At 42.7% G+C, this 576,716-nt stretch overlaps 2 protein-coding genes across 4 annotated transcripts; both read right to left on the minus strand.

Annotated features, from left to right (window-relative positions):
* Positions 1–90,791: 90,791 nt before the first annotated feature.
* Positions 90,792–97,490, minus strand: HNMT (histamine N-methyltransferase). 3 transcript variants are annotated; one of them, XM_075285641.1, is made up of 7 exons: positions 97,416–97,490; positions 95,823–95,967; positions 94,343–94,395; positions 93,859–93,966; positions 93,577–93,704; positions 92,397–92,490; positions 90,792–91,944 (listed from the first exon to the last, which is right to left on the minus strand). In XM_075285641.1, exons 2-7 carry the CDS (start codon positions 95,957–95,959, stop codon positions 91,586–91,588), a joined length of 879 nt encoding a protein of 292 aa, XP_075141742.1. In that variant the 5' UTR covers positions 95,960–95,967; positions 97,416–97,490; the 3' UTR covers positions 90,792–91,585. The 3 variants fall into 3 exon arrangements, with proteins under 3 accessions (XP_075141742.1, XP_075141741.1, XP_075141743.1); XM_075285640.1 differs by lacking the exon at positions 97,416–97,490 and adding an exon at positions 97,285–97,387; XM_075285642.1 differs by lacking the exon at positions 97,416–97,490 and having other exon boundaries at positions 94,343–94,390; positions 95,823–95,961.
* A 16,231-nt stretch (positions 97,491–113,721) lies between these two features.
* Positions 113,722–429,665, minus strand: THSD7B (thrombospondin type 1 domain containing 7B). Its single transcript, XM_075284543.1, has 29 exons — positions 429,447–429,665; positions 370,838–371,026; positions 367,040–367,212; positions 329,192–330,002; positions 326,814–327,059; positions 314,840–315,003; positions 303,471–303,626; positions 302,951–303,151; positions 276,554–276,742; positions 275,538–275,772; positions 275,013–275,128; positions 267,431–267,563; positions 262,915–263,018; positions 222,502–222,696; positions 210,028–210,291; positions 194,517–194,695; positions 173,537–173,670; positions 164,319–164,472; positions 160,595–160,736; positions 154,687–154,802; positions 153,508–153,625; positions 143,750–143,895; positions 132,317–132,476; positions 131,181–131,354; positions 124,636–124,731; positions 119,691–119,773; positions 116,378–116,567; positions 114,698–114,785; positions 113,722–113,965 (listed from the first exon to the last, which is right to left on the minus strand). Exons 3-29 carry the CDS (start codon positions 367,179–367,181, stop codon positions 113,884–113,886), a joined length of 4,818 nt encoding a protein of 1,605 aa, XP_075140644.1. The 5' UTR covers positions 367,182–367,212; positions 370,838–371,026; positions 429,447–429,665; the 3' UTR covers positions 113,722–113,883.
* Between the last annotated feature and the right edge of the window lie 147,051 nt (positions 429,666–576,716).

The following is a 576,716-nucleotide window of genomic DNA, read 5'->3' on the forward strand; positions in this document are numbered from 1 at the left end:
TATTTCTCAAAAAACCCTTTTAACCCCTCTTACATGAGATGCTTTCGAGCAATAGGTGGTCTGAGAGGTGCACCAAACCCTTAAAAGCATCGCCTATAGATCCCATAGAGACTTCAGATGACTCATTCCGAAAATCTGTTCCTCAATAACTTGAAATTTGCTACAAAATAACAAAAAACAGAAGCCGAGCCGCCTCCAAAAATATCTGACACTTTATCACGAGAAGACTGCCAAGTCCCCGCCTGATCTCAGCCTTGATTTAAAGTTACGAGCGAGTTACGGGGAGAAAAAAAAAAGTGATTTAATAACGTATGCTGCGCTTTAAGCGCTTTTATTTATAGTTTTGCTGTGCTGGACATATTTCACTGTTAAAAAGTTGCAGTCAGATCTTCTGTGAAGACACCGAGAGAGGTTCTCCGCTGACCAGCAGGCGTTGTGCGCACGCCACGTACAGATGTGCAGGATCCCAACATATGGGGATAGCGCTGAGTGTGCACGGTGACCCCCGGGGGCGAGAGAACTGACGGCTGACGACATGTCATTAATTAGGTCTTTGCATCACTAAAAGGTATCCGTCAGAGCCCGGGCGCCGATGAATTCTTATGTTCTCAAGATAGCGATCTGCAGGAGATCCGCGATGCCACAATGAATTAAACATCCATTCGCTGCGCAATTCATTTCTTACGATAAAAAGGGGCAGGTCGCATAACATAAAACACTCCACAAAGCGGATAGGAGAAAATCATTGCCGGGTATGGATTTTCATTTAATCAAGTAGCTGCAGGAGACAGCGATGGATGTTACAGCAGGACCGCGAGCTGCAATAGGATATAGCAAGAGATTGGCGATTACATAGACAGCGTAATAATGGTTCTATGTAAATAAAGTTTTGCAACTTACTCTATGCTTCAGTTTGGGAGCCTTGTAAGACCTCAGCTTGCAGTCAGTGAGTATCAGCGTCGGAAAACTTATTGGCGCTATAGACGTAAAGGAGTTAAAAAAATGAATGACCTATGCTAAAGAAAGTCATCAAAATCAGATTGATAGAGATCTGACAGCAGATGCCCCCCATAAATCAACTATTAAATTGACAATGGAACAGGAAGCAGACAGCTCCGTTCTCTGTGTAGTGGCCAGAACAGGTACTGCAGATCAGCTCCCATTCACTTCAATGGGAGATCAAGCCCTACATTGAGAACAGAGCTGTCTGCTTCCTGCTCCATTCTCTGCATATTAGATTATGAGAACAACTGATTGATACAGATCTGATATTCACCTTATTCAAGTGCGGAGCTGTGCTACTCCAAAAATCCTTTAGGATGGGATTTTCTGCCTCTTATTCCCATCTTGGTCATTATTCGCCGAGATGGGAATAATTCTTTAAATCTGAAGACTTGCTGCAGGGAAGGTAAAGTCAAGCTAAAGTTTACTACAACAGTTTATCTGAATACATATGTGTCATGTTAAAGTTTGTATGCTGTGTATATATATATATATATATATATATATATATAGTATATATATATATATATATATATATATATATATAATATATATATATATATATATAATATATATATATATATAATATATATATATATATATATATATATATATATATATATATATATATATAACCTGAAGAGACTACTGAGCAGCATACATGTATGATAGGGATGGGATCACCAACACAAGGATACAGCTAAATCAATGAGAAAACAGCGAGGTAGAGAGCAACCATGTTTTACAGAGAACACCCACTGAGGTCAGAGCCCGCAGCTCCAAAAACAGACGTGTCATAGAAAGTGAAGGAAATCTGAACATATTCTTTATTCCATGGTAAAGGGCCACATACACTGCACACCCCAGAGTTCATTGCAACTTTCCTTTGTATCGTAAGAGTGATCCTTGCAACGAAAAGCATTTGTATCCCGGAAACAACATTGTCATTTTTAAAGGGTCTCTGCAGTATATTGCATTTCATGGTAATGCCAGGGCAAAGAGAGGAGGAGAGGTAGAGAGAGATCAGGCTTCACAGGGAACACCCACCGAGGTCAGAGCTTGCAGTGCCCCAAACAGACGAGTCATAGAAAGTGGGAGAAATCTGAAAATATTCCTTTTTCAATGATAAAGCGTCTCACAGCATTGAGTTCTTTGCAAGTTTTATTTGCATTTTCAGTGCGTTCCTTGCAAACAAATACATTTGCATCTCGGTAAGCAACATTATAGTTTGTAAAGGGGTTGTGCAGGACCTGAAAACATGTCTGCTTTTTTCTTAAAAATTTACATTGGTCACATGGTCATGCTGCAGCTCGGTCCTATTCATTTTAATAAGCTGTGGCATTGCTATGTGATCATGGACATGGTGTCACCCCTCGTTTATATCTGTGTTTGGTAATCCGTTCGGGAAGTCTGCATGGGGATACCAAAGGCATTGGCAAGCGGTGTGCAGCGAAAGCACATGGACCCCATAGACTATAATGGGGTCCATGTGCTCTCCAAGTGCTGCTTGCATGAATCATGCAGACATGAAAGTAGATTGCGAAGTACTTTTCTGTCCGCATGTTCAACACAGACACCGCGCGGAGAGCACACGGACCCCATTATAGTCTATGGGGTCCATGTGCTTTCACTGCACACCGCTTGCCAATGCGTTTGGTATCCCCATGCAGACTTCCCAAACGGATTACCAAACGTAGATGTGAACGAGGGGTTGGAAGTAGAAAGCAGCCAAGTTTTGAAGTCCTATGTGACCCTTTTAAAGGGACTCTGCAGTATATTATATGGTAATGCTAGAGCAATGATAGATGGGAGAGGCAGAGAAATAGAGATTATACTTCCTAGGGAAACCCACTGAGCTCTGAACTTGCAGCTCCACAAGTAGACTTGTCCTATGAAATCTGAAGATATAGTTTTTTCCGGTAATAAAGGGCCGCAGGTGCCGCACACTCTCCCTAGTTCACACCGAGGTTTATTTGTATGTTCAGTGTGTCCTTTGCAACCAAATGCTTTTGCATCTCAGGATGCGACATTGTTGTTTTTAAAGGGACTCGGCAGTATATCGCTTTTCATGGTAATGCTTCGTCTTTTTAATTACAAGTCAACTATTGGAAGTGCACCAGTGAACTCTGCAAGACTGATTCCGCTTCTCCGGCGGGTCTTTTCATTATAAAGTCTCTGTAGCAACAGCTGTTTAATACAACAGGTTATGCCTGGGGGTCTCCTGGGAGAGAGGTTTAAGAAGTACTAAATGGAAATCAAGAGCTGGCTGTGTTTACTGGTAAGCTGAGCGAGCGGGAGAGAGAGAATGGCGCTCGCTACAGGAGATGGCTCCATTTTTCATGTCATTTGTGAGGACATTAAGGGAGCGATCTGAAATATAAAACACTACAAATCTTGCTCTGTAATGATAATGCCGCACCTGATGGGCTCTAATGAAACTTTAGCACTCGCCGTTCTGAACGCTTCAGTACGAATCATGACGGGCTTCTTCTACCGTCATCTCCCTGCTGTTTGCTATACGGAATATAAAAGGATAGATGCGTTACAATTAGACAAGGTGCGGTTACTTCCAGGCAATTCATTAGTTCTCTAACAGACTCTTCCAGCTTTATTAATGAAGTCGTCAGGTAGTTACTTCTGTTACACTTTAGGTGACGCTTCCATTTCTTAGAAGGAGCTGCCTGTACTGGGTAACTGGATATATAATGTCCAGATTGGGCAATGGGGTATACAGTAAGTGCTCGCTCTATCTACCTGTCTGTCTGTCTATCTGCACATCTATCTATCTATCTATCTATCTATCTATCTATCTATCTATCTGTCTATCTATCTATCTCCTATCTATCTATCTATCTATCTATCTTCTATCTATCTATCTATCTCCTATCTATCTATCTATCTATCTATCTATCTATCTATCTCCTATCTATCTATCTATCTATCTATCTATCTATCATCTATCTATCTATCTATCTATCTATCATGTATCTATCTATCTATCTATCTATCTATCTATGTATCTATCTGTCTTTCTATCTGCACATCTATCTATTATCTATCTATCTATCTATCTATCTATCTATCTGCACATCTATCAATCTATCTATCTATCTATCTATCTATCTATCTATCTATCTATCTGTTAGATAGATAGATAGATAGATAGATAGATAATTGATAGATAGATAGATAGATAGATAGATAGATAGATGTCACATAGATTGATAGATGGGCAGATAGGTGGTTTCCCTTTCCAGATTGAACAATGGGGTATTCAGTAAGTGCTCTATCTATCTATCTATCTATCTATCTATCTATCTATCTATCTCTTATCTATCTATCTATCTATCTACCTATCTATCTATCTCCTATCTATCTATCTATCTATCTATCCCTCATCTATCTATCTATCTATCTATCTATCTATCTATCTATCTATCCTTTATCTATCTATCTATCTATCTATCTATCTATCTATCCCTCATCTATCTATCTATCTATCTATCTATCTATCCTTTATCTATCTTTCTATCTATCTATCTATCTATCTATCTATCTATCTATCCCTTATCTATCTATCTATCTATCTATCTATCTATCTATCCTTTATCTATCTTTCTATCTATCTATCTATCTATCCCTTATCTATCTATCTATCTATCTATCTATCCTTTATCTATCTTTCTATCTATCTATCTATCTATCTATCCTTTATCTATCTTTCTATCTATCTATCTATCTATCTATCTATCTATCTATCTATCTATCTATCTATCTTTCTATCTATCTATCTATCTATCTATCTATCTATCTGCACATCTATCTATCTATCTATCTATCTATCTATCTATCTATCTATCTATCTACCTGTTAGATAGATAGATAGATAGATAGATAGATAGATAGATAGATAATAGATAGATAGATAGATAGATAGATAGAAAGATAGATGAAGGATAGATAGATAGATAGATAGATAGATAGATAGATAGATAGATAGATAGATAGATGAGGGATAGATAGATGTGCAGACAGATAGATAGATAGATAGATAGATAGATAGATAGATAGATAGATGTCACATAGATTGATAGATGGGCAGATAGGTGATATTTCCCTTTCCAGATTGAGCAACGGGGTATTCAGTAAGTGTATATCTATCACCTATCTATTCTATCAATCTAAATCTGAAGGCTTCCTATTGCCATATGTAGTAGTAATAATGCATATACTGTATTTACATGGGATCCTCGGCACCCTCACTATGGATGTCCGGGTGAGGGAGAGCAGAGGATTTAAGACCCCCATAGCAGCGCTCCATGGCCACAGGACTCAGACATGTCCCATTCCTTCTGTGTATACTGTACATGATACAATGTCTCGGTTGTTTGTGTATAAACTCCTTTATATAACTCATGAATAAAGACTATATATAAATATAATAAATGTGATAAAGTCCGTTCTTAGTCAGGAGCAATAACATTTAGCCCCTAGTTTATAATATTGAGGTCAGCAGTCTCATATTCAGGATTATATTTTGGTTTAGGACATAAAATGAAGGATTATTTTTATAATGTTTCCCGTTGCAGTCGATAAGTAAATAACACATCTCCTGAGGCTTTAATCTGGATGAAGAAACAACTTGTTCCCTTAGGACAAGCTCTGCGGCTAGGCCGATGAGATGACACGGAGATGCAGATATGCAGGTGGTATACAGTATATAGAGGGGTTCATGACAGTGCCCAACATGGTATTTATGTGCCCAACATGATTCCAGAGACCCAAAGACGGGTCTTAGTGATTTCTGCAGAAGGCCAGAAGAGGCTGGGAAAGAAGACCAGATAGGTGAGTATTATTTATTGTGTTTCTGCACTTTCTTGGGGTCTCCAATTATTATAATTTGGGGTCTGAAGGGACCACAAAGGATTAATAATGTTAATGGCTATCAGAAAAAAAAATGGTTGCATTTTTCAAAATTGTAGCCTGTTAAGGGGGCATTTAAAATCCGCATGGAAATAAAACCCCCTATTGACTTCAATGGGATCTGCTTTCTGCGCGGAACCCATTGAAATCAATGGGAAAAAAAGCCTCCCAATGATTTCAATGGGTTCCGCACAGAAAACTGAGCCCATTGGAGTCAATGGGAGGGTTTTTTCTGCGCAGATTCTGCCATGGATTCCGTGTCCAAATCCGCGCCAAAATCCTCTGTGTGAATGCCCCCTAAGGGGAATCTGTCAGGGTTATTTGGGGTACTAAACCCCCTACCGGTCCTTATGGGGGGGATGTAGTGTTCTAAATTGCCCTGTTACTAGGCCAATAAAAATAAAAAACCTGTATATTCCCCTGGCCGTGGTATTCCTCACACCGGTGCAGCTCTTCACTGAAGCTAGAAGAGTTTGCCTCCATTTTAGTGCGCGTGCGCCGTACATCCGGCACTTGCGCAATGAAGTCTATGGGAAAAGCGACGGAATTATGTAGGCAAAATTAACAAGTTGCATTTTCCAAAACCAAATGTACCTTTTTCCGCCCTGTTTTTTCTCTGCAATGTGTGAATAAGATTCAGTTAAATCTCATTCACCTTGCCGGGTCTGTCAGAGTAGGATTGCGCCGCAACAAATGGGTGACAAGAAATAGCATAGCATTCACACAACTAAAATTTCAATAGGGGGCGACACGGTGGCTCAGTGGCTAGCCTTGCAGCACTGGAGTTCTGGATTCAAATCCTGCCAGAGACAATATTTGCAAGGAGTTTGTATGTTCTCCCCGTGTTTGCGTGGATTTCCTCCCATACTCCAAAGACATACTGATAGTGGAAAATGTACATGGGGCTCACAAGCTACAAAAAAAAAAAATTCAATGTACCTCTGTGGTGTCGCATTGTAACATGCAACATCATGTTGGATTTTGGATGCAGGTTGTAATTTGCATGCAGCAATATCTGCGACTTGTCTGAGACATTACAGCCAAATCACAGCTGCAAACAAGTTCCTCGACAGTTAGAACTGTTTTTGTCGCTGGATTTTTTGTTTCCACTCTGTTTCCGCCACAGCCAAGAACACTGCGTTTCCACCATGTGCAGCCCCAGCCTAAAAGAAGACACCAATTCCTAATTGTATGAGAAGACCTGACGCTCGATACTTGATTCTGTGCTACAAGAATATTCTGACGTTTCTATAAACTGAGATTTGTTTCCCTGGTATCGAGTTTAATGAAGAAGATCCATTAGCTTGGAAAGTTTGTAAGGAAGACTAGATAGTAATCTAACTTGTGGTGCGTGTCCTTGGAGGAGAATTACGTGCCCAGCTTGAGAAACATGACAACCGAATCGCTAAATAAATGTATTTGTGATCTAAGTGATGGAATTAATTACCCGTTTCTGCATCTTGATAAGGAGGTGACACAAAACTAATTAATATCCACCCCGAATGGCCTGTATCAGAGGTATTGATAGACAGCTATACATTCTATATATTACACTCGGATACATTGTGTGTGATGGGGATAATAGAAATCCAATTAATTTGCTACAAATGTACACAAAGTAATTAGATGCGTTGCATAATTTCATAACTAATGTCGTGCTCGCTCTAGGACTGCCCCTGCAGTGGCAATTATCTCGCCTCATCTTTACCCTATTCCTGCGGAATAACAATAAGACACGTCTCAAAATAAATCTGCTTTATTAATAAGAAGCCGATGACAATGTTGTCTTTATATAGACGTGTAATGTCGCCTCGGAATAAACTGTTATTTATCAAAGGGTGTAACATAATAACAACAATAATAAGGTAAAACTCATTGCTAAATACTAGATCTGAAACGGCGCCACTCTTGTTGTATGGCGGCATCTGGTATCACATCTCAGCACTAGTCAATGGAACCCTTTTTTCGATTTTGCGTTTTTGACTTTCCGCTTCCAAATCCTATAAAGTTTTTATTTTTCCGTTCACGGAGCCTTATGAGGGCTTAATGCTTTCTTCATAATGTTACCATTGACTATTCTGTACAATGTACTGGGAAGCTGGAAAAAATTCAGAATGGGGTGGAATTGGAGAAAAACTGCATTTGTGCGACTTTCTAATGGGCTTTGTTCTTATGGCGTTCTCTGTGCAGCCAAAATGATGTTACCTCTATTCTATGTTTCAATACAATTCCAGAGATATTACATTTATGTGGTTTTATTCCAAAACTTTGCAAAAAAGAAAATTTTCTTAAAGTCGTCTGACACTTGTACCTTTTTTATATTTCTGAGTACAGGGGCCCTGCTATCACCTACTAATTATTGCTATTATGTCGTTTAGCTCATCTCGTGAGGGTCATTGAAGGACTCTAGTATCTGATTCCATGCGTCCAATTCCATATGACGCTGAAGCGGGTGAATCATCTGTTCCTGACTCCGAATGTCTGCTCGGAGCATAGATTTACCCCCGGGGACAGATATCTTTCCTCTTGTCGTTTTTCTGCCCCAAGGAAGTCTTCAAATCCATGACCTTCGTTGGCAAAGAAGAGTTTGATCTTTGCTTTTATGTTACTACGTCTATAGAGAATTTACATATCACAAACCTAAAGAACAATTTATACTGTGAATTCAATTTTTTGACACATTGGACCTAAAATGACCATAAAACTGCAATGACGGGCTGTGGCATAATGTAGTCCTGGCGTTGGGAGGGATCCTGTAAATCCAATCATTATCTGGCTGGGTGTGCACAGTATGGCACCAACACACGTCCAAAACTCAATGGCAGCACAAATTCATAGGAAAGTCCTCTATTACCCCCCAGATTCGTGCATTCATTGGCCACCAGTAGAAGTTATGTTATTGCTACACTGTGGACACCCAATCTAAATGTGATCCATCCTAATTAAAGGGGATTTCCGGGACCCCCACCAATTACATATTCATTACTTTAAAGGTCACTTTAAGAAGAACCAAATATTACAATTTACTTCTAAGTGATTGTAATGAGAATTAAGTAGATCCATATCAGCTCGGTGGGGATCCAGCGCTCAGCACCCCTATCGACCAGTCAACTGAAAGGGGTCTTTATTGCTTATAGAGTCCTTGTTATTGTTTACCCTCACAGCACTGTACATTTGTAGCTTTCTTTTATTCATTTTTCATACTTTTTTCCATTTTTTTCATGCCATTATCTATATCTGCATTTTCACTCTAAGCCTAATAATAGACTGGCACTTGTCAATTTTATTGTTTTTTTACATTTTTTTGTACAGGGTTCACCTCATTTACATCCTACATGGGATTATAATAAAAGCTAACACCTCTATAGATAACACCACTGACCCATCATTACATCACTACCAACAATACATCTTATCTCCTCCCCCACGTCTAGATTCCGGCTCCAGTGTATTGTTGCCTATGGCCCCACGACTGCTGTAAAGCATTTGAGCCGATCTTGAGATTTCAAGATCAATTTTAAAATCGGATCATTTTCCAGCCAATCCCGATCGTGAAATTTGCTCGATCGACGATCGGGATCCGATCGCTCAACCCTAGTTAATGCTTCTCTAAGGGAAAATTCACTTTTACGGTTAAGGCTATCTTGAGATTTCAAAATCCGATTTCCGATTATTTTCCAGCCGATCCTGATTGTAAAATTTGCTCAGGAACTGATTTTTTTCTATCCCGATCACTCAACCCTACATGTCACTAAGTCGAAGTCGAAGCTCAGACAAGATGTCCAGAAAGTAGAATTCAAAAATCTAAAAAATCAGAAATACAATTTAGATTAGAATTTAAAAGCAGATTCTACAAAATGGATACATTTAATAAATATCTGGTTTAAGTAAATAGAATAAACTTTGGCGCCATCTTCTTGAAGACAATGACTATGATGTATAATATTATGATGGCATACCTTCCTAGTACCCTGCAGTATAATAAACTGCACAGATCTCATCTCATTCTCCGTATAATTACACAGCGCCGTCATTAGTGCAGGATTCCTGCTTCCTCTTCCCAGCCTTCCGTGCATATTTTCGCAGCCGTCTTCTATCGCTCCCAGTGCTGTCATTTAATGAAATCTGTGTTAGTTTTTTATTGCCGGGGTAAACAGCAAGTTGATTTAGGCGATCGTTTAGGCGATTTTAATGTCTGTTTGATATTTTCTGTGCACAAATATTTACCTGTGTAATTTGTAAGCCATCTATTTGCGAGGCGCGGGAAAGCGGGAGGAGAGGCGGCAGACAAACACCATACAACACCGATGTGAAATAGTGAACATCTGCAGAGGCACGGCTTAATGAGCAGAGACAATGGAAGGCATTCGCTGCCCTAATTTCCACTAAGTTAGTAGACAATGCCCCACAACTCTCTCTCTGATCCAGAATAAACAGATAAGCTAATCAGAGCAGAACAAGCTGTTTGTGAGCCGAGAGCTGTAATTAGAGGTTAGAAGTAGCCGACACTTTCTCTGGGAATTCCACGGACTGCGATACGTCTTACACTAGGATCACTAATTGTACACAGGTCGAGATACTAGCCTCTGCCCGCCACTTCGTCTGTGTGTTGTTGGCATCAATGATCCACCTATATTCAGCAAATTGCTGCCATCGATGGTTCGCCTGCTTCGGCGTTTTGGAAGCTTTCAATCTGGCCTGCCGCTGAACTCATTCCTTGCGCTGTGCCTGTGATTGTTCCGGCATCTCAGCAGCTCATTGGGACACCATATAATGAGCGTGTTGTTGGTGCCGATGTTCCACCTACTCCGGCATTACTCGAGCTGGCCTACACTAAACTTGTTCCTCACACCGTGCCTGTGATTGTTCTGGCATCTCAGCAGCTCACTGGGATGCCATATAATGAGCGTGTTGTTGGCATTGATGATCTGCCTGCTCCGGCGTTTCAGCTGCTCTAAAAGCCGTTTGACATGTAGCTTGCTCAATCCTCCTGAGCTCCTGTAACATCTCTGCCTGTTCGGGCCTCTGCGCCACCCTCTGCTCGCATGCTGTGGCGCCGGAGGCGTGTGCGGTTTGACAATCTGCTTAAGGTTTTTAGTTGCACTGTGTGAACATGGCTCTAGTCCTTGATTGGATTTGCACCACACCCGTCTTCTGCCTAGGTTGCCTCTGTTCATTAGGTGTTGGTCTGTCTTGCCTGTGATTGACAGCTTTTCTTCCTGTCGGGTTCTGGGCGGGTTCTTCCTTCCCTATTTGGTCTTGGCTCGCAGTCACACTGGTGCCGGTTATTGCCTCTAGCTTTCTGGTATCTCTTGCGTTTATTTACTTGTATTCTGATCCTTGACCTCTGGCTTTCCTACTGACTATTCTCTTGACTCCGTTTTGGCACTGCATCGCTCTCTTGTTACCGAACCCTGGCTACCTGACCTCCCTTTGTTGTTGTGCGTCTTGTCTGTGTTTTGTGTTTCACGTATTCAGGGAGGGTTTGTCCTCGTGGTTGTCGCCTATCACCTAGGATAGGGTCTGGCAATAGGAAGGGAAAGCGGGGGGCTTCAGTTTAGGGCTCACTGTCGCTTGTGCCCCTCCCTCCAGGGTTCACCAGCAGCTTCTGGGGAATTATCATCTGCTATTTCCTGACAGCTCCGCTTGAGGAGAACTCTGTGACTTCTGGCTACCTTCATAGCTCTCGTTGTTTTAGAATTTTGCGACAAAGTCCAAACTGCCAATTTGGAATAAAGAGGTTTTCCCATGTCAGTGTTTCAGCACTGAAACAGATCAGATGATATGCAAATTCAAGGACACAATGAACTCAGTATTATTTGTGTGTTTGCCTGGCTTTATCTGCAAAGCGCAATTAGCTGAGAAAGTCCTGCCGGCAAGAACAGCTTAATATAGTATATGAACATAAATTCATAACAGTCGTGAAGCCATGTCATTTACCGGGATAAAAAGTAGCCTATGTGTTAATCAAGGTTACCGTTTTTGCGTGATTAAGTAACAAACATCCAAACACACAAACTTTCACATTTATTATATTAGTAGGATTTATTTTTTAAATGTGCTCACTGTTGAATAATGAACTTGGTATATTATCAAGAGGAGCAGGGAAGGGACAAATTGTCGAAGCGTATTTATGGCCCAAAAAAATAGTTACCAGTCTTCAAGGCCAAATAGCTGTACTACAATTTAATATACTATGACTAGGTGTTATAATACTACGTAAAACAAAATAAAACTAATATAATACTGCTCCTATATACAAGAATATAACTACTATAATACTGCTCCTATGTACCAGAATATAACTACTATAATACTGCTCCTATATACAAGAATATAACTACTATAATACTACTCCTATGTACAAGAATATAACTACTATAATACTACTCCTATGTACAAGAATATATCTACTATAATACTACCTCCTATGTACAAGAATATAACTACTATAATACTGCCCCCTATGTACAAGAATATAACTACTATAATACTACCTTCTATGTACAAGAATATAACTACTATAATACTACCTCCTATGTACAAGAATATAACTACTATAATACTGCTTCTATGTACCAGAATATAACTACTATAATACTGCTCCTATGTACAAGAATATAACTACTATAATACTGCTCCTATGTACAAGAATATAACTACTATAATACTACTCCTATGTACAGGAATATAACTACTATAATACTACCTCCTATGTACAAGAATATAACTACTATAATACTGCTCCTATGTACCAGAATATAACTACTATAATACTGCTCCGATATACAAGAATATAACTACTATAATACTACTCCTATGTACAAGAATATAACTACTATAATACTACTCCTATGTACAAGAATATATCTACTATAATACTACTCCTATGTACAAGAATATAACTACTATAATACTGCTTCTATGTACCAGAATATAACTACTATAATACTGCTCCTATGTACAAGAATATAACTACTATAATACTGCTCCTATGTACAAGAATATAACTACTATAATACTACTCCTATGTACAAGACTATAACTACTATAATACTACTCCTATGTACAAGAATATAACTACTATAATACTACTCCTATGTACAAGAATATAACTACTATAATACTACTCCTATGTACAAGAATATAACTACTATAATACTGCCCCCTATGTACAAGAATATAACTACTATAATACTACCTTCTATGTACAAGAATATAACTACTATAATACTACTCCTATGTACAAGAATATAACTACTATAATACTGCTTCTATGTACCAGAATATAACTACTATAATACTGCTCCTATGTACAAGAATATAACTACTATAATACTGCTCCTATGTACAAGAATATAACTACTATAATACTACTCCTATGTACAGGAATATAACTACTATAATACTACCTCCTATGTACAAGAATATAACTACTATAATACTGCTCCTATGTACCAGAATATAACTACTATAATACTGCTCCTATATACAAGAATATAAGTACTATAATACTACTCCTATGTACAAGAATATAACTACTATAATACTACTCGTATGTACAAGAATATATCTACTATAATACTACCTCCTATGTACAAGAATATAACTACTATAATACTGCTTCTATGTACCAGAATATAACTACTATAATACTGCTCCTATGTACAAGAATATAACTACTATAATACTGCTCCTATGTACAAGAATATAACTACTATAATACTACCCCTATGTACAAGAATATAACTACTATAATACTGCTCCTATGTACAAGAATATAACTACTATAATACTGCTCCTATGTACAAGAATATAACTACTATAATACTACTCCTATGTACAAGACTATAACTACTATAATACTGCTCCTATGTACAAGACTATAACTACTATAATACTACTCCTATGTACAAGAATATAACTACTATAATACTGCTCCTATGTACAAGAATATAACTACTATAATACTACTCCTATGTACAAGAATATAACTACTATAATACTACTCCTATGTACAAGAATATAACTACTATAATACTGCTCCTATGTACAAGAATATAACTACTATAATACTGCCCCCTATGTACAAGAATATAACTACTATAATACTACCTTCTATGTACAAGAATATAACTACTATAATACTGCTCCTATGTACAAGAATATAACTACTATAATACTACCTCCTATGTACAAGAATATAACTACTATAATACTGCTTCTATGTACCAGAATATAACTACTATAATACTGCTCCTATGTACAAGAATATAACTACTATAATACTGCTCCTATGTACAAGAATATAACTACTATAATACTACTCCTATGTACAGGAATATAACTACTATAATACTACCTCCTATGTACAAGAATATAACTACTATAATACTGCTCCTATGTACCAGAATATAACTACTATAATACTGCTCCTATATACAAGAATATAACTACTATAATACTACTCCTATGTACAAGAATATAACTACTATAATACTACTCCTATGTACAAGAATATATCTACTATAATACTACCTCCTATGTACAAGAATATAACTACTATAATACTACCTCCTATGTACAAGAATATAACTACTATAATACTGCTTCTATGTACCAGAATATAACTACTATAATACTACCCCTATGTACAAGAATATAACTACTATAATACTGCTCCTATGTACAAGAATATAACTACTATAATACTGCTCCTATGTACAAGAATATAACTACTATAATACTACTCCTATGTACAAGACTATAACTACTATAATACTGCTCCTATGTACAAGACTATAACTACTATAATACTACTCCTATGTACAAGAATATAACTACTATAATACTGCTCCTATGTACAAGAATATAACTACTATAATACTGCTCCTATGTACAAGAATATAACTACTATAATACTACCTCCTATGTACAAGAATATAACTACTATAATACTGCTCCTATGTACAAGAATATAACTACTATAATACTGCTCCTATGTACAAGAATATAACTACTATAATACTACCTCCTATGTACAAGAATATAACTACTATAATACTACCTCCTATGTACAAGAATATAACTGCTATAATACTACTCCTATGTACAAGAATATAACTACTATAATACTACTCCTATGTACAAGAATATAACTGCTATAATACTACTCCTATGTACAAGAATATAACTACTATAACACTACCTCCTATGTACAAGAATATAACTACTATAATACTGCTCGTATGTACAAGAATATAACTACTATAATACTACCTCCTATGTACAAGAATATAACTACTATAATACTACCTCCTATGTACAAGAATATAACTACTACAATACTGCTCCTATGTACAAGAATATAACTACTATAATACTACTCCTATGTACAAGAATATAACTACTATAATACTGCTCCTATATACAAGAATATACTGCAACTATTATGTATAGTGTATTATATGCCTGAACAACTAGGGTAACCCTTATATGCCTGCTATAGTAATATTCCAGTATTTATGTGTAAGGTTAGTGGCAGTACAGCTGTACTATTGGTGTGTATAGTATAGCAGTGCTATTTATATGTAGTATCCTGGGAATATTTATATAATACTGTCAATAAAAATAGTAACTCCATGAACGATGTGTATAATGTTAGAGGGGTCAGTGGATAAAGGAATCTGAATCTGTAGCTGCCATTTCGATCAGTATAAGGTGATCATATATCATCCTAGATAACCACAGACTATAGTTCCTACTGTTGCATTCAATACATCTCAATAGTTCAGCCTTCCAAAGCTTCACTTGTCAGATTCCAGAAGACAATCCTAAGGTTGACTGCTCCGGTACTCCATAGCTCCTGCTGAGCAATCGAGCAAGCCAGTCCTGAAGAGCATGTAGCATGCTGGATGATATGATCTGCTAGGCGGAGGGGGGTCCTGGGATAATCCATTATCGTTCACTGACACGGTGTAATGTCAAATCTATACATCAGTCAGCAATATGGTGTCATGGAGGAGAATGAAGAGTGAAGATCAATGTCCAAATCCATCGACAAGGATTAAGATGGGCTAATAATTCTATAATGTCTTCTTCTGGTATGGGCAGTCTTTCAAGGGTTAAATATAGAACGCTATTGAGTCATTGTATCTCCTTATTACCTTAGCCTTCCAAATTGGATGCAGACCTTAAAGTACTAATATAATAACAATTCTCATTTTTCATGTGATGCCCCTCTGTTGTTCTCCCTGGAAATGTCCGAATAAATTGGCAAATGAGTGCTACCATTTCCCTTGTGCAGGGGGCGCTCTTACACAATTTGACACTTCTGTTCAAAAGCCACAGACTTGAGATCGCTGCTTTGGCCATGACAGTAAATGGCCTTTTTGATGTTATCTGTAACCCCTATAAAATCCTCCCCCTGCCATCGGGGCGCCCCGTCCGGCCCTGAGTTATGGAGATTCTAATGAGTTTATTAATTGCTATTTTTACTCAATAGAAGGGAATAAATGGGAAAAAATTGCTGAGATTTTAATGCGAAGTAAGTGAAGATTATGGCATTTTATTCAATTAGAAAGCGTCATAAAGTGGAAGGTGCGATTGCATTAGCCATCAATCTCCGGTAATTTAGAGAGTATACAGTGTAAAACGCAGCGCGGCTCGCAGAGATTTGTGACTACCGAGTGTAAAATGTAACAGATGCTACAATATCTTGATGCCTTCTGGCACTTACAGTTATACTGAACTGCTAGGAATAGGAAAATGTGAATGTCATCTTAGTGGGGGGTGAAGGAGCCCTCTGACGGATGGATCTAGAAGTTGAGGGAAGTGCTAAAGCCGCAGGTGCAGCTCCATTTGCAGGGATTTTTTGCAATAGAAAGTCCCGTTCCCAATCCCTGTCAGGGCCCGGGAGTCATACGAGAAGGTTTGTTAACTGTATGGAAACATGAATCCTTATTTTTATGAATGTGCAAATTATTCTTCAAGTGCACTAGGGGCGGGCGGGATTGGCCAGAGTTGCCTACAGACAGTCGTGATGCAGGCCGAAGCAGAAAATATCAATCATGGCTAAAAAGGAGATCACTTGCAGTGAGTGGTCTGTAGGCAAATCTGGCAAATCAGGTCCCGTCCTCAGTGCACTTAAAGGCTAATTTGCAAATACTTACAAATGTTTGTCCATCCATTCAAAAACCAAGAGGTGGACATCCCAGGAAAATACTGGCGTTGTCTCATTGCAAGATCTATCAGTTCTGGTGCAGCAAACATAATGACTAGTGCTTTGCTGCATCTTGCTGCACTGCTGGCTTGTGAATGTAATGGTGCATCCACAGTCCCTGTGCCACTCCTTGCTCATGTGGAGTCCTCTCCTTCTGCACCCCTTTGAGCACTTGCAATGGCTCTTAAAGGATCCTCACCCATGCCAGATTATTCTTCCCAGCCAATCCCTGAGCACCTTCAATCCACTCTCCCATGCACGCCTGAACACTATAGGCTTCTAGCTTTCTAGTTCCTGTGCAGATGTTTTGCTACTGCATTCTGTTTGTCTCTCCTTGTTTTGACCTTGGCTGTTTTGCTGACTCCATCTTTGATGCTGACCTAGCTCTGCAGGTATCTCACGCCTAGCCTCCAAATTAGCTGCGCACCCCGACCTTCTGCTTGTTTATGACTTTGAACAAACGTCAGGCCCTGACCTAGATCCGTACCTGACCTATCTTTTCTCTTTGACTCTTGGTGCGTCACGTCGGCCATCTTCCTGGCCAACAGCGAGCTGTCATCTATACCATGATCACTTTTTGAGGTTGTAACTTGGTTGTCTTCCCAAAGCATCTCCAGATCTAACTGGGGTTAGAGGGTGAATACCAATTTAGATAACCCCTTAGGAGTGGTCGTGGTGGGTCCACCACCATCCATACCCCATAATATGTAACTTTTGTTCCTACAAGCAACCACTAGTTATTATTTAATAACCAGGCACTGAGTTCCTGTGACGTACCCAGTCCCTATTAAATATTGCAAGAAATGGGGGCGCTAGAATAAAAATTTACAATTTGGCTTCATCCTTGCTCTGAATATCAAGGAACGAGGATTCTTACACCGTAACATCTCCTCTTGGTGAGTCCCAGCAGTAAAACCTTGATCAGTGAGTGTCTTGCAAGGAAATGGGTTGTTCAAAATAGACATCCCCTTTAATATCAAAAAGTTGCTTTCTTATCTGTATGCTTCTCCTCCGGTTGCCAAGAAGTCGCAATCTCTGCTTCATTTATTGCTCAACTTTTCTTGGCTTTGCTGCTGTCTTGAAAAATGTTCCCATTATGTTGTGATATATGGAAGAGTGAGAAGCTGAGATTTCAGGAAACGCAGCCGTAGACACGCCGCTATCTTGGTATATTGCAAACATTTGCACAGAACATAAGCAAGAAGTCTTTATGTTCTGCACACAACTGAGTGTAATGTGGCCGCTGATGTATAACTTGTCGTAAGCCGGGGCCGATTCTTCTTCCTTCTCCTGTAAGGTCTGTACTATACGTTATCTATCACTATACAAAGTTGCGGCTCCTTTACTGATGATCAAAGTAAATTCCGTGGTTATTTGTCTTGTTGTCAGGCCGGCATTCATGAAGATGGAGATCGCTTGTCGGGAAGATTCATAGACTCAACCACATGGAGACTCTTTATTAGCCGTCAGATACATTGAATGGTAAAGGGGTTGTCTAGGACCTGAAAATAATGGATACTCAAGATGGGTCATCAGTATCATATTGGTCATGGTACAACATCTGGACCACTATTGGTCAGCTGATGCAGCCACTGGCCACATCATCTAAACCCTTTGTGGTTGGGGTGCAGAACCCCAACTGATCTGATACCGATGATCTAAACTATGGATAGGTCATCAGTATCATATTGGTCATGGTCCAACACCTGGACCACTATTGGTCAGCTGATGCAGCCACTGGACACGTCACCTAAACCCTTTGTGGTTGGGCTGCAGAACCCCAACTGATGTCATATCGATGATCTAAACTATGGATAGGTCTTCAGTATCATATTGGTCATGGTCCAACACCTGGACCACTATTGGTCAGCTGATGCAGCCACTGGCCACATCACCTGAACCCTGTGGGGTTGGGGTGCGGAACCCCAACTGATGTGATACCGATGATCTAAACTATGGATAGATCATCAGTATCATATCGGTCGTGGACGCATGGTGGCTCAGTGGTTAGCACCACAATCTTGCAGCACTGGAGACATGGGTTTGAATCCTGCCAGGAACAACACCTGCAAGGAGTTTGTGTGTTCTCCCTGTGTTTTGTGTGGATTTCCTCCCATTCTACGAAGACATACTGACAGGGAAAAAAATGAACATTGTGATCCCTATATGGGGCTCACAATCTACAAAAAAAAAATCCCCCTTAAACCCAATACTGTATCGTCATCTCCTAAGCAAGTGCCTACGACCGTAAAAGAAATCCAGCCGACATTGCGGATACATTGTATACATTCATCCGTGTTCTCCTAATGAATATATATTTAGATTTATTTCCCCGTAGTCGCTATTCGGATGGCGTTTCAGGCCTGATATAGATTTTTTTTTGTCTATATTTCCTTTTGCACATTTACATTTTTATGCTTTTCCTCTCTGGTTATTAGCCCCGGCTAGCGAGCGCTTTATTGAAGTTGTTAATTATTTTGCATATAATGGTTTTTCATGTCAGACGGCGCAAAAAAAGAGGCGTTAATTATTTAATAAAACACATTCCCTTAAACACCGCAGTTAATCCCCGCACTGCCAAAGGGGCCCGCAGCGCATTACCCTGCATGTAATGGAATTTCTCTCTCGTGGATGGGAAACCTTTGATTCAGGTGGAATAATTAGAAAAAAAAAATCCAAAACATAAATTTAAAGTCGTTTTTTAATAATGTAGGGAATGAGAAATGTCGTGTTAATGTTTTATATTCGTATTAGGACAGATTGAAATGATGCAAAAACCAGAGAGGATGGATGTGGTGGTTATAGGGCGTCTGTCTCCGGGGTCAGAGAGTGTCATGGAGGGTGAAGCTATGGTGTGACCTGCAAATGGGCACTCAAGTCTGGTGTATACAAAGTATCCATGACCAGATTATGGCCCATAAGGACTGCCATCAGTATTGAGATTGCAGCTTCCATCTGGCCCATAAGTAGGGTTGAGCGACCGGGATCAGGACAGATCGGATCCCAATTGGCGATCTAGCAAATTTCACGATCGCGATCGGCTGAAAAATGATCGGAAATTGGATTTTGAAATCTCAAGATCAGCTCCACCCTACTGTATATATAATATGCAATTAGGGTTGAGTGATCGGGATCGGGAAAGAACGGGATCGGAGATTGAGCAAATTTCAAATAGGGATCAGCTCGGATCCCAATCGGAGATCAAGCAAATTTCACGATCGGAATAGGGATCGGAATTCGGATTTTAAAATTGATCCTGAAATCTTAAGATCGGCTGAACCCTAATCATAAGCCAAGGAGACCCAGAGATTACCCTAAACATACTAAGGGGGATTAAACTCCTTAGCACCCGGACCATCACTATCTAGAATTCCCTGTAGGGATGAGGTCGGGGGTCCCAGACAAAAGCTTGCATCAGGCCCACAAGACTTTAATTGAATATTACCCCGACTAATGGGAAAAGACATCTTGCCATCCAAGAAGTTGCGTGTATACATGAGTAGTCAGTCTGCATTGAAATTAAGGGGTTAAAGATTTCCCCCCGCATTCCCAGAATTGGTGAGGGTCCCTCCGGCCAGATCTGGACATTCACATCTGTCTGACGTCCCATCAATCAATCCATTGGAGCCAATTCTAGAAGAGCCAGGATGAGATTACTGTCCTTCAGTACGTGGCGTGTAATCTGCACTATATCCCGGCCTCAGTAAAAGGCGATATTTCCTCCCTTTATGTCTCCCCATTACTTATGTCTCTAGAAAGATGATATTTTATGGAGCATGATATCGCTGCAATATAATCTTTCAGTGCCTGTCTTTGGGAGAATAAAGGAAAACTTGCTGTGACTTTACACAATATGTAACTTTCTTAGCTGGAAAAGTGCTCATTTCTCTGAATAATGTTATAGTAAGACGTGAGGGAGAATTGATACATTTTATTCATGGGAAGGGGAACCTCACCTGAAATCCATTTTCTGGCATGTTAGACTGAAGTTCCCGAGGCTCAGACATTCACTGAAGGTGCTCTAAGAAGCCTTAGGAGTTTATACAGATAGGGAGGCCTAGGGTAATATAAGGGGGTGGTCTTGGGTAGTGAAAGAGTTTATAGTAACATCTCGGTTGGTCTAGGGTAGTGTTGAGGGCTACCTTTGGTGTTCTTGGGTAATGAAGGAGTTTATAAACATTCAAAGTGGTCTAGGTCAGTGTAAGGGGGCAGTCTCTTGAGGTCTCAGGGATTGTAGTTTATAGTAACATCCAAGTTAGTCTAGGGCAGTGTAGGTGACCATCTCTGATAGTAATGAAGTAGTTTAAAGCAACATCCTAGTTGGTCTAGGGTAGTGCAAGGGTACAATCTGTAGTGGTCTTGGGTAATGAAGTAGTTTATGGTAACATTTCAGGTCATCTAGGGCAGTGTAGGGGGCAATCTCTGCTAGTCTCGGGGATTGAAGTAGTTTATAGTAACATCCCAGTTGGTCTTTGGTAGTGTAGGGGCAAGCTTCATCTCTAGTGGTCTACAGTAGTGAAGTTATTAATGATTTCATCTCTGGTGGACTTTAGCCTGGGGGTTTAGAGAAGTGAAGAGGTAAATGTCTACATCCCTGGTGGCCTAGTGTAGTGATGGGTTAAATGGTACCATCTCTAGTGATCTACAGAAGTGAAGGCATTGAAGATTTCATCCAAAGTAATCTAGAGCAGTGAAGGGGTTTAGGGTAACAATCTGATGGTGTAGGGAAGGGTTAAAGGTCGACATCCCAGGTGGTCTAGGGCAGTGAAGGGGTTTAGGGTAACAATCTGATGGTGTAGGGAAGGGTTAAAGGTCGACATCCCAGGTGGTCTAGGGCAGTGAAGGGGTTTAGGGTAACAATCTGATGGTGTAGGGAAGGGTTAAATGTCGACATCCCAGGTGGTCTAGGGCAGTGAAGGGGTTTAGGGTAACAATCTGATGGTGTAGGGAAGGGTTAAATGTCGACATCTCAAGTGGTCTAGGGCAGTGAAGGGGTTTAGGGTAACAATCTGATGGTGTAGGGAAGGGTTAAATGTCAACATCCCAGGTGGTCTAGGGCAGTGAAGGGGTTTAGGGTAACAATATGATGGTGTAGGGAAGGGTTAAATGTCGACATCCCAGGTGGTCTAGGGCAGTGAAGGGGTTTAGGGTAACATCCCTTACAGTATAGGGTAATGGAGGGGCATATGCTCACATCCTACCATTTCTCTGTTTTCAGGCAGATTGCTCCTCGTACCTGACAACTCACACGAAAGCTGTAACATTGGTTGTCACAGACAGTGTGTCACAATCTCCCACTAGATAGTAGTTCAAGGATTTACAATCCACATAGCCGTGTCTTTCATATTTGTGCATCCGGCGGATGTTTTGTATCCACTATATAATAAATACATTTCTTCAGGCGAGATAGAGAAAAAAAAATGGAGCGTATTGTATTGTTGGGATCCATGCTGTAGACACAAAATAGCATTAACTCAGTAGATTTGTAGGCTGCTGGGAAAATAAGCCAAAAAGCAAATATCATATAAATATTCCCACAGCAATTCTTTAGGGAATGCGGTTCCTTGCGGTGTACTATCTAAATTGGATGTCTCCTTGAAAGGCCGGATGAATAAGTAAAATCATATTATCAGTGGCTATAGCTTGTACAGTTAAAGATGTAATTTTTTTTAGGAGGGGATGTTGAAAGAATAACGTTTACAGCCGTCTACACATTCAGGAGTAAGCGCATCCCCGGCCAAATATATATTCTTAATCACTGGATTATACCAGTTGGCGGCACCACCTGGGACCCTGTCTTTGCAAAAAGCACTTTTATCATGATGAAATGTTTTATCTATCTGGAACATCCTGCATTTGAAAACTACATAAGAAGCCGTGTGTGGGATTTATCTGTGTTTGCATGTAAAAAAAAGAGGACAAAGGGGAACATATATTGAATCTAAATGAGGATATTCCTAAACATACATAAGAAAGGGCCAGGGAGAGGGGGCGCATTATACTACAGAACCTATATGCATCATCGGAATGGAGGCTTTACAGCTCCATCTGGGTAAATTAGGGATTAAAGGGGATCTCGTGACAGTAAGGGGCGTCCGTGAGGCTCCCTGATGGAATTGTAATAGAATCTTCTTTGTAACATTTCCAAGAGCATCAAAAAAGTTCTTGTTTAGTTCTTGGAGGAAAAATTCAGATGATATAAACTTTGTTCCTTTTCTGGTGCTCGGTTTCACTGGTGTGAAGTTAGGAAAACACATTTTCCATAAAAAGAAAACTGCTCTTACCTCCTCTACCTCAGCGAGAAGTCCCAGCAATGACACAAGCAAACCTCAATTAGGATCATGGAAATAGTTGTCTTCTCCGCGCTGCCGTTCGCCTAATATCCCAATTTTTGTGGGTATGTAAATGAGTTCTCTCACAGCACTGTGGGCGTCCCAAATGCAGCCAAAGAACTCTCCAGCGCTGCCTCCATCTCCTTCTGGAACAAGGTCTTCACTGCATCTTCTCTCCATCTTCTTCGCCTCGAGCCTAGGACAAAGCCGACTGCGCATGCTCACGGCCACAAGAAAAATGGTCGCTTACATAGTATTGTAAGCGGCCATTTTCTCGTGGCCGGCACGCGATGAAGACCTCGTTCCAGAAGAAGATGGAGGCAGCACCGGAGAGTTCTCTGGCAGCATTGGGGCCTCCTCCAGTGCTGCGAGAGAACTCACTGACATACCTATCTCTCACTCTCTCTCTCTCTCTTTCTCTCTCTCTTTTTCTATATATATAGACCATCATTACATCACCACGTCTAACAATAGATGATGTCACATCATATCTCCTCCCCCTTCCTGCACAGAACATCTCTAGAAAACTCTTTCAAAGACATCAATGAGTCGGCTCCAGTCTATTGTTTCCTATGACGATGGCTATGCTGTAAGGAATATCACTAAGTACTGGTATCACAGGAAAGATGGATAGATAATGATTGATAGATAGATAGATAGATAGATAGATAGATAGATAGATAGATAGGAGATAGATAGATGATAGATAGATAGATAGATAGATAGATAGATAGACAGGAGATAGATAGATAGGAGATAGATAGATAGATAGATAGATAGATAGATAGATAGATAGATAGATAGGAGATAGATAGATGATAGATAGATAGATAGATAGATAGATAGATAGATAGATAGACAGGAGATAGATAGATAGATAGGAGATAGATAGATGATAGATAGATAGATAGATAGATAGATAGATAGACAGGAGATAGATAGATAGATAGATAGATAGATAGATAGATAGATAGGAGATAGATAGATGATAGATAGATAGATAGATAGATAGATAGATAGATAGACAGGAGATAGATAGATAGGAGATAGATAGATAGATAGATAGATAGATAGATAGATAGATAGATAGGAGATAGATAGATGATAGATAGATAGATAGATAGATAGATAGATAGACAGGAGATAGATAGATAGATAGATAGATAGATAGATAGGAGATAGATAGATAGATAGATAGATAGATAGATAGATAGACAGGAGATAGATAGGAGATAGATAGATATTGGATGGCTGAATAGATGGATAGATAGATGGATAGATAGATAGATAGATAGATAGATAGATAGATAGATAGATAGATAGGAGATAGATAGATAGATAGATAGATAGATAGATAAATAGATAGATAGGAGATAGATAGATAGGAGATAGATAGATAGATAGATAGATAGATAGATAGATAGGAGATAAATAGATAGATAGATAGATAGATAGATAGATAGGAGATAGATAGATAGATAGATAGATAGATAAATAGATAGGAGATAGAAAAGTTCCCTTTATCTCGGTATCTCTCGATTGTTTTCATAACAATAGACAATGAGACAGATTTCTGGTATTAATTCCAGGACGTGTACAGGTCGGCACGTTGCGCTCATATGGCGGTGATCCTACGTGGCTCAGTATTTTATTTTACGTCCCCCACAGCTGCAGTTAGTGAGGAGTTACAGCGCCCCCTCCTCCCTTGGGATGTATATCACTTCTTTTATTGATTCCTGCAGATTCTACCTGAATTGGAGAATTTTATGGCAAATTTAATTAGAAATGAATAATGCGAAGCTGCAAACTATATGGATAAGGAATAAGTATGTGACCCCGGCAGGTCAGGCTGACGCCACGTTATTACCTGGCTAAATAGGGTGTAATAAGCGGGCGTTTATCTGGTGTGACAGCTGCGGCCGAACATCTCAGTCGGCGGACTCTGCCTGTGACTGCATCAGATTGGGAATCTCATAATAATTGGCTATATATTGTATATGTTCCTCTTCCCTCTCATCCCAGCGCAGGCGAAGCTGCAAGCATCAGAGAATAATGGCGGCACGGCCGCAGAGCTGTGTGTCCCAGGGGTCGCCTCAGCCATCAATCGATGGAACGTGTCGCTTTACTTTTATTGATAACCCATAGGATTGTTTGTGGGAAATCAATTCAATTGTAAAGCGGGATAAAAAACTACAGGAACGGTAAAAACATAAGTGTGAGATATACGAGAGAGCCGATGGTAATGCACGGGAGTCATAATATACCGCCATATAGAATGGAATGGAAATGGATAATGAGACGTTCTATCAATATAATACACGGCAGGGAGAATCTGCACTGACAGTAACTACTATAACATTGTGATGTCAGAACTGGCGATTATACAGAGATAAACGGCGTCACATACATGATGCTTATCTCTGCCTGCACCAATCACCTATGTGACATATTGTAGGAAGAAGAACATTATTTTCATTGACTATGTAGGACTTACTTTCTATTCAAAAAGAGGTTCTTCAGCAGCTGCAGTGTTTCCAACTACTACAGACAATAATCAGAAACAGATCATAATGCACACAGATTTTGAATCCCAATTATTCACCACAGCTGCTGCAGAACATCATTTTATTCACCAAAGAATCTTGCACATAGGAGCAGTATTATAGTAGTTATATTCCTGTACATAGGAGTAGTATTATAGTAGTTATATTCTTGTACATAGGAGTAGTATTATAGTAGTTATATTCTTGTACATAGGAGTAGTATTATAGTAGTTATATTCTTGTACATAGGAGCAGTATTATAGTAGTTATATTCTTGTACATAGGAGCAGTATTATAGTAGTTATATTCTTGTACATAGGAGCAGTATTATAGTAGTTATATTCTTGTACATAGGAGTAGTATTATAGTAGTTATATTCTTGTACATATAACAGGCAGTATTATAGTAGTTATATTCTTGTACATAGGAGGTAGTATTATAGTAGTTATATTCTTGTACATAGGAGGTAGTATTATAGTAGTTATATTCTTGTACATAGGAGTAGTATTATAGTAGTTATATTCTTGTACATAGGAGGTAGTATTATAGTAGTTATATTCTTGTACATAGGAGTAGTATTATAGTAGTCATATTCTTGTACATAGGAGGCAGTATTATAGTAGTTATATTCTTGTACATAGGAGTAGTATTATAGTAGTTATATTCTTGTACATAGGAGTAGTATTATAGTAGTTATATTCTTGTACATAGGAGCAGTATTATAGTAGTTATATTCCTGTACATAGGGGCAGTATTATAGTAGTTATATTCTTGTACATAGGAGTAGTATTATAGTAGTTATATTCCTGTACATAGGAGCAGTATTATAGTAGTTATATTCTTGTACATAGGAGCAGTATTATAGTAGTTATATTCTTGTACATAGGAGGTAGTATTATAGTAGTTATATTCTTATATATAGGAGTAGTATTATAGTAGTTATATTCCTGTACATAGGAGTAGTATTATAGTAGTTATATTCTTGTACATAGGAGTAGTATTATAGTAGTTATATTCTTGTACATAGGAGGTAGTATTATAGTAGTTATATTCTTGTACATAGGAGTAGTATTATAGTAGTTATATTCTTGTACATAGGAGTAGTATTATAGTAGTTATATTCTTGTACATAGGAGTAGTATTATAGTAGTTATATTCTTGTACATAGGAGGTAGTATTATAGTAGTTATATTCTTGTACATAGGAGGTAGTATTATAGTAGTAATATTCTTGTACATAGGAGTAGTATTATAGTAGTTATATTCTTGTACATAGGAGGTAGTATTATAGTAGTTATATTCTTGTACATAGGAGGTAGTATTATAGTAGTTATATTCTTGTACATAGGAGTAGTATTATAGTAGTTATATTCTTGTACATAGGAGCAGTATTATAGTAGTTATATTCTTGTACATAGGAGTAGTATTATAGTAGTTATATTCTTGTACATAGGAGTAGTATTATAGTAGTTATATTCTTGTACATAGGAGTAGTATTATAGTAGTTATATTCTTGTACATAGGAGTAGTATTATAGTAGTTATATTCTTGTACATAGGAGGTAGTATTATAGTAGTTATATTCTTGTACATAGGAGGTAGTATTATAGTAGTTATATTCTTGTACATAGGAGTAGTATTATAGTAGTTATATTCTTGTACATAGGAGCAGTATTATAGTAGTTATATTCTTGTACATAGGAGCAGTATTATAGTAGTTATATTCTTGTACATAGGAGGTAGTATTATAGTAGTTATATTCTTGTACATAGGAGTAGTATTATAGTAGTTATATTCTTGTACATAGAAGGTAGTATTATAGTAGTTATATTCTTGTACATAGGAGCAGTATTATAGTAGTTATATTCTTGTACATAGGAGGCAGTATTATAGTAGTTATATTCTTGTACATATGAGTAGTATTATAGTAGTTATATTCTTGTACATAGGAGTAGTATTATAGTAGTTATATTCTTGTACATAGGAACAGTATTATAGTAGTTATATTCTTGTACATAGGAGCAGTATTACAGTAGTTATATTCTTGTACATAGGAGCAGTATTATAGTATTTATATTCTTGTACATAGGAATAGTATTATAGTAGTTATATTCTTGTACATAGGAGGTAGTATTATAGTAGTTATATTCTTGTACATAGGAGGTAGTATTATAGTAGTTATATTCTTGTACATAGGAGCAGTATTATAGTAGTTATATTCTTGTACATAGGAGTAGTATTATAGTAGTTATATTCTTGTACATAGGAGTAGTATTATAGTAGTTATATTCTTGTACATAGGAGCAGTATTATAGTAGTTATATTCTTATACATAGGAGCAGTATTATAGTAGTTATATACATGTACCATAGGAGTAGTATTATACTAGTTATATTCTTGTACATAGGAGTAGTATTATAGTAGTTATATTCTTGTACATAGGAGTAGTATTATAGTAGTTATATTCTTGTACATAGGAGCAGTATTATAGTAGTTATATTCTTGTACATAGGAGCAGTATTATAGTAGTTATATTCTTGTACATAGGAGCAGTATTATAGTAGTTATATTCTTGTACATAGGAGTAGTATTATAGTAGTTGTATTCTTGTACATAGGAGGTAGTATTATAGTAGTTATATTCTTGTACATAGGAGGTAGTATTATAGTAGTTATATTCTTGTACATAGGAGTAGTATTATAGTAGTTATATTCTTGTACATAGGAGCAGTATTATAGTAGTTATATTCTTGTACATAGGAGTAGTATTATAGTAGTTATATTCTTGTACATAGGAGTAGTATTATAGTAGTTATATTCTTGTACATAGGAGCAGTATTATAGTAGTTATATTCCTGTACATAGGGGCAGTATTATAGTAGTTATATTCTTGTACATAGGAGTAGTATTATAGTAGTTATATTCCTGTACATAGGAGCAGTATTATAGTAGTTATATTCTTGTACATAGGAGCAGTATTATAGTAGTTATATTCTTGTACATAGGAGGTAGTATTATAGTAGTTATATTCTTATATATAGGAGTAGTATTATAGTAGTTATATTCCTGTACATAGGAGTAGTATTATAGTAGTTATATTCTTGTACATAGGAGTAGTATTATAGTAGTTATATTCTTGTACATAGGAGTAGTATTATAGTAGTTATATTCTTGTACATAGGAGTAGTATTATAGTAGTTATATTCTTGTACATAGGAGGTAGTATTATAGTAGTTATATTCTTGTACATAGGAGGTAGTATTATAGTAGTTATATTCTTGTACATAGGAGGTAGTATTATAGTAGTTATATTCTTGTACATAGGAGGTAGTATTATAGTAGTAATATTCTTGTACATAGGAGTAGTATTATAGTAGTTATATTCTTGTACATAGGAGGTAGTATTATAGTAGTTATATTCTTGTACATAGGAGGTAGTATTATAGTAGTTATATTCTTGTACATAGGAGTAGTATTATAGTAGTTATATTCTTGTACATAGGAGCAGTATTATAGTAGTTATATTTTTGTACATAGGAGTAGTATTATAGTAGTTATATTCTTGTACATAGGAGTAGTATTATAGTAGTTATATTCTTGTACATAGGAGTAGTATTATAGTAGTTATATTCTTGTACATAGGAGGTAGTATTATAGTAGTTATATTCGTGTACATAGGAGGTAGTATTATAGTAGTTATATTCTTGTACATAGGAGGTAGTATTATAGTAGTTATATTCTTGTACATAGGAGTAGTATTATAGTAGTTATATTCTTGTACATAGGAGCAGTATTATAGTAGTTATATTCTTGTACATAGGAGGCAGTATTATAGTAGTTATATTCTTGTACATATGAGTAGTATTATAGTAGTTATATTCTTGTACATAGAAGGTAGTATTATAGTAGTTATATTCTTGTACATAGGAGCAGTATTATAGTAGTTATATTCTTGTACATAGGAGGCAGTATTATAGTAGTTATATTCTTGTACATATGAGTAGTATTATAGTAGTTATATTCTTGTACATAGGAACAGTATTATAGTAGTTATATTCTTGTACATAGGAACAGTATTATAGTAGTTATATTCTTGTACATAGGAGCAGTATTACAGTAGTTATATTCTTGTACATAGGAGCAGTATTATAGTATTTATATTCTTGTACATAGGAGTAGTATTATAGTAGTTATATTCTTGTACATAGGAGGTAGTATTATAGTAGTTATATTCTTGTACATAGGAGGTAGTATTATAGTAGTTATATTCTTGTACATAGGAGCAGTATTATAGTAGTTATATTCTTGTACATAGGAGTAATATTATAGTAGTTATATTCTTGTACATAGGAGTAGTATTATAGTAGTTATATTCTTGTACATAGGAGCAGTATTATAGTAGTTATATTCTTATACATAGGAGCAGTATTATAGTAGTTATATACATGTACCATAGGAGTAGTATTATACTAGTTATATTCTTGTACATAGGAGGTAGTATTATAGTAGTTAAATTGTTGTACATAGGAGTAGTATTATAGTAGTTATATTCTTGTACATAGGAGTAGTATTATAGTAGTTATATTCTTGTACATAGGAGTAGTATTATAGTAGTTATATTCTTGTACATAGGAGGTAGTATTATAGTAGTTATATTCTTGTACATAGGAGTAGTATTATAGTAGTTATATTCTTGTACATAGGAGGTAGTATTATAGTAGTTATATTCTTGTACATAGGAGCAGTATTATAGTAGTTATATTCTTGTACATAGGAGTAGTATTATAGTAGTTATATTCTTGTGCATAGGAGCAGTATTATAGTAGTTATATTCTTGTACATAGGAGTAGTATTATAGTAGTTATATTCTTGTACATAGGAGGTAGTATTATAGTAGTTATATTCTTGTACATAGGAGTAGTATTATAGTAGCTATATTCTTGTACATAGGAGTAGTATTATAGTAGTTATATTCTTGTACATAGGAGTAGTATTATAGTAGTTATATTCTTGTACATAGGAGGTAGTATTATAGTAGTTATATTCTTGTACATAGGAGGTAGTATTATAGTAGTTATATTCTTGTACATAGGAGTAGTATTATAGTAGTTATATTCTTGTACATAGGAGCAGTATTATAGTAGTTATATTCTTGTACATAGGAGCAGTATTATAGTAGTTATATTCTTGTACATAGGAGTAGTATTATAGTAGTTATATTCTTGTACATAGAAGGTAGTATTATAGTAGTTATATTCTTGTACATATGAGTAGTATTATAGTAGTTATATTCTTGTACATAGGAGGCAGTATTATAGTAGTTATATTCTTGTACATATGAGTAGTATTATAGTAGTTATATTCTTGTACATAGGAGTAGTATTATAGTAGTTATATTCTTGTACATAGGAACAGTATTATAGTAGTTATATTCTTGTACATAGGAGGCAGTATTATAGTAGTTATATTCTTGTACATAGGAGCAGTATTATAGTAGTTATATTCTTGTACATAGGAGGCAGTATTATAGTAGTTATATTCTTGTACATAGGAGTAGTATTATAGTAGTTATATTCTTGTACATAGGAGCAGTATTATAGTAGTTATATTCTTGTACATAGGAACAGTATTATAGTAGTTATATTCTTGTACATAGGAGGCAGTATTATAGTAGTTATATTCTTGTACATAGGAGCAGTATTATAGTAGTTATATTCTTGTACATAGGAGTAGTATTATAGTAGTTATATTCTTGTACATATGAGTAGTATTATAGTAGTTATATTCTTGTACATAGGAGTAGTATTATAGTAGTTATATTCTTGTACATAGGAACAGTATTATAGTAGTTATATTCTTGTACATAGGAGCAGTATTACAGTAGTTATATTCTTGTACATAGGAGCAGTATTATAGTATTTATATTCTTGTACATAGGAGTAGTATTATAGTAGTTATATTCTTGTACATAGGAGGTAGTATTATAGTAGTTATATTCTTGTACATAGGAGGTAGTATTATAGTAGTTATATTCTTGTACATAGGAGCAGTATTATAGTAGTTATATTCTTGTACATAGGAGTAGTATTATAGTAGTTATATTCTTGTACATAGGAGTAGTATTATAGTAGTTATATTCTTGTACATAGGAGCAGTATTATAGTAGTTATATTCTTATACATAGGAGCAGTATTATAGTAGTTATATACATGTACCATAGGAGTAGTATTATACTAGTTATATTCTTGTACATAGGAGTAGTATTATAGTAGTTATATTCTTGTACATAGGAGCAGTATTATAGTAGTTATATTCTTGTACATAGGAGCAGTATTATAGTAGTTATATTCTTGTACATAGGAGGTAGTATTATAGTAGTTATATTCTTGTACATAGGAGGTAGTATTATAGTAGTTATATTCTTGTACATAGGAGCAGTATTATAGTAGTTATATTCTTGTACATAGGAGGTAGGTGACTATGTTCACACATTAAACTCCTTTCTAGATAAACAATGTATGACATCTTTCTTCTATCCTAATCTATCTTATGTCTTGATCAGGGTAAGACTCTTAGAAATTCCTTTAGCCATTAAATGCTAATACAACTTTTTATGTATCTTTTTGATTCTTAGTGTCGATTATTATACATGTCGATATCCACTCTCCCTAACGCTTATTAAGTTTTCAGAATCTTCCTTCCGTCATGTGTGTACATGGTGTGATGAAGATGATGAAGGTGAAGATGAGGAACCTTGCTAAAAATGTCATCTCACTTTAACTTAATTATAATATGACAGCCCCAGACATAAATACACTTACAGTTACCGAATCAGCATGAAACAGGATAAAGCCTTTCAGGGAGCCTTGTGTGATCTGTCACAAAGAGGAGTATTTAACGGAAAGATGTATAATTATGAAAAGTTGTGTTTTTCAGCGCTCAGAGCGTGGGCGAGCGGAAGGCAGACATGCAATATATGGATTTAACCAAACGCCGGCTTCAGCACAATCCTCACCTGGCGTGAAACTCAAACAAATAGCTGTGACAACCCGACTTTTATTTGGAGACTGAGCCGTAGTCTTCATTCCGGCCAACGGTAAAGGGAAAAAACCAGAAGCCTGAAGACCGGCTCGGAAGCTGCTGGAATCTGGGAGATTAATAGCATAAATGGAATCTCTTCGTTGAAGCCCGTGTCCTGTATCAGGACTATGAGATTGATAACGCTCCGTGTTATCAATCTCACAGCGGTAAACGCGACTTCTGTTCTCTCATGAAGAATGAATCAAATTAAATACGGTGACAAAGAATGGATTAAGTAGGGCAAAACAAGTGAAGAATAGCAGATGAAGTGAAGCTTCCCGGAGATAATCCCAAAATGCTTTATTATACATTTGCTTCAACACCTGAAAGATCAAAAGACTCCCCAGATCCCAAAACCGGCAGGATAATTGTAATTAATCGTCGCTTTAATTAATCTGAAAAGTGCGGCAGGAAAAGATTTGGGGAGTGAAGGTGTGGAGTTATCAGAATATGACGAGTGGTATAGAGGATGTAGGATAGTGGATATTACACAAACAGCGCCACTATTGACTATAGGACACCTAGGGAATTGCAAGTGTATCAGTGTGTAAATCGAGCCCATGACTTGATAATTGAGGAGCCGGGGCCTCAAATAGCGTAAATGCCACGGTTTGTCTGCAGCAGCAAAATGCAGCGTTTTACAGTCACAGCAAAGTAGATGGGACTCTAGCAAATCCCATTCCCACTTTGCAGTAAAATACATGCAGCAGATTTGTTGCAATTTCCAAAACTGTTCCAATTTTGGAAATCCAATCATGTCAATTATACCTATGGAAATGCCAGCGGTTTCCCTATAAGTATAATGGAAGCAGAGGAAACCTCTACGGCTTTTCTCTGCAAAGCGCCAAAGGAAGAACGTTGCATTGTCTTACACCACAATCCACATAGCAGAAATTGGGGGCAGACAAGGGAGCGCCAGGGACAGGTGAGTATGTTTTTTTTCTCTTTTACACCTACCCTAGCTTCCCCATGGCTTGTGACACATCCCGGACAACCCCTTTAAGGCTTTAAAAACACAATGTAGGAAAACTGCCCCTTTTGTTACAGATTTTTCTGCTTTTTCTTGACCCAAAACCAGGAATGTATTTAGTAGAAGTGAGAACTGTAACCTCAACCCTCAAGTCTAGTTGCCACATTTGACAACTCTCTAATCAAAATCTTGTTGCCTCGTTGGAAATAAAATTCTGCTGTTCTTCAATTCCATCCCTGTCCGCCTAGTGTTAGGTTCACATTAGCCTTGGCCTATCTGTTGTCCTGGTCCTTCGGAGGACCAGAACAATGGACCGTAGGACCGCTGTGCTTGTGGTTACACACAGAGCCCATTGGACCCCATTGACTATAATAAGATCCGTCGGGCGTCCATTATTATAAACTTAAAACCGGCAGAGACAAAAGTCTTCTATGCAGGACTGGTTTCTGAGTGAGTCTTGGTTGGAGACTTTGTTGCCAACGTAAACTTAGCCTGAGTCATTCTGTCAAGTCTGACTGGATAAACCAAAGATCCAAAGATTTTATTCTCTCATTTGGGGCCATTTGAGACACCACCGCTTTTCTCATATGTAGCACCTAGGACTTCCGGACTTACCACTGTTGGTGGTCCAAGTCAGAGATGAAACAACAATGCCCCATCTTATGGATGGGGTGTAACTTGGTCATTGGTTGTATATGGTGACTGTAACTAGTGGGATATAGGTTTTAATTTGATTAAAAGCATTTTCTGATTGCTTAGGGTGTGGGGTATCTCACTTTTGGGCTTACTTGCCAACTAGACTTCTCCCTTGCAGGACCATGGAGAGAGCAAAGATAGCCGTGTCCCCTTTGGTGTGGCATTAACCACTTTTTGTGCAAGTTAATCTGATGACCTGAATGGGCCCCATATCAATTACCTCCATAGTCAGCGTCATGCCATTGCAGTTAGTCTGAATTGCAACAATGCCTAGGCAAGGCGAAAAAAAAAAAAAAATCTCAGCGTATAATAGTCTTTCATGGGTGGCAAACCCCAAAACTTTAGAATTTGGGTCAAAACTTTTTGAAAATTCAGGTTGAATCTACTTTGATCCGAACTGTGCACTGATCCTTAGATGTTATATCTATACCGAGTCACAAAGAAGCAGTCGAGAGATGAGGACTGAAGGCTGAACTTGCTGAACGCACCTTGAAAGGAACACCAAGCTCTCCCTGCACTGACGTCTAATAATTGGAAGTTAGTAGAAGAGACAGATAGCAAAGCTCGTATAGCAGCGTGCCGTCATTTATTAATGAGGACTATTAGATGGTCTCTGCTTAGAATATGTAATAACTCCGGCCCGTGTTAATAAGCTGCGGCGTCCTCAATCACGTTATATTGTTACCGGGCTCAATGACCCGCACAACAAGATACTTACCAGGTATGGACAATGGGGGGGATGGGGGGGGGTACAGGTCCAAGGAACTCCATGCTGCCCCTTTATTGACACAAGCTCATACACCATATTTATCAGTCACCTTGCAGATTTTCTTCAATCTCAACAGTTTCCAGTTGGGAGGAGCCGCTTCAATCTACTTTTTCCTATTTTGTGCAAGAGTCCTTGCAAGTGAAAGGTAACCTCAGTTCTTGTGACTTTCATGGAGTCTAAGGGATCTTCTAGTCTTCAACATAAGCCCAGCAAGAAGATATGGACTTTGTTGCAGAAAGATCCCCAAGAATGTCCCCAAAAATAGTCATTAGTTGGTAATAGAATACAGTAGTAGTGGCAGGACGATAATAAGGACATGCGTGGGGTGTAGAACAGGACCAATGAGCCAGGGCTCGAACAAGGTTGTGGTCATAGGACAGGTCAGGAACACAAAATGTAGAACAGGATCATGGTCATAGAAAAGCACTCACAGTGCTGGAACGTGGAGACAGTCTGGAGCTGGAACTTAGGGGTAACATATTAAGACTGCCGTTTACTACACCAATCTTAATTTTCCCACTGGTGCGAGGCAATCCTAAATTATTAAAAAGGACTAGTGTAACTTTCACCTTGATCTCTGACCTACTTTACCATTCTCGTAAAAAGGGGTGAGGGAGCCTCAGAACCAACACTGTGGTGCATGTTTGGTGCAGATAAAAGTAGTGCCACCAAGATGAGCCATATGTATACCCATTTATAGCAGAAAACTGGTATAGATGGTTAGTAAATTCTCAATAGAGACCTGGAACAGACTAAGGAGTGGAACCAGAACATATCAGAAACAATGCCTAGAAACAGGTCAAGGTTGGAACTAGATGATACCAGGAATAGTGTCCTGAAACAGGCCAGGGTTAGAACCCAGAGTAGCCATAGATGAAACCAGGAGATACCAGTAGCAGGGTCCATGAGAAGACATCAAATAGAGCCAGGAGACACCAGGTGCAGGGTCCATGAGAAGACATCAAATAGCGCCAGGAGACACCAGTAGAAGCTTCCATGAAAAGCTTTCAGATGGAATCAAGAGTTACCAATAAAGGCATCAATGACAGGGTTACAGACAGAACCAGGAGATACCAGGAACAGTAACCAGACACAGAGCTTGGAACCTGAACAGCAAACTGGAACAGACCTCAGATGGAAGAAGGAGGCACAGGCGTAGAAGGCAAGACAGATCCCAGGAGCACAGCAAGGTCAGGAGCAGAGCCAACGTTCAGCACAAGTAGAGCAGTCAGAATGCCAGACAAAAGGATGTGTGCAATCTCTAACAAGCCAGGGCTATGGGCTGAAATTAGCACTGCGGACACCAAAAGTATTATCCAAGAGCCTAGACAGGAATGTAGCAAGAAGTGGTCAGAAGTCTTAAGCAGGAGTAGCACCTCAAGTACTAGGATCCAGACAGCAACTTATCAAGAAGCAGCCAGAAATAAGGATCAGGAGTGGTACTACAGGAACCAGGACAAGTATCCTATGATCAGTATAAATCAGACTTTCGTGAGCTCCCCCTACTGGTAGCTTCAGGCTTCCACAATTGTATCGCTTAGTTCTATGGATGTCTGGTGACCCCATGAATATATATTCTGCAGAATTTGGATATTTAGATGAAATAGAGGTAAATTTCCTACACACTGCAGTATATACTACCGTGGGGACTTTAAATACAGCAATGAAAGTAACGACCGCTTTGCTACAGTGTATCATTGCCCCGGCGGCCAAGATACATTATTCGCCCTTTAAGATGATGATCTGGAATATTTACCGGGGAATATCAAAGCCCTGTCATCCCGATACCCCACAGTCACAGGCAAATTCATTTTTCTATTATGTTTGGTGAGCGACCACGACGAGCTGTGAGGAAGATCTCTGTCTGTATCTCGCCGAAAACACTTTTCCTGGGGAAACACAGAGAATGTATTAATCAAACATGTGATATGATCTTATGGGAGATATCTCTACAGGGGATGTTATTCCATACGGCTGATTCATTATTGTGTCTGAAATGACTCCCCATGCGATAAATCAGCCCTATAGCCGGATGAGATAATATCACACATGAGATCGTATCGGCCGTATGATGAATGTACCATTAAACATGTTAGCGTCCTCTCCCTGGATGAATCGGAATTAAGAAGCATTATATTCCTAACCATATATAACAATTATCATAAAATTCCTAAAGGAGCAATTCCCCTTTGAAGGATTTGTCCAGGATTAGAACGAAATGGCTGTTAAAATCTTTTGCATTTACTTCGATGGAACTGATCTGCAATACCAGACGCAACCCATAGACAGGTGTGGCGCTGTTTCTACATCTGACACGTTGCTAAAAATCCAATTTTGCTGTTCTATCTGTGATTATTTGTGGGTAACAACCAACAGTACCATTGGGAGGGAGGAGAGGGAGACTTCCTCCCCACGGGAATACCAACAAAGATGGGGTGCTCCCGAAGAATGAACCCGTTTTTGTATGTGTGGCCTATAACAGTCTTCCCGTGTTTTATGTCCGCTTCCATAGAGGTTGTCACACCAACTCCTTAGAATACGGGATGGCAAATGTGTCTGATGATGCAAAAGGGGATGTGCAAAGCGAATTACTAGTCATGGCTATATCATACTTGAGTTATTTTGGTATATTCCATGTCTTGTCCACACCACCTACATTACCCTTCTGTTGACCAACATAACCGCTTTTCTTTTCTACAAAAAAAACAGCACCACACCTATTCACAGGTTGTGCATGGTATTGCATCTCATCCTTGTTCACTTCCAATCTGTAGTACCTGACACAACCATGAACAGGGGTGGTGCTGTTTCTTGAACAAAGTACCCCTTTTTTCTAATACCTTAAAGGAACACTGGACAAAACCAAGGCATTTTGTTGGGGGAGAGGTGCACAATACAAAAAAAATTTTTTTTTAATTTTATGAATCATTGTGTCCTCTTGGATGTTTCGGGGTAGTTGACCCATAGGATCTAAAATGAAAAATAGTATTAATAGGTATTACATAAAAAAATTGTATACAGCTCCTATTCAAGCGTATGTGTTTCTATGGTGGCAGACAACAAACAAAGAGTAGTCGGATATAATATTTGTCACAGTTTTTGTTACAGGGGTTCTAATGGACCCCATTGACTCTCCATATTTTACTATGTGGACATCCTCTGCCAAGGGAGGACAACATTTTCTAACTCATTTTAATTCCTAAACTAGGAAATTTAACTGAAAACCTAAAAAAAATTACAATTTTTTTTCTGGAAATTTCTGATACAATGTAATATCAATTCGTTTGCATTCTACTAGTCCAAAAAGTGTAGGAATAATGGACGATTACAGTATAACTGACCCAAAAGAACTGCCGATGTTGGAATGGGATGGGATGGAATATTTTGGGGACTTTCAAGCAAATGCAAGAAAATGAAGTTTGTAACAACTATAACCTTTCAAGAACAGAGACTAACACATTTTCATAATATTCTAGTGAAAAATGCGATGGCAGCCGTGATGAATGACTCGAGTACGAGACTCTCAATGAAGTAAAGGTCGGGGGAAAAAAATCTCGAGACAAATCTGCCAGGAAGTAGAAGTGGATAAGCTCAGTCTCTTCTCTGCTGAATGATAATGAATGAGTGAGAATATTATTTTAAAGTTGCTGCATAAATATAATGTTTGCACAGAGATCCTCGTATCTCGCCAGGTTCCACCAATGCAATGTCTATAGGAATTACCGAGGCTACTTGGTGTGACCTCTGTATTGAGGTGGCTTGAAGAAACAGCTACCTTGGCACGTGCAGCACTACTGTAGTCCTCATCAAGGGGATCTACAGGACTAAAACATTGATGGTATACTTTTAGGACACTGAGGACCCCCATTTATCATTGTTGGGGGGCAGTGGTTCAGCTCTTCCTTACATAGGCAACTTGGTTTTTAGCAAAGCCGACTCTACCCCAAGCAGAGGTGTAACTTGAAGCACTTGGACCCAATGCAAAATATGTAATGGAGCCCTTGTGTCTTATTATTTTGCAAAGAGACCTATTGGGCCCCCTAATGCTACCTCTTCCCCCTTCCTCGTATAGTTACACTTCTCACCCCAAGTCACTATGGGGAGCAAGTCTCCAAGATTCAGGAGGCACTGAGGTAATTACCAGAAGGGAAGGGTAAACCTGCTGTTAGTTAGGACAGATTCTGACTTGGCTCCACTGCTAACTTCCATACAAGTGGCAGTCTGCATTTTGATCTAGCTTTCTGGGAAGGTCAGACTACAGTCTCTGTACGAAGACCCATTGAAAATATGAAGTCCCAAAATCATGCATCATACTTCAGAAAGTCTATATCTGCCTATCAAAGTTCTATCATTGTATACTGAAAGACACAGAGGAGAAGGAGACTCCCTCACCACAGGCATGCCGCTAAGGATGGAGTGTTCCAGAAGAGATAACTAGTTGTATGTGTTGCTTATAACTGTCACTGTTCCTAAGTAAACAATGAATGGATTGTGGCACCTGTCCGAGCACTGCAGACCTTTTCATTGTAGACTGTTGGATTTTCACCAATTAAATATTGGATTTCTAAACAAAGACCATTCCTGTTCTAGTTGCCAAAAATCTTTAGTTGTCCATGATCAATTAAAGATTTCTGGCTAAACCCAATTTACAGCTTCATAGCACAAAATGTTTTTTCCTGCAACTGGGTAACAAAATGTTGCCAGGCATCTGTCCTGACCTAAGTACTACCAACTAAAGAGGTGAAAGTGCTTTCTGAAAACATTCGCTCTGCTAGAGCCAACCTCTTGTATAAGACCAAGACAACCCATCGGAGGACGTGGGAACAAGACAACCAGGAGGGGACCAAGCGTAGGGATACAGTGCAGTGTTTCTTTAGGTGTCTAGCCTGTGTTTTAGGTGTTTTTTTTATATACAGTGAGCCCATCTCATTGCTGAAAACATTTCACTAGGAGCTATCTAGGTAGTACCCTGCTAGGACCTTCCACCTCAATATCGTCACCCTACAATTACACTTCTCTGTATTCCTTGTTGCGGGAATATCTTCATTCCTGCACCTGGTGTGGGTTATACTTGTCCCTTTGGTATCTTACTACACCCAATTGGAAACAGAAGGGGCATAACAATGGCCACATACTGTGCACTGACTAACAGGTATACGAGGAGGAAAGGGAGGACATCCCAACAGATCTGATGTCACCAAGGCAGTTAGCCCAAAACCTTAGACAAAGCAACTTTCCTTCCATGCATACAACGGTCCATGGGTTAGCCAGTGGTGTCGGCCATTGACCTCCCACAGCATAGCCAGGACCGCCATACTAACCACATTGATATACATGTAACGTGTGCATAATCTGTGAGCGCTCCAAGCAAGTGATGCTAATGCAGACTGCCCCCGCAGAAATATCCCGCCGAGTGCGCCAGTTTGTCGCTGCCTCGATATCTATTACTGTTCGGTACCTGCAGATAATTTTGGAGAATGACTGATTGTCAGTTGTATTTCTCCCAGAGACGAGGGAAATAGAATATTGGCACAATAAAGCATCAAGAGACATCTAAAATGTCAGTCTAATAGCAAGAACCAGTAAGGCTTTTAATTACCTTCTGTGCAATTTTTTTTTAATTGCTTGGATGGCTGCAGCGCGCGGCGAGTCCCTGACAGAGCAGCTGCAGATGCTTTAATTTAAACATTTCTGGGAGAGCTAAGAGTAAAAAAAAAAATGTGTCCGGGGACAAGACGGAAATACTAGGGATCGAAAGGAGACTGCACACCAGATAGAAAGGCATATGAAGATAACAGAGAACGCTAGCTGAAGATAAGGATGTCTGTGATCAGTATTCCGAAACCCCTGCCGGCTGCACAATACGTCTCCACAGTACAAAGTACTAAGAGGCTTAAAACTGGGCTCGGGAGAAGATAGTGGCGGTATTTTGGGATATGTACTGTATATGGTGACAGCTCATCCACATGACCTAATATCAGAGGGGCTGTGCTTTGTTTTATTACTGGGCTTGTAGGTCAGGCAGAGGACCCAGAGCTTCAAAGGAGAGACCCTTTTAATGTTGGCATGTATATGCTATCTACTTCATGAAAAGAGGCCTCTAGGCGGGTGTATGTGGCACCAGGCTGCTATGGGTCCAGTCTAAAGGTGGGAGAATGCCAGGAGATTGGTTCCATCCTGTGTTACAACGAAGCAAACCCCTCGGTTCTTGGTTGGAACCATAAAGCAAATTATTATAATGTGGGTTTTTTTTAGACCCCAGAGTATAATAGCTTAAGGCCCAGAGGTGGTGACAAATATAAAAAAACATTCATACTCATCTTCTATTCTATTCTTCTATTACCTCTTCTGGAGCTACTTGCAGCATTTGGCGCTTTGTGTCTTCCTCCTTGCAGCATTTGGCGCTTTGTGTCTTCCTCCTTGCAGCATCTGGCACTTTGTGTCTTCCTCCTTGCAGCATCTGGCACTTTGTGTCTTCCTCCTTGCAGCTTCTGGCACTTTATGTCTTCCTCCTTGCAGCTTCTGGCACTTTTTGTCTTCCTCCTTGCAGCATTTGGCGCTCTGTGTCTTCCTCCTTGCAGCTTCTGGCGCCTTATGTCTTCCTCCTTGCCGCATTTGGCGCTCTGTGTCTTCCTCCTTGCAGCATCTGGCGCTTTGTGTCTTCCTCCTTGCAGCATCCGGCACTTTTTGTCTTCCTCCTTGTAGCATTTGGCGCTCTGTGTCTTCCTCCTTGCAGCTTCTGGCGCCTTATGTCTTCCTCCTTGCAGCATTTGGCACTCTGTGTCTTCCTCCTTGCAGCATCTGGCGCTCTGTGTCTTCCTCCTTGCAGCATCCGGCGCTGTGTGTTTTCCTCCTTGCAGTGTCCGGCGCTGTTTCTCTTCCTCCTTGCAGCAGCCAGTGCTATGTGTCTTCCTCTTTGCAGCATCTGGTACTTTGTGTCTACCTTCTTGCAGCATTCGGTGCTTTATGTGTTCCTCCTTGCAGCATCTGGCACCTTGTGTCTTTCCCCTTGCAGTGTCTGGTGCTTTTGTCTTTCTCCTTTCAGCATCTGGTGCTTTGTGTCTTCCTCCTTGCAGCTTCTGGTGCTTTGTGTCTTCCTCCTTGCAGAGTCTGGTGCTTTGTATCTTCCTCCTTGCAGCTTCTGGTGCTTTGTGTCTTCCTCCTTGCAGAGTCTGGTGCTTTGTGTCTTCCTCCTTGCAGCTTCTGGTGCTTTGTGTCTTCCTCCTTGGAGCATCTGGCGCTTTGTGTCTTCCTCCTTGCAGCTTCTGGTGCTTTGTATCTTCCTCCTTGCAGCTTCTGGTGCTTTGTGTCTTCCTCCTTGCAGAGTCTGGTGCTTTGTGTCTTCCTCCTTGCAGCTTCTGGTGCTTTTGTCTTCTTCCTCCTTGCAGCTTCTGGTGCTTTGTATCTTCCTCCTTATATCAGCTGGCACTTTGTGTCTTCCTCCTTATATAACCTGGCACTTTGTGTCTTCCTCTATATGCTGTCTGATCCCCCTGTCTGACATCAGGCACCTGGGGTCACCACTGAGACCATTCTTGCAGAGAAGATGTCTTTACTCTTAATACCTCCTGTCACTGGGATTTCCACTACAAATAGTCGCATTGTCCTATAATTTTCATGTTGAGTTAATTGATGGAATGTAAGTAGAGTTATTGGCAAATTGTCAAATATCTCAAAAACCCAAATCTCAGCTAATTCAATGATCTGTAGGAAGGAATAAAACTATAATTGTGAAGATCAGAAATACAAATTATACCAGTTTCCAAGATGAAACCCTGAAGATGTCAGAAATGGAAGATCTGACTGCACCCCTAGGGGATTTCCTGTAGGACCCCTGCAGATCAGCTGTTTAAAGCCCCTTCATCAGTCATATGGCTTTTTCACAGCTTCTCACAGCTTATAAATCCAGTGCATAGAAATGATCAAGTCCTGGCTGCCTGCCCCACCACTAGAAGGAGCTAAACAGCTTATTACATACTGTACTGAGTATGCAACTAATGTCTGAAGCTCCCCCTAGTGGTGGCTTAAGTCAGACAGAATGTTATTATTTAAAGGGGTATTCTAGTAATTACCAAGTATTCATCTATCCATATGATAAGGGATAACTGATCAGCGGGGTTCCTATCACTGGTCAGGCAGTTATCTCCTACCTTGGGGATAAACTTGTAATTGCCAAAATCTCCCTTTAACTATGTAGGAGATTTAGAGCATTGCTTTTCTATCTGGGCTGGTGGATAAATACTATCTAGCATACAGTAAGTAAAGAAGAATCTATTCAATACTTGTGTCTCCCACTCAGAAACAGAATCCAAGACCATGCAGGACATATGTAGAGAAGTACTGACAATGTACTGATCTAAATAAAGTACTTTGGTGGTAATAGAAAGCCCCTATTTAGCTCCAGCATGGAAATAAACCTGTGTTTCTTCTCTCCCTCTCTGTACTGCTTTCCCTCTCTTCTCTATAGACTTGCCATCCATCTTGAGACAGATGTAGCAGAGGTTTTTAGAGTGAAAGTCAGTATAGGAGCGGTAAGGGAAAACAGGAATACAGCCTCATAAGAACAGAAACATGTATCTTTTTTATAATAAGATACATTGATGCAAAGTTTGTTGAAAAGTGAGTGACCCTTTAAAATATAACTAGCCGTTTATCGATTCTGCCACTAGAGGCAGTGTAAGGAAGACGCTGAAGGTCATAAAGGTCACAGTATTATATTCTTATGTTTAGGGGATTGAATCTGAAGCACAATATGAAAAAATAGTTGTATGTTCCTTCCCTTTAGATTTCACTTTGGGAAAAAAAAAAAAAAGGTGACATCACACCAAAGCCTAAAAGTGTCATCACAAAAAAAACCAAAAAACTTCTCAGGCTTTAAGGAGTTTTTCCAAATAGTTTAAACTTGTTAAATAAAAAAATTAAAAAAATCTCCCTCCAATCTTGTAGCCGGTGAAGCAGGTAACATGTAACCTCCGCTCAAATGTCAGGCTGATAATAAGCACTTCCTCTTTACTTTCCTCGCCCATAAAGATCCCGCTTAATAAGACTATAATAGGAAATAACCAGTCTCCAAGTCGCGGAGATTAAAAGTGACAATGCTAATTGACTGCAGAGGTATCTACATGAAAAGAGAGGCGAAAAATCATTTAAGTCTTAATGAAATTGGACTTGATATTAGAAATAGCGCTACGTCTCGCCTCTGTTTGGCAGCCTAAATTAATTGCCTCATGTTTCCGAGTGAATAGCTTCAGGTGCAACAATGGGGAAAGCTGGGGTTGTTATCGAGGAAGATCATCCTATTACGCGCGCATAATCCTGCAGCCATTTATCTGAGACGGAGAAGTGGCCATTTTTTTTATTTTATTTTACCTAATGTCGATAAACCGTGACTTGTCTGGTTGGTACCAGTGTTATTACATATGTACAATCGGAACTGACCCTGGAGTGCTGGTGTAGATTCCCCTTTCACCTAGCCATGGCTCCTGTTCTCATTGCCAAGGATGGGCCAGTGCCTCTTGGTTCCATAGACGGGTTACATGTGTTCCTGGCATATATAAGGAAACTTCCACTATGTGAAGATACAAAAGCAATAGATTCTAGCTAGTTTCTGTAAAGGTGTTACAGTGTATTCCATGTCCTGACTCATTTTGAACTTGTTCTACCTGCCCTGACCTCTACCTATTAACCACATTTACTCTGTTCCATCTGCCCTGACCTCTACCTAATAGCCACATTTACTCTCTTCTATCTGCATTGACCTCTACCTAATAACCACATTTACTCAGTTCCATCTGCCCTGACCTCTACCTAATAATCACATTTACTCTGTTCCATCTGCCCTGACCTCCTCCTAATAACTGCATTTACTCTGTTCCACCTGCCCTGACCTCTACCTAATAATCACATTTACTCTGTTCCACCTGCCCTGACCTCCTCCTAATAACTGCATTTACTCTGTTCCATCTGCCCTGACCTCTACCTAATAGCCACATTTACTCTCTTCTATCTGCATTGACCTCTACCTAATAACCACATTTACTCAGTTCCATCTGCCCTGACCTCTACCTAATAATCACATTTACTCTGTTCCATCTGCCCTGACCTCCTCCTAATAACTGCATTTACTCTGTTCCACCTGCCCTGACCTCTACCTAATAATCACATTTACTCTGTTCCACCTGCCCTGACCTCCTCCTAATAACTGCATTTACTCTGTTCCATCTGCCCTGACCTCTACCTAATAACCACATTTACTCTATTCCACCTGCCCTGACCTCCACCTAATAACTGCATTTAGTCTGTTCCATCTGCCCTGACCTACAACTAATAAATGCATTTACTCTGTTCCATCTTCCCTGACCTCCACCTAATAAATTCAATTACTCTGTTCCATCTGCATTGACCTCCACCTAATAACCACATTTACTCTGCTTCACCTGCCCTAACCTCTTCCTAATAACTACATTTATTCTGTTGCATCCGCATTGACCTAATAATGGTATTTACTGTGTTTCACCTGCTCTGACCTCCACCTGAAAGCCACATTTACCCTGTTTGGCATGCCCTGACCTCTGACTTTTTACATGATTCTGAACCTGTTCCACCTGCCTTGACTTCTGCGTAATAACCACACTTACACTAATCTACCTGCTGTGACCTCTGTGTAATAACCTCATTCACTCTGTTCCACCTGAACAGACCTCTATCCAATAACTGCACTTACTCTCTCTGATCTGCTTGCCCTGACCTAAAAAACGCATTTACTCTGTTCCATCTTCCCTAACCTCTTCCTAATAACCACATTTACTTTGTTCTGCCTGCCCTGACCTCTGCCTAAAAATGCATTTACTCTGATCCACCTGCCCTAACTTCTTCCTAATAACTACATTTAATCTGTTCCTCCTGCCCTGACCTCTACCTTTTTACCCTACTCTGAATCTGTTCCTCCAGCCTTGAACTTTGCCTAATAATGGTATCTACTTTATGCCGCTGACTCTTACCTCTGCCTAATAAATTATATTATTCTACTCCACCTGTCCTGACCTCCACCTAAAATCTACACTTTGTTCTGCCATTCCTGACCTCTACCTAACACCCATATTTACTATGCTGCCACAAATTTGAGACGTATCCTAGAAGTTGTGATCTGGTGGTTCCCAGCAGTGATGACCTAAGTCCTGTAGGGGGATTACAGGGAGAAAACCAGGGAAATCACTTAGACAATGCCCACAGGAGCAGCACCAAGTCAAATCAGTTGACCTGCATAGAAGGTCCACATCTGTTACGTTACAGACCCCTTTTCTTCCATTTCAAATTAACCCAAATTTATGATGGGAACCCGAAGATTTTGTTACATGGCATTCTAAAAGCCAAAAAATTCTAATTTATAAGTCCAACCATGACCTTACTATAGGCAATATTTCACAGAACCCTGGCCCGGGAACATTCAATGACCATTGATTCTATAGGCGGGGGTCCTGTTCTATGTCACATTACTTATCTTCTATGATTATCTTTGATAGGTGTTATAGAGGTTGTCCAATACAATGAATTTCTGCAAAAAAAAAAAAAAACACCTTACAAATGTGTAAAATGATAGAAGTAGTAATTTCCACCTTCCCTCTTCCAGGGCTGGGTTGTGATGACAGACTCCCTATACATATGCATACAGTAAATTGCACATATGCAACAAGGAGAACATGGTAATCGTATCCTAGATAGGGATCAAGCTAAAAAAAATGGCTACTTGAAATTTTTCACAATACAAGGATTAAATTATTTTAACATTTTTTTTCTTTTTGTGAAAATGTTCTAGAACCATTTTGGATGAAACTGTTTTGTTTTCAGCCATTTGCTCTCGCGCCTGTCACCTCATGGAGGTGATAGCAATTAGATATAATTACTGCGTTCGTTTCCTGCCTCGGAACACACATTTTTTTTCTGGCACGTTCTTCTCACCTTTTAATATTTGCACATTTAATGGGTAATATTACTCATCAATATACAGTATGGTGGTAAATGTAAGAAGATTATATAGTCACATAGATCTGTTACAGGATGTTACATGTGATACAGACAAAAATAGGCTTGTATGTTACTGTGTATATATATATATATATATATATATATATATATATATATATATATATATATACTATACATCTGTATCCAAACCGGAACTATAGCTGTGAAAATATGTTTTCTAGATCAGTAATGGCAAAAGGATGAATTGCCATAAATAGTATTACTCCAGTCAAATATGAACATTATCATAGGCTATATTCTTGTACATAGGAGTAGTATTATAGTAGTTATATTCTTGTACATAGGGGGTAGTATTATAGTAGTTATATTCTTGTACATAGGAGGTAGTATTATAGTAGTTATATTCTTGTACATAGGAGTAGTATTATAGTAGTTATACTCTTGTACATAGGAGTAGTATTATAGTAGTTATATTCTTGTACATAGGAGCAGTATTATAGTAGTTATAGTCTTGTACATAGGAGGTAGTATTATAGTAGTTATATTCTTGTACATAGGAGCAGTATTATAGTAGTTATATTCTTGTACATAGGAGGTAGTATTATAGTAGTTATATTCTTGTACATAGGAGTAGTATTATAGTAGTTATATTCTTGTACATAAGAGTAGTATTATAGTAGTTATATTCTTGTACATAGGAGCAGTATTATAGTAGTTATATTCTTGTACATAGGAGCAGTATTATAGTAGTTATATTCTTGTACATAGGAGCAGTATTATAGTAATTATATTCTTGTACATAGGAGTAGTATTATAGTAGTTATAGTCTTGTACATAGGAGGTAGTATTATAGTAGTTATATTCTTGTACATAGGAGCAGTATTATAGTAGTTATATTCTTGTACATAGGAGGTAGTATTATAGTAGTTATATTCTTGTACATAGGAGTAGTATTATAGTAGTTATATTCTTGTACATAAGAGTAGTATTATAGTAGTTATATTCTTGTACATAGGAGCAGTATTATAGTAGTTATATTCTTGTACATAGGAGCAGTATTATAGTAGTTATATTCTTGTACATAGGAGCAGTATTATAGTAATTATATTCTTGTACATAGGAGCAGTATTATAGTAATTATATTCTTGTACATAGGAGTAGTATTATAGTAGTTATATTCTTGTACATAGGAGTAGTATTATAGTAGTTATATTCTTGTACATAGGAGTAGTATTATAGTAGTTATATTCTTGTACATAGGAGTAGTATTATAGTAGTTATATTCTTGTACATAGGAGCAGTATTATAGTAGTTATATTCTTGTACATAGGGTCAGTATTATAGTAGTTATATTCTTGTACACAGGAGGTAGTATTATAGTAGTTATATTCTTGTACATAGGAGTAGTATTATAGTAGTTATATTCTTGTACATAGGAGTAGTATTATAGTAGTTATATTCTTGTACATAGTAGATAGTATTATAGTAGTTATATTCTTGTACATAGGAGTAGTATTATAGTAGTTATATTCTTGTACATAGGAGTAGTATTATAGTAGTTATATTCTTGTACATAGGAGTAGTATTATAGTAGTTATATTCTTGTACATAGGAGTAGTATTATAGTAGTTATATTCTTGTACATAGGAGTAGTATTATAGTAGTTATATTCTTGTACATAGGAGTAGTATTATAGTAGTTATATTCTTGTACATAGGAGTAGTATTATAGTAGTTATATTCTTGTACATAGGAGTAGTATTATAGTAGTTATATTCTTGTACATAGGAGCAGTATTATAGTAGTTATATTCTTGTACATAGGGGCAGTGTTATAGTAGTTATATTCTTGTATATTGGAGGAGTATTATAGTAGTTATATTCTTGTACATAGGAGCAGTATTATAGTAGTTATATTCGTGTACATAGGAGTAGTATTATAGTAGTTATATTCTTGTACATAGGAGCAGTATTATAGTAGTTATATTCTTGTACATAGGAGTAGTATTATAGTAGTTATATTCTTGTGCATAGGAGTAGTATTATAGTAGTTATATTCTTGTACATAGGAGGTAGTATTATAGTAGTTATATTCTTGTACATAGCAGTAGTATTATAGTAGTTATATTCTTGTACATAGGAGCAGTATTATAGTAGTTATATTCTTGTATATTGGAGGAGTATTATAGTAGTTATATTCTTGTACATAGGAGCAGTATTATAGTAGTTATATTCGTGTACATAGGAGTAGTATTATAGTAGTTATATTCTTGTACATAGGAGGTAGTATTATAGTAGTTATATTCTTGTACATAGGAGCAGTATTATAGTAGTTATATTCTTGTATATAGGAGCAGTATTATAGTAGTTATATTCTTGTACATAGGAGCAGTATTATAGTAGTTATATTCTTGTACATAGGAGTAGTATTATAGTAGTTATATTCTTGTGCATAGGAGTAGTATTATAGTAGTTATATTCTTGTACATAGGAGGTAGTATTATAGTAGTTATATTCTTGTACATAGCAGTAGTATTATAGTAGTTATATTCTTGTACATAGGAGCAGTATTATAGTAGTTATATTCTTGTACATAGGAGCAGTATTATAGTAGTTATATTCTTGTACATAGGAGTAGTATTATAGTAGTTATATTCTTGCACATAGGAGTAGTATTATAGTAGTTATATTCTTGTACATAGGAGTAGTATTATAGTAGTTATATTCTTGTATATAAGAGGTAGTATTATAGTAGTTATATTCTTGTACATAGGGGGCAATATTATAGTAGTTATATTCTTGTACATAGGAGGTAGTATTATAGTAGTTATATTCTTGTGCATAGGAGTAATATTATAGTAGTTTTATTCTTGTACATAGGAGCAGTATTATAGTAGTTATATTCTTGTACATAGCAGGTAGTATTATAGTAGTTATATTCTTGTGCATAGGAGTAATATTATAGTAGTTATATTCTTGTACATAGGAGTAGTATTATAGTAGTTATATTCTTGTACATAGGAGTAGTATTATAGTAGTTATATTCTTGTGCATAGGAGTAATATTATAGTAGTTATATTCTTGTACATAGGAGTAGTATTATAGTAGTTATATTCTTGTGCATAGGAGTAATATTATAGTAGTTATATTCTTGTACATAGGAGTAGTATTATAGTAGTTATATTCTTGTACATAGGAGTAGTATTATAGTAGTTATATTCTTGTGCATAGGAGTAATATTATAGTAGTTATATTCTTGTACATAGGAGTAGTATTATAGTAGTTATATTCTTGTACATAGGAGGTAGTATTATAGTAGTTATATTCTTGTACATAGGAGGTAGTATTATAGTAGTTATATTCTTGTACATAGGAGTAGTATTATAGTAGTTATATTCTTGTACATAGGAGTAGTATTATAGTAGTTATATTCTTGTACATAGGAGTAGTATTATAGTAGTTATATTCTTGTACATAGGAGTAGTATTATAGTAGTTATATTCTTGTATATAAGAGGTAGTATTATAGTAGTTATATTCTTGTACATAGGGGGCAATATTATAGTAGTTTTATTCTTGTACATAGGAGCAGTATTATAGTAATTATATTCTTGTACATAGGAGTAGTATTATAGTAGTTATATTCTTGTACATAGCAGCAGTAGTATTATAGTAGTTATATTCTTGTACATAGGAGTAGTATTATAGTAGTTATATTCTTGTACATAGAAGTAGTATTATATTAGTTATATTCTTGTACATAGGGGGCAGTATTATAGTAGTTTTATCTTTGTTACAATGTCCACTTGGGTGACAGCATTCATTTGGCATGTAGTAACTAGTATTGCATAGCAGTGAAGAAAACCACATAATAATTTAATATATCAGGATATTACTTTTATTATATTGATTTAATGCCTTTATTAAGATTATGAAATAGATATTTTGGACACAGGTTACAGGAAACGTCATCACAGTGGTATTGCCCTTGTCAGGTTTTGAATATTATCAACATAAAAAATTTTTTTTCACATTTTTTAATAATTGAGTCCTGACATTAAGAGTAGCTGTCGGGCATATTGTTGCATAGACGATTCATTCTTTTGCCTTTTAAATGACCTTCATGTTCCATAAGAGCAATGTAATCAACACCAAAGACCAAATACAGTGTAAATGCAGTGAAGCATACAAACGGTTGTGTAGCGGTAATGGTAGCCTTTAGCCCACTACCCTCCGGCAAACATCTTTTAGATTTCATAGTCGCCATGCCGTGGCGGCACATACTAAACTGTCCAAGGGAAATGTCACCATATTTTATCCTCTGCTCTCTGGACTGAATAGTAAAATCTAACAATCCATTACCATAAAATGTTTTATCATATATTTGACTTGTCCGGGAGCCCAGGAATCTTTCCAAAAATCACCGTTTTTGCCCGTGGGGTGCATAGAGTGCCGCTGTGGTATTAAATGTGCAGTGCCGGAGGTTGGCTGTCAGCTTACAGCTGTTTCAGAGCAATATCAAACAGACGGGTGTAATGAAATCCTGACACCTGTGACGCTGGAAACATACAGATGGAATGGCGGAGAACAAAAAATTGTTTTGGTTGGTAAGTTTGTAACCCCGGCCCACACGTGTCACCTGGTGATTTATGCCTTCTAGCTCATTGTTAACCCTACATGCAAAGAACCTTTTATAATGTGATTTCCAATTTTATAAAAATTTGGAGTCTAAGACAATAAAGTAACTGGCCAACTCTCCCTTTTGGCCATTGGTTCATACCTGCGTTCGGTAATCCGTTTGGGGAGTGCGCATGGGGACTGCATTTGCAAGCGCTGTGCAGTGATAGCACATGGATCCCATAGACTATAATGGAGTCCGTGTGCTTGCCGCGAATCATGCGGACAGGAAAGTAGATTGTGAACTAATTTCCTGTCCGCATGTTCCCTGCAGAGATCTCGCAGCAAGCACACAGGCCCCATGATAGCCTATGGGGTCCATGTGCTTTCACTGCACAGCGCTTGCAAATGCAGTCCCCATGTGGACTCCCCTGAATGGATTTCCAATGCAGATGTGAACTAGGTCTGAGGCTAAGTCCATACAGAGCCTACACACAATCCAATCTGCTCCACAATGGACCCCACACAGCACAATATGCTCCACAGCGGTCCCCACACAGTATAATCTGCAGCAAAGTGGCCCCAACACAGTACAATTTGCTCCACAGTGGCCTCCACACAATACAATCTGCTCCACAGATGGGTGCCCAAAGAGAGGGCTCTGAGTGTCACCTCTGGCACCCGTGCCATAGGTTCGCCATCACGGTCATAGAACATTATGATAGATGGTTATTGTATAGGGCTTTGTATCTACTATACCACCAAGCTGCTAAGCTACAGGGACAGGAAGTGTAATAGGGAGCCGGAAGCATCAACGGCTAAATAAGTTATGGCGCCTGTAAAAAATGGAGGTGACCTTATTCAGCTAATATGAGGACGATCAACGTCATATCCTGTAAAAGTCTACAATCCCAATGGCACTAAACAATAGGATCTGAACCAAGTTTTCAGTCCTGAACCCTGCAAAATGGGTTGAGAAGGAATTTTATGCAAATTTATCCCAAAGCAGAGATTTTGAAGGCAAGTGATACAAGTGAAGCGATCCAGGGTAATACCAACAAATCACATAACCAAAATCCAGGAGAGGTGAGTAGAGTCAGTGGAAAAAGGGTTGCAAAGGTCAATGATCGTTGATGGGTTAGTTACAAGTTTTCTAAAAATTTCAGCTTTTGCAGAACCCAAGATTTTTGAAGTTATACTCTAGGGTATGAAGAGACCCCCGAGTATAAAAATTGCACTTCTGGAAACTTGCGGACAATCCTTACAGATTCAAGAAACAATTCTTGCAAAGTTTGCCCATCACTGTTAATAAGGACAAGATATTTCGTGTAGGTTGCTACAAAGTCTGGTGTCCTTATGGTCACACTGATTACAGCTACTATAATGGGAACAAAGATTTATCATGGAAATACAGACCTCTAAGGGTCCGTGTACACAGCTGCAGGTGTGGAATTAGAGTTTATCATGGAATGCAGTCATGTATCCTCCGAGTGCCTTCCGTGATACATTCATGTCTATGGGGCTTCCGTTCTGATAACATGGATGATTATAAAGCAGGTCGTGTTCTGCTCCGTGGTATTGGAAGGGAATGGTTCTGGAAGCCCCATAGAGGTCAATGTATCATGGAAAGCACTCGGATAACTCCCAACTGCTTTCCATGATAAACTCGGCCCCCAACTCGAAGAAAAACTCGGTCACGTGCACGGACTCTCACGTTATCCTTTATCACTTTCAACAATTCCTGCACCGATTTGTGCAACTCTTACAGGTTTTAATTAGAATCAGAAATCGTCCATTTCCACATTTTCTTACCATTCGGAAGCTTTACCTCCAGTTCCTATTCCACATTCATGACTCCAGTCCCCTGATTAAAAATTCCCTTTACCTGAAGGCGATCCCATCCGCGCCGTACCGCCTACCCAAGCGTAACCCAGGAGAAGCCGTCACCGCGCTGCCAGTTACGACGCCATCTATTTTTACTTTAAGCTCCTTTATGTAACGTTCACTTTTATTCCTTCCAATAAAATATTCCTTGTCAGGCCGCCGCTGAGCGCAGGAATTCAAATAGCAACACATATTATTTACCATATAAGAGAAATCTATAAATTAACACAAAAGGCGCCGATAAAGCGAGATCTTAATGAAGCGGAGAACTGATGTTGGCGCCTCCTGTCTCCGGATCTATCTATATACGTACGGCAGCGGCTCGGAGAATGCCAATGTTCTTTGCCTTTGTAAATGACAATCAATTATCCTACTTAGATTCTCTTGTTCTTTTTCAATAGCGACAAATATGGCAGAAGGTAATCACCACGTTTTTCTTCAATGTCACGGATAATTCTATATTCCTTCCTAAATAATCTAAATGCCTGTTGTTACCCTGGAGAAATAATTGTGGTATAATAGCTGAATTATATCATCTTTCATTCTTTTCATTGCTCGGTGACACAATTGGTCAGATTGCACAGGGCAGTACTTTCAGAAGTCAAACACTCTCGGAGTTTTTTCTGCCGCGGACCCTTTTGTATTTAAATCTTGGCCCGGAGCAGATTCTCTATTAATACTTAAAAGGAGGGAAATCATGAGATGTTTAATGCCGGGAAATGAGCTGTTTGATCGTAATTGCAGTTGGCTTTGTTGTACCGGGACTGGTCTCTTTGTAAACCGGTCTATTAGTGAGCACCCAAAATAATGGAAGGTTCACGAGATCTCTTCCCTTTCTCAAAGTCTTAAAATAAAATGTTCTTTAGCTCAGGCGTAGTGCGAAGTGCAAACATTTTACCAGTCCTTGGTGATGATCAGGAATATAGTCAGCGGGCAGAACCTGGTAGTCAGTGGTCGAGTCAGAGACAAGTGTCTGGTGGTCTGTGGTATAGTCAGCAATAGGGATGGGCCAACCTCTCAGAATTTGTTTAGTTTCGAGTTCTGGTGGCTCTGGTCCAAGATTTGTTATGGTCGAATAAGTTTGGTACAAACCAGATCCTAAAATGGCTTAAAACATAGTATAGAACACTGCCAGGACTCCTAAACCTAGGAACCTATCTATAATACATAGTGTATGACACTGTCAGGGCTCCTAGGAACCTATCTATAAAACATAGTGTATAACACTGTCAGTGCTCCTAGGAACCTATCTATAAAACATAGTGTATAATACGGTCAGGGCTCCTAGGAACCTATCTATAATACATAGTGTATGACACTGTCAGGGCTCCTAGGAACCTATCTATAAAACATAGTGTATAATACGGTCAGGGCTCCTAGGAACCTATCTATAAAACATAGTGTATGACACTGTCAGGGCTCCTAGGAACCTATCTATAATATATAGTGTATAACACTGTCAGGGCTCCTAGGAACCTATCTATAATACATAGTGTATAATACTGTCAGGGCTCCTAGGAACCTATCTATAATACATAGTGTATAACACTGTTAGGGCTCCTAGGAACCTATCTATAAAACAGTGTATGACACTGTCAGGGCTCCTAGGAACCTATCTATAATACATAGTGTATGATACTGTCAGGGCTCCTAGGGACCTATCTATAATACATAGTGTATAACGCTGTTAGGGCTCCTAGGAACCTATCTATAAAACATAGTGTATGACACTGTCAGGGCTCCTAGGAACCTATCTATAAAACATAGTGTATGACACTGTCAGGGCTCCTAGGAACCTATCTATAATACATAGTGTATGATACTGTCAGGGCTCCTAGGGACCTATCTATAATACATAGTGTATAACACTGTTAGGGCTCCTAGGAACCTATCTATAAAACATAGTGTATGACACTGTCAGGGCTCCTAGGAACCTATCTATAAAACATAGTGTATGACACTGTCAGGGCTCCTAGGAACCTATCTATAATACATAGTGTATGATACTGTCAGGGCTCCTAGGGACCTATCTATAATACATAGTGTATAACACTGTTAGGGCTCCTAGGAACCTATCTATAAAACATAGTGTATGACACTGTCAGGGCTCCTAGGAACCTATCTATATAACATAGTGTATGACACTGTCAGGGCTCCTAGGAACCTATCTATAAAACATAGTGTATAATACTGTCAGGGTTCCTAGGAACCTATCTATAATACATAGTGTATAACACTGTCAGGGCTCCTAGGGACCTATCTATAATACATAGTGTATGACACTGTCAGGGCTCCTAGGAACCTATCTATAAAACATAGTGTATAACACTGTCAGGGCTCCTAGGAACCTATCTATAATACATAGTGTATGATACTGTCAGGGCTCCTAGGGACCTATCTATAATACATAGTGTATAACACTGTCAGGGCTCCTAGGAACCTATCTATAATACATAGTGTATGACACTGTCAGGGCTCCTAGGAACCTATCTATAAAACATAGTGTATAACACTGTCAGGGCTCCTAGGAATCTATCTATAATACATAGTGTATAACACTGTTAGGACTCCTAGGAACCTATCTATAATACATAGTGTATGATACTGTCAGGGCTCCTAGGGACCTATCTATAATACATAGTGTATAACACTGTCAGGGCTCCTAGGAACCTATCTATAATACATAGTGTATAACACTGTCAGGGCTCCTAGGAACCTATCTATAATACATAGTGTATAACACTGTTAGGGCTCCTAGGAACCTATCTATAATACATAGTGTATGATACTGTCAGGGCTCCTAGGGACCTATCTATAATACATAGTGTATAACACTGTTAGGGCTCCTAGGAACCTATCTATAAAACATAGTGTATGACACTGTCAGGGCTCCTAGGAACCTATCTATAAAACATAGTGTAGAACACTCAATCTCAATCTGGTGTATTTAGCATCTGGTGTTCATCATATTCACTAATGAACAATTGGTGGTTAGTAATATAGTCAGCTACAAGAATCTGGTTAGTCAAAAGTTCAGGCAAACATTAGAACATAGTGGTAAATTTAGCAATTAATAAGTAACTGGTGGATTGTGGTCAATGGTATGGTCAAGAAACCGTACATGGCGATCACTGGTACAGTCACATACCAGTACATGGTGATAAATGGTGCAATCAGGGACCAATACATGATGGTCAATGGAACAGTCAGAAACAAGTCCATGGTGGTCACTGGTACAGTCAGGAACCAGTAACAGGTGGTCAATCAGTGGTACAGACAGCCTCCAATGCCTGGTGGTTAGTGGTTCAGATCTTGGTATAAGCCTTCATCGGTGCAGCTATACTGGTTCATATTTAATAGTTATATTGATTAATATTATCTCTTAATATTGGTCTGAACTGGACAACCCTTATAAAACAGCCTGCAGTGAGCTCCTTAGTGCCCCTAGTGGTGGGTGCAGTCAGGCACAGCTTTAGCATTTATCATTATGGCTATTCAGGGAATTTGGAAATCTGTGACAATCTAAGCCCAATTGTTTAAAGGTCTACAGTACTAAGAAATGAATCAGTAAAGAATATCTGACCTATATAGATCTTACCAAGATGATATTTAAGGTTGAATATTTACTACAGTGCCATAAAGGAGGCAGACTGTAATGCTGAGTCAGCAGATAGCGCAGCCTGCGGATATACTGGAGGGCGAGGCGCTCACCTGGATGTTTTATTTGTGGCCATTAGTATGCACAGCGAGAGATTGCTGAGTTATATCTACGTCTGTGCAATATTCATGATAGCAATTTGGTATCGCAGTAGTTTCAAGGTTATCTGGTGATTGAGGACCCTGTTGTCTACTTCAAGGTGTAACGTATAAAAAGGAGATGTCATCTATTATGAGGCGGCCTAATGTCTATCATAAACTGCAGATTTAGAAGAGGATGTGTCTCGGAGACGAGCTGAAGCTGTGACATACTGGATCTGTATGTAGCAGAGCCAGTACGGTTAGACGTTCGCACAGCGACAAACACTGCAGAGGAATTACTGCAAGTGCTTTACTGCCCGCTAGATGTAGATACGTCCATGGTTGGGAGACAAATCTCTGCATTAATCATGTAGATAATATATACTGCTGGAAGTATCCTCGTGCTATATATTGTCGGGAGCGCTTGGCTTTGTGCCCTGTATAGTGAGCGGGCACCAATACTGCATCTCCGCTACCATTGGGATATATGTGACCGATACACCCCATAGACACGTGATAGATTTGTTTCATGTACATTCTGGTGTTTCAATGCAATATACTTAAGACAAAAGTAAATCTGTGACTACAGTCACTTGCACCTTCCCTGCCCAGGTGCCATTCCCATAGATTATCACCTGCGGATACTGTATATACTGTTACACTTTACATTCTAGTCTGTTCCTCGGCTCGCACCGGATCGTTAATACTTCACCTCCTCACAACATTAATCTTACATCCAAGTCCCCAAAACTGACAGATGTCATTACTATAGAGGAGTCATCCTTGTGTAACACCCCAGATAGTGGCACCCCTGGAGTGTGACAATGAGTCTGCACACGGCTCTATAGGGGTCTGTATATGATGTGCACATCACTGATCCACAATATGTTACCTGCATGATATGGGGTTTGCTGGAAGGCGTCCCCTGGGGCATTGCAAGATACTTATGTAATACTGAGCAAAATCAATACAATATAAGAATATAGTAGAGGGATTCTCCAGGACCTTCATATTGCTAGTCCGTCCTAATACGTTCATGCATGGATACAGACTCGTATATGTAGTCAGTCACTTCTATGCCTTTAGGTGCCATTACCATTACTGGATATACTGTGCTGTATACGTCATGGCGGTTCTTTGATGCTTTCAGCTATGCCAGCCATGATTGATGCCGGCTACACTACCTTATGCCATACTTGCCAACTCCCCTGGAAAGTCTGTAAGGCTCCCAAAATAAGGGGTGACCTCCTTGACTCCTGGAAGAGGAAGGAAGACCTCACGCAAATCTGCAAGGATCTATGTTTCATAGTAGGACATGGGCACATTATTTGCCAATCATGTTGCCAAAAGGATCATCAGCAGTATAACAGGGAGTGTCCTTGTGGGAGTGGGTGGGGCGTGTTAATCTGGAACATTCTGGTCTCCTGGAAAATTGGCAACAAATGTTGCAAGTATGTCACATGGTAGTGTAAGAACACCGGGGCGTACGTGTGCGGCATCCTCCAGATTTACCAGGATTGAAAATAGATAATGGACAGCCCTTATAGACAAGTATCCGGTTTTGGATCCGATTGGACTGAATAAACTGCAATTTAGACCTATTAAAGTGCAACTAAAATATCAAACAACTTTAGATTTTCTTGTAGCTTTTGTGTCATTATCCAATTTTGTAATAGATTTTATTAACAGATTTTGACTCTTTTCTGTGAAATCCATTTCCTGCCACCAGTATAGACTTGTATATATATACAGTCCTATGAAAAAGTTTGGGCACCCCTATTAATCTTAATCATTTTTTGTTCTAAATATTTTGGTGTTTGCAGCAGCCATTTCAGTTTGATATATCTAATAACTGATGGACACAGTAATATTTCAGGATTGAAATGAGGTTTATTGTACTAACAGAAAATGTGCAATATGCATTAAACCAAAATTTGACCGGTGCAAAAGTATGGGCACCCTTATCATTTTATTGATTTGAATTCCCCTAACTACTTTTTACTGACTTACTGAAGCACAAAATTGGTTTTGTAACCTCAGTGAGCTTTGAACTTCATAGCCAGATGTATCCAATCATAAGAAAAGGTATTTAAGGTGGCCAATTGCAAGTTGATCTCCTATTTGAATCTCCTCTGAAGAGTGGCATCATGGGCTACTCAAAACAACTCTCAAATGATCTGAAAACAAAGATTGTTCAACATAGTTGTTCAGGGGAAGGATACAAAAAGTTGTCTCAGAGATTTAACCTGTCAGTTTCCACTGTGAGGAACATAGTAAGGAAATGGAAGACCACAGGGACAGTTCTTGTTAAGCCCAGAAGTGGCAGGCCAAGAAAAATATCAGAAAGGCAGAGAAGAAGAATGGTGAGAACAGTCAAGGACAATCCACAGACACCTCCAAAGAGCTGCAGCATCATCTTGCTGCAGATGGTGGCACTGTGCATCGGTCAACAATACAGCGCACTTTGCACAAGGAGAAGCTGTATGGGAGAGTGATGAGAAAGAAGCCGTTTCTGCACGTACGCCACAAATAGAGTTGCCTGAGGTATGAAAAAGCACATTTGGACAAGGCAGCTTCATTTTGGAAACAAAAATTGAGTTGTTTGGTTATAAAAAAAAAAAAAGACGTTATGCATGGCGTCCAAAAAGAAACAGCATTCCAAGAAAAACACATGCTACCCACTGTAAAATTTGGTGGAGGTTCCATCATGCTTTGGGGCTGTGTGACCAATGCCGGCATCGGGAATCTTGTTAAAGTTGAGGGTCGCATGGATTCCACTCAGTATCAGCAGATTCTTGAGAATAATGTTCAAGAATCAGTGACGAAGTTGAAGTTACGCCGGGGATGGAGATTTCAGCAAGACAATGATCCAAAACACCGCTCCAAATCCTCAGGCATTCATGCAGAGGAACAATTACAATGTTCTGGAATGGCCATCCCAGTCCCCAGACCTGAATATCATTGAACATCTGTGGGATGATTTGAAGCGGGCTGTCCATGCTCGGCGACCATCTAACTTAACTGAACTTGAATTGTTTGTCCAAAATACCTTTATCCAGGATCCAGGAACTGATTAAAAGCTACAGGAAGCGACTAGAGGCTGTTATCTTTGCAAAAGGAGGATCTACTAAATATTAATGTCACTTTTCTGTTGAGGTGCCCATACTTTTGCACCGGTCAAATTTTGGTTTAATGCATATTGCGCATTTTCTGTTAGTACAATAAACCTCATTTCAATCCTGAAATATTACTGTGTCCATCAGTTATTAGATATATCAAACTGAAATGGCTGTTGCAAACACCAAAATATTTAGAACTAAAAATGATTAAGATTAATAGGGGTGCCCAAACTTTTTCATAGGACTGTATATATATATATATATATATATATATGGCAGTGGTGTAACTAGGAATGATGGGGTCCCGTGGCAAACCTTTGACATGGGCCCCCACCAACCGACGCTGAAGACCCTGACCACCCCCCCACATTCCTGCACACAGTATTATGCCCCATAGTGGACACCCATTAACAATTATTATACTCTGGGGTCTTTTCAGACCTCAGAGTATAATAATCGGAGACCGAGAGGGATACAAACATAAACACTGTTACTTACCTATCCCTGCGCTCCCCGCTGTCAGCTATTTTCAATGATGTCAGGGACTTTATGTGACCGGGGGACTGCATCGTGACACATAAGGACGCAGGCCCCGGTCATGTGACGTCTGAGACTTCACACAAGTAGGCCCCGAAGCCTTCATGGAGCGTGGAAAGGTAAGTAACACTGTTTGTTATGTTCGCTTACCCCTCCCAGGCCTCCGATCATTATGCTCGGGGGTCTGAAAATGCAGCGGTAGCGTCTGTCGTCGGGCCTCCTAATGTCCCGGGCCCTGTGGCAGCTGCCTCCGCTGCTTCCCCAGTAGTTACACCACTGATATATGGTGATATCTCTGGAAATAATACAGGTAGAGCAGTGATACTGGTGACATGTGAAAGCTGAGAATTTCATCTTTCATATGACACCAGGGCCATAGATTTGTAATGCCTGCTATATAAGTGTTTGCAGTGCCCCCACCAGCCTCAGCTTCTCTGTATTACACCCGTACTCCCCAATACTCACAGTCAGAAGCAGTGACAACTTCTAATACCAACAATAATAATAATAATAATAATATCAATAGACAAACAGGGAACAAGAAGTGGATATCAGCGTATGATTTAACGAAAAAGGAGCTAAAGAATAAAATATATTACAAAATTTATTAATGGTACATAATGCCGCCATAAAAGTAGTTTGGAAGTTTAGGTAAACTTTAAGGGAGTTAAGCTGGATCCATCAACTAACAACACCCCTGCAACAGGGAAGCACCACTGGATCGCTGCAAAGAGGACACACCACAGAATTAGGTGTTTAGTAATAATCAAGAACTGTGCCTGTTATTTGAGAGGTTTGCTGTGTACCCCAACCTGTTGGCCAACCCCCTGTTGTCCAAGCCTTTGATGTGCCACTGCTGGCCAACCCCTAGGTGTGCTCCTGCTGGCCAACCCCTTGGTGTGCTCCTGCTGGCTATCCCCTTGGTGTGCTCCGGCTGGCAAACTCCTTAGTATGCTCCTGCTAGCCAACCCCTTGGTGTGCTAATGCTGGCCAACCCCTTGGTGTGCTCCTGCTGGCCAACCCCTTGGTGTGTTCCTGCTGGCCAACCCCTTGGTGTGCTCCTGCTGGCAAACTCCTTAGTGTGCTCCTGCTAGCCAACCCCTTGGTGTTCCCCTGCTGACCAACCAATTAGTGTGCCCTGCTGGCCAACCCCTTGGTGTGCTCCTGCTGGCCAACCCCTTGGTGTGCTCCTGCTGACTATCCCCTTGGTGTGCTCCTGCTGGCCAACCCCTAGGTGTGCTCCTGCTGGCCAACCCCTTGGTGTGCTCCTGCTGGCTATCCCCTTGGTGTGCTCCGGCTGGCAAACTCCTTAGTGTGCTCCTGCTAGCCAACCCCTTGGTGTTCCCCTGCTGACCAACCAATTAGTGTGCCCTGCTGGCCAACCCCTTGGTGTGCTCCTGCTGGCCAACCCCTTGGTGTGCTCCTGCTGACTATCCCCTTGGTGTGCTCCTGCTGGCCAACCCCTAGGTGTGCTCCTGCTGGCCAACCCCTTGGTGTGCTCCTGATGGCCAACCCCTTGGTGTGCCCCTGCTGACTATCCCCTTGGTGTTCCCGTGCTGACCAACCAATTAGTGTGCCCTGCTGGCCAACCCCTTGGTGTGCCCCTGTTGGCCATCCGCTTGGTGTGCTCCTGTTGACCAACCAATTAGTGTGCCCTGCTGGCCAACCCCTTGGTGTTCTCCTACTGACCGACCAACCAGTGTGCCCTGCTGGCCAATCCCCTGCAGTGTCTGGTACTAAATTTGCTATTAAGTGTAAGAGACTGTGCCCACAACAGTCCTAACTATGACTCCCCTGCACCATATTCGGCTGATACCAGATAAATGACCCCTTGACATGACACATCACAGAATTGTTTCTTGCAAGGGGTCTGTATATCTTGTTATTTCTGGGGCAACTCTGGCCTGACAACAGGGGAGCAAAACTGATGCTGCACCCCAATGAAATCAATAGATCCACCCCTGCTATATCTATGTCATCAATAAAGTCCCTCTATAGGGCTCAGAAGCACTACACGAACCAGACACCTGCTTGACATATATCCAGAATTATACAGTCTCTCATTCTAATGACGATGACAAGTCGCCACCACCCCCGCAGGACCGGCTGTAATAATCTGACAAAGGACTGAACCCGTTCCTGTAATCAGAGCGAGAAACAGTAACAAATCTATATTCTGCCTGGTAATTGCTATAGAAGACGGATTATAGATTACCATTCTGTTATAGTAAGTGTCAGTCCGGCCACTGGAACAAGGAGTGTAAAATCAATATCTGCAGCTATTACCCATCGCTACATTCCAGGGCCGAGCAGATAATATGATTGGGCGGGTGAGTAATACCGCGACAACGCTGAACTTTGGGAAGGAGATTCATTGTTAACTATTTGACATGATGAGATTATTAGTATTATGTATGCATCAGCGTATAGAGGAACCTGGCCCGAGGTAAGAGCGAGCCTCGACACCTGAACCCGGCTCTGCTCAGCCAGGAGAACAATAATATCCAACTGCATTAGAAAGGGGAAGGGGCAGAGGTTGTGGTCACATCTGGGACCTGGTGCCTGGGGGCGCCCAAAACTCCCTGCACCATAGATAACAAATAAACGATGGAGTGGAACCACTCTGATGCAGAATGTGTGGTCAGAATTTCAGCTGGTTTGTTACATTGTATCTAATCTAAAGACCCAAATCCCCCAATGCATGCCAGTTGATGTATTATGTGTATCTTATATGATATTACATAAACCTATTTAAAGAGGACCCTTCACCACCTTCAACAATTCCATCCCATTCCACCCTTCGATAGGCGCCGCTCCACTGATTCCTGCGCTGTTGGAATTTTTTCTCTAGCCCTCACCGTTCCTGAGAAATCAGTGTTGTTAATTTCAGCATCTAATATGCTAATTAAGCTCTCCACTGTCAGGTGGGTGGTCCCAGGCTGTCTGGAACAGATAAAGACCACCCACTTGACAGTAAAGAGCCTAATTCCAGAAACTAACATCACTGATTGCTCAGGAATGGCGAGGGCTAGAGAAAAAATTCAAACAGCGCAGGAATCAGTGAAGAGGATGCAAAGGATTGGAGGGAATGAAATGTCCTCTTTAAGGGCTCTAACAGTGTCTTTGCAAGAGAATAAGTCAAGATATCCCATAATTGCCGGCTGAAGAGCCCCCATAAGTATCAGTTCTTATAAGTATCCTTCCTCAGTTTTCCTATTGGTTCTAAATTACCTGATATTTATAGTGCAAGATGACAAGTTTTTAAAAAGGCGTCATTTCCAGATACTCTGTCAGGAGATGTTTATTTTTCATGTGTCTACGCGTCGCCACCCAATGGTTATGATATGAGTTGCAGTCTGTGAAAGGTTTTGCTAAAATGTTACAATATTGTTACATGTTACCTGGATCCTGCACCACTGAGAGGCGTTCACACTTGCGCCTGGTGTCCGTCTGTCGTGAATCCGCCTTACAATACAATAATCCGGTTTATTTATGTGGAACTTTAAAATCCCTTTAAATCTTAGATAGTTGCCTTTAATTCATAATAAATGAAGCTTAAAGAGGACCTGTCACCTAAAAAGCCCAATGACCTCCACCATCTGATTGGCGCTGTCACCCCTAGCATTTTTGTCCTTTGTTTATTCAAATCTGTTCAGCTATTCCAAAGATATAAGCCCTTTAGTATTGATGGAAATTAAATATACTAGCCAAGGGGTCAGTAACACTTGGCTAGTAGGTCCCAATTTGCATCATCACTAACAGGGCTTATATCTATGGAATAGCCGAACAGGTTTAGATAAACAAAATGCCCAGGGTGATAGCGCCGATCAGAGGATGGATGTCATTAGGAATTTCCTTTTCAAACAGGTTGTTCTGGATTAGAAAACATGACACATTACTTCATAAAACAGCATCACAGGTTGTGTCTGGTATCCCAGCCCAGTACCATTGAAGTGAATGGGCAGAGCTGCAATACCACTTCTGTCCACAGTGAAGAGTGGCAGTGTAATCTTATACAACCTTTTTAACCCAATGGTTGTTAGTGAAAAGCTGACAGGTAGACTTAAAGGGGTTATACAATTTGTACTATTAATGACTATACAGGACCCCAGCAGATCAGCTGTACTGAGACAGCGCAATTCCTGGTGATAGTTCTAGGGGACAACTCTGCTGCTACAATAAACCTTACCAGGAGCCGCGCTGCACTGGCACAGCTGATCTGTGGCGGTCCCAGGTGTTGGACTAATATTGATGGCCATGAGTTGCAGAACCTGCGTAACCAGTTAAAAGCACGAAGGCCACCTTTTCAGCGATACATAATATTCCATCATCCCGTTAATATTCTGATCCACGACCTAAATTTTCCTGATGTTTCCAGTAGTAGAGTCCGGATACCTGATGGAAGTCATGTGACCGCGACTGTGCGATTAGACTTTTAATCTGCCATCATGGTTTGTGCGTAATGGAAAAGGGATAACATTTTATCAATCTTCCTTTATATTATTGCGCTGAAAAGAACTTTACTATTAATTGAATGTAGTTGCAGGAATTAACATGGAATAAGCTTCTTTCGGCTCTAAGCTGCGGCAATCCGCGGGTAATCTTGAATCTTATCTGGACGCTCATCCTTTCTGATGTGCTTTTAAATGCAGTGAACTCTCTCCGAGAAACCTGCAGTTCATTTCGCTCCCGTACAAGACGCCATTTGCATAACTAAGCTCCCTACTCCGCGGACACTCGACGCATTTTATGTCCTGCCCAAAGCTAAGATGGGGAATCTGTATAATCAGAGAAAATGCACCTTTGTCTTAAAGAGGTTTTCTGGCCCCAGGTGGTTTTTTTTAAAAACATCTGATCTTCATCAGTATCTGATCGGTGGGGTTCCGACACCCAGACCCCTCCATTCCTGCTCCTGTCACTGGAAGCTCCTGTGCTGGTCAGGGCTATAAGCAGCCTTCAAGTAATAGGTCCAATGATGCAGTACCCCCAAGTTACCACTATACAGAAGGTGGGGCTGCAGAGCTGTACTTATTACTGAGCCTGGCCTGTGCAGTAGCTTCCTGCAGGGGGAGGCAGCCAGACTAGCTCAATGGTGCAGGGTCCACGTATCAGATCCTGTGCATAGGTCAACATAAAAAACAAAACCTAAGTCTAAAGCTCCACGTTGTGGAAATGCAGCTTTTTTTTGCTGCAGATTTAGTTGCATTTTTTTGAGCCACAGCCAGGAGTGGCTAAGAAAGGAATGGGAAATATCTAATAAGCATAAGTATAGGAATACTTCTCCATTCTCTTCAATCCACTGCTGGCTTTGGCTCAAAAAACACAACAATATCTGCAACAAAAAAAGCTGCATTTATGCAACGTGAAGCTTTAGTCTTAGGGTAGCGCTTGTATTCCGTCCGCAAGAAGTCCTCATGGAGACCCCACGAACGGAATACCAATGCTAATGCAAGTGCTGTGCAGTTAAGCACACAGAGCCCATAGACTATTATAATGGGCTCCGTGTGCTTGCCGTGCACAGCCCGCACAATTCATTCGTGTGGACAGTGCGCGGCAAGCACACGGAGCCCATTATAGTCTATGGGCTCCATGTCCTTTGCAAGCACATCGCTTGCAATTGCGATTGCATTCCGTCCGGGGGGGTCTCCATGCAGATTGCTTGCGGACGGAATACAAGCGCTAGTGTGAACCCTAAGGCTGAGGACTTACGCTGTGGAAATGCAGCTTTTTTTTTGTTGTTGCAGATTTTGCTGCAGTTTTTTGAGTCAATGCCAGGAATGGACTGAGCAGAAGGGAGAAGTAAAGGAGCTTACTATACATTTCCCATTCCTATTTCTGTTGTAGCCATTCTTGGCTTTGGTTCAAAAAAACGCAACAAAATCTGCAACAAAAAAAGCTGAATTTCTGTACTGTGGGGCCTCAGCCTAAGGCAAAGACTCCATGAGCCGTATCCGCAGCACTAAAGTGCTGCGGGAAGAACCGCTGCGTGAACGGACTGCGGTTCTTTCCGCAGCGCTTTTAAGAGAAGGTTCACAGAGTTTTCCTCTGCAGACTTTCTGTTACAATTATATCTACGGGAAAGCCGCCAGAGTTTCCGTAGATATAATTGACATGCTGCAATTTGCAAAGCCGCAACGGCTTTGCAAATAGCAGCGTGTCCGCGCTGCGATTTTTTCCGCAAAATGGGGATGGGATTTGCATGAATCGCATCCACTTTGCTTGCACTGTACAATACCACGATTTTTCCCGCAGCATCTCCGCTGCGGGCAAATCGCGGCGTTTCCAGTCCTAAGGCTGGGATACCTGGCGGCGGAAATTGTCCGTGGCGGAAACATCGCAGGAAAAATCACGGCATTTTATAGTTAGGGCGAAGTGGATGGGATTCTACAGAATCCCATGCCCACTTTGCGCTAAAAACCGTGGTGCAAACACGTCGCAATTTCCAAAACTGGCACTGTTTTGGAAATCTCAGCATGTCAATTATATCTACGGAAACACCGGTGGTTTCCCCATAAACTCTGCAAACTTTCTGTCTAGAGCACTTTGGGGAGAACCGCGATGCGTTGCCACCACGGATTTTCCCACAGCGCCTTTTTGGCTGAAGGACGTCCCATGAGGCTTAGCCTAAGGCTGTAACACCCCTTTAAGTTGGCCATACACTTTAGATAGTGGTGGCTGCATTCACATGCACTCATACACATGCACACTCAGCTGATCCCCATCTTCCCTGTCATCAGGTAAGTCAGACGGATCCCATACACACTTGTTGGTCAGAGGAATCCATGAAAATCCCAGACATTGTGTACAAGCCACCGGGACAACTAACAGGTTTGACTGTCACCTACTCCTGAAGACATTGTGTAAGTCGTTCCCCTTTAACCCCTGTACAGGGATACTGCAACTTCTAGGACTAGGTGGCCTATGTATAGCATGTTGTGTCTTATATATGCTTATGTGTAGTATGTTGGGTTTCATATACCCCTATACACCCCTGCATACAGCATGCTGCTCCTCATATACCCTATGTATTTGTATGTTGTGTCTTATGTATAGCATGTTGCAGCTAATATAACCCAGTATACAGCCTGCTGGTCCTCATAGACCCCTATGCATGGCATGCTGTCTCTCGTAGACCCCTATGTATAGCATGTTGTCTCTCGTAGACCCCTATGTATAGCATGCATGCTATACTCCGGCCCCCTGCACTTGTAATGGCTCCTGATTAATGGCGCCTCCTATAATTCCTGTATCTCCGGCGAGGACCATCTTGGCTTTTGCTTACATTATCCTAAGTTAATTAGAAAAGTTATCTGATCATTGCGGAGGATTTAGGCCGTGGATCACTCTAACCATGGACATTGCAATCTGTGCAGCGAATGTGTGAAAAATGCCTGCTATCCATCTTAGTCACTTGATAAAACCCCCCGAGGGGCATCACCGGACCTGCGAAGCGTGATCCTGCCAGACGTCCTACCTGCTGCTCCCGCACCGCTGCATTGTTCCTGTCTTATTGCAGCAATGTTATTAATAGTAATGCTAATAATAATGGAGGGGGCGCTACAAGAGAACCTGAAATATCATCCAAAAGTGACTCTAATCCCACCTGCAAAGTCAAAGGTCACTTATTAACCCCTTGTTGTCCATAATATTGTGCTGATTAATTTCTTAATATAACATTAATATTTAATTTTAATTTAACATTTTTAAACCAGACTATAAAATCCCTAGCGTGAGCATAAAGGGTTAAATGATAATCTGCCCGTCTGTCGCTACCACTAAAGAGAGCAAAGGAGTTTCCTGCATACAGTTGTATGTACACATAATAATAAATAATACACCCCCCTGGTGGTGGGCAGAAGTATAAACCTCTGTGTCTAAATAGTGGATCTGGAACTACAATAAAAATGCCCCATGAACAAGTGTATCACTACTGTAATACTGCCTTTTATGTGTAACAATATAACTACTATAATACTATCTCCTATATACAAGAATATAACTACTATAATACTGCTCCTATGTACAAGAATATAACTACTATAATACTACCTCCTATGTACAAGAATATAACTACTATAATACTACTCCTATGTACAAGAATATAACTACTATAATACTACTCCTATGTACAAGAATATAACTACTATAATACTGCCCCTATGTACAAGAATATAACTACTATAATACTGCTCCTATGTATAAGAATATAACTACTATAATACTGCTCCTATGTACAAGAATATAACTACTATAATACTGCTCCTATGTACAAGAATATAACTACTATAATACTGCTCCTATGTATAAGAATATAACTACTATAATACTGCTCCTATGTATAAGAATATAACTACTATAATACTGCTCCTATGTATAAGAATATAACTACTATAATACTACCTCCTATGTACAAGAATATAACTGCTATAATACTACTCCTATGTACAAGAATATAACTACTATAATACTACTCCTATGTACAAGAATATAACTACTATAATACTGCCTCCTATGTACAAGAATATAACTACTATAATACTGCCTCCTATGTACAAGAATATAACTACTATAATACTGCTCTTATGTACAAGAATATAACTACTATAATACTACTCCTATGTACAAGAATATAACTACTATAATACTGCCCCTATGTACAAGAATATAACTACTATAATACTGCCCCTATGTACAAGAATATAACTACTATAATACTACTCCTATGTACAAGAATATAACTACTATAATACTGCTCCTATGTACAAGAATATAACTACTATAATACTGCTCCTATGTACAAGAATATAACTACTATAATACTGCTCCTATGTACAAGAATATAACTACTATAATACTACTCCTATGTACAAGAATATAACTACTATAATACTACTCCTATGTACAAGAATATAACTACTATAATACTACTCCTATGTACAAGAATATAACTACTATAATACTGCCTCCTATGTACAAGAATATAACTACTATAATACTGCCCCCTGTGGAGAGTAGCATATCAGTCAGGTATTTAAGATTTTTTACCATACTCTCTGTGTTATACAGTATACAATAATACATCATCTACCTATAAATGGCTGCCATGCTGACTGTGCAGAGCATATTTCAGTTCTCTAGTGCAGCACTACGATGACACTTATAGCCATTTATTTCATGTTCCTCGCAGTTTCATCTGTACGATATACAATGTTACATTCATTCCCTAGAACAATACATAAGGACACAATGTAACATAATGTAACCGCTGCCCTGTGCCCAGAGAACAGTGGAATTAGGAAAAGTCAGAATTTGGCAAGACAATTTGGCTGCGCTCTAACACTGATCCTTTACAGACAAAGCCCGGGCCGCTCGGCTCTGCTGCGTCTGGTAACCGTGTATTTCTATTTTCTAGCACATTGAGTTTCAGGACCTGTGTCAGGGATCACGCCAAGATGTTCTCCAGCAGGGCTGAGAATTAGCGGCTCAGCGAGATGTCCTGATGTCTCTCTTTCTTTCTCACTGTTTTGGTACAAAAAAAAGCTGAGTCTAATCTACTTATTAACCTGCGTTCACACTTACCATATAATGGCATGCACTGTTTTTGCACAGTTGCTTCGCTTGCACCAATTAATTTGCATCAATTACTTAATAAATACTGTACAATATAAAGAGGTATAGCAATACAGAACTTCACCGCAGCCCTGCAGATAGATAGGTTACTGTCACCAGAGCTAGGGTGGTATGCTGGCTTTTGAGGACAGACTCATTATGAGAACTGAGCCCTATCTATCTATCTATCTATCTCATACAGCCATATTCTGAGACTACAAGACTGAAACTAATAAGCCACATACACTCACCGGCCACTTTATTAGGTACACCATGCTAGTAACGGGTTGGACCCCCTTTTGCCTTCAGAACTGCCTCAATTCTTCGTGGCATAGATACAACAAGGTGCTGGAAGCATTCCTCAGAGATTTTGGTCCATATTGACATGATGGCATCACACAGTTGCAGTCGCAGATTTGTCGGCTGCACATCCATGATGCGAATCTCCCGTTCCACCACATCCCAAAGATGCTCCTCTATTGGATTGAGATCTGGTGACTGTGGAGGCCATTGGAGTACAGTGAACTCATTGTCATGTTCAAGAAACCAGTCTGAGATGATTCCAGCTTTATGACATGGCATTGCATTATCCTGCTGAAAGTAGCCATCAGATGTTGGGTACATTGTGGTCATAAAGGGATGGACATGGTCAGCAACAATACTCAGGTAGGCTTTGGCGTTGCAACGATGCTCAATTGGTACCAAGGGGCCCAAAGAGTGCCAAGAAAATATTCCCCACACCATGACACCACCACCACCAGCCTGAACCGTTACCGATACAAGGCAGGATGGATCCATGCTTTCATGTTGTTGACGCCAAATTCTGACCCTACCATCCGAATGTCGCAGCAGAAATCGAGACTCATCAGACCAGGCAACGTTTTTCCAATCTTCAATTGTCCAATTTCGATGAGCTTGTGCAAATTGTAGCCTCAGTTTCCTGTTCTTAGCTGAAAGGAGTGGCACCCGGTGTGGTCTTCTGCTGCTGTAGCCCATCTGTAGCCTCAAAGTTCGACGTACTGTGCGGCGTTCAGAGATGCTCTTCTGGCTACCTTGGTTGTAATGGGTGGCTATTTGAGTCACTGTTGCCTTTCTATCAGCTCGAACCAGTCTGGCCATTCTCCTCTGACCTCTGGCATCAACAACGCATTTCCGCCCACAGAACTGCCGCTCACTGGATGTTTTTTCTTTTTCGGACCATTCTCTGTAAACCCTAGAGATGGTTGTGCGTGAAAATCCCAGTAGATCAGCAGTTTCTGAAATACTCAGACCAGCCCTTCTGGCACCAACAACCATGCCACGTTCAAAGGCACTCAAATCACCTTTCTTCCCCAGACTGATGCTCGGTTTGAACTGCAGGAGATTGTCTTGACCATGTCTACATGCCTAAATGCACTGAGTTGCCGCCATGTGATTGGCTGATTAGAAATTAAGTGTTAACGAGCAGTTGGACAGGTGTACCTAATAAAGTGGCCGGTGAGTGTATGTAGTTTTTGAGCCAAAGTCAAAAGAAAATACAAAAAGAAGGAAAAGTATAAATCACAGACTGGTTCTTCTCTTCTCCATTATGTCCACCTCTGTGTTTGGCCTAAAACACCATCAAAATCTGACAGTAAAACTTCAGGTGTGACTGCAGCCTAGCCTAGTCCCCTATGACACCTGAGCTGTGCACGTGTGTGACACCAGCACCCCGGACCTGCTCCGCCATTTCTTGCTTTTTATCTTATGTTTGTCTTATTTTTGTGTGGCTGAGATTAGGAATGCTGTAAATCGCCGACCATCTGGCCAACCAAACGGATCCATTACTCAGAATTATTGCCAGATGTGAGACAGTTGTAATTTAATTTCTGGACATAAAAAGGCCCCCAGGACTCGTCTCTTATTCTGAAGATGCTGAGGACAAGCTCACATGTTCTTCTACAACAAGTCCAGGTCAGCTCCCGCCACATAGGACTTTACCCATGATGAATTGTATCCAGAAGACGTTTGATACAAAGTCCACCCTCTTAGAGTCCTAAAGTTCTACCTAGAGAAGTGTGAACAAGTTTGGGTTGATCCAGATTCAACCTGAATTTTTAAAAAGTTTCAGTGTTGACCCAAAACCAAAACTTTGGGAATTAGTCACCTGCGAAGCAGAAGGGAAATGATTATATTCTAGGATCTCTTCATATCTCGATATAAAATAAGGTGATATTTAGGGGAGGTGTAAAATGTAACCAATATCTATACTCGCCTCACCTCTACTGAGAATCCTTGTGGTGTCCAGAGCTCCCTCTGTTTCCTCTTCTAACCTCCTGGGTGGTGTCATGTATTTTAGGGTCATTGCTGAGACCTCTGATTGGGACTCCTGAGTGACCACAAAGTGCATGACCTCACCCAGTAGACTAGAGGACCCAGAGCATAAGACACCATGAGGATGCCCAGGGAAGGTGAGTATAACTGTTAGATTTTTACTCCTCCCCTGGGCCTCCCCCTATTTTGCTCTGGCATCTGGAGTCCCCAGAATATAAACCTTTTACTTCTAGCTTTTGATGAAAAAAAATAGATTGAGTCATTGACGTAGCACTGAGCAATGCTTGGTCTTGTGATGAATTTGCTGGAACATCCACTCCTGGGAAGATTGTCAGCAGTCTTGAGTGTTTTCACTTGTAAATCATTTTTCATTGTATAATGATGGACTTCAAATTGTTTGGAAATGGTTTTATAAACCTTCCCAGATTGAAAAGCAGTAACGATTGCTTCATTTAGATCATTGCTGATGTCTTTCCTCCTTGGCATCATGTTAACACAAGCCTGACTGCTCAAGACCAGCAAACTGCCAAAGCTATTGCTCTTATCAAGGTGGTTATACTTGCTGATGAACGGTGAGTTCATTTGTTTGGCAGCGCCTGACTACTACTAACCCTCTTAACTTCTATGAATTTTTTTTTTTTTGTAGAGGAGCAGACTTGTTTTTCTAATCCTGGACAAACCCTTTATGGTGAGCCCAGATGGTGCAATGGTGGTGCTGCCATGGCGAGGGTCAACATTGAGTGGACTTGGCTGGATTCCATTCATTACAAAGTGATTTCCTAGCTGATGACCTCACAGTTCTCTGAATTATTCTGCTCAATTAACAGCTTGTTTGAAAAAAAATCGCCATTTATTTTTTAGCTGCTCCTTGGTTGCGTCGAGCCTTTACCATGCAACATGTTCAGCCGAGCAGTGATCGGTAAATGTGGCCATCGTATGGATCATGTTATACAGACCATACGCTGATGTCTGAGATCAAACCCCTAAGGGGATTGTATGAGATCAATAAAATGTTCTTCTCATTACAAAAAGCAGCTGTGAGGTGTCTGCAGACAGAACAGGGGCGAAATATAACCGGTCATTACTAACCTTGGTCTATAGAACCCTACAGCACTGGAGGCGCACAATACACAGTAACAGATAGAGAATAATATAGATCATCTAATTCCACTGTAACTAAGAGTAGCTCTAAATGTGGAATACAGGAAACCTGCAGAATTCTGGATAGAAATAGTCAAGGCCATCAAGGTAAAGCAATGCAAGTAAAGCAAAGTAAATGCAACTTTATTTAATACTGTATGAGAACATATAGATAATTAGGAGGTGCAGAACCTGCCATGAGGTCCAAAAACAAGGGGGCCATTATTATGTTATACTGTAAAAGTCAATGGATAACCTTAATTTGTTTACATTTTCTGTATTCTGTTACATCATTGTGTATATAATATCAACATTATGACATCACTTTTTTAGCTCTGTACTGTGACATCACTGTGTGTATTATCCCTGTACTGTGACATCACTGTGTGTATTATCCCTGTACTGTGACATCACTGTGTGTATTATCCCTGTACTGTGACATCACTGTGTATATTATCTCTGTACTGTGACATCACTGTGTGTATTATCCTGTACTGTGACATCACTGTGTGTGTTATCTCTGTACTGTGACATCACTGTGTGTATTATCTCTGTACTGTGACATCACTGTGTGTATTATCCCTGTACTGTGACATCACTGTGTGTATTATCTCTGTACTGTGACATCACTGTGTGTATTATCTCTGTACTGTGACATCACTGTGTGTATTATCTCTGTACTGTGACATCACTGTGTGTATTATCCTGTACTGTGACATCACTGTGTGTGTTATCTCTGTACTGTGACATCACTGTGTGTATTATCTCTGTACTGTGACATCACTGTGTGTATTATCCCTGTACTGTGACATCACTGTGTGTATTATCTCTGTACTGTGACATCACTGTGTGTATTACCCCTGTACTGTGACATCACTGTGTGTATTATCCTGTACTGTGACATCACTGTGTGTATTATCTCTGTACTGTGACATCACTGTGTGTATTACCCCTGTACTGTGACATCACTGTGTGTATTATCCTGTACTGTGACATCACTGTGTGTATTATCTCTGTACTGTGACATCACTGTGTATATTATCCCTGTACTGTGACATCACTGTGTGTATTATCCCTGTACTGTGACATCACTGTGTGTATTATCTCTGTACTGTGACATCACTGTGTGTATTATCCCTGTACTGTGACATCACTGTGTGTATTATCCCTGTACTGTGACATCACTGTGTGTATTATCCCTGTACTGTGACATCACTGTGTGTATTATCTCTGTACTGTGACATCACTGTGTGTATTATCTCTGTACTGTGACATCACTGTGTGTATTATCCTGTACTGTGACATCACTGTGTGTATTATCCCTGTACTGTGACATCACTGTGTGTATTATCCCTGTACTGTGACATCACTGTGTGTATTATCCCTGTACTGTGACATCACTGTGTGTATTATCCCTGTACTGTGACATCACTGTGTGTATTATCCCTGTACTGTGACATCACTGTGTGTATTATCCCTGTACTGTGACATCACTGTGTGTATTATCCCTATACTGTGACATCACTGTGTGTATTATCCTGTACTGTGACATCACTGTGTGTATTATCCTGTACTGTGACATCACTGTGTGTATTATCCCTGTACTGTGACATCACTGTGTGTATTATCTCTGTACTGTGACATCACTGTGTGTATTATCCTGTACTGTGACATCGCTGTGTGTATTATCCCTGTACTGTGACATCACTGTGTGTATTATCCCTGTACTGTGACATCACTGTGTGTATTATCCCTGTACTGTGACATCACTGTGTTCTTTAGGTTTGTATATATAGGACACATGTTCACCTTCTACATCAGTTTATGGAAATCCCATCTAGAATTGCCCCTGCCTGGGAATTGTATATACTCTATATTATATGCAGTCTTTCTAATGACACGGACATCTGATTATCCTGCAGGTCTATTAAGAGAACACTCCTCTAATTCTTGGAATTTCTGGCTATTATTTGCTGGGTTATAAGACCTGTCCTTGTCATTGGCTGTGCAGGGAGATGCAGGCGATGGATGGCGCCCGGGATTGTGTGTGACTGTGCTGTCCTCTAGTGATCTCTGCTTAGACTTGAGCTATAACATTCCCGTCACCGCCGCCTCGCTCCATATGTGGAATATTATAGTCAATGTCTCTGCTGTAATAATAAGGTGAAGGTGCTCGCGCTCCATAACTCACTTCGGGTCAGGCAGAAAATGAACATGGCTTCACCTTCTAGGAAAAATCTGCAGGCGCGAAAAGAACTGCATATATCTAATGTAAGGATAATGTACATAGAGTACAAGGGACACAGCCTACCTTATATACATCCTCTCTGGGCATTCATTAGAAAAAGGAGACTTCTATCATTTAGGGTATACAGCTCCTGTGCAGATGTATGTGTCACCATGGTAACAGACTATTGTGTAGTCATTACACAAAATGTTATAGAATACAATGAAATGTTATAAAGGTCATAAACATATACTTTGTAGCCACATGTATCCGTACAAGGCCTGTAATAATAACAATTATTCTGTATGTTGTTTATAACGGTGCGACGTTCACATTTCTAGTATACAGTAGTTTAGGGGTAATCCTGCTCCCCCACACTATAATGTCCCCTTATTGCCACCACACAATATAATGCTTCCTCTGCTCCCCAACAAAAGTATAATGACCCCCTCAGAACCCCACACCATATAATGAAGCTATGAATGCCATCTTAACCAGTATAATGGCCCCTAGGTGCCCCAACACTGTATAATGGCCCCTAGGTGCCCCAACACTGTATAATGGCCCCTAGGTGCCCCACATATTGTATGATGGCCCCTAGGTGCCCCACATATTGTATGATGGCCCCCTTGGTTTTCCCCAACACTGTATAATGGCCCCCTAGTTGCCCCCACACACACACTGTATAATGGCCCCTGGGTGCCTCACACATTGTATAATGGCCCCCTACTATCCCACACATTGTATAATGGCCCCCTACTATCCCACACACTGTATAATGGCCCCTAGGTTACCCCACACACTGTATAATGGCCCCTAGGTTACCCCACATCCTGTATAATGGCCCCTAGGTTACCCCACACACTGTATAATGGCCCCCTAGGTGCCCCACACACACTGTATAATGGCCCCTGGGTGCCCCCATACTGTATAATGGCCCCCTAGTATCCCACACATTGTATAATGGCCCCCTAGTATCCCACACATTGTATAATGGCCCCTAGGTTACCCCACACACTGTATAATGGCCCCTAGGTTACCCCACACACTGTATAATGGCCCCCTAGGTTACCCCACATCCTGTATAATGGCCCCCTAGGTTACCCCACTTCCTGTATAATGGCCCCCTAGGTGCCCCACACACACTGTATAATGGCCCCTGGGTGCCCCCATACTGTATAATGGCCCCCTTGGTCTCCCCACACAAGGTACAATGATTCCCATTAGAGATGGGTGAACCTTGTCATAACGCTTGTATAACAAAAGCACTTTCTCACATCAGCCCTTCCCAAATGACCGCTGAGACCCAATCACAGACGTCAATGGTCCTCCAGATCTCATAACGTTACAGAAGAAGCCGGAAGAAATCAATAGGGGACCAAAGACACGAGAACGTGCACCTAATGCCACAAGGAAGCCCGGAAGAGGTGAAGTAAGGCGAGTATAAACTTTTATTATTTTACCGCAACCCCCCGGACTTCTAGGTATTAGACTCCAGGATGTGAAGAGACCCTAAATTCCAATGATGATGAAATCCAAAAATATCACGTCCTGCTGAACCCAAGATCCTTGGAAAATAACAAACATTTACAGATCGGTTTGATCAGCTCTAGTCACTTTGTAGCAGTCGCCGCTCGGTACGTTGTTTAGTGGCCGTGACCGGTATTGCAGGTCTTCCATTTCACTGCATATTACTGTATATCAGGATGCAGGGAGCTCCTCCTGGTGGCAGCAAAGTGAACTGCAGCATTTAACTCTGCTTTCTCCTGGGCTCGGAGAAGGTTTCTCTTAGACTAACTTTGCACATGGACTCCTAGTATCATATTAATACCTATGTGAGTACGTTGGAGACCACAATGTTGCTCTTCCAAGGCTCAGACCGCCAATCCGCGATGTTATTGCCGCACTGTGGGCTACGGACATGTTTACATACAGTTAAATGGGATTTTTCCATCTTTTGACTGTATGTTCAGTTGTTGGGATGGCGCACAGCTGGTTTTGCCATCATTATGCCTTCAGAGCTGTTTTGCAATTGCCTGTGTATGCAAATGTGATTAGCGCTTACTGTGTGAAATTATCCACCAGGGCTTATAGCCTTGTCAACCAATCAGATCCGTCGCTTTCCCCGGGATGTGAAATGTGACAGATCTGCTGCAATATGGAAATTTACCATACTGCTACATAAATCAGGAGCTCAGAAGGTTCCAGAAATTCGGACGTAAAGGAAAAATAATAATTGCAAATTTTGCAGGGAAATTATATTTGGTTTATGAATTTTATCCCTTTCCGGGAAAGCTGGGTGACCAATGAAGTGGGTAGTATGGCACTGGGCTGCTGTTACTATTGGTGGCGTGCACTTTTTCATGGGCGTGTAGAGCAGTATTCTATGGACTTTGTGGTTGTATTTGTGGCCCTAAGGGTGGTATCATGTCAGCGATATTATAGATATATCAAGTTTACTGAACCTGCAATATTACTGATATCCGTGCACTGCAGGAAATATCTTATATAGAAGGCATAGGCAGGATTTTCCAGATGGGGAGTTCATGGGAAGAACATATTGGGGAGAGTTCACCTTGCACAAGATGTTCCCCACACAATATATTGACTCCTCAGTGGTCCCGATAATGTCCCCAGCCCTTAAATACTATAATGTCCCCAAGTTGCACATAGTTTAGTGCCTGAGCCCTCGCATTGTGCAGGGACTGAGCGGTGAGTATGTTCTTTAGTATTCACCACTCTTAGGGTTCCTTCTGCTGCATTTTTCGTGCATAGAGATGCAACTTAGGCTACACTCCTTCCATTCGAGACCACCAACCCCTTCTCCCATAGAATGAGCCTGTTTTCATCCAAGTTGGAAAACACTTGATAAATGTGGTTCACGACATGTTGGACTGTTTTTTTTTGGAAATTTTCCTAGAACTGATGGTGTGGAGGGATTGAACAATCTGAGTACTTTAATAAAATGTCTGTGTTTTCTGGTGGGGTTTGGTTGGGGATTTAAGCTAGTGTTCTGTGGCTCTCCGGTGGTTTTCTTACCACTGAGCTATTCATTTGGGTATTGAGTATCTGCCTTGAGTGTACACTTGAGGTTTCTTTGATTTGAGCCTTAGGTGACTGTCATACTCATCATCCTATTAGATTGTTCCGGGGTCTGTACAAGGCAGAGGGCTGGCTTCAGTCTTCGCCGGTTTTCATTGTTACCAACCTGAATTCGTGGCCCAGTTAGGAGGAGTTACTGGTGGAACTTGCACCGTTAAGGAACTGATTTGGAAGCATATATATATATATATATATATAATATAGGCATTACAATGGGACCTATATTACATATAGTACTATACTATTGCAGCCACTGCTGTATATACACTCACCGGCCACTTTATTAGGTACACCATGCTAGTAACGGGTTGGACCCCCTTTTGCCTTCAGAACTGCCTCAATTCTTCGTGGAATAGATTCAACAAGGTGCTGGAAGCATTCCTCAGAGATTTTGCTCCATATTGACATGATGGCATCACACAGTTGCAGTCGCAGATTTGTCGGCTGCACATCCATGATGCGAATCTCCCGTTCCACCACATCCCAAAGATGCTCCTCTATTGGATTGAGATCTGGTGACTGTGGAGGCCATTGGAGTACAGTGAACTCATTGTCATGTTCAAGAAACCAGTCTGAGATGATTCCAGCTTTATGACATGGCATTGCATTATCCTGCTGAAAGTAGCCATCAGATGTTGGGTACATTGTGGTCATAAAGGGATGGACAAGGTCAGCAACAATACTCAGGTAGGCTTTGGCGTTGCAACGATGCTCAATTGGTACCAAGGGGCCCAAAGAGTGCCAAGAAAATATTCCCCACACCATGACACCACCACCACCAGCCTGAACCGTTACCGATACAAGGCAGGATGGATCCATGCTTTCATGTTGTTGACGCCAAATTCTGACCCTACCATCCGAATGTCGCAACAGAAATCGAGACTCATCAGACCAGGCAACATTTTCCAATCTTCAATTGTCCAATTTCGATGAGCTTGTGCAAATTGTAGCCTCAGTTTCCTGTTCTTAGCTGAAAGGAGTGGCACCCGGTGTGGTCTTCTGCTGCTGTAGCCCATCTGTAGCCTCAAAGTTGGACGTACTGTGCGGCGTTCAGAGATGCTCTTCTGGCTACCTTGGTTGTAACGGGTGGCTATTTGAGTCACTGTTGCCTTTCTATCAGCTCGAACCAGTCTGGCCATTCTCCTCTGACCTCTGGCATCAACAACGCATTTCCGCCCACAGAACTGCCGCTCACTGGATGTTTTTTCTTTTTCGGACCATTCTCTGTAAACCCTAGAGATGGTTGTGCGTGAAAATCCCAGTAGATCAGCAGTTTCTGAAATACTCAGACCAGCCCTTCTGGCACCAACAACCATGCCACGTTCAAAGGCACTCAAATCACCTTTCTTCCCCATACTGATGCTCGGTTTGAACTGCAGGAGATTGTCTTGACCATGTCTACATGCCTAAATGCACTGAGTTGCCGCCATGTGATTGGCTGATTAGAAATTAAGTGTTAACGAGCAGTTGGACAGGTGTACCTAATAAAGTGGCCGGTGAGTGTACATTACATTTTCTATTCTATATACTCTACTATAAAATTATAGAGGGAAATTTCCTCTAAGATCTTTATCTTCAAAGCCCATCAGGAAAAAAGATATTTGCAAATCTCACAACTTCTCCTGGTATTGGCAGTATTTCCCATACGGTTATTTTCTCCCATTATCCAGTATTACATAAGATTCCTTTAAGGAGTAAAACAGCACATGGAATGAAATAGAAATTTCCGCACCATAAAAAGCTGGATAGAGAGAGTATGATGACTAGAAGGGGGCGACCCCAGGAACAGATCCTTTGGTAACACAACATTAAATTCCGCCTCCTCTCATATGTACAGTTCAGCAGGGCCCATAAGGAACATCCACTGGGGGAAAGAGTCAGCAGAACCTGCAACATCCTAGATATTATATGGCTGTAGCGTCAGATCAGGAGGCAACGTGGGGTTAACCCTTCCGTTTCCTGCATTCCTTAAGTTTCAAATGCAAAAATAAGGATACGTGGAAATGAGGTTCTTGGTACTTTTTACACTTTGATCAAACCGTAATTGTAAGCCCCCTGCCACGACACAGCGACCTCGATCAGGTGGGTTTCTATTCTAAAATGACTGCACTCTCTTAGGGCCTTGAAGTCTCCCTTGAAGTAAAGGCACATGACATGGCTGACATGTCCTGAATGCACCACAAACCGCCTCCACTCCGGACCTGTGGCCGCAACGTCGGTGGGATTACTATTATAATTTGGTCAACATGTAAAAAGTACCAAGAACCTCCCCTTGGTGTATCGTTTTATGCAGCAGGTATTTGCACACAGTGCTATCACAGCGCTGTTGTAACTTTTTGTGTTCTTGTATTGCAGCCACAGCCGTGTGCACCTGCATATCTAGCCCATGTTGTCTGCCACAGTTTGTTGCATTGTGCAATCCTTAAATTATCATTCTTTACCAATTTTTTTCTGCTAGATATTATGTAATCTAGTAATCTGTGTTTTTTTTTTTTTTTGTTTTTTTTTAATTAGAACTGTCAGATTAATATGAACCAGAAGTAGAAGCTTAAAGGGATAAATGGCTTATAGCCCACATCTGCCTGCTTGGTGGGGGTCAGAGATTTAGGACACCCACTGACTCCTAGAGCAGGATAGTGTTAGATCTTGCAAATTTCATTTTACTGTAGCCAGAGGAGGTTCTGAGGTCACACTTGGGCTACCTACGTGACCCATGATACCCTTATTAAATCTAGGGCCGGATGATAAAAGTGTAAGGCACAGGAGAAGCTGCACATTGTGCCGGGGGGGGGGGGGGGCAGAGAAGGGGTTCATGATACCAATTCTGTGGGCAAGGAGCTGATGATAACATCCCAGGTGGTCTAGGGTGGTAATAAGAGAAGCGAAGGGTTTAAAAATTGCTACTAAAATGGGAAGTGAGGGGGTTAATAATAGTTTCACTGGCCTGGGGCAATAAATAGGTTAATAATAACATTACTAGTTGCCCGGGGCACTGAGGAATGTAATAATAATATTCCTGGTGGTCTAGGGTAATGAGGAATTTAATAATAGCACCCCTGGTGGTCTAGGAGAGTGGGATATGTAATAACACCCCTGGTGGTCTAGGAGAGTGGAATATGTAATAATACCTCTGGTGGTCTACAGTAGTGAGGAATTTATGAATAATGTCCCTGACCTGATGGCCTAGGGCAGCGATAAATGTAATAACATCCCTGGTGGTCTAGGGCAGTGAGACATTCATTAATAACTTAAAGATAGAAAAAACAAGGTGGAAACGGGCCAGTGCCACTCTCTTCTCTACCAGGAATGTTAATTGTAACCCCTGTTCTAGGGCAGTGAGAAATGTAGTAATAACATCCCTGGTGGTCTAGAGGGAAGAGTTTATTAAGAACATCCCTGGTGGTCTAGGCTAGTAAAGGGGTTACAATTACTATCCCTGGTAGAGAAGAGAGTGGCCTTGGTGCATTCTGCCTTATTATTCAGAACCCTGTGATGGTGACATCACAACTATAGGTGAGAATTCAACGCGGGAGATTTTTTACTCCTCTCGGGGAAGGAGGGGGTCGCGTCATGTAGGGGGGGGAGGGGGTCGCGTCATGTAGGGGGGTGGAGGGGGTCGCGTCATGTAGGGGGGTGGAGGGGGTCGCGTCATGTAGGGGGGTGGAGGGGGTCGCTTCATGTAGGGGGGTGGAGGGGGTCGCTTCATGTAGGGGGGTGGAGGGGGTCGCGTCATGTATGCGGGGGGAGGGGGTCGCGTCATGTAGGGGGGTGGAGGGGGTCGCGTCATGTAGGGGGGTGGAGGGGGTCGCGTCATGTAGGGGGGTGGAGGGGGTCGCGTCATGTAGGGGGGTGGAGGGGGTCGCGTCATGTATGCGGGGGGAGGGGGTCGCGTCATGTAGGGGGGAGGGGGTTGTATCATGTGGGGGGGGAGACACTTCTTACATTGGAGTCAATTGTGACAAATGTTTCCAAGAAGAAAAGGCGACCGTCTCTTCTCAGTATGTAACTGCTTGTCTGCCATTAGCGGGATACATAGCATTACCTTGGTGGGGGAGATCTGCATATTAATAGACGCCTTTACCTCCTGTTCGCTTAATATAGGTAATGTCACTCAGCACAGCGGTCGCTCCATTCACTAAAAGGACAATCTATCTCTTTATTTCTGTTATTGACTACATTTACATATTTAACATGAGCAAAACTATTAATGGGAAATAAGTCATTTTTATTAAGTGATTGGTTTTACGGTAAAGAATGCAACAAAAACTGAGAAATCAGGGGTGTCCTTCTTGTCCGTAGTCACCAACCATCAGCAAGAACTTTTCTAACATGTTACATTTTTTGCAAATTTTTTTTTGCCACCATAAATCATATCAGCAAGAGAAAATCAGACAGACCCCTACACTCCGACCACTGACCCCCTCTCCTCAATCCATCGCCTCTGGGAAGTGACCTATAAAAGAGCCAAATATTTCTCCATAAAGAGCCCAGCCAGAAAGGTATTGCAGTATATTGGACGACTTACAAAATGGGACCTAGTGGTAAAGTAACAAATACAATATATATATTTATTAAATGATTTGATGTAAAAAAAAATAATAAAATAATAAAAAATATTGCTGTGTCCTTAAGGGGTTAAACAATGGGGAAGAGCGTCCCCTATTGTAATCATGAAGTGCAAAAACTCCTATCATCCCATGAGGCTTGAGGTCCAGGTCCCTGTTCTGTGTTGGATCTCGGAAACCATAATTCACGGCCGTCCTAATCCAGCTTTAGAGACATCAAATTAAAATTTAAATGATCAAAAATTTAAAGAAAACATTTTAAAAAGTTGCAAAAGTAAAAAGAAACAACAGAAACATAATTATTAGAAACAAGTAAGAAACAAACCTAAAACTTTTTACAAGTCATTAAACATAAGACGAAAGGAAATAAGAACCGATACAGCGAGTCATTTATAGTCTTTGGTGAACGCAACAATGCAAGAAGAGAAATAGAATTTTTTTTTTTTTTTTTTCCATCCTTCTAAAAAGAAGAAAAGAGTATAATGTACTGAAAATAATGAATTACAACTTGAAACACTAAAAAAAAAAAAAAAAAAAAAAAAAACCTCAGGCTGCAACTTCAACCGAAAAATGAGTGCGGTGTCGAGAAAGTGGCGAGACAAAAACCTAAACATAAAGAAAAGTGTAAAAATTACAATAAATAAAAAAATATTAATAAAAAAAATTATATAAATTAAAACTATACGTACTATACGTTCTACATGTGTTCTCCTGAATATCCCACACACCCTTCGCCCCCTAAAAGAACAGAATTTTTTATTTTTTCTTGAACAATGGTCTGGAGGAGCATCTTCAGAAAACTGACTATGTTTCCATAAATTACTGAAGTATGAAAAATGAGCTGTCTTGTGCGAGACAGTCTAAGCGTATTTGTATCATCATTACGCCTTTCATGTGTGCGGCGTCCTCGCTGCATGCAGATAGCCAGCTTTATGGGCTTATCTTCCAGCCGCAGCCTCTGGAGTTGCAGCAGGTTGCTTTTTTTTTGTAAGAAGAGCTAGTCCTGTAAAAGAGCACCAGCATCTGGCAAACGCCGCCGCCGCCGCGCTCCTTCCCCAATCCCTCCTTAAACACGGCTTTGATTACGCTAATTTGTTCACTTGAAGCGACGTCCCAATGAAAATCCTTCAAAAATAAAATAAAAAAAAAAAAATTAAAAAATCACAGCAATCTTTGATCTTCGTTGTGTCCCGTTAATATTAAGCGCCGATATGACAAGGATTGTCAGCGACGGTTACATCTTCCGTTGGCGTTGATCCGGTCGGCACGCAGGCCTTCATGTTGTAAATTACGATATGCTACCTGCTGGCCTGGCCCATTGACGGAGATTTGCCTAAATAAGTGCGATGTTCAAACTTTCCGATATATCAAAGCGCTCGGCTAAACTACAGGCGCCAGAGGAATCCTGATCAGATTATGTAGATCCTATAGGGATTAATGAGATTGTGCAGAGACTTCCAGGCGGATTATGGAGCTGTGAAATCCATCTGCACTTGTCAGGCTCTGAAGAGGTCGGATTTGAGTTCTTGCCAGTTGACTTTGTCTTAAAGGGGTTGTTTCGTGAAGATAACCCCATGTCCTTATGAAATATCGGGAGCATATGTGGCATTATAGTGGAGGATCTTCAAGTTGGGTCCCTGCTCTACAAGCCAGTATGGAGGACTAATCTGTAGGACCTACCAGGTCTGGAGAACTTGAGGCCTTCTTGGCTTCTTCTGGTTGGCCACCATTTGGCCTGACTGGTTATAGGCAAATTCGTCTGCTCACCAGTGGGACATTCTAAATAATCCCGGGTATCGGGAGACCCCCCCCGGACGCTGCCAGATTCCGTAAAGACTAGAGATGAGCGAGTAGTACTCGATCGAGTAGGTATTCGATCGAATACTACGGTATTCGAAATACTCTTACATTCGAACAGCGAGTAGTACTCGATCGAGTATAAGTTCGATGCAGAACCAGCATTGATTGGCTGAATGCTATACAGTTGGCCAATCAACGCTGGTTCTTCTCCTACCTTTAGAAGTCTTCTCCGTGCAGCTTCCCCGCGGCATCTTCCGGCTCTTCATTCACTCTGCCAGGCATCGGGCCTGGGCAGAGCCGACTGCGCATGTCCGCTTGTAGTGTGGACATGCGCAGTCGGCTCTGCCCAGGCCCGATGCCTGGCAGCGTGAATTCAGAGCCGGAAGATGCCGCGGGGATGCTGCACGGAGAAGACTTCTCAGAGGATCCAGCCCGACCCTCACTCGTGGACTTGGTAAGTATAATTTGATCGAACGTTGCCTACCCCTGAAACAAGCATTTTCCCCCCATAGACTATGATGGAGTTCGATATTCGATTCCAGTAGTCGAATATTGAGGGGCTACTCGAAATGAATATCGAACCTCGAACATTTTACTGTTCGCTCATCTCTAGTAAAGACGCCCAGGAGCGGTGAGGCTTGCTATGTTGATTTACGAGGATCTCCAAGATCTGGAGAAGCCCCATAGTATAACGATAGCACTTCAGGACAAGTTTGGCTTGAAATGAACCTCATAAATGGATCTGGTAAGGTGCCCCCCACTCTAGCCCCCTACCTCAATGGACCCCATATCCCTTGTCAATAGAGATGAGCGAGTAGTATTGGATCGAATACCTCGACGCCGTAGTAGGTATGCGTGTAAGTGGCTGGACACCAATTGGTTAAACGCATTGAATATTCGATGCAATTAACCCCTTAGTGTCGAGGTATTCATCTCTACTGATCAGCCCTTCCACCACTGAAGCTGGGTGATCACCGACACGTCCACCGCTCCTCACCTTTATGGTCGTTCCTCTTTCCTACACAACAGGTTTCATCCGTCCCTATATAAAACCGTTCTTTGCGTCACTTTCTTCTAAACGAATCTATCTTGCGTTTCCTTGGAGAAGTGAGAATTGCAGGGCAGGTCTCCTGGCACATGGCGGCGCGGCTGATGAGATGACATCCTGTATTTTCTGAAATTATATTTCCTACAAATTGTAAGAAGGAGAAAGGAAATGAAGGGAAACGATTTGAATGTGTCAAAATGGCAAATTGATGTGTATGATAATGTATCTTATTTAATAAGTAATCAGCGCACTCCGTATTCGCGCCGTGTCCGGCGAGCCGCTCAATCATATTAATTGTTTAAGTGAATAGCTTTCATTTGGCTCTCCTTTTTGCTTCCATTAATGATCGGGTCCAATCTTACACGCAACGCCTTCTAGAAATAGACACTGACAGAAGGAGCCAACCCCCGTCTGACGCCGCCATCCACGGATTCCTCAGCCAAAGATGAAAACTTTCGAAAGTTTGGAGGTGATTTGAAGGTTACGCGCTGGGATTTTTTCCTATCGTTATAAACTTGTTCCCAGACTAGATCATTCTCCCAAATTTATTATATAAAATGTTTCCCCAAGTATATAAGAACGGTTTCAGAAATAGAAGGGTTAATGGTTTATTTTTTATAAAAATATCAACAAAAGAGAAATGTAAATGTAATGTAAATCTCGTCAATATTCAGCACGACCTTTGCCCTTTCCATTCCGTGAGTTCTTCTTGGAACTTGGCTGAAGTAGTAGCTGTCACTGGGCCCAAAAGTCAGGGGGAACACAGCCCACCCCCCACCATACTAGGGGTGGATAAACCTCTTTGATCTCCATCAGTCTGTGCATTGGAACTGGTGCACTGGAGGGAGGAGGTTTATGATGCACAGCCTTCCACTGTCAGGAAGGAGGAAATTATCCCTTTAATGGCAACAATAGCAGTTGGTCAGCAGCATAAATCCAAGGAGGGATTGTGTGGGGGAGCCTGGGTCACCAATGGGGGATAACAATGGTGGTCTGGGCCCAGATTTAGAAGGAAAGGGAAATGTAAATGTTGCAAACATGGACTGATGGGATACGGCTGAAGGTTGCGGGAAGAAATCAAATAAAAATTGGCACCAGGACCCGTAAGCCTTTAGTCGTGCCCCTGGATTTGTTTACAGTACACCCACTACAAAATTGAACCCTTCTCTTTAAACCAGACTGACCTGCTCCGATACATTGTAACAAACTACAGCTGTGTGCACCTGACTAAGCCAGGTTTGTTACGTCAATGAGCCGTATCGGGGGACAGCGACCTCACTAGATATAGATTTGTCCCATTTAGGTTGTGACATTGAAGTCCTTGTGTCCAGGCGATATTCAGACATCTTACAGATGCCGGCTCACATCTCGGGTCTTATATCTTTAATAAAAGTCCCTTTTACGTGAATGATTTGCTTTATTCAGGCAGCGACCACTGCATTGCTAACAAGGGCTCCCGGGCGCTCAGCCTGGTTTTTTGACAGCACCTGTAAATCAAATTCACCTTCAAGATACACATTCCTCACACGGCCCCTTTATCTCCCCGAATAATCCGAGCGCTGAGGTAACTCATATTGATGTAGTATCAGGGTGCGGAGGAATCATCTCTTCTTTGTCTTTCTGCCGCGTTTTGTATCCATTCTTTAGTTTTTACTTTTCACTGTCATTGTCCATTCAGGACGTTGTTCGTCAAGAGGTCCGGAGCAGGGAATATCTTGAGAACTGCTGTATGTGTATGCTGTTACAGCAGGGGTATTGCTGAAGTAATGATTCTTGTTCATATTGTATCATTCATGCTTGATTGTTTGACTTTCATACAGTGTGCTTCATATCTTGTGCAATGCTGGTTCATAGACATTGATATTGTGTGCAGGGCTCTTTAAGTAGTTTTCTCCCATAATTCTCTGTTTCTGTTACTCCTCCCTTCTTGTTGCATCTTCTTCCTGGATATGTGTTATTCAGTCTGTAACCACTGAGCAACCATCTTGTATAGCTCAGAAAGGAATTGTGTTTTGACCGTATGGCATATCATCTCTCAAGGTAAAGACAAATAAACTACCTGAAGCAACTCCATTGCATCTCTCCACATGCAACCTGGGAACGCTGGGAATGAAATGTCAGCGCGTTCTGCTATCTGCCATTAGCTTACATACGGGAATTACAATCTCACATCTTCAGAGATTTCTCTAACATGCATCTGTGGCAGAATAATGTGTCTTGTATCAAAGGGAAGAACTATTTGTAAGAACTATTAAAGGGGTTGTACAGGACTTGGTGGTAATTAAACGGGTACGCCCACAAATGCAACTTATACCCGATGTATAATATAGGGGAGGGGTACTCAACTGGTAGACCATGGTCCAGGGCCTTCTGGTCTTGTATAATGACAGTGGTCAGGGGAGAGACTGATCCGCTTAATGCTGCCCCTTTATCACTTGCAGGGATCGGTAACCAGGGATCGGTAATTGTCCCAGCCAGAGACCATGATGATGGGGATGATTGGTCAGGACAGCGGTCTTTCATTGCTGTCAGTGTTTGCAAGAGCAAGGAGGGTTTTTTTTCTGGGCCCCCTACGCCTCCAATGGGGCTCTATGGGGGTACTGCACTATGTGGGGGCTCTATGGGGGTACTGCACTATGTGGGGGCTCTATGGGGGTACTGCACTATGTGGGGGCACTTGGGGTAATTTATTCACTGCAGGGAGAATAAAGTATCATTATAATGTGGGGGGACGCCAATAGGACATTATACCATGTGGAGGTCATTAGGGTGGCATTATACTATGTAGGGGTCCGTATAATATGAGGGGAGGACTAAGGGTGCATTATACTATGTGGGTGACCACTAAGAGAGTCATATGCTGTGTGGGGACACCAATAGGACGTTATACCATGTGGAGGTCATTAAGGTGGCGTTATACTATGTGGGGGTCAGTGTGATTTAAGGGGAGGTCTAGGGGTGCATTAACTGTGTGTGGGGGGCAATAAGAGGACATTATATTGTGTAAGGGGGTCATACTATGTGGGGATAACTAAGGGTACATTATACTATGTGGGCGACCACTAAGAGAGTCCTATGCTGTGTGGGAGCAGCAATGTGTTATGTGCAGGTCACTACACTATGGGGAAATATACAATGTGGGGGAACTAAGGGTACATTATACTGTGTAAGGTGCAGTAAGGGAACATTATACTGTATGGGTCAACTATGAGGGCATTATACTGTGTGGGAAGACTATGGTGGCATTATTCTGTATGGGGAGCACAAAGGGGGCTTCATCGTTGTATGTTACACAGAGAAGGGCACTATTACTGTATAGGGGCACAAAGAGATGCCGATACAGGGCAGATGGATGCTGGTCCAACCACTAGGATTCCCATGATGTCTTGCTGTCCTGCCTGACTTGAGCATCAGTTGTGCAGGCCCTCCATTCTCTATGGGACCACCACTCCATTCAGACAGAGATGCCAGGTACCCGCGTTCCCATGATCAGTGGGGGTCCAACTTATTCACTAATCCCGGTCATGGAGTTGGTCATGGACAACCTGAATCTTGTGCATTTTGACAGCGAGGTTTATCTAAAACCTTTTTGGCCATTAGTCACATTTATTAAAAATCCTCCATTATTCACAGTAAAAACAACAAACTAAAATAAACAGCAGGATTAACGAGACGAGCGGCGAGGCGCGAGCCTTTCCAGAAGCACTTGACATGGCGCCGTGACCCAGAGATCTTATCGTGTGTTTGTTAATACAACCGGCCCGCACAAACCGAGTGACTCATTAACAAAGACGAAACGAAGAAATCGGGACTAGCTGGTAGCGGAGCTCGGGATGTGAGAATTGTTATTCTTCAGGTCATCGTCACCTGCTACATCAGGTAGTAAAATGTAAGAACCGCAATTAGGCGGTTATGTCATCTACGTCTTAAGTTGGCCACTCGACTCGTAGTTTGCAAAAACTTGACTAGGATTATTGGTGTTGACTCAACAGCTGACACCAGTTTTGGGCACAGACAGTGACCAAAAAAAAGTTGCAAATCATAACATAACAAATTTGCAAAAATTTGCAATACTTGCTGAAGTTTTAAGTAGTTACAGTCCTGCCCCCCCATGTGACCTCTAAGAAAAAACGGTAGCCTCGGAGGGACCGGTGACAACACTGACACGCCACCGGTTCCATCCTAGTGGCTTCTGATTGGTCTCAGTGGTCATGTAGGGAGGAGTAGGACTCCTGGCAATGGTTCTGGATTCCGCTATATCAATGGCCACCACGGAATCCATAATTTTGACCTGGCAATTTTTATAATTGGGTCGTTCAAAAATATTAAGACTGATTCAAGGTTGTCAAAAGTGTAGGATCCTCGAGACCAGTCATGGACTCGCTCATTTAACTAGTCACTCTCCACCACTATAGCGCTGAGATTATTATTAAAAATGACCTTCTCGTTTTTTACCGAGCTGCATCCGGGGCTCTTGAGATCTTGGAAGATTTCCTCTCTCAGCTCACAAGGGGCATTTTTGTTAAATTCACAGGTCTCTGTTAGAAAATCCAGCAACAGGTCCCCGTTCTTGTCCCCGTCGATGAAGCACTCTGTGATGTCCATGTCAGACGGCAGATCATAGCACTGGTGCTTTGCACCGTCTGCGCTCAGCATGTCTGCGACGTCGCCCGCCGTGATGTATAGGCAGAGGTCATTTAGGGGCAATCGGGATCCATACTTCTTCCAAAGAGTAGACCACCCACTGTTTCCTGTAAGGTGGAAGATGAAGAAGGACCATTATATGTCGTGGAAATAAAGTCCTCCCGAAATAGGAAGGGACCATCACATGACAGCTGCTCCTTCAGATCTCTAAGAATGGATCGGCTGTCACATGACAGCTGTTCCTTCCTATACTGATATCTTTAGATCTTCCAACTATTTTGCACTCTTTCTCTCCTCCTTATAATAAGATGTCTTATACATTGAGAGAACCTAAGTAAACAGTGACCAACAATCTAATGTCCATGAAGACGACCCAGCTCTCCCACCTTACATGGGGGGGGGACCAGGAATCAAACATCTTGGATTGTCACCCATCCAATCCCTTCTTCCCCAGAGACAAGCGGCGATAGAACAATCTGGAAGCTTCTTATCTCGCACTCTATATACATAACCTGTCATGGTAATAGTGGTGATACAATGTCATTTTTCAAAGTCTTACCAGATACAAGGATAATAAGAAGTTTTCCATCTGGCGCCAAAAGGCTCCTAAAGAACCGCAGAGTTGTTGGCACGTCTTTCACATAGTACAGCATCTGGAAGAATAAAGAACAGTAGAAATCTATGCCAAGGACATTACTGAAGGAATATTTCCACTTGCATACACTGGAATATAAATGCTGTCACTTCTCTTTCATGTTCTCTATTGTTGTAATGTTCTGTACTGGGCGCCATGTAATTCAGAATATTCTCTCCCAGAAACTAAAGACAGGGAAGAATCTAGGACAGAATATGGCGCAATATGTGAGGTCTAAGAAAGGCCTGCGATATGTCTATGTGGCCGCCACCTTTAAAAATGTGAGAATTTATACAAAATATATCATCTATGTATCCCACTCTATCTATCTATCTATTCCAGATCCCATCTGGTAATTAATTAGTTAAATGGGAGCAAGTGGGTATTTAAAAGAGGTTAAGAGGCTAACTCTCTCTTTCTCTGGCCTAGGACATAGCCTGCCTTTGTAAGAGATACATGTAAGCAAGAGTTTGTTGGATGTTTTGCTTATGAGCTGGCAGGGAGAAGCTCTTCAGCTGCTAGCTAGGGTTTAATGTTTAATAAGTCCTGGACAGGACATGATATTCTTTTGTTGCGTTTTTGGTCTATTTTATGTAATATATGAACCCTTATTAATATAAACAGACCCAGCTGACACCTATTTGTTTTTTGGGTCAGGTTTAGATTAAACAGACGCGTGTCCTTTGACCCAAACAAGTGCAATCCCAAGTATAAGCTCACACTGCAGAGGATAAATGGCTTTCCTAGTGTTGTGTTTATGGTAGTGGTAGTAGATAGTGAGCTTCATTGCCCAACCTGTACAGTGCTGCAGAATATGTTGGTGCTATATGAGCAATAGGAAATAGATGACTCATTCCTTATGGCCCAGGTGACTAATATACATCTACAGAGGCTTCTGTCTTGTTAGCAGTCATCAGTGCTGGGTATATATACACCCTACAGTATATACATCTGGGTGATATAACGCAGATTGGAGTATACAGAGATTTCTCTCTTAAAAGCAGTCATCAGTGCAGGATATATATATATATATATATATATATATATATATATATATATATATATATATATATATATATATATATACACCCTACCCTATATTCACCTGGATCATATGGATCAGATCGTACTTTCTTTCTGACTTCTCCTTTACTTGAAGCTCAAATTCAGAAGATGTTTTCTTGTGCCAGGTGAAATTTATATTTTCTAAACCCGGGGTCTTGGCAACGCGCTCTGAAACACATAGAGCAAAATCAGATTATCGCCATAAAACAAAGACACGACGACACGTTTCATTCTTCCAAAGTTCACAAGAAAGTGACACATTGACAAAAACTGAAAATGAGGGCAAAGAACATAAAAGAAGGTGCAGGGACAATACACTTACCCTTGTAGCTGAGGATCTGCTCCGAGCTGGGCTCTACTATATCAGTATTGATGGTGACTCCGGGGTAGCGAGCTTGTATTTTGGAGAAGATTTGTAAGTCTATTTCACCTAAATGTGCAATTTATAAGAAAGCATATGATACCAGATAATCTAATAAAGGATATAGAGTCTATCATGAACGGTAATGTGTTATTCTCTAAAGAGCTAGTGCCCCCGCAGGTGATGCAAAGTATTACAAGGTGATACCTCCAATCACTAAATATCTATTCCCATCTTTTACAATGCCGGCCTTGTTTAGCAAGCAAAGGAGGGCGCTAGAGAATGATTCCCCCTTCCTCATTAGCTAAGGCTCTGTTCATATGGCTGATTCGATGTTTCTGTCAGGATTTCCAGTATTTTTGAGGACAACCATAGTGAATTTTCACCTTCTGAATCTTGTAGTCCTTATGGAAACCACAATGTAAGGACCCTTTTTTGATCTTACCGGATCCACTTCCCACTCCGAGAACATTGATGGCGCTCTTTCCATCCCCTATACTGAGAAACAAACAGGATAAATAGTCAGTATATAGGACCTAATGCAAACTTTGTTATGGGACTTCCATCTCCTATGGGCTATTTATAATACTGGTGGTGCCTAATGTGGAAAAGAGATCAGTAGGCCCCCTTGAGCACCAGGGCCCAGGTACCACTAAGGCAACTTCTGGACCTCATAGCTAGATTGGAGAGACCATGGAACTTCACCAAGCGTTGCGTTCCCTTCATTGTTTACCATGCACAGCTCCACAAGTTTAATAGTGTCTGTACCCGGTATTGCTGCTCAGTACCATTAACATGAATTGGACTGAGCTGCTCTTAGTTGTAATACCAGGCACAGCCACTACTAAAACTATGGCGCTGGAGAGCTAAAGCCCTTCAATTTTCTGAAAGTCGCACTGGTTGTATATACAGGGTTCTCATACCTCATATCTATTGAGAGTCATGTTGATCAATTTACATTATTAACATTATATCCTATGCATCTGAGTAGACAGAGCTGCAGTATAAAGTAGGGTGGAGAGAGCCAGAATGACTAATGAGAACTTTCTTAGACTTCAGTCACTGATGTGGCCCCAAGTGGTCAGCACTGAGCAAATATATCAAATATAAGGGTCATCCATAGAGAAGCCTCAGCTAGAATTTTGTATTAAAGAGAGTTTTAGGGGCTTAGATATCAAAGCCCCTTTCTGATCATTAGGAGCCTGATCAAATTCTGATGACCTTTGGTGTGCTCAGGAACAGCACCATATATACTATGGCTGAGTATGGTATTGCAGCTGTGACCCCTTCATTACTCTATTAGTCCTGGAAGAATATTACATGTTATGGTCAAATGTAGTGCATCCTTTAGTACATCCTTTAATACTCTACCCTCCACTGATTTCAGCACAGTTAGTATTTTTTCTCCAGCCCCCACCATCCCTGAGTAATCTACTTATAGCATCTGATATATGAACTAAACTCCCTAATGTCTAGTGGGTGGTGTGAGATAAGAGCAGGGAAGGGGCGTGACTCACGGCTCTGACACTGTGGCCTCTGATTGGAGCGCTGAGTCACGCCCCCCTGCCTGACACCACCCACTGCCCTTTAGAGAGTTTAGTTATCATATCGGGCACCAAAACTATCTGCATTGATTGCTCAGGAACGGTAAAGGCTAGAGAAAAAATTCCAACTACATCAGAATCAGCTGCTTGGCGCTTATTAAGGGATGAAAGCGCTCGAGTTAATGGAGGTGATGAAAGGTCTTCTTTAAGGAGGACTTGGCTGCGTTACTAGAGATCTATGTACCAATCCTAACCACAGATCGTATTATATGAATGAGCGCTTACATTTAGGCAGACAGATCGTGTGAGGACAATGCATCTAGTGTTCTGGTATGTCGGTATTATTACTGTATATATTATAATGTAACGTGGGTGAGTTACCTGGACACGACATCTGGCAGTCTGCTCTCTATGAACTCCTGCATGCACTGGTGCTCGGTAGAATTCTGAAGGAAGAGGCGGAAAGACTCGACGTATCTGCTGTTGTCTGAGAGCAGGCTCCTCATTGCAGGCTCCATGTTTCTTCCTGAGCAGTGAGGAGGGGAGCAGAGAGTGAGGCGTTTCTTGTGTTTTTCTTGGCCTCGGTTCCTGTCTCAGAGCTGATCTCAAGGAGATTACTGCACGGCTATGAGGAGATGTCACCTGCAGATACAGCCGCTGCACATATGGATCTGCTCATAGGTCAGTGTATACAGCACCCTGTATACACTGACACCCCGGCTACTGACTCTGTGCTATGTGATACCAGGGGCAGGAGGGCATTAATATACACTGCAATATACAGTAACATTCCTATAGTCCCGTATACCACATACAAACCCTACTGATATGTGGAAAATAGGCCAAAAAACTCCAAAGTCACTTCAAGCTCCAGGGCCAGTGCAAAATCTGTAAATTACAGGAGCCGTGGTGGAGCATTAGACTATCCTGCCATATGGGGGCAGCACCTACGAAACACTATACAGGTATATATAGGGATCGTATAGGCACAGACAAGAGCTAAGAAGCCTGGCCGCGACCGGCAGCCTTCCACTGTGATTTCTGGGGATGTTGATCCTGGACGTTTAACCCTTAAAATGCTGCAGACAATAGCGACTGAGGCATCTAAGCCCTTACAGGTTCCTTCATTTAGACATCACACCGAAGGCTCTTGCAATGTGGGGTGCAGATGAGTTCCTAAGGCAATCCCTTAGGTGTGCTGTGTATATCCACACCCTCAAAACCACATATGATAGAGTATATGCGATCTCCTGCTTAAGTGTCCAGAACTTTCTAGATGCCCCAACCATCTTTTGTGGTCGCTGATCCGGTGCATTTGGTGGGAAAGGGATTATAAAAGTACCCAAGGTCTTGGGAATGTGCTGGAGGAGATGTTGGGGAGGACGGATGATGAAGGTTGTAGTTATACTCTCTCTGACCCACCCAAGGGCTGGAGAGCAAAATGTCAAACGTGGAAGCCCTTGTGGTTGAGGGGTGTTGACACCTCAAACCCTATATCTGAAAGCCACCATAGATATGACCCCCTGTCTACATGACGACGACTAGTCCTCTAGTAGTCATCACTGATTCTAGATTTTTGGAAGGACCCGCCACCAAGTAAAACTTAGTATCTCTGGCCCTGGTCTGCATTTTCTGCTTCACTTTGCCTCGTATGTGCAGGCGAATTTCCCAGAGAGCCCGGGGGTGGGGTGTGGGGAGCGCTGCAGGCAGGAAGGACGAGAGGGAAGGTCTATGATGTCCTCTATGTATTGTAGGATCCCTCCTGGGGTCGCTCTCACAGGGACATGATGTTGTCAGTCTAGCAGAAGACATGTTTGCAGCTCTCCTTGCGTCATGTACTCACCACCAGCAGCCGGGACTGGAATGTGAAGTTTCTGCAGCCTCGGCCTCTCCCCTCCCACATATTCTTACACACTGAGAGCCCAGGAAGTGACTGTCTATGGAACGAGACACCACAACAATGTCACATCTGACCTGTGTGTATGGAACGGGGTCATAGGAGTCCTATCCCGCCTCAGGATGACTCTGTCGCAAGACTGACCCCAGTCATGACCTTGACCCCGGTGTCCCTCTTAGGAGATGAATAATAGATCTGCATTAACCATTAGACATCACAGGCTTGTACTCTGATCATGTGACCACAGCGACCAATCACTGCTAGCAGCAATGACAGTCCTTCAATGCTAATGTGACATCATCGCCATGGTCTTATGAGGTCATGTCACTACATAGAGTTTTACAGTGAACTGCGTAATGCTTCATTTCTCCTGTGGTGGCGCTGCAGGGAAAACGGACACTTGGTTTTAGGCTAAGCCACAGAAAATACTTGTAGCAGGAGAATCTGTAGTCAGGAGCCTTCTAACAAAAAGGGATTGTCCAAAACCGAGAACATTGTCATAGTATAATAAGCAGAAATACAAGTCCGAGATCAACAACTGTGTAATATCAAGGGAAGGTGAAACCCTGGACAAGAGGACGGAACGTGCAACACCAGACCAGTAGTTATATTCTTGTATAAAGGAGGTAGTATTATAGTAGTTATATTCTTGTACATAGGAGCAATATTATAGTAGTTATATTCTTGTACATAGGAGTAGTATTATAGTAGTTATATTCTTGTACATAGGAGTAGTATTATAGTAGTTATATTCTTGTACATAGGAGTAGTATTATAGTAGTTATATTCTTGTACATAGGAGGTAGTATTATAGTAGTTATATTCTTGTACATAGGAGGTAGTATTATAGTAGTTATATTCTTGTACATAGGAGTAGTATTATAGTAGTTATATTCTTGTACATAGGAGTAGTATTATAGTAGTTATATTCTTGTACATAGGAGTAGTATTATAGTAGTTATATTCTTGTACATAGGAGGTAGTATTATAGTAGTTATATTTTTGTACACAGGGGGCAGTATTATAGTAGTTATATTTTTGTACACAGGGGGCAGTATTGTAGTAGTTATATTCTTGTACATAGGAGTAGTATTATAGTAGTTATATTCTTGTACATAGGAGTAGTATTATAGTAGTTATATTCTTGTACATAGGAGCAGTATTATAGTAGTTATATTCTTGTACATAGTAGATAGTATTATAGTAGTTATATTCTTGTACATAGGAGCAGTATTATAGTAGTTATATTCTTTTACATAGGAGGTAGTATTATAGTAGTTATATTTTTGTACACAGGGGGCAGTATCATAGTAGTTATATTTTTGTACACAGGGGGCAGTATTGTAGTAGTTATATTCTTGTACATAGGAGCAATATTATAGTAGTTATATTCTTGTACATAGGAGTAGTATTATAGTAGTTATATTCTTGTACATAGGAGTAGTATTATAGTAGTTATATTCTTGTACATAGGAGTAGTATTATAGTAGTTATATTCTTGTACATAGGGGGTAGTATTATAGTAGTTATATTCTTGTACATAGGAGTAGTATTATAGTAGTTATATTCTTGTACATAGGAGCAGTATTATAGTAGTTATATTCTTGTACATAGGAGCAGTATTATAGTAGTTATATTCTTGTACATAGTAGATAGTGTTATAGTAGTTATATTCTTGTACATAGGAGTAGTATTATAGTAGTTATATTCTTGTACATAGGAGTAGTATTATAGTAGTTATATTCTTGTACATAGGAGTAGTATTATAGTAGTTATATTCTTGTACATAGGGGGTAGTATTATAGTAGTTATATTCTTGTACATAGGAGTAGTATTATAGTAGTTATATTCTTGTACATAGGAGCAGTATTATAGTAGTTATATTCTTGTACATAGGAGCAGTATTATAGTAGTTATATTCTTGTACATAGTAGATAGTATTATAGTAGTTATATTCTTGTACATAGGAGCAGTATTATAGTAGTTATATTCTTTTACATAGGAGGTAGTATTATAGTAGTTATATTTTTGTACACAGGGGGCAGTATCATAGTAGTTATATTTTTGTACACAGGGGGCAGTATTGTAGTAGTTATATTCTTGTACATAGGAGCAATATTATAGTAGTTATATTCTTGTACATAGGAGTAGTATTATAGTAGTTATATTCTTGTACATAGGAGTAGTATTATAGTAGTTATATTCTTGTACATAGGAGTAGTATTATAGTAGTTATATTCTTGTACATAGGGGGTAGTATTATAGTAGTTATATTCTTGTACATAGGAGTAGTATTATAGTAGTTATATTCTTGTACATAGGAGCAGTATTATAGTAGTTATATTCTTGTACATAGGAGCAGTATTATAGTAGTTATATTCTTGTACATAGTAGATAGTGTTATAGTAGTTATATTCTTGTACATAGGAGTAGTATTATAGTAGTTATATTCTTGTACATAGGAGTAGTATTATAGTAGTTATATTCTTGTACATAGGAGTAGTATTATAGTAGTTATATTCTTGTACATAGGGGGTAGTATTATAGTAGTTATATTCTTGTACATAGGAGTAGTATTATAGTAGTTATATTCTTGTACATAGGAGCAGTATTATAGTAGTTATATTCTTGTACATAGGAGCAGTATTATAGTAGTTATATTCTTGTACATAGGAGCAGTATTATAGTAGTTATATTTTTGTACACAGGGGGCAGTATTGTAGTAGTTATATTCTTGTACATAGGAGCAGTATTATAGTAGTTATATTCTTGTACATAGGAGGTAGTATTATAGTAGTTATATTCTTGTACATAGGAGCAGTATTATAGTAGTTATATTCTTGTACATAGGAGCAGTATTATAGTAGTTATATTCTTGTACATAGGAGCAGTATTATAGTAGTTATATTCTTGTACATAGGAGTAGTATTATAGTAGTTATATTCTTGTATATAGGAGCAGTATTATAGTAGTTATATTCTTGTACATAGGAGTAGTATTATAGTAGTTATATTCTTGTATATAGGAGCAGTATTATAGTAGTTATATTCTTGTACATAGGAGCAGTATTATAGTAGTTATATTCTTGTACATAGGAGTAGTATTATAGTAGTTATATTCTTGTACATAGGAGTAGTATTATAGTAGTTATATTCTTGTACATAGGAGCAGTATTATAGTAGTTATATTTTTGTACACAGGGGGCAGTATTATAGTAGTTATATTTTTATACACAGGGGGCAGTATTGTAGTAATATTTTTGTACACAGGGGGCAGTATTGTAGTAGTTATATTCTTGTACATAGGGGGCAGTATTGTAGTAGTTATATTTTTGTACACAGGGGGCAGTATTATAGTAGTTATATTTTTGTACATAGGGGGCAGTATTGTAGTAGTTATATTTTTGTACACAGGGGGCAGTATTGTAGTAGTTATATTTTTGTACACAGGGGGCAGTATTGTAGTAGTTATATTTTTGTACACAGGGGGCAGTATTATAGTAGTTGTAGTCACACTTGGTAGTGTTTCATCAGATGTCAAATAAAAGTTCCCATTACTTCTGTCTGTGTGATCTGTCCCCATTTCCTCCTATAATAATGTCAGTGATTATTCGCACCTTGCTCTGTTCCGTATTTGTTCTAGTCTTTATGCTCCGCCTCCTCCACCTCTTGACCTTTGTACAATTGATTAGTTACATGAATAGTCTGGATGATGATTTTTCTGCCGCTCGCCGTCGGCTGGACACGTTGCTTGTGATTCTGTAATTACATATAGATTATTAGGTCTATTTGATTGAACCGGAGTGACGTAACGTAATAAACCTTTATACAGGGCGAGAATTAATTAGCACAGAGAAGTTCATTAACATTGATTGTCATCCCGAAGCCGTTCGCTGATATCATTTCTAATGGGCGATCGGCTTCTGTTTGGTGATTTGTCTCCTATTTATTCTATTAACACCTCAGACTATATTATGGCTGTCCAGTGATGGGGCCGGTGACCTCTGGGCTTATTATAGACTATTATGGGGTTCACTGGGGTTCCACCCAGAATGGGGGACAGAATCCTCAATTGATGATAGAACGCAAATGTGAACCCAGCTTTAGCTCAGGATCTTCAGTAGGAATCGCCCCTGCGCCCCTTGCCTGAGAAGCCCCGATTTACGGCAGGACCAGCGCTCGGTCTGAACAGCCCCCCGTCCTCCACAATCCTTTACAGGTTTCAGAATCTCGTCCAAATGTAATTTTGTTTCAATTCGCAAAAAAAAATAATTGATGGCAGCGCGGCCGTCCCTGCCAGATAATGTACGGCGCGCTTTCAGCCGCCCCGGAAGAAAGAACATTTTAATTTACAATAAAATCACACCTCTCCCTATCCTGATGAAGGATCAGCGGTGGAGTCGCAGGATAAGCTCGCGCGCTCCTCGTCTTCTCCCAAAACCTAATCCCAAGGAGACATTAGTAATAAGTAAATGCAGGTATTTGCTTGTGTCGGCTTGTTGGGGGAAACGCGTTACCGACCGACGCTATAATCACGTCGCATGTAATGGAAGAATATATAACTTCATTAATGTTTCCAGATGTGTTATTGAAGGCAACATGTGGGGGTCTGGCCGGGTCTGGGGGGCGCCTTACAGTATATGAAGGGATCACCCCCATAATAATAATTGTAAATGTATCAAATAAAAGAAAAATAACTGAATGGAATTATAATCGAAATTAATGTAATGGAGGAGATCAGTGCGTACAAGGAGGAATCGGCGATACAACTGAAACGCAGGAACAACAGCGACACCTGCTGGGCATAAGGGGCAGGGCAAGATGGGAATAATGGCTGTGTTATTAATAAAAGTATAAATAATAAATAATAATAATATATGATATCAACCATAATAGTAGTAGTAACAATAATACTAATAATAACATAACCAATATAAATAATTCTAATAATTGAAATAATAAAACCCATGGACTGAATAATAAGAATGTACAAAGTTGCAGAATTTTGCATTAGAAACTGATACATTTCATTGATGTGGAGCCTGATTCAGTAAGGACATATAGGCCACGTACTCTAACCATTCTGCTGTGATGTTCCTCTGTTATTCCTCCTGGAAATATACAAATACATTGACAACTGGGTGTTACCATTCGTCTTTATTAAAAGAGGTGTGCACAGACTAACAATAGCAGCGGTGATTGGGCAGACTGTGAAGGGACACGCCCCCTACTGGTAACAAACAGATACAATGTATCCATAACACAAGGTAGAGGAATAACAAAGATGCTCCAGAATCCGGGTGTATATAGAAACATCAGGGGACACGCGCTCTGTAAAGGGAATAGATTGCCAAGTTTTATTTCTTTATTAAAGCCAGATTGTTTTTCTAACCTGTTTTTATTTTGTGGTTGTGGTTTTTTTTTTATTATTTCCTGTACATGGTTATGGCGCAGCCATCTTGCACCTTTAGTGATCTGCTTTACAGCACAGTCATGGCCATCGGCAGCCATAGTCTGGAGCCGACTCCTTGAGGTCTATGGGAGAGTTTTCTAGACATGCTCAGTGCAGGGAGGGGGAGGAGCTAAGCTGTGACATCAGTAGTGTTATCTATAGAGGTGTTATCTTCTACTGTAATCCTGTCTATGATGTAAGTGAGGTGACTGCTGCAAAGAAAACCTCTACAGAATTGGCAAGTGCAGGTTTATTTTTATGCTTATTGGTCAGAGTGAGAATTGCAGTGTATAGTAATATTCTAATATATATATGGTGAAATGGAAATGGTAAAAAAAATCTTAATATGTTTACGCATAAATACTATTGCTACATATTGTTCTGCAAGTAAGTGGTTACTATCTAATAGTAGTGGTCAACATAAAGTGCTGTACTACTATAGTGTGATGATATAAACTAGCGCAGGAGCGGCGCAGCGCCATAGGGTGGTATAACTGTGTATATGGAAAATAGCAGAATCAATGAGCGGTTCTGTGCTGGGTAATCTCAGGGCTGTGCTGCTGCCACCTGCTGTTTGTTATGTGAACTGCAGCTTTAACAAACCACATTCTGCCACTTGCTTTTACCATTTTTTATCGAAAATTGTCCTCTAGGTATCTTTTGTATCATATAGTGCCCGCACCTCCTAACCATCCCAGATTCTGTGGGACAGTCCCAGAGTCCAGGTCCTGGCGCGTGGTCCCAGGATTTTCATGCTAAAGGTTGGCAGATGAAGAGGGACATTAAACTATGGTAGCAGAAGGAGGGGGACAATAAACTGGGGGGCATATGAGGGAAATATTAAACTTGGGGGGCAGATAGAAGAAGACATTAGTCTTAGGGGACAGATAGAGCGGGCATTAAACTGTGCGGGTAGATGAAGGACATCAAACTGAGGGCAACTGGAAGAGGACATTTTACGGGGGGAATCTGGAGGGGAACCTTAATGCCCCCTCTAGTTGCCCAAGTTTAAAGGGATTCTACCATTAAAACTTTTTTTGTGTGGATAAGACATCGGAATATTCTTTAGAAAGTCTATTCGTCTCTTACCTGTAGACGTGGTCTCCGCCGCACTGTTCCTTAGAAATACCGTTTTTTACCGGTATCCAAATGAGTTTTCCCGCAGTGATGGGGGCGGGCCCCAGCACTCAAACAGCGATGAGGGCGTCCCCACTGCTGCCAGAGAAGTGTCTCCAAGTGCTGCCTCCTTCTTCGTCCACCGCGTCTTCTTTAATGTCTTCTTCCGGTGCAGGCTCGTAACCTAGCAGAGCAGACTGCGCCGGTGCACAGGCCACGAGAAAATGGGAGCTAACAATACTGTGCAAGCGGCCATTTTTGCGTGACCTGTGCGCCTGCTCTGCTAGAAGTTACATTGAAGATGGGGGCCCAATCTATGGCCCCATCAGCTGTGTGGAGCATATTCTAGTACACAATACAGGGCAGGACTTTTTGGCATTACATCTCCTGCTCTGATGCTTCCGGCCCCCAGTCCTGAACCTGTCGTTCCTGTTCCGGCGGTGATGTACTGACACTGTCATGTGACCTCTCTTACTGGTCACCACTATGGAGGAAACTATAATGCAAAATGTTGAATAAATAAAAGTATAATAGTACCGAAGTGCAGGGAGCATATAGTACTGTGTGGGGGCCTCTGTGGAGCATATTTTACTGTGTGGGGCTATTGTTGATCATATTATACTGCGCAGTGGCCACTGTAGAGCATATAATACTGTGTAGCGGCCACATATACTGGGGGGGGGGGCGACTATGGAACATATTATATGGTGTGAGGGCCAATGTGGAGCATATTATATTGTGTGAGGGACACTATGAAGAACATTATACTGTGTGGGCCACTGTAAACATATAATACTATGTATGAGCCACTGTGCAGCATATTATACTTTGTGGGGCCCCTTCACTAATCACACATCTGTTTTATAGCATTCGTGCTCTATAAGTACAGTCTGTAATAACATCACATGGTGATTATAAAATAGATGTGCAAAAAGAGAAAAACAAGGCCCGCACATCCCAACCTTATACATTGATCTAGCGCTTCTCAGCAAATTTTACAATACAGAACATGAGGTTCTTTGTATACATATTGATCCATGTGCATAAGCCCACTAGCCACTTCACGGGCCATGTTTTTCTCTTTTTGTACACATATGATATAAAATAGATCCTGTGCAATGTAAATAGTGAAGGAGTCATAGCGCTCATAAAAGCACCGCAGTATCTTCAAACAGCTGATTACCCTAGGCCCCAGGTGATGGACTCCCACTGATCTCTTACATCTCTTAGATCAGGGATAGGGAACCTTTCGCTCTTCAGCTGCTGTGAAACTACAACTCCCAGCATGCTCCATTCACTTCCATGTGAGTTCCCAGAACAGCAGAGCCAGTATGCATGCTGGGAGTTGTAGTTTTGCAACAGCTGGAGAGCCGTACGTTCCCTACCCCTGTCTTAGACTGTTAGAATGTTGCAGATCAGTAACCTGTATACATCCCGGGCGCTGCTCACTCAGTTTGCATCGGGCCCACAAGACTTTAGTTGCGCCACTGATCATTGTACTGTATGGAGCATAACAAGCCATGGGCAGAAGAGGCCCTTTGCATTGTATGGGGGCATTATATGGGGTTATATAAAGGCTATTGTACTGTCATAAAGTGGATTTTATATTGCAGTGATGTATGGGAGACATTATACTATTTGAGGCATAAGGAGTCTTTATACTTTATTAGGGCCATTATATGTATGGGGTCACGTCGGGTATAGCTGCAAACTTCAAACTATGCAATGCAAAGATTGAAAGTTACCGAAAACCAATTTCGGGTGTTTTTTTTGCTTTGGCACCTTTTCTGAGGAAAACTCTGTTACTGAGTGACTTGTGCTGTAAAGGGGCCGACAAGATTCTTTTGACCATGAGCCCTGACACAGACCTGGAGCCGGCCCTGGCTATAAGACCTATGACGGTTCTGCCCTGATTTATTTCCAGCTTCTTACCACTAGATGGCAGCATTGCTCTGTCCACATGTAGTATCTGAATCTTATGAGATCTGATGATGATTAGAAGGAAGCACAACAAGTCTCAGCAGATATAATAGAGGCTATTGTACCAACATTATTAGGAATTCATGTGTACAGGTGACTCTTATAAGATGGGCAGGTCTAATCCTTGATTGACAGCTATCTCTGTAGGCACACTCCTACTAGAAGGGCTGACAATGAATCAGTGACTCCTCCCACTGGACTCCCAGAGGTTAAGTGACTACTAAAGTATATACAATAGTAAAACTATATATCAATCTGCTCGATTCCTCCTGATCTATAAGATGTTGCTGTCAGACTGCACGTTCATGTGACAGGATCCCTTTAACACCGCACGTTCATGTGATAGGATCCCTTTAAGACTGCGCCATATTTTTGATTCAGAAATTTTTGGTCACACACTCCAGCTGATAGGTAGCAGATTTCTATTTCTTTTTCCTTTTGATGCTTTTCGCTTTAATTTTTTGGAAAATGAAAAATAAAACTACAAGACGAGTCCGACAGCAAGCGCAGGAATAAGACGATATTTTCGGGAATAATCTCATTTCAGCCACAAATTCCCTTCATCTCTAATCAGAACATTTCTCAGTGGTTGTTCTCAGATTTGTCCACTAGATGGCGGCAGCGCAGCATGGAACTGAAATATACAGAACATGATCCATGTGCAGGACTGGAGCAGTGCTGGGGGGTACAGCAGGGCGGGGTCATAGGTCCATGTAGGCTATAGGGGTGCAGAGGTTGCATTCACAAAAAGGTTTTATTTAGGTGGGGACCCCTAAGGAGGCGCGCACCATCCACAAAGGGGCATTGCATATTTGCAAAAGGTGCAGGTTGGACCTTTAACAAAAAGGGACTGGTCATAGAAAAACTTTTGCTGCGACTCCTGAATTTCCTGTAATAGATATCGTCAAGTGCATTTATTAATATCAAATATTTTCCACGATTAAAGGATCTTCCATGGAAAAAGCAGATTTGGTGGCGCCTTGGAATCGTGTAGAATAAAGTGTTTCTTGCCTCGTCTTCATCCTGCCGTTCCTGCAGCGGGGCCGTCCTGTTGAGGGCTTCTTGATACATAGATGGCAATCCTAAAACTTATGGATACGGGTATACATTATAGAATGTAAGGAGAATAAAGCAACCAAGGCTGTGTGTAGGGGCGAAGGTCTGAGCCAAGAGATCGAAACGTGACACAAGTTCTGGGACTGTCATTTATTTATCAAGAAAACCACAAGCATTAAATATTATGGAGTGGAATCGGTCACAGAAGCAGCACATACACCTATGGAGTGACCTGCACCATTATCTTATAATGTATCATGTGCCAACCGGGACCAGCCTGGGATCTCCAACGATTGCTATGAAAGGATCGCGCATCACCCAGGACTGATGGAGACAGATGGTTGGTGTTGGTGCTGTCGTCCACCAGGATGTCACCACTTCTGAAGCTTCTTGTCCTCTAGTGCTCCCTATTCTCATTGTAGTGGATCTGCACTGCCTTCTGTACTAGATCCTGGGAAGAGAAGAGCGTGGGCAGGCTGGAGGCCATCAAAGTCCTCAGACTGACGGAGTAAGGGCTCCTGGGCCTTGTTGATGATGTCATCGTTTAGCTTAAGGTTTCACATTTTAGGCAAAAAAACTTGAAATAAAAAGGAATATGCAATCCCAGGTATGAACACTAGATGTCTCTGCCGTAGCATTGAAGAACATGTTCCTGGGTGTCAGAAGATCAAAACTTTGGATGCAAAGAGTGCACTTACCTTTCCTTATTCCTAATACTATTTGTAATGGATTTCTTCTTAAGAAGTAACACTGTGGCGCCACCGATAGGCAATTTACTAGCTCACCCTGAAGACACAAGTTCTCCCTAGCCCCCTGTACTGTCATTGGTGCCGTGCAGAGGAGTTCACTGTATGTCTCCGATGCCATTGCTCTCTTACTAATTTTGTTTTCTTAAAGGAGTCATTTGGATCAGAAAAGCCGCCATTAATACCTTACTTAGAGAATAGGTCCTGCCCTGTTCTAGATGTGACCCTTTTTACAGTCTCTAAACTAGAAAAGAGAATGTATGCCCAGTTTGCATGTTGTGGATTGCTGTGGGCATGCTCTGTGGAATGTTGTGGGCACGCTCTGTGGAGTGCTGTGGGCATGCTCTGTGGAGTGCTGTGGGCATGCTCTGTGGAGTGCTGTGGGTATGCTCTGTGGAATGTTGTGGGCACGCTCTGTGGAGTGCTGTGGGCATGCTCTGTGGAATGTTGTGGGCATGCTCTGTGGATTGCTGTGGGCATGCTCTGTGGATTGCTGTGGGCATGCTCTGTGGAATGTTGTGGGCATGCTCTGTGGAGTGCTGTGGGCATGCTGTGTGGTGTGCTGTGGGCATGCTCTGTGGAATGCTGTGGGCATGCTCTGTGGAATGTTGTGGGCATGCTCTGTGGAGTGCTGTGGGCATGCTCTGTGGAATGTTGTGGGCATGCTCTGTGGAGTGTTGTGAGCATGCTGTGTGGAATGTTGTGGGCATGCCTCCATTTCAAATCATCTGCATCCACTGACTGTGGGGTGTGGAGCGTGGTGGAACTCCTCCTATGTTGTACCCCATATAGTCTGTCCTGTTTAAAACCTGATGTACAGTATACTGCCCCCTTGTTGTCCCCATACAATATAACACTTCAACTTCCACATGGCCCCTGCCTCCACACTGTATACTGCTACCCAACCCTCACACAGTATAAATGTCCCCTTCCCCCTGCAGTATAAAAGCCCCACAGCATAATGGCTTTAACCTCCACATAGTATAATGCTCCCCACCTCCCACATAGTATAATGCTCCCCACCTCCCACATAGTATAATGCTCCCCACATCCCACATAGTATAATGCTCCCCAGCCCCATAGGGCCAGGGCGTGGGTATGTGACCACCTTTAGGATGTGCCTTGCAGATGTGGTATTAGAGCAATACCAGATAGTCCGCAGACCAGGGGCCACGTACCGCTCACTGCCACGTCTTGTCTGCCCCGATGAACTCCTCTTGGTTTTTGGCTGGGCCTGTTAACCAATGAACCTCTGCTCTGCTGGTGAGCACCATTCAGGAGAGTGTAGCAGTGGCTTGTTAGGGTCAGCTGTCCCCCCCTCCCCCGCCCCCCTTGTGCACTTCCCTGTTGTGTAATCCCGCCTGTGCTGGTAATGATGTGACTGCTGAGAGGTGATCTCTACAGGACAGGAAGTGTCAGACTGTTATACGCTTCAGTGGCCATAGTGTGAGATTTCAGGATTGTGTTTAACTATTGATAGGGATATAAAACACCAAGGCGAACTTTATTTCTAACAACAGATGATACATTGGGATGAGGGGGCGCTGATCTGGATGTCTGTGGTTGCGGGGGCCAGTATGATGGTTGAGATCCCCGTTGGCTGCCATCCCCCACCCGATCGATGCCTTAGGTACAGGATGACATCTCTACAATCCTCAGACAGACTCTCCTCTGGTCTATTAAGATTCCCCCGCCCGGCTCCGCTCTCCGCCAGGTTTGCTCAGTGCGATCTGTAAACGTTTCATGTCCTAATTTTCCCGGCTCCTGACAGCCGACATAAGTCTTATGTAGAATCGGGGCTTTCAATCTCACTGGTTGGGTCAAATTTCTCTAGGGTAGCGATCACATGGGTGGATAGCCCAAATTAACCATTAATTGGAGTGAATGTGACTCCCCGGATCTGTGCCATGGCCGAGTCTTCATACAGTAGTATTGTTCATGTAGTGCACAGATTTAGCTACAGTAATTCTGACATTTAAAGGGAATGTGAGCGTGACCCTTGAACCTGCGCTGATCAGTCCCTTATTATACCTGTATAACAATAGGCATTCTGTTTTCTTAAAAATATCCAAATCCTATTCATAGACTTAGATTTACAACAAAACACTGTCACTTCCTGCAGTCACCACTAGGTGGACTCAGGAGCTTACTGTGATCTGCTTTACAGCACAGTCATGGTCATAGACAGCAATAGTCTGAAGCCGACTCATTGAGATCTATGGGAGAGTTTTCTAGACGCTCAGTGCGGGGAGGGGAGGAGATAAACTGTGACATCATCTATTGTCAGCAGTGATGTCATGATGAGTCACTGTGGGTAGGATATCTATAAAGGTGTTATCTTGTATTGTAATCCTACCTGCTATGTAAATGAGGTGATTGCTGCAAAATTTCAGTCTATTATTTGGCTTGGTGGTCAGAGTAAAATTGTTAGATATTGTATTTTCAATAGTAATGGTTTAAATATTTAAAAAATTCTCAAAATTATATATAATATGAAAACTTTTCTAGCAATACATTCAGATTACTTTTAAGGGTACCGTAAATTGTGAATAGAAATTGGTGATGAAATTGGGAGTGGCCTTATAAGGGGCGTGGTCTTAATAAAAGAGCACATTTACATATGTCCAGAGCCCCTATAATACTGGATAGTTAGACAATTGAAACTTTTTTTTATTTTTGCCATTTGTGCCACTTTTTCAATATTTTTGGACGATGCTGAATATTGAATTATTATATTATATGTATTAGTATAATTAAATATTTATTATATTAATTATAATTAATATTATAATGAAAAAATTGGCAAAGCTTCATTATAATATTTTCTTTATTAGGTATTTTTTCTCACACCAAGCTTTTTCTCTCTCTGCCTGTATATGATATATAGAGTAATCTCTCTATATACTAGTACATTGTAAGCTTAGAAGGTATATTAAGTATACAATGTAGTGGCCTATAGAGATCTCCCTCTATACCAATACATACTATAGGGCAGTACAATACTATACAGAGATCTCTCTATATACAATACATAGGAGAGTGCAATACTATCACAGCTTGATATAAGAAAAAAAAAAAAAACCTCCATTGAAACTAATAGAGCTTGTGGCTCAGTCAGTAGTAACAGCCTCACGCACTCTGGTTCATGGGTTCAAATCCCTGCAGATACATAATGAAGAAAGTAAAACTTTAAATTCATAGAGATTCTCCCAGCAACCACCTCATTAATATTCATAAGGTGACCTTCGGAGGAGACCTGAAACTCGGGGGAGATGACATACCTGCCACTAGTGTTATGGGAGCCATCCAGGGAGTGAAACTTACTAGCTTCTGCAAATTCAGAAGGTATCTGGGTTGGCTTTGACCCTGGATCACATGTCCGACACTCACATTCCTCCTCCTTGGTAGATTTGTTAATTGTAATAGCAATCCCAGCCCTCTTTCCTATTACTGTCGATACACAGAAGACAATGTACGTGATAGTAGCGGGAGGGGTGAGCTGAACATGTGATCCAGGGTCAGAGATATCCTAGAGATAGATGATGTCAGGGGACCAGATGACCATGTGATACGTATGAAGTCCTTAGCACGCTAGATCCTATATTTCTCGGTGCTGGTCTATCTCCGTTGTCTACTTCCTTCTCCTCATTTGGAACACCCCAGCGTAGGACAAGAGGGACCGTCCACTTTGGTTTGTAGATCCTCTAATGGCAGTGAGTGGTGGGACTCCTGTTATCTTCATGGGGTTTTTTTTGCCTTCCCCTGGATCAACATTGTAGGGTTATAGGTTGGACTTGATGGACTAATGTCTTTATCCAACCTCATCTACTATGTAACTATGTATCATAGAGTGGAAAAGAGGATTAACCCCTCCCCACATCCTCTCTATGACCCATTGGGCTCTTCATTAACACCAGTAGATGTATCTGGTTCTCTGCACTCACCTGCAAGACCTGCAAATGCCCAAATAGAATAGGTCTAATGGGGTTGACTGTGTGCCAACCTTTATAAAGGACCCCCTTGAAGAAGACATAGACCCCCCGAGCTGTAATATCCTATAATGGAGACAACCACTCATGGATACCATTACTCATAGAAACCAATGATGAATGTGAGGTATCAGCCCATAGGTTCTGCTCAGCCAGGAAAGGGCTACCAAGCCATACTTAGGATGCCAATAACCCCATAGTAAAGCTCCACCTGGCTCCTGCCCACCTAATGACTACACATCCTCGTTGCACCATCTTCCCATCTTTCTTATGACTCTACGTAGACATGGCCACCACGTCCGCCAACGCTGATCTCCATAAGCTCCTCCTCCATGCAGCCCATGATACCCACAACACAGGACAGCCGAACAATCCACAGAACGTTTCCCATTGAAGTTTATTTTCAATATTAACCGAATCCACCATGAGTCTCTGGCTGACGACTTGACCGGTCGGGGGCGGGGGGGGGACGGACGGTGGTGACAGGTTTGTACATAAATACAAAAGTCAGGTTATAAATATATCACAAAATCCCATGTAGAAAAAACTGTTTGGCAGGTGTTAAAATGTGACAACAGATCAAGTATATACAGTATTTACAGTAACATAATATAGCGGGCGGGGGCAGGAGCAGATCAGCCGCATTCACAGGACTCGGGATTGCCGGTTATAGGATTAGTCTGTGGCCATCACCTCCAAGCTGGACCCAGAATGCCCGGACTGAAAAATTGCACATAATATAAAATAAGTTTTCCGCAGACCATGCACGCCATTTACTTGGTGCTTAAACTTTCAACTCGAGCCTGCGACTTAGGTGGGAGCAGAGAAGGAGCGAGGAGTCTTGGCAGTAAGACGTGCAGATCCTCCTGGTCCCCGGCAGCAGGCTACGTGAATCTTCACCGGGCTCCTGTTTTGTCTCCTTGGCTTCTGTACTCGCTGCAGGAATTTCTGGAGTTTCTATGTGCTTGTCACAGTGTGAATAGGGTTTAGTGTGGAGATTGACCCAGCCTGGAGCAGGGGGGCAGGAGGATCTGCAGACCCCGCCCAAATGACTACATAGGTGTTTTATGTACATGGTATTATAGGGGTTCTCTGCATACTTCCTTCCTCTAGAACAGGGGAAGGGAACGTACGGCTCTCCAGATGTTGCAAAACTACAACTCCCAGCATGCATACTGGCTCTGCTGTTCTTGGAACTCCTATGGAAGTGAATGGAGCATGCTGGGAGTTGTAGTTTCACAGCAGCTGGAGAGCCGAAGGTTCCCTATCCCTGCTCTAGAACTATGACTTGTCCGGGGTTCCGGACTTGTCTTGATCCTGGGCCACATGATCAGAACCAGCACCTGACCCCTGAGTCGCTTGGCCTCCGACATTCTCTTTGCCCCCATAGCACCAGTGATGGACAGAGGAACTGGAATGACTTGGGACCAGATTCTGGATGCATATGGTGCCCAAGAGGCAGTAAGGCCTCCTTGTAGAACCCCATTAATATTCTTCACCTCCTCACCCACTGATCATCTGCAGAGAATGAGTTGCAATACCACTCATGGCCACTACAATATGTGGCGCAGTGGCAGCTCTTCAATCAGCTGATCAGTAAAATTCCCGTGAACTCCTTCATCCGCCATTGGTAAACCCCTTCATCTTATCTAAGTTTTCACTAAAATTGGAGGCGCCCCAACACCTACCCATGTTTGGACTGGTATGGAAGGACGCCATTCATATTCAGATTTAGCTGAGCACTGAGGCCGATCCTTCAAGTGTTACAATAAGTTGATTGGCGGCCATTTTTGTCTAAAAAAAAAAAAAAAGTTGTTTTAATAGGGAACGGATATCTCGCTAAACCAGATCTGGTCGTCTTCCTCATTGTCCCCAAGATGTTTGGAGTCTGGAACAACAAAGGTAGGTCCAGGTCCTGCCACTAGGGGCAGATATTGTACAGCCCCCTGGAGTTCTGCCGTCTCCTCTATGGCGTCTCTTCTGGTTTGTAGGACACATCTCAGAACAAGTCTACGGAAGGATCAGGTCTCGTGAAGTATCCACCTCTGTATTTCCAGATATTTTTGTCTGATTTTTGCCCAAATTTCAGCAAATTTTTTTTTATTGATATTTTTTTGTAATATTTTTTTTTTTAGAAATCTTGTGATGACGCGATATTCTCATACTGAGGAGCAGTTAAGGCAGCGGAATATAACTGGAGTTACAAGTTACATGTCAAAGTCTCCGTCGTAGGCCAAAGTGAGCGGCTTCTGCTGGGGGAATACGGTTTTTGGCTCCGGTGGTTTCTTGCTGCAGAGTAAAGAGAAGAAAGTAACAAAAATGTCATAAAATGTAATACGATGTCACAGTACAGAGATAATACACACAGTGATGTCACAGTACAGAGATAATACACACAGTGATGTCACTGTACAGAGATAATACACACAGTGATGTCACAGTACAGGGATAATACACACAGTGATGTCACAGTACAGGATAATACACACAGTGATGTCACAGTACAGGGATAATACACACAGTGATGTCACAGTACAGAGATAATACACACAGTGATGTCACACTACAGGATAATACACACAGTGATGTCACACTACAGGATAATACACACAGTGATGTCACAGTACAGGGATAATACACACAGTGATGTCAGTTGTAGAGTACAGCTGATCAGTGCGGGGGCTTGGTAACAGCCATTCATTTTTGTTCTTAGATAACTCCTTTACAGTGTTACAATGACGGGGTTGTACAGAATTAGATAAACATGGCTTCTTTCTTCCATGGACATCGCTGCACCTCTCCACAGTTTGTGGTACCTAAATTCAATATTATTTACTCCAGTGGAGCGGAGTTGCAGTACCGGACACAACCTATGGACAGGTGTGGCGCAGTTTCTGATAGAGATCAGCTTCATGTCTTGTAATCCTGGGTAACCCCTTTCGCTGTCTCTTTAGGACTGTGGCCACTACTTCTCCTTATAGGGCAGACATAATAATCTTATGATGTTCTGAAACTACTTACCAGACCAGATAAGAAATGATGATGAGGAAAACCAAGATGAGGAAACTCCCGACGCAGACGACGTAGACCCAGAGACTCACCCGTCCATCTGCAAACGAGACACAAGATCTGTCAGCAACGAGGACAACTCTAAACCTGACGGAGTATAAAATTGGTTTTCTGCGTTCTCTCGGCGTTGTCTTTAGGACGGTTCACATGATTGATCTTTACAATCACCAGTGGGATCTACAGAATGACGAAAGTGAAATGCGGGGACATCGATGAGGCCAGGAGCGCGGATGTGAGGTTAAGGAATGCACCGCAGGACTCGAATGTATCTGCCTGAACTTGACCTTCCCATCCCTGGTGTTGATGTGATGTCTCCTCGTCATCGAAACAATCCAATATTCCAATATAATCCAACAATCCAATATTCTACCATCTTTAAGCGTTAGAACACCCCAACTGAGCTTGTGAGGACTGGAGGAAGTTTTTGGTTTTGTCCTTTTGTATTCCTGCTGCACAGGTGGCGATAGTCATAGATGTGTCCGAAGAGAAGCTTTTAGGTTCGTCTACAGTCTACATTGCTCGTATCAACTGGTTCACCCCAATTATTGGGCTACTGGAGCTTATGGAACAATCACTTGTTCTCGCTCCTGTGTTGAGTCAATCTTTAGATTTCAGGATCATTTTTTAAATTCGATTTTCCAGCCGATCCCGATCGTGAAATTTGCTCGATTGCCGATCGGGATCCGATCAATCAACTCTACTCTCTGTCTTGGGTCCTCATTCTTTGCGATCGGGATAGATCGGATCCGGAGCGGCGATCAAGCAAATTTCACGATCGCGATCGGCTGGAAAATGATCGGAAATCTGATTTTAAAAACGATCCTGAAATCTCAAGATCGGCTCAACCCCACTCGACACACGTGAGATGCCCTCCCCACCCATTACAATCATTCATTTGCTCCTTATGTCCCATCTGACCCCTGTGTCCTTATTCTTCTCGACACTCATGGAATGTCCTCTCTCCGAATTCCTGCCCCCCTCTCTGACTGGCTGCGCAGGGAATTCTTGTATGTCCAAAAGGACCAAGAAATAAAGAACAAAGGAAACTCGAGAAGCAACGGCACAAGATGGAACGGTGGAGACCAGTAGCGTTTTACTGGTTTTTCGGTAGAGTTTCGAAGTTCATTCAGGTCAAACCCCAGTTTTGGTTTATAGTAGAGTGGACTTGTCCCTGCTCCATACTGTTCTTATATAGGGTGCTACTGTGACATAGAGGAACGTGATCCAATGACAGATCCATTTTAAAGTGGACCTTTTACCCCTCCAGCTACTCCAACTGCAACTGTATCGTCCAGTCGTCGCCCCTTCACGGATTCCGCTGTGGTTGCAATTTTTCCTCTATCACCCACCATTCTGGAATTAATTTCAGCACCCAATATGCTAATTAGGTTCTCTACTGTCAGGGGGGCAGTCCCAGACTATTTGCTACAGCTCAGGACCGCCCACCTGACAACTAATAGCATACTTTTACCAAAACTAACATCTGATTGCTCAGGAATGGTGGTGGCTAGAGAAAAAATTCTGACTGTGCTGGAATGGGTGGAGAGGAGCCTATTGAAGGATGCAAAAAATTGGAAGAAGTGGTGAAAGGTCCTCATAATATTCCTTGAAACGCTTTGTTTCTGTACTTGCCTTGGTCAAATAGCTGAATGGACCAGTTGAATATCTCAGGAAGTTTGGAGTTGATGGGTTTGCTCTTTGGAGTAAAGGTTTTCACATCGGCCTTCTTGGATTCAATACCCGGGACCTTCAGGCAGTAGTCGAGCACTCCGCTAGATCTCATGATCTGGGTGTATCCGTTCTCACAGCCACAGACTCCGTTCTGCACAACGGGAAAACAAGTCCGCAATTAAAGATATCCGCACCGAGCCATGAATGGCATACACAGCGTAACACACACCGGCCGCCGACCACCGGCGTAGGATACGTTTTCATAGGATGAGTTCAATCAACGGTGAATGTAGCCGGAGCAGAAGTATAAAGAGGGATTATTGATTTGTGTGTGGAGCTGATCAATACGGGTGATAGACCACAGCAGGCTTTTCTGGTTTAGGGTTATTGATAGCCGGATTCTTATGTTGGGCTTTCCATGTCATGAATATAAAGCAAGACGTGTCTTGGATGATCAAAAGGCAGATATATCAATGTATAAAGGGAAATATGGATACGCAAGACATTAAAGGGGTCTCCTGGGAGCTTCAGACATCCCGATAACATGCCCGGCCTATCTGGATCTGTAGCAAACACTTGGAGCTGTTTACAAGCAACGTGCTCTGATTGGTGGAAGGCTCGTACATATTATATGTGTTAGATATATCACATCACATGTAGGCCCTAGTGGCCCCAATGTCAGCGCCGGTTGGGGTTGCCCTTATTGTGTCAGTCCTAACCCGGCTGTACCTATGACCAATGAACATCATATGCTGACGCCACAAATAACTTAAAATAATTTTCCACTTTTGTCTAATATCTCATATCAAAATCTGCACTCCGAGCTGGGAAACTTTGTAAATCCTTCCCTTTACTTATCTTGTATTGTTTTTGAGTTATGTAAAAAGTTCTTCAACGTTCACAGCCAAACTGAAAGTGCAAATCCTGCTTCATCCTGCCTGGCTTCTATAGAGGTCTCAGCTCCGCCCCCTGCTAGACATGTGACCTCACAGCTGTAACCTAAGCTCCCACAATGCACTGCTCTCTTTGTACAGGAAATAAGAGAAGTAAAGCAACGTATATGCAAATATATTTAACACGTTATGTAGATTTAAACCGTGAAATGTTACAAATGTGTAATTTTCCCTTTAAGGAACTACTAGACTTGTAAATTTAATAGCTTTAAAGTTAAAAAAAAACAAAACATGGAAGCTTTCTTATAGAAATAGCGCCACCCTTGTCAATGGGTTGTGTCTGGTATAGCAGCTCATCTACATTTAAAGGGGTTGTTCAGGGTTTTCTTATATTGACTTCCTCTGGAGGTTTTAGATTCTGTGCGGGTGTCAGGCTGATCCCCGGATCACTCCGCCACCTCGCTCCTCTCCTGTTTTAGCTACCAGTAGGAAAGGTGGAGCGAGCTAGGGGCAGGACGATTGTCCAATCACATGACCCGGTGCAGGAAAAAAAAAATAAAAATTCCTTGAACAACTGCAGTACCACAAACCATCCATAGGCAAGGGTGGCGCTGTTTCTAACAAAACGCAGCCATGCCTAACTCCTTTCAGACATCCCCTTTAATTTAAGGCTAGCTTTCGATAGCTAAGGCATAGCCCTTTAAGAAAAGTTTCTATGGAAAGTCATTGCCTCAATAGGTGACAGCCGCGCCTCCGCACCTTCCGAGGACAGGAGAAGTCGTTTCTGCCGCCAGATATAATAGAATTATTCATTGTATTCTGTTGCCTGCACTGAACCGTATCCAGACGGCGCCGCATATGACCTGAACCGATTCATTACACATCTTTATTTCCTATAATCTCCATATACAGGGATTATTATTTATTTATGCGGAGTTTGCGGCCCCCGGAGGGTTTAGGTAGTCACACGGGGCCGCGGGGTCAGCTCACTGCTGAAGATAATTCCAATTTATAGAATAATTCCAATTTTAACAATTCACGCGGCAAAGCTTCAGAACATGCAAATACTTGGCTCAGAATTTTGTGCCAATTTAGAATAATTTCTTGTTGGTTTCTTTGTATCTAGTCTTTGAATATTTTGTTGGTTTCCCTTGGAAACAGACAACGGTTTAGCTCCACCCCCTAGGTAGGACATGTGACCTTAAGACCTTTTGCTCTCACCGCGTGAGCCGTCACAACGCCGATACCCCATGAATTTAGCTTTAGATCTGATATGGTTTTTAATTTAATTTAGTTTAAAACTCTTGCAATTCCAACTCTTGCCACTAAGCCTAAAATAGTTTGTCTCTTGGAGATGGACCATAGACACAATGATCTGCAGCAGAGCTTTTTGACTTTTATGGGAAGAATTTTTGGTGAGACTTATGTTAATATCCATATTTAACAACAATATTCCTAAAAATCCTGCAGTTCTGACTCTGGCCTCTAAGCCAAATAATATGCTGAGACTTCTGGTTTGCTGTAGGAGATGTCTTTGCAGCAGTCACCTCACTTACAGCACACTGATCACTTCTTATCTACTCCCCTCTCTGCACAGGTCATAGAGCAGGGGTAGGGAACGTACGGCTCTCCAGCTGTTGCAAAACTACAACTCCCAGCATGCATACTTGCTCTGCTGTTCTTGGAACTCCCATGGAAGTGAATGGAGCATGCTGGGAGTTGTAGTTTCACAGCAGCTGGAGAGCTGAAGGTTCCCTACCCCTGTCATAGAGCATGCCCAGAAAACTGTCTGCTCCAGATCACTGTGTCCATGGCCAGGAGACGGGAAGTCCCAGATTATTTTAGGCTTAGTGGCAAGAGTTGGAATTGTAAGATATTTTTATGATATTTTTAAATGCAGCTAATTTCATGAGCAATTAAAAATAGACCAAAAATATTAAATATATATTTAATAAACGTGATTTGGGCAGATCATTCCCCGGAGACAGTGAGACTGAGACCCGATTCACATCTGCATTCGGGATTCAGTTCAGGGGGTCCCCAAGTGAACGGAAACCCAAACCCAGATGTGAATGGGGCCTTAGCTGTGTTATCACCCACACCCGCTGTTTTTGGAAGAAAGTCGCCATGTTATCCTTGTTACACACTTGGGCACAGCCGCTCCTTACACAACCTGAGCTGTCCCTGTCTTATATTTTGCAAATGTGCCCTATACAATTCACCATCCAGCTTTACCCATATGATAAATTCTCCACTCCCAGATGACATCACTGTCCCCGCTTAAATTTCAATGTCCCTCTAACTATTCCCATGACTCTCCACTAGGAGGCGCTATAACCTTGCATATATTCCTGCAGTTCAGCTCTTTCTAAGTAGGTTACCTGCATACAATATGAAAATGGTTTTTTGCACGGTGGGTCGCAATGTCGAACAGCTGCCGGCCGGGAGTTCGGAGAGCAGCCTCCTGCAAGGAGAAAAACATCAATACCTGATATTAGAGAAGCCGTCATGTCCGCCCTCCTCCCATCTCCACATCAGCCCTCTGCAAAAATCTGCTCTGCTCTCGCTGTGTTTGCTCATGAGGAAGTTCACGGATACTAAGTGGCACCGGCAGAAATCAATGATATTGTGCACCCTGCAAATAGTCTATATTGTGTATTATACAGCAGAGAACTCTGCAGCTCCTCAAGACGAGATCGGCGTGGGCGAAGAGTGAGAGGTTATCAACACCATTAGCATTCATTCATGTGAAGATGAAACATTCTGCTGCATTGCATTGTGGGAGATGTAGCTTTCAGCCCTGCATCATTATATGGTGCATTGCCCATCATTCCTTCGATCAAAGCATTCTCTACAAAGCAATGAACCAGATGAGAGTATCCTAAATGCAGCTTTGGCTGTGACTGGAGTATAAGCCAGGATGGAACTAACCATGTCTATCCACAAAAACAGAGATGGCTCCAGGCAATTGTTAGAAAAGTGTCATACGGACAATGCTGTTGATACTGTGCACCGCGTATATTCTCATTTAAAGGGAATCTGCTGTTACAGTATTTCTTTGCAGAAACAGGAAATATAAAAAATGTGGCGCCTTTTCCTGGGCTACAATATTCTGTTTCTATAACCCCGTTCCTTTCTTGCTCCATACCCTGATTTGCAAAAATCTTGATACCTGTTGTCACCACTAGAGGGCCAATGTGTGTACTGATCCTGGGAGCTTCCAACTGATGGCCCCCTAGTGGTGGCAAGTAGAGCTACAGTACATTATGTACAAAACCTTGAATTGCCATCACATCCTTGGATAAATTATATAAAAGCTGAAGATTTGGGTTGAAAATATCACATGGATATAAGAACTCTGCAACATATGGGATTCTTATATAGGGAATATAGGTTAATCCCTGACAGCTCAGGTCTGGATGGGAATGATCCAGTTATGTCTCCAGGGTCATCATTAAGGCGAATTTACCATAGATCATACAGAGAAGTAGATCTGCAGCTCGGTAACTCTCCAGTCGTCCTCTGGTTACTAAAAACCTCTCATCAGATGCCAAATTTACCAACATTCAGTTCTTAGACCTCAAATTCTGATCATTTCCCACCACATCTAGCTTTAGGTTTGTGTCTGGATATATTGTGACTGCACAATGTCACCACTAGGGGGAGCTCACTGTATGGGGATTTATATAGTACTGAAGTCAATGGGAGCTTTGCAAATCTGCAAGTAGTAAAGCTCCCCCTAGTGGCAAAAAGTCACAGAAAACAATGGAAAGTGTTCAGCACCAGGCCCCTCTTCTATGGTACAGGATGCAGTTTCGTTTATACGTATAGGGACACATTGGTTTGCATTGGAGCTGTGTACACAAAACGGGAGTGAATTTTTAATCAAGAGGATTTGCAAAGTTGTTGGTTCTGACCTTGGTTCATGTGATCTGGACTAATACCTGGCACCCTTCCTCCGTTTTCTCAGGGAACTGGGCTGTCTTAATGCAGGTCTGCGAAATGGGAGGAGTGGGAGCAACCCCGGGGGCCAGGCCCGGTCACGTGACCTGAGGACAGAACCCCCCCCCTAACTAAAATAAATCTCTTTGAACATCCCCTTTAAGTGCTACCCCATATAGTCAAGAGCAATCATATTGCAGATAACAAATCCAAAAAATCCATTTCTTTCCTATACGTTTTTATTTTTTGGCTGTTTTTTTAAATGCTATTTATTTCTCTAACTTCCTCCTAATACTTTATTATTACTGCAATTCTTATTTCACGTCTCGGAGGGAGAGACGTTCGGTAACTGTTGGTTATGTTATTGGATTTCTATTCGCTTTATTGGTGTTTTATTTCTTTTTTTTGTGGTTGTTTTTTTTCCCACTTGGATAAGCATTTGTTATAAGCGCACCTGTCAGCCTGCAAATAATGGCTGGAATATTCATAAAATGATAATTATCCTCATACACGATATTAGCCAAGTTTTAAGCACAAGCAGAACGGGGTTAATATATGGGGAAGGATTGTATTTTCATGCACAGATACATATTTATGGGGAGATAAAAGGGTTTGACGTTATTTGATCATTTCTTTAATGCTACAAGGATAGGAGAATTCCACAATATGACATATGGTGCAGCAGTCATATACAATATTATTAGTGTGTGCGGTACATTATGGGCCCTCAACAGGCTATGGGCACCGTAATTAGGATGCATGTAATATGGGTTATACAGCTGTATCAGCCACCAAGTCAATATTTGTTTCACAGTTTCCAGATTATACATTTTGTAAATCAATTTGAATGGGTGGTGAGAACCTGCACAGTGGTGTGACCTGCACAGAGCTGTGACCTGCATCTGCACGGTGGTGTGACCTGTACGGAGCTGTGACCTCAATGGTGTTGTGACCTGCATAGTGGTGTTACCTGCATGGAGCTGTGACCTGCACCTGCATGGTGTTGTGACCTGCACAGGGGTGTGACCTGCACCTGCACAGTGGTGTTACCTGCATGGAGCTGTAACCTGCACCTGCATGGTGATGTGACCTGCACGGTGTTGTTCCTTGCACCTGCATGGTTGTGTGACCTGTACAGTGGTGTGACCTGCACGGTGTTATAACCTACACAGTGTTGTGACCTGTACAGTGGTGTAACCTGCACGGTGTTGTGACCTGCACAGAGCTGTGACCTGCACCTGCATGGTGATGTGACATGTACGGTGTTGTGACCTGCACGGTATTGTGACCTGTACAGTGGTGTGACCTTCACCTGCATGGTGTTGTGACCTGCACAGAGCTGTGACCTGCACCTGCATGGTGTTGTGACCTGCACAGTGGTGTGACCTGCACCTGCATGGTGATGTGACATGCACGGTGTTGTGCTCTGCACCTGCACGGTATTGTGACCTGTACAGTGGTGTGACCTGCACCTGCATGGTGTTGTGACCTGCACTGTGTTGTGACCTGCACAGGTAAGTACACAGAAAGCAGGCACCAGAAGCCTCCTTTATATTAGGTGATGTGACGCTACAACTACCAGCATGCACACCTGCTCAGAACTATACAGTATAGAGAGCAGGAAGCAGACAGATCCATCCACTGTGTAGTCTGTAGTCATTATTCCAATACTGATGACCAATACTAAAGCCAGGTCAACCATACCTAAAGTCTGGAAAACCCTTTTAATGGATGGTGAGAACCTGCACAGTGCTGTGATCTCCACAAGTGAGAAAATGGGCCATGGACACCAGGAACCTCCATTCCTGGGAGCTTAGGAACATGATGGGGTCAAGCAGCTCTTGAAATGGGATTCATTTTTTATCTTTGCTATGGAGGAGTCCATGCTTAATATCAGGTTGCAGCAGCCATTGGATCTCCAGTTGTTGTAAAGCTACATCTCCCAGCAACACTACACAGTGAACAGAGTAGAAAGCAGCCGGCTCCGTGCACTGTGTAGTGTGGAGAGCTCAATCCATTACTGATTACCGATCCTGACTTAAGACTCTACACAGTAAAGTCTACAAACATGTTGCATCTGATTTGGGATCACATCCCTTTAACTGCGGGCGAGACTATTTTCAAACATCAAGGAGCGCCTGAACTTTTTATCTGTTTTCTGAACAAAGCTAAAGGAACAAAAAGATTCTTTTGTGCGAATTACACGGCAAGTTTTTCTAGTGAAAGATCCACTTCAGATAAAAGGCGTTTGAGGAGAAAGCTTTTGTGTTCTTAAGACTGACTGCAGACACGGTGTATGTGTAATCCTGCACAGAAGAGATGGTCATGTGACCCTTCAATAACTTACTAAGGTGCAGTTATTGGGAGGACCTGGCTCCGCCCCCTTCAATAATTGAGCAGATTACATTAAGGAGACCCTGCCGTTCCCCCTCTCCTGTCTGTTTTAGTAATGCTGTCTATAGTTTGTGAAATAATCTCAGAGCGTCTTCTATTGGAATTCTGTCTTGCACCGTTACTCAGTTATTCCTCCTGGAAATCCAACAATCTGTGGACACAGTGTCGTGTGTGGCGGCCTCTGGAGCATGCGGACAGAAAAGTAGTTCACAATCTACTTACCTGTCCACATGACTCGCGCGGAGAGAACACGGACCGCATTATAGTCTATGGGGTCCGTGTGCTTTCACTGCACACCGATTGCCAGTGTATTGAGTGGTCCGTTCGGGGGGTCCCCATTCAGACCTCTCCGAATGGATTACCGATGCAGATGTGAATGAGGCCTTAGTTTAGAGTGTGAATTCTAGGGTTGGAATAATGCGGTTTGGTCTGGGGTCTAAATATTAGGGTTTCATTTGGGATCTGAGTTACGGGGCCTGGTCTGAGGTCTGAATAATGACATCTGGTCTGAGGACTAAATATTATGGTCTGGTCTTGGGTCTGAATTATAAGACAGGGTATGGGGTCCCGAATTATGTGGTCTGAATTTTGGGATCTGGAATATTTGTGGGGTCTGCTATTAATAAAAAAAAGGGGCTTGATGGTGCCCCCCCCCCAATAACCGTCACCAGGGACACATACCCAGTTTCTCCAGAACTGTGCCCTTGATATATCTGAATGTGATTGCTGCTACTAATATGGAGACACTGTGGCCCCCTTATGGTGCAATGTACTTGGCTCAATTATAGGGTTTATCTAAATTTACCAAATGCAAACCTTGCGAGGTCGGCTCTAGAGATTATTCATTCTCCAGGCCACAGTAACTAATGGCCATCAGCCTGGAACGTAAACCTGTGGGGAGACGCGGCGCTGCTCACATAATATCCTACAGCCCCGTCCTCGGAGAGATGACATTAACAACAAGACAATATCTATTAGTGACTCCTGTACCTGTGACATTCACTCCATCCGAGCGCTGGCACCAGACCGTCCTCTTATTATCCATCCAGGGGCTCATCTTCCACAAGTATCGGAAACATTTCCCCCCTGCGAGTAAACACAGGAGCAGCGTCAGAATCCTCCCCGTCACCTGTGCACCATTATGTATCCAAGGCAGGAAACCCTCAGCTGTCGCTGACTAATTGCTTGAATTAGATGGAGGCGACGGACTCGATCTCAGGGATATGAAATCTAATCTCAGTGGAGCCGAGCGCCGGGGCGAATATGAAGCCGGAGCCAAATAGGTGCAAAAACTGCTAATGTGGAGCCGAGATGGTGGATTATTAATAAACACTAAGTGAGGCCGAGAGAGGAGCTGCAATGTATGCCAGCCATTATTCCAGGCCGCACGCTGCCAAGGAGTGACTCTCAGCTGTGGGTATCGCTGCCAAGTCTGGCTCAGTAGAAATTGTGGCAATAAATACTTTGACAACTTTAAATGCCTTTAATAACAGGAGGAGGGTAAAAAGTGCAACGAAAAAGGGAAGCGACCTGCTGGCAAGAGGCAGCCGCCCACTACATACACTGTACATGCTCCATTGTGTCATATGAAAGCTACACAGTATTACTGATCCTGTACCGCACCCTGACTTCTTCCCATACCCCAACCTAAGAGTTGGGCAAAAACCAAACCCCCACTAGTGACATCACCTGCCGAGTTACTTACCCTGATTCTGCAATGGGACATCACTTAAGTATACAGGCTGTGTCCCCTGGTGCTCTGATGGTTTGTCTCTTTTAACTCTAATACTTTGCTAGCTCAGCTCTACTACACTGCTAACTCATTCCTGCTACATTACTGGCCCTGCTATACCACTAGTCCTGTACTACTACATTACTGGCCCTGCTATACCACTAGTCCTGTACTGCTACATTACTGGCCCTGCTATACCACTAGTCCTGTACTACTACATTACTGGCCCTGCTATACCACTAGTCCTGTACTGCTACATTACTGGCCCTGCTATACCACTAGTCCTGTACTGCTACATTACTGGCCCTGCTATACCACTAGTCCTGTACTGCTACATTACTGGCCCTGCTATACCACTAGTCCTGTACTGCTACATTACTGGCCCTGCTATACCACTAGTCCTGTACTGCTACATTACTGGCTCTGCTATACCACTAGTCCTGTACTGCTACATTACTGGCCCTGCTATACCACTAGTCCTGTACTGCTACATTACTGGCCCTGCTATACCACTAGTCCTGTACTGCTACATTACTGGCTCTGCTATACCACTAGTCCTGTACTGCTACATTACTGGCCCTGCTATACCACTAGTCCTGTACTACTACATTACTGGCTCTGCTATACCACTAGTCCTGTACTACTACATTACTGGCCCTGCTATACCACTAGTCCTGTACTACTACATTACTGGCCCTGCTATACCACTAGTCCTGTACTGCTACATTACTGGCTCTGCTATACCACTAGTCCTGTACTGCTACATTACTGGCCCTGCTATACCACTAGTCCTGTACTACTACATTACTGGCTCTGCTATACCACTAGTCCTGTACTGCTACATTACTGGCTCTGCTATACCACTAGTCCTGTACTGCTACATTACTGGCCCTGCTATACCACTAGTCCTGTACTACTACATTACTGGCTCTGCTATACCACTAGTCCTGTACTACTACATTACTGGCCCTGCTATACCACTAGTCCTGTACTGCTACATTACTGGCTCTGCTATACCACTAGTCCTGTACTGCTACATTACTGGCTCTGCTATACCACTAGTCCTGTACTGCTACATTACTGGCCCTGCTATACCACTAGTCCTGTACTGCTACATTACTGGCCCTGCTATACCACTAGTCCTGTACTGCTACATTACTGGCTCTGCTATACCACTAGTCCTGTACTGCTACATTACTGGCCCTGCTATACCACTAGTCCTGTACTACTACATTACTGGCTCTGCTATACCACTAGTCCTGTACTACTACATTACTGGCCCTGCTATACCACTAGTCCTGTACTACTACATTACTGGCTCTGCTATACCACTAGTCCTGTACTGCTACATTGTAGCTCATTCCTGCTACATTACTGGCTCTGCCATATCACTAACTCTACACTACTACATTGCTGTCTCTGCTATACTAGCAGCCCTACATTTCTTACTAGCTCATTCCTGCTACAATTCTGGCTCTGCTACATTGCTAGCTCATTCCTGCCATATCACTAGCTGTGCTAAACAACCAGCCCAACTCTGCTACATTGTTATCTCAGATTTGTATCACTGCTGGTTCATTCCTGTTATATTGCTAGCTCTGCTACACTGCTATTCCAACTCTGCTACATTGTTAACTCCTTCCTGCTACATTTCTCGCTCTCTCCTACACCATTGGCTGATCACTGCTCCTTTCCTAGCTCATTGCTGGCTCTGCTATGCTGCTCGCTCATTTGTGCCATATTACTAGATCTACTATATTGCTATCTCAGTTCTGCTACATATCGAGCTCCTTCCTGCTATATTGCTAGCTCAGCTCTGCTACACCACGGCATGCTGATGTCTCTCCATGTTTGTTCAGGTGTCATCAGGGACATCAGGCTACTGCTAAGCGGATCTGCCACCCCCGGCGGATCTTACAAGATATGAGGAGATCCAGTAGGGGGAGTATTTGAGCAGACAGAAGATGACCTCGATGGTGGCGACCCCTCGGTAGTCACACTCCAGGGGAAGCAGATTAGAGGTCTGGTCTGGGGTCTAAATAATAGGATTTAGTTTGGGGTCTGACTATTTATGATGGCGCTGGGTCGGAGCTGATCTTCCCGTCTTCTCACCCTAGATTAGTAAGGTTTTGGGGATGAGAGTCCATGATGGAGAATCACTTGATACAGGTAGAGAAGAATGCTCAGATATCAGGAGCTGAACGGTGCGACCTTATAGCCAGGTGCCATAGCAACAACTGGCAGCGCCAAGGCCTTGTGAGCCTTTAAGAAATCAATCCCTTATATGTAATCCCTTCTATGTCAATATGCCCTAATACAGAATACGGACAGGAGTTGTCCTCATAAGAGAAGCCTTTTAAAGGGACACTCTGCTGATATTATTCTTGTCTGTAGGACCATCCCGTCAATGGTACCCGTTGTCTCCTCTCAGTGACTTCCTTATCCGGCCTGTCACCAATCAGTGTGACCCTTCTTTTCTAGCATGCGTTGCTGTGCAAACAGGAGGTCTCTAATGTCTGCAGATACTATTAAGAATCCCCATGTCACCTCAGATTCATGAAAAATCTGCCCTCCCTTTACTGTGATAATGCCTCAGTTGGTGCAGCTGCCAGGACTTTTGGTCACATCACCCGCACACGCTAAATTCCTGCAAGTTTTATGTTAGTAATAGCGTGGCATGGTATTACAGAAACAGGAAAATGACATTGTTACCTGTATCCGACATAGGTAGGATTACTAGACTTGTGTACAGGTACTAGATATGGGTACAGGTACTGTGTATAAGTATGGGTACAAGCCTTCTGTATGGAGACTAGACATGGGTACAGATACTAGATATGGGTACAGCTACTGTGTATAAGTATGGGTACAAGCCTTCTGTATGGAGACTAGACATGGGTACAGATACTAGATATGGGTACAGGTACTGTGTATAAGTATGGGTACAAGCCTTCTGTATGGAGACTAGACATGGGTACAGATACTAGATATGGGTACAGGTACTGTGTATAAGTATGGGTACAAGCCTTCTGTATGGAGACTAGACATGGGTACAGATACTAGATATGGGTACAGGTACTGTGTATAAGTATGGGTACAAGCCTTCTGTATGGATACTAGACATGGGTACAGATACTAGATATGGGTACAGGTACTGTGTATAAGTATGGGTACAAGCCTTCTGTATGGAGACTAGACATGGGTACAGATACTAGATATGGGTACAGGTACTGGGTATAAGTATGGGTACAAGCCTTCTGTATGGAGACTAGACATGGGTACAGATACTAGATATGGGTACAGGTACTGGGTATAAGTATGGGTACAAGCCTTCTGTATGGAGACTAGACATGGGTACAGATACTAGATATGGGTACAGGTACTGGGTATAAGTATGGGTACAAGCCTTCTGTATGGAGACTAGACATGGGTACAGATACTAGATATGGGTACAGGTACTGGGTATAAGTATGGGTACAAGCCTTCTGTATGGATACTAGACATGGGTACAGATACTAGATATGGGTACAGGTACTGGGTATAAGTATGGGTACAAGCCTTCTGTATGGAGACTAGACATGGGTACAGATACTAGATATGGGTACAGGTACTGTGTATAAGTATGGGTACAAGCCTTCTGTATGGAGACTAGACATGGGTACAGATACTAGATATGGGTACAGCTACTGTGTATAAGTATGGGTACAAGCCTTCTGTATGGAGACTAGACATGGGTACAGATACTAGATATGGGTACAGGTACTGTGTATAAGTATGGGTACAAGCCTTCTGTATGGAGACTAGACATGGGTACAGATACTAGATATGGGTACAGGTACTGGGTATAAGTATGGGTACAAGCCTTCTGTATGGAGACTAGACATGGGTACAGATACTAGATATGGGTACAGGTACTGGGTATAAGTATGGGTACAAGCCTTCTGTATGGAGACTAGACATGGGTACAGATACTAGATATGGGTACAGGTACTGGGTATAAGTATGGGTACAAGCCTTCTGTATGGAGACTAGACATGGGTACAGATACTAGATATGGGTACAGGTACTGGGTATAAGTATGGGTACAAGCCTTCTGTATGGAGACTAGACATGGGTACAGATACTAGATATGGGTACAGGTACTGGGTATAAGTATGGGTACAAGCCTTCTGTATGGAGACTAGACATGGGTACAGATACTAGATATGGGTACAGGTACTGGGTATAAGTATGGGTACAAGCCTTCTGTATGGATACTAGACATGGGTACAGATACTAGATATGGGTACAGGTACTGGGTATAAGTATGGGTACAAGCCTTCTGTATGGAGACTAGACATGGGTACAGATACTAGATATGGGTACAGGTACTGTGCATAAGTATGGGTACACGCCTTGTGTATGGATACTAGACATGGGTACAGATACTAGATATGGGTACAGGTACTGTGCATAAGTATGGGTACACACCTTGTGTATGGATACTAGATATGGGTACAGATACTAGATATGGGTACAGGTACTGTGCATATGTATGGGTACAAGCCTTCTGTATGGAGACTAGACATGGGTACAGATACTAGATATGGGTACAGGTACTGTGTATAAGTATGGGTACAAGCCTTCTGTATGGATACTAGACATGGGTACAGATACTGAATATGGGTACAGGTACTGTGCATAAGTATGGGTACACGCCTTGTGTATGGATACTAGACATGGGTACAGATACTAGATATGGGTACAGATACTAGATATGGGTACAGGTACTGTGCATATGTATGGATACAAGCCTTCTGTATGGATACTAGACATGGGTACTACTATAAATAGGTACTAGACATTGGTACTGATATCAGGCATAGGTAGGATTACTAGACTTGAGTACTGTACATAGGTAGGGGTACAAACCTTCTGTATTGATGCTTGACATGGGTACTAGACATGGGTACAGATACTAAATATGGGTGCAGGTACTGTACATAGGTAGGGGTACAAGCCTTCTGTATGGGTACTAGACATGGGTACAGATACTAGACTTGGTTCTAGGTACTATAAATAGTACCTAGTATCCGTACCTATGTCCAGTACCTGTACCCAAGTCTAGTGACTCTACCCATGTCTAATACCAGTACCTATGTCCAGTCTCCATACATAAGGCTAGTACCCCTACCTATGTACAGTACCTGCACCCATATCTAGTACCTGTACCCAAGTCTAGTAATCCTATCTATGCCTGATATCAGTACCCGTGTTATGGGTACTGGTATTAGACATGGGTAACGTTACTAGACTTGGGTACAAGTTCTCGGTATGTGTACAGGTACCGGATATAGGTAGGGCTACTAGCCATGGGTACGGATACCAGGCTTGCTTATGGGTGCTATACATAGGTACTAGATGTGGATACAGGTATTAGACTCTGATACATGGGTAGTGATACTAAACTTTGGGTACAGGTACTAGACATGGGTAGAGATACTAAACTTTGGGTACAGGTACTAGACTTGGGTATGGGTATAAGATTTGGGTACTAGACATGGATACAGTACTTGATGTGATCTATTTCAAGTCTAATCTGATGGTTACCTTGCATAGTTAAAAAAAAAAAAAAAAAAATTCTGCATTGTGAATTGAAAGGAGTTTCCTTCACTAACAGGGTTCGCCATGAAGCACTATGGGCATTATACATTACACCGTCCCTCTGCGTGATGGCTATAGCGATCTCCTGCTTGTATGCTCCACTCTCCGGACAGACCCCCTTCATAGGGCTAATAAACAGATACCATGTTTGTATATTAACCTGTGCATGGCCGAGTCTCAATAACCGGCTTTGGGCAGTTGTCCTGATTCTCGGGGGATTGTACAATGAAGGTTCTAGATCGGGATTGGAGACCATTGGTTTCGAAACTGCGTCCGTCGATGCAGGCGACCTGGCAGGAGCTCCACTGTGACCATTCAGTGAGATGACAATCCCCTACAACACAAGCACAGACATAAGAGAATTAGAATATGGCGTCCTCTCACTGAAGACGGATAGATGTAGAAATGTCAGCGAACAGAGCTGCGGCGTATTCTGTGTAATGATACACCTGGGACGTGACCCGCACTGCGCACTGGAGGCGGCTGCACTGCTTTATGCAAAGCTGCGGATATCTCAGGGAAATCAGATGAGCAAAGCTGTGGGAGATTATGGTCTACGGCGGCGGATATGTCACAATGGTAGCTAGTGCCGGTGTAGGATAGAACGTCATGCAGAATCCTTCATTAAAGGAGACCCCTTTAAGGAAACACCAACCCCCAGGATTTAAAGCAGGTGCTATATTGATATTAAACGCGTTTCGGGCCCCCAGATGGGTGAGCAAAGGTTCAGTTTACCACCCTCATTCCATTTCTAAATATCTAAAAGTGGCTTGCTGGCGCCCCCTATACCCAGGGCACACGTCTCGGTTGACCCCCTAGCTAAACCTGAACAGGATAGATCATCAGTATCCGATCAGTGGGTTTCTGACACCCGCACCCCGCATAAATCAGCTGAAGCCAGATATGACAGGGGCAGAAGCAACTTGGCAGAGCTGCAGCCCCTTACGCAGCCTAGTGGTGGTACTGGGTACTGCAGCTTTGTGCCTATGACTTGTATAGGAGTATGGCCCGCTCCTGTGCAGTATATTCCAGCATTGGGAGGCGGTTGGATCCGCTGATTGGTTCTGGGTCCTGGTGTCAGAACTGCATTTATTGGATACTGATGACCAATCCTAAAAACGGATTTCGGTGGCCTCTGCAACGGACTCTCCAACAGATGTGAACCTAGCCTTACTTGAGCTCAGAACATGTAGATGTCCTCAGATATTACGCACCCAATGGCCTTCGATATATGGTGTGTGATTGTATTGCCCCCCTATAAATTGCAAAAATATATAGTTCGAGCAGTGACTATACCTGGACAGGGCACATAGCAGGGCAGACTCAGGGCACTTTCCTCTCCTGGCAGTTGACCACAGAATTTGGGGTCTACCTGTGTCTTCACTGCAGAAGCGGAGGCGTTGTGCACCAGACAGGTCAAGTTCCGGGACTTCAGTCCTTCTCCGCACTGACCGTTCTGTAATGATCAAGAGAAATACAAGATGTCACCGAGCAGAGCTTTGATAAGAGTGGGGGAAGGGAGGAGATATTAATAATGGGGCGTCCAAAGGCAATGTAATGAATGCTCTGGTATCAATACACGTATAGTAGCATAAGGTAGCGGGATATGAGGGATATCCCTTATAGAGCGCTGATCAGGCATACTGTCCAATTCAGTGACACAGAGCGAGCAAAAACTACTACCGGTCCTATGTCCAATAGGAGGTAAGTGATAGTCTGACTGCACCAGCAGAATAGTGAGCGCAGCTCTGGAGTATAATACAGGATAAGTAATGTAATGTATGTACACAGTGACTGTACCAGCAGAATAGTGAGCGCAGCTCTGGAGTATAATACAGGATAAGTAATGTAATGTATGTACACAGTGACTGCACCAGCGGAATAGTGAGCGCAGCTCTGGAGTATAATACAGGATAAGTAATGTAATGTATGTATACAGTGACTGTACCAGCAGAATAGTGAGCGCAGCTCTGGAGTATAATACAGGATAAGTAATGTAATGTATGTACACAGTGACTGCACCAGCAGAATAGTGAGCGCAGCTCTGGAGTATAATACAGGATAAGTAATGTAATGTATGTATACAGTGACTGTACCAGCAGAATAGTGAGCGCAGCTCTGGAGTATAATACAGGATAAGTAATGTAATGTATGTACACAGTGACTGCAGCAGCAGAATAGTGAGCGCAGCTCTGGGGTATAATACAGGATAAGTAATGTAATGTATGTACACAGTGACTGCACCAGCAGAATAGTGAGTGCAGCTCTGGAGTATAATACAGGATAAGTAATGTAATGTATGTACACAGTGACTGTACCAGCAGAATAGTGAGCGCAGCTCTGGAGTATAATACAGGATAAGTAATGTAATGTATGTACACAGTGACTGTACCAGCAGAATAGTGAGCGCAGCTCTGGAGTATAATACAGGATAAGTAATGTAATGTATGTACACAGTGACTGCACCAGCAGAATAGTGAGCGCAGCTCTGGAGTATAATACAGGATAAGTAATGTACACAGTGACTGCACCAGCGGAATAGTGCGTGCAGCTCTGGAGTATAATACAGGATAAGTAATGTAATGTATGTACACAGTGACTGCACCAGCGGAATAGTGAGCGCAGCTCTGGAGTATAATACAGGATGAGTAATGTAATGTACGTACACAGTGACTGCACCAGCAGAATAGTGAGCGCAGCTCTGGAGTATAATACAGGATGAGTAATGTAATGTACGTACACAGTGACTGCACCAGCAGAATAGTGAGCGCAGCTCTGGAGTATAATACAGGATGAGTAATGTAATGTACGTACACAGGGACTGCACCAGCAGAATAGTGAACGCAGTTCTGGAGTATAATACAGGATGAGCAATGTAATGTACGTACACAGGGACTGCACCAGCAGAATAGTGAGCGCAGCTCTGGAGTATAATACAGGATAAGTAATGTAATGTACGTACACAGTGACTGTACCAGCAGAATAGTGAGCGCAGCTCTGGAGTATAATACAGGATAAGTAATGTAATGTATGTACACAGTGACTGCACCAGCAGAACAGTGAGCGCAGCTCTGGAGTATAATACAGGATAAGTAATGTAATGTACGTACACAGTGACTGCACCAGCAGAATAGTGAGCGCAGCTCTGGAGTATAATACAGGATGAGTAATGTAATGTACGTACACAGTGACTGTACCAGCAGAATAGTGAGCGCAGCTCTGTAGTATAATACAGGATGAGTAATGTAATGTATGTACACAGTGACTGTACCAGCAGAATAGTGAACGCAGCTCTGGAGTATAATACAAGATAAGTAATGTAATGTATGTACACAGTGACTGTACCAGCAGAATAGTGAGCGCAGCTCTGTAGTATAATACAGGATAAGTAATGTAATGTATGTACACAGTGACTGTACCAGCAGAATAGTGAGCGCAGCTCTGGAGTATAATACAGGATAAGTAATGTAATGTATGTACACAGTGACTGTACCAGCAGAATAGTGAGCGCAGCTCTGGAGTATAATACAGGATAAGTAATGTAATGTATGTACACAGCTTACTGTCCCCAGCAGAATAGTGAGCGCAGCTCTGGAGTATAATACAGGATAAGTAATGTAATGTATGTACACAGTGACTGTACCAGCAGAATAGTGAGTGCAGCTCTGGAGTATAATACAGGATAAGTAATGTAATGTATGTACACAGTGACTGCGCCAGCAGAATAGTGAGTGCAGCTCTGGAGTATAATACAGGATAAGTAATGTAATGTATGTACACAGTGACTGCGCCAGCAGAATAGTGAGCGCAGCTCTGGAGTATAATACAGGATAAGTAATGTAATGTATGTACACAGTGACTGTACCAGCAGAATAGTGAGCGCAGCTCTGGAGTATAATACAGGATAAGTAATGTAATGTATGTACACAGTGACTGTACCAGTAGAATAGTGAGCGCAGCTCTGGAGTATAATACAGGATAAGTAATGTAATGTATGTACACAGTGACTGTACCAGTAGAATAGTGAGCGCAGCTCTGGAGTATAATACAGGATAAGTAATGTAATGTATGTACACAGTGACTGTACCAGCAGAATCGTGAGTGCAGCTCTGTAGTTTAATACTTTGGGATTGTTCAGAATAAGTAATGTCACATATTCACAAACTTTTCCAATGTAGACCAATAATTCCTAATAATATGCAGATAGTCCCATTGCCCTTGGTGTAGGAAGACTTACCCATTAAACAACGGGATTCTACTATCTGTCTAAAGTGCATCCTATTGAGATATAAAAGAAGAAGCGGAACACCACAAAATGAGCACAAGTGCGAGGATAATGACTCACTTTTCGGACCCACATCTGTGAGTGCTGCATTAGCTCCACGGCCGCTGAATAATATTGACTTTTCACAGTTTTTCCCGAGATGTAAAACGTCAGCACCATTTACATTAACTATTCTGACAAGTGTCAAAGGAAAATGAAGAAAAAAATATGCGGAAAAAGAAGAGACTTGTAAACGAAGAAGCAATTCATTATGTGTAAGAGTAGGGAGAGCGGGCCGGGGAATGGCGGGTTAGTAAATCTATATTCCAGCGGCGGGGAGAGATAATGAGCGAGGGAGGGGGCCGGAGTGGACACACCGAACTAAGAACAAAACCATTAAAATAATCCAGTTTGTAAAAATAGAAGCGTTTTAGAACTAATGAGATGCTTAGAAGTTATTCTTAGCCAGATTCATTATTTCGACATTATCGCGCTCAATCCTTCAGCCTCATATACGGAAATGCAATTTAGAGGGATTTAAATACACGGCGGCGATGAAGAAAATAAAAGAAATGAAGGGCATCAAACACGGCGAGAAAGTATAAGAGCGTGTATACCAACTTATCAAATAGATGGACAATATAGCGATACAAATAGTCGTCCAACTCCAGAGACTTCTAATTCGGTTTCTTATAACCAACCTATATAAGAATCCAAAACGTTACATAATACCGTAGGCAGTGCACCAACATTTTTAACATAAGCCCCGCCCAGTTGTAGAAACCACACCCCACCCCAAATGTAAGACATTTGAAACGCAGGCAGGATATGGGACATCACAACTAAAAACAGATTCTTTATGTAAATACAGACCTTGGACCAGACACAAACAAATACTATCGAAGCAAACACAGACCATTAAATTAACAAAGATCAAACCGCTAAAATGCAGATCATCCCAGCAAATACAAGTTCCACAACAGGCCCTTGACAAATACAAACCCATGGCAGAAAGTACAGACCCAACAGATCTCTAAACAAATACAGACCCGTAAAAAAACATAGAGACCCATAACAGAGCTACTAAGCAAATACAGAGCCCGGACCAGACTCATAACAAATACAAGACCATGCCAGATTCTCTAAAAAAAATAGATATAGGACCTCTAAACAAATACAGACTCCTGATCAGAGCCCAAAAATATCATCTAAGTAATAAGAACCTAAAACAGACCCTTAATAGAGACTCCGAACAGATCATCCAAGAAAATACGAATCCCAGACCAGACCCATAACAAATACAGACCCTACACCAGACCCCTAAACAAGTAGATACACCCATAATCCCCATGACCAGGACCTATGGCCTCAGGCCGGGCCTAGCAACCTTTACAAACCTGCACTGCACCGTTTAAGCAGTTGTAGGTGATTTTGTGCTCCTGTTCATGTAATAGCACAGACGCAGCAGCCCCGTCCATTGTATCGCCGTGGCTCTGTGGAAGTGCAGTGCTGCTTATATTATATGAATAATGGCAGCTGAATGCAGTCCCTGACCACTGCTGTAACTTCTGACTTCCCTAGGAGGCCGGAACAGCTGATCTGTGTGAGGTCCAGGTGTCAAACCCCCAACAGATCAGATACTAATAACAAGATTATCAGACTACCATTGTTGCATATTTTGACCCTACAGTAAATCCTGGGATTAACTGAGTACTGGGGGACCCTGTTAGTACCTGGAGAATGGATTCCTGTAGGTGAAGTCGGCATTGTTACAGTGAGGGGCTACGGACCCTCCTAATGAGCAGGGCTTTCCTAATGCTCAGGGCCCTCCTAATGCTAAGGGCTTTCCTAATGCTCAAGGCCCTCCTAATTCTCAGGGCCCTCCGAATGCTCAGGACCCTCCTAATGCTCAGGGACCTCCTAATGCTCAGGGACCTCCTACTGCTCAGGGACCCCCTAATGCTCAGGGACCTCCTAATGCTCAGGCCCCCCCTAATGCTCAGGGCCCCCCTAAAGCTCAGGGCCCTCCTAATGCTCAGGCCCCCCTAATACTCAGGGTCCTCCTAATGCTTTGGGCTTTCCTAATGCTCAGGGCCCTCCTAATGCTCAGGGGCCCCCTAATGCTCAGGGCCCCCCTAATACCCAGGGCCCTCACTAGACCTACTCCTTTGCATTTCTCCTTGTATATTTATGATACAAGAGTTACATTACATTCCAGTTCAGCAAGCAGTGAAACAGAGTCAGACTCCTAAAAGTTACATTTCTAAAACTTTGATATAATGTTCTGAACTTTAGTCCCCCAGCAGGTGAAGAACGCAAGAAAGTAAGAAAATCGCTCCGACTCTGCCATGTGAAATGGATTTTGTATCTAGACTGGCAATGTTTACTTTGCACTTAGAAATATGGCCTGCGCCTGCTGTGTGTGTTATGCTAAGTATATAATCTACGCGGAGTGCGGAATGTATTCTGTTGTGCTATCGATACACGCTACGGTATGTACATATTCTTAGACTTGTAGAAGTGTCCCGGTAAATAACATCTTTCAAAAAATCCATTATCTTGTTCTGACAAAACTGAGCCACAGCTGGAAGAATTTAGGAACACGACAGAAGCAATTTAGGCGTCAGTCGGGAAAAGCAACGAAAGTAATCTCTTTATGATTTCCGACCAGTCCTCACAGGAGACCGCAAGCTACAGGCTGTAGGTCATCCAAGGTATTTGGCTCACGTTCTATCATATACTCATCTATCTGATCAGGCAAATACCCATGCTACCAATAGATTGTCCTTAAAGGGGCGGTTTGGTTTAGAAACCCATTTTCAAAAACTTTTCTAGGGGTTAAGAAGGGGCCACAAAGAGCAACATGGAGGACCTGACGTATCTATACATCACATAGATCATTCATTGATTTTAATGGCAACAGTGTAATACTCCATTTTCCCTGTGGAGGCACTGTAGGGAAACCGAACACTTGTTTAAGGTTCTCCCAAAGATCACAACTCATCGTTGGTAATCCATGTAGCAACACAGACTATGATCAGCATCGTGTCCAAGGGAGAAAATAATAAAGTAAGAAATAAGTAAGAAAATAAAGTAAGAAAGCACAAGCTCTTTAAAGCTGGGAATCAAGAGCAAAAAGTTCTGATACAGTCAACTTTGCAGAAAGTTATGAATTGAAATTATCCTTAGGTCATCCATATCAGGTCGTTGGGCGTCCGACACCTCGTGAATAGGGTTGAGGGATCGGGAAAGATCGGATCCCGATCGGCGATCAAGCAAATTTCACGTTCGGGATCGGCTGGAAAATGATCGGAAATCGGATTTTGAAATCTCAAGATCGGCTCAACCCTACTGTATATATAATATACAATTTGCGTTGAGCAATAGGGATCGGGGAAAGATCTGATCCCGATCGAGCAAATTCACGATCAGGATCAGCTGGAAAATGATCGGAAATCGGATTTTAAAATCGATTCTGTAATCTCAAGATCGGCTCAACCCTACTCGTAAACGCATGGATAAGGCTGGGAATTGCAGACTCCGTTGCAGACAGTACATTGTGTATCTGCGCTGACCGACTGATACAGGTGACGGTTCTATATTCGTCCACTCTATTTTACATATACGAGGCTGAAAATGTCTTTCCCAGCTGATATTTGTCAGAAGAACCAGCGGTCGGCAGAACACGCGCCTCTTATTATACAATAAACCCTTCCATTGGACTCCTGACTTATTAAAACTTTCCGCCTTTCACCGCGAGCGACGTTATTTCTCGTTGAAAGCCATAATGTTCATTGAAAAGACATAAGTGCGTCTTATAAGACAAAGCAATAGTCCAATTCCAGCCGAGCGTATCCCTGCGACATGTTAAACGATAACAGAGAATAAAAGCAAATAAAAAGGAGCAATGAAACCCGCTCCACTCTATAGATAAGAAAATAAACCGTAAACAGGACGCGGTCCGGGAGGAAATAGCCTCACAAATCCACGAGTGCACACACAACGCTGCACAAACACTGGAGGAGGAAGAGCCATGAAAAGGTCACAGTTGTGAATGTCTTCGTGGCACTTACAGCTCCTGTACATGACAGAGTAAGGTGCAGGGGGCCTGTATGGCGGCACTACGAGTGCCGCCATATCGCTAAAGCCACTTCATTGTTTTTTCTGGTCCGTCCACCTATGCACCATCTTCTTACATGAGGCGGTGCAGGGTACTGCAGCTTTGTTACATTCCCTTATATTGGAAAAAGCTGCAATATTCTGCACCTCCATTATATGGCATATAGGTAACCAGACCAATGTAAAGAGAGAAGAAGCCGCAGCGCTCCACTATCTCTTGCAGTCCCATATGTAGTAGTGTGTGTGTGTACAACCTACCACTCCATTCCTGGGACCCCTGTTCTTGTGACTGGTGGGAGTCCCAGTGGTCAGACCATTTAGTTATCCATTCAGCTGTGGGGCAATATACTGCAAGGGGGTCACAAAGGGTGAGCACAACTAAGGGGGAAATATACAGCATGCAGGTTATTAAGGAGGCATTATAATGCATGGGGTCACTAAGAAGGCATTATACAGCATGTGGGGCATTATAATGTGTGGGGAAATAAAGGGGCATTATACTGTATGAGTGCCACAAAACGGGCATTATAATGTGTAGGGGCTCTAAAGTGGCATTGTGTTGTGTGGGAGCACTAAGGAAACAATGTGGGAGCACTAAAGAAACAATGTGGGAGCACTAAAGAAACAATGTGGGAGCACTAAGGAAACAATGTGGGAGCACTAAAGAAACAATGTGGGAGCACTAAAGAAACAATGTGGGGGCACTAAGGAAACAATGTGGGAGCACTAAGGAAACAATGTGGGCGCACTAAGGAAACAATGTGGGAGCACTAAAGAAACAATGTGGGGGCACTAAGGAAACAATGTGGGAGCACTAAAGAAACAATGTGGGAGCACTAAAGAAACAATGTGGGGGCACTAAGGAAACAATGTGGGAGCACTAAGGAAACAATGTGGGCGCACTAAGGAAACAATGTGGGAGCACTAAAGAAACAATGTGGGGGCACTAAGGAAACAATGTGGGAGCACTAAGGAAACAATGTGGGCGCACTAAGGAAACAATGTGGGGGCACTAAGGAAACAATGTGGGAGCACTAAGGAAACAATATGGCAGCACTAAGGAAACAATGTGGGAGCACTAAAGAAACAATATGGCAGCACTAAGGAAACAATGTGGGAGCACTAAAGAAACAATATGGGAGCACTAAGGAAACAATGTGGGAGCACTAAGGAAACAATGTGGGAGCACTAAGGAAACAATGTGGGAGCACTAAGGAAACAATGTGGGCGCACTAAAGAAACAATATGGCAGCACTAAGGAAACAATGTGGGAGCACTAAAGAAACAATATGGGAGCACTAAGGAAACAATGTGGGAGCACTAAGGAAACAATGTGGGAGCACTAAAGAAACAATGTGGGAGCACTGTGTGGGGGCCACTAAGATGGAAATCTACTGCGTAGGGGCCGTAATGGAACATTATTCTGTGTGAGGGGCTTTACGGGATCATTAAGGATTATTCTGCATCAGGCGCACTCTGGACAATATACCTTTGAAAGTCACTAAGGGAGCATTATATTGTGTGGGGAGCATTATATTGTGTGGGGAGCATTGTACTGTGTGGGGAGCATTATATTGTGTGGGGAGCATTATACTGTGTGGGAAGCATTATACTGTGTGGGGAGCATTATACTGTGTGGGGAGCATTATATTGTGTGGGGAGCATTACACTGTGTGGGGAGCATTATACTGTGTGGGGAGCATTATACTGTGTGGGGAGCATTATACTGTGTGGGGAGCATTATATTGTGTGGGGAGCATTATACTGTGTGGGGAGCATTATATTGTGTGGGGAGCATTATACTGTGTGAGGAGCATTATATTGTGTGGGGAGCATTATACTGTGTGGGGGTACTAAAACACCATTATTCTATGTGAGGAGCATTTTGGGAACATTATACTCTATGGGAGCATTATATTGTGTAAGTGGCATTATTCTGTATGGGAGCACTAATAAAACATGGTGCTGTTTGGGGGCACTATGGGTACTACATGGGGACACTAGGACAGAATTTTTGTATATGATGGAACTAAAGGGACATTATACTGTGTGAGGGCACTAAGGAGGCATCATAGCTGTGTATTACACAAAGAAGGGCACTATTATTGTATGGGGGCACCAAGTGACCAGGTGGGATCAAAACAGAAATATGGGCAGGACTAGGGGTGTGGGTTAGCCAAGATAAATTTGCCAGGACCCCGCTTTGTGTCCTCGGAGTGTCAGGAGGTATGACTTTGTATATTATATTATATATTACATTATACTATATATTATCTTATATTTATATGATATAATACTCATCGACCTTTACCCACAGCCGCTGTGTTCGGTTTTTGGGTAGATAAAGATTTAATAAACTTGTCTATTCTGATATTTTCCTTGTAGTTGTTGTCTTATAGCGCTATAAAAACAGGTGCCCAGGAAGTCGCTGAATATGATGAGGTTTCTATAGGTTTTGCTGTTTATAGACGTGTCTGGCAGGTTGATAGATGGCGATTTGTATACCGAGGCGTAGATGGAGAGCGTCTTATAAAGGCCGTGTCTCTCTGAAAACCTTGCAGCAGTAAGATGTGTATTCATCTTCCCAATTGCTAAGATTAACCGAGCTCTCAGTCACTTTTACTGCCTCTTAACTCCTGTTATTGGGAGCAGAGGGTCACCAGTATAAAATGGCTATAACTTACTGGTTACCATATTCTGCAAATACTAAGGCTTCATGAGCTCCAGACATTACGTTATATGGAAATGTGATTGTAATGACAAGCGGGACTCAGAATAGACTTGTATTACTACCCATGTAAAGCCACGGGTGCATTATTGAGAGTCTGGGGTGGTCTTTCACGTACCCGCACCATATGGCACAGGAGTGGCAAGATTGACTACCTGTGACACCAGTGATAACCGTCGCTACTCCTAGCAGACCCCAGCCCCTGGATATCTTAGTCTCTGGCCATGAAGCCCATTCATCTCCATGTAGCCATCTACCTTCCTATAGGGTGGACACACCCCGTCTCAGTAACCTGCGGGGTAATATGTACACCTGAGGACCTTCCAGTCAATCCCAGAATGGTCTGGTCTTCTTATACCCGCTCAGTCCCTGCACAACACAGGTTCTTGGATATCCAGTTCCTACTTTCCACGACCTTGCATTTCCATTGCCTGACCCTGATCTTTGGAGCAGACTCCACCACTCTTTTGGCTGACCCTCTGATGCTTCGACCAGGCGTCTTTCAGCGGCCACCTACACCAGGACTTGGTGGTCCCCTACAGTGAACACCCGATCTCTGTATAGGGGACCATTTAGACAACACCCTTACAAGTAACTCAAAGTCCTATGGGTTAGGTGGCACGGCCGGTTCAGGATCCGCTGTCCGTCGCACTACTCAGATGGTGACAGTGACTTTTAGGCCATGTCCCCAGCCACCAATGCGGTGGTGCCACAGTTCCTCTAAGAAGGCAGTTTACTGTGTTGAGGGAGTGGGGTTATAGGGAAACCATTTTTGGGTTCTAATTAGGCCCTCATAAATGAAGTCTAAGTATTCAGTCTGATATATAATGACTTACCCAACCCAAGGAAGGACTCCAGGAGCCATCACTGCAATTGTATACCGCAAGATCAAGCAGAATATGTGTCAGGGATGTTTATCTTAGATACAATGACCTTTAATCAGCAGGTAAATGGGCGACAGGTTGGACAGGATGGTGTAGCAAAGGACGAGCGGCCATGAACCGACGTTAATTGGCTCATCAATGTCCCTACACTTCGTGCTGCCGTCATTATACTTAGCAATAGCCCTTAATAAACTCCAATGAAGTCCGTGACGGACATGTTATGTTATGCTTTATTTTCCTCTATGTGGATGCTGCACATTTTGCAAAGTTTCCCACAGATGGTCAATGGAATCTCAGTACGGTGACACTTGATCAGCTTTGAGGGACCTTTTAAAGGGCCGCCAAAATCTAAAACATTGATAGTCTAGGATAGGTCATAAGTGGGGTTCCTTTAGCACCCACAGTAGTGTCCCCTTCATTATTTACAAGGACTGGTGCCATGCTTCATGTAGTGGTTGTGCCTGGTATCATATCTCAACATCATTCACTTGAGACGGAGTGAGCTGCAATACCCGTAACGACCACTATGAGAAGTATGGAGCTTTGCATATTGGCAGCTCCTTCACCGATCTGATTCCCTCGATCATAAGCATTGGACATGACTTGCTTTGGAAAACTGAATCTCTACCCCTATCATCCATTATACAGTCCATATAATTTATGTCATATATTTGCAATATTTTTTGTCCATATGGTTGCAGCATCGCAGTAGTTTTGTGCGTCATCTTACATACCTCCACTTTACACGCTGACCAGTTCCCAAAGTTCCAGTTATAGCAGGGGTACACGGCACAACTTCTGTATTGGGTGAGTTGTGATGGACAAGGTCTCCCGTCTCCTTCGGCTTGCATCTTAACATGGCGGGATCGCATCTGCTGGCCTAAGACACAAACAGAACGGTCACGTCATTGCAGTCCACAAAAGAAGGAAATGTTAACCGTAAGTTACACGGAGAGTAAAAACAGTAGCTCTAGTTAGTGGTTAGTTAGTGGTGGTTAGGGCACAACAAGCAGTCTCGTGTCCCTGGATACAAAATAAGCCTTCATGTTCAACTTAACGTCTTTCCTGTTGTATCAGTGAGGAAACCTGGTAGCCATTTCCCCAATACTGGTAGAAGAAATGACAAAGCCTCAAGATTGCAACGGATCGTCACGGTTTAAAGATTCACAGGGCTAAAGGAGGAAGTGAATAGCAGGTGCCACTTCCATCTGTGTTTGCAGAGTGCCCAGAAAACTGTGCCTCCATGTTACTAGTAACCTATTACATAAATTACCCCATGGGCATCACCTACCACCATATCGCCCGCGTCTCATTAGCCTCATCATAAAGGAAACCATGAAACACCAACACACATGGGAAAGTGCCCATGTGCCTTATCACTGTGCCACCCTAGGGCTTGCAAGAGAAGTTGATACCAAAGCCACCATCTTGGGTTTTCTCTACCTGCTCCATTTCCACACTGCTACCTTGGGATGTTACACACTACACTTGGACTTTGCAGCAGATTGTGGGTTTCCATTAGATATTCACTTGCCAGCAGCAAATATCAGCAAAATAGATGAGATTTGACGGATGCAAAGGTTGACGTGGTGGAGGACCCGTTGCGACCCCAGGAGAAATAGCTGCAAAAGTAACCCAAATTTGGGTATTTTTTTTGTCTGGTGATTTTGACTGGTGGAAAACCATGAGCGGAGTATCTCGTTGGAGCCCAGTCTAAAAATCCAAAGTCTTCAAGGCTCTATCAGTGCAATAATGTACAGACGGATACGTGTACAGTAATAGCGGCAATACAACCAAACCGCGGCACCTGCTACTTCCAAAGAACAGATATTTTCCCTCCAAACCTCAAAGGAAAAGGGAAATGTATAAAACTTGTAAATTTGTCTCGCAAATGGCTAGAAAACCTACCAGCTATTTTATATCATTATTAAGATGACAAAGAGCGGATTGCGGAGAGCGCGGAGCTCACAATTATCCCAGATGAAAACACAAATGTGATAGTGACGGGGGAAACATTGGCTGGTGCGGTGATGGCAGGAGACGGCGTATAATTAATGAATAAATTATCTGTAATTTTCGGAGGACACCTTCCTGATCCCCTCCTTTCATGCAGAGTTAATATTTCTGACGGGTCACATGTAGCGGGACACAATTAGACTCGCCTCACAATGCGGCTCCTTCGCCTTTGAAGACATGTTTTGTAATAAAGCGACCATTGATTTGCTACAACATCCCGCTATTGTTATCGCTCAACCTCATTACGGATTCACTTTCTTCTGCATCTCTCCCCGAAAAATCACTTAGGAAAGCGTGTCTCAGTGGTAATAAGTGAACCTTGTTATCTATTCTACTCTAAATGACTTTCTAAGCAAAATGTTGAGAGAAAATCCAGCTGGAAAGGGTCCGGCTTCTAGGATTGTATCGGGGGTCACCGAAATAGTTAAAGGGTAAGGCAAGCTGGAGATATAGCATCTGCTGTATGGTGGAAGATCCCATTATTGGGGGTGATGAAAGCTCAGACCTGTGATGATTTGTAAATTCCAGCAGGCAGTCGAGCTTTGTGGATTGTCTACGTCCCGCTGCTGGCGGCAATAGCACAGGACTGGTATTAAGAGTACAATTTACACTATGTGATCAAAAGTATCCGGACACCTGGCTGAAAATGGCTTACAAGTTTGTGGCGCCCTCCATCGGTAATCCTGGATACAATATGGTGTTGGCGCACCCTTAGCCTTGATGACGGCTTCCACTCTCGCAGGCAGACGTTCAATCAGGTGCTGGAAGGTTTCTTGGGGAATGGCAGCCCATTCTTCATGGAGAGGTATCGATGTAGGTCGCTGAGGCCTGGCACCAAGTCGGCGTTCCAAAACATCCCAAAGGTGTTCTATAGGATTCAGGTCAGGACTGTGTGCAGGCCAGTCCATTACAGAGATGTTATTGTGGTGTAACCACTCCGCCACAGGCCGTGCAGTATGAACAGGTGCTCCATCGTGTTGTAAGATGCAATCGCCATCCCCGAATTGCTCTTCAACAGTGGGAAGCAAGAAGGTGTTTAATACATCAATGTAGACCTGTGCCGTGATAGTGCCACGCAAAACAACAAGGGGTGCAAGCCCCCTCCATGAAAAACACCACCACACCATAACACCACCTCCGAATTTTACTGATGGCACTACACACGCTGGCAGATGACGTTCACCAGGCTTTCGCCATACCCACACCCTGCCATTGGATCGCCACATTGTGTACCGTGATTCGTCACTCCACACAACGTTTTTCCACTGTTCAATCGTCCAATGTTTACGCTCCTTACACCAAGCGAGGCGTTGTTTGGCATTGACCTGCGTGATGTGTGGCCCCCAATCACCTGACCATGTTCAAAGTCCGTGAGTTCCGCGGAGCGCCCCATTCTACTGAGGTCGCTGATATGGAGTACCTGGCAGTAGGGGGCAGCACAATGCACCGAATATGAAAAACATATGTTCACACATATGGCAGAGCTCATCTAATTATAGGGTATAACAACTACAGATATAACCTGGCGCACTGAGAAATATCAGACTAGGCAATTATAGCACATACAGCTAATGCTGATAGATAATGAATATTCATGCTGACACTCAGTATAAATATAACATACACATACTGCCTGGTGTCTCCTATATCTATGGCCCTATATCATCAGAGTCTCAAATATCAGAAAGCACTGAGCTCAAATTAATCATTATAGACAATATCTGCTGCCATATTGTGAAGTAGAACTCCAGAATGAGACCAGTGTTAAAATGCCACCACCTAAAAAATGTGATATAATATGGTATACTATGGTATGACATGCTATGATAAGTATGATATGGTATGGTATACAGTATGGTATAATATGGTATGGTATGATATAGTATATGGTATACTGTATGGTACGGTATGATATTGTACATGCTATGGTATGTTATAGTATATGGTATAGTATGAAGTGGTATATGGTATGGAATGTATATAGTATGGTGAGATGATATGGTATACAGTATGTTATGAAATGGTATATGTTATGATATGGCATATGGTATGATATGGTATATAGTATTTTATGATATGTTATGGTGTATGCTGTGGTATATGGTATGGAATGATCTATAATACTGTATGATGTGATAAGGTATATGGTATGGTAAGATATGGCATATGATATGATATGGTATATGGCAGAGATAGGCAACTCTTGGCACTCCAGCTGTTGTAAAACTACAACTCCCAGTATGTATATTTGCTCTGCTGTTCTTGGAACTCCCATGGAAGTGAATGGAGCATGATGGGAATTGTAGTTTCACAGCAGCTGGAGAGTCAAAGGTTACTGATCCCTGGTATATGGTATGCCATGATATGGTATATACAGTCTAGTATGTTATGATATAGTATGGTATGATATGGTATATATAGTATAGTATGTTATGATATAGTATGGTATAGTATGATACGGTATTGCATGGTATGATATGGTATAAATAGTATGCTATGATATGGTATATGGTATGATATGGTATGGTATATGGTATGATTTGGTCTTGCATGGTATTATATGGTATATGGTATAGTATGGTATATGGTGTGGTAGGTAATGGTATGGTATATAGTATGATATAATTTGGTATATGGTGTGATATGGTATATGGAATGGTGACACTGGCTTTGACACTATTTAGCAGATGGTTATTATTTTATGTATATTACAGAGATTACTGGCAATAATCGGATCCTAGAATGGGCCACTGTGGCTTCTATAATGTATGATGTGTAACACAGGCTCGCCATGCTGGGGGTTGTAGTGCTCTATCTATGGAGTATAATGGACCCAGAGAGCGGTTTCGTCTTCCGCTTGGGCTGACACTGACGAGTAGCTTTTGTGTCTTTTCCGTCTACGCAGATTTTTTGCGTAGATTTACCTAAAAAAATAACACGTCCTTAAAAGTCTATAAAATGTAGAAAAACAAGTGAGAACGGATCTGAGATACAAGCGAAAGAGGTTCAGGCGCTGACAGCCGCTAAAAATGGAGCTGTCACACACAAACCTCCTCACTTCTTAATAAAATATGGATCTATCTACTTGTTATAAATAGACATTGGCTTCTAACTGTGTTTATTCGCGGCTGGTTCTGCCGACGTCGTCTTTATAAGTAAGATGGTTCTAAGGCTGCGGTCATGTCGGTGGTGCGACGTCACAGCATTTCCTAGAGGAATAACAGGGGAACAAAGCAGAAACCGGACAAGAACTTACAAAAACAAAATTCAGGATATTTGACAAGGATAAACCATAGAGGATCGTCTGGTGGCTAGGGAATACCACAGCCATTGTATGTGATTGCTAAGAAGAATGTCCCTAGCAAACAGCTGAAGCATACCTCCCAACTTTTGAAGAATCGAAAGAGGGACAAAATGTGCGGCGCGCGTAGCGCGGCGCGGTAAATTTAGCCCCGCCCACTTTTGTGTTGACTCCGCCCACTCGTTAATTTTTCATGTGCCCGCACACAGTATAATCCTCCTACAGTCACCCGTAAATTATATGTCCCCCCTCTATCTCTCCCCCAGTTTCATATACACCCTTCATCTGCCCCCAGTTTCATGTCCCTCTTCCATCTCTGCCCCCAGATTCATGTCCCCCCATCTCTGCCCCCAGACTCATGTCCCTCCATCTCTGCCCCCAGATTCATGTCCCCACATCTCTGCCCCCAGATTCATGTCCCTCCATCTCTGCCCCCAGATTCATGTCCCCACATCTCTGCCCCCAGATTCATGTACCCCATCTCTGCCCCCAGATTCATGTCCTTCCATCTCTGCCCCCAGATTCATGTCCCCACATCTCTGCCCCCAGATTCATGTCCCTCCATCTCTGCCCCCAGATTCATGTCCCTCCATCTCTGCCCCCAGATTCATGTCCTCTCCATCTCTGCCCCCAGATTCATGTCCTCTCCATCTCTGCCCCCAGATTCATGTCCCCACATCTCTGCCCCCAGTGTCATGCCATCCTCTCCATCTCTGCCCCCAATGTCATGCCGTCCTCTCCTTCATCTGCCCCCAGATTCACGTTCCACCTCCACATTAAACTTACCTTCTCCTCCGCTCCCTCGCCGCTCTCTGCCCGCCTCTCTCGCTGACACATGAGGCTGAAGGAAGGAGCTGACACAGGTCAGCTCCTCGCTTCGCCGCTGCCCGCCTCTCTCCCTGACACACGCGGCTGAAGCTGCTCCCGTGCTCGCTTCGTGCTGCGTCTCTCTCTCGTTGACACATGCGGCTGAAGCAAGGAGCTGACCTGTGTCAGCTCCTCGCTTCGCCGCTCCCGCCGGCTCCTGGCTTGTACATCTCGTCTACAAGCCAGGAGCCGGTGGCAGCGGCGAAGCGAGGACCTGACACAGGTCAGCTCCTCGCTTCAGCCGCATGTGTCAGCGAGAGAGAGACGCAGCGCGAAGCAAGCACGGGAGCAGCTTCAGCCGCGTGTGTCAGGGAGAGAGGCGGGCAGCGGCGAAGCGAGGAGCTGACCTGTCAGCTCCTTGCTTCAGCCATGTGTTCAACTCAGATCTGCGTCCTCTGGACGCAGATCTGAGTTGAAATCGGGACATACCTCCCTCCAACCGGGACCACGGGACATGTCACCCAAATCGTGACTGTCCCGCGGAAATCGGGACGGTTGGGAGGTATGGCTGAAGGCAGAATTGGTAAGTAAAAGTGGAAAAGAGTCAACAAGGCGGGAACTACGAGACGTCAGGCTATGAGCAGATTGATACCCGCACCATGTTACATATTGTCCCTGATCTAGGTGCAGGACTGTCTTAGTTGCCCATAGTGACCAATCACAGCGCAGCTTTCATGCCGTATTCTGCTCCTGACAAATGAAAGCTGCCCTGTGATTGGTTACTAGGGGCAACAAAGACAGTTCTGCTTTTAGTCCTTGTCGATGGATTTCTGGTTGTTCAGGGGTTCCTGGAGTCTAATCCTGAGGTTCTGGCTTTAGGATAGGACATCAATATCGGAGTGATCGGGGATCGACATCTGGTTTCCCCTCGTTCAGCTGCTTGAAGTGGCCGAGTGTTCGGGCGGGCGTCACTTCCAATTCGCAGGCCTATGATGTCACAGTCATGAGTCAAGTGGCCTCATAGCCCCATGCCCAATGTGGTAATATTGGTAAAACTGAACCCCTAGGCACGGACCCCCGCCGATCTGATATTGATGACCTGTCCTAATCATACATATAGAAAACCCCTTCAAATATTAAACACCCCAAGGGCCACATGGTGGCTCAGTGGTTAGCACTGCAGCCTTGCAGCGCCGGGTCCTGGTGTTCAAATCCCGCCAAGGGCAAAAATCCATCTGCAAGGAGTTTGTATGTTCTCCCCATATTTACATGGATTTCCATCCCATATTCCAAAAAAAAAAAAAAAAAAAAAGACATACTGATAGGGAAAAAATGTACAATGTGAGCTCTATGTGGGGCGCACAATCTACATATATATATATATATATATATATATATATATATTAAACGCCCCTGGTTTTCACTTATCAAAACTCCGAGAACCAAGCAGAAAGTTAAGGCGACCTTGAGCAGAAATGAAGTGGAATGTTCTCTGTAGCCGATCTCCTAATTCCATCTCGCTTAATACCAGGAGAAAAGCGTTAAGTTAATCGCTCTGCCTTGCATTGCAATTCTAGAGGAAATCGAGACGCTCAGTATGCCGAAAATGAGCTGCCGCCAATTCAGATGCTAAACTCATCTGCACAGCCCCGAGACACCTCATAATCCCACAGATCAGAGTCACAGGGCATGGCGGAGGTCCCACAGATACAACAACAAGTACATGGACCGCACTAGGGTCAGCGGGTACGAGCACGGAAGGAAAATAGATAAATCCACACGTTACATGAAAAGATATTAATAAATCAATTAAAATGAAAGATATTCTGTTTACATGTACAATAATGATGCAAGTCTAAACATACATGTTAAATGGAGTGTCACCAGAACCAGCATATCACCCCAGCCCTGCAGATAGATAGGTTACTGTCACCAGAACCAGCATATCACCCCAGCCCTGCAGATAGATAGGTTACTGTCACCAGAACCAGCATATCACCCCAGCCCTGCAGATAGATAGGTTACTGTCACCAGAACCAGCATATCAGCCCAGCCCTGCAGATAGATAGGTTACTGTCACCAGAACCAGCATATCACCCCAGCCCTGCAGATAGATAGGTTACTGTCACCAGAACCAGTATATCACCCCAGCCCTGCAGATAGATAGGTTAGTGTCACCAGAATCAGTATATCACCCCAGCCCTGCAGATAGATAGGTTACTGTCACCAGACCCAGCATATCACCCCAGCCCTGCAGATAGATAGGTTACTGTCACCAGAATCAGCACATCACCCCAGCCCTGCAGATAGATAGGTTACCGTCCCCAGAACCAGCACATCACCCCAGCCCTGCAGATAGATAGGTTACTGTCACCAGAACCAGCATATCACCCCAGCCCTGCAGATAGATAGGTTACTGTCACCAGAACCAGCATATCACCCCAGCCCTGCAGATAGATAGGTTACTGTCACCAGAACCAGCATATCACCCCAGCCCTGCAGATAGATAGGTTACTGTCACCAGAACCAGCATATCACCCCAGCCCTGCAGATAGATAGGTTACTGTCACCAGACCCAGCATATCACCCCAGCCCTGCAGATAGATAGGTTAGTGTCACCAGAACCAGCATATCACTCCAGCCCTGCAGATAGATAGGTTATTATCAACAGACCAAGCAAATCACCCCAGTCCTGCAGATAGATAGGTTACTGTCACCAGAACCAGTATATCACCCCAGTCCTGCAGATAGATAGGTTAATGTCACCAGAACCAGCATATCACCCCAGCCCTGCAGAAAGATAGGTTACTGTCACCAGAACCAGCATATCACCCCAGCCCTGCAGATAGATAGGTTACTGTCACCAGACCCAGCATATCACCCCAGTCCTGCAGATAGTTAGTGTCACCAGACCCAGCATATCACCCCAGCCCTGCAGATAGATAGGTTATTATCAACAGACCAAGCAAATCACCCCAGCCCTGCAGATAGATAGGTTACTGTCACCAGTACAAGCAATATCACCCCAGCCCTGCAGATAGATAGGTTACCGTCCCCAGAACCAGCATATCACCCCAGCCCTGCAGATAGATAGGTTACTGTCACCAGAACCAGCATATCACCCCAGCCCTGCAGATAGATAGGTTACTGTCACCAGAACCAGCATATCACCCCAGCCCTGCAGATAGATAGGTTACTGTCACCAGAACCAGCATATCACCCCAGCCCTGCAGATAGATAGGTTACTGTCACCAGAACCAGCATATCACCCCAGCCCTGCAGATAGATAGGTTACTGTCACCAGACCCAGCATATCACCCCAGCCCTGCAGATAGATAGGTTAGTGTCACCAGAACCAGCATATCACCCCAGCCCTGCAGAAAGATAGGTTACTGTCACCAGAACCAGCATATCACTCCAGCCCTGCAGATAGATAGGTTATTATCAACAGACCAAGCAAATCACCCCAGTCCTGCAGATAGATAGGTTACTGTCACCAGAACCAGTATATCACCCCAGTCCTGCAGATAGATAGGTTAATGTCACCAGAACCAGCATATCACCCCAGCCCTGCAGAAAGATAGGTTACTGTCACCAGAACCAGCATATCACCCCAGCCCTGCAGATAGATAGGTTACTGTCACCAGAACCAGCATATCACCCCAGCCCTGCAGAAAGATAGGTTACTGTCACCAGAACCAGCATATCACCCCAGCCCTGCAGATAGATAGGTTACTGTCACCAGAACCAGCATATCACCCCAGCCCTGCAGAAAGATAGGTTACTGTCACCAGAACCAGCATATCACCCCAGCCCTGCAGATAGATAGGTTACTGTCACCAGACCCAGCATATCACCCCAGTCCTGCAGATAGTTAGTGTCACCAGACCCAGCATATCACCCCAGCCCTGCAGATAGATAGGTTATTATCAACAGACCAAGCAAATCACCCCAGCCCTGCAGATAGATAGGTTACTGTCACCAGTACAAGCAATATCACCCCAGCCCTGCAGATAGATAGGTTACTGTCACCAGAACCAGCATATCACCCCAGCCCTACAGATAGATAGGTTAGTGTCACCAGAACCAGTATATCACCCCAGCCCTGCAGATAGATAGGTTACTATCACCAGAACCAGCATATCACCCCAGCCCTGCAGATAGATAGGTTACTGTCACCACAACCAGCAATCACCAGCCCTGGTTCTGGTGACAGTAACCTATCTGAAGGGCTGGGGTAATATGCCAGTTCTTGTAACGTTATCTTTAATGACATCAGATTATTGGTGACAATTCTGACAAATCTTCTATATGTACATTATGGATTAGTGGTCACTACCATTATGTACAGAACTTGGTATGACTCACCTCCAACACCACATGTTTGTGAACAGGACGACCAGACGGACCAGTCAGAGACATGACAGTCAATGGTACAGTCCACCAGACACCGGAGACTCAGTTTTTCAGGTTTCTTCAATCCAAGCTATAAAACAAAACAAGCAAAACGTAAGACGACTGCAGAGAGGTGCAATATCAGCCCTAGGAGAAGGCTCACATTATTTCTCTTTAGTAACTTTAAAGGGAATCTCCACTTTTTAACAAGATGTCTTTTCTAGGATCCAAAATTCATTGCCGGTATAGGGTGACAGGTTCACTTTAAGTCCAGAAGGTGTTGGCCAGGGTTCAGTGTATACCTAGAAAACCGCTATAAAACCTCACAAATAAACATGTCCCATATGGATAATGTACAACTTCACAAAGATACCCTGCCCTCTGGTCACTAGAGTGAGAAGATTTACGATACACAGCCTTCCACTGTCAGAAAGGAGAAAAGTAACCCTTTAATGGTAAAAGTAGCAGTGGGCCAGCCGCATATAGACAAGGAAGGATGAATCCTCCCCTCTGTGTATGAGACTGTTGGAGACTTGGAGTCCCATGGACTAAGAATGGAGGAGCAGCGTCCATGTTCCCCTCCAGACCCCCATTCTCATGACTGTTGGCGTCTTAGAGGTCGGACTCCCATTAGTCAGGCTCTTATTATCTCTACGTGATATGCTGCATTCTTGAGGGACCCCTTTAATAATGTTTTTGGACTATTTTTTAATTGATTTTTTTTGCCACTCTATCTCGAGCCGTAGCGTTTTGGGGCAGGCGTCCCATTGCTCTAAATACGTTTTCTTCAGAACAATTGCATCTCGACTTCTGTCTTGAGATTTCGCAGGAGCCACTTGAGATCTCTAAATCCAATTACGCTCAGAGTCGAGAAGTTTTTTACCACAACGCTGTTAAATATCGTCTTCCCTGATGAGATATTACACAATGGCCGCCCTGACGGTAACCATAATGATTTTTTTTTTCCTTACTTTTGTACCGGTTTATTCTTTGTGGAAACTTGAGCCGGAGGTCTTGAAGTTACTAAATGTAACAACTATTGTTCCGAAAGAAAAACCGTCGTGGAGAGTGAACCGCACGCCGTCATGCTGGGCCCAGCACAGCGGAGGTTAAGAGAGGCCGGCTGGATCAGTTCTCTGAGCTAAACATTACCTGCTCACAAAAGGCCATTTTTACAGATTTTCCATCGCTGCGGGTGCAGTCTAAGAGGCGAGATTTTATTCCCTCTCCGCAGACGGCCTTTTCACTCAGCTGACAGGCGCTCCACTCTGAAATCACCAACAAAACCCATTTAGATTCAGACACCGCAATACATTATCCATTTTACTACATCATTGACCCTTTAAGTCCCACTTCAGCTCCTAAAATCATTTACAATTACTCGCCACGTTATAGGATTCCATCCCTCGGGTATTCCCCGTATGCAAGGAAATAGATGCGCAATCTTTACGTAATCTTACAGTCACAAACCCCCTATAGGATGGCGTCCATGGAAGAGACTGAAAATAGAGAAGCGGAAAGATCTACATGCTTCATATTGGTTATTTCAGTCACTTTCCCATGATGCCTCACTTCTGCCGCCATCATTCCTGACACCGGCGTCATCAAAAGTGAATGACCTCTTAGAGGGGTCGTGCAGGACGAGAAAACATGGCTGCATTCTGCTTCTCAGGAAGTGACATCGTGTTCTTGGGTCACATGGCCATGCCGTAGCTCAGTCCCAATCGTAATGTGACAGACGTGACCAAGGAACATGATGTCACTTTCTTGGAAGACAAAAACAGCCATGTTTTTGAGCCTTGCACATCCCCTTTAACGGATTTTCTGGCCGCATACTGATTTTTCACAGACTCTGGATTGGTCATCGCTTTGGGGCTGGAAAACCCCTTTAATGACGGCCATTTTCCATGGTCTATGACCAGCAACTTTTTCCCTATGGAAATTTTTATGTAGGGGACACAAAGTTTTCCATTGCCAGGATCAGAATGGGCCTATAATTTGAGGTCGAAACCTCAGATTCTGCTTTGTTTTCTCGCCCACCCGATCCCTGTGACGTAACGCCAAAGTAGATTTCCCCACTGATTAGGTTCCGATGAAGGGACCTTAACGGCGGGTAGTCTCACGCCGCGGACTCTGTGGTTAATACAGATGTGGAATCTGCAGCAAGATTGAGCAGGACATATATGTTTTCTCAAAAAATCAAGGCGCAATCTGTTGGTGATTTGGAGGAAGAATCCATCTAAAAATCAGTGCCAGATTCTGCCATGTGAACGGGTCCTTATATACACTACAGTTTTCGGCACCCGATGGATCATATGACCATTGGATGGACGCTAAAGAGTCTTTATGCAAAAAATTGCAACTTTTTCACTTGTGGTTGTGGGAAGAAGTGTGGGAGGGGCCACCGGCCCTGCAACATTTATCATTAATGGCGGTTCAATGGCGCAAATTTTAGTGCATGCACCTGACATTTGAGGTGGATTGTACCTTGCCATAAATGGGGTGCACCCACTGGCGGTGCAGGGGCTATAAAGACAAAAGTGGTCATAAATCTGCCCCCTGAGGGCTGAGTGTACAAGGACTAGGAGTCAGATTGTCAACGAAAAACAGGCAAGGGGGCGTGACTCCACCTCTGATTGGAGGTCTGAGCCACACCCCTTTGTCTGTCACCAGTCACTTGACATTAGAGAGTCACATCTCAAGCACCAGTTACTATTAAAGGATCAAAAGAACTTGCCAAATACTGAAGCCAACCAATCGGTGCCAATTAGCACATGGCAGCAAATGGTTTCTGAGAATTTTAGGAAAACGACCCCCCCCCCCCCCCCTTCCCCAGTGAGACTGACGTGTGACAGCAAGAAACCCCGAGCGTCTGACACTGGAACCGATCCCAAAAAATCCCATCACCAGATAATGACAGATGCTACGAGGGGATATTGTTATAGATATTACAGTGGATGGTAATGGATGGAACAGTCCATAATTAAGCAATTACATGAATTTCAACCAAAATTAATTACATTTTATCATTGTTTTATAATTACATTGAAGACGGTCATTTGCATTTTAATTAAACGTCTGTTTTACATTATAATAAGCGAGAAATTTCTGCGAATATTTTATAGTGAGTAAAGATGGGGCGGGTTTTGTTTGATCGGTGCCGGGAGTTCGAGATTATTAGGAGGCTGGTGAAATATTACATGGTGGTAGATCTGGGCCAAAACTGCAGTGCAATCTATTGTTCTCTGCTATCAGCCATTACAGCCGGGAGAGGCGGAATACAGACCACGTGACTCTGCATATTACATGGACTCTACTATAGAGGCACCGCACCTGCACTGACGCTATCCCTGACTGCTGTGCAAGTGAATGTACTCTAGTGTTCTCTGTTATCAGGATCATGGTTCAATATAACATCTGAATAGGGTTGATAGCGCCTACATGGTTAATATGGGGCAGTGATGTACAGCAGAATAGTGAGCGCAGCTCTGGAGTATAATACAGGATAAGTAATGTAATGTATGTACACAGTGACTGTACCAACAGAATAGTGAGCGCAGCTCTGGAGTATAATACAGGATAAGTAATGTAATGTATGTACACAGTGACTGTACCAGCAGAATAGTGAGCGCAGCTCTGGAGTATAATACAGGATAAGTAATGTAATGTATGTACACAGTGACTGCACCAGCAGAATAGTGAGCGCAGCTCTGGAGTATAATACAGGATAAGTAATGTAATGTATGTACACAGTGACTGCACCAGCAGAATAGTGAGTGCAGCTCTGGAGTATAATACAGGATAAGTAATGTAATGTATGTACACAGTGACTGCACCAGCAGAATAGTGAGCGCAGCTCTGGAGTATAATACAGGATAAGTAATGTAATGTATGTACACAGTGACTGCACCAGCAGAATAGTGAGCGCAGCTCTGGGGTATAATACAGGATAAGTAATGTAATGTATGTACAGTGACTGTACCAGCAGAATAGTGAGTGCAGCTCTGGAGTATAATACAGGATAAGTAATGTACGTACACAGTGACTGCACCAGCAGAATAGTGAGCGCAGCTCTGGGGTATAATACAGGATAAGTAATGTAATGTATGTACACAGTGACTGCACCAGCAGAATAGTGAGCGCAGCTCTGGTGTATAATACAGGATAAGTAATGTAATGTATGTACAGTGACTGTACCAGCAGAATAGTGAGCGCAGCTCTGGAGTATAATACAGGATAAGTAATGTAATGTATGTACACAGTGACTGTACCAGCAGAATAGTGAGTGCAGCTCTGGAGTATAATACAGGATAAGTAATGTAATGTATGTACACACTGACTGTACCAGCAGAATAGTGAGCACAGCTCTGGAGTATAATACAGGATAAGTAATGTAATGTATGTACACAGTGACTGCACCAGCAGAATAGTGAGCGCAGCTCTGGAGTATAATACAGGATAAGTAATGTAATGTATGTACACAGTGACTGCGCCAGCAGAATAGTGAGCGCAGCTCTGGAGTATAATACAGGGTATAATTTAGGATCAGTACAGGATAATTGATATTATGAATTTACAAAGAGGCTCAACTTTTTACGTCCATGTAAACAGAAATGCAGAACATTCCCTTTAATGTCCACATCGCTATGAACTATCCACTGGTGGGTCCGTCCAGAGCAGGATATTAGCAGTGATACTACTAACTAGTGTCTATCTATATGATAGAGGGCAAAGATTATAAATTACACTTTGGGATTTGAAGTCTCAAAGTTTTCTATTAGCAAACTTGTTGAGATGTGGACGATATTAATGTGCCCAGGACCACAAGTAATGATGCGTGAACTCAGTGTATTTATGGGCCTAAGAAATATACAATTAATAATTCTTCTCCCGGTGCATCATTAAACCAGTTAATGACTATATACTGAGAGGGAAAATTACACCAGCGATTTTATAGGTTCAAGAAATATATTTCTACAGACAGTTAAATCCTACAATACTGACATGAAGGGGCAATGTGCTATTAATGATAACAAATGTGTGAATGATCCAATATCATCCATTTATGTTCTAGAACATCTATCCATCTATAGTATCTACTGTATCTATCTATAATATCTATCTATAGTATCAATGTGCTGTATATGTGTACTCTATCTATCCATCTATCTATCTATCTATCTATCTATCTATCTCCTATCTATCTATCTATCTATCTATCTATCTATCTATCTATCTCCTATCTATCTATCTATCTATCTATCTATCTATCTGTCTGTCTGTCTGTCTGTCTGTCTGTCTGTCTGTCTGTCTGTCTATCTATCTATCTAATCAGGGTACTGTATCTGTGCACTATATCTTATTGCCTTGTATGATGTGTATCTCAGGTTTCATCCTTGTGATGGGTAGGTAATCTCTGCTTAGGGCATCTTCAATCAGTTTTTCCCTGGACACTAGGTCATGTCAACATCATATTTCTGAAGTGTAAAAGCATAAACTGAAGGCTCTTTGGGATATTTGGCAGCGGTTTCTTTTGTAATGCTCTCCAAAGGTTTATGATCAGAATGCCCCATTACATATATCTATCATCTACCTCCTATCTATCTCCTATCTATCTATCTATCTATCTATCTATCTATCTCTCTATCCCCTATCTATCTATCTATCTATCTATCTATCTATCTATCTATCTATCATCTACCTCCTATCTACCTCCTATCTATCTCCTATCTATCTATCTATCTATCTATCTATCTATCTATCTATCTATCTATCTATCTATCTCCTATCTATCTATCTATCTATCTATCTATCTCATATCTATCTATCTATCTATCTATCTATCTCATATCTATCTATCTATCTATCTATCTATCTCATATCTATCTATCTATCTATCTATCTATCCATCTATCATCTCCTATCTATCTATCTATCTATCTATCTATCTCCTATCTATCTATCTATCTATCTATCTATCTATCTATCTATCTCCTATCTATCTATCTATCTATCTCATATCTATCTATCTATCTATCTATCTCATATCTATCTATCTATCTATCTATCTATCTATCTATCTATCTATCTCATATCTATCTATCTATCTATCTATCTATCTATCTATCTCATATCTATCTATCTATCTATCTATCTCATATCTATCTATCTCCTATCTATCTATTTATCTATCATCTATCTATCTCCTATCTATCTATCTCCTATCTATCTATCTATCTATCTATCTATCTCATATCTATCTATCTATCTATCTATCTATCTATCTATCTATCTATCCATCTGTTATCTATTTATTCATCTATATCTTACCTACCTATCTGAAGGAATTATCCAGACTGGTGTACTAGACATTGGCCATGATAAACCCCCTTTTTTGTTCAGTTTCAGCCACATACATATGTCTGCAGTGAGCTCCCCCTAGTGATGAGGGCAAGAAATGATCAAACTCTCAAAAATGTGAGAGCTGTTACCAGATTGGTTGCTGTAGGCAATGCCACCATTTTTCTTTGCACTGTAAATCTTTACACACATTAAAGAGACTGTCCAAGACATTGATGGCCTCTCCATATCCCTAGGGTAAGCCAAGTGACGTCATGGCCATCCCACTACACAGTGCACTGAGCCATCTGCTTACAGTTCCATGCACTGCGTAGATCAAGTGTTGGCCCCCATGAATCTGATACTGATGACCTATCTTAAAGGGGTTGTGCTGTGATACTGATCAGTTTGCGTCTTGGACTACCCCTTTAAGATTCCAATGAAATCCCTAAAGGTAATAGAGGCCCCTTCTTCCCACCCTATAACCCAGCCCCAGTATCCGGGATCTCTGTCCGTCAGCTTTGTCTGGGGATCGGTTCATTATGTAGCAAAGTTTCTGTATAAAATCCCCTGAGCGAGTGACAGAAATGTGACGAGAGTAGAAGCCAATGAATGAATAATCTGCGGACACATCCGGCGTAGCTGTCACCATGGTGTCTCTGGAGGGATTTATTACCCCGCTGGTCGTACAGATTATAATATCCGGGGGGTGCACTCGTACCTGTGACATTATACTGGTAGAGGAAACAATTACTGTTCAGGACGCACGCCTCGGTTTCCAAGTCCTCGGGACAAGTTTTTCTGTTTGTCGGAATTCTCAGTGGAAATCTCGCCCTTGACCTCGTAGAGTTGGTGTCGCATGACTGATGGAAAGCAGAGGAGAAGACGGTTACTATCATGAACGTGGTTTCTGTAGGACACAAAAGCTGCTCGACAGACACATGAGATTGTGGTGGAGAGATCCGGAGCCAAACAGACAAAAACATAGGAAAGGATTCGAAAAATGTGCGTTACCCAAATTTACTAACATTGCCAAATCTATCCATGGTTTGTCATAATTAGCTCTTCAGGGGTCTTGGACAACTCAATGGTGATCACAAGAACAGGAGATGGGCAGGCGTAGGAGCTTGCATAGTCACTACCTGCACCCACCACTAGGGGTGCACTTATACACTCACACTGAGTTCAATACCAGCTTGATAAACCAAGCTCCCTCTAGTGGTGACGGCAAACATCCAGAAAACCAGAGCCCCCTATATGCAGCTATAATGTAAAGATTTTTATTTTGAGGATGACACGTTTATGGTCTCCGCGCACGTTTGCTTTCCAATGACCGGTTCCCAGTGCAGACGATTAACAGCCGGCGCTGACAGTTATTAAACGTCTGTCAATAATTCACTATCCCACATTTCATTGTACGTTCTCTTGTGACTAATTAACTTCCCGCGATCCCTCGCTCAGCACCGGCAGCTCGATGAATTACTGCGGACTGATAAGCGCAAATAAAGTGGAAAACACAGCAAAACGTCCAGCGAGGAAACCGGAAATTGGAGGGATTTTATTACACTTATGAAAGGGGCGATTCATTAGCTAGAAGGATAGGGGTCTGCGTCCTATGAATACGGGAGCGGCAGCTGATAATGGGAAACAACAGTGAATTCATTTACCGAGTCTGTCCGGAGAGAAACTATTAATAACCCCGGTGGAGGGGCGAGGAGGGTAGTAATCTGCCATCTGTGTGTAGGGGACGTCAGCAGATTCTCTCCATAGTCTTCATTGTGGTCTCTATATATACAGGAGGGGGTTTCATCTTCACCCCCAAGTAGATTAATTAGACTGAACCGAGTAATGATGAGCGGACAGAGCACATATTGGTACGCTCCATGGACGGGGGAGTCAGAAATGTGACAGTTATATGTATAGTGTCAATGTGAGTCCCAATAGAAGTGACGGCAGATGTGTTCATTGATCAGATATAGGAAAGACTGACAAAACTGTTCTAAATTACCAGTAAGATCCCTTGGAAACTTGGATGGATCCCAGCCAAACAAGAGCAGGGTGTCCACAAACCCACCCAAAATAGGCATTTTAACCCAGATTAGGGATCGGTGTGGCCCTGGGGCAATGCCCATCCTAAGAATAGGTTATAAGTAACCCCTGTAATACCCCTTTAAACATCCCCCCTGTTCCCAGGAATACGGATGTTGCAAACTAGCGTATATTTGCATTCTGGAACACCTGAATTATTAAAAGGAATGTATTACCAATTGTATCAAATATTTATAGAATGTATGTATTAAATCCATTATTAATTTATTACAATGTATCACTTTTTTTTTGTTAGATTCTGTATATGGTTATGGAACCGCCATCTTGCCTTAGCTCCTCCTCCTGATCTGATTTACAGCACAATCATGACCATAGGAAGCAATAATCTGGAACTGACTCATTGAGGTCTATGGGAGAGTTTTCTGTACATAGGGAGGGGGAAGAGATAAGCTGTGACATCATCTATTGTCAGTAGTGGATGTGATGGGGTGTTATCTTCTATTGTAATTCCGTCTGGTCTGTGATGTAAATCAGGTGACATCTGCAAACAAAACCCCAACAAAATTGTTAGTCTATTATTAGGCTTTGTGACCAGAGTGAATATTGCAGGATTAATATATAGATTAGTAAAAAAGTGGTGTAAAAAGTAAATCATTCTTGGGTGACACAATCCCTTTAAGAGGCCAGAGCGTCTTAATAATTCAGAGCCTGTTAGCAGCAGCTGGAGAAAGGATAAGACTGACGGACAGAAGACCAGTCTTAATAAATTCGCTCCAATATATTCAGATCTTCCTTGATGCAAAGCATCTAAAACAATGAAAATATAAGACAGAGGTGACTGTCACTCCTCCGCACCGAGCCGCCATCCATCTCCATATTTATCCATATTCAACATGTTTCCCAGGAATACATTCTGGTGTTGATTTTAATGAATGTGATCCTCTCCGGCAGGGGGAGGACACGCCGAGAAGACATCCAGGTCTCACATGGCCTCTCCATAAATGTGTCCATGTCGTTTATGCAAATTTCACAATAGAGAAAAATACAAAGAAAAAAAACACAAAAAAAATAGATCAGCAGAAGGAGGAGAAGCGGCTCTCACAAACAAGACGCCGTTTTGTACGTTCAGAATCCAAATTGGCAGCGAAGAAGAGACGGACAATTTCCGGCGGAGTCAAGTGTACAACATCAATGCAATTTAATTCCGGCGGCGGGTGAATAGTAATGAGTCGCTATTGTGTTTGGAGCGATTCGACACAAATATATTGTGCAGATGAAAATCCTCTTATTATTGAGCTCCCTCCTTCATCTGGAGGAAGTCCCCCTGAAAATTGTATTCTGCATGTTTGTCTTAGGTAAATGATTGTGATGGAAATGGCGTTATTTAGATTTACAACACAATCGTAATCACCTAGGAGGATAGATGGCGCACGCATAGAGATGTCACCATGGGGGTAGGCAGCGGACCCACAGCTAAGAAGGCTCATCTCTACTATGCAGAGGTAATGGATAGCAAAGTGCAAAGCATTGAAAGACTGGCCAATACTGCCCATTATGGGGCGCCTCCGAAATTTGGTAATAGGGGGAGTTTACTTGTTACTCCCCTGGGATTGTGGGATTTGGCAAGTGAAAATGTGGAATGGTTTAATGTTAGATGCTACACATCTACCTAATACCAGGATTATATTGATATTACAAGATTACATACTTGCACCCTTGGAGAATTAGGGAGTTTAGTTAGGTCAAGTACAGCTACATTTCCTTATATTGGCATAACCGATTCCATGTTTTTCAAACAGGGATCCCTCTTTACTATATCCACATTTCCTAATAGGGCCCGAGGGTTGTCTTTCTAAAATGTGTTACCCTAGATCACAATAAATTGCATTATTTACTATAATGTACATGATTTACTCTATTGTATATGATCCCTGCACCCCTGGATAATAGGGGAGCTTAGTTCTATTTGACTTAAATACATTGTAACATTTGCCAGAGTTGTCTCGAGTCCCAGTTGGGCTCACAGTCTAATTTCTTCATTCCCCCTCAATCTCTACTCTATGAATACGAAAACCTATTAGTATATTTTTTTTTTATAATGAAAGAGTTAATCCGATTTTTCAGGAGTCCATAAATGTGCAAGGAAAATACAGACTCCGATTTAGGTTTGCAACATTTAGGACATTTAGGCCTGCACAGATGACCTCAACCGCTCCAGCAATAGCCGCTGTGGGGTGAAGTAGTTCATTCTCTTGCCCAACTTTACGATCAATCAAAATTTGATGGCAACGTTTGCAAAAAATGAGAACAATCCCAGCAAGTCTGGAACTGTTCCTTGTTCTATTTAGGCTTCTGCATGTAACATAGTTACTCCGTGTAAGAAGTTATTATCTTACCTCAGTGCATTGGCTCCACTGACCCCAGGTAGACATCACACATTCCCCGGGGCATGATATGGCGCACTCCTGCCTGCTCGAGGGGACCTCCAGGTGGTTACAGTGTGTATCATTGACAAAGGCGTCCTCTGCATTCTCAGAAACATTCACACATCTAGGAGAAAACATAAAGACGTTGGTTTGTTGGTTCACAAAATTTTGGGGGACGGTTAGTAAAATGAGGCAGCGTATTGCAAGGTCCCATGCACATGGGCCATCATGTGGACATTCCTAGTTGATATCCTTATGCTATTGAATACATACGGGCTGATGGAACATTGCATTGGGTGTGTTGCATTGTGAGTTGCGCCAGAGCCCAGGAGAGGTAAGTAGCACTGTTTTATATTTGTCGTAGTATTTTTTGAACCAAAAAGTCAGGGTAAGCAGAAACAAATGGTCGCTTACCTGCTGGGGTTGTGTGAGACACAACCACCTCTATAGTGTATCTTAGGAAGGTAAACGTGGGCGGCAGCTGGATATACGTCTGGGAGACGTCAAGGCAACAATATTGGGGGTTGACCTTCTCACTCAAGGGGAGAACAGAAGAACCGCGCTCGCCCGGGTAAATTAACAAACTTTATTTGCACAACGCGTTTCGAGCCTATCTTGGTCTTTCTCAAGTGCATACAGATATCCTTCCCACAGTGGATGATGGGTGTGTGAATCCACTGTGGGAAGGTTATCTGTATGCACTTGAGAAAGACAAAGATAGGCTCGAAACGCGTTGTGCAAATAAAGTTTGTTGATTTACCCGGGCGAGCGCGGTTCCTCTGTTCTCCCCTCGAGTGAGAAGGTCCACCCCCAATATTGTTCCGCCACCTTTGTAGCACTTGTGTCTTTTCATGTGGCAAAGGACCTTAGGGTCCCCTTGACCACCATGGACTATGTTTACTATAGTTATACCCCTGCTGGCCACCAGTACGCCATATTGAACACCATATTTCTATATTTTATGAATCCACCTTCCATTATCCAATTGTGCTGTCTACCTGGAACAGAACTGGGTCATAAATAGCTATAAAAAACACAATTTTTCAACAAAATTTTTTTTAAAATTAAAATAAAAAAAATTACAAAAAAATAAAATCCAAAAATAAACCTAATTTTAAAATATCATTTAAAAAGTAGTAAAATTCTGCAGAAAACGTCTTTAGCCGGTGATCTTGTGGCTGAAAGCAATTACATTACAAAGGAGAATAAAACGTCTTTTTAGCAGATAAAGTCCGTCCCGATGATGAATGAGGTCTCCGAACGCACCGCCAGCGCACTGTAGCGGCCCCGTGTGCCGGCTAGTCATGTAGACACGTCTCATTTGATAGAATGCCCCCTGCTCTCCTGCCTACATTAACATCACATGCATTTTCCCGGCCTATATTTCACGCTCGCGGTGAACGCCTTCATGTCAATGGGGCTCCGGCAATTTCTCTATGTAAATATAATCTAAGTGCGGGGATAAAGAATTGGATTTGTTAACCTGAGCTTTTTTACATATTCACAAGGCGCACCTCCATAACCCCGTATGCAGTCATTCATCATGGGCATTATAATACAAGATCCAAATACATAATTCCAAATCATTCCATATTTTATGGCAAGGGGTCCACTTCATCTTTCGGGCAGATTCATGAGTAAAATATGATGCTAAATTTCCATATAAATGATGGTATTTTAATAACTCAGAAAAAAAAAATAATTCTGTGAAATGTGTTAATATCTGTGTTATACATTATACACCTTTGGGGCTATATAATCTGAAATATTCATTTAAGGGACATCCCTAAGGACTCCTTTAAAAAGAATCCAATGTCTAGCCCTTCAATCGGCACCGCTCCACTGATTCTGGCACAGTTGGAATTTTTTCTCTAGCCCTCACCATTCCTGAGCAATCTGTATTGTAAGTTTCAGCTCAATATGCTAATTAGGATCTCTACTGTCAGGTGGGCGGGCCTAGACTGGGACAGAGAGAGGAGCACCACCCACTGACAGTAGGGAGCATAATTGTGCTGAAAGTAACAGAAAGGATAGCTCAGGAACGGTGGGGGCTAGGAGAAAAAATCCAACTGTGCCAGGATCTGTGGATTGGCAGCTATTTAAGGATGCAAAGATTTGGAGTCGGTGGAGTAGGTGACAGGTCCTCTTTAAGGTAAAGAGACTATATGTTCTCCATGTCTGGGAAACTACTCAAGTGTGTGAGCAAGAAGACACACAAGCCAACATCCACAGAAGATCTGGGCTTAGTTCTCCAAGATGGCGGCGGGAACAACCTCCCTGCCCAGTGCTGCCAAAAGCTGTCTGGAAGTACCGAGAAGAACTGATGGAAGGCAAAGGGTAAAGGTCACACCAAATATCGATGGGGTTTAGATTTCAATCACTTCATTTTATTAATTGACAAAAGTAAATCATTGAGCCTTCTGTTTGTAAAATCATTCTCCCACCTCTGCCTATAACTTTTGCACAGCACTATACACCTGTATTTGCCTCATTAGATTACCACTGCCTCTCTCTTCCTCACTCCTCTGCCCTATATATTACTATGCTTATTATTTCCAGAATCTGTATCATTAATCACCAGGATCCGTGAGAACCGCTCTATAGGTCCCTGGTGAATATACATTTTTAAAAAGAATCGGTCAGGTGACTCGCGCAGCCCAAACCTCAGGCGACAGGAAATCCCGACAGGCCCTCTCCTTACAAATAACATTTTTTTTCTACCATGAATAACTAAAGGCATTTTGAAGAAAATGGGAGATTTCTCAAGAGGGAAGTTTTAAAGTCAATTTTGCTGGAGTCTACAATCATGTATCATGCATACAATGGCTGGTTATCAGGAGGACACTACATGTATGAGAAGATAACCCGACCACAATAAGGACATCATGGCTGGTTATCAGGAGGGGACACTACATGTATGAGAAGATAACCCGACCACAATAAGGACATCATGGCTGGTTATCAGGTGGACACTACATGTATGAGAAGATAACCTGACCACAATAAGGACATCATGGCTGGTTATCAGGAGGACACTACATGTATGAGAAGATAACCTGACCACAATAAGGACATCATGGCTGGTTATCAGGTGGACACTACATGTATGAGAAGATAACCCGACCACAATAAGGACATCATGGCTGGTTATCAGGAGGACACTACATGTATGAGAAGATAACCCGACCACAATAAGGACATCATGGCTGTTATCAGGAGGACACTACATGTATGAGAAGATAACCCGACCACAATAAGGACATCATGGCTGGTTATCAGGAGGGGACACTACATGTATGAGAAGATAACCTGACCACAATAAGGACATCATGGCTGGTTATCAGGAGGACACTACATGTATGAGAAGATAACCGGACCACAATAAGGACATCATGGCTGGTTATCAGGAGAGACACTACATGTATGAGAAGATAACCTGACCACAATAAGGACATCATGGCTGGTTATCAGGAGACACTACATGTATGAGAAGATAACCCGACCACAATAAGGACATCATGGCTGGTTATCAGGAGGACACTACATGTATGAGAAGATAACCTGACCACAATAAGGACATCATGGCTGGTTATCAGGAGAGACACTACATGTATGAGAAGATAACCCGACCACAATAAGGACATCATGGCTGGTTATCAGGAGGACACTACATGTATGAGAAGATAACCCGACCACAATAAGGACATCATGGCTGGTTATCAGGAGGACACTACATGTATGAGAAGATAACCCAAGCACAATAAGGACATCATGGCTGGTTATCAGGAGGGATACTATATGTATGAGAAGATAACCCGACCACAATAAGGACATCATGGCTTCGTTATCAAGAAGATAAGATAATCCTTTAATAGTCCCACATTGGGGAAATTTCAGTATGCTACAGCAGCCTAGTAATACAGATACAGGGATAATACACAGTAATATATTACAGACGTAGACACACATATGCTGAGAAGAGAAGATATACTAGGAGTCCATAGCAGCTAAGGAACGGAAGAGAAAGAAGGAAGACTTCATGGTCATCATCATAATCATTAGTTCTCTGTGCGGAGTGTCTTCGCTTGGTCTGATGTAGATTATACAGCCTGGTCGCGGTTGGAAGGAAGGACTTGCGATAGCTCCTTCTCACACTTGGGGTGAAGCAGACGGTCACTTACAGTGCTGCCAAGTCCCATCAGGGTCCCATACATGGGGTGGGATTTGTTCTCCCGCATGGAGGTCACCACAGACAGTATCCTTCTGTCACCCACCACCTGTACTGGGTCCAAGGGGCTCCCCAGGACAGAGCTGGCCCTCCTGATCAGCCTGTCAAGTCTATTTCTGTTCCTGGTAGGACACTTATAATGGAATCCACCGGGTTTCCGCCTGGTTTCTCCCCAAAAAGAGCAAAAAACGGGTTTGGGGCGGAAACCCTGACCTCAGATCCTCCAATGACCTCCTACTCCGCTCCGCTCTCATCCGCTCCTCACACAACCGTCTCCAAGATTTCTCCCGTGCATCCCCCATACTCTGGAACTCCTTACCAAGACACATAAGGCTGACCCCCACAATCACAGGATTCAAGAAGGCCCTGAAGACTCATCTATTCAGGAAGGCCTACACCCCCCAATAACACTATCACCGCACCGCCATCTGTACAGTCTCTACCCTCACCTTCTGTCTCTACCCCCCTTCCCTCATAGATTGTAAGCCCTTGTGGGCAGGGCCCTCTACCCCACTGTGCCAGTCAGCCATTGTTAGTATTATATCTGTTTGTATATTTTTTTTTTCTTATGTAGATTGTCAGCCCCCTATAGGTATCACAATGTACTTTTTTTTTTCTTATCAGTATGTCTTTGTAGAATGGGAGGAAATCCACGCAACATACAAACTCCTTGCAGATGTTGTTCCCAGCAGGATTTGAACCCAGGACTCCAGCGCTGCAAGCAGGGGTGAGCCTGCTCCTTTCGCCGCCCGAGGCTAACTGCAGAAAGCCGCCCCCCCCCCCCTGCCGGGAGGAGGGCGCGGGTCGGGGGCGTTGTCGGGCAAATCGTGGGCGTGGCCGAGCGAAGGGGGCGGGGTTTAGCCCCGTTTGCCGGTAGAGAGTAGGCCCGGAGACTGCCTGCTCTCTGCCTGAGCGTGAGGGGAGGCTGCTGGGGCAGCGCTGCTCCAGTGGCCTCCCCAAACCACCGTTCGGTGATAAGCCAGTCCAGGACAGCTTGTCCTGGACTGGCTTAGGTTAGCAATAATGCCGCCCTCCCTGGGGCCCTGGCATAGCGCCGCCTGAAGCACTGCAAGCCTACAGTGCTAACCACAGAGCCACCGTGTTGCCCCGATCTGTTTGTATATTTTGTACAGCACCATGGAATTAATGGTGCTATATAAATAAATAATAATATGCAAATATACACAGGCCACGCCTCTTTATGGCCCTATTCATGGGGAAAGACCTACAAAACCCAGCGTTGCGGGACGTTGCGTCACTTTATGTAGATTTCTCATTTCGTATCCTCCGGAATTACAGCCCCTCCCCATACAGGGTTTGTTTCTTGATATTTACACTCAGGTTTATGTACAGTGTATGAAAATGACAAAATCCTCATAAATCTCCATAACCTTCATACACATTCCAATTATTGTATTCATATGTTATAGAAATGTCAGCCGTGCGTCATAAAATCCCGGGCTAAAAAGATTCTGGAATTTAATTAAATGTATTTTAGTATTATAGTCTAACCCTACAGACAGCGCAGCAATTCCGGGGCGATGATTTAGCCGCCGCGTCACAATTCATTAAAGTGTCGGAAACTTAACCACTGAGTCACCTGCGCAAAAAATAAATGAATCAGCGTCGGCGAAAATTCCTGCTTTGATGTTGTAGCGCGGCCGTTCTGATCACCGGGTGTCGTGTCCGCCACGGTCACTAATCAATGAAATGGATTACCATTTGTTTTTCATGCCAAGCAGTTTATTTCCCCTCCCCCGTGCTGCCGAGTCGCCTGGAGTCACTGCAAAAGTTGTCATAAATTGGTCACAGACAACGCACATTGGGCTAAATCAGCTAAAAAACGAAAAAAATAATCATATATAATACATGATGACACAGACTTCACCCACTGTATGGATAAAGTCAGGAAAACTGGGGCATAGCTATGGTAGGGGGCCATAACCTCCATAGTCTAGCTGTAGTTGCTATATTATATGGCAGTCAATTAAAGGGGATGTGTGTATTATAATTAAAGGGGATGTGTGTAGTATTGCAGGTCAACGCCACTGAAGTGCTTCAAAAATGCAATACAAAAAATAACAATGACATCACACATATGACATCACTAATTCTTTCCTGGGAACTGATGATATCACTGATCTGGACTTGTAGACCCATGGTGCCAATTAGGGTTGAGCAATCGTGTTTGGAAAAGATCGGATTCCGATCGGCGATCAAGAAAATTTCACGATCGCGATCGGAATTCCGAACACGATCTTTTTAGGTGGGATCGAGATCGGTACTATTTCCCACAATGCTTTGCTTAGCCTTCACACTGAGTATACGCTCTGCTCATTCTGAGTGGAGTGTATACTCAGTGTGAAGGCTCCGCTGCGGTTCCATAGGAATAAATGGAAGCAGCCAGCACACAGCCTTAACCCCCTGCGCGCCGGCTGCCTCCATTCATTCTAATGGGAGACTAAACTAACATCTCTAGTAGCTACTTACCTCCAGAGATGGCTGCTCCGGTGTTCTTCTTCGCTTCGCTGCCACTCCATGCTGCTCTTCTCGCCTCGCTGCCCCGCCTCCCAGGTTAGTATTTAAAGAGCTAGGAAGGCAGGGCTTGTGGCTTAGGAGAGTGTGGGTGGGTACAGGGCGGGCAGCTGAAGATGGATGACATCACTAATCCTCAACTGAAGATGGATGACATCACTAACCTTCAGCTGAAGATGGATGACATCACTAATCCTCAACTGAAGATGGATGACATCACTAACCTTCAGCTGAAGATGGATGACATCACTAATCCTCAACTGAAGATGGATGACATCACTAACCTTCAGCTGAAGATGGATGACATCACTAACCCTCAGCTGAAGACAGATGACACCACTAACCCTCAACTGAATAGGGATGACATCACTAACCCTCACCTGAAGATGGATGACATCACTAACCCTCACCTGAAGATGGATTACATCACCAATCCTCAATTGAATCAGGATGACTTCACTAACCCTCAACTGAATCGGGATGACATCACTAACCCTCAGCTGAAGATGGATGAAATCACTAATCCTCAGCTGAAGATGGATGACATCACTAACCCGCAGCTGAAGATGGATGACATCACTAACCCTCAACTGAATCGGGATGACATCACTAACCCTCAGCTGAAGATGGATGACATCACTAATCCTCAGCTGAAGATGGATGACATCACTAACCCTCAGATGAAGATGGATGGCATCACCAATCCTCAGCTGAAGATGGATGACATCACCAATCCTCAACTCAATCGGGATGACATCACTAACCCTCGGCTGAAGATGGATGGCATCACCAATCCTCAGCTGAAGATGGATGACATCACCAATCCTCAACTCAATCGGGATGACATCACTAACCCTCGGCTGAAGATGGATGACACCACCAATCCTCAGCTGAAACCCAAGCTCGCTGTTATCTCCCCTCTCTATAAACCACTCTTCGTCTTAGGAGCTGCCCAATCTATATCTGTAGCCCTGATTATCTAGACAGCAGACATCTGTGGCCGAGGTTCACGTCTTACGGTAATGGAAACTTTGTAGTGGCTGATGAATGGACCTGCAGACTCATAATATTCAATCTCTACATCCAGACGTCTTTTCGGAGGCAGATAATAATCTGTTTCTCTTCAGCTGCAATAACCTGGGTTGAATTTGTTAACCGTTGTTACAAAAATGTCTTTTTCGCCAGATAATTAACTCTGCTGCGGCGACCGCAGGAGAAAAACAAGTTCTGTAACAGAGTGGAATTATCTCCCCGTGAGAAGACGGCGGCCTGGCAAGTCACAAGGTAGAGGGGCAAGTAAAAAAAACCCTGTATAGAGGCAAACACGTGGGGGCCACACCAGAATTTAGCTGTACATTCAGTGCCCCAACTGGAAAGGACATGTGGGAGGAGCTCTGTGAGCTGTCAGCCAATAAGCATTGCTGGGAGTGTTCTCGCAATGCCCCACCCACATGCCAACTTTAATGACAGCCTAGTAGATACAAATATATCGGAATTACAAAAAGGGGAATTAACATAACAAACATCTCCTTAGTTTTACAAATCGCACATTTAAAGGCGTTTTCCAGACTAAAAAAATTTGAAGACCTATCCTAAAGATAAGTGATTAATATTTGTGGGGTTGTGGCATCTCTCACCCCCCATCGATCAGAGAATGGAGCAGGAAGCAGAGAGCTCCGTTATCTGTGTAGTGGTCAGACCAGGTACTGCAGCTCAGGTCTGATTCAATAAATGGGAGCTGATCTGCAGTATCTGGTCTGGCCACTAGGCAGAGAATGGCGCTGTCTGCTTCCTGCTCCATTTTCTGTGTAATAGCGGATGCGTGATGGAAGTGGCAGGCGTTAGACCCCCCAATCTAATATTAATCTCCTATCTTTAGGATAGATCATCAATATGTTTAGCCTGGAGAACCCCTTTAATGACTCATATATCCCTTAATGCAATTTGTATCTGTACTTTATTATAGCAGAACTAACAGATCGAAACTATAATATAATATAATATACAATATACAAAATAATATATAAAATAGCGATGTATAGACCACTAATAATAATAATGATAATAATAATAATAATAATAATAACAACAAATAATTATAATAATAAATAATAATAATAATAACAAATAATAATAATAAATAATAATAATAACAAATAATAATAATAAATAAGAACAAATAATAATAATAAATAATAATAACAAATAATAATAATAATAATAATAATAATTAGAATTATAATAATAACAAATAATAATAATGATAATAAATTATAATAATCATCATCATCATCATCATCATAATAACAAACAATACATTGCTATAATGACTTAATGCCATGCCAGTAACATACATTCTGGGATTGCTATAGGTGGTGTCATTGCAGCGGCTCTTTATCTGTCAGTCAGTGGCAGTGTCACTCACCGCACTCTCCTGATCTGTATTCCTGCCCCGCAGTTCTCCGTCTTCTCCTCGCTGTGCAGTTTGCAGGCAGACCACGGCTCAGTCACCCACAAGTACTGATTGCATTCATTGTAACATGGGACTGCCTCATAGACCTGTCAGGAAACACAAAAGTGCAGGGCGTAAACAACACTAATCAGTGTGAACAGCTGTCAGACCCAGATGATTCCATACAACCGCTATATATGTATTTTCTGTCCAGGACATAGTAAAAAAAAATGTCGTACAAATCTGTTAACTTTATAACATTGCATAAAAATGATGAACTTTGCACTTTTTTAATATTACAATTATCTAGTAACGACATAAAATACTGTTATTATCATAAAGTTTCCCATTAGCTGCAGCACTGAGCACTATTTCTACATGACAGTTTAATGCCCCATTATCTTCCTACCACTTTTCTGGACAGTTCTAGAGCATGTTTATGCGGAATGTGTATGCAATGAGGTTTTCTGCATCTGTTGAATTCAAGCAAATCCAAAGGTGATCTTTAGTGTCTATATTACTTCAGAGCTGCACTCACTATTCTGCTGGTACAGACACTGTGTACATACATTACATTACTTATCCTGTATTATACTCCAGAGCTGCGCTCACTATTCTGCTGGTACAATCACTGTGTACATACATTACATTACTTATCCTGTATTATACTCCAGAGCTGCGCTCACTATTCTGCTGGTGCAGTCACTGTGTACATACATTACATTACTGATCCTGTATTATACTCCAGAGCTGCGCTCACTATTCTGCTGGTACAATCACAGTGTACATACATTACATTACTTATCCTGTATTATACTCCAGAGCTGCGCTCACTATTCTGCTGGTGCAGTCACTGTGTACATACATTACATTACTTATCCTGGATTATACTCCAGAGCTGCGCTCACTATTCTGCTGGTACAGTCACTGTGTAAATACATTACATTACTTATCCTATATTATACTCCAGAGCTGCGCTCACTATTCTGCTGATGCAGTCAATGTGTACATACATTACATTACTTATCCTGTATTATACTCCAGAGCTGCGCTCACTATTCTGCTGGTGCAGTCACTGTGTATATACATTACATTACTTATCCTGAATTATACTCCAGAGCTGCACTCACTATTCTGCCGGTACAGTCACTGTGTACATACATTACATTACTTATCCTGTATTATACTCCAGAGCTGTGCTCACTATTCTGCTGATGCAGTCAATGTGTACATACATTACATTACTTATCCTGTATTATACTCCAGAGCTGCGCTCACTATTCTGCTGGTACAGTCACTGTGTAAATACATTACATTACTTATCCTGTATTATACTCCAGAGCTGCACTCACTATTCTGCTGGTGCAGTCACTGTGTACATACATTACATTACTTATCCTGTATTATACTGCAGAGCTGTGCTCACTATTCTGCTGGTGCAGTCACTGTGTACATACATTACATTACTTATCCTGTGTTATACTCCAGAGCTGCACTCACTATTCTGATGGTGCAGTCACTGTGCACATACATTACATTACTTATCCTGTATTATACTCCAGAGCTGCGCTCAATATTCTGCTGGTGCAGTCACTGTGCACATACATTACATTACTTATCCTGTATTATACTCCAGAGCTGCGCTCACTATTCTGCTGGTGCAGTCACTGTGTACATACATTACATTACTTATCCTGTGTTATACTCCAGAGCTGCACTCACTATTCTGCTGGTGCAGTCACTGTGTACATACATTACATTACTTATCCTGTGTTATACTCCAGAGCTGCACTCACTATTCTGCTGGTGCAGTCACTGTGTACATACATTACATTACTTATCCTGTATTATACTCCAGAGCTGCGCTCACTATTCTGCTGGTGCAGTCACTGTGTACATACATTACATTACTTATCCTGTGTTATACTCCAGAGCTGCACTCACTATTCTGCTGGTGCAGTCACTGTGTACATACATTACATTACTTATCCTGTATTATACTCCAGAGCTGCGCTCACTATTCTGCTGGTGCAGTCACTGTGTACATACATTACATTACGTATCCTGTGTTATACTCCAGAGCTGCACTCACTATTCTGCTGGTGCAGTCACTGTGTACATACATTACATTACTTATCCTGTGTTATACTCCAGAGCTGCGCTCACTATTCTGCTGGTGCAGTCACTGTGTACATACATTACATTACTTATCCTGTGTTATACTCCAGAGCTGCACTCACTATTCTGCTGGTACAGTCACTGTGTACATACATTACATTACTTATCCTGTATTATACTCCAGAGCTGCGCTCACTATTCTGCTGGTACAGTCACTGTGTACATACATTACATTACTTATCCTGTATTATACTCCAGAGCTGCACTCACTATTCTGCTGGTGCAGTCACTGTGCACATACATTACATTACTTATCCTGTACTGATCCTGAGTTGAATCCTGTATTATACTCCAGAGCTGTATTCACAATTCTGTTGGAAACCAGTTGCCATTAGACACACCCACCTCTAATATGTTTGCTGAGTTGTTGTAATGCAGGGGGATAGTAAGTGTTACCTATATCAGATTAATGTACCATGGTTGGTGTTTTAGACTTTCCTCACTGGAAGTCACAAGAATAAATTAGCCTTGACGTTAATTCCAACAACAAATACTGGAAGCATTTACTTCTAAATTCAGCAGAATTATGATTGCAGCTCTGGAGCATAATTCAGGTTGTAACTTAGGTTCAATACAGCAGAAGTATTACAGCGTATCTACAAAATGACTAAATGTATTCTATGGATTCATCCTGTATGTAAACTATATACTTGTGCACTGGATTTTAACCCCTTCATGTCCCTCTATGTAATACGTTAGGTCTCAGCTCCATTTCCTAGTGCAACCTTGAATATTCTCTACCCAATTCCACAAAGCTTTGCGCTCTCCTCTAAACAAGCATATTGATTGAGTGAGAAGTTTCCCTTCACTTTGCGAGACGTATGAAGTTGATTTACGGCGCCTTCCGAAGGAAACAAAGAAGTTTCAATTGACAGACACTAAAGAAACATCTCCTGCTACAACACAGGCCTTAAATGTCATCACATTGTATTTCATTTGACGGAAACTCAAAACAAGAGACAGTCTGGAGAGACAAAACTAATCATTCCTTGTAGATATCACAGGCCGGGAAACGCCGGAATCAAACAGAAAATTTACATATTTCACATTTCCGTCCCATCAAATGTGTGAAATCTATTTGAGATAGTTGGGTTTGGGGAGAGGCGTCCGCCAGGTTTGCGCTCTTTGAAGCTCCGTATGGCAATAACAAGTATCTTTAACACTTCAACATCAATTATAAACACGCTTGGCCCAATTGGTTTATAATCCGCCTCCTCGCAAGGGTTATTGCTCCGTAAATCCTCTCTTATAAGTGTCTGAGCGCCGGCAGGGGGAGATTAAAGAAGCTCGGCAAAAATATGCATTATTGGTAAAAAATTGCAAATTCTATGACTAGTTCAGTGTCATATTTATTGCCTATAGGTGGCAGACAAATGTTTAGGGCAGTTGTCTCTTCCCCTTTCCCCCTCTTCTTGATGGGTCAATAGGGTGGTTTGCTAGGAAATCCATTATGGTGTCAGAATCTGGGCCAGGCTGAGAATATTCTGGTATTCTGGTGTCAGTCTTACCTTGTGGACAGGAAAACGTCTCCTACACGTAGTCTTAGAGCTAGGAGGAAACTGGGATCAGGGTCTCTCATTCTGGCAATAAGGGAGGGGGGTCCCAGTGGTTGTATCCCATCTAGTGGTTATGAAGGAACATCACCTGAAGGAGGAGCTGTCAGCTCTCTGTTTTTTAGTAAATACTAGGGTTGAGCGATCGTGTTCGGAAAAGATCGGATTCGGATCGGCGATCGAGTAAATTTCACGATCGCCATCGGAATTCTGAACACAATCTTTTTAGGTGGGATCGAGATCGGTGATTATTTCCCACAATGCTTTGCTACTGGCCAAGCATTGTGGGAAAAGCTAAGAATGTTAGCCTTCACACTGAGTATACGCTCCGCTCATTCTATACTCAGTGTGAAGGCTCCGCTGCGGTTCCATAGGAATGAATGGAAGCAGCCAGCACACAGCCTTAACCCCCTGCGCGCCGGCTGCGTCCATTCATTCTAATGGGAGACTAGCTAACATCTCTAGTAGCTACTTACCTGCAGAGATGGCTGGTCCGATGCCCGGTGTTCTCGTTCTTCTTCTCCTCGCTGCCCCCACCTCCCAGGTTAGTAGGTAAAGAGCTAGGAAGAAGGCGGGGCTTGTGGCTTAGGAGAGTGTGGGTGCGTACAGGGCGGGGAGACATGACGTCTCCCCTCCCAGTACCCGCCCACACTCTCCTAACCCGCCCACACTCTCCTAACCTGGGAGGCGGGGGCAGCGAGGCGAAGAAGAATGAGAGCACCGGGCACCGGACCAGCCATCTCTGCAGGTAAGTGGACACCAGGGGGGACTAAGTAGCCAGAGGATTAAAAAAAATCCTCTGGCTACTTAGTGTTTAAAAAAAATCACTACACAGCGTAGATTCTAACAATTAAAGCGTTCAATTGTTAGATTCCATGCTGTATAGTGAATAGGATTGGTTTTAAAATCCGATCTCCGATTAGTAAAAAAAAATCCCATTGACTTGCATTGGGATCGGAATTGGGATCGAGATCGGGTTCGAATGAAAAATGATCGGAAATCGGATTTCAAAATCGATCCTGAAAAGTCAAGTTCGGCTCAACCCTAGTAAATACTTTTATTCCCCATAGTAAGCTTTACTCAGTACTCTGTCATGTACGATTCCTCTGTTATTCCTCCTGGAAATGTATACGTAAATTGACAAATTAGACGTTCCCAATTTGGATGCCTGAGATTGTCTCAGAGGCCACATCCCAAACTTTATAAGTTTCTAGGAGGAATAACAGAGGGAAAGAACAATTCAAAATTTTAAGAAAATATTCTCCAGACTTGATATTTTCTGGGGAATACAAGTATCTACTAAAACTGACAAGTGCGGCGAGGAGACAAGTTCAGCTCCATAGAAGATATATTTGGAATCTTTAGATGGAAATCTTGTCTTTTGCACATGAGGTAATGACGTTAGAACATCAGTCTCCATTTCACACATTTAGAGACCGGGGTGCAAAAAGTGAAATCTATCATCTAGAATCTCCATCCTCGACGCCAACCTCTATCATTAACCTTATGAATACTTGTACTTTGGCGGTGACATTTCCAATGCAGTTCAATAGCGAGCGGCTCGCCAGTCTTGTCTGTGCTCAGAGACTTCAAAGATTGACATTTCAAGATCAGCTTTTCAACTCAAGTTCAACGCTCGGGATCGCGGCAAAGAGAAGAAAAAAACCTCTCATGTCTCATTAAAGACAAATCCACATCATCTTAAAGTAAGACGCCCGCATTCATGTGTAATGAAGATCACCAAAGACAAGACGCTGAGCCTCCGCTCTGATCACAAGGGGCTGGCGTGCTGAGCGAAATCCCCGGTCCCATAGGTAATATACATGTAACATTATCAGGGAAATCGAAAATGAAGTCAAATTGTATCAAATATTTCAGAATATCTAAGAATGGATATGAAAAAGTTAAAGGCAAAGTAACCCATAAATAGTATTTCACAAGAATCAGCATATCACCCCAGCCCTGCAGATAGATAGGTTACTGTCACCAGAACCAGCATATCACCCCAGCCCTGCAGATAGATAGGTTACTGTCACCAGAACCAGCATATCACCCCAGCCCTGCAGATAGATAGGTTACTGTCACCAGAACCAGCATATCACCCCAGCCCTGCAGATAGATAGGTTAGTATCACCAGACCCAGCATATCACCACAGCCCTGCAGATAGATAGGTTACTGTCACCAGAACCAGCATATCACCCCAGCCCTGCAGATAGATAGGTTACTGTCACCAGAACCAGCATATCACCCCAGTCCTGCAGATAGATAGGTTACTGTCACCAGTACCAGCATATCACCCCCGCCCTGCAGATAGATAGGTTACTGTCACCAGAGCCAACATATCACCCCAGCTCTGCAGATAGATAGGTTAGTATCACCAGACCCAGCATATCACCCCAGCCCTGCAGATAGATAGGTTAGTATCACCAGACCCAGCATATCACCACAGCCCTGCAGATAGATAGGTTACTGTCACCAGAACCAGCATATCACCCCAGCTCTGCAGATAGATAGGTTACTGTCACCAGAGCCAACATATCACCCCAGCTCTGCAGATAGATAGGTTACTGTCACCAGAGCCAACATATCACCCCAGCCCTGCAGATAGATAGGTTAGTGTCACCAGAACCAGCATATCACCCCAGCCCTGCAGATAGATAGGTTAGTGTCACCAGAACCAGCATATCACCCCAGCCCTGCAGATAGATAGGTTATTGTCACCAGAACCAGCATATCACCCCAGCCCTGCAGATAGATAGGTTACTGTCACCAGAGCCAACATATCACCCCAGTCCTGCAGATAGATAGGTTAGTGTCACCAGAACCAGCATATCACCCCAGCCCTGCAGATAGATAGGTTAGTGTCACCAGGACCAGCATATCACCCCAGCCCTGCAGATAGATAGGTTAGTGTCACCAGAACCAGCATATCACCCCAGCCCTGCAGATAGATAGGTTACTGTCACCAGAACCAGCATATCACCCCAGCCCTGCAGATAGATAGGTTAGTGTCACCAGAACCAGCATATCACCCCAGCCCTGCAGATAGATAGGTTACTGTCACCAGAACCAGCATACCACCCCAGCCCTGCAGATAGATAGGTTAGTGTCACCAGAACCAGCATATCACCCCAGTCCTGAGGATAGATAAGTTAGTGTCACCAGAACCAGCATATCACCCCAGCCCTGCAGATAGATAGGTTACTGTCACCAGAACCAGCATATCACCCCAGCCCTGCAGATAGATAGGTTACTGTCACCAGAACCAGCATATCACCCCAGCCCTGCAGATAGATAGGTTAGTGTCACCAGAACCAGCATATCACCCCAGCCCTGCAGATAGATAGGTTACTGTCACCAGAACCAGCATATCACCCCAGCCCTGCAGATAGATAGGTTACTGTCACCAGAACCAACATATCACCCCAGCCTTGCAGATAGATAGGTTAGTATCACCAGAACCAGCATATCACCCCAGTCCTGCAGATAGATAAGTTAGTGTCACCAGAACCAGCATATCACCCCAGCCCTGCAGATAGATAGGTTAGTGTCACCAGGACCAGCATATCACCCCAGCCCTGCAGATAGATAGGTTAGTGTCACCAGAACCACCATATCACCCCAGCCCTGCAGATAGATAGGTTACTGTCACCAGAACCAGCATATCACCCCAGCCCTGCAGATAGATAGGTTACTGCCACCAGAACCAGCATATCACCCCAGTCCTGCAGATAGATAGGTTACTGTCACCAGAACCAGCATATCACCCCAGCCCTGCAGATAGATAGGTTAGTGTCACCAGACCCAGCATATCACCCCAGCCCTGCAGATAGATAGGTTACTGTCACCAGAACCAGCATATCACCCCAGCCCTGCAGATAGATAGGTTACTGTCACCAGAACCAGCATATCACCCCAGCCCTGCAGATAGATAGGTTAGTGTCACCAGACCCAGCATATCACCCCAGTCCCGCAGATAGATAGGTTACTGTCACCAGAACCAGCATATCACCCCAGCCCTGCAGATAGATAGGTTACTGTCACCAGACCCAGCATATCACCCCAGTCCCGCAGATAGATAGGTTACTGTCACCAGAACCAGCATATCACCCCAGCCCTGCAGATAGATAGGTTACTGTCACCAGACCCAGCATATCACCCCAGTCCCGCAGATAGATAGGTTACTGTCACCAGAACCAGCATATCACCCCAATCCTGCAGATAGATAGGTTAGTATCATCAGAACCAGCATATCACCCCAGTCCTGCAGATAGATAGGTTACTGTCACCAGATACCAGTATATCACCCCAGCCCTGCAGATAGATAGGTTACTGTCACCAGAACCAGCATATCATCCCAGCCCTGCAGATAGATAGGTTACTGTCACCAGGACCAGCATATTACCCCAGCCCTGCAGATAGATAGGTTACTGTCACCAGATACCAGTATATCACCCCAGCCCTGCAGATAGATAGGTTACTGTCACCAGAACCAGCATATCACTCCAGCCCTGCAGATAGATAGGTTACTGTCACCAGAACCAGCATATCATCCCAGCCCTGCAGATAGATAGGTTACTGTCACCAGGACCAGCATATCTGTGACCTGGGTTGATATTCTAGGTTCTGGTAACACTAACCTATCTATCTGCAGGGCTGTATGCCACATATGCCACATAGGTGCAGGCATTTGTATGACAATGAGCTGCAATGCCAGACACAGCCACTAGTGATGGTACAGTGCTGTGTCTGGTAAATAATATAGGGGATGGAGCACTCGGAGTCTCACCCTGCTGCCCCTTCTGTTAGATAACTAGTGGGGAGGCAGTAAGACAGAGCCCCACAGATCTGATATTAGTGGCCACCCCTTAGATTAGGCTATGGATTTTTTAGTCCCCGCAAACCACTATATATATATAAAAGGAAATATTTCTATATTTCAATGTAATGCCTAACAGTTAACTCTTCGTAGGGCTTCAGAGCTGCTAATTTAGAAATTGGGTTATAAAAGAGAGCGCTGACAAGCGTCCCCTCCCCACTGAACACATTAGAGTAAGTGCTGGCATGTGATAAAGGGTTTCATCAATCATAATTATGACACATCTTAGCATAATTCGTTAAATGACGAGACCTCTCCAAAGCCATTACTCTCGCCGGACACAGTGAATCCGTCATTTTCGTGCTGCCTCGGCAATATCCCCTCCAGTCCAATTACGGAAAGACAAAGCCATTTAACAAAATGATTTCTTATAAAGTTTCCAGTTTTAGACCTTTAAACGCACATTCATATCATTATTATATCGTATCCCGTTCATTATTGTAGGGGTGATATATTTTTGTAACAATATTTGAATTTCTAAACTTTTTTTTCTATTATTTTCGAGTAATTATTATATGCTTATAAGTCATATGGACCTACTAGGGTCAGCCCCTTACTCCATTCACGCCCTGTACTTCGTAACATCACAAATACTGCAGGTTATTGGGCTATAGAGGGGAGGGGAGCCTCTTCTCTGACATCACTTCCTGCTCTGCCGCTATTGGCTGAAACGGCCCATTACAGACTTCCTGTTCTGCCCGACCTCTTCTCTATGTGTATAATACTATTAATAATTTGACTTATTATCTCCATTTTTGCTACTGTAACAAGTCAGACGTATCTAAGATTATCTAAGATAAATTCTGTATGTACAGTATATACAAGGTGTATGCAAAACAGGAAGTCTGTGAAGTCAAAACAGGAAGTCTGTGAAGTCGAAACAGGAAGTCTGTGAAGTCGAAGCAGGAAGTCTGTGAAATCAAAACAGGAAGTCTCTGAAGTCGAAGCAGGAAGTCTGTGAAATCAAAACAGGAAGTCTGTGAAATCTAACTTCAGCCAATGGCTGGAGGGCACTACGTGATGTCAGAGAAGGGAACTTTGTTTTGGTAGCTTCTTCTTTACAGTCCAATAGCATGTAGCAGACACTGTTATTGTCTGTGCTCTTAAAGGGGTTGTCCAATTTGGCCAACACCTACTGGATAAAAGGATCCTTTCATAATAGTCTGGTCACAAATAGTCCCTCTGCTAAAACTGATAGTGATTAGCTTTAATCTGTACGAGAACCTTCCAGGAAGTGCTCATTTCCTCTGCAGTGCCCCCACAGGAGAAATTAAAAATTGCACAGTGCTCACAAAAGTCAATGAGCCCTGTGTAACACGGGACAGGTCCTCCAGAGTTAGAGGCACTCTAACTGCTAAGAGATGAGGATCTGGAAAAAAAAGAAAGACTCCCTCTATTAACAAATTCCTAAACTAGACAATCCCTTTAAGAACTCTTAGGTATGGAGTACCTTGGAAAATTGCATTTAGGGACCAGACTAATAAGACTGTATGTAAATGCTCCAATCAGATCTATTCATAATCTACCAAACATATCAAAGAATATATTACAATTCATCCGTACATGGGTATTAAGGCAGAAATATGGAGTATAACTGGAATGTTCTGGGTCTTTTGCTGTAAATACCCATCCCCCCCCCCCCTCATATATATCAGTGGCCTTTCCAGGTGTGATATAAGAGTAGCTGCTCCCCCTCCCCTCTGACTACGTCCAATCTGAGTGCTAGAGAAAATCATTCTGCAGCCGCATCTCCCTCTTGCCCTCACACTTTTTGTTGTTTTTTGGGTAGAATTTAATGGGTTTCTGAAGATTTGCAGCAAGGAGGACTCTAGAAGCCTTCTACAACATATATAATATACTGCAATATTTCCTAGACGCCAATGTACTACTCATATACCACTAGGGTATCCTTTACACCCCCTCGCCCTACCATGGTACAGTCCTATGAAAAAGTTTGGGCCCCCCTATTAATCTTAATCATTTTTAGTTCTAAATATTTTGGTATTTGCAACAGCCATTTCAGTTTGATATATCTAATAACTGATGGACACAGTAATATTTCAGGATTGAAATGAGGTTTATTGTACTAACAGAAAATGCGCAATATGCATTAAACCAAAATTTGACCGGTGCAAAAGTATGGGCACCTCAACAGAAAAGTGACATTAATATTTAGTACATCCTCCTTTTGCAAAGATAACAGCCTCTAGTCGCTTCCTGTAGCTTTTAATCAGTTCCTGGATCCTGGATAAAGGTATTTTGGACAAACAATTCAAGTTCAGTTAAGTTTGATGGTCGCCGAGCATGGACAGCCCGCTTCAGATCATCCCACAGATGTTCAATGATATTCAGGTCTGGGGACTGGGATGGCCATTCCAGAACATTGTAATTGTTCCTCTGCATGAATGCCTGAGGATTTGGAGCGGTGTTTTGGATCATTGTCTTGCTGAAATTTCCATCCCCGGCGTAACTTCAACTTCGTCACTGATTCTTGAACATTATTCTCAAGAATCTGCTGATACTGAGTGGAATCCATGCGACCCTCAACTTTAACAAGATTCCCGATGCCGGCATTGGCCACACAGCCCCAAAGCATGATGGAACCTCCACCAAATTTTACAGTGGGTAGCATGTGTTTTTCTTGGAATGCTGTTTCTTTTTGGACGCCATGCATAACGCCTTTTTTTTATAACCAAACAACTCAATTTTTGTTTCCAAAATGAAGCTGCCTTGTCCAAATGTGCTTTTTCATACCTCAGGCAACTCTATTTGTGGCGTACGTGCAGAAACGGCTTCTTTCTCATCACTCTCCCATACAGCTTCTATTTGTGCAAAGTGCGCTGTATAGTTGACCGATGCACAGTGACACCATCTGCAGCAAGATGATGCTGCAGCTCTTTGGAGGTGGTCTGTGGATTGTCCTTGACTGTTCTCACCATTCTTCTTCTCTGCCTTTCTGATATTTTTCTTGGCCTGCCACTTCTGGGCTTAACAAGAACTGTCCCTGTGGTCTTCCATTTCCTTACTATGTTCCTCACAGTGGAAACTGACAGGTTAAATCTCTGAGACAACTTTTTGTATCCTTCCCCTGAACAACTATGTTGAACAATCTTTGTTTTCAGATCATTTGAGAGTTGTTTTGAGTAGCCCATGATGCCACTCTTCAGAGGAGATTCAAATAGTAGAACAACTTGCAATTGGCCACCTTAAATACCTTTTCTTATGATTGGATACATCTGGCTATGAAGTTCAAAGCTCACTGAGGTTACAAAACCAATTTTGTGCTTCAGTAAGTCAGTAAAAAGTAGTTAGGGGAATTCAAATCAATAAAATGATAAGGGTGCCCATACTTTTGCACCGGTCAAATTTTGCTTTAATGCATATTGCACATTTTCTGTTAGTACAATAAACCTCATTTCAATCCTGAAATATTACTGTGTCCATCAGTTATTAGATATATCAAACTGAAATGGCTGTTGCAAACACCAAAATATTTAGAACTAAAAATGATTAAGATTAATAGGGGTGCCCAAACTTTTTCATAGGACTGTATCTACCTCCACTCTTCGTAATGAAGCTGCATTTTCGCAACACTGTTTTTCTACAATCCTCACCTTTCTGTACATGTTTTCCCATTCCCTGCGCTGTTTCTGCAGTCCTACCACCTATCACTTATTCTTAAAAGGAGTCATTTGGCTGCGCGCAGCTGACTGCCGCACAATACACCAGTAATTCGTAGCGCGACATTCGTGAAGAATCTGAAATGCTACTGAATAATTTACGGCAAACGCACATTGTATCTTCAATACGATATAAGCCGCAGTGTAACGCTACTATGGCTGTGAGCCGGTGCGGAGAGGGTAATTACCGGGGCTCGCAGGTGGCCGTGATTTCCCAGAATAGATATCGTTTTTATCACTAGAAATCCTTAAATAACTGCATATGTGGTTCCGTGATGTACGAGCGCTAACATGGCTGCGTGTAACAGATTACTGTAATTAGATCACTTCTCCGGACCCGCGCAGATGTATAGGTGCTCGACTGTTATTTCAGAGATGGAGAATGGGGCGCGAGTCTCTATTTCCGCTGGATCGGGAGGGCGATTACCTCTCTAATTCTAGGTCTCCTGTATAGATGGCAGGTCTAAAAGCCTATAATGGCTTAGACTTTGTCGTACGATTAGTCAATAGAGCGCAGGACCTATGGCGCGACGCTGGATGTCACTTTCCATATTTTATGAGGTACCTGGATCCATTTCGGTTGATAATCATATAAGAAAATATGGCAAATGAATGGATAGTTTTACCATTGAGTCTATGGCATGACTGGCAGAGTTTGGACAGCCATTGACTGCACTGTGTAATTTTTCCCCATTGGCCAAACTGCAAAAAGGGCAATTTTTTGCAACGAATAGGAGGTGCCTGTGACACAATTGAATTGTTTTACACCAAAGTTGCAACCCTCAGGCAATCCATGAAGATGGCCAAGTCATTAGTTTTCTGTGGGACCTTCAGTTCATGTGTGGCCAATGTACAAGGAACAAAATAAGTGAATGCATAAAAAAGAAATATAAATCCCATCAATACTTCGAGTAACCTTTGGAAGAGGCCCCCACAGATAGAGCCCCGATCTCATCATCATCCAGTCTGTCTGGGATGACATGAAGACACAGACGGACTGGAGCAAGCAACATCCACAGAAGATCTGGGCTTAGTTCTCCAAGATGGCGGCGGGAACAACCTCCCTGCCCAGTTCTACCAAAACTGTCTGGAGAAGAAGTGATGGAAGGCAAAGGGCAGAGGTCACACCAAATATTGATGGGATTTACATTTCTCTTTTCATTAACACCTTCTCATTTTGTTAATTGACAAAAATAAACTATTAACCCTTCTATTTCCAAAACAATTCTTACAGAATTTCATCCACACTATAATCTCTTCGTCCCCTGACCTCAGCCTCTCCCCATGCCAGTGGCGTAACTAGAGTCTTGTGGGCCCCGGTGCAGTCTTTTGTCCGGGGCCCTTACCTCATCCCTAGAGTGAATTCTTGATAGTGACAGGGGAGTTTAATCCCCCTTAGTGTGGTTAGGGTAATCTGTGGGTCTCCTTGATTTATGGCCCAGATGCAAGCAGTAATCTCAATACCTAAAACTCCTGGGCCCGCGATGCAATTGCACCTTCTGCACCCCCTCAAATTACGCCCCTTTCTATTACACATCCGCTCACCTGGATTAATTGTCTCTGAATGAGACTACTCCAAGATGCAGCAAAGTCCAGGTTCCCCTATAGGAGTTAAAGGGTGTATAACAGGGGCCTGCACAGACAAAGTTCTTAGGAGTAGCCCCAAGCCAAATCCTTTCAGTGACCCCCGATGCATCACAGTATGCCGCTATTATAAGCTTGTGACGCTCAGGGAATAGATGCACCAGGAGCAATGATGGCGAGCTATATCATCATCTAGCGGGGAAAAATTATTTCAATGCAACATTTTTGCTGGCGCTATGTAAACAGCACATAACAGCGGCAGATAAGGCAGCGCGATTTCTTGCATGTTCCCCGGAGCATTATCTGACATCCCTTCTAGTCTGCATTATGGAAATGACATACAACACTTCATAGGCAAATTAGTATTTACACATAGAGCGTAGACAAAAATCGAGAAGCTGCCGCCGCCGGCTGATAATGAAGAGTAATAACACTGGGTTTGAGATGATAATCAATACATAGAATGAAATACCAACCTGAGCCTTTGTCGAGGTCCAGATTAGCAGTGTGCGTGACAAGCAAAGAGAAAAGAAAATTACACAGCCATTAGTTCACCTGCTTGATGACAAATGCCCACCAGAAGCTTATCAGCCTTTCCCAACTCCACCAACCTCTCTAGGTCAGACTTGTAGGTGTTCCGCACCGCCATCAATTTACAACAAATATGTGGCAAGGAATGACGAAGAATAATTATACAGAAGACCTGCAAGATGTGAGTGCCAGCGCTCAGCCCGGACTTAGATAAGGGGGAGGGAGACAGGTACAAACTTCTCTTAGAGACTTTTCTGAAGATTGCAATTTCAAGATGGCGGAGGAGTAGCCAGAAGTCTTGACTGCACCCACTTGTTTCAAAAAACCTTGGGTGGTTCTTGACTTTGCACAATACATATAATACAAGTGTAGTCTATAGGGAGGCTGAGATTAGTAATAGAGTAAAGGCAAGCTTATCATGTACTATGGTGTGTGCAGGACACTGCAAACCTGGGCCCAGCAAAGAACATGAACATGAGCGCCACCATCTGGTCGTACAGGGTAGAAAAGAGGGGATTCTGCAGAGAACACACAACAAATCTGCTGAAAAATCCACATGTCAACCCGTCTACAGCAAGAACATATATCAATCTGAAAGTTCATATCTATCTATCTATCTATCTATCTATCTATCTATCTATCTAATATCTATCTATCTATCTATCTCCTATCTGTCTATCTATCTATCTATCTATCTATCTATCTAATATCTATCTATCTATCTATCTATCTAATATCTATCTATCTATCTATCTATCTATCTATCTAATATCTATCTATCTATCTAATATCTATCTATCTATCTATCTCCTATCTATCTATCTATCTATCTATCTATCTATCTATCTCCTATCTATCTATCTATCTATCTATCTATCTATCTATCTATCTATCTCCTATCTATCTATCTATCTCCTATCTATCTATCTATCTATCTATCTATCTATCTATCTATATATCTCCTATCTATCTATCTATCTATCTATCTATCTATCTATCTATCTATCTATCTATCTATCTATCTATCTATATATCTCCTATCTATCTATTATCTATCTATCTCCTATCTATCTATCTATCTATCTATCTATCTATCTATCTATCTATCTATCTATCTCTCTCTCTCTCTCTCTCTATATATATTACAAATAGGCGTTTGATGTTACAGCCATAATAAATATTAGCCATACAGGCAGAACATTATAAAATTCTTCTCTTATTCCGTAGTTTTCCAGGTTAGTTGACCTTGGGATCTTCACGTAGGATCAGTAATAAGAATATTCTCCGCTTGTTACATTGTGCATGGACTGTAGCAGAATTACTATAAAGTGCTGATATCTATCATCAGCCGCTAATTGTTTCTGGCAGCGATGTTCTGCAGCAGGAGCCCACCAGACACTGATCTGTGCCGCAGCCTGGACACAGCGCAGGAGGTCATTTATAACCTCACAAAATCACCACCAATAAATAGTGACTTTGCAAGGAAAGGTAACCATCAGAAACAGCAGAGACGGTCTGTGCGCTCTATTCTTAGAGATAGATCCACCACATTTAAGAAACCAGATGGGGTGAGATGGATGGAAGTAATAACTAGATATAAGATACTGAAGCTGATGAGAGTGGGGAGCTACACCTTCATGCTTTTTGGGTGATGTTCTCCATTAGCTGGTGGCTGCGGATTACATGGTTGTGCTGTGTCAGGTGTAAACAATGAAGGTTCCCATTGAATGACAGCAAGCAGAGATCTTACAATTCATGAGGAAGTGATACAGAAAATAAACAAAACATTGTATAACTTCATATTATATAAACTCTAGGTTGGAATATCCCTTTAAGGGCTTTTTAGTGATCCTTCCTATGAATAGATGGAGACCTCCATAAAGAAAAGTAGAATGGAACCAACTTGATCTGAGACAACTCCATTACTTTAGCATGCACATATCCCCCTCCCGTCCCTGTAGACTACCCTTCCCCTGATTTGCACTATGACCCTATATCTTTGTTGTCCAAGCCCATGGGGCTGTTCCCTAACCAGTTCACATCTCATGTTGTTGGATTGTCTATGGAAGGACAATGCAAAATTAGCTCCCATTCCAAATAAAAGAAAGCCGTGCATCTAGTATCTCTTACTAGAAAGCAGCCATATTATCAGTGTTCGACCCTTTACCAGGCCTTATAGTAGGATGTACGCCATCTGTCGTCTGCAGAAAAGTGTCTGGTTTGGGTTCCATCCTAGTCATGCTTCTAGGCCTGTTAAAGGGTCGGACATCGATTTATAGGATAGCTGCTTTGCAACAATGTTCAACCCTTTAACGGGTCTTAAAACATGGCTAGGAGGTAACCAAACCATCTGCAGAGAAGAATCTTAAGGACCTGCAGATAAGTGTCTGGTTTGACTTCTATCTTAGTCATATCTCAAGGTCTGTTACAGGGCTCAATATTTTTGGAAAGTAGCTAAGTCAATGTTCGACCCACTAACAGGCCTTAAAACATAACTAGGATGTAGCCAAACCAGTCTCAGGTCTTCAGTTAGCTTTTTCAGGGACGTGTGTTTGGTTCGGCTTACATCCTACACTTGCTCCAAGGTCTGTCCGTGAGTCGGACATTGACTTAGAGGACGTCTGCTTTCTAACAGGGCAGGCTAGAGGTTCAGCCTTACTATGACTTTGTCTTAAGATAGGAGTATAAGAGGTAGTCAGCCAACCAAACAAACAAGGAACTAAAATCAACATTTTTTGAATCATATTAAAAAAAAAAAAAACCTTCCATGTTACATAGAACCAAGAATTTTGCTACAATGTATAAGAACTGTGATTCTGGTTTCAAGCACCTAAACTTAGTTTTTTGTACCCCTTATATTTTACACAGCTGGCAGGTTGACAAAATCTGTCTATATTTTGCATTAAGCCAAGGTGGAAGGTCATCCTGTCCTAAAGCCCCTCCCCATGGACTCCATTACTTTTAATAGGTTTTACCTGGTCTGGTTTAGCTCTGTCCATGCCCCCTCTCGGGATTGTTATTATTTGGCACTACCCCTTGCATCCACGCCTCCTTCTATGACTGTTAGTATTAGGCACCACCCCTTTGTCCAAGTCAAACCAGGTGGGTTTGGGTTAAGGTCGTATTTGTAGTTACCACTTGGACCATGTTGCAACAACAAATGTATAGGCGGAGGGTGTGATAGCACACTCGCCCCAGAGCCTGCAGCGCCTCCTACTGGATCTATGCCGCACCAGGTAGAATCCACTCATAGTGACTCAGTCCTAGTCGCAACCATTCCCCTCCTCCCATCTGACCAGATAACTGTGTTGTTTTTGCACTCGGCTCATCGTGCTATTCCCTAATTAACAGAAGCGACTCTGCGGCAGCCATTTGTCACGCCGAGCTCACATTCATCATGATTATTGCATACATCGTATAATAGGGCATCATTACAGCTCGGGATCTGACAAATAGGAAGTGGCTTAGTGAATCCACGCAGGAATGGCCACGTATTTTAGATTTATTATCCAAGTATAAAAATGACAGCGCCAAAGAAAATCAAAGCGCGTTCCACGCTGGTTACTACAGATATTGGTTCAACTACTTTTAATTGATTTCAGTCTTCTGTCTGCTTATCCAGACTCCGTAATAATATAAACCAACCGCAAATAAAATAAAGCGCAAGAACAAGGAGGGAATATTGATTTCTTCTTAGGTTTAGTCTTTGCCTGCGGTGCTGGAAAACTTTTGGACGACAAATTCATATCATCCCTTCGCCATCATTGCCGACTTAACACAAAAAGGAGAATTTACGATGAAATAAAAACATTTTTTAATCATTGCATTTCTTAAAGGGATTGTACGGCCTGTGGTGAGGCTCACAGTGATATACAAGAACAGTAGAAGTCACTTCCATTAATAACCCACTGCTCTTATTGCAACACTCGGCCCCTGCTGGTCTCTACTTACTGGCACAAAGGAAGTGGCAAGAAATGCCGAGTCAGCCAATCAGTGGCTGAGGAGGGTCAGTACAGCGTGTGATTGGCTGAGAGATCATCTCCTGTGTGCTGGGTGAGAGATAGCAAAGAGCAGCAGGGAACCAGAGAGAGTCATAGGGGGAGCAGTAGGGAATCAGGGAGAGTCAGAGAGGGAGCAGCAGGGAATCAGGGAAGTCAGAGAGGGAACGGTAGAGAATAAGGGAGAGTCAGAGGAGGAGCAGCAGGAAACCAGGGAGAATCAGAGGGGGAGCAGCAGGGAACCAGGGAGAGTCAGAGGGGAGCGGCAGAGAATCAGGGAGAGTCAGAGAGGAGCGGCAGAGAATCAGGGAGAGTCAGAGGGGAGCGGCAGAGAATCAGGGAGAGTCAGAGGGGAGCGGCAGAGAATCAGGGAGAGTCAGAGGGGAGCGGCAGAGAATCAGGGAGAGTCAGAGGGGAGCGGCAGAGAATCAGGGAAATCATAGAGGGAATGGCAGGGAATCAGTGAAGTCAGAGGCGGAGCAGTAGGGAACCAGGGAGAGTCAGAGGGGAGCGGCAGGGAACCAGGGAGAGTCAGAGGGGGAGAGGCAGGGAATCAGGGAGAGTCAGAGGAGGAGCAGCAGGGAACCAGGGAGAATCAAAGGGGGAGAGGCAGGGAATCATTAGAGGGAAGTATAACTTTATTCAGTTTTCATTTGGTACTGGGATCAGTTCTGGTGTAATTATTAAGGGTCAGTTCTGATATAGTTATTATGGAATCAGTTCTGGTATAAATACCTAATGCTATGGTAATTGATAATCCGCAGATAATCGAACCGATCTGCCTCCTGAGGAATGTGTATAGCCTTATCTGTAAGCTACACGGTGGGTGACAGTATGACATACGTGTCTGTAATTGAATATTTCCCATATTCCATCCCCCGATACCCCACAATGATAGAATAAACCTTACAGACATATTTATTGAAAACAACTCAACACCAATAATAAGATTTCAATCCCCCACATCCCCCACCTCACGTCCGCAGCTCTGCGCCTCAGAAGCGATGGCTGCCCGCTGACTCCATAGTCTAATACCATTAGATATGTATATAGCGCAGCGCTGCACCTCAGATACGGGTCTGTATTTACCCCTCACTGCTTAACCTCATTTGTGGCTCCGATAATAGAGTTATTACACATTTACAACATCTGGAGAAGACGGCTACAAATGAAATTCATTATGTTTGTGGAGTCTAATCTTGGCAATTGTGTACATATATAATCTAGTTAGGAATCCCTACAGCGACATCGCACACAGGCATTAATGTAATATCTGCTCAGGATGAAGTTATAAAAGTCCTTGTAAGATGGAAGGAATTGGAACTGCAGATTAATCAATGGCTATGTATAGAATACGGATGATATGGGCGTGCATATAAGATAGATAGATAGAGTGGATAGATAGATAGATAGATAGATAGATAGATAGATAGATAGATAGACAGATAGATAGGAGATAGATAGATAGATAGATAGATAGATAGATAGATAGATAGGAAATAGATAGATAGATAGATAGATAGATAGGAGATAGATAGATAGATAGATAGATAGATAGATAGATAGATAGATAGGAGATAGATAGATAGATAGATAGATAGATAGATGATAGATAGATAGATAGATAGATAGATAGGAGATAGATAGATAGATAGATAGATAGATAGATAGATAGGAGATAGATAGATAGATAGATAGATAGATGATAGATAGATAGATAGATAGATAGATAGATAGATAGATAGATTGGAGATAGATAGATAGATAGATAGGAGATAGATAGATAGATAGATAGATAGATAGATAGGAGATAGATAGATAGATAGATAGATAGATAGATAGATAGATGATAGATAGATAGATAGATAGATAGATAGGAGATAGATAGATAGATAGATAATAGATAGATAGATAGATAGATAGGAGATAGATAGATAGATAGATAGATAGATAGATAGATAGGAGATAGATAGATAGATAGATGATAGATAGATAGATAGATAGATAGATAGATAGATAGATAGATAGGAGATAGATAGATAGATAGATAATAGATAGATAGATAGATAGATAGATAGATAGATAGATAGATAGATAGGAGATAGATAGATAGATAGATAGATAGATAGATAGATAGGAGATAGATAGATAGATAGATAGATAATAGATAGATAGATAGATAATAGATAGATAGATAGATAGATAGATAGATAGATAGATAGATAGATAGATAGGAGATAGATAGATAGATAGATAATAGATAGATAGATAGATAGATAGATAGATAGATAGATAGATAGGAGATAGATAGATAGATAAATAGGAGATAGATAGATAGATAGATAGATAGATAGATAATAGATAGATAGATAGATAGATGATAGATAGATAGATAGATAGATAGATGATAGATAGATAGATAGATAGATAGATAGATAGATAGATAGGAGATAGATAATAGATAGATAGATAGATAGATAGATAATTACATACTTCTTATTATTATTATATTATTATTATTATTCTTGGTTATCCTTCTTACTACCCACCTGATTTTTCAGGTCCAGCTTTGGACAGGGTCGTCCTCCATTATAAGGTTTTTCTTTCAAAAATTTAGATCGAACTTTCACTCCGGTTCCACACGAGGCGCTGCAGGAGGACCAGTCGGACCAGTCACTCAGTTTACAGTCGAATGGACAAGGAATTTCACACCTTTCCTCGATGTATCCTACAAGAAGAGCAAAGACGTCTCCAGTAAGTATTGGGGAATAAAGAGTATCATGACCCTAATGGTCTCATCACTGGTTCCCATTACCTCCCACGGTCCCACCCTATACTGGTGTCTGCGGGGGCAGGGCTGTATTCACTACTGTCTGCCAACCTGAGCATCTAGATTTCTCCATTCTCAGCCCCTCTCGGTCCCTTATAAAGAAGATCTACAGACTCTTCCAGTGCTAAAGCTTACACAGGTACAAACGTACACAGCAACCAAACTGCACAAGCAGAGCTGCAGGGTAAAGCAAGGAAGAGGAAGCAATAATGTATCCGTATCTGCAGATTCTGTTAAACATGAAATAAAATATTAATATCTATTGAAAAATGTTAATGCGAAGAAGAAACAGTGACAAAGCCCCTGCGGTGGTAGGGAGAAGGAGCCGTGTGGGTTTACTTCATGGATCTCTCTGTATACTCTGCCGCTTTACTTGCCCGACCTTCTCTGCTTTTCTCTCAGTGTTTTGTTTTTTTTTACTGTAGATTCTGAGCCCCACATAGAACTCACAATGTACATTTTTTTCTCTATCAGTATGGGGTTTTTTTTGGAACATGAGATGGAAATCCATGCAAACACGGGGAGAACATACAAACTCCTTGCAGATGTTTTTTTTTTTGCCCTTGGTGGGATTGGAACACCAGGACTCCAGTGCTGCAAGGCTGCAGCGCTAACCACTGAGCCACCGTGTGGCCCCTCGGGTTGTTTTTTTTCAGTCTTTCTGTTGAATTAATAGATAATTGTATCCAACAAGAAAGTGTCGATAAAGAAGAAAAACTAAACAGGACGCAATGTATCTATCTATCTATCTATCTATCTATCTATCTATCTATCTATCTATCTCCTATCTATCTCCTATCTATCTATATATCTCTATCTATCTATCTATCTATCTATCTATCATCTATCTATCTCCTATCTATCTATATATCTCTATCTATCTATCTATCTATCTATCTATCTATCTATCTATCTATCTATCTCCTATCTATCTATCTATCTATCTATCTATCTATCTATCTCCTATCTATCTATCTATCTATCTATCTATCTATATATCTCCTATCTATCTATCTATCTATCTATCTATCTATCTATCTATCTATCTATCTATATATCTCCTACCTATCTGTCTATCTATCTATCTATCTATCTATCTATCTATCTATCTATCTATCTATATATCTCCTATCTATCTATCTATCTATCTATCTCATATCTATCACATTCTATTTTAGACATTTTCTATCTCCTTATCTCTCCATCTAGCCGTCCTATTCTACCAATTTTGGAGAGATTTCCACTAAAATTGGACACTAGAGTTTTCTCTGTATAGTTTGCTATAAGGGGGATTTCAGGAGAAGCCCGGGCGATTGTCTAGAGAGCGGATTCTGAATGTGTACAATATATTCTGGATATATTGCTTATGTTGCAGCTCGAGACCAAATCACTCAGCTCAGTCATCCATAAATGCAGAACCAACAGTGTCTTGTAATATTAATAACCGCTTGTCGCTCTGTCAGCATAAAACCAATTTAAAGAGCTCCTCTTCTTGTCGTCCGGACGGGTCGCTGGCTGTGGCGGTGATATAAGGCCGCCCGCTCTACCCTTCACTTATAATCACACTTTATGATTGCGGGTGTGAACAAGTCCAAATATATTTGTATTCTCTTTCAGCGCCTGTAATAAAGTATCCGAGGCCTTCTCAATGCACACAGCTAATTTTATCTGAGATTTCCCCCGTGTCTTCATGATTTTTTACGTCGTTGGACGGGGAGAGAAGGAAAAGAACATTTTTATACAAGGAACAAAGGTAAATTATTATTTGCTGCAAAAATGTTTTATAATCTAAAGAGAAACATCCAGACAACTGGGAAATTAGTTTTTAAATGAGGATTAGAGTCATTTTCTGAACCTTCCAAGATTCACGCACAAGCTCAAACCCATTAGATGACTTCACTGGTATAGTTATAGTAACACTGCAGACGAAAAACTGATATACTTTACTGTGTTATGCTGTGTGCATGTCCCTAGGGGGCGGGGTATTACACAGGGGCTTAGGCTCCACCCCCGAAGAGCTCTACTCAGCAAAACACAACAGGATTCAAATGCACTACAGCTTTATTCACAACACAAGGAGCAGCGGGATCTCTGTTTTATGACCAGGGGGTTCCCAGGGAGATCACTAGCAATCTAACATTTATCACCTATTTTGTGTATGTTCCCTATCCCTGCCAAACAGGACAACATTAAAGGAGTTGTCTGGGAACTTGAATTTAACTTATCTGGTTCAGGAGGATATCGTCACACCTTGGGGAGAGACCACCATTTAGGTGTGTGGAGACTTATTAAGCCTTTAGCACTCCACTTTGCAAGGGACCATGGGAAGAATATGCAAATCTGTCTTCCATGATGTAATTAGGAAGTCAGGTGCCTCAGTGTTGCAAACCAATAGAGGGCGCTCACTGGAATGTGCAAGCCTGTCTTCCCTGATGTAATTAGGAAGACAGAATCTCAGTGAAATAGCCTAATAAAGGCTGCTCCCTTTAACATCGACCTTCCAAGAGGCCTTTGTTTTGCAATGATGCTGGGATTATTACAGGTATAGTCTCTCAACCGAGGACGGACGTTTCAATGTTATTGCATCTCGTCAGCCCGGTGTAGAGAAGACTTTATTGGGCTATTTCACTGAGATTCTGTCTTCCTAATTACATCAGGGAAGACAGGCTTGCACATTCCAGTGAGCGCCCTCTATTGGTTTACAACACTGAGGCACCTGACTTCCTAATTACATCATGGAAGACAGATTTGCATATTCTTCCCATGGTCCCTTATCTTGTTCAGTAATTTGTTGCAGCTAGAGCTAGGTGTTCCAGGAGGGTTCTGACTCCCAGTTCATGTGAAGTTCCCATCCCTGGGGTCGCTCTGTCCTCTCCCTCCTATCCTGTATGGACAGGTAATACCTCTGCTATGGGGTCATGTGCTATACCACAGGTGCAGTTATAGGGGCACATGGGTACCAAGAGAAGAATGGGGAGCTTTTGTAGGGAGGAAAAGGTGGGTGTACAGCACAGCGTTGGTTTTTTAATCTTTACAGGGATTAGATGTGGGTAGAAAAAGTTGTCAAGGTGTCCTGGGTCGGATCAAAAAGATAAACAATGTGAAGTCAATATTTTTTTTATATTTGTTTCACCAATAATATAACATTTCAGGTATACGTTATTTTTGGTTTTCTGATATTTATGGCTTTATCATCTTATTATTTTTATCACATATTTGCATGTTCATTATTTCACATGAATATTCATATATTCACGACACCCTTCATACAGATTTATTAGTTTTGAGTAGTGTTATGTTATGTGTTATACTTGTTATGATCACACTTAGAATTTGCTTATAATTAATGCACATTTTTTATGGTGCACGAATTACAATACGTGCACAAATTCCAATTTGTGCACCCTATAAATGTACGTTAATTATAAGCAAAAACATCATTAAATAAATAACTAAAAGTAATAGATCATATGATGATTGCAATATTTTATCTTTTTATTTATTTGATTATGGTTTTTTTAAAAAAAAAATTTCCATATTTTTCGGACTATAAGACACACTTAGGTTGTAGTGGAGGAAAATAGGGAAAAAAAATTGAAGCAAAAAATGTGTCAAAATATCTAATAACATAAATAACATATAGGAGTCGTAGTTTTAGTTGTAGACCTTTAATTTATTTTTATTTTTCCTTTTTTTCCTTTTTTACTATTTTATTAGCCCTCAATAGGGGGCTTAAACTTGCAATCGTCCCATAGAACTGTATTGGAGTCTATGGGACATTTGCTACATTACTATTGAGGCTGGTCTTACACCAGCCTCAATAGCAATAATTCTATAACATAAGGCTCCTGGCTTTCAGAGGAACAGGTTGGCTCCCACCCTGAGGGAGCCAATCTGCAACTTGAAAGGTACAGGGTCAGTGGGGACCCCAGGGGGAGTTTTTACACTTTGGGGAAGGGTGTTTTGAGGTAGTAATGCCCACGATCAGAGTGGATTGTGATCACGGACATTAGCTCTGGGTCTCCGAGGTACATTACAGTAGAGACCCAGTAGCTGTGGTGACCACTCTGCAGCAGAGCAGCCACCATCATGTTTATAGACCTGGCATCTTCCAAGATCGTATGGCAGATGTCGGGAGAGGTTCATTGGGACACCCTCTCCTCGCAGCCCAGGGCCCAAAACAACTCCCCTTCGCTCTGTTGGCCTCATTCCTACATTCAGACTATAAGACGCACCCTACATTTTCCTACCAAATTTTTTGGGGAAACAAGTGCGTCCTATAGTCCAAAAAATACGGTATTTATTTATGAAAACTATCACTTTTTTCAAACCTATTTATTTTTTGATAGTAGATTTTAAATTCCATTTTCAGTCCATGACTATGGGGCGGCCATCTTGCCTGAGCTCTACAGTCTCCTAGTCATAGGCAGCAATAATTTGGAGCAGACTCATTCAGATCTATGGGAGAGTTTTTTAGGCATGCTCTGTGCAGGGAAGTGGGGTTAGATAAGCTGTCACATCATCTATTGTCAGTAGTTGATTTAATAGGTCAGTAGTGTTATCTATAAAGGTGTTAGCTTTCATGGTATTAGTAATGTAAATGAGGCAACTGCTGGGAAAAAAAAAACCCTTACAAAATTTGCAATTGCCAGGCTATTATTAGGTTTAGTGGTCACAGTGGAAAGTGCAGGGTAAAAAAAATTAATGAAAAAAAAAACATAAAAATTGAAAATTCTTAAAAAATGTTTACTATAAAAATTGGTTTAAAAGTATTTTTTTTTGTGAGGTATTGCCTTTAAGAATAAAAGTCATTTTCATTATTTTTCCTGTTTTTGCAGGCTGGAAAGTGTTAGAGTAATGGTGTCTTGTGCGGGCTGAATGAAGTCCCTGAGTGGTCTTTCCTCTTTGTTTTTTTTTTTATCTTTTTTTTTTTTTTCCTATTTGATTTGCTCTTGTAAAGTGCTGGAGTACATTGTAGCGGTGCGAGCTGGAAGCTTTATAGAAGTATCACTTGTGCTGCGGGAGTGACAGGTAATAACTGCAGTCGGCACGCTGTGTTCCTTCGCTCCCTGACCTGCAAGGGCGGCAGAGACGACTAACACCTCTCTGCAGTAAAAGCATTGAATGGCTTTCTGATGGCGCTAATGTTATTGCATTTACCGGGGCCGGTAATGAGCGGCGGGAGATGTTTATTACAGAAGTGGGGTCGAGGCACTTTCTTGTAAATGGAGGAAATTTACCTTATAGTTTCAGAAAGGTATGGAAATAGATTTTTTTTTCATAAATTGCAGTATTTCTATGGCATCCATAACACACAGCGGGCTGTCGAGTTTTACTAACCCGAAGGTGTACCGTATATTCCGGACTATAAGCCGCACATAAAAACCTACGATTTCCTCAGAAATCGTAAGTGCGGCTTATAGTCCGGTGCGGCTTATATATGGATGGAAGCGGCGGCAAAGACTGCGTGCCGCTTCCATACATACATAAAAGGCACCGTAAGGGTGCATTCACACTACCGAACGCCGGCGTGTATCACAGCCGTACACGCCGGCGTTACAGCAGGGCTGCCGGACACTTCCTATTCATTTCTATGGGAGCCGGCATGCGAGCGCTCCCTATAGAAATGAATGGAAAAAAGCAGTCCATTCATTTCTATGGGGAGCGCTCGCATGTCGGCTCCCACAGAAATGAATAGGAAGTGTCCGGCAGCCCTGCTGTCACGCCGGCCTGAAACAGAACGTGAAACTTACCCAGCGGTGCAGGGCGGGCGGGCGGGCATTCAGGCCTCCTCTGCCTCCGATGTTCCGTCCTTCTCCTCCGGCGCTCGCTGATAATGGCCGGGGCGCATGCGCAATATCATAATGCTTCTACTGCGCATGTGCCCTGGCCATTATCAGCTTGCGAGCACCGGAGGAGGACGGAACATCGGAGGAAGAGGAGGCCTGAATGCCCGCCCACCCTGCACCGCTCGGTAAGTTTCACATTCTGTTTCAGGCTTTTATTTTAAAACGGGGGGGGGGGGGGGGGTAGTTTAACCTAACGTTTACGGTTGGGCTCTATCAGCATGATTTTGCTGATAGAGCCCCTCCTCGCCTGCCGCCGCTTTCAATAAGATATAATGCGCACCGGACTGCGGCTTATAGTCCGGTGCGCCTTATATATGAACCGAGACGGACTATAAGGCGCTCATGGGCAATGCGGCTTATAGTCCAGTGCGCCTTATAGTCCGTAAAATACGGTACTAAAATTATACCACATTATAGGTACCGTTAAAAACTAACATAAAGTGTATTTCCAGGGAAATAAACATAAATTCGTCAGGGCCGATGCTGCAGAGCGGATGACAAAAAAAATGGATTTAAGTTAATCTCATATTTTACATTTCTATTTACACAGTAATGTCCCAGCTACTGTACCTGTAAATATACACTGATATATATATATATATATATATATATATATATATATATATATATATATATATATGATAGAGGGAGGACCCGGCTTTGCACGGGTATATTACATTTTATGTTTGTGTAGTGGCCCCATAAGGAATGTCCAATTTTGCACTGGTGTATTTTGTATGTGGTTTGTGTGTATGTCCATAAGCGTCATGTGATTATCTGTATCTCATTTTGGATATCAGTGAAAAACCTGTGATCAGTTGTTATGGATACCTGGAGTAAAGCTGTATCTAATCCTTCCCCGTGTAGTACTGTGTTTAGATGCAAGTATCTAATCCTTGTTGGTGTGGTACTGTGTGCAGATGCGTGTATCTAATCCTCCCCCGTGTGGTATTGTGTGAAGAGGCACGTATCTAATCCTCTTGTAAGTGAAACTGTGTGCAGACAGGCATATCTAATCTTACGACATGTGGAACTGTGTGCAGACATGCGTATCTAATCCTCTGGCGTGTGGTACTGTGTGCAGAGGTATGTATCTAATCCTCCCCCGTGTGGTACTGTGTGCTGAGACGCGTATCTAATCCTCCGGCATGTGGTACTGTGTGCAGAGGCATGTATCTAATCCTCCAAAGTGTGGTACTGGGTTCAGATGCACGTATCTAATCTTCCCCTGTGTGGTATTGTGTAAAGAGGTGCGTATCTAATCCTACGGAATGTGGAACTGTATGCAGATGCGTGTATCTAATCCTATGGCGTGTACAACTGTGTGAAGATGCGTGTATCCAATCCTTTGGCATGTGGTATGGTGTGCAGACGCATGTATCCAATCCCCCGGCGTGTGGTACTGTGTGCAGACGCGTGTATCTAATCCTTCGGCATGTGGAACCGTGTGCAGACGCACGTATCTAATCCTTCAGTGTGTGGAACTGTATGCAGAAGCGCGTATTTAATTCACTGGTGTGTGATACTGTGTGCTGATTTGTGTATCTAATCCTCTGATGTGTGTATCTCAGTTTGGATATCAGTGTCGTATTGTGCATGTGGAGTGACCATGTGTATTGCAGTTGGAATATGAGTGAAAGACTTGCAGGTTTGAATTGGATAAGGGGGGGGGGCATTGTGTTTGGAATGTATAGTAGTTATATTCTTGTACATAGGAGCAGTATTATAGTAGTTATATTCTTGTACATAGGAGCAGTATTATAGTAGTTATATTCTTGTACATAGGAGTAGTATTATAGTAGTTATATTCTTGTACATAGGAGCAGTATTATACTAGTTATATTCTTGTACATAGGAGCAGTATTATAGTAGTTATATTCTTGTACATAGGAGCAGTATTATAGTAGTTATATTCTTGTACATAGGAGGTAATATTATAGTAGTTATATTCTTGTACATAGGAGCAGTATTATAGTAGTTATATTCTTGTACATAGGAGCAGTATTATAGTAGTTATATTCTTGTACATAGGAGTAGTATTATAGTAGTTATATTCTTGTACATAGGAGTAGTATTATAGTAGTTATATTCTTGTACATAGGAGTAGTATTATAGTATTATATTCTTGTACATAGTAGTAGTATTATAGTAGTTATATTCTTGTACATAGGAGGTAGTATTATAGTAGTTATATTCTTGTACATAGGAGGAAGTATTATAGTAGTTATATTCTTGTATATAGGAGTAGTATTATAGTAGTTATATTCTTGTACATAGGAGGTAGTATTATAGTAGTTATATTCTTGTACATAGGAGGAAGTATTATAGTAGTTATATTCTTGTATATAGGAGTAGTATTATAGTAGTTATATTCTTGTACATAGGAGGTAGTATTGTAGTAGTTATATTCTTGTACATAGGAGTAGTATTATAGTAGTTATATTCTTGTACATAGGAGGTAATATTATAGTAGTTATATTCTTGTACATAGGAGCAGTATTATAGTAGTTATAGTCTTGTACATAGGAGCAGTATTATAGTAGTTATATTCTTGTACATAGGAGTAGTATTATAGTATTATATTCTTGTACATAGGAGTAGTATTATAGTAGTTATATTCTTGTACATAGGGGCAGTATTATAGTAGTTATATTCTTGTACATAGGAGAAGTATTATAGTAGTTATATTCTTGTACATAGGAGGTAGTATTGTAGTAGTTATATTCTTGTACATAGGAGTAGTATTGTAGTAGTTATATTCTTGTACATAGGAGTAGTATTATAGTAGTTATATTCTTGTACAAAGGAGTAGTATTATAGTAGTTATATTCTTGTACATAGGGGCAGTATTATAGTAGTTATATTCTTGTACATAGGAGCAGTATTATAGTAGTTATATTCTTGTACATAGGAGTAGTATTATAGTAGTTATATTCTTGTACATAGGAGTAGTATTATAGTAGTTATATTCTTGTACATAGGGGCAGTATTATAGTAGTTATATTCTTGTACATAGGAGCAGTATTATAGTAGTTATATTCTTGTACATAGGAGTAGTATTATAGTAGTTATATTCTTGTACATAGGAGGTAGTATTATAGTAGTTATATTCTTGTACATAGGGGCAGTATTATAGTAGTTATATTCTTGTACATAGGAGTAGTATTATAGTAGTTATATTCTTGTACATAGGAGGTAGTATTGTAGTAGTTATATTCTTGTACATAGGAGCAGTATTATAGTAGTTATATTCTTGTACATAGGAGTAGTATTATAGTAGTTATATTCTTGTACATAGGAGTAGTATTATAGTAGTTATATTCTTGTACATAGGAGTAGTATTATAGTAGTTATATTCTTGTACATAGGAGTAGTATTATAGTAGTTATATTCTTGTACATAGGAGGTAGTATTGTAGTAGTTATATTCTTGTACATAGGAGTAGTATTATAGTAGTTATATTCTTGTACATAGGAGTAGTATTATAGTAGTTATATTCTTGTACATAGGAGTAGTATTATAGTAGTTATATTCTTGTACATAGGAGCAGTATTATAGTAGTTATATTCTTGTACATAAGAGCAGTATTATAGTAGTTATATTCTTGTACATAGGAGCAGTATTATAGTAGTTATATTCTTGTACATAGAAGTAGTATTATAGTAGTTATATTCTTGTACATAGGAGGTAGTATTATAGTAGTTATATTCTTGTACATAGGAGCAGTATTATAGTAGTTATATTGTTGTACATAGGAGTAGTATTATAGTAGTTATATTCTTGTACATAGGAGGTAGTATTATAGTAGTTATATTCTTGTACATAGGAGTAGTATTATAGTAGTTATATTCTTGTACATAGGAGTAGTATTATAGTAGTTATATTCTTGTACATAGGAGCAGTATTATAGTAGTTATATTCTTGTACATAGGAGTAGTATTATAGTAGTTATATTCTTGTACATAGGAGGTAGTATTATAGTAGTTATATTCTTGTACATAGGAGTAGTATTATAGTAGTTATATTCTTGTACATAGGAGCAGTATTATAGTAGTTATATTCTTGTACATAGGAGCAGTATTATAGTAGTTATATTCTTGTACATAGGAGTAGTATTATAGTAGTTATATTCTTGTACATAGGAGGTAGTATTATAGTAGTTATATTCTTGCGTATAGGTTGCAGTATTACAGTAGTTCTCTGCTATGGAGGCATACTGAGGAGAAGGCAGTTTCCTAGTAAAGATAATATAAAGTAAGTACTTGATCCTGAGGCGTGATGGGAGGACAGTTAAAAATACACAAAATGGTATTTAGCAGAAACTTTCTCTAATGCCATTAGAAGTCATTACGCTATCAGTGATATTTACATCCATCGTGACTGGAATTGCCCTTTAATAATATGATGTTTCCATTTAAAGTGGCCATAAAAGGGCAACAGCAATGATCTGGCGTCCTGTCTTTTTTTCCCTCTCCTTCCCCTCCTATTGTTACTGACACACACTCACCCTTTTAAAGCTGAATGCCTGCGAGGTGCGATAAGAAAGTTATTGCGACACTCCATGTAACATACAGGAGCTCAGGAAAACTCTGCCCAGTCTATTCATTCAGCAGTGACCCTTCAAACACAAACACGCTTTATCTCCTGGTAACGGTGTATCAGCTTTTCTACACATACCCTGTACAATTATCTTGATCCAGCTGTAACTGCATCCATTTTATAATAGGAACATCTCATGTAAGCTGAATCGCCTTATCACAGGCCTTACAGAGCTGCCGCTACTGGTAAATGAAACAAGATTATCTATAATAGTGAGTTAACCTGCAAGATATAATCGGTCCAGCGGAGAATGCAGCCGCTGGTGACAAAATAAGAGTTTATGAGAGAGCAATAAATGGTTTATACTGGAGAAAGGGGAATAGGAATACATAAGATTTTATGCTGTTTTATGGCGATAATAAAAATGAGGTAATATGCATGAATTAGCGGACATTCACTTCTCTACTATTGCAATATCTTAAAGTGACCCTTTGTCAGGACAGCAATATCCGCCTGCAGAAAAGTGTAGAGATCTGTTATTTCATCTAAAGAAATTCAATATTCTGTGCTGATCTATTCCATAATATCTTTATAGGGGGTCAGACTTCTAATTTTCTATTACACTTTTCCAAATTTATAGTTTACTTTCACCAATGTAATTAAATGTTAGAAATTTGTGTACTATTTGCCCCCACTAGAGGGTGCTTACAGTAGACAGATTTATAAAATGCACAAAATTGTTTGGCCACCCCCTAGTGGACACTGCAAGCAACAAGAAATGTAACCATTATAATACTGTCTCCTATGTACTAGAATATAACAACTATAATACTGCTCCTATGTACAATAATATAACTACTATAATACTACTCCTATGTACAAGAATATAACTACTATAATACTGCCTCCTATGTACAAGAATATAACTACTATAATACTGCTCCTATGTACAAGAATACAACTACTATAATACTACTCCTATGTACAAGAATATAACTACTATAATACTGCCCCCTATATACAAAAATATAACTACTATAATACTGCTCCTATGTACAAGAATATAAATACTATAATACTGCTCCTATATATAAGAATATAACTACTATAATACTTCCCCCTATATACAAGAATATAACTACTATAATACTGCCCCCTATATACAAGAATATAACTACTATAATACTGCCTCCTATGTACAAGAATATAACTACTATAATACTGCTCCTATGTACAAGAATATAACTACTATAATACTACCTCCTATGTACAAGAATATAACTACTATAATACTACTCCTATGTACAAGAATATAACTACTATAATACTGCTCCTATGTACAAGAATATAACTACTATAATACTGCCCCCTATATACAAGAATATAACTACTATAATACTGCCTCCTATGTACAAGAATATAACTACTATAATACTGCTCCTATGTACAAGAATATAACTACTATAATACTGCTCCTATGTACAATATAAATACTATAATACTGCTCCTATGTATAAGAATATAACTACTATAATACTTCCCCCTATATACAAGAATATAACTACTATAATACTGCCCCCTATATACAAGAATATAACTACTATAATACTGCTCCTATGTACAAGAATATAACTACTATAATACTACTCCTATGTACAAGAATATAACTACTATAATACTGCTCCTATGTACAAGAATATAACTACTATAATACTACTCCTATGTACAAGAATATAACTACTATAATACTGCTCCTATGTACAAGAATATAACTACTATAATACTACTCCCTATGTACAAGAATATAACTACTATAATACTACTCCTATGTACAAGAATATAACTACTATAATACTGCTCCTATGTACAAGAATATAACTACTATAATACTACTCCTATGTACAAGAATATAACTACTATAATACTACTCCTATGTACAAGAATATAACTACTATAATACTACTCCCTATGTACAAGAATATAACTACTATAATACTACTCCTATATACAAGAATATAACTACTATAATACTGCTCCTATGTACAAGAATATAACTACTATAATACTACTCCTATGTACAAGAATATAACTACTATAATACTACTCCTATGTACAAGAATATAACTACTATAATACTACTCATATGTACAAGAATATAACTACTATAATACTACTCCCTATGTACAAGAATATAACTACTATAATACTACTCCTATGTACAAGAATATAACTACTATAATACTACTCCTATGTACAAGAATATAACTACTATAATACTACTCATATGTACAAGAATATAACTACTATAATACTACTCCCTATGTACAAGAATATAACTACTATAATACTACTCCTATGTACAAGAATATAACTACTATAATACTACCTCCTATGTACAAGAATATAACTACTATAATACTACTCCTATGTACAAGAATATAACTACTATAATACTACTCCCTATGTACAAGAATATAACTACTATAATACTACTCCTATATACAAGAATATAACTACTATAATACTACTCCTATGTACAAGAATATAACTACTATAATACTACTCCTATGTACAAGAATATAACTACTATAATACTACTCATATGTACAAGAATATAACTACTATAATACTACTCCCTATGTACAAGAATATAACTACTATAATACTACTCCTATGTACAAGAATATAACTACTATAATACTACTCCTATGTACAAGAATATAACTACTATAATACTGCTCCTATGTACAAGAATATAACTACTATAATACTGCTCCTATGTACAAGAATATAACTACTATAATACTGCTCCTATGTACAAGAATATAACTACTATAATACTGCTCCTATGTACAAGAATATAACTACTATAATACTGCTCCTATGTACAAGAATATAACTACTATAATACTACTCCTATGTACAAGAATATAACTACTATAATACTACTCCCTATGTACAAGAATATAACTACTATAATACTACTCCTATATACAAGAATATAACTACTATAATACTGCTCCTATGTACAAGAATATAACTACTATAATACTACTCCTATGTACAAGAATATAACTACTATAATACTACTCCTATGTACAAGAATATAACTACTATAATACTACTCATATGTACAAGAATATAACTACTATAATACTACTCCCTATGTACAAGAATATAACTACTATAATACTACTCCTATGTACAAGAATATAACTACTATAATACTACCTCCTATGTACAAGAATATAACTACTATAATACTACTCCTATGTACAAGAATATAACTACTATAATACTACTCCCTATGTACAAGAATATAACTACTATAATACTACTCCTATATACAAGAATATAACTACTATAATACTGCTCCTATGTACAAGAATATAACTACTATAATACTACTCCTATGTACAAGAATATAACTAATATAATACTACTCCTATGTACAAGAATATAACTACTATAATACTACTCATATGTACAAGAATATAACTACTATAATACTACTCCCTATGTACAAGAATATAACTACTATAATACTACTCCTATGTACAAGAATATAACTACTATAATACTACCTCCTATGTACAAGAATATAACTACTATAATACTACTCCTATGTACAAGAATATAACTACTATAATACTACTCATATGTACAAGAATATAACTACTATAATACTACTCCCTATGTACAAGAATATAACTACTATAATACTACTCCTATGTACAAGAATATAACTACTATAATACTACTCCCTATGTACAAGAATATAACTACTATAATACTACTCCTATATACAAGAATATAACTACTATAATACTGCTCCTATGTACAAGAATATAACTACTATAATACTACTCCTATGTACAAGAATATAACTACTATAATACTACTCCTATGTACAAGAATATAACTACTATAATACTACTCCTATGTACAAGAATATAACTACTATAATACTGCTCCTATGTACAAGAATATAACTACTATAATACTGCTCCTATGTACAAGAATATAACTACTATAATACTGATCCTATGTACAAGAATATAACTACTATAATACTACTCCTATGTAGAAGAATATAACTACTATAATACTACCTCTTATGTACAAGAACAGTTTTTTGGTCTTCTTTCTTTTCTCCGTGCTCAATGTGGTGCGCACAAGGACACAGGACAGAGGTTGAGTCAACTTTAATCCATTTCAACTGGCTGCAAGTGTGATTTAGTTATTGCCACCACCTGTTAGGCGCCTCAGGTAAGTAACAGGTGCTGTTAATTATGCAAATTAGAGAAGCATCACATGATTTTTCAAACAGTGCCAATACTTTTGTCCACCCCCTTTTTTATGTTTGCTGTGGAATTATATCCAATTTGGCTTTTTGACAATTCTTTTTGTGGTTTTCCAATGAAGACAAATTAAATGAAGATAATAAAACCAAAGAATTTGTGATTGCAATCATTTTCTGGAAGGAAATGAGTATTATCTGACAGAATTGCAGGGGTGCCAATACTTTTGGCCAACACTGTACATCCTCTATACACAATTTTACTACCACTATTACACTGACTATTCAGGATAACAATGTACGGTAGGTTTGCAGATATCATTAGAACCACATTTCCATTTCCACCATGCACTATGATAATTAGCGGACCGTCTATCTGTGAGATTTCCCTCCTCGGCGCAGGCAGGGATCTTATAAATGTTAGATAACTCTACTTGTTTAAGACTAAAACTACACGGCTACAAATCTCTTCTCCACCTTCACAATTAAAACCATTCAATGATAAATGGCAGCTCCGAAAATAATTCTGCATTTCTTCTTACCAGAGCGACTACAGAGAGTGGGCTCAACTATTCTGCCAGTTAAATCATAACAAGCGATGGCTCGGAGTCGGATGCCTCCGCCGCAGCCTTTCATGATTCCCCGCGTTCTCACTCCCAGCTGCATCTCATTTCTTGCATCTTGTATTATGCAGTCCGACCAATTTCCATACGGCTGAGATTTATATACTTCACAGGCGCACGCCTCTGTCTCCACTAACGGATAAGCCTCTGCGTTCTGACATCTGTCCCGCTTCTTGCTTCTGCCTGTAACCAGAACGGAATAGTATTATTGAAATCTAAAATAATGTACAAGTGGAAGGAACTCGGCTAAATACACAAATATTCCTCTCTTCAGACGTCTATCGAGTGTAGGCAAATGTTAAATCGTATTCCACATGGAAAACACATTCAGGATTTTACTGCAGAAGAGTCTTCAAGGTTATCGAGGAGTCAGGAAGAAGTTTACTAAAGCAAAATATAGAAAACACGTTTATGGCAAGTTAAAGGGGGCCTCCACACTGGATAGTTCCTAGTTATTAAAGGAAGGGTGTCACCAGGACCCAGTATAGCAAGCAATGTGGATGGGTGAGGGTCACCTGAATAATGCCGCGTTTTCCCCTTGTGAATCGCTCCCTCCATTGCTGAGATATCACAGTTTTGGTGAATGAATGAATGAGCTCCTTGGTTAGGAGAGAGTTGTCTGTTACCTCTTGGTGCAATGGCCATGCCTTCATTGCTCCAAAGAGCTCATTTGAATATTGACACAATGGTGATATCTCAGCCACAGAGGCAGCGATTCACAAGAGGAAACACTGCCTGATTCGGGGAATCCTGATCTATTTGTGGGGACAGGTTGATAGTATGGGTTCTGGTGACATTCCCTTTAAAAAGGGTCTGGTGACAATATTCTCGAGCATAAAGTATCCCTTTACTTAGACCCCCAGCATTCCAATTATAATCTATGATGAGGTGGGTGAAGATTGTGAAGATGCAGAATCCTTGTCGGTGGAATTGCATAAGGGTGTGACCACTGATACATTATACTGAAAGTGACAGACATCAGGGCTTCACTACACACAAGTTGTCAGACTCACCTGATTTGCTTTTATGAAGAGGTGAGTAGAAGTCTGGACAGAGGGGAGGCTGTGAATATAATGGACAGGGGGGAGACTCTGGATATAACAAGGGGAGGCTGTGGATATAGTGGATGGAGAGTGGTGGATATAGTGGACAGGGGGGAGGCTGGGGATACAGTGGACAGGGGGAAGGCCATGGATATAGTGGAAAGTTGGGAGGCTGTAGATATATTGGACAGGGGGAGGCTGTAGATATATTGGACAGTGAGGAGGCTGTGGATATAGTGTTCTTGGACTTTGCAAAAGCATTTGTCCCTCATAGAGGTTTAATGGGTAATACCAGGTCCTTTGTCTTGTAAAATTTAGTTTGTAATTGGATTGAAAACTGATTAAAGAATTGTATCATAGAGTTGTGGTCAATGACTGCAGCTCAGACTGGTCCTCTGCTATATGTGGTGTACCCCAGGGGTCAGTGCTGGGTCCTGTATTATATATAGTATACCCCAGGGGTCAGCGCTGGATCCTCTGCTATATGTGGTGTACCCCAGGGGTCAGTGCTAGGTCCTCTATTATATGTGGTGTACCCCAGGGGTCAGTGCTAGGTCCTCTATTATATGTGGTGTACCCCAGGGGTCAGTGCTAGGTCCTCTATTATATGTGGTGTACCCCAGGGGTCAGTGCTAGGTCCTCTGCTATATGTGGTGTACCCCAGGGGTCAGTGCTAGGTCCTCTATTATATGTGGTGTACCCCAGGGGCCAGCGCTAGGTCCTCTATTATATGTGGTGTACCCCAGGGGCCAGCGCTAGGTCCTCTGGTATATGTGACGTACCCCAGGGGTCAGTGCTGAGTCCTCTGCTATATGTGGTGTACCCCAGGGGTCAGTGCTAGGTCCTCTGGTATATGTGGTGTACCCCAGGGCTCAGTGCTAGGTCCTCTGCTATATGTGGTGTACCCCAGGGGTAGGCGCTGGGTCCTCTGGTATATGTGGTGTACCCCAGGGCTCAGTGCTGGGTCCTCTGCTATATGTGGTGTACCCCAGGGGTCAGTGCTAGGTCCTCTATTATATGTGGTGTACCCCAGGGCTCAGTGCTGGGTCCTCTGCTATATGTGGTGTACCCCAGGGGTCAGTGCTGGGTCCTCTGGTATATGTAGTATACACCAGGGGTCAGTGCTGGGTCCTCCGCTATATATAGAATACCCCAGGGGTCAGTGCTAGGTCCTCTGCTATATGTGGTGTACCCCAGGGCTCAGTGCTGGGTCCTCTGCTATATGTGGTGTACCCCAGGGGTCAGTGCCGGGTCCTCTGGTATATGTGGTGTACCCCAGGGGTCAGTGCTAGGTCCTCTGGTATATGTGGTGTACCCCAGGGGTCAGTGCTGGGTCCTCTGCTATATGTAGTGTACCCCAGGGGTCAGCACTGGGTCCTCTGCTATAACTGATGTATCCCAAGGGCCAGCGCTGGGTCCTCTGTTATATATAGTATACCCCAGGGTTCAGTGCTTTGTCCTCTGTTATATATAGTATACCCCAAGGGCCAGCGCTGGGTCCCCTGCTATATGTGGTGTACCCCAGGGGTCAGTGCTAGGTCCTCTGGTATATGTGGTGTACCCCAGGGGTCAGTGCTGGGTCCTCTGGTATATGTGGTGTACCCCAGGGGTCAGTGCTGGGTCCTCTGCTATATGTGGTGTACCCCAGGGGTCAGTGCTGGGTCCTCTGCTATATGTGATGTACCCCAGGGGTCAGTGCTGGGTCCTCCGCTATATATAGAATACCCCAGGGGTCAGTGCTGGGTCCTCTGTTATATATAGTATACCCCAGGGGTCAGTGCTTTGTCCTCTGTTATATATAGTATACCCCAAGGGCCAGCGCTGGGTCCCCTGCTATATGTGGTGTACCCCAGGGGTCAGTGCTAGGTCCTCTGCTATATGTGGTGTACCCCAGGGGTCAGTGCTAGGTCCTCTGCTATATGTGGTGTACCCCAGGGGTCAGTGCTGGGTCCTCTGGTATATGTGGTGTACCCCAGGGGTCAGTGCTGGGTCCTCTGCTATATGTGATGTACCCCAGGGGTCAGTGCTAGGTCCTCTGCTATATGTGGTGTACCCCAGGGGTCAGTGCTGGGTCCTCTGGTATATGTGGTGTACCCCAGGGGTCAGTGCTGGGTCCTCTGCTATATGTGATGTACCCCAGGGGTCAGTGCTGGGTCCTCTGCTATATGTGATGTACCCCAGGGCTCAGTGCTGGGTCCTCCGCTATATATAGAATACCCCAGGGGTCAGTGCTGGGTCCTCTGTTATATATAGTATACCCCAGGGGTCAGTGCTGGGTCCTCTGGTATATGTGGTGTACCCCAGGGGCCAGCGCTAGGTCCTCTGTTATATATAGTATACCCCAGGGGTCAGTGCTGGGTCCTCTGGTATATGTGGTGTACCCCAGGGGTCAGCGCTGGGTCCTCTGTTATAACTTATTTATTATATAGAAGATGGGATTACTAGCACTGTCGCTATTTTTGCAGATAACACAAGTCACATAGTACAATGTAGTCTATGGAGAATATATGTAGATTATAAGCAGATCAGCTGTTGGAAGTGTCACTGCACTTCGATAAGAGACGTTTACACTTCACTGCTCATATGATGACATGTCTGTGGGTCCAAGGGTCTGTTAGAAGTCCCACTCAATTAATTTGGGCTGAGCTGCAATACCAAGTACCGCCACTATACAACATATGGAGCTGTGCTTCAGAATTGGTTACGAGGCTGCAACGTTCATCGCATGGTCCATAGCAAAGAATTATCTATTCCCCCATTATGATGAAAGACTAGAAGGGTCTCCACAGGTCTCCACCTCCTCTCCGAGGACCTCACATGACCTCTTGCTTTGGTATATATGTCCTCGAACATATCTTTGTATTCAAAGGCTATAACCAGCTTTCATGGGCCAATGCTTGACCACCTGGGGCATCAATTTTTCAATTCCTTCGCCCCTCTTCTAAAATAACGATTCCCCTCCGCGCCCTCTTTCTTGTTTTTGTTTTTTTGGCCGTAGATCTGAGCAGCGCTACATTGTATCAGCAAATAATAACAATGGAAGATACAGAATGAAATTACTCAGCGGAACGAACGCGGCTCCAGAACTGTTCATCATGAAAGAGAGGAAAGACCGGCCGTATATCAAAGGGCAGGCAGTGAGCGCCATCGCGCCGCTTTCCTAATACGAAGGTTATATGGGCTATTTATGTCCCTCAATTACGTGCCCCGTGTAAAACAATTACTCGGCCTCTGTTTTCTATAAACATTTCAAGCCTTATTCACAATTTTTCTGGTGTCCCTGCCGGATTTTACACCAAAGGCAATAAATGAAATTTAACGCGAAGCCGAGATTTTCTGTACACAATTCTTTTTGAAGTTTTAAAGCCCATGAAGGTGAAGCGGAGAAGGATTACGCTTTTTATGTTATTTTATTGATGTTTTATTCTGTTTGTTCTAATGAATTTGGATTTGGACGCCTGCTGGAACTTCTAATGAAATGAGAATTATAGTTCGCGGAGACCGGTAATGGATTAAACTTCAGAAACTTGTTATGAGATCAACTGGAAGAGGTCGTGGGGCTGGTGCAGCCTGCGCAGGTCATACAGTCATTGGGTGGATTCAATTGTTCAAGGCTTCCAGATGGACGTGGCATCATGCACATGGACGTATTAGGGCTTTGTTATCCACCATGTTGTATGCGACCATAAAATGGCACCCATAGACTTCTGTGGAGCACTTTCATGTACTTCTATGTCCTCCGTATCTGTATACTGAGGTTGCTCTGTATGAATCCAACAGAAATTGTGACAAGTGGCATAAACTGTGTGTATTACCCTGTATTGTGACATCACTGTGTGTATTATCTCTGTACTGTGACATCACTGTGTGTATTATCCTGTACTGTGACATCACTGTGTGTATTATCCTGTACTGTGACATCACTGTGTGTATTATCTCTGTACTGTGACATCACTGTGTGTATTATCCCTGTACTGTGACATCACTGTGTGTATTATCCCTGTACTGTGACATCACTGTGTGTATTATCCCTGTACTGTGACATCACTGTGTGTATTATCTCTGTACTGTGACATCACTGTGTGTATTATCCCTGTACTGTGACATCACTGTGTGTATTATCCTGCACTGTGACATCACTGTGTGTATTATCCTGTACTGTGACATCACTGTGTGTATTATCTCTGTACTGTGACATCACTGTGTGTATTATCTCTGTACTGTGACATCACTGTGTGTATTATCCCTGTACTGTGACATCACTGTGTGTATTATCTCTGTACTGTGACATCACTGTGTGTATTATGTCTGTACTGTGACATCACTGTGTGTATTATCCCTGTACTGTGACATCACTGTGTGTATTATCCCTGTACTGTGACATCACTGTGTGTATTATGTCTGTACTGTGACATCACTGTGTGTATTATCCCTGTACTGTGACATCACTGTGTGTATTATCCCTGTACTGTGACATCACTGTGTGTATTATCCTGTACTGTGACATCACTGTGTGTATTATCCTGTACTGTGACATCACTGTGTGTATTATACTGTACTGTGACATCACTGTGTGTATTATCCCTGTACTGTGACATCACTGTGTGTATTATCCTGTACTGTGACATCACTGTGTGTATTACCCTGTATTGTGACATCACTGTGTGTATTATCTCTGTACTGTGACATCACTGTGTGTATTATCCTGTACTGTGACATCACTGTGTGTATTATCCTGTACTGTGACATCACTGTGTGTATTATCTCTGTACTGTGACATCACTGTGTGTATTATCCCTGTACTGTGACATCACTGTGTGTATTATCCCTGTACTGTGACATCACTGTGTGTATTATCCCTGTACTGTGACATCACTGTGTGTATTATCTCTGTACTGTGACATCACTGTGTGTATTATCCCTGTACTGTGACATCACTGTGTGTATTATCCTGCACTGTGACATCACTGTGTGTATTATCCTGTACTGTGACATCACTGTGTGTATTATCTCTGTACTGTGACATCACTGTGTGTATTATCTCTGTACTGTGACATCACTGTGTGTATTATCCCTGTACTGTGACATCACTGTGTGTATTATCTCTGTACTGTGACATCACTGTGTGTATTATGTCTGTACTGTGACATCACTGTGTGTATTATCCCTGTACTGTGACATCACTGTGTGTATTATCCCTGTACTGTGACATCACTGTGTGTATTATGTCTGTACTGTGACATCACTGTGTGTATTATCCCTGTACTGTGACATCACTGTGTGTATTATCCCTGTACTGTGACATCACTGTGTGTATTATCCTGTACTGTGACATCACTGTGTGTATTATCCTGTACTGTGACATCACTGTGTGTATTATACTGTACTGTGACATCACTGTGTGTATTATCCCTGTACTGTGACATCACTGTGTGTATTATCCTGTACTGTGACATCACTGTGTGTATTATACTGTACTGTGACATCACTGTGTGTATTATCCCTGTACTGTGACATCACTGTGTGTATTATCCCTGTACTGTGACATCACTGTGTGTATTATCTCTGTACTATGACATCACTGTGTGTATTATCCTGTACTGTGACATCACTGTGTGTATTATCTCTGTACTGTGACATCACTGTGTGTATTATCTCTGTACTGTGACATCACTGTGTGTATTATCCCTGTACTGTGACATCACTGTGTGTATTATCTCTGTACTGTGACATCACTGTGTGTATTATCTCTGTACTGTGACATCACTGTGTGTATTATCCCTGTACTGTGACATCACTGTGTGTATTATCCTGTACTGTGACATCACTGTGTGTATTATCCTGTACTGTGACATCACTGTGTGTATTATCTCTGTACTGTGACATCACTGTGTGTATTATCCCTGTACTGTGACATCACTGTGTGTATTATCCCTGTACTGTGACATCACTGTGTGTATTATCCCTGTACTGTGACATCACTGTGTGTATTATCCCTGTACTGTGACATCACTGTGTGTATTATCTCTGTACTGTGACATCACTGTGTGTATTATCCCTGTACTGTGACATCACTGTGTGTATTATCTCTGTACTGTGACATCACTGTGTGTATTATCCCTGTACTGTGACATCACTGTGTGTATTATCTCTGTACTGTGACATCACTGTGTGTATTATGTCTGTACTGTGACATCACTGTGTGTATTATCCCTGTACTGTGACATCACTGTGTGTATTATCCCTGTACTGTGACATCACTGTGTGTATTATGTCTGTACTGTGACATCACTGTGTGTATTATCCCTGTACTGTGACATCACTGTGTGTATTATCCCTGTACTGTGACATCACTGTGTGTATTATCCTGTACTGTGACATCACTGTGTGTATTATCCTGTACTGTGACATCACTGTGTGTATTATACTGTACTGTGACATCACTGTGTGTATTATCCCTGTACTGTGACATCACTGTGTGTATTATCCTGTACTGTGACATCACTGTGTGTATTATACTGTACTGTGACATCACTGTGTGTATTATCCCTGTACTGTGACATCACTGTGTGTATTATCCCTGTACTGTGACATCACTGTGTGTATTATCTCTGTACTATGACATCACTGTGTGTATTATCCTGTACTGTGACATCACTGTGTGTATTATCTCTGTACTGTGACATCACTGTGTGTATTATCTCTGTACTGTGACATCACTGTGTGTATTATCCCTGTACTGTGACATCACTGTGTGTATTATCTCTGTACTGTGACATCACTGTGTGTATTATCTCTGTACTGTGACATCACTGTGTGTATTATCCCTGTACTGTGACATCACTGTGTGTATTATCCTGTACTGTGACATCACTGTGTGTATTATCCTGTACTGTGACATCACTGTGTGTATTATCTCTGTACTGTGACATCACTGTGTGTATTATCCCTGTACTGTGACATCACTGTGTGTATTATCTCTGTACTGTGACATCACTGTGTGTATTATCCCTGTACTGTGACATCACTGTGTGTATTATCCCTGTACTGTGACATCACTGTGTGTATTATCTCTGTACTGTGACATCACTGTGTGTATTATCCCTGTACTGTGACATCACTGTGTGTATTATCCTGCACTGTGACATCACTGTGTGTATTATCCTGTACTGTGACATCACTGTGTGTATTATCTCTGTACTGTGACATCACTGTGTGTATTATCTCTGTACTGTGACATCACTGTGTGTATTATCCCTGTACTGTGACATCACTGTGTGTATTATGTCTGTACTGTGACATCACTGTGTGTATTATCTCTGTACTGTGACATCACTGTGTGTATTATCCCTGTACTGTGACATCACTGTGTGTATTATCTCTGTACTATGACATCACTGTGTGTATTATCCTGTACTGTGACATCACTGTGTGTATTATCTCTGTACTGTGACATCACTGTGTGTATTATCTCTGTACTGTGACATCACTGTGTGTATTATCCCTGTACTGTGACATCACTGTGTGTATTATCTCTGTACTGTGACATCACTGTGTGTATTATCCCTGTACTGTGACATCACTGTGTGTATTATCCTGTACTGTGACATCACTGTGTGTATTATCCTGTACTGTGACATCACTGTGTGTATTATCTCTGTACTGTGACATCACTGTGTGTATTATCCCTGTACTGTGACATCACTGTGTGTATTATCCCTGTACTGTGACATCACTGTGTGTATTATCCCTGTACTGTGACATCAATGTGTGTATTATCCCTGTACTGTGACATCACTGTGTGTATTATCCCTGTACTGTGACATCACTGTGTGTATTATCTCTGTACTGTGACATCACTGTGTGTATTATCCTGTACTGTGACATCACTGTGTATATTATCTCTGTACTGTGACATCACTGTGTGTATTATCCTGTACTGTGACATCACTGTGTATATTATCTCTGTACTGTGACATCACTGTGTGTATTATCTCTGTACTGTGACATCACTGTGTGTATTATCCTGTACTGTGACATCACTGTGTATATTATCTCTGTACTGTGACATCACTGTGTGTATTATCCCTGTACTGTGACATCACTGTGTGTATTATCTCTGTACTGTGACATCACTGTGTGCATTGTCCCTGCTATTATTATATCACTTTGTGGATCCCTCCTTCTTATTCCTCAGGTTTCCATTCTCTGTATCTCCTGGTCTTAGCACTGTCTGGCTCTCTTCCAAGGGCCTGATGCTACTTGGACTCCAGGGAGCACTGGGCAATGATGATACTCCATGAGCCTTTAATGGCTTATGCTTAATACGAGTGATCTGATGTGTTTATAGCTTTTATAATGACTTCTCTTTAAGCCACTACAAGCTATATTTCTCAGCACAGACTTTATTAACCCCTTGTATAACATGATCATGTGATCTGGCTAATAAAACCTATTACTAGAGCACTGTCACATCAGAATCATTGGTGAACCATTGCCATTACAGCTGCACAATGACTGCGGTAACCTGAGATTTTACCACGCGAGTCCCCAGCTTTAATGGCCAAAGATGGAGTCATGTAGAGATATTCACATTCCCAGGATACTATAGTGAATACCTTTAACTGTCCCTTAACATGGCGTGATTGTACAATGAACTAAAAATCGAATACTAACAGTTATTCCTCCTTTCCCAGCCACACACAGGCACACTCAGCTCCGGCGAGAGTGCATGTGTTCTCAATAGTGATAGTGGAGTATCTCTCTGAAGAACAGAGTGTTTGTGAAAAGTTGGATCTCCTCCATACACGATATCACTGGCCAGTTCATTGTAGGGGCACCTTAAAGGGATTTTCCTTTAACGTCTGAAAGGTCTTGTCAAAGGTCGATGAGCTTGTAAGAAGGGAGTCCTCCTATCCTGGACGAGGGGCCAGTGATTATAATCTGCACCAGTAGGGGCCCCAACCTAGGTCGGAGAAGTCTCTTTGTTACATAGTTACATTGTAGATGAGGTTGGATAGACATCGGTCCATGTTGTATTTGTGGTCCTGATCTGAAGTCCTCACTAACTCGAAACCATTTGGTCTGATCATCGATGAGTCTCCCAACCAAATCCTGTTTATCTTTTCATCTTAAGCTATAAATGTAACACAGTTAATATAGAAGTAATGTAACGGTAATTACACAAGTTGTAGATAGGATTCCTGCAATAAATTAGTGTATTAAGTATAATTAACGTCACAGCGGGACGCGACAGCTGGATCTCAGGAGGACGCCAAGTGCGGCTAGACTAGACTCCGCTCTATCCGGTAATGAGGAGGTGGATTACACTGAAGTCCATTAAAACACTTAAGCAATTACTATATTAAAAAGTGTCCCAGAAAGTTTGACGGAACTAAACAGTTTATAGATGAGGTTAATGGTCTGCACAGGAGGCAAAACCGAAGATCCCTGGAACGTGTCCATCAATCTAATCCACCAAAATGTCCATCCGATGATCATCATTAGAAGTGTATATACAGATATCATCTACAGAACTGGTAACATTGAGGAAATACATTACATTAAACCTGCATTACAGTTTGTTGTATCCAGAGCTGTAATCACAATTCTGCAGGTGTAAGAGCTTTTATCTCCTGACATCGCAGAGATTGTTTTACTGTCCTGTAATCTGAAGGAAGCAAAGCTAAATGTTCCCTGTAATATGTTATCTAAGGGTTAAATAGATCTGTCCCCAGGTCTGAAAAGCTCTAAGACATTTCTCATCTTATCGGCCCTGTCACCAGGAGCATTTGGGTGTTTTGTATATGTAAATCTTTTAAGCCATTCCAGAGATATAAACCCTGTTAGTGTTAATGCAGAATAGGATCTATTAGACAAGTGGGCGGTAACACTGCATAACAGACAGCACAGACACCCCACCCCCAGAAAAAACACAGCTTACTGTCCCCAGCAGAATAGTGAGCGCAGCTCTGGAGTATAATACAGGATAAGTAATGTAATGTATGTACACAGTGACTGCACCAGCAGAATAGTGAGCGCAGCTCTGGAGTATAATACAGGATAAGTAATGTAATGTGTGTACACAGTGACTGTACCAGCAGAATAGTGAGCGCAGCTCTGGAGTATAATACAGGATAAGTAATGTAATGTATGTACACAGTGACTGTACCAGCAGAATAGTGAGCGCAGCTCTGGAGTATAATACAGGATAAGTAATGTAATGTATGTACACAGTGACTGCACCAGCAGAATAGTGAGCGCAGCTCTGGAGTATAATACAGGATAAGTAATGTAATGTATGTACACAGTGACTGTACCAGCAGAATAGTGAGCGCAGCTCTGGAGTATAATACAGGATAAGTAATGTAATGTATGTACACAGTGACTGCACCAGCAGAATAGTGAGCGCAGCTCTGGGGTATAATACAGGATAAGTAATGTAATGTATGTACACAGTGACTGCACCAGCAGAATAGTGAGCGCAGCTATGGGGTATAATACAGGATAAGTAATGTAATGTATGTACACAGTGACTGCACCAGCAGAATAGTGAGCGCAGCTCTGGAGTACAATACAGGATAAGTAATGTAATGTATGTACACAGTGACTGTACCAGCAGAATACTGAGCGCAGCTCTGGAGTATAATACAGGATAAGTAATGTAATGTATGTACACAGTGACTGTACCAGCAGAATAGTGAGCGCAGCTCTGGAGTATAATACAGGATAAGTAATGTAATGTATGTACACAGTGACTGCACCAGCAGAATAGTGAGCGCAGCTCTGGAGTATAATACAGGATAAGTAATGTAATGTATGTACACAGTGACTGTACCAGCAGAATAGTGAGCACAGCTCTGGAGTATAATACAGGATAAGTAATGTAATGTATGTACACAGTGACTGTACCAGCAGAATAGTGAGCGCAGCTCTGGAGTATAATACAGGATAAATAATGTATGTACACAGTGACTGCACCAGCAGAATAGTGAGCGCAGCTCTGGGGTATAATACAGGATAAGTAATGTAATGTATGTACACAGTGACTGTCCCCAGCAGAATAGTGAGTGCAGCTCTGGAGTATAATACAGGATAAGTAATGTAATGTATGTACACAGTGACTGTACCAGCAGAATAGTGAGCACAGCTCTGGAGTATAATACAGGATAAGTAATGTAATGTATGTACACAGTGACTGCACCAGCAGAATAGTGAGCGCAGCTCTGGAGTATAATACAAGATGTAACTCAGGATAGGTAATATACAGAAATGCATTTCAAAAGTAAATTAGTCAGTTTAATATTTTTGTCATTCTTGTCTATACAAGGGATATGAAGCAGTCACCTACCAGTGAGGGATCTTCTCCTTATTCTGGTTGAAGTGCAGTCCGAGGTACAAGAAGTGAATTTAGTCCATGGGGTAAATGTACAATCCTCTTTGCAGGGGACATTACACTCCTGTGCTGAGGGTGGGGCTGGTCCGGCCCATCGCAGACATTCAGTCACATCTGCAGGACGGTCATCAGCGGTGACACATTGAACCTCTGAAAGACAAGACCATAATATCATTCACATCTGATCTTTCTTTATAGCTGGTTATAGCACATTTCAATTTTTTTTTATGCAGACTGTGAGCCCCATATAGAGATCACAATGTACATTTTTTCCTATCAGTATGTCTTTGTAGAATGGGAAGAAAGCCACAAAAACATGGGGAGAACATACAAACTACTTGCACATGGTGTTCCTGGTGGGATTTGAACCCAGGACTACAGCACTGCAATACAGTGCTAACCACTGAGCCACCGTGTTGTCCCAGCTCATTTCAATTTTGTGCTCTGTAGGCAGAATTAGACTCAGTTCACACCATCATTTTGCTGAGCAAGGGTGGGGCAAGCAGTAGGCAGTAACCAATGAGATCAAGAATTTTTCTGCTGCTGCTGCTAAGCAAGCATTGTAGCAAGCAGTAGGCAGTGCCCAATCAGTTCAATGGGGGCTGTGCTGAGCAGGGGTGGGGCAAGCAGTAGGCAGTGGCCTATGAGATCAAGAGAGCTAGTACTGCTGAGTAGGGGTGGGTCAAGCAGTAAGCTGTGATCAATGAGATCAAGGGGCTGCTGCTGAGCATGGCTGGATCAAGCAATAGGCCAAGGGGACTTCTACTGAACAGGGGTGGGGCAAGCAGTATGAAGTGACCAGTGAGATACAGAGTCATGCTTCTGCTGAGCAGGGGTGGGACAAGCAGTAGGAAGTGACCAGTGAGATACAGAGTCATGCTTCTGCTGAGCAGGGGTGGGACAAGCAGTAGGAAGTGACCAATGAGATCCAGAGGGATGCATCTGCTAAGCAGGGGTGGGGCAAGCAGTAGGAAGTGACCAATGAGATCCAGAGGGCTGCATCTGCTAAGCAGGGGTGGGGCAAGCAGTAGGAAGTGACCAATGAGATCCAGAGGGATGCATCTGCTGAGCAGGGGTGGGGCAAGCAGTAGGAAGTGACCAATGAGATCCAGAGGGATGCTTCTGCTTAGCAGGGGTGGGGAAGTCGTGACCCTTCCTGCTCAGCAAGGAATATACAAAGTATAGGATGATGCTGTAAGAAACAACGAAAAGATTTTTTTTTTTTCGTCCTGAGTGGCGTTCATTGTCATCCTCGGCAGCTGCACATGTACTACAGATACAAAGCTCTCGGAATAAGTGGAAATTTCTCGTGAATAGCAGCGACAAGCAGTGGATCATAAAAGTATATTATATTTTTTTTTGTCACCATAGTAACTTTCCAGGTCGATGTACATTAAAGTACCAAAACACTTTGTATCATACCTTAGAAGAACCTATTTAAGCGAGGATTTACGAGCTGCTGCTCGCTAGGAAGAAAGCCACCTCACGCTGCGTGGAGAAAAAGTCTTTAAATGGAGCGAGATCTGTCATCCTCACAACCTGTGACTGTTAATAAGTGACATTCCTCACAGCATGCCAGGGACTGCGAACACTCACTACCGAACATCTGAAATAAATGACAATGCCTACTCTGTATAGGATCACACCATGAGGCGGCCCTAGGCACCATCTGTATAGATAAGACTGTGTCAGCAATTCTACCAGCAGCCTGATTGGTTGACAAATGAGTGTTTTTGGATTTTGGATTCCTTTAAGTCCTCAGCAATTTCCATTCGACAACTTTTGATTTTATATTGTGTGATGGTATAACGCTATAATATTTCGCAAAATGTGGGCTGCAACCCCCTGGTGGTGAAGGTGGAGACACTTCATGGGGGTTGCAAGCCAAGTTTGGAAATTCTTCAGCATTGCAGAACTGCAAACTGCCAGCAATAATGTAGGCGTTACATGGAGGTACGAGTGCTATTGGTGCGGAGAAGTGGAGGTAACAGAGCTGAGTGCGTGCGAGTGTGGAGGGAAATGTGAACGCAGCAGGGCTGACTAAAAATGTGAAAGTAGCAGGGCTGAGTGTGTGTGGGAAACTTGGATTTTCTTCATTATCCCCTTTTCCATACATGCCACGTTTTTGCAGTTTTTTAGATGTAGTAGACCTGAGTGTTTACAGAACAGTAGAGGTAGCAGAGCTGAGTGTAAGAAGAAAGTAGGCTGTATGCATAGGGAATGTGAAAGAAGCAGAATTGTGGGGAAAGCACTGAGGGAGATGAGCTGTATGTACAACATTGTCGTCGTGAGATTGTAGAATGTGTTGGTAGCTTATTTGGGTGTATATAGAACGTGAGCTGTGTGTAGGGAAAGCAGGTGTAGCATGGCTGTGTAGGGGAGGACATAGAGGTAGCAGAGCTGTGTGTAGGGAAAGCAAGTGTAGCATGGCTGTGTGGGGGAGCAAATAGAGGTAGCCGAGCTGTGTGCAGGAAAAGCATGGCTGTGTGTGGGAGGATATAGAGGTAGCAAAGTTGTGTGTAGGGAAAGCAGGTGTAGCATGGCTGTGTGGGGGTGGACATAGAGGTAGCAGAGCTATATGTAGGGAAATCAGGTGTAGCCTGGCTGTGTGGGGGTGGAAATAGAGGTAGCAGAGCTATATGTAGGGAAAGCAGGTGTAGCATGGCTGTGTGGGGGAGGACATAGAGGTAACGGAGCTGTGTGTAGGGAAAGCAGGTGTAGCATAGCTGTGTGGGGCAGGACATAGAGGTAGCAGAGCTGTGTGCAGGAAAAGCAGAAGTAGCATCGCTGTGTGGGGGAGGATATAGAGATAGCAGAGCTGTGTATAGGGAAAGCAGGTGTAGCATGGCTGTGTGGGGGAGGACACAGAGGTAGCAGAGCTGTGTGCTGGAAAAGCAGGTATAGCATGGCTGTGTGGGGGAGGATATAGAGATAGCAGAGCTGTGTGTAGGGAAAGAAGGTGTAGCATGGCTGTGTGGGGGAGGATATAGGGATAGCAGAGCTGTGTGTAGGGAAAGAAGGTGTAGCATGGCTGTGTAGGGGAGGACATAGAGGTAGCAGAGCTGTGTGTAGGGAAAGCAGGTGTAGCATGGCTGTGTGGGGGAGGATATAGAGGTAACAACTCTGTGTGCGTAACAGGTGTGTATAAAGAAAGAAAAAGCAGAACAGACACAGTATACAGCAAAAAAAGCACAATAGAGTCTGAATATAGCTGACTTTTTTTTTTAATGGGTCCAAGTAAGGTAGTGGGGGTTCCAAACGAAAGTGTTGCCTGAAAAGGGGTCTCATTTTCATACAGTTTTGGAGCCACTGCCATAGAGCAATGGTTTCCAATCAGCGGCACTGCACTACAACTCCCAGCATCTTATATCACTGAGCAGACAATGTAGCAACTGATAGAATCCATTCGGCGGTGGGCAGAGCATTGCAAATGTAATATCCACAGCTCACAAACACGACTGTCTGAGGGAACGAAATTGATTTTTCAAACCTGACTATTTTTCAACATGCGGGGAAATTATGTCCAAAAACATTTTTTCTTTTTTTCTTTTTTTTTTTTTTTTTTTTTAAATACTGATTGAAAGAGATGTATAGAAAGTGGCAGCTGCTTCTCTCCTTGTATCAGGAATATCCCTAAGTACCTACTGCTGAGAGCGAGGAAAAACTGTATCTGCGTGGAGGATTTAACAAACAGCGCTTAAAGTGAAGCGGCAATCATAAAAGAAGTTCCAGTAAATGAATAGAACAAGAGAAGACGTGAAACTTTGTAATACAACGTATTAAAGAAAAATGCTTCTATCTCCCCCCGACTGTCTCCTTAACTGTTTGTTATTACTAATAGAATCTGTATCCAGAGAGGAGACGGACTGCCAGCCTTACACATAGATGGAGAGGGGAGGGAGAGGAGGGGGATACAGGAGGGACAGAGGAAGGGGAACATATATGGCTGCTAGCTCTGCTATGCTTGGTTGGATTCACACTAATGCTTGGTTTCCGTTCATGGATTTCATCCCCCATTCTTGAGAAATGCAGAGAGAAAAGTCCTTTTCTGTTTGCATTTTTTGGAAGGAAGCCTGGTGGACTCCATTATAGGGCGTCTGCGGGTTTCTGCAGGTAAATGCTTTTTAAGCAGATTGAGACTCCATTTTTTGGGTCCCCAAACAGACCGCAAGAACGGAAACCCAAATTCTAATGCGAATCTAGCGTAAGTGAGGTAAGTTGGGTTGAACCGATCTTGAGATTTCAAAATCTGATTTTCAATCATTTTCCAGCCGATCGCGATCGTGAAATTTGCTCGATCGCCGATCGGGATCCGATCTTTCCCGATCGCTCAGCCCTAAAGGTAAGTCTCTACCACTGTACGGCATGAAATAACACAATATTTACTAGGCAGGAGCAGTGTGTGTTTCTTCCTCTCTCCATTCAGAAGCCTCTTCCTCCCCCTCCCCTCTCTATAGACATCAATGGGTTAGGTGGAGCTATATACTTCTATAAGACTGACAGTCCATCACTATTACCCTTGGTTCACATCTGCATTTGGTAATCAGTTTGGAGAGTCTGCATGCAGACCCCCGAACAGACTACCGAACGCACTGGCAAGCAGTGTGCAGTGAAAGAACACGGACCCCATAGACTATAATGGGGTCCATGCACTCTCTACACGTTGCCTGCACGAATCATGCAGACAAGAAAATAGATCACAAAGTACTTTCTTGTCCACATGATTTGTGCGGGCAGCGCGTGGAGAGCACACAGACTCCATTATAGTCTATGGGGTTCGTTTGCTTTCACTGCACACCACTTGCCAGTGCGTTTGGTAGCCCAAAGTGGACTCCCCCAAACGGATTACCAAAGCAGATGTGAACGAGGCCTTGGGGTTTGGTAGGGATTTTAGTCATGGTAGACTCCCTATAAAAATAAGTGACCCTCAGACAATCTGGATGAATCTGGACAGCTCGGAGACTTAGACGTGCTACTTAGTAGGAAGCCAAAAAATATTTCTAAAAAAAAAAGGAAACGTGCTAGCGACTTTTATTGCAAATGTTTCCAGGGATAGAGATCTATTAAGAAAACTAGGAGAGAGGCACGGACTTATTGTGAAGCCTAACCAAAGACTGGCGCCGTATTCACCCGACATTCCAAAAGTGATGTACAGATGGGCCAGGATGATTAGGGGCAAGTTAGTCACCAGCTGCCCACAAGCAGCCATCCAGAGAAAGACAGATGGGATCAAAGTAGTTTTTTTTCCCCACAATAACTATAAGATGTGCAGGACTTGTGATATCTCTTAAAAGACGCATTTATATGTTAGCCATAAGAAATATATTACAAGAGAGGCGACAGACTGTGACAGCACAAGGCGTGGATCTGCTGCACCGATGCTGTGGACTGTAGTACTGTACGAAGACTGGCAGAAGAGCCCTGCCGAACACGTAACATCATGGGCCAAAAACATACATGTATTTGTAACTAAATCAGTTTTGCAATTGGGTTCCATTGAAAAAAAAATCCAGCCGATCTGTCTTCTGCAACTATGTATAACTATGTATAACAGCACATTGCAAGCTGCAGAACAGCATTCCCTGAATAATCAGTCCTGTCTGATCGCTCAATTTCTAGGATGTCCTGTCTTCTATTGTATGATCATCTCAAGTCAATTAGGATCAAATCGAGGTTGATCAAAGTTAATGTTCACTTGGGACAAAACAGGCAAGACCAGACTGGAGACTGTTGTCCAAAGTCTGATGGATCTCTGTGTGAATGGCATCCTGCAGCTTGCTGTGTGCTATAATACATGGAAGGCAAAAGCTTGAAAAAGTTTAATAAAATCAAATTAGACAAATGATTGTAGCCAAGCATGTAACTAAAAGACTTTAAAAGGCCATGGCGATATCATGGTCAAGAAAGCGTGAAATGGGCGATTAAATGGACTTAAAGCAAAACTCAGAGAGGGAGTGACTAGAGTTAGTAGCAATATAGTGCTTTAAGAGGAGTACAAGATTCTAGAAACAGCGCTACTCTCTAGGCTAGGCTGTGTCTGGTACTGCATTTCAGCTCAGGTCACTTCAGTGTGCAGATTTTATGTGTTTCTGCATATATATATATATATATATATATATATATATATATATATATATATATATTATGTATATTTATTCATTTGCATCTTCACTATTGTGTTCCCTTTATGGTTCCCCCGACTGTTGGTCACCCCTGTACCCTTTATGGCTTGGTACAGCCATGGCCAATCACAGTTCAATGTGTGGGGTTTGGAGACCAAAAGTCCCCAGAGAACCATTAGAGTAGTCTAGTCTGGCAGTGAATGTTGGCATCGTAACACTGTCTCCTGCCAGTTCTAATCAGCCCCTAATGGAGAGGATTACTGCCCAATTTGGTACAGAGACATCCCTGAGATAAGAAATGACAGTGTGCCATTTGTCCAAACACTGTGCCAGGAGAAGAGAAGGAGTCCTGATTTCCAGGAACTTTATACCAGGACTCACCTAATAAGGTACCTGGACTTCTGCCAGCCTCCAGAACATCTGCTTGCTACTGAGTTGTTGAAGTAGAATACAAGGCACTTAAAGGGATCCTATCACTGGATAACCTTTTTTTCTGACTAACACGTAGGAATAGCCTTAAGAAAGGCTGTTCTTCTCTATCTTTAGATGTCTTCTCCACACCCCAATTTTCTTCGGTATGCAAATGAGTTCTCTCACAGCACTGGGGGCGTCCCCAATGCTGCGAGAGAAATCTCCAGCGATGCCTCTGTCTTCTTCTCGAATGCCTCTCCCTGCATCTTCTTCCGTCCTGGGTTTCAATCTTGTAGGCATGCGCACTCGGCTTTGCCATCGTGCTTCAGGCAGTGCCGATTGTGCATGCTTGTGGCCACAAGAAAAAGGCCGCGTACGCAGTAAGCTGGTGTAAGTGAGTTGTTCCTGCATTCACCATCAGGGTCCTTCTGAACACCATCACACGGCTCTGGGTAGGAGAGGAGCGCTCACCAAATGGAAGCACCCTGCAGGAACTAGTACAACCACCATCAGATAGCATGCAAGCCTCCCTAGGAGGTGGGGTGAAACAGCTTGGTTGAAGGCACTTAACCTATACAGTTCCTTCCATTTGGGTTGCGGCAGGTGGAGCTGAGATGCAAAACCAATCAATACTTTAGACTATGTTGTTCAGAAGCACATTTGTCAGATATATCAATCAGACATGATGTGACCGGGTAGGTTCACCTTTCAGAAGCCTAGAACAACCTCATTGGCCCCATTCGAGGACATAGTGGTCACAGGAATGGCTATAGTGGGTGTAGAGATGGAAGTTGCACTTTGGCCCCAATGCCACATAAGAAGCTCATGGCAGGTATCCAGTTACAGATTCTACCTGAGGTCTAGGAGCTCCAACTATACTTCAAGGAGAGATAGTCTGCAGTCAGCCCCGAAGACCAGCTGAAGGTCAGAACTTCAGACTCGCTGTCTGAGGCCTATAAGGTAAATGTGAACGGTGTCAGAGTACATTAGGCATCAATCACAGTCAATAATCCAGAAGTGCTTTATAACTTCAAAAGCGAAAAAATAAAAAGTCATTTAAATTTCAGTCGGGCGCAGAAATCTGTCATTTGTGAACTGCCTCCCAGACGTTTATTCGCTTGCCAGGATACTGCTGTATGGCTGGGAAATAAGCGCAGTGACAGCTGAGAGATTAGTATTTCACTTTCAAAGTTCTCGTAAATGCGCGTGGTGAATTCAATTTGTTTTAGAAACCAGTATCGCTCGCCGCAGGTGTATACTGTAGTTTATGCTTTCGTATATACAGCTTAAAGCATCCCTAACCATTAACAAACTTTATATAAAACAATAGTACAATGTGGCTACGTGAGGAATGACACTACTTCTGGCCATTAGGTGACTGGTAGGCCGCATTCGTTTGCAGTTTTCTCTGAGCTGGTGGGGTGCCCTGCTCACAGTGAGTAGAGGAGAATCTGTCTCATAAGTTCCTCTCACTCAGAAACATCCTCAGGACTCTTGCTGGACATATATCCATAGCGTATATATATATAGCGTACTGCTATGAATAAAGTGCTTTGGTTCTGATAGAAACCTCCTATTTAGCTCCAGCATCAGACTAAACCCTTTGCTCACTCCCCCTCTCCATAGACTTCCATAGACATGGATAATCCTTCAATTCATAGCAAGGATATTTATAGCCTGCTGCATATAGATATCCCAATCCCAACTGTATTTCCAACCAGTGATATCTCTGCCAATAATAAAGAAAGAACAAGCTTGGTGTCCTATGAAAGAGGCGAATGACAGCTTTCACCTGACACCAGAAGTAAGTTTCTATGTTCTATAATGCATTAGATGAAACTGTATCAAGTGACCCTCCATTACCTTCATTATATATTGCCCGTACACAATATGAAGCCGGGACAGATCTCAATGGAGAAGTAAGGAAAGAAGAAAGAAACTCAGGATTTCACCGAAAGGAGACAGCAGTATATTGCAAAATTTATGAACATTGCAAATACTGCCAGAAAAAAACAAAAAACGGGTTTGGTGCTCTGTATCAGAAAAATAGAGCTTTGCCGACTATAAAGTTATATGACAGAGTGTTGGAACTAAAACGACAAAGTGTGGAAAGGTGAAGATTCCCTTTTATTCTTGATAGAGATGTCACACTGACTTGATAGCCATTAGCGCGCCTGATGCCGGGGACGCGACAAATATTTACTCATTAGCACGGAAGTAATGATCACAACAAGAATCTCAGCTCCAAATATTCAGCGCCATAGAACAAAGGTTAGAAACAATGTTCTGCCTCCAGATATAGCAGGTACAACGTATCACAAAGGCGCCGCTGATGATTTCACAGACCCCCTGGAAATAATTTGCTATTTAACAAGTTCGCATCTTACTTTCAGATGAAAAAAAAAGGCAAGATAAAAAAACAAAGTGCCCGAGAAAGACGTCACCTTGTGTTATTGTTCCTCATCAAAGCCGCCGCGTATTTATAATATCATTAAATATTCTTTATCATTTTCACCCTTCTTGCATCAGAACGCAGCACAATAAAGGGGAGCCGCATAATCCGACTGATATAAATCAGATCCGTCATCCCCAAGGAGAAACACAGCCAGGAGACGGCCGCTTCATGATTAGGATCTGCAGAAAGGCCCGAATTTCAGTTGCCTTCTAGTATCTTCTATAGCAGGGGTAGGGAACGTCCGGCTCTCCAGCTGTTGCAAAACTACAACTCCCAGCATGCATACTGGCTCTGCTCTACTTGGAACTCCCATGGAAGTGAATGGAGCATGCTGGGAGTTGTAGTTTCCCAAGGGGAAGGGGGGGGATAACCTGAGATGCAGCACAAATACAGCACCTGTTTTGCACCTCAGTTGCAGAGCACGCCCCATTCAAAACTATGGTTCAAAAACATACCAGTTCACGAGATCTATGGAGGGCACCCAACAATAAGCACGCTACCCCAATCCTGTGGAAAAGGATAACTTGTTATGGCTGGACAACCTCTTCAACATGTCCCAATTGGTGCAGCAAAGTTGATAAGTGAGCTAGAGAAAACAGAGATTTGTTTCCTTGAGCCCCCACCATTCCTGAGCAATTGGTGCTGTTCGTTTCTGCATCTAATGTGCTAAATAGGCATCCTAGTGTCAGATGGGCAGTCCCAGACAATCGGCTCCAACTCAGGACCACCCACATGACAGTAGAGAGCCTCATTAGCCTAATGAGTGCTGAAAGTGACAGAACCAATTGCTCAGGAATGGCGGGGGCTAGAGAAAAGAATTCCAGCTGTGCTTGAATCATTGAAGGGGAATCTACTGAAAGATGCAAAGGGTTTGTGGAGGTGGTGAATAGAGATGAGTGAGTACTGTTCGGATCAGCCGATCCGAACAGCACGCACGCATTGAAATGAATGGACGTAGCCGGCACATGGGGGGTTAAGCGGCCGGCCGGCGTGAAAGCGGAAGTACCAGGTGCATCCATTCATTTCAATGCGTGTGTGCTGTTCGGATCGACTAATCCGAACAGTACTCGCTCATCTCTAGTGGTGAATAGTTCCTTTTAAGATTTGCTGTGGCCCGCTAGGTGGGGTTTAGCCTTAAGCTGAAGCCCCACGTTTCAGAAACACAACTTATTTTTGTTGCAGATTTTGATGTGTCTTTTGAGCCAAAGCCCGGAGTGAAAGGAGCAGAAAGGAGAAGTACAAGAACTTCCTATATAGTTCCCATTCCTTTTGTAACCATTCTTGGCTATGGCTCAAAAAAACGCAGCAAAATCTGCAACAAAAAAGCTGCGTTTCCGCAACGTGAGGCCTTAGCCTTGTAATACATTGCAGGCTGCAGTCAACCCAAAATAATAAATGCATCCTAAGACATTATATATTAGTGGAATTCTTAAGATCAGAGAGGCCGGTGAAGCAGGTCTTTAGTTATTAGTATTTAGAGGGGCTGCATCCCCCTGAACGCCGCCCGCTATGGGGCCATTACAACCCACTAAGCACTAGAGACTGAAACAAATGAAGAATTCTCTCCACTTTGTTGATGTCTTTAGGGAGTTTTACAAGACGTCCATTTAGATTTTAGTTGTCACAGCCGGAGAGGCCGCACGCAGATACAGAGTTGGCAGCGCCCAGCGTGAAGATAAAAAGCTTTCAGTGGGATTGGTTATTAAACCACCACACGGCAGCTCTGCAGATCTCATTTCCACCTTCGTGAAGTTCTGCGAGGTCACAGCTCGTCTTGTCTGTATTTCTCCTTTCCAGCAATCTCAACGCTCGGTGCACAATTCCTCGCACAAGCAGTCACACAAATTAATAAACTTCTTAAAAAAAAAATGTAGAACTCTGACAGACTCCCCGGGATGGGATTAGTGGAGCAGCCGCCAATGCAGAATGTATTACGCTAGTACAGCAAGACAAGGGGGGGAGGGGGAGTAAATCTCATCCCAGTCTAGTAAAATGCTTCACTGGTGTGGAAACTGGAAATATGGAGGATATTGGTCGCCCAAATCTCAGGCTTTAGATCTTTTTTTTAATGTTCCTTTTTCCAGGTACAGATGTAGAAATCCTCGAATTTGGTTACAAAATGTCAATTTCTCATGAAGACAATTTGATACAATATTGCAACATACTAACAAAACCCTTGAAAGACTTCAACTCGCAGCAGTCACAGATATATATATATAGCAGGTCACTTTGTGATACAATATCAAACTCTTATTGGGGACATGATGTATTAAAAAAATTAACAAAAAAGAATGTCTGAACCGTGCTCACGGCGATACAAAACTGCGTATCATCTACGTAAAAAGTTCTGTAATGGAAAACAACTTTAAAAATTTTTAGTAATACTTTATTAACAGAAACATTGTTCAATTTTATTTTATAAATTTATCTGGATATTAAAAAAAAAATTAAAAAAGAACGAAAAAAAAGAAAATTTCCATAAAAATATATCCTGCCAGAAAAAGACGCAATTTTTTTATTTATTTTTTAATTTATTTTTATTTTTATTTTTTTTTAATAACCCGAATGAAAAAAACACATGTATCAAAAAAACACAAATATCTGTTCCATCATGAACCAGAGGGAATGCCCTGTTCATAAGATAAGATAAGATAATCCTTTAATAGTCCCATTATGAAGTGGTGGATGAGATTAACCAGAATCTCATTCAGTTTGCTGCTACAGTAAGGCTGTGGCCCAACTTATCAGACGTAAGCAAACAAGCGACCACGGCGGCAACACATCCTGGTCTTTTCGTACAGGTTTCAACTGCGATTTTCTGTTTCTATTATCCCTATAGGGAAACCATCGGCATTTCCGTAGGTATAATTGATAGGCTGCGATTTCCAAAGCCGCAACGGTTTTGGAAATCTCAACATGTCTCCTGCGCATATTTTTGCAAGGTGCGGATGCGATTTGATATAATCCCATCCGCCTTGCAGTGACTGTAAAACGCCATGAGTGGGCAAACTGCTCCGCTTACGCCATGTGAGGCCCCTGTCTCAAACGACCTGCAATGTTTCCACAACAGATAGAAATGCTTTGTCTCCCAAAATGGGTCTCTAGCCTTCGTCTGGGGTCCAGCGTTGTGGAAAAGTTGTATTTTTAGTTGCAGTTTGTTTGTTTTTTTAACCAAAGCCAGGACTGGATTCAACAGGATTGGAAGAAGCCCTTAGGCCCCACGGGCGATTTGCGTCATGGGAAAAAATCGCGATGTTTTACAGTACTTGCAAAGTGGATGGGGTTCATGCAAATCCTATCTCCACTTTGCGGAAAAAATCGCAGCGCGGACATGCTGCGATTTCCAAAACCGTTGTGGTTTCCAAAATCGCAGGATGTCAATTATAGCTACGGAAACACCGGCGGCTTCCCCGTAGGTATAATTGTAACAGAAAGACCGCTGCAGAAAGAACCGCAATGCGTTCACGCTGCGGTTGTTCGTGCAGCGCTTTAGCGCTGTGTTTCCAGCCCATGGGGCCTTAGCCTTACATTGATAAATCCACTCCTGAATACTGCTCAAAAATATGCTGCAAAATGTGCACCAAAACATCCTTTCTGGGACGTGAGGCACGTGACTGAACTGCAATACCACAACTAACCTAAGGACAGGAGTGGCGCTGTTTATGAAAGAAGGCAGCCATTTTTATTCTAATTCTGGACAAGCCCTTTAAGTGACCGACTGCACAGCGTCCATATAGCGAATATCAGCCGCTTGTAAAGTGTTCTTTAAAATACTTGGAAACCTTTTTCTAGGCTGGTTTTTGAAAGTTTTTAAACTCTTAACATTTGACTGTAATTTTTGGTAATTGATACAGTGATAAGTACATTTCATGGAGAAAAAAATAAAGAACGGCTTTCCGTGAACATTATGTTGATTGCTTCTATTTGTTACAGCTGTAACAAGTCCTCGGTGGGTTCTCTTCGGGGTGAACTAATTCATTCCAAATTGCATTTTAATGCTATGCTTGTGAATACCTTGCCGGAGCCCTGGATGGTAAAGTCTCTACAATCTGAGATAAAAATAAAATTAAATAAATCAGAGGCAAACGTGGAGAATGAGAATGTCTCAGTTTACGGAAAATCAAGGGCTGTGGGATTGAAATTATACTTAATGTGCACTTAGCACGCTGACAAACAGCTCCATTAAGTTTACAGAGCCGAAGCAGCAGCAAGATGTACGGCAGCAGCTGCCATTGTTCTGCGTGTACATGCGCGAATTTGTACTCTTGTAGGTTGTTGGGTTTTTTTCCCCACAATTTGCATTTTGTTATACCATTAGATCTGTAACCACATTAATGACATAAGAGCGGATCAGCAAAAAGAGAAAAAAGTCATCAGAATAAATTGTAAGCGGCATCCGATCTGTTACTAATCGCTGAATCCCAGGAGCGCAAAACAAGTTATTCTTAAGCTAAGGCCCCACGTAGCGGGCCACAGTGGTATGGGAAAACCGCAACAGCAACGCATTACGATTGTTGGCATAACACTTTTCGCAAAAAGTCAGCTAAAGCCGGGTTCACACGTTTTTTTGGTCAGGATTTTGATGCAGAATCCGTGTCAAAATCCGTCTCGAAAAACCCCCTCCCATTGGATTCAATGCAACGCGCTCTTTCTTGAGGCGGATTCCGCAGCAGAATCAGCTGCAGAGTCCGCAGCGCTAACATGCCATTCATTTTGGCCTAATCCGGAGCGGAATGACGCGACTGGATGCCAGTGCATCCAGTCGCAGCTAGCCATTTTTTGGACCGACCTCCACGTCAAAATCCAGCCCAAAAAACTCCCGTGTGAACCCAGCTTGAGGCCGGGGCCCAAAATCGTAACATTTTACAGTATTTGCAAAGTGGATGTGATTCATGCAAATCCCATGCCCACTTTGCAGAAAAAATCACAGCGGACATGCTGCGATTTCCAAAAATGTTGCAGTTTTGAAAATTGCAGCGTGTCAATTATATCTAATGGCGTTCCCGTAGATATAATGGTAACAGAAAGTCTGCAGAGGAAAACTCAGTGAACTTTCTCTTCAAAGTGCTGTGGGAAGAACTGCAACGCGTTCACGCCGCGGTTGTTCTCGTTTACGGCACGTGGGGCCTTAGCCTTAGGTTTCCACTGCAGACTTTCCGTTTCCATTATACCCATAGGGAAACCACCAGCACTTCCGTAGGTATAACTGACATGCTCCAATTTCCAAAACCGCAACGGTTTTGTTAATTGCAGCGTTTCCTTTCCGCTTTCTTACAATGAGGGAATGGGATTCACTAGAATCCCATCAAATTTGCAGGGATTGTAAAGCACCGCAGTTCACGCCACAAGGGGCTCCAGACTTCAGGGGGTTGTGACATGAAGGCCAGGGCACCGCATGGAAACTCTATGGCCAGAACTTTCCATTTTTCGCTATTTTTATTTTTTTGATTTTCGATTTTCTTCCAAGCCCCATAACCTTTTTATTTTTCTATTCATAGAACCAACTGAGGACGAGCTATATAAAAGGGGGCATTCACGCGAAGGGAGTTGACGCTGATTCGGCACGGAAATAAAGCCCCCCATTCACTTCGATGGATTCCGTTTTCCGCGTGGAACCTATTGAACTCAAAGGGAAAAAAAGCCTTCTATTGATTTCAATGGGTTCCGCACGGAAAACGAGTTATCGCGCCACAATCAGCGCCAACTTCCTCCATGTGAATGACCTCTAATTGTACCATTTAATATTCCGTACAATGTATAGGGAAGCTGGAAAAAAATACAGAATGGGGTGGAATTGGATCAATGCATCCTACGATCCTACAAGCAATAAGATTGTGACTTTAGGACGGCACAGAAAGACACGCAATTCCCAGCAGGTCCCAATGAGATCACATGACCCCGCAGGACAGAAGCAGCCCTTGAATGTTCAGATAGAAAGCAGGAACTAAATAAAATAATATTGGCTAAATTATATCTATTCAGGGAATAGGTACATAATAAAAGAAAAAACATCACCGCAGTAGTTCTTTAAGCAGGACCCGTGGTCTTCAGAGCTTTGATCCAAAATTGCAGAATAACAAACTTATGAGATATAATTACTTATTGATTTTGCTTTGTTCCACCTGTGCACATTGACGTAATATACAGCACACGGCGATAATCACAGTGGACGGTTACCGGCTGCAGTCGTGGCATCAATAAGGACAGAACGGCACCATTAGGCAGGTTGTTATAGTCATTTGGGGGTACCAGCCATTGCACCCCCACTTTTTACCATCATCTGACTGATCAGCAGGGTGTCGGAAGAAGGATAAGAGTGGACAAGGATGTAACAAAGATGCTACATGTGAAGCTACAGATGTAACAAATGTGATTCTCATTTACAAAGGAGGGAAGAAATGGGCGAGCAGCAATAATTGGGGCCATCATTTTGTGGGACGGTTGAGTGTCATGTCATGAACGAGCTCCAGCACCTACACAATGTGATTTCCTATGGGAGATTCTCTGGTCTATGTACTGCACAGAAAGCGGAGACATATGAAGAATTAACTCCCGTTCGAATAGCACACACCCATAGGAATGAATGGACGCAGACTTTGCTGGCAGCCGGCAGCTTAACCTCTTGCGTGCCGGCCGCTTCCATTCATTCCTATGGGTGCATGCTATTCGAAACGGCCGTTTCGAATAATACTCGCTCATCTCTAGTAGACAAGTCTTCTGTTCAAGCCTTTTATACAATTCCTATATAGGGCTGAGCGATCGGGAAAGATCGGATCGGCGATCGAGCAAATTTCACAATCGCAATTGGGATGGGCTGGAAATTGATTGGATTGGATTGATCAGATTTTGAAGTCTCAAGATTGGCTCAACCCTATTGTATATATAATATATAATTGGAGTTGAGGGATCGGGAAAGATCGGATCCTTATCGGCGATCGAGCAAATTTGATGATCAAGATCAGCTGTAAAATGATTGGAAATCGGATTTTAAAATTGATCCTGATCGACTCAACCCTGTTCCTATACACAAGTCCCTTAAATAGGTCAAATACATGAATCCAATACACAACTCTCATACACAACTTCTACACATAAGTCTTATATGCAAGCCCTATAGACCTAAGTCCCATATAACAAGTCCCATATGATAGCCCCTTATACAAGTCCAATATATAAGTCCCATCCACAGCCTTCTATCTAGACAAGACGCTCTGAGAGATTAGACAAACAGGGCTGCATTCCTCTAAACACAGCGCCACTCTGTTCCACTGACTTTGTCTGGTATTGCAGTTGAGCCCTACTGACTTGAACTGCAATACCAGACACGGCCACTGACCAATAGCGGCACTGTATCTGAAATAACCCCATTATGCCCTGGAGTTGTTCATCGTATTGCCATGATTCAGTATGAGAGCAGCTCTTAGGCTGATATTTTATGGATATAATTGATTTTGCACATTTCGCGCTAATAATTTAGCCGGCGACTTGTTTCCTTGATAGAAATTTTCTAAACAGGCAAGAATTTGTCCCAGAGGATAATAATGGCTCTCGTTGTCTCCCCGGTGGGTCGTCCTGTGCGCTTTTATTTCTCTCACCCTAAAAACACCAGGGTTGTGAAGCTGTAATAGACATGACTGTATAATGAGTGTGAATGAGCGGCGCGGTGCGGTGCGGCCACGGGCGGTAATCTGACTGCACTAATTAGCAGCGACTCCCAGTGTCACATTATAGCGAGCAATGAAAAGATCTGTAAATCTGTAAAACATAAATGACCCGGGCAGCGGCTTTGATGTTAGTAAATATTAAATGAGCTCCGATTCTGAAGAGTCTGTAAAGAATACGAGTCTACTGCAGTATATGTAGGGGGGGAATGTCTGCTTAAAGGGTAGAGTTGAGCAATTGGGATCGGGAAAGATCGGATCCCGATCGGCGATCGAGCAAATTTCACGACCGGGATCGGCTGGAAAATGATCGAAAATCGGATTTTAAAAATGATCCTGAAATCTCAAAACTGGCTCAACCCTATTAAAGGGGTTCTCCAGGACCAGGATACTGAGCGCCAAGTGACATCACATCTGTTATTCACATGATCCTCATCAAAAGGACAGGGCTGAGCTGTAGCATGGCCATGTGACTAATGGACGTGATGTCACTTCCTGAGAATGGAAATGGTGCTCAGCATCCTTGTCCTGGGAAACCCATACAAGGAGTCTACCACTACCAGTATTGCTTCGAAAATTGAGAATCAATGAAATGGGTGGAAGCAAAGTGGGTGGTGGGGTAGGAAATAGTGAGTCTAGTCTGGACTAAGTGGTGGAGTGCGACAAGTGCACATCCGTCTGGGATGGTGGAACAGCGGAGTGTAAACTCAGTACTGTCCCGTCTGATCTGGGATTTTTTTTTAATCCTCTGGCTACTTAGTCCCCCCTGGTGTCCACTTACCTGCAGAGATGGCTGGTCCGGTGCCCGGTGTTCTCCTTCTTCGCCTCGCTGCCCCCTGCCTCCCAGGTTAGGAGAGTGTGGGCGGGTACTGGGAGGGGGGATGTCACGTTTCCCCGCCCTGCACCCGCCCACACTCTCCTAAGCCACAAGCCCCGCCTTCTTCCTAGATCTTTAAAGACTAACATGGGAGGCGGGGGCAGCGAGGCGAAGAAGTACGAGAACACTGGGCACCGGACCAGCCATCTCTGCAGGTAAGTAGCTACTAGAGATGTTAGCTGGTCTCCCATTAGAATGAATGGACGCAGCCGGCGCACAGGGGGTTAAGGCTGTGTGACGGTTGCTTCCATTCATTCCTATGGAACTGCAGTGGAGCCTTCACACTGAGTATACACTCCGCTCAAAATGAGCGGAGCGTATACTCAGTGTGAAGGCTAACATTGTTAGCTTTTCCCACAATGCTTGGCCAGTAGCAAAGCATTGTGGGAAATAATCACTGATCTCGATCCCACCTAAAAAGATCATGTTCGGAATTCCGATGGCGATCGCCGATCGGAATCCGATCTTTTCCGAACACAATCGCTCAACCCTACCTGGGACATAAGATCGGCAGGAATAGGATCTGTCCAGAATTTGGTCTGTAAATCCACCCGATTTATCACAGTGTCTAATGCTGAATGATAAATCTGATGGATCTGTAGACGTTCTAATCTACGTTTTTACCACCTTTTAATTGACTTACTTGGTGACAGAGGTTTTTTTTACACTATTCTGATGCGATTTTGTCACATTGTGGTGCATTTAATCCGCACCCTTTTTTTCTAAGAATCCACATTCACCCGCCTATTATGTCGAAAAATTTTCGCCCAATCTAGACAGGTTACTTTGTGCCAAAGGTGCGCCATGTTTACTCCAGTGCCTAGTCATAACCACAATAGTAAATCACGGCCAGTGGGGAAAAGACTAGAAAGCAAACACGAGATTTGCAGCATTTTTCACTATATGATTATTATTACTATCAGTCAGTTACAATGTATCACAACTATTAGATTTGCATCCACCGTATATTTGTTGCTTTTCCTGTATTTGTGCTCGCACGTCTATGGTTATGATACAAAAATACAAAATGACTGGCTGTCACATCGACAGATTTAAAACGCTCTTTTTGGCACTGATAGCTGAAGCCGCGTCCGTCACCTTCTCACTGTCCGACGGAGCCAAAAGCAAGCCTGCAATTATCACAAATAGTGCGTGGACGGCTGGCGGCGTCTTCGAGTAAACATATTATTTCTACCTCCCTGAACTCGTGATGGTAGCGCCATTATTTAGGTGACCGGATCACTGCTTGGGGATGAACCTACAACAACCTCGGCTTTAATGCTTCGCTGACGTTTTTACACTTTGCTGATTGTCTTGTTTGACCAATGGCTGTGAACATTTCCCCCGCAGTAATAGCGTCTTCTCACAAGTTAAGTGTCAGATGAGACTCCAACGGAGCAAGAACATTAGAAATTCTGAGCAGTTAACACGGCCCGGTGCAGGTTTGGGATCGGAGTGTTAATGCAAAGTCCATGTCAGGAATCCCTGTCTCCTGGGTGTGAAGTGCTGGACTGAATATTAAATGATCAGCGACGTGCAAGACTGCACAGCGGCCATCGCTGCAAATCCTGCAGGAGACAACATGGATAGCGGTGTTCGCTTTGTACATATAATTTTTGGATCCTCGATGATGGTCAAGGCACCTTGAGGCTCCACTGATACATTGTACAGACCGGAAGCTGTATACAGTCTACGGAGCTCAGTACAATGTAAAGGTGACACCTGGAACTTCAGCCCCACTCCAGATCACTTGGATATGACCAGGGCTGGTTCCAGCCATAGACCTCGTATATGGGTTCCAATGATCGTTGCAGGATCTGGTTGTCGGACACTGACCTGTCCTGTGGAAGAACTCTAAGGCTGAACAACTTCAGTTAGGCCATGTTCACGCCTTTAGGGAAGCTCTTGGTGTCCAATATCTGCTCTGACGACTCGATGACAGTTATGAACAAGAAACCACCTCTGTTTCCTAAAGCATTGTTCACATTTCCTTTGTGGTTTCTGTTTTTTATGCCAGTCTTAATTAATTCCCCCGCTGGCACAAGAAGCGCTTAGGTGGCTCCAGCCTGGGGTTAAACGGGCCAAAATTGAAACCTTTGACGGACAGAGAGTGGCCTAGATTTCAGGTATCATGCCATAAATCTGTCAGGCTGATCCATATTGAATTCTGCCCGTCCCATCTCCACTAACTTTTCTAAAAAATGCTGAGCAGACTGGAAAATGGAGAAAGCGGCGCATTTTAGCACATTATATTGGCGCGGACTGATACATAAAAAAGACATACTGGAAAGGTACCAATGGAAGAACAAAAGGACGGCGCTCTCAGGTCCAAAGGAATTTATTCAAAAAGAAGATTGCACAACGCAAAAACAGTTGCCGCGTTTCGGGTCGGAACCCTTTATCAAGTGCGTAACTAGTTAAAAACAATAAATATAGTATATGTATAAAAAACATGAATATACAAAGACATAATTTCAAAAACAGATTAGCTTGTCAAAGAAAAAAACAACAGACCACGACGTTATTAGGCAAGAAAATCATTTACCTATAAACCCAGAACCTATAAACAAATCCAAGGTATATTATATGAATTCTGAATTAAGCTCAGGTGATGTATTACACATCATTAGTCATAGACAAACTATTATATATTGATCATATTATTCATACTCGAGATAACTATAGATCCTTAACATCCCATATGTTCAGTGACTATTATTATATTTCATTAGAACAAGATTCCAGCAATAATATTGTCTTACCTTCACTAATCGAGCTTCACTCAAGCTAGGAAGAAATAAACTCTATCCGGAGCGCCTCGGCCTATTTAACCGTACCGCTCCATGTGCCACTTCCGGAGGAAAAAGATGCGGTCCAAGCTGGAACGCATGCTCATTAGCTAGATGTTACGAGCCTTTGTGCAAATTTTTTCGGCGGAATATTCTATCACCACAAGAGCACGGGCACTCCGCCCGCACCAGAGAAACCAACAGTACGGGCTAAGAAAAAACGGTGGTACGACCTATCAAGAGTCGTATAGCTAAATATGCAAATGTAAATAAAAAATAAAATAAAAGGAAGTCATGCGGTTCAACCTAGAACGCATGAACTTCTGCGCATGTGTAAAAGGACAATCTGCTACACGAGTCATCTAAAAGAATTCATAGTGATGATATTTGCCTAGGACGTAACATAAAAGTTTAGAAAATGATTCTAATTAGAAAACATAAAAATCTATATGATTACATTCCTAAAAATATATATATATAACTATAGCCCACCATGTTCATGATATACTCGATATTGGTACATTAAATTTCTATCTGACTATTATACAAATTAAAAATGAAAAATAAATTGAATAATTTAAATAGTTTAAAACATGCATTTCAACCGTTCTAGGTTGAACCGCATGACTTCCTTTTATTTTATTTTTTATTTACATTTGCATATTTAGCTATACGACTCTTGATAGGTCGTACCACCGTTTTTTCTTAGCCCGTACTGTTGGTTTCTCTGGTGCGGGCGGAGTGCCCGTGCTCTTGTGGTGATAGAATATTCCGCCGAAAAAATTTGCACAAAGGCTCGTAACATCTAGCTAATGAGCATGCGTTCCAGCTTGGACCGCATCTTTTTCCTCCGGAAGTGGCACATGGAGCGGTACGGTTAAATAGGCCGAGGCGCTCCGGATAGAGTTTATTTCTTCCTAGCTTGAGTGAAGCTCGATTAGTGAAGGTAAGACAATATTATTGCTGGAATCTTGTTCTAATGAAATATAATAATAGTCACTGAACATATGGGATGTTAAGGATCTATAGTTATCTCGAGTATGAATAATATGATCAATATATAATAGTTTGTCTATGACTAATGATGTGTAATACATCACCTGAGCTTAATTCAGAATTCATATAATATACCTTGGATTTGTTTATAGGTTCTGGGTTTATAGGTAAATGATTTTCTTGCCTAATAACGTCGTGGTCTGTTGTTTTTTTCTTTGACAAGCTAATCTGTTTTTTAAATTATGTCTTTGTATATTCATGTTTTTTATACATATACTATATTTATTGTTTTTAACTAGTTACGCACTTGATAAAGGGTTCCGACCCGAAACGCGGCAACTGTTTTTGCGTTGTGCAATCTTCTTTTTGAATAAATTCCTTTGGACCTGAGAGCGCCGTCCTTTTGTTCTTCCATTGGTGCATCCTCCTGGTTTTTGACCAGTGTTATAGAGACGTGCTGCCACTCTCACTCTGACGAAGCCTAATATTGCTGAAAACGGAGTTGTGAACGGAGTCACAACCCGATCAGGTGAGAGGCCACCAGGTCCTGAGTTCTTTTCATAAACACCAGATAATTCATCTATATATTTATAATAGACCATCTACACTATAAGTGTGCTCGGTATCTCTCTATTCTCTATACTGGAAAGGTAGGGGTCTTTGGAGGCACAAAGGGGGTGGAGGACTAAGGGGTTATCTCCACCTACTTGGGAGTATGGATGCTGGTGGAAAAACCTGAATGGGTAACAAGTCCTGTGGTCAGGGGTATCCAGGACTTAATTGCCTCCGATGGTGCCCCTGGGCTAGGCGAATCACAGCTGGGGGTAATATTCGGAGGTGGGAGTGATGTCTTGGGGATGGTGGGGATCCTTCTTGAAGGGGATGTGATTTTTAGTTTTAAATTGCTGGGATTTGATGGTTATGTAAATGGGGAGTTAACGTGGATATGTAAATATTATGCAGATTTTGGGGATGTTGGTTCAATGTTTTATGTTATGTTTATGAATATGGGAATTTTAAAGGTCCTTTTGTGGTGTTATCGGTGTGGCCGATGCTTCCAACCTCTAGTGTCGGTGTCTTTATTGGGGTTCAGGTAAGACAGATTGGGTAATAGTCAACTAGGCCATTTTTATGGTCGTCATGCTTATTTTAGTAAATTCTGCCCAAATGTGTCAGCTTTACTAATACTGTCTAAGGCCTGGGCCCCACGTGGCGTAAATGGGGCGGTGAAAATTCCTCGGCAAAAACCGCAGTGTTTTACTGTCTTTGCACGTCCATATTCACATGTCGTTAAGGTTGTTAACTAGAGATGAGCGAACACTAAAATGTTCGAGGTTCGAAATTCGATTCGAACAGCCGCTCAATGTTCGTGTGTTCGAACGGGTTTCGAACCCCATTATAGTCTATGGGGAACAAATACTCGTTAAGGGGGAAACCCAAATCCGTGTCTGGAGGGTCACCAAGTCCACTATGACACCCCAGGAAATGATGCCAACACCTCTGGAATGACACTGGGACAGCAGGGGAAGCATGTCTGGGGGCATCTAACACACCAAAGACCCTCTATTACCCCAACATCACTGCCTAACAACTACACACTTTCCACATTCAAAAAAACCTCTATCAAAGTGGGAAAATACCTGGAAACCTTCTTTACTCCCCAAATGGATGGACACAAACCCCAATTTAAGCTCAACAAACAGTAACAACCACCCCTTTAAATCACGTTCCCCATGACAACCACAAATGGAATAGGCAATGGGAATTCCAAAAGCCCTCACCCTTAACTGTCATTTTGAGTGTGTGTGTGTGTGTGTGTGTGTGTGTGTGTGTGTGATGTGGTAAGACCTTCCAAAATTCACTTTTCTAGCCCTTAACATGAGCCCTTCCAAACAAAGTTACATGACCTTAAGCTGAGCTACCAGCAGAGATTGAGGCCCTTGGCATGAGTAGAGCCTTGCACCAGCAGTGTTTTTGGCACTTAGGGTGAGTTGAGCCTTGTACCAGCGTGTGTCCCTTAACATCAGGCGGGCCCTAAGTTCTGCGCTTTGCACAAAAGTTCCACATTAACTAGGCTGAATGGTACAAAGATTAGTAGGCCCGAGAACCAGGAACAGGTCTTGCAATGGCTGTCGGATAACGCTTAAAGCACATTGTCCACCAGCCAGTCAGCCTCTACCTCCTCTTACCCAACAGTCTTGTCCTCCTTCCACCCAAAATTCCCAATCTTCTCAGAACAATAACCCCAACTGTCCCTGCTCCCCAGAGCTGTTCTCCCTTCCTTTGACTGTACCGCAACCTGCCCCTCCATTTCGCGATTCCACGGACCTAACAGACGAGTATCTGTGTCCAGATGCTCAAACACTAGAGTCTCCTCCATTCCATCTCCGGTCGATTTGGTGGCGGATGACCAGCAACCCACCCTCATCGACGACGATGAGACGCAGTTGCTGTCAGGGCAGCCAGTTGACATGCGCATTGTGCAGGAGGAGGAGGCGAGACAGGAGTTGGAAGAGGAGGTGGTGGACGACGAGGACACCGACCCCACCTGGACAAGGCAGATGTCAAGCTGGGAAAGTAGTGTGGATGTTGAGGCAGGTGCAGCACCAAAAAGGGTAGCTAGAGGCAGAGACATGTCCAGAGGCAGAGGTCAGCTGCTTTGCCGAAGCCAGGCCAGACCCGGAATGTCCGAAGATGTTCCCTTTTGTACCCAGCCCAGAAAAACTCCCCCATCGAGGGCACGTTTCTTGAAGGTGTAGAGTTTTTTCAAGGAATGCGCCGAGGACAGATATAGTGTCGTCTACACAATTTGCCTCTCGAAATCGAGTAGGGGCCCTGAGAAGAGCAACCTGTCCACCACTTCAATGCACCGTCATTTGGAATCCAAGCAATGGAATCAGTGGCAGGCAGCAACGGCAGGACAAACGTCGCCCGCCGTTCATGCCACTGCCTCTGCTCACAGTGCTGGCGATGCACTCCAGAGGACGAGCCAGGACATCACTTCATCTGCCTCCGCCACTTTGTTGACTTCTCCCTCATCCTCCCCTGTTTCTGTCTTATCTCCTTCTCCTGCACCATCAAAGGCACCATCAGGCGCTTCTTTACAACAACCCACCATCTCTCAGACATTGGAGCGCCGGCAGAAATACACCGCTAACCACCCACCCACGCAAGCCTAGAACGCCAACATCGCTAAACTGCTGGCCCAGGAGAGGTTGGCGTTCCGGCTTGTTGAAACTCCCGCCTTCCCGGACCTGATGGCAACTGTGGCACCTCACTATGCCGTCCCTAGCCGTCTCAACTTCTCCCGGTGTGGCGTCCCCGCCTTGCACCAGCACGTGTCACTCAACATCAGGTGGGCCCTTAGTTCCGCGCTTTGCTGCAAGGTCCACTTGACCACCGACACTTGGACAAGCGCCTGTGGTCAGGGATGCTGCAGTGCTTATCTTTAATGACAGGCAGGGTGAATGTGGTGGAGTCTGTTCCCCGGGTGCAAACTGGGGTGGCCTATCTCCTCTCCCAGGCCAAAATTCATGGCAGGAGTAGACTAAAACCCTACGACGCTGCAACCTCCACCACAGCTACTAGCGGCAAACGCTAAAACACTGGTGTGGGGAGACGTCAGCAGGCGGTGCTGAAGCTCATCAGCTTGGGGGACAGACAGCACAGTGCCTCCGAGGTCAGGGATGCCATCCTGGCTGAGATGGCATTTTTTTTTCCCTGCTACACCTGGGGCCTGGCATTTTTACGCCTGTGATAATGGCTGGAACCTGGTAGCGGCTCTGGAGCTTGCCAGCCTCCAACACGTTCCATGTTTGGCCCACGTCTAACCTAGTGGTGCAAAGTTTTTTAAAAACATACCCAAATGTACCGAAGCTACTGTTGAAAATGCGGCGCTTGTGCGCCCACTTTTGCAAGTGCACAGGAGTCGCTGCTAGCCTAAAAACACTCTAGCAAGGCCTACATCTGTCCAAACACAGGCTGTTGTCCGTCATTCACACACGCTGAAACCCTACAATACCATATCTTGAGCAGGGTGTGTGAGCTGCACAGACCTTTGATGGAGTTCCATCTACAAAACCCAAGGGTTCCTCAAAGTCAGCAACCAAAGTTTCTGCACCATGAGTTTCCAGGGGTGGCAGAGTTATGGCTAGGGGAAGAGGCATGGATAGGGATGATGTCTAGGGGCAAAAGCAGTGTGGATGTGGAGGCAAGCTAAGCAGGAAAAACTGGGGGTACAAGCTAAGGCATGGACTGGGGTGATGTCTAGGGGCAAAAGCAGTGTGGATGTGGAGGCAAGCTAAGCAGGAAAAACTGGGGATACAAGCTAAGGCATGGACTGGGGTGATGTCTAGGGGCAAAAGCAGTGTGGATGTGGAGGCAAGCTAAGCAGGAAAAACTGGGGGTACAAGCTAAGGCATGGACTGGGGTGATGTCTAGGGGCAAAAGCAGTGTGGATGTGGAGGCAAGCTAAGCAGGAAAAACTGGGGGTACAAGCTAAGGCATGGACTGGGGTGATGTCTAGGGGCAAAAGCAGTGTGGATGTGGAGGCAAGCTAAGCAGGAAAAACTGGGGGTACAAGCTAAGGCATGGACTGGGGTGATGTCTAGGGGCAAAAGCAGTGTGGATGTGGAGGCAAGCAAAGCAGGGAAAATGGTGGCTAGAGGCAAAGGGATGTCCATAGGCAGCAAGGGCAAAGATGCAAAACTCTCCCGTTTCAAGAATTTTCCTGACTTGTTTCCCCACAAAACATTCCTGGGAGGAGGGCTGAAACACCACCCTCCTCCTCCTCCGCTGTTAGATTTACCCCAGCTACGAGCTGAAAACGCTGCAACACTGGTGTGGGGAGACGTCAGCAGGCTGGGCTGAAGCTCATCAGCTTGGGAGACGGACAGCACACTGCCTCTGAGGTCAGGGATGCCATCCTGGATGAGATGGCAATTTGTTTATCCCCGCTGCCCCTGGGGCCAGGTTTTTTAGCTTGTTGGAGGGCTCTGGAGCTTGCCAGCCTCCAACACGTTCCATGCCTGGCCCACATGTTCAATGTAGTGGTGCAATGATTTTTAAAAACATACCCCAAATTAGCTGAGCTAAGGGTGAAAGTGCGGCACTTGGACACCCACTTTCCCAAGTCTACAGTACCTGGAGCTAGCCGCAATACACTCCAGCAAGGCCTACATCTGCCTGAAGCACCTACTGTTGTGCGAGGTCACCACACGCTCTAACCCTAGATACCGTATGTTCAGCAGGGTGTGTGAGCAGCAGAGACCTTTGATGGAGTACCAGCTACAAAACCCAAGGGTTCCTCAGAGTCAGCTCCCTCACTTTCTGCACCATGAGTTTCCATGGGTGGCAGACTTATGGCTAGAGGCACAGGCATGGATAGGGGTGATGTGTAGGGGCAAAAGCAGTGTGGATGTGGAGGCAAGCTAAGCAGCAAAAACTGGGGGTACAAGCAGCCGGTGACATCATCACTGACAAGCACAGCTGTCTGTCAGCTGACAGGCTGACTTTCACCAAAATGAACAGACAATGGATAGACTCATCATATACATGTCAGTTACATGACAAATTTAGTGCAATTTGCAAGTCCAAGATGGTTTGGAGATCTGCGGAGAGGAATCTCACCACCTCTTGCGGGTGCCATCATTTGGAAGGCAAGCCCTGGGCTCAGTGGGTGAGAGCAAGCGCAGGATAATCGTCGTTTGGCCTGGCGGCCACTGCCTCTTCCACTGTTGACAGGGCTGGCGCTGCAGTCCAGACCAGGAGCCAGGACACCTCCACATCTGCCTCTGACACTTTGGGGAGTTCACCCTTATCCTCACCTTTTCCTGCCATTTCTCCTTTTGCCCGCGCCATCATGCGCCTCTTCCCAGCAACTCCCCATCTCCCAAGCCTTTCATTTCATGCTAAAGTACAGCGCAACCCACCCACATGCCCAAGGCTTCAACGGCCTCATCTCAAGAAATCTGGCCCAGGAGATGTTGGAATCCCGGCTGGGGGACACTCTGCCCTTTTTGGGCAGAGTGTCTACTGCGCCACCGCACTGTGCCGTCCACACCAGCACTTTCCCCCAAACATGAGGCGGTCCCTAAATTCAGCGCTTAGCCCTAAAGTTCCATGTGACCAGTTACGAATGGACAAGTGCATGCGGACAGGGACGCTACCTTTCAATTTGGGCACAGTGGTTGAATGTAGTTGAGGCGTGGACCGGGTCGCAAAATGTGGTGGCCTGACTTGTCTCCCCACACAACATTCCTGGGAGGAGGGCTGAAACACCACCCTCCTCCGCTGTTAAATTGACCCCAGCTACGAGCTGGAAACGCTGCAACACTGGTGTGGGGAGACGTCAGCGGGCCGTGCTGAAGCTCATCAGCTTGGGGGCCAGACAGCACACTGCCTACAAAGTGAGTCATGCCATCCTCGATGAGACGGCAATGTGGTTTTTGCCACTGCACCTGGGCCCAGGCATGTTGTCATGTGTGATAATGGCCGTAACCTGGGATTGGCTCTGTAGCTTGGCAGCCTGCAACATATTCCATGCCTGGGCCACGTTTTTAACTCATTGCTGCTAATCTTTTGAAAAAGGTACCCCAATGTTCCTGAGCTACTGGTGAAAGTGTGGCGCTTGTGCGGATAGTTTTTAAAGTGTATAGTTGCCGCTGCTAGCCTCTATGCACTCCTACAACGCCTGTACCTGCTGGAACAACGGCTGTTGTGCGACGTCTCCACACTGCTGGCACTAAACATATCATGTGTTGAGCAGAGTGTGTGAGCAGCACAGACCTTTGATGTAGTTCCAACTCCAAAACCCTCGGGTTCGTCAAAGTCAACTCCCTCAGTTGCTCAACCATGAGTGGCCATGGGTGGCAGACTTATGTGAAATCCCATCCCATCCATTGCACTGGACACGAAACATTAGCATGCGCTCAGCACAACTTCGGATATGGCAGATGCGTTAAGCAGGGTGCAGGGTACAACACAGACCAGGCCCGAGCACCAGGAACAGGTGTTAGAAATACTGCAGCATCTGCCATTTCCTTCCAATTTTGGGGTTTTGGACCCGCCACCGACTTGTCTGGACCTAAGTGGGGATCATGAGACACAGTTGCCATCAAGGCAAGCTGTGGTCATGTGCGGTTTGCAGTAAGGGGGCAGTGCGCAATTGGAAGAGGAGTTGGTGGATGACGAGGCCACCGACCCCACATGGACAGGGGTGATGTCTAGGGGCTAAAGCAGTGTAGATGTAGAGGGAAGCTAAATCAACAAAAAACCTGGGTAGAAGCAAAGGCATAAACTGGGGTGATGTTTAGGGGTGAAAGCAGAGTAGATGTGGAGGGAAGCTAAGCAGCAAAAACAGTGGGTAGAAGCAAAGGCATGCAAAACTCTACCCTGTTGGAAGACTTATTCCTAGGTCTGGAACACGTTAATGGCCCCCCTGGACAAATTACTGCCACTCAGGGGCCTAGTGTCACCAGGAGGGACAAGTATAGGCGCATGTTGTGGGAATACCTGGCCGACACCAGCTCTGTCCTCTCCGATCCCTCTGTGCTCTACAGCCTAAACTTATTTTCTCATCTTTTTTTCTGAACTGCACATCTCTTGCCTGCTTCCTTTGGGATCTTAGAAATGGTGGTCCACTTCCACAGATGGTAACTTCAATAGACAGTGTAACGGGAGTAGCTGAGGGATCGCTGTCTTAACCACTTTTTGGCACAAAATTAACTTCCAAAGCCAAATATGGTGCAAGTATATGATGCAAGGACACCTACACACCTATCTCTGACACATTGGGGAGTTCACCCTCATGCGCCCTTTTGGCCTGCACCATCATGCGCCTCTTCCCAGCCACTCCACATTTCCCAAGCTTTTCATTGCAGGCAGAAGTACAATACAACCCACCCCCATGTCCAAGCCTGTAACAGCCTCATCGATAAACTGCTGGCCCTGGAGATGTTGGTGTTTGTTTATGCTTCTGGAGACCCAGGCCTTCCGTCAGCAGATGGCAGCTGGGGCACCTCCCTATGCTGGGCCTAGCCGTTACTACTTCTCTTGGTGTGCTGTCTCTGCCTTGCGCCTGCATGTGTCCCATAACATCAGTCGGGCCCAGAGCTCTGCGCTTTGCTGCAAGGTCCACTTGACCACCGACACATGGACAAGCGCCTGTGGTCAGGGATGCTGCAGTGCTTATCTTTAATGACAGGCAGGGTGAATGTGGTGGAGTCTGTTCCCCGGGTGCAAACTGGGGTGGCCTATCTCCTCTCCCAGGCCAAAATTCATGGCAGGAGTAGACTGAAACCCTACGAAGCTGCAACCTCCACCCCAGCTACTAGCGGAAAACACTGTAACACTGGCATGGGGAGATGTCAGTAGGCCGTGCTGAAACTGATCAGCTTGGGGGACAGACAGCACAGTGCCTCCGAGGTCAGGGATGCCATCCTGGCTGAGATGGCATTTTTTTTTCCCTGCTACACCTGGGGCCTGGCATTTTTGCGCCTGTGATAATGGCTGGAACCTGGTAGCAGATCTGGAGCTTGCCAGACTCAAACACGGTCCACGCATGGCCCACGTTTTCCAACTTGTTGGTGCCATGTTTCTTTGAAACCTACACCATTGTGCCTGATATACAGGTCAAAGTGGGGCCATTTTCGTAAGTGAGAACTAGCCTCTGCTAGGCAGAAAACATTCAGAGCACACTCCTCTCATCTTCGCACCGTTGGCTGGCGGAGGAAGACGAGGGGGTTGGAGTGGCATCTGATGTCCCTATCCCACACGAGGCTAGAGGGTGCACTTCAGTGCATCCCATTGCTTCACCACAAATGGTGTGAAGGGGAGTGGAAAATGGAGGAAATGGAGAGTGACCCTTACAGTTGGGGCCAGCAAAGGCATGCCAAGTAACACACTGGCACACATGGCTGACTTCATCTTGGGTTGCTTTTCAACACATATTTCACATCATGAAGAACAAATAATACTGGATTTTTTCAAGCCTCGAACCCCGGTCTAGGTCTAATGTCTGTTCCTTTCTTATATTAGGGGAGAGGGAAAAAAAATTACTTCAGTGATACGTTTAGCGTACATAGACTGACTATTAATGTGTATCCCACTTAGTGTTGTTAGGGTTACACACCGTCACAACCTGGCTAAAGCTTCTATAGCTGTTAATAAAGTCAACATAACTTTACGGTATCCAAAAAGACAGCTGGTACCGACAGAGAGCAAGACAAATGTCACCCAAAGCTGTGAGCTCTGAACACCCACAGTGACTTTGGCGTCATCATCATTATAAGGGAGCGGGTGGTAATAAATAACTTGGCAGTGCCTAAAACCCAAAAAGCTTATACAACTATATTTACATTAAGATACACAAATGAAACTTTTCAGTAGCATGTCATGAGACAAGCTGATAAGCTCTTCCTTTGTGCAGTGCTATTTGAAAGTTAAACGCTGCCTTTATTTTAATTCTGGAGAAGGTGCAGACATTAGATTTAGAACATGTTGTCTTCATTGTCCAAATCCTCTATATAGGTAACGTGTTTTTCGGGCCGAGCTGTCTGGGAACGAGCTGGTGCAGCACTGACAACCTGGGTGAATATGGCAAGAGCCTGAGATGTAGGGTGAATGAATCCCCAAATTATTTGTGGAATTCCCAGTGAGACAATGGCACTGTGTACCAGTATTAAAAATTGTGGGTGCACATAACCCCCATATATTCTTTGAATTCCCAGTCAGACAATGGCACTGTATACCAGTATTAAAAATTGTGGGTGCACATAACCCCCATATATTCTTTGAATTCCCAGTGAGACAAAGGAACTGTATAGCAGTATTAAAAATTGTGGGTGCACATAACCCCAATATATTCTTTGAATTCCCAGTCAGACAATGGCACTGTATACCAGTATTAAAAATTGTGGGTGCACATAACCCCCATATATTCTTTGAATTCCCAGTGAGACAAAGGAACTGTATAGCAGTATTAAGAATTGTGGGTGCACGTAACCCCCATATATTCTTTGAATTCCCAGTCAGACAATGGCACTGTATACCAGTAGTAAAAATTGTGGGTGCACATAACCCCCATATATTCTTTGAATTCCCAGTGAGACAAAGGAACTGTATAGCAGTATTAAAAATTGTGGGTGCACGTAACCCCCATATATTCTTTGAATTCCCAGTCAGACAATGGCACTGTATACCAGTAGTAAAAATTGTGGGTGCACATAACCCCAATATATTCTTTGAATTCCCAGTCAGACAATGGCACTGTATACCAGTAGTAAAAATTGTGGGTGCACATAACCCCAATATATTCTTTGAATTCCCAGTGAGACAATGGAACTGTATAGCAGTAGCAAAAATTGTGGGTGCACGTAACCCCCATATATTCTTTGAATTCCCAGTCAGACAATGGCACTATATACCAGTATTAAAAATTGTGGGTGCACATAACCCCAATATATTCTTTGAATTCCCAGTCAGACAATGGCACTGTATACCAGTATTAAAAATTGTGGGTGCACATAACCCCCATATATTCTTTGAATTCCCAGTCAGACAATGGCACTATATACCAGTAGTAAAAATTGTGGGTGCACGTAACCCCCATATATTCTTTGAATTCCCAGTCAGACAATGGCACTGTATACCAGTAGTAAAAATTGTGGGTGCACATAACCCCCATATATTCTTTGAATTCCCAGTCAGACAATGGCACTGTATACCAGTAGTAAAAATTGTGGGTGCACATAACCCCCATATATTCTTTGAATTCCCAGTCAGACAATGGCACTATATACCAGTAGTAAAAATTGTGGGTGCACATAACCCCAATATATTCTTTGAATTCCCAGTCAGACAATGGCACTGTATACCAGTAGTAAAAATTGTGGGTGCACATAACCCCCATATATTCTTTGAATTCCCAGTCAGACAATGGCACTGTATACCAGTAGTAAAAATTGTGGGTGCACATAACCCCAATATATTCTTTGAATTCCCAGTCAGACAATGGCACTGTATACCAGTAGTAAAAATTGTGGGTGCACATAACCCCCATATATTCTTTGAATTCCCAGTCAGACAATGGCACTGTATACCAGTAGTAAAAATTGTGGGTGCACATAACCCCCATATATTCTTTGAATTCCCAGTCAGACAATGGCACTATATACCAGTAGTAAAAATTGTGGGTGCACATAACCCCAATATATTCTTTGAATTCCCAGTCAGACAATGGCACTGTATACCAGTATTAAAAATTGTGGGTGCACATAACCCCCATATATTCTTTGAATTCCCAGTCAGACAATGGCACTATATACCAGTAGTAAAAATTGTGGGTGCACATAACCCCAATATATTCTTTGAATTCCCAGTCAGACAATGGCACTGTATACCAGTATTAAAAATTGTGGGTGCACATAACCCCCATATATTCTTTGAATTCCCAGTCAGACAATGGCACTGTATACCAGTATTAAAAATTGTGGGTGCACATAACCCCCATATATTCTTTGAATTCCCAGTCAGACAATGGCACTGTATACCAGTATTAAAAATTGTGGGTGCACATAACCCCCATATATTCTTTGAATTCCCAGTGAGACAAAGGAACTGTATAGCAGTATTAAAAATTGTGGGTGCACGTAACCCCCATATATTCTTTGAATTCCCAGTCAGACAATGGCACTGTATACCAGTATTAAAAATTGTGGGTGCACGTCACCCCAATATATTCTTTGAATTCCCAGTCAGACAATGGCACTGTATACCAGTAGTAAAAATTGTGGGTGCACATAACCCCCATATATTCTTTGAATTCCCAGTCAGACAATGGCACTGTATACCAGTATTAAAAATTGTGGGTGCACATAACCCCCATATATTCTTTGAATTCCCAGTCAGACAATGGCACTGTATACCAGTATTAAAAATTGTGGGTGCACATAACCCCCATATATTCTTTGAATTCCCAGTGAGACAAAGGAACTGTATAGCAGTATTAAAAATTGTGGGTGCACGTAACCCCCATATATTCTTTGAATTCCCAGTCAGACAATGGCACTGTATACCAGTATTAAAAATTGTGGGTGCACATAACCCCCATATATTCTTTGAATTCCCAGTGAGACAAAGGAACTGTATAGCAGTATTAAAAATTGTGGGTGCACGTAACCCCCATATATTCTTTGAATTCCCAGTCAGACAATGGCACTGTATACCAGTATTAAAAATTGTGGGTGCACATAACCCCCATATATTCTTTGAATTCCCAGTGAGACAATGGAACTGTATAGCAGTAGCAAAAATTGTGGGTGCACGTAACCCCCATATATTCTTTGAATTCCCAGTCAGACAATGGCACTGTATACCAGTATTAAAAATTGTGGGTGCACATAACCCCCATATATTCTTTGAATTCCCAGTGAGACAATGGAACTGTATAGCAGTATTAAAAATTGTGGGTGCACGTAACCCCCATATATTCTTTGAATTCCCAGTCAGACAATGGCACTATATACCAGTATTAAAAATTGTGGGTGCACATAACCCCCATATATTCTTTGAATTCCCAGTCAGACAATGGCACTGTATACCAGTAGTAAAAATTGTGGGTGCACATAACCCCCATATATTCTTTGAATTCCCAGTCAGACAATGGCACTGTATACCAGTATTAAAAATTGTGGGTGCACATAACCCCCATATATTCTTTGAATTCCCAGTCAGACAATGGCACTGTATACCAGTATTAAAAATTGTGGGTGCACGTAACCCCCATATATTCTTTGAATTCCCAGTCAGACAATGGCACTGTATAGCAGTATTAAAAATTGTGGGTGCACGTAACCCCCATATATTCTTTGAATTCCCAGTCAGACAATGGCACTGTATAGCAGTATTAAAAATTGTGGGTGCACGTCACCCCAATATATTCTTTGAATTCCCAGTCAGACAATGGCACTATATACCAGTAGCAAAAATTGTGGGTGTATATAGCCCCAATTCTATTGCTAGGGGACTTGCAGGGTATTTCTGAGGTGAAGGTGGGGGGGCACACCGTTGGAACGGGGATTTGGGGTGTATATATGGGGTATACGGGAATACACTGTCAGTGTGTTCCATTCAGGATCCTGGGAAAGCTGGGTTGCGGCGATTGAGCCCGTCAGTGCCACGTTACACTGACAAGCTTCTCCCTGGAATTGAAGTTATATGTAAGCCCAATATATTCTTTGAATTCCCAGTGAGACAATGGCACTATATGGCAGTAGCAAAAATAGTGGGTGTATATAGCCCCAATCCTATTGCTAGGGGACTTGCAGGGTATTTCTGGGGTGAAGGTGGGGGGGCACACCGTTGGAACGGGTATCGGGGGTATATATCGGGTATACGGGAATACACTGACAGTGTATTCCATTCAGGATCCTGGGAAAGCTGGGTTGCGGCGATTGAGCCCGTCAGTGCCACGTTACACTGACAAGCTTCTCCCTGGAATTTAGCTCTTATAAGAGCTGTTGGTTGTCTTCTCCTTCCTATCCTAGCCTGTCCCTGCCTACCCAGAATCTAACCCCTAGCTAACTGGACGGAAACCTCCGTCCTCGGTGAATTGCAAGCTCAGAATGACGCGAAGCTGGGCGGCGCTGTTCTTTTAAATTAGAGGTCACATGTTTTCGGCAGCCAATGGGTTTTGCCTACTTTTTTCAACGTCACCGGTGTCGTAGTTCCTGTCCCACCTACCCTGTGCTGTTATTGGAGCAAAAAAGGCGCCAGGGAAGGTGGGAGGGGAATCGAGTAATGGCGCACTTTACCACGCGGTGTTCGATTCGATTCGAACATGCCGAACAGCCTAATATCCGATCGAACATGAGTTCGATAGAACACTGTTCGCTCATCTCTATTGTTAACCCCTTCCCAAAAAATAAACAGACATCATCGGTCGTGTGAATAGGGCTTTAGACTAGACAGTCATAAACTGTACCAGATTGACCCTTAGAATTTCTGCTATGACTTTCTACTTCTGACCAGTTGACCTACAAAAATGGATTTTTTTTTTTTAAGCACACGGTGTCGCAAAGTGGGCCATACCACTTTCCAGAAATCATTTCTCTCAAAGCCACACCCCTGTTTGTACAAGTTATAAGGCTGGGGTCCCACGTTGCAAAAACACTGCGTTTTACAATACCTGCGGACAGAATTCTGGCTGATCCCATTTGCAACTATCTGTAGTGCAGGGGTGATCCTAGCTTTTATGCCGCCTGAGGCAGACGACAGAAAGCTGCCCCCCCCCCAGGAGGAGGGGGTGGAGCGGAGGGGATGGGGCGGAGCAAAGGGGGGCGGGGCAGAGCAGACAGGGCGGCGTTAGCAGGCAGAGAGCAGGCAGGGAGAGGACCTGCTCTCTGCCTGAGCGTCAGGGGAGGCCGGTGGAGCAGCGCTGCGTCCACAGGCCCTCCCCAATCCACTGCTCATTTCCCGTGTCGGGGTGCCGAGATGGTGACGCTAAGCCAGTCCAGGACAGCTTGTCCTAGACTGGCTTAGGTCAGCAAAAATGCCGCCCCTCCCCCCCGGGGGCCCAGCATAGCGCCGCCTGAAGCGGTCGCTTCAGGTCGCCTCATGGGAGGTGCGGCGCTGCTGTAGCGGATATTATATCTACGGAGATGCTGGGTTTTCTGTATAGGTATAATAGGCACAGAAAATGCTGCGTAGCATTTTTTTGCTGCAGCTCACTACGTGGAGCTTTAAGCCTCGTTCACACGGGGCAAGAGAGGGCGGATTTTGGCGCGGAATCCACATCATAAACCGCCCCCCTCACAATAGCGGTCTATGTAGACCGCTAGTGCTCAGCATGCCGCTCACGGAAAAAAGAAGCTAGCTGCTCTTTCTTCAGGCAGATTCCGCAGGTGATTCAGCCGCGGCGTCCGCCTCGCGGCAGCACGCTCCGCCCTAGGTCCATTCATTTGGGCCTACGCCGGACCGGAGTGCTGTAACTGTTGGCCGTATTTTGACGCGGCTTCCCGCGCCAGAATCAGAATCAAAATCCGCCAGCTGCGCGCCTTAGCCCAAAAGTATCGAAAATATTTGATAAATATGGCAGGTTAATAAAGGCACTAACTGGCTTCGACCTCTTAATAAATCAGGCATGGATTGGAAATGTCCGCCAGTCAGACACCGCTATAGATTCCCTGTATTCCTGCCTGTTTTCGCAATTTCTGGATTATTAGATGGCGGATTGAAGGAATTTTTTGCATTTACGTATCTCAAGCCAAAAAATTAATAGAATATACTTGTGTGTCACTAATAAGATGAAGCTTTTAGGATTTGCGCTCTGCAGCTCAATTGACCGTCTCCCTTTTAATTAGTTGAGCTCGATTCGATCTCCAAAGCAGAGACGCCGACATGGGTGCATTACACAGCGTGGCGCTTTCGGGCCATTTGACGGTGTAATAAAACGGGGCCATTAACAGAACAATCACCATTTCAGAGCTGGAGAGGAACTTTGCGTAAGATTATAACTCGTACAATGAATACGTCTCACACATGCAATTAAGCCTTTCCTCGTCTTAATGAAGTCGCGCTTTTCCCCCACATATTCTGCTCTTTCAGGACACGTCTGAAATTTTCTACTGGCGAATTTAATGTGATTTGTACAATGAAATTAATTATGTGTATTTTCTTCCCGAGACTTAATAACAATGAGATCTCCTTAGAAGAAGATTGTTATGGGCCTATGACAATCATCTCCTCAAGCATAGACGAGTCTGGAGACATAATCTCAGTACTTGAGACATGAAAAAAGTCATTAGCTTCACACTATGTCGTCTCCCAGGAAGAAGACGGTAAATGACTGCGGAGGCCGTGGATGAAAGCGGAGCAGAAGGCCTCGTTGTCCATGGCAACCAGAGTCAAGCATAAGTAGTATGGAAAATGAAAGCTGCTTTCTGATTGGTTCAGACTCTGCTCAAACTCCAGCATGGCTTCCGCTGTACATGAAGGCCCCATTCCTGCCGTCAGATATACATACCAGCCGCGGAAAAGTTAGCCCCACCCACTTTTGTGTTGACTCCACCCACTCGTTAATTTTTCATGTGCCCGTACACAGTATAATCCTTCTACAGTCACCCGTAAATTATATGTCCCCCCTCTATCTCTCCCCCAGTTTCATATACACCCTTCATCTGCCCCCAGTTTCATGCCCCCTTCCATCTCTGCCCCCAGATTCATGTCCCCACATCTCTGCCCCCAGTGTCATGCCGTCTTCTCCATCTCTGCCCCCAGTGTCATGCCGTCCTCTCCTTCATCTGCCCCCAGTGTCATGCCGTCCTCTCCTTCATCTGCCCCCAGTTTCACGTTCCACCTCCACATTAAACTTACCTTCTCCTCCGCTCCCTCAACGCTCTCTGCCCGCCTCTCTCGCTGACACATATGCAGCTGAAGCGAGGAGCTGACACAGGTCAGCTCCTTGCTTCAGCCGCATATGTGTTCAACTCAGATCTGCGTCCTCTGGACGCAGATCTGAGTTGAAATCGGGACATACCTCCCTCCAACCGGGACCACGGGACATGTCACCCAAATCGTGACTGTCCCGCGGAAATCGGGACGGTTGGGAGGTATGATCTTAGTGGTGCACAGGTGTCAACAAGCCGAAATATGTCCTCAATTTTTTGTAAATTGGGCTTGTTCAGAACCTAAAAAGAGCAGAGATTGCACAGACCATGTCTGAGAGGTGAGTGGTCCCAGGTCTGGTTGTGGGCAAGTGGCTCAATTCTTAAAAAAAGGTTAGGAAATATGGTGACCCTATTGTTCATAGCAACTAGACTTCAGCTTCCATTTTTCTCAAGCCGCTATATATTAGGGTAAAGACACGAGTTCTGTTTTCCGCCGGAACCCATTGAACTTAACCCCTTCCTGCCGACGGCATATTTCGATTTTCGTTTTTGACTCCCCTCCTTCTAAACCCCATAACTTTTTTATTTCTCCGCTCCCAGAGCCATATGAGGTCTTAATCTTTGCAGGACAAATTTTTCTTCATGATGCCACCATTAATTATTCTGTATAATGTACTGAGAATGGGGTGGATTTGAAGAAAAAATGCATTTCTACGACATTCTTACGGGTTTTTAGTTTTACGGCGTTCACTGTGCAGCCAAAATGACCTGTCCCCTGTATTCTGTGTATCGGTACGGTTCCGGGGATACCAAATTTATATGGTTTTATTTATTTACATTTTAACCTCTTAAAAAAAAAATCCAAAACCGTGTTAAAAATTTTTTTTCTAAAAGTCGCCATATTCTGACAGCCGTAACTTTTTTATACGTCCGTGGACGGGGATGCATAGGGCGTCTTTTTTTTGTGGGGCCGGGTGTACTTTTTAGTTCTACCATTTTCGGGAAATGCTTTTGCTTTGATCACTTTTTATTAAAATTTTTATCAGAAGCAAAACAGTGAAAAAACGGCGGTTTTGCTCTTTTGACTCTTTCCTGCTACAGCGTTTACTGTACAGGAAAAATATTTGTATAGATAGACACAGGGATACCTAACAGGTATGTGTTTCACAGTACTTAACTACTTTTATATGTGTTCTAGGGAAAGGGGGGTGATTTTAATTTTTAATACTTTTTAATTTTTATTATATTTTTTTTAACTTTTTTTTTACTGCATTTATTAGACCCCCTAGGGGTCTTGAACCCCAGGGAGTCTGATCACTAATGCAATGCATTACAATGCTAATGCATTGCAATACATTGCAAAAAATCGTCTTGCAGTCTGCAAAAGAATATCACTGAAGACAAGCCGGGGAGCCGGCTCTTGGCTGTCATGCCAATGTGACGTTGGCCCTAGAGCATGCTCCAGGCGCCGGAAAAATGGCGCCTCGGTCAGCTTTGACCGGGCTGCTGGAGGGTTTAATGCCTCCGATCGGTCCATGTACCGACCGGAGGCATTAGCGCTGGGTGTCTACTGTGTAAAGCAGTAGACACCAGACAGCTATGGCGGCCGCCCAACTCCTGGGTGGCCACCATAGTTAAAAACCCGGCGTCCACCGTAGTATTACGGCGGATGTCAGAAAGGGGTTAATGGGAAAAAAGTCTCCCATTGATTTCAATGGGTTCCGCGTGGAAGACGGAACCCATTGAAGTCAATGGCAGGATTTATTTCCGCACTGATTCTGATGCGAATTATCATGTCAGAATCAGTGCCAAATTACTCTGTGTCAATGCCCCCTTGGGTAAATCTGCTGTTTACTTGCCAAACCATGTGGGCATTAAATAAGCACCCCCTCAATTTTTTCTGCCCCATTTCTTAATGTATGTTTCAATAATGCATTGTGTTAAAAAAAATCTTAAAATTCATTTATTTGCATAGTTAGTAAGAATATTCCATCAGCCTGTCCCTGGTGCACCCACAAACCAGCTGGGAATGCCCCTTTCTTACCCAGTAGACCTCTTCTTTGACCCGTGGGTGCCACACGGATGCAAATCCACCATGCAAAATGGCCATATTCACTGGCGATCTGCATTATGGGAATGGGAATAAGACCAAAAGGTGGACCTAAAAAATCTGCCATAAGTGAATCCATAGCAATATTTCTGATGGATTTGCCATAGATTTTGCCTCTTGCACTGCCCCGTAGTCAGCGGGTTAGGGGAGGGGGGATGTCAGTCCCATGTTTCCATACTAATAATTATCTCCTTACAATAATTCCATTTTCTAATTTACAAAGTTGCATTTTCCTTTATACCAAATAAACGTGCCCCTCCCTTCCCCTGCACACCATATAATACGGGTCTGCAGGTGCCAATGTGCGTAGCTCGATGTATATCCTACTAACAGCAATTATCAGACAATTTAATGGTGTCAGGTGTCATTTTTACAGTAATTTACCGCCCATTAGAAGCGCCGTTCGCTGTAAATTACGGATAATGACTGGTCACGAATATTTCATATCTGAGGGCAACGAATTCATCAAGCAATTACCAGCACTAACATGGCTTATATGTCACTCATTACATGGAATAACAACGTGACAACCAACGTGGCCGACATTACATAAGAGACTTACCTCTAGATTGTATCCCGGGGCCACACGATTCCGTGGCCCCTGCGATGCCCTGTCTGACGTAATCCGGCACGAGGACGCACTGACTCCAATCCTGAGGCCTCCACCTGCAAACCATTACAAGACATGGATATGAGAACAGGTGTGCACAGTTCCCTACGTACCGTGTGTATTGGGAAATGAATCATGGCGCTGTTGATGGAGATGTGCAGACGAAGCTGCGCTGTTAATTCCCATTTAATTGTGAAGCGCAAACCAGCGGAACGTGGAAGGGAGAGAATGGGTTTGTGCAGAAGAGGAGAGCAAAGGCTAATTATACCGTATTATACCGTAGTGTACCGTATTCACGTCATACCTGCTTTATAAATACATACAACTCATTAGCATTGTCATGTCCCTGCTGGGCACAGTCTTCATGGGTCTATATCCCTCCGTGCCAGACTGCGGCTAGTCACACATTGCAGTCGTCTTGTGTTTTTGCAGCAATTTGTCTGACACTGAAGCAAAATACAGGGCTGTGGATATTTAGCCGCGATGCCTGCAAGTGCAATACAGCAAAAAACTACTTTCTGCAACGACTTCCAAGTCTTATTCACATAACATCTGTGAACAATGGCCGTGTGGGTCCATTGAAGCCCATTGAAAGGATTTATTCACATGACACGTGATGCTCTTTTTTCGAGTGGCCTTGTTTTTGCCCAATTTCACCGACCCAATAATAGACTCAATAGTCTATCAGGGATCCGTGAAAACACCCGCCACCCGCGCACTGTTTTTCACAGACTCATACAGAGCGCCTTATTGATATACCGTCATTTAGTAACTTTCTACAAATATTTATACTAATAATGAATATAATATTAGTATAAAAATTAATACTTTTTATGCTTTATATAGACTCAAGTCTAGGAGGGATCCGTGAAAACCGTCACCATCTGCGCACCATCTGTTTCGTTTCTCACAAACTCATACAGAGCGTGGGCAAATAGTAATATCTTGAGGGTCAAGGTCCATTCACACGGAGTTTTCTGGCGCGGAATCCGCATCAGAATCCGCACGGAAAAAAGTCTCCCATTGACTTCAATGGATTCCCTACGGCTGGAAACGTAGACAGTACTTGCAAAGTTAATGGGATTCCTGCAAATCCCATGCCCACTTTGTGGAAAAAAATTGCAGCGGTTTTGAAAATCAAATATACCTACAGAAACGCCGGCGGCTTCCCTGTAGATATAATGTAGAGATAAACTCCGTGAACTTTCTGTTCAAAGCGCTGCGGGAAGAACCGCGATGTGTTCATGCCGCATTGTTCCCGCAGCGCTTTAGCACTGCGTTTCCGGCCCAGCCTGAAGTCAATGGGAGTTTTTTTTTTCTGCGTGGATTCTGACGCGGATTCCGCGCCAGATAACTCCACATGAATGCACCCTCAGTGCACACTGACTTTTTTGGCACTGATTTTGACGCTGAATCCGTCTCAATATCAGCCTCCAAAAACAGCCTCCCAATGGAACAGCAAAAAGCGCTGCAGCAATGCATTTCCGTAGCGTTTCCATAGGTATAATTGACATGCTGCGATTTCCAAAACCGTGACAGGTTCGTAAATCGTAGCATATCCACTGCGCACATTTTTCTGCAATGTGTGGATGGGATTTGCAGGGATTATAAAACATTGTATTTTTTGCATTTGCGCCATGTGGGGCTCTGGCCTAAATGTATTCTTTTATGATTTATTCGCAGGTAACATTTTACGTAAAACTTGTTAAGTTCGCCATTGACTTTTCTCGTCTGTTTTATGCTCCTATAAATACATTTCTTAAACCGCCATAACTAGTAAAATAACAGAAATTGTCAGATTGCAATCCCATTTATGGATAATTACGGAGCGCCGGCTGCATTAGACACAATGTCAACTTTGGGCCAGATACGCTATTTATCTTCATAGACTCGCTGACAGATCTGTGGGAACCTACAATTAAATCGCACACATTGTACCCGCGCGCTTCGCTTTTAGATGTTTTACATCCCGGCTCTGAACATACGTTTCCTCCCTCCTTGAAGTCATCCAAAGGCAGAATTATTCCTCAGGTGCTGCTGTTTCTACATCAATCCGAAGAGCCGGAGCTTTGGGGATCGAGATCAGAACCAAAATCACTTTCATTGCTGGTGACCCTGTCACCCGCAGATATGGGCCACGTCTGTATTAACATCTTTTTACTCCTCTGATTTAGGATGAAACAGGATTATCCTGGTATTGATCGTCCTGAAGTCACATATTTATAGATCAGTCACATCAAGCGGAGAGGAGGGGGCGATATATCCTGGGAAATTTCCATAATTGTTATGTGAAGTACACAAGCAGAGGAGTAGATGGATTGGAAGATTAGGGGGCCCCAATCCATATAGATAATTGAACTTATTGTGTTTGCACTATGGATCCAACACTAGGGTTGAGCCGATCTTGAGATTTCAGGATCGATTTTAAAATCCGATTTTCGATCATTTTCCAGCCGATCCCGATCATGAAATTTGCTCGATCGCCGATCGAGATCTGATCTTTCCCGATCCCGATCGCTCAACCCTAGTCAATGCTTCTCTATGGGAAAAGTCACTTTTAGGGTTGAGCCGATCTTGAAATTTCAAAATTTCCGATCATTTTGCAGCCGATCGCGATCGTTAAATTTGCTCGATCGTCGATTGGGATCCGATTTTCCCGATCCCGATTGCCCAACACCAAACATCCAAATTTGCACAATGAGACGAGTAAGGCACAAAACAGCCCCCCCATTGAATTTGTTACGTTTGTTTTGATCAATTGTCCAATTTGACCCCTCCGTGTCCTATGGGCAATGCGCCGGACGTTGTTGCTCGTCCCCATTGCTTTGTGTTTGCTCCTCTTCCTGTCACAATCTAATTGAATTACTCGGGGCTGAAATAACGAAGTGACGTAAATCTTCGCCTTATAGCTATTAATGAAGTGATTCGGGGTTAATTCACTCGGATCCTCGGCATAAAAACGGGAGCAGATAGACGGCGGCGGGACGAGGCAGGTCAGGGTATTGTCTCTGCTAATACACGGGGACTCTTATTTTAGGTATAATCTGTAATTACTGCGACATTCCAGACAACATAACTATAATTACATCCCGGTGACGCGGGTCGGCGGCTGACACTAATTCTTTCAATTTAAATACGGCGGAGAATTAATCTCCGGCAATATCCGAAAACATCGAGTTCTGTTAATCGTCTGGTGCGATCAGTGACGGCGGATCGGCTTTGTTAATTAACCCACATTGTGTAAAATCCCAAAACAAATAGAAAAAGTATAAAACTAACGGAAAAGAGGAAGCGCGGGTCATGTACACATCACATTACACTGCTATACTGAGGATTATGTTACATTGTATGCTTGGCATTGGGTGACATACTTTCCCTTTAAAGGGGGTACTTTATTACAGACAGTAGAGGGCCCTCATGTCGGTACAGTATATGAGCCCCTTGGTATTCATGGCATCCATATTGTAGCCTTTAGCACAACCATTATCCTGTTTCCCCAAAAATAAGCCAGTGTCTTATATTAAATTCTCTTCCGAAATATGTGACCTGTCTTATTTTTGGGGGATGTCTTATGCAGCGGCTGGAGCGGGGAACAATCGGCAGTCATGCCGGTGCTTGCTTAGCGGAGCTCTGGCATGACTGCCGGTTGTAGGTGGTCCAGGAGGTGAAGGGGGGGTGTCCTATTTTCGGGGAAACAGGGTATGTTACGCTACCAATGTATTAATTCATAGACTTCAAATCCAATCGCTTACAAATCTATAGGCAATCTGATAGATAGTAGGAAGATGCTTGGGAGTAAAAATGGGCCCCCTGACCTCCTGGGCCCCTGCACCGGTTGCACCAATGGTTGTCAAAATAATTCCAAAATAATGAACCATTTTATTATAAAGCTGGGGTTGGAGTCGGTCACTTTATTCCAACTCTGACTACACCCCAAACTTTTCCCCACTCCAACTCCATAGCCCTGGGGATAAGCTGATTTCATTATTACGGTAAGGTGTTCCCATCCTACTAGAGAGTGGTGGTCTCGCCCATTTGAATGACAGGTCCAAGATGGATCCTACAAGATCATTTGGAAGGCTGCTGTTGGCACAATGATAAGACAGAGAGGACATAGCGAATGGCTGAGGAGCGGGACCAGAGTAGGGTCAAGTACCAGTGATCAAGGATGGGACATGGGAAAATGGATCTGTCCAAGAAGGAAACCCACCGGAGACTCCCCCAGTATTCACTGCGCTGCCATATCACCTCCGTGCATTGAATATTAATAAGGACGTTGCCAGAAAATCCTCTGTCAACTTAAAGTTTAGCTATATTTTTTCATTAGATTTGATCCGGGATTTGAACCCACGAATCAGAGGATGTGAATCTGCAATAGTATTGTACTGCGCCTACATGTATTGTATATAGAGATTCAGCTATTTATCACCAGTTGTATAGTACATGGCTGAAAGTGAAGCGACGTTACCTGTACATCAGACAGATGGCGACATCCTCGCACTCTCGCTCCTCGTACAGAGTATCCGGACACTGCTGACCACCATTCACAGAATCTTGTAACTTTATCCTGTATCGTGACTGTTTGACCACAGACTTGTTCCCTAAAATAATAAGGGACAGACATATAACTATACCCCTATTCTTCTTGTAGCATGCAGAAAATTCATGTATGTCGCCATCGAGTCACATGTCTTCCAATAGTCTTAGAATTGATACTATAAAGTATATATGTTGTATCATTTGCAAAAAATGACTTTATCCCGAATTCATAGTTTGTTTGGGTCCAATTTCAGCTTTGGATAGAATAACATCTGTCTAGATGGAATGTGCTGGCTTCATCAAATCTTTAGTGATTCCCTAATAAATCCATTATTTTACCTGCACCTGCTCCCATGGTGACAGAACACGGGGATTTATATCGAGACATCTGGTGCTCTGTCTAACCTTTCGACAGACTCTGCATAAATCAATAGCACAATGTGCAGGAGTAGCACTGTCTCTGGCCATTGTATTCTGCACTGTCTCTGGCCATTGTATTCTGCACTGTCTCTGGCCATTGTATTCTGCACTGTCTCTGGCCATTGTATTCTGCACTGTCTCTGGCCATTGTATTCTGCACTGTCTCTGGCCATTGTATTCTGCATTGTCTCTGGCCATTGTATTCTGCACTGTCTCTGGCCATTGTATTCTGCACTGTCTCTGGCCATTGTATTCTGCACTGTCTCTGGCCATTGTATTCTGCATTGTCTCTGGCCATTGTATTCTGCACTGTCTCTGGCCATTGTATTCTGCACTGTCTCTGGCCATTGTATTCTGCACTGTCTCTGGCCATTGTATTCTGCATTGTCTCTGGCCATTGTATTCTGCACTGTCTCTGGCCATTGTATTCTGCATTGTCTCTGGCCATTGTATTCTGCACTGTCTCTGGCCATTGTATTCTGCATTGTCTCTGGCCATTGTATTCTGCATTGTCTCTGGCCATTGTATTCTGCACTGTCTCTGGCCATTGTATTCTGCATTGTCTCTGGCCATTGTATTCTGCACTGTCTCTGGCCATTGTATTCTGCATTGTCTCTGGCCATTGTATTCTGCACTGTCTCTGGCCATTGTATTCTGCATTGTCTCTGGCCATTGTATTCTGCATTGTCTCTGGCCATTGTATTCTGCACTGTCTCTGGCCATTGTATTCTGCATTGTCTCTGGCCATTGTATTCTGCATTGTCTCTGGCCATTGTATTCTGCACTGTCTCTGGCCATTGTATTCTGCACTGTCTCTGGCCATTGTATTCTGCATTGTCTCTGGCCATTGTATTCTGCACTGTCTCTGGCCATTGTATTCTGCATTGTCTCTGGCCATTGTATTCTGCATTGTTTAGCAGTTTTCTCTGTGCAGGTTCTATCTCTTATTTTCAGTTCTCCCTGAGCTGGTACAAGGAAACTGCTGTGATGATTCCTATAGACTGCACACAGATGGTAGAGGAGAATCTGCTCCACGTCTCATACTCAGAAGCTGCAGCAGGGCCATATAGGAGATTATGAAGAAGTATTGATCTAAATAAACTATAGAAGATAAAAGATATTAGTAGTCTCTGTCTGGACTTCTGTCTCTCCTCTCTCTCCTGCTCCAGAGGGAGGAAGAGTCTGCTGCAGAAAGCACATTACTAGCTCATACCTCCCAACCGTCCTGATTTCCAGGGGACACTCACGATTTCGGTGTCCTGTCCCGCGGTCCTGGTTGGCAGGAGGTATGTCCCGATTTCAACTCATCGGCATCCCACGGACGCTGATGAGCTGAATACATAGGCGTTTAAAGCAGGAGCTGTCACAGCTCAGCTCCTGCTTTAATGCTGTGCTCCGGCATTTGTAGCCGCGATGTGATGATGTCACATCACGCCTACAACTATGTGTATGAGTAAGAGAGCGGAGAGAGTGGCGGGGGAGCGATGGAAGGGAGGGGAGAATGGCATGACACTGGGGCAGATGAAGGGAGGGGAGAACAGCATGACACTGGGGCAAATGAAGGGGGGGAGAACAGCATGACACTGGGGCAGAGACGGGGGGACTTGAAACTGGGCAGATGAAGGGGAGGAGAACGGCATGAAACTGGGCAGAGACGGGGGGACATGAAACTGGGGACAGAGATGGAGGGGGGGACATGAAACTAGGGTCAGATGAAGGTGGGAAGAACAGCATGACACTGGGGCAAATGAAGGGGGGGTAGGACAGCATGACACTAGGGCAGAGACGGGGGGACATGAAACTGGGCAGATGAAGGGGAGGAGAATGGCATGAAACTGTCCCCAGTTTCATGTCCCCCCGTCACTGCCCAGTTTCATGCTGTTCTCCTCCCCTTCATCTTCCCAGTTTCATGTCCCCCCGTCTCTGCCCCAGTGTCATGGCCCCCCCTCCATCTCTGTCCCTAGTTTCATGTCCTTCCTCCATCTCTGTACCCAGTTTCATGTCCCCCCGTCACTGCCCAGAAATGGAGGGGGGACATGAAACTGGGGACAGAGATGAAGGGGGACATGAAAGTAGGGTCAGATGAAGGGTGTATATGAAACTGGGGGAGAGATGGAGTGGGGACATAATTTACGGGTGACTGTAGGAGGATTATACTATGTAAGAGCACATGAAAAATGAATGAGAATGGGCGGAGTGAACAGGAAAGTGGGCGGGGCTAAATTTACCACGGCGCACTGTGCGCGACGCACATTTTGTCCCTCTTTCTACTTTTCAAAAGTTGGGAGGTATGCTAGCTGCAGCTGCTACACTCTACTACTCTGTTAGTGAGAGAGCCCTTCTGACACTGCTGTATCTTAACGATAAGCACAGAATGGAGTAATAACTCAATTTATAGCTACCTCCTCCCCCTCACCTCCCCATAGAGTTCTGAGTCTGAACTGGATATGAAGATGGACTAAGTGAAGATAAGAAGGAGCAGAATAATAAGAGGAGAAGTGAACAGGTTTCTTAATAAGATATTACAAAGTTTCTTACACTATTCTTTTATGAAAAGTGGTTTTATAATTGGAGGTTTGTTTTAAGGGAGGGTCTTTGCATAGCTCTCCTCTCCCCTAACTTATAAAGTCATGGATGATGGTATAAATCAGGAGCAATTCCTTCTCTCTATGGAGGTGTTCGCTTGTAGGAATTGGAAGCTGAATTTGTCAAGCGGAAAATTTGAAGCAGAAATTTGAAGCAGAAATTTTTCCGCTTGTAAAAAAGCCAAGGATTTTGACACTGAATTTGAAGAGTAATTTGGAGAAGAGCACCACTGTATATTGCTACAGCCAAATTCCAAATTCTGCAAACGGAATTTGTTAAATTCCACGACAAAGGAGAGGTGTTTTCTCCTTCTCATTCAATTCCATAGGAGTTCTAATCCGCCTGAAGAACGAGCAGGACACTTATTTTTTCCGCTAGGAAGGCAGATTTTGAGACTGATTCCGCCTCATTTTTATGTTTGCCATGGGGCCCTGTTTCCTCAATGTACACAATTGGTCATACCAATATCATACAACCCATAACTAGTTATAACCTTAAAAAAGACATAAAGTCAGGCACATAGAGGGTTAAGTTTGCCCTCTTCTATTTATGGACTAATATATAGTTTCCTGCTGAACCGTTTACGCCGATCCCTCAATCCCACCTGCTGAGGCGCAGAGCTGTCCCCATGAACATTATGTCATTTCATTCTATAATTGTGCAGGTATTTTGAGCTGCATATAATAGTAGGACAGATGTTGCAGATTCCATTCAAGGAGCGCGTCGCATTGTTATTCCTTTCATTAGTTCCTGAATGTTCAGGTGGAGTAGCCTGGGGACACGGTGGCTCTGTCAGGTTCACTGCACGTTCAGAACACTCCACTCACTATTCATTTATATACTGCCTTTATTTACTACAAATATACAAAGACTTTCTTTACATTGTGAATCACTGCTTAAATAACCATGAAGTCCTATGCAAAGCAGCAGACTATATTAGAAAATAGCCGAAACATCAGAGTTCTGCATGACCTACCAAGAGGAAGAAGGGAAGGGGAATGAGAACTGTTCTGAATATATTTACAGTTCAGGAAAATGATTGTCCCATATTAAACCCATTCTGCAGATATACAAAGAAAAACTATATCTGCATTACCTGCTATTATAATAAAAAGATTACTATAATACTGCCCCATGTGTAAAAATATAACTACTATAATACTACTCCTATGTATAAGAATATAACTACTATAATACTACTCCTATGTACAAGAATATAACTACTATAATACTACTCCTATGTACAAGAATATAACTACTATAATACTACTCCTATGTACAAGAATATAACTACTATAATACTGCCTCCTATGTACAAGAATATAACTACTATAATACTACCTCCTATGTACAAGAATATAACTACTATAATACTGCTCCTATGTACAAGAATATAACTACTATAATACTACCTTCTATGTACAAGAATATAACTACTATAATACTACCTCCTATGTACAAGAATATAACTATTATAATACTACTCCTATGTACAAGAATATAACTACTATAATACTGCTCCTATGTACAAGAATATAACTACTATAATACTACCTCCTATGTACAAGAATATAACTACTATAATACTACTCCTATGTACAAGAATATAACTACTATAATACTGCTTCTATGTACAAGAATATAACTACTATAATACTCCTCCTATGTACAAGAATATAACTACTATAATACTACCTCCTATGTACAAGAATATAACTACTATAATACTGCTCCTATGTACAAGAATATAACTACTATAATACTACTCCTATGTACAAGAATATAACTACTATAATACTACTCCTATGTACAAGAATATAACTACTATAATACTGCTTCTATGTACAAGAATATAACTACTATAATACTGCTCCTATGTACAAGAATATAACTACTATAATACTACCTCCTATGTACAAGAATATAACTACTATAATACTACTCCTATGTACAAGAATATAACTACTATAATACTACTCCCTATGTACAAGAATATAACTACTATAATACTGCTTCTATGTACAAGAATATAACTACTATAATACTACCTCCTATGTACAAGAATATAACTACTATAATACTGCTTCTATGTACAAGAATATAACTACTATAATACTACCTCCTATGTACAAGAATATAACTACTATAATACTACCTCCTATGTATAAGAATATAACTACTATAATACTACTCCTATGTACAAGAATATAACTACTATAATACTACCTCCTATGTATAAGAATATAACTACTATAATACTACTCCTATGTACAAGAATATAACTACTATAATACTACTCCTATGTACAAGAATATAACTACTATAATACTACCTCCTATGTACAAGAATATAACTACTATAATACTGCTTCTATGTACAAGAATATAACTACTATAATACTACCTCCTATGTACAAGAATATAACTACTATAATACTACTCCTATGTACAAGAATATAACTACTATAATACTACTCCTATGTACAAGAATATAACTACTATAATACTACTCCTATGTACAAGAATATAACTACTATAATACTACTCCTATGTACAAGAATATAACTACTATAATACTACCTCCTATGTACAAGAATATAACTACTATAATACTGCTTCTATGTACAAGAATATAACTACTATAATACTACCTCCTATGTACAAGAATATAACTACTATAATACTACCTCCTATGTATAAGAATATAACTACTATAATACTACTCCTATGTACAAGAATATAACTACTATAATACTACCTCCTATGTATAAGAATATAACTACTATAATACTACTCCTATGTACAAGAATATAACTACTATAATACTACTCCTATGTACAAGAATATAACTACTATAATACTACCTCCTATGTACAAGAATATAACTACTATAATACTGCTTCTATGTACAAGAATATAACTACTATAATACTACCTCCTATGTACAAGAATATAACTACTATAATACTACTCCTATGTACAAGAATATAACTACTATAATACTACTCCTATGTACAAGAATATAACTACTATAATACTACTCCTATGTACAAGAATATAACTACTATAATACTACTCCTATGTACAAGAATATAACTACTATAATACTACCTCCTATGTACAAGAATATAACTACTATAATACTGCTTCTATGTACAAGAATATAACTACTATAATACTACCTCCTATGTACAAGAATATAACTACTATAATACTGCTCCTATGTACAAGAATATAACTACTATAATACTGCTTCTATGTACAAGAATATAACTACTATAATACTACTCCTATGTACAAGAATATAACTACTATAATACTACTCCTATGTACAAGAATATAACTACTATAATACTACCTCCTATGTACAAGAATATATCTACTATAATACTGCTTCTATGTACAAGAATATAACTACTATAATACTACTCCTATGTACAAGAATATAACTACTATAATACTGCTCCTATGTACAGGAATATAACTACTATAATACTGCTCCTATGTACAAGAATATAACTACTATAATACTACCTCCTATGTACTAGAATATAACTACTATAATACTGCTCCTATGTACAAGAATATAACTACTATAATACTACTCCTATGTACAAGAATATAACTACTATACTACTGCTTCTATGTACAAGAATATAACTACTATAATACTACTCCTATGTACAAGAATATAACTACTATAATACTGCTCCTATGTACAAGAATATAACTACTATAATACTACTCCTATGTACAAGAATATAACTACTATACTACTGCTTCTATGTACAAGAATATAACTACTATAATACTACCTCCTATGTACAAGAATATAACTACTATAATACTGCTTCTATGTACAAGAATATAACTACTATAATACTGCTCCTATGTACAAGAATATAACTACTATAATACTACTCCTATGTACAAGAATATAACTACTATAATACTACCTCCTATGTACAAGAATATAACTACTATAATACTACCTCCTATGTATAAGAATATAACTACTATAATACTACTCCTATGTACAAGAATATAACTACTATAATACTACTCCTATGTACAAGAATATAACTACTATAATACTACCTCCTATGTACAAGAATATAACTACTATAATACTGCTTCTATGTACAAGAATATAACTACTATAATACTACCTCCTATATACAAGGATATAACTACTATAATACTGCTCCTATGTACAAGAATATAATTACTATAATACTCCCTCCTATGTACAAGAATATAACTACTATAATACTACTCCTATGTACAAGAATATAACTACTATAATACTACTCCTATGTACAAGAATATAACTACTATAATACTGCTCCTATGTACAAGAATATAACTACTATAATACTGCTCCTATGTACAAGAATATAACTACTATAATACTGCTCCTATGCACTACCTCATATGTATAGGAATATAGCTACCATTCTCTATACATTCAGGAATATGACTACTACAGTCCCGTCACATACTCACCAGGCTGACATGTTTTGGGGCACGTTGTCCATTCGCTAAATAAAGTCACTATACAATCCTTAGCACATGGTAAAGGGCAGGGCCTCACGGTATCAGGTTTAGTAGATTCTGGGCATCTGAAAGATATATCAGAAGTTAAATATTAAACCCTGGTATATCTAGAAACCATCTGAGCTTGATATCCGGTCACTATATATCTGTATATAATACAACATATCTGGATTATATCATATATTTTATTAACTATAGAAGCCGTACACATGTGTATGCAGTAAGCTCCCCCTAGTGGTCATTGCAGGAAGATAAAATGATATAATTGTGCCTCTGCTGCCCCATCCTACCCCTGGTGTTCACTCCGCAACCTCCCAATCTTCCTATTATAAACACACTGAGTCCATTTCCGTAGAATAATCACAAGCTAAAATCTTCTCTATAAATCCTTTCCAAACATGAGACTTTTCCTCTAATCTATTTGGGGTCATTGGAGGTGAGGTCGTGCATGACATAAACATTTCGTTAGATGACCTTTTGCTGGAGACTTGTCCTCCGGGGCTCTTGATGCAGGAGACTCTCCGGGTTTGCACCCCCGTTCCGCATGCCGCCTCATTGTTCCAGCTGACGGTGGCGTTCGGTTGCGTTATCTTGTTGTCTGCCGCGCACGGTTCCCATGGTGACGCCTCCCAGTAAAAAGTTGCGCAGGGATGGTCATTGCACAATCGATACTCATACAAGGCTTGGTTTGAAGGACAGAGCTTTCCACCTGCAGCGGAGGAGAAAGCGATATCATTCCATTGTACTTACAATTACAATGAAGGAGATGGAGATGTCGCCGTACAATGAAGATTAACCCATCATATATTTTGCAAAATAATTCCTTTAACTCAGCATTTGATAGTCTGGATTTTTCTATTCATGACTGAAAATTCAGAATCATCTCAACCTTTAAAGTGGTATTCCCAAAATCGTAATCATGGCTCATGGCTAAAATCTTAAGTGATTTTGCACCTTAAAGGAACCAAAAATGACTGGTTATCTATCCTAAGCCTAGATAATATCAGGGTTGTGAGAGTCCGTCACTCGGCACCCCTTACGATCAGCAGGATAGAATAGAGCAGGAAGTAGACAGCGCCGTTCTCTGTGTAGTGGCTGATCTGAGTTATTGCAGCTTAGATCCTATTCATGTGAATCTGCAGTACCTGGTCTGGCCACTACACTGAGGACAGAGCTGACTGCGTTCTGCTAATCGATGTGGGTGCTTGGTGTCAGACCCCGCTGATCTGATATAGATAATATGTCTAGCCTGGAGTATCCTGTAAATCCTTATGGTTCAAGTATGTTTATAGCTTGTTACCCGGGGATAAGTCCTGCAATAGTTCCCTTTATCTTGGTCAAGCTGAAGAGTTGTCACCCTTAGTTGTCAGGACCCCAAAACTTAATCCACCTGTTGACTTTTATTTACTTTTACGATGTTGGATAAAGCAGACTGTATGATACTTCTGTATCCAGGGATCTGCATTAGATGGAGTATTGAGGGCACTCACCTTCTCCGGGGTAGGACAGGATTGATCTGCTGCGGCTTTGCTTCCCTTCTGCACTTTTACTAGAGCACATCCTGGAGCACTGTGACCATTCGGACCATTCACTGATGACACAGTCCAGACTACAGGGCACCTTACATAGAAGCTGCACCAGGGGCTCATCCACACACAGGTCTGCAGAGACCGGGAGACCTAAAAGAGAACAAGGACATCAGGGGGCATCGGGTAACCATCACCACCTAGTATTCCCGCACGACCTCATAGATGTCCCATGAAACCAGTTGGTTAAGGTCAGTGCCAGTAAGACCATGATGCATAGAGGGACACGTGTTACAGAGAACAATAATTGAAACTCTATGTAGAGATTTCTTCCCAAATTATCAGGATGCAAGATACACTTATCTTCCATGAGGGGGCGCACAAGACCTAGTATTAAGGTATTGATGACCTATTCTAAGGTACCTCCACTGATCAGCTGATACATAGACAGTGGAGCAGGAAGCAGACAGCTCCGTTCTCTGCGTAGTGGCCAGATCAGGTACTGCAGATCAGCCCCCATTCATTTGCATGGGACCTAAGCTGCAGTGACCCAGTTCAGCCACTACACAGAAAACAGCGCTGTCTGCTTCCTGCTCCATTGAGCTAAGTATAGCCAATTATGGGGGTGTCGTGTGTCACATCTCTACCAATTTGAGACTGATGATCTATCCTTAGAATAGGTCATCAATAGTTTTAAACATATAGTGTTTATATGTTACTTCCCCTTTAAATTCCATTCACTGTCATATCCTTTATTGCTGTAAGTTGTTTCCATTATAAAAAATGCATGGTACCCGGCTACCGTCTGCAGGGACTGTGCGGCGTGTTCCAGACTGTGATCAATCTGCATGGACAGAACATGTTGGCTGCCGGTAATTGAATTGTCTCTATTTTTCCACCATATTTCTCAGTTACTTTCACAGACAAAGTGTTCTAAATATATCCCGGGATAAATGTGGTGACTTATGGGGTGGAGAGTAACAGAAGGTGAATTTACAGGATGTTACAGCTGCTGCAAAACTACAACTCCCAGTATGCCCTGTGCCGGCAGATATCCTCAGTAGGCAGCATGTGTTAGTAGCGCCCCCTCAGGAGAAATGATGCATTGCCTTATATACATTGGAATAGTAGAAAGAGAAATTTCCCCAATTGTCCCCATCTTTTATACGAGGGGTTAAGGTTTATATAAAGTGCTCTCTGTATATACACAAAATATTCTACAACTTTCTAATATATTTTATGTTTCAATTATTCACTGTGTTCAAGATCTGAATGGCAGAGACAGCGACCTGGACATGGCTAGTCCTGCTCTCAGCTGAGAAGTGGAGACAGTTGTATCCAGTCTAGACAATGCTCTGTGAGCTCAACACATCACAAATCTCTGCTAGTTTGTTACAATGGATCAGCCTGCAGTGTAACCGCAGTGGTCTTATTCACAGAAAAGGTCTTGACCTGATCTTGAGCCTCTTGTATTCAGTTTTGACAAGGCTCTATGAGCTGATACATTGTAGCCGCTGCTTATATATTCAGCTCACGTTGGATACACATGTATCTATTTCTTGCACCTATACCTTGGAAGTAGGTTATTGTTTTTGTAAAGATGGGGCTGCAGGGGAAGGTTCATGATATGGGGAGGGGGTAGCTGATCAGTGTTGTAAGGAGCAGATTGTCACAGCAGCACAGTGTATTTCAGCAATACCGTAATTGAAACTTTTACTTCCTGCACATAGGGCTGAATACAGTAATTGCTCATAAACCTACAGAACATACGGAGGCTTCATGTGGACGGATTGTCTTTATAGAGATATTGACCTTGCACAGAAGTATCTTCAATGGTGAATTATGCAATATGCAATGTCACATAACAATATAGCGCGGATGGGTGAGGGGGACTGAGGCGTCTATGGCGAGAACAATTCTATAAATTGCCTCCTCCTCTGGAGTAACACACACACACTAACCATACTGTGCCGACATATGCCGCCATCTCAGCAGAACGCAGCCGAGAACGCTTATATCAGTAGGGAAATAAGACTGAAAGATTGTTAACAAAGCAGACATAAGAGCCGAGAAGTGAGCGGCATGCCAAGAACGCCAGCTCATTATCCAATAAAGGGACAGGGCCGCACGTCTTTATGTGTTCACATAAGATCACGTACAGGCGGATCAGAAGCTGGGGATTCCTTTATGTGGATTACGGGTTTACATGCCAAAGGATAGAACAGGTGAATGTAACTACATAGCAGAGCACTATGGCATGGCCCTTTAAGATGTGCATGATGGGCACCAGATTTAGGATAGGGCTACACCGGGTCACAAAACGTTGCAAAAAGATTGAACTTATGTTAGTGAAGGTTTCGCCATGTGTGGTTCTAGCCAAAGGTGAAGGCTACAAGACAACGTTGCACCACAAAAAGTCACGACGACTTACTGTCATGTAACTTGTTTAGAACTGAGTTTCGGCATGTTATGCACTGGTCACAATCTGGGGTAGATTTATGGTGTAACAACAGTTTTATCCGGGATGTTACCCATGTGCCGGCCGCGGAAGCTCAGCCGCAAATTGGACAGGAATAGGACCCATTCCATATTTTGCAGCCCAGGCTATCGGACCACACATGGGACAGTGTAATTCACAGTCATATGCACAGGTCCATAGCAATGAATGGGACAGTGTCCGGGAAAAACTCAGATATCACACTGGCCTTTCATATCAGGGGTAGGGAACCTTCGGCTGTCCAGCTGTTGCAAAACTACAACTCCCAGCATGCATTCTTGCTCTGATGTTCTTGAAATTCCCATAGAAGTGAATGGAGCATGTTGGGAGTTGTAGTTTCACAGCAGCTGCAGAGCCGAAGGTTCCCTACCCCTGTTTCATATGGTCTTCTGCAAGTGGCTTTAGCATCAATTTGACAGGCCAAGGCAACCCCACCTCAGCTGCCATAAATTTCCACCCCATCCAATCATATGCAACAAAATTTGTGACTTTTCATGCTTTGTACACCACAAACCTGGCGTCTATAAATCAGCCCCATTGCTTTTACTACACCTATATTTCCCTTCCCCCAGTAGTGGAATTTCTAGTTGCCACTATATCAGACATTTATGGCGTATACTGCGGATGAGTCTTCATAGTGGTCAACTGGATAACTTTTAGTGTATGTAACCAAGAATGCTCCAATTCAATGATAGCAAGCAGAGATCTGGGAAATGGAAGTGGATGGAACCAGGATCTGTAGTAGATCATTGCAGGGCTCCTCTGTTCAGGGTTCTCATCTTTAGACCAAAGAGGAGAAAGCTTCCAAAGCTCTGGAGGACCTTGTCCTGTATTACACAGGATTCCAATGGACACTGTGTAATACCTTGTTTCACCTGTGATGGCGCTGTGCAGAAATTGAGCGTTTACTCCCTACAGATGACAGCTGATCGCTGGGGTCCACAGCAGAAGACACTTTGCGATTTGCTTATTACCACTTCTAACAAGTAGCATATGCTGAAAGTGGAGAACCCCTTTAATTCTGAGAACGTGGATGGGAATGTTATCCTGTAGAGACCAGGTGAGGACAAGGCGCCGCTTCTAAACAGATCATTTTACCTCTATGACTAATTCATGACATACATTTACTGGGAAAGAAAACGTTAGTGATAACTTCGCACACATTTCACCGGGAGCCGAAACGCGTCGCACCTCAGGTGTTCAGATTGCTGCAGATGCCTCGGCGGTCTTTTATGTACCCGGTATATAAAATAGTCTATTATACTAAACTATCGCAGCAGAAGATGCACAAAATAAAATGGAGGGACGGCTGCAGCCATGAATAGGAGAGTAAGAGGTCTCTGAAGTGAAGCTCTATGGACGAGAATAGGAAAGGGCTAAAATGGCAATTCCATAATAAAGTAGAATTGTGTCATTGTATCAACTCGCAGAACGGAAGAGACTTCCAGATCCCCGAGAGACCTGCAAATGGAAAAGAGGCAAAAGCAGCGCCATGCTCCATCCCCTCCAGCTCGGCACAGGCAATATCACAGGACATAATCTTTATGGAGTGTTCCTAACAAACCGCAGTCATTTTCCAGGGAATAAATATATCTTAAACTCTCTTCGATTCCTATATCCATCCTTCCCATCGCAACCAGAATAGAAAGTGAAGCAACTCTGCAAATAGTTTTTAGCAAAAAAAAATCCCCACCGTTTTGTTTTCAGAGAAACAATGCAGATCTATGGGTGGCTATGGTAACAGACTGCATACAAGCCGTGTGTAGTCTGACCCTGCAGTCATGCGTGTCACCGAAAGTGAAAATATCATCAGGAATCTTTGTAGGCAGACATTCTAGGTCCGCGATGGCGAACCTATGGCACAGGTTGCAGAGGTAGCACTCAGAGCCCTCTCTTACGGCAACGATCTGAGGAACAGATTGTACTGTGTATGGGCCACCGTGGAGCATATTGTACTATGTGGGGACCACTGTGCAGCAGATTATATTGTGTGGGGGCCACTGTGGAGCAGATTGTACTATGTGGGAGCCACTGTGGAGAAGATTATACTGTGTGGGGGCCACTGTGGAGCTGATTGTGCTGTGTGGGGGCCACTGTGGAGCTGATTGTGCTGTGTGGGGGCCACTGTGGTGCAGATTATACTATGCGGGAGCTACTGTGGAGCTGATTGTACTGTGTGAGGGTCACTGTTAAGCAGATTGTACTATGCGGGAGCTACTGTGGAGCAGATTGTGCTGTGCGGGGGCCACTGTGGAACAGATTGTGCTGTGTGGGGGCCACTGTGGAGCAGATTGTACTATGCGGGAGCTACTGTGGAGCGGATTGTACTGTGTGGGGGCCACTGTGGAGCTGATTGTACTGTGTAGGGGCCACTGTGGATCAGATTGTACTATGTGGGAGCTACTGTGGAGCAGATTGTACTGTGTTTGGTCCCATTGTGGAGCTGATTGTACTGTGTGGGGGCCACTGTGGAGCAGAATGTGCTGTGTGGGGGACATTGTGGAGCAGATTGTGCTGTGTGTGGGGTCCACTGTGGAGCAGAGAGCAGATTGTACTATGTGGGAGCCACTGTGTAGCAGATTGTGCTGTGTGGGGGCCACTGTGTAGCAGATTGTGCTGTGTGGGTGCCACTGTGGAGCAGATTGTGCTGTGTGGGGGCCACTGTGTAGCAGATTGTGCTGTGTGGGGGCCACTGTGGAGCAGATTGTACTATGTGGGAGCCACTGTGTAGCAGATTGTGCTGTGTGGGGGCCACTGTGGAGCAGATTGTGCTGTGTGGGGTCCACTGTGGAGCAGATTGTGCTGTGTGTGGGCCACTGTGGAGCTGATTGTATTGTGTGTGGGACACTGTGCTGCATATTATACTGTGTGGGGTTCACTGTGGAGCTGATTGTACTAAGTGGGGGCCACTGTGCAGCATATTATACTGTGTGGAGTCACTGTGAAGCAGATTGGACTGTGTGGTGATCACAGTGGAGCAGATTATACTGTGTGGGGGCCACTGTACAGCAGATTATACTGTGTGTGGGCCACTATGGAGCAGATTGGACTGTGTGGGGGTCACTGTAGAGCAGAAAGCTCTATAAAGCCCCATTCGTATGACCATATTTTGCAGGTCTGTAATTGTGTGTAATTGTGGATCCGCACATTATTAAGGTTAAATTGCCGTGTTGGCACTTTGTGATAAATTAGGGGGTTCTGGGTTGCAGTTTGGGCACTCGGTCTCTAAAAGATTCGCCATCACTGTCCTAGGTAATATTTTTTGATTGTAACCTATTGGATTGGATTGAAAAAAAAAAGAGAACTAAGCATTAGGGAGGCAATAAATCAGGGGAGCACAATGGACATATTACCTCTTATTAGTGACCTCGGCATCATCACATTGCTGATGGACAATAGCTGGTGAGGGATAGAAGAAGAGACATAGGCAGTGGGCAGAGGGTTCAATGGTGTCCGCACCCAGGAGCCTTAGGGGGCCCATAAGGTATCTTTTCCTAATATGCAGTACTATAATCATCACATTATCATTTGGGGGCGAGTACAGATTTTACTGCCCCCTGATACATGACTTGGGATGGGAGCTAAAGCCCCTGGTGCCCCAGATACTGGATGCCGGGAGTAACAGCAAGTCATTGTATCTTGGCCAGATTATTTGGATACAGAGTAGCAGAGCGGCCCCCTCTTCTGTCCTGTACACCCCAGGCCATACCCAGCAGCTGTATAAGCAGGTCAGGTCTTCAGCCTCACAATATAAACATGAATTTTCCTCCCTGACACTAAGTAGAGGTGTGAAGAGCGAGACAGAAGATGAGGTCTATCAGAAAGCAATGGAGAATTCCCTTCTATACTCGCTATCGCCATCAGATTGTCTTTCTCCTCCTGACTCCATTGTACAGCGGGATACATGCACACATACAAATCCTTTCATCTTCACACTTATGTATTAGGTACGGCGGCGTGACGGGTCAGACTATCCCTTGTGCCAACTCATACGGCTGAGGCAATTCTTGATCTTCCCTTTGGCGGCATCTGCCAACATTAATACTGAGAGACATTCGAGGACCCTCATCCTCATCTGCAATTTTCTCCAGACGTCCGCACAAGACGGAGCTGCAGGAAAGCTGCTGGCGGGAGGAGCGATTCTACAGACAGCGGCAGAAACTGCTCACCGTTATCACCTGGCTCTTGCACTAATGTGTTTTTTCGGGGGTCGTACTATTTAAAGTGACACTCTACCCTCCAGAAACCTTATCTACGTAAACAGTACATGTAAAGAATATTTGTAATCCACATCCGTGGCCCGTTTTTTGTTTTTGTTTTTTGCTTTTCCTACTTTGCAGTTTGTTTTTGATCATTTACTACCTGGAGACAGTCAGCAAGGCGGTTAACTCTTCAACCACCGAGAGGAGTTTGTTGATTTGGCTACATGACAATGTAGTTAATACTAGAATTTCTTGGATCACTGGAAAACCCAGGAGGAGCTAAGGGGGGGGGGGGGAATTAAAGTGAAACGCACTGACCCCTGCTCTTCTAGGCGTTGCATCCCCAGCTCCATTTGGATCAGCTAACAGTACAGATGGTCAGGTGACTACTGTGGCTACTCACTCACTGGCCTCAGGGGACACTTGATGGGGTCAGTGAAGTTTCAGCAGTGACATCACTGGTGCATATCAGGTGAGACCGCAGTCAACTTCGGACTTGACCGATGACATCACCAGTTGGACCAGGGGTTTGCAATGGCCAAATGGGGAATGTGGATTAAGTGAGTATCACTTTATTTCTCAATTTACCCCAATCTGATCCCTCCTGGGTTTTCTTCCAATCCTGGAAAACCCTTTTAAAAATAGGTAATAAAGATGTAATAGAAGTTTTAGAGCTGAGCAAACCAGTTACTAAAAACTGGGTTCATTGCATATATTCCAAAAATGTCTAAACTTTTGGGGTTCACCATCTACAAGTCACTATTATACTCTGGAGTCTCTTTAGACCCCAGGGTATTATAAGCAGAGGGACAGGGGAGGTGCAGAAACATAATAAACACTGATACTCACTGTCCTTCACTTATTCTAAGCTTCCTTGTGGCCCTTAGTGGTCGTTTGGCCTCCTGGGTGACATAATGGGTCTCAGGCGACCACTGGGGCCTTACATTAAAGCTCTAGGATGTTGGCACGCCCAACGTAACCGGCCCAAGTGCTCGCCTGGGTGGGGCCTGTGATGTCACTTAGGGTCCTGGAAGATGACCACTGGACACCATGAAGGAGCCGAGGAGTGATAATGTTTTGCATCACCTCTGGACCTCCATCTTCTATACTGAATTGTAATAACACTTCCAGTTCGATCCGTATAAGTTTGGTTTGAAACAAAAGATCCAGACAAACCTTGTGAATATTCCTGAACTGAATCTCGCAAGGTTCACCCATCTCTAGTCAATGGTAGACTTTGACTGTTAGAGTGGTGAGCGGTGTGCAAGAGTGTCTCCCTCTCTGGAGGACCAGACCTGTCCACCATTACTCAGACAATCCACTGATTTGAAAGGATACTGTGTAATGCAGCATTCCTCCTGTGGTGGCGCTGCAGGGAAAGTGAACACTTTCCATCAGGCTTCTAAACTAATCAGTTTATTGCCAAGAGACCCTTCTATAACCACCTATAAGTGTCGGCTGCGATTCTGCTCCAGCTTTCCCTGCTCCTAAGCGACTATTAGTCCCATTGATGCATAAAACATCAGCGCTGAACGGCTCCTACCAAGGCACAAAGGGAAGACCACGATCATCTTTATTTTATCCAAACACTTCCCTATAAATGAAAGAACCATCATCTATTATACATGGTTTCTTGTCTGTTCTCCAATTCCATGCGGCTCTTCCAAAAACATATCCATAAATGATACCGTAGAAGTTTGCGTGGCAGAACAAATAAAACAGTAGCGCGATCCCCTCATCTATTATTCCGAAGCCAGATGATTGCCAAATGTGCAAAATGATGAAAACGGCTCTGGGTGCCAATCTCTCCGGCCAAAAAGTATGGATTTGCAGCTGGGTCCATGTTGGCTTCATTCTTATGCTGATGATGGCGGCTTGTAATTATTTCTCGGCTGCACAGAAATTGTGCAGAACGTCTTAAAGGGATAAGTCGGCGATTACCACTGATCTTACAGAGGTTTCTCTATTAGCATGAGATTTACATTTCTAAACAAATCAAAGTTAATGATTTTTGCAGATATAAATCATTAAAAAATTTCCAGAGCTTTATGGATTTTCTCTAATCATCTTACTGGTATGAGAAAATAACCCGACCACAATAAGGACATCATGGCTGGTTATCAGGAGGACACTACATGTATGAGAAGATAACCTGACCACAATAAGGACATCATGGCTGGTTATCAGGAGGACACTACATGTATGAGAAGATAACCCGACCACAATAAGGACATCATGGCTGGTTATCGGAGGACACTACATGTATGAGAAGATAACCTGACCACAATAAGGACATCATGGCTGGTTATCGGAGGACACTACATGTATGAGAAGATAACCCGACCACAATAAGGACATCATGGCTGGTTATCGGAGGACACTACATGTATGAGAAGATAACCCGACCACAATAAGGACATCATGGCTGGTTATCGGAGGACACTACATGTATGAGAAGATAACCCGACCACAATAAGGACATCATGGCTGGTTATCAGGAGAACACCACATGTATGAGAAGATAACCCGACCACAATAAGGACATCATGGCTGGTTATCAGGAGGACACTACATGTATGAGAAGATAACCTGACCACAATAAGGACATCATGGCTGGTTATCAGGAGGACACTACATGTATGAGAAGATAACCCGACCACAATAAGGACATCATGGCCGGTTATCAGGAGGACACTACATGTATGAGAAGATAACCCGACCACAATAAGGACATCATGGCCGGTTATCAGGAGGACACTACATGTATGAGAAGATAACCCGACCACAATAAGGACATCATGGCTGGTTATCAGGAGGACACTACATGTATGAGAAGATAACCCGACCACAATAAGGACATCATGGCCGGTTATCAGGAGGACACTACATGTATGAGAAGATAACCCGACCACAATAAGGACATCATGGCTGGTTATCAGGAGGACACTACATGTATGAGAAGATAACCCGACCACAATAAGGACATCATGGCCGGTTATCAGGAGGACACTACATGTATAAGAAGATAACCCGACCACAATAAGGACATCATGGCTAGTTATCAGGAGAGGACACTACATGTATGAGAAGATAACCTGACCACAATAAGGACATCATGGCTGGTTATCAGGAGGACACTACATGTATGAGAAGATAACCCGACCACAATAAGGGCATCATGGCCGGTTATCAGGAGGACACTACATGTATAAGAAGATAACCCGACCACAATAAGGACATCATGGCTAGTTATCAGGAGAGGACACTACATGTATGAGAAGATAACCTGACCACAATAAGGACATCATGGCTGGTTATCAGGAGGACACTACATGTATGAGAAGATAACCCGACCACAATAAGGACATCATGGCTGGTTATCAGGAGGACACTACATGTATGAGAAGATAACCCGACCACAATAAGGGCATCATGGCTGGTTATCAGGAGGGGACACTACATGTATGAGAAGATAACCCGACCACAATAAGGACCTCATGGCCGGTTATCAGGAGGACACTAGATGTATGAGAAGATAACCTGACCACAGTAAGGACACCATGGCCGGTTATCAGGAGGACACTACATGTATGAGAAGATAACCCGACCACAATAAGGACATCATGGCCGGTTATCAGGAGGACACTACATGTATGAGAAGATAACCCGACCACAATAAGGACATCATGGCTGGTTATCAGGAGGACACTACATGTATGAGAAGATAACCCGACCACAATAAGGACATCATGGCCGGTTATCAGGAGGACACTACATGTATAAGAAGATAACCCGACCACAATAAGGACATCATGGCTAGTTATCAGGAGAGGACACTACATGTATGAGAAGATAACCTGACCACAATAAGGACATCATGGCTGGTTATCAGGAGGACACTACATGTATGAGAAGATAACCCGACCACAATAAGGACATCATGGCTGGTTATCAGGAGGACACTACATGTATGAGAAGATAACCCGACCACAATAAGGGCATCATGGCTGGTTATCAGGAGGGGACACTACATGTATGAGAAGATAACCCGACCACAATAAGGACCTCATGGCCGGTTATCAGGAGGACACTAGATGTATGAGAAGATAACCTGACCACAATAAGGACACCATGGCCGGTTATCAGGAGGACACTACATGTATGAGAAGATAACCCGACCACAATAAGGACATCATGGCCGGTTATCAGGAGGACACTACATGATGAGAAGATAACCTGACCACAATAAGGACATCATGGCTGGTTATCAGGACACCACATGTATGAGAAGATAACCCGACCACAATAAGGACATCATGGCCGGTTATCAGGAGGACACTACATGTATGAGAAGATAACCCGACCACAATAAGGACATCATGGCTGGTTATCAGGAGGACACTACATGTATGAGAAGATAACCCGACCACAATAAGGACATCATGGCTGGTTATCAGGAGGACACTACATGTATGAGAAGATAACCCGACCACAATAAGGACATCATGGCCGGTTATCAGGACACCACATGTATGAGAAGATAACCCGACCACAATAAGGACATCATGGCTGGTTATCAGGAGGACACTACATGTATGAGAAGATAACCTGACCACAATAAGGACATCATGGCTGGTTATCAGGAGGACACTACATGTATGAGAAGATAACCCGACCACAATAAGGACATCATGGCTGGTTATCAGGAGGACACTACATGTATGAGAAGATAACCCGACCACAATAAGGACATCATGGCCGGTTATCAGGACACCACATGTATGAGAAGATAACCCGACCACAATAAGGACATCATGGCTGGTTATCAGGAGGACACTACATGTATGAGAAGATAACCTGACCACAATAAGGACATCATGGCTGGTTATCAGGAGGACACCACATGTATGAGAAGATAACCCGACCACAATAAGGACATCATGGCCGGTTATCAGGAGGACACTACATGTATGAGAAGATAACCCGACCACAATAAGGACATCATGGCTGGTTATCAGGAGGACACTACATGTATGAGAAGATAACCCGACCACAATAAGGACATCATGGCCGGTTATCAGGAGGACACTACATGTATAAGAAGATAACCCGACCACAATAAGGACATCATGGCTAGTTATCAGGAGAGGACACTACATGTATGAGAAGATAACCTGACCACAATAAGGACATCATGGCTGGTTATCAGGAGGACACTACATGTATGAGAAGATAACCCGACCACAATAAGGGCATCATGGCCGGTTATCAGGAGGACACTACATGTATAAGAAGATAACCCGACCACAATAAGGACATCATGGCTAGTTATCAGGAGAGGACACTACATGTATGAGAAGATAACCTGACCACAATAAGGACATCATGGCTGGTTATCAGGAGGACACTACATGTATGAGAAGATAACCCGACCACAATAAGGACATCATGGCTGGTTATCAGGAGGACACTACATGTATGAGAAGATAACCCGACCACAATAAGGGCATCATGGCTGGTTATCAGGAGGGGACACTACATGTATGAGAAGATAACCCGACCACAATAAGGACCTCATGGCCGGTTATCAGGAGGACACTAGATGTATGAGAAGATAACCTGACCACAATAAGGACACCATGGCCGGTTATCAGGAGGACACTACATGTATGAGAAGATAACCCGACCACAATAAGGACATCATGGCCGGTTATCAGGAGGACACTACATGTATGAGAAGATAACCCGACCACAATAAGGACATCATGGCTGGTTATCAGGAGGACACTACATGTATGAGAAGATAACCCGACCACAATAAGGACATCATGGCCGGTTATCAGGAGGACACTACATGTATAAGAAGATAACCCGACCACAATAAGGACATCATGGCTAGTTATCAGGAGAGGACACTACATGTATGAGAAGATAACCTGACCACAATAAGGACATCATGGCTGGTTATCAGGAGGACACTACATGTATGAGAAGATAACCCGACCACAATAAGGACATCATGGCTGGTTATCAGGAGGACACTACATGTATGAGAAGATAACCCGACCACAATAAGGGCATCATGGCTGGTTATCAGGAGGGGACACTACATGTATGAGAAGATAACCCGACCACAATAAGGACCTCATGGCCGGTTATCAGGAGGACACTAGATGTATGAGAAGATAACCTGACCACAATAAGGACACCATGGCCGGTTATCAGGAGGACACTACATGTATGAGAAGATAACCCGACCACAATAAGGACATCATGGCCGGTTATCAGGAGGACACTACATGATGAGAAGATAACCTGACCACAATAAGGACATCATGGCTGGTTATCAGGACACCACATGTATGAGAAGATAACCCGACCACAATAAGGACATCATGGCCGGTTATCAGGAGGACACTACATGTATGAGAAGATAACCCGACCACAATAAGGACATCATGGCTGGTTATCAGGAGGACACTACATGTATGAGAAGATAACCCGACCACAATAAGGACATCATGGCTGGTTATCAGGAGGACACTACATGTATGAGAAGATAACCCGACCACAATAAGGACATCATGGCCGGTTATCAGGACACCACATGTATGAGAAGATAACCCGACCACAATAAGGACATCATGGCTGGTTATCAGGAGGACACTACATGTATGAGAAGATAACCTGACCACAATAAGGACATCATGGCTGGTTATCAGGAGGACACTACATGTATGAGAAGATAACCCGACCACAATAAGGACATCATGGCTGGTTATCAGGAGGACACTACATGTATGAGAAGATAACCCGACCACAATAAGGACATCATGGCCGGTTATCAGGACACCACATGTATGAGAAGATAACCCGACCACAATAAGGACATCATGGCTGGTTATCAGGAGGACACTACATGTATGAGAAGATAACCTGACCACAATAAGGACATCATGGCTGGTTATCAGGAGGACACTACATGTATGAGAAGATAACCTGACCACAATAAGGACATCATGGCCGGTTATTTCTGCTAGCTACAGAAAAAATGCAACCTGACTTTTCCGTCTGAATATACCTGTACTGTTAGACTATGAGAACCAGAGCGCCCTTCCTAACATGACAGAGCCAGGATCTGGCGGGGGGGGGGGGGGGGAGAATTGGGCATCATTAGGTTTATAATTCACCCCGAGCCCTTTACAAATTTCATGTGAACAAATAAATATTTCAGATTGAACAACATGGAGTATTCGCCGGATTTTATTCCCATTCAGCAGTTCTGTGTTGGTCGGGTCCCCTGAGAGAAGCCTCATTAGAAAAGTTTAGCCTCTGCTCATTGCAGTTTTACTGCTTTCTTCCTGTTTATGGTTTTTTAATGATTATTATATTTTTTATATTAGAATAACACATTGCACAAAACATTAACCTTGCACAATACATTACATTGTAAATCTCCTGCAGTCCAAGAAGAGTAAATGAGGTCCAATCTGGGTTCCTGCAACTGAGAATACGATGTAACTATGGTTGGATACTTACGGAGAGACATAATGTGTTTCAGAATAATGGGGGAAAGAGGGGGCGCTATTGTGCCTACTAAGTAATCTCTCATAATAACACTCAGTGGTCTCAGGGGGGCAAAAAAAATATCTCATCACATTTGTCCCCTCCTGTTGGGTCCTATGGCTGGTGGGTGTTCAAATAGGGTTATGGGGTGGTCCTGGTATGGGACAGAAATTCCCTGATTTTACCAACCAACTAAAATTTAGGTTGTCCATGTTATCCTATCCTACTAATAATATAAATGTGATAGTTTGTGTGTTTGGATGTTTGTTCCTCAATCACACAAAAACCACTGAACGGATGTGAATGATATTCGGCACATAGATAGTTTGTAACCTCGATTAACATATAGGCTACTTTTTATCCTGGTCAATGACATGGCTTCACGACTGTTATGAATTTATGTTCACATACTATATTACGCTGCTCTTGCAGCAGTTTATCTCAGGTCCCAGGTCTGTTATCTCTCTATGTAAACACTCAGCTAACCCTCAGTGGTTTGTGTACATACATTTGCATATTATCTGATCTGCTCCAGGCAGTGCTGACACACTGTATGGGAAAACACTTTTAATCCAAATTGGCAGTTTAAACATGCCGGGAAAAAGAAAATCAATTTTGTCGCAAAATTCTAAAACAACGACAGCTATGAAGGTAGCCAGAAGTCACAGAGTTCTCCTCAAGCGGAGCTGAGGGGGATCATCGACACCAACAACACAATCATTATATGGCGTCCCAGCCAGCTGCTGAGATGCCGGAACAATCACGGGCACAGCGCGAGGAACGAGTTTAATGGCAGGCCAGCTTGACAGCTGCTGAAACGCCGGAGCATGCGGATCATCGACGCCAACAACACGCTCATTATATGGCGTCCCAGCGAGCTGCTGAGATGCCAGAACAATCGCAGGCACAGCGGGAGGAACAAGTTCACCGAGACAGCTTAAGAGCTGCCGAAACGCAGGAGCAGGCAAACCATCGACGGCAGAAATTTACTGAATAAAGGCCGATCATCGACGCCAACAACACACAGACAAAGTCACGGGCAGAGGGCTAGTTATCTATATTATAAAAAGTTCCTAAAAATCTTGCAGTTCTGACTCTGGCCACTAAGTCAAATAATATGCTGAGACTTCCTGTTTTCTGTAGGAGATTTCAATTGAATTCTGATCTCTACAACATGTAATGAGCCCTTTTTTTAAAAAAAAAAAAAAAAAAAAAAATATTAACCCTTCTCTTTCTGAAGCATTCTTACTGTGCAAGATTTCCTTCACACCTGCCTAAAACATTTGCACAGCTCAGTGGTTGAGCAAAAAGTAGGATGAAAGCCAGTATGGCTACAAGATCAGACTACGCAGGCAGCGTTTGTTGTCTGTTAGCATGGAGATAAACATAGTAACTGTAGGACATTCTAAGTACAAAACAATATTTGCAAAGTTGCTTCATTTATCATTTCCAATTTATCCAGTGATAATAATATTAGAAGATATTTTATGCTTTCAGCGCTTTCTTCCTGCAGAACATAAAATTACCGTCTCTCGCACAGAGGGAACAGTTAGCGACCACATGAGTGGGTTTTATTCTGCTATTAAATCTCCTAAGATTAATTTCTCGGAATCGCTCCGCTACTTTATCCCGACTCTCAGGACATTAATTAGATGGATAAAGTTAATTTGGTTTCATTGAACATTTATTACCAGGAGTGTAGTAGTGCGCCCATTATAACTCATGATTCAGACTTGGACGAGATGACAACTGCAATACAGTGCAAAGGCAAAAGACAAGGGGGGGAGGGGGGGTAGGAAGGCTCAGTGTGATATTTGGTATTAAATCCATTGTCATTTGCAAAATGCAATTTGCAATCCATCTGCCATTAAAGGTCATATTGAGGGATCTCATGTGTTTGGAGACTTGGACATCTGCCGTGGGTGGAGGATGAATATGGATGGTCAGACATGTTGGTGCTAGATGTATCAGACGTGCACCAATCACCTTCTCATGGTCGCTATCTTATACCTATGGCCACCTTCTGATCTCAATACATAGCAAACAACTCCTTATTGTTTTTGGGGTGTCTGAATATTAAAGAATGGTGAGAGATTGTGATGGAAGCCTTGACACAATGACACGTCCAAATGGTGCGTCCCAGAAACGGAAGGCCACAGGTAATGGGTCCGTCAATGGCTGTCCTGCCCTGACCACGCCGTGTCTGGCCCCAGCCTCAAATGGTTTTTCTATGACTTTGAATATCTGATCGCCACATTTGTAACCATTGTAACCATTCTAAATTAGTTGGAATTGTACCAATTGTCCCGAACAATGGCAGTAAATTTGGCCTGAAAATGACAAGGATCTGAGCAAACTCTTCCTATAGGGTTATGGGGTGGTCCTGGTGTGGGAATGAAATTTTCAGATTTTACCAACCAACTAAAATTTAGGTCCATGTCCATGTTATTATCTATATTTTAAAAAGTGCCTAAAAATCTTGCAGTTCTGACTCTGGCCACTAAGTCAAATAATATGCCGAGACTTAATGTTTTCTGTAGGAGATTTCATTGCAGCAGTCACCTCACTTACAGCACACTGATGATCATACCCATCAGGTATATATAGATAAGACACAGAAGCTACCAGTCACAATAGAGGATTTCACAGCTTATATCCCCGTGCAATGACCGCTGCGCCGGACATAGAGAATGCTTAGAAAACTCTTCAATAGAAGTCAACAGGGTCTGCTCCAGGCCATTGTATCTCCATGGTTTATTTCCAGGAGACAGGAAGTCACTAACTATTTTAGGCTTAGTGGTAAGAGTTGGAATTGCAAGATTTAAAGTATAGTAATAACATGGAAAATCAAAAACGTCATCACCAAAAATTCTTAATAAATATGTTTAACATAAAATCATAATTTATACAATATACAATACATATATACAATATATATATATATATATACATACACAATATACAATATACATATATACAATTTACATATACAATTTCCTTAAACTACTAAACGGAGGCACAAATAGGGGATCAGAATACTAAGTCGGAGGTCCTAAAACCTAACTACATAATGTCATATTACTGGTTTAGGGTCTCCAAATCTGGTGACAGTTTCCCTTTAAATTTCCCCACTAAAGGTCAGGATTTGTTATTTTATATGTGTATATCGCAGCCCTTAATTCTCATAAGGGAAATTTATATCTGCTGTCTTGGAGCCAGGGAGTTGATGTATAGCTTCATCTGCTGTATTTTATGGCTGTGCATGCACATTTACGCTGGATCTCAAGATCAGCAGAAACTTATTCATATTGAGACTAAATATCAATGACATCAAAAACCAGTGGTCACAAAAAATACTCCAATACTGTTTGTAACAAGCGGTCAAAAAGTCTCTAAGACTAAGGCCCCACATTGCAGAAATGCAGCTTTTTTTGTTGTTGCAGATTTTGTTATGGCTAGTGTTGAGCGATCGGGATCGGAAAAGATCGGATTCCGATCGGCAATCGAGTAAAATTCGGAATTCCGATCCCCATCTTTTCCGGTGGGATCAAGGTCGGAGGTTATCTCAAGATCGGCTCAACCCTATTTGTGTATATATCATTAATAGGGTTGAGCGATCGGGATCGCGAAAGATCGGATCCTGATCAGTGATCAAGCAAATTTCACGACCGGGATCGGCTGGAAAATGATCGGAAAATCGGATTTTAAAATTGATCCTGAAATCTCAAGATCGGCTCAACCCTAGATATGGCTTTTTGAGTCAAGGACACGAGTGGATGGAGTGAAAGATGGAAGTTTAAGAAACTTCCTATATCCTATCCTATCCTATCCTACTAATATTATAAATGTGATTGTTTGGATGTTTGTTCCTCAATCACGCCAAAACGGCTGAATAGATTTTCCTGGATGCATACCTGGATGGTCACCGGAAGGAAACATAAGCTGCTAGCTATGGCGCTAAATGCACCGGCATACGATTCAGGACCCAAGATGACGTCATCCAAGATCCTTCAGCCACTGTCTGATAGGTTCGCGGCATTGTGTGGGCTGCCCGAGGGACAGTGTGCACGCTGGAGAACATGGTGGCTACTCACAGTACTGCCGAGAAGCGGACATGCGGCCACGCTGTGCGGGCCACGACTCGTCTATCAGGTGTGCCAGGTTGGTGAGTACTCTGCGAGAACTGTACGTTTCAGGTCTGGGTGCCTGGCCGGGGGCGTGCTGCAGGGGGTGGCACAGGAGAGTGGTTTGGGTGGGCTGGGCGGGGGCGGCCGGGTCCGTGTGGCAGTGAAGAGCAGGAGAAGAGTTCGGGGGGGGGGGGGGGGGGGGCGCACGGGCCGAGGTGGGCGCAGGAGAGGCATTTGGGGTGCTGTGGGCCAAGGGCAACAGGTGAGGGGGGAACACAGGAGAGAGATTTGGGGGGGAAGGAGGCACCCAGGCGCCCACACGCGCATATACAGAAATGTAGCACAGCCGAGACGCGGGCACCGGTGGATCGTCACCAAAAATGACACGCGGACGAAGTCACGGGCAAATGCTAGTGTTCTATATGTTTCACTCCAAAATACAGAGGAACATCAGTTCAGTTAATTCTGCCCCTTGTGCTTCAGTTTCTCATTATTTTTATCATCTCAGTTTGTGGTCAGTGAATTCCTTTTTGAGGAGCTGAAAACTTTGGGCAAACCTTCGGCCATGTTCACACATTGCAATACCTGACAGTTTTTTAAGCAACTTGTGGAAACAGCCTCATTTATCCTGAAACAGCCTCATTTATCCTGCAACTCTCAGTTTGTTACAATTGTATCCAGTTTGAACATTCCTCCTAAATGCATCAGCAGCACAAATCTCATTCAGATCCTTTGCTACAATGTATCAGCGCAGGTTCAATGTATTTACTTTTAGCTCACGTTCTCTATAAATCCCTGATTTTTAATTAAGGTGAAATCCATAACCTAACAGGTTGCATGGAAGGTGGTCGTATTAACCCCTTCAATTAGAGAGCAATCCCCGTCACAACCGGTCATGCTAGGTCTAGGACAAACAATTACCCTCGGCCCATTCAAGACGCGAAGGACTCGAGGAGTCTGAAGCCTCTCCATTTAATATGCATGAATATAATCCAGACAGCGATGCATTACTTCTCCCAGGTGCTCCAAACCGCAATAAATAAGAGTTCAGGGGTGAGATAAATATAAGCCGAGCTGAGAAACGGAAAGTAATTTAGAAACTCAAGCACAATATTATCCACATATATGATTTATGAATGTATCGCACGCGGCAATGGCCGCCTCCCGGAATCCTCTTAGTTCCTAGAAGCCGGGAGGAAAAATCTATTTGTTCTGAAAATGTCCTTTATTAGAATATTTCTCCCTCTGATTGAGTCTCTGCAAAATATTTATCCTGAAAAGAATCCGACAGTAAAAGCAATCCTCATAAAACCGCCAATGAGCCCGCCATTGTATCGGAGGAGGCAGAGATATTGCATTTTACAGTCAGGTCTTGAAGATGCGAATTCTGGGTTATGTGCATGGCTAAGTGAGCGGGAAGTAATTTAGGAAACAAGTCAGTCAATGTATCTATAGGATGATATAGTGGATCTGATTGGTTGTGTAGGTATTGGGGGAGAAGACATTGAGCGAGCCGGTTTGTAACGAGCCGGGTTTGTTACCATTTTTGCCAAAGAATGCTAAAATTTTGGGGATTCTTCATCCACGACCATTATGATACTCTGAATTCTCTGCTGAAAGGTATGCTAAAAAAACCTGCTCACTTGCTTTGTCCATGGTACATTTCCTGGAGTCTTGGGCCTCTTCTTGGATGTCATGGGCTCTGGGGGAACCACAAACTTTGAGCCTCGGTGGTGGCATGGAGAACCTCAATATCATGAGTAAGGTTGAGCCGATCTTGAGATTTCAGGATCGATTTTAAAATCTGATTTCTGATTATTTTCCAGACAATCCCGATCGTGAAATTTGCTCGATCGCTGATCGGGTTCTTATCTTTCCCAATTTCTCAACCCTAATTGTATATCATATATGTAGTAGGGATGAGCCGATCTTTAGATTTCAGGATCAATTTTAAAATCTGATTTCTGATTATTTTCCAGCCGATCCGGATCGTGAAATTTGCTCGATCGCCGATCGGGTTCTGATCTTTCCCAATTTCTCAACCCTAATTGTATATCATATATGTAGTAGGGATGAGCCGATCTTTAGATTTCAGGATCAATTTTAAAATCTGATTTCTGATTATTTTCCAGCCGATCCGGATCGTGAAATTTGCTCGATCGCCGATCAGGTTCCGATCTTTCCCGATCCCAATCACTCAACCCTAATTGTATATTATATATGTAGTAGGGTTGAGCTGATCTTGAGATTTCAAAATCCGATTTCAGATCATTTCCAGCCGATCCCGATCGTGAAATTTGTTTGATCGCCGATCGGGATCCGATCCTTCCCGATCCCGATTGCTCAACCCTAATCATGAGGCTTTGATGTAAATGTTATGACTTGGCCCGTCACATGATTGGGTCTTAGTGATCCCTCAGGGCCTGTCATGTCAAAGAGGAGACTGGGAGAGGAGACCTAAAGATTAGAGATGAGCGAGTAGTATTCGATCGAGTAGGTATTCGATCGAATACTATGGTATTCAAAATACTCGTACTCGATCGAGTACCACTCGCTATTCGAATGTAAAAGTTCGATGCAGAACCAGCATTGATTGGCCAAATGCTATACAGTCGGCCAATCAACGCTGGTTCTTCTCCTACATTTAGAAGTCTTCTCCGTGCAGCTTCCCCGCGGCGTCTTCTGGCTCTTCATTCACTCTGCCAGGCATCGGGCCTGGGCAGAGCCGACTGCGCAAGTCCGCTTGTAGTGTGGGCCTACGCAGTTGGCTCTGCCCAGGCCTGATGCCTGGCAGAGTGAATTCAGAGCCGGAAGACGCCGCAAGGAGAAGACTGCACGGAGGATCCAGCCCGACCCTCACTCGTGGACTTGGTAAGTATAATTTGATCGAACGTTGCCTACCCCTGATGCTTGAGAACGCACACTAGATGCCACAAGGACAACCTGACAGTGTTATCTGAGATGGGCCATGGTCACTCTAATATCAGAAACCCCATTGGGAATTATAAGGGAGCCTTTACACGGAATAAACGTGCATGTATTTTTGCAAAATACACGTGTAAAAATAAGACTCCCATTGACTTTAATGACATTTTACAGGCATATTTTTACACGTGTAAAAAATATCATTGAAGTCAATGGGAGTCTTATTTTTACATGTATACTTTGCAAAAATAAACGCACATTTACTCCATGTGAAGGCTCCCTAAGGTAGCCCAGAAGCGAGACTGGTAGACTATGCTATCTATAGATACTATATACTATACTATAATATTCTCCATTATACAAACACTGAATAGCCACTTTATTGGAGACTCCTGCCCTTTTACGACTGGTGTTCCCCTGTATGGACATTAGACCCGTGACCCCGGAGTGCAGAATAAAATCATGTGACAAGGTTCAATGCAAATCCACATGGGGCAATGAGTGATCTGAGTGACATGAACCAAGCCCTGACCCCTACACGAAGCATTGTCCTCTGGTAGGAACCATCCCCTGTATCTGACCTCCCAGCAGCCTATTAGCAGTATATACCATACGCTGTGTTATTTCTGTCACATCTCCTCCAGTTAGACTCCAGTAAATGATGATAGCCGGCGCCCGGCCGAACCTTCCATCCGACCCTCCTGAATTGTCACCTAGCCTTATAGAATCCTGATTTTTTTTTTCCCATTTGCAGCATCATCTTGTATATATCTCCATCATGTGAGTCACCAGGTGTCATTTACTGACAATCCTCTGGTGGCGGAGGCAGCGCTGCCCGAGAACTTGTCATTTCAGAGGTGAAAGGCGACAAGTAACGGTCATCATTAATATGTATGTCTGGAATATCAATGAAGTTCTGAACATGAGGAGAGATATTGTTATATTCAGCCTCGGTATGGGTGGTGCTATGGTGGTGGCCAGTCCAAAAAAACCGGGAATGAGACATTATATTCACCCATCATATGACCAGCCAGGAACAGGGGTAATGGAAAGAAAGACTAAGATGTCTAAGCCCACATTCACACCTATTTATCTCAGATCTCTCATAGATTTCAGGGATCCATGTGCATGATACCTGAGGACCTGCAAAAAAACCCCGCTATGTTTTACAGTACCAACAAAGTCAATGAGATTTAATAGCGGAAGAAAAAATGCAGAGGAAAATGCAGCAAAAACTCAATAAAAAAGGGAGGGCCACATGGTGGCTCAGTGGTTAGCACTGCAGCCTTGCAGCGCTGGAGTCCTGGTGTTCAAATCCCGCCAAGGGCATAAAACCATCTGCAAGGAGTTTGTATGTTCTCCCCGTGTTTGCATGGATTTCCATCCCATATTCCACAAAGACATACTGATAGGGAAAAATGTACATTGTGCGCTCTATGTGGGGCTCACAATCTACATAAAAAAAAAAAAAACCTCAATAAAAAAAAGCAGCGGAATAAAGCGGAGGTCCATGCCAGGAGGCGGTCTGATTCCGATAGCACCATGCTACCAAGTGACCTTGACTCAGTTTAGAAGAATTCTACTTGTTTGTACACGTGGGGGAGCTAATCTAGTTGTGTTATTCAGCAGATATAGTGCCTGCCGCTGTCCCATGTGATTTGTTTTAAGTTCCTATGGGAACTCAGAAGGTGACTCCCATGAATACATTGAGAGTCTGCTTCAATGAATAAGAAAGAGACCTCTGCAGGTTGCCTAGAGCAGTGCAGGGCAATATATCTGTCAAATAACACAACTAGTAAATCTAACTCTTACATCACTCCACTGAACCACCAATGCAGAAATAAAAAAAAAAGTGAGCTTACAGGTAAAGTGTACATTAACATTAGATGTGTATTTCCCATATAGCATACAACATACTTCAACCATCTACAACAGGTTATGCATACATGGTTAACATCACATCATACTGTTACATTGGTATACATATATATAGATATAGCTCAATATGGAAACATAAGTAACAAATGAACCGTAACCCATAGTGACTGTCTACAGGGATATAGGAGGGGAACACGTACAATTCACATACCCGATTTTAACCCTCTCACTGCCTCCATGAACTGAGCTGGCGTCGGCGTCTAATAGGAGCCAATACAGTATCTCTGGCCTATTACGCTCCGAGCACATGAAAGTCCCTATACATACACAACACACAACGCTTAATGAATATTTCATCTGCGGTACATTTAGGCGCCCCTGGAGACGCGTTGCCTATTCTCCTGCCTGCAGCTTGACTTGGTTTTGACTTGTCCTCAAAAACTCGGGACATGCATTTTAGATGAGCCTGAAATTCAGCCAATGTAGTCAGACATATATGTGATGTATCCCAACGTTATCCGGATCTTCCCGCGCTCTTATTACGCTTTTACTCAGGATTAATTTAGCACTGGCATTAATAATTTAGAAAAAAATGTAAAGACTGAAATTATGAAAGTCCCCGTTTTACCCCCCATGGAGGGGAATTGCTGTATGTGCAACCACAACAATACACAGGATTCTGCTAAAGCTGCAAACTGTACAGGGTGATCCAGACCCCAGGGGCAGTGTTACTAGACTCACTAGATATACCGTATACCTTCAGATAGACGGAGGACCCCGTACAAGAACAGTATGTGGGCCGTCTACCTAATCCTTCACAGATCTGCCAATCCCATTAAAGATATCTGTTTCCTTTTATTAGGCCGCTCACCTAGGATCATAGGATCGATCTCAAGACTCAGCTCACTGAAGTCTATGGAGAGGGGAGGTGGAGGAGGAGGCGGTTATTGATGTATTGGCTCATTCTGTGCAGTGGTACCTTGTAGATACAGACGAGCCCTCACACTCACAGAGTAGCAGTGATTTGTTTCTCTTTTCCAGCAGCCTCTTCCTCTCCCCTCCCTTCTGCATAGACTTCTATGTCCAAATGAACTCAGACTGATAAGTGCAGAAGGAAACAGATTTCTTTAATAAGATATACCGTGTTTCCCCGATAGTAAGACACCCCCGATAATAAGACGTAGCGGGGGTTTTAGGGAGGTCGGCTAATGTAAGACATACCCCGAAAGTAAGACATAGTGGGACTTTTGGGGTAAAAATAATGTAAGACACTGTCTTACTTTCGGAGGGGTGTTACTACCATATCGGGGAAACACGGGGCTCCGCTGTGCTGTGAGAGCCGGGGGGAACTCCCCGGAGAGGGAGGGGGCGTTCCCCCCCGGCTCTCACAGCACAGCGCTGTGAAGAAGGACTTTGCCGGCGGCCGCTTAACCCCCCGCGTGCCAGCCGCTTCTATCCGTTTCAATGGCACGCTTCCATTGAAATGAATGGAAGCGCTCGGCACGCGAGGAGTTAAAGGGATTCTTCCATTAAAAGAAGTTCTTTCCTCTGACCACGTCGGAATAGCCTTAAAGGCTATTCGTCTCCTACCTGTTGCCGTAGCCAGCGCCGCCTTCTTCTTCAGCTGCGTCCGCCCCGTCTATGTCCCCGTCGGGCCTCATGGATGACGCATGCGCAGTCGGCTCTGGCTGCGAGAGCCTGTTAGAGCCGACTGCGCATGCGTCATCCATGAGGCCCGACGGGGACATAGACGGGGCGGACGCAGCTGAGGAAGAAGGCGGCGCTGGTAAGGAAGGAGATGAATAGCCTTTTTTAAGGCCAGTGGAAAGAACTTCTTTTAATGGTAGAATCCCGTTAAGCGGCGGCCGCCGGCAAAGTCTGCCTGCTGCTTCCATACATTGCAATGGGAGCGCGCTATTCAAATAGTATTCGCGCATCTCTAACTTCAATTGTAAGAAGTTACAATTGAAGTTGGAGATGAACGAATACTATTTGAATAGCACGCTCCCATTGCAATGTATGGAAGCGGCAGGCAGACTTTGCCGGCGGCCGCCACTTAACTCCTCGTGTGCCGCTGCTTCAATCCATATCATGATTGATGATGATGATAGGGTGGGGAGGGTGGTTGGTTTTCCCAATATAAGACATACCCCGAAAGTAAGACATAGTGGGACTTTTGGGGGTAAAAAGAATGTAAGACACTGTCTTACTTTCGGGGAAACACGGTATTACAACATTTCTCATATTCACCCATATTATTCATTTACGAACAAGTGGTTTTATAACTGGAGGGACACTTTAACGTTAGGTTAGCCATACACATTATGGTTTGCTTAGTGACAGCCATCTCTCCATGCATGCCTCTAGACTCCTATGGTGTGGGCTTGTTTCCTGTGAGATGGGCCATGCAATGGGCTCATATTTGTGAGATTTGGCCCTCTGGTTCTAACTGAATCCAGAAACGGGAATTGCTACCATTGTACTCTGGGGTCCACCGTGTGGCCCCAAACTTTGGAAAATTTGGGTTGAATCCAGCTTGATCTGATCCATTGGTTGGCCCTTACATATTAGATGGGCGTCCAGTCCTGCTGTGTTTCTATTAGTAATCCAGCACAGTTAGTTCTTATTATATCATAAATCAGTCTTACAATCGCCAAATCAGAATATATTCAGAGCGTTTATGTGAAACGTGTAAAATTCCTGATTTAATGGCGTTAGACACAATCTATAAGCGAACAAGCAGCCGACCAGCCCGCCAAAAGTAATACTTTCTTATATATATCAGTAACCCCTGCCATGATAATAAGCCCCACGCTGATTCCCGGGACAATCGCTAATCAAAATCTGTTCTGTGGTGCCACACGGAGGACTGATATGTAAGGAACAGGATTAAAAGATTAACTTCATATAATCTTATATCCTGCCCATGGAACTAATGCCCTATTTATATCCCATTAGACAGTGGTAATGGCAGACCCCCTGGACAAGACGCGGCGGATTACGGAAGCTAAAAGAATAGCCACGAGCGTAAAATAGATCTACAGAGAATGAATATGGCAACCTAGGACGTGGAGCCCAATGTATATAAGGATGGCTACCTTCTGATAGAAAGCCACTATCGCACAGACATCACAACTCAGAGGACAACAACGCCCAGCGGACTCACCGTTCTCCCCCAGACACGTTGTATTTATGTCGTATTTTCCATGTCCACATTCTCCATTTTCAGGTACACAATGTAACTGTCCAGACACCGCCCACCGATAACACACCGGATCGTCGCACGGGACCGACTCTACTAAATGGGGACAATTCCCAGCGGGTTTGGCGGCCTCCACTACAACGTGTCTTCTTCTGAATTTAAAACCTGTAATAACAGCAATGTTACAATGTCTCATATAGGTCTCAATTATTGCTCTTTCTGATATTTTACTCTTTGATACAATGTATCACATTTACTTTGACATTTCAATAGGTTCTTGTAGTATAACATAATATTACATGTATGGGCCATTGAGGTGGCTTGACCCAAATTTTGGATCATTCACGTTTTTTTTTGTTTTTGTGGTTGTTTATGCAAGAATAGATTATTTATTATTATTATCATTATTATTATTATTATTATTATTATTATTCCAGAGCAAGCTGTATTATTTCTATGTATGTACTGAAGACAGAAGACAAACCTTTTCTTCCATGAGGCTCCAGACAATTTTCATGTATACACTGTCCCCAGTCGGTCCATGGCGACAACAAGCAATCGGATGGGCAGGGGATGTTGCAGAGCTGAACGGTCGGTGGTGTCGGCTCGACACAAAACTGAGATTCTACAGGTCTGAAGACTAAACAACGCAAAACAGAAAAATTACATTTAGGATATTAAAGCAATACCAGATACATATCATCGACTACTAGGGTTGAACGATCTTGTTCGGAAAAGATTCCGATTGGCGATCAAGAAAATTTCACGATTGCGATCGGAATTCTGCACACAATCTTTTTAGGTGGGATTGAGATCGTACTATTTCCCACAATGCTTTGCTTAGCCTTCACACTGAGTATACGCTCCGCTCATTCTGAGTGGAGTGTATACTCAGTGTGAAGGCTCCGCTGCAGTTCCATAGGAATGAATGGAAGCAGCCGGCACACAGCCTTAACCCCCTGCACGCCAGCTGCCTCCATTCATTCTAATGGGAGACTAAACTAACATCTCTAGTAGCTACTTACCTCCAGAGATGGCTGGTCCGGTGCCCGGTGTTCTTCTTTGCCTCGCTACCGCTCCACGCTGCTCTTCTCGCCTCGCTGCCCCGCCTCCCAGGTTAGTGTTTAAAGAGCTAGGAAGGCAGGGCTTGTGACTTAGGAGAATGTGGGCGGGTACAGGGCGGGGAGATGTGACGTCTCCCCTCCCAGTACCCGCCCACACTCTCCTAACCCGCCCACACTCTCCTAACCTGGGAGACAGGGGGCAGCGAGGTGAGAAGAGCAGCGTGGAGCGGTAGCGAGGCAAAGAAGAAGAGCAGCCATCTCTGGAGGTAAGTGGACACCAGGGGGGACTAAGTAGCCAGAGGATTAAAAAAAAAATCCTCTGACTACTTAGTGATTCACTACACAGCGTGGATTTTAACAATTAAAGCGTTCAGTTCTTAGATTCCGTTTGTAAAGTGAATAGGATTGCTTTTAAAATCCGATCTCCGATTAATAAAAAATCCCATTGACTTGCATTGGGATCGGAATTGGGATCGAGATCGGGTTCGAATGAAAAATGATCGGAAATCGGATTTTAAAATCGATCCTGAAAAGTCAAGATCAGCTCAACCCTATCGGCTGCTCATTGTAGACGTTTAACTACGACACATCAAACACTGCTAAGACTCCTGAGGATCCTAAATATGGGTCTGATTTAGACCCTGAGTCTAGGCCGTATCTCATCTTGTATCTAAGATAGAGGCGCTATCAGAGTCCTGTTCACATCTGTGAAGCAGGAGGATTAGGATGAGCATTGTGGTTGCTGCCATCTGCCAGACAGGGGTTTGCTGTAGTGCCTACAATAGGGTGTTTATGGGCACGGCTGGCACAGACGGCTTCTATTGTATATTCATATTTGGCCTAATTTGTGAAGATAAAAGATAAAACCTCGGTATAAAAACATTCTACTAAGCAGATAACATCAGTCTTCCATTCAGCTGCTGTTTGGCGACCATAAGAGCGGATAATATTGTCTAGAAAGCATTCAGTGCATTCTTTTTTGTAAGATAAAACCACATTTGAGTCGGTTTTGCGCTCCTTTCTCCCCGTGCCGCACGTACAGCTTTGTCTTGATAAGAAAAGAAGTTCTTTCCAAACATCAGGCCTGAGGATTGGGACTTCTCCACCATCTATACCTCCATCTGACGAACAACACGACATTCGCCGTATATACAACATCTATCAATTCTAATCAGCAATGTTTGTCTCCGGGGTTGCTTTGTTTCTAAAGTGTCACAAGTGAAGCATTCTGGGTAATTACTAGAGTCTTTCTACTCAAAATACAATTTACATAATATAGATGGAGGACTTGCAGGTGGTACAGTCGACAGCTGAGCCACAAAACTGCTCAACATTTTTTATGAATTTTTGACGTCTGAGTTATTGTAGTTTTCACGATGGCCACTAGAGCTCATGTGATGTACTCCTGTTTCCACCTTGCACTTTTTGGCACTGCTGTAAAGATTGGAGCATTAACTCAATACCAAGGAGGAAAGACATCAGCAATGATCTTAGAAGAAGCAATTGTTGCTGCCCATTAGTCTGGGAAGAAATATTATCAAGATTGTTACTTATGTAACAAAAATGACGCTAAAATGCAAAAGCAGAGAGTAAAATAATTAAGCACGCCTCTTCCTGATTTCATAGGAATTAAGAGAGTAAATATCAGCAAGATGTTACTAATCCAATGCCATTGATTAATGTATCATCAGCAAATGTGACCATCTCTATAAAAGAAGTTTTGGCAAATTGCTGGTCTGCCACATTGTGGTAATGCCGAAGAGGAAAGACATCAGCAATGATTTTAGTGAAGCAATTGTTGCAGTCCATCAATCTGGGAAAACTATTTCCAAACAGTTTGAAGTCAATGATTCTAAAGTCAGAAAGATTTTTTATTCACATGTGGAGAATATTCAAGACAGCTGATAATCTATTCAGGAGTGGATAGTCCAAGAAATTCACCCCAATGTCAGACTATACAATACTCAGAAATATTGCAAGAAGACCCAAGAGTTACATCTAAGATTCTATAGCCCTGTTATCATGCTAAACGATCAAGTTCATGACACTATTACTGATAAAGGGTGAACAAGTGTGGCGTGTTCGGAAGGGTTCTTTCCAATAAAAACATGGCAGCAAAGCTGCATCTGAACAACTACATCAACTTGTAGGGAGCAAGGTCTAGAGGTGGAGAATTGTAGTGGCTGTGGTCATGGTCAAAAACTTGATTAATTAATCATCAGAAAGTGTGACCACCTCTGCAAACCAAAAGTTTTGGTTGTTTGCTGGTCTGTAGCATCTAGGTGTAAAAGGAAAGGCATCAGCAATGATGTTAGTGAACTAATTGTTGCTGCCCATCAATCTGGGAAGGGTTATAAGGCCATCATTCTACAGTGAGAAAGATTATTCGCAAGTGGAAAACATTCAAAACGGTTGGCAATCTTCCCAAGAGTGGACGTCCCAGCAAACACCCCCAGGACAGATCTTTGAATGCTCAAAAAAGTTGCAAAAACTCATAAGCTACATATAAGACTCTACAAGAACCAAAAGACTCAATTAGTATGGTTTTTAAGGAAGGGTTACCAGTTTCTTCTCTGCTAATTAAACATGAGGATTGAGAGTTTTAGTTGCTGTGGTCATGGCCCTAGATTAATTGATCACCAGCAAATGTGTCCAGAAGTTTTGGCAGTTTGCTGGTCTGAAACATTTACTCCCAAGGAGGAAAAACATCAGCAATGATCTTGGTGGAGTAATTGTTATTTTCCATCAATCAGGAAAGGGCTGTAAGGCCATTTCCAAGCAATTTTTCACAAGTACAAGGATAGAATAGATGTATATCATGTATTAGCACATGCACACCACAGACGCCTGTCCCTCTGATATATCCATACATACATCCAGCTATCCTTGCACTAATATTGTATGTAGGAGCTTAGCACAGATTTTATGTAGTTATTGCTTACTGGTGTGGATTGGTATACTATGTAACTGGCTTTGATACATTACAACCTCAGCACCTTTCTTGTCATGTGACCTTTCGCCATTTTACCGCTTTTTACTGATACATTTTATGGTTGAAGTTTCAATAAAGATTTGCAGTGTATTTGTAGCTGGCACATAAAATAACTGATTATATTGTATTTACGTAATTTTTTTTCCAACCTTATTAATGGGGGTTACTTTGCACAGGTCTGTACTGTGGTGCCCCATAGACTCTTTGTGCCGCCACATGATGTCCTCTATATAGGAGATATTGTCCCCTGGATGACAAAGACCTGCATTCATTACTTAAAAGGTTATATCACAGCAATAGCTTTTTGCATTCCCGTTATTAAAACTTTAGAAGCCTCCATAAGTGCAACTTTCCCGCATCTTTATTTACCACCTCATAAGAAATTCTGCAGCCACCAGCAAAAGCGTCCGGACAGAAAACTTATTACAGGCTGATTCCTATAGAGCAATTACTTAATAATAACAGATCTGGCCCCGAGAGAGCTGATAGGAAAAATTCCCTCTAATTGATGTAATTTTGCAAGATATTATCATACAGTAACACAATACTCGGGGACTCATCGCCGCTCGCGTCCCAGACAGAGGAACAAAACGGTCAGACGACTTAGAAATACTTCCAAGGCTTTAGAAGCCGAGCACATGCAGAATCCGTATTAATAGACGTTTCCGGCATTGCGGCCGCCTGAGTAATTATATACTTGGAAAATAAGGATGATAATAGCCAAGATGTATCGGGAATGGCGTCCTCCGATCCAAGGAAAACAATTCATGGTTTCATGGAAAATAAAATTCTGATAATTGTAGATAAATGGAGAATCGGTGGCCAATTATCTTCCATCTTATATAGTCTACAGATAGAATACAGCCCTCCGCCGGATCAGGAAGTGGCAGGGGAGAGATAGTATACTGATTCTATCTTATCTTATCTGATCTTATCTATCTTATTCCAGCCTGACAACAGAGGTCTCATCTGTCATTGAATCCCCACCCTCTAATGACAATGAGCCAATCCCTGTCTAATGATAGTGAGATGACTCTGCTGACTCTGTCCTAATCAACACAGCAAAGCTGCTGAAAGCGAATGGTATCCTACTGGCTAATCTGGAATATTTTAGGTTTCTCAATCACATAAAACACCAATAGAATTTAAAATACAAAACATATTTGGAAAAAAACTTTTTTTTAAAATAATATGCTGCTCTTTAAATAAGAAAAGACACAATGGTCACCTGGAGAGAGGGCTCTGAACAATGCTGGGCCCATGCTTTATTTTAGTGGGTATTGGAAACCTGTGTAGGGATCTTCTCTTCAGGGTTCTTACAAGGGGTATGAGGGGTTAACCCAATATGATAAGGAGATGGGGGTCATATATACAGCAGTATGTTCCTCTGACCCAGAGTATGAGGGTTACTTAGTATTAGAAGGTGGACACATTTTATTATTTGCTTTGGACTCCTCACCTTGATTTACAGATGTGCCCACCCTTACCTTAGCTTGAATTTGGGCAAAGGGGTTTTCCAGGAATGGGGTAACCGGGGAGGCGTAAAATTTTTTTTTAAAAGTGTGTTCACTAGGGTTGAGCTGATCTTGAGATTTCAGGATCGATTTTAAAATTCGATCATTTTCCAGCCGATCCCAATTGCGATTGTGAAATTTGCTCGATCGCCGATCGGAATCCGATCTTTCCCAATCCAGATCGCTCAACCCTAGTGTTCACTTGTCTCCAGCACTCCATTGTCCTCTTCTGGTGTCCATTCAATTCAAACCAGGAAGTCTTGAGCTTTATGTAACTACTAGGGTTCAGCGATCGTGTTCGGAAAAGATCGGGTTCCGATCGGCGATCAAGAAAATTTCACGATCGCGATCTGAATTACGAACACGATCTTTTTAGGTGAGATCGAGATCGGTGATTATTTCCCACAATGCTTTGCTACTGGCCAAGCATTGTGGGAAAAGCTAACAATGTTAGCCTTCATACTGAGTATACACTCCACTCATTCTGAGCGGAGTGTATACTCAGTGTGAAGGCTCCGTTGCAGTTCCATAGGAATGAATGGAAGCAGCCGGCACAGGGCCATAACCCCCTGCGCGCTGGCTGCGTCAATTCATTCTAATGGGAGACTAGCTAACATCTCTAGTAGTTACTTACCTGCAGAGATGGCTGGTCCGGTGCCCGGTGTTCTCGTTCTTCTTCTCCTCGCTGCCCCCGCCTCCCAGGTTAGTGTTAAAGAGCTAGGGAGAAGGCGGGGCTTGTGACTTGGGAGAGTGTGGGCGGGTACAGGGCGGTGAGATGTGACGTCTCCCCTCCCAGTACCCGCCCACACTCTCCTAATCTGGGAGGCAGGGAGCAGCGAGGCGAAGAAGAACACCAGCCATCTCTGCAGGTAAGTGGACACCAGGGGGGACTAAGTAGCCAGAGGATTTAAAAAAAAAATCCTCTGGCTACTTAGTGATTAAAAAAAAATCATTACACAGCGTGGAGTCTATTGTTAGATTCCATGCTGTATAGTGAATAGGATTGTTTTTAAAATCCGATCTCCGATTAGTAAAAAAAATCCCATTGACTTGCATTGGGATCCGAATTGGGATCGAGATCAGGTTCCAATGAAAAATGATCAGAAATCGGATTTCAAAATCGATCCTGAAAAATCAAGATCGGCTCAACCCTAGTAACTACTGAAACCGATCATTGGCCTCTGCAGTCCCTGGTGAGGGATCGGTGACATCTACATATCACCAGTTTCTTCCCAGTGGCCATTTAAGGACTCTAAAGAACTTAATTTAGTACAATATGCACAAGATGCTAGGGAAAGCTGCAGTTCCAAAAGCAGCCACTGGGTGGCGACACATAGATCTTATTACAATATCATAAAACAATCTTGTCTTGAAAAGCTGCTCATCTCATGACACGTCCAACCAAGAAGAAAGATAAAGCACAACACATCTATATGCCTTGGAAGTCAGAATATGATAATTTGTAGACTATAAAATGCCAGTTTAAGAGAGTTTTCCAATATATATCAGTAAGTCACAGTTCATGGGGCGTGAAGACATTTTATTATCCCCAGATATCTACACTGCACATCTGTTTCCAAGGATCAATCTACACGGTCTGGAACCGGCAGACACCTCAATAAAAGCGCCTTGTTTGCAGCATTAAACCCTGCCTAGGAGATATCAGCCTCAGATCCGCTGAGCAGATGATATCGAATTAAATTATTCCACGGCCTAATATCAATGTTCTGCCAAAAGTTTGAGTTGTGCCATTTGCAATGATTCTCACTTCATTTTCACCAGCTGGGGATAATGAATTGGGTTATAAAGTTATATATCCTTTCTCTGAGGGAGCGATCTCCAGGGAAGGACGGACGCGTAAATGAACTAGTCATTTGCCAGTCGCACAAACGTAATTATTTCCCGCGCTTAGCGACATTCCAGAATTTCACAAGCAAATGATTCTGAAAATGCCAACAAGTAATACGTTACTTATGGAGCGTTATTAGTGAGGGTCGTGGCTGTCAACGAGGGGCGATTATCGGGAACTAGGAATATTTATGATATGGGGATATTATTTTTTGGCATATTGAGCCAACATTTCATAGGTAACGTAATCTGAAATGTAGCATTCCACTGTGTGGTCCGTATACACTGAGTGGGCCATATACCCTGTGCGGGCCATATACACTGTGCGGGCCATATACACTGCTCAGGCCATATACACTGTGTGGGCCATATACACTGAGTAGGCTTTATACACTCTGCAGGTCATATACCCTGTGCGGGCCATATACACTGCTCAGGCCATATACACTGTGTGGTCCATATACCCTGTGCGGGCCATATAGACTGCTCAGGCCATATACACTGTGTGGGCCATATACACCATGCGGGCCATACACTCTGAGTGGGCTGTATACACTCTTAGGGTCATATAAACTGTGCGGGCCATATACAGTACACTGTGGTCCATATACACTGCTTAGGCCATATACACTGAGAGGTCCACAGATACACTGTCCAAGCCATATGCACTGACTGCTCTGTATACACTGCTCGGGCCGTGTACACTGTGCAGGCCATATACACTGAGAGGTCCATATACACAGTGTGGTCCGTATATACTGAGTGGTCTGTATACACTGAATGGTCCATATACACTGTACCTCCACTCCTGATCTCTGCCATCTACATTCTCGCCAGGCTGTCTCCTCCCCCCAGGCCGGCCTTCTCTATGAATCCATATATCTCCCTCAGCTCCCTGCTTGAGCAAAGGTTCCTAGTCTGCAAGTTTCCTGCCCAAGGTGTTCTAGAGATCATTGATCCCCAGCTTGATATCTCATCTCGCTCCTGCTACCTTCCCCTCAAGCTCCCTGCCTGAGCAAAGGTTCCTAGTCTGCAAGTTTCCTGCCCAAGGTGTTCTAGAGATCATTGATCCCCAGCTTGATATCTCATCTCGCTCCTGCTACCTTCCCCTCAAGCTCCCTGCCTGAGCAAAGGTTCCTAGTCTGCATGTTTCCTGCCCAAGGTGTTCTAGAGATCACTGATCCCCAGCTTGATATCTCATCTTGGTCCTGCTACCTTCCCCTCAGCTCCCTGCCTGAGCAAAGGTTCCTAGTCAAGGTTCCTAGTTCCTAGCTATCACTGATCTCCAGCTTATGTCATCTCGCTCCTGCTACCCTGATATGTTTTCTGACCCATAACCTGTGCTGCCTGCCCTGACTGCCCGCCTGATCTTGACCCCACTGAATTTATAAGTAGGGATTATTTAGTTAGCGGGGAATCCCTCAAATTCTTACTATATATCCCTCTGCTCCTGGTGCTCTATAACACATTGCCTGTTGATCAGACAGCACACACATTCCCTTTAAGAAATCTACCCGGTAACCTCACAGGATAAAGCGATATCAGAACACAACGGCTTAGACACGTCTCACCTTCCAATTTTAATACGACTGAGATTTTCTTCAGCAATTAAATTGAACTTGTCAAAATAATTTCCGTGCCTATATCCGGGGAGACAATGGATTACTAATACAATCCATACATTCTATTTTCAGAAGTGCTATTAAATTCCCACTGATTCAGAGAGAAGCGGCGCTCGGCTCGTACCGGGGAATATTACTCAGAACATCCTTTTATCTGACAATACAAACTATTCGGAGACATCGCAGTGAATAATTTAATGAACCCATACGGCTATATCTCAGATTCCGGGGAGAAGATGTGTTTACATTGCAAATTATGTATCGCGCTTGTGCCGGTCTAATAATTTGAGAATTTCGATTAGAAGAAGCCTCGATGGATCGTAGCGCCGCTTCTTTAATAGTTATTCCAGTGGCCATCAATTTTAATTAAAGCTGCGTTCACCGTATTAAATCGCTACTTTCATCTTACAAGCTCGGAAAATGTAAACCAATTACACAGCTTAGATGCAGTAAAGAGACGACGGAGGATTGGAAATGGGGAAAATATTACCAATGCACAAAACAAATTGTTATACACTTACAGGTGAAAATCATAGAAATGATAGCATTTAAAGGGGAGTGGAAAAAAAACAAAAACGTGGTTGCTTTAGGTTTTATTCCAGAAGCAGCGCCACACCTGTATAGTGGTTGTGTCCGGTATTGCAGCTCAGTCCATGTAAAGTGAATGAGACTGATGGGTAATAATACATGCAGGACATCCCTGACTTACTGTATGATGGACTGAACCACACAGACTCTCCGCAGGGGGAGAGACAGACTTCTGTCACTAATTACTGATGAACAGACAGTTCCCGTCGCACAGTTATAATGAAGGAAATTGCAGCCGAACCTCCATAACTATAGACTTACAGTCTGTATAACAATATTGAGCAGAATATAATAACACTGCCCTTCAGCAGGTAGCTATAGTACTGTCTCTAGCTGCCCATGTGATATTGTACTAATGCATCATCGGATTGCAAAGAGAAAGCCAAGATGGAGTCTGATCAGGAGCCAATAATTGTACAGATATAAGGGAAATATACATGTAAGACGCCTGGAGAGTGACAGGCAATCCGGAGATCATATTATTATCATCTATTCTGTGGCAGAACCTCTTTAAATAGAATCAGGTTTTTTTATTGTTTGTTTTTTCAATTTTGCAACTTTTTTGATACATTTATTTTAAAACTTTGTCTTCTTAGTTCCGTAAGAAGAATTTTAGCATTTCTGTTTTGGAATCCCTATGTGTTACGGGCATCATAGTTACAAGCCCTGGATGTATGGATAGCCTAAGGCCCTAAACCCCCGGACTGTCCTCTATGCCCCCTAGAGAATACCCTAGTCATTGCATGCCATCAAACCTGCCTGTAAATTTTTATCAACAGACACTAAAGCAATATAAATAGATATACAATATGATCAAAATCAAAGGGAAAAAATGGAAGTTCCCCCCCAAAAAAAAGTTAAAAATACAGTTTCTGTATTGCAAGTTATCATTGTCTGCAATAAAAATCTATCAGGCATAAACTCTGGATGGACCTTAAAGGAGATGTCCAAACAAATGTTATTGTTTGTATAATAAAAAGTTCAACAATTGTCCAAAATACTTTCTGTATCAATTCTTCACATGCAACTTTGCATTATACAAACCATTACATTGATTTGCTGAATCTAGACGACCCCTTTAAAGCCTTTATAGGGCCCTGGACAGTCCATGTGATCGGTCATTCTATGTGATGAAGATCTCCGGGGATCCCAAAGGTGCTGGAAATTCTATTTAATGTCATATCGAGAGGATCAAAAGCCCCGTCTTGCGACCATTGCCCCTGGATTGTGATGATTGATATTAACCCTTTAAAGCCAGAGGGTGGCATTTTGCCCCAAACAGTCTCCCAAAGAGGTTGCCTTATAGGCCCTATATAACACTTCACAACGGAGCCAACAAGATTCCTCCCAGCCCTGCCTTCAAAGAAAGAGTCTGGTTTCTACTTTCTAGATGTCAGGGCTGACATTGATTTGCATTTCCTGCAGAGATTTAGCAGCGCCCGTTAATTCGGTTTTATGGGGCCAATGTAGAGGTTCCCTTTAAAACAAGCATCTGGCCCTTCTGTGCATGTCCGCTTCTGAATCGCTGCCACACTAATGTCTAATCCACATATATTTCCTTAACAACCTCCAACGTTATCTCTAAGACCGTAGACACACCGGGATGTTTTTCCTTCGCCGCCGTTACTTTTTATGGTCGCATCGAACCTCCTGATTTCCCAAGCCTCGCACCGACTCCATGAAATTTAATGGTTTCCACAACTTACAGCTTTCAGACTGAACCATTTTCCTGTATTTAGATACGCGTGGGATATGGGCCATTTAATGGCCTGGGTATAAGATATGGAGGATTATTTTTGTGGGCATTTCCAAAACGTCGTACAACCTATCACAACAGTGAGCGCCCGTGTTATTAGGTACATCACATGGTACATAGACCAAGCCTGAGATTTGGATAACACATGCGGCCGTACACTGCTGTAGATACCCATAGGGCTGGATTGTTTGGATTGAACAGGCTGTGATGAGGCAAAAAATTTAGGAGCTTCTCAAGGAAATTTGGAACACTAAACAAGGCACAAGTCCTTATGGTCTGGGTTGTAGTTGGGGTTGGGACACTAAACCCCAAGTCTAATGGTTTTGTGTTCCAAATCCGGGTGATGGCATCCAAGTCTGATCTTTTATCACCTATCCATTGGATATTTGATGTATCTATTCTAGGCTGGAATACCCCCATAGATGAGTGATGAATATCCAGTCCGTGCATTTCTCCTTACTCTACTCACCCTCTTTATTGGTTCCCGCCTCCATGACACGTTGGGCACAGAAGACCTGCCGATTCTGAACGCCACCACCACATTGCGCTGCATCTTCCCCCCGGGGTGCAGCGTCCTGGTCACTGACAAGTGATATCTGACATTCCTTCCATTCAGAGGTTTTCCAAATAAAGCTGCAAAAGAATAAAGTACAAAAAACTAAATGGTGACACGTGCAATAAAAAAATCAGTCTGTGCTCTCCAGTAAAAAATAATATTCTATAAAATACGGAATTTTTATGTACGGCTAGAAAATGTTACAGTTGCGTCCCGGTCTTTGTTGTCGCTGGTATAAAATAACGGGAAACACAACCGTCACCCGTAATTCTTAGTCATCAGAACCACAAAGAAACGTGAGATACAATTCCACCCCGCTGACTCTTAGTCACAGCGACTGCAGAGAAACCTGAAATGTGTTTCTAAACCCCGATAACAATGGAGTCTTAGTCACAGCTACCCTAGAAAGACTCTAATGCTCTGAGTCATAGGTAGTGCACCGGCGTGAACAGATGGAGCAAATATTACCTTGACCCTAATGACTTGCTGCAGTCTGGTATCACATCACAGAACAAAAAAGGCATTGGGAAGTAAAAGTTTTGTGACACCTTATACCTAATGCATTAAGGGGATTGAATCAATGCTTGAGCAGTTCCTCAGTGATTCCTCTGCTGGCACGGCTAGCTCTGCTGCATCTCTGGTATAGCAGAGTGGTGTCAACTCTGCTATACCTGATATCAGACCACAATGGAGACTGCTGTGGACCAATCTTAGACTCCGCCTCATCCAGCAGAACCAGCGTTGGTTGACCAAATGCTGTACTCTGTATGGCATTCGGCCAATCAACGCTGGTCAATGCATTCCTATGGGAAAAAGTCAGCTCCCGCATAACGCAATCTGACAGGGATCCCGACGAGATAGAGCCCCAAAGAGCTGTGTGAGTAACATTCCTACCTAAATAAAGGTAATCCCTAGCTAACCCTGCCCGTACATCTGTCCCTGTCTCACAGTCACATAGTTCACAGTCTCATATGACCCGAATCTGAAATCCACCACCAAGTGGAGGTCACCTGATTTAGCCAGCCAATTACTTTTTCAGATTTTTTTTTCAATGCCTACATTGTCGTAGTTCCTGTCCCACCTCCCCTGCACAGTTATTGGTGCAAAAAAAAGCGCCAGGGAAGGTGGGAGGGGATACAACTTTTTATTGCACTTGCCGCGTGGTGTTCGATTGGAATCGAATATCTCGAGCAGCCTGATATTCGATCGAATACTAATTCGATCAAACGCCGTTTGCTCATCTCTAGTTATCTTCTCATACATGTAATTTCCTCCTGATAACCAGCCATGATGTCCTTATTGTGGTCGGGTTATCTTCTCATACATGTAGTGTCCTCCTGATAACCAGCCATGATGTCCTTATTGTGGTCGGGTTATCTTCTCATACATGTAGTGTCCTCCTGATAACCAGCCATGATGTCCTTATTGTGGTCGGGTTATCTTCTCATACATGTAGTGTCCTCCTGATAACCAGCCATGATGTCCTTATTGTGGTCGGGTTATCTTCTCATACATGTAGTGTCCTCCTGATAACCAGCCATGATGTCCTTATTGTGGTCAGGTTATCTTCTCATACATGTAGTGTCCTCCTGATAACCAGCCATGATGTCCTTATTGTGGTAGGGTTATCTTCTCATACATGTAGTGTCCTCCTGATAACCAGCCATGATGTCCTTATTGTGGTCAGGTTATCTTCTCATACATGTAGTGTCCTCCTGATAACCAGCCATGATGTCCTTATTGTGGTAGGGTTATCTTCTCATACATGTAGTGTCCTCCTGATAACCAGCCATGATGTCCTTATTGTGGTCAGGTTATCTTCTCATACATGTAATTTCCTCCTGATAACCAGCCATGATGTCCTTATTGTGGTCAGGTTATCTTCTCATACATGTAGTGTCCTCCTGATAACCAGCCATGATGTCCTTATTGTGGTCAGGTTATCTTCTCATACATGTAGTGTCCTCCTGATAACCAGCCATGATGTCCTTATGATGTCACACATGTAGTGTCCATCATAGATGGATGTCAGACCTTAGAAAGTTCCTGCATTCATGGTGATATCCATTGGCAAGTGAACAAGACACCAGATGTCACTACTGAGATGGTTAGAATAAATCTATAGAGCTCTGCAGAATTCTTCATTATATATATGCAATTATGTTTAATTTCTAATTGTCCAAAAAATCTATATATGGTTATGTTTATGGGAAACCCCTTTAAGAATCAAATTAAACTTGACTAAGACTGTAAAACTTCTTTCAAGCTCCGCTGACAAAGGACTACAACAGAACAATGTGAAATGCGTTTTGAGCTCTTGAGAGAAGTGAAGTGCATTTCCAAAGCCTTGACTCCCTAGCATGAATGCAATCGGTGCCAAATTTGCTTCAAGTTCTTCAGACTCTTATTCCTAGCTATAACTTAAAAAAATAAAAAGCGAACCGCAATTTCAGACCAGCTCACCAAAACGCGATTCACGTCCTGCAAAGAAACACAGAACGCATTTCGCGCCCCACTGACTCTTGGTCATTGCCATCAAAAAGAAAGAATTGTAAAATGCGTCAGTATGATTGTCGCCATAAATCGGATGACTTTCCTCGAGTCCCTTGTCCTGGTTTGATTTCTTTTATGGCCTATTGATGCAGATGGTGATGCGGTCAGAGATGACGCCATGGTCTCATTGCCGCGAGGCACCGCTATGAAACACTGTGCTGCCCATATGTGCACAAACACTCATTACTCACATCTCCACTTCTAATTAGTAAGTACATAAAGCGGACCCGGAGACAACATAATCTAGCAGACCGCCGTCCCCGGGCGCCATCGTTTATCCAGGTAGCCATCCCTCATTCCTTATTGTTTGCAATTACGTATCAAGTGCCTATTTGCCTTATTCATTTGCTGCGCCCGTTCCCAGGCTCCTTGCACACACGTCGGGCGCTCCGGCTAATACAGATTCATTTCAGCGGTGTGTAGAAGTGGTGACATTTCATAAATAAATCTAATAATGTAATCATTCCCATAAAGCGATGATTATATGATCGGAGGTGACAGGCGGCATCGTCGCCTTTGTGCCCGCTAATGGCAGCGTCCTCGCTCACTTTTATAGGCCGCTCGGTTGGATCTCACCAGCGACACTACGACATCTCACAAATTAATATTTTAGCAGCGGTTGTTTGTTCTCTAGTAAATAACTCACACGGATTTTTTTTTTTTATAGCGAAACATTAATACAAACATATAATTACAACGTTGCCGGAGAGTTTTCCTTTTAGCGAACCTGCAGGCTTCTCGAGTCACAGGCAGCGGGGTGTCATTAAGTGAGGAAACAGCTCAATCTGATGATCTGGTAATGACTGTAATTTAAAGTAAATGTACTAATGCTGACAACGCTACAACACTCCATTACATACAGCGGGTTTTTTTCCCCTTACTTGCGCTGGTACCGAGCAGTGATAGGCGACAAATGAATTTGTTTGCAACTAACCGGGGGTCCAAGTATAAAAATCTCACAGGTCGAGTTTAGCAACTGTGGAGATGTAAGGGCTTGTATGTCTGAGCAAAGGAAGTCACTGCTGATGCTACATATAAAGTGTAGAAAATCTATATCCATGATACCCAGTAGGACAGTGTATGGTAATAAGGGGGTAAGAGGGTGTAAAGGGGTGAGGACCTGCATCAAATAGCTACAAAAAGAGTTTCTCACTGTGAAATACGTGTAATGTCCATGGACTACACAGATAACTAACTACTATAATACTGTCTCAGTAACTACTATTATACTACCTCCTACAAGAATACAACTACTATAATACTACTCCTATGTACAAGAATATAACTACTATAATACTACTCCTATGTACAAGAATATAACTACTATAATACTGCTCCTATGTACAAGAATATAACTACTATAATACTGCTCCTATGTACAAGAATATAACTACTATAATACTACTCCTATGTACAAGAATATAACTACTATAATACTGCTCCTATGTACAAGAATATAACTACTATAATACTGCTCCTATGTACAAGAATATAACTACTATAATACTGCTCCTATGTACAAGAATATAACTACTATAATACTGCTGCTATGTACAAGAATATAACTACTATAATACTGCTTCTATGTACAAGAATATAACTACTATAATACTACCTCCTATGTACAAGAATATAACTACTATAATACTACCTCCTATGTATAAGAATATAACTGCTATAATACTACTCCTATGTACAAGAATATAACTGCTATAATACTACCTCCTATGTACAAGAATATAACTACTATAATACTACCTCCTATGTACAAGAATATAACTACTATAATACTACCTCCTATGTATAAGAATATAACTGCTATAATACTACTCCTATGTACAAGAATATAACTGCTATAATACTGCTCCTATGTATAAGAATATAACTACTATAATACTACTCCTATGTACAAGAATATAACTATTATAATTCTACTCCTATATACAAGAATATAACTACTATAATACTACTCCTATGTACAAGAATATAACTACTATAATACTACCTCCTATGTACAAGAATATAACTACTATAATACTGCCACCTATGTACAAGAATATAACTACTATAATACTACTCCTATGTACAAGAATATAACTACTATAATACTACTCCTATGTACAAGAATATAACTACTATAATACTACTCCTATGTATAAGAATATAACTTTATTTGTTGGCATTTGGCCCTTCATTATTGTTCTGGACCTGCACAGTAGTCACTACATGAGCTGTCACCCTCAGATCACATTTGATCAGTAATAAATGGGTTCACTTACTTTTTCTTCCCTCTATGTCCTGGGATATAATTACTATAATTCTGTAGGACTTGTACATTTTTTCTTATATGAACTAGAATCTGATTATTTCCAACTTTTAACCCTTATTCTTATAATGGCAGGGAAACCATACGAGCTATTCAGATCTGCTATACGTGGCTGCGGGTATATAATCGGACACACGCTGTTCTTAGTCTTTAGGCAGTACAGTACAGTACGCACCTTAAGACGTGTCGTTTCGCTCTATCACAATCTGTACATAACAACATCATTCCCTGAGGCTGTACTTTGTATTGTGACCTTTATAAATAATCACCGGAAGCCACTTGTCATCTACACCACACAGTACAGAAATATACCGGTAGACATACGAACAGCAGACATGACAATGGCGGTAACATGAAGCTCCTGAGCCCCGTATACCAGGTCTCACCGCAGCAAAGTCCAAATCCCAGTTAAAGATGACTTGTCACCGCCTCTACCAACACTTTGTATCCTTCAATAGGTGCAGCTCCTCTTCTTCTGGTGAAGTTAGAATTTTTTCTCGAGCCCCCACCATTCCTGAGCAATCGTATGTCTTATTGTTAGCCCAAGTGTGCTGTCTATTGAGTACATCATTATAATGAAACTCAGGAATGGTGGGGGACTTGAGAAAAATTCTAACTGCACCAGAAGAAGTGGAGCAGCACCTATTGAAGGATACAAAGTGTTGGAGGAGGTGGTGACAGGTGATCTTTAAGCGTGAATTCCTGGTGGGTTGATCAGATAATGCCCTTAGTGGTACCCCAAAGTCAAACCAGTTTGGTATTTCTGTGGGTCCACGAGCTGCTTCCCTGGCAGGTATATAGCACAGCCGATCTGAGTGGATAGAGCTGCAGTATAAAGCATGGGGGCCGTAGCAGTGGTGTGTACCTCTGATGAGGTAGTACATGGTTCTTACACTACCTCCAACTAGCATGATGTAATATTATAATACAATGTGAAGTCTCATAATCCAGACACACAGAGCACAAGTGGAATCATGCAGGAACACATACGGCATGTGACATTAGATGGTGCCAGGCGGTTATATAGAATTATTCCATAAATCATTACAATTCATTTTAGCAAAATGTCACCTATGAGGATCTCTCGTCTCTCTAATAGGTTTCACTACAGATATCATTATAATTGGCACTCACGGCGGATAATATTATCCTTGTCTACTCTGGCTAATTATTACTAAGCGTCAGGGAAGAAGTATGGCCGCCACGTCTCTGAGGAGCTGTCATTATACCTTCTGTTTAACGACTAGTAAAAGAATAAGTCATTTTAATATATTGGTACTGGGTATTTCTTAGTACTCCAGGCTGGCATCCTCCCTCTCGGCTTCACTTCTAATGGTGCCCGTAGGGTGCGGCTGTAGGGTCTCTCAGCCTCATAAGGGGGCAGCACACACATAAGCAATTTGATACCATACCTGATCAATAAGGATCCTAGCCCTGTTGTAAGGTGTTTCTGTCTTTCACCTGTTTGCTGTTCTTTCCTGCCTGTCACTTGTGATCTGTCCTTTGTTATTTTCCTGACCTCGCAACTGTCTGTTGTTCCAGTCCTGCCTGTCTGATCCTTGACTTGTTCCTGATCTTGCACCTGTCTCTTGTTTCAGTCTTGCCTGTCTGATCCTTGGCTTGTTCCTGATCTTGCACCTGTCTCTTGTTTCAGTCTTGCCTGTTTGGTCCTTGGCTTGTTCCTGAACTCGTACCTGTTCCAGCCCTGCCTGTGATCTGACCCTTGGCTTGTTCCTGATCTTGCACCTGTCTGTTGTTCCAGTCAGTGGCGTAACTAGGAATGGCGGGGCCCCGTGGCGAACTTTTGACATGGGCCCCCCCCCCGATACCAAAGATCTCGACCGAGTCCCTCCTATGCATTCCTGCGCGCTCTATTATGTCCCATAGTGGCCCCTGCACACAGTATTATGTCCCTTAGTGGCCCCTGCACACAGTATTATACCCAATAGTGGCCCCTGCACACAGTATTATACCCAATAGTGACCCCTGCACACAGTATTATGTCCCATAGTGGCCCCTGCACACAGTATTATACCCAATAGTGACCCCTGCACACAGTATTATGTCCCATAGTGGCCCCTGCACACAGTATTATACCCAATAGTGACCCCTGCACACAGTATTATACCCAATAGTGGCCCCTGCACACAGTATTATACCCAATAGTGACCCCTGCACACAGTATTATGTCCCATAGTGGCCCCTGCACACAGTATTATACCCAATAGTGACCCCTGCACACAGTATTATACCCAATAGTGACCCCTGCACACAGTATTATGTCCCATAGTGGCCCCTGCACACAGTATTATACCCAATAGTGACCCCTGCACACAGTATTATACCCAATAGTGACCCCTGCACACAGTATTATGTCCCATAGTGGCCCCTGCACACAGTATTATACCCAATAGTGACCCCTGCACACAGTATTATACCCAATAGTGGCCCCTGCACACAGTATTATGTCCCATAGTGGCCCCTGCACACAGTATTATACCCAATAGTGACCCCTGCACACAGTATTATACCCAATAGTGGCCCCTGCACACAGTATTATGTCCCTTAGAGGCCCCTGCACACAGTATTATACCCAATAGTGGCCCCTGCACACAGTATTATGTCCCTTAGTGGCCCCTACAGGACTAAATACTGTCACCGCTGACCGCTATACCAGGACAAATTGTGGATAAAAAAAATCTGGTCCTGTGCATTACAATTTAGTAACTCCATGTGCCTCATATTAATAGCAGTTAACCCCATCATGTCCCTCACATTAACCCCTGTCTGCCTCACCACACCATAAGAGTTACTGATATGTGAGAGACATGGAGGTAATAATAAAGTATCTTCATTACTATTACCCCCATATGTCTCACATATCAGTAACTCTTATGGTGAGGCAAACAGGGGTTAATTGAGGGACATGATGGGGTTAACTGCTATTAATATGAGGCACATGGAGTTACTAAAACACAAGTAATCCCCCCAAATGCCTGATAGTAATAAGTAACCCCAGTACGTACCTGTGTAGCTTCAGTTTCATTTTCCTGCAGCAGCCTCTTCCTCTTCTCTTCTGTGCTGGATGGCAGGGATAAGCCCCGCCTCCTCCTCTCATTGGTGGGCAGAGGACAGCAGAGAAAGGGAGGGGGGAGAGAGGGGGAGCGTCCTGCAGCGCTGACAGGAGCCAGAGCTGCAGCTCCTGTGTCTCAGCCGTTGCTGCAGCTTCGGGGCCCCCTGTTGGTGGAAAGTATTCCACCAACAGGGGGCCCCGATCATTCCGAAAAGACCTCCGAGCATAATGATAGCAGCGGTAGCAGCTGTCACCGGGCCCCTAATGTCCCGGGCCCTGTGGCAGCTGCTACCGCTGCTATGGTGGTAGTTACGCCACTGGGTGGTAGTTACGCCACTGGTTCCAGTCCTGCCTGTCTGATCCTTGGCTTGTTCCTGATCTTGCACCTGTCTCTTGTTCCAGTCCTGCCTGTCTGATCCTTGGCTTGTTCATGACCTTGGACCTGTCTGTTGTTCCAGTCCTGCCTGTCTGATCCTTGACTTGCTCCTGAACTCGTACCTGTCCAGTCCTGCCTGTGATTTAACCCTTGGCTTGCACCAGACCTCTATACCTTGCCACCTGCCCTGACCATTCTATTTCCTGACCTCTGACATCTCTTGCTCACTAGGCCAGCTGCTACCAAAACCAGGAGGTAGCAAGCTGACAGTCTCTCCTCATTAAAGCCCACAGATTTGGTAGCACATTGGGTCCTCAAACCGCTTATCCCAATATGCAGCCTGAACAGCTGATCAGCTGATCTCTGGTGTTGTTCCCCCACCAAACTGATATTGATGACCTATTCTAAAGGTAAGTCATCTGCATTAAAATCCAGGAAAACCCTTTTAAAAGAAGACTTTTAACAACAAACTCCAACTTTTTGCATCCTTCGCCAGATGCAGCTCCAGTGAACTCAGTTCAGCTGGAATTTCTTCTCTAGCCCTCACCATTTCTGAGCAATCAGTGCTAGTGTCAATTTAAACAGCCAATATGCTAATTACAGTCCCTATTGGCAGATGGGTGGTCCTTGAATGGAGCCAGACAATAGAGATGACTGTAATTGGCACATTGGGTGCCGAAGCTAAGGAATGCTCAGGAATGGTAGGGGCTAGAGAAAAAACTCCAACTGTGCCAGAAACAGTGGAGCAATTCCTATGAAAGATGCAAACAGTTGTAGTTGGAGAATGATCCTTGCTAAAGCCTTACTGCCCAAGAGCAGGCATTAAAATCCCAAGTTCCCTAGACCAACAGGACAGTTGATGATAAGCCCTCCATTACCCAAGACAACCAGTATTGTGGCCATTATCCTCTTCATCACCCTGGACCACCAGGGAAAATAGTATTTACTCATTCACTATCACAAGCCACTAAGGAAGCTGATATTAACCCCTACACTACCCTTGACCACGAGGACAGTTGATGATAAGCTCTCCATTACCCAAGACAACCAGTATTGTGGGCATTATCCTCTTCATCACCCTGGATCACCAGGGAAAATAGTATTTACTCATTCACTATCACAAACCACTAAGGAAGCTGATATTAACCCCTACGCTACCCTTCACCACCAGGACAGTTGATGATAAGCCCTCCATTACCCAAGACAACCAGTATTGTGGCCATTATCCCCTTCATCACCCTGGACCACCAGGGAAAATGGTATTTACTCATTCACTATCACAAGCCACTGAGGAAGCTGATATTAACCCCTACACTACCCTTGTTGATGATAAGCCCTCCATTACCCAAGACAACCAGTATTGTGGCCATTATCCCCTTCATCACCCTGGACCACCAGGGAAAATGGTATTTACTCATTCACCACCACAAGCCACTAAAAAAGCTGATATTAACCCCTACACTACCCTTGACCACCAGGAGAGTCTGGTACATCTTACATGTAATGTCCATTATGTCATTCTGTGTGTGCTTCCTCACCTCCATGGCTCTTGTTTTTGCGGAGGCTGGGGCACTTTCTGAACCCTTTCCCGTCCCCCCACCCATAGGCTTATTATTATACATTATTATTACACATTATCTCCAGTAGATGCAGAACACACATTTCTCGCCTCCCCTCCCGGTGGAGATATGGTATCTCCCATATCTCTAATATTTCTATAAACACAATGAACGCCGATGATTTCTTAAATTACAATTTTTCATTTCTAATCAATAAGCACAATAACTTGTTATCTCTTGTAACTTCTCAATAAATCCGTCCTCCAGGAGGAGAAGTAATGTTTACCATGTTTAATAGAGTGAATAAAACGCATTATTAGGCACTTATAGTACATTAGTCTGCAGAGCCGGGAAGCCATCATATTACTATCTTAGGCGACAGAAGAAAAGAGATTGCGGAAATTAAAATTCTGTTTGCAGACTGTGAAAGTAAGCCTGACAGCCAAAAAGTCTTTTATTTAATGTCTTACAAAAAATTTAATCTATAAAAAAAAAAAAAAAAAAAAAAGTGGAATTCGATTGTTCGGGAAAACAATGGAGTTCAGGACGGGAGTTGGCGACATCCAGCTAAAAGTGACCAATGGTGGAGAAGGAGAACATTGTCCATTGACCCTTTTTACGTTAACCTCTAGCTTTTGATGAATGTTTTTGAATATTTTAAAAATTTTTATCAAAGACCTAGGCAATCCATGAAAGATAAGCGGGCTATAAGATGTCATCGAGGTGGATGGCTGATTTAAGTCACATGGGTGGGGGTCCAATAAACCCACCTAGGGGCTTAGCAATAGGGGGTGCAGTAGTGTTACCAGACCCATGACATATACAATATATTGCACTCTATATATGTACTCTTTGCACTGAGGCCCAGAAGCTTCAAGCTGATACAAAGTGGCCTCTATTATGGGATATAAAAAACTTTTTTGGGTTGTCTTATTTAGAAAACCCAGTTGGGAGTTGAGCTGCAGTAATCAGAAATGGCCACTACACGATGAATGGCGCTGTCTGCTTCTGGCTCTCTCCTCTCTATTGTTCAGGGGCAGGTGAAGACAGGAGATCGGTGGGGATGCCGAGTGTCAGACTGGGGATATGACATCAGTATATAATGCCCAAAAAATACCTTTAAGCTTATCTAGTCTAACGTTGCACTGCAAGGCAATGTTTACTCTGGCCCCAAAGCCTAATAATATACTGACACTTGCCAATTCTGTAGGGGGTTTCTTTGTAACCTCATTTACAATGCAGGAAGGAGAAAGTATCACCACTGAGCCATCTCCTCCCCGTCCCTGCACACTTCTAGAAAACCCTCCCATTGACCTCAATGAGTCGGCTCCGTCTATGGCCACGAGACTGCTGTAAAGCAGATCACTAAATGCTGTCAACAAGGTAGAGGAGAAGCTCAAGCAAGATGGCCGCCCCCACAATCATGTACAGAAAATAGAAATAAAGCCTTGGCATTCCCTGCAGGGTTTGTGCCTGAGTATTATTGGGTTAATCTGGTTGCGGTGTACAGTGCGATGTCAATATCCGTCTCTCCGTGTCTTCTTGGCTGGGGCCCTGTTGATCAATCTTCGCTATGGAGTCTCTTACTGACAGGATTATTGGCTGCGAGTAAACAATCAAATTGATTTGCAATGTTAATAGAGAATAGATCTGTAAGACGGGGACACGAGGCTAATATATAAACTGCCTGCAATGTATATCCATTATCTGCATCCGTATACCCACACACAGCCTGTAATAGGAGCCGCCGTGCTGTGGAAAAGTGTTAGGCGAGAGTGGGAAAAGGCTGCAATGTAAGAATGGTTTCAGGAAAAAAAGGGTTAATAGTTTATTTTATGAAGTCAATGAAGAGAAATGTAAATCCCCATTGTTGTTCCTCTGTATAGTGGAAGAGACCATGACAGGTACCTACCACCTAGTAGTGAAGGGGACCAACCCTACAACCCTCCAAACCAGCTAGAAGAATGGGGTTGATGGGACTTAGATCAGAGAGGACATACCCAAGACATGGCGGCTGACGCCCTCCTGCTTCACATGCCTCCTCCTCCTCCAGGGGCGGGCAGGGTTTCCCTCCTCCAATGGCCATGTGCTTGACGTTCCTCCTCCTGCTCCGCAGTCCAAGAATAGTCCCCTCAGACTGACAGGTCTTAGAACAGACACTCCATTCAGACCATTCCGATAGCTCACAGTCTCTCGGCATCATACACGACTGGTAATGTAGCGGCATGTTGTCCTGGGTGCAGATGCTACGATGAAAAAACACATCAATGCCTCAATGCAGGTTTGTACATAACATTATGACAACCATAATGGAGGAAAAACAAATAACTTACTGTTGCAAATATTTTCTAACCACCAAAGGATAATGTACTTTGAAGTTCAACATAAAATAATTTCTAAATTTTATTTGCAATACCTTACCTGACCACCTGGTGCACTGTCAAGGGAGGAATGCAGAGCACAAAGTGATTCATGCAGCACAAGAAAGAGAAACTCCACCCAGTGGCAAAATAGTGAAGTGACTTAAAATATTCTCCACAAATAAGACTTTATGATATTTTGCTTATGTGTCACAGCCCAGAAAAAGCAAAAAATTAAATTGTATAATGGACTGATAAAACCGTGTCTGGAATATACCTATAAAATGTTACCCAAATAATGCAAAGATTTATACAATATGTTTTCGTTCTAGAAACATAAAGACGCTGAACTCCTGATCCAGACAACACTTGTCACCACTAAGATGGTTGGAGAAAATCTTAAAAACTCTGCAAATATTTGCAAAAATATTTAACTTTTTTGTAATTCAAAAATAAATCTGGTTATTTTCCTGGCAAAATCTCTTAGATTGGAGTTAAAGCCGCGTACAAGTGCTCCAAGCTTTCTATAACTCCTTCATTTGAATCACTTGAGCAATTTTTGAGCCAAAACTATAAGTGGATTCATCAGGAGTTGAAGTATACAGGGCTGATCTGTCCCCTCCTGATGAAGCCACTTCTGGTTTTGGCTCGATATTATTTAAAGGGATCCTATCACTCAGACATGATTTTTTTCTAATTGCCACGTCAGAATAGCCTTAAGAAAGGCTATTCGTCTACTACCTTTTGTCGTCTTCTCCGCGCCGCTGTTCGCCTACAATCCCGGTTCTTGTTGGTATGCTAATGAGCTCTCTTGCAGCACTGGGGGTGGGCCCCAGCGCTCAGACAGCACTGGGGGCGTCACCAATGCTGCGAGAGAACTTTCTCCAGTGCCGCCTCCTCTTCTTTAGCAGCTGCGTCATCTTCAGCCTCGTCTTCCGGTGGTGGCTTGTTACTTTTAAAGCCTCGGGCCTTGGGCAGAGCAGAGCCATTTTCTCATGGCCTGTGGGCATGCGCAGTCTGCTCTGCCCAAGGCCCGAGGCCTTAGAAGTAACAAGCCACTGCCAGAAGAAAAGGCTGAAGATGACGCAGCTGAAGAAGAGGAGGCGGCGCTGGAGAGAGTTCTCTTGCAGCATTGGGGACACCCACAGTGCTGTCTGAGCGCTGGGGCCCACCCCCAGTGCTGCGAGAGAACTGTCTCCAGCGCCTCCTCCTCTTCTTCAGCAGCATCATCTTCAGCCTCTTCTTCCGGCGGTGGCTTGTTACTTCTAAGGCCTCGGGCAACAAGCCACCATCGGAAGAAGAGGCTGAAGATGACGCTGCTACCGAAGAAGAGGAGGAGGTACCAGAGAGAGTTCTCTCGCAGCACTGGGGACGCCCCCAGTGCTGTCTAAGCGCTGGAGCCCGCCTCCAGTGCTGCGAGAGAGCTCATTAGCATAACAACAAGAACCGGGATTGTAGGCGAACGGCGACGCAGAGAAGACGACGAAAGGTAGGAGACGAATAGCCTTTCTTAAGGCTATTCCGACGTGGTACTTAAAAAAAATCATGTCTGAGTGATAGGATCCCTTTAATCTTCACCTGACGTGACATTATATAACATCTTCTGCGTTTCCAGTCCTTCCTATTTCCATGGTGAGTAGTTGCAGGTATGGGTAACCTTTCATCCTTGGTACCTCTAGCACCATTGTTTTTCGAAGACCGGTAAGCATCCCAACAGCTAAGGTCTTACATAAAGGGAATCAGGATCCCAACATATCACCCCAGCCTTGCAGTTAGTTAAGGTTCGGGTCACCTGAATCAAACAGGGTTACCATTGCTCCAAAGTGAGAAGCAGTGACACCATCATTGCTCCAAAGAGTTCTTTTGACAATTCAGGGACATCTCAGCAAAGGAGGAAGCCATTCGTAAGAACTGTTTGATTCGGGTGACCCTAACCTATCTGTGGGGCCAGGCTGATATTATAGCATATCCCTTTAAATATCATACGGTATAAGTACATTGTTAATAATCATTCCTACCTTAGTAGAGCGTTCTTCCCATCGCTCCGAGCACATTGCACCTGCCTTGTCTGATAACCAATTTCCAAATCCCAAGTATCTAATCGTTCATAGGAGCGAGAACCCTCTTGCCTGAACGTACTTCTTTCCCTGGAATCTGACCCAAAATCCAACATAGTCCTTCCACTCAGATTAATTTCCTTCAAATGGGGCAGCCTGCACTCACTCCATGGTCCGACCTTCAGACTGTAAGTATGTTCCTCTTCTCCAAAAGAGCAGAAGCTGAGAAATGGACAAGACCTCCATTCGGTAAGGTTCGGACAGTCTGCTCCACCGTATAAAGCTGGCGAGATGACGGAACGAGTTCTGTGCTGGAGATGGGTTCCGCAGCTTTTACTGCAGGTAGACCATGGTGAGAATTCGGAAACGATACAATCCTGGGGACAAGGTACCAGACAGGCTTGTTCTGTTGGTGGTTGTGGTGAAAAATGTTCACAGATTTCGGAATGTACGATGGACCTGTTGATCTTGTGGAGACAGGTGACCTCTCGATGCTGCGATCCTCGTTGAGCAGTGATACACTCCAAAGTTCTGGTTTTACCTTCGATGTGGGCAAAGGGCACAAGAACGCAAGTGTCCCACTCTGACGGCTCCCAATGAAAGAGGTCGCTGTGAAAGTTACAGATTTTGAAGCAGTTCCTTTGGTTTGCAGGCTCGTCCTGTGGATCACAGTTCTTGATATGAGCCACCCATCCTTCTCCATGTTCACACCAAACTGAGCGACTTTGTAGTCCACCAGGTCCACATTCACCTACACATTGACCCCACGTACCTGGAAATTCAAACAAGTATTATGTCAGTAAGTATTCATTGTAACCATAGTACCGTGCACTATAGAGAGAATGGAACAGAAAATAACCAGGGTTCAGGCTTGACTAAGCTTATTAGATACAAAGGTGTCCTTGGCTAAAATGTATAATGTTGTCTTGTTTACATGTTCTAGTATTACAGTACTTAGTATATTCCTGTGAGTGAGGCGGTATTATAATACTGTATCTTCTTCTACATAATGAAAATTATTATAGTAGTTATATTCTTGTACATAGGAGTAGTATTATAGTAGTTATATTCTTTACATAGGAGCAGTATTATAGTAGTTATAGTCTTGTACATAGGAGGCAGTATTATAGTAGTTATATTCTTGTACATAGGAGCAGTATTATAGTAGTTATATTCTTGTATATAGGAGCAGTATTATAGCAGTTATATTCTTGTACATAGGAGTAGTATTTTAGTAGTTATATTCTTGTACATAGGAGTAGTATTATAGTAGTTATATTCTTGTACATAGGAGCAGTATTATAGTAGTTATATTCTTGTACATAGGAGCAGTATTATAGTAGTTATATTCTTGTACATAGGAGGCAGTATTATAGTAGTTATATTCTTGTACATAGGAGGTAGTATTATAGTAGTTATATTCTTGTACATAGGAGCAGTATTATAGTAGTTATATTCTTGTACATAGGAGTAGTATTATAGTAGTTATATTCTTGTACATAGGAGTAGTATTATAGTAGTTATATTCTTGTACATAAAAGCAGTATTATAGTAGTTATATTCTTGTACATAGGAGTAGTATTATAGTAGTTATATTCTTGTACATAGGAGGTAGTATTATAGTAGTTATATTCTTGTACATAGGAGCAGTATTATAGTAGTTATATTCTTGTACATAGGAGGTAGTATTATAGTAGTTATATTCTTGTACATAGGAGTAGTATTATAGTAGTTATATTCTTGTACATAGGAGTAGTATTATAGTAGTTATATTCTTGTACATAGGAGGTAGTATTATAGTAGTTATATTCTTGTACATAGGAGGTAGTATTATAGTAGTTATATTCTTGTACATAGGAGCAGTATTATAGTAGTTACATTCTTATACATAGGAGCAGTATTATAGTAGTTATATTCTTGTACATAGGAGTAGTATTATAGTAGTTATATTCTTGTACATAGGAGCAGTATTATAGTAGTTATATTCTTGTACATAGGAGTAGTATTATAGTAGTTATATTCTTGTACATAGGAGGTAGTATTATAGTAGTTATATTCTTGTACATAGGAGCAGTATTATAGTAGTTATATTCTTGTACATAGGAGGTAGTATTATAGTAGTTATATTCTTGTACATAGGAGCAGTATTATAGTAGTTATATATAGTAGTTATATTCTTGTACATAGGAGCAGTATTATAGTAGTTATATTCTTGTACATAGGAGCAGTATTATAGTAGTTATATTCTTGTACATAGGGGGCAGTATTATAGTAGTTATATTCTTGTACATAGGAGCAGTATTATAGTAGTTATATTCTTGTACATAGGAGTAGTATTATAGTAGTTATATTCTTGTACATAGGAGTAGTATTATAGTAGTTATATTCTTGTACATAGGAGGTAGTATTATAGTATTTATATTCTTGTACATAGGAGCAGTATTATAGTAGTTATATTCTTGTACATAGGAGCAGTATTATAGTAGTTATATTCTTGTACATAGGGGGCAGTATTATAGTAGTTATATTCTTGTACATAGGAGCAGTATTATAGTAGCTATATTCTTGTACATAGGAGTAGTATTATAGTAGTTATATTCTTGTACATAGGAGTAGTATTATAGTAGTTATATTCTTGTACATAGGAGTAGTATTATAGTAGTTATATTCTTGTACATAGGAGCAGTATTATAGTAGTTATATTCTTGTACATAGGAGGTAGTATTATAGTAGTTATATTCTTGTACATAGGAGGTAGTATTATAGTAGTTATATTCTTGTACATAGGAGGTAGTATTATAGTAGTTATATTCTTGTACATAGGAGGTAGTATTATAGTAGTTATATTCTTGTACATAGGAGTAGTATTATAGTAGTTATATTCTTGTACATAGGAGCAGTATTATAGTAGTTATATTCTTGTATATAAGAGGTAGTATTATAGTAGTTATATTCTTGTACATAGGAATAGTATTATAGTAGTTATATTCTTGTACATAGGAGCAGTATTATAGTAGTTATATTCTTGTACATAGGAGGTTGTATTATAATAGTTATATTCTTATACAGTCCTATGAAAAAGTTTGGGCACCCCTATTAATCTTAATCATTTTTAGTTCTAAATATTTTGGTGTTTATAACAGCCATTTCAGTTTGATATATCTAATAACTGATGGACACAGTAATATTTCAGGATTGAAATGAGGTTTATTGTACTAACAGAAAATGTGCAATATGCATTAAACCAAAATTTGACCGGTGCAAAAGTATGGGCACCTCAACAGAAAAGTGACATTAATATTTAGTAGATCCTCCTTTTGCAAAGATAACAGCCTCTAGTCGCTTCCTGTAGCTTTTAATCAGTTCCTGGATCCTGGATAAAGGTATTTTGGACAAACAATTCAAGTTCAGTTAAGTTAGATGGTCGCCGAGCATGGACAGCCCGCTTCAAATCATCCCACAGATGTTCAATGATATTCAGGTCTGGGGACTGGGATGGCCATTCCAGAACATTGTAATTGTTCCTCTGCATGAATGCCTGAGGATTTGGAGCGGTGTTTTGGATCATTGTCTTGCTGAAATATCCATCCCCGGCGTAACTTCAACTTCGTCACTGATTCTTGAACATTATTCTCAAGAATCTGCTGATACTGAGTGGAATCCATGCGACTCTCAACTTTAACAAGATTCCCGATGCCGGCATTGGCCACACAGCCCCAAAGCATGATGGAACCTCCACCAAATTTTACAGTGGGTAGCATGTGTTTTTCTTGGAATGCTGTTTCTTTTTGGACGCCATGCATAACGCCTTTTTTTATAACCAAACAACTCAATTTTTGTTTCCAAAATGAAGCTGCCTTGTCCAAATGTGCTTTTTCATACCTCAGGCAACTCTATTTGTGGCGTACGTGCAGAAACGGCTTCTTTCTCATCACTCTCCCATACAGCTTCTCCTTGTGCAAAGTGCGCTGTATAGTTGACCGATGCACAGTGACACCATCTGCAGCAAGATGATGCTGCAGCTCTTTGGAGGTGGTCTGTGGATTGTCCTTGACTCTTCTCACCATTCTTCTTCTCTGCCTTTCTGATATTTTTCTTGGCCTGCCACTTCTGGGCTTAACAAGAACTGTCCCTGTGGTCTTCCATTTCCTTACTATGTTCCTCACAGTGGAAACTGACAGGTTAAATCTCTGAGACAACTTTTTGTATCCTTCCCCTGAACAACTATGTTGAACAATCTTTGTTTTCAGATCATTTGAGAGTTGTTTTGAGTAGCCCATGATGCCACTCTTCAGAGGAGATTCAAATAGGAGATCAACTTGCAATTGGCCACCTTAAATACCTTTTCTTATGATTGGATACATCTGGCTATGAAGTTCAAAGCTCACTGAGGTTACAAAACCAATTTTGTGCTTCAGTAAGTCAGTAAAAAGTAGTTAGGGGAATTCAAATCAATAAAATGATAAGGGTGCTCATACTTTTGCACCGGTCAAATTTTGGTTTAATGCATATTGCACATTTTCTGTTAGTACAATAAACCTCATTTCAATCCTGAAATATTACTGTGTCCATCAGTTATTAGATATATCAAACTGAAATGACTGTTGCAAACACCAAAATATTTAGAACAAAAAATGATTAAGATTAATAGGGGTGCCCAAACTTTTTCATAGGACTGTATATAGGAGTAGTATTATAGTAGTTATATTCTTGTACATAGGAGTAGTATTATAGTAGTTATATTCTTGTACATAGGAGTAGTATTATAGTAGTTATATTCTTGTACATAGGAGTAGTATTATAGTAGTTATATTCTTGTACATAGGAGCAGTATTATAGTAGTTATATTCTTGTATATAAGAGGTAGTATTATAGTAGTTATATTCTTGTACATAGGAGTAGTATTATAGTAGTTATATTCTTGTACATAGGAGCAGTATTATAGTAGTTATATTCTTGTACATAGGTGGCAGTATTATAGTAGTTATATTCTTGTATATAAGAGGTAGTATTATAGTAGTTATATTCTTGTACATAGGAGCAGTATTATAGTAGTTATATTCTTGTACATAGGAGTAGTATTATAGTAGTTATTTTCTTGTACATAGGAGCAGTATTATAGTAGTTATATTCTTGTACATAGGAGCAGTATTATAGTAGTTATATTCTTGTACATAGGAGTAGTATTATAGTAGTTATACTCTTGTACATAGGAGTAGTATTATAGTAGTTATATTCTTGTACATAGGAGTAGTATTATAGTAGTTATATTCTTGTACATAGCAGCAGTATTATAGTAGTTATATTCTTGTACATAGGAGTAGTATTATAGTAGTTATATTCTTGTACATAGGAGGTAGTATTATAGTAGTTATATTCTTGTACATAGGAGTAGTATTATAGTAGTTATATTCTTGTACATAGGAGCAGTATTATAGTAGTTATATTCTTGTACATAGGAGCAGTATTATAGTAGTTATATTCTTGTACATAGGAGCAGTATTATAGTAGTTATCTGCTCTTCTCTAGGGAGTAGTATTATAGTGATAATATTTATGTCTCTATGGGTAGAACAATATATAGTTCAGTAATAGACAGTACATCTGGTTTTATTAATTGTCAACCTGAATGATGAAATGCGGTAAGCACTTTTGTCAGACAAATTCGTGTTCGGAGCAGATGTTACTTCTGTTCCCCTCTCCTCTGTACAAGTCATACATTACTCAGCAGGGTATAGGAATGTGTTTTATTCTCCTCCATTAAATGTAAATGTTTTACTGCCACCGCTGATATAAATATCTATAGGAACGTGAGTTGTGCTTTATGTAAGTTTATAGCCTGCACTGCAGTAACAACTCTGACAAACACACAGATACATACTCCTGTGTATGTAAATGGAGGACATAGAAGGATAACTGTCTCATCATAGAACACCACGTGGTGAATAATTCCAAATGTTAATTGTCAGCGACCTGCCATTGTTTGCTGCTGGGAGTTTTATTCTGTCGTCTCTGAGGGTTTTCTTTATTCTGCTCAGCCATTTGTCATATTTCTATATTTCAGCTCTTTTCAAGGTTACAGTTTGTAAAAAGATAAAAAACAGGGCAGAAAACCATGAGAATACATACATATTATATAAAGTGATAGAGAATCTGGAAAACCAGGTGCACTCCAAACAATGTATCGAGACCTCTAGATAATACATTGAGTTCACTTGTATTCCGGGTAATTTGGGGGACATCCAACATTGCGCTCTTACGGGTACCGCCCTGATCTCCAATAGTCCATCAAATCTACCTTATCATATATCAATATGGAGATAGGGAATATTACTGTATAACTAGTCAGATTGCCATGATGGAGTTTGGGAAAGCTGGGTGACCATCCACATGAAAACGTTAGTTGTTGGCCTCCATAACAAGTGGAGATGGATGAAGAGTTGTTGAGTTGGTCCAGTCAAAAAATTTGTTTCGGCTCAAATAAGTTTGTCTCAAACTGGAAGTAGAACTATTATAGTCTGGGGTCTCTTCAGATACAATAACTGGGGGGTCCAGGGAAGATGCCGCAACATATGCAGTTACACTCTTCTTCACTCACCTCTCCTGGGCATCCTCATGGTGTCCAGTCTCCATCAGGGTCCTCTTCTGTCCTCCTGGGTGACGTCAGAATTTAAAGTAAGCATCATGATCTTGGCGCGCCCCATGTGTCCACTGTGGACAAATATGAGAGCTCTGTAGTGATCCCGAGGCCAGAAGAGGACCCCGAGGAAGCGCCAGATGCTGCAATGATGCCCAGGAGAGGTGGGGTAAAGTGAGTGTTTGTTATGTTTTCGCAGCCCCCCTGGTCCTCCACTTATTATATTCAGGAGTCTGAAGAGTCCCCCACGGTATACAGATTTGTGGGTCTCGATTATTCCAAACCAATTCACACATTTCTAGTAACAAGCAAAGTTAGACTCCCGTTTTCTTCATGATTTGTAAAGCTGTCTAATCCGCCCAGAGTAAACCATTTGGAGTCTAAATAATACCGCCATACATTGCCTAAAGTATAACATATTCTGTCCACATGATACTGCCTATATCATACAAATACAGCAAAGTTTAACTTAGCAAAAGCAGAGGAGAGCAGGTGAGGACCCACATCCATTGTTTTCAGTAGCCCTACAGGAATCTCTTGGACAGCCATAGGTTTAATGAGTAGTGGTGATCCCAATGGTGGGGCTCCAGGTCATCAGATCTTTATTACCTATTTGATGAATAGATAACGAGCCATTATATTGCAACCCCTTTAAGAAGCTAAGAACTTCTCTATGGACCTGTCCAATACTCTACATTATAAAATTTCCTTCCCATGAACCTCGATGACTACAACATAGAGAAGAGTTAACAGATTTTGCAGCCCTTCTGTTGCCATAAAGCTCGGCCTCATAGCCTGTACCCAGCCGGACTCATTACACTCGGCTCCGGCTCCATGATTACTATTTTTTCTTGGAAACTCGATCTGTTCCTCATACATTTCTTCTCTGCAACTTTTTCTATTAAATCCTAATAAGCCCATCTGCTCCTGGCTGTTATAGCGCCGTATCCATCTGCTTAAGAGCACTGTTTTCCTAACACTGAGTGCCGTGTGTAATAAATGTTAGTTAAAAATACTGTCTGGATACATAGTACATACGGAAAAGTTCACCGCTGCTGGCGCGGAAGAGCGATCCGTCAATGTATGACGTAAAGATCAAGAGCCGGAGAGGTTATTTGCTATCAGACTGTGATATTATACATTGTAGCGAGTCGCAGAGTCTGTGATGAGATTTACTAAGAATGTAACAAAAAAAAGAGGAAACTGTTGCTCATAGCAACCAATTAGGTGAGTTTCTGGAGAACTGGATCCTGATTGGTTAATTTGGGAAGCTGATCTATAACGCATTGGGCATGAACCTATTGTGTCGCCAAAGTGGTTTGGTTTACAGCTACTCCAGAGCGATCTCCTGGCCTTCACTCGTAAACCCCACATACGGGAATATGGTCTTTTCTGCATAGAACCAGTTCTAGGAGTAGTGTTATTCAGTTATGGATGACCTGGAGGGTGAAGAGATATTGGTGTAGGATATTCTTCTGTAGTCGTACAAGTGGCAGAGGTCAGGGCAGGAAGAATAGGTTCAGATACAGGTAAACAGGCAGAGGTCAAGGCAGGAAGAGTAGGTTCAGATATAGGTAAGCAGGCAGAGGTCAGGACAGAAAGAATAGGTTCAGATATAGGTAAGCAGGCAGAGGTCAGGACAGAAAGAATAGGTTCAGATATAGGTAAGCAGGCAGAGGTCAGGACAGAAAGAATAGGTTCAGATATAGGTAAGCAGGCAGAGGTCAGGACAGAAAGAATAGGTTCAGATATAGGTAAGCAGGCAGAGGTCAGGACAGAAAGAATAGGTTCAGATATAGGTAAGCAGGCAGAGGTCAGGACAGAAAGAATAGGTTCAGATATAGGTAAGCAGGCAGAGGTCAGGACAGAAAGAATAGGTTCAGATATAGGTAAGCAGGCAGAGGTCAGGACAGAAAGAATAGGTTCAGATATAGGTAAGCAGGCAGAGGTCAGGACAGAAAGAATAGGTTCAGATATAGGTAAGCAGGCAGAGGTCAGGACAGGAAGAATAGGTTCAGATATAGGTAAGCAGGCAGAGGTCAGGACAGAAAGAATAGGTTCAGATATAGGTAAGCAGGCAGAGGTCAGGACAGAAAGAATAGGTTCAGATACAGGTAAACAGGCAGAGGTCAGGACAGAAAGAATAGGTTCAGATACAGGTAAACAGGCAGAGGTCAGGACAGAAAGAATAGGTTCAGATACAGGTAAACAGGCAGAGGTCAGGACAGGAAGAATAGGTTCAGATATAGGTAAGCAGGCAGAGGTCAGGGCAGGAAGAGTAGGTTCAGATACAGGTAAACAGGCAGAGGTCAGGACAGAAAGAATAGGTTCAGATACAGATAAACAGGCAGAGGTCAGGACAAGAAGAGTAGGTTCAGATACAGGTAAACAAGCAGAGGTTAGGGCAGGAAGAATAGGTTCAGATACAGATAAACAGGCAGAGGTCAGGACAAGAAGAGTAGGTTCAGATACAGGTAAACAAGCAGAGGTTAGGGCAGGAAGAATAGGTTCAGATACAGTTAAACAGGCAGAGGTCAGGGCAGGAAGAATAGGTTCAGATACAAGTAAACAGGCAGAGGTCAGGACAGGAAGAGTAGGTTCAGATACAGGTAAACAAGCAGAGGTTAGGGCATGAAGAATAGGTTCAGATACAAGTAAACAGGTAAAGTTCAGGACAGGAAGAATAAGTTCAGGTACAGGTAAAAACCAGCAGAGGTCAGGAGAGGAATAATAGTTTCAGATACAGATAAACAGGCAGAGGTCAGGGCAGGAAGAATAAGGTCAGGTACAAGTAAACAGGCAGAGTCAGGGCAGGAAGAATAAGAATAGGTTCAGATACAGGTAAACAGGTAGAAATCAGAAAATAAGCAGACAAACTAACTAGTCAAAAACATCTTCAGGGAAACTCAAGATACCTTATTTCTCTGACAACTTCCATTGAGGGAGGGTGCTTTAAATAAACTGGGACTACAATGGACTGGCCAGATACAGATTAGCCATAGGTTGTGCACATACTTCCTGGCTGCCTTATGCATCATACAAGATGGAGGAAAGGCATGGTGTAGCACTGTTTCTGGGAGAAAGTAGACTTGTTTTCTTATCCTGATACCACTTTAAGAACTTCAATTTCAACTACTGAAGAATATTCAGACACCCTAAGTGAGGGACATCATTCTTCTGAGGAAGTCCTGAATAAATTGATTCTGTCTGGGATATAGAGGTGATAGGTGCTCGGGGTGCCAGTGACCATCCAAGACTATGCCAGGCTATTTAGAAACAGGACTAGGATAGCAAAGTCTGACATAGTTTGTGCACTGGGCGTTGGACGCCAGGGGGCGCCCACAAAGCCCAATGTCTTGGTCTGAATAGGTCTAGGGCAGTATTGCAAACTGAATTTTGGATGAGTTTCTGCCCTGAAGACCGCACAGACTCAGAACGCTGACTGTTTAGCTTCAAAGTTTCAAAAACTTAGGCTGCAAAATAAATCATCAAAAATCAAAATTGCATCAGATTTTTGCATCTGGTTTCTGTATTTTCTTATATTTTTGCTGTCACCAAAGATCCCTGTTTTTATCAGGCTTCTTTATTTTTTAGAAGATTTGCAAGAGAAAAAATGGTCGTAATTATAATTATTTTAGACAGGCTGTCCTAGATCCTGGATCGGAACGTGTGAGCGCTCGACATGCACTGAACAGACCGGGTAAATAACATTTTGTGTTAGACGAGTGCAAAATAGTCCGTACCACATCACCTAGATCCACCGGGTTTAAGGAAATCCTACAGATGTCTGGAACTGCAGACATCAAAGAGCAGAGATTTTCTGATATGATGCTCCAAATCCTCTCCTTCCCTTTAATAATATGTTAAATGCTAAAATTCTGCCTGCTTTTAGTCGCCACTAGGTGGAGCCGAGCAGCTAAAAGAGGTCCTTTCACCACCTCCACCAATTCTGGTGCTCAAACTGATATCATATACTATAAAATGGCACAACATGCAATTTTGGACCCCAAAACAGTTAGTTAAATTCACTTTTACAACCTTCATTTTAATGATTTTGATGTAACTTGTGTAATGACTAAACTAGCCTGTGGGGACGCTGTAGGGAAATTTAATTTCTTAATGTTGGATATCTTAATAGACTGCAGTAAAACGATAGGATTTCCATAGACTCCCATAGTAATAGTTTCCATTTCTGAATCTGAGCATGGTGCATGTAATGTCGGCATTGCCAAAAAGGGAAAGGCGTCCAAGGGGCAGGTCTGTGTTTTAGTGGAATTACTTTTTAAATTATATTTTGACGATCAATTTCTCACTTATCAAATGCCAGTAGATGTCTCTGGGAGAAAGCTATGCCGCCAAATGATGTCTGTGTCAGCACTTCAACGGTTACTGTCCAATTGACTTAGTGGTGCCTCATGGGTAACAATGTGCTCAGCTGGTAATACCTGGCAGCTTCACAATGAACAGATGGGAAGCCAAGTGGACGATGTAAGTGACTCGAGATGAAATCAACACAAAGCAGAGAAACTGCGGCAATTCTTCTACAGAGTCTGGAAAATCCTGTGTCACATTATAGCTATAAAGTATATAAAAGAGAGGATATAATAACGTAAGAAAACTTCTCAGGATATCACAGTATTATATTATTACCTAGATGATATACCTTCATACTGTAATATATATCATATTCTTATTATAGTAGTTAAATTCTTGTACATAGGAGGTAGTATTATAGTAGTTATATTCTTGTACATAGGAGGAGTATTATAGTAGTTATATTCTTGTACATAGGAGTAGTATTATAGTAGTTATATTCTTCTACATAGGAGCAGTATTATAGTAGTTATATTCTTGTACATAGGAGTAGTATTATAGTAGTTATATTCTTGTACATAGGAGTAGTATTATAGTAGTTATATTCTTGTACATAGGAGCAGTATTATAGTAGTTATATTCTTGTATATAGGAGGTAGTATTATATCAGTTATATTCTTGTACATAGGAGCAGTATTATAGTAGTTATATTCTTGTACATAGGAGTAATATTATAGTAGTTATATTCTTGTACATAGGAGATAGTATTATAGTAGTTATATTCTTGTACATAGGGAGTAGTATTATAGTAGTTATATTCTTGTACACAGGAGCATTATTATAGTAGTTATATTCTTGTACATAGGAGTAGTATTATAGTAGTTATATTCTTGTACATAGGAGCAGTATTATAGTAGTTATATTCTTGTACATAGGAGTAGTATTATAGTAGTTATATTCTTGTACATAGGAGCAGTATTATAGTAGTTATATTCTTGTACATAGGAGTAGTATTATAGTAGTTATATTCTTGTACATAGGAGTAGTATTATAGTAGTTATATTCTTGTACATAGGAGTAGTATTATAGTAGTTATATTCTTGTACATAGGAGTAGTATTATAGTAGTTATATTCTTGTACATAGGAGTAGTATTATAGTAGTTATATTCTTGTACACAGGAGCAGTATTATAGTTGTTATATTCTTGTACATAGGAGATAGTATTATAGTAGTTATATTCTTGTACATAGGAGTAGTATTATAGTAGTTATATTCTTGTACATAGGAGGTAGTATTATAGTAGTTATATTCTTGTACATAGGAGTAGTATTATAGTAGTTATATTCTTGTACATAGGAGTAGTATTATAGTAGTTATATTCTTGTACATAGGAGGTAGTATTATAGTAATTATATTCTTGTACATAGGAGGTAGTATTATAGTAGTTATATTATTGTACATAGGAGTAGTATTATAGTAGTTATATTCTTGTACATAGGAGTAGTATTATAGTAGTTATATTCTTGTACATAGATGGCAGTATTATATTAAATATATTTGTATACATAATGCAGTATTCTTATAGTTATTATCTTGAAGAGTGAGATGTGACAACATTAGTGCCATGCTATAGACTACTAGATGAGGGATACCACAGATAGATGACGGGTTTGGCTTCTTTGTGTGACTTCTCCCTTGCATTTCTTTTGATGCATTGCCTCCAATGTAAGGAATGAGTTTATTTACAATGTAAAGCAGCCCGATCAATGATTTCAGTATTAGATGGGAGGCAATTGTGGATCTAAACTTTCTTTCCTTTTAAATGAAACGAAAATTGATTTTTTTTTATCCTTTTGAATCATGGCCTCGGAGCAATTGCTTTTTAGTCAGAGGTTCTCACATTTAATTTGGATGTATGCGGAGGGGAGAGCTCTTATAAATCAGCCCTGGAGAGCTCTTTAGCAGAGTGAAGTGCAATTGCCGCACTATAGATAACTATGGAGTAGGGCCCAGTATATCCGTCTTTGTACAAGTCTGCAGATCGGGCCCTCCCCAGCTGCGGGATCACAGCAGCAAAGCACAACTTACTGCAAGAGCCATTTTAGACTTTCTGAACATTATATTCATCCACTTGACGTTTCCTTCTAAAATCCACAGAAAATACAAGTAAAAATAATTCTTTAACCCTTTTGACATGTAGAAAGTTCTTTGTCAGGTGTTTTTGGGAAATGCTTCTTAACAACTAATATGGCCGCCATGACGCCCCCTACTGTCCTTCTCTGGTAACCCCAAGTCCCCCTAGGAGACTGTAATCTGTGATCTTCTGGTCGCTTTAATAATGCATTTCACTATCTATGTAGGGCAATACAATAAAATGCCTGTCAATTTCTAACATATATTCTATTAGGCCATGCCAATGTCTCCAGAGAGCCCCCTGCCTCCAAATCCTCTTACATTATTGATTGCAGCCTCTAAGGGGTTAAGCGCAGGAGATCGGTGGGTTGCCGACCCAGGACATTAGGAGCAGGTGTCACGCACAGCCAGGGACCCACACCTGAGCAAATGGGAGACGTCACATTATATACAATGACAAGCAAAAGGGTAACAATGTTTAGAATTTGTGACTTTCAGGCTCCAGATCTCACCAACTACTACAGCTTGGAATGTGAACCTTGGTTCACATCTGTATTTGGTAATCCATTCAGGGAATCAGCACGGGGAATGGACTATCGAACACACTGGCAAGCGCTGTGCAGTAAAAGCACACAGACCCCATAGACTATAATGTGGTCTGTGTGCTTGCCGCGCGTTGCCTGCACGAATCACGTGGACAGGAAAGTAGATGGTGAACTACTTTCCTGTCCGCATGTTCCCTTCAGAGAACTGGCAGCAAGCACACGGACCCCATTATAGTCTATGGGGTCCATGTGCTTTCAGTGCACAGCGCTTGTAAATGCGTTCGGGTAGTCCCCATGCAAACTGCTCGAACAGAATACTAACGCAGACGTGAACGAGGCCTGAGACTCCCATCATTTTACAGACAATCCTCTTGGCTATCTCATACATAAATGTAACTTGTAACTACTTAGTATGTGATCAGTTCTGCAGATTCTTGTCATGTGACTGCATTGTTACTGTTTCTTCTCGTATAATACAAATTACATTCTGTTCTGACATTCCCTATCACTCAGGATTCAGACAGTGGTGAATGCCAAAGGTGGATTTACCAAGTACTAATAAAAATTTTGATTTTTAGGAGCAAAACAGTAACAATGCAGTTACATGACGAGAATCTGCAGAACGGATTAGAAGCTACATAGTTGCAAGTTACATTTCTGTATGAGATGGCCAAGAGGATGGTCTATAAAATATAAACGGGATTTAGTGGTTGGTGAGATCTGTAGCCTGAAAGTCACAAGGTCTAAACATTGTTACCCTTTTGCCCATCAATGTATTTTTTAAATCAAGTTTTATGTTCAAATATTTTGAAAGAATATTACAATGTTTCATCTTTAAAAATTCCTAAAAATCTTGCAGTTCTGACTATGATGACTACAAGAAAAAATACAATGACAATTCCTGTTACTTTGCAGCAGTCCCCTCACTTACAGCACACTGATGATCACAGCGACCATGTGTGTGCAGATAAGATACAGTCTACCAGTCATAATAGGGGATGTTACATCTTGTCTACTCCCTTCTCTGCACAGGTCAATAGGGCCTGCTCTATGGCCAATGGTCCATCTCCAGCGAACATGAAGTCACAAACCAATTTTAGGCGTTGTGGCAAGAGTTGGAATTGCAAGATTTATATGATAACATGTAAAAAGTCATTAAAAATATGTTGAATATAAAGAACGAATTAAACAATAGATCATTTCCTAGTGACACTTTCCCTTTAAGTTGCAGGAGGGCCATCTTAAAGGGTCTATTTCTCCGAGGTTACAGGATACGTCTCCGCAGTTTCATTTGCATTATACTCCATTATCATAGAAAAGGCAAAAAAACGTGATGAATTTAGGAACAGCATGAAATGTGAGAATTTTTACTGCTCTATTAAAATGTTAATTCCCAGCGACAGGAGCTCTTTAGAAATACAAAGTATTGTTTTGGTTTACTGGTCCCAGGAGCTTACAGTTTACAAGGCGATGGTTACACTGAATCTATTCGGTTCGCCTTTCCCATTACACTGACAAAGAAGACTGTACAGTAACTCCCAGCAGAGATGTGATCATCACCGAAAAAAACTAAAATCCCAAATAATGCTCAGAAACTGAAGCTCGGCCCACATGAAAAGATTCTCAAACATGTTCTCCCGTTCCTCTGGGTTTATATATTATGTAGGAAAAAAAATGATTATATTTCAAGATTTCTTCAAAGACTGAAGGACTGAATAGCAATAAATGACTTTTTGTGTCTCTGAAGTGATGTGTGGCTGATGGTGAATTGCCAGAAATCCTCAAACTCCATGAAATAAGAAAAAAGTTACAAAGAATATGAAAGTACAGTAAAAAATCCAGGGGCAAAGTCTATGGAATAAGAAGTGAAAAGATTTCTTTCTGGTTCAATATAAGAAAAGCAAAGGGAGATACCAGTATGAATATAACAATATAACTACTATAATACTGCCCCCCTGTAGTATATATCACTACTATAATACCACACCTTATAATACTGTTACTACGTACAAGAATATAACTAATATAATACTACTCCTATGTACAAGAATATAACTACTATAATACTGCTCCTATGTACAAGAATATAACTACTATAATACTACTCCTATGTACAAGAATATAACTACTATAATACTGCTCCTATGTACAAGAATATAACTACTATAATACTGCTCTTATGTACAAGAATATAACTACTATAATACTGCTCCTATGTACAAGAATATAACTACTATAATACTGCTCCTATGTACAAGAATATAACTACTATAATACTACTCCTATGTACAAGAATATAACTACTATAATACTACTCCTATGTACAAGAATATAACTACTATAATACTACTCCTATATACAAGAATATAACTACTATAATACTACTCCTATGTACAAGAATATAACTACTATAATACTGCTCCTATGTACAAGAATATAACTACTATAATACTGCTCCTATGTACAAGAATATAACTACTATAATACTACTCCTATGTACAAGAATATAATTACTATAATACTACCTCCTATGTACAAGAATATAACTACTATAATACTACTCCTATGTACAAGAATATAACTACTATAATACTACTCCTATGTACAAGAATATAACTACTATAATACTACTCCTATGTACAAGAATATAACTACTATAATACTGCTCCTATGTACAAGAATATAACTACTATAATACTACTCCTATGTACAAGAATATAACTACTATAATACTGCCCCTATGTACAAGAATAGAACTACTATAATACTACTCCTATGTACAAGAATATAACTACTATAATACTACTATGTACAAGAATATAACTACTATAATACTACCTCCTATGTACAAGAATATAACTACTATAATACTGCACCTATGTACAAGAATATAACTACTATAATACTACTCCTATGTACAAGAATATAACTACTATAATACTACCTCCTATGTACAAGAATATAACTACTATAATACTACTCCTATGTACAGGAATATAACTACTATAATACTACTCCTATGTACAAGAATATAACTACTATAATACTACCTCCTATGTACAAGAATATAACTACTATAATACTACCTCCTATGTACAAGAATATAACTACTATAATACTGCCCCTATGTACAAGAATAGAACTACTATAATACTACTCCTATGTACAAAAATATAACTACTATAATACTACTCCTATGTACAAGAATATAACTACTATAATACTGCCCCCTATGTACAAGAATATAACTACTATAATACTACTCCTATGTACAAGAATATAACTACTATAATACTACTCCTATGTACAAGAATATAACTACTATAACACTGCCCCCTATGTACAAGAATATAACTACTATAATACTGCTCCTATGTACAAGAATATAACTACTATAATACTACTCCTATATACAGGAATATAACTACTATAATACTGCTCCCATGTACAAGAATATAACTACTATAATACTGCCCCCTATGTACAAGAATATAACTACTATAATACTACTCCTATGTACAAGAATATAACTACTATAATACTGCTCCTATGTACAAGAATATAACTACTATAATACTGCTCCTATGTACAAGAATATAACTACTATAATACTGCCCCCTATGTACAAGAATATAACTACTATAATACTGCTCCTATGTACAAGAATATAACTACTATAATACTACTCCTATGTACAGGAATATAACTACTATAATACTACTCCTATGTACAAGAATATAACTACTATAATACTACTCCTATGTACAAGAATATAACTACTATAATACTACTCCTATGTACAAGAATATAACTACTATAATACTACTCCTATATACAAGAATATAACTACTATAATACTACTCCTATGTACAAGAATATAACTACTATAATACTGCTCCTATGTACAAGAATATAACTACTATAATACTGCTCCTATGTACAAGAATATAACTACTATAATACTACTCCTATATACAAGAATATAACTACTATAATACTACTCCTATGTACAAGAATATAACTACTATAATACTGCTCCTATGTACAAGAATGTAACTACTATAATACTGCTCCTATGTACAAGAATATAACTACTATAATACTACACCTATGTACAAGAATATAACTACTATAATACTACTCCTATATACAAGAATATAACTACTATAATACTACTCCTATGTACAAGAATATAACTACTATAATACTACTCCTATGTACAAGAATATAACTACTATAATACTACTCCTATGTACAAGAATATAACTACTATAATACTACTCCTATGTACAAGAATATAACTACTATAATACTACTCCTATGTACAAGAATATAACTACTATAATACTACTCCTATGTACAAGAATATAACTACTATAATACTACTCCTATGTACAAGAATATAACTACTATAATACTACCTCCTATGTACAAGAATATAACTACTATAATACTACTCCTATGTACAAGAATATAACTACTATAATACTGCTCCTATGTACAAGAATATAACTACTATAATACTGCTCCTATGTACAAGAATATAACTACTATAATACTACTCCTATGTACAAGAATATAACTACTATAATACTACTCCTATGTACAAGAATATAACTACTATAATACTACTCCTATGTACAAGAATATAACTACTATAATACTACTCCTATGTACAAGAATATAACTACTATAATACTACTCCTATGTACAAGAATATAACTACTATAATACTACTCCTATGTACAAGAATATAACTACTATAATACTACTCCTATGTACAAGAATATAACTACTATAATACTACTCCTATGTACAAGAATATAACTACTATAATACTACTCCTATGTACAAGAATATAACTACTATAATACTACCTCCTATGTACAAGAATATAACTACTATAATACTACTCCTATGTACAAGAATATAACTACTATAATACTGCTCCTATGTACAAGAATATAACTACTATAATACTGCTCCTATGTACAAGAATATAACTACTATAATACTACTCCTATGTACAAGAATATAACTACTATAATACTACTCCTATGTACAAGAATATAACTACTATAATACTACTCCTATGTACAAGAATATAACTACTATAATACTACCTCCTATGTACAAGAATATAACTATTATAATACTCCATCCATGTACATCATTGTTTTACTATTTTTGATTGTTTTTTTTTTGTTCTTGGACTATCCTTTAACATTTGGAGATATTGTATTGTTGGACGTGGATTTCGCAGATTCCTTTCCTGTTTCCTGCGGGTTCATCACTTATCCCCGATGTAATCAGAAATCATCTCCAACCATTAATTGTTCTGATTGATCTCGCCGTCTCCTCGCCTCTTTTCTGATCAGAGCTCGCAGGAGGTTTGCGGTCCTGGATCCTTCCAGCAGAGATATTGGAAATGTGATAACGATTTCATTACTTGACTATTAGAATGCGGTGTCCAGAGACCAGGACTCAGCGGCCGAGGGGGAGCCGAACAGACTCCGGCAATATGGAGTCTATTTTTATCATCTCAGGTTCAATATGGTAAGAGTCCATTAGAGGATAAATAATGGTTCATTACCTTCCATTCATTAGAGCTGATGTTAACATGTGGATGGCGCGTTGAATGATAATTTTTATGAGTCACCGAGAAGCTAAAAATTGTTTTCAAAAAATATTTAAAAATCACAACCATCTTGTAATATTACAGTCATGACTCTGTGTTGATCAGTCCTATTGCAAATCCAAAGATATAAATTCTCTTAACACCCCATGTTTTAGTGTTTTTATGGGTGATATTTTGGGTTCACGTGACTGTGAGCAACCACCCATAGCACCATGGGGTGGAATTTTGTGCTAATTTTGTAGTCGATTCTGCCTTAAAATTTCCTCCTTGATTTGGCCGCTCTTTGTTTTCAATGGGAGACCGAGATCAAAGCAGGAGACTGAAAAAATAACTTAGCCGCGGAGTCCGCAGCTCTGGACATCCCGCTGCTTGGGCCCATTCTAGACCTAACCAGCGAAACGTCAATGGCACAAAATCTAGCTGTACATAGATGGTCGGGGATGGCACAGGCCAATGGAGAACCCTGGAGCAGTGGTGCTGGACTAGCAAGGGATTTATCAGGTGATTAATGGATATTTTATCATTCTTGCAATATTTTATGGTATTTTCTCTTGTTACCCCAATTTTTGAATCATTCAAAAAGCTTCCTGAGGTTGGGGCCATTGGAACCGCATGAGCTAAACCTCCGATAAATTGCAACATTTGTAGGTCTTTTATCTCAAATTATCTCATATTGAATCACTCGCTCGTTCATGTCACCTCCACCTCAAAAACATCTCCAGAATACGCCCTTTCCTTACCAGAGATACACTAAAGACACTTATTGTCTCTCTGATTCATTCTCGCCTTGACTACTGTAACTCCTTACTAATCGGTCTTCCCCTCACTAAACTCACCCCTCTACAATCTATTCTGAATGCAGCGGCCAGGCTCATCTATCAGGCTAGACGCTACAGCGATGCCTCTGGTCTGTGCCAGTCGTTACATTGGCTGCCTATTCATTATAGAATAAAATATAAAGTTCTCCCCCTCCCCCACAAGGCTCTCCATAATGCCGCACCTCCCTACATTTCCTCCCTCATCTCTGTCTACCGCCCAACCCGTGTTCTCCGCTCACTCAATGACCTAACACTTACATCCTCTATTATCAGAACCTCCCCCGCTCGTATACAAGACTTCTCCCGAGCTGCACCACTTCTCTGGAATGCTCTACCCCGGACAATCAGATTAACTCCCAATTTCTACAGCTCTAAGCACAAACTAAAGACACATCTTATCAGACAGGCCTATCACATGTTCTAATGTAAACCCTTCCGTACTATAATTAGAATCCCCAAAATCTAACCCTCCTCTGTCCCCGCTCCCACATTACCCCACATGATATGATGCCATCTCAGGCTAACTCTATAGGTCCAAGCTCCATCCACAGGTTACAGGACACGACTGGTGACGGCTCATAAAGTTTTATGTTTGTGTAATGACAGTCACCTCTATTACAACATTGTCTGACCCCTGTATAAGCAATGCCGCCCCTGCTACCTCGTGTCACCCCCTCTACCTCATAGATTGTAAGCTCTTGCGAGCAGGGCCCTCAGTCCCATTGTGTGAAATGACTTTCTTTGTAATGTATCTTTCTGTCTGTATTTGATCCCTACAAATTGTACAGCGCTGCAGAATATGTTGCCGCTATATAAATAAAATTTACTATATTATTATTAAAGAATTCCATGATGGTTTTCTGTAAAAGTTGACACCACTCTAACCCCCACGAGTTGGATATGGGACAATAATATGGCCCATATCATACACAAAAGAAAGAAAAGTGGACCCATGACTGTAGATGAGCGAAGCGGTCTGATCAAAAATTAAAATTTTTGGGATTCTCCTCTAACAAAACACGATTGTATTCTGGGGTCTCTTAGTGAACCAGTTATACGGTACCTCGCCTCACCTCTCCTGGGCATCCAGTTGGCGTCAATGGCTTCGCCTCCCGACTCCACGGCCCCAGACGCTACAATTATTTTTGATCAAATTATTTGAATTGGGAAACATTTCCAAAAATAGAGGCCAAATGGGAATCAAAAAGGTTAAATTTAGGAAAAAATATAAATAGCACAAATTCGGAGCTCAGGAGACTGAGCCGCCGCGCAGATTATCTGTACTGTGCATTAATCTCTAAAACACATATTGGGTTGACTGTGCGTTCTCGCGATTCCCAGCGCTTCCTCTCGCCGCTGCCGCCGCAGCTCAATCCCGGTATTAAACGGCTGCATAACAAATCTGATTCCCCGTGCGCTAAACAGACAAGATACATAACTCTTGTTTGCTCGACACTAAGTCCTGGTAGTCTGACTTGCAAGATGTCAAATGCTCCTTCTCTGTGTTCCGATTGGATTCTCTTTGAACATATGCCCTTTCAAGTAAAATTAATCAATCTCTTTATCACTCCGGCAGCATCTGGAGCCGTAATCATTACCCAACTGCTGAGAAAGGAATGAAACCGCTAATCGCCCTGGGAGACAGGCTTACCGCTCCCGGAAAAAAAAAAAAAAAGTTTTTGTGAAGTTCTAATTTGGAGAATTATTCTTTCGAGTTGTCTGTTCAGGATTCCGCATCCACCAGGAGGTTCTTGCTATAGCAACCGCTCTCCGCAGGATGGAAATAAACAGGCGGGAGGCGGCGATTTTTTTTCTTCTCATCCTTGTGTATTCTATTTCGTACCGATGCTGCATGTTTTTGAAAGTGACAGATATTTCAAAAACTAGAAAAAAAAAACTAAAATTCTAATATCAATATTGGAATACATTTGTAGATGGAGTTTCCTTTAATCTGGCCTCCACGGCGGCGTATACGGTAGGCGTCGGACACTATGGATTATCAGATGGTCTTTGAAAAGTAAGTCTCGCTGGCAGGAGGACAGATGGCGGAAGAAATGTAACTACAAAACAACCGCAATGGGTTCCTATGGCCCAAAAAATGGCAGGAATTTTTTTAATTAAAGGAAAACCGAAGTGATTGCGTTGCGGTAGTTCTGCAATTTAATCGTAACTTGCCGAGTGGCCCCGGTAGGAATCCGATTCAGAACGGGATTTTCTGTATTAGATTTTCTAGATTAACAGGTAACAAGTTTTTGTAAAGAGTAGAAGAACCCGGCCACAAAAGACGACTACTACTCCCATCGTCCTCACACTCCGCAGCACCTGCATGGCTGTATACTGCTGTATATACGAGTATCAGACACTGACTCTTCTGAGTATTGATTAAAGAAAATGACTGATATTTAACAGCAAAGAAGAAAACCAAAGGAAAGAAGTTACAGCTCGGATTCCTTTCAGATGCAGAGTCAGAGCGGAACAGAAGGTTGGACGAGGACAAGATGACTGCACGTCGCCTCTACCATTCCTGCCACTTCATATTATGTACAGACATCAGATCAAGTGTGGGGCACGGTGCTCCTGAGACAGTGTATCTAAGCTTATCATTCATGTGTGATGTGTGCTCCGGAGACAGTGTATCTAAGCCTATCATTCATATGTGATATGTGCTCCTGAGACAGTGTATCTAAGCCTATCAATCATATGTGATATGTGCTCCTGAGACAGTGTATCTAAGCTTATCATTCATGTGTGATGTGTGCTCCGGAGACAGTGTATCTAAGCCTATCATTCATATGTGATATGTGCTCCTGAGACAGTGTATCTAAGCTTATCATTCATGTGTGATGTGTGCTCCTGAGACAGTGTATCTAAGCTTATCATTCATGTGTGATGTGTGCTCCGGAGACAGTGTATCTAAGCCTATCATTCATATGTGATATGTGCTCCTGAGACAGTGTATCTAAGCCTGTCATTCATATGTGATATGTGCTCCTGAGACAGTGTATCTAAGCCTATCAATCATATGTGATATGTGCTCCTGAGACAGTGTATCTAAGCTTATCATTCATGTGTGATGTGTGCTCCGGAGACAGTGTATCTAAGCCTATCATTCATATGTGATATGTGCTCCTGAGACAGTGTATCTAAGCTTATCATTCATGTGTGATGTGTGCTCCTGAGACAGTGTATCTAAGCTTATCATTCATGTGTGATGTGTGCTCCGGAGACAGTGTATCTAAGCCTATCATTCATATGTGATATGTGCTCCTGAGACAGTGTATCTAAGCCTGTCATTCATATGTGATATGTGCTCCTGAGACAGTGTATCTAAGCCTATCAATCATATGTGATATGTGCTCCTGAGACAGTGTATCTAAGCTTATCATTCATGTGTGATGTGTGCTCCTGAGACAGTGTATCTAAGCTTATCATTCATGTGTGATGTGTGCTCCGGAGACAGTGTATCTAAGCCTATCATTCATATGTGATATGTGCTCCTGAGACAGTGTATCTAAGCCTGTCATTCATATGTGATATGTGCTCCGGAGACAGTGTATCTAAGCCTATCATTCATATGTGATATGTGCTCCTGAGACAGTGTATCTAAGCCTGTCATTCATATGTGATATGTGCTCCTGAGACAGTGTATCTAAGCCTATCAATCATATGTGATATGTGCTCCTGAGACAGTGTATCTAAGCCTATCATTCATATGTGATATGTGCTCCTGAGACAGTGTATCTAAGCCTGTCATTCATATGTGATATGTGCTCCTGAGACAGTGTATCTAAGCCTATCAATCATATGTGATATGTGCTCCTGAGACAGTGTATCTAAGCTTATCATTCATGTGTGATGTGTGCTCCTGAGACAGTGTATCTAAGCTTATCATTCATGTGTGATGTGTGCTCCTGAGACAGTGTATCCAAGCCTGTCATTCATATGTGATATGTGCTCCTGAGACAGTGTATCTAAGCCTATCATTCATGTGTGATATGTGCTCCTGAGACAGTGTATCTAAGCCTATCAATCATATGTGATATGTGCTCCTGAGACAGTGTATCTAAGCCTATCATTCATATGTGATATGTGCTCCTGAGACAGTGTATCTAAGCCTGTCATTCATATGTGATATGTGCTCCGGAGACAGTGTATCTAAGCCTATCATTCATATGTGATATGTGCTCCTGAGACAGTGTATCTAAGCTTATCATTCATATGTGATATGTGCTCCTGAGACAGTGTATCTAAGCCTATCATTCATATGTGATATGTGCTCCTGACACAAAGTATCTAAGCCTAATCATGTGTGATATGTGCTCCGGAGACAGTGTATCTAAGCTTATCATTCATATGTGATATGTGCTCCTGAGACAGTGTATCTAAGCTTATCATTCATATGTGATATGTGCTCCTGAGACAGTGTATCTAAGCCTGTCATTCATATGTAATATGTGCTCCTGAGACAGTGTATCTAAGCTTATCATTCATATGTGATATGTGCTCCTGAGACAGTGTATCTAAGCCTATCATTCATGTGTGATATGTGCTCCGGAGACAGTGTATCTAAGCCTATCATTCATGTGTGATATGTGCTCCTGAGACAGTGTATCTAAGCCTGTCATTCATATGTAATATGTGCTCCTGAGACAGTGTATCTAAGCCTATCATTCATATGTGATATTTGGTCCTGAGACAGTGTATCTAAGCCTATCTTTCATATGTGATATGTGCTCCTGAGACAGTGTATCTCAGCCTATCATTCATGTGTGATATGTGCTCCTGAGACAGTGTATCTAAGCCTGTCATTCATATGTGATATGTGCTCCTGAGACAGAGTATCTAAGCCTATCATTCATATGTGATATGTGCTCCTGGCACAAAGTATCTAAGCTTTTCATTCATATGTGATATGTGCTCCTGAGACAGTGTATCTAAGCCTATCATTCATGTGTGATATGTGCTCCTGAGACAGTGTATCTAAGCCTATCATTCATATGTGATATTTGGTCCTGAGACAGTGTATCTAAGCCTATCTTTCATATGTGATATGTGCTCCTGAGACAGTGTATCTAAGCTTACCATTCATATGTGATATGTGCTCCTGACACAAAGTATCTAAGCCTATCATGTGTGATATGTGCTCCTGAGACAGTGTATCTAAGCCTAATCATGTGTGATATGTGCTCCGGAGACAGTGTATCTAAGCCTGTCATTCATGTGTGATATGTGCTTGTGAGACAAAGTATCTAAGCCTATCATGTGTGATATGACAGAGGAGACAAAAGAGAATTGAGGACCGGGCATGGGGCATCGTGAGTATTAGGATTTTTATGTTTGATGTATGTTTATGTATGATTCTGTGGGGGCACCAGGAGAAGGACATCATACTGTGGGGGCACCAGGAGGAGACATAATACTGTGAGGGCACCAGGAGGGGGATATCATACTGTGAGGGCACCAGGAGGGGGATATCATACTGTGAGGGCACCAGGAGGGGGATATCATACTGTGGGGGCATCAGGAGAAGGACATCATACTGTGGGGGCACCAGGAGGAGACATAATACTGTGAGGGCACCAGGAGGGGGATATCATACTGTGAGGGCACCAGGAGGGGGATATCATACTGTGAGGGCACCAGGAGGGGGATATCATACTGTGGGGGCACCAGGAGAAGGACATAATACTGTGGGGGCACCAGGAGGAGGACATCATACTGTGGGGGCATCAGGAGAAGGACGTCATACTGTGGGGGCACCAGGAGGGGGACATAATACTGTGACGGCACCAGGAGGGGGACATAATATTATGGGGGCATCAGGAGAAGGGCATCATACTGTGGGGGCACCAGGAGAAGGACATAATACTGTGAGGGCACCAGGAGGGGGACATAATATTATGGGGGCATCAGGAGAAGGGCATCATACTGTGGGGGCACCAGGAGAAGGACATAATACTGTGAGGGCACCAGGAGAAGGACATCATACTGTGGGGGCACCAGGGGGAGACATAATACTGTGGGGGCACCAGGAGAAGGACATCATACTGTGGGGGCACCAGGAGAAGGACAACATACTGTGAGGGCACCAGGAGAAGGACATCATACTGTGGGGGAACCAGGAGGAGACATAATACTGTGGGGGCACCAGGAGAAGGACGTCATACTGTGGGGGCACCAGGAGGAGACATAATACTGTGGGGGCACCAGGAGAAGGACGTCATACTGTGGGGGCACCAGGAGAAGGACGTGATACTGTGGGGGCACCAGGAGAAGGACGTGATACTGTGGGGGCACCAGGAGAAGGACGTGATACTGTGGGGGCACCAGGAGAAGGACATCATACTGTGGGGGCACCAGGAGAAGGACATCATACTGTGGGGGCACCAGGAGAAGGACATCATACTGTGAGGGCACCAGGAGAAGGACATCATACTGTGGGGGCACCAGGAGAAGGACATCATACTGTGGGGGCACCAGGAGAAGGACATCATACTGTGGGGGCACCAGGGGGAGACATAATACTGTGGGGGCACCAGGAGAAGGACATCATACTGTGGGGGCACCAGGAGAAGGACAACATACTGTGAGGGCACCAGGAGAAGGACATCATACTGTGGGGGCACCAGGAGGAGACATAATACTGTGGGGGCACCAGGAGAAGGACGTCATACTGTGGGGGCACCAGGAGAAGGACGTCATACTGTGGGGGCACCAGGAGAAGGACGTCATACTGTGGGGGCACCAGGAGAAGGACATCATACTGTGGGGGCACCAGGAGAAGGACATCATACTGTGAGGGCACCAGGAGAAGGACATCATACTGTGGGGGCACCAGGAGGAGACATAATACTGTGGGGGCACCAGGAGAAGGACATCATACTGTGGGGGCACCAGGAGGAGACATAATACTGTGGGGGCACCAGGAGAAGGACGTCATACTGTGGGGGCACCAGGAGAAGGACGTCATACTGTGGGGGCACCAGGAGAAGGACGTCATACTGTGGGGGCACCAGGAGAAGGACATCATACTGTGGGGGCACCAGGACAAGGACATCATACTGTGGGGGCACCAGGAGAAGGACATAATACTGTGGGGGCACCAGGAGAAGGACATAATACTGTGGGGGCACCAGGACAAGGACATCATACTGTGGGGGCACCAGGAGAAGGACGTCATACTGTGGGGGCACCAGGAGAAGGACATCATACTGTGGGGGCACCAGGACAAGGACATCATACTGTGGGGGCACCAGGAGAAGGACATCATACTGTGGGGGCACCAGGAGAAGGACATAATACTGTGGGGGCACCAGGAGAAGGACATCATACTGTGGGGGCACCAGGAGAAGGACATCATACTGTGGTGGTACCAGGAAATTGACATAAAACTGTGGGGGCACCATGAGAGGCGCACCAAGAGAGCAACATGATACCGTTGGGGCAATTGCAGAGGCAGTTCCTACTGTGAGGCAGCTGGAGGGGGACATTAAACTGTGAGAACAAGTGGAGGGGGGCTGAATACTGTGGGGGTCAGGGTGACTGTAGAGGCGTTATACTGTGTGGGAGCACAAAAAATCCAGATAGAAATGGCAAAGTCAAAGTTGAAGTGGTTGGGGCTAAATTCGCTGTATTCTGTCCTTCTTTCAGTCCTTCGAACGTTGTGCAGTGCTGTATGTCTTATCATGTGTGATCCAGTGCTGCTGAACCCATATATCTAAGCCTACCATGTGTGATCCAATACCTGTGAGTGAATATGACCAGGACGAGGCTTTACACCTCCATAGGCCCTATTATTGCTTCATTACAACCTCAAACCCTCTGACAAATGTTTCCCCCACTAATACTTGTAAGCGGTGCCGAGCAGGGCGCTCTGTGCCACATCGCACACACATGTCCCCGTCAGACATCTTGATGCTTAATGGAGCAGGACAGGACTCTGCGCGGTGATAAATTGTCTGACTGATGTTAATTAAGACCCGTTCTGGGTCCCAACACTTTGCCAGCTCAGAGCCGAGTGTGCAGGCATGAATGAATTGTAGCCGTACGCTCTAATAGAGAAATTTGGCCGCCTATAAAATTGCAGGGACATTGACAAATGAGCCGCAGCATCCAAAATCAGGAGCCGTGCGCTGCGGAGAACATTTTTGGAAGGCAGAGAGTATCCTGACACACTTCATACCTTACTGCTCTCTGTACACCCTACCAGGATGATAAAGTATGGGCTCAAAGCTGCTGCAAGTCAATAATACCCTGGAAAGGGACTTCGTGCAAAGGAACGGGGATGGCAAGTGTGTAGGCAATCTCCTAATATTCCAAAACATCCATTACCAACTCCAAGTGTCAGGCGGGTTTATTAAGTCTCAAGTTTTATCAATATCAAGATTATTTTTTATTCTATACAAGTCCAAGTCCAAGATATTGCAAAAGCAGAAGGGGGCAAAACAGCAGCCAGATGCCCAAAATTCTGGTGCCTGATGAAACAATCCAGTAAGCAAAGGAACAAAATGAGCAACTTTAATGATGTAAGAATAGAATCTCCATCAACTATGACATCATCAGACACAAAGGTGACCAATGACAAAAATCATGGTCATCCTTCCATGGTTGTCCTATGGTCTCTTATCTAATGTCGCTAACTTACACTGTGTCGTGGTCATGCCATTCACTTCAATGAGAACTAAGCTTCAAAAGCGCAAGATGGCTGCTATACAGTATACAGAGCCAGTGTAGCGCCCCACAGAGTGGGTCACTACAAATGTTATCTTATGTGATCTATACTGTGTACTGTGAAGGTATAGTGAGATCCAGTCAACCTGTCAGCATACATAAAGTTCCAAGAAGCCATTATCTCTTTAAGAAAAGGGGTGGAGCTACAGACTGGAAGAGGGTCTCTCTTTCAGTTCCAGATAGGAGCAGGTGTGTGGAGGTGCAGTGTGTGCTCCAGCCGCATGGTGTGATAGCACAGGAGGCCGGAGATCTGCAGAGGTAAGATGAGACCTCGCAGGGACGGAGCTGCAGTCTTAGGACCATCAATTCCTAACTAGTGTGAGAAACACTAAGAACATTGATAGACTCACTGGACCGAGGCCTAGTGAATGCAAGATTCCTGGAGGCTCAGTAACATATAGAGTTGGGGTGAGTGTATCCAGCATCCCAAAGAACCCGCGTTACCTGCTGTCCAGAAGGGGGATCTACCCAGTTGTACTTAACCTCTGAGCTCCTGGAACCCAGGACCAGAGGAAATCTATTAGAGTTTGAGCAGCAGGGGAAGGCTGAATCATACTAGTGGTAAAAGGGAAGACTGGCATCTCACTATACATGAGTCCCCCTGCGAACTTCCGGTTGACGCATGCGCAATGGAAGGGCGGCAAGAAAACTTCCGGTTCCTTAGTGAATTAACCAGGGCTGGGTATGTACTTCAGGGTATGGTCCTCGGGTTACGACGAGCCTGCTGCAGAACCTCATTTTCTGAATGCTATACAGTGTATAGCATTCGGCAAATGAAGGCTGATTGTGTAGCAGGCTCGTCCTTGCTACGAGCAGGTAAGTATGCTGTTACCAGTTGACTTTTTTTCATTGAAATGAATAGACCAGCGTTGATTGGCCAGTGGCCAGTGATTTGGCCAATCAACGCTGGTTCTGCCAGAGGCTCGTCTGAGGAGGCGGAGTCTAACATCGGACTATTCATTCCAATGAGAAAAACTCTTGCCTGCCCGTAGCAAGGACGTGCCTGCTGCAGAATCAGTGTTCATTTGCCGAATGCTATACATATATATAGCATTCGGCAAATGAATATATATACTGTATAGCATTCAGCAAATGAGGTTCTGCAGCAGGCTCGTCGTAACCACGAAACAGTATGCCTATACCCCTGCTAGACATGGCAAACTCTCAAAACCGGAAAGAGATCTTCGACCGGAAATAGGAAGGGCGGGACATAATCCTTTGTTATTGTTGTCAAAGGGGGACTCATGTATACTGGAGCAAGGTGAATCCTCCTGTAACATCTGTTATCTCCTGCTGACTACAGAAGTAAACTGTAAGTGTTTGGTTAACCCCTGTCTGGACTGGATTCTTTCATCAATCCTCTGTTACTCCTCCTGGAAATCACCCAGTCCTCACCTATATCATCTGGCCCTGGTTGGGGAGGGTATAACATCTGGCACTGCATCACCATCTATTCCCAGAGGCCCTATCTACAGTGCCCGGCTTCACCTCAAGCCGAAACCCCAACTGGCGTCACGACAGACTTTTATTTTTTTCTTTATTTTTCTTTCATCCATTTTTGCTTAAAACTCCCCTTTTTTAAGGCACTGCCACCCCCGGTGTCGGGCCTGCTCGCACCGTGAATCTACATAGGCCGAGCCGGGGCGACTCACCAGCTCCATACCCTGTAGGAGTCACCCAATTGGTCTGACTTTGCCCTCACATAACCACTAGGTGGCTGCACACCTAGGATCTTGAGTATCACAACATGTTATTTCAAAAAGCTGGTCATCACGTGCTACAAAGAAGGTTAAGAAGGAATAGAGATGAGCGAGTAGTACTCGATCGAGTAGGTATTCAATGGAATACTACGGTATTCAAAATACTCGTACTCGATCGAGTACCACTCGCTATTCGAATGTAAAAGTTTGATGCAGAACCAGCATTGATTGGCTGAATGCTATACAGTCGGCCAATCAACGCTGGTTCTTCTCCTACCTTTAGAAGTCTTCTCCGTGCAGCTTCCCCGCGGCGTCTTCCGGCTCTTCATTCACTCTGCCAGGTATCGGGCTTGGGCAGAGCCGACTGCGCATGTCCCCTTGTAGTGCGGGCATGCACAGTCGGCTCTACCCAGGCCCGATGCCTGGCAGAGTGAATTCAGAGCTGGAAGACGCCGCAGGGACGCTGAAAGGAGAAGACTTCTCGGAGGATCCAGCCCGACCCTCCCTCGTGGACTTGGTAAGTATAATTTGATCGAACGTTGCCTGCCCCTGAAACGAGCATTTTCCCCCATAGACTATAATAGGGTTCGATATTCAATTCGAGTAGTCGAATATTGAGGGGCTACTCAAAACGAATATCGAACCTCAAACATTTTACTGTTTGCTCATCTCTAAGAAGAAACCATTGATACATTGTGTCTCCCTTGACAAAATAGTGGTCCCAGGAATAAAAACTGCCCATGTCAATGTAACTATGGCGGTCTAAAACCGACGAGTTGTTTTGTCCTAGCCAGAAGACCTCCTTCATCTCTATGACAATGACTAGAGATGAGCGAACAGTGTTCTATCGAACACATGTTCGATCGGATATCAGGGTGTTCGCCATGTTCGAATCGAATCGAACACCACGTGGTAAAGTGCGCCAAAATTCGATTCCCCTCCCACCTTCCCTGGCGCCTTTTTTGCACCAATAACAGCGCAGGGGAGGTGGGACAGGAACTACGACACCGGGGGCATTGAAAAAAATTGGAAAAAGTCATTGGCTGCCGAAATCAGGTGACCTCCATTTTAGACGAATAGTGGATTTCAAATCCGGGTCATATGAGAATGTGAACTTTGTGACTATGAGACAGGGATAGCTGTACAGGCAGGGATAGCTAGGGATAACCTTTATTTAGGGGGGAATGTTATTAAAAATAACTTTTTGGGGCTCTATCGGGTGTGTAATTGTGATTTTTGTGAGATAAACTTTTTCCCATAGGGATGCATTGGCCAGCGCTGATTGGCCGAATTCCGTACTCTGGCCAATCAGTGCTGGCCAATGCATTCTATTAGCTTGATGAAGCAGAGTGTGCACAAGGGTTCAAGCGCACCCTCGGCTCTGATGTAGCAGAGCCGAGGCTGCACAAGGGTTCAAGCGCACCCTCGGCTCTGATGTAGGAGAGCCGAGGGTGCACTTGAACCCTTGTGCACCCTCAGCTCTGCTACATCAGAGCCGAGGGTGCGCTTGAACCCTTGTGCACACTCTGCTTCATCAAGCTAATAGAATGCATTGGCCAGCACTGATTGGCCAGAGTACGGAATTCGGCCAATCAGCGCTGGCCAATGCATTCTATTAGCCCGATGAAGTAAAGCTGAATGTGTGTGCTAAGCACACACATTCAGCACTGCTTCATCACGCCAATACAATGCATTGGCCAGCGCTGATTGGCCAGAGTACGGAATTCGGCCAATCAGCGCTGGCTCTGCTGGAGGAGGCGGAGTCTAAGATCGCTCCACACCAGTCTCCATTCAGGTCCGACCTTAGACTCCGCCTCCTCCAGCAGAGCCAGCGCTGATTGGCCGAATTCCGTACTCTGGCCAATCAGCACTGGCTAATGCATTGTATTGGCGTGATGAAGCAGTGCTGAATGTGTGTGCTTAGCACACACATTCAGCTCTACTTCATCGGGCTAATAGAATGCATTGGCCAGCGCTGATTGGCCGAATTCCGTACTCTGGCCAATCAGCACTGGCTAATGCATTGTATTGGCGTGATGAAGCAGTGCTGAATGAGTGTGCTTAGCACACACATTCAGCTCTACTTCATCGGGCTAATAGAATGCATTGGCCAATCAGCGCTGGCCAATGCATTCTATTAGCGTGAACTGAGTTTGCACAGGGGTTCTAGTGCACCCTCGGCTCTGCTACATCAGATTGCTACATCTGATGTAGCAGTGCCGAGTGTGCATCAGATGTGTAGTTGAGCAAAACTGACTCAGCACTGCTAAGTCTGCATTCGCATAGGAATGCATTGGCCAGCCTTCGGCCAATCAGCGCTGGCTCTGCCGGAGGAGGCGGAGTCTAAGGTCGGACCTGAATGGAGACTGGTGTGGAGCTATCTTAGACTCCGCCTCCTCCAGCAGAGCCAGCGCTGATTGGTCGAGTTCCGTACTCTGGCCAATCAGCACTGGCCAATGCATTCTATGGGGAAAAGTTAGCTTGCGAAAATCGCAAACTGACAGGGATTTCCATGAAATAAAGTGACTTTTATGCCCCAGACATGCTTCCCCTGCTGTCCCAGTGTCATTCCAGGGTGTTGGTATCATTTCCTGGGGTGTCATAGTGGACTTGGTGACCCTCCAGACACGAATTTGGGTTTCCCCCTTAACGAGTTTATGTTCCCCATAGACTATAATGGGGTTCGAAACCCATTCGAACACTCGAACAGTGAGCGGCTGTTCGAATCGAATTTCGAACCTCGAACATTTTAGTGTTCGCTCATCTCTAACAATGACACTTCCTATGACCTAAACTATTCTTGAAATTCACAGAAGTTTTCTTTGAAACAAAAAAAACTTCCTATTGACTGGTGTAGGCCCATAATGAAAGATTAATGGAGTGCCCCAAGAGCCCCCCGCCCATCAGGAAGCAGATAGCGACCCACCAGGGGATATTTCACAGCCGTAAATTGTGTTCATTACATTATCAAAAGAAAACACTTAGCGAGGCCCGAAAGCTGAACGTCCATGTTAATGAACTGATTCCAGTCCGCGGTTAATGACGATCTGCAGATAATGGTCCAGCGGAGGATTCTCGCCGAAATAATCATCTCCTCTGCCCACCGATGCCAACTACCAGGATGCTCTAGCCCAGAATTACAATGTTCGGGTCTATTTGTATCTACATTCTGCGAAGGCGATGGAGAAGGGAAGCAAACGGGTTTTTATCACCCACATTTTATTAATTTTGGACAATAGTAGCAACGAATATACGGTATAGAAGAAAGTATAAAATAGATGAAAACGCAACATTGATAAAACAGAGAATCTCAGAGATACATACAGACATACTGTATGTATTTGTATCACCTTTACTTCACCATAGCTTAAAGACAATGTAACATGTTTATATACAATACATTACATTGTTTCTTATGACGTTTCTTCTACCTACAGATTGACGTAACCGAAACGTCGTCTGGTTAATCTGTGGATATTCATACAAGTGCCTTCTGTTCATTGGTGGACCATCATTCATTGTATATGGAGATGATGTCATACCATTAATACAAATGTTACATTTACAACTATACACCGTCTAGGGTGTGCCGAGGTTTCGACTTGCATTGGAGAACCCGACCATGTTTATTGCTGAAGAGTTTGCGGTACCAAAAAATTTGGGCAGATGTGGAAAAAATATTGCACACCTGACTTCCTAATTACATCATGGAAGACAGATTTGCATATTCTTCCCATAGTCCCTTGCAAAGTAGAGTGCTAAAGGCTTAATAAGTCTCCACACACCTATATGGTGGTCTCTCCCCAAGGAGTGACGAAACCCCCCTTACCCTGTCTAAAGCCTCTCACCTCTACCAGGTTAGTCTTCTCTACATCGAGCTGACGAGATGCAACAACATCGAAACAGCCGTCCTCGATTGAGTAATAATCCCAGCATCACTGCAAAACAAAGGCCTCTTGGAAGGTCGAGCATGATGTTAAAGGGAGCAGCCTTTATTGGGCCATATCACTGAGATTCTGTCTTCCTAATTACATCAGGGAAGACAGGCTTGCACGTTCCAGTGAGCGCCCTCTTTTGGTTTGCAACACTGAGGCACCTGACTTCCTAATTACATCATGGAAGACAGATTTGCATATTCTTCCCATAGTTAGAATGTTGTCAGAAATAGAAGGGCTAATGGTTTATTTTTGTTTATGATCAAATTTCGGAATGAATGAAGAAAAGGGAAATGGCATCTCATCAATATTTGGTGTGACCTTTGCCCTTTGCCTTCCATTAGTTCTTCTCCAATTTTTGGCAGAACTGGGCAGGGAGGTTGTTCCCGCCGCCATCTTGGAGAACTGCATCAGTGGATGTTGCTTGTTCCAATCCATCTGTCTCTTCATGTCATCCAAGACAGACTGGAGGATGATGAGATCAGGGCTATATCATCACTTCCAGGGCTCCTCCTCCAAAGGGCAAAGATCACACCAAATATTGATGGGATCTGGGGGTCTCAAGCTGGTTCCGACCCTGGTCCATCTAATCAGAACCAGCCCCGTCCCCTGTTCCTCTCTCATACTCACACGTAGTTCCCCTATAGTAGGCTATAGTAAAGCGAACCCCCCATAGCAGTGGTAACCACCTGGAACGGAGGGAGGAGACGGAACAACCCAGCGGACCGGAGCTGGTTCTGATCACTACATCCGGGTCGGTACTAGCTTAGAACCCCATATGCAAAAAGTTGCTAGAAGGAGTGAGTTACTTTACACTTCCTTGACAACTCCTTTAAATACATAAGACGTCTTCAGCCATTACCATTCTGTGCATTGGCACCTTCGCCGTTCAATATTCTCAAGTCGTCGCCGTTTTCCCCATTTTTTTTTTTTTTCTCCAAAAAACATCAACTTCTACTTGTCGGAAAGGTAACAAACGAGCGCGGTAAAGGGTTAATTAACTTGCGATTGAGAAGAGGGAGGCGCAGGGGTGAGATAACGGCAGTGAATTATTAAACACGTAGGCCACGTTAATAGTGGAAGCCTCAACTCTGGTGGTATAATAAGCCGGGAACAGACGGTATACGGCAGAATATAAAATCAGTGTGTTTTATATCCCACGGCTGCCTTATTTATCAGGGTGATTATGACAGATGTACAAACCAGCTCGCTCTGCTGTCTATGGCAGCCGCGGAAATGTATGAAAATTCATCGTCTCATTCCATTGCAGACAAAACAAAGGTACAGCCAGAAGTTGGGGGGCAAAGCGGGAAGGGGGAGGATGGGGCTGTAGTAAATGATATACGGTATTTGCCTGTGCACTATAGAGATGAGAACAATTTGCATAGAGCCGCTATACGCACAATGCCTCCTCTCCACAGATAAATGCTAAACAAATAGCCGCTGGCAATAGTAATAGTGCGGGTTGTGGCTGCAATAAATCATCTCTGCTGGTGAGACGCTACACAATAGCCAGATCTCCTTAAAGTGCAATTTAGAAAACAAAAAATTGAAACCAAGCAATTGGTGCAAGTTCCAGATAAATAAGCCCAATTTTACAATCACGTAGCTATCGCCATCAGTTGCAAAGAAATAAGAAAACGTGGACGGAAAAGAAAAGAGAAAAAAAAAAAAGAACCGCAACAGCGCCACCCTTATGGATGGCCATTTATGGTATTGCAGCTCATGCCCCTTTCAAGGGAATGCTGCAACCCCAGCCAATGCCAGGGAAAGTAAAAAAACAAAGAAAACTTTTTTGATCACCCCAACACCTTTTAATAGAGAGTCAACAGCGCCAGAATCTGGACCTAGCCCTGCAGATAGATAGGTTACAGTCACCTGAATCAAACTGTGTTTCAACTTATGAATCGCTGCTCCACTGCTGAGATATGGCTGTTTTTGTCAATATGCAAATGAACTCTTTTATGTTGCTGCTTTCCACTTTGGAGTAATAGCTGTGACCTTGTTGCATTTGCATTTTGACAAATATGAAGATATCTTACCAACAGAAGCAGCAATTCATAAGAGGAAAGCACAGCATAATTCAGGTGACACTAACCTATCTGCAGGGCTGGGGTGATATGCTGGTTCTGGTGACACTAACCTACCTATCTGCAGGGCTGGGGTGATATGCTGGTTCTGGTGACAGTAACCTATCTATCTGCAGGGCTGGGGTGATATGCTGGGTCTGGTGACAGTAACCTATCTATCTGCAGGGCTGGGGTGATATGCTGGTTCTGGTGACAGTAACCTATCTATCTGCAGGGCTGGGGTGATATGCTGGGTCTGGTGACACTAACCTATCTATCTGCAGGGCTGGGGTGATATGCTGGGTCTGGTGACACTAACCTATCTATCTGCAGGGCTGGGGTGATATGCTGGGTCTGGTGACAGTAACCTATCTATCTGCAGGGCTGGGGTGATATACTGGGTCTGGTGACAGTAACCTATCTATCTGCAGGGCTGTGGTGATATCCTGGGTCTGGTGACACTAACCTATCTATCTGCAGGGCTGGGGTGATATGCTGGGTCTGGTGACAGTAACCTACCTATCTGCAGGGCTGGGGTGATATGCTGGGTCTGGTGACAGTAACCTATCTATCTGCAGGGCTGGGGTGATATGCTGGTTCTGGTGACAGTAACCTATCTATCTGCAAGGCTGGGGTGATATGCTGGTTCTGATGACAGTAACCTATCTATCTGCAGGGCTGGGGTGATATGCTGGTCCTGGTGACAGTAACCTATCTATCTGCAGGGCTGGGGTGATATGCTGGTTCTGGTGACACTAACCTATCTATCTGCAGGGCTGGGGTGATATGTTGGTTCTGGTGACACTAACCTATCTATCTGCAGGGCTGGGGTGATATGCTGGTTGTGGTGACAGTAACCTATCTATCTGCAGGGCTGGGGTGATATGCTGGTTCTGGTGACAGTAACCTATCTATCTGCAGGGCTGGGGTGATATGCTGGTCCTGGTGACAGTAACCTATCTATCTGCAGGGCTGGGGTGATATGCTGGTTCTGGTGACAGTAACCTATCTATCTGCAGGGCTGGGGTGATATGCTGGTTCTGGTGACAGTAACCTATCTATCTGCAGGGCTGGGGTGATATGCTGGTTCTGGTGACACTAACCTATAATAATTTTATTTGGTATCTCTGTCTTATACTAATGGAGACCCTGCGACAACCTCTAGGAGATGCACCATTGTACCCCTCACATTTGAGTCCTTGTGAGCCTGGACCCTCTGGAGGATTTTTTGGATTAAGCCACCAACGTCTACAGGAATAATCATCAATGCCATATAACAAATGTTATTACCTGATTTCCACATGAACGGTTTCACTGCTTGAAGAGTAAAATCAGCTTTTGCAAAAGGCAGCAGCAGTGTGGTGAGCAGCAGGTATTTGTGCATGGTCTGCCGGGGACAGGTGCCTGGGGCTGGCCCATACCGTCCGTACATTCTGCTGCTGTTCTTCACTTCCTTATTGCTCCTGAAAATAAGAAATAATATTATGTGATGGTTGTTAAAGCACCAAGGTCAGTCAATAAGTTAATGGTAATATCACCAATGGTCAAAAGGGATCATGGAATCACATCAATATTTGGTGTGACCTTTGCCCTTTGCCTTCCATCAGTTCTTCTCGGTACTTGCAGACAGTTTTTGGCAGAACAGGGCAGGGAGGATGTTCCCGCCGCCATCTTGGAGAACTATCACAGATCTTCTGTGGACGTAGGCTTCTCCAATCCTTCTGTGTATTCATTTCATCCCAAACAGATTGGATGATGATGAGATCAGGGCTCTATCAGTGGGGGCCATATTGTCACTTCCAGGACTCCTACTCCAAAGGGAAAAGGAGGAGTGGGCTGGGGGAGTTGGGACCTAGGGGGCCTTTATCCAAGAGATAGGTACAGGTCCCAGAGTTATGGCATTTCTGCAGGGTGTCTAACCTAAGTGTCTAAGGTACCAAAAACCCATTAAACCTTATGGTAAATGCCATAGAATATCGGTTTAAAAGGGACCTTTCACCATCTCCATCTCTTGGCATCCTTCCATAGTCACTACTCCACTCACTCTAGCGCAGTTGGAATTTTTCATCTAGCCCTCACCATTCCTGAGCAATCTCTTCTGTTACTTTCAGCACAGTTCTGCCATTTCTTGTGAGGTGGGTGGTCCTAAACTGGAGTAGAAAGACAGGGACCGCCCACCTGATAGAAGACTGCATAACTGTGCTGAAACTTGTAGCAACGATTGTATGAGAACCGTGGGGCCTAGAACAAAAATTCCAACAGTTCCAGAATCAGTGGAGGAGTGACTCTTGGAGGATGTAAAAATTAGTAGTTAGTGAAAGGTCCCCTTAAAGCTTTGCAGAATATCCCTTTAAGGCAATAGTAACAGATTACCAATGCTACAGTCTTCACTGATTGTTAAATATTTATTGATAATTCCTTGTTGTCCTGTTATCGATTTGGCAGTTTTACCCACAAAACCGCACTGCAGGCAGCGAGCCTCTAGCAACAATCAATAAATGACTAACAACGTGAGCGAAGACACCGGCGGCACGGATCGGAGAGCGGCCGGCCCCTCATGGTGCATCTTCACCCATAAAGTGAGAATCCTTCAGCTACAGAGCCACCGAATGAATTATTACGTTATCTTTCCTCCTACGAGGCGCTTTATTTCCTCGGTATTTTCCAAGGACGGGCGCTGAACACGGGAAGGGCGAATCCTATCTGTCAATAGTTTGCGAATCCGCAAAAGAGCAACTAATGTGTCTAAGCTCACAATAAACAAAGCGGCAATTTAATTACGGCGAGCGGTAAATAAATTATGTATTTAATCATTCCGCGCGCTCCATCTGTGCTCCCTTATAAAACGCCATCTAATGTAATTTGTCTCTGATTCATCTGTCTGTAATCTTTATTAGCTTCCTATTTGGGGTTTTAATTTGATGTCTCTGCTACATTATAAAAATATACTGTATGTTTAATTCTTACTTTGTCAGGATAATACACCCGCTACATGGCGGCAGATTGATGGCGAGAGCGAGAATAATCCCCGCAATATTGCAGTGTCGTGTCCCGATCCCCTAGCAATATGTCACTGTTGACACTGAAGATGGGGTACGTCTAGGACGGGAACTATACAACCTTGGTGAAAGGGTCCCTGCCGTGTGCCATGCCTGGGACTGGATAATACTGTGCTCATGTGGTTGGAGGTCCTAGAAGGAATCTTCCATGAGTCTTTTTGTCGCATTGCAAAAGTATTCACCCCCTTAGTGGACAGATTTATCTGGATTACAGTGAAAAATGTTCCTGAACGGAGCTGCATTGTGTGATATCAGTGCCGACACGGTTTCCTTTTTATATTGCAAAAGTATTCAATCCCCCCCCCAATAATAATAAAGTCAACAGATTTACCTGGTTTACAATGAGGAATGCCCCTGAGTTGAGCCTAAACACTGAATACATCATGACATAACCACTATCACCCCTTCCTTTTTATATTGCAAAAGTATTCAATCCCCCTAAAAATTGGAAGAATTATTAAATACGCTCATGAATCAAGCGGAAACCCTGAATAAATAGATTGTATGATATAGATGTAATGTCACTCTTTCGTTTTATATTGCAAAAGTATTCAGATCCCGTCACAAAGTCAACAGTAGGGTTGAGCAATCGGGAAAAATCGGATCCCGATCGGCGATCGAGCAAATTTCACGATAGCGATCGGGATCGGCTGGAAAATGATCGGAAATCGGATTTTGAAATCTCAACCCTAAAAGTGACTTTTCCCATAGAGAAGCATTGACTAGGGTTGAGCGATCGGGATCGGGAAAGATCAGATTCCGATCGGCGATCGAGCAAATTTCACGATCGGCTGGAAAGTGATCGGAAATCGGATTTTAAAATCGATCCTGAAATCTCAAGATCGGCTCAACCGTAGTCAACAGATTTATCTGGGTTAGAGTGACACAATGTCCTGCACCATCCTCCAAGAAACCTTCCCTGATTGTTCCAATTCGTTGCAAAGTTATTCAACCCCTTAGTTGACAGATTACATTGAGAAGGGCTCCTGGGTTAAATTGAAACAATGGATTGTATGATATCAGTGTGGCCACCCTTTCCTTATTACATTGCAAAAGTATTCAATCCCCTCAAAAAAAATCATCATATTTATCGAGAAATGGGCTCATAAACCAAGAAGAAGCCCTGATTTATTGGATTGTATGATACAAGCACTGTCACCCTTTGATTTTTATATTGCAAAAGTATTCACCCTGCCCCCTACCCCATTCCAGTGAAATAGGCTCAGGGGTAAAGCAGAAACCCTGTATAACTGGATGGTATGATACTGATACAAGCGCTGTCAGACGTTCTTCTTTTATATTGCAAAAATATTCATAACCCATTAGAAAGCCAAGAGATTTATCTAGATTACAGTAAAATAACCCGCCATCTAGAAAACAAGACATGGTAGGAGGTCCTCCAAGAAACCTTCCCGATTATTCCAGTGCATTGCAAAATTATTCAACCCCCTTTAGCAGACAAATTACAATGAGAAGATAAAAAATACCCCCCTTGAAAAAAAAAAATTCTTATAATATTGCAAAAGTATTCAACACCCGGAAAATGCAACAGCTATATCTGGATTACAGGGAACGAACATAATAACCCAATGTATCATCCAGGAAACAAGACCTATCAATATTTCCAGTCTGAGACTCCTATGACACCGTAAGGTAGGTGAATATAATGTGAATTAGCATAAAGGAGACCCCTCCTCCTAATTTATATGTACAAACCTAAAGGGTTAAGTGGAGCAGGTGGTGCAAAATAACAGATACATAATATAAAGTTACTTCTCTCCATGTACCGTACATGCAGTGCATATAGAGGAGCAGAGTATGGGCTGAAGAGGTCGGGGTGCTGTTATATACAGAAAGGTCACATGGGGCCCTGTAGTAGGTGATGTCCAGGGCCCCATGTAACAGTGAGAATCAATTGCAAAAAATCTACTTGTGGTTATCTTCACCCCATATCCTGCCATACCTCTATATACGCCTATATACTATACTTACTGCCATATTGTACACTGCTGCTATATACTGAACTTACCCAAAGTCAAGATCATAGGAACATCAGACTGGAAATGGCTGGGACACGATGTGGATGATGGGTCAGTAGTACAGCAGCGATCTGCCATCCGCAGGGGCGGTCATACATCAGCGCAGACTCCCATTCTTCGCTAGTCCATCCTCTCCACACCTCGGCTTGTTGTTAGGTCGTCCATCGCTGTGTAAATATCTGTAATGTATCAGAAGAGTCTGAGAATTAGAACAAACATCGGCTCTGATATAATAATCTGCTGTATATAGACCGGCATTATAGCGGGCGTCCGGGTCACAAAGCTACACACTGACTTCTATGGGGAAGTTGTTTTTTTTTTGTTTTTTTTATGTAGATTGTGAGCCCCACATAGAGCTCACAATGTACATTTTTCCCTATCAGTATGTCTTTGGAATATGGGATGGAAATCCATGCAAACACGGGGAGAACATACAAACTCCTTGCAGATGGTTTTATGCCCTTGGCGGGATTTGAACACCAGGACTCCAGTGCTGCAAGGCTGCAGTGCTAACCACTGAGCCACCATGTGGCCCCTATGGGGAAGTTATGTGGACATGCTCTGTGCATACATGTACCAGGATAGAACCTGAGCAAGCTTGCAATCTAAATAAGGCTGTATTCCTTAGATGGGTTGTTTTGCCAATGGATATTCCTTCTGACACCTTGTCCATGCAGTCTTGGCTTGGCACGTGTTTTTAATAGAAAGAAGACATAAAATCAGGAGAACACATCTCCACTGGTGACTTATCTTCCTTGAGTACAAAAGGATTGGGCACGTTGCAAATAATATGCCTGACAGGGGTGGACATACCATTGGGGCAGCTGCCCAGGGGCCATGTAGGTCGGGGGGCCCTGTCATTTTAACAACAGCTTTATACTGCCTATTAGATTGCAGGTAAATACCTATAATACCAAACTTTATGATTCCAGGTGAATATAGGGGGCGCTCTATGCCAAGATGCTGTACAAGAAGGGGCTGATATCTGTACCTCTACAGGGGCCCCCAGCTATCTGTGCCCGCCCCTGATCCCCTCATGATGGAGAGTCAGCTCTTGTGTGAACCTAGCGTGACCATGTGCAGTGACTGGGATTGAGCCGATCTTGAGATTTCAGGATCAATTTTAAAATCCGATTTCCGATCATTTTCCAGCCGATCCCGATTGTGAAATTTACTCGATCACCGATTGGGATCCGATCTTTCTCGATCCTGATCGCTCAACCCTAATTGTATATTATGTATACTGTAGCGTTGAGCCGTTCTTAAAGGGATTCTACCATTAAAATGTTTTTTTTCTAATGACCACATCGGAATAGCCGACGCCTGGTGTACTGCGCATGCTCAGTAAGGTCCGTACAGCCCTCCGACGCCTGGATGAGTTCACTCACGCGTCGGAGGGCTGTACGGACCTTACTGAGCATGCGCAGTACACTCTGTTCGGCAAATACTTTGTGGAGCGTACTGCGCATGCGCACAATTGCGGCCTCGCAAATATGGCCGCCGGCCGGCATGTGCAGTCGGCTCTAACAGAGTCTCGCTGCCAGAGCCAACTGCGCATGCGTCACCCATGACGACGAAAGAAGAAGACACAGAAGGGGAGAAGGCAGATCAGGAAGAAGGCGTGGCTGGATTGGCCAGTTCCAGCAGCAGTGGGGACGCCTCCATCGGCATATGAGCGCTGGGGCCCGCCATCATTGCTGTTGGACACTCATTAGCATACCGGGGAAAAAACGGTATTTCGGATGACCGGCGCGGCGGAGACCACATCAAAAGGTAGGAGCCAAAAAGCCTTTCTTAAGGCTATTCCGACTTGGTCATTAGAAAAAAAACATGTTTTAATGGTAGAATCCCTTTAAGATTTCAAAATTCAATTTTCGATCATTTTCCAGCCAATCCCAATCGTGATCGTGAAATTTGCTTGATCGCTGATCGGGATCCGATCTTTCCCGATCCCAATCGCTCAACCCTAATTGTCCGGGACCCATTATATGGTCGGCCACAATGGACAGGTCTGGACAATCCCTTTATGGCCGGTCACGTGTAAGGCCCACTTGATTGCAGGCTATTGCTCCCTGTTATCCGCCATTCCATGGTGGGCTGAACCCCATATCTCCAGCACCGAGACCCTCCAGTGATATTCCCACCCCTATCCATGTGACTGATATCCGCGCCTGCCGCACTACACGGTAAGCGCCTTAAGAGTAGGAGATAAGTTCATTCCTCCGCTGTCTTCATGAATAATTCAGACATTTAGTGCTTTTTGTTTTCGGCTCCTTAAGATGATATGCACGTCGCTCTTTGTGAACATTTCTGTTACTACTTTACAGCTTTTCTGTGAAGATGTTAATCCTGCTATTCTTTTTTTACGCTATTAACAATTCAACGTTTCCAAAGACACAGATCACAGGCGGATTGCTCTTTACATGGTTTCACCAAACCTACCGAGAAAGTTAAGGCTGGGGCTACGCGGCGACCTCTGGTCATGTGATAGGCGGTAGCGGGGATTCCGAGAATTTACCGAATCTGCCGCATGTATCGATTTCTAGAAGATAGAACGTTGTGTGGATACAAATCAGAACCTACTGTACATTAACATCTGTATCCATCTGGGTAATAGTAGATATTCAGGACAGGTCTTCAGTATATTGGGGGGTTTCGTACCCCGCACTGATCAAAGGCTGTATATAGTATATACAGCCACAAGAAGCTCCTCTCCTCCACCAGCATTAGATATTGGGGTCCGTAGTGCAGGGTAGTCCTGACAGGGATCTGGTTACCTTGTATAAGGTGCCTGGCCTACTCCTGCTATCACAGCGCTCCACTGCTCATCCTGGCACAAAGTCCAATGTGTAAACAGCTGAACTCCCTAGCTCCGGGCTGTCTCTGGTAGAGCCGTGGGCTGAATCTTCCTCCTTGGGGCTGTCTGTAAAAGGTTAAGCCTGAGGCCTCAGCACTGGCATGTACTGTCTCTACTACCAACTGCTGGACCAGACTGAGCTCTAACAGTTCCCTCAGGAGACCTACAGTCCTATGAAAAAGTTTGGGCACCCCTATTAATCTTAATCATTTTTTGTTCTAAATATTTTGGTGTTTGCAACAGCCATTTCAGTTTGATATATCTAATAACTGATGGACACAGTAATATTTCAGGATTGAAATGAGGTTTATTGTACTAACAGAAAATGTGCAATATGCATTAAACCAAAATTTGACCGGTGCAAAAGTATGGGCACCTCAACAGAAAAGTGACATTAATATTTAGTACATCCTCCTTTTGCAAAGATAACAGCCTCTAGTCGCTTCCTGTAGCTTTTAATCAGTTCCTGGATCCTGGATAAAGGTATTTTGGACAAACAATTCAAGTTCAGTTAAGTTAGATGGTCGCCGAGCATGGACAGCCCGCTTCAAATCATCCCACAGATGTTCAATGATATTCAGGTCTGGGGACTGGGATGGCCATTCCAGAACATTGTAATTGTTCCTCTGCATGAATGCCTGAGGATTTGGAGCGGTGTTTTGGATCATTGTCTTGCTGAAATATCCATCCCCGGCGTAACTTCAACTTCGTCACTGATTCTTGAACATTATTCTCAAGAATCTGCTGATACTGAGTGGAATCCATGCGACTCTCAACTTTAACAAGATTCCCGATGCCGGCATTGGCCACACAGCCCCAAAGCATGATGGAACCTCCACCAAATTTTACAGTGGGTAGCATGTGTTTTTCTTGGAATGCTGTTTCTTTTTGGACGCCATGCATAACGCCTTTTTTTTATAACCAAACAACTCAATTTTTGTTTCCAAAATGAAGCTGCCTTGTCCAAATGTGCTTTTTCATACCTCAGGCAACTCTATTTGTGGCGTACGTGCAGAAACGGCTTCTTTCTCATCACTCTCCCATACAGCTTCTATTTGTGCAAAGTGCGCTGTATAGTTGACCGATGCACAGTGACACCATCTGCAGCAAGATGATGCTGCAGCTCTTTGGAGGTGGTCTGTGGATTGTCCTTGACTGTTCTCACCATTCTTCTTCTCTGCCTTTCTGATATTTTTCTTGGCCTGCCACTTCTGGGCTTAACAAGAACTGTCCCTGTGGTCTTCCATTTCCTTACTATGTTCCTCACGGTGGAAACTGACAGGTTAAATCTCTGAGACAACGTTTTGTATCCTTCCCCTGAACAACTATGTTGAACAATCTTTGTTTTCAGATCATTTGAGAGTTGTTTTGAGTAGCCCATGATGCCACTCTTCAGAGGAGATTCAAATAGGAGATCAACTTGCAATTGGCCACCTTAAATACCTTTTCTTATGATTGGATACATCTGGCTATGAAGTTCAAAGCTCACTGAGGTTACAAAACCAATTTTGTGCTTCAGTAAGTCAGTAAAAAGTAGTTAGGGGAATTCAAATCAATAAAATGATAAGGGTGCCCATACTTTTGCACCGGTCAAATTTTGGTTTAATGCATATTGCACATTTTCTGTTAGTACAATAAACCTCATTTCAATCCTGAAATATTACTGTGTCCATCAGTTATTAGATATATCAAACTGAAATGGCTGTTGCAAACACCAAAATATTTAGAACAAAAAATGATTAAGATTAATAGGGGTGCCCAAACTTTTTCATAGGACTGTAAGTCTCCTAGACCCTGCCCACTATCCTGTGATAGGCCAGGACTGTACCAAGTGTAGGGTTTGAAACCCAAGGGGGAGCTACAGAGAACAACAAGGAGACAGCTGAATAACACTAAGTACAGTACACAGAACATAGAAGATGGGACATACCAACATAACCCAGAGGAACAAGAGAAAGTAAAAGAACACACCCGATGTCCATTTAAATCAATGCAAAATGTCACAGACACAGCTAGTGTCCGATGTTAATGTCTGCACAAGATTTTGAACGAACATTAGCAGAGGACACCGATGGTAGTGTGAACGCTCCCTAACCTATCTGCAGGGCTGGGGTGATATGCTGGTTCTGGTGACAGTAACCTATCTATCTGCAGGGCTGGGGTGATATGCTGGTTCTGGTGACAGTAACCTATCTATCTGCAGAGCTGGGGTGATATGCTGGTTCTGGTGACACTAACCTATCTATCTGCAGGGCTGGGGTGATATGCTGGTTCTGGTGACACTAACCTATCTATCTGCAGGGCTGGGGTGATATGCTGGTATTGGTGACAGTAACCTATCTATCTGCAGGGCTGGGGTGATATGCTGGGTCTGGTGACAGTAACCTATCTATCTGCAGGGCTGGGGTGATATGCTGGTTCTGGTGACACTAACCTATCTATCTGCAGGGCTGGGGTGATATGCTGGTTCTGGTGACAGTAACCTATCTATCTGCAGGGCTGGGGTGAGATGCTAGTTCTGGTGACAGTAACCTATCTATCTGCAGGGCTGGGGTGATATGCTGGGTCTGGTGACAGTAACCTATCTATCTTCAGGGCTGGGGTGATATGCTGGTTCTGGTGACACTAACCTATCTATCTGCAGGGCTGGGGTGATATGCTGGTTCTGGTGACAGTAACCTATCTATCTGCAGGGCTGGGGTGATATGCTGGGTCTGGTGACAGTGACCTATCTATCTGCAGGGCTGGGGTGATATGCTGGGTCTGGTGACAGTAACCTATCTATCTGCTGGGCTGGGGTGATATGCTGGTTCTGGTGACAGTAACCTATCTATCTGCAGGGCTGGGGTGATATGCTGGGTCTGGTGACAGTAACCTATCTATCTGCAGGACTGGGGTGATATGCTGGTGCTGGTGACAGTAACCTACCTATCTGCAGGGCTGGGGTGATATGCTGGTTCTGGTGACAGTAACCTATCTAACTGCAGGGCTGGGGTGATATGCTGGGTCTGGTGACACTAACCTATCTATCTGCAGGGCTGGGGTGATATGCTGGTTCTGGTGACAGTAACCTATCTATCTGCAGGGCTGGGGTGATATGCTGGTTCTGGTGACACTAACCTATCTATCTGCAGGGCTGGGGTGAGATGCTAGTTCTGGTGACAGTAACCTATCTATCTGCAGGGCTGGGGTGATATGCTGGGTCTGGTGACACTAACCTATCTATCTGCAGGGCTGGGGTGAGATGCTAGTTCTGGTGACACACTCCCTTTAAGTTACACCCCTGTCTCTTATGATAGACTACACTAGCCTACACGCCTCTTGTCAAGTTACCTTGTGTCAGGATTTGAACCCAGGGACTTCAGTGTCTCAGGCAGCAGCTATTCAAACTGAGCTATTCAGCCTCCTGGACAGCTCCAGTGCTGATCCGAGCCTAGTTCCCGCTAGCTCTAATTCCAGTTCCCGCCTCTCTGGTTTGCTCCACCCTGTTCTATGATTGTACATCCTATATAAACCCAGCCTTGCACTTCCTGCCTTGCGAGATTATTGTGCTCTGCATATAATCAAGCTGCCGCTCCTGCCCTGCTGTTAACGCAGACTCTCATCTCATCTCATCTCATCTCATCTCGTGTACTGACTACTGGCTTGTTCCTGACCACGGTATTTGCTCTCTCCTCCAACTCTGACGCTCACCTCGTGTACCGACCTCTGGCTTTCCCTTCTGACGATTCCTTGGACTCTGATTTGGCACCTCACCGCTCGACTGTTACCGAACCCTTGGCTAGCTCCCGACCACGTTTCCAGCCTTACAAGTAAGTCTCCATCCAGGTGGTAGCAACCTTAGACTCCAAAACCAGAACCAAAACCGTTACACCTTGTAACATTTTTGACCTTCATTGCCGATGTCTCCATTTTTGCTGCCACCACAACAGAAACAAAGTTTAACAAATGACGTTATTGACAGATGACCCCCACTCATTTTCGTTACAAGCAGCGCGCCGGTTACTTTCTTCGGAGACTCTGAGCCTCATTACGCTTATTAAGAATCTTAATTATGAAGCAGATAGAAGTCTTTTAATGAAGGCGGCTCCTCCAAAGATCAGAGCAACCACTTAGCAATGTGTAAAGTTACGGGCTCTGGAGAGGGACCTGTCCCATATTTTAATTAAGTGTGAAATCCTCAATACAGTACGTACATGACTATACAACCTAATCTAATAATGCCGGAGGTGCCCGCATGATATTATGCATCTAAAGTATACAGAAAGTATAGACAAAGCCCGGATACAAATCCCCCGATTATTATGTAGCCCAGATACCAACTCCGGGGCGTCCTGCCAAAGATTTTATAATCTGTTGCTGGCTTAGAGAAGATTCCAGGTAAGTCTTGAAGTTAGTTTTTAAAGCGATTGTCTACTTTGGGCAAACTTTTTCCATATTCCCTTTTATATCCCTCCCAGAAAAATGGAGATCAAAGTGGTAACCTTATGCAAGTGAGACACAAAGTGGGGGTTCTGGAGAACTTAAAGAGGTTTTCCCATGAACATAACCAGATTTAAGTCAGCAGACAATTAAAAGTTAAACATTTTGCAAATATAAATAATTACAAACTTTGCAGAATGCTAACCAACGTCGTGGGGACATCTGTTGTGTTGATCGGTTGCCAATGGATATGACCATGAATGTGGGAACTTTCTATGGTCTGGGATTTGTCAGAAACCCAGCCATGATGTCCATATGGTGGACAGGCTATTAGAAATGTATGAGAAGATAACCCAACCACAATAAGGACATCATGGCTGGTTATCAGGAGGACACTACATGTATGAGAAGATAACCCGAGCACAATAAGGACATCATGGCTGGTTATCAGGAGGACACTACACGTATGAGAAGATAACCTGACCACAATAAGGACATCATGGCTGGTTATCAGGAGGACACTACATGTATGAGAAGATAACCTGACCACAATAAGGACATCATGGCTGGTTATCAGGAGGACACTACATGTATGAGAAGATAACCTGACCACAATAAGGACATCATGGCTGGTTATCAGGAAGGGACACTACATGTATGAGAAGATAATCTGACCACAATAAGGACATCATGGCTGGTTATCAGGAGGACACTACACGTATGAGAAGATAACCCGACCACAATAAGGACATCATGGCTGGTTATCAGGAAGGGACACTACATGTATGAGAAGATAACCCGACCACAATAAGGACATCATGGCTGGTTATCAGGAGGACACTACACGTATGAGAAAATAACCTGACCACAATAAGGACATCATGGCTGGTTATCAGGAAGGGACACTACATGTATGAGAAGATAACCCGACCACAATAAGGACATCATGGCTGGTTATCAGGAGGACACTACACGTATGAGAAAATAACCTGACCACAATAAGGACATCATGGCTGGTTATCAGGAGGACACTACATGTATGAGAAGATAACCTGACCACAATAAGGACATCATGGCTGGTTATCAGGAGGACACTACACGTATGAGAAGATAACCTGACCACAATAAGGACATCATGGCTGGTTATCAGGAGGACACTACATGTATGAGAAGATAACCTGACCACAATAAGGACATCATGGCTGGTTATCAGGAGGACACTACATGTATGAGAAGATAACCTGACCACAATAAGGACATCATGGCTGGTTATCAGGAGGACACTACATGTATGAGAAGATAACTCGACCACAATAAGGACATCATGGCTGGTTATCAGGAGGACACTACATGTATGAGAAGATAACCCGACCACAATAAGGACATCATGGCTGGTTATCAGGAGGGGACACTACATGTATGAGAAGATAACCTGACCACAATAAGGACATCATGGCTGGTTATCAGGAGGACACTACATGTATGAGAAGATAACCTGACCACAATAAGGACATCATGGCTGGTTATCAGGAGGACACTACATGTATGAGAAGATAACCCGACCAAAATAAGGACATCATGGCTGGTTATCAGGAGGACACTACATGTATGAGAAGATAACCCGACCACAATAAGGACATCATGGCTGGTTATCAGGAGGACACTACATGTATGAGAAGATAACCTGACCACAATAAGGACACCATGGCTGGTTATCAGGAGGACACTACATGTATGAGAAGATAACCCGACCACAATAAGGACATCATGGCTGGTTATCAGGAGGACACTACATGTATGAGAAGATAACCTGACCACAATAAGGACATCATGGCTGGTTATCAGGAGGACACTACATGTATGAGAAGATAACCCGACCACAATAAGGACTTCATGGCTGGTTATCAGGAGGACACTACATGTATGAGAAGATAACCTGACCACAATAAGGACTTCATGGCTGGTTCTCAGAAGGACACTACATGTATGAGAAGATAACCCGACCACAATGAGGACTGTTCAACACAACACAACTAAGATGGTCAGAGGAAATCTTGAAAACTCTGCAAAATTATATATATTTGCAAAATTGTTTCAATTTTAATTGTCTACAAGTTTCAATCTTGTTATGTTCATGAGAAAACCCCTTTAAATGCCCCATGAATGGGATTTCAAATATTTTGCAATTGGAAGTCTAAAGCTACTAAAGGTTGTTTCCCACTCAAGATTTTTCTCCCAGGTCTGTGTCTGGAAAATCTGGAATGTCAACCTGTGATGCTAGGTTCATAGTAGCGTTCATCTCTCCATTGTGTGGGTCCACCTCGGGACACCCATTGACATGCACAGACCCCTTAGACTACAATGGTGTGTTCCTTGTACCAATTTTAGATGGAATCTGGAACCTCCTACGCAGACTCCAGTCCAGATGTGGACCTAGCCATGGACAGCGGCTGCTGCATTGGACTAATCCCTAGTCGTGTAATATATGGGCTACTCAAGTCCACCAGAAAACATAGAGGAGCTGTCCAGGAGCTGTGCAGAGGTCATCAGTATCAGATTGGTATACTGCCATCACATTCCCTTTAATCAAAACAAAGCAGGGAAAGGGACCAGCCTCGCGGAGGACAGGCAGAAAATCAGCGCTCACCCAGTTTTGAAAAATGGAAGGCAACTTTATTAGGCACCACGCGTTCCGGGCAGACAGCCCTTTTTCAAGTGCAATATTGATCCATGGATGAATTGTAAAAATATTTGCTGGTATAGCCCACACACCAGGCCCCAACGCACGTTTTGGCTCTAAGCCTTCTTCCGGGGGAGTCAACGCACCTTGAAAAATGGAAGGCAACTTTAATAGGCCACCACGCGTTCCACGTGTTTTAATCAAAACAAGGCTGCTTCCGGCCATAAACTTAATATACTATATGGCTCCTGGCTCCTTGAACAGCTGATCAGCACAGCGTCCAGGTGTTGGATCTCTGATACCGATGGTCTTTCTTATGGACAAGTCATCAATGTCAATCACCTACTGGTCCGGGACAGACCCATTAACCAATTCAGGAAAGAAAGAGTTAATAGCATGTATGTCCAAGTCTATGTGTCGACAGTCCGCCTACACCTTAGAAGGTAAAGGATAGGAAGAGTTGTCCGGTTGACAAAAGCAAAGGACTTTCACTCATATCTTACGGTAAATCATCTCCAAAGTGGCGCCATACCGGAGATTTACAGAAACATTACTTAAGTTAAACACAGCATAATGTCAGCCTTCGCAGCAGATCTGCACAAGAGTCGATGACAGATTTTCATTGCACCGGCTTGAAACGTTCTATCTTACCTGAACTACTGAACTGAGTCATTTACAAGAAAAAGTCTCGTCACATCACAATCGTTTTTTCGGCCTCTCGGAATATGTCACTTACAAAAGGAATCGCTGACTAAATTGCGAGCCTGAAAGGCGACTATTACTCTGAAAGTTAGGTCACAGCGTGCTGCAAAGAGAAGGCGCTGAAACGAATTCTATAGAGGCGGCAAAGTTTCAGACTCACCTGGAAATCAATTCCGAGGGTCTAGCAAATGGGATAATTTCTAGGCTTCTTGTCAAAGGCATAAAAAGACAAGCACGCCTTCCAACAAACACAGCGTGGCAATAGAAACTCTGCAGGAGGGACACAAATATTCCCCTGTCGGTGACGCTTCCCCTGCTAACACAACATTTCCATATTGCTGCCCCTCCTCCCCAAAATCATCTATAACCTTGTAAACGTATAGACTAGAGATGAGTGAAACACGTCGTCACGGGATGGTTCATTATGACTTTTCCAAAAATGGCAAGTTTGACCGAACTCAATAATTTTTGGGCTTGACCTTCCATAAGGGTTGAGTGATCGGTATCGAGAAAGATTGAATTGCAATCGAGCAAATTTCACGATCGCGATTGGCTGGAAAATGATCGAATATTGGATTTTAAAAACCGTCCTGAGATCTCGAGATCGGCTCAACTCTTCCTTCCATGTATCTCTTTAGATCCCAGAGTGTGATAAGTGGAGTCTCAGAGGAGGAGCGGAGAAGTAATGTACACCGATAGTCACCGCTCACTTCTCCTGGGCTCTCTTATGACATCTTTTGCTGTATCGAAGGCGTCTTTATTCTTCTTACAGTCTCCTTGGACATGTCACAGGTCCCTGGGAACTACTAAGGCCACCGGTCACAATGTTGTGTTGGATTGGTTTCATGAGACATTGGAGAACTCAACCCAAGTGTAGCTAAATTAAGGGTGTAGTTCAGACCGAATTAACAACAGGGTGCAACCATTCCACTTGACTTGCCATGCTTGCTAGAACCTTTTCTCTGCCCATTGCACTGGCCAGGGGTGCTGTGATCCAGTCCTTGTCTTTAGGGTGGAGAGACCCTTTAAGAACCTGCTAAGGTGTCTGTGTTCATGCTACCTGCTTGCCTTTGATTGACCCTGCTTGGAGTGAACCAGCGCCAACTGCCCTGACCTCTGCATGTATCTATCACCCTGAACCTGTGTCCTCCGTGTAGACCCGGATCTGGATACCTGACTCTAACCTCGTCTTTCTCCTCGGTGCCATACGTTAATGTCTCTCAACCAACCTGGGTCAGCTGTCACCTACACTAGGACTAGAGGTAGCAATTGGGTGATTCCCAAAGCTAAGACCAGATCCCTGTATAGGGATTAATGGGTGACAACCAGGGGATGACTTAGACAACAGCCTTAAGGGTAGCCCAAAATCAAACCAGCTAGGTGACACAGTGGAACGTGATACGGTCAGCAGTAACTGGGCTGTGACATTGGGGCGCTCCGTGGTCCGCCTAGTGTCCGGAAATTGTCCAAACCATAGAAAACACAAGAGAGTGCTCAACGTGCACCGCTTGATTTAGTGACCGGCCACAGAAAAACTGCAGCGACGGGCAGCAGATAAATAGCTTGTGTTTTCCCTTGAAAGCGTCGCCAGCCGCCGCGATGTATCGCCCCCATTTCCACTCGATGATGAGGCTTTTTCTTATCCTAATACGAGGTATTGAGAACAAACATTTCTGTTGACTCGTGAGATGTGTCAAACTGCAGCGCTAACAGAACAGCGCACTCAGCTAAGTCAGCACTGTGCCCCGCACCTAATTGAGATGCTGTAAAACCAGGAGATAGCGGGAAATAATGGACGCCTCAGGAGCAATTATAGAAGTTAATGTGTCAGTTTTCCTCACCAAGTAAAAAGCTTTCCTTGTACATCTTCAGAGAAGTCTCACAACCCCGTGTCAGTTCACGGCTAATGGCGGCTGCTCCTGATTCTAATCTTTCTGCTTTAGTGCGGGTCTTAGGAGCTGCGTGGGATGAGGATTTGCTGGAACATGGCAGATCGGATGGAAATGTATTTAAAAAAAGCGTCAGCGCCCGCGACAGAATTCATTCTCGTAAATAGCTGAGCAGTTTTGTCAATGAACGTTCATTTAGTTGCTACTTTTGGGCTACATTTGTACGCTGCGATCTCTGCCATAGATGACTTATGTTCTGCATGTTTAGCAGTTTTCTGCTCTGCAGGATTTATCTGTAGTTCTCTGTTCTCCCTGAGCTGTTGGGTGTTGTCATATACTGCAGACAGTAAGCAGAGGAGAATCTGCTCCATAACTCTCCCGCTTGTTCAGAAAGAACTACAGGCCATATATAGAAAGGTACTAACATATTATGGTTACTTCTAGGACAAAATTGTTCTAGGACAACAGTATAATAATACACACAGTGATGTCACAGTATAGGGATAATACACACAGTGATGTCACAGTATAGGGATAATACACACAGTGATGTCACAGTATAGGGATAATACACACAGTGATGTCACAGTAGAGGGATAATACACAGTGATGTCACAGTACAGAGATAATACACACAGTGATGTCACAGTACAAAGATAATACACACAGTGATGTCACAGTAAAGGGATAATACACACAGTGATGTCACAGTACAGGATAATACACACAGTGATGTCACAGTACAGAGATAATACACACAGTGATGTCACAGTACATGATAATACACACAGTGATGTCACAGTACAGGATAATACACACAGTGATGTCACAGTACAGAGATAATACACACAGTGATGTCACAGTACAGAGATAATACACACAGTGATGTCACAGTACAGGATAATACACACAGTGATGTCACAGTATAGGGATAATACACACAGTGATGTCACAGTAGAGGATAATACACACAGTGATGTCACAGTACAGAGATAATACATACAGTGATGTCACAGTACAGGATAATACACACAGTGATGTCCCAGTACAGGGATAATACACACAGTGATGTCACAGTATAGGGATAATACACACAGTGATGTCACAGTAGAGGGATAATACACAGTGATGTCACAGTACAGAGATAATACACACAGTGATGTCACAGTACAAAGATAATACACACAGTGATGTCACAGTAAAGGGATAATACACACAGTGATGTCACAGTACAGGATAATACACACAGTGATGTCACAGTACAGGATAATACACACAGTGATGTCACAGTATAGGGATAATACACACAGTGATGTCACAGTAGAGGATAATACACACAGTGATGTCACAGTACAGAGATAATACACACAGTGATGTCACAGTACAGAGATAATACACACAGTGATGTCACAGTACAGGGATAATACACACAGTGATGTCACAGTACAGAGATAATACACACAGTGATGTCACAGTAGAGGATAATACACACAGTGATGTCACAGTACAGGATAATACACACAGTGATGTCACAGTACAGGATAATACACACAGTGATGTCACAGTACAGGGATAATACACACAGTGATGTCACAGTACAGAGATAATACACACAGTGATGTCACAGTACAGGGATAATACACACAGTGATGTCACAGTACAGGGATAATACACACAGTGATGTCACAGTACAGGGATAATACACACAGTGATGTCACAGTACAGGGATAATACACACAGTGATGTCACAGTACAGGATAATACACACAGTGATGTCACAGTACAGGATAATACACACAGTGATGTCACAGTACAGGGATAATACACACAGTGATGTCACAGTACAGGATAATACACACAGTGATGTCACAGTACAGGATAATACACACAGTGATGTCACAGTACAGGATAATACACACAGTGATGTCACAGTACAGAGATAATACACACAGTGATGTCACAGTACAGAGATAATACACACAGTGATGTCACAGTACAGAGATAATACACACAGTGATGTCACAGTACAGGGATAATACACACAGTGATGTCACAGTACAGGGTTAATACACACAGTGATGTCACAGTACAGGATAATACACACAGTGATGTCACAGTACAGAGATAATACACACAGTGATGTCACAGTACAGAGATAATACACACAGTGATGTCACAGTACAGAGATAATACACACAGTGATGTCACAGTACAGGATAATACACACAGTGATGTCACAGTACAGGATAATACACACAGTGATGTCACAGTACAGGATAATACACACAGCGACGTCACAGTACAGGATAATACACACAGCGACGTCACAGTACAGAGATAATACACACAGCGACGTCACAGTACAGGATAATACACACAGCGATGTCACAGTACAGGATAATACACACAGTGATGTCACAGTACAGAGATAATACACACAGTGATGTCACAGTACAGAGATAATACACACAGTGATGTCACAGTACAGAGATAATACACACAGCGATGTCACAGTACAGAGATAATACACACAGCGATGTCACAGTACAGGATAATACACACAGCGATGTCACAGTACAGAGATAATACACACAGCGATGTCACAGTACAGGATAATACACACAGTGATGTCACAGTACAGAGATAATACACACAGTGATGTCACAGTACAGGATAATACACACAGTGATGTCACAGTACAGGATAATACACACAGTGATGTCACAGTACAGAGATAATACACACAGTGATGTCACAGTACAGAGATAATACACGCAGTGATGTCACAGTACAGAGATAATACACACAGTGATGTCACAGTACAGAGATAATACACACAGCGATGTCACAGTACAGGATAATACACACAGCGATGTCACAGTACAGAGATAATACACACAGCAATGTCACAGTACAGGATAATACACACAGCGATGTCACAGTACAGGATAATACACACAGTGATGTCACAGTACAGGATAATACACACAGTGATGTCACAGTACAGAGATAATACACACAGTGATGTCACAGTACAGAGATAATACACACAGCGATGTCACAGTACAGAGATAATACACACAGCGATGTCACAGTACAGAGATAATACACACAGCGATGTCACAGTACAGGGATAATACACACAGTGATGTCACAGTACAGGATAATACACACAGTGATGTCACAGTACAGGATAATACACACAGTGATGTCACAGTACAGGATAATACACACAGTGATGTCACAGTACAGAGATAATACACACAGTGATGTCACAGTACAGAGATAATACACACAGCGATGTCACAGTACAGAGATAATACACACAGCGATGTCACAGTACAGAGATAATACACACAGCGATGTCACAGTACAGGGATAATACACACAGTGATGTCACAGTACAGGATAATACACACAGTGATGTCACAGTACAGAGATAATACACACAGTGATGTCACAGTACAGGATAATATACATATAGTGGAATTAATTAATCTTTTATGTTCTTTGTGTATTCTGACAATCTGATACCACTTATGATTGAACTGTAACAAATGCCATTTTTGCACTGACCTCACCCCTTTCCTCACAGTGGGCGTGCTCAGTGCGGGCATGCGCCACATTCACCATCATTAACGTCACCTTTAGAAATGCTGAAAGCTATAGCTGAGATGTTGCACATAAATCCCTCAGCTCTGGTCAGTTTGGTCCATTAGCGCTGCAGGTGGATGAGATTAATGTAATGTCCCCCCTAGTGCGGCTCCTGTAGATCACAGCGGGGTAGCCATCAGTGAGTCTGCTGCGTCCGCCATTACTGCCCTTGTGGCCACAGCCTAAACTGCCTTACAATGTTGAGCTATGTCACTTTCATCATGTGTCTGTGTATTCCCGGGGAATGTAACTACAGAGAACTATGGGATTTACATTAAAAAACACTTTTTGATTTAAATTTTGAGAAATAAAAATATTCGAGGAAGTCAGATATATAATTTAGAAGATGATTTTAGCAATTCAACGTATCAAACAATCCATCAAAGCCTCCAACTTGACAAAGTGTTTTGCCCATACGTGACAGTGATGGATCGCGGATTGCGCAGGATTCTGTCCTAACAGAACATTGAAAGTAGGAAAAAGAAACACATTCACTTTATTTTGTGTAGAGTCACATTCTCTGCTACTCTGTGTCCATGTCTACGTGACGTCCCGGTGGGGAAAGGAATTGGTTCATTACATTGTTCATTCATTACATTACGTGAGTCTGCCCGGGGTAAGAGATTTTGCATGTTAAGTAGGTGTATTCCTTTAAGTGGGACAAACCAATGAGCCGAGCCAAGAAAATGGTACAGCCCTGGACTTAGAGCGTAGAAGGCAGCGGAGAAGGAGATCGTCTTAGGCTCCAAGGTCAATACACAGTCAGAAGTAGGGATGAATAAAATTTCCAAAATTTCAGGTTCGGCCAGGGGCGGCCGTTCCTCTCTGCAAATGCTGTCCCAACCCAAAAGAAAACCCAACAATGGCATAGGGATGTCTTGTGGATTCCATTACCTTGCTATAAAATATACAGAGTCAGGTCCTGGTGCAAAAACTCAACTTGGGCCCCTACACCACTTCTATACGCAATTGTCTGCCATGTTAACAGAATTTACATTTCCTGCTCCTTCCCCATCTGCGCCCAGACCGCCAAGGAGACTTGTTCACAACACACACAAGCTTCCCATCACTCCCATACCCCATTGGTGCCCCCCTACATAGTCATTGTGCTCCCTTGTGTGCTACAGCCCCCTACATAATCCCTCTTTTACTATATGCTGCTGACCAACTGCTATTTTTGCTATGAAAGGGTTACTGTTGTCCTTTCTGACAGTGGAAGGCTGTGTATCATGAATCTTCTCACTCCAGTGCACCAGAGGGAAGAGGTAATACATTTACTATGTACAGGCTATAAGGAGATCAAAGATATATATGCAACCCTAGCATGGTGAGGGTGACCTGTGTTGCCCTCCTGGCTTCTGGGCCCGGGTGCTGCAGAGACTACTGTGACCCCTGTAGTTGTGCCAGTGACATCAAGAGACTGACAACCAAATCCAGTATCCTTACATGTGTTTGGTGTAAGAAGTGCACAGTCCTGGATTTTGGGGTCTGCCGTTCTGTGGGGGTAAAACCTCTAAGGTGATAGGCAGCCCCGCTTTGTCCAGTTACATTTCTGACCTCTGCTACATTGTTGCAATGATTGACAAGGATCACATTGGTCTGTCCAGCTGGGCATTGGGGGCCTAGTGGAGGGCTCAGACGTGCCTGTGATAAGACAAGCTCATCCCTCTACTATCGGCTCATCGCTCTGCTCTGGGTTGCAGATGGATTAGATCGAGAAATCAACAGCAGAAACAGAAGGAGGATAAAATACCGCACAAAGCAATGACTATAAGCGAAAGTGACTGCTAAGAAACAAAAAAAACAAAATCACCTTGTGCAATGCTTCAGGACGACAGATAGAAATCTCAGGTTTATCTCTCTGAACGCTTAAGAATCAGCTTCACCCTGTGAAACCCAAAGTCAGATTCACAGTTTTGCTCATGAAAATGCTGAATTGATTTTTTTTCCCTTGGAAATTTGTCTTTGAGTGCAAAAACTTCGAGTTTTATCGCTTTCGTGTAGGAAACTCTGGGCTGATAACTAGGTCATGCAGGTGAGATGGCAGATGAATCCCCAGGCTTTACCGGATGGTATGTCTGCAGAGTTTAGCACATCAGTCTAATGGGACAACAAAGAGTTAAAGGGGTTGAAAACTTTTTTATAGATTTTCTTGTCCATCCGTTTCCAATTTCCTGAATGCAGCAAGCAGTGTGAATATTCAGCACATCCCAATATACTCCTAGCTCACTGCTTACCATCGGCTGCTGCTCTCCGCTGTTTACTAACATTCACTCCTGCTGTGTTTTGTCCCTTTCTGCTCACCGTCTCCCTCACCGCCACTGATTACATGCTGGGACCTCTGCTGCTGATTCTCTAGCACACACAGACTCTCAGATCCATAAAGGTCCAGTGCACATTGTCCATAACTCTCCTTCAATTTCCAGCCTCTCCAGTATCTCAAGGAGATTTCTGCATGGCTAAGTGCCAAATCAACATTTGGTATCAATAGACCCCGGCTTGTCTACTGCTGTGTACAGACTCCTCCAGCTCTTACCCTGGCTTGTCTACTGCTGTGCACAGACTCCACCAGCCCTGACCCCGTCTTGTCTACTGCTCTGCACAGACTCCACCAGCCCTGCCCCTGTCTTGTCTACTGCTATGCACAGACTCCACCATCCCTGACCTCTGGTTTGTCTACTGCTCTGCACAGACTCCACCAGCCCTGCCCCTGTCTTGTCTACTGCTATGCACAGACTCCACCATCCCTGACCTCTGGTTTGTCTACTGCTCTGCACAGACTCCACCAGCCCTGACCCTGTCTTGTCTACTGCTATGCACAGACTCCACCATCCCTGATCCCTGGTTTGTCTACTGCTGTGCACAGACTCCTCCAGCCCTGACCCTGGCTTGTCTATTGCTCTGAGCAGACTCCACCAGACCTTACCCCAGCTTGTCTACTGCTCTGAACATACTCCACCAGCCCTGACCCTGTCTTGTCTACTGCAATGCACAGACTCCAACATCCCTGACCCCTGGTTTATCTACTTCTGTGCACAGACTCCTCCAGCCATGATCCCAGCTTATCTCCTGCTGTGCACAGACTCCAACAGCCCTGACCCTGTCTTGTCTATTGCTGTGCACAGACTCCATCAGCACTGACCCTGGCTTGATTATGTTTATGAGCAAATTCCATCAGTCCTGACATTTGTCTAGCGTTGCATACGAACACCATCACCACCGGCCTTGACGCTGACTTGTCTACTATTGGGCATAAATTCCACCATCCCTGACCCTGACTTGTCTACTGCTGTTCCCATACTCCACCAGCCCTGACCCGTCTACTGCTGTGCCCAGACTCCGCCAGCCCTGACCCTGACTTATCTACTGCTGTGCCCAGACTCCACCAGCCCTGACTTATCTACTGCTGTGCGCAGACTCCACCTGCCCTGACCCTGCCTTGTCTACTAGTCTACACAGACTCCTCCAGCGCTGGCCTCTGGTCATTTGACTATGTTTCCTACATGCTGATGTTGAACCTCGCCCTGGTGTCATCTGCTCAGTTTATTATCAGCTGTTACTAATAGAGACTACTTCCACATACTAACCAATAGTAACAATCCCAATAAATTGATCTTGTCATTGCAAAAAAGGGCTTGTGTCTGCATTGTGGAAGGTCGTGTGTGGATTGGGGGTAGTCCCCAGTGCTGGACATAAAATGAAGGTCTCACCAATTTTAAAAATGTATTAATTTAATCCAGAAATCTGTAAAATGAAGGAATTACTTTTTTCTCATCTGTTTGTATTTTCTGATTGTGGGTTTTCACTGTCCGGTCTTGGCTTTGAGAGCAGGATGAGGACCGGGCAGCTGCTTGCTGTGACTACTCCCTAATAAAAGGGGCATCATGGGTGGTAAGGTGCCCATGCCCTCACATCTGGCCAAGCCATTGAAAGAATAGGGAAATAACTGGTCACATGATGTAACGCCACCAAGAGGTGGATCACTGTCAAGACAACGTAATGAAACTACGTATGCTGAATATATAGTGCAACTTATTCCTTCATATCAATGCTATAAACCACCTGCACTAATACAATCACTGGTCTATAGGGGCAGATAATAAACCACCTGGTAACGCCTCGGAGCAGGATTGACGGGGGATGTAGCAGAGCCGAACCTTATGTTTCCTGATGATTTTCCTCCAAACATAATGAATTCCATATTAACTTTGTCTTAACTTTCTTATCTAACGCTCATTCCAGCCGTGTAATGACAGCACTGATAACGACAACGCTTATGGTTAATTACCGGAAACGCCGTTACAGCAGCAATTACGCGTAGAATCAGTCACAACTGCGGGAGGATTAGCAGAGAGGAGTGTGCTGCGAGCAGCTTTATATTCCATAGACTCTATAAGTATGTGATGGATATGCTGCGCATGCCCCGGGACACGGACAGCGCTGCGTAACCATATGGAGCGCAGTCACTACACGAGGAACGGCAGGAAGCTAAAAATATCTGGGAAATTAGACAAATTTTTAGTGTTTTCCGACTTTTCTAAAAAAAAAAAAAAAAAACGTAAATGTAAATATTTGATTCTTTTTCCTGTCCGGATATTATAAATTTCCATTTAGACTATTCCTAGCTATATCTGATTCTGGGAAAGCTGGGTAATAACCATTGTACCAGTGATAAGCTGTTACTCGACTTTCCTAGGATCCTGAAAGGCAAATCTGTAAGGAGTGATTTAGAAGCAAGAGTCTGGGAAAGCTGAGTAGTAAGTTTAGTGGACGTCATAGATATTTCTGTGGATTCTCAGAGAATTTACCCCGTGCGGTGAAATCCGCTGTGAAATTTCATAACATTTATCGTCATGCTGTCAATCTATAGGTCACCCGGCTTTCCCAGAGTCCTGAAAGGTCTTTAGCCAAGTTGTTCGCAAATTCGTCAAACTGTTTTATATCTGTTCATGGCAAGGAATACGTATAAATTCCAGAGTCAGATTCTAGGAAAGCTGAGTGACAAAATATACATCGGCCATTGACATTACCATAGGCTATTCCCCAGCTTTCCTTAGTCCTGAAGGGCTAATTTGCCTAGTTAAGAAGCTGCAGATATGGGAGATGTAGGGCTACATACAAAGGCAATTTTGATACTCAGAAGCCTGGGAAAGCTGAATGACCGCTTCTGCTGGGGCTACAGTGTTACTCATTAAACATTGAATCTGTTGTTAGATATATCTATTCACAGGAAAGCTGGGTGACAAAAATAACTTCCACTACAGCTTCCATAATGGTTTAGCCAAGCTTTCCCTAGCTCCTGAATGGCATTGTTCCACTTATGCCTACTACTATAACTCAATAAAATGTGGGTGATAACCAGTGTGACTGCAATTCCAGCTTTCATAGTGGTATGACCCAGCTTTCCCTGGCTCCTGAGTGACATTTTCTTTACCTATGCAGCAATCTAATAATTCATAGGTTGCTATAGCCAAACATTCAGAATTTTGGACTCTGGGAAAGATGGGTGATAACCAATTGACTGCCGTTCTAACTTACATAAGGGTGTGACCACGCTTTCTCTGACTCCTGAATCTCCTCTTGGTGATAACTGCCATGACAGCTTTTAATGGGGGTGTGACCCAGCTTTCCCTGGCTCCTGAGTGGCATTTTCTCTACTTATCCAGTAATATAACAATTCACCGGCTGATATAAAAAGATTCAACATTTTGGACTCTAGGAAAGCTGGGTGATAACCAACCCGACTCCCACTCCAGGTTACCTAGTGGTGTTACTCAGCTTTCTCTGGCTCCTGAGTGGCATTTGTCTAATCATTAGTCCATGTTTGCTAAATAAATTTCGTTCTCTAGAATCTCGGAAAGTTGGGTGACCATCCTGTAACAACAGCTTTGCACCCAGCTTTACGGAAGCAGAGACAGAAGAGGACGACTCAAGGACTTTCAGTGTTTCTTAAAGGGGAAGTCTCCTTAATGAAGTGTCCTTGGCTTAAATGTAAATTTCTTTCGTTAGGCGACAGGACGACGCCTCCTGCCGCTCTTATCGTACATCTGGAGATGACAGCCGGAATTCATATCCTATTTTCTTTGTAACAAACTTCTGTCACCGCCACAATTAATTCAGACAAAGGCCTTTTCTTCTAACGTGTCATCCCGCCGCCGCCGCCACCGCCGCCGCCGCTCGCAATACGATTCAGCTCTAACAAATATTTGAATTCTTTACGGAATGGAAAACCTGCCATCGGGAGCTGAGATACATGTCCCGTATCTCCGAGCCCATACCTGTACCCAGATGATGAGCAGGACAGGGCTGGGGAGGGGGATGGGGCGCCTCTGACTACTGACTGTATTTCATCTGTACCTGTCACCTATACTGGGGTGATGTGCTATGGCCTATCTGCGGTATACGGTATTATTTTGTTTCTGATATATTGGCTCTTAAAGGGAATGTCCACTTTAAACATCAACTTTAACAGCGGTTATGGCTGCTCCTTTTCTACAGTATATCAGTATAATGGTTGAAGTTCCGTTTTCCTGATACAGAGCTCCAAATACCCTGCGTAGACAGTTACATGCTCACGTACTGACTACCTACAGTCACCACTAGGGGGCGCATACTCCGTACAGATTTATTATTGCGTAAGATAAGGCGGTAACTTACTACTTACTACTTTTATACAATGTATTACCTGAATTTTTATACAGGTATATTGCCATACAATGCCCACATAATACTGCCAGTCAGTGCCCAGATTCTACCACGTGATACCTAAATAATACCCTGATCCCTTAGCTAAGTAATTTTACCATATAGTATCTTGAATAATACTGCCATATATTTTCTATACAATACTTCAAGTCATTGTCCAAATAATTCTGCAAAGTAATGCCTGAATAATATAGTGCCTAAATACATGACCGTATTACCAAATGGTGCTTCAAATAACACTGCTATGTGCGTCTCACACAATACTGCCCTCAAGCACCTAAATAATACTACCAAACAATACCAAAAGAGTGCTTCTGTGAACTATCTAAATAATACTGCCATACAGGATCTTGAATATCACTGCTATGTATTTCCCGCACAATACTGTCAGTGTCCAAATAATACTACCGAACAATACTTACCATATAATATATCAAATAACACTGCTATATATCTACCATGCAACATTGGCAATCAGTGTACAAATAATACTGTCATACAATGTCTGAATAATGCATCTGCACAGTATCCAGTAACACTACCATATAGCTCCAACAAATAACACCGCTATATATTTCACACACAATACTTTCCTCACAACACAATGTCTCCTATAACTATAACCAGCATTCATATCTTACATATATCAGTTCTGATCTATGTACAGTTTCTAATAACACTACCATATAGTTCACCAAATAACACCGCTATATATTTAGCACACAATACTCACCTCACAACGCAATGTCTTCTATGACTATAACCACCATTCATATCTTACATATTTCAGTTCTGACCTATGTACAGTTTCTAATAACACCACCATATAGTTTGCTAAATAACACCGCTATATACACTCACCGGCCACTTTATTAGGTACACCATGCTAGTAACGGGTTGGACCCCCTTTTGCCTTCAGAACTGCCTCAATTCTTCGTGGCATAGATACAACAAGGTGCTGGAAGCATTCCTCAGAGATTTTGGTCCATATTGACATGATGGCATCACACAGTTGCAGTCGCAGATTTGTCGGCTGCACATCCATGATGCGAATCTCCCGTTCCACCACATCCCAAAGATGCTCCTCTATTGGATTGAGATCTGGTGACTGTGGAGGCCATTGGAGTACAGTGAACTCATTGTCATGTTCAAGAAACCAGTCTGAGATGATTCCAGCTTTATGACATGGCATTGCATTATCCTGCTGAAAGTAGCCATCAGATGTTGGGTACATTGTGGTCATAAAGGGATGGACATGGTCAGCAACAATACTCAGGTAGGCTTTGGCATTGCAACGATGCTCAATTGGTACCAAGGGGCCCAAAGAGTGCCAAGAAAATATTCCCCACACCATGACACCACCACCACCAGCCTGAACCGTTACCGATACAAAGCAGGATGGATCCATGCTTTCATGTTGTTGACGCCAAATTCTGACCCTACCATCCGAATGTCGCAGCAGAAATCGAGACTCATCAGACCAGGCAACGTTTTTCCAATCTTCAATTGTCCAATTTCGATGAGCTTGTGCAAATTGTAGCCTCAGTTTCCTGTTCTTAGCTGAAAGGAGTGGCACCCGGTGTGGTCTTCTGCTGCTGTAGCCCATCTGCCTCAAAGTTGGACGTACTGTGCGGCGTTCAGAGATGCTCTTCTGGCTACCTTGGTTGTAACGGGTGGCTATTTGAGTCACTGTTGCCTTTCTATCAGCTCGAACCAGTCTGGCCATTCTCCTCTGACCTCTGGCATCAACAACGCATTTCCGCCCACAGAACTGCCGCTCACTGGATGTTTTTTCTTTTTCGGACCATTCTCTGTAAACCCTAGAGATGGTTGTGCGTGAAAATCCCAGTAGATCAGCAGTTTCTGAAATACTCAGACCAGCCCTTCTGGCACCAACAACCATGCCACGTTCAAAGGCACTCAAATCACCTTTCTTCCCCAGACTGATGCTCGGTTTGAACTGCAGGAGATTGTCTTGACCATGTCTACATGCCTAAATGCACTGAGTTGACGCCATGTGATTGGCTGATTAGAAATTAAGTGTTAACGAGCAGTTGGACAGGTGTACCTAATAAAGTGGCCGGTGAGTGTATATCACACTCAATACTCACCTCACAACACATCTTCTATAACTATAACCGCCATACATATGTGACTATTGATCTTACATATTCCAGTTCGGATCTCTGCACAGTTCCTAATAACACCACCATATAGTTCACCAAATAACACCGCTATATATTTAGCACACAATACTCACAACGCAATGTCTTCTATGACTATAACCGCCATACATATGTGACTATTGATCTTACATATTTTAGCTCTGATCTATGTACAGTTTCTAATAACACCACCATATAGTTCACCAAATAACACCGCTATATATTTAGTAGACAATACTCACCTCACAACGCAATGTCTTCTATGACTATAACCGCCATACATATGTGACTATTGATCTTACTTATTACAGTTCTGATCTCTGCACAGTTCCTAATAACACCACCATATAGTTTGCTAAATAACACCGCTATTATATCACACACAATACTCTATGATTATAACCGCCATACATATGTGACTATTGATCTTACATATTTCAGTTCTGATCGCTCCGCACCTGATGACAGGACTCTCTATAGTAATTGTCCTGCATCGCCGACAATTCCCAGTAGCCAGAGACGGACCTATAAAGCCATTTATACCGCCATATAAGCCTGTGATTTATCTGTTTTCATTGTTTTTACACCCTAGAGATGAAATCAGCAGGGTTGTCAGTTTCCTGTTAAATGGCTCAGAAAATGGAGAGCTGAAGACGCCGCAGCCACCATGATGTTATAAATGATAGCGGCCAAAAGGACCGTTAATCAGGCAGAGCTTAAATTCTGCAAGGCTGGCATAGCGCGCTCCTTGGCTCTCGCAGCGGCAGATTTGTTACTTGCATCCTTAGCATTTTTTCTTATTTCTTTGAGCTAAACTTTGTCTTGGCTCCGATCCTTCCCAAATAGAGAAATAATAAGGACGGCCCTATGGTTAATTGGTATACTACGGCTTCTATAGCGATGACATGTTCCATGGAGTAGTACACCGACCCGAACATCCCATGAAGACTACCTTTATCATATTCCTTTGGGACACTGACTCTATTTTGCTGCGTCTGGAATCTTGGGCTAAAGTTCCCGCTTCTTCATCCAATCTTGGGCTATGATTGGGGTTGAGCCAATCTTGAGATTTCAGAATCGATTTTAAAATCCAATTTCCGATCATTTTCCAGCCAATCCCGATCGTGAAATTTGCTCGATCGCCGATCGGAATCCGATCTTTTCCAATCCCGATCACTCAACCCTAGTCAATGCTTCTCTAGGGGAAAAGTCACTTCTAGGGTTGAGCCGATCTTGAGATAACCTCCGACCTCCATCCTGCTGGAATAGATCGGGATCAGAATTCCGTTCGCGATCGTGAAATTTACTCGATCGCCGATTGGAGTCCGATCTCGATCGCTCAACCCTAGTTAAGGCAGTTCATGTAAACTTGCCTGTGATTGTTTTGTGCAGTTGGGCTCCTTACTTTACCTGAGAAGACTTCTTTACTGGTGACCTCCTGGTTCCCATCTCTTCTGCTTTACCCCTTTGGCTTCTGATTTGGATATTGCTGTGACCTCTTGGACTTGACCATGGCTTGGATTCTGACTCTTTGACATTTGTCATTCCGTACATTCCTGGATTGACCTCAGTTTGTTCATTATCTCCTCAATCCACCAGGATGTAATGGATTCGCTTGTCCTCTTATACGTTGTCCTGGCTTTCTGGCCTGAGTCACCCTGGGCCAAGTCTGTCTTGGGTTAATGTAACCCAGTGGCGTAACTAGGAATGGCGGGGCCCCGTGGCGAACTTTTGACATGGGGCCCCCCCGACACCGAAGATCTCGACCGAGTCCCTCCTACGCATTCCTGCGCGCTCTATTATGTCCGATAGTGGCCCCTGCACACAGTATTATGTCCCTTAGTGGCCCCTGCACACAGTATTATGTCCCATAGTGGACCCTGCACACAGTATTATACCCCATAGTGGCCCCTGCACACAGTATTATCCCCCATAGTGGCCCCTGCACACAGTATTATGTCCCATAGTGGCCCCTGCACACAGTATTATGTCCCTTAGAGGCCCCTGCACACAGTATTATGTCCCATAGTGGCCCCTGCACACAGTATTATCCCCCATAGTGGCCCCTGCACACAGTATTATGTCCCATAGTGGACCCTGCACACAGTATTATACCCCATAGTGGCCCCTGCACACAGTATTGTGTCCCCATAGTGGCCCCTGCACACAGTATTATCCCCCATAGTGGCCCCTGCACACAGTATTATGTCCCATAGTGGCCCCTGCACACAGTATTATGTCCCTTAGAGGCCCCTGCACACAGTATTATGTCCCATAGTGGCCCCTGCACACAGTATTATCCCCCATAGTGGCCCCTGCACACAGTATTATGTCCCATAGTGGACCCTGCACACAGTATTATACCCCATAGTGGCCCCTGCACACAGTATTGTGTCCCCATAGTGGCCCCTGCACACAGTATTATCCCCCATAGTGGCCCCTGCACACAGTATTATGTCCCATAGTGGCCCCTGCACACAGTATTATGTCCCTTAGAGGCCCCTGCACACAGTATTATGTCCCATAGTGGCCCCTGCACACAGTATTATCCCCCATAGTGGCCCCTGCACACAGTATTATGTCCCATAGTGGACCCTGCACACAGTATTATACCCCATAGTGGCCCCTGCACACAGTATTGTGTCCCCATAGTGGCCCCTGCACACAGTATTATCCCCCATAGTGGCCCCTGCACACAGTATTATGTCCCATAGTGGCCCCTGCACACAGTATTATGTCCCTTAGAGGCCCCTGCACACAGTATTATGTCCCATAGTGGCCCCTGCACACAGTATTATGTCCCTTAGAGGCCCCTGCACACAGTATTATACCCAATAGTGGCCCCTGCACACAGTATTATGTCCCTTAGTGGCCCCTGCACACAGTATTATGTCCCTTAGTGGCCCCTACAGGACTAAATACTGTCACCGCTGACCGCTATACCAGGACAAATTGTGGATAAAAAAAAATCTGGTCCTGTGCATTACAATTTAGTAACTCCATGTGCCTCATATTAATAACAGTTAACCCCATCATCTCCCTCACATTAACCCCTGTCTGCCTCACCACACCATAAGGGTTACTGATATGTGAGAGACATGGAGGTAATAATAAAGTATCTTCATTACTATTACCCCCAAATGTCTCACATATCAGTAACTCTTATGGTGAGGCAAACAGGGGTTAATGTGAGGGAGATGATGGGGTTAACTGCTATTACTATGAGGCACATGGAGTTACTAAAACACAAGTAATCCCCCCAAATGCCTGATAGTAATAAGTAACCCCAGTACGTACCTGTGTAGCTTCAGTTTCATTTTCCTGGAGCAGCTTCTTCCTCTTCTCTTCTGTGCAGGACGGCAGGGATAAGCCCCGCCTCCTCCTCTCATTGGTGGGCAGAGGACAGCAGAGAAAGGGAGGGGGGAGAGAGGGGGAACGTCCTGCAGCGCTGACAGGAGCCAGAGCTGCAGCTCCTGTGTCTCAGCCGTTGCTGCAGCTTCGGGGCCCCCTGTTGGTGGAAAGTATTCCACCAACAGGGGGCCCCGATCATTATACTCGGGGGTCCGAAAAGACCTCCGAGCATAATGATAGCAGCGGTAGCAGCTGTCACCGGGCCCCTAATGTCCCGGGCCCTGTGGCAGCTGCTACCGCTGCTATGGTGGTATTTACGCCACTGATGTAGCCTCATACATCTTGTTTGCGCCCCTAGAGTTCTACTTTATATTCACACAGCCCTGACATCACTAAACCATTGCCGTCGGATCCTCTTCATTAATATTTCCCATGACGGCGAACACTCGCATTATCATTAAAATTATTTCCACCTTTCGAAGCAGCAAAATAGCGGCGACAATGACAATCTGTTCACCCTCGAAACATAATGGGAAGTCAATTTGCTGGAATGTCAAACGCGTTCTCATAAAATTAACACCAATCCTTGCAAAATGACCAGCGTGTGCTGAGAAGAATGATACTCTGCGCCACGCTGGACAGCTCTGCGAGCAATTTAGCCGCACGGTGGCAGGGAGCGAGCGCCATTCAGCCGCATCTCAGCAACAATTACGTGAATGGGAGAATCAGGTGGTAATCACTCGGCCGGTTGTCAGAGCTTCTGAATGTACAGGGTTCTTCAAGCTCAATAAGGCTGAAGGTGAAACAAGTTGATTGTATCAAGGGACTCAGACTGATGAGAGATGGCAACTTCCAATCTAGTGATGATTGGAGCAGCAAGTAAAGTGCTCAGTGAATGACATCCCGCGCCCCTGGAGGGGACTCCATACTGAATTAAGCCAAAGAAAAGCGCGTGTTATATAGTCGATAAATGTCCGGGGGTTTTGAGGTTCGTGACTGGCGAATGCATTAAAAAAAACAAGTAAATTCTGTTTAGGAATTAATGGATATAGTATAATGTATGGAAATCAATAGAAAAACACAAAAATCTCAAGATTAAAGGGAACCCGTCACCAAAGCTCAAAGGCACAATGACATACCTCATCTGATTGACGCTGTCCCACTGAGCATTTTATGGTTTCATTTACCGGAATCCGTTCAGGCATTCCAAAGATACAAGCCCTTTTAGTACTGATGCAATTAGGTGACCACTAACAAAGTGGGCAGTCATACTGCCGAGACCCCGCCCCCAGATAAACCACAGTGTTACCGCCCACTTGGTTAGTGCAACCCAATTCGCATCACCACTAAAAGGGCTTATATCTTTGGAATAGCTGAACGGATTTGGATAAAGAAAACACCAAAATGCTCAGGGTGACAGCGCCGATCACATGATGGAGGCCATTGGGCTTTTTTTTTACCTGGTGACTTATAGGAGTTAAAATGAATACTTTTTTTTTAAGAATTATGCTTTGTGTTCAAATTCACGACTCTAATCTGTAAAAATTGGTTTTCAGTGGACATCATGCAATGCTCCGGTTCACTTGTGGTGGCACTGTAGTGGTGGCACTGTAGTGGTGATGGACACATGCTAAGTTTTCCTACTTATTACCACTGACCATTGAGGTGTCATCATTGGATACGTGTGATCAGCTGGTCTTGGATGGACGCTGAAAAAAGAAAAACTTTTTCTGATCCCAGACAACTTTTTAATACCAGAACGGGTAGTGCCAGGGAAGGGGATCGTTTTAGTGCTATCAAGGTGCAATACCAGATGCAGCCATTGAGAATGGTGGCACTATTTCTGAAAAAATAAAAGAGTCTTTATTCTTATCTAAAACAACCCTATAGATGACTGGACAAGTTGCACTGTAATACTGGAGTAATTTCAGTAGAGTAAGGCTGCAATACCACATGTGGCCATGGAGAATGGTGGCACTATTTCTGAAAACAAAAAGGAAGACCTTTGTATGTATATTAAAACAGCAGCCTACTAGATCCATGGGCTGGTAGTACTGGCTGGGAATTACTTGGAGCAAGGCTGCAATACCAGATGTGGCCATGCAGAATGGTGGCGCTATTTCTGGAAACTGGTTCTGTCCAATCATCTAATTTTTATAATTAGAGGTTTGGATAGACAAAACTGGGGATAGAGACCTTGACAAAGTCAATGGGTGACAAAATGACTTTGTATCCTGGCGATGGCCATTAAAAATGGATCAGCGACAATTACAAACGGAGGACAAGCGGATGCTAAAAATGGTCACACGGCCTGGAAATGGCTGAAAAATCCGAAACACGGATAGAAGGAGGATGGTAAAATCTGACATTTCACCCATTTGTAATGGCGTTTTTTTAGTACGTTCATGTCCCTTTAGTCTTCCTCCAGCGGAGCCCCCATGTATCATACAGCAGCTCTAAGGCACGATGTGGGGGCCATGAGTTATTAGTCACACTCTCTGATCAGCAGTCGTGTTATGCGCCTTACACTTATTACTGACAGGTTCCCTCCAAGCTCCAATTTTCTTACCAGAAAAAAAAAAAAAACATTAGCGTGACACCTTTCATGAAGCATTTAATGTGACACGGCGGTGGGGCGCGTGTGACAGGAGGAGAACAATGAGGCCCATCCAGCCACGAGGCTCGTACCCGTATGTGATCTGTGCAGGTGAAAAGAAAGTAACAAATATTCATTTCCCGACGTAACAAGAGAATCTGCAGCTACAAAGCCTGCAAGTACAAAATACTGAATGCTCATCCATATCTCCTTCATACATAGAAACATCTTGCTTTACCTGCCGTGCAGATAGATAGGTTGCTGTCACCAGACCCAGCATATCACCCCAGTCCTGCAGATAGATAGGTTAGTATCACCAGAACCAGCATATCACCCCAGTCCTGCAGATAGATAGGTTAGTATCACCAGACCCAGCATATCACCCCAGCCCTGCAGATAGATAGGTTACTGTCACCAGACCCAGCATATCACCCCAGTCCTGCAGATAGATAGGTTAGTGTCACCAGACCCAGCATATCACCCCAGCCCTGCAGATAGATAGGTTACTGTCACCAGAACCAGCATATCACCCCAGCCCTGCAGATAGATAGGTTACTGTCACCAGAACCAGCATATCACCCCAGCCCTGCAGATAGATAGGTTACTGTCACCAGAACCAGCATATCACCCCAGCCCTGCAAATAGATAGGTTACTGTCACCAGAACCAGCATATCACCCCAGCCCTGCAGATAGATAGGTTACTCTCACCAGAACCAGCATATCACCCCAGCCCTGCAGATAGATAGGTTACTCTCACCAGAACCAGCATATCACCCCAGCCCTGCAGATAGATAGGTTAGTGTCACCAGAACCAGCATATCACCCCAGCCCTGCAGATAGATAGGTTACTGTCACCAGATCCAGCATATCACCCCAGCCCTGCAGATAGATAGGTTACTCTCACCAGAACCAGCATATCACCCCAGTTCTGCAGATAGATAGGTTACTGTCACCAGAACCAGCATATCACCCCAGTTCTGCAGATAGATAGGTTACTGTCACCAGAACCAGCATATCACCCCAGTTCTGCAGATAGATAGGTTACTCTCACCAGAACCAGCATATCACCCCAGCCCTGCAGATAGATAGGTTACTGTCACCAGATCCAGCATATCACCCCAGCCCTGCAGATAGATAGGTTACTGTCACCAGAACCAGCATATCACCCCAGCCCTGCAGATAGATAGGTTACTGTCACCTATAGGACACTATAGAGAAGCACTGAGTAGTAAAGATATAAATAAAGCACCTGAGGCGAGATAGAAAACTAGTAACTATTAACTGCAGCAGCATTATCTATGCCTGTATCTCTGCTTCTCTCTCCATAGTCTTCCAAGGGCATACGCAATATGATCTCTCACTGAGCTGACGAATCATCTTGGGAGAACAAGACAGATTTAGCAGAAAATTTACAGTAGACAGTTTAGGGGGAAAGAAAAGAGTTAGATAAGAGGAGAAAGAAGCATTGCTTGTCTGGTTACAAATACAATGTTTTTTTCTATTCTGCAATACTGTTGTTTTATGAAAAGTTTGTCTTCATCCAACCTCATCTACTACCTTACTACATCATCAATGCATAAGTCTTAGAAGAAAACCCTTAAATGGTCCTCTGGTGGTCCCAACCATACCCAGACCCATGATATTGATCAGCTCTGAACTTTTTGTGCAGCATTTCACAAGTAACGTCCTATGGATGATACATCTGGTCAAACTGATACAAATTGAAAAATATTGATACAAATTCTCCAAGTTTCTGAACATTCTAAATAAGCCGATGATGTCAATCAGGAATCAAAGTCCTTGAAACATTCCGAACTCGACCATATGTCTTGGGGACAAGCGAACATTCAGACAGCGCAGGAACATTGCCTTTTACTTCTGCAAAAATCATTGCAACTCTCCTCGTTGCGGCAAGGTCTGTATTTGTTGAGAAAGGCGGCCACATGTTTCAATCTACAAGGACTCGGGCGCCAAGGACTCGGTTCTTTGTACGCGCTTTGTTGTCAGCATGAGGGGAAAGATAACCCATTAATGCTTCTTTGTTGACTTTTGGTTCAAGAATTTTCGCACCCTGGTGGGAAATTAATTATTTTTAGAAGAACGAACAATGCCAGCGCCCGAGGTCCTATAGTTCTTGTACTGTGGGTAATTGGATGAAAAAAATACACCCCCCGTTGGCATCTGTAATGATTATGCCAACTGTTATAAAATCCAATCTTCTAATTGATGAAGGAGACTTGTTACAAGGTGACCCGCGGGCCACCTGGAAATCTGGTAAGGCTCTTTGTCACTGAGTCTATTCAGAAAACAGTCCCGGAAATTAAACTTTATTTGGGGAAAAGGCAGTAGGAGAACTGGTCCAAACGTAGATTATTACTAACGCAACGCGTTTCGGGACAAGTCCCTTTTTTGTTACATAAATTGTCAGGGTTGTTACAATTATGGCAAATATTGTCTTTTCATGGGGTCGCATGTACTTTTTATTTGTACCCTTCAGGGGAATGTTTGACATTTGATCATTTTTTCGTTTCGGAGGTATTCATTACATGGCAGAGTAAAGTGCAGGCTTAACATACAGAACAATGCAGCAGTGGTCAAAAAGGGGCAAACATAGTATAATAACACAATGAGAGTGCAAGTAAGCCAAGAGTCTGAATTCCCAGTCGCTGCCGATGAAAACCAAGAAGTAGATGTAATAAACGCTACTTATTATGCAGATATTCAGGTTACGAGAACAATAAGCCCAACACAAAAGACAGAGAAGAGAGAAAAGAATAAAGAAGCATGACTGTGTAATGTTACAATGGAGAGATTGAGAGTCGTGGATGTGGATTGTGGGGGGGTCACACCTAGTAATCCCGGGGGACCACACCATAACCAAAGCGCGGGCAGGGATCAGTTATAATGGCATTGATCTTTCCAAACAACATGGCTGAGTCAATACGTTTGATAACTTCTGATATGGAAAGGTTTGGATGCAATAACGGACAATAGGATGGATTGGAGCAACTTACAGGGTGCAAACCAGAGGCATGTAGGATTAAAGAGGACCTTTCACCTCCTCTGTCAATTTAAGTTTATAGACACTGCTCCGCTGATTCCAGCACAGTTGGAATTTTCGTTCTAGCCCCCACCATTCCTGAGCAACAAGCATAGGTAGTTTTGGTGCCTGATGTGCTATATAAGCTTTGTAATGTCAGAAGGGCGGTGTCAGGCAGGGGGTGTGACTCAGAGCTCCAATCAGATGCCGGAATCCCACCCCTTCTCTGCTCCTGCCTGACACCACCCCCCGGACAGTACAGAAACTAAATAGTATATCAGATACCAAAAGTAACTGCACTGATTGCTCAGGAACGGTGGGAGCTAGAGAAGAGATTCTAACTGTGCCAGAGTCAATGGAGCAGCAGCTATCACATGATATAAGGAGCTGTGCTTGTTGGAGGTGATGAAAGTCCTCTTTAATGCCTATTAACTCATTCTATGAATGGAAAGGCAAGAAACAGCTATCCAACCACTGGGTCTTTTTCAGGGCATCATGTGGGGAAGGGGGGGTTAGTTCACTATATACTGTATGAAGGAATGTGGGCCCCTATCTGTGGCCCTAAAAAGACATAACTTTTCGCAATGAGTGCTCTGGATATCACATAACTGTACTTACATTTGGAGACAAATCAATTTTGCAAATATAAATAGTTAAAAATGTTTTGCAAATGTAAAGGCGGAGATGGCGGAGGAAATCTGGAAAAATCTGTAAAAATTTCAATTATTTATATTTGTAAAAATGTTTAATTTTTAATTGTCCACAAATTTAAATATTGCTCTGTATGTGAAAAACCAAAGGCAGTGTCCTGGCGCTGTAGAGAAGACAGAACATCGCCCTTATTATGGGCAACTGTGACTGGTATTGTGATGAGGGCACTATGCTGGGACTACTATGGGGCACTGAGATGGGGCACTATGCTGGCACTATTATATGGCAGTGTGATGGGGCACTATGCTGGCACTACTATGGGGCACTGAGATGGGGCACTATGCTGGCACTATTATATAATAGTGCCAGCATAGTGCCCCCATCACACTGCCATATAATAGTGCCAGCACAGTGCCCCATCACACTGCCATATAATAGTTCCAGCATAGTGCCCCCATCACACTGCCATATAATAGTGTGATGGGGCAGTGTGATGGGGGCACTATGCTGGCACTACTATGGGGCACTGACATGGGGCACTATGCTGGCACTATTATATTGCAGTGTGATGGGGCACTATGCTGGCACTACTATATGGCACTGATATGGGGCACTATGCTGGCACTACTATATGGCAGTGTGATGGGGGCACTATGCTGGCACTATTATATGGCAGTGTGATGGGACACTATGCTGGCACTATTATATGGTAGTGTGATGAGGGCACTATGCTGGCACTATTATATAGCAGTGTGATGGGGGCACTATGCTGGCACTATTATATGGCAGTGTGATGGGGCACTATGCTGGCACTATTATATGGCACTGATATGAGGACACTATGCTGGCACTATTATATTGCAGTGTGATGGGGCACTATTATATTTCAGTGTGATGGGGGCACTATGCTGGCACTATTATATGGCAGTATGATGGGGGCACTATTATATTTCAGTGTGATGGGGCACTATGCTGGCATTATTATATGGCACTGATATGAGGACACTATGCTGGCACTACTATGGGGCACTGAGATGGGACACTATTATATGGCAGTGTGATGGGGGCACTATGCTGGCACTATTATATGGCACTGATATGAAGACACTATGCTGGCACTACTATGGGGCACTGAGATGGGGCACTATAATATTGCAGTGTGATGGGGCACTATGCTGGCACTATTATATTGCAGTGTGATGGGGCACTATGCTGGCACTATTATATGGCACTGATATGAGGACACTATGCTGGCACTATTATATGGCACTGATATGAGGACACTATGCTGACACTATTATATTGCAGTGTGATGGGGCACTATTATATTTCAGTGTGATGGGGGCACTATACTGGCATTATTATATGGCACTGATATGAGGACACTATGCTGGTATTATTATATGGCAGTGTGATGGGGGCACTATGCTGACACTATTATATGGCAGTGTGATGGGGGCACTATGCTGACACTATTATATGGCAGTGTGATGGGGGCACTATGCTGACACTATTATATGGCAGTGTGATGGGGGCACTATGCTGGCACTATTATATGGCAGTGTGATGGGGGCACTATGCTGGCACTATTATATGGCAGTGTGATGGGGGCACTATGCTGACACTATTATATGGCAGTGTGATGGGGGCACTATGCTGGCACTATTATATGGCAGTGTGATGGGGGCACTACGCTGACACTATTATATGGCAGTGTGATGGGGGCACTACGCTGACACTATTATATGGCAGTGTGATGGGGGCACTATGCTGGCATTATTATATGGCACTGATATGGGGGCACTATGCTGGCACTATTATATGGCAGTGTGATTGGGGCACTATGATGGCACTATTATATGGCACTGATATGGGGATCACTATGCTGGCACTATTATATGGCATTGATATGGGGCACTATGCTGGCACTATTATATGGCAGTGTGATGGGGGCACTATGCTGGCACTATTATATGGCAGTGTGATTGGGGCACTATGATGGCACTATTATATGGCACTGATATGGGGATCACTATGCTGGCACTATTATATGGCATTGATATGGGGCACTATGCTGGCACTATTATATGGCAGTGTGATGGGGGCACTATGCTGGCACTATTATATGGCAGTGTGATGGGGGCACTACGCTGATACTATTATATGGCACTGATATGGGGGCACTATGCTGATACTATTATATGGCACTGATATGGGGGCACTATGCTGGCACTATTATATGGCATTGATATGGGGCACTATGCTGGCACTATTATATGGCAGTGTGATGGGGGCACTATGCTGGCACTATTATATGGCAGTGTGATGGGGGCACTATGCTGGCACTATTATATGGCACTGTAACTGGCATTGTTATGGAGACAACACTCACGTCATCTAATATATCCTGTGGCATATACCGCGATGAAACAGCGAAACCGTAAAGATGACATCATGGATGACAGATACAGTAACATCCGATCCGCACTGACCCCAGCCGCATCACACGTGCACAGAATGCACAATCTGAATACTGTTCTACTGTTTAATGTCTTCCTCATATTCCCAGGTTAGATTGGAAGATAAATAAGCGTCTGACATTCTGATTCTACTTGTATAAATCAGATAAGCCTGGAAATGAATGCTGACTGATGGCTGAATGTGCAGCGCGCCGCCTCGCCTCTGTCAGGTGTGTTTTATGGCTGAGAGACGATAACTAGTTTATGAAAAGTATCATGCACGGAATAAAGATGCGGACAAAAGCGAAGAATCCCTGAGACGGATAATTACTCAAATCTACAGAATGCAGAGGACGCGGATATTAGTAGAGGAGATGAAGCCTCCAGGACGCCCCTTCTTCAGGATCAGACCCCTCACATTATCTCCTCCTCTCAGTGTAATGTAATATATATCCGCTCTCATTGCTATGACATCCTGGGGGGGGACTTTTACTTAAACACAGCCAATAAGCGGAACTGAAGTGTAAAGCATGGGGGAGAAAAAGAGGAGGAGCCTGAGACAGGAAGTGGATTTTAAATGACCTTATATGGTAAATCCATGATTTCAGGGTGAAATAGTGCCTCCGCGATAGGTAACGATTAAGGAGTAGGGTTATAAAAAGTGTTGGGGCCTAAATGTATCAAATGTCACAAATCCGGCCAGAATCTTTTGTATCAAAATTTTTGGGGACCTTACTATGAGGTTCTACATAAATTATAACTGTAGTTGGTTTAATATAGCGTATAATCGGCGCTCGGTTGCCGCATTGTAGTACGTGTTTTTTTTGTTAGATACAATTTCTTCTGAGTCTTTCGGAGGAGTCAGAAATAATTTATTAGTGGGAGAAGTTTTGGAAAACCGCAGACAGGTTTGAAGGATTTCACCCAGGTGGACCAAAGAATACGAAAAAGGGGAATTTGATATTGTAACTTTTTTTTTTCCTCTTTAGTCAGCAACTCCCCGATCAGCAATTACTCTCCATCGGCAGGATCTTAGTATTCTTCCTTCTCGCACAAGGCTTAGCCTCTATAGATGAGAGCTGTCGCCCATCCCCCCCATCATGCCTCCTCTTAACCGGTGTCTAGAATACTTAATTAGCGGTATAGATTAGAGATGCAAATACAATCGCGCCCTGGTAATTATGCAGAACGTATATTCGCTGTATATATTTAAAGGTCAATTTGTTGGTGAACTGTTACATTATTTCATTATGGAAATTGTATTTAATTTCCCGCACCGAAAATAGATGCGACTTCTTGGCCTTTCGGATGAGAGCGATGTGTACGGGTGAAGGAGCAAGAAGTCATCTTTAAAGGAGCGGTTATCTTTTCCTTCCTATAGGGACAAGGGACAAAGTGACAATACCTTCTGCCTCCACAAGAGGGCGCTATAGAGCTGACACATCTGCTGGCTGCATCTCATGGCACTTGCTGCTGGTTCCGTACATATAGGGTGTCAGAGGTGGGACGAACTCTTCAACATGTGCCCTGAATACTCCATCCCCAAAGTTTCTACCCTTGCATATAACCCCTCCTGGCTCTAGCTCCACTGAAATTGCCCCTACCCTCTACGGTATTCTAGGCTGCCATCTACTCTGCCTTCTCTCTGTAGTCCACAGCTTTATCTAGATACATTTACATGGATGGAATCGTAAAGGTCATTGGAAAACCACATCTGTATACGTTCTTACATTCTACAATAAATGGACCTAGGTTTTCCATTTGCTGAATTTTCCATTTTGCCCTTTGTCGGATGAATATATGGCTTAACCCTTGACCTGTTTGAAGAACCTTTTGCAGAACTTCTGGCCAGTCTTGTACTTCTTAGAGCACATTAACCTCAGCCGTCAGCTCGGACCAGACTTCACCTCTACAATTACTGTCCGGGGCGAGAGCTTATGTTCTGTGAGTGCTCTGATGTCTTATTGATTTTTATAAAAGGCCTTGGATACAGTTAACCACAGTTTACTGACAATTTGCAGTTCCATCTTAAGCTTTGCCCCCCTGAAGTAACTGCGGCTTCACAACCAATGTTCATTAAAGAAGACAATTGTTCCTGGGGGCCTGACCTGAGAGATGCGAATGGCCAGGTAGTGAATTCTCGTGCACTTAGAAGCCGAGCTCTCTCCTCCGTCTCCTCTCACATTAGCACCACAACAAGTAGCGGCCACAGTTAAAGGGACCCCGACCTAAAGCCTGGCTCATGTACATTGCCTATGAATAGGATGCAAGCTACTGCTCCCTGTTATCAGCCAGTTGTGCCTGAATCTCATGTTACCATATTATAATCCAGCTAAGCTTTTATTCCCAGACTAGTTGATATCTAGTACCCCATAATGCAGGACTGGTGGGGACTAAGGAGGTCTGTACCCCCAGTGCAAGGCAAAGCTGCCAACAAAATCCAGACTATGTACACCCTGCCTCTAAATAACTAGGAAACATCAACAGATATCTGTATGGAGGTAAATTAGCTCTTTTCTAGATACGTCAATGTACGTTTTCTAGATACGTCTATGCATTCAGAAGTAGGAAGTGTCTGCTAAGCTTAATATCTCCTTTGGTCTCCAGGTCTCCTTCTCAATCTACAAACTTTTTTCCGTTGACATGTTTCTCTGGACTTTCCCTGCGCATTTTGGAAAGGGCAAGCTTTTTCATCCCTCCAGCTTGTCTCTAGAATCCGCATATTCAGTAAGTCTGTGTGAAGTCTGTGTGTCTATGGATTCATAACTAGGAAGAATGTTCTAAACTTGGCACCTCCTAGGGCTGCAGATTGATCTCCTGGACCCCTCCTCACCCTACCAGCTCAATTACCTTAACATATTCTGGGCTTTTCGTATTCATTCTGGAGAGGGCAAAGCCAAAAATCCCTCTATCTTGGTTCTGGAATCCATTAGTGTATGTGACATGTCTTTCTCCAAAGTTCTGCTCTTTCCCTTCTAGATCATGTCTATCCTTTCTGGAAAGGGAAATCCCTTTGTTCATTGAGCTTAGCTCTAGAATCCACATATGTAGCAAGTGCATGTTAAGTAAGTTTCTCCAAAATTTCTCCAAAGTTCTAGGTCTCCATCTCAGCCTACAAAGCTAATAACATTTACATATTCTCGGGGCTTTCCCTGCTTATTCCCCTCCTTGCTGTGCCATGCAGTAAAACTTCCCCATAGGACATCTGATCCTAAATTCTCGCATCCTTTTTAGAACCTGTTTTGAAATCCATCCTCAGATCCAGACGCAAATCTATGAAATATTTTGTACAAATGTCGCCTTCCATGCCCATCAGCACTACACTGCCACAACGCACACATCTTACCCACCTTGTGATTTCTCACTTGCTGGCCCCATAGGATCCAGAATTAATTTTCACATCCTGCTCCGGCGCTCAGTAATTACATTCTGTGCCTCTAAAAACCTGTCAGATGCTTTTTATAGTCCTGACCTTTGGATTGCAATATTGTCACTTGACTAGACCCCCTGCCAGGTGTGACTCCGCTACACACCGCGTTATAATGGGCTCATTATAGTATATACCCATGTTACACGCTCTGTGCAATTCTGCCCTATTTTCCATCCGTATATAAGAAAAACTGTTGTCCTTTTATAGTAAATTGTGTCAGTCATTATCAGGTAATACTCACGGGTCACTGCGTATGGAGCATAAAACATACCGCACACATGTAAAGCCTCGTGCACATGGATGTACCATATTACTAATCCGTAACACAACACTAATAGAAATCTATGGAGCCGTACAGTATTAACCGTAACCCTAGTAACCGTACTATAGAGCTTACAGTATACATTATAGAGGAGTTCAATTATTCACAATATATCGTAAGATCCTAAAATGCCACCCTGAATATTACCATTAAATGCACTGCACATAAGAGACAATATTATAGCGGTAATATCCTTGTATATAGGGGCAGTATTATAGTAGTTATATTCTTGTACATAGGAGTAGTATTATAGTAGTTATATTCATGTACATAGGAGGCAGTATTATAGTAGTTATATTCTTGTACATAGGAGTAGTATTACAGTAGTTATATTCTTGTATATAGGAGTAGTATTATAGGAGTAGTATTATAGTAGTTATATTCTTGTACATAGGAGTAGTATTATAGTAGTTATATTCTTGTACATAGGAGCAGTATTATAGTAGTTATATTCTTGTACATAGGAGCAGTATTACAGTAGTTATATTCTTGTATATAGGAGTAGTATTATAGTAGTTATATTCTTGTACATAGGAGTAGTATTATAGTAGTTATATTCTTGTACATAGGAGCAGTATTATAGTAGTTATATTCTTGTACATAGGAGCAGTATTACAGTAGTTATATTCTTGTACATAGGAGTAGTATTATAGTAGTTATATTCTTATACATAGGAGTAGTATTATAGTAGTTATATTCTTGTACATAGGAGCAGTATTATACTAGTTATATTCTTGTACATAGGAGCAGTATTATAGAAGTTATATTCTTGTACATAGGAGCAGTATTATAGTAGTTATATTCTTGTACATAGGAGCAGTATTATAGTAGTTATATTCTTGTACATAGGAGTAGTATTATAGTAGTTATATTCTTGTACATAGGAGGTAGTATTGTAGTAGTTATATTCTTGTACATAGGAGCAGTATTATAGTAGTTATATTCTTGTACATAGGAGTAGTATTATAGTAGTTATATTCTTGTACATAGGAGGAGTATTATAGTAGTTATATTCTTGTAAATATGAGGTAGTATTATAGTAGTTATATTCTTGTACATAGGGGAAATATTAACGTAATTGTGTTTTTGCCTATAGGGGGCAGTATTATGATAGGCATACTCTTATACACACACTGCAGATGGCAGTATTATAGTAATCATATTCTTTCTTGCTCTTAGACTAATATTGCAGTGGTTCTGGTCCAGTACAGATATTCTACTTTCTGTATTTCATTGTTATTTTCAGGTTTGTATTACATTTTTATTATTAAATATTTCCAGTGATAGTAATAATATTTTAGTGAATTGAAAGATTCATATCCCCATTTTAAACACCAGTATGTTCTTGAGCTCGATTACTAAAATCTGATTTACTACAGTTAGTTATTTATGTACAGTAATAGTGACTCTAGCTGACATGTCATATACGGCCTCCAGAGATGCCATTGGGGTTGTCAGACTTTGCTATTGGGGTTGTCAGGTTCATGGATATCTCGTCAGATATGTTGTTGGGTCAGATAATACAGAATATCTGATAGATCTCATGTTAGTCTAAGCAGCTGGCTGCAGTAAGTGCAGTACAATAGGAAACTAATGATCCAGCGTGTGAGCAGAAGGCGGTTTATGAGTGACACCCAGAGATGGAGAAGACACGGGTCATATAATGATCAGCGTCCATGCCCGGATCAGCTGGAGACCTCAGGATGTAACTCACATAACAGGACATGAGAAGTCGTAGTTTTATAATATTCATATCCCACAGCAAGAGCCGCTGCGTCCCCTCCCCCGCCCCTCCAGCTGTGGACTATAATGAGCCAGTAACACCAGCGGCTATGACCTGCTTCCATCTAACCATACAGACCAGTGTGTGCTGCGGAGGGCGAACACTGCACATTTATAGATAGATGACAAGTGCACAGACTAGTGTGACTGTACTCATATATATCACCGCAGACCCTGCTATATACTGGGCTTCATATAGTAGTAATGTATCATGGTGGAATAACAACCTATAGTCAGAGACAGGTATAGAAATCACTCTATCTATCTAACTAACGCCTCATACTGCGACATTTCAGCTGCTCCTGTTTTAAGCATGTTTGATACAGGATCTTGGAGCCGAAACGTTGCAGTGTGAGGCAATAAACCTCCTTCACTTTTTTCACTATTTTTGGTGTGCCGCCTGCTTTTTTGGAGTTATATTTAACGGGACAAATCCTTTTCCCATTGGTGAGCACCCTATACCTATACTGGTGCAGTCATATATGGGGTTTTTTGTGTAGTCTATCTATCTATCTATCTATCTATCTATCTATCTATCTAATATCTATCTAATCTATCTCATATCCATCTATCTATCTCTCCATCCATCTATCCCTTTATGTACCTAAGTATCTATCTCCTATCTATCTATCTATCTATCTATCTCCTATCTATCTCCTATCTATCTAATCTATCTCATATCCATCTATCTATCTATCTATCTATCTATCTATCTATCTCCTATCTATCCATCTATCCATCCCTTTATGTATCTATCTCCTATCTATCTATCTATCTATCTATCTATCTATCTATCTCCTATCTATCTATCTATCTATCTATCTCCTATCTATCTAATCTATCTCATATCCATCTATCTATCTATCTATCTATCTATCTATCTATCACTCCATCCATCTCTCCCTTTATATACCTAAGTATCTATCTCCTATCTATCTATCTCCTATCTATCTATCTATCTATCTATCTATCTATCTCCTATCTATCTATCTATCTATCTATCTCCTATCTATCTATCTCCTATCTATCTATCTATCTATCTATCTATCTATCTCCTATCTATCCATCCATCCATCCCTTTATGTATCTATCTCCTATCTATCTATCTATCTATCTATCTATCTATCTATCTATCTATCCATCAATGACCCATCTCCAGAAATATAATATCCATAACTTATTACATTCTGCTTATCACTTTTAGTGTATCCCCCATGACACCGTACTCTGGCAGACATCTCCATAGTCTCACTGCTCTTACAGTAAAGATCCCCTACTATGTCTACGATGAAGATCAAGGACACGGACTCATCAATCATCATGCCCTTCTGGCCCAAAAGGCAGAGGAACTTGGGAGCCGTTGAAAAATCTAAATCTATTCTCTCATGAAAGACTTGGAGAGAGGCGGCGAGTTGGTTCAGATTCATGTCATGGACACTAGTCAGACTATGGTCAGTACAGAGAAGAACATAACACCAGAGAGCAAATAATTCTAGATCTATACAGGCCAGATCTGACCATGATCTAAAGCCATAAGGGCTCAGATATCATCCTGGACAGCAGGTCACAGTACAGAGGATAAAGCCTGAAGATCAAGAAAGTTTGGTCTTAAGAAGTCTGACTTCAAAAATCAACTTCCCTTCAAAAGTTCTCAAGAAATTTCTCTCCAACATAGAGAATGGAAATCTTTGGACCTTAGACAATGTTTAAGGGTCTATGTAGTCCTTGAATTCAGAAAAAGGAAATTTTTTGGAAACCCAAAAAAGAAGGTTTAAGTCATCACACCCAATCTTGGCGAGGAGGTCGAGAGAAACGATTTTGTACTAATTCAGAACTAGAAGGAAATCAATCTCCAAAATAACCTGAGGACTCATTAATAGCAGAATCCAATGGAACAAATCAATAGAAACTACTGATTGGGCATCAGGGAGACGATGGTCACTTGGCTCTGCCTTCTGTTCTCCCATCCTGAATTTTTCATTGTATTCTTTGCTAGAGAACAGAATATAGAGAATCCGCTCTTCATCTTTTATATAGTCCTAGCAGCGGGAGCGAAGAAACTGAGGCCAAATGTACTGCTAACTAGATAGGGGAAATGTATAAGGTATGAATCTATCTATCTATCTATCTATCTATCTATCTATCTATCTATCTATCATCTCCCCTTCTATCTAGCTATCTATCTGCCTATATATCTATTTGTCTATCTGTCCATCTATCTTCACTTCTATCTATCTCCTATCTATCTATCTATCTATCTATCTATCTATCTGCCTATATATCTATCTGTTATCTATCTATCTATCTCCTATCTATCTCCTATCTTCCCATCTATCTATCTATCTATCTATCTATTATCTATCTATCTATCTATCTATCTATCTATCTACCTATCTATTTATCTTCCCTTCCATCTAGCTAGCTATATACTCACCTGAGGAATAAAGGGAAAAGATATATAAATAGATATTGGGTACATAGATTAATAGATAGATATATTAAATAGATAGATAGAAATTGGGTAGATAGATAGATGGATGATAGATAGGTAGATAGATAGATAGATAGATAGATAGATAGGAGATAGATAGATAGATAGATAGATAGATAGATAGATAGATAGGAGATAGATAGATAGATAGATAGATAGATAGATAGGAGATAGATAGATAGGAGATAGATAGATAGATAGATAGATAGATAGATAGATAGATAGATTGGAGATAGATAGATAGATAGATAGATAGATAGATAGATAGATAGGAGAAAGGGTCAGATAAGAACCGAAACGTCGCTGCTTGGAATAAACCCACACTTTTTCTAAATATTGGAGTGCTGCTATTTTTTCCATTTTCTAGATAGATAGATAGATAGATAGATAGATAGATAGATAGATAGATAGAAGATCGATAGATAGAAGATAGATAGATAGATAGATAGATAGATAGATAGGAGATAGATAGATAGATAGGAGATAGATGATAGATAGATAGATAGATAGATAGATAGATAGATAGATAGATAGGAGATAGATAGATAGATAGATAGATAGATAGATAGATAGATAGGAGATAGATAGATAGATAGATAGATAGATAGATAGATAGATAGATAGATAGGAGATAGATAGATAGTGATAGATAGATAGATAGATAGATAGATAGATAGATAGATAGATAGATAGATAGATAGATAGGAGATAGATAGATAGTGATAGATAGATAGATAGATAGATAGATAGATAGATAGGAGATAGATAGATAGATAGATAGATAGATAGATAGATAGATAGATAAAGCCAAGATTCAGCAGATTCTTTGAAAAATACTCTGGGACTGCTTTGGCTGATCCTGAAGATGTGAACATAGCACGATAAACATAACTGAGCAAATGTTGAGTAAAGAGGAGTAATCAGATGGAATTAAGTGTAACCTCCAGTAAATGAGATTGCCCTTTGCTGCCCGGCTGTAAATGACTCCCAGTATTGACTGCAAGACGCTGAGTGTCATTACAAGTAACACATACACTGCTGTCCCCGCCACCAGGACACAGCCGACCGCCGGCGTATTCATCCAGATCTACAGCGTTAATCACAAATCGCAACGTTTATACTGATCAAGTGACAGAAGAGGAAAATAATCATTCTGCACTGGAGTATATGTATGATATCAAATAAATGGAAGAACTTTCCATCTAGTAGATAGTCAGTACTGAATAATTGTTAGCTATCTGTCCATCCAGTTCCTATCTATCTATCTATCTATCTATCTATCTATCTATCTCCTATCTATCTATCTATCTATCTATCTATCTATCTATCTATCTATCTATATCTCCTATCTATCTCCTATCTATCTATCTATCTATCTATCTATCTATCTATCTCCTATCTATCTATCTATCTATCTATCTATCTATCTATCTCCTATCTATCTATCTATCTATCTATCTATCTATCTATCTATCTATATCTCCTATCTATCTCCTATCTATCTATCTATCTATCTCCTATCTATCTATCTATCTATCTATCTATCTATCTATCTCCTATCTATCTCCTATCTAGCTATCTATCTATGTATCTTTCCCTTCTATAACTATCTATTTCCTATTTGTCTGTCTCTACCCGTTGATCTATTCTTTACACTGCTGCCTATCTCTAAGGTGTTATAGAAAGTTGTTTGCCCCAGAGAATAGAGCCAACGCAGGACATTCACGAAATAAATATGGCTGCCCATGTTCTGAAAAAGCCGTTGGGATGTTAGCAGGGCCGGGCAGAGACAATTGTCACCTTCACATCAAACACATATAACATAGCACATACTATGAAATATAGCTCGAATAGATTTTGGTTTTTGCAGCCCAGATATCCTGAGATTCCCTATAATTTTTAGGTCTGTGCCCATAAAATGCTTGCCAACTGTTCCAAATTTTCTGGGATGGTCTCTAAGTTTCAGGAGCAGCCCCGGCAAATATAATATATCCTGATCTGAAAGTGAGACACTGCATACAAAGCTCTTTCTAGAAAGTAGGTGGTTCTGGTATGTGCAGGGGCGGGGCTAGGCAGTTTGGGGCATGTCCAGATATAAGCAGGGGTGGGACTTAAATTTAAAGGGACTTAATTTACATATCACACAAAAATCTCATGTAGATTATGGATGAATTCAATAGATGTATAGACATAGATAAATCTATAATTCGTGTTCTATATTTCTTCCCCCTGTGTTTATTCTCTTAATATCGCTATATACTGTCTTCCACCAGATTTTCCATTCTCATGCTGGGCTTTGCAGTTCACCATGAAATGAAGCCCATGAATTATAGGCGGCCTTGGGGTGACAATCTTATGTTAGCGTCACACAACATTAGTCAGCCAGGACCGAGAGGTTAATACATGTCCTTACTCACGTAATAGCCTATGTAACGTGTGCAATGTATGTGCTGTGTGATGTCTGCATAGGTAACAGTCCACACCAGAGAGCAGATTAATATAAATACACCCCAGCAGCAGAAGTCTCCGAAGCGGCCATGCACCAATGCCTTGTGAAATCTAATAAAAACATGTTGGAGGTAGAATATATCCCATTTTACAAGTGATTACCACACTAGGGAAGCTGAATATAGCGGCATGCTCCATCCATCACCCCCTGACAATGCTGCATGCTGCAAGACGTACTTAAGATGTTTGCTGTATACAGCACCTTCCACATTCTGATAGAGACTGAGGAATTGCAATGCAGTGAGACAGCAGGGGACATTTATTGATGGAATCAGCGCATATATATCTGCAAGGATCAAACGCCTAGGAATGGCACATTATAAGGTTTAACATTATAGGATAAAAATAACTACCATATACTGCTCAATAATACAGCACAAATATATTACAAGAAACATGAGTGCAAGAAGTAGAGCAAATACAACATACTTGAATAAAGCTGTGACGAATATTGTGAATTTGTGACCAAATGAACACGATTACAAATGTCCATTATTATTACTACAATAATATTGCCCCATGTACAACAATATGGTATAACTTTATAATATTCCTTCCATGTACAAGAATATAACTACTATAATACTGCCCCCCTATGTACAAGAATATAACTAATATAATACTACTCCTATGTACAAGAATATAACTACTATAATACTACCTCCTATGTACAAGAATATAACTACTATAATACTGCCCCCTATGTACAAGAATATAACTACTGTAATACTACCTCCTATGTACAAGAATATAACTACTATAATATTACCTCCTATGTACAAGAATATAACTACTGTAATACTACCTCCTATGTACAAGAATATAACTACTATAATACTGCTCCTATGTACAAGAATATAACTACTATAATACTACTCCTATGTACAAGAATATAACTACTATAATACTACTCCTATGTACAAGAATATAATTACTATAATACTGCTCCTATGTACAAGAATATAACTACTATAATACTGCTCCTATGTACAAGAATATAACTACTATAATACTACCTCCTATGTACAAGAATATAACTACTATAATACTGCCCCCTATGTACAAGAATATAACTACTGTAATACTACCTCCTATGTACAAGAATATAACTACTATAATATTACCTCCTATGTACAAGAATATAACTACTGTAATACTACCTCCTATGTACAAGAATATAACTACTATAATACTGCTCCTATGTACAAGAATATAACTACTATAATACTACTCCTATGTACAAGAATATAACTACTATAATACTACTCCTATGTACAAGAACATAACTACTATAATACTACTCCTATGTACAAGAATATAATTACTATAATACTGCTGCTATGTACAAGAATATAACTACTATAATACTACCCCCTATGTACAAGAATATAACTACTATAATACTGCCTCCTATGTACAAGAATATAACTACTATAATACTACCTCCTATGTACAAGAATATAACTACTATAATACTACCTCCTATGTACAAGAATATAACTACTATAATACTATTCCTATGTAAAAGAATATAACTACTATAATACTACTCCTATGTACAAGAATATAAGTACTATAATACTACCTCCTATGTACAAGAATATAACTACTATAATACTGCTCCTATGTACAAGAATATAACTACTATAATACTACTCCTATGTACAAGAATATAATTACTATAATACTGCTGCTATGTACAAGAATATAACTACTATAATACTACCCCCTATGTACAAGAATATAACTACTATAATACTACCTCCTATGTACATGAATATAACTACTATAATACTACTCCTATGTACAAGAATATAACTACTATAATACTACTCCTATGTACAAGAATATAACTACTATAATACTGCCTCCTATGTACAAGAATATAACTACTATAATACTACCTCCTATGTACAAGAATATAACTACTATAATACTACCTCCTATGTACATGAATATAACTACTATAATACTACTCCTATGTACAAGAATATAACTACTATAATACTACTCCTATGTACAAGAATATAACTACTATAATACTGCCTCCTATGTACAAGAATATAACTACTATAATACTACCTCCTATGTACAAGAATATAACTACTATAATACTACCTCCTATGTACAAGAATATAACTACTATAATACTATTCCTATGTAAAAGAATATAACTACTATAATACTACTCCTATGTACAAGAATATAAGTACTATAATACTACCTCCTATGTACAAGAATATAACTACTATAATACTGCTCCTATGTACAAGAATATAACTACTATAATACTACTCCTATGTACAAGAATATAATTACTATAATACTGCTGCTATGTACAAGAATATAACTACTATAATACTACCCCCTATGTACAAGAATATAACTACTATAATACTACTCCTATGTACAAGAATATAACTACTATAATACTACTCCTATGTACAAGAATATAACTACTATAATACTACCTCCTATGTACAAGAATATAACTACTGTAATACTACCTCCTATGTACAAGAATATAACTACTATAATACTGCTCCTATGTACAAGAATATAACTACTATAATACTACTCCTATGTACAAGAATATAATTACTATAATACTGCTCCTATGTACAAGAATATAACTACTATAATACTACTCCCTATGTACAAGAATATAATTACTATAATACTGCTCCTATGTACAAGAATATAACTACTATAATACTGCCCCCTATGTACAAGAATATAACTACTATAATACTACTCCTATGTACAAGAATATAACTACTATAATACTGCCTCCGATGTACAAGAATATAACGACTATAATACTACTTCCTATGTACAAGAATATAACTACTATAATACTACCTCCTATGTACAAGAATATAACTACTGTAATACTACTCCTATGTATAAGAATATAACTACTATAATACTACTCCTATGTACAAGAATATAAGTACTATAATACTACCTCCTATGTACAAGAATATAACTACTATAATACTGCTCCTATGTACAAGAATATAACTACTATAATAGTACTCCTATGTACAAGAATATAATTACTATAATACTGCTGCTATGTACAAGAATATAACTACTATAATACTACCCCCTATGTACAAGAATATAACTACTATAATACTACTCCTATGTACAAGAATATAACTACTATAATACTACTCCTATGTACAAGAATATAACTACTATAATACTACCTCCTATGTACAAGAATATAACTACTATAATACTACCTCCTATGTACAAGAATATAACTACTATAATACTACTCCTATGTACAGGAATATAACTACTATAATACTACCTCCTATGTACAAGAATATAACTACTATAATACTACCTCCTATGTACAAGAATATAACTACTATAATACTACTCCTATGTACAAGAATATAAGTACTATAATACTACCTCCTATGTACAAGAATATAACTACTATAATACTGCTCCTATGTACAAGAATATAACTACTATAATACTACTCCTATGTACAAGAATATAATTACTATAATACTGCTGCTATGTACAAGAATATAACTACTATAATACTACCCCCTATGTACAAGAATATAACTACTATAATACTACTCCTATGTACAAGAATATAACTACTATAATACTACTCCTATGTACAAGAATATAACTACTATAATACTACCTCCTATGTACAAGAATATAACTACTATAATACTACCTCCTATGTACAAGAATATAACTACTATAATACTACTCCTATGTACAGGAATATAACTACTATAATACTACCTCCTATGTACAAGAATATAACTACTATAATACTACCTCCTATGTACAAGAATATAACTACTATAATACTACTCCTATGTACAGGAATATAACTACTATAATACTACCTCCTATGTACAAGAATATAGCTACTATAGTACTACTCCTATGTACAGGAATATAACTACTATAATACTACTCCTATGTACAAGAATATAACTACTATAATACTACTCCTATGTACAAGAATATAACTACTATAATACTACTCCTATGTACAGGAATATAACTACTATAATACTACCTCCTATGTACAAGAATATAACTACTATAATACTACTCCTATGTACAGGAATATAACTACTATAATACTGCCTACTATGTACAAGAATATAACTACTATAATACTACTCCTATGTACAGGAATATAACTACTATAATACTGCTCCTATGTACAAGAATATAACTACTATAATACTGCTCCTATGTACAGGAATATAACTACTACAATACTACTCCTATGTACAAGAATATAACTGCTATAATACTGCCCCAATGAACAATGCTGGATCTTCCAGGCTATGCTAATAGACGAGAGTCCTGTATTAGGCACATTCATCCAACAGGACATTTGAATATATTTTATAGCCAGACAATCCATTTAAAAATTGAAGCTCATTCTATCACATTTGTCTTTTTGACTTATTTTATATTTGTTTTGTTTTTATTTCTTTATTTCTTTTGACATTTTGTCTTTTTTAATAACCGGAGTCTCCGTATTCTTAGCACTGACATTTCTTTTCCTCCTTTTATCATTTCTATGTTCTTGTTTAGGAATTTCCTTAATATGTTATTATTGGAACTAGTTCCTTAGGTATAGGAGAGATCTGATAATAACCCCACAGGGCAGCAAAGAAATCAAATTCCCCTCCTGTGCCCTGCAGGCACCATCAGCTGAATATAGGGCTGCTCACCATGTGTATCATCATGACAGACTCTCCGAGCAGTATATTGCCAAATTATTAATGTGATCTGTTAGTGGCTTCTGGGAAGAGCAATTCACATTTCTTGACGAGATGTTTGTAGAAAACTTCTTAAAAACTATTTCGTCTTAAACACAGACCAAAATCAAGTACAATAATGCTTCCTATGTACAAGAATATAACTACTATAATACTGCTCCTATGTACAAGAATATAACTACTATAATACTACTCATATGTACAAGAATATAACTACTATAATACTGCCTCCTATGTACAAGAATATAACTACTATAATACTGCTCCTATGTACAAGAATATAACTACTATAATACTGCTCCTATGTACAAGAATATAACTACTATAATACTGCTCCTATGTACAAGAATATAACTACTATAATACTACTCCTATGTACAAGAATATAACTACTATAATACTGCTCCTATGTACAAGAATATAACTACTATAATACTACCTCCTATGTACAAGAATATAACTATTATAATACTGCTCCTATGTACAAGAATATAACTACTATAATACTACTCCTATGTACAAGAATATAACTACTACAATACTACTCCTATGTACAAGAATATAACTACTATAATACTGCTTCTATGTACAAAAATATAACAACTATAATACTACCTCCTATGTACAAGAATATAACTACTATAATACTACCTCCTATGTACAAGAATATAACTACTATAATACTGCTCCTATGTACAAGAATATAACTATTATAATACTACTCCTATGTACAAGAATATAACTACTATAATACTACCGCTATGTACAATAAAATAACTACTATAATGCTACCTCCTATGTACAAGAATATAACTACTATAATACTACCTCCTACGTACAAGAATATAACTACTATAATACTGCTCCTATGTACAAGAATATAACTACTATAATACTGCTCCTATGTACAAGAATATAACTACTATAATACTACCTCCTATGTACAAGAATATAACTACTATAATACTGCTCCTATGTACAAGAATATAACTACTATAATACTGCTCCTATGTACAAGAATATAACTACTATAATACTACTCCTATGTACAAGAATATAACCACTATAATACTGCCCCTATGTACAAGAATATAACTACTATAATACTACTCCTATGTACAAGAATATAACTATTATAATACTGCTCCTATGTACAAGAATATAACTACTATAATACTGCTCCTATGTACAAGAATATAACTGCTATAATAGTACTCCTATGTACAAGAATATAACTACTATAATACTACCTCCTATGTACAAGAATATAACTACTATAATACTGCTCCTATGTACAAGAATATAACTTCTATAATACTGCTCCTACATAGAAGAATATAACTACTATAATACTGCTCCTATGTACAAGAATATAACTACTATAATACTACCTCCTATGTACAAGAATATAACTACTATAATACTGCCCCTAAGTACAAGAATATAACTACTATAATACTGCTCCTATGTACAAGAATATAACTACTATAATACTGCTCCTATGTACAAGAATATAACTACTATAATACTACCTCCTATGTACAAGAATATAACTACTATAATACTACCTCCTATGTACAAGAATATAACTACTATAATACTGCTCCTATGTACAAGAATATAACTACTATAATACTACCTCCTATGTACAAGAATATAACTACTATAATACTACCTCCTATGTACAAGAATATAACTACTATAATACTGCTCCTATGTACAAGAATATAACTAGTATAATACTGCTCCTACGTAGAAGAATATAACTACTATAATACTACTCCTATGTACAAGAATATAACTACTATAATACTACCTCCTATGTACAAGAATATAACTACTATAATACTGCCCCTAAGTACAAGAATATAACTACTATAATACTGCTCCTATGTACAAGAATATAACTACTATAATACTGCTCCTATGTACAAGAATATAACTACTATAATACTGCTCCTATGTACAAGAATATAACTACTATAATACTGCTCCTATGTACAAGAATATACTATAATACTACCTCCTATGTACAAGAATATAACTACTATAATACTGCTCCTATGTACAATAATATAACTACTATAATACTGCCCCTATGTACATGTATTGTTCACTATTCCACCACAGGATATCATTACCAGGATGCTGACATTGCTTGTACAGTAGGGGATAAGCAGGTACAATATGGCAGCTCATTGGGACTACGTGTTCCTCTGTAAGACTTCCTAACATGCGGTTGGTACGCTCAGACTGTTGCGAGCACTTGGCATCATTATCTCACATAAAACAGGTCCCCAGATCCCAACAAAACCTTGTAAATTCTGATGTCTTTGCAAAAATAGTGCAAAAGATTCTCCTCGTCCCCACAAGTCTCATTGCTTCTCGGTTGAAGTTGTTCCCTGCACCTGGTAATGATCCAGGACCCCTTTATTACTACTTGGGGCTTTCTATAGAGCAGAAAACTCGAAACCTGCTCCGGAAATGTACAGTCAGAATACCTGTCAGGTGGCGGACCCCTCCGGCTATATGGAGACGAAAGTCAGGACGCCAGATGTGAGGGATATCCATCAACTAGAATGAACCCATAGGGTGTTGGAGAACAGACTCCGCTTTATAGGCTTGGGTCGGGTTCACACGCAGGTTTTCTTAAAAAATTGCTGCAGTTTTTGTGGCAGTTCAGATGTTGATCCAAGCTCAAACATCCTGTTCACAGCTGACACTTTGTTACAATTGTGCCTGGAAATCTGGAAAAAAATAAAGGACACCCAAAGGATCCCATTAAAGTCAATGGGGTCGCTCCCGATCACTGCATGTTAGACTGACCGTTTTTCTGTGCTGCGATGGATCGGAACAATGGCGACCGCAACGCAGATGTGAACTCAGCCTTAGACTCCAGACTGATAGATTTCACCTGCACTGATACATAGTTGCAATCTATCAGAATGGAAGACATTGGTGCTGTCGATTTGTTTAGCTCACAGAGGATCGCCAAACTGGATATCATGGGGGAATTTAGATATAAATGTGGCGCATCTTCATCTCACGACCCCTTTTTGCACCAAAGATGTGCCTTATTGTTGCGCGTGTGCCCTGAAAGTGGGCAGAGTCATGCAAAGAACAAGGGAGGTGGGATAGGGATGCCTCGTCCCCACAGATCCTGGGCAGATCAGCCGATATAGCAGCCCCCGGGGTGCCACATCTGCTAGTGGATGGGCAGTGCATGCCGTGCCCCTTCTTTTCACGTAATAGGAGCAGTGCAGTAACTCCATTCACCACATAACTCCAATTGCTCGCAAGGGACTCCTGTCCTCTAGCAGTTTCTAGCACCTAGAAGCTGTTGAATCAGCTGATCTGCACAGGGTCTGGTTATTGGACCCCCACAGATCACATATTGATGATCCATCATGTGGGTAGAGATTTGGGGCTGGCATATGGATGCAGGTAAGTGCATGTGCACATCTATATTCTAACCCTCCTTGGTTGATTGCATTCACATTTCTGATCTGGAACGGCCCCTGCCTGGACCTGTCACCAGGTATGGAGCCCCTAAGATGCCATCATGTCCTTATACTGCTGCGGGCAATGTGCACGTGCAGGAGCTGCCAGGACTCCCACAAGCTAAAAGTTCTTGACCTCAAAATCAGGGCAATGGATGAGACTGAGATCCCCAGGGACCCTGCACCCCAGCAGCACAAATAATATAAAACCAGAAGTCATGTGATACGTTGCATAGATATAACGCGCTCAGCACTCCGCTATATCATCCTGTACTACAACGCCATAATCTGCTTACTAGAATTTCTCCAGAATTATCCAATTTATTTGCCAAAACAAAGCAACAATGTTACAAAAATGACACCTTATGGATAGACTGTAATGAAACAGCACCCCTAGTGGACAAATCCCAGATGACAGTTCCTATTTTTTGAAAATGTTGCACGTATTTTTCAATTTAAGAATCCAACACAATAAACATGTAAGACAAGAAAGACAACAAACAAAACATATAGAAATATCCGTACTGATGGGTCTCTTCTGAAAAACACAATTTCCTTCAATGGTTCTATTTATTCATTTTGGATTGAAGTGAAAGAATTATACAAACATTTTAAAAATTAGCTTTTATTTTGCAGAAGCAGCGTCACTCCTGGATGTTACTGGTATTACAGTAGTCACTTGAAATAAGATGCAATACCAGACACAGCCATGCGCAAAAGTGGCGCTGTTTCTGGGGGAAAAAAAAGATTGTAATAAAATTATATTTTTAGACGGTTATATAAAAGTCTTCCTTGACTGTATCTGGTATTGCAGTGGTCAGTTGGATGAAACTGTGCTGCAATTGCAAACACAGCCATGCACATGAGGGGCGCTGTTTCTGTTGCCTTTTCAGCAATTTTAGGCAAACAATTTTAAACATCAGATTAAATTCAACTTGAATGTATGCAGATATATGAAATGGGGATCTAACAACCCCCTCGCGATCCAGGAAATAAGATCATCACCGGTTGTCCTGGGACCCTGAGCTTTAATCAGTGCAGAAACCGATCATTAAGTATTCAGTTTCCCTGCAGCGCCACCACAGGGGAAATGAAGCATTACACAATGTCCTCTGAAATCTAGTGTATTATATGGGTATGCTGAGTCCTCCAGAGTGACGGACGCTCTTGTATATTGCTGAGATCTGTTCTGGATATTTGATAAGGTTCCTGCTTGGGGTGGTGGTAGGTTTATGTGAGTAAGTGGGAGATAGATTTTCTAATCCAGACAGCCCCTTTAAGGAATCGTCCTCATTCCAGGAGACTTGACAACTACTTCTATACTCCTCCCTGTAGTCACACAACAGGATGATGGTTGGGATTGTCCTCATGTTTATACCTAAGACTACTGTCATTCTCTTTACACTTGATACTTGTCCCTGCTCAGGCTCATCCTCTGGACAGACATATAAAGTTTTAAAAAATTCCATTAATCCAACTTCAAAGAGACCTGACTGATGACCCGGGACAGTGCAAGCAAAGGCTGCAGTAACTTAAAGAGGAGCCTCATGGCTGTCCCGGGGACTAGATCAATGCAAGTGCCCTGTATGGTACCGAGAGGGACAAGGAATAGGAATGTCTTGTAGATTCCTGGGGTTGTTTCTGTAACTATCCTGATGGAATGGCTGGTGATGTAATATCTGATCTATAAGTGTCAGTATAGCAAAGATCTGCAATGATCAGACCCCTAATGATAGATAGATGATAGATAGATAGATAGATAGATAGATAGATAGATAGATAGATAGATAGATAGATAGGAGACAGATAAATGTACTATAGATGAAAGAAAAATGTGAGATAGATGTGACACAGATAGATAGGTAGATAGATAGATAAATGTAATATAGATGAATAGATATATTAGATATATATATATATATATATATATATATATATATATATGATCACAAAAGTCTGCAGTGATTACATTTTAACTAGATAGATAGATAGATAGATAGATAGATAGATAGATAGATAGATAGTCCAAATGAGAACAGCACCAAACAGTTAAATTGTGCAAAACTGGGTGCAAATCCCCCAGGTCACAGCTTAGTATTGACCATGTAAGAAACTCCAAGAAAACACAAGCAGCACTCCAAAAATAGTGAAAAAATGGAAGGACTCTATTATCCCCCAAGTGCAACCTTTCAGAAATGTTCTATAGTAACTGAAGGCTGATAAAGTCCTTGTATTTTTGGTGAGGTTATTTTCTTTTCTTTGAGATAGATAGATAGATAGATAGATAGATAGATAGATAGATAGATAGATAGATAGATAGATAGATAGATAGATTAGACAGACCTACTATCTCTATTTCCTACAGCTGAACCCCTGCAGCTCAGAACACTCCAACTTCAGAGCCAGTAGATCCCTTGCTTATACCTATATAGTCCTACCAACACTGCTGAGTCCTGGTTACCTATACGACCTGAAGACTTTTACTTCCCCTGCCTGGCACTGAGTATATAGTAGTAGAACAACAATCCCCAGCATGCACAGCTACACAGAGACTTGTAGTTTCTCAACAGCTGGAAAGCTATTGAACAGTCAAGCTAAAGAGACACTTACCTCTAAGAAGCCCCTGCACACTGGAGACTTGGTTTATGCAGTGAGCACTGGAGCATCTTGGACACTGCAGGATTACTGTAAGAATCTGGAGACAGAGCATTAAGGAGAAGTGCCCAGATCTTGTCACTGAGCATCCAGCCTGCTCACAGCTGCCTGGGAGGGAAGGGGTTAAGGACAGCTGGTCCTCCCAGGCGTGCAGGGTCCATTGCTGGAGTCCAGTATAATAATCCAGGGGATGGATGGAGGGGCTGCAGTGGCCAGCTAGATGAGACACACAGCACAGCTCAGCGCAGCCCTGACTGCTCCTCAGCTCCAACATCACCAGTGATACCAGCACAAGACCCACCTCCTGCCTGTGCTGCCATCTGTCTGCTCACAAGACTCAGGAGCTACTGCCTGCTGCATGGCACAGGGGTATGGGGGGTACTGGCAGCATGGCAATACTGACCCCCAACATCAGCACCCTGCAATACTGACCCCAACATCAGCACCCTGCAATGATGACCCCAACATCAGCACCCTGCAATACTGACCCCCAACATCAGCACCCTGCAATACTGACCCCCAACATCTGCACCCTGCAATACTGACCCCCAACATCTGCACCCTGCAATACTGACCCCTAACATGAGCACCCTGCAATACTGACCCCCAACATCAGCACCCTGCAATACTGACCACGAACATCAGCACCCTGCAATACTGACCCCCAACATGAACACTTTGCAATACTGACCCCCAACATGAGCACCCTGCAATACTACTCCAACATCTACATCCTGCAATACTGACCACCAACATCAGAACCCTGCAATACTGACCCCCAACATCAGCACCCTGCAATACTGACCCCCAACATGAACACTTTACAATACTGACCACCTACATGAGCACCCTGAAATACTGACCTCAACATCAGCACCCTGCAATACTGACCCCCAACATGAACACTTTGCAATACTGACCCCCAACATGAGCACCCTGCAATACTGCCCCCAACATCTACATCCTGCAATACTGACCACCAACATCAGCACCCTGCAATACTGACCCCCAACATCAGCACCCTGCAATACTGACCCCCAACATGAGCACCCTGCAATACTGACCCCCCAACATGAACATTTTGCAATACTGACCCCCTACATGAGCACCCTGAAATACTGACCCCCAACATCAGCACCCTGCAATACTGACTCCAACATCAGCACCCTGCAATACTGACCCCCAACATCAGCACCCTCCAATACTGACCCCCCAACATGAACACTTTGCAATACTGACCCCCTACATGAGCACCCTGAAATACTGACCCCCAACATCAGCACCCTGCAATACTGACCCCAACATCAGCACCCTGCAATACTGACCCCCAACATCAGCACCCTGCAATACTGACCCCCAACATCAGCACCCTGCAATACTGACCCCCAACATAGATAGAAGATAGATAAATACCATAGATAGATAGATGTTAATGATAGATCTACAGCATCTATCTACTTACCAACAGTATCTATCCATGTATCTATCTATCTCATATCTATCTATCTATTTATTTATTTACAGTATCTGTCTATCAATCTTCTTTATCTATCATTAACATCTATCTACAGTATATATCTATTTAAAGTAAATCTCCTATCTATCTATCTATCTATCTATCTATCTATCTATCCATCATCTATATCATAGGTATCTAATTATCTATCTATCTGTTTGTCTGTCTCTCTATCTCGTATCTATGTATCTCATATCTATCAATCTATCTATCTATCTCCTATCTATCTATCTATCTATCTATCTATCTATCTATTTATCTATCTATCTATCTATCTATCTATCTATCTATCTATCTATCTCCTATCTCTCTATCTATCTATCTATCTATCTATCTATCTATCTATCTGTCTGTCTGTCTGTCTGTCTGTCTGTCTATCTATTATCTATCTATCTATCTATCTATCTATCTATCTATCTATCTATCTATCTATCTCTCTCCTATCTATCATCTATCTATCTATCTATCTATCTCGTATCTATCTATCTATCTCCTATCTATCTATTTATCTCCTATCTATCTATCTATCATCTATCTATCTATCTATCTATCTATCTATCTATCTATCTCCTATCTATCTATTTATCTCCTATCTATCTATCTATCTATCTATCTATCTATCTATTTATCTCCTATCTATCTATCTATCTATCTATCTCCTATCTATCTATCTATCTATCTATCTATCTATCTATCTATCTATCTCTCTATCTCTCTATCTATGACACTCTCATGTATCTCTCCACATTGTATTTGGTAAATTCTCGTACATGCTTCACGTGGCGTCTAATTAAAACACATCCTACAGCTAAAATCTACCCACAACTTAATGAAGTTGCCATAGTGCGGAGCTTTCCGTTCTTTCCGTTCTATATACTGTACAGACACTTTTTTTCTGCCGGGGGTTTTACAATAGACGGATAACATACACAGACGTAAAACTGGATGATTCTAGGTTTATGAGCCATGAGAATTAGTATTAGCATTAATTTAGGTTTTAGCCCCCCCCCCCCCCTTCTCCTACCTTATGTGGTTTAGTCCAGACTATGGAGAATCTTTTTGTTAACTCTTTATTTTTTTGTCCCTTTAAATTTAAAGTGTCCCCACTACACCCCGAGGGCCACCATATTCTGGGCTTACGTCATAATCGTGGCCATGGGGTTAATTAATTCTCACAAATTATATAGTCCATTGGTTTCCAAGTGATAGCAACTGCATAAAATAGACAAAATGGCTTCCTAATGTATTAACCTGACACCAACCTTTAAAGGAATGAGACTTTTTAGATTTTGGTTTCTGTGTAATGTCTTGCCAATGTTGAACTAGGGGGCGCTGTTGGCTCTGACTAATGACCCTTTAAGGATAAGGCATCACCCAACATACTTATATGTGCTATTTCTATAGTCGGGGGAGGGGCGCAGTTGATGAAAGCTCTTCCCCTTTGATATGTAGTAACATTAGTTTATACATCAGTGTGTCATGTGACTCCACTTGGCATTGTTGAATGGCTGAGTGGGTACTAAGTGGGAGGGGCATATGGGGTTCTTTAAAGAGGTTGTCCCATAACAAGGATCCTATCTATACTGCTAGTTTATGTGGATATAAGACTTTTCTTAAATACATTGCTTTATCAAAACTGCTTTGTTTGGCTGCTATCTTAATTTATTCACTTCATTGTTGACACTGGTCCTTGGAATTATCTTCACATTTGTCAAGTGAGGTAGCTGCCTGCTCTCAAGGGGAGAGGGAGGGGCTGACAAGCAATGGAGCTCCTCCTATAGGAGAGGGGGGAGGTGAGACCTCCAGGATTACTGTGCTGTCTATCTTCAGCTTTCCCACTTATCAGCCGGTTTAATTGAATTTGGCTGATAAGGGCTGAGATAAGGAGTCCGTTACCTCTGTATGTAATGCAAGCTGACTCAAATCCAGCTCTGCTACATCAGTTTCCACATCAGCGTCATACTGTGGATCATAGCAGATAGCAGAGCAAGTGAAACCCCGCCCACCAATGTGCGAGAAATCCAGGAAGTGAAGAGAGTACAGAGCCTTCAGGCTGCAGAACAAGAGTTATGGGAATACCCCTTTAAGAGGCCGTATAAAGGGCACAATTTGCACCCCTACTTTATATAATCTAGTACAACTCTCTGAAGTTTGCGGGAGGCTCCAAAATATCCCAGAAGAGCAGGTAAGTCATTTATATGTGCTAAAATTATGTCCAAAAAGGGGGGTTTGGGGCCCACATGGCAAAAAGGGGCTGTAGATGTCCAAAGGGGGGCAAGGACGTGGCCTGAACTGAAAATCTTCTCCCACCCAATACTGCCCAAATGTCGGCAACAATGTCTTTGTATGGTCTTCTAATGTCTAGGGGCTTGTCCTGGTAACAGAATCCCCATAGGGGCCACACCGGCCCATTCCCAGCACCGCCATCCCGTTACAGATAATATAACCTGAATTTTTTAGAATCCAGCCTGAATATCTGTGTAAGATTGCAGGAAGTCACGGGGCGTCTCTCATCCTGATGTTGCACTTACCGCCTGGCTGTGAATTAACATTCTAACTTGTAGTAGGAGAATCTTCATGAATTATGGATCCATTTATACAAGGCAGAACTCCCCTTCTGGGCCAGATCTATTTCGGCGTGATGCTCCTCCATAACAAAACGGTAGCACGACCTTAAACCCTGACCGTGTCATCATTCAATCTAGAAATCATTGGGGGAGACTTAGAAAAAGTGTCGGTATTAGAGAGTGTCGGGGAAACAGCGGAGCAAAGATTGTGCCCCGAATATAGAACAGAGGCCGAACATTTAGGGGGAATGTTAAAGGGGCGGCGTAAGGTATACTGACAGGGCTCTTAAAGAAATAGTCCCGCTTGGAAGAAGATTCTGGATGGGCTGCGTCACTGATAGGGTTTAGCGATCGGGATCGGAGAGATTGAATCCCGATCGGTGATTGGACAAATTTCACGATCGCGATCGGGTTTGGCTGGAAAATGATCGGAAATCGGATTTTGAAATCTCAAGATCGGCTCAACCCTAAAAGTGACTTTTCCCATAGAGAAGCATTGACTAGGGTTGAGCGATCGGGATCGGGAAAGATCGGATGCCGATCGAGCAAATTTTACAATTTTTCTTCCACCTCAAATTCCTCTTCCATTAACACCCCCCGGCATTTTGTTGCCGTTTCATTCGCTGATCAGGCTCAGATCAATGGGCATAAACATCGGTGTTTCTCTCGCCGCGGGTTCTGCCTATGATTCAGACATGGAGGCCACAGTGAGATTGAGCAGGAGACTTATTTTTCCAGCGTCCTTCTTCAATCTCTGCCTCCGATCGCAAAGGCTGATTCAGGAATCCACCTCTAAGGGCTAGTTCACACGTGAGTATAAGGGGAGGTTTTTGACAGCGGATTTCGCGTCCAAAACCTCCCCTTATAATGGTGGTCTATGGAGACCGCCGGGCTTCTGTTCTCCGCTAGCGGCGAGCTGCTGCTAGCGGAGAAAAGAAAGGACATGTCCTTTCTTCAGGCGGAAGCCGCGCAGGTTCAGCCGCGCGGCTTCCGCCCCCGGCAGCTCCCTCCTATGTCGGCTCATTCATTTGAGCCGACAGCAGAGGGTTAAGGCGCGACAGCGATGGTTGCGGCGGGCGGGTTTTGACAAGAGAGAGACGCGGCTCGCCGCGGCTCTCTCTGTGTCAAAACCCGCGCGGGCAGTTCACGTGTGAACTAGCCCTTAATCTGCCATGTGAATGGGCCCTTAAAGCTACAGTTACAGTATGGTTTCTACATTGTAACAGTTTGTGGCTGTCCTCTCTAGAACTACTCTATGACATATTGTTCTACATTCACATCTCATTATGGTGCATGCCAGTGGGTTAATGGAGGACATACATTGGGGTGTATGAGATGCCACCAGGGACAAGGGGCAGACCAGGGAAGTTGGGGTGGAAATGTGAAGCTGCTCCATCAACCCAACTCACATGTAGCCGTGTTTGATGTGCAAGTAAAGGAAAGAGCATCGACCACTATGGTGGTGAAGAGGAACCTGTTGTGGCCCTAAAGAAGACCTTCAGATCTTGAGCCTGGTCTGCACCCACCCCAGTGAGAGTCAAGAATAATAAGGACCTGGTGGCCCCAGTACCTCAATCTATGGAGACAGTGGAGACTTCATTTGCAGGGATGGAAGAGCAAGTAGACACCCCCAGAACATTTGCAACATAATGTGGAGTCGGGAAGGAATTTTTTCCCCTGAAATGGGACGATTTGCATGAGCCTCATGGGGTTTCTTGCCTTCCCCTAGATCAACACTGCAGGGGATTGTAGGGTTATAGGTTGGACTTGATGGACTGATGTCTTCATCCAGCCTCATCTACTATGTAACTATGTCTATGTAACTACAGCCAGATTCGATGGGTACGTATTGAGTACTAAGGTCTCCAGGATGACAACCCCTAATTCAGGAGAAGATAGAGATGTAACATGGAGTGCATCAAGTCTTTGGAACACAGGGCACTGGTCCTTGGAACAACCGGTCACGGTCACTAATAAAACCCCAGTTTTTTGCATACTCACTGCAGTTGGTGTGTAGAGGTTCAAGATTCTCAGAGTCTCCCTATGGGTGAGGAAACTCTAAAGAAACACTGGACAACAAATTACAAGGAGCCTAGAGTGGAGTCTGAGATGGGGAGAGTGTGTAGCGGTGTATCAGAAACCAACAAGAGGAATGAATGGTAGAGTTTGGCTAGTGGAAGCCCTCACAGTGTTGCCCTCTGTATTGCTCAAGATGGGGAGACTCCCATTGCAATGGCCAGGTGGCTGGAGACCAGTGTGCATAGCGCCCCAGGCTGGCAATACGCTGTCGGAATGGCTCACGTGACTGGTAAAACCATCATAGGTCAAATGGTCCTAAAAATTTCTGATTGAGTCACTACCGAAATTTTTTTAAATGAATCCTGTTGGGTATGATTGGTCCGCTCATCTCATCTCAGGTCATCACTCCTTTAAGACTTGTGACTCTGTGGCGCCCCCTGTGGTGGAGAGATTAGTACACGCCATGCACTGAACTTCTTACTTTTATTTGACGTCTTTGTAGGGATGTCTCATCTATAGTGACCGGCCCGATGGCCCCCCTGGTCTGTAAGTCCGGCCGGGTATGTCCAGCATCGGCCCTCGGGGCCTTCAATGCTCAAACTCATAAAGGAATTAATAACATCTAGAAAACCGTGAAGCAGGAAAGCGGCGAGCGCAGAAACTAATCTGTCACAAAGAGCGTTACCTAAACACTACCAGAAAAGCCGAGCCAACTGGAATATAAATGACTGGGAACGCTCGCTGGATCCGGCCGCTTTGAAGTTCACGTTAAATAAGAGACGAGCGCGCCTGAAAACGTCGCTGTAAAGTGGAAATCACAGAGGGACAAATATAGAAAAATGAAGATTGCAGAAACAGATGGCCGGACCCCCAGGGGCGCAATCTAATACCTAGTGATAGGTGAAAGGTCACACAGAGCGCGCCGGATCCTGCGCATCTGCCCGCAAGGACAGAGACGACATAGAAGATCCATTTAGATGCCTCTAAATTATTACTGAGACCCCGGCTAGAGAGCGAGGGCCACATCAGACGCCAGTCCGAGAGCCCCCGCCATGATGTCATCCATTACTTAGAGGAACGGGATCAAATGACCCGAAAAATGTACAAAAATAATCAGAGTAAAAAGACTGGGAAGGGTTAATGGATCCTGATTTACCCCGGAATCAGCATTGTCGTAATTCCTGCATTTGGTGAGGATTCGGTGATGTTAGTAGGGCCCAGATCACCCTGCAGGGCCCTGGAAATAAGACGTGAATGGCGCCACCTGTAGACTGAATTCTGCCACAGCCATATGTATCAGGGCGCTCATATGTATCTCCTTGGGTTCCATCTTGGAGACTCTTTAAGGGATACAAACCTGAATGTGCACGGATTGAAGACTATTGTTCTCTGTTATCAGTCTGTTATGAGTCACATCTTGACCTCCTAATACCCCATAACATGGGTTTGGGACCCTCGACCAATCTGATACTGATCACCTATCATGTGGCCTAGGTCTAGAACATCCCCTTTAAATAGGATCTTTCACCTCCCCCCTAAGACTCTGCTATCCCCAATAAGTGGTTGAGCTTCAATATACAGTTGTTACACTTGCATTTGGTACCAAAGAATTGTCACCCATCTTTCCTAGAGTCCTGAATGGCAATTACGCCTATCTATAGAGTCATATATACATCAGTTTTGTCTATGCTGGCGTATATCTATGTTGGTCCATTGATTTTGGAAATTTGGCTAACCCTATATTGGTAATCACACTGATTATAATAACCCAGCTTTCCCAGGAACAGATAGAACTCAAAAAAAGAGCTAAAATGGCTAAATATCTACGGGGTTTTTTACTGTCGCTGTAAATCTCAGGCATGTCAGGAATAAAGATCTTCCTTTGGTCCCATCATCAGGTTCACGTCATTGGGGTAATTTTCCTGGATGTACGACTCCATCTGTCCTGACCTAAGGAAGATGAATGGCGCAGATACCATCTCCCCAGGAAATGAATGGCGGCACCCCGGCATGTGCCCTGTGATTTGTATGCACAGCTGTGCACTATACATGCTACATTCTGTATACGGCTCCTGATCAATATACACTCTGTATTGTGAGCTGCACAATAATGGCAAACAATCAATAACTGCGTTTTCTGTCATCAAAGATGTGGAGGTAAAAACACAAAACTGGAGGAAAACTAAAATAATATACAAAAGTGGAGAAGGTTCTGGGTATTGTCTGCGAGGCTCCGCACTTGTACAGGCTGCCCTACTTTATAGTGAGGAGGATGGGAGTGTTACTCTCAAGGAGGTCAGTGACGTCTATAAGGAGCAGATGTGTGGCTGACAGCAAGATGTACATGTGCTGGACATCCAGGGAGGGTCATAGAGGGCAGCACAGGGGGCAATAAGGCCCCCACCCCACCCCAAGGAACCTCAGGAGGAAACATTAACCAGTGATATTGTTTACACTGTATGACGGTATTATTTGGTAATTGAATTGCAGCATTATATAGGTATTATATGGCAGTATTCTATAGGTGTTATATGGCAGTATATATAGGTACTATATGGCAGTATTATATAGGTACCATATGGAAGTATTAGGTAAGCACTTTATGGGTAGTACAGTGCTGGGGAGGATCGGTCAGGCTCAGGACCACTTCTCTGTACTGGTGAGGATTTCTTAGTACCACTTCTTGGTGTTGGCAAGGCAAGGATTGTTCAGTGCTACTTTTCAGAGATGGTGAGTATTGCTCAGTTCCACTTCTCAGTATTGATGGGGATTGATCAGTACCCATTTTTGGTGTTTGCGAGGATTGCTCAGTACCACTTCTTACATTATTCTCATCAGTGCTCACCAAGGAGTGGTACTAAGCAATACTCACCAACATTAAGAAGCAGTACTGAGCAATCCTCATGAGTATTGAAGCATAGTACTAAGCAAACCTTGCCAACACAAAAAATCTGAAGACAAGACTATATACAAGAGATTAGGGTATAAGGAGACTTACTGCAGTCCTTTACTTCCTCCCTACTGCTCCCTGTCCATTACTTCCTCTGCTGCTTCTTGTCCTTTATTTCCTCTCTGCTGCTCCCTGTCCTTTACTTCCTCCCTGCTGCTCCCTGTCCTTTACTTCCTCTCTGCTGCTTCTTGTCCTTTATTTTCTCTCTGCTGCTCCCTGTCCTTTACTTCCTCCCTGCTGCTCCCTGTCCTTTACTTCCTCCCTACTGCTTCTTGTCCTTTACTTTCTCCTTGCTGCTTCTTGTCCTTTATTCCTCCTTGCTGCTCCTTGTCCTTTACTTCCTCCTTGCTGCTCCTTGTCCTTTACTTCCTCCTTGCTGCTTCTTGTGCTTTACTTCGTCCCTGCTGATCCCTGTCCTTTATTTCCTCCCTGCTTTTCCTTGTCCTTTACTTCCTCCCTGCTGCTTCTTGTCCTTTATTTCCTCCCTGCTGTTCCTTGTCCTTTACTTTCTCCCTGCTGTTCCTTGTCCTTTACTTTCTCCCTGCTGTTTCTTGTCCTTTACTTCCTCCTTGCTGCTTCCTGTTCTTTACTTCCTCCTTGCTGCTTCCTGTCCTTTACTTCCTACCTGTTGCTTCTTGTCCTTTACTTCCTCCCTGCTGTTCCCTGTCCTTTATTTCCTCCCTGCTGTTCCTTGCCCTTTACTTCATTCCTGCTGCTCCATGTCCTTTATTTCCTCCCTGCTGTTCCTTGCCCTTTACTTCCTCCCTGCTGCTTCCTGTCCTTTACTTTCTCCCTGCTGCTCCTTGCCCTTTACTTTCTCCCTGCACATAGAAGCAAAATTAGAATAACATTTCTCAGTCACAATGCCTACACAATGTCACACACAGCCCATGGACAAAACAACACAATATCAGGAAGAAAGCAGCCATTTTTTTCTAATCTCAACTCTTTTAAAGGGTTCAGCCTGAGGACAGAATTCCTATAAAGATTAAAATCTAGTCTGCCTTTCGACCATATTCTCACAATTGCTGTTTTTTAGCTCACTTCCATCTCAAATAGCCGACTGGGGCACTTTAAACGCTGATGTTTATAGGCAAACTTCAATAAATGGTATTTCCTCAATAGTCTTCAGGTCATAAGTTATCATCTGAATCCATAAAGTCAGTCCACCATGGCCGTCTTAGCTGTAGGACGCAAATTAACATTGATCTGAGAGGTCTGAGCCGGTGCGGTCTGGCACTTTTTTCTCTTTATTAAGCCTGGTGCACATTATCTGCTTGAGCGGTGAGGACCTGTCAGCACATGACACATGCGCTAAATATTATCCTGTTAGGGATTAATCAAATGAACAAACCGGCCCATGCGTCCTGCAGATAAAGCCCAGCAAGGACGGAGGGTGAAATATCACGCCTGCCGAATACTATTAGTGTAGGGTTAGATTTTACACCTAAATATTACAAAAATATCCAAATTGATAAAAATATTTCTCCAGCATTTATCAGTTTCTGAGAGAGTTGGGCGCAACCAAGAGGGCATAAAATCCCACCCTTCTGGGCTGTTCAGATGTCTTCCAAAATACAGGGTCTTCTAGAATTCTGGTAGAATGGAGGTGCCCTGGTCCCCTTGAAAGATTTTGGGTAGTCACCACTTGATTGCGTTTGCTGAATCTTTATTTATATTGACTAAGTATACAGTGAGCTCCCCCTAGTGGTGGAGAAGCTCTGCTGGCAGGATATTGTCCTGGACATGCTCTGGTGGCAGTATATTGTACTGGAGATGCTCTGGTGGCAGTATATTGTACTAGAGAAGCTCTGCTGGCAGTATATTGTACTAGAGAAGCTCTGCTGGCAGTATATTGTACTAGAGATTTTCTGTTGGCAGTATATTGTCCTGGAGATGCTCTGCCGGCAGTATATTGTCCTGGAGATGCTCTGCCGGCAGTATATTGTCCTGGAGATGCTCTGCCGGCAGTATATTGTCCTGGAGATGCTCTGCCGGCAGTATATTGTCCTGGAGATTCTCTGCCGGCAGTATATTGTCCTGGATGAGCTCTGCTGGAAGTATATTGTCCTGGAGATTCTCTGCTAGCAGTATATTGTCCTGGAGATGCTCTGCCGGCAGTATATTGTCCTGGAGAAGCTCTGCTGGAAGTATATTGTCCTGGAGATTCTCTGCTAGCAGTATATTGTCCTGGAGATGCTCTGGTAGCAGTATATTGTCCTGGAGATGCTCTGCAGGCATTATATTGTACTGGAGATGCTCTGCCGGCATTATATTGTACTGGAGATGCTCTGCTGGCAGTATATTGTACTGGAGATGCTCTGCCGGCAGTATATTGTACTGGAGATGCTCTGGTAGCAGTATATTGTCCTGGAGATGCTCTGCCGGCAGTATATTGTACTGGAGATGCTCTGGTAGCAGTATATTGTCCTGGAGATGCTCTGGTAGCAGTAATCTTTATAGCAGGAATTCTGCTGGCAGTATAGTTTATTAGAAATTCTCTTCTGGCTATATAGATTATTGGTGGCAATTTTATGGCTGCATAGTTTATTGGGGGAATTCTCCTTGCAGTATAGTTTATTAGGGGCACTATCTTGGCAGTATAGTTTATTGAGGGCACTCTCCTGGCAGTATAGTTTACTTGCTAAGCTCTGCTTGAATTATAGGTTATTGGCAGCACTCTTCTGGCGGTATAGTTTATTGGGGGCACTCTCTGCTAGCTGTACAGTTTATTAGGAACTTTCTGCTGACAGTATAGTATATTAGGGGCACTTTCTTGGCAGTATAGTTTATTGGGGACTATTTATTGGCAGTATAGTTTATTGGGGATAAACTGCGATACTCTACTTGTATTATACTTTATGGACAGCATTCTTCTAGCAGTATAGTTTATTGGGACACTCTCCTGGCAGGATAGTTTATTGGGACACTCTCCTGGCAGTATAGTTTATTGGGAACACTCTCCTGGCAGTATAGTTTATTGGGACACTCTCCTGGCAGTATAGTTTATTGGGACACTCTCCTGGCGGTATAGTTTATTGGGGACACTCTCCTGGCCGTATAGTTTATTGGGACACTCTCCTGGCCGTATAGTTTATTAGTGACTATTTATTGGCAGTTTAGTTTATTTGCGATACTCTGCTTGTAGTATAACTTATGGGCAGCACTATTCTGGCGGTATAGTTTATTAGGCACTTCCTGCTATCAGTATAGTTTATTGGGAACTCTCTGCTGGCAGTATAGTTTATTAGGGGCACACTCTTGGCATTACAGTTTACTGGGAACTCTCTATTGGCAGTATATTTTATTGGGTACATTCTCCTGGCATCATACATAACTGGGGGCACACTCTTGGCAGTATAGTTTATTGATACCCGGTGGTAGAGTGAACATACCCTAAGTGTTTTCTGCTTTGTGTCTTTTGTATTTATGTCATTCGTGCCATTGGGACCTTGACTTACGTAGCTCATTAATAAAACCGCCCTTCCTAAATATAGCATCTTTAATATCACCGCCACATCCATGTAGCCTTCACTTTCTGCATCAGCCAACTAATGATCTGGTCCCGATTTTGCCTTTGCCTTCCTTCCTCCAACTTTGATGAGCAGGAATTAGGTGTTAATAAACCTGGACTAGATAATTATCGGCTTGGTGACGTGCACGGCGCTATCCTCACTGTTCTCGCCACGTGCTATGTCTTAATTAGGAACATCCGTCCCCCATCCCCCACCCCCTCCCGGTGAAGGTGTCAGAGTATATTCTGCATATAAAGAAAAAGCAAATTGGTATTTTTAATTTTAAGCAATGCCAATAAATCAAAGTAACGCAGCAAGACGATAAAAAAAAAAAAAAATGCAGGCGCTTGTTACGGCGTGAGATATAACGCTGCGCTCTTCTGAATTCTTACTCTATGAGGAGAAAACTAATTCCCTTGTCAGTGCACCGTACACTATCTGGGTGACAGTCAATCCATATCGCCAGACTCCTCTCGCGGGACGGCGAGTAATTGCGAGCACGCAGAGAGAGGAAGCTGTAAGTGGTTGCGGCCTGATATATATCACACAGATGGGTGTATATGGGACGGCCGGGCTAATTGCGTTCAGCCTGTTTATTCTATGGCAGGATAGATGGCTCTCATTTAAGTTTTATTTCGATGATTTAGGCGACGGTTTTTGTCATCTCATCAGCGGCGGCCGCGTATCGGAGAAAGTGCTGATCTCATGCCAACTCTCTGATTACGGCGGGGCGAGGGGCATTAATTAAGAAAACCCACAGATTGAGCTCATTGTGTTACAATTATGATGATTTATACGTTGCTTTACATGAGATCTCCGCCTTGGTTCTATACGGGATATACTGGAGACAAGACTTCATGGTGGTCGGGGCCAAGATAGAGAAGGAAAGGGAAATGCAAAGGCAGCCGATATGTCTGTATGGAATACAGCTGGTGGCCATAAGGAGACGTTGCAAAGGGGGGCCAAACTGACTTTTTGCACCAGGACCCGTGAGCCTTTGATTATAGCCCCTTGGACACCCAGCAGTTGGGGTACAGGGTATGCAATGAACTATGACCTGACTGAATCCATGAGTTACAGCCTCGGTATACTAGATATGTTACTGGAGACAGGATGGCTGCATAGTCTTATGGCGATGTGACTATTCTGTGTGTATAACGCCCTACACTCTAAGCGCTGGGTGGACGGTCCACACAGTATATTTACAGCAGTGTGACAGAGAGCTGACCTCTGACCTTGTGCCATTGTGCGGTCTGACCAAGCATGTAATTGCAGACCCTACAGGCGTATGACATGTGATAGGCTGTAATTCTACAAAGCTATAACCTCCCCCCCACCACCACCAAACTTTACTAAGTGACCCCTAAAGGGCAGAAGAAAAACTGGTCCCAGGAAACACAAAGGCAAATAAGTCATATACATACGGCTATATACATATGGCTCTATACATACGGCTCTATACATACGGCTCTATACATACGGCTCTATACATATGGCTGTATACATATGGCTGTATACATAAGGCTCTATACATATGGCTATATACATATGGCTCTATACATACGGCTCTATACATACGGCTCTATACATATGGTTGTATATATATAGCTCTATACATATGGCTATATACATATGGCTGTATACCTATGGCTCTATACATATGGCTCTATATACATACGGCTCTATACATATGGCTGCATACATATGGCTCTATACCTATGGCCCCCTCCATATGTCCGAAATCTCACTTTCTGAACGTCTGAGACTATTCCCTATTGCCAGAACGCCTTTGGCTGTTTGGACATGCTGGGAGTTGTAGTTACACAACTGCTGACGTTCACCTCCTTAGAGTGTCTCTCCACCTAGGAAGAAAGTTCTTCTTACGTTAGACAACCACATGTGGACAACTTGTAGACGTAAGGGAATCAGACCTTAAGGATATCTTTGAGGACTGTATATCTTGGGCCACTCAAGGATGGAGCAAACACATAGCGGACACAGCAGCAGATAAACTTCACGGAAGCTTTACTTGCATGAGGCAAGATGGTGGTTAAAGAAGGTCTACTATAGGCAATTGTCTTGGTGGTTACAGAAGTTACAAGAGGCAGATGGCTTGTTGGTTATCCTCAAGAGGCAACTGGTGACTACAAAACAGTCTTGCTAGAAGCAATTGGTGTGGAGGTTACAGAGAATAACGAGAGAGAATTGGCTTGGTGGTTACAAAACAGTCTCCAGTGATACATCTAGATTGGTGATTACAGAGGTTAACATGAGGCAACTGGCTTGGTGGTTACAAAACAGTCTCCTGTGATACATCTGGTTTGGTGATTACAGAGGCTAACATGAGGCAACTGGCTTGGTGGTTACAATACTGTCTTACTAGACACCACTGGCTTGGTGGTTACAAAAGCTGCAAGAGGCAGGTGGCTTTGTGGCTAAAAAACAGTCTTTCTACACAAATGTGACTTGGTGGTTACAATGTCTATCAAAATGCAGCTAGCTTGGTGGTTACAAAACAGTCTCTGAACAGTTTCTAAAATTCCTTCTGATCTGCATTCATTAGATACACATTAGGGTTGGAGTGACACATGGGACAACTCTGACTCTTTTGCTCCTCTTTTCAGGCTTTGTCTCCCCTCTTGGTTTTTCAGTCTATTGCTCTGGTTCCTCAGTTCCTTCTATATAATTGGTGTTTGTAGAGCAGCAGATTCTGCACCGCTGCATTATAGGCAGTGTACCTGCTCCTCTAAATATTCAGTAAAATGTAACATGGGTGAAGTAAATCAGATTTTCACATTTTATTTTTGTACACCTGCCAGAGCTCGTGCGGCTGTCTAGGATGTTCTGGTAATTACATTGGACTCTCTGACCTGATTCTCCAGTTTCCTCTACTTTTTTGTTATTTTCTATTTTTTCCTCTGAATATCTCCAGAATGAACAGTTTGTGAGACCTGCACTCCAGGGGGTGCTATAGTGGGTGCAGAGGGGGATCTTGTGTCCAAACCCTGGTGCACATCAGCCATGTAAGGAGACCCCAGTAATATGGATGGCATGTGGTAGGTGGAAGCCTATAGTGTACTGGCTGCATTGTGACCCAGGAGAGGCCAGTTATGTCTCTGCTACACCATAAATGTAGGGATCAACTGTAGGTGAGTGCTAGGGACATAAACAGGGATAAAATAGGGATATTTGGGACACTAGATAGATAGATAGATAGATAGATAGATAGATAGATAGATAGATAGATAGATAGGAGATGCACAGACACATTAGACAGACAGATGATGAGTCTATTCTGCTTTCTCGCTCTTACTTTGGGTCTCTGCCTCATACTCAGCAGTACGCGGGGTCTGTGTCGCCCCTCGGTGTCAGCGTTATTCAGATGATATGTGAACTGATCGGTTTATCAAATTTGCAGTTATTCATGAATAGACGTCAGCTCAGGTTTGTCAATTACATTTCCACACAGCAGAATTTGCCTTTATTCTCATTCATCCATTGAATCATTTTACTCTTGACAATTCCCATTATTGATTGGTTATGATTTGGCTGGCGGCATTATATAGTGTGTGGGAGCGGAGAGGAAGAGATCACCGCACAGAAACAGAGTCGTCAGAGCAGAGCACAAGGAATATAGGATTGTAATCAGTATAGGATCAGTAATGTATGTACACAGTGACTGCACCAGCAGAATAGTGAGTGCAGCTCTGGAGTATAATATAGGATAAGTAATGTAATGTATGTACACAGTGACTGTACCAGCAGAATAGTGAGCGCAGCTCTGGAGTATAATACAGGATAAGTAATGTAATGTATGTACACAGTGACTGTACCAGCAGAATACTGAGCGCAGCTCTGGAGTATAATACAGGATAAGTAATGTAATGTATGTATACAGTGACTGTACCAGCAGAATAGTGAGCGCAGCTCTGGAGTATAATACAGGATAAGTAATGTAATGTATGTACACAGTGACTGCACCAGCAGAATAGTGAGCGCAGCTCTGGAGTATAATACAGGATACGTAATGTAATGTATGTACACAGTGACTGTACCAGCAGAATAGTGAGCGCAGCTCTGGAGTATAATACAGGATAAGTAATGTAATGTATGTACACAGTGACTGCACCAGCAGAATAGTGAGCGCAGCTCTGGAGTATAATACAGGATAAGTAATGTAATGTATGTACACAGTGACTGCACCAGCAGAATAGTGAGTGCAGCTCTGAAGTATAATACAGGATAAGTAATGTAATGTATGTACACAGTGACTGCACCAGCAGAATAGTGAGCGCAGCTCTGGAGTATAATATAGGATAAGTAATGTAATGTATGTACACAGTGACTGTACCAGCAGAATAGTGAGTGCAGCTCTGAAGTATAATACAGGATAAGTAATGTAATGTATGTACACAGTGACTGCACCAGCAGAATAGTGAGCGCAGCTCTGGAGTATAATACAGGATAAGTAATGTAATGTATGTACACAGTGACTGTACCAGCAGAATACTGAGCGCAGCTCTGGAGTATAATACAGGATAAGTAATGTAATGTATGTATACAGTGACTGCACCAGCAGAATAGTGAGCGCAGCTCTGGAGTATAATACAGGATAAGTAATGTAATGTATGTACACAGTGACTGTACCAGCAGAATAGTGAGTGCAGCTCTGGAGTATAATACAGGATAAGTAATGTAATGTATGTACACAGTGACTGCACCAGCAGAATAGTGAGCGCAGCTCTGGTGTATAATACAGGATAAGTAATGTAATGTATGTACACAGTGACTGTACCAGCAGAATAGTGAGTGCAGCTCTGGAGTATAATACAGGATAAGTAATGTAATGTATGTACACAATGACTGTACCAGTAGAATAGTGAGTGCAGCTCTGGAGTATAATACAGGATAAGTAATGTAATGTATGTACACAGTGACTGTACCAGCAGAATAGTGAGCGCAGCTCTGGAGTATAATACAGGATAAGTAATGTAATGTATGTACACAGTGACTGCACCAGCAGAATAGTGAGCGCAGCTCTGGAGTATAATACAGGATAAGTAATGTAATGTATGTACACAGTGACTGTACCAGCAGAATAGTGAGCGCAGCTCTGGAGTATAATACAGGATAAGTAATGTAATGTATGTACACAGTGACTGTACCAGCAGAATAGTGAGCGCAGCTCTGGAGTATAATACAGGATACGTAATGTAATGTACGTACACAGTGACTGCACCAGCAGAATAGTGAGCGCAGCTCTGGAGTATAATACAGGATAAGTAATGTAATGTATGTACACAGTGACTGTACCAGCAGAATAGTGAGCTCAGCTCTGGAGTATAATACAGGATAAGTAATGTAATGTATGTACACAGTGACTGTACCAGCAGAATAGTGAGCGCAGCTCTGGAGTATAATACAGGATAAGTAATGTAATGTATGTACACAGTGACTGTACCAGCAGAATAGTGAGCGCAGCTCTGAAGTATAATACAGGATAAGTAATGTAATGTATGTACACAGTGACTGCACCAGCAGAATAGTGAGCGCAGCTCTGGAGTATAATATAGGATAAGTAATGTAATGTATGTACACAGTGACTGCACCAGCAGAATAGTGAGTGCAGCTCTGGAGTATAATACAGGATAAGTAATGTAATGTATGTACACAGTGACTGTACCAGCAGAATAGTGAGCGCAGCTCTGGAGTATAATACAGGATAAGTAATGTAATGTATGTACACAGTGACTGTACCAGCAGAATAGTGAGCGCAGCTCTGAAGTATAATACAGGATAAGTAATGTAATGTATGTACACAGTGACTGCACCAGCAGAATAGTGAGCGCAGCTCTGGAGTATAATACAGGATAAGTAATGTAATGTATGTACACAGTGACTGTACCAGCAGAATAGTGAGCGCAGCTCTGGGGTATAATACAGGATGTACCTCAGGATCCGTACAAATATCTATTTATCTACCCAGGAAGACACAAATATGAGAATGGTCACTGTGCTGCAACAGTATCTTGGCGAAAGTCCCAAAAACCGTGACCTGTCCCCTTTAATTCTTACGTGAATCATTTATCCTCACGTTCTGTCCATTTCTGCATGTTAGTCCAAAAACGGCGTCATTGCTCTGAATAAATAGACAGTCAGACAAAAGGCTCCAAAATCATTATAAAAATAAATTGGAATTGCATGGACGACTTGATTTCAAATTATTTCACTTGAAATGTCTGCCTGGCAAATAATCAAGTGAGGAGCCGGTGACAATATGTATAATAAAATGTAAAGAGAACGCTTAATTTCATTAGCTCCGTCTACAACCCCATTAAAATGTTGTCTTAGAAATTAACCCGGAACCGGGAGCTTTTATGGTAAACCACAAAATATAACATTACAATGTAACAAATAGAAGCATCGGCAGTGCCAGATAGAAATGGTGGCGTAGTAATACGACATCATGTACGATAGATCCCAGAATTAGACAAAGTAACAAATTCAATTTTGGCACGATCCTTTCTGTAGCAAAGCTTAGACTGAGTTCCATCCCAACTTAAAGGGACATAAAACTTCCATAAGCGACATCTATGGTCTTATTGTAAATACTATCCAAGCCCCTTTACTCCTGGTGCAATTCTATAGGGAGGCTTAAAGGATACAGCTCGGCTTCAGTGCGCATGCGCTGGAATTTGGGTGCATGCGTGGTAAAGCCAGAGAGCACCAGAGACTTAATCGACTCATCTTTAGTTAACTAGTTTTTTTTTTACGCTCCGGGGTCGGGATACCCCTTTAACAAATATGTTTCACTACTTGTGCTCCATACACTGGACAGGAGGGGATCGCAAGCCTCATAGCAGTGAATGGAGGTTGTGGAACGCACTTGGGTCCCATTGACCTATAGGCAGCATTGATGGGGAAGTCTTGTGTCCCTGTTCTCCCAATCCAAGTGGTCAGACCCCTCAATCATGTGACCCGTATACCCCTACCCTGTGGATAGGGGATAAGTATCTTTCACAGCCATAAAGGAGTTATTCCGAATTTTGAACACATGACTGCTTTCTTCTTCTCAGGAAGTGACATCTTATCCCATCGGTTGCATGGCCATCCTACAGCGCAACCCCATTTTTTCCAATGGGACTGAGCCCTGATAAGAAGAAAGCATCCCTGTTTTCCAATTCTGGATCACCCCTTTAAGACAGTCCATTAAAGAATCTCATCACGTCCTTCTCCTACATCTAATCTTAGTAAACTTTAAATAAGATGTTGACTTTCTTAATACAAAGGAATAAAACACTATTAATAATTAGAGCTCGTTCTATAAATGAGACAAGGGCATCGGGGGGGGGGGGGGGGGTTAATAACGCGCCCGTATTAATAATTGACTTTAATGATTTAATGACCCTTCCATCATCACTCGGAGCCGGCGTACAGATAATGTGGAACGCGGCGCGGTAATTAAAGCCGCATTTCATATTTGTGAGTCCACTACCTGAAGAGCAGCAGATGGATTGTAAAAGGAGGAAACAAATGGGGTTTTTGTTCGCTCGGCGCTCCAGGCTCATAGAGGGTCCCATTATTCAACATGAGAGCTCTCAGCCCGAGCGGCGGCCCCCTCCCGCCGCTATCACTCAAATCAGCCACATCCCCCCCCCCCCCCCCTTACCGCGTTCCAGGCATAAATGGCGTCATTGAGAGGTCAGGAGATGGCGAGTCCGACAGATAGGACTGGTGATGAGAGCCGAATCCGACATCCATCTTTATATTGCCTTACATACATTGACCTTAAAGGGGATGTCTGGGGACAACAAGTTTTCCAACACTAAAAGGAATCTGTCACCCGATTATTTTTATTTATTTATTGACCCCAGATAATGAAATTGATCACTTTTATCATAGAATACTTTGTATTTTCTGCCCATGATTATGGGGGCGACCATCTTGTCTGCTCTATTAACAACAGTTAGTGATCTGCTTTACAGCAGTCATCAATAGACTGGAGCCGACTCATTGAGGTCTATGGGAGAGTTATCTGGACATGCTCAGTGCGGGGAGGGGGAGGAGATAAGATGTAATGGTGTTATCTATAGACCATTACATTGTCTATTAACCCCTACAGAATTGGCAAGTGTTAGACTATTATTAGGCTTAGTGGCCAGAGTAGAAAACATTCAAGACAAAGTAATTTCTTAAAAACACACAAAAATATTAAATAAAACTATAAAAAATATTTGGATAGAGGGGTTATCTTGTATTGTAATCTCATCTGTGATGGAAATCCGATAAAATCCTACAAAATTGGCAATTGTTAGTATATTATTAGGCTTAGCGGTCAGAGTAAAGATTGAATGATTTTTTTAAGATACAGATAATGATATGCAAAATTTAAAAAAAAAAATTTCACGGGTTATATATGAGGATTACTCGCCTCTCCCTGACACCCCACAGATGCTGCCCAGGTCTCCGGGTATCTGAGCAAAGGAGATTTTTAGCATCCCCTGTCCATGGTGCTGAAATGCAGCTCCATTCAATAGTTTATTCCTTCGCCTGTCTCCAACACTCCCATTGAAATGAATGGAGCGCTGCATTGACCATTTAACCCTTTAACTCTTCAAGAATCCCAAACTGCCCTCCCTGTGAGAGAGAATGTAAAGAAGCGATAAGCTGGAGGCAGTCAGTCATGGCGAGTCCTGAGGACCTTCCTAATGTTTCTATAACAGTCAGACTCCTCAATAATAAGCCCCATATTCTCAATAAACCTGATGACATCATCGCCATATAGTGACATATATTCACAAGACATGTTATGCCGAAATACTTGTATAAATGGATCCTGCAATCTAAGGGCCAAGGCTGAATCCTCAATCACTATGGAGAATAACAAGGACGATGCAAGGGGCACCTTCATGGTCACATCCGCCTACATATTAAATCAGCAAGGACAAGTCATATGGATATGGCGTATACTCACATGTATTGTATTAGCAAAATCACATTCTGAGCAAATCTGCCATTGAACTATGATTCAATGTTGCAAAAGAGGTGACAAAGAACTGAAAGTGTGTGGTATAAGAGGGAGGCCAACCAGGTACCTGACCAAAATACCCAGTACATAGGAGGCCCCTGAGGACTGGACTCGGAGAAGTAATCCAAGAGTGTAACCCTTACTGACCACAAATTCACAATTTCAGCACTGTATAGCAGTATTATTTATGTACTGAATGGCACTACTATAGGGGCACTAACCTATCTATCTTCAGGGCTGGGGTGATATGCTGGTTCTGGTGACAGTAACCTATCTATCTTCAGGACTGGGGTGATATGCTGGTTCTGGTGACAGTAACCTATCTATCTGCAGGGCTGGGGTGATATGCTGGGTCTGGTGACACTAACCTATCTATCTGCAGGGCTGGGGTGATATGTTGGGTCTGGTGACACTAACCTATCTATCTGCAGGGCTGGGGTGATATGCTGTGTCTGGTGACAGTAACCTATCTGCAGGGCTGGGGTGATATGCTGGGTCTGGTGACAGTAACCTATCTATCTGCAGGGCTGGGGTGATATGCTGGTTCTGGTGACAGTAACCTATCTATCTGCAGGGCTGGGGTGATATGCTGGTTCTGGTGACACTAACCTATCTATCTGCAGGGCTGGGGTGATATGCTGGGTCTGGTGACAGTAACCTATCTATCTGCAGGGCTGGGGTGATATGCTGGTTCTGGTGACAGTAACCTATCTATCTGCAGGGCTGGGGTGATATGCTGGTTCTGGTGACAGTAACCTATCTATCTGCAGGGCTGGGGTGATATGCTGGTTCTGGTGACAGTAACCTATCTATCTGCAGGGCTGGGGTGATATGCTGGTTCTGGTGACAGTAACCTATCTATCTGCAGGGCTGGGGTGATATGCTGGGTCTGGTGACAGTAACCTATCTATCTGCAGGGCTGGGGTGATATGCTGGTTCTGGTGACAGTAACCTATCTATCTGTAGGGCTGGGGTGATATGCTGGGGTCTGGTGACAGTAACCTATCTATCTGCAGGACTGGGGTGATATGCTGGTTCTGGTGACACTAACCTATCTATCTGTAGGACTGGGGTGATATGCTGGTTCTGGTGACAGTAACCTATCTATCTGCAGGGCTGGGTGATATGCTGGTTCTGGTGACAGTAACCTATCTATCTGCAGGGCTGGGGTGATATGCTGGTGTTCTGTAAGTGTGAGCAGTAGCTATAGCGTTAACCCTTAGTTTCGGCCAATTTCCGGAGTGTTCTGTAATCCAGTATAATTAGACTTTGGCTCAGATTAAAGAACTTTTTGCCGATTTCCCATTTCCAGTCGCTCTCGGAAGCCTCTGAAATAGATCCTGGAGTTTATGGAAAGTAAGAGCGGCGTTTCAGTTGGATGGCGTTGCGGATGGTACTGTACATCCCCGGAGCAAGTCTGTAATTTAATCATGAGAACACATTGAGCGCGCAGGTAGCGACTCTCCGGAGCGGACTGTTCTGCATGGACTGGCAGGTACAGTAGAATTAATCATTCCCTCAGTCTGAACAGAGCCGGTGTGAGTCAGGGAAAAAATACGCGCGCGGCCGCCTCCGATCTGAAGTGTTACCTATAATAATGTCCCTGTGACTCAGCGGTGGAGCGTAATAATGAGGTTCCCCGGTGGGCACTTCACACCCATCAGATGACGGAAACCCCTGTAAGACGAGGCTGATAAATAATGAAATGGCCGGCTGTCTGCGGATGTAGCAGAGCTGAGCGTCCTGCCGTCTGCATGTAACAAATATCTGCCGTCCGCTGCTCTTCAATGATTAATCATTGCTTTGTTGTATCTGTTCCTGGGAAAGTTGGGTGGCAGCAGCAAAGCTCCCTCTGGAGCGGCCACCCAACTTTCTAAAACTCTTGACTGGTTCACTTGGGTAGTCATGTAGCGAGACAGATGACTGCCGAGTACTATAACTATTAAACCTGACAAAGTCAGCTCTGCTTTATCTGACAACTTGAGCACCAACAGATCTGAGAAACCGGATGGTGCCTCATATAACAACACAAGGTTTACTGGTTGTGACAACCTCAGCTCTGCTCTATCTGACAACCTGAGCACTGCCACATCTAAGGACCCAAGTAGCGCTTCACCCTAGCTAAATACCGGAGCTCTGCTTTATCTGACAACTTCAATACTATATTTAGGAAACCGAGGTCTGTTTCATCTGACAACTCAAACACTGCTACATCTGACAACTCAAACTCTGATCACTTGAGCTGTAATCATGTAAAAACCCATTTTCTATGTCATCTGATAACCAAGTACCACTCAATTTGACAACCCGAACTCTTTGCCTCTTCTGACAACTCAAACGTTACTAAATTTGGCAATGCAAAGTCTGATTCACTTGTAAACATGGATAATACATCAGAGAACTTTATTTCTGACAACTTAGAGTTGGCTTCTCTTGACAACCTGACTGCCACTACATCCAACAACCCAACTTCTCTGGGCATTACACAACTCTGCTTCATCTAACAACTCGAGTAATACCTTATCTGACAACCCAAACTCTGCTTCCACTGGCAACAGGAGCACGATACACCTGACAACCTAAACCCTGCACCATTTGACAATCTAAGCACTATTACATCTGTAGTACCACTACATTACATAACCCAACCTCTCTGCTTCATCTGACAACTCACACAATCAGTAAACCCTTTCTCTGACAACTGAGCATTTCTATCTCTGAGGATTTAAGTTCCATTTTGTCTGGCAACCTGATTGCCACCATATCTGACAACCCAACTTTTCTGCAAGCTCTGCTATATGACAACCAGGTTCTGCTTTTTCTGATAAATTATATATAGCTATGTTCAAGTTATCTGACAACCTGAGTACCAGCACCACCGACAACCCATGCACTGCTAAATTGGGCAAGCTAACGACTATTACATGTTCCGATTCATCATCATTACATCTGACAACTTAAGACACCGCTATATCTGACAACTCAAATGTTATTTCATATGACAACTAAAACGACGTCAACAAGCCAAGCTCCATTCCATTTGACATCCCAAGCCCCATGACATGAGTCTAAGCTCTGCTACATCTGACAACTCAGGACTATGTTTCATCTGACAAACAGACGCCGGCCTTGTGTGACTTAGCTCTGCTACCTCTGCACAGACTTCCTTCATCCCCGGCTTTATTTTTAGATCCCTCTCACTGATGACGACTGCCACTGACATCGCTCTGGCTACCTGCCAGTCCTGCCTCGTGCCAGACGCCACCTTGGAGCAGGGACATTTGTATGTTGTTATCATAAGACTCACCGGGGACACGTATGATACAGCGCGAGTACATATTACATGTCCTTCATCCATGGCACAGAGGGGGGGTTCTCTCAGCTGTGATATACATAATGTAACAATGTATCTAAACATTGTCAACATCGTCATGCTGGCTATTCCAAACCAAAACATATGGGGGAACCCCTCAAATATTCAAGAGACCTATCTCCTGAGGTTCTCCTATTACTGGCCGCACATCACCTCCGTATACCGCCTAGTGGTTCCCAGTCATTCTCCCTCATCCTTAATATATATATACAGTCCTATGAAAAAGTTTGGGCACCCCTATTAATCTTAATTAGAGATGAGCGAACACTAAAATGTTCGAGGTTCGAAATTCGATTCGAACAGCCGCTCACTGTTCGAGTGTTCGAATGGGTTTCGAACCCCATTATAGTCTATGGGGAACATAAACTCGTTAAGGGGGAAACCCAAATTCGTGTCTGGAGGGTCACCAAGTCCACTATGACACCCCAGGAAATGATACCAACACCCTGGAATGACACTGGGACAGCAGGGGAAGCATGTCTGGGGGCATAAAAGTCACTTTATTTCATGGAAATCCCTGTCAGTTTGCGATTTTCGCAAGCTAACTTTTCCCCATAGAAATGCATTGGCCAGTGCTGATTGGCCAGAGTACGGAACTCGACCAATCAGCGCTGGCTCTGCTGGAGGAGGCGGAGTCTAAGATAGCTCCACACCAGTCTCCATTCAGGTCCGACCTTAGACTCCGCCTCCTCCGGCAGAGCCAGCGCTGATTGGCCGAAGGCTGGCCAATGCATTCCTATGCGAATGCAGACTTAGCAGTGCTGAGTCAGTTTTGCTCAACTACACATCTGATGCACACTCGGCACTGCTACATCAGATGTAGCAATCTGATGTAGCAGAGCCGAGGGTGCACTAGAACCCCTGTGCAAACTCAGTTCACGCTAATAGAATGCATTGGCCAGCGCTGATTGGCCAATGCATTCTATTAGCCCGATGAAGTAGAGCTGAATGTGTGTGCTAAGCACACACATTCAGCACTGCTTCATCAAGCCAATACAATGCATTAGCCAGTGCTGATTGGCCAGAGTACGGAATTCGGCCAATCAGCGCTGGCTCTGCTGGAGGAGGCGGAGTCTAAGGTCGGACCTGAATGGAGACTGGTGTGGAGCGATCTTAGACTCCGCCTCCTCCAGCAGAGCCAGCGCTGATTGGTCGAGTTCCGTACTCTGGCCAATCAGCGCTGGCCAATGCATTCTATTAGCCCGATGAAGTAGAGCTGAATGTGTGTGCTTAGCACACACATTCAGCTCTACTTCATCAGGCTAATAGAATACATTGGCCAATCAGCGCTGGCCAATGCATTCTATTAGCTTGATGAAGCAGAGTGTGCACAAGGGTTCAAGCGCACCCTCGACTCTGATGTAGCAGAGCCGAGGCTGCACAAGGGTTCAAGTGCACCCTCGGCTCTCCTACATCAGAGCCGAGGGTGCGCTTGAACCCTTGTGCAGCCTCGGCTCTGCTACATCAGAGCCGAGGGTGCGCTTGAACCCTTGTGCACACTCTGCTTCATCAAGCTAATAGAATGCATTGGCCAGCACTGATTGGCCAGAGTACGGAATTCGGCCAATCAGCGCTGGCCAATGCATCCCTATGGGAAAAAGTTTATCTCACAAAAATCACAATTACACACCCGATAGAGCCCCAAAAAGTTATTTTTAATAACATTCCCCCCTAAATAAAGGTTATCCCTAGCTATCCCTGCCTGTACAGCTATCCCTGTCTCATAGTCACAAAGTTCACATTCTCATATGACCCGGATTTGAAATCCACTATTCGTCTAAAATGGAGGTCACCTGATTTCGGCAGCCAATGACTTTTTCCAATTTTTTTCAATGCCCCCAGTGTCGTAGTTCCTGTCCCACCTCCCCTGCGCTGTTATTGGTGCAAAAAAGGCGCCAGGGAAGGTGGGAGGGGAATCGAATTTTGGCGCACTTTACCACGTGGTGTTCGATTCGATTCGAACATGGCGAACACCCTGATATCCGATCGAACATGTGTTCGATAGAACACTGTTCGCTCATCTCTAATCTTAATCATTTTTTGTTCTAAATATTTTGGTGTTTGCAACAGCCATTTCAGTTTGATATATCTAATAACTGATGGACACAGTAATATTTCAGGATTGAAATGAGGTTTATTGTACTAACAGAAAATGTGCAATATGCATTAAACCAAAATTTGACCGGTGCAAAAGTATGGGCACCCTTATCATTTTATTGATTTGAATTCCCCTAACTACTTTTTACTGACTTACTGAAGCACAAAATTGGTTTTGTAACCTCAGTGAGCTTTGAACTTCATAGCCAGATGTATCCAATCATGAGAAAAGGTATTTAAGGTGGCCAATTGCAAGTTGATCTCCTATTTGAATCTCCTCTGAAGAGTGGCATCATGGGCTACTCAAAACAACTCTCAAATGATCTGAAAACAAAGATTGTTCAACATAGTTGTTCAGGGGAAGGATACAAAAAGTTGTCTCAGAGATTTAACCTGTCAGTTTCCACTGTGAGGAACATAGTAAGGAAATGGAAGACCACAGGGACAGTTCTTGTTAAGCCCAGAAGTGGCAGGCCAAGAAAAATATCAGAAAGGCAGAGAAGAAGAATGGTGAGAACAGTCAAGGACAATCCACAGACCACCTCCAAAGAGCTGCAGCATCATCTTGCTGCAGATGGTGTCACTGTGCATCGGTCAGCAATACAGCGCACTTTGCACAAGGAGAAGCTGTATGGGAGAGTGATGAGAAAGAAGCCGTTTCTGCACGTACGCCACAAATAGAGTTGCCTGAGGTATGAAAAAGCACATTTGGACAAGGCAGCTTCATTTTGGAAACAAAAATTGAGTTGTTTGGTTATAAAAAAAAAAAGGCGTTATGCATGGCGTCCAAAAAGAAACAGCATTCCAAGAAAAACACATGCTACCCACTGTAAAATTTGGTGGAGGTTCCATCATGCTTTGGGGCTGTGTGGCCAATGCCGGCATCGGGAATCTTGTTAAAGTTGAGAGTCGCATGGATTCCACTCAGTATCAGCAGATTCTTGAGAATAATGTTCAAGAATCAGTGACGAAGTTGAAGTTACCCCGGGGATGGATATTTCAGCAAGACAATGATCCAAAACACCGCTCCAAATCCTCAGGCATTCATGCAGAGGAACAATTACAATGTTCTGGAATGGCCATCCCAGTCCCCAGACCTGAATATCATTGAACATCTGTGGGATGATTTGAAGCGGGCTGTCCATGCTCGGCGACCATCTAACTTAACTGAACTTGAATTGTTTGTCCAAAATACCTTTATCCAGGATCCAGGAACTGATTAAAAGCTACAGGAAGCGACTAGAGGCTGTTATCTTTGCAAAAGGAGGATCTACTAAATATTAATGTCACTTTTCTGTTGAGGTGCCCATACTTTTGCACCGGTCAAATTTTGGTTTAATGCATATTGCACATTTTCTGTTAGTACAATAAACCTCATTTCAATCCTGAAATATTACTGTGTCCATCAGTTATTAGATATATCAAACTGAAATGGCTGTTATAAACACCAAAATATTTAGAACTAAAAATGATTAAGATTAATAGGGGTGCCCAAACTTTTTCATAGGACTGTATATATATATTTGTTACAAATTATTTTTGCAATTTTTTGCAATTTTGTAGAATTTTGCACCACAAGTTTCATAAAATGGTTACACATTGCACTCCATTATTGTCAGACATATTGGTCATACAGTATATTACACTAACCCCCTCATGGGGTCTGTCAGGGGTCACTCCCTTTAATGGAGGATCACACATTTTAGGACAACGCTTGCCAAAAATGAGAAACTTTTTTTTTTTTTTTAACAATGTAAATTTTATGCAAAGGAGACTGGAGAAATCTAGGTCGCCTATATGGCGGTCTGCGCCTGAGCGTTAATGATGATGTCCCTTTGAATCGCTGGTGGCTTTGTAGTTCAGCAGAGTCCCTAAAAGTCTCAAACCTCTGGGTAGAACGCGCCAGCGCTCGCTCCCTTTGTTCCGCGCCTTTGAAGGCGCTCAGGTCTCGGCGCGGCACCACATTAGCCGCATGTTGCCTCTGAATAAAATAACTCACAATGTCAAACCTTTAGAGGACGAGAACGTCTGTCTGTATTCCAGTCTCCTGCAGAGGTCACCGGGAACGTCTGCGCGAGAGCGGCGGCTAATGTCCTACAAACTCATTTATCCTAAAACCGTAGATCATTCCTTTTTTTTTATCATCATTTGTAACCTTTTAGCGTATTAAATATCGGGTGAAGTGAAGGGCGTCATTAGCCAGTCGGACCGGGGAGATAATGGGAGCCTCGTAAGGACGGAGCAAGGTCTTCGACGGGTTAAAGAGTCTCATTAACCCCTTGTGGTCTGTTTGGGCAACAAGGTCATGGTGGGCCACCGGTCTAGGCTTGATGGAACGGGGGGGAATTCATCGACGCATCTATACCTGCTTTCTCGCTTATAGGTTTTATAATGTGACTCATTTTTGACACCAAACCTACAACCCATTCCATTCCTCGTTCATAACTTTCCACAAATATGGGCAGAGAACAGGGCGGGGACAGTAAAATCTACAACAGTATTGACTGGCATAGAATTCCATTCTGGCATATGGGCGTGCACCTGTTGGCATATTAAACAACATTTGCCCCAGTGGGTTTACACAGTGGCTACTTTACAGTACATAGTGGGGTCAGGGTGACCCACTATAAGACCCCATCACGCCCCTATCGGCCCCCTGGATGACATCGGTGAGCTGCCCCTGCGTCCATAGACCTGTTAATTTCCTTCCATACAAAGTATAGGATCTGTACTGAGTTTTGCCCCAGGCTCACGGATTATACATTGGCGCATATGGGGTCGCCATTACAATACAATAGGTCAGGAGAGACCCATCTACTATGACGTCTCCCCTACACTGCACATTTAGAAGACTTTGTAAGGAAGACTTGGCCAGTGCTGATGTGACTAAAGCACTTGGGGTGAGATAGAAACTTACTACTTAGTCGCTGCATCGTGTCTGAGCCTCTCCGCCTGTGTGAATGTTCCTTTTCTCTTTTCCATAGACATCTATTGTGAGCTGTAATCTGATCCATCTATGAGCTGCAGTGTGTCTTGGTATCCAAAGATGGATTCATCACTGATAATTGGGGAAAGAAGCATTTTCCTCTGACAAGATGTTTCAAATGATGTAATAATTTGGTTGAAATATGAATGACTATTGTAACCATTCTACCCTAAAATGTCACCGTGTTTGCAAGTTTGTGACAATTTGCATAAGCCCCGCCCTATGTAGTTGGCATACGGTCATTCAGTCAGGGTAGGCTAAGCGAATGTCAAAAAGTGTAAAAAATGTCTTAGGTTGGCTCAAAACTGTGTAAAAAAAAAAATAAAATTTTTGCAGATGTGCGCCCTGGAAATCATGGACATGGCACAGAAGAGGAGGAGAGAAGAAAATCGTCTGAAATAGATGATAATTGAGATCATTTATAATTTACACTTTGCTTCTTGCGGGCAGAAGCAACAGGATGGCGGAGGAATAAACCATGCCAAGCAGAATGCCAGGAGACAATATAACGCAGCCTAATGATGGCGGCAACAGACAGATCTCCCCGATTATTCATCTGAGCCAAAGTGAATCAACCGTAATTGTCTCCATAAAAAATAAACACTGCGGTGATAGATGAGACGTGTCCTGTACGGAGAGAGTCCGGGGCAAAACTGGCAATTGCCCCGGGATCTCAAACATTGACAGATTGTTTCCTCCTTCCTAGGGAATAATACCATCTGTAGTGAAGGCATGATAGCAATAGGTAGGTACTATATGACAGTATTATATGGGCACTGTATACTATTGCTATATAATAGTGTCATGCATTAAATGGATAGTTACTATATGGCAGTGATATATGATCACAGTATCATTATTTTTTCAATGCTTGAGATTATTCTTTTGGTACTCTATGGCAGTATTATATGGACATTGTATCATACAGTCATGGCAGCATTGTGTAGGTACAATATACAAGCATTTTATGGGCACTGTATGGTGCTATTATCTGTTGAATGCATAACACTATTGTGTAAGTACTATATGGCAGTACTATATGGGCACTGCATGGTATTTTCTTTTCAATGCATGGCACTTGCATATGTACTGTATGGCAGTATAATTATGACACTGTATGGTACTGTTATCTCAGTGTATTATGTCAGTATTGTATGTCAGTATTAGGTGAGCATTGTATGTTACGGTTATATCTCTTCAATGTATTATTGTATGGGTACTATATGGCAGTATTATAGGTTACTGTTACTAGTACATGTTACTATTTTGTAGGCATTATAAATGAGTATTGTATGGGCATTGCATGGTAGGTATCTTTTTTTTTTTCATTGTATGGTACTATTATCTTCAGTGTATTACAGTGGGAGTACTGTATGGCAGTATTATGTGGGCATTGTATGGTGCTGTTATCTAGTGCTAGTATACTGATACTTTGCAGAGGCATTATATAGTACGAAAATACGAAAAGAGGAAACTCTACATCCTACTGGGAGAAGAGGAGGCCACTGTGGAGATCGCTGCCCAATACGTGTCCAGCGGTCACCAACTAAGAGGAAGATGAAATGCACGGACTCTCAAACCCCCCACCCACAAGACCACTAAGCCCCCCCATCACCCGTCTACCCCATACGCACTGATACCCACACGCCCCAAACATGAATGACGAGACCCTAAGGACACTCAAACCCCCAAACCACGGACCCCATACCCACGCCCCTCCACCACCCCCAACCTCCTTTTTTGCTTTGGCAACACCAAATGTTTTATTCTTTGGTAACGCTAATAAAGCTCATTTGTATCTTCTATCTGGTAATATTATGTGCGCATTACATTTTTTTAAGTCTTTTCAATACACTTTACATTGTGTAGGAACTATATGGTGGTATTATATGGGCCCTGTATGCTTCTATCTATCTATATATCTATCTATCTATCTATCTCCTATCTATCTATCCATCCATCTATCCATCTCCTATCTATCTATCTATCTATCTATCTATCCATCTCTCTATCTATCCATCTCCTATCTATCTATCTATCTATCTATCTATCTATCTATCCATCTCTCTATCTATCTATCTCCTATCTATCTATCCATCTCCTATCTATCTATCCATCCATCTATCCATCTCCTATCTATCTATCTATCTATCTATCTATCTATCTATCTATCTATCCATCTCCTATCTATCTATCTATCTATCTATCTATCTATCCTTCTCCTATCTATCCATCTATTTATCTATCCATCCATCCATCTCCTATCTATCTATCTATCTATCTATCTATCTATCTATCTATCTATCCCCTATTTATCTTCCGATCTCCTATCTATCTATCTATCTTCTATCTATCTATCCATCCACCCACCCAATCACCTCCTCTCCAGCTGAGAAGTCTTAGGCAGTCTCTCTCTCAGCGATTCCTTTAATTCCCAGAGACTTTATCACATACATGCCTACTTCTCCTGTAAGGTGTCCCACCCCTCCCCCCTCACCTTTAATCCCGGTCATGCACCCCTTATATGATTCCCAGGTCTATCATTTGCAGCTTGTTGTCCGGTCAGGGGGACGCGCTGCGCCACATTATCCGCTAAACTGAGCATTCTGTGTGCTTTTTGCCTCCTCTATAATTTAGAGCAGACATTGTTCATGGCGAGGATAGAATGAAAGGCGCTGCTGTTTGATCCGTGCATTATTTACAGATAAGATCTTCTCTCTGACTTCCTGCCAATTTCTCTTCCATATTCTAGTTTATTATTATTCAAAACAATAAAATCCCCCATTACGAGCAAAGACGGCGAGGAATTCTCAGCGTGAACGAAGATGTAACTTTATTTTCTTCCTCCGGATACTTCAACTATGTGCGCGCCGTTTCCTGCCGGGAAGATGTTCATTGTTCTGTCTTGTAGGGACTTTATGTGTATATATAGCTGCCACTCAATACCGCAGGCGGTCGCGCACTAACGTTCCTGCAATACGTTCCTATAAGTATAGAAGATCAATACTGACCATGTCTATCCATGTGAAGAATACGTTCTGTATAGATCCTAGACTGACCCAGATTCGCACACATCATAGCGCTCCATCTCCGGTGCACAATAAGCACCGGCAAAGGTTAAGCGCACACGTGTCTTATTTCAGACTGAAATGCTAATCCTGTAATAGAATAGAAGAGAAGATTGTGTCTTTCAATGAAAACATGTTGAAAGCCGTTTGGTCAAATTGTTTCTAAATCTGAGAAATCTGTCAACGTAGGGACCAGACGTTGCTCAGAAATCGTCCCTATGAAATTGCAGTCATTTATATCGCCTTCTTGTTTGTGAATAGAATCCCAGAACGGCAGTAAAGACTGACACTTGCGGAATTTAGTCATCGACAATCTGCAAAAAAGTTGGTGGCCTTCCCTATGGCCATTTTAATAACTGTTTATAGGGTTTGTAGCTTGTTTGGGAGACCAGGATGGCGGAAATAAAAGGTTTCCTGCAGGTGTCTTTGATATTCATTCTGGTGAACAGTGTCAAACTACGGCCCATTGCAGATTTATGTGATAACTAAGCACATGCACAGGGCCCTAGTTAGCTTTGGGGCTATTAACAGTGAAAGTGTCAAATATTATAATATATTATATTATATATATATATTATAGTTTTCCGGCTCTGGATAGGCCACCAATATCAGATTGGTGTTGGTCCCATGCCAATCAGCTGATGGAAGGGCTCATGGTGCTCCCTCCCCAGTTATAGCGCCAAGTGTTTGGTAGTGGTTATACTGGGTATTGCAGCTCAGTCCTATTTATTTCAATGGGATTGAGCTGTAATACCTACAACAGACACTACCACAAGTTGGCGCTATGCTTCATTAAAAATCCAGCAGAATCCAGCCTTACATGTGTCTAGTTAGGATGATATCCACAATATCCTCATCATATGTGATGACACATTTCAGTGCATTGATGGCCAAGTTTGCAGTAAGTGTCTGATATCCTGCTCATCGGCTTTGTTGTTTGGATGTTTATGTCATAACACTTGAGAAATTGCATTTGTGCTTTTTCTTAAAAAAAAAAACCCACGGATTTGCTGGTACATAATCAGAGACAAAGGGTGGCTTAAGAGGCGCGCGCTATAGAATTTCTAACTAGGCTCCAATGTTCAGCCCACAAGAGGTGAAGAATAAAATGAAAGGCCTAATCTTTGTAAAATTACATTTATTGTGCACGGATCTTTCCACCCTGCGCCTCTCTTCTCTCTTACGAATATAATGATTGAATGATTAATATAATTCATGGCTATTACAGGCCAGGTTCGCTGAAGAGTTATATATTGATATACAGATTATATGATTGAATGGGAAGACTGCAATTTTGCTGTTTAATCCACAAGTGGTGTTATAGTATATATTAGTATATATTGCTGATACCCTACCCAAGAACACATTTGATTGGCGTATACAAGTGCATCGTAAGGAGGGTCTTTGTTTGCTTCTTACATCTAAAATTAAGCAGTTTATGAACTAGTCTTCGTTGTAATTTTTCTATCTTTTTGTTGAAATAGCTTCTGTGCAATTCCTTCACCTAGCTGGCTCTACTGCTGCCAATTCCTTCACTTAGCTTATTGTACTGCTGTCAATCCCTTCACCTAGCTGGCTCTACTGCTGCCAATTCCTTTACTTAACTGGCTCTACTGATGCCAATTCCTTCACTCAGCTTACTGTACTGCTGCCAATTCCTTCACCTAAATGGCTGTACTGTTGTCAATTTCTATAACCTAGCTGGATGCACTGCTGCCAATTTCTTCACCTAGCTGTCTGTACTGCTGCCAGTTCCTCCACTTAGCTTACTGTAATGCTGCCAATTCTTTCACCTATCTGGCTGTACTGCTGCCATATCCTCCACGTAGCTGGCTGTAGTACTGCCAATTCCTCACTTAGCTTACTGTAATGCTGCCAATTCCTTCACCTAGTTGGCTGTACTCCTACCAATTCCATCACCTAGTTGGCTGTACTGCTGCCAATTCCTCCATTTAGCAGGCTGCAGTGCTGTCAATTTCTTCACCTAGATGCCTGTACTGTTGTCAATTCCTCCACGTAGCTGGTTGTAGTATTTGCAATTCCTCACTTTGCTTACTGTAATGTTGCCAATTCTTTCACATAGCTGGCTGTACTGCTACCAATTCCTTCACCTAGATAGATTTTCTGTTGTCAATTTCCATAACCTAGCTGGATGCACTACTACCAATTCCTTCACTTAGCTGGCTGTACTGCTGCCAATTCATTCACCTAGCTTTCTGTACTGCTTCCAATTTCTTTACTTAGTTGGCTGTACTGCTGCTAAATCCTTCTGTAACGGTTTGGGTCTGGTTTGGAGTCTAAGGTTGCCACCACATGGAGGGTGACTTACTTGCAAGGCTGGTAATGTAGTCAGGAGCTAGCCAGTGGTCGATACAAGAGATGAGCGTCAGAGTTGGAGGAGAAGGCAAATACCGTAGTCAGGAGCAAGCCAGTAGTCAATACACGAGATGAGATGAGCGACAGAGTTGGCAGCAGGGCAGGAGTGGCAGCTTGATTACACACAGAGCACAATAATCTCACAAGGCAGGAAGTGCAAGGCTGGGTTTATATAGGATGTACAATCAGAGAACAGGGTGGAGCAAACCAGAGAGGCGGGAACTGGAATTAGAGCTAGCGGGAACTAGGCTCAGATCAGCACTGGAGCTGTCCAGGTGGCTGAATAGCTCCGTTTGAAGAGCTGCCGCCTGGGACACGGAAGTCCCTGGATTTGAGTCCTGACACCTTCACCTAGCTGGCAGTTCTGCTGCCAATTCCTTCATCTAGCTGGTTGTACTGCTGCCAATTCCTTCACTTAGCTGACTGCACTGTTGCCAGTTCCTTTAATGAGTTGGTTTTGCTGCTGCACTGATTTGACAGCACACTGTTCCTAGCACAGGCTGGGAGGGAAACGCATACAAGGCACCTAGCAAGCAAGAGATCACATGGCTGAGAGAAAGCAGAACATGAACTGCATACTCTGCGGGGGGTGGGGCGGGGGACCACAAGAAGAAGAAATCCTTGCACGGTGCAGTAAGGTGTTAAATATATGAGATACTATGATACATCATTCACTGAGTGATATTCTCATTTGGGACAGATGGAAAATGGAAGCACTTTGTCCACAACTCAACCTGAGCTAAGTGTGCATGTATGTAGGGGGAGCCAAAGGAATAGCTGTCAGATATTAAAAGTGTAAGGTCCTTTAGATTCAGAGACATCATTACAATGCAAGGGCATAGGTGCAGAATTTGGCAGAGCTAATGTAGTGGGTGCTGAGTGTCGGGGAAGGAGGACACCAGGTATTTAGATATAGGATTAGAGGATGTCTTCATTGGGCAATCCCCCGAGCCCAAATAATGTTACATGACTCAGGCCTCTAAGTAGCGCCCCCCTCCCGTCCACACCAGTGACAACATACGTGAAAGTCAAGTAGGACATCTACAACCTTTCATCTCCAAGATGTCTGATTTGTCTTCCATCGGAGAAGACAGACAGCGAGATGTTCGTTACCTTAATAAAAAATCCAGTTAATACCTGAAGGCTGCGCGGCCCCCGCCACAAACCGCTTTACCGGTGACATGAATTATATCAGTGATTTCTTATCCTTCTCATCTGAGATATGAATCCACGGGCTGTAAACTAATAGCAGAGGGAAGATGTTATTTCAGCCGAGCAAAGCCCCGCCACTGGATTGTTTTCTGGATCCTGTAGGGAAGGCGTAAAAGTCTCACGTCCTGGCGGCAGATGTAGCGGCTGACGCTGATTTTTCTTTGTTCTTGTGATTTTTATTGTCTTTGATAAGTTTAAAAGTACAAAATATAGAAGAATAAAATGTGACAGTCTAGGGGGGGCAAACCGGAGCAAGAAGTCTCATGTCATGGCAAAATATTCCCGTATACATCCAAGAGATTGGCCTACTTAATCCAAAAATATGTCACCGCCAGATGGTTAGAAAAAGATGAGTTTTGCTTTTGCTTCTCCACCTGCTGGCTGACATCTATAAACGTGTCCTTTATTGACTTTCCTTTATGTCATGTTTATGTCATGAGATGAGCAGCCTATCAAAACAACATGGATTTGCAATATTCTGTCTTTCCTATATGTATCTATGTGGCCACCCAGTGGCTATGCTGTGAATTGCACCCTGACAATAATTTTGCTTTTATGTCATAATATTGTATTTGAACTGAGAGTAGAGAGTGTATATATATATACTTGTTTAGTCCTCCACATATGTAGCACTCACTTACTCTTTGAAAAAGAAGTTCCTCAGCAGCTGCAGCTATACATTTCTCATGTCTTGTTTTCACCACACTGAAGATCTTTCTTTGCGATCGGTGACTTTGAACTACAGCCATTATGTTGCTCAAATCCGGAGGGTAAAAACTTATCCTGACCTCTGACTACTATCAAGTGGGTGGTCTCAGACTACCTGCTCCAGCCTAGGACTGCCCCCTGTAGGTGAGGAGCATAATTTGCATATAACAACACTGATTGCACAGGAATGGTGCGGGCTCAAGAAAAAATTCCAACTGCGCCAGAACCAGTGGAGCCGCGACTATGGAAAAGGAGAAAAAAAAACTGTGTGCAGCTTTGCTCTTTTCTTATTTTACTGATGAAACAGGATTAATAAATGTATTTTATATGTACAATTAAACCACAAACTGCAGCAAAACTGCATGCACCCTGGAATACAAATCACAATGGTACACAGGTCACTGTACTTGTTCACAGCTGTAAGGCTTATAATACCGGTGCACGGCTTATTACATGGACCCACAACTTGTTGCACAGCCGAACACAGCTTGTTACACAAGTGCAAGACTCTTTACATAGGTGCACAGTTTGTTACGCAGGTGCACAGCTCGTTACACAGGTGCACAGATTGTTACACAGGTTCATGGTTTGTTACACAGGTGCATAGCTCATTACACAGGTGCATGGTTCGTTGCACAGGTGCACAGCTTCTTACACAGGTGCACCACTCCTTACACAGGTGCATAGCTCGTTACACAGGTGCACAGCTTGTTACACAGGTTCATGGATTGTTACACAGGTGTATGGTTCGTTGCACAGGTGCACAGCTTCTTACACAGGTGCACCACTCCTTTCACAGGTGCACAGCTTATTACACAAGTGCACAGCTCAGTACACAGGTGCATGGTTCGTTACACAGGTGCACAGCTTATTATACAAGTGCAAGACTCGTTACACAGTTGCACAGTTCATTACACAGGTGCACAGCTTGTTACACAGGTGCACAGCTCATTACACAGGTTTATGGTTCGTTACACAGGTGCACAGCTTGTTATACAAGTGCAAGACTCGTTATACAGGTGCATGATTTGTTACACAGGTGCACAGCTCATTACACAGGTGCATGGTTCATTACACAGGTGCACCACTCCTTACACAGGTGCATAGCTCGTTACACAGGTGCACAACTCATTACACAGGTGCACCACTCCTTTCATAGGCGCACGGCTTGTCACACAGGTGCACAGCTCATTACACAGGTGCATGGTTTGTTACACAGGTGCACAGCTTGTTGTACAAGTGCAAGACTCATTACACAGGTGCACAGTTTGTTACACAGGTGCACAGCTTGTTATACATGTGCAAGACTCGTTATACAGGTGCATGTTTCATTACACAGGTGCACAGCTCATTACAATGCTGCACAGCTTGTTACACAGGTGCATGGTTTGTTACACAGGTGCACAGCCCATTACACAGGTGCACAGCTCATTACACAGGTGCATGACTTGTTACACAGGTGCACAGCTCATTACACAGGTGCACAGCTCATTACACAAGTGCAGAGCTCTTTACACAGGTGCACTGCTTGTTACACAGGTGCATGGCTCGTTACACAGGTGCACAGCTCAAAACACAGGTGCATGGCTCGTTACACAGGTGCAAGGTTTGCTACATAGGTGCACAGCTCAATACACAGGTGCACAGCTCATTACACAGGTGGACATCTTGTTACACAGGTGCACAGCTTATTACACAGGTGCACAGCTCATTACACAGGTGCACAGCTCATTACACAGGTGCACATCTTGTTACACTGGTGCACAGCTCATTACACAGGTGCACATCTTGTTACACAGGTGCACATCTTGTTACACAGGTGCACAGCTCATGACACAGGTGCACATCTTGTTACACAGGTGCACAGCTTGTTACACCGGTGCACATCTTATTGCACAAGTGCATGCCTCGGCTCAGTACATTTATCAGAGTTGCAGCCTGTAACAAGCAGTGCACCTTTGTGTCCATCGCATAACCAGGACAGATTTTTTTCTTGAAAGCCATGAAGAATTGATACACAGATTATAGTGATACATTGTATAGCTTGATAAATAACTGTTATTTGCTGATCTGTAACATCCCTTTTAGGATCTCAGTAGTGGCCATTGCCTTTGCTCACCCACATGTCTTCTAACAATGGCGCTGACAGATGGCAAACAAACCTCCTGTGGTTTTGGTTGCCGCAACCATTGAAATATTGAGCAATCATTTCTTGTCTCATGTAGTAACACCTTGTGTTCTGTCTCAAACCTCCGCCAGGTCTTGTCAGCTATTGATAAAAAGAGGAATACTAGAATTTAATGGCTCCGCGACTGTCCAAGTGCATCGACGAAATTTCAGCTTCAGCTGGTTTGTTGTTGGGGTAGGGGCAGCTTATAATTTGGAAGAAATGTGAAAGTAGCGGCTTCCTGTCTTGTGAGATCTAAGGGCAAAGGGAAACCGGTGATTAAGGAGTCGGTGGCACCCTGATGAAATGGCGCGCTGGCTCTGTGTAACATAAAAGTGAAGAGGAGACGCGTTTCTGCTGTCACAACGTGGGTCGAGATGCTGCCTGGTGACAATGTAATCACTCTGGTGTAACACAGACCTGCCTTCTCTATTAACTTCAATGTCTTCTAGCAAAAGCGTGTCTTTCCTTCACAGTGCGTGAGCTTCCAAGCCGATAGTCGCCTCTCACTAGAAAAAGAAACACGAAATCCACTCCCTGCCAAAAACAGATCTCCATGCAAAGGTGAATTTACTTAAAGGAAACCTACGGTATGGCCTAAACCAGCAGTGTGTCCCTAAACCTGGTAACCTTTGACCCATCTGTCACACCATGCAAGGTCCCCAAGCGGACTCCCCGAATGGAATAAACAAATGCAGATATGAACCAGGCCTTAGAGCGTGAGCCCACCAGGAGGTCTTCTGATACTTTGGTGGGCCAGTCCCACACTGGCTGAAGGAACCTCAGAACATCCCAATTTCCAGAGGGTCCACATCTCTGTTAGTAGTTTAGCAAGTTGAGGGGTCAGAGGGAATAGAGAAACACTATCAAGAGGATCCGACTACACAGGATTTGTTTGTAGTCTGTAATCATAGAGACACATAGATCTGCAACAGAGCTGCAAACCAAAAAAAAGTAGGACATTTACTCATTATGACTGTTTTGAATCCTCTGTAGATTTTAGATACAACGGATCAATATTAACAATGTTGCAAAGTATTCAGAACCATCGTGTCATGTGATTTTATAAAAAGTATGTGAACCCAAGATTTCAATGAGCTCAATGATAAATATCTCCAGCTCCCCTAGTGGTGGAAGACAAAGTAAGATTCTATCAGACATCTATGCAGGGGATTTGGAGCTCGGCATCAGAAAAACACAGAACACTATAAAGAATTCTGGACCTAAAAATGAAAGGGTAGAAAAGAGAGAAGAGTTACTTTCATATAAGAATTGCTAAACTGTGTTCCAAGCAGTGAAAAGTGAGAAACTCCTCCATGTCGTCTTACAAGTTCCCTTTATCTAATATTGCACTTTAGTTAAGAATTCTCATTATTTTTCCTGATTTTTTTCCTTCCACCGTACAGTAGGCATTTTAAATTTAGATCAGCCATCGAGTGCAAAACTTCCAGAATCCGGCAACATTTACTTCATCTGTTACTAATAGACTTGTTAAATTTGGCTTTCAGTAGTTCTTTAGAAATGAATTCATGCATGAACATGAGTAATATTTTCTTATTTTATAATACATAAAACATATGTCCACCTTCCCACGCTGCGCCACAGTGTACAAATAGAATACATTTACATAAGAAGTGGAGTCTCTGTTTAAAACACATCACATTACTTCTCCTGCACAAATCCTGAGTTACATCCTGTGTTATACTCCAGAGCTGCGCTCAGTGACTGTACCAGCAGAATAGTGAGCGCAGCTCTGGAGTATAATACAGGATAAGTAATGTAGTGTCTGTACACAGTGACTGTACCAGCAGAATAGTGAGCGCAGCTCTGGAGTATAATACAGGATAAGTAATGTAATGTATGTACACAGTGACTGCACCAGCAGAATAGTGAGCGCAGCTCTGGAGTATAATTCAGGATAAGTAATGTAATGTATGTACACAGTGACTGTACCAGCAGAATAGTGAGTGCAGCTCTGGAGTATAATACAGGATAAGTAATGTAATGTATGTACACAGTGACTGTACCAGCAGAATGGTGAGCGCAGCTCTGGAGTATAATACAGGATAAGTAATGTAATGTATGTACAAAGTGACTGCACCAGCAGAATAGTGAGCGCAGCTCTGGAGTATAATACAGGATAAGTAATGTAATGTATGTACACAGTGACTGCACCAGCAGAATAGTGAGCGCAGCTCTGGAGTATAATTCAGGATAAGTAATGTAATGTATGTACACAGTGACTGCACCAGCAGAATAGTGAGCGCAGCTCTGGAGTATAATACAGGATAAGTAATGTAATGTATGTACACAGTGACTGCACCAGCAGAATAGTGAGCGCAGCTCTGGAGTATAATACAGGATGTAACTCAGGATCAGTGCAGGACAAGTAATGTAATGTACTGTATATACTCGAGTATAAGCCGACCCGAATATAACCTGAGGCCTTATTGACTCGAGTATAAGTTGAGGGGGGGAAATGCAGCAGCTACTGGAAAATTTCAAAAATTAAAATGGTCGGAGTTTTTGGGTGCAGTAGATGCTGGGGAAGGGGAGGGGGTGTTTTGGTTGTCTGTCTGCCCCCTCCCTGAGCTTGAGGACTGGGTTTCCCCCCCCCCCCTTGGAATTCAGCCTGGCTGAATATAGGGTATCTGCAGTGCTCTTATTAACCCCTTCCCGATGGAACAGGAGCACTGCAGATCCCCTATATTCAGTAGACACAGGGATACCTAATGTGTATAATGTGTTTCACAGTCATTTTCTACTTTTATATGTATTATAGGGAAAGGAAGGATTTACAACTTTTATTTAATTTTTTTATTATATTTTTTTAAAGCTTCTTTTTTTTTCTCTCTATTTTATGGGAGATTCTATACATTACTATTGCGGCTGATCATAGACTCGAGTATAAGCCGAGGGGCGTTTTTTCAGCACAAAAATTGTGCTGAAAAACTGGGCTTCTGCTCGAGTATATACGGTCTATACACAGTGACTGCACCTGTAGCTGATCTTGGAAGCTGCTCAGGGTTTCCAGATGGAGGACACAGCAGGCACCAGCCATATATGTGACATACAGGACCAATGTACATTGATTATTCCTTTCCACGTTTCTGCCATTCCCCTCTATCTGTGTATATTTCGATCTTCGCTTCCACCAGTGTCTGTCTCATGTTTTCAGGACTGTTAGAGACCATTGGCGATTCAGTCGTTGGTAATAGAGAATTTCCCGAATGAAGGCATCAACTCTCTCCGGCCTCCTGGTGGGTCTAAAATTCTTCCAGATTTGTGACGGCCGTTTTATTCTGAAGAGTAAACCTGCTATAAGATTGAAGTGACCTTTTCTACCATCTGTTTGTGTTACTGTAGCAAATATCATCAGAAAACATTTTTACAAGAAGTTTTGCTACATTGTCTTTACTTATTCTTTCGGAATCTTTGGTTTATTTTTAAAAGATTCAGTAAATGCTTGAAATATCAAAAAAAAAAATCTGAGGATGGTCGACAATAAAGATGGATACAGTCACTGGACAAAGTCTGTATTGGAAGGATTCCCCAACTTATCCCTGATCACCTCTGACCTGTGTCACTAGATTTTCTCCTATTTGAAGGATTCTGTCATTTATTAACTATTTTATTGGCTTATTTTCCGTATAATATAAAATGAAGCACTTTGTGAATATTAACCGTTTAGTGTATACAGCTCCTGTGCACAGCAATGTGTGTCAATAGTTCCGGATTAACATTCCGCCATGTGTTACTCTGTTCCATATACCGCCATCTGCTACTGTTTATAAGTAGAAACCACATTACTAGTGGATCAGATTACAGCAGCTCCTTTGTAGATATTAGGTGTAGTCTGATCCTGCCAACACCTCCATCTTTTCCCTCTTTTATGGTTTGTATCGTAGCCAATGTATACAGCATAGGGATTGGAGCACCTACATCCATATTACACACAACTCCTATTTATAGGCCCGGGTCTGAGCTGCATACACAAAACGGGAGGATAGTTTTTATCAAAACTATTTGCAAAGGTCTAACACTTTTCATTGCCTATGCAATGGCGTAAAGGTTCACATTGTTTGCATTTATTTTGTGGTTAAAGGGGTTAATGTCCAGGTGCAATGTGGGCAGGGCTTAGCCAAGTGGGTGAGAAGTATCAATCTCTGGCCCATTGTAGATAGAGTGGGAGGAGAGGCTCCTGCTGCAGATAGGTGTCTTACAGTTAGACACAGCAGTGGCGTAACTACCGCCATAGCCGCAGAGGCAGCTGCCACAGGGCCCAGGACATTCACCCGGGACTATCGCTGCTATCATTATACTCAGGAGTCTTTTCGGACCCCTGAGTATAATGATTGGCGGACCGGGAGAGGTAAGAAACGTAAAAAACACTGTTACTTACCTCTCCATGATCCTGTCAGGCCTCCTTCCTAGCTTCTGACGTCTCTGATGTCACATGAACCCGGCCTGCGTCCCGGGTCATGTGACGTCCGACGTCATTGAAGAAGGACGGCAGCGGAGATGACAGCGTAGGAGCCGGGGGGCAGGTAAGAAACAGTAATTTTTTATGTTTTTATTCCCCCGGGTCTCCAATTATTATACTCTGGGGTCTGAAAAGATCCCAGAGTATAATAATTGTTTATGGGTGTCCACTATGAGGGATAATACTGTGTGCAGGGGCCACTATGGGGGATAATACTGTGTGCAGGGGCCACTATGGGGGATAATACTGTGTGCAGGGGCCACTATGGGGGATAATACTGTGCCCAGGGGCCACTATGGGGGATAATACTGTGTGCAGGGGCCACTATGGGACATAATACTGTGTGCAGGGGCCACTATGGGGGATAATACTGTGTGCAGGGGCCACTATGGGGGATAATACTGTGCGCAGGGGCCGTAAGGGACATAATACTGTGTGCAGGGGCCACTATGGGGATAATACTGTGTGCAGGGGCCACTATAGGGGATAATACTGTGCGCAGGGGCCACTATGGGGGATAATACTGTGTGCAGGGGCTACTATGGGGGATAATACTGTGTGCAGGGGATACTATGGGGGATAATACTGTGCGCAGGGGCCACTATGGGGGATAATACTGTGTGAAGGGGCCACTATGGGGGATAATACTGTGTGCAGGGGCTACTATGGGGGATAATACTGTGTGCAGGGGACACTATGGGGGATAATACTGTGCGCAGGGGCCACTATGGGACATAATACTGTGTGAAGGGGCCACTATGGGACATAATACTTTGTGCAGGGGCCACTATGGGACATAATACTGTGTGCAGGGGCCACTATGGGGGATAATACTGTGTGCAGGGGCCACTATGGGGATAATACTGTGTGCAGGGGCCACTATGGGGCATAATACTGTGCGCAGGGGCCACTATGGGACATAATACTGTGTGCAGGGGCCACTATGGGGCATAATAGTGTGTGCAGGGGCCACTATGGGGAATAATACTGAATGCAGGGGCCACTATGGGGGATAATACTGTGTGCAGGGGCCACTATGGGGGATAATACTATGTGCAGGGGCCACTATGGGGGATAATACTGTGTGCAGTGGCCACTATGGGGGATAATAGAGTGCGCAGGAATGCATAGGAGGGGGTCGGTCGAGGTCTTCGGCATCGGTGTCGGTCGGGGGGGGGGGGGGGCATGTCAAAAGTTCGCCACGGGGCCCCGCCATTCCTAGTTACGCCACTGAGACACAGGATAGTGAGTAGAAGGGGAGGGACAAGGTAAGAGAGCGACATAGAGAAGGTTTATTATTATACCTTTTAGTTTAATAGGAGACAATGTAGGATAGAAGTAAGAGAGGAGATGACGCGAGGACCTATTGGAATATTCAGTATTTTTGTCCATTTTCTATGTGGTGTTTCTTTAAATTCGGTAATTCTATACGATACATAATTGCGCAGTGTAAATGTATTCAGTGTTAAAGCTCTTTAAGTTCTGGAGAAATCAGATGAAGTTTCTGCTCAGTGTGACATGTGCTGGAGTCTGCAGGAAGCTTGGATTTAAGTCTTAGCAGAGCCGTGCAGCATATGCTGTTTTCACAATGCTCGGGGTTTCGGGAGGTCTGATAGCAGATTTTCCTACCCGGTGCCGTCTTCTGGCTCTCTGTCAACGATCTGCTTCATGCAATAATTACACAGTATTTTAATGAAACACATTCATCTCCATGAAATTAAACAAGAAAAACAAAGAACGCCCCCATCAGACTCATTCCAGGACGGTTACCATGAACTAATCTTATGGCACAGGAGGAATAAGGATCATCTGCTCCTCACAAGGAAACCCAGGAACTGACTGTATAAACCGGCTCTTGGAACTGGAGATACCACTGTACAGTGACTCTACTGTATACCGCCACATCCTACTCTGCACCAGTCACTATACTGTCATACTGTAGGTACTGTGTATAAGCATATACATGGAATCGTCTTAAAGGGTTTCACTACCAATGGAATATACTATGACCTCAAGATATGGATATTGGAATCGAGAGACAATAACATTAAATAAAATTATACTCTGATGTTTATTACCTTCACTATCCTACAGACCCCGCATTCCATTAAAAGGGTGGATAAGATGAGATTTACTACAGTCCTTTACTTCATCCCTGCTGATAATAACTACAGAACCAAATAGATGATACATTGAGATAGCAACTTGATGCCGGACCCTGCTCTGCCTCATATATGCCACACGCAGCCAGCTGCCCGATGTGGGGGGGGGGGGGGGACATGAACCTGGGAGCAGAGATGGGGGGACAAGAAACTGGTGGCAGAGATGGGGGGACAAGAAACTGGGGGCAGATGAAGGGGGGCAAGAAACTAGGGGCAGATGAAGGGGGGGACAAGAAACTGGGGGCAGAGATGGGGGGACAAGAAACTGGGGGCAGAGATGGGGGACAAGAAACTGGGGGCAGAGATGGGGGGACAAAAAACTGGGGGCAGATGAAGGGGGGACATGAACCTGGGAGCAGAGATGGGGGGACAAGAAACTGGTGGCAGAGATGGGGGGACAAGAAACTGGGGGCAGATGAAGGGGGGCAAGAAACTAGGGGCAGATGAAGGGGGGGACAAGAAACTGGGGGCAGAGATGGGGGGACAAGAAACTGGGGGCAGAGATGGGGGACAAGAAACTGGGGGCAGAGATGGGGGGACAAAAAACTGGGGGCAGATGAAGGGGGCGACAAGAAACTGGGGGCAAATGAAGGGGGGACAAGAAACTGGGGGCAGAGATGGGGGGACAAGAAACTGGGGGCAGATGAAGGGAGGACAAGAAACTGGGGCAGATGAAGAGGGGGACAAGAAACTGGGGGCAGAGATGGAGGGACAAGAAACTGGGGGCAGATGAAGGGGGGACAAGAAACTGGGGCAGATGAAGAGGGGGACAAGAAACTGGGGGCAGAGATGGAGGGACAAGAAACTGGGGGCAGAGATGGGGGGACAAGAAACTTGGGGCAGATGAAGGGGGGACATGAAACTGGGGGCAGAGATGGGGGGACAAAAACTGGAGACAGAGATGGGGGGACAAGAAACTGGGGGCAGAGATGGGGGGACAAGAAACTGGGGGCAGAGATGGGGGGCACAAGAAAGTGGGGGCAGATGAAGGGGGGGACAAGAAACTGGGGGCAGATGAAGGGGGGGACAAGAAACTGGGGGCAGAGATGGGGGGACAAGAAACTGGAGGCAGAGATGGGGGGACAAGAAACTGGGGGCAGAGATGGGGGGCACAAGAAAGTGGGGGCAGATGAAGGGGGGACAAGAAACTGGGGGCAGATGAAGGGGGGGACAAGAAACTGGGGGCAGAGATGGGGGGACAAGAAACTGGAGGCAGAGATGGGGGGACAAGAAACTGGGGGCAGAGATGGGGGGACAAGAAACTGGGGACAGAGATGGGGGGACAAGAAATATAAGCGATTCAGCGCCACCGCCAACCTGCAGACGAAGTCGCGGGTAACTGCTAGTATATATAGTTTGATAGATTTTACACAAATCGGTAATGTGTATGTGACTTACAAGTTAATACAGTCCTGTGATCACAGCAGCCTCTGCACAGATTCTAGTTGTCCACAGTTCCATGCACAGGGTTTCGGAAGGACATGTAGCAGAATTTTGCACTTGGTTACATCAAATTGGAGTTAATAAAAGTCTATAGTTACAGCATCATCAGTTGCAGTAGTGGAGCCCCCGGGATTAGACATTTAGCGCCACTTCTATCCCATGCCTGGTCCCAAGCCTGACCCTGACATTGGACTCTCTGTGGTTCTTTTGCATGATACGTCCTCCTAGCAGACCTACAATAGTATACGGATAGCTATAAATAGTTGTACGCAGTTACAAATGTAAATTCTCCAGGCAGGCAGAGAGTCGACTTAGAAAATCCTCTATTAGAATAAAATATGAAGCAGGCGGTGACTTGGGTCAGGGACATGTCTGTATAGGACTGTATGGTACAAACCGAATTCTCCTATTTTACATGCTGCAGGTACAGCGATGGAGTCACACGGAGATTGTGCTGACATTGTGCCGACATTAGAAGGGATTGCATTCAAATTACAGTTGTGATCTCAGCCGCTGTATTGTGTTCTATAGAATTCTGTCATAATACTAAAAATATACAAATTATTCAGCGCATGGAGCATGTCGGAGTGGAATCAAATCGCTGTTGCTGTGGGTTGAGAGCTGTCTCTTCAGCAAGGTATATTCGGTAATTCAGAGGGTTGTGTCATTCCTCCTGATGTGAAATGAAGCCCAAACTCCAGCGCAGAGGAAAATGACAGCGACTTACCTGCATACACTCGGAGCTCGGAGTGGCTCCTTCTGGGGTCTTTGAGCTTGGGTTGGGTAGAGACCACCAGTTCAGTACATATAACAGAGATAGTCACAGGACATTCTATTTTTTCTTGATACATTGTATTTGTTGATATGGTTTATACTTATTTACTTATTTTTTTTTAAAAAATCCAAAAATTTGCAACAAAAAATTTCAAAATGTGAAATGCTCTAAAGTCTCCATGTTATTATCTGTATTTTATTATTCGTATTAATACACGCTCACATGATGGCACCGAGCAGGAAGGGGTTAAGCAATTCACAGGGAAATGGAGATGAAATTTAGAAATTTCAATTTTTTTCACCATTATGTTTCTTTATCCATATTCATAAGGGATTAAACAAGAAAGTGCCTACCACAATTTAATGCACAATTTCTCCTGAATACAGACGTATCCACACGTGGGTATAAGCTGTTGTTTGGACACATGACAAGGCGCAGAAGGCAAGGAGCGCTCCTAGGGGTTTGGAGGGCAGTTTTTTCTGCAATTGTTTTAAGGCACCATGTCTCATTTGCAGAGCCCTTAAATACCAATGCAATGGACAACCCTTCAAAATCCTAAAAGTCTGTCTGCTTTCTGCCACCACTAGTGGGCGATCACTGCACCCCTTGAATACAGTTACGATTGGGAGCAATATAGTGTGTATATGGGAAGCCTCCTTACAATTATGGAGGCCGCCATGGAGCAGTTTTTGTATGAGTTGCGTTCTCTCTAAGAGTCCAGGAAATCTGCACCATTTTGAGAGACCCCAGGACAAGTGTCAGGTTATTCTGGCCTGTATACAGTTTGGCAGGGATGGCACCAGGGCCATACAGGAGCTAAATCAGTCCTAGGAAAATAAGAGGCCTAAAGTTCTCAGTGTGTGGCCACCTACCTGCTACTAGACATTGGTTCAGTACAAACCGGATTCATCTTGAATTTCCCAAAAACCCAACACTTTTGGAATCCCTATTATACAGTGGGATGTCTTCAGATCCTAGACTATAATAAGTGATGGTCCATGGGTGGGGCAGAAACATAATAACCACTGATACTCACCTTCCCCCCTCTTCTGGACTGAAGGTCCTCTTCAGTCATCATCGGGGTTCTTCTGGTCTCTTGTTCCCATCCCTGATCACATGATCAGAATCGTCCCCTCCCCTGAGGAGCTCCATACCTCCCCTCCTCTCCTGTGCCCCCTGCTACTTACCTGTATTATGGGGGCTGCTTTATTACAACTCCCCTTTAATAGGGATTCATTTGTAAATCTAAACATAGGAAAACAATTAGTCTATTGACCTGAGACCCAAATTGTAGAGTTTACTTGGTCCATGGTCGGCCTAGAATTTCCTTGGTGCGCGGATATCATACACTGAGCTATTCATAGAACATCAGAACATGAAAAAAATTTCAAGGCTCTTCTACATGAGGAGATTTCTTCACAACTGGATGCCTAATGGCGATGATGAGAAGTAAAATATTCATTGTGGAAAGGTTAACACTGAGCTCAAGGCAATTCTTAGTCAAACCGCTTCTCTAATGTTATCTCTACAGAGCTGGACTGTATGGCTATAGAATTATAATAATGGCAGGGATTATTACATTGTATACACATATAAGATGGGACACGTGATCTTAGAAGATCCTGTGCAGAGGTCTCCAAGACATCAACCATCAATACCCTACTACAATGGGGCCCAAGGGGTGAGAAGAGTCCAGTACTAATCCCCATTTTCTTTGAAGACCAATTTCAGACTTTCCCCTTGTTCTTGCTGAAGTGACGGTCACTAAGGAGAGCTGTCCCCTGGATACTAGATGCCTAGCCAGTTTGGGAGTAGCAGCTCATTTTCCAGCTGATCCCGATCCTGATCGCGATGGTGAAATCTGCTCGATCGCCGATCGGGATTCGATCTTTCCCAATCCCGATCGCTCAACCCTAGTCTCAAGTTTGGTTCAGAGTACTAGGAGCCCACAAGTTGGTGTACAGAGAAAGACAGAGGCAGAGTTTGGTGATCGTGCCAGGCTGACAACAGGCCATGGAAGAGGTAAGGCACCATCTTGCCTCAATATTCAGGCTAGGCCACCACAGTAGAAAATCTGCTAAAGCTTGTGGAATAGGCCAGCAACGGCCCAGGAGATTACGAGTAGGAAGGGAAGGAGTCTGATGATGAGGGAACTACATGGTGCAAGTTACTTTCTGCAAGCTTTAGCCTTGTCCTATATGCTGTAGAAGATATTTCAGTAAAAAGTTCTATAAGGGCGATGTCCTAACATCAGCACAACCCACGTGTCTGCTCAGGCCCGACCATAACACCAGCCATAGGCTTACATAGGATTACATTTCTTTTTTCTTTCACTTTATTTTATTTGACAAAAATAAATGATTAACTCTTCCATTTCTGAAAGCCTTCTTATTTTGGGGCATTTTTCCACACCTGCCTAAAATTTTTGCGCAGTACTGAATATTGGTACTAAAAACACTACATACGGTAATGAAAAGCCCAGCCTGAACCATACAGCAGCTACTATATGACCAAAGAAGGGACCTGGTTTAGGCTGAACCTTACCCTCTTTGGTTTGGACAGTGTGAACTGGCAAAGGACTTATCTTACGGATGTCTCCAACAAGGGATGGGACGGTGATAAAGTGCAAGCTCTGTTGACGCTGGATCCTGACATGTGCGGATATGGACCAGGACCAGCAGGAGGCCCCATATTTTTTCAATTGGGCCTGTTGTAATCTAAACCACTGTGTGTAAAGTCAACACATTAGAAAGTCCATTTGTAAAACCCAAACTAAGAAGGACAAAATGTGTGTAGTCCCCAGTCTTTTTGTGCTCTTAGCGCCCCCTCATGGTATCAGCACTTTTGTGACCCCACACAATATAAAATCCACCTCCAGGCACACAATATAACATCCCCTTTGCAGTATAATGCCCTCCTTGTAGCCCCAACACAGTAGCATGGCCCCCTTGTGGCCCACCAAACAACATAATGCCTGCCTTGTGACCCCAACTCAGTACTATGTCTTCCTTGTAGCCCTTTCACGGTGTAATTCCCTCCTTGTGGCCCAACACAGTACCATGTCCCCCTTGTGGCTCTCTCAAAGTATGTTTCCTTGCGGCCCCAACACAGTACTATATCTTCCTTGTAGTTCTTTCACAGTGCAATTCCCTACTTGTGGCCCCTCCACACAGCGCCGCACCTCTCATGAGGCAACCTGAAGCAACCGCTTCAGGCGGCGCTATGCCGGGGCCCCGTGGGGCGGCATTTTTGCTGACCTAAGCCAGTCCAGGACAAGCTGTCACTGTCTCGGCAGCCCGGCACGGGAAGCGAGCGGTGGATTGGGGCAGCCCTGTGGACGTAGCGCTGCTCCAGCGGCCGCCCCTCACGCTTAACAGAGAGCAGGTCCTCTCCCTGCCTGCTCTCTGCCTGCTAACGCCGCCGGCTCCGCTACGCCTCCCCTCTGCTCGACTCCGCCCCCTCCTCTTGGGGGGGGGGAGGGCTTTCTGATGTCCGCTTCAGGCGGCACAAAGCCTAGGTTCACCCCTGCCTACATAGTACCATATACCCCTTCTGGCCCTCACACAGTATATTGTTCTCCTTGCAGTCCCTACAAAGCACGGTATTCCCCTTGTGGCCCTGTCTTGGTATAATATTCTCCTTGTGGCCCCAACACAGTACCATGCACCCATTGCAGCCTACATAGTAAGATGCAAAAAAAAAACAAGAGTACATTACTTACCTCAACCTGTCCCCCTGCCGTTCACGGGGTCTCTGATACCGATGGTTTAGAGCAGGGGTAGGGAACGTACGGCTCTCCAGCTGTTGCAAAACTACAATTCCCAGCATGCATACTTGCTCTGCTGTTCTTGGAACTCCCATGGAAGTGAATGGAGCATGATGGGAGTTGTAGTTTCACAGCAGCTGGAGAGCCGAAGGTTCCCTACCCCTGGTTTAGAGCAACAGAGACGGGTGACTGAATGGTGGAGTTGAAGCCCGGACATACCTCTCACCACCCGGGACAAGGGGACAGAAATCTGAGCATGTTCCACTAAATCCGGCACAATTGGGGGTATGACTGCATGCTGGGACTTGTAGTTCCTCAGTACCTGCACAGCCACATGTTGGATCCCCCTACTCTAAAGCTCCAGAGGCCTAGGCCTTGCAGTATTATAATGCAGCCATCCATCCTGACCATATGCACAATCCTGACAAGTCTATTTAGCTCATAAATGGTCCTGTCACTTCCTGCCACCTCGTAGTCATTGCAAATTTAGGCATGAGAAATCCAAGAGTTAACAAGAGGACCGAAACCCAATAATTGTAAGGCACGAGACGGGACTGCAAAGCAGCTTAATAATAGATATGTCAATCTCACGACAACCTGTTTAGACTGCAAAGATTTCCTTATAAATCATCAAGTAACCCGGTGAAGTAGAGCGGCAAATGACTGCGAAAAGTCATCAGCCATGCTAATACCGCAACATTGATCAGTAGCGAAATTATTAATAATGACTTCTCTCTCTAAAATGGAGTTTAGTCATTAGCAAAGTATAAGAAGGAAGAAACTCAGTTCTTGTCGATGTTAGACATCTCGTTAAAGGGTCTCTGCGATTTGGACAATCCATACGTATAAGAAGGGTCAAGTGACAATAAAAGAATCTCAAAGTGTCCCCTATCTGGAACCTTCAGCGATCTGCTGTGATCTCTGGTGCTCACTTTCCCTGCAGCGCCTCCACAGGAGAAACCAAGTATTACACAGTGTCCACATTATAATACAGGACAGGTCCTCCAGAGCGAGACGCTCTTTATAACCATGTCCTCTCTGGTCAATGATGAGGATCCTTTAGAAAATGGGTTTTCTAAAGTGAACATCCCACTGCCACCAAAATTTCTTGGGGTAGATAATACTGCCATTAGATGCTTTAACAAGAGGAACACACCATGCCATAATTCAGCCATATAGTCCAGAAATAACAATATTGTAAAGTGGTAATACTGCCATACTGTGCATATATAACAGTGCCAACATAATACTACAATGCTATGCCTACAAATAACATATAAGAATGCTAAACATGCATAAATAATAGCGCCATACAGTGCCTACATAATACTACAATACTACATAACAAGGTCACACAGAACAGCGAACACACAGCTAAACACTTGTTACATAAGGATAACACACAGTGTTGTGAAGTTCCTAAATAATAGCACCATACAGTGCTCAAAAACTGATGCTATACCATGTCTAAATAATACTACATCTATCAATTTGTAAGTGTAAAGAACCTCCTCGGCTGTGTGTAGTGGGGAGGAGAGGATAGGCAAGCCTGGTGTTCTAGTCATACCCTATAGTGTCATGCCATGCCTACATAATAGCGCCATACGCTGCTCACACAACAGTGCTACAATGTGTCTATATAATAGGACTGCCACAATTTTGTGAGCTTATAAGAACCTTGTAGGCAATGGACTGCCTGTAGTAGGAATAGTGGGATAGGGGAGCCTGTGTAATAGGGTATTAATTATACCGTATAGCATCATGCAGAGCCTACATAATAGCGCCATACACTGCACACACAACAGTGCTACAGCGTGTCTAAATAATAAAACGTTATAGGGAGTGGTCGCCTGTACTGGGCGGGTGGGCATTAAAGAAGACCCCGCCGTAGTGTGCCGCCCTGAGCCTACGGACCATTACGGTAATACAATAGTAACTAAAGCTTCCAAACAACAACAACTCTGTTGTGATGGAAAGAACATCAAGCAAGTGTATAGCAGGTTTCTGCCGATATACTGCGGTATAAAGATTGATCTTTACAATAGATGTCAAACATTTCAGTCTGGCTGCGTTGCGGAGCGTTTTATGTATACACAGCTTATGTCATCTGTGTACTGTAAATGTGTCTCTCCTTTGATTGAAGCATGTAATAAGCAGGTAGCACAAAAAGCTCCGCCATCATCTGCGGAGAAGTCTATTGTGTATTCTGAAATATCAGAACTACCAGCTCAAACAGCGCTGGAAATGACGCGGCTGTCAGCGAAGGGTACAATGGATGCCGGGCGAGGAACAGAAGGTCGCCTGGAATACCGAATATAGAGAGTGGCACCGAAAAGTGGACACAATTATAGAAATGACATAAATCATGCAGAATCCATACATGTAGCGCCAATGCATAGATCAGGGGCAAGTCCTATGGAGGCTGCAAGATATGGAACGATTGCGCCACTTTGGTTCATGTAAGCAATCGGCAGATATCACAGGAGCGCCACCAATTGGACGCTCATGGGATAGTCAAACAATGATCTCTCATCCCCTCGAATGTTCACATCTAGACGGGCGACCGCAGCTTCCTCCATTGACATTGGATTGATAAGATGATGACAAATTAAAGGGAATTGTCCTGCCACGCCATGCCTGGTGATTGTGGTCCATAGCCTGCCCTTGCCCGATACTTGTCGTGACTCTTCTCTACATGATTTTAGTGACAGGGTTGGGAGGTGGGTTTGTAGGGTTGTTGTTACCCCATCGTAGTGCCCCCTACAGCCATACCAGCGCTCATAACTCTGCCCTGCACCATATGCAAGTATCTATCACAGTAAAACATTCACCGGAACAACCAATAATTTGTCAAAAACTGAAAATTGATTTTCTTTATTCTCTGAAGTATCGAGCGCGGGAGATTGGATTGTAGTTTTTTATAGCGCTATTGACTTTTTTGCTATACTGCGGATAAAATATAGAGATAAGACATGAGGGATGGGACAAAGAAAGGAGTCCATTAATTACACCGCGCTCTGTGTAAATGGCCGCGCTCTACGAACCACGATGTACTCGCTATTTAGGGGTCACCGGGGTCTGCGATGGATTCTGAATGTCAAGTACAGAGCTGTTCGAGGATGTGACTAGAGAGGCTGGAATATGGCGCCCTCTATAAGAGACATCAGTAACAGCTTGTATCAGGGCCGGGACGACGGGGAGATGTAGGTAGGTGACCCTGTACGGCAGCATCTCACCTCCTTTATGGGCCCCCCCTAAATTAAATTATAGGTCCCACTCCACACCCCTCCCCTACAATATATTATCCCTTTACTGACCTCCCACAGTGTATTACCTCCATTATTGCCCATCCCACAGTATATTGCCCCATTTACTGACCCCCACACAGTATATACTGTAAGGGGACACAAAGGCAATGGGTGAGATAAAGCGGGTACCAGTCAGGGTTAGAGGGTCAGTGTTACATAGCAGGTGTATCTCTCTGTCTGTCCACTGGGAGGTTTATGATACAGAATAATGAATTTATGGCATCTCATCCGGGGTCTGCAGCAAGTTCGGGGTCTCGTCTGGCTGGAGCTGGAGCTGGACCTGAATTGAAGCAAATACAAGATGGATAGAAAAGGAAGACCTCTATCATTTCTGTCCCTTTAGTATTAACATCAACGGGAGTTTCTTCCATTTTCTGATTCTCTAAAGGATCACAATAACGGAAACAAAGTGCAGATGAAGGAGTGGGGGGAGGGGGGCGATTCCTTGAAACTGCCTAGGGCGCCAAAATACCTTGTCCCGGCCTTGAGAGAGGTGACAGGGGCGCATTACAAATACAATCCCTGGTACAGTACATGATATGTGTATATAGAGTATATACAGGAATACAGAAGCCGGCTACATGACATGTATATACTGTATGTGTAATATAGACCCTGGGACATGAACATGTATATATAAATGGAAACACACTATATATATATATATATATATATATATATATATATATATATATATATATATATATATAGGATCCTTATTCTGGAATTGGGGAAATGTGGCTGCACTGTGATGTTTGGCTCCTCTGGGAAAGTATTTTGTGTTGTACTGTGGTGTCTGGTTCCTCCAGGGAGGTATTTTGTGTTGCACTGTGGTGTTTGGCTCCTCTAGGGATGTATTTTGTGTTGCACAGTAGTGTTTGGCTCCTCTGGGGAGGTATTTTGTGTTGCACTGAGATGTTTATCTCTTCTGGGGAGGTATTTTGTGCTGCACTGTGGTGTCTGGTTCCTCCAGGGAGGTATTTTGTGTTGTACTGCGGTGTTTGGCTCCTCTGGGGAGGTGTTTTCTGTTGCACTGCGGTGTTTGGTTCCTCTGGGTAGGTGTTTTCTGTTGCACAGTAGTGTTTGGTTCCTCTGGGGAGGTATTTTCTGTTGCACTGCGGTGTTTGGTTCCTCTGGGTAGGTATTTTGTGCTGCACTGTGGTGTTTGTCTCTTCTGGGGAGGTATTTTGTGTTGCACTGTGGTGTTTTGGCTCCTCTGGGGAGGTATTTTGTGTTGCACTGTGGTGTTTTGGTTCCTCTGGGGAGGTATTTTGTGTTGCACTGTGGTGTTTTGGTTCCTCTGGGGAGGTATTTTGTGTTGCACTGTGGTGTTTTGGCTCTTCTGGGGAGGTATTTTGTGTTGCACAGTAGTTAGCTCCTCTGGGGAGGTGTTATGTGCTGCACTGTGGTGTTTTGGCTCTTCTGGGGAGATATTTTGTGTTGCACTGTGGTGTTTTTCTCCTCTGGGGGGTATTATGTTCTGCACTGTGGTGTTTTTCTCTTCTGGGGAGGTATTTTGTGTTGTACTGTGGTGTTTGGTTCCTCTAGGGACATATTTTGTGCTGCACTGTGGTGTTTTGGCTCTTCTGGGGAGGTATTTTGTGTTGCACTGTGGTGTTTGGCTCCTCTGAGGAGGTATTTTGTGTTGCACTGTGGTGTTTTTCTCTTCTGGGGAGGTATTTTGTGCTGCACTGTGGTGTTTAGTTCCTCCAGGGGGGTATTTTGTGTTGTACTGCGGTGTTTGGCTCCTCTGGGGAGGTATTTTCTGTTGCACAGTAGTGTTTGGCTCCTCTGGGGAGGTATTTTGTGTTACACTGTGGTGTTTGGTTCCTCCAGGGAGGTATTTTGTGTTGTACTGTGGTGTTTGGCTCCTCCGGGGAGGTATTTAGTGTGGCACAGTAGTGTTTGGTTCCTCTGGGGAGGTATTTTCTGTTGCACTGCGGTGTTTGGTTCCTCTGGGTAGGTATTTTCTGTTGCACAGTAGTGTTTGGTTCCTCTGGGGAGGTGTTTTCTGTTACACTGGGGTATTTGGCTCTTCTGGGGAGATAGATTCATCAATTATCAACCCCGTTGCCCCAAGTACCAACCTCTCAGCCTTAAGGTCACATTGTAAGTTTCCTATTGTTCTAAATTTTCCAGAACAGTGCAAAATTTCCAAAAACATTCCTGGCAAACTTGGCCATATCCTGGGCCAAAAATTGGTGCAAGTTACAAAACCCTCAATTAAAACAGGTGGTCCCGTTTCCTTTTGGGTTTCAGGGGGCAGTGCAAGGTGGTCCAGAGCTGATCCTAAGCGTCCATATCCATGTGGATACTTGATGTATAGGCCAAAAAAGTGGAATTGTCCTTTAAATCTGATTTTTGACAGTTTTTATCTTTTAACTAAAGAAAAATGATCCAGTCAACACCGAAAAAGCTGACAAGTGCGAATGCGGTAAAGAGGAATAAGAGAAGGAGTAAGGATTTCTCTGTGATCAATTTCACATTGACCCCATGGGCTTGCTTAGGAGGTAGAATTCTTTGCACAATTCATCAGGAAATACTGCACCATTTCCCGCTGCCAGCTCCTCCAGAATTATGAACTGTAACATTTTACGAGTCAAAGAAAACCTCGGCGTTCCATCAGGTCACGTGACCCGCAGTCCGAGCCAAAATCCCCCGTTACGGCAGATCGAGACGAGTCTCCGGCTGTTGGAGTTGCACTCGGATTAACCTATATTACCTCTGTGCACAAATTTAAAGGTCATAAAATTGTCATCGTCAGCTCCAGCCACAGCAATGGATGATGTTCCGAGGATTGCGGCCCTCATTTATCCTCCGACAACCTGCAAAATGAACAGGTTTAAGCCTCTAAATTATGGACACAGAAAGCGAAGAACAGAGCAAAGAAGAATATGGAGGAAATTGCCAGTTACACTGTAGATGTTACAGATGAGCCAACTAACAGGATTCAAGCAGAGTTTTTCCAAAAATTTGGGGTTAGGCGGAACCTGAGATTTTGAGATGTCTTCAGACCCCAAAGTATAATAAGCTGAGGAGTAAGGGGTGCATTAAAATAATACTAATAATACAAATACCCCTACTCACCTACCTTCACCTCTTCTGGCAGGATCTTCTTCTAAACCAGGGGTAGGGAACCTTGGCTTTCCAGCTGTTGCAAAACTACAACTCCCAGCATGCATACTTGCTCTGCTGTTCTGGGAACTCCCATGGAAGTGAATGGAGCATGATGGGAGTTGTAGTTTCACAGCAGCTGGAGAGCCAAAGGTTCCCTACCCCTGTTCTAAACTCTCCTGGGTGACATCACAGGCCCCAGGGGACCGCCGAAGCCTCAGTGGTCATGTGGGAGGTGTTGATGTCTTGACGTCTACATCATGACTGCAGAGGGTTAATTAGAGGTCTCATTGGTCTCCCAAGGTGGCTGACAAGGTGGCTGAGTATGCCCAATATGTTATGTTTACCGCACCCCTCTGGGCTGTCGCCAGCGCCGCACCTCCCATGAGGTGACCTGAAGCGACCGCTTCAGGCGGCGCTATGCCAGGGCCCTGGGGAGGGCGGCATTTTTGCTGACCTAAGCCAATCCAGGACAAGCTGTCCTGGACTGGCTTAGCGTCACCGTCACTGAGCGGTGGATTGGGGAGGCCGCTGGAGCAGCACTGGTCCAGCAGCCGCCCCTCACGCTCAGGCAGAGAGCAGGTCCTCTCCCTGCCTGCTCTCTGCCTGCTAAGATGCTCGCTCCGCTTGGCCCGCCCCTCCGTGCGGTGCAGCCCCACCCCCTTCCCCTCAGCCCTGCCCCCTCCACTCCACCCCCTCCTCCGGGGGGGCGGCTTTCTGATATCCTCCTCAGGCGGCAGAAACCCATGGTTCACCCCTGGCTGTCGCTTATTATACTCTGGAGTTGGAAAAGACATAGTAGAGGTTTATGAGTTACAAAACTCCAAAATTTTGGATTCACTACATATGTATAAGGTAGTACAGTACTATGTATGTGTGCTGTATAGTAGTACTATTTATGGTTGTGATATAGCACCACTACGTATGTGTCACTTACAATCCAATTTGAAGCTGTACTCCTGTTTCTGCCAATGGGAAGACATTTTAACATATTGTAAATGTCACTACTTTAATTACTACTTTTAAAAGATATATAGATTCCTCTGTTATTCCTCCTGGAAAAGTCTGAACCCATTACTGACTGGGTCTCTTTGTTGTCAGACCCCACTGGAGCAACAGAGGAACGACACAGCGCAGAATTAATACAATAGGATGTTCCAGAATAATTTCATGGGAGATGAAAGAATTTATTAGAACTCACAGATCTGAGAATATTGTAACAAAATTGCAATAAAATATATTACATTATATTATAAGATATCTATATTTAACCAAAACATTCTTTTTTCAAAAATTTACATCTCCTGTAACCGTGAGATCCGGTCCCTTGTCTTGTAGTTATTGATTCACCTCCTATGACATTAGAATTTTCTGTAGATGAAAATATGGATTTTGTGCTGCGGAGATTTTCCTCTGGATTTAAGAACATGGAAAAGGAAATTATACCGGGAAGCCGGTAATTTTTCACATTGAACTTCGCCTTCGCGCTTTTATAAATAGCCGTGTCTGCTGCACCTTCATTTGAATTTTTGGTAAAGTAAAAAAAAAAAATGACTTGCTATGTGGAGAGCAGAACAAGGACGGCCACGAAGCTGCCCATAGACAGCAGTGACAACACTGACACCTATAGGTCATAGGGGGGGAAAACAGCAGTCGCTTTGATAACCCAAAAACATTACAATGTGTTCAAACTGAAATGACAAAAAAGTTCAATGTTGCTTTAATTATTCTGTGAACTTCCTATTATCGTGTTACATTTCTGACGGTCAATGACGGAACGTGAAAGTTATAACATTCTATTTTGTTGTTTGGTGAATTGACCGGTTTAGGGGACGTTACGACACATCCATGGGGTCAGTATGAAAATTTCCTAAATGGCTCTGGGTGGAACGGACAGTAGATGGTTGTTGTAGTCTCAAGTAGGGTTGAGCTGATCTTGAGATTTCAGGATCGATTTTAAAATCTGATTTCCGATCATTTTCCACCCGTAAAATTTGCTCGATCACCGATTGGGATCCGATCTTTCCCGATCCCGATAGCTCAACCCTAGTCAATGCTTCTCTATGGGAAAAGTCACTTTCAGGGTTGAGCCGATCTTGAGATTTCAGAATCCGATTTCTGATCATTTTCCAGCCGATCCCAATCGCGATTGTGAAATTTGCTCGATCGCCGATCGGGATCCGATCTTTTCCGATCCTGATCGCTCAACCCTAGTCTCAAACAAGCCCGATCATAGCTCCAAATTTATAAGTCCATGAATATTAGATATTGTAGACCAAAATGTAGCATAAAACAACCATGTCACCTAAACCACAGACTGTCATCTGATTTGGCCCTTAAGACATCAGAAAACTGATGGTATCTTTTCTCCCCAAATGTTGAAATCCAACCCCGACCCCTGTAGTCAGATATTAGATGATGGGACGATTCCACTGGGTTTAGCCAACAGAACTGCATGTTATGTATGGTATAACCGGTAGGGTTGAGCCGATCTTGAGATTTCAGGATTGATTTTAAAATCCGATTTCCGATCATTTTCCAGCCGATCGCGATCGTGAAATTTGCTCAATCGCCGATCAGGATCCGATCTTTCCCGATCCTGATCGTTCAAACCTAGTCAGTGCTTTTCTATGGGAAAAGTCACTTTTAGGGTTGAGCCAATCTTGAGATTTCAAAATCTGATTTCCGATTGACACTTTGCATTGCGTTGCTACATACCACTATAGTCTTGAGACACTAAGGAGTTACTTGGACCGCAGAGATTCTCCGACTTCTCCAGTGTCTGTGATAGTGTCAGACTGTTCTTTGATGTGCAAGTAAAAAATAATCGGGAATTCCATTTAACTACAACCTATCTTAAAGGAGCAAAGGTGTGAACTATGGCATCGGGGCTTCCTTTTTCGAGACGCTTTGACTGGCAGAACGTATTCCTTTAAGTCATGAGACTGTCTCGGATTTTAGCCTTTTTCTGTCATCTACAAATGTCAGATTCTAACAGGCAATAATAATCTTAAAAGGTGAAAGTGAATGCAAGTCGGCAGATCACCAGCTGTGACAGCGGAGAATTCTCCTTTCAATATTCTCAGACTAGCAAGATACCTTATGTGACTTCTTTCATCATTGTAAAATCCAAATCAAAGGCGGTCAGACGACCTCTTGTTTCCCAAGTTTCTGCGCTCATATTAGAATTTTTAATGGTCACATCCAACTGAATCAATTACGACCGATACTATTTCTTTGCTCTGACACAAATTTAAAGGAATCAAATTTGTTATTTAGTTCAGTGCAGTGCGACATTACATAGGACGGTTTACATAGGACTGCAGAGGCAGTAAACAATGCCGCCCCAAGGAAGTGTTTAACAAATGCAGATCTGCTACATCTGAGTATATGTTCTATTAAAGTGCTGGTCATGCCTTGTATTAGAAATAAGAAAACCTTAGAACTGCACTGCAGAAAGTATTCCATAATATTAGGTCAGGTGCTCGCTGCAGCCTCTGCGGTCAATTTGTGATGATGACTAAAGAAAGCACAAAGCTAGAAAATAGAAAAATGAATATTGACTTGTTAGTAAACCAAAAGCAATAGAACAACCCAATAGCTCCAAAACAGCATTTCACAAATTATGCTTTGTGATATTTGAGGATATATTCTTTTAATGTCTAATTAATGCATTTGTATTTTTGGAAATAAAAATAAGAGCATTTGTAAAAATAGAAATAACCAAATCTCCACTGCAGAAAATATTACATTAGTAGTCATCTAATATTCTGTCAGGTGCTCACTGCAGCCTCTGCGGTCCATTTGCTACAATCTGCTACATTTCAGGATATAGTCCATGAATTCTCTTGTATTTTATTAGAATTTTGTTAAATATTTTGGAAACAGAAGTAAGAGCATTTCTCCAAGTCTGGATGTATCACCTTGCAGGCAACGTATACACTGTCAGGTGCTCTCTGCAGCCTCTGTGGTCCATTTGCTACAATCTGCTACATTTCAGGATATATTTCATGAATTCTCTTGTATTTTATTAGAATTTTGTTAAATATTTGGAAACAGAAGTAAGAGCATTTCTCCAAGGCTTGTACTGCTGGATGTATCACCTTGCAGGTAACGTATACGCTGTCAGGTGCTCTCTGCAGCCTCTGCGGTCAGTTTGTGCTTATGGTTCTGCATTTTATTTTTACAGTTTTTAAAGCAAACACACTAAGTAAATGTTGAACATTTGTAAAAGCCGCAGCAACACAACACCCGGCATCTCCAAAGAGGAACTAACAAATCCAACATATGATATATTCTATTAATATAATGGAAATAAGTGTACCCTGACCTGCTCTCGTCACCTTACTAATGTTCCACACTGTTCCGTGTCATAGTGTCCCCTCCTTGATTTTCTTGGTGTCCTAGAAGTATTTCACCTCTGTCACTTCATGGCACAAGGTTCACCAGCTGTATATCTAGTCCGTTCATAGGATAAGGTTTGTTAGCATCATCTGGTAAATCCAATGGGATAGACTACACTCTTCAGTGTCCTAACAGGGTGATAAGAAGTGACCATCTCTCATAGCAGAAGTCAGGAGCCACCTGTACCAGACTTGTACAACTAAATGTAACACCTTGGTGGTGAACGAATCCTCTGTCAGGTACTCTCTGCAGCCTCTACAACTTCACTTAATGTTAAACTAAGGTACAAAATGTTACAAAAACTGAGTATTTTGGAAAATCTGCAGTAATTCAGCACCTTGGCGGTAAGGGTTAAAGGTTCAGAATCTGCTGCCTCCATCAAAGTACAGTCACGCAGGGATAAACACTACTCTCCGAAGTCTATGCTTTTTATAGTCATATGATGGACACCTCAGTGGACTCAAATCTGCAAGTCTTTCATCAAGGTAAAAAATATAGATTACAAGAAGTCATTCAAAGGGGTTTTTTTAAATGTGGTCTGAAAATTTTTACCGAAATATCAAGCAGGTTTTTAGAGTGCACTATCCTGGCCAAACTGCTGTTCAGCAAAGGCGAGAATGAGATGGTGATGTTTTATCGGCTCGGTGTGACACCTTCAATGCTAAAACCACTTATTGCAATGAGCTAGAACCTTAAATAAAGGCAGAGAAAGAACAAGAAAGCCAAGAAAGTGTCTATGAGGGCGGAGAAGAATGGCCATTGACTGTATACAGCCTGCCTATGGCTGCGGCCATTACTGAATACACCTGCAATTACATTACAGCTGGCAAAGTATCTCAATGTTGTGTGCCCTGTAGGCAGTGTCCCCACAATGTGCCCTGTAGGCAGTGTCCCCACAATGTGCCCTGTAGGCAGTGTCCCCACAATGTGCCCTGTAGGCAGTGTCTCCACAATGTGCCCTGTAGGCAGTGTCCCTGCAATGTGTCCTGTAGGCAGTGTCCCCACAATGTGCCCTGTATGCAGTGTCCCCACAATGTGCCCTGTAGGCAGTGTCCCCACAATGTGCCCTGTAGGCAGTGTCCCCACAATGTGCCCTGTAGGCAGTGTCCCCACAATGTGCCCTGTAGGCAGTGTCCCCACAATGTGCCCTGTAGGCAGTGTCTCCACAATGTGCCCTGTATGCAGTGTCCCCACAATGTGCCCTGTAGGCAGTGTCCCCACAATGTGCCCTGTAGGCAGTGCCCCCACAATGTGCCCTGTAGGCAGTGTCCCCACAATGTGCCCTGTAGGCAGTGTCCCTGCAATGTGCCCTGTAGGCAGTGTCCCTGCAATGTGCCCTGTAGGCAGTGTCCTCACTATGTGCCCTGTAGGCAGTGTCCCCACAATGTGCCCTGTAGGCAGTGCCCCCACAATGTGCCCTGTAGGCAGTGTCCCCACAATGTGCCCTGTAGGCAGTGTCTCCACAATGTGCCCTGTATGCAGTGTCCCCACAATGTGCCCTGTAGGCAGTGTCTCCACAATGTGCCCTGTATGCAGTGTCCCCACAATGTGCCCTGTAGGCAGTGTCCCCACAATGTGCCCTGTAGGCAGTGTCCTCACTATGTGCCCTGTATGCAGTGTCCCCACAATGTGCCCTGTAGGCAGTGTCCCCACAATGTGCCCTGTAGGCAGTGCCCCCACAATGTGCCCTGTAGGCAGTGTCCCCACAATGTGCCCTGTAGGCAGTGTCCCTGCAATGTGCCCTGTAGGCAGTGTCCCTGCAATGTGCCCTGTAGGCAGTGTCCTCACTATGTGCCCTGTAGGCAGTGTCCCCACAATGTGCCCTGTAGGCAGTGTCCCCACAATGTGCCCTGTAGGCAGTGTCTCCACAATGTGCCCTGTAGGCAGTGTCACCACAATGTGCCCTGTAGGCAGTGTCCCCACAATGTGCCCTGTAGGCAGTGTCCCCACAATGTGTCCTGTAGGCAGTGTCCCCACAATGTGTCCTGTAGGCAGTGTCCCCACAATGTGCCCTGTAGGCAGTGTCCTCACAATGTGCCCTGTAGGCAGTGTCCCCAGAATGTGCCCTGTATGCAGTGCCCCCACAATGTGTCCTGTAGGCAGCGTCCCCACAATGTGCCCTGTAGGCAGTGTCCCCACAATGTGCCCTGTATGCAGTGCCCCCACAATGTGCCCTGTATGCAGTGTCCCCACAATGTGCCCTGTATGCAGTGTCCACCCAATGTGCCCTGTAGGCAGCGTCCCCACAATGTGCCCTGTAGGCAGTGTCCCCACAATGTGCCCTGTAGGCAGTGTCCTCACAATGTGCCCTGTAGGCAGTGTCACCACAATGTGCCCTGTATGCAGTGTCCCCACAATGTGCCCTGTAGGCAGTGTCCCCACAATGTGCCCTGTAGGCAGTGTCTCCACAATGTGCCCTGTAGGCAGTGTCCCCACAATGTGCCCTGTAGGCAGTGTCCCCACAATGTGCCCTGTAGGCAGTGTCCCCACAATGTGCCCTGTAGGCAGTGTCCCCACAATGTGCCCTGTATGCAGTGTCCCCACAATGTGCCCTGTAGGCAGTGTCCCCACAATGTGCCCTGTAGGCAGTCTCCTCACAATGTGCCCTGTAGGCAGTGTCCCCACAATGTGCCCTGTATGCAGTGTCCCCACAATGTGCCCTGTAGGCAGTGTCCCCACAATGTGCCCTGTATGCAGTGTCCCCACAATGTGCCCTGTAGGCAGTGTCCCCACAATGTGCCCTGTAGGCAGTGTCCCCACAATGTGCCCTGTAGGCAGTGTCCCCCCAATGTGCCCTGTAGGCAGTGTCCCCACAATGTGCCCTGTAGGCAGTGTCCCCACAATGTGCCCTGTAGGCAGTGTCCCCACAATGTGCCCTGTAGGCAGGGTCCCCACAATGTGCCCTGTAGGCAGTGTCACCACAATGTGCCCTGTATGCAGTGTCCCCACAATGTGCCCTGTATGCAGTGTCCCCACAATGTGCCCTGTAGGCAGTGTCCCCACAATGTGCCCTGTAGGCAGCGTCCCCACAATGTGCCCTGTATGCAGTGTCCCCACAATGTGCCCTGTAGGCAGTGTCCCCAGAATGTGCCCTGTATGCAGTGCCCCCACAATGTGTCCTGTAGGCAGCGTCCCCACAATGTGCCCTGTAGGCAGTGTCACCACAATGTGCCCTGTATGCAGTGTCCCCACAATGTGCCTGTACAACCAATACACAATATACAGGCAATGGAAGAGTTTTTCCAACATAATTCCATCAGTATGGACATCAGATAGATGGGCTGAGACAGACTCAATACGATGCTAGTAGGTTGTCTCCACTATGCTGGAGGATGCATGGGAAAGGATCAATAGAGTGAACACGACAGTAAAGTTTTCCCACAGATGTTCAATGGGGTCGGAGTTTGGGGAAGTACTTGTAGTCTTGGTCATTCTCTTCCAACCACTGTTGAATATTTCTATCCATATGAAATGTTGCATTGTCTTACTGGAAGGTTCCATCTGCCCCACGAAGACAAACAGAATAAATGAGTGTACAGGATCTGCAAGGATGGATTCATGCCCAAATCCCAGAGAATGCCATAACACTGCCGCCACCAACACGTGTTCTTCTAGCAATGGTTGCACACTGCTTTTGTTCTCTGATGTCTCTTGACTTATGCATGAAAGTGATGAAGCAGAAAACGGGACTCATTGGAGAAGACAACCCTGTGGTCCAATTTTTTTCTTTGTTACGATGCACCTTCTTAGTATAGGTGCAGTGACCTTACATTACTTTGAAGCCCCATACACAGTACGGCTCACAATTTGCATTTTCCCCTATCAGCGTGTCTTTGGAGTGTGGGTGGAAATCCACGCAAACACAGAGAGAACAGACAAACTCCTTGCAGATGTTGTCCTTGGCGGAATCCGACCCCAGGTCTCCATTGCTAACCACTGAGCCACTGTGTTGCCCCTCACAGAGAAGTTTCTGTGACGTTCCTCTGCAGTCTAGAGTGGACGACACTTATTTGGATTGGTGCAAACTTTTTGACTCCAACTTTTATTTTTCGGAGCAGCCTTCTTCCCTATCAGCAATTCTAACATGAGATAGTAAAACCCCGACTGCTCCTGACACCTGTCAAGCACAGGGCACTGGGCGGAGTGACCGGAGAGGAGGATATTTTGGGAGCACGCTCTGTAATTGTCTTGGGCAGGGGCTGATACGACAGTAACCCTGCATCTTGAGGCGCCTTTGCTATTATGCTGAGGATTCCTGCTGCAGCAGGTGATACAGATGGTGTGAAGACCATGTTTACTGTCATGTACAATCACCCTCACCGCGCTGTTGATTATAAGCGACTGCCGCGGCGAGAGAGGTTTCAAGGCCACCTCAGGAAATGAAGTGACATGTTTTTGTCAACGTTGCAAATTGCTTGGTGACAACTTTCCATCATTTGTGTCCTTAATAACCTCATTAAGAGGCGCTTTGATGAGAAGATGTTTTCGTGTCGATGCCGAGGGCCTAATGTGTGCGCAGTTACGGCGGCAATAAGGAGAAGCACAATTAATTGGCAGTATGGGGAAAATGGATCACAAAAGACAAATACGCTGATACTCAGTAAAGACATAATAACATTGTATTCAATATTTCACTGTGTGACTTCTGGAGGATGTGGCTCAGTGGTTAAGTGCACCAAGTCAGAACACTTGTAGCTGGAAAGGGCCTGCTTTATGCATTTAGAAGGTTTGGTCTGGGGTCTATCATTTTATGGGGTGTGATGAAGGGGGTTACAGTCAAAATTTGTAATGGATATGCCATAGGTTGTATGGAATTGGGTGAGGTATAAGGTCAATGGCTCTCCGCTACTGGATGGGTCTAATCCGTGGGTGAATCAGCTGTAGAATCCACAGCAAGATCCAGCAGGATACAAAATCTTTCAGTTCCTGCTCCAATCTCTGACTCCCATTGAAAAATAGGAGGCAGAATCAGAGTAAAATCCTCCTCAAAACCTGTATAAGATTCTGCCGTGTGAATAAAACACAACTGAGAATGTATCAACCAGCTTTGTATCAATCAATAGTACAAGTGAATATAAGAAACTTTGTAACATATCAAAAAAAAAAAGAATATGAAGTTTCTATCTCACCCCAAGTGTTTTTTTTCCATTGCTACAGGTAAATACTTGGGCAGCGCAGTGGCTCAGTGTGACCTTCCTCTTCCTTCTTCTTTGACTTACAAGCTTCTTCTTTGAGGTTGCGTCCTACTACTAGCTCCAAGATCTGGTGCATGATCGGAGCCTATATGGGTAAGTGTTAAATTCACTTTGGCTTGCAGTTCACTTTAGTGTCACAAACACATCCCAGTAGAGACATGTGCGAACATGATGCATTCTGTAGGTGGAAGGAAATGTCTCTTCAAGGATGCATTTAGTATAGGATAATATGGCTGGTAGTAAGTGGTGGATCCATTCGCTGTAGTCCTTGGGCTCAGTCTCATCACATGCCTGAGATTCCACTTATAATAAGACGGGTTTGTCATTGTATTAAAGGAAACAGATCAGGGGTAAAATAGAAACAAGTATTCCCAGCACGGGTGTCCATTTAGGTTTGTGCCAGGGCCACGTTACTGGAAGACTTGCGCAATACGTGGCCAGTGGCCTCAATTGTTGCTAGTGGAGATGAGCGAACAGTAAAATATTCAATATTCGTTTCGAATAGCTGCTCAATATTCGACTATTCGAACGAATATCGAACTCCATTATAGTCTATGGGGAAAAAATGCTCGTTTCAGGGGAAACCACCGTTCGACTCAGGAGAGTCATCAAGTCCACTATGACACCTCAGGAAATGATGACAACACCCTGGAATGCAACTGGGACAGCAGGGGAAGCATGTCTGGGGGCATCTAACAAGCCCAAGTCACTGTATTACGTCGGGATCCCTGTGAGCTTGCAATATGTGGGAGCTGACTTTTTCCCATAGGAATGCATGGACCAGCATTGAATTGGCTGAATGCCATACAGAAGTACAGCATTCGGCCAATCAACGCTGGTTCTGCCGGAGGTTCGTCTGTGAGGAGGCAGAGTCTAAGATCGGACCAGAATGGAGACTGCTGCAGACCGATTTTAGACTCCACCTCCTCCAGCAGAACCAGCTTTGATTGGCCGAATGCTGTACTCTGTATGGCATTCGGCCAATCAACGCTAGTCAATGTATTCCTATGCCGAGATGTAGCGGAGCTGGCCGTGTGCTCAGCTCGGCTACTCCGGAGATGCAGCTGCTGAACCATGCTGCACACTCAGCTCTGCTGCATCTCAGCAGGGTTCAGCACACACTCAGCTCTGCTACATCTGAGATGCAGCAGAGCTGAGTGTGCAGCAGGGCTCAGTGTGCAGCAGGGCTCAGCGCACACTCAGCTCTGCTGCATCTCTCCAGTCCGCAGCAGTCTCCATTCTGGTCCGATCTTAGACTCCGCCTCCTCACAGACGAGCCTCTGGCAGAACCAGTCTTGATTGGCCGAATGCTGTACTCTGTATGGCATTAATTCCCTCTATGTAGAAGATATTGCATGGGGCACCCTCCGTAATAAGGTGGACCCTGCGGGTTACCAAACATAGCGAACAAGGGGTTCAGTGTGCGGGCTAAACACATTACAATATTTGGCAGGAGCTCATGGGCACAACATAATAGAACACCGCCACTAGACTTGACGATTTGTTACAGATTTTGCAATGGTCATTGCTTAAACTTTTTTCTCCTTTTGTATAACTTTTTCTATATCACGGCGATATCATGCGGCGGGGCGGCTGAAATATATATTTGACAAGATGCATCACCTTCTGGTGCCCTCGAATTTACACTAATATAAAAACCAGACAATGCCCGACCTCAGTGAATGAGTAATGAAAAATACCGTCCCCAAGAAGTGAATATATCAGTATAATCTGCAAGGACGAGTACATAGAGGAGCGTGTAAGAAACACCATGCTCAGAGCAATAAACCGCATTCCACAGAAAACCTTCTTATAAAACATTTCACCTTGTACAAAAGAAGATTTCGGTCCCGACACACAAAGCAATTATGTCGTATGTCAGACACTGAGCGAAAAATGTAATACAATACTACCGCAACCCTGGAACGAAACTTCAGGGGGGCGACAAAACTGGGTAATTATACGGGAAATGATATCAGGCATAACCTGACAATGGATCCTGTATAGCAGAGACTTTAGCGCTAAATTCTTTACTATTCAGGCATTGTATGGCGGTATTAACAAGACACTGATTGGCAGTTTTATTGCAACACTAAATAGTCATATGGCATGGGAAATCCTGTATAGGACAGTCTTATGTGATACTATTAAGGCATTATATGGAAGTGTTATAAGAACACTGAATGGCAGTTGTATTTTGACACTGAATACTGTATTGTATGTATGTTATGAGGAATGGTATGTGCAATTTATGGCAGAGTTATGTAGGCACCATGTGGTAGTAGTATTTAAATGCTGGATAAACTTAGTATTAAAACATTGTATGGAGGTATGTGGACACTTTTATTTCAACATTGTATCTTAGTGCAATGTGTGATGGCAGTGTTATGTGGAAAGTACATGGTAGTACATGGTTAGTGTCACCAGAACCAGCATATCACCCCAGCCCTGCAGATAGATAGGTTAGTATCACCAGACCCAGCATATCACCCCAGTCCTGCAGATAGATAGGTTACTGTCACCAGACCCAGCATATCGCCCCAGCCCTGCAGATAGATAGGTTACTGTCACCAGAACCAGCATATCACCCCAGCCCTGCAGATAGATAGGTTACTGTCACCAGAACCAGCATATCACCCCAGTCCTGCAGATAGATAGGTTAGTGTCACCAGAACCAGCATATCACCCCAGCCCTGCAGATAGATAGGTTACATATCACCCCAGTCCTGCAGATAGATAGGTTACATATCACCCCAGTCCTGCAGATAGATAGGTTACATATCACCCCAACCCTGCAGATAGATAGGTTACTATCACCAGACCCAGCATATCACCCCAGCTCTGCAGATAGATAGGTTAGTGTCACCAGAACCAGCATATCACCCCAGCCCTGCAGATAGATAGGTTACTGTCACCAGAACCAGCATATCACCCCAGTCCTGGAGATAGATAGGTTACTGTCACCAGAACCAGCATATCACCCCAGCCCTGCAGATAGATAGGATACTGTCACCAGAACCAGCATATCACCCCAGCTCTGCAGATAGATAGGTTACTGTCACCAGAACCAGCATATCACCCCAGCCCTGCAGATAGATAGGTTACTGTCACCAGAACCAGCATATCACCCCAGTCCTGCAGATAGATAGGTTAGTGTCACCAGAACCAGCATATCACCCCAGCCCTGCAGATAGATAGGTTAGTGTCACCAGAACCAGCATATCACCCCAGTCCTGCAGATAGATAGGTTACTGTCACCAGAACCAGCATATCACCCCAGCCCTGCAGATAGATAGGATACTGTCACCAGAACCAGCATATCACCCCAGCTCTGCAGATAGATAGGTTACTGTCACCAGAACCAGCATATTACCCCAGCCCTGCAGATAGATAGGTTACTGTCACCAGAACCAGCATATCACCCCAGTCCTGCAGATAGATAGGTTAGTGTCACCAGAACCAGCATATCACCCCAGCCCTGCAGATAGATAGGTTACTGTCACCAGACCCAGCATATCACCCCAGTCCTGCAGATAGATAAGTTACTGTCACCATACCCAGCATATCACCCCAGTCCTGCAGATAGATAGGTTACTGTCACCATACCCAGCATATCACCCCAGCCCTGCAGATAGATAGGTTAGTGTCACCAGAACCAGCATATCACCCCAGCCCTGCAGATAGATAGGTTACTGTCACCAGAACCAGCATATCACCCCAGTCCTGCAGATAGATAAGTTACTGTCACCAGAACCAGCATATCACCCCAGTCCTGCAGATAGATAGGTTACTGTCACCAGACCCAGCATATCACCCCAGTCCTGCAGATAGATAGGTTAGTGTCACCAGAACCAGCATATCACCCCAGCCCTGCAGATAGATAGGTTACTGTCACCAGAACCAGTATATCACCCCAGTCCTGCAGATAGATAAGTTACTGTCACCAGAACCAGCATATCACCCCAGTCCTGCAGATAGATAGGTTACTGTCACCAGAACCAGTATATCACCCCAGCCCTGCAGATAGATAGGTTAGTGTCACCAGAACCAGCATATCACCCCAGTCCTGCAGATAGATAGGTTACTGTCACCAGACCCAGCATATCACCCCAGTCCTGCAGATAGATAGGTTTACCAGAATTCTGCAGTGTTTTCACCTTGTGAATCGGTATCTTCATTGCTGAGATATCTCTGTTTTTATCAATATGGAAATCATCTGGTTGGAGGTGCCCTTTGCCGTTGTTGCTCCAAAGAACTAATTTGTCTAATGACTAAAACAGCAATATCTCAGCTATGGAGGCCGTAATGCAGAAGGGGAAAACACTGTTTGCTTCAGATGACCCTAAACTATCTGTTGGGTGATATTCTGGGTATTGGTGACAGTAATGTTGTGTATAATGCTCATAGAGTTGTATTTCCCCTTCAACTTGAGTGTTGGCCAGTGTTGACTCTGACAACCTCCTTGTTGATGTGACTGTGAAACGTGATGTTACCTTTAAGGGTTAATTCCACCAATATTTTTGATTTTTTTTTCTAGCAGGTAGACGCTATACCCCCTCACGGCTGCCTCCCCTATATATACCCACAAAAACAATATGTAAAATAATCATTGTGGGAGAATCAGGTGATGTTCGCTGTGTGGGCGTTTATGTAGGAAGCCATTAGGGACAGAATCCATTCAGAACCAATAAACTGTAATAATCTTTTGTTCTCTTTCATTTCTTTATCATTTTATTCCGAGTGTTCGGAGAGAATTTACTTTTGTTACATCGTCCTCCGTGATGATTGACTGAGACTCCTTCTTGACAAACTGTGAAACTTATCTTGTTACGACAGTCGTATGGCGGCAGAGAGGGACATTTATGGCTAAGTAGATTGCCTTATCTTAAAGTGGTTTCACCTATCCACAGATTGGGACCCCCACTCATTACTAGAACAGGGGTCCCCCAATTGAGCTTTACTGCAAAACTGAGGAGAGGAGAAGTCTGTATGGTGGGGGGGCCAAGCATACTCATTGATGCTCCTTTCAAAGCCAAGAACAGACCTCCCAACTGTCCCAGATTTCAGGGGTCGTCCAATTGTCCTAGGTGGCAGGAGGTATGTCCCGGCCTCCTCATCTGCGTCCTCCAGTTTTAGATGCAGTTGAATACTATGGTGGCACAAGGAACCATCTGCTCGCACCTTCACCGTTCAGTCCCTTTCTCTCGACAGCTTGGAAGCCGCAGGGGCGATGTGATGATGTCACTTCGAGCCTGCCGAACCCTGAACCAGCGGCAGCAGAGACTGGAATGATGAGGGTGCATTATACTGCGCAGAATAATCAGGGGGCATGATACTCTATGTGGGCACTAAGGGGACAGTATACCTTATTGGGGCCACAAAGAAACTTGGTGGGATTGGATGAGGCCAGAAGGGCATGCAGGGGCTAGAGGAATGTGTTAGTATATGTATATTTTGTATCTCTTTCAGTCCTCCAAAGTTTGGAGGTTTGGCCAAGCATGTACGCCATTCACATGCAACATTTAGGGGAACTTATAGTATCCAATTCCAAGTCACCAGTACCTAAGTGTTAGTACTAGCTTTATTGCTAAACCGACTGCACAAGGTTAAGCTTTTCAGAAACGGCACACCAAGTGGTCAGGAGTGGTACTGCAAGTCAAAAATGAATGATTTTATTGTGTATACCTTATCATTACTTTAAAAATGAATATAATCCATAAGACAAAAAGAGAAAAATAAAGAAGCTAAAAAAGCATGCACCTATAATTTTAGGTTGTTGGTCCATGTACCTCTCACACAGCTCTAAGGAGAGGGGATTAGAAACAATAGGGCACTTCACTCCCTTCATTTTCTCAATTCTCACCCACCCACCTAAACTTCTGACAAGTCACCATCACTGGTCCAAATTTTTTATTTAGATTTTTTTTTAGGTCCCCTTTAAACAAGCATAGACCAGGATGGGAATCAATACAGTTATGTCAGGAACATGGAAACACTAGTTGACATCAATCGGCTGCGATCTTTGATAGAATTTGACATCAAGTTTTTCTTCAGCAGCGCCACCACTGGAGAGATTTAGTATTACACAGTTCCCATTGAAATCAATGGGCTGTCCCTGTAATTGATGGACATCCTTGGTCCTCCAGCGATGGAGACACTCTTTCTACATTGAATTTCGTGTTGCATCCATAGCTCTATCTTTTGGGGTCACTTTCAGGACAGACAGAGGTTGTTCTCTCTACTTTGACTTTAAGACAAGTAAGAAAATAATGGCTCCTATAATGTGCTCACACCCTAATCACGAGCATCTTCTAAGCCTCCTGAAGGAGATAATTCCACACATTCATTATAAAGTATTATGTTCTGTGAGTGAAGTGGCTCCCCGGCGACAGTGAAGGTCATTTTTATTGCACTTTGGAAAAATGAATTATTACTTGTATTAATGACACAAATCTCTAGTCTGCCGGTGACGCGGCGGTGGAGAGGAGACGCTCTGTTCATAAAATGTCACAATACTTAGGTTAATCACATAAATATGTTTTTACAGCAGCCGATACATCTCATGTAGAAACACCAGACTGCGGGTCACAGGATGAGCCGTACATTATAATGCTCTCCGGAGTCATTTCCATATGAAAAGGAGAGAGGTAGCTCTATAGTATAAGACATTGCACACGCTGAAATCCTAAAAGTATGGGTCTGTGGTGCTGGGTGAAGCCGCCATATTGGAAGGAACATGCATATGTGTATAAAGGCATACATAAATGTCTTGGCCCAGGTTTTATTGGCACAGGAAGCCCCACCAAGCACAAGAACAGGGCTCCTGTCCAAATGGAGCAAGAGCCCTGCCACCCCACTCACTATCTATGGGACTGCCAGAGACAGACTAGTACAGGGCTCAGCTATCACCTGCAATGAATGGAATGGCAATGCATATACTCCCCATGTATCTCTATACGGAAAGGGGAACAGGACCCTCCATTTCTTGATCAGAATGGACCCCAATGATCATCTCCTATGCTATGACAACTCCCAAGTCTCATAGGCTCGGAAGGTTAGAAAGAGCCATGATGGATGCCCATGTATTTCCTGTTGCTGCTGCAGCCCTACAAAGCCCTGGGACGGTACAGCAATTGGAAATTTTGCTTGCCCCTTCTGCTACCCAGCTACCATGCAGATGGCTGCAACGTCACTCTTACCAGTCCCGTAACGTTCTCCCGATTGTGCACACTTTATATATGACCAGAAACAGACTCATACAACATGGGTAAAAATAAAATCTATAAAAATAAAGTGTAAACTATGCCCCATTTTACCGTAGGCAATCCTAACACCATACAGTGATGCCATATATCATGTGCAGTTTACATTACACTTATCCAACTGGCCCGCTAACATTTTGCAGGCGTGTTATCACCATGTAACACTCTTGGAGCATCACAGTATATATATATATATATATATATATATATATATATATATATATATACACAGTCCTATGAAAAAGTTTGGGCACCCCTATTAATCTTAATCATTTTTAGTTCTAAATATTTTGGTGTTTGCAGCAGCCATTTCAGTTTGATATATCTAATAACTGATGGACACAGTAATATTTCAGGATTGAAATGAGGTTTATTGTACTAACAGAAAATGTGCAATATGCATTAAACCAAAATTTGACCGGTGCAAAAGTATGGGCACCTCAACAGAAAAGTGACATTAATATTTAGTAGATCCTCCTTTTGCAAAGATAACAGCCTCTAGTCGCTTCCTGTAGCTTTTAATCAGTTCCTGGATCCTGGATAAAGGTATTTTGGACAAACAATTCAAGTTCAGTTAAGTTAGATGGTCGCCGAGCATGGACAGCCCGCTTCAAATCATCCCACAGATGTTCAATGATATTCAGGTCTGGGGACTGGGATGGCCATTCCAGAACATTGTAATTGTTCCTCTGCATGAATGCCTGAGGATTTGGAGCGGTGTTTTGGATCATTGTCTTGCTGAAATATCCATCCCCGGCGTAACTTCAACTTCGTCACTGATTCTTGAACATTATTCTCAAGAATCTGCTGATACTGAGTGGAATCCATGCGACCCTCAACTTTAACAAGATTCCCGGTGCCGGCATTGGCCACACAGCCCCAAAGCATGATGGAACCTCCACCAAATTTTACAGTGGGTAGCATGTGTTTTTCTTGGAATGCTGTTTCTTTTTGGACGCCATGCATAACGCCTTTTTTTATAACCAAACAACTCAATCTTTGTTTCCAAAATGAAGTTGGCTTCTCCAAATGTGCTTTTTCATACCTCAGGCAACTCTATTTGTGGCGTACGTGCAGAAACGGCTTCTTTCTCATCACTCTCCCATACAGCTTCTATTTGTGCAAAGTGCGCTGTATTGCTGACTGATGCACAGTGACACCATCTGCAGCAAGATGATGCTGCAGCTCTTTGGAGGTGGTCTGTGGATTGTCCTTGACTGTTCTCACCATTCTTCTTCTCTGCCTTTCTGATATTTTTCTTGGCCTGCCACTTCTGGGCTTAACAAGAACTGTCCCTGTGGTCTTCCATTTCCTTACTATGTTCCTCACAGTGGTAACTGACAGGTTAAATCTCTGAGACAACTTTTTGTATCCTTCCCCTGAACAACTATGTTGAACAATCTTTGTTTTCAGATCATTTGAGAGCGGGCTGTCCATGTTCGGCGACCATCAAACTGAACTGAACTTGAATTGTTTTGTAGAAAGAAATGGTCCAAAATACCTTTATCCAGGATCCAGGAACTGATTAAAAGCTACAGGAAGCGACTAGAGGCTGTTATCTTTGCAAAAGGAGGATCTACTAAATATTAATGTCACTTTTCTGTTGAGGTGCCCATACTTTTGCACCGGTCAAATTTTGGTTTAATGCATATTGCGCATTTTCTGTTAGTACAATAAACCTCATTTCAATCCTGAAATATTACTGTGTCCATCAGTTATTAGATATATCAAACTCTGTATGAAAGATACTGGAAGGGCTGTAGTGAAGCTTCACTTTTTATCTTGGTGATACAAATCCAATCGGTCTATGTCTAGACATCTACCAAGGATGGAGCCAACATGTGACTTGTCCATCACCTCTTCTCCCACATCTCCAGGTTTCCGGCTCACCCGTGAAGCTTCTCCGAAGGTCAGAGGTGGGAGGTCAGCACCTGTCAATACACGCGTGTGCTGCACCACTGGATACCAAATGTCATATCATTGACTTATTAATATTTTATTATTCTCAGCAGAGATTGATAACGTTTTCCTCTCCTAATACAAGACAATACGAATTTAGATTTTTTTTTTTTAAGTTCACAACGTTTATTCTTGGTAGGAATAACAGCAGGAGATGATTATTAATTCAGCTTCTCTATACGGTTGTGACTCGGTGTGAGGTTTGGTGCTAATTAGCTCACGCATTTCATTAACACTTTCTAGTCTCTAATTAGTTAAAAAAAATTTTTTTTTTCATTGTTTCAGAATTAACAGATCATTTACACCGTACCATTCCTGGGGGAGATCCTAAGTGGTCCAACAACTGGTCAAATGGTCCTTAAAGGGATCATTCCAAGAAGACAACCACTTATGGCTCCTGGTACTCCAGGCAATTGATGTTATGACCAGTTGACCCTGTCTTCCATTCTTTATAGTACATGAATGGACAGGAGAAGGTCTTTGGACCTAGAGGGAGGTCCAAAGAGGGGACATCCTTAATTCCATCAATATTCCTCTGTAGAACCTATGCATAGTGGTCGCCTAGATGAGATAATCCAATTGAAGACACTGGAAAAGCAACGACAAAGGAACCGGAGAAGATCTCAATTTCCACAACAAAAATCAAAGTCCGTGCTTGTGCCATGAGTCTTCCCTTAGCGTGTACTAAGTAACAAAAAGTTTAGGTTTGAAGCAGTTTATGGTTTTCCATGTCATATTCGGTCTTTCCATGTGGCCTCTTCCTAAACCAGACTAAATTTGTGAAGAACTTTTCTCACTATGTTTCACAACCTTCATGGATGAAGGATCAGGATGTGTCCAAAGGAATTTGGACACCTGCATAGTCATGGCTTGACAGTATGGTGGATGTCACATGCTAACAACAACTTGGTTGAGTCAGTTCTTCTCCTTTCATAGAACTATCATGACTTCAACTCGTGACATGCTTGGATATACGGCATCTTCCAAAACAAGACTAAATTCATGAAGAACTTTGGTCAAAAGATTCTCCACCTTCATGGTGGAAAGGTTAGGACATTCCACATTGAATGAGGACACCTGCAAAGCCATGTCCTGACCTCAGTATCTAAGAACAAGGTTGCGTGGATCAATACATTGATACTATGTTTCATTCATTCGTGAACGCGTGATGACTCTACCTTCAATGTAAATATATTGGACCATTTACAGATTCTTGACCAGATGTGTAAAGGAAACGTATCAAACTCTTAGACCAGGCGTAATTTTACATGGTGTGAAGTCTATACATCAAGACGCAATCTGCGAACATGTCTTTGGAAGAATGCCGCCATTTTTATTCTAATTTTATGTATCGATTTACTCGTATCATGTATTATAAGGTCTTGCTCTGACCATGAATGTTCTAAGGCTCGGTTTGGGAGCGCCATAGGACGTGAGAAAATTCAATACCTTCAAAAGGCTAACAGATATGTCTAACTCTAAGGCATTTGTCCCAATTATCATAATAGGTGAAGCTCGTCTTGAATCCTGACCTTTCTACATGCCGCCTGTCAGGTCTCAATATCTCATTAGCTTAATGAATTACCGGAGGTGGCCGGACGAGTTGTCTTTTCGCATCTCTCCTCCTTATATTCCCCCGCACCTAATGAACAACGCACAAGTCAGGTCTCCGTCTGCTCGGCTTCTTTTCCGTCATTGATTCGGAGAAAATAAGTTAAGTGTTTATGGACAGGCGTCCATTGATTAGGAGAGTCTATTGCATTCTGTAGAGTCGGAGGATCGGCGGGCAGTACCTTGCGTTTAGCCTCCAGCGCAGCTTCACAAATAATGGCAATTGATGTCAATTTGCGAGGTGTATTGGATGCAACCATGACTGATAGGCCTAGAGGAAGCTTCGCCTTGCTCTACAGTTCTCGTGATAACAGGATAGAATTGGTTTTACTGCTGCAAAAAATTGGTTCCATTAATGGGCAAATGACCCAAAAGTCCCCCTGAGGACAATCCATATCAGGTGCTAACTACGAGTCACCAACATAGACAGACGTAGGGAACTGGCTCCCAAAAACAAGAAATCTTGACCCAGATTTGGGGCAGCCAACCATCAGTATGTCTTCTTACCAAGGATGCCAGCGCTATTATATGATAATTAGATCTAATTAGGCATATGCATAAAATTAACATCTGATTAATTAATTCATCGAAACATTATAATGTGGGAACCTTGTCCTGACTCATCTCAAGGCCTCGCCGTCTCATCTCTGCGCCCTGTAATTCTCTAACAGGCCGCAACTCAAAGTTGGAACAGAGAGACGAGACCAAACCATGTAATCCTGAGGAACAGCAACCCAAAGGTGTCGGTAATACTGCAGGATATATACAGGGATGTGAAAAAGTTTTAGGCAGGTGCAGAACAATGTCGAAAATATATCACATATTTGGTGTGGCCTTTGCTCTTTGGAGGAGCGCTGGAAGTGATGATAGAGCCCTGATCTTAACATCTTCCAGTCTGTCCGGGATGACATGAAGAGACAGACGGATTGGAGCAAGCGACATCCACAGAAGATCTGTGCTTAGTTCTCCAAGATGGCGGCGGGAAAAATCTAGGAAAACCATCTACAAGTATCGAGAAGAACTGATGGAGGGCAAAGGACAAAGGTCACACCGAATATTGATGGGATTTACAGTTCTCTTTTCTTCACCGGCGCAAGTGACAACCACTCATTATATAGCGCTCGGAGCAATAGTTGTCAATTCCCCTTTTTCACATCACTTTTGGCTCCGAGTATTAATATTACACACCTATGGATTTGTGCTGTGAGTAAAAGCAATTGCTCCGTTTTACGACTCGGCACTGGGTGAATTGTTGATTCCCACAATGAGCTATAGAAATAATAAAACGTACAATATTCAGCGGGGACCTTGCACTATTATTACCCGATCATACGCTTTCTGTTTTATGTTGGAGTCTCTGTGATCTTTTTTCTCGGCTGCCTGTAAATCTCAAGCAGAACCTGTTATCTACAAGATTTAAGATCCTGGAGGTTCTCAGTCACCGACACCGGCGGGGGATAAACACTAAATAATCTGTGGGCCAGCGACGGGGCAAAGACTATCGGGGGATATGGGACAGGGCAGGAGGAGGCAGCAGATCTCCGGGGGCCCGGACGGAGGTGAAGGTGACGTGGCAGGTAAAACGGCTCCAGAATTACAGAGAAAACAAGGCAATTTTTGTCACATCCAAAATCATTTCAATTTGTGATCTTACAGAAGTGGAGACTTAATGTTCTGGAAATTGTATTTTACATAATGTTCACGTCTCCACATTCTCTATGCGTCCTGCTATTACACAAAGGGATGTGCTCCATCTGTAATCACAGGAACGTAATGGGGGGATTTACAGGGAAAATAAGACACTCCGGGAAATACAAGGTCGGGAGTCTTCCAAGTGTTGGAAGTCAAGTAATAATTCAGTGCCTGAGGAAGCCATGAAGGTCTGATAGTCTGGAGGAACTCCTCGGAGATCTGCAAGGATGGGGGTCCTGCGTCCTGGTGAATACTTGGTGAAGAAGTGGCGAGAAGATAGAGAAAGCTGGGAGTCTAGTTGACTCCATCCATTAGGCCACATGCAGACAGTTGAGCTGTGGCGTAACTACCGCCATAGCGGCAGAGGACATTAGGGGTCCGGTGACAGCCGCTACCGCTGCTATCATTATACTCGGGGGTCTTTTCGGACCCCCGAGTATAATGATCGGCGGACTGGGAGAGGTAAGCAGGGCCGGTGTTAGGGGCAGGGGGCAAACTTGGCTATTGCCCAGGGCCCCAGCACTTGCATAATGATAGCAAGTGCTGGGGCCCTGGGCAATTAACCAAGTTTGCCCCCTGCCCCTAACACCGGCCCTGCTTACCTCTCCCAGTCCGCCGATCATTATACTCGGGGGTCCGAAAAGACCCCCGAGTATAATGATAGCAATTAACCCCATCATGTCCCTCACATTAACCCCTGTGTGCCCCATATAAGGGTTACTGATATGTGAGACATATGGGGGTAATAATAATGAAGAAGATACTTTATTATTACCTCCATGTCTCTCACATGTCAAAAGTTCGCCTCGGGGCCCCACCATTCCTAGTTACGCCACTGCAGTCGAGTGCTGTCCGGTGCGGATTGTGATGTCCATCCCATTGCCATGACTATAGAGCAGACCCTACCTTGCTCTGGGACATTGAAACGGAAACCCCCCAATTGAAATCGATGGGGCACTTGGAATTCCGCCATAACGTTGCCCCCATGGTGTACACACTAGGTTGTATGCATGACACCTTATTGTCTACGAGAAGGTACAGAAATTACAGGGAGAGTTTCATGTCCATACGAGGTTGGATCTCCTCTGTTTCTCCTCCTCCCCTTTGCATTAAATTTTGTCGTAGCAATGGAGGACATAAAACCCCCCTCCCCTTATTTATATTATATCATGGAGGGACCAAATGATGGGTCTCCTTCTTACCAGGATCCATGTACTTGACTATCTTTGGCTGTTCTAAAGAGTGGAAGCGCATGCCACCCCCATTTGCATGATCGTGGGGTCCCAACAGTTGGATCCAAATGAATGAGATACTTGTCAACTATCTTGTGGATAGGTGATAAATTTTAATCTTGGGACAACTCCTTTAAGGCTAGGCTCTTGTTTCCATCCGGGGGGTCCGCTAAATGGAAACCTAATCCACTTAAAAAAGTGGTTACCTGCAGAAACCCGTGCACCCCATAGACTATAATGGAGTCCAGTGGGTGGTGAACAATGCAGAGAGAAAAGTGTTTCCCTGCACTCCTGAGCCTGTGCATTTGCTGTTGCTCCTGTTACTCCTGGGTCTGCCCATGGGGCGTGTGTATATCTCTATCGCTAATTAAAGGGCTAGTGTGTATTCCAGGGAATCTTCCCAGCCTATCTCTTTCAGGCTGCAGATTTAAAATGCTTTAAGTCGCTTCATGTGTCACACCCAGCCTGAGCAAAAGTCCCTAGTTCATTAGAGTACCTGTATATCTACTACTTGTTTCTTGACTTGTCCCTGCCTAATATTTTCTGATCCCCTGGTACTGACCCTGGCCTGTTCTTGAAGTTAAAGGGTGAAGATCAGGCGGTCATTTAGACGTGCCCTTAGCTGAAACAATTTAGGGTGACAGTGGGTCTTTTACATTTACAGATGCAGAGAGATAGAATAGGAACAGGTGGAGAACTTCTCCAAAATCTCAGCCCGCTCCTGACTATTAAACCTGTGCCGTCAGTCCTGACCTCAGCCTATTGTTTTGCTGCACCATAGTGCCTGATCTGCCCGGTCATCTGTCCTGACCTGGTGGTCTCCCCCTATAGCACAGTCCATATACCCATACAGGGGCCACTTAGACCCTACTCTTAGAAGTGGCATCAGTCAAACCGGTTTGGTAACATGTCGGATCCACATTCACTATCTGTTACATCTACAGATGCTCCGACGCCGGATTGACACCCCTAGCGCCCCCCCCCCCCCCCCCCCTGCATCTCAGGACGCTGATAAACCTAACATCTTAATTGAATATTAAACAGACGTCAAAGTAAGAACCATAAGCGACGTCTTGTGCCGGAATTTCCTTAAGCTGCACCCTGACTCTTCCACGCAGAGTGTTGGGCAACATGTCGGAGCGCGATGGAATCTTGGCGTATAGCGGCGCGATGATTACAAAGCAATTAATTACAGGCTACAAGTAAATGAGTGACAAGTAATAAATGGGCATTTGCTGTGATTTCTTGCTTGATTACGCAAGTTATAAAACTAATTAGATTTTTTTTTCGACAATTGCCGGGTAAATAATATATTCCCCTCCAGCAGTAAATGAGCTTGTAGGGATTTGCGGATTACAAACCTGCTTAGTTGATGTGGATTTCTATTCCGCTGAGAATTTGTTGCTTAAACCTTTTACAGAAAATAGAAAATAATATCGCCTTTCGCTGCTTGACGGCTCCGGCTAATTGTTTGCTGGGACGTGGGGGTTTGCTGGGGGGACTGGATTTCTCGCAGGACCGACATTAGTACGTTCTGGGTCGTAAACCGGATTTTAAAGGATATCAAGGAAGCATTAAGAATGCAGCGTTCTTTGCCATAATATAGCCTATAAATCACCGACGCCAGTCCGTGTCTGCGTAATTGTTTCTCGCTTCTCTTATTTTATGCCATTCGTCCATATTGTATAATTGAATGAGATGTAACCTGCATCTTTTAGCTTTCGTACCTAGGTATCGTGGCGTTTTTCCGACAAGGCAGTGGTCTCTGGCTTATCGGGCATGCTGGGACTTGTAGTCTTGCAACTACTGGACAGTGGCCGATGCTCTACTTTATACAGAATATCAGCTCCTGGGTAACACTGATGCCCTCTGCTGGAGGCCGTAGGTCATAATAAGACCCTACCCTTCTACAGAGGTGGCCATGACCCTACCCGAGTAACCCTTCGGTGTCATACCATCTGGGCAGAATCCTCTTGATCATTTTAGAGACCAATTATTTACCCTTAGAGGTAGCCATCTGCTCAGGGGAACCGATGAACCCCCACCAAGACGGACACCAATTCCAGGGACCCCTACTAGTTATGCCACAAATAACTTCCCATAGGAATAGGGTGAACTGGCCCCGAGTACTTTAGGATCCTCTACTGCAGGGGTAGGGAACGTACGGCTCTCCAGCTGTTGCAAAACTACAACTCCCAGCATGCATACTGGCTCTGCTGTTCTGGGAACTCCCATGGAAGTGAATGGAGCATGATGGGAGTTGCAGTTTCCCAGCACCCGGAGAGCCGAAGGTTCCCTATCCCTGCTCTACTGGGTCCAAGACATGGTCCAAAAACCATAAATGTCCATCAGAAGACAACCTCATCTGGAGGTCCAACTCCCATCTGGAGGGACGTGTCTCTCTTAAGACACCCAGGAAGTCTTAGCCCCCATTCTAGAAGAAGGGACGTTTCCTTTAAGACTCTGGATTTTTTGCATCAGAATATTCTGCCTGACTTTTCTTTATTCATGAGTTGGAATAAAGGATAATGTATATTTTATAAAGTGGAGGAACGTGGAGATGATCTCAGCTGATGGAAAAGCTTCACAACTTCTCACAAAGCTTTTAGTCACTACTTAATGGGCAGAAAAAAAACAACACAACACAAGTTCTAATTGTGCCGAAGGACAGAATAATCTCCCATAAAATAAGTAATAGACAACGTGCAGGAAAAGCAGATTTACTGTACGGTGGTCCCGTCATACCCAGGAGCAATGGTGGTCCCGGAGGTCAGACCCCCACTCATCATAAGGTTACGCCATTACTAGTCATGAGAGACGTTAACTGCACCAAACCTGACTTTGCCACCCCTTTAATGCTTCTTCTTGGCACACTATGGGAGCATTAAACTGTGGGGAGGTTCCCAAAGGGTCGTTTTATTGTGCGGGTGCAATATACTGTGTGGGATTCAGTAAGGGGGCATTATACTGTTTAGGATTCACTAAGGGGGCAATATACTGTGTGGGATTCACTAAGGGGGCATTATACTGTGTGGGATTCAGTAAGGGGGCATTATACTGTTTAGGATTCACTAAGGGGGCAATATACTGTGTGGGATTCACTAAGGGGGCATTATACTGTGTGGGATTCACTAAGGGGGCATTATACTGCGTAGCATTCACTAAGGGGGCATTATACTGTGTGGGATTCACTAAGGGGGCAATATACTGTGTGGGATTCACTAAGGGGGCATTATACTGTGTGGGATTCACTAAGGGGGCATTATACTGTGTGGGATTCACTAAGGGGGCATTATACTGTGTAGGATTCACTAAGGGGGCAATATACTGTGTGGGATTCACTAAGGGGGCAATATACTGTGTGGGATTCACTAAGGGGGCATTATACTGTGTGGGATTCACTAAGGGGGCATTATACTGTGTGGGATTCACTAAGGGGGCATTATACTGTGTGGGATTCACTAAGAGGGCATTATACTGTTTAGGATTCACTAAGGGGGCATTATACTGTGTGGGATTCACTAAGAGGGCATTATACTGTGTGGGATTCACTAAGGGGGCATTATACTGTTTAGGATTCACTAAGGGGGCATTATACTGTGTGGGATTCACTAAGAGGGCATTATACTGTGTGGGATTCACTAAGGGGGCATTATACTGTTTAGGATTCACTAAGGGGGCATTATACTGTGTGGGATTCACTAAGGGGACATTATACTGTGTGGGATTCATTAAGGGGGCATTATACTGTGTGGGATTCACTAAGGGGGCATTATACTGTGTGGGATTCACTAAGGGGGCATTATACTGTGTGGGATTCACTAAGGGGGCATTATACTGTGTGGGATTCACTAAGGGGGCATTATACTGCGTAGCATTCACTAAGGGGGCATTATACTGTGTGGGATTCACTAAGGGGGCAATATACTGTGTGGGGGCACTAAGGGGGCATTATACTGTGTGGGATTCACTAAGGGGGCAATATACTGTGTGGGATTCACTAAGGGGGCATTATACTGTGCAGGATTCACTAGGGGGGAATTATACTGTGTGGGATTCACTAAGGGGGCATTATACTGTGTGGGATTCACTAAGGGGGCATTATACTGTGTGGGATTCACTAAGGGGGCATTATACTGTGTGGGATTCACTAAGGGGGCATTATACTGTGTGGGATTCACTAAGGGGGCATTATACTGTGTGGGATTCACTAAGGGGGCATTATACTGTGCAGGATTCACTAGGGGGGAATTATACTGTGTGGGATTCACTAAGGGGGCATTATACTGTGTGGGATTCACTAAGGGGGCATTATACTGTGTGGGAATCACTAAGGGGGCAATATACTGTGTGGGATTCACTAAGGGGGCATTATACTGTGTGGGGTTCAATAAGGGGGCAATATACTGTGTGGGATTCACTAAGGGGGCAATATACTGTGTGGGATTCACTAAGGGTTCATTAAACTACATGGGATTCACTAAGGGGGCATTATACTGCGTTTGGTTCACAATGGTTTTATGGGGTCAGGTGTCAGACCCCAACCAATCATATACAGGTGACCTATACTAAGTATAGGTCATCAATATATAAGTCCAAGAAAACTGCTTTTACGTCATCTGAATTCTGTTATAATAAATAATACTTCTATACTGGGCCCACACAATGCTGCAAACAGCATCAAATTATAATATCGCCCTATAGTATCCAATAATATCGCCATATAGTATCCAATAATATCGCCATATAGTATCCAATAGTATCGCCATAATACTAGAATGCCCACACAACACAGAAATGTTTGCCCCTTGGTGCCTAAATAATACCGCCATACTGGGCTGAAATAGTTGATCCGGCAGTCCATGATACGTTAAGGGGTTAATAGTCCAGGCCTTAGGGGTCCCGGGATGAGGTTGGAGACAAGTCCTAGACAGAGAGTTATATGAAGAGGAAGCAAAATTGTTGTCAAACTGACACTGAGAAATGGCGGTGTCAAATATTCCTCCATAAACAACAAGATTCATGGATCCGCGTTCTATTAATTTTCGGTAGCCATCGCTCTGCAGCGTGCGGCATTACAGAAGTGTCCCCGGTGGGTTTGGCTGTCCAAATGATGTTGAAGCACCAGTAGTTTTTTGTGATTTGGAATACAAGAGAGATATTACGAGCGAGCCATCATCGCTGCCTCCGTCTCCCGCACTCCTGGCGCTGACCGCGCTGCATCACTGTAGAGACCAGAAAGTCAGCAGTGGGTAAAATATGAGCGCTCCCCCTGGCACCGACGGGGTAAAACATATTCTGCTGTCAGGACGCTGTGTTGATCAATGATTTAACACTGCGTTGCGGCATGTGAAAGATTGTTTTTTTCCTGGGAGCTTTCTGCACCTGACCAGCGCAGTGTGAATTCGCCACCAGTCTCTTAATTTGTCATTTTTCAGAACAGCTCAATTTACAGCGAAATGTACAGGAAGCGGCGGAAAGTTGTGTTCTACTGAAACTGAGAAAAGTTCGCAACGAGGGTGGGGGGGTGCTGATATTTAAAGGGAAACTACAGTGAGAATATAAAGTATTCAGCTATTTATTGAGTCTCTGATCAGATCATTGGCCGGGAACAAGAACTTTACCACAGTCACTCTATACTCAGTTACGCTTTACCACAGTCACTCTTTACTCAGTCACGCTTTACCACAGTCACTAAAGATGAATGAACCTTGCAAGATTTATTTAGAACATTTTCAAGAGGTTCACAAACCTATTTAGATTTAGATGGAACTTTTTGAGTCCAAATCAGAAGTGCTGTTGTTGTATCCGGGGTGTCTTCAGATGCTGAGTGCAAGAAGGAGACCTGCGGAAACATAATAAACGCTGATGCACTCCTTCCCTTAACCTTTACTGCAGCGGTCCCCAACCGCCGGTCCGCAGACGAGTACCGGGCCGCAGGGCATGTTGCACCGGTCCACGTACCAGCGGCGAGGAGTCAACCACACCCCTTCCCCCGCCCCATCCACCCACCTTCCCGCCCCCACGGGGCCATAGGAAAATTGTCTTGCTGAGGCTAGTCCCTGGTGGAAAGGGGGTTGGGGACCACTGCTCTACTGGACATCAGTGAAGTGTCCAGGGCTCCATTGTTTTTTTCTTTCGTAATGTAGATTGTGAGACCCATGTAGGGATCACAATGTACTTTTTTTTCCTTCCTATCAGTATGTCTTTGTAGAACGGGAGGAAATCCATGCAAACACAGGGAGAACATACCAACTCCTTGCAGATGCTGTTCCTTCGAGGAATTCAAGCCCAGGACTCCAGTGCTGCAAGGCTACAGTGCTAACCACTGAGCCACCATGTTGCCCCTCCAGGGATCCATTTTTGTCCTCACCAATCGTCTTCCAGACTCCTTGGTGAAATCAGTTGGCCATTTTTGGGCATCCAAGATGTTAGCAGCAGATCCTTTAAGTTTGGTGAGTTACAAGGTGCGGCCATTACAAGCTGGTCCTGGTTAAGCTTGCTCAGATTCTTATGCTTGCTCAGATTCTTATGCTTGCTCACTTTTCCTGCTTCCAACACATCGACTTCAAGGACTGACTGATCCCTGGGTGCCTAATATATCCGACCTATGTGTATTCACCTCTATCAGTGTAAGAGCAGAGGCTTTTTCCAGTGACCACTAGGGGGAGCCTGCTGCTTATCTATGTGCTGTATACTGTATGGATATATATGTATATTGTATATAGGCAGTCACAGTGCACAGGAGGCAATCACTATCAGGCCCTCCAGCCTGAGGATACCCAAAGGCCTCTCTACAACATAGGAAGACACCAGTTTTACAGATACACATGATAAGTGGGGGTTTGCATTGAAGATAAGCGGCAATATCAAGAGCATATCTATAGGAGGTGCAGAGGTTGCAGTTGATACCTGGCCCAGGAGTCAGGGGGCTGAAAGACCACTCTGCAATATAAAAAGACATCAATTTCACAGATGACACCTGATATCTGGGGCCCCATTACTTATTTTGCATTGGGGCCTCTGTGTCACATCACGTATTCTCAGTCCTGGAAGTAATGATGGTTTAGCAGTGTTATCTATAGAGGTGTTATCTTCTATTGTTATACTGTCTGTGATCTTAATGAAGTGACTGCTGCAAAGTGTTAGTCTATTATTAGGGTTAGTGGTCTGGGTGAAAATTTCAGGATATAGTATTTTGGTTCTTGGTGATGTTGTTGTCACCATAAATAATTTGTTGACCATTTGTCGATACTGTATTAGACCTGCAGTTCCGCTAGTGACCTCTAGGGGGTTCTGTGCCTCTGCAAAAATATTCAAAACAGGATAAAAAAACAACAGTTCTTTAACTGATAACAAGACGTTTTAATAATTTTGCTTTCCTGTAATATTTCTATTGTGTAATCTAAAAATTCCTTGCAGAAACAGAAGAAAAACCAGATTTATTCCTCTATAAATAATAATATGATGTTATACTGGGCCTAGAATCTGGCAGAAATCTATTGCAGTATTGTGACCATCCTGCAGGTGGCGGCGCAGAGCTATAGCAGTAAAGGGGAATGTGAAGCTGAATAGGTTAATATTGAGAATAAGGCTCCGTTCACATTACACTTGTCACATCCATTTAGCTGATCTGCAATTGTTTTATTCCTCCAGGTCAGACTTGCAGAAATCCATGCAATAACCATATTCAGACATTTCTGCAGCAAATTTTGAATTGCAGCTCTCCTAGAGGGGTCAGGTGTAGCCCCATTATTTGGCCCTGCCCCATGATCACAAGATCATAGACTATAATCTGTATAGAAACTATGTTAATTTTCCTGCAGCGCCTCCGGAGGGCAAGATGAGTATTACAGGTCACTTAAATCTATGAGCAGCCTAAAAAATCATATGTTAGCAGGATGCCCTAACTTGGGTGATCTGGGGGCGGGGGTTCAATTTTTGCTGTTTTATGTCATGCACTGCCCCCCGAACCCTGCATTAAGCATAACAAAGAACCTGTAACAATGGATCAAAATAATGAACCACAAGAATAAAATAACAATGAGAATAAAGCGACAAATCCAGCGAGCTGCGCGCGTCATCCCATTCACCTCCAATAGGTGGCAGCAGTGTTGCACGGTCCTGCCTCACATTGTCAGTGGCCTCCAGATTCATTAAAAAATCAGCCAAATTTTTATTTCGATTGCAGAAAAGCAATGATTATTCTGGCATCCAGTATTCGTCTGTCTTATTGTTTTTTGTCCTGCTGCGCTTCATTTTATTGATATTTCCTGCAGCCTCGTATCAGCGGGAACCGCACACGTATCGATCAGCGAGTGGAGAGCGGGCCCAGCTGTTCTGCATGAAATTCATCATATAAAGGTAAAATTTAAAGTAAGCGCCCCGCACCGCCAGGAACCAGCGCAGCCGAAATAGCTCAGGCTGAATGAATATGGAGCGGCGGACAGTTATATCTGATTTATGGCGTAAAAGCCCCCCCCCCCTGGTGAGAGGAGAATCCAGGAGATGGAACATGGCAGAGAATGACTCTGATGGAACATGGCAGAGAATGACTCTGATACAGTGTTGGCCAAAAGTATTGGCCCCCCTGCAATTCTGTCAGATAATACTCGTGTTCTTCCAGACAATAACTGCGCACAACCGCTTCCGCTAACCAGCAATGAGTTTCTTACAAGGCTCTGCTGGAATCTTAGACCCTTCTTCTTTGGCAAACTGCTCATGGTCCCCCCTGAGATGTGAAGGGGGCCTTCTCCAAACTGCCACCAAGAGATCTCTCCCCCTCCCCCACAGGTGTTCTATGGGATTCAGGGCTGGACTCATTGCTGACACTTTACAAGTCTCCAGGGCTTTCTCTCACCACCATTTTCTAGTGCTGACCGGAAGTGTGTTTTGGGTCCTTGTCCTGCTGGAAGAGCCCTGACCTCTGAGGGAGACCCAGCTTTCTCACACTGGGCCCTACATGATGCTGCACAATGTGTTGGTCGTCTTCAGACTTCATAATGCCATGCACACGGTCAAGCAGTCCAGTGCCAGAGGCAGCAAAGCAACCCCAAACCATCAGGGACCTCCGCCATGTCTGACTGTAGGGGGCGTCTTCTTTTCTTTGAAGGCCTCTTTTTTTCCTGTAATCTCTATGTTGAGGCCTTTTCCTACTTTTGTCTCCTCTGACCAGAGAACATTCTCCCAGAACGGTTTTGGCTTTCTCAGGTAAGTTTTGGCAAACTCCAGCCTGGCTTCTGTCTGTGGGTAAGAAGTGGGGTCTTCCTGGGTCTCCTACCATACAGTCCCTTCTCATTCAGACGCTGACGCTGGATAGTACGGGGTGACACTGTTGTCCCCTCGGACTGCAGGGCAGCTTGAACTTGTTTGGATGTTAGTCGAGGTTCTTTATCCGCCATCCGCACAATCTTGCGGTGAAATCTCTCATCAATGTTTCTTTTGCGTCCACATCTAGGGAGGTTAGCCACAGGGCCATGGGCTTTACACTTCTTACTGACACTGCGCACGGTAGACACAAGAACATTCAGGTCTTTGGAGATGGACTTGTAGCCTTGAGATTGCTCATGCTTCCTCACAATTTTGCTTCTCAAGTCCTCAGACAGTTCTTTGGTCTTCTTTCTTTTCTCCATGCTCAATGTGGTCACACAAGGACACAGGACAGAGGTGGAGTCAACTTTAATCCATTTCAACTGGCTGCAAGTGTGATTTAGTTATTGCCACCACCTGTTAGGTGCCTCAGGTAAGTAACAGGTGCTGTTAATTACACAAATTAGAGAAGCATCACATGATTTTTCAAACAGTGCCAATACTTTTGTCCACCCCCTTTTTTATGTTTGCTTTGGAATTATATCCAATTTGGCTTTTTGACAATTCTTTTTGTGGTTTTCCATTGAAGACAAATTAAATGAAGATAATACCAAAGAATTTGTGATTGCAATCATTTTCTGGAAGAACATGACTATTATCTGACAGAATTGCAGGGGTGCCAATACTTTTGGCCAACACTGTAAGATCTTGCTCCATCCATTTTCATTTTTTTCTCATTTTTGCATGGTTTATATTTATGGTCATTTTCTAGCAGGATATATTTGTATACTACAATATAATATCTCTTGTTCCAGCATATATATCATTATTACTATACAAGTCCTATGTGACAGTAGATGTCGCCCAGATGATCTGTTTGCTCCGCCCATCACCTGCGTCTTCGGTTAGCGCCAATAGAGCGTAAATAATAAACAAGTAATTGTGTAACCACAGTCACTTCTATTATCAGAGTTCCATCTGCTTTACTTGGTTACAAATTACCAGTGAGATAACTTGGTGGTTTTGTGGTTCAGTGTGTCACCAAGTGAAAATTTCACTTATGAAAACTGACAGTTCTAAGGTCAAAAAGATGGACAGGGTCATGAGGGAAACCTTTACTGTGATATATGTGACAGTAACCTATATTTCTGCAGGGCTGGGGTGATATGCTGGTCCTGGTGACAGTAACCTATCTATCTGCAGGGCTGGGGTGATATGCTGGTTCTGGTGACAGTAACCTATCTATCTGCAGGGCTGGGGTGATATGCCGGTGCTGGTGACAGTAACCTATCTATCTGCAGGACTGGGGGGATATGCTGGTTCTGGTGACAGTAACCTATCTATCTGCAGGGCTGGGGTGATATGCCGGTGCTGGTGACAGTAACCTATCTATCTGCAGGGCTGGGGTGATATACTGGTTCTGGTGACAGTAACCTATCTATCTGCAGGGCTGGGGTGATATGCTGGTTCTGGTGACAGTAACCTATCTATCTGCAGGACTGGGGTGACATGCTGGTTCTGGTGACAGTAACCTATCTATCTGCAGGGCTGGGGTGATATGCTGGTTCTAGTGACAGTAACCTATCTATCTGCAGGACTGGGGTGATATGCTGGTTCTGGTGACAGTAACCTATCTATCTGCAGGACTGAGGTGATATGCTGGTTCTGGTGACAGTAACCTATCTATCTGCAGGACTGAGGTGATATGCTGGTTCTGGTGACAGTAACCTATCTGCAGGGCTGGGGTTATATGCTGGTTCTAGTGACAGTAACCTATCTATCTGCAGGACTGGGGTGATATGCTGGTTCTGGTGACAGTAACCTATCTATCTGCAGGACTGAGGTGATATGCTGGTTCTAGTGACAGTAACCTATCTATCTGCAGGACTGGGGTGATATGCTGGTTCTGGTGACAGTAACCTATCTATCTGCAGGACTGGGGTGATATGCTGGTTCTAGTGACAGTAACCTATCTATCTGCAGGGTGGGGTGATATGCTGGTTCTGGTGACAGTAACCTATCTATCTGCAGGGCTGGGGTGATATGCTGGTTCTGGTGACAGTAACCTATCTATCTGCAGGGCTGGGGTGATATGTTGGTTCTGGTGACAGTAACCTATCTATCTGCAGGGCTGGGGTGATATGCTGGTTCTGGTGACAGTAACCTATCTATCTGCAGGGCTGGGGTGATATGCTGGTTCTGGTGACAGTAACCTATCTATCTGCAGGGCTGGGGTGATATGCTGGGTCTGGTGACAGTAACCTATCTATCTGCAGGACTGGGGTGATATGCTGGGTCTGGTGACAGTAACCTATCTATCTGCAGGGCTGGGGTGATATGCTGGTTCTGGTGACAGTAACCTATCTATCTGCAGGGCTGGGGTGATATGCTGGTTCTGGTGACAGTAACCTATCTATCTGCAGGGCTGGGGTGATATGCTGGTTCTGGTGACAGTAACCTATCTATCTGCAGGGCTGGGGTGATATGCTGGTTCTGGTGACAGTAACCTATCTATCTGCAGGGCTGGGGTGATATGCTGGTTCTAGTGACAGTAACCTATCTATCTGGAGGGCTGGGGTGATATGCTGGTTCTGGTGACAGTAACCTATCTATCTGCAGGGCTGGGGTGATATGCTGGTTCTGGTGACAGTAACCTATCTATCTGCAGGGATGGGGTGATATGCTGGTTCTGGTGACACTACCCCATTTGTCTGCAGGGCTGGGGTCATACACTGGGACTTCTGACACTCCCTTTAAATGCAGCCCGATAGACAGGAGAGAAGTGTTAGGAGCTCCTTTGTATACCCTGTATACTGGGCCCCGCAGCTGCACAGGGTGCACATATGGTTGGACCTGCTGGATTATATGTATATACCATAACATAAGGTATTCTGACAATGCACAAAGCTGCTCTCTGCTGCCCATACTGGTGGGAACGAAGGTTTCATTTATTGGTAAAAACATCTGCAACGTGTGTCTTCAGACGTTTCCACCACCTACAGGACGGTTGAGCAGGTGTCAGATGTTACTATGAGCTGCCCGGAAGACAATGAAAGGACTGTATTACTGTATTTTCTGCTTCTTCTTGGGTGAAAAATATTGTTCAAAAATATCTGAATTCCCACTTGAGGACCGGCCTTTGTTCTTACTTTTATTGCATCTTAGAGCAGGAAAAAAAACACACCCCAGGCCTTAAAGACAAAAAAACCTTATAGTAGCATCAGCCTATATCACTAGCAGTGCAGTGTGACACTATAAGTGAGTAGTGTGAGCTATATGGGCAGTGATATGTACGGGCACCAGTGTGCGGGTGCACTATATGGTCATTAGTGGTCCCAACAGCGTACAATATCCCCTCAGAGCCCCCATACAGCATCAAACACTATGGCTGTGTATGGACCCATTGAAATATACAGGCCCATTCTTATATACACAATTGCGGATAAAATTGTGAACGTTTGCACGAGGCCTTATATTGTGCTCTAGTCACACCACCGCCTGCAGCAAGACTACACCGTTCCAGATCCCGGCTTACAGTAGAGGTCACAGGCGCCTTCAGTTTCACTTATGCAAATAATGACATTAATATTACGTATCAAAAATAAGGACAGAAAGTGCTGAAAAGGTCAAATCACAAATAGAAAACGAACGTAGGCGTCCTGCACAACAGGATATACAGGCTGACATAACACAGATACAATTGGATGAATTATCTGCGGAGATTATTGGGGCGAGCAGACAGGGCGCAATCCCACTTGGGTAATTATTCTTGCACATTATTGCAAGAATTTCCCTTTCCGATGCAATAGTACGTCAATGGCGGTGAGTCAGGATAGTATCGGGGCAAACTAGGTTTTTGCAGCAGGTCAACACCAAAGCAAAAATCCAAAAAACATTCCAAAAATGACTGGAATTCTACAGAATTGAGTATAGTGTTGTATGATAGATGAAGAGTCCCAAGGCCACATGTTTGGCGGCTACATGTCTGGTGAAAAACCATAGAGAACCGTGCATGATGTAGCGCCCACATATACCGTCGCCTTTTACAGAGGAGCATCCTGGAGACAGGATCAGAGACTGATCAGGATCAAAAGCCTAAAGACAATAAAGGAGAAAAGAATAAAAATTCTACAGGACAATTGTAATCCAGACAAAGGGACACTGGGGTCCCGGACGTAGGACAAGTCAGGGGTGTGAGTGCCCACTGCCCAAATGGTGAGTACAAAGCGGAAGGGGCTGAGGAGGAGAGGTCCAAGAGGACAGAGGTGAGAGGGGAGGTCAACAAGACAAGGACCATTATAAAGGAGCCAAGGGGAAAAGCTGTCATCTGGAATCTTCTTAGGATTAGGAGTGACCATTGACCATCATGGCTGGGGGCGGACATCTCCCATCCCCCAGCTATGGACTGACCACCTTACATTTAGTCTGACCTTATATTTGTTCCCATAACCACAACTTTTTAAGGGATGGTCTGATGTAAAGGATTGTGCCAAGATGCCAAATGACTAACGGTTGGGGTCCAACCCCTGGGAATGTCCTTATACACCTGCTCTCCTCCCCCTTGACTGGAAAACTCATTTGCCTATTGAATAAAAGTAATTTTCCAAAGGACAAGGCTGTGGCTGACAGTATTCTATAAGAGAAATGTATCAGATCTTAAGTCTGTGTTTATTTTGTTTTTCTGTCTCTTTATTTTGTAAACAAACATTCACACCTTGTTACATTTCTGATACATTTTATTAGTAAGGAGGAGGGGAGGGAGGGGATCATCTCACAAACTAGAGGAGGAATGAAGACAAGGACAAGGGAGCTGGGGGGGGGGGGGCTACATGCAGTTTTTAACAATTTTTTGCAAAAATTGCAATAGGTCTCCGCATTATATGGACAGACAATTGGATTCAATGGAAAGTGTTGAGTTTCTCGTTTCCCCTTGCTAGGAAACTGAACATTTGTGCAAAAAAAAATTTCACCTGTGTCAATAAATATCTATAAAGTATTAAAAACATATCAGACCTGTAGAGCCTAAGGATAGGTCATCGAGGACGACCCAAGGCTTAAGTCCCCATCTAGTCCAAGCATCTTGAATATACCTTAAAGTGATGGCACCCTCTTTGGATAGCTATAGGGCAATATAGGGTCACCTACAAGTGTATATATGTCATCTACACCGTGACCTGTCAATGAGTGTTACCCTATGCGAATCCACAATAAAGCTTACCCTATGACCTGTGACCTTTCCATCCACCTTACCTCCAGTATATTTACATTGGGAATATGGACAATTCCTAGACCCAGGAAACATCAAAAGCGGAGGCCTGAGTCCTGCGGAGAGCGTGAACATCGGAGGGAGGGTCGCCTGGTGGTTTCCCCCTTTACTTGTGTCATGTGACAGATGTTAGATAAGTTACTGGGAAGTGAAGCAAGATCTGTATTATCAATGAGGAAACCTCTGGACGTTATTATAAGTCTTCCTCATAGGAGAGACAATGAGGAGACACAAGGAATCAGATATTCTGCCCTCCTTATAATCCCTATATAAGGCAGAATTGTAGGACAGTATTATTTATACACTTTACTGCAGTTTTATTTATGCACTGTAGAGAGGTATTACTTGTACCATGGAGGACGGTATTTTTTATGCATTGTATGAAGGTATTATCTTATCTTATTCTTTGTACACCATATGTCAGTATTTTTATGCATTGTAGGACAGTATTATTTATGCACTGTAGAGAGGTATTACTTGTACCATGCAGGACGGTATTTTTTATGCATTGTATGAAGGTATTCTTTGTACACCATATGTCAGTATTCTTATGCATTGTAGGACAGTATTATTTATGCACTGTAAAGAGGTCTTATTTGTGCCCTGCAAGGCCGCATTTCCTATGCATTTTGGGAAAGTATTCTTTGTGCAACATATTTCGGATCCATATAGTTGTATTGTGTATTCCTTGTATGGCAGCATTATTTGAACACTATATGTTGGTATTGATTGGCCACTGTCTGATGGTATTATTTCTGCACTATTGGCGGATCTCATCTGATTATAACATGTCATGTGGTTCACTAAAGTATTGTAATTTTGGATAATAGAAATCATTGCATGCGATCCTTGCCTGTGTCCATGACCCTCTTATGTAACAGTAAAGATTATAGATACAAATATCAGATCATCACCGGAGATGAGAGACTGCACCGGACTCAAGATTGAGGATTCATATTCCAAGTTACCAGTATGTCACCTTTATTGTGGACTGAAACTGATCATTGGAAGTGGCGATGACCATCGTATACAATCATATAGACTTTGTATTGTCAACCTGTTATGGATAAAATTTGGTTAATTTGTGTCAATTTATTCCATCAATGAGCATGCCACCTGCTGGGCTGTACGCCGCCATCCTGACACTGTGTAGGAAGATCTGACTCTCTTCTCCACAGCAGCAGGATGTTTAGACTGTCAGCGATGTGTTAAATCACTCACAAGGTAAACTAGTGCGCTCTGAAAAAAACCTTTTGTCCTGCAAAGAAAACCTTTTATTGGAAGGATCGGCAAGTCTATGGGGCGGATCACAAAGAAAAGGTTTTGTAGGCTCCACTCTGACGTCCAGCACAGAAAGAGGATTTAGGTCCATTCAATGGAGCTCAGTTAGTCTGGAAGTTAAGAAACCATAAAATGTTTGGAACACAATTAATGGGAGATAATGGTGCCGTCTTACAAGGAGCTTGGGGGGCGCCGTAAATTATCTTGGGAAAGTTGCGCTGTTGGAGCGGTCTTTGTTATAGATTGAGTCTTTCCGAGAAGTTAGTTATTTACTGGGGAGCTTAGAGCGGCTTTATTTGGCCATTATCTATGGGCAATATAAAGGGCTGATGGTGCAAGTGGCCACAACTCAGGACAAGGCACACATGTGCAAGGTATATTGTCCTCTACTCATGATTCAAGGCACACATGTGCAAGGTATAAATGCCTTCTACTTGCAAACAAGGCGCACATGTGCAAGGTATGAGTGTCCTCTACTGTTGAACAAGGCACACGTGCAAGATGTGAGTGTCCTCTACTCATAAACAAGGTGCGCATGTGCAAGGTATAAGTGACCTCTACTCGCGAACAAGGTGCACATGTGCAAGGTAGTAGTGTCCTCTACTCGCGAACAAGGCACACGTGTACAAGGTATGAATGTCCGTTACTTATGAACAAGGTGCACATGTGCAAGATATGAGTGTCCTCTACTTGTGAACAAGGCACACATGTGCAAGGTATGAGTGTCCACTACTCATGAACAAGGCACACATGGTGCAAGATATGAATGTCTGTTACTTATGAACAAGGTGCACATGTGCAAGATATGAGTGTCCTCTACTTGTGAACAAGGCACACATGTGCAAGGTATGAGTGTCCACTACTCATGAACAAGGCGCACATGGTGCAAGATATGAGTGTCCACTACTCGTGAACACGGCGCACATGGTGCAAGGTATGAATGTCTGTTACTTATGAACAAGGTGCACATGTGCAAGATATGAGTGTCCTCTACTTGTGAACAAGGTGCACATGTGCAAGGTAAGAGTGTCCTCTACTCATGAACAAGGCGCACATGTGCAAGGTATGAGTGTCCACTACTCATGAACAAGGCGCACATGGTGCAAGATATGAGTGTCCACTACTCTTGAACATGGCGCACATGTGCAAGGTAAGAGTGTCCTCTACTCATAAATAAGGCGCACATGTGCATGGTGCCTGAGAACATCACAGGTATTATTATTCACACAGAGTAACGCCAGGCGTTTTTTGTGTGTTTTTTGCACATAGCGCCGCGTCTACTTTTGACCGGCCAAAAAATAGAGATGAAGACATTGGCATTGGAGGAACATGATTGAGTTTTATACATTTGTTTTACTTTTTGACACTTTTACAATGGCATTGGGGGATAACAATGGTGTATGCTAAAAATTGCACTTTTTGTATCACACTATATGTACATACTTACCGTACATATATCCATCACCCCTATACAAGACTCTTCCCAAACATTATGCCAGGAACGTCAGACTGTATAAAGCCCCTATTAGTACTAATGGGATATTTTGTGAGGTTATTTCAATATTCGCCTGGCGTTTCCTGCATCCACTTGTGAGGACGAGCTCATAATGTGTCTGTAATCATTGCCCCTCTGATCTCTCGCAAGAGGACATCCTGGATGACAGAGGGGTCTCTATATATACTCTGACCCCTCTTCCGTATACTCTGTACGCTGCTTCCTATCCTGGTTTCCGAGACCTCCCAAGGACATGTGGGAAGTTTATTACATGGATGCTGGTAAAATAAATGACACACACGCTGTGAGTCACAGAAAGCTACTGGTGTTACTGGTGCTACTGGTGTATAGGACGGGGCCAGTATCATGCGGTAGTACAAGCAGCCCCCCCGTGCGTCCATCCCTTTATATGCGACTGTAAGTGTCGCCCATACGCTGCAGCTCGGGCTAGGACACATGGCAAGTCGAGCAAGTCGCAGACTGTGACCAAAATTCCTGTGAATTTGCAATTGTTCTGTCATCGCCATCACATTATGTCACGACTCCATTTACCATGTGCTATCTATCAGACTGCTGCCTTCTTATGTTGTAGAGAGACCTGTGGCCCCCTGAGGGCCCGGTAGCGATTCCTACCTCTGCACCCCCTATGGCTGTGCCCCGGATTATACTAAATATTCCTTTATGCTAAGCCTGAAATGTCAGGATTTGTGTATCTCAATCTGTATATTTCGTTATCGATGTGTATTTGGAGAGCGAGGATGATGGAAAGGCGAGGAAAATGTCACTGAATGCAAAATGAAATTCATATTTCATTATAATGACATCTCAATATGGAAGACAAATCCCACACGCCAGTGTATTTACATATCTTCTCTGTGTGCAAATATCATGCAGGACTCCCTGATATATCCATATATCACTAGAGAGTACAGAGAAACGTTTTATTATGTATCTGTATGCAATGTATTATTAATGATGATGTCACTGAAGTGTACCGCACGTATCACAACACTCACTATAAGCAACGCCATTCATCTGACTTACCATTCTATATGAACTGTATCCTATATATGCAATGTACTATCCTTGTTTATCATGTACTGACCTGGAGGTTAGACTGATGTCCAGCCAGTATTATACTCCAGAGCTGCGCTCACTATTCTGCTGGTACAATCACTGTGTACATACATTACATTACTTATCCTGTATTATACTCCAGACCTGCGCTCACTATTCTGCTGGTACAGTCACTGTGTACATACATTACATTACTTATCCTGTATTATACTCCAGAGCTGCGCTCACTATTCTGCTGGTGCAGTCACTGTGTACATACATTACATTACTTATCCTGTATTATACTCCAGAGCGGCGCTCACTATTCTGCTGGTGCAGTCACTGTGTACATACATTACATTACTTATTCTGTATTATACTCCAGAGCTGCGCTCACTATTCTGCTGGTACAGTCACTGTGTACATACATTACATTACTTATCCTGTATTATACTCCAGAGCTGCGCTCACTATTCTGCTAGTACAGTCACTGTGTACATACATTACTTATCCTGTATTATACTCCAGAGCTGCGCTCACTATTCTGCTGGTACAGTCACTGTGTACATACATTACATTACTTATCCTGTATTATACTCCAGAGCTGCGCTCACTATTTTGCTGGTACAGTCACTGTGTACATACATTACATTACTTATTCTGTATTATACTCCAGAGCTGCGCTCACTATTCTGCTGGTACAGTCACTGTGTACATACATTACATTACTTATCCTGTATTATACTCCAGAGCTGCGCTCACTATTCTGCTAGTACAGTCACTGTGTACATACATTACTTATCCTGTATTATACTCCAGAGCTGCGCTCACTATTCTGCTGGTACAGTCACTGTGTACATACATTACATTACTTATCCTGTATTATACTCCAGAGCTGCGCTCACTATTCTGCTGGTGCAGTCACTGTGTACATACATTACATTACTTATCCTGTATTATACTCCAGAGCTGCGCTCACTATTCTGCTGGTACAGTCACTGTGTACATACATTACATTACTTATCCTGTATTATACCCCAGAGCTGCGCTCACTATTCTGCTGGTGCAGTCACTGTGTACATACATTACATTACTTATCCTGTATTATACTCCAGAGCTGCGCTCACTGTTCTGCTGGTGTCTGACAGCCCCAGACTCGGGTGTATTCACATGATTCTATTACTTGATCTTCCATTAGGTAGATAATAGACATTGGGATTAATCTGGCCACATATTGCACATTCCTCTTAGGGCGGGGTAGTGATCTCCCACAGATACATTGACTCTCAGTGCAGGAAATTTACATTCCTACATTTTGTATACATTACAGAAAAGTACGGTTTCTGCGCGTTCCTCCATTGTTCTTCCTGCCTCTGGCGTTTCCTGTCTCCCAGTCTGCAGAATGATGTTTTCTTTACATTTGATGAAACTGTTGTCTTTTTGATGTGAGGACCTGTCGCAGGACCTGAGTGGCAGCTATGGGCGGCAGTCAGTGGGCACGGACAGCCACACGATGACAGGCCACTATCGCTATATCTGTCCTCCAAATTTATAAGGGTTGAGGGGCACAGAACTAAAGGAAACATAAGGCAGATCTATATGATATGTTTTATAAACAAAGATTATGTAAACTCAGAAAAAAAAAAATATTTGGGTACGCTACAAGAATATTGATAATCTAAAAATAAATAAACAAAGATTACACTGATACACTGTAACAAACCGTCAGCTGTGCGCACAGGAGCCTCCCTATATAAGGTAGAACTAACAGAAAGACGAGACCTTAAAACATTGAAAAGACAAAGTGTATTATAAAGTTGCAGTTATTTTTACTTAAAGATTAAAGGGGAGTCGGATCCTCATCTGCCCCCGGGACTCGTCACAAGTTCTGGGGTCAGCACATGGAAAGTTACATTGTGTATAGAGAGATCATACCCAGGATAAAAATAAAAATGTAAACATGATGTCATGTGAGACAAGAAGAGCGCGGCGGCGGGGAGGGGCAGGATGAGCGCGGCCGCGTCCAGGACACCATGTGCCATCGCTTACAAAAAACCATCATCTTACCCAACGCGCAGGGTGTGACTCCAGATACACACTCGGTTTCCATGCGCACACTTGTGAAACTGCTGCAGTCTGGTTAGTTCCTCTTGTTGATGATTAGATGGAAATGTCCCACATGAGATGTACAAGAGCACATGATACGTTGTATATACTTACATAGTGACATCATAGCCGCAGCACTATACAGACATAGGGCTCACTATGTACGCTCCCTGTCTGTATGTCTATGGAGTGTGGGAGGAAACCAGAGTACCCAGAAGAAATCCATGCAAACGCAGGAAGAACATGCAAACCCCTGGCAGATGTTCTTGGTCAGATTTAAACCAGGATTGGTTTAAACCAGTGCTGCAAAGCAACAGTGCTAACCACTGAGCCACCAATAGTGCTAATAACTGAGCCACCAATAGTGCTAACCACTGAGCCACTAATAGTGCTACCCACTGAGCCACTAATAATCCTAACCACTGAGCCACCAATAATCCTAACCACTGAGCCACCAATAGTGCTAACCACTGAGCCGCCAATAGTGCTTACCACTGAGCCACCAATAGTGCTAACCACTGAGCCACTAATAGTGCTATCCACTGAGCCACTAATAGTCCTAACCACTGAGCCACCAATAGTGCTAACCACTGAGCCACCAATAGTGCTAATAACTGAGCCACCAATAGTGCTAACCACTGAGCCACTAATAGTCCTAACCACTGAGCCACCAATAGTGCTAACCACTGAGCCACCAATAGTGCTACCCACTGAGCGGCCAATAGTGCTACCCACTGAGCCGCCAATAGTGCTTACCACTGAGCCACCAATAGTACTAACCACTGAGCATCCAATAGTGCTAACCACTGAGCATCCAATAGTGCTAACCACTGAGCCACTAATAGTGCTAATTTCTAAGCCACCATGCTGCCAGGATGAATGAATGGATGGATAGAGATATAGATATGAAATAAATAGAAATTGGATAGATATGAGATACATAGATAGGAGATAGATAGATAGATAGATAGATAGATAGGAGATAGATAGATAGATAGATAGATAGATAGATAGATAGATAGATAGATAGGAGGTAGATAGATGATAGATAGATAGATAGATAGATAGATAGATAGATAGGAGATAGAAAGATAGGAGATAGATAGATAGATAGATAGATAGATAGATAGATAGATAGATAGATAGATAGATAGGAGATAGAAAAATAGGAGATAGATAGATAGATAGATAGATAGATAGATAGATAGATAGGAGATAGATAGATAGATAGATAGATAGGAGATAGATGGATAGATAGATAGATAGATAGATAGATAGATAGATATTGAATGGATAATAGATACCTAGAAGGGTCCTGACCCCGGTGCTCCAGTCACTATTCACATGGGCCGTTTTCTCATTCCTACAATTGCACTTCCTATTGACATTGCTGTAAAGCCCTGCTGACCGATGACCCCTCACCCGACCGTGCACATAGATAATAACTATCTATAATATATCAGGCCTGTGTGCAGTGATAGCGCCATCTATCTGTATTTAGCCGATGGATTTTCTAATCACTCTCCTATTGATCTGTGGGGAGCTCAGAGGGGCTCGGAGGGGCTCGGGGGGCTCCTTCTATGTCTGCGGCCATGTTACAGTCTTGTTACATAGTATGTGGGGAACCTCACAATCTCCCCGTTACCCAATACGCTGCACCAAGGTGTGGCAGGAAAGGATGCAGATATTACCCCAACATAGAGGGCGCTCTATAAGCCACCCCCAGCAATGACACCAGTCTCGGAGACTTCCTTGCTTGGACTGTGCAATAGTATAAAACATAAAAATCCAAACTATTTTAAAGCACTGCCCTGTGTTCTCCATCTCCACCGCCATATGTGCACGTGTACGACCGCTGTGCATTCCATATAGGCCATAACGGCATTCCTGAGAATAGGTTTCATTGTGGGCACGGGCTTGGTGGACCCCTCTGGTCATCATAGACATCCCACCTGCTCCAAGTCACAAGGTTAACTCAGCAGAACGGCTCATTTACCCGGCAGAACAAATCCCTTTGACCTCTCACCTCCCTCTGCCTTTGCTATACACCTGCATCAACACTATAAATACCGCCCGTGACTGCAAGGGTTAAAGGACCGCCATCAATATCGCATGCTTGTTCTGGGGCCACCAATGTAGGACGGATGGATTGGTTTCTGCTGAGTTTCATTGGCCCCTGTAGCTGATAGGGGGCCCCTCTAATTCTGTATAGCATTGGACTCTGTCTATGGGAGAGTTTTCTAGACATGCTCAGTGCAGGGAGGGGGAGGAGATAAGATGTGACATCATCTATTGTCAGTAGTGAATGTATCTATACAGTAGAGGTGTTATCTTCTATTGTAATCCTGTCTGTGATGTAAATAAGGTGAAAAAAAATTTTTGGAAAGTGTAAGTCTATTATTAGGCTAAGTGTTCAGAGTGAAAATTGCAGGATATAATACTTTTATACATTAGGGAGTCTTGTTAACATGTCAGGCACCAAAACTAACTGCTCTGATTGCTCAGGAATGGAGGGGGCTAGAGAGAAAAATTCCGTCTGTGCCAAAAACCTTTAAAAAAAATGGAAAGTGTAAGTGTATTATTAGGCTAAGTGGTCAGAGTGAAAATTGCAGGATATAATACTTTTATACATTAGGGAGTCTTGTTAACATATCAGGCAGCAAAACTAACTGCTCTGATTGCTCAGGAATGGAGGGGGCTAGAGAAAAAAATTCTGTCTGTGCCAAAATCCGTGAAGGGTATGGCGATTAGGAGGTGAAAAAAGACTGGGTTGATGGAGGTGTTAAGGCTAAGGCCGTATCTAGTACGCCAAACGAAATTTTCGGAAGCCGACCACGTCTCTGCCCATGAACAGAAGGCTATAAAGAGATCAGCGGCGACAGCGAATTATCGAAACCTTTATACAGATTAGAAAATCAATCGAATTTCCAAAGATTTACCTATTTCACCTTTTCTGCCCCCAAAAACGCCATTTAATGACTGAAAACCGGTGAAATCCGCTATAATAGAAGGAAAACCCGTTCGTAGCTCGGAGGCGCTGTCACTTTTATTACAAAGATCAACTAAGACAGACGATGGCAATCCCGGGCCGGGCAGAATGGCCGCCGTGTCTATCCGAGAACGCCATTTAAAAAGTAATTTGTGTGCAGCGCGGCCTGCGGCGGGCGGGAGATAATACGGGGTGCACCATGTATTCCTAATAAGTTATATCGATAGCGAGAGCGGCAAGATAGGCGGGCGCGGGCGCCGTGCATCACTTTTATGCGGCCGTATATTTCATGGCATGTGTAAAGAGGGTCAGCGTGATGTCTCCATTTAATAGGACAGGCTCCTTAATAGGTTCTGAGCCTCAGTCATCGCGCCCAAGGATTTTTACGGCTTTACACCTATTAAAATGGGACCAGTCAGGAAGATGCGACTCGCTTTGTCTCCGCAGCCAGATAAGAAGATTTATGTCTCGGTGCAGGTTCCTTTAAATGAATGCAGCTCGGAGGGATAAAATAGCAGATCTGGATGTATCCTGGGGTAACAGGGCACAATGGGGCTGATGATACAATGGATAGATATACACTCACCGGCCACTTTATTAGGTACACCATGCTAGTAACGGGTTGGACCCCCTTTTGCCTTCAGAACTGCCTCAATTCTTCGTGGCATAGATACAACAAGGTGCTGGAAGCATTCCTCAGAGATTTTGGTCCATATTGACATGATGGCATCACACAGTTGCAGTCGCAGATTTGTCGGCTGCACATCCATGATGCGAATCTCCCGTTCCACCACATCCCAAAGATGCTCCTCTATTGGATTGAGATCTGGTGACTGTGGAGGCCATTGGAGTACAGTGAACTCATTGTCATGTTCAAGAAACCAGTCTGAGATGATTCCAGCTTTATGACATGGCATTGCATTATCCTGCTGAAAGTAGCCATCAGATGTTGGGTACATTGTGGTCATAAAGGGATGGACATGGTCAGCAACAATACTCAGGTAGGCTTTGGCGTTGCAACGATGCTCAATTGGTACCAAGGGGCCCAAAGAGTGCCAAGAAAATATTCCCCACACCATGACACCACCACCACCAGCCTGAACCGTTACCGATACAAGGCAGGATGGATCCATGCTTTCATGTTGTTGACGCCAAATTCTGACCCTACCATCCGAATGTCGCAGCAGAAATCGAGACTCATCAGACCAGGCAACATTTTTCCAATCTTCAATTGTCCAATTTCGATGAGCTTGTGCAAATTGTAGCCTCAGTTTCCTGTTCTTAGCTGAAAGGAGTGGCACCCGGTGTGGTCTTCTGCTGCTGTAGCCCATCTGTAGCCTCAAAGTTGGACGTACTGTGCGGCATTCAGAGATGCTCTTCTGGCTACCTTGGCTGTAACGGGTGGCTATTTGAGTCACTGTTGCCTTTCTATCAGCTCGAACCAGTCTGGCCATTCTCCTCTGACCTCTGGCATCAACAACGCATTTCCGCCCACAGAACTGCCGCTCACTGGATGTTTTTTCTTTTTCGGACCATTCTCTGTAAACCCTAGAGATGGTTGTGCGTGAAAATCCCAGTAGATCAGCAGTTTCTGAAATACTCAGACCAGCCCTTCTGGCACCAACAACCATGCCACGTTCAAAGGCACTCAAATCACCTTTCTTCCCCATACTGATGCTCGGTTTGAACTGCAGGAGATTGTCTTGACCATGTCTACATGCCTAAATGCACTGAGTTGCCGCCATGTGATTGGCTGATTAGAAATTAAGTATTAACGAGCAGTTGGACAGGTGTACCTAATAAAGTGGCCGGTGAGTGTATATATGGATGGAAACAATTGTATCTAAAAGTGGCAGCACTCCAGCGGTTGTGGAACTACAACTCCCAGCAAGCGCCAATCACTTCTGAAGATTACTGATCCCTGTATGAAAGCATTAAAGGGAATATGTCTATAGAGTAGAGGTGTTATCTTCTATTGTAATCCTGTCTGTGATGTAAATAAGGTGACCAGTCAAAAAAAAAAATTGTAAGTCTATTATTAGACTAAGTGGTCAGAGTGAAAATTGAAGGATATAATACTTTTATACATTAGGGAGTCTTGTTATCATATTAGGCACAAAAACTAATTTCTCTGATTGCTCAGGAATGGAGGGGGCTAGAGAAAAAAATTCTGGTTGTGCCAAAATCCGTGAAGGGGCGGTGATTAGGAGGTGAAAAGAGGTGAAAATAACTCTTTATGTCAAAGATATTTAAGAATTTTATATATATATATATATATATATATATATATATATATAATTATAGAGATATTTATTAAGATTGCAAATTGCAATCTGTCTTGCAATTTTCACTTTGACCACTAAACCTAATAATAGGCTGACACTTACCAATTCTTTATGAGGTTTTTTTTTGCACTAGGCACCTCATTTACATCACAGACAGGGTAACAATAGAAGATAACACCTCTATAGATAACACCAATGAGCCATCCTTACATCACTACTGACAATAGATGATGTCACAGCTGTTTTGAGCCTGCCCCATTGCATGGGTAAGTAGTGGTGACAGCTGGAGAGGATAGAGGTGAGATAGAGGGGTGTAGCCCAGGAGCCTTAGGGGCCCATGAGCTGTCTTTTAACATTATGAGACCAATACTATATATGATATATTATAGCTCGGGGGCCTGGTACAGATTTTGCATTTGGACCCATAAACTTCGTGTTACACCTCTTGGGACGGGGTCTGGTTCTGATCACATGACCCAGGGTTGGAATCAGCCAGGAACAGCAAAGTCAAGCTTCAGAAAATTGACGGAAGAGGTAAGTTAATTTACACTCCCTGGGCATCCCCTTTAAGGGATGGAGGACCCCCTAACCACAGACTTAGTGGCATAACCCCGGCCCGTTTTACCCATTAGGGGAAGACTTAGGGAAAAACAAGAAATGAACCCGTCCCAGGGCACTGGTAAGAAAGTCGCTCTATATAGAACGGAATCGTTTCTATGTTTACCTTTAATTCCCTCGTCCCTTTAAGAGTTATTTGTGTGTTTTATGCTGAATTTATATTTCCCGCCATCTATTGGCCTGTATTCACATGTGCAGCTTAGGATCCCCTGGGCTATTACTTGTCTGTACACCGCACATCAGGGCTACGTAACAGATCGATAGGATGAAAGCGACACATTCAGGGGGCTGTCGTGTGGGCTGTAGGGGGCGACGCGGAGGGGACCGAGCGGATCAATAGCAGCTCATGACAGATCACATTGCTGAGCTCAATGATGTCACCCTGATCCGGCCCTCGCCCCTCACAAGGAGTCACTGGTTACACAACGATGTCAGCTTCAATATAAGGAGCCTGTGCCTTTAAGACAAACCCCCACCCCATTGTCCCCCAATGACAGCCGTATATCATGGAGTCACTCTCCATACAATCCTCCCATTACTGACACCGGAATATTTCTAGAATCTATTTCTAATTATCCATAAATCTGCAATAATCTGAACACGCCCTTGTCTGACCCAACCACCGCCCCTCCCCCACAGCATACAAGTTGTCGGGCTGTATACACATTACACATCGCCGCCTCCTTTTTTTCTCTTCTTTCTCCTTTTATCTTGAGCAGAAGAAAACCAAATCTGTTACTTGATATTCTTGGGACGGATTCCCATAACTGGCTCTGACTGCACTAATAAAATCACAAAAGGTGTAATAAAATTACAGCAGGACGGGGTCAGCGAGCCGCCGAGCGCAACATGCAGCCAGCGGCCGAAACACACAGCGACATAAAGTGTACAATATGATAATGGATGGGAGAGGCGAAGCCGCACAAAGAGAAAGATGGACAACGTGTACGAGGGGTATAAGAGTATGAACAAGGCTCAAACACACTGCAGTGTATAGGTATTATACATATATATATATATATATATATATATATATATATATATATATACATACAGTATATACACGCTGGATACATATATACACATACAGTATATACACGCTGGATACATATAATAATAATAATAATAATAGTTATTTCTATAGCGCCAACATATTCCGCAGCGCTGTACAATATGTAGGGTTCAAATTCAGACAGAAAGATACATTACAAAGAAAGTCATTTCACACAATGGGACTGAGGGCCCTGCTCACAAGAGCTTACAATCTATGAGACATATATATATATATATAATTGGGAATTGTCATGTCTGTTTATATAAACATGACATTGGTGTAACCCTGGAGATTAGATAAAGATCTGTAGCCACAGATAACACATCTGCAGAAAGTGCCTTGTCCTGTGCCAGCTAGTCCTGATCTGGTATAATACACACCTCAGCTGCTGCAGAACATCACAATACATACCTCAGCTTCTGCAGAACCTCATAATACACAACTGAGCTGCTGCAGAACTTCATAATACACACCTCAGCTGGTGCAGAACCTCATAATGCACACCCATGCTGCTGCAGAACCTCATTATACACATATCAGCTGCTGCAGAACATCATCATACACAACTGAGCTGCTGCAGAACCTCATAATACACACCTCAGCTGCTGCAGAACATCATCATACACAACTGAGCTGCTGCAGAACCTCATAATGCACACCCTAGCTGCTGCAGACCTTAATACACAGAACTACAGGGCCCCATAGCAGAGCTTAGTTCAGTCCCCCATGGCCTCCTGTGTCAGTTCCCTTTGCTCTCTACATTCGGTTTCGCCTCCTCCGCTTCTTCCATCCACATTGACCCTCCAATATAATTCTAGTAATATGCCCATTATATAGAATAAGTGATCGGGCTGATAGATCTACAGGAGTGAACAGGACTCTCTTAGACTCTCTCATCACAGGATCAATAGACTGCAGCCATCTGTCCTGGGAACCGTCCCTTTAAGGACATTACTCACAGAATAATTGGGGCAGTGTCAGCTGCGGTCCTGTCCCCAACAGGTAGTCTGAATGCCATAAAGTGATTGATCGGCTGGAGATGAACTACAGAGTCAGGGCGGAAGGTAAATCAATGCAGCGGCCACTTAAAGCCTTGTCTGGTACCATATAGACTACCGAAATCCAAATGGTGCACTCAAGTGTGGCTCATTGACTTGGAGATAGTGGCGGGGAGGCGAGGGGCGCAGGAATCAGACTTCTTACATTGTGTAGATAGTTACATAGTTGAGGATTTCTTTTTGTATACAATTTTGGTCAATTTTTGACAATTTTTTTTATGGTCATGTCCAGTTTTTACCCAATTCCACAGATTCCTCTAACACCCCCCCGGGTGCGTCTGTTTTGTATCCATTTCAGTATTTTTTGGCTGAGCGTTATCCATTTTGCATTTGCTTTTATTTTCATTGGTCTTTATTTTTTGACCCAACCCTCTGGGCCATTTTCAACAGATCCATTTTGAGCTCAGCTGAACCCCAAATTTTTGGAAAATTTGCAATGAACCCGGCTCACTATCAACCTCTATCCGTCAGTCTTAATTGTCTGTGTTCCAACTATCTTGAGCGCGCCAATCTTCCCAGGCTCTCTACCTGCCACGGACTCCTATGCTTGCCATGCTGTTGGTAGAACCAGCGCCCTCTGGCGTTCCGGGGGTTAGCGAGACTCCACATTACTATAGTGCACCATGAGGACACGTGGCTTGCTGTGAACGTTCATGGATCTGCAGCAAGTACAGGTCGTCGCTGGCCACATAACAGTACCGTTCTACACCTGTACTTGTGACAAATCGGGCGCCACGTGAAAACTCAGATCGGTGTGCGGGGGTTGTGCCGTTATTTTTGGGGCATTGTACATAAAAATATTACAAAAGCAACCCCACCTAAGCTGGTCTCTGTGATCAGAATGATCTGTGCTGTTATGTAAATGAGGCAGAAGCTACAGAGTGTTCTGCACAGATCAGGAAGCCACCGGCAGCCGCTCCATCTGTTGTGGTAAACAAGTGCGGTGGCGAAATACGTTACCTCGTGGAGGGGCGCCGGCAGCTGTGAGAAAAATCTTACTCTCAGGTTGTGGAAACCTCCAACATTTCTTTGCACTGCAGTGACCCATCAGGACTCAGTGGGGCAGATTTATCAGTCAGTTTACCCAGATATTTCATGTAAAAATTTGCAAACCTTGAGTTTGCAACTTTTTGAACACCAGTTCAAGAAACATTGTTACAACGTGTCTACACGACCTACAAGATGGCAGTGCAGGTTCATGGTCCGGCCGAAGTGAGATCACAGTTATGGAGAAGCGCCTGTGCCGGGTATATAAAGACTGGTGTTCAATACACCGATCTTCATAAATATCCCCCTTTAAATTTTAGTCATTGTCCAGTTTTGACACCATATTCTGCACAGAGCGGTTCCTAAATATATCTTTATAGGGGTTGGAGCTCAGTTTTTAAGATACACAGGTCCAAATCTCCTCCATAACTCTGACTGCCTGATGTCACCCCTAGAGGGAGCTATGGAGCTTACTGCATATTGCTCTGGTATTGAGTTCAACATATAAATAGTATGCAGTGAGCTCCCCCTACTGAGCGGGGTAAATCGGCAACCTGAATCTTCACAGGATTCCTATGGATTCCTATATGCCCAATCCTTCTGTACTTAGGGGAACAGCGGTTTGCTCCCCGCATCCTATTAATCACACATGCCTGACTACGTCCATCTCCCCCATACAAGTGCATGTGCATGGGGTAGTTCAATAGGAATAGCTGTCAGCCCATAGTGATAAGGTGCATGGTCAGTATTAGTATCATCTAGACAAATCTGTTGACATCGGGGGTTGAATACTTTTGCAATGCATCATACCTAACAATCTGATGGCAATTTGCATTTTTGTGTGGCTTCCCCTCCCCCTCCACCCATCTGCTCTATGTATCGGACTCTCTCCTGAGCGATTGCAGCTCTTTTGTTCCGCAGATTCCGCTCTCTCATATAATAATGGGTTTGCTCGGTGGATTCCGCGTTCCCATTACCTGTGCATTCACTGTAAAATTGCAGAGCGTGCGATGCGGGCAGGTGAAAGTCTGACATTACCCAGCCGAGCGCTGACAACACCAGATCTCAGAAATGTATGGGAAATACGAGGCTGACAATGTACACAGATATATAATATGGGGCTCTCTATATGTTCTGGCATATTGTATCCTATGACAGGAGGGAACAGTATGGGGCAGTGTGTAATTATTTCATCAAGAGCACCCTGGAATTATACTAATCTATATCACTATCATTGGAGAGACGACTCTGTAATATCCTAAAATTACCTCTGTATTAGCCACACACTACGACTAATGGAAATACCGGTCTTGTGCGGGCGCAGGGTGATGATGGTTACTATGATGCTACAAGGAATATACAGCCACATATTGAATTTAAATTTTCTATATTTTCTGATTGTAGATTTTTTTTATACATGACTATGGGGCGGCCATCTTACCTCAGCTTCCTCTCTGCTCTGTTAACAGCATTTAGTGACTACCGTGGTAGCAGCTGCCACAGGGCCCGGGACATTAGGGGGCCCGGCGACAGCCTCTACCGAAGCGGTTTTTTTTTGGGGGGGGGGGTTTTAATAGGCCATTACCGGCTGGAGTTACTCAAGCCAGTAACGGGCCCTACTTACTTACTGATCCTGGCAGGGGCTGGGATTAGTAAGTGACAGCGCGGGCCCCACAAGCACTATTATACTCGGGGGTCTTTTCAGACCCCCGAGTATAACAATTGGAGGCCCAGGAGAGGTAAGGGAACATAAAAAACATTGCTACTTACCTCTCCGTGATCCAGGCATGCTACTTGGCCTACTTGCATGACGTCACACGACCCGGGACCTGCGTCCATATGCGTCGCGACGCAGGGCCCCCAGTCACATGACGTCCCAGAAGATGGTTGACAGCGGCGGAGAATGCAGCGGAGTCGGGAGATAGGTAAGTAACAGTAGTTTTTTATGTTTGTATCCCCCATCGGTCTCCGATTATTATACTCTGGGGTCTGAAAAAAACCCAGAGTATAATAATTGTTCATGGGTGTCCACTATGATGCATAATACTGTGTGCAGGGGCCACTATGGGGGATAATACTGTGTGCAGGGGCCATTATGGGGGATAATACTGTGTGCAGGGACCACTAGGAGGCATAATAGTGTGTGCAGTAGTCACTATGGGGGATAATACTGTGTGCAGGAGCCACTATGGGGGATAATACTGTGTGCAGGGGCCACTATGGGGGATAATACTGTGTGCAGGGGCCACTATGGGGGATAATACTTTGTGCAGGGGCCACTATGGGGGATAATACTGTGTGCAGGGACCACTAGGGGGCATAATAGTGTGTGCAGTAGTCACTATGGGGGATAATACTGTGTGCAGGAGCCACTATGGGGGATAATACTGTGTGCAGGGGCCACTATGGGGGATAATACTTTGTGCAGGGGCCACTATGGGGGATAATACTGTGTGCAGGGGCCACTATGGGGGATAATACTGTGTGCAGGGGCCACTATGGGGTATAATACTGTGTGCAGGGGCCACTATGGGGGATAATACTGTGTGCAGGGGCCACTATGGGGCATTATAGTGTTTTCAGAAATGTGAAGGGGGGGGGTCAGTTGGTTGAGGTCTTTGGCGTCGGTCGGGGGGAAAGCCCCATGTCAAAAGTTCGCCACGGGGCCCCACCATTCCTAGTTACACCACTGACCATTGTCAGTGTTGGAAAGAGAACTTGGAGACATTTGTGCACTAAGGCACTTGTCAGACCGGGGACTACCTTTGGGCACCGTGAAGAATTTGTCTATTGCAATGAATTTCTCTTTTGTGCCCTACAGTGAGTCACAGATTTTTGTAGACATCTATCAGACAGGCAATCGGCCGACATCTACCTGTCTAGAGACACCTTTAGCTCGGGGAATGGGCGGAGGTCCCAGCTCAGGCTCCAAAGTTATCTCCTGACATATCTGAGAAGATCATTTTTGTTGACTTTTTCCTGTAAGATATCCATAGTCGTAAAGCTTTCCCTGGAGTTCCCGATCTTCATACATTGCCGGAGGCTCCATCTGAAGACGCTTCACTTGTATCTATGAGAAAATCAATGGAACTAAATATTCTCACCGCTGATCGCTGATTGTCTGATCACGGCACCGTCAGGGTCTGCTCTGTCTAGGGGGTCTCGTATCTGACTCCTAGGGTGGCCCTATCTAACATTGTAACAGGATATCCAGAATAATGGGGGTGCCATAAGGGAGCTTCAGTTACCCCACACTATGGCAGTAACCAGACTGCAACAGAGTCAGGACCCTATGGGTGATATAGCTGTATGACATCTGTCACAATCCTTCGACCTGAGCATATGGGGCATTGACCCCTTTCTTTGAAACCTGATGGTCAAGAATCCCAGAATTCCAAATCCTCTCGATCGATCAGAACTATAAATCACAAGAACATTGGGTCATTGGTGGGAAATTCATCTCCGTGTCAAGCAGCCCCCGGCCCAGCAATATCAGAAAAACAGGACACATCTCATCCATCAAAACCTACAAGGACAGTTTTATTGGATGCAAAAAAAAATCCCATCAAATTGTAATTATTGGAGAATGTCGTGTTTGTGGAGGACAAGGTGGAGCAGGAGAGATAAGCAAGATATGTGGATGGGAGACATTTGCTCCAGAAGAGGGTAAAGAAGTCATTCAGGAACAAACAATGAGGCCTGTAGACAGGTGCGGACACAAAAACACAGACGCTGGGGCCCGTGGGGATGGGGGCCTCGTGTACGCAGATAAGTGTCCTCCATAAGTAAATGCCCCCCCTGTATCTGTCAGCTGACACCAGGCACAAGGTCAGGTGATGGAAACCTAAAGTCTCCTGAAGTCACCTTAAGAAGTTACGACTCTGTATTAATCTTCACTAAGAGTCCGGCCAAGGCAAATATGGACAAAGAGTGATCTGTGTAATTTGTGTGGGTGTTGTGTCCTTATTTCCATGCCCGTCCAATCCTCCAGATTACTTGATCACATGAGATCCTCTTTATGCCAAATTATAGGCCCTCACTCTTTATACTGACGTGTGTATATATAGAGTTTGCATTCTCTGATGACAGCTGTAAACAGGCACTTATATGGCACTGGTCATTGGGATCCCATTACCTGTGGGAAAACTCTCAGCAGAACTGATCTGTATCCAAAGCACCATTCATGTGTCCCCCGCGATGATGGAAGGGGAAATCTGTTTGTTGTTTTAGGATATTTGGTAAATCTCTGCGGATTCTTGGGTCACATAGCTGCAGGACGAAGATTTGCCGGGACCGCTAAGAGGCGGTAGTCATCCCTTTAATGTGCTTGGTGCCTACAAGGCTTTCCCTGGGAGGAGGGATGTCTAATGCTCTATATCTATGCTCTGATAGTCCACCAGTTTGCAGCCCCAGATGAGGGGGTGGGGTGGAGGAATAGAGATGACCTGGGGGTAAATATATGGCCCTCATCTCTTCTCTCTCCAGCATCCCTAAAAGGCTTTTTGAAACTTTTCACTCCTTACTCACACCCAAGGTGCAGACGCCATTCACAGACCTTAGTGCTGATGATCTTGCCACTTATTTCCATGATAAAATTAATAAGATCCATCAGGAAATAATTGCCCAAGCCCCCGGTGGCATTGATTCCCACACCTACCATAGTACTGAACCCCTCACCAACCACACTTCAGACTGTCCATTCTCATCTTTTGAACCTGTTACAGAAGAGGAAGTCTCCCAACTACTTTCTTCATCTCGCCCTACGACCTGCAGTAGTGACCCCTTCCCCTCACACCTTCTCCAGTCTCTGTTGCCTGCTGTCACTACTTACCTTACTAAAATATTTAATCTCTCTCTCTCGTGGAATTTTCCCATCCTCCTTCAAGCATGCTGTTATAACCCTGTTATAACTATTGAAAAAACCCTACCCGGATCCGTCCTGTTTCTACGCTCTGCACTCTACTGAAACGGCCCTCACAAAAGTCTCCAATGATCTCCTAATGGCTAAATCCAATGGTGACTTCTCTCTTCTTATTCTTTTGGACCTCTCTGCAGCTTTTGACTCTGTTGACCATCAACTCTTCCTCACTATGCTCCGCTCAGTCAGCCTCAACAACACTGCGCTCTCTAAACTAAATCTCTCTAAGACTGAACTACTACGATAACCACCATCTAACAGATCTGTCCCTGATATATCCATTGCAGTTTCAGGCCTTACTATAACTCCTAGGCAGCAGGCCCGCTGCCTTGGAATCATGTTTGACGCAGACCTTTGACTTTGACTCACCCCTCATGTTGAATCACTCGCACGTTCATGTCGCCTCCACCTCAAAAATATCTCCAGAATAGGCCCTTTCCTCACCAGAGATACACTAAAGACACTTATTGTCTCTCTGATTCATTCTCGCCTTGACTACTGTAACTCCTTACTAATCGGTCTTCCCCTCACTAAACTCTCCCGTCTACAATCTATTCTGAATGCAGCGGCCAGGCTCATCTATCAGGCTAGACGCTACAGCGATGCCTCTGGTCTGTGCCAGTCGCTACATTGGCTGCCTATTCATTATAGAATAAAATATAAAGTTATCCCCCTCCTCCACAAGGCTCTCCATAATGCCGCACCTCCCTACATCTCCTCCCTCATCTCTGTCTACTGCCCAACCCGTGCTCTCCGCTCACTCAATGACCTAACACTTACATCCTCTATTATCAGAACCTCCCACGCTCGTATACAAGACTTCTCCCGAGCTGCACCACTTCTCTGGAATGCTCTACCCCGGACAATCAGATTAACTCCCAATTTCTAAAGTTTCAAGCGCAAACTAAAGACGCATCTTATCAGACAAGCCTATCACAATGTCTAATGTAAATCCTTCCGTACCGTCATTAGTATCCCCAAAATTTAACCCTCCTCTGTCCCCGCTCCCACATTTCCCCACATGATATGATGCCATCTCATGCTAACTCTATAGGTCCAAGCTCCATCCACAGGTTACAGGACACGACTGGGGACGGCTCATAAATTTTTATGTTTGTGTAATGACAGTCACCTCTATTACAACATTGTCTGATCCCTGTATAAGCAATGCCGCCGCTGCTACCTCTTGTGTCACCCCCTCTACCTCATAGATTGTAAGCTCTTGCGAGCAGGGCCCTCAGTCCCAGTGTGTGAAATGACTTTCTTTGTAATGTATCTTTCTGTCTGTATTTGATCCCTACAAATTGTACAGCGCTGCGGAATATGTTGGCGCTATATAAATAAAATGTATTATTATTATTATTTGTTCTCCATTCCTATTGTATATAAGGACAGATAGGGAAGAGCAGGATGGAGGCAGCCCGGCATAGGAAACCTCCTGTCTTTAGAGCAAATGGTATTCACTTTGTCAGGGCTTGGTCGGCCATATTGCTAAGCAAAAGGTTTCAGTTTACAGGCTTGTAAAATTGGGCAAGGTTTCTCGTGAAAGTGTCTGCACCAAAAGCTACGTTTAAAGTGCCGGTTCCCTAATATATCCTCATCTTTGGGTTATGGGGACTTCAGGTCCTTCAGCAAAATGTAAGTGCTATATATAGTATCCTCCATTGTGTATATGGTGGAGATGAAACAGGCAAAAAACAGAACAAACTGAACCCTATAAAAATCTTCTTACCTTTAACACATGGCGCTGGAGAAGAGGTACAGACTAAATACGGGCGCGCTTGATCCGGTGTATTCTTAGGATCATCTTCTGGCCTCTTGGACCTTGGGGGTTTCGCTGAGACCTATTATTGGGACACAGCAATGTCATGGCACTGGTACGGAAGCATGACCCATGTGTCCATGGGACCACGAGTGGGGACTACCTGTCATTATCTTGTTTTCAGACCTCCACCTATCTGAAGAGACCCCACGGTATAATAAGGTGTCATGGTTTGGGAATCCCATAAGTTTTGGGTCGAACCTGAAACTTTTAGAAAATCTGGGTCAAATCTGGTTCATTCCATGCCGGTTTCCTAATCTCTCCCCTTCCTCTAATGTCTCCGTGCTCAGGATTGTGAAGGCAAGTTCACATGTGCAAATTCCGGTAGCAGATTTTGAAAAATTCTGCGTGAAATTCTGCACCGACGGAAAAGTTCTAGCTGCCTGAAGAACGAGCAGGACGCAGATTTTTCGGCTACTGACTACCATTGAAATGAATAAAATTCCTGGCAGAATTGGAGATGGATTCTGCATCAATTTACCCAAATTGTATTCACTTTTTAAGGGGGAAATGCTCTCTATCATGTTACAAATCTCCGCACGTAGACGTTGGCGTTTATTCAGTCCGGACACCTCCAGGAATCACATAGGCAAACATTTCCATGGCTGATCCCCCCACGCCCTCCATACTGTCTCCCATCAACCTTTGTCTTGGCTGTTTGCTTATAAGATCAGTCTAAGTCGTCTCCCTCTGTTCCTGACTTGCTCTGTTTTCGGTCACAATGTGAGACCACAAACGCAGCAGACTACATGATGGCCAGATAGTCGGAGCAGTCGCTTAACAATGAGGTGATAATTGTCGCATGATGTCCTCTCTCCACCAGACTGAAGTGTCCATATTGAAGTAATGATGTGTTTAATGACTGGCAGACATCAATGGAGCCATATAGATAGGGTCAGGGGTCTGGCTGTGCCCAATGATACAACCGCTTGGCAGAGAACAAGCCTTTTCAGGTTTAGCTGGTCAGTCTAAGAGCTAAATTTTAATAGAATGCAAGAAATGCAGTGCGGACTGACACTGTAGCAGAGTATAAGGGTCAGCGAGGCAGGCGTGTAACTTTGCACAATAATACAAATTAATTTCACATTTTTGGACAGACCGTGTGGGCATTGCAATGGCGGATGGTTGGAATCTGTGCAGGATAAGAGATATATCAGACATGGTCGTCAATGATTTTTCTCATGCGTTGTCAGAATATTATTGATTATCTATAGGACTGATTTTGTATATTAGGGTTAGCTGGTCGCCCCAGGTCCTGATCCTGCACACCCGGTATACATATAAAGGGACTGATGTGGATAGTGACCTCTGTACTGCGCTTCAGGCTATGCAGGTGCTATATAACATCCAATAGATAGATAAATACATGAATGTGACCGCTGAGGACATTTAGGGGACTGATGACCGCCATTACTTTAGCAATTATTTGTCAGGGTGTTAATTCCAGTAATGGCCTAACAAACTGACGGCCTCCATTTTATGGCCCCCAATCCAGTGACCAAACCTGACACGTCCCGGGGATTGTTCTCCATCACCTCAACCTCCTCCTGTTTCTCACTTTTCGTGCAACATTAAAGTCTCCTTGAAGTTTTTTTTTTTTTTTTATCTTGAGGAATGTCTGAAATGTGCAGGAGGGCAATTCATTGTATGTGGAGGGATCCGCACCCTGTTATCGCTATCACCCCCATCATTCTCTCTGCAGACCCTCCCCCATTTACCTGTCATATTCAGCTTCTCTCTCATATTGTTCCCCATAAACATGTACCTACTGCAGGAAAAACCATGGCAGCAACGCATGATTGATTGGATGTTATGGCACAAAGACAGGCGTAATATTAGGGCCTATTCACATGGCGGAATCTGTTGCTGATTTTGAGGCAGATTTTGCCCGGATTTTGCAGCGTCCTGCTCGATTTCTTGCCACAGATTCCGCATTCTGTCGTGGGGGGGGGGGTCCGAAAATTAATCTGAAATTCCTCTTCATTTTTCAACATGAGACCTTACCATAGGCTAAGGTCCTTCATAGTGAATCACACCTAAAACATCGCTGTGGAAAAAACCTTGTGAAAACGGATTGTGCTTTTTTTCTGCAGTGTTTTTCATGGAGTTTTTGCTGTTTATCTCCGCTTTTTTTCTGCCCCTATTCAACAGGGAAATCGCTCGTCATTCAGTATAGAAATTTAACAGATAGATAGATAGATGTATAGAGAGATAGATGGATAGATAGATAGATAGATAGATAGATAGATAGATAGGAGATAGATAGATAGATAGATAGATAGATAGATAGATAGATAGATAGATAGATGATAGATAGATAGATAGATAGATAGATAGTTAGATAGATAGTAGATAGATAGATAGATAGATAGATAGATAGATAGGAGATAGATAGATAGATAGATGATAGATAGATAGATAGATAGATAGGAGATAGATAGATAGATAGATAGATAGATAGATAGATAGATAGATAGATAGGAGATAGATAGATAGATAGATAGATAGATAGATAGATGATAGATAGATAGATAGATAGATAGGGTTTTTGCTGTTTATCTCCGCTTTTTTTCTGCCCCTATTCAACAGGGAAATCGCTCGTGATTCAGTATAGAAATTTAACAGATAGATAGATAGATAGATAGATAGATAGATAGATAGATGTATAGAGAGATAGATGGATAGATAGATAGGAGATAGATAGATAGATAGATAGATAGATAGATAGATAGATAGATAGATAGATAGATAGATAGATAGGAGATGAGAGATAGATAGATGATAGATAGATAGATAGATAGATAGATAGATAGGAGATAGATAGATAGATAGATAGATAGATAGATAGATAGATAATAGATAGATAGATAGATAGATAGATAGATAGATAGATAGATAGATAGATAGATTAGACAGATAGATTATAGATAGAAGATTATACAACTAGAATGCTCATGACTAAGTGTATTTGTAGCACTGGGTCCTCAGAAATGATGGACTGATGTAATATAAAGCTTTATTATTATTATTATTATTATTATTATTATTATTTATCATCATAATATTCTTTATTTCCGCAGGTTATTCCTCGCCGTCCGCCTGTATTACGGTCCTGAGCCCTTGTTATTACAGAGCGGTACATGGGAAAGCCGATCTGTCAGCAGCCCCTCCCAGACCCCTTTCATACATTTCCTCCCCCTCATTTCTGGGTTTTGTGTTCCTCGTCTGATTGAGACGTCTTGATCTGCACAAGTTCTTTGTGTGAAGTTTCCACCAATTAATGTTCCCAGGGTCACGGTGGGAATGTCGGTGTCAGGTACAACCTTTCTAGCAGAGATATACTGTACAATCTGCCGGTCGCAGGCCTGTACGCACCGCTATATGTACGATGATAAGGGTGGAGCACGCCGGCTCATTGTTCGCATTTTATTCGCTATATTATTACACACGGCGATCCTGCCAAAAAGTCTTATTGTACAGTAATTACGTCTAATCAGCCTGATATATTAAGGCGCAATCATCCCGTAATCAGAGCGAGACGGCGAACGTCTGAAATAAAGCAGAATATGCCGGAATTACGGTATTTAGATAAATCCTTGTCCCCAATGGGGCTCACAGTCTAATTTCCATATTTCACACAAGACGGTCAGTTGCATAAAAAAACGAATTAAACGGCTTATATAGGTTTGGAGAATGGCCGGGGGGGAGCGGAAACGCACACAAACATAAGGAGAACATACAAACTCCATGATGATGGTGTCCGTGGTCGGATTCCAAAGTCTTATGTACATATATGAATATTCAATGAACCAGGGACTGATCGTGGTCTGTAGTGGACAATACAACTCCAACTTCTATTAGTCTGCAATGTAATAATAACGCCAAACCGTACCCAAATAACAGCACTAAATAATATTAGCATGTCCAAATAATGTTATATCACCATTATATAATAATGTAATAATATTACCGCTATAGCATGTCCTAATAATAGTAACATAATATACCTAAGTAATATTACCGCCATAGCATCCCCAAACAACTGTGATGTACAGTGCCTAATAGTATTACCACTATAGCATGTCCTAATAATAGTAACATAATCTACCTAAGTAATATTACCGTCATAGCAGGCCTAAACAACAGTGATGTACTGTGCCTAATAATTATTATCAATATAACATGGCCTAATAATAGTCACTTAAACTACCTAAATAATGTTACTGTCATAGCATGCTTAGATAATACTGATATACAGTGCCTAATAATATTACCAATATAGTATGTCCTAATAATAGGAATATAAACAACCCTAGTGATATTACTGTCATAGCAAACCTAAAGAACAGTGATATACAATGTCTAAGAATATTGCTGTCATAGCATATCCAAATAATAGTAACATAACTACCTAATATTACTGCCATAGGATGCTTAAATAACAGTGATATACAGCGTCTAATAATATTTCTTTCATAGCATGGTTATATAATAGTAACATCATCTGCCTGAGTAATATTACCGTCATAGCATGCCTAAATAACAGTGCCTCATAATATTACCGTCATAGCATGTCCAATTATTAGTACCATATACTATCTAAGTAACATTACCGTTATAGCATGCCTACACAACAGTGATATACAGTGACTACTAATATCTCCAAGGCATTTCCTAATAATACTAACATAGTCTACCTAAATAATAATACCGCCATAGCATGCCTACATAACAGTGATATACAGTGCTTAAGATACATCTGATGCGATCAGTGTGTAGATTGTTAATGTCAAATGGTGCGGACGAGTGGTCTGCTGGCCCGGTAGAGTGTCAGGGTCCGTATGGGGTAAAGTTTTTAATTTTTTTTAGGTTAAAACATAAGAAAAACTAAACAAAATTTATAAATTTGGCATTACCATAAACATACCAAACCCCAGAATACAGGTAAGAGGGATTCACACCGGCTCTTGTTGCCTATTCGGCCATTCCGTCCATCATTGTGCTTAAAAATGTGGAGAGAAAAGTCCTGCAAAGATGATTTTTCTCTCTGCATTTTTCCGCCTTTTTCAGGTGGAAACTGAGCGCATCCTATTATTGTCTATTGGGGTCCTTGGGTCACCACTTTTTTTAAGGTTTCCATTTGTGGGGTCCCGGACGTAGCGTAACATGTCATTTTTGCCACAAATGTGGTTTTTCTCTAATTCCACTCCATTCTGAATTTTTTTTCCAGGTTCCCAGTACATCGTACGGAATATGAAATGGTAGTATTATAAAGTGCAACCTGTCCTGAAAAAACTAAGCCCTCGTACAGCAATGTGAACGGCAACATAAACATGGAAGAGAGTAAAAAAAGAAAATTAAAAAACAAAAAAATGCATTGAGGAAGAAGAAGAAGAAGAGGAAGGGGTTAAAATAATAATCTACCTGTTCAGTGCAACAATATAAAAGTAGAAATGTCAGAATCTACGTCTGCTATGAGAAAAGCTCAAGGTACAAAAAGTTGCGCAGAATTCAGATTTCTCGCTTTCGCCTTGTGAAGTGAAGATTTTACCAAATTACCGTACGTGACATTTTGCGCAGTTTTTAGCTGCAGAAGTTTATAAATTGCTGCTTAAAAGCCAAAATTTCCTTTCAGTCGCATTAAGTCAATGGTAATCAGCCCCTAACGCGACGTTTTCTAGAGCGCAGCAAATCGCCGTTACCATGGCGACAGACTATCTGTAAGTGCACTGCACCCCGCGCACGTGCGCCGTGATGGCCCTTCACATAACGCCCGCTCCTTGGATCACGACAACTTTTTGATATCCTCAGGTACTTAGAGGAGCATTGATAGTATGGCGGCCTAATTTGCATGCAGACGGCTCATTAAACATTTTAATTGCTATTTCCCTTTAATTAACACAGTATGGCGCCCGCTCCCCCCCCCCCCCCTTCTAGAGATGAAGCTCCCCCAATTTATTATCTCTTAATTAATTTTCACAGTATTCTTCATTCTTCTTTGTTGTCAGCCCAGATTCACATTCTTCTTGCCTCGGGGCAACAAATCCCCTCGGCCCCTTGTGGAGATGAGAAGATGGGGATGGGGATGAGGAGCAACCGCTGGAATGTGAATGGCTGCCATTATCTCGCTGTGCTCAGGTGTATCATTGTAAGATGTCGCCTGCGCCTACCAGGCCTCAGGGCCTACAGGCCTCAGACTACTGTTACCTAGCGATGTCACTTATAGGGATGAGTATGGAATATGTACAGCCACATACCGCCTGTATGGATCATATACACCGCCTACCGAGGTCTACAGGGGCCAAACAAGAAATCATAAAATCCCAGAGTAATAATAATAATAGTTATTTATATAGCGCCAACATATTCCGCAGCGCTGTACAATTTGTAGGGATCAAATACAGACAGAAAGTCATTTCACACAATGGGACTGAGGGCCCTGCTCGCAAGAGCTTACAATCTATGAGGTAGAGGGGGTGACACAAGAGGTAGCAGGGGCGGCATTGCTTATACAGGGGTCAGACAATGTTGTAATAGAGGTTAGTGGGGGGATGTCGGTTCTTACTAATATTATGCCCATATCTGATACAATCAGATGAGATCAGCAAAATGGAGTTGGCTCATTTATTGTCTCCCAATTTTTTTGTAATTTTAGTGCAATAAGGGTGTGTTACAAGCTTACGTGTGACTGGATTGTGTGATGGCCTAAAAAGTTACCCTTTGAATACATCTGTAATGCCTATGAAATACATTGGGTCTGAGGAGGGGTCAGCACCACCTACAATGATTTTTGTGATGTGTTAGAATATCCAATGTGTAAACTCTAGAGATGAGCGAGTACTGTTCGGATCAGCCGATCCGAACAGCACGCACGCATTGAAATGAATGGAAGCACCTGGTACTTCCGCTTTGTCGCTAGCCGTCCGCTTAACCCCCCGCGTGCCGGCTACGTCCATTCATTTCAATACGTGCGTGCTGTTCGGATCGGCTGATCCGAACAGTACTTGCTCATCTCTAGTAAACTCTATGGTGCAGAGCCGATGAGGAATTAGTGATGTGTTACAATGTATCCGCACACATGAATGGGTCATTTGCATTAAGTGCGGGAAAAGATTTGGGGGGGCTGAAAAGCTTGACCCCAGTCACTGTATAGTGCCACAGTCACTCTCCAATATCCACTAGTCAGCCAAATCTATTTGACCCCCCTAGTATCCAGTTGCAATTATATGATTCTGACCTGTGCTCATGGGACAGAACAGGCAGCAGCCATATTGTGGGCAGCTGGGGTGATAATATTACACAAAGGGCAGATATTTACTGTCTAAAATAACTCTGCCCCAGCAAATGTGAACTAGGGGTTAATCTTGGTGGTAATGAAGCAGCCCGGGCTTTTGCCATTACCAGAGTCAGGTCAGTAGTGAAACCTGAGAGGACAGACTGACAACTGCTGCTTATGTTATGCTGCATGGACAAGGAATGCGGCCTGAATTCTTGTGCTGTCCCTTTAAGAGGCTTGGGGTATACCAGGAGGGAATTCCTATGTAGAATGGAGAGCATAGAGGTAACAGGTGCTGAACGAACAGGTGGAATCATATTGGTCCATGAAGTGACCCCTGGGGACCCAAATAATAGGCAAAAATAAAGAGACACCTGCTGAAACATACCTGAGCCCCCATTACCTTCTTCCTGTCTTACCCCTTGTATTGACCCTAAACAAGGTGCATCGAACCCAAGTCTAGAACTGGTGGTGCAAATCCAAGAAGCTGACATTCACAACCTACGAATGGGATCAGGACTGGGTAAAATATCACCTATTACCTCTAACAATGATCCAATAAGTCGCGGCCTACTGTGTCACTGTGTGAGGGCAAAAAAACAGGGTAATATTATATGTGGGGGCTAAGAAAAGGGGCAATATTGGTCAGAGGCCAAAAAACTTGCTATACAGAAGGGATGTTTTGACCTGCAAATGTGGGGTGGTGCCAGTAAAGATGGAGCAAAGCAAACAATGATTGGGGTCCCCAAGATATAATTTTGCTTGGGGCCCCCGAAATGATAAATTAGCCCCATTTTCTGTAACATGATCGATAAAGTGCCCGTAACGTAGAGTATAACTCGGAGCCCAGCAGTATTATACCGGGTCCTAGGGATTCGCCTGGGGATTTTGGAGGGAAGCTCCTGGACGCTCCGGGACTGATGATTTATAGTTGTTTCCTGCATCAGAACTAAAGACTATATCAGGCGCTGTTCACAATGCAATTACAGAGTCCATTATACCATGACCTGTCATCTAGTGGGCACCACCGGCATCTAAAGGACCCTGTTGACTTCCGATAACTGTGCCGCATGCTGTGCTATTATCCCAGTCTAATGAGCCTCTGACGGCAGTGTGAACCTTGCCTTACAGCGATGTGATGGTTGCAGGTGGTGGCGAATCCGAATTACATTCCATTAACACCTAAGAGTCCGGGGTCGTCTTTACAGCTCATTACTTAGACGATGACCCCCATAGGCTTCATCTACGAATTCCGCCCCCTTTCCAGCACGTTGATCCCATTTCATCACCTGCACCAGATGCACTGACAGCTTCGCTGGTAACGCCGCCGTTACAACATCTCGTAAGTTCCTTCCAAACAAAGGAGCCAAACGGCAACTGTCTTGTATCTACAATTCTGTTAATTGAACGCGCTCCGAATCCAGGTTATCAGCATCTGCTTATATTATGCCTGAGCCTGAGGGAGTCCCTCGGAGGGGTTTGGGGAGCACAAATCCGTCCGTCTCATTAGCATTCTCATCAGCGCAATCCTTTGTGAATCTCGGATTTTTTGGAAGGAGCCGTAAGCAGCATATGCGGGTGTAATGAATAAGTAATGTCGGCGGCTGCAGCCCCGCTCATTGTGTCTGGTTTGTTTCCCTAATCATCAGAAAACACTGACATTCGGTCCAGAGTCAGGAAGCGCCGCTGAATGAGGGGTCTCTTGGCTTCTTCCCATAATCCTTTGGGTTTTTTTTCAATCTCATACACGGAAGACAATACAAGATGTTGACTTTTATTGATCGTCTTATGCAGTTCTTTCACTTCGATTCTTGAATTCTTTGCTTCCAAAAAAAAGTCTGTTCGACCAGGTGTTTTTTTTAGTTATTTTTTCCAATAATATAGCCAAAAGCTGGGTTGTCACCCATCTTTTCAAGGTTCCTGAATGAAAAGCGAGTCAGCCAAGACAGTTACTGGGGGGTTTATCAAACCCTCTGCAACAGTTTTCTGATAATATTGGGAAACAAATTTGGCACAAGGCCCTTTATTGCACCAAACATGCACCACAACCCCTGTTCCACTTTGTGGCTGGTGTTATGGGGTGCTATGAGGTCACAATTATGGGGACACTGTATGGTGTCAGGACTGCGGCCTGTGTTAAAGGGATTCTACCATTAAAATCAACTTTTTGTCGCTCACACGTAGGAATAGCCTTAAGAAAGACTATTCTTCTCCTACCTTTAGTTGTCTTCTTTGGGTATAAATCCCAATTTTCATCGGTATGGAAATGAGTTCTCTCGCAGCACTGGGGGCGGTGCCAGCGCTCAAACAGCACTGGGGGCGGTCCCCAATGCTGTGAGAGAACTCTCCAGCACCACCTCCATCTTCTTCAGGAACAGCCTCTCTACGCGTCTTCTTCCGGCACTGGGGGTCAAACGTCTAGGCCTCGGGCAGAGCCGACTGCACATGCTCACAGGCCACAAGAAAATGGCCGCTTACTTACTGTGTTCTATGGTTCTATGTGACAACAATGCAAATAATATTAGGGCACCAATGAGGTGCACAAAAGAGTAGGGGCCCCATAGTGAATGTCAACCTTGGAAACCCCACATCTTCCTTTCTACGACCTTTAGGTCAATTATCTTTCCTCTTGCTTGCTAACAATGAAGATCCTTTGGAGGGGGGGGGTCTTGCACAGGATGTTACCCCTCATCATAAGGGTCCAACTAAGACTGGGTCCTACCACTGTGGCTGGTATAATGGGCATCATGTTTGGTGTTACAGAAGCAGGTGCATCCTCCCTGTATTCATTGAGCCTTTACTCACAGTGTCAGTGACCCGTCGTACCACTTTGCAGAACATTTAGGCATTTTACTAGCCCCCTGTCTCAGCCCCCGCTTGTTTTACAGCCCCTCTGTCCTCTGTATTATTTATAAGTCATACATCGCTTCAATGTAGCAAACGAGTAAACGAGTCATTTGCACAAAACTGCAATCATGGGCTAGGAAATGGGGAAAAAGCTTTTTTTTTTTTTTTTTTTTTTTTTTTTTTTTCCACCAGACCCCCTCCTCTTTGCAATTAGGCAAGGCTGGGTTATTAGGCAATAAAGTTGACAAAGCCCTGAGTCGTCCAAGATTAATTACATCCCGAATATCTGAAGGAAGTAGCAGAGGAAATAGGAAAAAGCTACAGAAAAGATTATTCTCCTTTAGATGTTACAGGCTGGGGGGGCAGGTTATGGAGCGGCGGGGGCCATGAGCCGAGGAAGTTCTCCTCTACTCATTACTTATCTTGTGGTGGGGGGCTGATGGATTATTTGGCTTGCTGGGTGGCTTCCTGATAACTTCTGGGTCAAAACAATTCTGCCTGTCGGACAGAAGCGCGTTTTATCATGTAGATCCATCCGTAATAGATCGCGCTGCCGTGTCGGCCATTGTCTCTCATTGCCATTATGTTGGACGGCAGCCGAGGAGCATGGGAAAAATAGGTCAATGGGGTTCAAGAGTTGAAAAAGCAAAGATTTACCCAAAAGAGGGCAAAGTTAATGTTGTCTCGAATAATAATAAAAATATTAATTTACATTTAGTGATATCGAGGAGGGGGGGCACATACTTTTCTGGTCTGAGAAATGCAAAATAGATCAGGTTGCCTAAAGGGATATTATACAGATTAGTAGGGAAACCTCATCCCGCCGTGTAGCCAAAACATTGCATCAAATCTGTCACGTCTGACACTGTACACATGTCATATGGCGGTCTGACTGCCGCATCAAACGCCGCCGCTCTCCAGGGTCTGCGATAGTCGCTACTGCAGACGATTAACCCTTCATGCATCATATTCTCCCCATGTCAGACTAAACTCTGCTCATCACCTCTTTTGTATCACACAAAGACACATTTTTTGCAGCTTATACGGCTTTTGTGTTTTCCATCATACTTTCAGTTGCCCCCTATATTTCAGCACATTTTTATTGCTCCCACTTTCCCAGCCTATATGTTATTGCTTCTTCATTTTCACCACCATTCGTACCAGCTCTTTTTCAACATGTTCTGTATGACCCTTTTTCATGCATATTACCTATTGCCCCAACTTTCCAATCTATTGCCCCTAATTTTCAACATATTACCTACTGATCCCTCTTCTTCGGTTCATTCTATTGCCCCCTCTTCTTCAGTACACTCTCAATTGCCCCCTCTTCTTCAGTACTCTCTATTGCCCCCCTTCTTCAGTACACTCTATTGCTCCCTCTTCTTCAATACACTCTATTGCCCCCTCTTCTTCAGTACACTCTATTGCCCCCTGACTCTCTTCTTCAGTACACTCTCTATTGCCCCCTCTTCTTCAGTACACTCTCTATTGCCCTCTCTTCTTCAGTACACTCTATTGCCCCCTCTTCTTCAGTACACTCTATTGCCCCCTCTTCTTCAACACTCTCAATTGCCCCCTCTTCTTCAGTACACTCTATTGCTCCCTCTTCTTCAATACACTCTATTGCCCCTGACTCTCTTCTTCAGTACACTCTCTATTGCCCCCTCTTCTTCAGTACACTCTCTATTGCCCCCTCTTCTTCAGTACACTCTATTGCCCCCTGTTCTTCAACACTCTCTATTGCCCCCTCTTCTTCAGTACTCTCTATTGCCCCCTCTTCTTCAGTACACTCTATTGCCCCCTCTTCTTCAATACACTCTATTGCCCCTGACTCTCTTCTTCAGTACACTCTCTATTGCCCCCTCTTCTTCAGTACACTCTCTATTGCCCCCTCTTCTTCAGTACACTCTATTGCCCCCTGTTCTTCAACACTCTCTATTGCCCCCTCTTCTTCAGTACACTCTATTGCCCCCTCTTCTTCAGCACTCTCTATTGCCCCCTCTTCTTCAGTACACTCTATTGCCCCCTCTTCTTCAGTACACTCTATTGCCCCCTCTTCTTCAGTACACTCTATTGCCCCCTCTTCTTCAGTACACTCTATTGCCCCTCTTCTTCAGTACACTCTATTGCCCCTCTTCTTCAGTACACTCTATTGCCCCCTCTTCTTCAGTACACTCTATTGCCCCCTCTTCTTCAGCACTCTCTATTGCCCCCTCTTCTTCAGTACACTCTATTGCCCCTCTTCTTCAGTACACTCTATTGCCCCCTCTTCTTCAGTACACTCTATTGCCCCCTCTTCTTCAGCACTCTCTATTGCCCCCTCTTCTTCAGTACACTCTATTGCCCCCTCTTCTTCAGTACACTCTATTGCCCCTCTTCTTCAGTACACTCTATTGCCCCCTCTTCTTCAGTACACTCTATTGCCCCCTCTTCTTCAGCACTCTCTATTGCCCCCTCTTCTTCAGTACACTCTATTGCCCCCTCTTCTTTAAGGGTAAGAGCTAGAACTCACATTTGCTTTACTGACTCTTATGGAGAGACTGATCAGACCTGTTAGTGATGTCATCGTGTCCTCACGTGGCACCATGGCCACTAATACTAGTGATAGTCACTCACCAATGCCCGGTGGCTACTGCCCGGGTCAGAGAGGATTTTTGCCTCTCTTTTGTTATACTTTGCAGATAAGCAGCGGCAGAGGGGTCTGGCAGCCGCTTATCTCTCCTGCATTACTATAACATTCAGCTATCTCTTATCCTTCATCTGACTTTCTTGCTGATGCATTTTGCAGGTAGTTTCGGGTTAATCCGATGACTATTAGGTGAATTTAGCAGATTTCCATATCAGTGCAGAGCTAGCAGGTGTTTTGTGTGCTAATCTCCCCAGAGAAGGGCTTTGCTTCCAGGCTGATAGGATTGTTATCAGCTCTCCGCCATATTACCCCATTATGACATGTCTGTAATAGTCGGCAGAATCTGCCCCCAACAAAACCTGAATTATTCATCGCCCCCTGGTCATCATATTAGACAAGCCCTGAATGCTCCGCTATTCATATCATATTCACAGGACACCGAAAAATCACCATCAAATAATAAATCACAGCGCGGTGGAGTAAAGCGCTACCAGCCCAGGGTATTGTGCGGAAGGATCGCGGCCTGGGGGTCATTCTCATGAAGAAAACCAACCAGCTGGGACAATAAACACTACCGTAATGATTGGCACAAGCCAAAAGTACTTCTTACCCCTCCTCGTCTGAGGCATAGGGCCAGTACTAGAGTATAGTATGAGGAGTAGCACATATAGTATACGGTAGTATAGTATGAGGAGTAGCACATATAGTATACGGTAGTATAGTATGAGGAGTAGTGCGTACAGTATATGGTAGTATAGTATGAGGAGTAGTGCTAGTAGTATAGTATAGTATAGTATGAGACATAGTGCCAGTACTATAGTGTAGTATGAGGAGTAGTGCGTACAGTATACGGTAGTATAGTATGGGCAGTAGTGCTAGTAGTATACGGTAGTATAGTATGAGGAGTAGTGCTAGTAGTATATGGTAGTATAGTATGAGGAGTAGCACATATAGTATACGGTAGTATAGTATGAGGAGTAGCACATATGGTATACGGTAGTATAGTATGAGGAGTAGTGCTAGTAGTATACGGTAGTATAGTATGAGGAGTAGCACATATAGTATACGGTAGTATAGTATGAGGAGTAGTGCCAGTACTATAGTATTGTATGAGGAGTAGGGCGTACAGTATACGGTAGTATAGTATGAGGAGTAGTGCTAGTATTATAGCATAGTTATAGTATAGTGTAGTATAGAGTAGTATAGTATAGTATAGTATGAGACGTAGTGCTAGTAGTATAGTATAGTGTTGTGTAGTATAGGGTAGTGTAGTATAGTATGAGACATAGTGCAGAAGAATAGTATAGTATAGTATATTATGAGACGTAGGAATTGTACGCCAGCCCACAGCTCATAGATTTCCAGATACCCGGTGTATATTATAATAAATTTGGCAGGCCCCGCCCCCTGCATGAAAATGTTGCAAAGTTTCGCACGAAAATCTTCTCAGTCCTGTTAATGCATTAGATTAACCATGTAAGTGCAGGGTCATTGTCCGCAGCTTTATGACGTCGGCCACTTAAGACTGTTTACATTAGCCTAAGTGTGGTTTACCATCTGCTGTGTAACTACAACTCCCAGGACATCAGCACATTGCCTAATAAATGCTGAGAGGTATAGCTTTATTATAGTATAGTGAAGGAGCCGTAAGATGCCATGTAATCTGACTGTGTGTAAGGGCAACCATAGGTGAAGGACATCAGTTGCCCCCCACCACCACCACTGCTTATGTATCCCTATGTGACGACACATCAGGCACCCACAGAAGTGACATTACTGTGGATGGGCATCGTAACCAAAAATTAAAGATTTATGGTCCTGGTGATGGTGGATCGGGTAATGGGATGGATCATTGCTGCGTCACTTCTGGCACTGGACAAGTCCTCCCCTTTATGTGCCTTGGCAGCAGCCACCTGGCACTGGTTGCTCACGTTGCATTTATTGTCTTCCAGAGTCCCCAAGCAACATTATGCTCCATCGGAATGTACTGAGTATCGCAACGTAAGGGCTCGTGTCCACGGGCATCTAATAGGGCTCAATCTTGTATGCCAAAATAGGACTGGCATAGAGGGAGATAAAGTCTCTATGGTAACTCTATATGTCTGTGATTTCCTGCAGGAAGAACAGCAAGATTCTGTCTCAAGGAATCCATCTTTATCCAGTACAGAAAGAATTTTGGAATTCTCCATGAGACATTGGCACCGAATGCCTGCTCCCATTTGGTTTGCCGATTGTTTTTTGGGGCTGGACTGCCATGTTGGGAAGTATGAATACATATAGGTGAGGATCGGTTCTACTTGCCAATTTGGGATTGGGTTCCAAGAAGTCAAAGCGCACCTTGAAATGTTCCCCTTTTTACAAGCATTTCCCCTTTGGGGTGTGACATGCCTCCTTTCAAGTGCAACAATGCATATAAGACTAAGAGCCCTGCAGATTTGGGAGCATTCCTCAAGACTCAGATGACTTGACCACCCTTTCAGGACCCCGCGAGGTCACTACTTCTTGCTGGAGTCTCCCAGACGTTTCAGAATGTTGGCCTTACTTTGTTTCCAAACTGTATGACGTTGTCTCCTCTGTAAGTCCAACACCTACTAAGGAGCAATGCACTATGGGAGCTCAGATGAGTCCAGGACAAGAAAATACGAGGATTTATAAAGTGATTCGATTTTCATTAATATTTTATTCCAGCAGGTTGGCGTAGAGTGGACGTAGTGACAATGTATCCAACTTATAAGGGGACGTATCAGGGAATTGTCTTCCTGCAGTTACCTAACAGACTATAGTAGACTCCACTTCAATGCAAGTTTGTTTTGTTTTGTTTTTTGTTGGGGGGGGGGTTCCAAAAATGCCTTGACCTAGAATATAATTTGGTGGGAAAGTGGTGAGTCAGCGCCAGGAAACACGTATGGAGACGGGTAGTAACTCATCTATCACCAGTTTGCAGAATAAAAGCGAAATTGGTTGCTGTGGTCAGACCACATTGTTCCTTCGTAGAAGTTGCATCTGTCTGTTTCATTGAATTAATCATATCGCTAGGGGCTCTCCATCGACTGTCTGTGCAGAACAGGTCCTTAAAGGGGTATTCCAGGGCTTCCATATTCCATATTAATTCATTTTATCACTAGGGGCTCTCCATCGACTGTCTGTGCAGACTGGGACGTTAAAGGGGTATTCCAGACTTCCATATTCCATACTAATTAATCATCTGACTAGGAGCTCTCCATCGACCGTCTGTACAGAACAGGTCCTTAAAGGGGTATTCCAGGACTTTCATATTCCATACTAATTCATTTATCACTAGGGGCTCTCCATCGACCGTCTGTACAGAACAGGTCCTTAAAGGGGTATTCCAGGACTTTCATATTCCATACTAAATCATTTGATCACTAGGGGCTCTCCATCGCCTGTCTGTGCAGACCGGGACATTAAAGGGGTATTCCAGACTTCCATATTCCATACTAATTAATCATCTGACTAGGGGCTCTCCATCCCCTGTCTGTACAGAACAGGTCCTTAAAGGGGTATTCCATGACTTTCATATTCCATACTAATTCATTTTATCACTAGGGGCTCTCCATTGACAGACTGTGCAGACCGGGACATTAAAGGGGTATTCCAGAGCTTTCATATTCCATACTAATTAATCATATGGCTAGGGACTCTCCAAAATATATCAATGCAGAATGGGTCCTTAAAGGGGTATTCCAGACTTACATATTTATGTCCTATCCTTAGGAGGGGTCACCAATTTCTGACTGATGGGATCCGGCACATGGGAGCCATGGAAATCGGCTGACCAAAGTGGCTACGGTGATCAGATGGGCCCTGGTTCTGTTTAACAGTCCAGTGATGTCACTTGTCACATGGCCTGTTTGCAGGACTGAGCTGTAATACCAAGACCAGCCATTACATAATGTGCAGCGCTGTGCTTGGCATGCTCTCCCCAAATGCTGCGGTCTCTTCAAACAACTGATCTGTGTGATCACATATTGATGGTCTAGCCTAAGGACAGATCATCCATCTCTACACCCTGGAATACCCTGATGTAGCTCCTTCCTGTCTTAGGCACTTATGATTGACGTCAGGTCCCATGGCATCATGTGACGGCACAAGTCTCAGCAGTCGGTGCCAAAACGAATGGCACTGATATGTTTGGCACCTGGGCACGAGCCGGGTGAAGTGAAAGGTCCTCTATACAGCCAAAGACACAATTAATAAAATCCAGGTTACCTGCAGTCACCAGAAGGGGGAGCTTACAAAAGACAGGATTATACACCTCCCACTGGACTCAATCATACCTAGATGTTCTGTAAACTTCCCCTAGTGGTGGTGAAGGGGATTACAGAATTTGTCAGAATTTGGAGAAAGGGCATTATATTATAAAACAAATAGATATATTATAGAAATGATCATATATAATAGATATATTACAAAATTATTCGGCACATTACCCCCACAAGATCTTACCAGCTAGGCTATCAATGGGGGAATTGGAGTTAACATAGGTGGACAATCTCTTTTATAGGAATGTAGTGATATTCTTTACATCAGTCTCATGGCCATAGACAGAAATAGACTGGAACCAACTCATGGAGGAGTATAGGAGAGTTTCCAAAACATGATCTGTGCAGGGATAGGGAGGAGGTAAGATGTGACATCATATCTTGTCAGTAGTGGACGCAATGATGGCTCAGTGGTGATATCTTTATGTGCGTTATCTTCTATTGTAATTCTGTATGAATTGGCAAGTGTTAGTTTATTATTAGGCTTTGTGGTTAGAGTGATAATTGCAGCACTTGAAAAAATATATAGACAGTGACATGAAAATTAAAAATAAAATTCTTAAAAATAATGTTTCACATAAATAGGTCATTGTCTGGTGACCCGTTCACTTTCAGTAGTTCATGTACAACCTTCATCACACTCGTGACTTCCCGCTATCGTATAGGTCTAAAAACAACAAAAGTTCTGGTTTGTCGAGAGGATCAGAGCGCGCGACCGAAATGAAAGTTTATATAAAGGAAACCTGGGAACCAGCGTGTCCAAGATTAGAAGAGAACAAGTGGGTGGGCAATAAATTTCACCCCATGTAAGTTACTTCCTCTATTGTGGAACCGCTGAAACTGAGAGCGGTGAGGTCTAGACAACAACAACTCCATGACCTCGTGTTCGTCTAGCGCTCATTACTATGAGAAGACGACGGTTTACACATGTGTGATGGTGAGAGATATGACACAAAACAGCCAAAGCATTGACGCAAAACTTCAGACCTGAAACGGTTGGGATAAAAACACCGACAGCAAATGAGTCAGCCATACAGATGTGGTGGAGGGGAACAACATCATAAGATCATTGGTGGGGCTCATTCACATGGCACCGATCCAGGTAGGACTAGAGTCCGACAACACTTCTACTGCCCGTGGATGGGGTCATACACATTGATGGACATTCAAATGGACCATGAGCTAAATGAACCAATCTGGAACGATTCAACCCAAATTTTCAAAAAGTTTTGGGTTCATCCTGAATCGTCACCCATGAATCAAATATGAAACACTGAGTGGAGGTCCAAAGGGAGGTGCGGAAACAATGAAAAATTATACCCACCTTCTTCTCTCCTGGTCATCCTCACAGTGTCCAACGCTCCTCTCGTCTGCTCCATCTCTGAGGTCAAAGTTTCATGACATTGGCACACCACATGTGACTACTAGGGTCCAATCACAGATCTCAGAGGTGACCATGGGGCACATAACATCACCTGGAAGGCCAGAAGAGGACTCCGAGGAAACCCCAGTCTTTGGGCCGAGCCATCCAAATCTGAAACGCATCAACATCAAATCTTCAGAGATTTGCCCATCTCTACTTGCAACGTGTCCTATTCTGGTCCCAACTATCAGGAGCAGAACTCTGAGATTTTAGAGGATACAGTTTTGGTAGTCAATGTGAATAAAGAAGTATATTGATAAAACAATAAATTTAATAACGCAGTTTTATTATAGCACAAACTAGAATTAATGAGGCGTGAAGTTGAATCTTTGAGCAATACACCGGAGAGTCTGCACACAGCACACAGATAGATTTGATAGGCAGTGTGAGTTGGAGAAATTTAAAAACTCTGCAGCTACTTGTAGGTTGGATTTAACACATCTGTGTACCCACGGAAAAGGTCTCATTAGTCGTCCCCCACATAATTTAATGTCCCCTCAATTGTTCTGTGCTCCACCATTGCATTCAATTTTATCTGCATACTAAGGATAGAGTTGGAATTGGGACTGGTCTCCCAGAATAGTGGGACAGCACCTGAAATGCTGGACCGTGCCACTCGATCTGAGTCAGATGAGGAGGCTGCAACTACCAAAGAGACTTGTGCAGGTGCACCATTTGCTCTATGGTTACAGTGGCCCTTATAATTGTAGGAACTATAATACCACTGCACTCCTGCTCCCTTAGGGCAAAATGATATCTTCAAAAGCACTATGCCTAGGGGACATACAGAGGAACAAGGGGGTGGAGCTGGACGTGGCAGCAAGAAGGGATTTGATAGATGCTGATGTAACCCTGTAGTTCACAGGAAGTTCTGCACACAGGAATCACCGATCTCTTATCAACAAATGGGATGGTAGTCAGACTGGGATCACATGACATAGGTGCTTATAATGAAAGGGTTCACTATATATGGATGCCGCTGAGTTGGGATGTAACACATGCCACTGCCGGAGTGCTACTTTAAACAGTTCTCCTCTTTTTTTGCATTACGTCTTAGTACAATAAAATCGAACAAAGCAAAGGGAAAATTCCTAGGCCTCGTCTAACACATATACACATGTACAAGGCGCACATCCCGCTAATGCGCTGGCCCTTATTACATCCAGCCATTTCAGAGGCCGCATTTAATATTTATTGCCATTTTTTTCAGCCAAATTCTGATGTCCATGAACAAAAATGTTTTCATTACATATTCCAGACCCCACCCCCAAAACTTCAAACACGGGGGGGAATTTCTCATAAGAGTTTTATTTCCAATTTATGACTACGGCGGATTCCCCGGGTGGATATTAGTGTGATATAATAAGACGATGCCTTGTATAAGGAGCCTTCCAGGATTTTATTGTGATCTCGCTGAGCATTGCCCGGCAACTCCCTCAGATGGGATTTATTAGGCCGCGGAGCGTCGGCCTCTCCTCTTGGCAGCGTTATCAGAGAGCCATGCTAAGATCCCGTCCAGGAATGTCACCGTGCCAGGAATGTCTTCATTCAATCCGCCAAAGACACGAGATTTTAATCAATGTAGTTTAGTCTTGTAAATGCGCCGGTTTACATTTTCTTTCCTTTGGAAGCCGACGCAGGTTGTAGTGTGGGAAAATAAACCAAAAATATCATTATTTACTGACGGCCGCGTTCTGCTTTCTAAACAATGACTTCACCGCGCTGAGTTATTGAGTGACAACATCATTGTGTTCGCCATGCTTTCATCACCTTGCGGAATATTATTGACCCAATCCAAACTGGTGACAATCTTAAAGGGGCAGTGCACCTGTTCTGTAGCTATTCTTTCTCCTGTGTTGTTCCCTGTTATGAGCCACTTAAAGGAGTTGAAGATAATTCATTCTGAGGATAGGTCAACACTTAGACCCCACACTGACCTGCTGATGACGTCACCAGAAGCCTTATATGAGGTCATATCATGTGAGCTGCAGATCCTGGGCACCACCAGAGCTCTGTACACTGTATACAGCTTCCTGTCCTTACAATGTAGCAGTGTCGCTTGGAAATGCCACCCGCTCCCATTCACTTAAATAGGAGAGGAGCGACTTCCGGTCGTCTACCCAGTATAGCAGCATGGTGGCTCAGTGGTTATCACTGCAGCGCTGGAGTCCTGGGTTCAAATCCTGCCAAGGACAACATCTGCAAGGAGTTTGTATGTTCTCCCCGTGTTTGCGTGGGTTTCCTCCGGGTGCTCCGGTTTCCTCCCACACACCAAAGACATACTGATAGGGAATATAGATTGTGAGTCCTATATGGGACAGTAATTGTCAATGTCTGTAAAGCGCTGCGGAATATGATGGCAGTATAAAAATAATCGTAATGAATGAATGAATATATGGCTGCTGGTGACCGAATCTGAATGGTGTCGGACCCTGATCGATTTGATAATGATAACCTATCCTGCGAATAGGGCATCTGTATCAATTACCTTCAGGTCCTAGACAGCCCCTTTAGGCTCAGGCCCCATGAGGCAGGCTGCAGCAAAGAAGCGCTGCAGGAAAAACCACGGCTGCAACGCATCACGTTTTTTCCCGCAGTGTTTTTCATAGAAAGACTGCATAGGCTTCCTCTGCAGAATCTCTGCTTCAATCATACCTATAGGGAAACCACCAGCTTTTCTGTAGGTATAATTGACATGCTGAGATTTCCAAAACCGCAACGTTTTTGGAAACTGCAGCATGTCCACTGCGCATACTTTTCCGCAAGGTTCGCTAGAATCTCATCCGCCTTTCACTGACTGTAAAACACTGCGGTTTTTCCACTGCAGCATTTACACCACGTGGGGCTCCGGCCTCAAGACTGACTGTAGTGCCGCTTAGTCGCCCTATATGAACCCCAATGTGACTCCATTTATTTAGTCGCCCTGTACCCTATCCATAGTAAAGAACGTAGAGCTGAGGTCAATGGCCATGAACTACGAGTCCTGCTCTTCTATAAGACATCTTTGATAGAGATGAGCGAGTAGTACTCGATCGAGTAGGTATTCGATCGAATACTACGGTATTCGAAATACTCGTACTCAATCGAATACCACTCGCTGTTCGAATGTAAAAGTTCGATGCAGAACCAGCATTGATTGGCCGAATGCTATACAGTCGGCCAATCAACGCTGGTTCTTCTCCTACCTTTAGAAGTCTTCTCCCTGCGCAGCGTCCCCGCGGCGTCTTCTGTCTCTTCATTCACTCTGCCAGGCATCGGGCCTGGACAGAGCCGACTGCACATGTCCGCTTGTAGTGCAGGCATGCTCAGTCGGCTCTACCCAAGCCCAAGGCCTGGCAGAGTGAATGAAGAGCCGGAAGACGCTGCGGGGAAGCTGCACGGAGAAGACTTCTCGGAGGATCCAGCCCGACCCTCACTCATGGACTTGGTAAGTATAATTTGATCGAACGTTGCCTGCCCCTGAAACGAGCATTTTCCCCCCATAGACTATAATAGGGTTCGATATTCGATTTGAGTAGTCGAATATTGAGGGGCTACTCGAAATGAATATCGAACCTCGAACATTTTACTGTTCGCTCATCTCTAGTCTTTGATAAATATTAAATCCATTATTCTTCCATCTAGGCTTCTGATCACAACACAAGTCTCTCGTTTTGTTACAATGTATCAGTGCAGGTAAAATATTATCCTTGAATCCAGTCTGTTTAGCTCCATTAGGATTGATTTGACTGGATACAACTGTAACAAAGTAGCGCATATGTATGAATAGCATACTAGATGTAGAAGAATCGAAACAAAGTTTATTACAGAGTTACCATCTTTTCATGAAGCTCGGACATCCCCTTTAATAAAACCGCCATATCTTTTCCCACTCAAGATTAAGTACTTTGGTTTCCTACAGAGTGGGGGAGGGAACAGTAAAAAAAATAGATGTTTTCCAGCCAAGAGTTTAATGATATTATATCGCCATATTTCTATCGTCCGCGCCGTAACGCGATTTTTCTTCTTAATTAGATGATGATGACACAATGGAGATGTTGGTGGCCTTACAACTTTTTGCCTGGTAAATCTTTGTTCACTTTTCTCTTAAAGTCTTTTACACAAAGATCCTCCCAAATGTCAATGAACATCATTGTTGGCCCGGTAAGGTTACGATTAGTATGCCGTCCACCTACTCGCCAAGGGTCCTTTGGAACTCAAGATTCCAGTCTGCTCCTCCACTGTCTGATCGCCAAGGAGACCTGTTGACAAAAGATGTTCTGTGACTCTTAAGGTTTACATCATCGGAGGGTATTATTCGTAAAGGTTCCCTCGGTCATACTGTGTGTGAGCTGCTTATAAAGGGCGCTACAGGCTCAGCTTGCCTCCTTCAGGACACACAATACAGCTCTCTTTTCAGCTCACTTTGGAAACAGATTGATGGGTGAGCTCCTTTCCAGACTCCTTCAATGCCCATAAGGGTTTTCAAGCAAGGACCAAGATGTCTTAAAGAGGTATTACAGTCATGCCAACGAAACTGACTATAAAATTCTCCCTTCCCTTTAACCAACTCTGATGCATATCATATTCCATGGAATGAAAGGAATGAAAGGTCGTTGCTTCTTCTCAATGTTCCCCAGGAAGTGTCCACTTTGTCCACCCCTGTTAGTAAATAGGAAAAAGTTTGAGAAAACTGGGTGGGCTTGGGTCACAAGTGTGCGGGCATATAAAGGGCAAAGACTTGCTGAATTATAGTTCTGCAAATGGACTGAGTCTCTGCCCCTTAGAGGAACTATAATCCAACAAGTCCGTTCTTCTGCTTCATTGTAAGAATAAACTAAAGTGTAAAGATGGGTCCAAACAAATCCTGAGGGACCCCAATGTCGTTAAAGAAGAGCTTTCAGCACCTCCAACAACTCCAAATACTGTATTTGTATCCTGTAGTAGTAGTTGTAGTAATGGGAACAGTAGTAGTAATAGTATTGGTAGTAGTAGTTGTAGTAAGAACAAGAGCAGTGGTGATAGCATTGATGGTAGTAGTAGTAATATTGGTGGTAATAGTAGTAGTAATAGTAGTAGTGATAGCAGGAACAGTAGTAGTAATAGTATTGGTAGTAGTAGTAGTAACGGGAACAGTAGTAGTAATAGTATTGGTAGTAGTAACGGGAACAGTAGTAGTAATAGTATTGGTAGTAGTAGTAATGGGAACAGTAGTAGTAATACTAATGGTAGTAGTAGTAACGGGAACAGTAGTAGTCATAGTGGGGAGCAAGAGCAGTGGTGATAGCATTGATGGTGGTAGTAGTAGTAATAATGGGAACAGTAGTAATACTAATGGTAGTAGTAGTAGTAACGGGAACAGTAGTAGTAATACTATTGGTAGTAGTAGTTGTAGTAAGAACAAGAGCAGTGGTGATAGCATTGATGGTAGTAGTAGTAGTAATATTGGTGGTAATAGTAGTAGTAATAGTATTGGTAGTAGTAGTAGTAACGGGAACAGTAGTAGTAATAGTATTTGTAGTAGTAGTATTAACGGGAACAGTAGTAGTAATAGTATTGGTAGTAGTAGTAGTAACGGGAACAGTAATAGTATTGGTAGTAGTAGTAGTAACAGGAACAGTAGTAGTAATAGTATTGGTAGTAGTAGTAGTAGTAACGGGAACAGTAGTAGTAATAGTATTGGTAGTAGTAGTAGTAATGGGAACAGTAGTAGTAATAGTATTGGTAGTAGTAGTAATGGGAACAGTAGTAGTAATAGTATTGGTAGTAGTAGTAGTAACGGGAACAGTAGTAGTAATAGTATTGGTAGTAGTAGTAACGGCAACAGTAGTAGTAATAGTATTGGTAGTAGTAGTAGTAGTAATGGGAACAGTAGTAGTAATAGTATTGGTAGTAGTAACGGGAACAGTAGTAGTAATAGTATTGGTAGTAGTAGTAACGGGAACAGTAGTAGTAATAGTATTGGTAGTAGTAGTAGTAGTAATGGGAACAGTAGTAGTAATAGTATTGGTAGTAGTAACGGGAACAGTAGTAGTAATAGTATTGGTAGTAGTAGTAACGGGAACAGTAGTAGTAATAGTATTGGTAGTAGTAGTAACGGGAACAGTAGTAGTAATACTATTGGTAGTAGTAGTTGTAGTAAGAACAAGAGCAGTGGTGATAGCATTGATGGTAGTAGTAGTAGTAATATTGGTGGTAATAGTAGTAGTAATAGTATTGGTAGTAGTAGTAGTAACGGGAACAGTAGTAGTAATAGTATTTGTAGTAGTAGTATTAACGGGAACAGTAGTAGTAATAGTATTGGTAGTAGTAGTAGTAACGGGAACAGTAATAGTATTGGTAGTAGTAGTAGTAACAGGAACAGTAGTAGTAATAGTATTGGTAGTAGTAGTAGTAGTAACGGGAACAGTAGTAGTAATAGTATTGGTAGTAGTAGTAGTAATGGGAACAGTAGTAGTAATAGTATTGGTAGTAGTAGTAGTAATGGGAACAGTAGTAGTAATAGTATTGGTAGTAGTAGTAGTAACGGGAACAGTAGTAGTAATAGTATTGGTAGTAGTAGTAACGGCAACAGTAGTAGTAATAGTATTGGTAGTAGTAGTAGTAGTAATGGGAACAGTAGTAGTAATAGTATTGGTAGTAGTAACGGGAACAGTAGTAGTAATAGTATTGGTAGTAGTAGTAACGGGAACAGTAGTAGTAATAGTATTGGTAGTAGTAGTAGTAGTAATGGGAACAGTAGTAGTAATAGTATTGGTAGTAGTAACGGGAACAGTAGTAGTAATAGTATTGGTAGTAGTAGTAACGGGAACAGTAGTAGTAATAGTATTGGTAGTAGTAGTAACGGCAACAGTAGTAGTAATAGTATTGGTAGTAGTAATGGGAACAGTAGTAGTAATAGTATTGGTAGTAGTAGTAGTAACGGCAACAGTAGTAGTAATAGTATTGGTAGTAGTAACGGGAACAGTAGTAGTAATAGTATTGGTAGTAGTAGTAGTAACGGGAACAGTAGTAGTAATAGTATTGGTAGTAGTAGTAGTAACGGGAACAGTAGTAGTAATAGCATTGGTAGTAGTAGTAGTAACGGGAACAGTAGTAGTAATAGTATTGGTAGTAGTAACGGGAACAGTAGTAGTAATAGTATTGGTAGTAGTAGTAGTAACGGGAGCAGTAGTAGTAATAGCATTGGTAGTAGTAGTAACGGGAACAGTAGTAGTAATAGTATTGGTAGTAGTAGTAGTAACGGGAACAGTAGTAGTAATAGTATTGGTAGTAGTAGTAGTAGTAACGGGAACAGTAGTAGTAATAGCATTGGTAGTAGTAGTAACGGGAACAGTAGTAGTAATAGTATTGGTAGTAGTAGTAGTAACGGGAACAGTAGTAGTAATAGTATTGGTAGTAGTAGTAACGGGAACAGTAGTAGTAATAGTATTGGTAGTAGTAGTAGTAACGGGAACAGTAGTAGTAATAGCATTGGTAGTAGTAGTAGTAACGGGAACAGTAGTAGTAATAGTATTGGTAGTAGTAACGGGAACAGTAGTAGTAATAGTATTGGTAGTAGTAGTAGTAACGGGAACAGTAGTAGTAATAGCATTGGTAGTAGTAGTAACGGGAACAGTAGTAGTAATAGTATTGGTAGTAGTAGTAGTAACGGGAACAGTAGTAGTAATAGTATTGGTAGTAGTAGTAGTAGTAACGGGAACAGTAGTAGTAATAGCATTGGTAGTAGTAGTAACGGGAACAGTAGTAGTAATAGTATTGGTAGTAGTAGTAGTAACGGGAACAGTAGTAGTAATAGTATTGGTAGTAGTAGTAGTAACGGGAACAGTAGTAGTAATAGTATTGGTAGTAGTAGTAGTAACGGGAACAGTAGTAGTAATAGCATTGGTAGTAGTAGTAGTAACGGGAACAGTAGTAGTAATAGTATTGGTAGTAGTAACGGGAACAGTAGTAGTAATAGTATTGGTAGTAGTAGTAGTAACGGGAACAGTAGTAGTAATAGTATTGGTAGTAGTAGTAACGGGAACAGTAGTAGTAATAGTATTGGTAGTAGTAGTAGTAACGGGAACAGTAGTAGTAATAGCATTGGTAGTAGTAGTAGTAACGGGAACAGTAGTAGTAATAGTATTGGTAGTAGTAGTAGTAACGGGAACAGTAGTAGTAATAGTATTGGTAGTAGTAACGGGAACAGTAGTAGTAATAGTATTGGTAGTAGTAGTAGTAACGGGAACAGTAGTAGTAATAGCATTGGTAGTAGTAGTAACGGGAACAGTAGTAGTAATAGTATTGGTAGTAGTAGTAGTAACGGGAACAGTAGTAGTAATAGTATTGGTAGTAGTTGTAGTAAGGACAAGAGCAGTGGTGATAGCATTGATGGTAGTAGTAGTAATATTGGTGGTAGCAGTAATGATTAATAACACGAGTAGTAGTAATAGTATTGGTGGTAGTAGTAGTAATTTAACAACAGGAGCAGTAGTAGTAATAGTATTGGTAATAGTAACAGTAGTAGTAGTAACTAATAACAGGAGTAGTAGTAATAGTATTGGTAGTAGTAGTAGTTGTAGTAAGGACAAGAGCAGTGATGATAGCATTGATGGTAGTAGTAGTAGTAATATTGTGGTAGTAAAGTAACTAATAGCAGGAGTAGTAGTAATCTAGGCTATTAGAGAGGTGCACTCCATGAGCCTCAGTTAACACTCCTGGGTAGTCTCACCCCTCGTTCACGTCTGTGTTTGGTAATCCGTTTGAGTAGTCCACATGGCGACCCTCCCCCTGAACGCAATACCAAATGCAGTGGCAAGCGGTGTGCAGTGAAAGCACACAGACCCCATAGACTATAATGGGGTCCGCGTGCTGCCCGCACGAATCATGCGGACAGTAAAGTAGATCGCAAAGTACTTTTCTGTCTGCGTGTTCCGTGTGGACACCGTGCGGAGAGCACATGGACCCCATTATAGTCTATGGGGTCCGTGTGCTTTCACTGCACACTGCTTGCCAATGCATTTGGTATTCCACTCGGGAGGGTCGCCATGCAGACCCCCCGAACGGATTACACAGATGTAAACGAGGGGTCAGTCTGGTTCCTTTGTGAAGGTGGCTGCTGCTCGTGGTCCAATGGAAAATATACTGTAAGTGTAGTAATAGTATTGGTGGAAGTAGTAGTAGTAATTAATAACAGGAGTAGTAGTAATTCATAATGAGGAGTAGTAGTAATTATTAATAGTAGTAATTAATACCAGCAGTAACAGTACTCTGAACTTGTGTTTTGTAACCTATAGCCGGGTGTACACCGCGCTCACTTTCCCCACACCCTGTTTCCACATAGTGGTTTAATTTTCTGTGCAATTCTTGAAGTCATTGTTTCTTGGCTGATTTAGAAGTATTTTATTATTCAGGAAAAGAGATGGATTACATTAAAATAAAACATTGATGAATTTGGGGAGGGGGATATGGCAGCATGTCCAGAAAAATCCCTGGCCCCATGATCATGACTTTATCTCACAGTCTTCAGTGCTGAAGACCTCCAGATGTTGTGTAGTTACATCTATAGATGTGGCCGGTACGGGCTACTCCTCTTATAATAAAGGGTTAATGCCCCTCATCCAGGAGCAGAGCTCTTTGGGTCACCTTGGATATAACACAGAGCCGCTTTGGCGCTGCCAGCGCAGGGCAGAAGACAAGGATGTTGTAACCACTTAGTCGCTGGCACCTTCCTCCATGTGTCTTCTGATGGTGATTGATGGGCTGCGAGGATTGAGGTTTTCATCATCCTGCCACCAGACACTACAGATGTAACGCCATGTACGATGTCATGCACCGATACAGAATATTACACATTACACATATTACAGATGGTTTAGGAACTGCAGGGTAAATAACGCCAGCTCACCCCGTTCTGGCAGCGCCCCAGATAGTTATTTGCAGGCGTCTTGTGCCCATCTGTCATGTCATGGGCGACTTAGTGTAAACACCAGGTTTTGTCAAATGAATGTGGATCCTATTGAGAGTGACGGCAGATCCTGACAGCTATACTCATCAGCTCTAATGTCACAACTCACTGGCAAAGAGCACCAGGGAAGCTGGGTATATAACGAGCTGCACTATGGGTATATAGTAAGCTGCACTATGGGTATATAGCAAGCTGCACTATGTATATATAGTAAGCTGCACTATGGGTATATAGCAAGCTGCACTATGTATATATAGTAAGCTGCACTATGGGTATATAGCAAGCTGCACTATGGGTATATAACAAGCTTCACTATGGGTATACTGTATAGTAAGCTGCACTATGGGTATATAGCAAGCTGCTGCACTGTGAGTCTATAGCAAGCTGCACTATAGGTATATAACAAGCTGCTGCACTGTGGGTATATAACAAGCTTCACTATGGGTATATAACAAGCTGCTGCATTATGGGTATATAGCAAGCTTCACTATGGGTATATAGCAATCTGCACTACTGGTATATAACAAGCTGCTGCACTGTGGGTATATAGCAAACTGCACTGTAGGTATATAACAAGCTGCACTATGTGTATATAACAAGCTGCTGC

Source organism: Leptodactylus fuscus, chromosome 8, assembly GCF_031893055.1.
Source record: "Leptodactylus fuscus isolate aLepFus1 chromosome 8, aLepFus1.hap2, whole genome shotgun sequence".
Lineage (NCBI taxonomy): Eukaryota > Metazoa > Chordata > Amphibia > Anura > Leptodactylidae > Leptodactylus > Leptodactylus fuscus.

Coding starts and splice junctions, on each gene's coding strand:
- HNMT (XM_075285641.1), bottom strand. CDS start 95,959: ATGGAGCCTGCAATGAGGAGCCTGCTCTCAGACAACAGCAGATACGTC. Junction 94,396..95,822: donor CTGCCAGATGTCGTGTCCAG/GTAACTCACCCA, acceptor TTTGTTTCTCAG/TATAGGGGATGGAAAGAGCG. Junction 93,705..93,858: donor GCAGATCCTCAGCTACAAGG/GTAAGTGTATTG, acceptor TATGTGTTTCAG/AGCGCGTTGCCAAGACCCCG.
- THSD7B (XM_075284543.1), bottom strand. CDS start 367,181: ATGTACGGACGGTATGGGCCAGCCCCAGGCACCTGTCCCCGGCAGACC. Junction 303,152..303,470: donor GGAGCCTCATGGAAGAAAAG/GTTTGTCTTCTG, acceptor CTGTTATTACAG/GTTTTAAATTCAGAAGAAGA. Junction 210,292..222,501: donor AAGGAGAAGATCCCTCACTG/GTAGGTGACTGC, acceptor TTCTGGTTACAG/GCAGAAGCAAGAAGCGGGAC.